Here is a 551793-nt window from a genome sequence, read left to right as displayed (position 1 = left end):
AACTAACAGTTTTCATCTGAGCAAATGGCTTCTGACAGAACTGACATGATATGAAATATTTTTTTTTTTTTTAGGATTGTCCTTTTGAACAACAACAAAGGGATAAAAAGCAGTGCCAATAATTTTAGTAGCAGAGCATACAAATTAATTTCCTGGTGATTCAATTAATTAAATTGATTCAATTAATGTCTTATAAATTTGGGTCATGATTCCTAAACTCTTATTTCCAACTGTATTTTTAAACCCTGGTGGTTTCACCCAGCATTGGCTAAAACCACCCACTGTGAGCAGTCGCCTATGTTTTTGTGGTGGCTTGCCAGCTGTGTTTGAAGGCATTCTTTGCCTTTGCTCCTGTCTGTCAGAACTGAGCATGGTGCAGCCGATGTATTTAGGACTCTGGCTCCACTGTAAAATTACAAGTGTTTTTTCTAGTGTAGCTAAGGCTGTGTTGCCCCAGAGATACAGGCCTGGGCTTAATCTGGCTCATCTCAAATGGCTCTGCTGTCCTAAATGGGGCTGTTCATGCATATGGGTAAGATTATATCTAAATACCTGCAAGAGACCGGCTTGAAGTTTGACCTGAACCTGAGGCATTATGTTTTCCTTTGCATTTGTTTATTTAAAATTGTTCTTCCTCTTAGAAATGTCATTGCCATAAAAAACAAATGAGAATAAACCAAGAAAACCCAACCAACCAACCAAAAAACCCCCACTCTACAAGGTGGTTTGATCATAAATTCTGGGAGACACTTCTGGTAAAACCTAGAAGTTGAAAGGATTACAGCATTTCAAAATTCCTTTGTCAGACATTGTGTTTATATTAATTTTATTTTTTTTTCTTCCTACATTATTACTGTTTCTACAGGAATGATGGATGACAAAGAATGGTGTTCCCACTAACTTGTTTTCCATAAACCCTCCCGAGATTTCTAATTAATATGGAAGTTTACTAGATTGAGCTCATTGCAAGAGCCTTCTCATGGTGCTCTGTATTTTTACCAATGCAGTCCCGAAGTCCATAAATCTGCATAGCTCTGGGATTCCTAATATGTCCCATTATGATGAAAAAGTGGCATCTGATGCAGGGACTGTAAATACTGTGTAGATGTTCAATAAAGTGTTTCATTCTTCACTGGTGAATTACAGCTTTATGGCACATAAATAAAGGAAAGCAAGGAGAACTAAAATATGAGGAATAGGTATATATCACCCCTGTTATCTGGAATGAAATTGTTTCTACTGTGGTGACAAATTTCTCGTCTTCAGTTTGCACTCACATCTTGTGTTACACCACTCCAAAGGCAGATGGCTGATGTTGTTATACACGAACTCAAACAGTTAAATGATTCTGCTGTCCTCCAACTTTTCTTGGGAGAAATAAGTCAGATTGGGTCAGACACCAAGGAGTATAGTTTATCAGCCTGGTAAAGTTTGAGAAGAAACAGTATTTTTTAAGAATCAACTTTTATATAGTTAAAAGAATTAAAGGGTTTGGACACACAAGCTCTTTGTTGGTTGATCAAGGTAGAATAAGAACCTTTCAATCCACCTATGTGGTTTTTTGGGGGGGAGTTATCACTTAAATAATTTTGACCACTTTGTGTTCTGGAGGATGCTCTTCCTCCTTACTGATTCACAATAAAAATACCCATCATCTTTACATTCAAAAGCGCATGAGACTTTATCCCAGGAAGGAATTCTGCATCCTGATAAGAAACTGGAGATTATGGATGGTTTTGTATTCAACCCTCTATTTAAAACAAAACAAAAAACCCCACAAAACCCCTACATGTCTGTGTTGGATGCAAGAAAGCTGAGGGACATAGCACCTCTGTCCAGTCATGTGGGCTTAGTCTTTGGTTCAGTTTAACTCTGAAATTGCTTTCTCAGGGACAAATACGTTAGCTAATCAATCACAGTGATTTATTTAGCTACTTGAAGGTATTGTAAAAATCCAAAAATTCTTGCTGGTCTGGTAAGGTAAGTGGATGCCTGAGGCTTTCTGTGATCTGAGGTGTTGTCTATAGGAAGCAGTGTCTGTAAGAAGCAAGTGATCTCAAACTTTTCTCTTGACAAAATGGCTATCTCTGTGATGGTGGTCACAGCAACAAGAGCATTTCAAACCTCAACATGAATGCTCCTCTGCAACTTAGTGAGTAAAGCCCAAGCAGCAGTGCTGTTGATGATGTGAGGATGAAACCAGCAAGAGTCATAGACATGGCCAGCGTATGTCTCCAGGCAGCAATGAGGAATGCTTTCTTCCTCATTCCATTTTGGTTCTGGGGCTGTGTGTAGTACAGCAGCTGCAAAGGACTCTGGTTTCTTTTGTCTTGTACACAATCTTCCTTTGAACCACATGGAAAGAAAGCACACTAGAAGCTATGGACTGGAGTTTGGGGATGTGGGTCTTAGGAGAAAAAAACCCCCTACAAACCAAAAACAAAAAACGCCCAAACAAAAAAACCGCAAACAACAAAAAACCAAACCCAAACCCACCCCCAAGCAACCACAGAAAAAGAACCTACCCCAAACCAAAATCCCAACTAACCAACCAAAAAACTAACCCCCAAATTCCTATGAAAAAAATCCACACAAACAAAAAAGCACTCCCCCCTCCTCCCAGTAAAAAAGTTTAAATTTACTAAGACTACCTGATTTGTTCAGCATCAGCCTATGATGGGTTTTGCTGTTGTAGTGAGATATGAATTTTCCTAATTCAATCACAAGGGTAATCACTTTGCAAAAAATGTGATGACAGAAGTGAAAAGGATTTCATAGACCATCAAATCCAAGCTGCTGTGCTAAGTGTATTGTCATATTTACAAATTTACAAATGTACCAGCTTCATTAAAATTGGTTAGGATGTTTGCTCCTTTTACCTGGATGAGCAGGGTAGTTTAGAAACACGCTTGTCTTATGGAGGGTCCAGTCTATGCTTACTTATGGCCTTTATATGCATTGTCTTTTCAGTTTGCGCTGCACTTCAACAGCTCTTCTCTCCCTCCAAGGCTGATACCCTGGTGTATTCATATGCAGTGGTCCAGAATTCTCTCTGCCACTTTTCTGGTTTTAGTGAATTTGGTGCCTTTTGTGTAAGATAACCTTAATTCCTCTGAACATCTTAGCCCTTCTCTGACCTGTAGTAGTCTTAATTCGTCATGAAAACAGGTAATTGGAATTTGTAAGCTTAATTCTAGATAAGGGCTTACAGATGTAATATACAGTACTCTGACTTCTTATACCATGCGTGATGTGTTATAGGATTGCATTTACCTTTTTTATGTCTGTACTTACAGTTCATGGTCATTGCAATCTGTGTGACCAGGTTTTTCCAGCTAGTGAACTCTGAGTCTTTGGTAGCAATTCTTGTTACATGCTAAGACTTTGTCTGTACAAGGACACCTAAGGTTGCCTTTTCTTTCCCAGCTGAAAGGGAAGCAAGCCCTAATGGACAGGCAGGAAGAGATGCAGTGCACCTTGGTTGTGTTCTTGACCACCAAGGCTCAGGACTGTAGGCTGCAAAGTCTGGAATAGACGTGCTTACTTCATGAATTATTTTATTAATTTTCTTGTATTTATCTCACTTAAGTTCTCAGCATTTTTGATATTGCCCTATTGCATCATGAGCACAACTTACTATATTCACAACAGTAAGTAGCTTGATATGATTTAGACAGATGTTCCCATTTTCATGGATGAGAAATATGGCTGAAATCTTGGGTGAAGGAGTTCTCTATGTTAATGCTGGCTATGTGTGATATAGTTTAAAATCTGCCTTGGTCGGTGTATTTTCTTTTTTTCGTTGTGTTTCTGGGGTCAGATGGAGGTACAGAATACAGTAGCATTCAGGTGGCCTTTTTGGTGATTTTTTGGGGGGGTGTCTGTTTACATCTGGAATGAAGATTTAGAATTACGATGATTTAATTTAAACAAGTCGACTTCCTCCTAGGAGATTATACTTATTCTTAGCATTTCACACAGAACTGTGGAAAGAGCTGCTCCAAATACCTGCTGTGTCACTGGTCTTGGTTAGCCGGGGTACCATAACTCTAGCAACCGTCTCTTCACTAAATGTACAGGTTAAATCAAGAGACACTGCATCTGGCTTATGTGCAAGATGGAGGTCAAGGCATGCATGCTCTGTTCTCATCCCTGCCACGGATCTGCTGGATAAGCGTGAGTCAGACTCTGCCCTTTAGTTTCTTGGTCTATAAAATTTAAACACACATCATCAATTTAACAGTCTGTGACACCTTACAATTTGAGTCCAGCCACAGCCTCTGCCTCAGGGGTTTCAAACCAAGTGGCATGTTAAGGTGTATTTGGCAACGTTGCAAAAATGTGGTAATGATTATACTAAGTTAGTGAAACAGAAAAATGAAAGAAATTAAATATTCTGTATATTCCATCAAGTTCAGCAGCTGAGAGTCAATGAAAGTGGTGGTTATAAGTTAAGTCATACCTTGTGGCTGTACCCAGACTGACACACTGGCTGTACCTGGACTGAAAGACTATAACCAGTTACCTGGGTTTTAGGATGCAGAAGGGTTAGAAGCATGTCCATATTTCACTTTTGCTGAGCGCCTCTTTCCTTTCTTCTTTCAAGAGTTTTGTCAGCTTCCCTCTAGGACCAGGAGGAGTTCTAATGTGCCTTCTTCCCCGCATCACTCACTGCCAGGAGGGTAACGAGGCCTGACTTGGAAATGCTGCGTGAGTGGCAAGCAGCTGAGCAGTCTGATTCCGTGTATTGCTGCATACAGCACTATAAATCTGGCAAACCTAATTATACTCAGAGGGATAATGACAACTCCATATGGAATGGAAAATTGTTTGCATGTAGATTTTGCTGCTTAACTCTTCTGGTCTTCCTGTAGTCAGTAGGCAGGTAGCAGCCTCCAAAGTTAACAGTGATACTCATTCTTGTCCAGCTGGCATGGGAGATTTAACTTCACATGAGCCAGCTGGCTACCTCCTTACCTCCTTTCACCTGGGAGACTGAAATATGTCATCCTTGAGATATGACCAGATTCTTGGAACTTACACCTCTTTCTGGGAAAGAAGCAGCAGTGTTAGTACTCTCTATATGCTTTGCTTCAGAGATGCAGAAAACGCATGAATATGCATACATATGTATGTATATGCTTTATCTATTTATTTTCATGCACGGATGTTAAAACTAAAATGTATAGCAACGAAACTTCAAGCTTACAAATAGAAATCCAGAAAAAAAAGCAGGAAATGAAAACCCAAGGTACTCTGTTTTCATTTTGATGCGACTGTCTTACTTCCCCTACCCAGCATATGTGGTAGCTTTAATTATCATTTGGATTGCTTAAATATAAATATACGGCTAAATTTATTCCATATACATACTCAGAGGCATTGATATTAGGAGGATCAGAGTATTTTCATTTCCTGTATTTGAGGTTTTAATTTATCACTCTTCAATACAACACTAGTGGGTTTTGTACTTATTTTCCTTTCTCTAATAAATACAAATATTATGGAGAAAGATCAAAATGGCTTTTTAATAACATTGTTTTATAAGCAGTCCTGCTAGGCTCTGAAAGTCACATCTGGAACAATGGATTGAATGGGACATTATAACATTTACTGCTGCTGCTGTTTGGCTGAGTCTTGATTTTGCAGAGGCAGCAACATATCAGCCTGAGCCATGAATCTTTCCTGGGAGAATGCAGAGTTTGGAGACAATTGACAGTGATAAAGACACAAAGAATTCCACCTATTTGTGTGTGGTGCTAGGGCAATATTGTTGATATTTCATTAAGTTACAGATGCTTCTTTTAGTGTCAATTGTTCCAGCCAATCCCAATGAGCTGCTTTTAATAGCACGGAAAGTGAATGGGGTTATTTTGCATCTCCCCTTTTGGCTGCTCAAAACTTAGCAATTCTAAAATGCTCAAACGAAGCAATTTTAAAATTATCCAAGCTTGCAGAAATGAAATTAAAAGCATGACATAGAAGCACTTTCAAAAGTGCTAACTGTAGATTCTTGTCTTGTATCTCATGAGCAGCAGATGTGGCACAAACCTCTAGCAGTAATCTGAGATGCCTACAACACAGAGGTTTATTAAAAGCAGCAAAGAAAACCCCTCGCCTCACGTAAGTAACTGATGCTTGTCCACTGAATGCCTACTGCTGGTGGCACCGAGTGCCTTGGTTTATATTACTAAAACAAGGAGGGTTTTATTCAAATAAACCTTTAAATAAGGCTAAATATTTGCTTTTTAAAAAAAATAAAAAAAGTTAGAAAGTATGACGTTCTTCCAGAGTAATGAATGTGGATTGTAGCAATAAAATCATTAGAATCCACTTATTAATTGAACGTTTACAGTAAATGAAGGTAGGATTTAGAGTAATCAAAAGGAGAAGCTACAGATTTTAGGTTATTACAGTCTAAACTAATGTAGCGCTACCCTTCTGGCTCCATCAGTTTCTGTAGAACAATGTGTACAGTGTTGCCCGATGACTATAACTAGGTGACTAGTCTTGGCCGTTGGTGAAAGCGGGGGGCTCACAAGAAGAATCTCAAAGGTTACCAGAGGCTGTTTGTGCTGAGGCTGCAGATCATTCGTTACTCAGTGCTCTCATCTGTTCTGAACATTTGCCACCTGCTCTGTCATTTGAGATCTGTGATCTCCATCTTCTAGGTGAAGAAAATAGTCTCTTGATGCTTATTGCAACCGGCATTGTGAATAATGTATGTTTAAGATGCTGAAGATCAAGCAAAACAGATCACATGTAATATCAAGAAAAGATCTCAAAGGCCATCATATAAGACTGTTTTATAAGGTGACTTTAGAAATTTTTGTCTACATTGTCAAACGTACAAAGATAAGTTGAAATAAATAAATATGACACAAAAATAGGTTGTTTGCTCCTAATGAAATGGCCTACTTAGGGTCTCCGCATCTTTTGCAAGTTTTAACTGCTTCCACTGGAGGCAGTTCTTTAAGTTGTCTGTCACCCAATTATTTGCAGTAGTTTTTCATCCACAGCACCCTTTAAAGGGATCTGCAAAGAGATATCCACTAATGTATCTAACTATACTGAGCACAGGAGATCTCTGATGCTAGGCAAGATGTCTCGTGCTTGGATTCCATCCATAAAAAAGGATGTAGTGCAGTTCCTAAGTCCTAAGGCTTCCAAACCATGGATTACATTGTGAAGATTCTTTTTAAATCTTTTAAGTGAAAACTGTTGTTGGGAAGACTTCCCTGAGGATTACTAGCAAACTCATCGTATTTATGGGAGTACCCCACAGTTTAGATGGCACAGACATGACTCATTCTAATTTACCTTTGTACATGGTTTATAATGCCCCCTTGCCCCCCCAAATTACTTATTGGTGTGCAATTTTTCATGCTTGTTCTTCTCTCAGAAGTGATTTTTTTTTTTTCAAAAGATTTCAAAGAAAATAATTTTAGAGCTGAGTGAGCTGGGCATGTAAAGTGGTGTTTTGACACACTTTTATGCTCTGGTTGCTCCAGAAGCATTTAAATCTGAAAATGACAATTGTGATGGGTAAGTCTCAGCCTCTCAGATAAGGTGCTATAAGCACACAAAAATAACATTAAAAGGACATTCATTAAGGTTGTGACGTTAAGTGCTTGCCAAAAAAAAGTCAGTGAATGACAGAGTGAACATTGGTATTGAATCCTTAGTTCAGCCCTGCTCTGTGTATATGTTATGCCAACTTTTAAGTGATATTATGCTATTTTTTTCATGTCCTGTCTTCTTTTTCACTTGGTATTTTCTTTCTTTACTGAGTCTCTTATCACATTTGCCTTTCCAGATCCAGTTTGCTTGCCCAGTAGTTCTTTGTCTTATCCATACAGATCTCTCATTTCTACCCCATCCCTGACATTTCCTTGCCTCACATTCTTGATTTCACCTTCACTCCTGCATGTCTCTGCATCTGTCTTTTTGTCAGTCTGCTGCCTTATGTTGTGTTCCTGCTGTTGGCCAAGAAATGAAAATGTAAGGAACAACAACAAAATCCACATCATATTTCTTATCTACCTATCTTAAGGTGTAGAGAACTGATTTATGTATGGGAATACGTTTGGGAACAAACTTCTGAGCAGCAATGGAAGGGAACCCTTCCAGACTGTGGCCATGCTCATGTCTTACAAACTTTTGTCTTGCAGGTCCTTCTGCTATGCTTGTGTGCTTTGGGATTTTTTTGGGGGGGGGGGCAGGGCTCAGCTTGTTTATTTTAATTACTGATGTGCTGAGTTTTCTAGGACTGTGTTAATAGATGAAGTAAAGATGTTGCATCAGTATTCTGGAGGAAGCTACCTAGAAAAACAAAAATCTGAGACAAAACCCACTGTTGGTATTGTTTATGTATTTCACCAAATATACGTGAGCATGCTAATTTTGTGTGCAACTCCTCTGTGAAACCAAGCACTCCTTTCACTCTTAGCTGCCTTATTTCCTATCCTCTCCCTCTACCTTTTTATTAAACTGACTTTTTCTACATTCTCTTAAGTTAAATTAGTTTAGGCTTATGGGGAAGGTTACTGTGTGTATGTGATATCAACTGGAACAACCCCCTGCAGATTTGCGAGGCATGCTGGTCCGTGCTCTGTATTCCCACTATCTGGGAGGTGTGACCACACTGAACAAACCAGTGAGCCCATCTCACTGAGTGAATTTTAATCTTAATTTAATTCAGGAACTTCCACAGCTTTCTCACTGATACTGCAAAAATTTAACTCACATTCTTAATTTCCTATACTGTAAGTAGATCTGGCTAATTTGTTCCCCAGCTGTTTAATTTGCAAAAGGGACTGTCATTCTGTGTTAAATAAAACTGGAAAAGAAAGAGCCCAAGGAAGATCTGTGTAATGCTGAAAGTTTGTTCAGTTCAAAGCTGCTGTTGATATTGGGTGTGATCCAAAATGATGCCAGAGGAAACGCTTCCATTGATGTCATCAGATTTCAGATCAGAGCCAGTGTTCTCAGCCCACTGCTCTGGTACCTGAATCTCTGGGAGGATGGGCTATGCCAGTGGCATTTAGAGAGACCCCACTCCTAATTCCTCCCTGTCTAGTACTACATGCAATAGATGCCCCCTCCCACTTGTATAATTCACTCTATCTGTTTCTTTCTACAAGTATTTCATGTGAGATATTTTTATCTTTATTTTTTTCAGCCTAGCATTGCTTTTCCTTTACTTTCACGAGGCCAGATGTGGATGGTTTTGTGTAACCCATTGGTGTCGTGGACCAGGACCAGATGGCCCTTGCTGCCTGGTGGGCAGCTGTCCCCTAAATCTGAGTTGCTGGCACACTTAGCCAGGAACCAATTCCGGGATGGTCACTTCAGAATCGTTGTCTGAGCCTGGACGTGCTAGGTGCCCCCACCACTGACACTCTCTATGCTTTTATGTGGTTTTTTTGTAAAAAAAAACCCAAACAGCATATTTTGAGCATCCTGGCAGTTTTATGAAAGATAATGGAGGAATTGGGGTTTTTTAGTGATCTGCTCTGATATTATTGTATGTTACAGGCTCCGGCACCAAACCATGGTCTTGGCAAAGCCCCACCAGAGTGTGGCCAGCCCTGGGGCTGAGAGGAACTCCCCAGCGAAGGGTTTGAGATTGGTGGTCTCCTTTTGACTCCACCTGTCAGGGAAATATGCCTTATTGGATGGTCTCATGGCTGAATCAATTTCTCAGTTATCTTATGATCCGTATCGCCCTTTGGTGTTGCAGATCATATTGTTTTTTCTTTTGCTTCTTCTGCCTGTTTTTTTTCCCAGACTTTATCTGTCTGCACTGCTAAAACTTCCCATTTTCTCTTCCAATTTACTTTTAGAGGGAGTGGGTTGGAGACCCCTGTTAGGTAGTCTGTCTGCTGGTTTAAAGATGCTATTGCCCATAGCTGGGCACTCTTTTACATTAGTTCAGCAGAGACACACAAATACTTTTCTTGCTGTCAGAGCAGAGCAAAAATTTAACTTTTTCCAATATCCGAGTGTCTTTGTGATTTTTAACAACTATTGATAACAGATTAGCTGCTACTGTAAAACTTTGCTTTATGGGCTATGTGCTATTTTGGGCTCTGTGCTGGTGGGTGAAGAGAGCTGGTATAAGTCACTTTCCTATTCTGAATCTGTTCTCCCACATATAAAAAGATAATAAAAATGCTGGCTGCCTTTGTGATATGCTTTGAAATCCACTGCTGAAAAATGTTACTTAGAAGCTGGACATTATCATCTATAATTATAATCAAACCCATATGAGCATTATGCGTAAGAAGGCAGCCTGATAGCATATATGGCTGTAAGTGTAAAGAAATCAGGAAATTCCAACCTCTGCTGCAGATGAGTGACACTGCAGGCACTTTTAAGCACTGATATTAGCTGTTCATTCTGTCAGGGAGGCAGAGGACATGGTGAGCTGCATTGTCGCATGTTAAAATTCCTCCCTGTATTTAATTTCTCTGCTGTGATTTTGCATTAGCATAATCCTTTGACCTAAATATGAAAGTATCAGCAAAGGACTGTAAACTGAAGTTCAGGTTTAGAGCGGAATGTCCTGCTATACTTTGTGAATGGCATTAGTTTGGGGGAGGAGGGGAGGCAGTAGGAACTCACCTCCCCCCCACCCCAAGATCTAGAATTCTACTGTAGAAATCAACTTATTTTTTGAAAATACAGCTTCTCTTTTGGTGTCTACAATTTTTACTCCTATTGTACAATTCTGTCTGGGACCATGACAGCCTTGAGTATGTTTTTGGGTATCAGGTTAATTCAGGAATGTCTATCTGAAAAATAAGCTTTTTACTGAATTATAAAAGCAAAAATGTTTTCTTATCTCAAATATATACACATCAGTTACTGTTGATTTAAAAAATATTTTTAACTTGTGAACATACCTGAAGCATGAAATGTCAAATGTGAGTTTGTTATTTTCTTATTTTAGAGACGTGAACTAGATAAATCAGCATGCAATTCTGTAGATGAACAAGGTTCCAGATCTACCTTCGAAACTCCAGCTGCTCCTTTTGCTAGTCTCACTTCCCTTACTGATCTTGCCTGGACACCTCAGGACAGTCCAAGGACATGTACAAGCTGCTAACTGATAGACCTATGTTATAAAGGTTGATTCATCAAATTGAATGCCTTCTCCCTTATTAGGTATTTATTTTATGATTTATTGGTTCCAGTTCCTGGCATCAGTGCACTAAACTTAAAAACTCCAAAATCTCATTTTTTTTTTTTTTTTTTTATTTAATGCATGTTTCATAGATTATACCTTATATGATTATTATTTAAGGAAAAAAGGAATGCCTTTATTGTAACTACACGGGCTCATGCTCCTTGGTAAAGGAGCAATAAGGTTGCAAATCGTGTGATTCATTAACTTGGAAATGCTTGTGCAACCCAGTTCTGTTCTCCTGTTTGTCCGCACCATGATACTAGCTTATTACATTTCACTGCCATTTTATAAAAGCTCAGAACAAATGCTTGTTTACAAGTGAAGCACATTACACTCAGCTGGTATAAAACAAGATAGCAAAGTGAAGTTGAGACATTCTTTTTTTTTTCCTGAACCACAGCCATTTCTTGCTACTGTCAGTAATAATACTACTACAATAGCTGTAGAAGTAGCATCTTGAGGTCTTAAAAAGATTGTGACTGTATTTTGTTGCATGCTTCAAATACACCTGATGAAGTGTGGTAAGCTTCCCTCAAAGGGGATTGCATCTGAAGGGGAGACACAGAGCACAACCATATTTGTGAAAACACCTTTTATAGTGTTGTTTTTATTAATAGACTTGAGTTATTAATAGCAGAAAACTATTGGCACTATTCATTCACTTGCTCCTTTGCACAGTTCACACATCTGCACACAGCTGGAGCAACAGTGAGAGGCCAACCCTGCTGCACACTTACTCAAAATGGATGGTTATCTTGATGCAGCCACGGTTTCTAGACAGGCGTTTGGAAACTCCTCTGAGGTCCTTTGTGTCAGCAGGTGTGTGTTGTACCTGTAGTTTCTGTATGCACGTAGCAGCCCATTTCTTCTCCTGGTGTGGTCGGAGTTATCCCACTGCTGGTTGATGGACACGTTCACCAGGTTCTTGGTGTCCTCAGTTTGCCAGTTCTTGGGAGATTTTCATGTGTTATCTCGTGGTACTTAGGTTTCCACTCCTGATTTTCTGGTGACAGTTCCTCCATCCACACATGTAGGTCCCTGGGGAGCCCATTCAGGCAGGCTTGTTCAGAGGGGGATTTGAGGCAATCCTTAATCAAAAGGAGTAAGATAAATTATTATCAAGGCTGTGATTCAATATAATGTGTTTTGCAGGTTTGTTTCACCAACCCTTGTCTTTCCACTGTTCCCAAGCCCAAGTGCTGAAAACAACAGTTGACAAACACTTGTTTTTATTTCACTCTAGATATTGTTAATATTTCTGACACTGACAAATGTACTTCAGGGTAGCAATTTTGACTATATTGATTTGGTGATGATGGTTTCAGCATTAGATTCTGCTGAGGGTACAAGTTATGACCAGCGATGACATTGTGACTTCATGTTAACCTTTTCTCTGGTATTTTTTTCCACTCTCTGAAAGCTCATTAGGTTTTATAGAGGAAAGACTATGTGGAAATTGCTTTTATCTTTAGGTAAATTCCATTTACCTAATATGGACTGTATGTATAGAATTTATAGCTTGACCATGAAACATTTGCTGGCTTTAAAAGTATCACTGTATGTTTTGAATGAAAAACATCAGGACCCGGCGGTTTCTTTTTTGCACTAGGGTCTGAAGCTGAGCCATTAACAGCTGCAGGATCAGACCCTTAGTCAAAACTGTACAACTGGGAAATTGTAGAATTTATACCAGTCCTCAAAAGGGATGAATTTTAAACCATACCTATAAGAGGACTTCATACAGAGCAAGAATGTATTAGATGATCAAACTGTAGGTCATTAGCTGAATTGGAACTCCTTGAGATACGAGGGTGGGATGACCTCTACGTTTGAGAGGTAAACAGCCTATTGCTGACACTGGTGGGAAGCAAATAATAAAATAGAGTTAGTATAGGTATCTTTGCCTGATACTAAACTTCACATTTCGGCACTGGTTAAATGTAATCTTACTGGTTTTGACTATGGCACTTGCAGCAGATTGTTTTCCTGTTTATACATGAGAAGCCGCTGGACTTTTGGGGTAGTTAAGGAAGGGAAAACAACACCAGAACTTAGCTGACCATAAAGTGTGCAGTAAAATTTTGCTGTCAGATGGAACACACTTGAAATATTATGCAGACATGTTTTGGGTCAGGAAAATTGGTTTTCTTTCCTAAAAAGAAAAAAAGAAATACTTGAGTCTTTGCTTTTGAAGCCCAAGAATGGGAACAAATGCCAGGCTGTACTGAAAGATTGAGAGCAAAAAATCCATGTCAAGTCAGAAAAACAGAAAATTATGATTACAAAAAAGTACTGTGATTTTTTTTCTCGTGTAATTCAGTTGGGAGTAATCGCTCAGGAAAGCCACACGATCAATAAAATCTTGTTCTGTTTAACTGTTATAGAGCAACTTGACCAACATCTGAGCCACTTTCCCCACACTGCCTCAGACTTGGAATAGACAGAAAAAGAGTCAAGTCTCCAGGCTGATTTAACACATACTTAAAGATGAGTAGCCAGAAATGGAAGGAGAAATATGGAACAGTTCCATTAAAACCATTGGTTGACCAAAACAGGTGAGTATTAGATTACTTTGAAACATACAGATTATTTGTAATGGTGGGACTAGGTTTGCTTAAAAGTGCATTGAAGTCAGTAAGAGATAAGTGCCTTAACTCCTTGAGCATTTTCCTGAGTTGCAATGGATTTCTGGCTAAAATGCAGGTGCTTTGCTGTCTTTGTAAAACTGTGGAAGGCTGGATTTGTGCCAGGGCCCTGAAGGCACTAATAGGTCTTAATGAGCAGCCTTACTTGGGACTTCCACCCATTAGATTCTTTAGCCTCTGCCCCGAGCTACACTGGAGGAGCACTGGTCTCTAGCACAGCCACAGTGATGCCCTCCTGGCCATGGATCTGCTTGATGCAGACCTCAACTTGTGGACTGGCTTCTTGGCCTGAACTTGGACCTGTCTTATCACTGTGGTATTGCCTTATGACTTGAACTCATGGTTGGACACGGCCATCATCTTGGGATCTGCCCTGCTCCCCAACTCAGGATGGTGGAAGGGCCTTGGCTGGTGACACTCTGCCTTGCTGGTCCCCATGGGGCCCCCCTGTCACACCTGGGTTAACTCCCCTCAGGGAGCAGACAGGCCCTTGTTGCTCCCTGACAGCCTTTGTGTGTTTTGTGGGGTATTTTTTTGTTTGTTTGGTTGGTTTCTTTGTTTGTTTGTTTTGGTGGGTTCTTTTTTTGGTTTGGTTCTGTTGCTTTTCTTACAATAAATCATATTCTGCAGTCTTCTTTTTTAGTCTAATGGCTTTGCAGAGATTTTTTTAATTAGATCAGATACTTAACCTTCAAACAACCAGTGCTAGATGAGCAGGAGCATGTCTGTAGTGAAACCAGAATTCCCCTTCATCTCTAGGATTTTATGTTATTTGAGTATTTTGACCTAATTCTCTTTCCTGAGCTTGGCTGTTTCAAAGATTTTCTTGTGGGTTTCCTCTATTATAGGTCTTAATTACCCATTCCCTAAAGACCAGATATAATCCTTTCATCTATCTTCTGTAGTTCCTACTGCCTGCTGCAACAAATCAGCACAGCTTTAGATGGGTATCATGTAATCTCTTCATGGGCTGGCCAGCAGAATCCCAGTACTCACCAGTACAGTGATCTTTCATATTCATCATGTGATTATTCAAGTGCTCAGATTTTACTAATGGGGGGTAATGTACCCTGGAGAGAAGATAAGAAGCGTCAAGGAAGGCAAATATTAATCTTTGGTTTCGAGATATTTGCTGAAAACATTTAAAATTGCAAATCTGTCTGATTTTAAAATTTACAAGTTGAACCGTGTTTGGTTATTTGTATTTATTGGAGCACACAGTCAATAAAGTAGGACTTGTGTGAGGGAAGTTTCGGTGGAAGTTAATTACAGGTAGTCAGGGAATAGACAAAGTATACAATGAATCTTAGTGCCAGAAAATTAATGATAATTTTGTCATTGATTTCACAGCGGACTAGACTTCATGAAAGGCCTATCTGATTTAGAGAGGAAATTTTCCTAATGTGTAATAATGTTAATAACTATTTGCTGAAATAATTTTGGTAATTAAGAATGTGTGAAAAGTTAGATTTCTTTGTAGATGATTCACAAATACAAAAGAAAAATAACAGAACTGATTATGTGCTTCCTTTAATCCTACTTCTTTGCTGTAACTGCTGGCAGTAACAGTTAGTATCACCAGCTCTCTGTGGCTGAAGAAGTTAACCTGACTGAAGCGATACAGTTCAGTCCAGAGCAAAATCTGCAGCCAAAAACCGATTGCAAAGGTATACAGTGAGTCAGGGGACTGAAGAATAAAAATACTAAGTTTGCTATTTGTGAGTGGGAGAAAGATATCCAAAAGAGCACCTTTTACTTAGGGAAGTAGCTGTAGATTTTGTAATAACGCTTCTCATGGTAAACGATGGTTCCAAATAAATATATTACAAATATCAAAAAGTCTATAAAATTTTAAGGTTTAATTGTTGCAAAATCAATAGGGTTGTAAAAAGAAGCACAGTCCATTAACATTCCCTGGTTTTATTGCACAAGAGAAGTTTTTCAGGTTTTTTGTGGGTTTTGATTTTTTTTTTTTGTTTGAGTGAATTTTAGACCTTCAGATTTGTCAGAGTGTGAATTTGAGAGAACTTCTGAAAGAGGAGAGGTGTTACGTGACCCAGACAGTAAATGGACTTCCCCTCTCTCCTTGAGGGGAGAAATCCTTGCCTGACCTATGTCTTTGCTGAAAGGAAGAAACTCGTTCAGTTTTCATGCCTAACTTTATTGCTGGATATTCTAATAAATTTAACAAAGCCTCTAGGTTTTTAAACTGTGATTCTTAACAGAGGTCGGGGTTCAGAGCATGGGGTTATTGGTGGCTGTATTTAATATGGAGGTGCCCAAGGGTAAATGAGGGGCTGGGCTTTGTGAGGGACATTCCTGCAGATCTGAGGAATGAGCTGCCGAAGGTGAAGAGAAAACACAACAAATGAGATGAAGGAGAAAAATTGTGGCTGCAAGTGGTGAGGGAGCTCCCTCATTCTTATCGCACCAGGTGGAGCTGTGAGAGGGATGGGCTCTGGAAAGGCTGAGCTAAACCAAAAGCCAGAGGAAAGCGAGAGAGTAAGGCAAGGAATAAGGAAAAGAAAGGAGACAGGCACGATGGGACAAACAGTCAGCTGCTCAGAAAAATCAAATCACTGGAGATATCTAAAGTTTAGTCTCGCGGAGCTTTATTCCCATGTTTCTAATGCACGAGAATAACCATTGCTCTGACTGAGGAAGTTGTTCATATCCCGTTGTGGAAGAATGAGCTCCAGGCACCAGCTCTAGCAGAACTTGTGCTGGATAAATAAACCCCACATTAGCTGCCAAATAAAAATCATTATCACTTGAGTTTCTATTATGCCTGTTCAGTCTCTGGTGTATGGAGTAGATATTACCAACTCGGCTCACATACACTGCCCAGCAGGTGGCTGATAATGGCTTCAGGCTGGTACCAGGCAGGATCATGATGCGGGGCAGTCACATCTCTAGTCAGTGTATCGAGGCACTCTTGAAACCACAGCTCAAAACCACTGCTGTCATTCAGCATCCTCCCTGCAAGATGTTCTCGGCACTCTGAATTCACTTACAGCCGTTATTTCACCCTTTGGGTCTTCCTTGGGCAATTCAACTGATAAAACAGACAAACAAAACATACTGTAGACACTGCAGGTTTTTATCATTTCTGGGTTGGTTTTTTTTTTGGTTAGTCATAGTTCTTTTATGTTGTGTATTAGTGTTCATACAATGCAGAGCAATATGATTGTCAAGATTGGAGGGCAGTCAAACAAAATTTTCCCCTTCTGTGCATTTTTTTTTACTTTTGCACTTTAGATCCCCAGAAGAAAATGTATGTAATGTACGTTTATCTCATCTTTAATGTTGAATGCAGTCTGCACTGCAGAAGTGGGTTCTGCTGTTTGAGGTACTCCCTTCCAATTTATGTCATAACTATTAAAAAATCATGTAACAATGACGATGTACTGACTACTGGGAAATGATATAAAAGAACCATATTCATTCCAGAATGTGAAAAGATGCTCCTAGTATCCCTCTCATTCATTTAAAATGGCTTTGTTATTTATGTTTGTTCCAATAAATCAGGAAATAAGGGTCAGTGCAAAGAAAGGTATATTCTAGGCACAGTCATCTGTATGTGTCCTGCTTCAGAGGCTGAGCAATGCTGGAGGAACTCATTTTTCTGCCTGCTGCAGCTCTCTTGATTATTCCGTTAGTCAGATGTCAAACGCAAAACCAACAAACTTTAGATGTTCCTAAAAATAGTCATAATAAGGGAAGATGATAGAACATAACAGGCTCATACTCTTGCAGCTGAATTGCTATTGATTTTAGAGAATGTAAAATCTCGTGAGACAGCCATCTCTCTGTCCCGCGGCTACGCTCTGCCACCTTGCCTGCGTGGGGTAGGGTAGTACCTTGAAAACAGCTTTGCTCTTTGCAAGGAGATGCCGTGTAGCACACAGTTCTGCTTTGTACAAGCCTGGTTGCTGTAAGTTGTCTCTCTGATTAGTCCTCCTCCTACTGCAACCATCAATAGACATTGTGTTGACTTCAGTTGTGTAGAGCTGTGTTGTATTAGAGCAAACTGATGATGATTTTGTATTAAATATTGCATTGTAGCACCTACTTGTATGGGTATAGAAGGATCTGTTGTAGAAGTAAAAGATACAGTCCCAACCCTGTGAAGCGGTAACTTATTTGAGCCCAAAGTGTATTTCAGAAGTAATATAATATATAATTCAAATGTTTATATTTTTAATATGTTTCTTTTTTTTTCTTGCTACCTGCAGATATTTTTTGCCCAAGGAAGTTATATTTTGTTTACCTTATTTTGTTTTGCACATAAGAACATAACAGAAAATATTTTTGCCTCTGTTTTGCTTGTTCTCCATTATATACGAAGAGTTTTACCAAAAATAAAAAAATAATTCTTTATTAGTAAGTCATAGCATGCAATCACTAATTATTGCACAGATATTACATCTTATATGTAGTGTTCAATTGCAGCAAATAATGGTGGAAAAGTTGGATTTTGTATGGCTTTATTACTATAAGGATATAGGACAAAAGGAAATGATATTATTTCTGGTTTAACTTTTATATGACCGTGTGAAAGAAATGTATGCTGTTGTAAATTGTTTCTTTATATGGGTCCCTCTTACCAGTAGATCCTTCTGTTAAAAGATATTATTTCGGTGGATAGCCTATAGATGTCTCACAAGAATATTCGTGTTCTTTATTCTTGAGAAAATATTTGTTTCCAAGGTGTATTAATGCAAATTGTTTCTCTGTGTAGTGTATATATCTGCATAATTATGGAAGTGTGTCATAAATAATTCTACAGGGTGTAGGTTTCATTTTCTTTTGTAGTGACATCAAACAGCAGTATAATTAAGGGGAGCAATATGTAGTGATATCTTTAACTTGCAAAGACAAGGTGTCACATCTAATACAGTATAAATCTAATAGGGTAATACAGCCTGACAGCAGTGAGTTCAGACTCTGCATGCTCAGGTATACGTTGGGATACATGTTGGAACAAAGCAGGAGACAGTGTTCAGGTAGCAGAAGGCTTGTGACATTTATAAAGTTAAAAGTATAAACATGATATTCTCCTGTCCTTTTGTTTTGTATGTTAGCAAAGTTCTGATAGCTCACAATTTGAATTCTTTTGCCAGACATCTTACTAATTTATTATAAAACCCATGATATTAAAAAGTATCTGGCATGCAGTTGATATTTGACTTAAACATAATATTTTTATGTTGTATTATTATTATTATTATTTTCACCTCTTATTTATGTAACCAAATACTAAATGATGTTGATTGAACAGAAGGTGCTTCACCTTACCTCTAGTTGCATTCATTTTTGTGATGCAAAGTGCAATAAACACTACATGCACTCCAGGTTTCTTTTTTCCTTATAACTGCAAGTATTATCAGAATAAAAGTATAAGAAGTATGGGTGCTCTGAGTTCGATCCAGCTTGGACCACTGCCAGTAAGGCAGTGCATGTGATGAGCTTGAACTTCTCTCTCTGGCAGACTCAGGAATTGTGTCATAGGTTCAAAAGTTTTCTGCTCCTGGGATAACTGTAATGACGCACAGCTGATGGAATTGTTTGTATTGTTATTGACAGATATGAATGAGGGAACTTATGAATCAGGTATTTAGGAGGATAAGAAAATCCTAAGCAACTGGATGCTTGAAGAGTTTGCTTTGTGTTGATAAAGTACAGTGGCGGCTGATGCAACTGCGTTCAAGGGCCAATTATACAGAATTAAATTTGATAGATAAATTTGGAATAAGCTGTTTTGACACAATATATACAGCTTGGTAAGGACGAAAAAGTTTCTGATTTTTTTCATATCTCAGAGAGATTCTTGTAATTCAACACATTTTTTTCCCTTGCAGATGATTTTATCATGTTTCTAGTCCAAGGATTCAGTACTAGCAAGGTGGGGAGGGTATCCCAAAAAAGGCTCATAACAATATCTTGGGAAACCTAGCAAATGAAAGGATGTGTGTATGGGGGCATGTCGGTAACAAGTGCTGGCACCAGAGGAGCAAGGAGGTAATGTTAGCGCATTGGAAGGTGTGTGTGCCAGTGCTTGATAAAGGAGTCCAACACCACAGTAACAAAATGGTTCTTTTTTACCAGAAAAGAAACATGATCTCCACTGAGAGGTTTATAGTCCTGCATCCTATCTAAGGCAGGAATTCCAAAGTTTTATCAGGCAAGAGCAAATCATAAAAGTTCATTTACAGAAGTAGTAACATTCCTCAATCCCCTTTCATGTCCACATATCAGGTAAGGACTGCTTTTCTTTTTCTGCCCTTGCAGTAGTGGAAACTCTCTCCTTTTCTGGATGACATAAATACTCCTGGAACAGGTCGATGCAACAGCTTCTCCCTGCCAAGCAGAGTATTAGGTGTAGCTGAGGGAGTACACAGGATCTGGTTCTATGGCTGGGGCACAGTCCGGACTCTTGTGGGACGACTCTTCCATGGGTCACTTTGGCTGCAGTCATTACCTTCTGGAACACATAGCTGTAAAACTTGGTTCTAGCATAGTGGACAGAGACCCTTTGCTATAGCTCTGTGTCTGCCAGAAGCAGCTACGTGAAAAAGTTCCAGCATGGACTATACAGCAGTGCTTTACAGTCTGCAGAGCCATGGGCTGCACTTCTGGAACCCCTGCTCTGAAAAGGTGGTTTCTGCCAGAAGATGTTGCATTCCAGAAAACTCATATGTAAGTAATCCCAGTACCCGAGGCCACTTATAAACAACAGACTGATTCTGGAAGTCCTTTTTGGTATATGCTTTCTCGTTCTGTTATCTTGGCTCTTTCCCCCCTCTTTGATTTGTCACTTGAGAATCCACATAAAATGAAGAATGCAGCACATTCAAAGGAAAGTTCCTGGAGCTGAAATGCTGCAGCTGTTCTGTCCCTGTGGTCTCTTAAATCAGAGTTGCAGTTTGTATTACTTGCACTGAGTAGAGTTAAAAGCCTTAAAAAAAAGTTGCTGTTTGGCAAAGGGTACCACCACTTTGCAGCACAAGAGGGGATATGAGCTCTTGAGAGCTGAAAGCGCTGTAGATTTTATCAGTATGAGCAAATACAGTATGTGCAGCCCTGTGAAAAGGTAACTTGAAGACTTCAGACTAATGACTGCTCTTAGGGCAATTTAGACATGAATTTTAACTTAATGAAGGCTTCTGGGCTCTGCAAGACATCAATATGCTGTCTCATTTCACTGCTGAAAGGTATCCTAACTGGTAAATTCGTATCACTGGTGTGTGGTTCACAATGTGTCTTCCCTGAAACGACATCTCACGTGCTACGAAATATAAATCATTATGTGTTGCTCTTGGAAATGGATGCTTTCTCCTAACTTTCACATACCGTACTTACCAGAATTCTCAGATTTTGTTTTCACCCATATCCACTAATTGGACACTGCAGGCAGATATAGTGTGGAGAAATGGAAAGTGAAACACACCTATGTTAGTAGAGTTGCTCTTTGTCATGAGCTTTTATGAAGATGGTTGTGGTTCTGAATGCATTTGAAAATGAAACCTTGATGCACCTTTTATTCATTTGTATGTTGCTATATGTAAGGAGAACTACGCTGCCCGCTCCCAAGGCTCCTTTCCCCTGCCATCAAATCTATATACAGACAGGCAGTAGTCCTAGATCCCACCTACATCTCAGAATGTCTTTTCTTCTCTCCCTTTCCCCCTCTCCCTCTCCCCCCCTCATCTTTGTACAGACAGAAGATAAGAACTGGCATATACTGGGAGCTGGGTAGCCAAATATCTTTAGATGCTTTTGGAAGAATGTGTGAGTTTGCGGGACTGTGCCTTGAAGATGATGCCCAGCTGGTGGTAGGTTGGGTTGGAGAGAGCTTGTTTGTTAGTTGGCATCAATTGAATGTCAAGGCCAAACCAGAAGCACAAACCAAGTGCAGTTTGTGGTTAAGGACCCGTTCAGTATGTTAATGTATTTTCTTTTTTTTTCTTGCACTTGTTTTTTAACCAATTACAGTTATCTTATTTGATTAATTGAACACAACTAGGTTATTTAGAACTGGAAATTTGATATCTCTGCTGCATCAGACTTGGCATCCACTTCAGAGACCTTCACTGTCAGGGAATGGCTTCTTAGAGCCAACTTCAGGATTACATTACAGCTCCTGTCTGCCCTAGAGCTGCTGTGTGTCAGGAGGTCAGCATAAATAGTGAAAATCTGTAGCCTGGAATAATCTAACCTGACACAGACAACCTAAGCCTGCACCATAATTAGCATGCTGGGACTTAATTCCTTGCTAAACCACACTGCTTCTCTCACTTGAGAATGTAAAAGTGCTTATAAATCTAATTAATATTCTTATTTGAAAAAAAAAAGGTGATCTAGGCTTGGACTCACTGGGGCATTCAACCTTTCGAATATAGAAGGAGCTGTTCTTATAGGTAGGAAGGTATTGATAATAGCAGATAGTGTGGTAACGTTATCAGAAAATCAATTTGTGAAATGATTTTACAAGACTATTTTTGTGTATCTTCGCTAGCCTTACTTTTCTGACTTGAGAAATAAGCACTTTTTCAGCACTCTTTGCTGAAAGACTGTTGCTGACCCCACCGGTTTCTATTGAAGTAGCTCCCTGGCACATGGTTAGCAAAGTTACATTTGCCTTTTACTCAGCAGAAATTTCAAAGTTTCAGCCTGTCTCTAATTCCCAAACACTTGCAAAAAAAGCCAACCATGTGACAACACACAGGAGAAAAAAAAAAACCAAAACCCATCCCAGCATGAAAAACGGTCTTGGATGCAAATACTAACACAGCAGAAAGTGATAGTCTCCTACAGCTCAGTTTTCTTCCTCCCTTTGCATTTTTTCCTTTCCTTTTTTAGGGTGTTTTCTTTTTTTTTTTCCTCGGTTCACTGGCATCTGACTTAAAAGGACACCTTAGAAAGGTCAGTTGTATAGACTGAAGGCAGCCTTAGTTGAAGAGGAGGATTTACAATTAGGAACAGATATAGAGATACAGAAAATGATGTGAAGCCATGTCTGAAACGGTTGTAATTTATACTTGAAAGGGTCATAATGACATTCCTTCTCTGCACTCACATTGTGTGTTTCATCTTAAGATCTCAAACAGTTTTATGGAGTGAATTTAGTAGTAGTATATTCTCCTCCTTTGCAATCCTTTATCAGGTTGCAACGACAGAGTAGGAGAATAATTAGGGGTGGGCATTAACAGAATCCACAGTGTTGTCTCCAATTTTGGCTGGCATGCTCTCTCCAGTAAATGATGTTCTGTCACCTGGACCTCGCCAGACTAGCTAGAGCACATAGATGACCATAGGTGCTGCCAAAACCTGATCTGGTAGAAAACATTATGCAGAAGATGCAAAAGCTTCTGTCACAACCAGAGTCAAGAGATGAGATGAAACTGAACTGGAGGGCCATTGTGCCTGAACTCAGATAGCTACAACAGGAACAGCTACCTGGGATCATAGCGCTGATTAGTTGTCTAGACCCCCGTGTCTGTTCAAGGAATGGAACAGGCACTTCTACCAGACAGTTTCCGACCTGTTTTAGATGTTCCTCTTGGCATCATTAACTAAAAAGGTCAGGGAGATGTTTAAAGTTAGGTGAAATTACCTCCCTGACCCCCACCAAAAGCGAGTACTTTGTGGTGTTAAGGTTGGGCTGAGAAGGGAGCTTTTGATTCAGATCTTTTGATTCCTGGGTGAAAACTCTAGTAAAAAGAGTGTACTAAAGTAATTATGAAAGTTTCCCAAATTGCTGTGCTTAGTGCTGGACTGCAGGTGGTCTTTATGCAGTGGGCATGCTGTGAGCTGTCTTAAACAATTAGATCCTACAGGGACCAAAGTGGAGAAATAATGTCTTTACGTCTAATGTTTGGACCACAGCAGATAAATACTCAGGTCCCTGAAGAGTCATGACACTGAATGTGTAAGCGCACTTTGTCAAAGCATCTCTAAGACTCTGCAGCTAGGTGGCCGCTGGAATGTAGCTTTTTTGGTTGCTTTGTGGACAAAATCACTGGCAGCACCATTCTGTGTGTCACACAAGGAGTTTGGGATTTTAGGTCATTTGTCCTATATGACACCAAAAGGTTTTCCTGGAAATGTGGCTAAGAGCCTTAGTGCATGGGTGATGGAAAGGGCTGTGCTGAGTATACTTTGTGTTTCTTGCCGTTAGAGCAAGCATGGTTGTCTCAATGCTTGGTGTGGGCCAAACATTAAGAGAAAATAGCAAAAAGAGCCTAATGCTGCTCCTGCTGGGATCCTTCAGCAGCTTTGAGGCAGCTGAAGAATTACCTTATATAGAGCAGATATTCCCCTAGGAATGCCTCCTGCTTTCTTTATAGACCACAGCTTTATGATCTTTATAGACAGCAAGGAGTCTGCAGGACAAAAATCTAACTCAAGTTTACGCTGTAGTATTCGAGTAGGCTTAAAGGTGTGTTGCTTGCAACCTACTATATTAAAAGCTGCTGTTCTTTCAATAACTCTTTCTGCATTTTATTATGTGAGTGGTTTTTTTGTTGGGTTTTTTTTTTAGTTTTTTTTTTTTGTTGTTGTTGAGACTTCAGCCTGCACAGCTTCCTAAACAAGCTCCTAAAACTTGAAATTTTGCATGCCTTTGCAGAAGCAGTGGGTGCCGAGGCAGCGGCAGTTACAGTGCTGCCACCAATTTCAGTGGCACAGCAGGAATGGTCTTTAAGAGTAAGGCTAGACTTACAAGCCCTCCACGTTCTTGGGGAATATTCCTTATTACGAAATAAAACTTCTTTCTTAGAAGACTTAAGGCAAAGACATAACTCCTCGCCAAGATAATGTCTGCTACTTGTGGTTACTGGCCTCACTAGACCTTTCAGGAAAAACCTAGTTTAGGCACAGGTGGAGTTGTGGTCTTTCAAGAGAGTATTTTATAGGGAATGACTAAGTTGTGCCATAGTCAGTTTTGATTTTGGCAACTGAAAGCCTTTTTTGCTCAAGTGAGGATTTCAACAGCCCTCTAGGTTTCCCCTCCCTTTCGCCTACTTGTCCAGGGTCCTTTGACACATTTTGTTATCTTAATGTCTGCAGAGAGAACTAACTTGACATCTACCCACCATCTTCTAGGTAAATAAAAATCTATTTCACAGCATGGCAAGACATTCCTTCCACCAATAAAGAAAGACCATAGAGATTTGCACAAAAATTCAGACACTGTTTAGAAGATTGAAATACTTCTGTTTAGTTTGTGTTCTGAGTTTTCAGTTTTCACATACTTTGCCACAGCTCAGCCTTTTTTTCTGCAAGAAGTGTTTAAAATATCCAAGCAGAGTCTTTTTTTGTGAACTAACTCGGATCAGGAGGCAGGCAGAAAGAGGCTTCTTGTGGAATTCAGGATACATTTACAGCCTGACTAATGCACAAATGCTTTACTGCTTCTCAGTCTTTATTTGTGTTACAGTAGCATCTAGAGATCATAACTCTGTCAGGCTGATATTACACAAACATGGCCCCTTTCCTACCGAGAAGATGCCTAGGCGCTCAAATTAGAGCGCGCTGAAAATTTACCTCTTTTTCCATCATATTCCCCCACTGCCGTATTCCGTGTCTGGACTTGCTGTGCCTGGTCTCATGGTATTTTCCCTTTCTTCTGTGGAGTGGAAGTGAGAGATTTTTCTTATCAATAGCATTATCACACTAATAGTTTGTGGGGTTTATTTTTCATAGCTTCAATAACTTCCTGTGTCAAAAAGAAAGCAACGAGGAGGGGTAAGTGTCAGCTCTGTCTGGTGTCTTGGGAGGTTGGCAAAAGCTGGTGGTTGGGGTAGAGCTGTGGGAAAGCTCACATGGCTCTGTCCTGGGGCATCTTAATAGTGAGCAGTTATATATAACTGATAACAGCTACAGAATAATAAAACCTCAATCATAAAAAGAAGTGAATATATATTAGAAAGTGCATTAACTGCGTAATCTTTTTCTGGGACATTCTGCATGACATACTTCATGAAATCCCCCTTTGATTTTTCAAAAGTATTTGCTACAACACTGGTTTCTTCCAGTGACTTACTGTTAGTGATTTCATCTTATGCTGTATGACTTTTTAGTAATATACTGGGAATTTTTTTCTTTCATTTTTTTTGTTTTTCAGTTCAGACTGAACAACTCAGACTCTGGGCTCCCCTAGAGCTTCAGCCGTATTAGTCTCTTGTTTTTCTTGTTCCATCTCAGCTGTAAATTGCGTTTTCTGTCTTTTTCTGGCAGTGTGATGAGATGTTCTTGTCCCTCTTCTTCCCACCAGAAGTCTGGTTTCTTTTGGTTAATTTAATACCTTTTCTACTGGCGATAGTTTATCAGTTTCTTAAGCATCCTGTTACATTTTATTGGCCTTACTGTCTCTCTCATTATCTAATAAGTCTGGCACAGTGCCTTCCCAATGGGTTTCCTATGCCTCCTTTGTGTACAGGTTTTCAGCAGTCAGAGAGTGTGTTTTCTGGCTGTTTTCAGTTTGTTTGGGCCGATGGGTTCTTCCCTGCTGTTTGACTGGCACATTGAGATGCCAGCTCCACCACTTCTCTCCAGCCTGATTAAGCTATTTGGTTGTCATATCCTTCCAGAACTCCAACTATTTTCTAAATGTTAATCCTGAAGGTTTTTTCCAGTCTCCCCGTTAGCTTTCTCACAGGGATGCAAAGTGGTTATTCCCAAGGGCATACTGAATTTTAAGCCCTCTAGCCACACACACGTATTTATTATAAAGTCCTGTGGTGTCAAAGATGATTCATTTGACTGACAGGGTGACTTTGGGAGTCTTACTGCTGTGCTGCTGTGGCTGACCAAGAAATGGGCACCGAGACAGACTGATAACTGTCTTGTGTGCCTGGGATAGGCTTAAATGCTGGTTTTTTTGAAGTGAGCCTCTGTGACACCCTTGTGACAGCTAACCCTAAACAATAACAATGGTGTACAGAAACAGTATTACAGAACCACCTGGAGGCTGGCTAGTTGTGTTCCCCCACCCCAAGACAGAGGAACCAGGTTCTATGTAGCAAAACCAGAAAGGATAAGGAAGAAAACAAAAACTTTCCCAGCACTGAAACATGAAGTCATGTTCCTAAAGCATTTGCATGCCTGCATTTCCCACCAGCATGCTGCAGGGAGCAAGGTTTGGGAAGCTGAAGGACAGGCATAGATGCTTGTATGTTCTTCTCTGAAATCCATGGCAGAATCATATCTCAAAATGCACGCTATATAGTGTGTGATTCATACGGACCTGTGGCTGAGATCTTCTGGACTGAACCTTTCATCATTGTCATCCAGGTTCTGCCACAGTCTCAAATCCTCACTTTGTGAACATCTCCACGGAAGACAACAGAATAAGTCACAGGGAGAAGTGATGCCTTGTGTCTGAACTGGATCCTGCATCAGCCTGGGCAAGTCACTAACTTCCTACCAAGCTGACACTAGTCCTCTTGTGAGCTGGATGTGCTGTTTGTGCAGTGAGTTCATCTCTTACGAGCCCAGGTTCGTACGTTAGTGTCAAAGTAAAGTGCTGCACGTGGAGAATCAGTTTGCAGGGCAGGGAGCATCTGTAAAGGCTTTCTTTTCTGGGCTTTTTTACTAACAAGTGAATGAATGTAGCCCCTTTAAACTGTTTATTTCCTGGACTGATATTTGTTCTTGTTCTTATAAGCTTTTGCATTTTTGGCCCCTCAATTCAGTGTTTAAACAGCTCACTTTAATTTGTCCACATAAAACTCCTAAAAGGTAAGTTTGCAGCTGAAACAGCTTTAATAAGCTTCCATAAGCAGTCTGTGAGAGGACAGAATTTGGGATTTTAGAGGCTTTCCGCTAACACCGTTTCTGCTAGTGCCCCAGTTGTTTAGGAGGGCTTTCCTTCTGGAGGTTTGTCTTATGTGTCTTTCAGGGGCGCACTGTTGAGCTTAGTGCAGTCCCACACTCCTCCTTTTCAAGATGTCTTTCAAATCAGTGGGGTTTTTTGAACCCTTGAGTCCAATTCTGTTCTATGATATAGAAATGTCACGATTGCAGAATCACAGAACGGGTGAGGTTGGAGGTGACCTATGGTGGTCATTTTGCCCAATTCCCCTGCTCATGCAGGGCCACCCAGAACTGATTCTGTCTGGTCCGTGTCCAGGTGGCTGTTTAATATCTGCGAGGATAGAGACTCCACCACCTCCCTGGGCAACTTGTGCCAGTGCCTGGTCAACCTCACAGTGAAAACGTGTTTCCTAATGTTCACAGAGCCTCCTGTGCCCACTGCTTTTGGTCCTGTCACTGAGAACCACTGAAAAGAGCCTGGCTCCGTTGCCTTTGCACTCTCACTTCAGGCATTAGTACAGATTGGTAAGGTTCTCCTGAGCCTTTTCTTCTCTAGGTTGAACAGCCAGAGCTTCTCAGCCTTTCCTCTTAGTAAAGAAGCTCCAGTCCTTCCATCACCTTTGTGGCCTTTCATTGGACTTTCTCTAGTAGCTCTCACTTGCACCAGGGAGCCCAGAGCTGGACCCAGCACCACAGTTGTCCCATCAGTGCGAAGCAGCAGGGAAGGATCACTTCCCTCGACCTGCTGGCAATGCTCCTAGTGCAGCCCAGGGTACTGTTAGTCTGTGCTGTGGCAAGGGCAATTACGTTCTCTTTTTAAGGAAGGTTTTAGGGGTTGTATCTTTCTTCTGGAAATGTAAATGTTTGTAGGTCTGTGATCTTAACTAGAAGAAAAGAGCAGATTTAGACAGAATTTTTTTTTTTTTTTTTTTTCAAAAATTCACTCAGTGCACTTAAAGGAGTATTAATAGAAATAATAAGACCTTTAGGGAAGTCTTACAAAAAATACTTCTGCTCTGTTTCTTAAATTTTTTTTTTTTTTACTTCTCTGGATTTAGTGATGCCTTAATTTCAGCAGTTCTGGAGACTCAAGAGTATCTCAATTTTCAGTAGAAAACAGGATTGGAAAAATGCTTTTCAGGCATCTGTTTAAAAATAAACTAAACCAAACACTTTTTTCTTTCTTTCTTTCTTTCTTTCTTTTTTTTTTTTCCCTGGACAATCAGAAATGTTACATAACTGCAGACTGCCAATACTGCTCCCTCTAGAGAGCCTATGTAATAGGTTTTGAATTCCTTGCCTTAACCTATTTGGACTTCACTTTTTCCATTGCATAGTGTTGTTTTTACAAGAGTAGCATGTAGCTTATTAGTGGAATTGTCTTTATCTTTTGTGTGGCTGCAAAGGAGACAGCAGAAGAAGGAGTTTCACTGCCAGGAACACCCTCAAAAAAACCTAGAGGCAATGTCATTCTCTAGGTTTTACAGAGTGGTATACAGAGGTCTTCAAGAAGAGATTTAGATTGTAGCGTTGTAGGGTGTGATAGATATATTAAAACATTCAGGAAATGGAAGAAGTGGATTCCTGCTAGATCATGTATCTCTTAAGAACGGACCCTGCCAGCCTGGGAAATGGCATGGCTGCTTTATTTCAGTGTTCAATCTTTATGTTTGTATCGGCAGGGGGAAATACAACTATGTATCTATAGCAATGCAGTTAAACCTCAGTGATGTCATGCTGAAGGTTCCTTACTAACCAAAGTTCAAGGTGAACAGCAGGGCATGAATCTTCTGTGTCTAAACTGTAAATTGAGCACATCAATGAAAATGACCAAATTAAATATGAAAGGTATCTCTTTCCCATAGTGATGCAAACAAGAATCGGAGTTGAATGTGAGGGCAGGAAAAAAAAAAAAACATTTGGAGATGAAATTTGGAATGAAGCACAGTTCCTTAGACACAATGGAAAATCTCTGTTGAAGGAAGGAACTGACAATCAGAAAGGGACGACAAAGAAGTAGGATGTGACAGGAGGAGAAAGATGGTTTCTAGGTGCCATGGGGATGTGGCACAGACAGCACTGTCCAAAGTGTTCCTGGGCAAACCCCCAGTTTGGTTTGGAAATAATCCTTAAAGTCAACACTACTTCAGACCTCCTTCATCTGAATAGGAAGGAGGAAACCTCTCTCTCTGTATAAACACTTGAGCACTTGGCCTCCCAGGCCACCCTGACTCCAGAAAGTCTGATAAGAGACAGAAACCAGCAGGGAAATTCTGAACTCCTCACAGCTAAAAAGTTCTCACCTGTGTTTTGAGTGGAAATTTTGAGATGACTTTTAGGTAGAGGCTACTTGTCTGTGTATCTCTGGAGCAGCATAGGCTGCCGTGGGCTTGCCTCTACTGAGCACTGCAAGCCAAAAACATCAGAAGCAGAAGATCTGTATCCTGTTCTCACCTCTGCCTCTAATTTGTTTCTTAATTTTGGGTAACTTACACAGTTACAACTCCACCCCTTGGCTTGCTTGTCTGTGTGATATATGATAGCCCCTTTATAATGCTTAATTAACAAAAGGTTGTACTTGCAAAGGGATATTATTATATAGTAAGTGGTGGATAGAAATTAGGTGGCTTTAGGTAATTGACTATGTTACTAATGGTGAAAAGGAGCTTGACGTTATATGGAGGTCTAGACTGATATTTTCTGTAATTCTTTCCTTTGATTTTATTCTGTTGTCAAAATCTTGACAGGCTATCAGTACACTGCCCAGATTTCTATAACAAATATCTGTGATATACAAGCGCAGAAAGCCTACTGTAAAACAAAACCAAACCCAAACAACAACAAACCAAAAAAAATGCCAACAAACTAAATCTTTTATGATGCATTATTCACTACGTACATTTTAAACAAAAGCACTGTGTATACAGCCTTTTCCTATTGCATTGAGATTTTCAGCCTTGTTTTAAAATTTCATTTTGTGCTAATAATTGCACCTAGGTGTAATAAATTTTTAATAATAATAAAACAAATGTTATAAAGGTAGAAGAAATGAAACAGCAGAGGGTTGTAGGATGGTACTAACACAGAATGCTTTTCATATGGTTCGCAGGCATTGCCACTTTTAATCACAACCATACATCTCCAAAGCCCTACTTGGTTTGAAATAGTTTAGTGTTGCAAAATCAGTCATGAAAGTTCCTTGACCTGAAAGTTTGCCAGCTTAGAGAACAGAAAAACAGGCTTAGCAAACATAAGTTTATTGAAGTGTTTTAAAATATCATAAATAAATAAATTCTGTTAAACTCACTAGGGCAGATTCAAGAATATGTAAAGTATTTGTACAGCTTTGACTGGATGCTTTGCACAGGACAGGTTTGAAACATAGCCTTCTGAGAATGAATTTCAGTGATGTATTAAACTGGTTCTCATTCAGCGAGAGTGGTGACAAATTTTATGTGTCCAAATCTGGGCATTGTAAGGAGAACTTTCACGCTCTGACATTTGCAGCAGTCACAGTGAATGCCTGCAATGTTGAAAGAGCGAGCTTACCTTGTACGAGGACTTCACAGTCTCATTTGCACGGATTTTGAAGATTTATTTTTGATCAAATATTTAGTCTGCATTAAAAAAATAAGTCATGGATATCTTCACTCCAAGTTCTCCTTTCAAAAAAAGTAACCCCACGTGGTACATAACATGGAATGAAACTTGAGCTGTCTAAAAGCTAACTCAGCTCAAGGCTTATAATGTGCCTGCTGTTGAGCATGAGGATTTGTATTTCTTCAAAGGTGGAACACTTTCATTTCTCAAACTTAATTTCCCATTAAGCTTCAACTTTGAACAGGATCAGGGAGGGGAGACGCAGTTGTCTGGGCACTTTTCAGAGGAAAATGAATGAATTGCCCTCAGGACCTGAAGTGTCTCATCAGTTTCTAGAACTGCCTGTTGAAGAACTGTCATAGAAGCTAAATTTATAACTTAAAGGCACACAGGTCAATGTTAGGCTCCAGCAGGACAAAAGATAGAAGGGTGATAGCTATTGGAAGTACTAGTCCTATCTGATCACAACCTAAGGACTGACTTTGTTCTTCCCATAAATGCTCTTGGGTCTAATCTTCTCCACTGGCAGCCTAGTCTGAAGAATATTTCAGGTGTGGATCTGTTTGTCCACTGGCATCACAGGAAAAATTCCCTTATTGCCAAATAGGCTCAGGGAAAATTCAAAATAAGGATGTTCTAACACAATGAATACTTCTGGCTTCAGTTTCTAATCAAGACTTCAAGTGGGTTTGCAAGTTGCGTTCACATTTGCCTGTATGTTGCTAGGGATAACCTGAATCATAACACGGCTTCTAGCCCCCAGTTTCTCTCTCATGTTTCTGTCCCTTCATTGTTTTTGGGAAACTCATTAATTTCACTCTCCTTCCAGTTTTTAACTATGTAAGAGGCTTTAGGAAGGTTTGATATATCAACGTGGGAGCTCTGGAGCACTGAGATTTTAGAACTTGTGCCATCTCTATTTTTGACTAATCTTTTTTAATACCCTTGCCTTCATCTCAGCGTCTGCTCTCAAGGCTTGGAAGGAGACGGTGCTTGGCACTGTGTTTGAAATACACAGAGTGAAAAATGTATAAATGGTCTGTCAGGGATTAGATACTCTTGTTTAGTACTGAGGGGTAAAAAATGGCTGTTCTATTGCATTTACCCATAACAAAGTTTGACAACGTACACAGGAAAAGGACAGTTTAAAACCTGTATGCTTTAGTTACCTTTCTCCAGCCTCCTCATTTTTCACTCAACTCTAATTTTTAAATATTTTATTGCATCTTGATAATATGCTTAAAATTCAGCTTGGCATGAAATACATAAGCTGTATTATTAATATCCCATTATTTTATGGTTATACAAGAGTAGATTTGAATTGTCACCTTAAATCAGACCATAAGTCAAAGCAAAGATCTTAATAGGCTGCTTAGATCTGTATCTTCACTGAATTAAACAGTAATTTGGCAGACTTTTCTGCTAAGTGCGTTGAGATAGCTAGTTAGTGTGATGTGCCCAGGCAAATATATTGTGTTGCAATGATGGAGACAATTCCCTGTGGCAATTCCACTGGCAGTTGAATTGATTCTACTTGATACACTGATTCAGCATGTTCTTAATGTTGAGGAAGGAAAATGTGTTTTAGAAGCTCCTAGTGTGAATTTTAGGAATAGGGCTGAATATCACTTGTGTCACCCAAGATAGTCTTCCCATATTCTTATGATATTTGCTTGTTGTAGTCCGTTAAAATGCTTTTTCTGTGGAACACACCCAGTTGGAAATTTTATCTAAATTGTATGCTATTAGTGAAAACGTTTAGTATTCATAAAAAACTCCATATACCTGATAGGAAATAGTCCCTGTACTTTATAAGGACACCCAAGCTCCGTTATCTAGCACTGGTGTCTTTGACAACCAAATATTTTTTGAGATGCCTCGCCATCAGCACTTCGGTACATCCAGAAAAGAGCCACAATACATGTGCTGAGAAACTGAGTGCACTAACCGCCGTGCACGGTGTACCCTGAGCACTCATGTGATCCACAGCCAAGTGGGACTCGTGTGTCTCATAATACAGAATCACTCCTGATTCTGCATCTCCAGGACTTTGGAGACTAACGGACTGCAATATCTTGTAGATGCCTTTACTTTTTATTCCAAGTATTTGATTTAGATTTCTGTTTTGATAGTGTCTTCCAAAGAGAAAAAGTGATGTTTATAAAAATACATGTTGTAAATGAAGTGGTGGTGTTATTAATGCCTTAATGTATATATAAATGTTCAGCCTAACATCTTTGTAGTTTACCGAGGAGAAATATCATTTTAGGTGGTCAAATATTCTTGGACTGGAAATGAACTTTTTTGCCCTAAGTGAGCACTCATTAGAGAATGTAAAAGTTTTTTCCAGGAGATAGATTTGCTTACAACAATATTTCTTCAGACACTACTAAATAGAGCAAAATAGAAAATACTACTGCTGGTCTTTTATGTTCTGCGCAAAAGAAGCAATCTTTAGTGGGACATTAACCCTTTTCCACCTCCTTTAGTTGCTGTCCATGTATGTAAAAAAAACCCCGTCTAGGTAGTATAAGGTGAAGATGAAAAGTGAAAAAGAAAGCGTTCTGTGTAAATAGAAGCCACATTTTTCTGACTTATCATGTATTTTAGAGAATCATTTGTGTATTGTGTATGTTCCTATATTTAAAATGCTTTTTAAAATGTGTTCAATACACATTTTAAATTCTAGATCAGAACAGAAGTATAGTTCTTCCAACAATATTGGAAAAAGTAAGGTGATAATAAAAAGAACAAATCCCTTAAGAGTAGGCATTATAGAACACTTCTCTTTTGGGAATAAAGCGGCAGTTTTTACTCAAATTAGAACTTGGATTTTTACTGAAACCAAAGACTCTATTCCAAGAATTACTAATATTGGAGAGAGGATGATGAATCGATGCTTAAAGCAATCGTATCTGACATGAAGAAAGATCTTGCAGATAAATGCACAAAAAGAATGATTTAATGTTATATTTCTGTTATTTCTTTTATTACTTGTGCTTTCACCGAATGGTACCTCAGATCTCCCAAACATGATTAGCACTGCAGTCTTGCTGTCAAATTAGGAGAACAGCTAGGCAGGAAACAAATATTAAACTGCTGCCTGTTAAAAAGAGAAACAGAAGCAGCCAGATGCTTATACTTCAGTCTCGTCTTAAGCTGTCAGCTTTGGACTTTCAGACTTGACTTTCTTGTAGTATAAGTGTGTACTTTCAACCTTTTCAGACAACCTTGACTTTATGGTGAAATTATTCAGCTCTGCTGATAGTCTGTGAAACATGCTCAGCAATTGCATTTCTTAATTTTTCTTTGTTAAGGATATTTATGTCACCATTTTAACTGCCTTTGAAAGTGTACTTAGGAGTCTCTTCTTTTGAGCAAAAGTCACTTTTTGTCAGTCTTTCTGTAGGACACCATGATTTCATAATTTCCATATTCTACAAAAGGAACATCTCAGTGCCTTGCTTCATGGTAGCAGTCATCTGTAAGGCCACTGATTGCCTTTTTCAACAAAATATGCACTCTTTCACCCATGATGAAGTTGAGGTGCATACCCTCATTTCAGTCTTGAGGTCTTCCCTGTCCTTTGCTGGTGAGCTTCTCCAGAAAGCTACCTTAAAAAAGAAGGGGACAAAAGGAAAAAAGAACAATCCCCCCCACTCACACCTTCATTGCATTCATACCTTCAGTTTAAACATAGGATCTTGTCTATCTCCTTAGAGGTTATGTCTCTGTTTCCTTCCACAGACTAGGTGGGATGATAGAAGAATTTCTGTGTAGCTGCTCTGCTGCCTATAACCACTCCTAACATATTCTTTTCCTATGAAATTTTTCGTTTTCATTCCAGCTGGCAAAGCGAATGTTTTTAAATTTGGGGATTTCCTAAGTTTTTGCCCAGGCTATCCACCCACATACAGAATGTCCCTGGTGTTGCGGTTCTGTGGCCCCGAGGGACAGGAGGAGGTACAGCGACAGGGGTCAGCAGGAGCTTTGGCACATGGCCCCTCGAGTACAGGGAGGCTCTTTCAGGGAGCCAGCAGAGACCCCTGCCAAGGAAACCAGAGTGTGTGTTCGTTAGCTTGATCGGACTGTTTTGCACTGCTGAAAAGACACAAAGCGAATTTTAATCTGGCTAAAGCTTTCTGATGGATGATCTCCCCTGCTTCCTCTGGAATACTGGTTCACCTGATGCTAAATGTGATCCTGATTTTCTGAAGAGGAGAACTGTGAATGTACTACAGATGAGCCAAGGCTATATGAAGCCACATGATACCTGAGTTACATTTCTAATGGGTGGGCCATTCTACATATAGGTGGGCCTATATACTTTTCTACATATGAGTGGGCCAAATGACACTTCTCTGGAGAGATCTTTTTCACCATGCAGGCATTTAATTAACAGTGTTTCTGCAACTGTAAAAATTAATGAAATCTGATTGCCTATGGGTTTAATTTTTCTATTTGATATTGTTGTCTAAGAAAGCATAAATTGTCCCTGGAGCTTTCCCTTAGTGGGAGCAGGTATGAGGAGTTGTCTTCTCATGTGGGCTTTGCCAGGGTTTCTGTATTTGTTGTAAAGTTGCTAGAATCCAACCCATCTTTCTGATCTTGATCTTTCAAATTCATTTTGGATCAGTCAGTGGGCTCAACGTTTATTGAGGGTGACAAGTATGCGGGTAGGCACAAATCAGAAGTGCTATCATTGTGGGAAAGCACACAAAAATCTAACAAGAAAGCTTGTGCAAAGGGAATATTTTTTAAGTTTCATAATGCTGAAGATTTGGATGGGGAAAGGAGGAAAGCTGTTAGCCCACTGACAAGTTGAAAATGGCATGTAGTATAATATGCCAGAGTCAGCATACTTAGGCGGATTCGGTGTCTTGTAGAGAAAGTCTGACATATTCCTTTCCTGTGAAATGGCACTTAAAAAGCCCACAAAAACAACAGAACTCACTGTTTTGCTTCTGGTGTTACCCTGGCTATTAAGCAAGTTCATTTAATTTATTTATACCTTATTTATAGTGTGTCGGAAGATAAGTAAATGACCTATTGGTTGCTCTGCATGTTAGCCGAGCACATAAATCTTGCCTAATGTTGGAATATTTCAAACATTTGAACGTTTTTTTTTTATAGAACCTGCATGTAAACTCCAATTTTGTTTCTTCTGAGCTGTTTTTTGAACATTAGAGTATGTATTTTAAGTGTTTAGATCTTTTTCCTAATGCACTGGAAATCAAGCACTCATATATGTTTTTGGAATGTTGTTTTTGTTATCTTACAACTGAAATGTAAAAATAATTATTAATAATCCAACAACTCTGATGACTCTCAACCTTTTCTAAACTGCGGGTATAAGAAATATGAACAAATGTATGTTAACAGCAAAGGAAGTTTTCTTAAGCATGTCTGTATATAATTTGTCAATGTAGTAGAAAATCAAATTTAATCTATGTATAATAAATTGAGCTGACATTGCCCAAACAGAGCTTATTAGTCAAGACTGGTAAAGCTCTGGCTGTAGTAGCAACTTCAGTGCTGACTCATTACAAAAGTGTCTCAGTGCCAGTTGCGAATTTCCATTTGCAAAGAGCCCTGGGAACCTGTTCCCTTACTTGCTCTGACTCTGTCAAGCATGTTTCAGTCCTGATTCCTTCTCTTTTTTTGGCATAGTTAAAGTCTCTTCTGCCTTCATGTGCTAGGGGAATAGCTTGTATACAAAGTTGGTTCAGGTTTTTTTTTATAATTTTTTTCCGCCTCACAACCTCCTTTAAGATCCAGGAGGATCTTAAGTGGACGATGGTGAATGACTGGTAGCTCCAGGGCCATGCTCCGTTGCAGCCTTGCCTTCAGATCTACAGTGCCAGAGGCTTGCTGCTCTTTCAGCTAGTGTTGTATAGGGGCAAATGTGAAGTAAAGTACAAAGCTATCTCCATTATGTTCTGCATACAAACCGTAAACAGCTATTATGCAAATCTGCTTTTTGCCGTATGTATATGAGCTAAAAGGTTGCCTCAGGCCTCAGCTACAGGACCAGAAATAGCTTTTCCTCACTGTATTTTTATGACATGCTGTTTTTTCTGCAGAAAAGTTCTTTAAGGCCAGTGGTTTTTTTTTAAAAACGGTTTATTTACCTAGTATTCAGTTGTCCATTGTAGGCCAGCAGTGCTCACTAGTTCTGAAAAATCAGACTCAATTAAATGCAGAATTACAACCCAAAAAAATATTAGCTATAGTTGAAATACAGGCTCTTAACTTTCTGGGGCTCAAAGTTCAGACTCCTAACTCTTTAACATGAATAAGAATGCTTCTGTATGTCAAGTGGATATGAGGATTCACTGATTAATTTTGTAGTAGGTTTGGAAATGGCCATGACATTGCCAGTTTGTGGGGATGCATCAAAGTCTTTTGGGAAGTCACCTGAATTTTCACAAAGATTATGTTCTTCAGCCATTGTCATTTTTAGTCGTGAGAGTTCCAGCTAATCTTAACTGATTTTTTAGTAAAAAGCGTGTGAGAGGACAGAAATTTGAAAACAGCTTCCAAACCAGAAAGCAAACACAATTGTACAAAAGTAGCCCACTCATGCTACTTTATTTTGATCTAGTTGGGATTTGGGGGAGACCTTCTGTATTAAATTTCTTGTGGGCAGTACTAATCTGGCATGACAGGGCATTGCAAAATGGAATTTAAATAGCTATGGTGAATAACACGGTTGATTTTAACTCCTCTATATAATTCTAGAATTTCTTAGAATGGCATATAATTTTCTTAAATATACTTATTGTTCATAGGTACTATTTGCTTCTAAGTGCTATTATTTATTCTGCAGACTGAATAATAAATTAAAAGTGGTATTTGGAATTCTAGCCACGCTCCTCAGGCATCAGCAGAGTGTGTGTTATTTTCACTCTCTGAGTGAATGAGCATAGCTTTTTATTACTTTTTCTCTTCCACTTCCAGACTCCTCACAGACGAATTCCACACTCACATCCTCCCTCTGAAGTGCTACTTTGCTGGCCTTGAGCGCTCTGGTAAGGAATTTTGGGAATAAGGCCATCCTGTGATGAATTGTCCCCTACATGATGTAAAATAATACCAGGCAGGTGAGATTTATTGGTTATAAAGCTTTCATCAGGAAAGTAAACTTATTTTCTGCAAGGTGCTTCAGTGCCTTGTGTGGGAGGCTCATTGTTTTCTCCTGCCTAGGGTTTTGGAAATGTTACCCACTTGCAAACTGAAGTGCTGTCGTGTACCAAGCCCACTGTGCTATACAACCTACTGTTATGTAATTAACTGCAGTTTCTTGCAGGAATACTTACCTTTACCAGTTGTACTAACATGCATAAAAAGAAAAATATGCTCTTATATCTTTCTGTCGCTACAGGATTGAAACTCTTTTACTGACAAATACTCCTTGTCTTTGAAAACGTTTCTGAAATCTGTCGAACAAGGTTTTAAGTTTTACAGTGCTTATATGTATATTCTAAATGAAATCCAAGCAACTTTCACACAAAATACCAGAAAAAAAATAACCCTTCTCACTCTACTTTCTTTTTTCCTTTTTTTTTTCTCTCTCACTTTTCAGATACAATGAGTTTGTCTTTATGTGGCTGCATCTTCAGGAGCACTCCTGAAATGATTTTTTTGAAATATCATTCTCTGTAAATACGGCACTTGTCATCACAAGCCCTTGCCTCTGAGAAAGCTCATACAAAAAGCAGAGACTCATTGAAATCCTAAGGAGAGAAAATTCAAAAGGGGTTGGGTACAATCATTGTCTCCATTGTGCAATCACTGCTAATATGAATTCAAGTTAAAATTCAAATGAACACTTGCAGAAATGTTCACCCATCTCACACATTTTATATAAATATGAGATACATGTTATTTATATACATGATGTAAATAGCATCAGTTTCTTGGCTCTTTTAAAATGGCTTGAAGAAATGGAGTAATCGCTTCAGCTGATGAGGCTTTGCAACATGTAATTTACTATGGGTCCCATCACTTTTGAATACGTTAAGATTATGTTTGATGTATTATTGAAAATGCTGTTCCTTCATCTGAAATCCTTCTCAACTCTCAAACAATAGGAACAGTCACAACAATAGAGAGAGTGAAGGAAAAAGAGAGGGAATGAATGTCTGACAAAATAACCAGAATAGCCGTCTAATAAACAGCCTGGTATTTGGATGGGCTGAGGTTGTCCTTTCTTTACTGTTCTTTTGCCTCCCTGTATTTTGACTGTTTCGCCTTTTGTCTTCTGCTGTACATTCCTAGAGGTTTATAGGTATTTTTATATTATATCACTGTTGAACTACTGAAGGATTTAATCTTGTATGGGGAGTTATAACAGCCTTTTTTCTCCCCACCCAGCAGTGGAGTATCCACAGTGGAGATACCCTCTGGATATGCTGTACCACGTCAATGGATGCTGGGGGAAGGGGAAGGCTTGCACAGGGGCAGGTGAGCCTCTGCTGAATTTTTCCCCCAGGTGATTCAGGAGGGAAGATTAGCTTGGGTCCCTTCAGGTGAGCTCCACAGGGGCTGGTTTTGTTTCACTGAAAAGTGTGTGTTAACCTAACGATAATGAATACTTCCTTTTATCACTTTTTATTACCTTGTTGCACTGGGTCAGCAATATTAAGTTACTCCTTTGATAACAACATTAGGATGGTTGCCAGAGCTGAACTGGGATTTAGATCACTAAGCAAGACGGTTTGTCTCAGAATGTCTCTGTTAGGATTGACTGTAAGTTTGGGCTGGGGCGTTCCTTGCAGGATGTGAAGACAGGCACTTCTTAGCCTGCTGTATTTGGTGGCAAAACTGGCAAAAGCATCCCTGATGTCAGGAGCAACATGATTTCACCCAGCAGAGTGCAAGTTACTTTGGTTGTGGTTTCCCTTTTGTCTTGCTTCCTTATTATATCATGACTTCTGCGGTATTCCATTTTCTGTCCCTGTAAGAACCATGTAAATATAGTTATTTATTCCTGCAAGAATTATTACACTTACTTATTTCTGCTTACCTGGCTTGTCACTATTACCCCTAACAGGTATGAAGCTCCATCTTTTCCTCTGTGCTATAACATAATAAATAGTTGTGAAAAGCTAGAAGGTTTTATGCTACTGTGCTGATTTATTGCATACTGCTGTTGTGAGCAACAACAATGGCAAAACCTTTAAAGTAATATTTGAGAAAGACAAGAGTACAAATGTAGGTTCAGAAATAGCTTCTTATAAGAGTACTTGAGAAAGAGTGATTTCCCTAACAAGCAAAACATGTTAAGAAAACAGTGTAGCATGAAACTACTTATCAAATCTGTTTGTTGCTAGCCACAAAGAAGATAAATTCCATCCAAAGTCTCAAATGCTGCTTTTTGAAGTTGCGTTTCCCAGCAAATGTGATCTAGTCTAAAGGGCAGAGAGAAAACTCTTGTCTTTTGCATTCTGCACATGCTCAGACAAAACCTTTGCTCTGCAAAGTGTGTTACCATTAGTTGCCTTACTCTTTTTGCCTCCTCGGTCTGTGTTTTGTTTCACTCTTCTACAGCATCTTGTCTGGAAAAACACAGCGTATATTTGTATTGCATAGAATCTAGTAAAATTGAGCCATAGTAAAGTAAATGGCTATAATCATAAATTCCAACTCTCTACCATGCTGTTTCTTTTCCTTGTATGAAATGTTGCTCTTATTTTAAACTGCACAACTTACTAGTATCCATCCCAAGTTATAATTAGCTTTAAACAAAGAGACTATGACTTGGGGAGAAAAAAAAAGAAGAAACCAAGAATCAGTGCATTGACTCACAACCAGATATTCCAGTTGCTCTTACCTATTTTTTACCTTTTCTTCTCTAGCATAAATTTAGCGTACAACCATATGTACTTCATATGTTCAAGAAGAACTTTGAGATCTTCATGTTCAGGCAATCTTGTCCAAGCTCTTGCATTCAGTTGTCTTGCTTTATATTGAGTATGGTCGTGTGGGTATGACTGAAGTGTAACTATCTACCATCCCAACAGCCAGATTCATTTACATGTGTGTTTACAGAAAGTAGCACATCAGAAGTTTCATTTTTTTTCATCATTCAATTGATCTGGAAATGCTGATAGCTAGACACAGGGAGTCCACAGCTATAGTAAATTAATATACCAATGGTCTTTGGCATTTGTGAATAGCCTACATTAAACACTAAACTTATTCTATCTGTAATTCAGTGCTTGTGCATTTCTTTTCCACCTCCTTTCTTCCTCTGGAATATGATAATAAATGAAAAGGGCACATGGTTCTGCAAAATCCTCAGAACTCCCTTAAGGGGTCACAAAAGATGCTTATACAATTCCAATTTTCCTTTGTTCCTGAGAACAAACCCTTTAGCTTCAAGTTCATGTCAATCACAATCACTAACAAAATAAGCCTCTCTATGGAATACTTAATTTGATCTAAGTATGTCCTTTACTTCTTAATATAACTATATTTACATGGTTCTTACAGGGACAGAAAATGGAATACCTGTATAAGTCATGATATAATAAGGAAGCAAGACAAAAGGGAAACCACAACCAAACCGGATTTTCTGTGCCATCACTCTGAATTCAATGTCTACTAGGCAGGTGGATGCCCATTTTCAGAAAATCTTCTCTTGAGGCTCAATTAAACACTCTTTCACATTGACGTTGGCAATCAATACAAAATCCATCAAAATGTGAGTTTTCATCAGCATCTAGAAGCTCTTTCTTTAGGCTAAGCCCATTTTGAGAAATTCACAAGAACAGGCAAGTTAGTTCAGAAGGTCTTTCCCAGTTTTTCTGCTCGTTAATAATTAAAATAAATATTCCTGTGGGATCAAGCAGCACTGATAACTGGTAAAAAGGTAAATGGTTGGACTACATATGGCATCCCTTCCATATCCTGTATCATTCTGCTAATCCTGCAGATGCAATAGAATGGATTTCTACAGGGAGAAAAGACAGTTAGGGGGAATGAGCTTTTTCAAGAGGATTTGGCACCACTTTGGTACTTAGATGAAGGTCAAATGTTCAGAAGAGACCAGCATCTAGCAGCTCCCACCACAACACTTGTGCACAGATTTTTCAAAGAAGTCAGCATCTTGTATGCAGAGCTTGTTCTGATAATCTTATTTGTTTTGGTGGCAAAGCTGAAGCTAAACCCTTCTGAAAATCTGACTGCTGTAGCCAATTATGTTGACAGAAGCCCAGTTGATGCATATTGAATTGTGATTTGGAATGGTCAGAGAAATGGAAATTTTGTGCATGTTTCACAGAGTTTGAAATGCTTGGTTTAAGAGAAAACTGAGCAGAACTAAGAGCTCATTGCAAGCCTCTCTTTTCTACCCTTCTGGAAATCACCCCTATAATGTTTAGTCAGAGTATTCTTTTCTTCAAATGGCAGAGAGACAAACTGAACAGCATTTCGCTGTCGGGTAAAAATTTATTCTTTTGAAGAATTCTATGAAATTTAATATATACATGTGAACGTTTTAAGTGATGAGTGAAATCCAACCCTACTATTGTGTTGGATATTTTACCATTACTTTCAATAAAACCAGTTTTGACACTAATTTTACAGGCACTGGCAAAATCATTGATTTAAAACAAGGAATAAAAGTTGGTCGCTTCACCCAAACGTACAGAAGGTCTCTCCCGTGCCGTTCCAAATAAATGAAGATAAGGATGTTACTATTTTAAAAGATAATTCTCCAGCCACATGCTTTCATCTATATATTATTGTGAAGGTGGCAGATAGGTACTGTGACCATGGCTACTTTTTCAACTGTGTTGTTTAAACCAAAATGTTACAGTATGTTATGGTCTATGTACTTGGCTGCAGTAATTTGAAAAGCTTGAGAAAAAAATAATTATTTCTCTAAATTCATTGAAGAATATGTGACAGACATTCGATAATGACTCTCAGTCCTAGGCATCTAACAAGTTTTTAAACATGATTGCCAGCCCTTACTGAGAATTTATTTTTTTTCCACAATTATAAGGCAGTTAATACATTTTCTAACATCAGTGTTTACAAGACCAAAGTTTCACCAAAAAAGGAAAAATGTTTTCAGCAACTTGAAAGAAATGTTGAAATAAAAAACTATATGTGGAAATATAAACACCCGTCCACACACCCACATTCCAGAAATGTTCTTAAAAGACCTGCTGCTCATGTTACTCTTTCCATCTATTTTATTTTCTTTGCAGCCAAGCAGAATGTTCACTGGAATGTTTAAGACTGGAATAAAGACAATGGTAGGAAACTGAACAGCTCCATATAGGTAATATTACTGTCGTCCACAACAATGACATTAAGGAGAGAAATGAATATATCTCTTGTTTCATCCCCTACCCCCTTATTTTTAACTCTGTGTTCTTTCTGCACAAACCACAAGTGCCAGGGTATATGTCTCAATCTCATCTGGATATGCCTATGTCCATTTGCTGGAGGCAGGTTGGAGGGGATGTAACGGTATAAAAAGGTCCAACCTTTTTCTGGTGTGCAGAAATATAGTCCATACTGTCTAGACTTTATCTGATGTTTGTTGGGGCTTTTGCTGTTTTTTTTCTTTCTTTTTTCTTCCTATATTACTGTTTTATTTCACAGTGTGAGACAAGTTTCTAATTATCAATTCAATTCAAGCCCCGCATATAACATGAGTGGTTTCTCAGTTTCTAGATAGTATATGCTTCCACTACGACATATTTTCATGCAGCGAAGTCACTGGTTTGATAGTCATTTCTAGGTGCAACGTGAAAACAGCAGCAATTTTAAACCCTGAGAAGTGCCTGTTCAGGTGAAAGGATAAACAGTAGTGTGCTCCTATTTTGGCTAGTTTATCATCTGGAATGTAGCAGCAACTGAGGATGCTAAATGCACTGGTATCGCTTGAAGATTGCTATTAAACAGAGACCGGAGTGTAAGTGGCTCGTTGTTCTAAAAACCAGTGTGGGACATCTTGCAGGCTACAGATCTTTTCTAACTGGCACCAAGCAGAGAGGCAGGAGGGATTTGGTTCTTTGTGTCTTTCTCAGTAGTTTCTTTTTCTCCTTGCAATGTTGGCTTATAGCTAGCCTGCAAATATGAATTTCAACACATAGATGCTGGACATGGCTTCTATGTCCTTATGTGTACTGCCTGCAGCATACAGGAAAAGCTAGAAGGTGTGCTGGTAAGAGAAATCTTCAGTAAACAAAACTCTTTTTTCCTTTCCACTACATTCAGAGATTATCCCTCCTAATTTTCTTCTTTTACTGTGCAAAGTAACCAGAAATGCTGATATTGGATGATTTGCCTGAACCTCAGCCAGTTATCTTAAGCTAATTATTATGGATTTTAGGCCTGTTTGCATCTTCACGGGCAATTAAACAATGTTAGAGGGTAGTCATTACAGAAAGGGATCAGACTGAATCTGAATTGAGGCTCTTATGGTGGTTTTTTTTTTTTCAGAACTAGAACTATAGTAAAAAAACCCCAAAAAACCTACACACACAACGCAAATATTTTGAGAACTGAGATTTTTTTTCACAATGCTTTCTCAATAACAACAAAACAAGAGAAGCTATAAAAAAATAAATACGTTTGGATTATAACTGTCCGATCAATCATATTCAGTGGGTAAAAAAAATAAATAAAATATGAATCCCCCCTCCATCCACCCCCTGCAAAAAACCCCAACAAGCAGGGGGTAGTCTGAAAGAACATTTGTTGACTGTGAATTGCATTTACATTTTCAGCAAGGACCAGAATAAATATTAAGTAAAATTGTGTTTATAATATGATGATAATCCTTTCTTCCCATTTACAGAAATTTATTTTTAATTGTTTATTTTATAAAGGAACCCTTCTGGAATTGTAATATATGCATTTTTTTAATTTTCTTTTTTTTTACACTGAAATAATATTTTTCAGGCCATCTTTATTTCCAATCTTTTTAAAAATAATCAGATCCTGAAACTCGAACAATATTCTGTAAACCTTAATTCTATCATTTTCCAATAATACATAAATTCTGACTGTACATACCTTATTGTAATGCAGAAACCACTTAGCAAAGAACAAAGAGAATTTTTAGTATGAGTTTAGTATGAGAAGGAAAGAAGGCAGATTAAAAAGATCTTTTAGCATTTTTGTGTAAAAGATTTTAAAACAGAGGTCTCCTTCAAACTCATGAATATTCTATAAAAGATTTAGAACATTTTACAAAGCTGGAGAATGAAGAAGCATTAGATGCTTTTTAGATCCAGTAAGCATATTGTAAACATCCCTTGACCATTATATATGCTGGTGGAAGGAAGAATAAACTGCAAATGCTGTTTAAAATGTGAAAAGCATATATATTTAAAAACCTTTTAGAAGAACTAGCAGATGTACTATGAAGAATGATGTCTGGATCAAAGTCCTTGCTTCTAAACATAACCCAGTCAAATACAGCTGGCTCTAACAAATTCTGATAAATGTTTTAATCTCAATAAGAAAACGAATGCAGTGATGTGCAAAATGAGCATTTGAGTATCAATAAGATTTTTATATGCTAATATGTGGGTTTTTTTCTGGAGAGGAGTGTGGCAGACAACAGGGAAGAGCCTGCCAGAGGTGTGTGCATGTGAGGCACAAAAGGGCTGGTGGCAAAATCAGATAGAAGCATAGGCTGTGGGGAGGAAGAAGCATAGGTTGTGGGGAGGAAGAACACGGAATACATGTTGACATAAAACACCAAAGCATCTTTATTTGTATTTGCTTTCAGAAATGGTAGTTTGATCAGAACCAGGTGCTGAGAAGCAGTGCTGTTAACAGGCTTGTGGAAGGACTTGTGTGGGGAGAATTGCAGCCAGACTGAAGCACTGACTTGAAATTCAGGCCTGGAGACCTTGCTGGTGTGGCCTGGGCTATTTTGGAAGACATTGCAAGATTTAAGTCTGACATGGATGGATGAGTCCAGAGATTATTCATAGATCCTGTTTAAGGTAGGATTGAGATGTGCACACTATTCTTTTTTCTGTAACATATCACAAAGTGTGAAGGCAATCTGCATTTTCAGAGCAACCAAACCGAAATCCCACTTGATTTCCCTCTTGGTTATGCAGATTATGTTGAATATTGCAGTGTTTTTGCATTTAATATTATTTCACTTTGTTTACAGTGGTCAAATAAACATTTTTCTTTTATAAATCTTTATTTTCAGTTCTGTTTAATGCTTTTAGTTTACTTACATATAAAGAACTAAATCTACCTGCAGGTACTCCTTTTTATATGGATTCAAATTTTTATTTTTTAAAATGGTGTGTTCAACATATCTTGACATATGTGTGAACAATTCTTTGTAATGTGTCATATGAGCATACATATTCTAAGTTACCTGAAGCCTCTCACCTTAAAAATAAAATGGAAAGAAGGGATTAAGTTAGAAGGCAGTCATGTAGCTAAAGCAAGCTTGAACATGAATACAACAGAAAATCACCAAACCCCTTCTGAAAGCTCGAGCTGTAACTGAATAAACTTGAAGTATTTTTAGACAGTCTTCCTATTCATTTTCACAGTACTTATTCAATTAATCACACACATATATATGACTGTTTAATAAATGAAATAGTGTGTAAAGTATGTAAATGAGACACATTCTTTTTCACCATGATCTTTACTTAAATCTTCCTCTCCAAAGATAACTACTAAAATAGGTCACAGTATAAAAATAGTATAGTAAGCAACCTAAAGGACTAGATTCTGTTTGCAAACTGAATGGTACAAAGCCACCCTTAACTCCATTGATTTCAATGGTTTAACTTAGATTATACTGGGTTGTTATTAACAAACGTGCATCTGCTGCAGATGAGATACTAATACCTCCAAAGTCCTAACACCAAGGAGTAGGATTTAGCTGGCAAAAAATAAGAAAGTGGAAGATAATGCCTACCTGCTTTCACTCCATCTGCGAATTTCTACTTGAATCCTGTACTGCAGGAGTGTCTGACCTTCCAAGCAGACAGATGCCAGGTCTCATAGGGAGGTACACAGGAGACATGTAGGAGAAGACACATCTTCAGCCTTCCTCTGTCAGATAACAAAAAGTGTGCCCACCATGGAGCTGCAGTCATCTCCTATCCCATGACTCTCATACAGCCTCCATATTCTGTTTCAATGTATGTACTTTTTTAGTTATGTGGGTGGATGAGCAATTATGTTGGGATGCACAGATTTCTGCAGCTGTATTACATAGAAGTCTGGGCATGCTGCAGGGAGAGGGGTTGATGAGCTCTTGGGAAAGTCAGTGAGTGCTACAGCAATTTAAATTACTCATGCCTTACTTCTTGATTATGTCTCAGGTGTCCCTGAGGACTAAGTCATGCAGTATATGAAATGATTGTATAGAAGGGATCAAATAAAAGGGCAATTGTAGAAGGTGATGTCCTTGGTCTGTGCTAGTCCAAAGGATGATGTGCCACAGGTACTACTTGTCCATGCTAGGCAGCTGTGCCCTGGGGCATAGCCATTCTGGACTCTTATTTGTTAATCAAACTCTACTTCTTCACTAGTAGACCAATAATGTGATTTTTTTTAAAAAAAAAAAGAAAAAAAAAAGAAAAAGCCCTTTACCATTGGTGTTGTTTTTTTTTTATTTGCAACTAATGCCTTCTTCCAGATTCAGTGCAAGTTTGATTACTTCTTAAGCCATTTATTAAATACAAGGAGCAAAAACTCAGCCAAAAGTTTCAGGTTTAGTGATATTTGACAGCTGGAGAAATGCCAGTGCTAGCAACTGCCAAGCAGAGGCAGTTCCAAATAGAAGTTTAAAACAAAAAATTGATTTTTGTCAAAAAAATCTTTCATAAATTGTTTAGTTCAGGGCAGATGAAGCAAAATACTTTTCTCCCATCAATTTTGCCAAAATATAATCTATTATTATAAATCCTTTCTCCTTTGAAAATTCAAATTCTTAAGACTTTTTACATTTACTTGGCCTTGAAATTAGGAGAAGAGACCCGCTCTCTTATTAATCTAATTTCTTCAAAAACCTGCCTGGCTACAGAGACTTATAAGCGACTTCAGAGATAGCATAGCTTTTTCTCCCACTAAGGATGCATAATGCTTGCAGGGTTCACTTATTAAACTTCATCCTCGTTGCACAGGTATTTATAAGGTAACAATTATCAATCATAGTTTTATGCAGAATCACAGAATTTGATGCAGCTGTATTAATATGCATCAGCTAAGAATCAAGCCCATCGCATCCTCTTACATCTTTTAAGTATTGCTGAAGAATCCTCTATATAGTTTGTCATCAGCAGTAGCGTTATTGTAAGTGGGTAAGTTTGAATGAATAATCAAACCTTCCTGATACTAATTCCAAAGTTCATGAGGAGGTGGTCAAAGCTGTAACAGGATGCATGTGTGAGAATAAGCAAAGCATTTAGGATATGTTGAAGCAGAAAAGTGAAATGATCATTGCACAGAAAATGCCCAAATGTCTGAAAGATTTTTATGACAAGAAGGAGTACTGAAGAACGTGATTAATTCAGATAAGCTGCTTTTTTTTTTTTTTTTTTTTTGTCCTCTGATAAAAAGAATCTCACTGGTGTCTGCCATCACCTACCCTTGTACTCTCCAAGTTTGTGGTTTTTACAATCTCTTTGTTGCTATAACGCTGTGAAATTCTCAATTTGTAGGTCTCCTTGAACATGTTTATTTAGGGCACGGATTTACACAAAACAATACACTTGTATGAGGCAATCCCATCGCATCAGCCTTCGTTATAATTTTTAGATTGTCTAGCTGGGTACTTGTTGGTGATTGTTGTGCTCCCACAAAATGTCCTCAATTGTTGTGTGCTGATCTTTGATACTACATCGGCTTTAGCTTTACCATGTCTGGATTAGATGAGCATCTGGTGTGCCACAACTGCAACTTTTCTTCACTGATACAATGGGATGTTTTGAGCACCGGAGCTGGGGTCTTTCTTCACATGAATATGTGATACAGCTGTTGGTTTTTGTGGGGTGTTTTTTTTTTCTTAATGTATTTTTTTTATATAATTAAAATAACATCATTGCTATCTATTTCAAGCTCATAAGTTTATGCACACGACACAGCTTGCTGTATTGGTCTTCTTCAAAAGAGGATGCAGTCTGAGTTAGTTTCATAATTTCCACAGCTGGATGATATGTCTATCCATTCCCCTCTCTGCCATATCACATGTCTTTATATCTACCATGAGTCATTTTTCTTATGTGGGAACTAATTAACATCCTGGGAACAGATTGCTTGCATTGTCTTGATATTTTTTGAAGTAACCAGATGCTGTAATTACTGTGTATACAGTTCTTTTTGCCTGTAGGTTGCCAGATAGCACCCCCCCCCCCCATCACTTTAATTAACAGCATGAATTTAATTTAAAGAGTAAAAGATGAGATAAATTTGTTTAGGAGTGTTTGAATGTAATAGGAAGAAAGATCTGTCCTGAAGGTAAAAACAAAGCAAACCTAATTCAAATCATTCATGCTAGAATACTTAATTAGTTTCCCGTTTTGGTGTTACTATTCTTTATTTGAAATTATCCTACCTTTAATTAGATTCCTTTTGTTTAATTTTTATCACATACATGCTAGTACTCTATGTTGGTTTACTGCAAAATAGATCTTCAATAATTCAGTTCTTGGTGAAAAACGTATTTACTGGTCCTTGTTCTCTATACCCCCTGTCTACTTTGAGTAGATTGTTACTTGTGCCTCATTTGTTTTGATTTTTCCCAAGAAGGTGAACAAACCGTATTGATATTAAGAAAAAAAGAGCTCATTTTTAAATGCTTTTTAGGCCACAAGAGGCAATAAGCATTCTCAGAGATCTGGTTTAAAAAGTTCCATATACAGAAGCAAAGGGAAGGAAGGACAAGCCATCAAAACATGAAGACATTTATAAAGAATCAGTTAAATCAACTGGCTTTCCTCCTAGCCATTATTTGTCATTTTTTCATAGGCAGATGTACTTATGAACAGTGTCAGCTTGACTTAATTTTCATTGGTCTTGTGTACAATGTCCACCGTAGTGCAATGCAGCACGTTTTGTATCAGACTTTCATCAGAAGCTCCAAACATGTTATGTCATGGCTTAATCGTCAGTCTTGGCTGTAGCGTGTTCTGAACATCTAAGACGGATTTTCTCAGGGATGTATTAAAGAAAGATAAGTAGGAAAGAATTGGATGGAATGCATCATCAGTTAAAATGCCAGACACATGCACAATGAAAGGGTTTGGTCTGAGGATGGTATTTGCATCCAATCCAAAACTAAGGTTGCAGTCTTGCTTCACATAAATAAGATGTTTAGTTCATGACATTTGGTTAAACCTTTTTTCCTTGTCATCGTTGATGACCATTCAAAATATTTTTCCTATAACCTATAAGTTCTTTTCAATTACCTGATGATGAGTATCATAATCTTTCAGCTCAGCATGTTGTATGTTGTACAGCTGCAACTGAAATTATAAAGTGATAGAAAAATATTATGTATGAAAAATTTATCTTGTTTGTTGGAGGTTTTTCCCTGCCTTTTTAACTAGTCATGGAAGACTACTAATAAATAAGAATAGCAATAGCAGTGACATTTGAAGTCTATATGCACTACCTATTAGTGTCAGGGGAACATAATAAAATGGTTATTTCGAATAGAATATCTTGGGGCTTACCCTTCTCTCTGAAATCATGAGAAAGTGTAACATTAATGCCACACAGGAAATAAAGGGGGAAAAAAAAAAAAAAGGATTTAGCAAGTGGAACCAACCCTGAGAGCCATTAGAAGCGCAGGTGTCATTAACAAGACTAGGTATGTGCCAGCCAAAGAAGAGACACCCGTGTCTTGTTTTGCGTATTTGGTTGGTTGTTTTTCTGTATTTCAGGAACCTTTTAAATGAAGAAGCTAAACGATTTTTTGCTCCCCTTATATATCATCCCTTTATGGACAGACCTGTTTTTTTGATAAGTAATGTCAGTCCCTGCAATGTACTGGCACTGTTAATGGAACAGTAAGTTGTTGGAAAGTGTGCGATTCCAAAAGTAGTCTCCACCTTGGGGATCAGTCCACTAGAGATGGTTAAAGGAAGATTTTCCAATTTTCTGAGATTGCTGATGAACTTGGTTAAGTGTCAACATGAAATATTCCCAGACTGTAGTTGCCAGACCATGTCAGTAGTCTATGACTTTAACCACTAGACCACACAATGTTTATGATATCAGTTGCTAAGTTAGTTAAGATTATAGCGTGAGGTTTGAGATACATTAATTGCTGCCAGTGGACAAAGCAACCTTCTTATTGTTGTCTGTGGGGGAAAGAAGAGGGGCAGGGCAATCATGCAGCAGAAAAATCATAGCCAAGGACAGAGCAGCCTGAGGAAGCAGCTGGAACTAAGAATTAACAGGGATATGTGAGAGAAGAGCAGATACCAGGACTCAAGGCTAGGGAGATAGGAACAAGTCCAGGATAGGTGCAGGTTTTTCAGGCACAGGAAGAAATCCACTTCAGACAGGAATGGTGAAAGGAGACTGAAGCCAAGTTTGTAACCGGTTTGAGTGGGCTGTGTTGCCAAGATGCTTGTTGTCAGGTCTCAGTACCGTTGTACAAAGTGGGAGTTGCAGAGAAAAGGACCTTCATCCCGGCTTCAGTTTCATCTGTTGCTTACTCATGGTGAATTATCACCTAGCTTGTTTTACCTCTTGAACTAACATAGACATAACAGTAATTGAAAAGCTGAATATCTTTAATTTTACAATATTTTATGGTATCAGTAAGCAGAAATGCAAGTTTTCACAGAGCATTTTCATGAGGTTCCGTTTCATTAAAATTTTGATTTTTTTCCATGAAAGAGGCAGGAGATTTAGCTGCAGGATATGCCATCTGGAAAGCAGCCAGCTGAAGGCACTGAGTTTTGCCAAATGCAAATCCAAGGCACTCTGACGTGCTGCAAAGGAGCTGAGCAGGGATGATGAGGGGCAAACAGGAGGTGTTTGAAATCTCAGCTCTAAACAAGCTTCACAGGAATCTTTCTGTCTTTGTAAAGTAATTTTGACAAACCAGCAACCTCCAAACAAGAATAAGCAGCCCCTCACCTCCGCAAACCACATATCAGAGTTAAAAGCAATTTTACCTCCATGCAGTTTCTACTAGGCTGAAGTTGGTATCAGTCAAAATGCTGCTGGACTTAAAATTCATCAGTGCTACTGGTGGCAGCCAGTACTACCTGAAGTGAAAACCAAGCTACCGTAATGCATTGCTGGAGTGTGTTCTAAAGATGATATTATTTATCTTCTGCTAAACTCTAACAATTTAGCTGAGTGCAATTGGATCAGTTTGGATGGTACCTTCCTCACAACCAAAACTCAATGCTTTTTATAAAACACAGTCTTCTGAGTGATGACTGCCCTGTGTCTTATTCGCAACATTACGTGTACTCCAGAGATTGGCGTGACTGTTTTGGACAAACAGAATAAAGACTTTATCTAATATTTGTATTCTGGAGGGCAGACTGGTGGATGAAGGTCGCTGTAGGAGCACACCTTATTTCTGTGATGGGAAAGCAGACTAATGTGGTAGATCTTGTCTTGCATTGCTTTTTGCTGTATTTCTTGAGTTGTAGCCTTCTCTTCTACTGTTAGATTATTTTCTTCAATACTGACTTCCATTCAGTGATTCTATATATGTGTACGTAAGTGTGAGTTGGAGAGAAATGTTTTATAAAGTAGTTAGTATTTTTTACGGTTTAGAAATTGAAAAATAAGAAGTGATTGGGAAAAGTAGACAGAACATAGTTCTTTGCTAGTCCGTTATTCTTCTAAGAAAGCAGTAGCTAGAAATACTATTTTGCTGGGGTTTACACATTTTAAACAGAGGCAAAATAAAGGTCTTTTCTTTGAATTGATTTCATGAATGAGTGAAGAAAACTGCTGTGAATGGCAGTCAGTCATAAGAACTAATTTATCTGAATAGCAACAGGAGAGACAAGGTTAGCTGTGGTGCTTTTTCTCAAAACTATCCTGCTCTGTCCTATGAATTGCCACAGTTAATACTCGTGTTCACATGGATTTTGAATACGTATTCAACTGGTTTTAGAAAACAAAATGTAGGAATGGGCACATTCACTTTGAGTTTCCTGACCCCTCATCCATTTGGTATTTCATCTGTGACACCCGCCTGTGAATTGCCCCACGACATCTCAATTGAATGTAAGATACATTCCTCCTTCTCTCAGTCTGAAGCTGTCCGTGTTGCTGCACAGTCATAAACAGCTCTTTTGGTCCAGCTGAGGAGCAGCTGCTTTGAATGGTGGGTAAAGGGTTTGCTATACCAGGTCTGATTGCTCAGTGTCTAGTGGGTTTGGGACAGACATCTCAAAAATGATGAGAAATGCTATGTGCTGTATTGAAACAGTGCAGACCTCCCTGCGATCAACTGTACGCTGCCGCTGACCCAGTGGGCTCCGATGGACTGTAGGACTGGAGTAAGGGTTGTCAGGTGTCACGTACATTAAGATGGTGACCTTTTAGCCTATGGACCTCTGCCGCCTGCCTCTATGCTGTGCTGAGCCTTTCTGGGTTTTAAAACTGTCTGCAGATAAGTTAATGTACCTGTCGTCTTGCCCCCGGTGAGATTTGTGCTTCGTCTTTCAGCATTCTCTCCAGTAATGCTGCTCACATTTTACGGTTTTGATTCCCTCATATTGTAGATTTAGTTTTATTTTCTGTAGATGTTCCCTGGAGCCAAAACAGAAGGAAGGGGAAATCTTTGCTATAAAAGTCTTATATTTATAAGGCTTATGATGACAGGGAAGGGGAAGATCTTTAAAAAAAAACCTCCAGTTGTTTTTAAACCTTTGTTCACATTATAACATGATCTGTGGAATACAGCTTTGTGTCTATAAAACAAACCAAAAAAATCTTGAGATGTTGTTATTAATAAAGCAGTTGGCTCATCTTTCAAAATCCCATTTTAGCCAGGCAGTGATTTTCAATGAAACCTGACATGTTCATTTTTGCCAGACTTAGCAGCCCCCAAGGCCTGTTGAAAGTCATCTGAAAAAAAGCCTTCTTAATAGATCCGTTTTCTTTGCTGAAGCTGTAGCATCTCCTGTATTTATAGAGATTTGGTTCTTTTACATCTGTATTAGTTGAGCAGCAAGTTAACTCTGGTGACATAGAATAGTAGGCTAGTTATACAATATTGGAGAACAATATATCCTGAAAACCATTTAGTGAGTACCTTTGTGTTTTGGCAACTATCTTTTAATTTTTCCATTTATTGTAGAGAATTAATCCCTGGGAATCTATTGACATAATTGATGTCAGCTGGGGAATTGGAGCCAGCCTTGCAAATATGTTAATTATCACTGCAAATGATAGAGAGCACAGGGACAAATCCAGATCTAGTTTGAATCCCTTGACTTCTCTGAGCTCATAGAGGATTTTGCATGTTAAGTGCATGAATTTTGTTCAAAAATGCTTCCCAGTCTCCTGGTTCACATTTTATTAAAACCAGACAGTCTGCTAGCTGCTCATTAAGATACTCTGCCTAACAGAGTGGATAAGCAGTCATACTTTTTGAACAAGTGTGGCTATTTACTTAAAACTATGTGAGCAGAATAATAATGAGTTAAGAAATTTTGATGAAAGGCATTTTGTGGTCTTGCTTCCAGCTCAGAATTAGAAAAGGATGTTTTTAGTTGAGCTCAGCTATGTTTTTTTATCTCAAAGAAAATAAGCATGCGTCTTTCTTTGCTCTTACCTCTCCCCAGTCTCATTTTAGTGAGCTTAACTTTTCAAGAGGTACACCAGCTCATGGCATACCCATCTCCCTCTGGACTTCAAAAGTTGCAGTGGCATCAAGCTTTACCTATCAAACAAGTTTCAATCCTTTATCAGCAGTCCTGGCTCACTGGGGAGGTCCTGGTTGACTGGAGGTTAGCAAATGTGCTGCACGTCTACAAGAAGGGCCAGAAAGAGGATCGGGGGAGCTACAGGCCTGTCAGTCTGACCATAGTGCCAGGGAAGGTTGTGGAGCAGATCTTCTTGAGTGCCATCACACAGCATGTACAGGACAATCTGGTGATCAGGCCCAGCCAGCATGTGTTTATGAAACGCAGGTCCTGTTTGACCAACCTGATCTGTTTCTATGACAAGGTGTCCTGCTTAGTGGATGAGGGAAAGGCTGTGGATGTTGTCTACTTAGACTTTAGTAAAACCTTTGACACCATTTCCCACAGAATTCTCCTGAAGAAACTCACTGCTCATGGTTTGGATGGGTGTACTCTACACTGGGTTAAAAGCTGGCTGGCTGGACGAGCCCAAAGAGTGGTGGTGAATGGAGTCACAAGTGGTGTTCTCCAGGGCCCAGTATTGGACCCAGTCCTGTTTAATATGTCTATTAATGATCTGGACAAGGGGACCAAGTGCACCCTCAGTAAGTTTGCAGATGAGACCAAGCTGGGTGGGAGTGTTGATCTGCTGGAGCACAGGAAGGCTCTGCAGAGGGACCTGTACAGGCTAGACTGATGGGCCAGGGCCATCACACCAACCCCATGCAATGCTACAGGCCTGGGAAAGGGTGGCTGGGAAGTGCCTGGTGGAAAAGGACCTGGGGGTGCTGGTTGACAGCCAGGTGGACATGAGCCAGCAGTGTGGCCAGGTTGGGCCGACAGCACCCTGGCTTGTATCAGAAACAGTGTGGCCAGCAGGACGAGGGCAGTGATTGTCCCCTTGTACTCGGCGCTGGTGACGTTGCATCTTGAATCTTGTGTTCAGTTTTGGGCCTGTCACAACAATAAAGACATTGAGGTGCTGGAGTGTGTCCAGAGAAGGACAGGGAATCTGGTGAAGGGTCTGGAGAACAAGTCTTATGAAGAGTGGATGAGGGAAGTAAAGTTGTTTAGCCTGGAGGAAAGGTGGCTCAGGGGAGTCCTTATCGCTCTCTACAACTACCTGAAAGGAGGGTGTAGCAAGGTGGGTGTCAGTCTCTTCTCCCAAGTAACAAGCAATAGGACAAGTGGAAATGGTCTCAAGTTGCACCAGGGAAGGTTTAGGTTGGATATTAGGAAAAAATTCTTCACTGGAAGGGTTGTCACGCAATGGAACAGGCTGCCCAGGAAGGTGGTAGAGTTACCATCTCTGCAGGTATTTAAAAGACGTGTAGATGTGTCACTTAGGGACATAGTTCAGTGGTGGACTTGGCAGTGCTAGATTAACAGTTGGACTTGATGATCTTAGTCTTTTCCAACCTAAATGATTCTACGATTCTAAGTTGGAACTTGCATCTTTCCCCTGTGTGCTGCTCCAGCAGAAGCTACGTGGCATGATTACAGTGCTGGTGGCAGCGGCAGGACCTGAACTCTTCCCCTGCAGTGTTTCAGGTTTGGGGGTTATGGACATGCTTTGAAGGACTAAGAAGAGAGGCATTATACAACTCCTTAGCTCTGTAGAGTACAACAGCTCTGGCTTTCATGTTAGATGTGGCATCTGGCTTTGTCCCCAAACCCTTGGTACTGCCAAAGTGAGCCTTTTTATGTATCCTAGATGGTGAGCAGGAGCCAGCAATTTGCTGAAGCTCTTCCAGTCAACCTGTTACTTTAAGAGATGCTTACTAAGCCATAGGATGAATATTGATTGCACTTGTGAAAGGCTTCCTCAGTAGGAATCAATCTCAATAAAAGCTGGTCAGGTGTTTGAAATGTCATATATTTTTCACAGAAGGCAAATAATGTTCTTTTTTCAGCTCTGTCTCTGAGCTTTTCATAGTAGGAGAGGATTGAGATAAAATCCTGAGGGATCACATCTAGGACTTTCCACTTAACATGACTCATATGCTGCTTCATCAAGAATAGATTCAGAAAATTACAAAGGCAACTATTATTGAATTAAACATCCTAAATTGATCAAATAGCACGGAAGAAGATGGCATCTTCAGGTACATGAGATAAGGAGAGAATGCAACATGAAGAACTGGAAAACAGAAAAAATCTGGAAAGCTATGTTCTGAAGGAGAAATGAGACTTGGTTTCTCGTACCGCCTGCTTGAATTCACAAGTCACTTCTGTATCCAATATATAGAAAAGCATCTTCAAAATGGGACTGTTTCTGCATCTGGCTTCTGAAATTCCTCATTTTGTGTCTAAACTTGGGTACTCAGTACAGCATGCTTTGAGAATTTTCTTGTATATTTGTTAGAATAATCATGAGTTCAGTAGCTCTCTCTTAATGTGGCTATCCTTCTCCCCTGGCTTCAGTAGGAAAATATAAATGAATTTGAGCTTAATTTTTTTTTTTTTAATATGTTAACATCATATGAGAGAGTTTATCTAAGGCATACTACTTCATGCTTTGGGGACTTATGCTCAGATCTGATAATAAATGAAGGAGCTAGCATGCCCATGTTGAGGAAGGAACTATTTCATTATGACAATATAGTGACAAAATAATTGGCTGCTGCATGAATTAAGATGAACTGGCTTTTATAACTTTATTTAGCTTGTGCTATGTCTGTTGGTTTCTCTGCAGGTAAGTGTTGACGTTCTTCTCCAATGTACAGAGATTTTTTTTGTTTGATGCTTCAGCTCTGTATAGGAAAATGCCTATGCATTTGACCTAGCAGAAATCAACACTAGGCAACTTTCTTCTTTCATATTGTTTTGTTTGTCTGTCTTTTTTTGAGTGTTTTTTGTTGTGGTTTTTTTTTTGTTTTTGTTTTTGTTTGTTTGGGTTTTTTTTTTTTTTGTGAGGGGGTGTGTGTTGGTTTTGGGGTTTTTTTGGTTTTGTTCTTTTTTTTTAATTACATGCCAGCAATTGTATAACATGACAGAATCTTCTCTTTCCTGTTAGTTTACATATAGTACTGGAAAATTTCCCACCTACAGAGCTTTAAATTGTGGGGGGAAAAAAGCCTCTATGTACTAGGTGTATATTTTAGGGTATCTTTAAGTATAGCAGAGGTACCCTCTTCTTAGCACTAGAGAAGCTGCATCTGCAATTCTGGGTCTAGTTCTGGGCTCCCCAGTGCAAGAGAGAGATGGAGCTGCTGGAGAAATTCCAGCAAAGCATCGCTAAGATGATGAAGGGACTGGAGCTTCTCTACTATGAAGAAAGGCTGAGACAGCTGTGACAGTTCAGTCTGGAGAAAAGAAGGATTAGGGGGATCATCTTAATGTACAAAATACCTGATGTACAGTGCAAGGAAGACAGAGCCAGGCTCTTTTCAGTAGTGCCCACTGACTGGACCAGAGGCAGTGGGCACAAAATGCAACACAGGAGGTTCTTTTGAACATCAGGAAACACTTTTTCACTGTGAGGGTGGTGGAGCACTAGCACAGGTTGTCCAGGGAGGTTGTGGAGTCTCCATCCTTGGAGAAACAAAAAAGCCATTTGGATGGGGTCCTGGGGTACCTGCTTTAGGTGGCCCTGCTTGAGCAGGGGTTTTGAGCAAGACGAACTCCAGAGGTCCCTTCCAGCCTCAACCATTCTGTGGTTCTGTGAAATGCCAAACTTCATGGGTTTGGGTTGAAATCCATATGGAATTAAAGTGCTTTGCATTTCCATGCAAAGTCCTGAATGGATGCTGGCTTGCACTGGCTGAAGTGTAGTGGAAGCTACTACACCCAACACAACAGCTTTTATGTGTCTTTTGAAAAAGAATTAACATCCACAACCTGTATACCAAGCCATCAGCATGTTTGCCTTGGGCGTCTTCTGTAGCCAGTACCTATCTGTTTATATCTAAACAAGGCTGTGAATGGATAGCCTCATGCTTGATCTTTCCAATTCACAGGGCTTGATCAGTGATTCTTGTCTTTGATAGGGGCATTTAGTATGTCTGGCAGCTGCTATGGAATAACTTCAAGTTATAAATGTCTTGATTCAGTCTCCTAAATGTAGACATCTGGTACCATTTGATATGCTTTGTGGTGTTCCCTATCCTCCAGCTGCTTGTCCTGGGAGCGTGGACTCCCATTGGTCTTGACTCATCTTTGCCATCACTGTGCAGATCTTTGGTAACAGAGGTGTCATATGGCCCCAGACACTTATGTAGGCAACGGAGTTGATGCCCACATCTCCTCTATCTCAGAAATGCAGCCATGCCGGCCATCTAATAAATTTAATATCACCGGAACTTTACAGTCTTTTGTTATTTCTGGTACCCTCCTGTTTCTTAGGGCATATTTGTCTATATGGTAGTAAATTCTGGATTTTTAAATAGCCGCCTTTATATTCTTGATGACCCGTCCAGGAGGGTATTTTCTGCTGCTGCTGCTACTTTCCACTCAAATCAGTTTTGAGCACAATGAAGACACAGGACTCTTGGAGGCAGATGTGAATTTACTGAAAGGCAAAGAAGCAACAGCCTTCCCTCTCTTGGGGTGCCACTTGATAGAGCACGCCTTAGCCTTTATGCCGGGGCTTCTATGCAGCTCGCAAATCCAAACAGCAGTTGAATCCACCATCTTACTTACGTTTAACTGCCTGAGACCTTCTGATCCCCAAAGTGCTGTCAGACACTTGTGGCTTGCTCTTTATTTATTTATTTATTTTGGTTTACAGTAATTGCACAAGCAAATGTAGTTCTTGTGTAAGGTCCTTTGCTGATTCCAATCACAGAAAGGTAATTTACTGCCTACAGGGCACGACTGAGGTGTACCTGGGCTTCCCGGGTAGCTAAATGGATCGTTCCGTTCCAGTGCTCGTTCACTTGCTGGCCTCTCTCAGACTGCTTTCAAAAGCACTTACCCTGCAAATGCTTACTCATGTAAGTAGTAATACTCTAATTAGAGAGTAAGTGGGGTTTGGAGACAGTTGTTGTTGTTTTCTTAAGTGACTAAGCACTTGCAGGGCAAAACCCAAGGGCACCAGAAATGATGATAATTTTCTGCGTAGTACATTGTTTTTGTCTCAAAGTCTGGATCTTTGCATAACTTGCTATTAAACCGTTTGATATCTTCCCTTCCTAGACCAGTCAGGAAGCCCAATGGGCAGACATTCTTATGCTTCAAAGCATTTTCTAATGACTCTCTTCTAAAATGAAATGAAACATTAGTCTGAATTATAGCTGTGATCTGCTTCTGAATTCCTTTTTAAGCACTAAATTATATCCTTCCAGTGACTGTGTCCTTTCTTCTGTCCCTCTGAATCTCACTTCAAGCTTATCAAATAACTGCTTTAACAGAAGTTGGCATTCAGGTTCATTACTTGTCCTTTTAAAACAAGATTGTTTACAAACGCCTTCCCAACACCAAACAAGTTACATGAAAGTGAACTTTTTCATCTGCAAGGATGAAGAAGACAATGAAGATGTCTCCTTGCAAGGGCAGCTTTGCCAAAAAGACTGAAAGACAGTCATCAAAGGAAAAACTTCACTAATTCAGTGATGGGAGGACTGTGAGCTACCCAGGCAGACAGTAACTGGTATGTATATGCCTGACCTGCTGCCTCTATGACCGCTCTCTTTAATACTAATCTGGCTGCCTTTAGAAACAAGTCCCTTGTAAGAATGCTTTCATATCTCAAACTGTTATTGTGATTTTACTCTTCAGCTATTTTCTTCCTTCAACAGTTTATAAAAAGAGTTTAACTCAAACTCCAGAAACATTAAAGCAAAGGGTGATGTTTTCCCTAGCCATATGTTCTTAAATGATTTGTTTCATGCAGTTGATAATAAATACTGTAAGGCATAGTAGCTAAAAAAAAAATAATCCAACCTAATGTAAGCAGGCATGCTTCCAGTGATTTCAGCATTTACATTAAGGATGAATTTAACTGTCAGTTTTCACTCAGGACTGGGCATAAGTGTCCAAATTGTGTAGGTTTCATTGACCTGTTCTGGGATCTGGAATAAAACTGCTTTTTTCACATCTACTCAACTTAAGAACTACTTCATTCTATTTCCAGCTTTATTGCTTTGCAGAAGTATTAAAACACTGATATAAAATGTTCACTAGGTATAAATATATTACCCAGTACTTGATCATTTTCCTGCCTCAACAGCTCTTTAAAGACATCCTTCACCTGCAAACATTTTAATCCACTTTTACATGAATAAAAAACTTAAACCTTTAATACGTGCACTATTCTACATAAAAATATAAACTGTAGGACATAAAATGTCTGTTCAATTGAATCATAAATTTGCGATGCAAGAGTTAATCTCCAAGTAAACAAAGCTTTTAGTTCTGCCTACTTGATATGCCAAGGAAACATAAATTACCTCAGATAGTTAAAGTAGCAATGTTTCCTTTATGCTTGTAGAAATAGACTGCACAGGAGTTACTTATATAAGGTTTGGTGAGAAGAGAACAGAGAGCTTGGAGCGCCAGGCTGACGGCTGGGCTTAGTGTGCTGACATTCACTTTTTCTCCATCTAGAAAGGCTTTTCTGGGGACTCCTCCTACTTTCTCTTTTCTTAGATGTGAAGCAAGAAGGTTTTTAATACTGGTGGATCCTAAGTTCTTCAAAATTTTCTTTTGTTCTTGCTCCTTCATTGCACAAGTTCCTCTGTCCTACCCAGATTGCATTCTGTCCTGTGCTCTGCTGGTTTAAAAAGTAACCCAAGGTGTGAAGTGATGACATGATGGTAAAGCGCACCCTTACAGCTTAAATATTGTTTTCACACTACTTTAAAATGGTTAAATTGAAATTACAATAAAAAGCTGCTTATGCCAGGAAACTATAATCTCATCATAGTAGTCAGAATTGAGAGGGTGTCACATTATCCTTCTGACTTTGTTTTTGGTCTTCAGAAAACCAGAAATCTCTATATGAATTGTAACCTTTAATAAAAGGTTTTAAAATCCTTATAAAACTTAAGACTTTTGATTTCTATTCTTCCTAAAGAATGTCAACATGAAACTAGGAAGATGCAAGGAAATGGCTATTACTGGCATTTTGCCCTTTAAAGAATGCTGTATTAAATGGAGTAATGTGCTAAAATGCCATAAGCTGGCAAACCTAACTCATTGGTCAAAGGACACATATTAATGGGTGGAGAAGAATTCACAGCATACCTGTCACTTTAACAGAATAAAACAGGTTTCAGGAACATGAAATCCTCAAGTGATTTCTCTTTTTTTTAAAAATGAAAATAATAAAAATCTATTTTTTTCACCCAGATTCTTAAAAAATAGAAAGATTATAAACATGCCACACAGTTACTAATGATTCATCCAATGTTAAGCTTTGATCATCCTCCCATGACTATATTTTTGGTTTCTTGTCTCATTACTGAATGTACCTCCATGTGTCAGTCTATGCCAAGTCATTTCATGATACAACACATTTTAATAGTGGAATTACGATAGGTTTTTGGGAAGCAGAGAGTGACCTCAATATTACAACTGTACCTTTATTCTTCTCTAACATCTATTGAGGGCTGCTTAGAAAATACTTTTGGTCTATTTTAATGTAGTGTATAATATGGTGTAGAAATGAACAAGATATTAAGGAAGCAGACTACTGATATCTATGGATAGAAAGTACCTACAGAGGAGATAAGAATTATAAATATTGCTTGTAACAGTAGCTAAAGACTACTTCCTTAACTAATCAAAAGCATTAGTGAATTCTCACATCACTTTGACATATTTAAATAAAGTCCTAATTTGGTTTTATCCTCTGAACAATGAAATACAGAGTTTTTCTCAAAGTAATCCAGTTTCTTAAATCCCCTGAACTACAAACCTATCTGTGCTCCCTGTGTGACTCCAAAATCACACTGCTTGGAATGAGAGGGGTTAAGAAAAGAAGTCATTTTATAAAAGAGACCAGAAAATTTTTAGAGAGAAAAAAAAATAGATGCAGAAAAAGTAAGTTGTAGTAACACTCACAGGTAGCAAAATTTTTAAGAGTAAGAAAAGAATTCTGAAAAATGTCAGTGGCAATCAGTGGCAGCAATATCTACCCAAGGAGAGAGACAATAATTACTTGGCGCTAGTTTTGTTGATATAAGACAAGCAATCTTGGCGCTCACTTGGCAAGTGGCAAAAATCCTATTGATGCTGAGAGGATCGACATTTCACTCAACATCTTTTTGATGCAAGCCTGATATGAAAGCCAACCAACTCACATTGCACTCAGTAGTTTTGCCACTGACTTCACTGGCAACAGTGCTGGACCTTTTGCCTTTGGGCCATGAGGCTGAAATCAATGGGATTTCTGCTTTAAATTAGGTCATGTATTCCAAACATAGTCCTGCAGTGGATGTTCTGTTTCATATCTCTTTCATAGCCTTTTTGTTGTTGTTGTTGTGTTTTGGTTGTTTCTTTTCTTTTCTTTTTTTTTTTTTTTTTTTTTTTTTTTTTGTTATGAATACATCATGGTCAGATCCATAATCTGGCATGGAAGTGGAAGAATCAGTTTTTGTTGTACACATTAAGGTGTGCATAGGTGTTACGTTGTGTTACAAATTTGATCAATCTGAGCTCAATTGGGCTGTGATGTAATTTCCATTGGTCTTAGTGAAACAAAAGTAGAAATAAATCTGGCCCATTTTTCCTATATCAGAGCAAAAATAGGATTTTGTAATTAAAAAGTAAAAAAAGAACATCTGCTTAATGCTGCTTTCAAATTTGCCTTGAAATATTTTAACTAATGCAGATTAGTAATCTGTAGCCAAAATTGGTGTTAACAACGGTGAACATCTTGTTTGCTGTCTTAAATATTGAAACAAAACTGTTAGGAGCTAGTTATCTTGTAATAATGTGTAATTTATATAACCATCTCAGGTTTGATTAGAAGTCAAAATTTTGATGTAACGGAACTTCTTTTCAAAGGGAAATATAGCCTAAAGGGTATGCATCACACTTCATTTCAAAAGCCGTAGGAGAACTTCTCACTGAGATTCTTAGAAATTATGCTTTTCTTTTTTTTGGAATGCATCAATGGAGAAGTATTAAAATGTTGGAATGTAAGAAAAATGTCAGCATTTCTAATCGTTATTCTTCTGTGCGTGTGTATGTGTGCACACAGACTCTGTGATGTCCAACAGTATATTTTTGTATAATGGCAATTCTATATATATTCATTTATGTAGTTGCAAGCTGAGCATTCTTTATAGAAATAGGTAGCATTTCAGCATTTATGCTTTACTTTCAGTGCAATAATTGTCATTGCCATGCTATTTGAAGATACATAGTATGCATTATCAAGTACTTAAGTGGTATACTTCAGCATTGTAAGAATATAATATTTAGTCCAATATGATAATTATGGGGGGAAAAATACCCCAGGGAACAGTAAACATCTGACTTGCAAGCAAAGATCTGCTGGGTAAAGATAGACTAGATTTGGATTTTCACATAAAAAAAATAAAATTGCTTATTACATTTCTTTAGTTTGATTAGTTTGCTTATTTTGAATAAACAGTCAGTACCCGTAGATTGTTCTCCGTTAGCAGGTATAATTTTAATGTTTCTCTCTCTACTCAACCCATTTTGCTCTGATCCTATGTTTTGTACTGCATGTATATGACTGCTTTCACTTTTATTTTACAAGCAGTGGGAGAACAAATTAAATTATCTCTGTGTTCTGTAAGGATATGTCAACTCTGAGTATGGGACCCTCATGCAGATCTCCTTGAGTTGATGTGGATTTGAATAGATATGTAGAAGATATACAGATAATATATGTTTTTAAGATGTACACTGCAGCATTTTACCAGCATACTTGCTGGCATAAGAGCTGTTTGCACAGCACTTGCTGTACCACTTCCAGCCTTGATCCAGCTTTGTGTGCTGCTAGGCTGGGTCTCACATTCCTTACTGCTGCTGGCTAGTGTATCTGAAGCCAGCTCAGCTCAGCTGCAGCTCACCTACCTACACAGCATATATGTCAAAAGTGGGAAGCTACCAAAACCATAAAAATCTGATTTTCTGTTGAGCAAAGCCATCTCCTATATAGATCTTCAATATTCTACTGCAAAATTATCTTTGCAGAAGAACACCTGTACCAACTTCACTGTGCAGTAGAATATATTTAAAAACACATTCATGACATATATGCCTTATATTAACCTATAAACATTTTAAATCAGAGAGATTCCTCTAAATCTATTCATTATTCGTTTCTACCAGTGTATCATACAGGAAATTTCTCTTTGCTGAAAAACACACTTAGGCTTGAAGAGAATGAAAAAGAGTGAAGTTAGCTGAGTTGAGGCTCACTGGGACTGCCTTGTCAACAGAAAGATTAACATATAGCCTCATTTAAGCCAAGGTTGGTTACCCATTTTAGGAATATTCCAAAAGAGCTGAGTTGTTATTTGGATGGATGTTGCTGTACTTGCTGCTCAGCTACACAAAAGTTTTTGACATGGTACCCACTGAGGATTTTGATGGAAATCTCACTACAGGTGAGGGTTTTCTCGAATGCCTGGTAAGGCAAAGACCTTTCTTGGGTCTAGGTGACTCAGTATTACGCTACTGCAAAAATGACTGGTATTTGTGAAGCAAGGGAAGTGACCCGGGCCATGCTTAGACTGTGGAAAGTGAACAGTACTTTGATGCAAAAGGGAATGCCAGTTACTAGGCAAAAGGCATGCAGAGCTCCAGTTTGGGTCACAGAACAGTGCATTAAGCTACATATGCTGTGAAAAACCATAAAAAGTAAGATAAAGGCTAGCACAAGGGAAAAAAATAGAGGTATTGCAATGGATAACATCACTGTGTAGGAATTTTAAAGATTGGCTTGACACACATTATGAACCAGAGGATAGCAAAATCCCTAGTTCTGGGGCATAATCGCCGGGAATAATGGCTAATACTGAAATTTATGTTTGAACCAATCATCTGAAGGCAAAAGGTGCACAAGTCAACTTTGCAACCAAAAAGTTTCGCAAGAAGCACATGTGAAAGTAGCCTCAGTTCCACTTTGCAGCAAATGTGCGCACTTCAGTGGGATAAAAGGGTACATGATTTCTGAAAATGTAGAACAGCAGAAGGGAAGTTATAAATTACAAATTTAATCTGGATTCTTTCACCAGCATTCCAAGGATGCTACTGTAGGAATCCCAGGTGACACGGCATGCAAAGTAGAGAAAGACTATGGGAATTGAAAAGGCTAGTAAATGTTTGCAGTTGTAAGGTACTGTGCCAACACAGAAAATGTGCACTCCTGGATGTCTTTTGCATATTCTACACCAATGTATAAATTGCAAGGACACTACTTTTATATACGTTTTGACTGTGCATGGACATGGCAGAATGCAGAAGCACAGTACACTTGTACCACACACCTGAAAAGAAGCATTCATTTATTCAGTGAAGAAGGGAGTTTGCTCCTTCCATAGGCATGTCCAAGGATAACAGTTTTTGTAACATTAGGGCATCCTACCAATGATCATGAGAGGATGAGGGAAAACTTTCTTAGAGGAAGCTGTAGAAATTGCCATTTCCCCAGCTGGAAAGTGTATGGGTAATGACAGGTTGGGTCTAAGACAACAAATGCATTAAAAAAAGCCTTATGTGCTCAAGGGAAATTTGTAGGGAAATGTGTTAATGTTGTAATGAGATTCATCTGTAGTTGACATATCAAAGATAAATGCCAACTAATCTATTTGTTAATGGATCTATTAAAAGCTTTGTTTATACTTTCTGTCTATTTTTTTCTCAAGCACTTACACACAGATGGATTGTGCAAACAAATACTTCATTAAACATAGGACTCAGAGCCAAGTGAACACTTTGAGTCCAGAATCATGTCAATTAACCAAATTTAATTGCTTTCTTGATCCACCCCCACTTTTTTAACATTTCTTTTTATGTTTTTGGATGAGATAGAGGGGCACTGAGTAATTCTATATGACTGAATGACTCTATACATTCTATTTTGTTAATAAAAATACAATCTGTGTTATCAAAATGGCACGGTACCATGGAACATAAAAACAACACCAATATCCAAAAAGCTTAGTTAGAATGAGTCACTGAGGCAAAGTTGGCATGAACACCCTAAGATTCTCAAGCTCAAATGAGCTGGTGAGGGGAAAAGAATCCTATTTAAACATGACAACCATTTTGTTTAAAATTATTTCTAAGATGCTTTTTTCCTTTTGTTAAACAGCTAGTTTGTTGGTATCAATAGTTCAAAGAAATTAGACATTAAGTAAAAATAATGAATCGTTATATGTTCAGTTGCAACATACACACCTAGGTTTGCATCTTGGACAGAGAAAATGTTTTGATCAGAGAGAGTTCTAGAGTATATAATAACAAATGGAGTTTTATCTACAGGTAGCTGTATAACACAGAAAGGATTATTTTTTAATTAAATAGAACATGCACAGTGCAAATGATCAGCTTGATTTTTCTGGAAAACAAAAATTAACTTCCTTAGACCAGAAACTCAATCTGAAAACTGACAGCAATTGAATCATTTATTATTCTTATTCAGTAAGAAATAATAATGTGGATTTTCAATTTGCTTTTGTATGGTCTTTTCAATAAATGAAAGACCAAAAGGTCTTAAAAGATGCATTTAATCCTAGGTTTTTGAGAACTGTATCACTGGCATGTAGTCAAACATAGGACTTCCAAATGAAATTCTGTACAATAATTTCACAAGTGACAAGCTAGTAAAATGTTATACAGCAAAACTAAAAATTGTAGTCTTTTCTCTTCCATTATCTCACTGGTACAGATCTCATTACCTTTGGCAGGTATATGTGATATTTCTAAGTAATTAGATGAAGGACTTTTGCTATGCATGTGTTTCTGGGATGGGGGAGAGGATTGACCATGTGATGTCACATGCTTTTGAAGATGCTTTATTTTTTTCCTTTAGGGTGAAAAAAGAAGCCACATTTTAAGCAATAGTTACTGAATGTCAGTTACTGAATCTATGAAAATTCTAAGACTACAAGAATTTTTATCCATCCTCTGTTGTTCTAATGCTCCCAAATAACAAAGAGGATTTTTTCATAGTAAAAACTTAAATGTGAAGTCTTTTATATGTCAACATATACTGGGGTTTTTTAACTTCAACTTTGTCAGACCTTCCACAGCTTCCTATAAATCTGTGTCATTTGAGCAATTCCAATATCTGTAAAAATACAGAATTTCCCATTAAGCAAACAGAATTCTATGCTGAAAAATATGTGATTGAGCACAATGTCTTCAATGTATCTCTCTGAAAAAAACACTTAATTGTTCAGTCCTTCTGAACAATGTTGAAATAATAAACCTAAGCTCTCATTTGGTTTTCTCATTACGCTCGCTGAAGTTAATGGAACGATATGCATGCTTAATCACATACTCTGGAGCTTTCTTTAGAGGTTGTAGGTCAGAATGGCAGAGGGATAATATTTAATCAAAGAAGCAAGTTTTAGTTCAAACTTCCACTGCACTGTTATGTCTAATAGAGAAGGAAATTATTTTAAAACTGTTGGCACTAAGTCCATATTCAGCATGATTTCAAAACCACAGAATGGTCTATTAAATTTTTCTGGCACAAGAAACTTGGAGCATGAAAAGTTAAGGGACTGTTCCCACAAATCCCTTGCCTGTGAGAGTGAGTACATACAGGGCTGAGCTGAAAATCCTGAAGTTCTTTCTGAGTTTTCACTGGAAGCCAGGCAAAACCAGGGACATAGGGTACAGGCACCCAGCTTGGCACCTGGCTGGTATCTTAAACTCAGTCAGGATCCAGATCTGGTCACCACCTCTGCTTGAAACCCTCGGAGAAAAACAATTTAGCAGGGACTCTTAGGAGTAACAAAGTAACAAAGAGGTGTCTGCCTCACAAATGTAGCTTGGGCCAGTATTTCAAAGGGAATCTCGTTTTGGTTGATAGCCGAGTGGTTTAAATACTTACTTAGAAAGTGACAAATTCAGGTTCAAATCCTTTTCCTGCCATTTCAGAAATAAATCTGTATCTCTTTAAGAAGTGGCCATTAGCCATTGACCCTGGAGACTCCTCTGAAGGAGTGTGCTTTCAGTGTTTCAGCTGACTGTGGGTCATAATTATTACATGAATTCTTACATAAATATCTTAATTATTTATTATATCAATTTATAGAAGAATAAAGAATAATTGTAGAAGAAAAAAAGAGTCAGCATCACTTTGTTAGGAAGGCCTGTGGGAATTTTTTCTTCTGCTCCCTGGAGTATTTCTGTATTTTACTTTTAGCAGTCTCTAAATATCTTTGTGAACTTCCATTTTTCTAATTCTCTATATAGAGTTCCATTTGAATCCACCTCTGAGGCAGATCTTCCCATAGACACGTAGCACAATGTTACTGATTCTCTTTTGGGAGTGAAATATTTATAATGCAGACATTGTATTTCCTAATTTTAGGTGGTAGTGCTATGCATTAGATTGCATACTTTGTCTTTACTGGGGCAAGTTTCCGATTGAAAGGGAGTAGAAATTAAATCAGGTAAGCTGAGCTTTGATCAAAACTGAGTCGCTTCCTTTGAAATTTGGATACAGAAAATATTAACCTGCTCCAAAGCATGGGAACATTACCTAATATTTCATGTGCCTTGGGCTTATCATATTCTTACTAGGCTCTTTACATTTATTGTAGTTAAAATTTCAACTACATGTGATTTAGCAAATATAATTCCAGTATACGTTGTAGGACAGTTCTACTCTCTGAAACATTATTAAATTATTAAATTGGATTCCGGTGTTTGCAGTTCAATTTGGTGAACTTTCATTTTATCAGAATAAATAATAATTCCAACTATGCATTATTCAACATCTACATACGCTCAATCCTGCAGTTCACACAGAAAGATTTCCTAAAATCAGTATCATCATTTAAGATTAAAATTGTACAGTCAGACCAGTATTTCTGAATTTTCACCTAATCTTGACCTAAACTCAACATTATATTGTCCAAAATATTTTCAAAAATTCTGGATAAAGTCCCAAGCTCTTTGAAGTCAATCAATTTTATCAGGTGCAGAAGTTTGCATGTCTTCTTTTTTCTATTGCAAATTAGGTAATTGCAGAGCAAAATGAAATGCCTTTTAGAGAATGTTTCCTTCTCTGTGAATGAATTCTTAATATTACTGCTTAAGTATGAGTGGAAGGACTGTCTGCAGTGCCAGATGCACCTAAGTCTAAGAGGGTGTCGCACTGTTCTACTGAACTTCTGTGGCTTTTAATATCCAGGCCTTTTGCCTCTGGTCTCTCAGAGCTGTGCTGTGCAGAGTGCTTCTAGAAGCGAAGAGGGACTCCAGGTATATAGACTTGATTTATCAATATTTATTTCCTTTTCTGTGTGCAGCTGTGCTGAAATCTGTGTTGAGACTGAGTTCTGAAAACAAATGTATACCTTTGTATTCAGAATTAAAGCCTAGTGTACATGCTTTACATCTTTGGTTTTGGCAAGCCTCCCTCTCTATTCCTGTGCTGTGCTTTGAAGACTGAAGTGATCTGGAATGATCTTTTCCGTCTTTGAACCAAGCTCATGCCACAGGTGCCTCACGGGATAAAACACCACGTCAAGAACAACTGTCTTACAAGTTTTAACTCTGATTACTGACAGAAATCATTGTCTGTTTTATATTAGCATGAGTCAACGAGTGACTGAGATGGAGATGAGCTACTAGCTATTTAAGAAACAAATAAATTACATATGATGTATATAATTCTGTGTCTATATAGAGAGTGCCTCTGAGAGATATAGGTTATGAAATCCTCGAAGAGCCAATGTATTCCTGCTGAAAAATATGAGATGGAAATGGAAATAGCAGAGGCAGATTATAAGCAGTTATATGTATGTAGTGCTTTTTAGTTTTACTGTAGCTAGACAGAAAAAATAGAAAGACATGTATTATTATTATTAACAACTCTATTTGTGGTTTGCCAGTTTTTGAAAGCCAGGTGGTTCTATGGTGTGTCTGATGCACGTAATGTAGTCCCATATCCCTTAGTCCTGCGGCTGTTAAAGCTCAACTTGAAAAAAGGTAGTGGGAAGTCCAGAGGTGTCAGACATTAAACTGTATTTTTATCTCTAGTCTATAGGAAAGGCAGAGTCTGGTTGTGACAGGCTGAAGCAACCCTGGAGAGGAATGCTGCTTTCCTGTGGTCAGCAACACGGCCCTGGCTCCCGGGAGCTGTGTGTTCCACAGCTCAGCCGTGCACTGGGTAAAATAGAAACTGCTTCTTCTCTCCTGTCCCCATTACCTACATAGGACACAAATGCTGTTTTCTTTTTCTCTATTCACGCGGCACTATGGAAATGTTTATTTTGACCAAGACTGAAAGATTGCAGAGGTAAGGCCAAAACGCAGCTGTCAGAACTGTGCCTGCTGGTAAAGCCCCTGCTGCTGCAGATGCAGCGGTGAAGTGCTTACAACAGCCCCCATCTCGTGTTTCACATGGTTCTGTTCTTTGCCAGTTGTGAGATGTGCCAAACAACCAGACAGCACATGACCTGACATGCATCGTAATTGTGAACATTGCCAGCATCAGCTTCTCACTCCAGGGTGAGATTATATTTCTAGTATGTGTATGAAGAGAAAAGTTTTCACAGGGAAAAGGGACATACCGGTCAGCCTTCTGCTGATGGTTTAGATGTCACCCTTTCCCCGCTGAACCCTTTCCTCTGCAGGCCAAAAGAATAAAACTGTAAAATTCTATTATTCAGGGAAAATAGATTTCAAAGAGGTTAAGTCGTACGTGCCATTGTATTGTGATAGTTCTCTTCGTAGCACACCAAAGAAGGAGGAAGCAGACAGAGGTGCTGTGCAGTAATATTGCAATAACCTAGGAACCCGTCAGCATGCTCTGCTAGATGGTCAGGACATCAGTGTCAGTGTCCTGGAATTCAGCTACTGAATGTGACGGAGCTGTGGCCATCCCCTTGAGACTGAATGAACCCTGAACACTGCATGGGTCCAGAATTAAAAGGGGTAAAGAATAAACCCTGAACAGAAACAGTTCCATTAGGAGCCGGTGAAAGCATTAAAGAAACCTGAGGGAGGATGAAGGTAACTGGAAATTTAAAGAAATATTGTTAGATGGTGACTAGTAAGGAACCAGCCAAAGGAAAAAGAAGTAATGCTAGTGATCAGGGATTGCCTGTACACCTAATTCCAAAGGAATTTCCTTATTTTGGTTCTATAGTCTTCACTGATGTTACACAGAAGAACACAGAATGTTTTTTTAAAGGTATATTGGAGTGGTTGTTAGATACGTATTTATACTTACTTTAAATATTAATTTAGCGGTTCTTTCAATAATTAGGTAATTATTGAAGTAGGGAGAAACACAGACCAAACTGTAATTTTGAGATGTGTGTTTAAAATCGCAATAAAATTGCAAATCTGTCTCACTCCATGTGACTTCACGCTAGCGGTTTCTCTTTAGCAAAAACACCTAAAGCAATGGGTTTTGACTACAAGTCAGAGTAAAGCTGTATAATGTAGTTGTAGTGGATTTAATGAGTGATTAGACCTCCATAACTGTATGAGTTTAGTCACATTAACATGCCGCTCAGTAAGGATGTGGCATAGCCTGTGTTTGATGTGCCAGTGCAGTTAGGGCCCAATCCCAGACACCACATTCAAGTATAACTCCGGTGGAATAGAGAGTGAAACCCTGAATTATGATCACAGAAACAAAGAACAGACCATTTGCAGTATCTAGTACCGTAAAACCTGCAGGAGGTTTTCTGCAGGCTCCTGCAACCTCCCGTGTGCTGGAGGGATGCTACAGATGATGTGGCTGTTGGCAGGGAGATGCGCAGCCAGCAGAGGTAATGTTTCATTCAGTGTGTTCTGCTTGCACCCCCTGGAAATAGGTCTTCAGCAGTTTCCTACAGAGCTGCAAATAGAAACTAAGGCAGTGTCTGACTCACTGAACCTTTAAGAAGGTGACAGGTGAAAAAAAGCTACATTTTTTTTTTTTTTTTTTTTTGGCAGGGTGAGTTCCCACTGCAGGGCAATGGCTTTGATTCTAGTTAGGATATGAAATGTAAATTTCTGCTCACATCTGTGAGGACTAAATTCTTAGTGCACATTCTATTGTCAGCTATACTACATTAAACCAACTTCAATTTATATCGCTACTACTTTTTTTAAAGTAAAGCACAGCTAGTATGTTTCTGACACAGTGACAGGGAAACTTGTAACAGGGACCAAACTGAACACTGAGAAAGGCTGATAACCAACATAGGAAATAACGTAGGAGCTGCAGATCACACAAAATGTGGGTCAAAAAGGAAGACACAGGTTTTTTCTCTCAAACTGCTAAATATATCTTCTAAGGAATTCAGAAAATTCAGGGGAAATGTATTTCATTTGGAAAGAAGTAAAAAGGAAGATCTCTTTAAACTTTCTCACCATAGCTATTTCTTTGTTTAATTCTGCGGCTGGGATAATTTTAATCTCAATTTAGCCGTATATGACTGACCTTCTAATTCTTCTCTCAAAAATCCCTGGGCATACTTTTGCTCTATATTTATCTAAAATCTCACTCCTCAGGGTATCCAGAGCAGAAGCGCTAGTAAATACCTGAGAAAAGTGTGCCCTCTGGGGATCCTGTCTCTTGCACATCCTAAAAATTACCTGTCTTCTGATCCAGCTCTTGAGTAACGTTTCTGTTTCATTAGCTCATAAGAGGGACCAAAAGGCATGCCTGCAACAATTTCATAGCTTTGAAAACAGAAATTTCTTTTACATAAGTTTTGTTTTTCAGTCCCCAAAACTTGACTGACCTGAAAGAGTAACACATATTCAGTTTTTCTTTATACTTGCTTTTTCAACTACTATTTCATTCAGAAACCTCCCAGTTTATTTGTGAGCTACTAAATGGGGGTGCCTGGAAATACATACTTGTATCGCTCTCAGTGTTTGCTCATTGGGTTAGTGATGTACTTGTACATGCAGTTTCCTCAGCCTGCTCTAAGTTACGTAGTAAAATATTGGAATATCTTAAACATCAATACTAGGATAGATCAACCTGATATTATAAGTCTTGACATTCTTCAGTATATTGAATGAAAAGTCAAATATGTGGAGACAACTCTGTCCCACACCAGTATCTCAGAGACGACTGTGATTCAAGTAACTTCCTCTGATCAGATTTGAGTAAAAGTTTGAGTAAAATAGACTTTTGGCAGGTCATTCAACAAGTGATAGGATCATTTAAAATTTCAGCTTCCAGAATAGTAACTGAGATGCTCTCAGATAAAAGCTGTATCCTGTGGGATTTCTAAATTTCTGTATTTATCACCCCTGCTGCATCTACCCAGCACCACCAACTCTTTGGGCAGACCCTCAATTGCTTTTTACAGTCAACTGTGACAAACTCTGCATGGCATGAAAAGGGTTGGCGCAGTTTATGAATTGTGTCTTTTGTCCCACCTATTGGAAATGCATCCCTTTGCTTCCACTTGCTGGAAAACAAGCTTTCTGCTGTTAGGCATAATAACTGAAGGTTGTGTTATGGAGGTGCACTGAAAGAAACACCAGCAAGGGCACAGAGAACAGAAATGCTGCTTTCCAGCATGACGTTTCACAGTTATCTACTCTTTTTCCCTAGTTTCTAGGAGCAGGAGAAACAGTATTACACTTAAAAGAAAGATTATGGGATTGAATTCCTCTTGGATTTGGGGAATATGTAACCTGAAAATTAAACTTGGTAGATACAAAGATAAGTCACTATTTCTGCTTTGCTCAACATAAAATTATAGCGGCAGTCTTTTCTGTCAGACTCAGTACTAAAGTCTGACTCTATTGCACATTCCTTTTTATGATGAGTTTCTAGTCCCCTAAACCTACCCCCAGCTCTGTGGGACAGTTACGAGCACAGGAAGTAAAGAATAGGACTTGTTTAAGGTTGGTCTTGAAGTTTTCCTCGACAGCCTTGGCCAGCAGTGCTCTCACGGTTTCGAGCTGGCGGGGATCGCTGCTGCCCACCGTGCGGGTGCAGTATCTTCCCTGGACTTGGTGCTAGTGCATGCAGAGCTGCTCCTAACACGTGAAAGAAAGAAGACTCAGAAAGATTATACGGAGGATTACAAAGTTGTGGCAGGGGTAGACGCTGCTATTGCCAAGGCAAGAACCATCGCAGCCTAGTTACTGCTCTGTGCCTTGTCTTGTAGCTGATGCCAAAGCCACCCCGTTGTCTTTCCAATTCTTCCAGCACCGGGAAGCATGAGAGGAGTGTATAAAGGCTGATGCAAAGCAATGCATGAGTGTAGCTGAGGTTGCTGTGAAAGAGCAAGCTGGGGTGTACAGGTGCCGGTTTAGCTGCTTTATCACAGCTCTGCACCTGCACAAAGCAGAGGAGGGCAGCTGCAGGCAGGTAAATCAGCCCAGAATAAAGATGCTTGTGGTTATTCTGCTTTTGCCTAGTCTGTAGAAAATCACTTGCACATTTACATAATGCATTAGAACCTGCAGGCATCTTCTGGAGGGGCACAGATTCCCATGTGGAATGTGAAGTTGTGCTCTGCAAGGAGTCAGCATCATTCTGTAAACTGCTTTTCTACCCCATCTAGCTTTTCTCTGTTTGGCCAGATTAGGAGAAGGTAGATAACTTCAGCACCAGAAGATACGAAAATTCTTGCTAATGGTAGATTACAAGGATGTTTCCAGTAAGTTTTGGACTGGAAGGTAAGGGGAAGAACTGCCTTCAGCCTTCTGGATTAGAGGTGGGTTGCTGCCACGGACTAAGTTAAACCCTTTCGAATTTGAAGCTATGTCCTCAGATGGACTGACAAGGCAGAAGTTACTGTGTATTCCCCTTTCCAAAGGAAGCAAGTATAAGAATTTCAGTGCTAACAAATGGCACCATTGGAAATTCTTCCATATTATTTTTAGGTAAAACAACACATGCCCAAGGAAAAAAGCAAGCATGGCAATGCTCCTGTTTGTGAAGGTCTGAATAAGTCAGTTCAGGATAAGCAGAATTTAGAACACGTATTCAAATCATCAGTCTTTCTAATGCATCTGTGCAAAGAACATGTTAAACAGAGAGATATAACATCCAAGTATTCCTTCACCAGTGAAAAAAAATCCCCAAGTTAATGCATAAAAACAGTTGCACACCTTCAACATTAAATGAGCAGGAAACACGAAAAAGAATAAACAAACATTAGACTGCAGATTATGATACTACGGTAAGGGAATGACAGTATGATACAGAGAGGTATCACTTAACATTTCAGTATTATCATTTTATATCTGTACCTTTTCTTTTCAACAGAGCCTGCTCATGTTCTCCACTACACTTTTTGTCAGCATATGATGAGTAAGTGTGATGGTCCTTTAAATCACAGGTACTACACTGTACAACAGTATTTAAGATTACTCTTGTGCCTGTCCTTTAAAAAAAAAAAAAAAAGAAAGAAAGAAAGAAAAAGCAAAGTTATTAAATGCTGATCATGGAAAAATCAATCTTTCAAGAAGGGGTTGTGAATATATTTTTTCAGCTGTGGAGGCTTCTGCAAAAATACCTCTTTGCACAAAGGCAAATTCAAGTGTGTAAGGCTGTTGAAAGTCTTTTTTGCCTTCTTCCTATTTATGAAACCTGTTTTGGAATATTAATTCTACATACAAGTATTGAGACTTTTCCTTTTTCTCACTAATTCCTTGTTTTATATGCTATATGTTTTTACATCATTTAACAACATTTTTCTCTACAAAATGTTTATACCTTGTTCTTAATTTGCATTCCAACCAGTTGCTGTTGGAGTTTCATGTTCTTTGCAAAAGGAGATATATCACCGCATGTACTTTCTTTTGTTTTTCTTTCTTCTTCCTCCCCTGTGTAAATAATGTTATAAAAGTAGGCTTAAGAAAAGACTATTCACTATAAAATACTATAAAAAACTTGTGTAGAACAGCAGTGACATGATACCCCACACACCCACTTGCGTAGTCTTTATCAATAACAACAGAAACAGGATCAAGTGATAGAAATATATGTGATTTAAATCAGTCGTTTGGGGAGTGTATTTATTCAGGATCCTTCAAGTGGAGATGAATAGCAGGTTTCTAAATGTGATATTATGAGGGTAAGCAAATGAGTCATTATTTGTATTATAGTGTGATAGAGTTGGGCAAGAGTGATGCTACAAGAGGGAATAAGCAGTCATATCTAACTGTTTATTCTGTTACATTCATCACCACGGGGTGTATCTGTGCATGTCAGGTCAAGGTCAGTGATCCTTGTTCACATGAATCATTCTCAGCGCTAATGAAAACCACCCCTCTTGCAGCACGTTCAAACCCCAGCAGCTTCAGCAGACAGCAATACCTGACTGCCTCGCTCCTGCCAGCCAGAATCCACAGGTGAGGCAGAACGGCTGGGGGAATTCAGGGCTTAGGATGGATAACGGATGAGCAGAGGCTGTCGGAGGAGAGCAGCACGGAAAGAAGTGGATAATTTTCAACTGGAGGACAAAACAGTGCTGTTGCATCATAGGCTGTGGCTCTTTTACACCTCGGCTGCTTGAGTTTCACAGCTAAAGAGGGTCTCTCAGCCCCCAAAATGAATTAAAAAAAGCACAACTTCATTCTGAGTCAGTTTCCACAGGGTAAGTTTTAAAGTTATGGTAAGAACTTTACCTAATTACCTTTCTCCACAAGGTGCTTGAAGGCAAGGAAACAGAGTTGGGCTGTAGTGGCACAGGAAGGGGGGTTTATTTTCCCTTTTTTTTGTTTTCTTTCAATCGGTGCAAATTCTGCATACATTTTCTCTATTTCAAAGTGTCTGGACAGAAAGGATATGCCTGATGGAAGTGCTGATGACATATAGATATCTATGTGTATGAAAAAATAAAAAGCAGCTGTGGAATACCTTTTCAGGGCTGTTGCAGTCACTGCTGTCGTTTGACATACAGGTGGATTTGTCGTCGAGATCACAAACAGAAGTCACGTGCGTTATTTGTACTTGGGAAACCTGCTATCCTGCCGAGTCCCAGCGACCACAATCGCATTTCAGACTGGTTTTCCCTTGCCTGAAACCCGCTAATATTCCATTTATCTACGCCTGTTAAGTTTTCAGTCACAAAACCAGCTTTAAAGAGAACACATTTCAGGAACGTTGTGTTTCTTACATCGCAGGGAGGCTCGGACAGACGCCCTGGAGGCCCGGCGCCAGGGCAAGGGGGGGACGCGGTGGCGGGGGGATCCCCGGGACTCTGGCGAGGAAGAGCGGGGTGCGGGAGGGAGGGAGGCAGGCTGCCGCCTCACCACACACGGGCTTGTGGGAAGTGGGAATCTCAGGTTGAGTTACTCATCGTTATGGAGTCAGGAGTGTGCCGAACCAATGGATTTGACGGCAGGAGGTAACGTACACATGTTTTTCAGCGAGGGTGCCGTAGGAGGACTTGCCGGCGGGCCCGGGGAGGCTCGTGCCGAGAGGACGGTCATTTCCCAAGTGTGGAAGCCGCCCGGTCCCGGCAGCCCACCGCCGCCTCCTCCGCTGCCCTCCCTCCCCACGGTACGAACGGGGGCCGCCGCCGCCGCTCTGCCCCACCGCGGACCGCGCCGGCGGGCGGACCCTGCCGGGCTGGGGGGGGGTGTGTGTGCCCCAGCGCCGGCCCGGCGGAGCGGGGCGGGGGGCGCGGGGCGGCGCTGCCCGGGGCTCGGCGCTGCCGCCCGCGCTGATTGACACCGGGCCGGGCGGAGGCGGGCCCACCGGGACCGCGCTGCCCCCGCCCGCCGCCGCCGCCGGGCAGCGGGTCCCGCGCTGCACCGCCGCCCCCGCGCTGTCCCCGCCAGGCTCGGCGCGGCGCTGCGCGGGGCCGCCCCCGCCCGCGGCATGGCCGGCTCGCTGGGCAGGGGCGCGCCGTGCTGGCGGATGCGGAGCGCGGCGGGCGGCAGGAAGGAGAAGCCGCCGGGCGGCAAGCCCCAGCCGCGGCACGGTAAGGGGGCGGCCGCGACGGGGCTCGGCGGCGGCGGGGCGCCCGCCGAGGTGGGACGGGGAGCCCCCAGGTCCGTGCGGGGCACCGCCGAGGGCAACTTGCCCGTGACTTGTCCGGCCCGGCCGGCTGCTTGGGGCAGGGGGCTCCTGTCCGTCCCCCGCCAGCGGTGCGAGGGGGGGAGCGCCCTGCCTCCGGGTGCCGCCGAGCACCTCGCGCCTCTCCGCGGCCGCGCAGCGAGGCGGGGGCAGGGGGATGGTGTTCGCGTGCATTTCGGCATCTCGCTTTGGCAGCGGCGGCTTCGGTCGTGGCAGAGAGCGTTTGCGACCTGGCGAGCGCCAATGAAGCTGGGAAGAGCCCTCGAAATCTCTGTTGGCTTACGTCCCCCTATGCCCAGCGCCCGGGAAGCGCCGCTAAAAATCCTGCCCGGTGCGTTCTTGTCCCCCCCTTACTTCTTCGGGGAGATAGATGCCCTCCGCCAAGGCTAGGCAGCGCACGAAACGCATCTTCCCAAATCAGGTCCTGACTTGGAAAAGATAACAGGGAATGGTGTTGCGTAAACTGTTGAAAACAAGTGCTCGGGTTCGTGACCCGCCGTGTGCTGAGCGGGGAATGCGGGTACCCAGAGCCAGACCTGCCAGGTACGGTCCCTCCCGGTGTCACTTGGCTGCCACCGCTGTCAGCTCTGAGGAACAAACCCAACAGCTTGTGGATCCGGCCGTGGTGCCCGAGATCTCACCAGAACGTGCTCTGGCTGTGCGTTCCTCGTGGGTTTTAAACCCACTGCTTGGCTGAGTGGGTTTGCAGGAGTGTCTGACCTGAGCCCTCAAGGGTAAAGTTAACAGCTTCAGGTATGTTTGAGTTCTGCTGTTAATTTGTGCTTGTTAGTTGTTGGACACGTTAGTCCTTGAAGTTACTTTGTGCCTTTGTCAGAGCAAATTGGCCAAAGGAGTAATTTGTACCCTTCACTAGTACAGCGCAGCGGTGCGCGCGGCAATCCTGACAGCAGAGATGCTGGGATGGCGGTGAGCCCAGCATCTTGGGCGATGGCATTCTGAAGAAGGTGCTTGCTGTGAAAGTCATACCCCCGAGTGCAGGTCTGAAATGAGAGGAAGCTAGGGAGCTGCTTCTCCCACCGACTGTCACCTGGCAGTTTCTGAGCTAGAGTGCTTTTGCAGCCACGCCTCCTTCCCGATTTTCCTTGTTTGTGCCGTTCTCACAAGGCAAAGAGGCAACAGACTGAGTCTGAGCGAAGGTTTTGTCAGTGGCTGTCAAAACCACTCTAAAATAAGTGACTCTGTAGAAAAGGAAGTGTTACCCCGTTAGAGAACAAAAGTGACTGTTTAAAAATAGTTTAAAATATTTATCCCGTTAATTCTGAGTGTAACGCTGGTAGTGGGGCATAACTCACATAAAAAAGTGTTGGTTATATACCTGATATGCATGGTGTTGCACAGTAGCTAGGCACACAGACCAAAATCCTGGATGCAGCGAAGTCGGTGGGAATGGTGTCACTGACCTGAGAAGAGCCAGAATTGAACTCGCCAACGGTGTGCTGTAAGGTGTCAAGCCAAACTGAAAACCTTTGACTGATACAACTATGCAACTGTGGCAACGTTTATAATACTGCAGTATGCTGCTGTGATTAAAATATTGTCAAAGTAGCTCTATCGTGTGTTAGTTAATTTAGGGAGATATTTTATAACTTGGTTCTAGTTTAGCTTAACGAAAATGTGTGGTATGCTTCAGTCTATCAGAGTTACTTTTTACAAATGTTTTGTAAAGTAAAAGTATTGTGTGAAACTAAATTCTCATTTAAGTAATTGCTGTAACAACACGGAACACTAAATTACACTGCAGCACATACAGTTTGCATGCCAATCGGTTTTCAACTGTACTTCAAGGATAATTGCTCTTCCTGCTCTACTGTCTTTGCAAGGTGCACTGGACTTATTTACCAGGTCATTTGTTATCCTTTAACAGCTCCGATGCAAGGCAAATCCAAAATGAGACCTGACTTGTATGTCCCTGACTTGTGATACAGGGAGATTTTTTATTTTTTTTCAGGGGGGGGGGGGGGGGGGGAAGGTGTGGTATTACTTTAGTATGTTTCTTAAATTTTCGAAGTTATAGAAACACACTGTTTTCCAAGAATGAACTCTTACGTAAATTTCTTTTATAGATGGTGTTGACTACTTCATGCAGGAACGGAGAATTTACTTAAAATGTTCAAGCTAAGCATTAGAGGGATTATAAGTAAGATTACCTAGAAGTAAAATTGTGGTATGTGAGCTGCCAGCAATTCTTAACTAGCAAACAGACTTACAGATTTGACTCATTCATATGTGCATGCATGCAGTTGTCACAGTGAAGTGAGATCTATCCCAAAGAGAGCTAGGAGGTACTGAACGTATGAAATACTTTCAATATTGGGAAGTAATGTTGTTCTTTTCTATTTTCTTTCTGCTGCAAAACCGTTTTAATGGGCCACCGGCATGTGTTGGCAGAAAGTGACATAGCTCTATGGATCTTGGTGGCACTGTTATGATTGACACCAGCTGAAGACCAAGCACAGTATTTCTGTGTATGTTTGGATTAAGATACATTCATTCGGACATCAGTTAAGGGTCTAAACTGGCAAGGCACATACTGTGTTGTAAACACCTGAGCAAACCTGCCATTTAACCAAGTCAAGTTACAAGTATTTGCCAGCTTTGACATTCTTTTCACCTTCTGTATGAGCAATTATGGAGAGTTCTCTATACTTTTAAAATATTTTAAAACACAAATACAAAATTTGTCCTGTGATCTCTTGGTTTACCCTTTTTGTATCTTGATACCATCTAAATCAATGTAAAGTAGAACTAGCATTTCCACTCATTGTGGTCTAGACAGTACATGAAGTCTTTGTCAAGATTCCAGCAAAAAGTTCAAGATCCTGTTAAGGTGATGAATATTAATGGTCTTGTAAAAAGCCTATTTAATACTGGGTTAGCATTGGCACCATACCTGTAAAATCTCCCAAGAGCTTAAAAGCTTAGATGGATGGCTACAACCAGAAGTCTATTACAGATACTCTCTAAGCAGAAGATGTTGAGTAGCATAATGGAAACCACAGTCTAAAACAAGTAGTATTTTACTGTACTGCTTAAGAAAACTTTTAAATATTTGTATGAAAAAAACCTCCTTCCTTGAGGAGTAGATACAGAAAACTTGTGAGTAGAAGTTGTGAAACAGAAAGATGATTTAAGTTACTTGCCACCACCAAAAATAACTTACAGAGAGAAAGCAGTATTTTACATCCTTTTCCATAGCTATGTGAAAGTTAGTATTAAAACAATTGCCAGGGAAAAATAGCACAAGTAAATAGTGCTGGATATATGCGTAGGAGTGTGGTGTGTGTACACGTAAGTGATATTTTAGACAGAAAACAATTACTTCTTGATTTATTTGATTTTTATTTTTTTTAACTGCTTACAAAATGTGCCAAATTTAGGCTGGGGAGCAGAAGTCCTCTGTGCTTCAGCCAGCCCAAGGAAATCAGTTGATATTGTGCCAATATGTTGGATCATGCCCGGGTAGGCTGGATAAATAGCTGTGAGCTGTAGCAACACAGACCTCTTCTTCACCTGGACCTGCGAACTAATTTGAGTCTTCACCTGTCTAGAACTGTCACAGAACAAGGCAAAAACTGTTGTCTTCATTTCTGTTAGGTGTTTATTCCCTTTGGGTGTAATGGAGAGGTTATAGCGTGATAAGGACAGAAGTCAGCGTATTGCTCCAGAGAAGTGGACTGCTCTGTGTTGAAGTGATGGAAGAACAGCGAGAGGATAAAAACCTACAAACCTGTCCGTTACTTTCCTCTTGTGATGTATGCACATATGCTAACGACTTCTGGTTGCTACTAGACTGGACTAATTCCACAGTTGACGGTAGAGAAATAAAGTTGTGCTTGAAAGCTTTCCACTTTCAGCTGTTCTCATCTATGCACATTTCTTCTTGAAATATTCAAGAATGTGCTTCAGTATTTTCTGTCAGCTTGTTCCTTTTTTGCTTCTCTGTCTGCTGGAAAGTAATGTTCTTGGTCACATTGAGGCAGTCATAACCAAATCTTCTGTTTTGCTGCAGGCGTAGTTCTCTATACCTCACTTTTTGTATGAGGCTTATTGTAGTATTTATAAAAGGAATGGTGTGAAATTCATATAGGTGTTTATATATATGTGTGTGCTTAAAAGAAAAGAATATAAAATCTCATCTTGAAGCAGGTAAACCTCTCTCCTGTGATCAGCTGGAATAATCTGCGGGTAAATTTTAAATCTGAAAACATTTTTTCTAGCCTGTATGCTCAGAAAGTGTGAACATTGATGTTATTTTTACTTGAATCTACTAACACTTTGATGCCTCAGCCACTTTTGGGGTCTCACTAGTCAGTCAATGTGTGTTTGCCATGTGTGACGCAGACCTCACTGAAGGCGTGACTTTCAAAACAAATGGATGGGGAAAAGGGTTTGATCTGGAGAGCAAGAAGTATCGGTTCACCAAACTTACTTTAACTTGCTTAGCCTTTTCCTTGATGCAAGCACCAGCTCATACCTCTTTATTTCTCTTAATCAGACTACATACGAAATAGGTACAACTTGTTAAAGGACTTGTGTAATTTAGGGGTTAAGTTCCATTCTGTGTGTGGTGGTTTGTTGTTTTTTATTGTTTGTTTGATTTTGTTTTACAAATTACTTCACAGTAGTGTTACTGTGCAAAAGCTAATACCCTTCCTGGCTGGACATGTGCACAGTAAAACCAGTAGATACCTGTCGCATGTGCCTTCCCCCCCTAGTTCACGGAAGAGGTTGTTTATGGTACCGATAAAATGTAGCATTACAACTTGCATAATTAGAAGTGATCGGAGCTGCAAATCCATGGATTAGTCTAAATTGGAGTTTATAAAGAATGACAAACCCACCATCTAGATCTTAGAAGCAGACTCCAACTACGGGTTTATGATATTCATTTAAACCTAATTTTGGCACAGAAATGCAGTTAAGAAACTAAAGACTTCCCCTCCATTCCATAACTGGATTTATTTTTCTGACCTTTTTCTACAGAAGATTTGGAGGGTTTTAATCAGACAGAGGTCACAAATCAGTTTGCTGGGAAATGTAAGGTGTGCTTAAAAAGGGGAAGAAAGAAAAAAATCACTTTCCTGGTCATTTGGCTCTTGCTGTTTAAAATTGTGAAGCTAGGTGAAATGATTACTCTGACAGAACTATAGAAACGATCTCATTTTAGTACATTCTGAGTATTTTATATTTTGAGTAACCCTGGCTCAGGGGCATTTTATACTCAGATCTGGAAGTTTCCAGTCTTAGTAGTCAGTTTAGTGTCTCTGTCTTTGTCTTTCCATTTAGCCTTGCCATGTTATAACAATGAATCATCTTGTCCATTAACTGAAGTTGGAATGTCTGTTTATGCACTGAATTTGTTTCATCACGTCGCCATAATAACTGATTGGAACCGTGGCAACTCTGACTGCTTTCCCATATGTATTTGGGCTGGACTTCACCCAGTGCTGTTCTGAGCAGCAGAAGGATAAGCCATCCCCAAACCTGGAATATCGTTATTCTCTTAGGATTCAACCTCTCTTTCCCATGAGATTGTAAGGGAGCATTTTCATATTCTGTCTCCGTGTAAATGAAATGGGGTAGAGGTTGTAGTATTTCCAATCATAGGAATTCGCAGCGGAGCTGCAGTACATATACATGGGTAACAGTTAAACCAGGAATGCCATTATTGTAGGTTTGCTTTGATGTGTTCTGTTGTGCTGCTGGATTTTAAATCAGTGCTGATTAAAATATTGAAGCACTAAGTAAAAAGTGAAACAAAACAATAGTGCCATTCTTTGGTTAATTCAATAATGCTAATAGTGATGACAAGTGATGCGGTGCAAATGAAGGGGCCGCGTGGCAGGGACGCTGTGCCAGCCAGTGCAAATTCACACGCCTTGCCACCTGAGTGGGCTTGCAGATAGCACTCCAGTTGCTGTTTAAGCAGAGTGTTTTGCAAATAAATGTCCTTTTGTTAAAAAGGTATTAGACTGGCTGTACCTTGACTCTTTTAATAGCGCTTAGCCTTAACTTACTTTGTGGTAGTATCATTGAAGTAATTTTATTTCCATGGAAAAAACAACTTTGTTGCCTTTGGAAGGTAAACATTGAAGGATCTGCTTAAAAAAATAACACTAAAATGTTGTGTAAAACATGTTTTCTTTTCAAGATGGCTTTGTGATCTTGCCTTGTGCGCTGTCAAGTCTAAGAATATTTGTGTCTGCTGTGACCAATTTTTATTAAGAGTGGTTGATGCCACAATCCTGTTGCAAGTATTGAACAGTAGAAATGAGGAGTAGGAATTCGCGGGTAGAACCTTCTCCTGAAGGCAGATTAAAGTAGAACTGTTAGTTTGTGATAACAAACCCAAGAGCCTGTGGAAAGAAGTGAGAAAAAAGACTTGTTATTGTCAATGACTGCATTGAGCTTTGCTGCACAAACTATTCCAGTATTTTGCTCAATACTTACCACTCTGAATCTCTGAAACTACAGAGCTGTCTAAACTGCTGGCATTCGTAGTGAGGGGGAGGAATGGGAGGTTGAGAAGAGTTACTCTTTCTCCAGAAGTTGGATTGAGTAAATTTGTGTAGTATAACTGGGAGTCCTCACCCGTTTGATCTTTTTGGCTGATAGTCACTGTGGTTTCACATGGGAGGTCACGGCTGCTGCTAGACAAGAAGTGGGTGTGAGTAACATTTTTTAGGTGAGTGAGAGGAGGTGCTGTAATGAGAAGCTGTATGCGGAAAGATCAAGGGACCCTTGCGATGCATTCACATCAGCCAGGATGACAAAACAGATGAGGTGCTGTGTTCTGTGCTGGGCAGAATGTCTCCGGGCTTCTGCATAATTTTTAAATATAAGACATCCTGATAATCAGGTCTTGACATCATCAATATATGGCTTATAAAGGTCAAGCCTGAACTAGAAGGAATGGGAACACAGTCTCCAACTCCTGTTTAAACCAGAGGTGTGAATTTTTTGGCTGTCTAGCTATTTGGAATTCCAAGAGATGGTCAGGTCTGCAAGTCCATTTAAAAGCTGGAGGAAACTGGTCTTTAGAACACAATATATGTTTTAGGGAGACACAGTCCTTTGCAGTCTGGATGACGTTGGACTTCTGTAGATGCTCTGTGGCAGGCTGCTCCCAGTCCAGGTATTGATTTCAGTTAACATTGAAGTAGCCTGAGGGGTGGTCAGTTGTTTTTGTTAATGGTGCAGCTGAGTGCAGCCTAAATTGCTTCAAACCTTCAGCCTACCAAGGCAAGTTCTAGCGAAGCAACAGACGACTTATCACTGCTTTTATTCACTGTGCAACAGGAGACTGTCTTGTTACTTTGCGCTGAGAGGTGGTCTGATCAGAATAGGAGTGTATTTTGGTTTATTTGCATGGTAAGTCTTTGTTTTCTTAATGTCCAGGCTGAGAAGCTAGCCCCAGCTCAATTACTTTACTTTGTGGGAGAAGACTATATTACAGACGTAAAGGTGAGGAAAGGATCACCTTGCAGAAACTGTAGTGACTGGAGTGAGAGTCTGATCTTGGAATGACTTGATCTTGTGGGATGTAGCTGCTTGCTGTATGCACCCTATCAGTCGGTGAGCTTATTTTCTACGCTTTTTTGAATCCTTCTGTTTTGCTGCTTGTTCCCAGGGACTGAAGCAGACAAATCATCACACAGAAGTGATGATTAAGTGACACCTGAGAGTTTTTCAGAGTTCTCAGTAGCTCTGAGCAGTTGTTTCATTGCAGGGAGGGTAAATCTGAAGATGCGTCCTGGATCATGGCTAGCTTTTTTTCCCTATCTTATTCCCATAGCATCAAGGATGACAATTTGAGGGTAGATGGAAATTTTTAGCCAATGGCTTGCATTCTGCAAACTGAAACTCTTATTTATTTTACTACTTTCTCACTGTAAGACCAGGAAAGTTGCAAATGTATTTATTGGTATGGTACGACAATAGTATATGACCTCTTCTTTTTTTTTTTTTTTTTTTAAAACAAATTAAAATATTTGATCTATTAAGTTCTGATTATATTCACTATGTTTAGTGGAAACCTGAGTAGTGCATAGGGTAATTCAGGTTGGAAGGGTCCTAAGGGGCATCTCTAGTCCAATCTCTTGCTTTGTGTCAGCTGTGAGACCAGATCAAGTTGCTGTCATCAGTCCGATCTTGAAAATAGCGAAGGAAGGAGAATGCACAAAATCTGGCAAGTGGTTACTTCTTCACAACTCGATATTCAAAATCAAGCTTGAAAACTTTGAAAAAGTGGCAGTTCTGGATAATGCCCCTCTCTGCCTAGAAATCAGGCCAAGAGTAAGTGGTGCTACAATGATTCTACTGATGATCCAAAGTATCATTTGCAAAACATAAACTACCTCATTTTAGAATGGTCCAGAAAAGATACCACGGAAAGCTAATAATTTGCTTGTATGCATGGCACTGCATAAAAACAGTGGTAACTATTCCAAGGCTTGCAAGCCCTTACAGCAACTTTTTGAGTCATACAGAAGAGTGTGTCAGGTGTTTGGCCTTGCAAATACCCGTTGCATAAATCAGAAGTGCAGGTAAGATTTTGTGACAAGAAGGGTCTTGGCAACTTCGGTAATTGAAATATTGCAGCGTAGTTATAGCACAGAGGTCTCAAGGCATTATAGAAAGAGTCTGAATGATAATGCTTTGCTGTTTGTTTTGGTCAGTGGGTTTGGGTTTCTTTGGTTGGTTGGTTGGTTGGGGTTTTTTTGGTTGTTTGGTTGTTTTTTTTTACAGGGCTGAGGGCTTCAGTCTTCAGACCACTGTTTGTTTTGTCTCTTCCTTAACTATGTAACTATTTTTAACTTCCTCAACCGTGCTGAGCTTCTATCTATGTATTGGACTCGACTTAGAGGTCCAAAGTCAAAATGCATTTCTATTTTTTACTCTCTTCTAGAGTAAGACCACCAATATCTGCGCACCTCTCTGCAGTAGTATTGAAGGGACAGAACTACTGTTGGATCTATTTAAGTGTTGTCTGCCTGGATTCCTGCACCATGCTCTGTAGAAGAGACCATTTCGCTGGGTTCTGTTAGTAGAAAGCTTGTGTGCCTCTTGGCCTTGGACTTGCTGGGTAGTTGCCCACAAATCTGTAGAAGTAAATACAAGGTCAGTGTATTACTATGAATCATCCACTCCTCTAGTCCAAATTAGATTTTTTTTTTGTTTTTTTCAAAAAAGAGAGAGGTATTAAAGTTTTCCATGAACCAAACATTCTGTGTTTCAGTGAACTCTAACTGCACGTCTTGAACTCTGCAGCCGAGAGCCAGGAAGCTGTAACCAAATTGCAGCCCTGTAGCTACAGTTCTGATGTTTGCTAAACACATTTGTGAACATCAGGAGCCTTTCACAAACTTTCTGGGGTCTATCTCTGGCTTCTTTGGCAAGAAGTCTGCAACCCTGATGGTCCGGTTGGATTTGGACTCCCAGTGCTGTCTGTGTCCCAGCTCTGGGGTGGCGGCATGGCTGTCTGCTCTGAGGTTCCACATGCCACCTTGTAGCAGGGTGGGTGGGTTCTCTGCGTGCCCCCTCTGTCTGGCTTGAGGAATCTTCTGAAGAAGCTGTAGCTCCTTTTCATCTTTATGTCCAGGTATCTTGTGTACAAGCCTACCTGTGAATTTCACTGTTTTTCAACAGTATTCTTGTGAAAGAAATTGTCAGGCAACACAGCCTGCACACAGCAGTACAGCCTTGCTTGTAGTATGATTTTGTGGAAGAGCACTGTTTGTCTTTCTGAGGAAGCACTTTGTAATTTTTGATATTAACAGCCATTGTCTTACGTATCCTAATAAATTCAGCTATTTGGTATAATTAATTTGTTAATGCTTCTGCAGCCATGTAATAGGATACATTGGCCACTCTCAAGGCAGTCATGTTAAAACATTGGAGAATCACTTTTCTTGCTTAATAATATTTTATTATGATCTTTCATTGAGTTCTGTGGGTATTAAAGTCTCAGTTTTGAAATTTTTCTCTTGCTTGTGTTGTCCCCAACTGTTGTTGTTAATTTTTATTTTATAAATCTGTTATCTGATTTTATCTTTGTCCCACTGTTCTTTGCAGGTTTTGCTTTTAACAAGTAGATGGGTAAGCACTGGTATCAGTACAAGTCTGATTCAGAAGTCTTTGTTCAGTCGTTTTCCTTGGCCCTTACACTCAATACAGCTTCAGGTGTCGAAGTTAGGGGCAAGACATGGTGTAGAAACTAATTCAGTTAATTTAAGTAATTTATTATTTTCCTAACAGGGAAAAATTAAGGACCATATCTGCTAGCAAAGCTGTGAAAATTTGTCGGTGGCTGACTTTGTGAAGCAAATGGACAGATTTCTCCTGTTCATAATCTTTAACGTTTTTCTTGAGAATTAGCACCTGTATTTCAACAGTTGTATTTTAAAATGTGCCTGTGCACAAGAAGGTGTGTATGAAACCAATCCGTGTAGCAGAAGGCATTGCAATGAGCTAATAGCTTTTTCAGGAATCTGTGTTCTCTGCTCATAACTTGAATAACTTGAGCCTTGAATCTGGTGTAACGTGCTGTATGAATTGTGACGTGGAGTACTTTAATTGTCAGAGCAGCACCGTGCAGTGCGTGGCTTGTGTTACCACGTTTTGTTGTTTGTATGTTTTTGCTACAGAAGAAATGGCAATCACAGCAGGCACTACGGGGAGCGTGGCTAGGAACTCTGCTGCCATCTGCATTAACGCGGACTGTTCATGTTGTGTGCTTGTTTCCATATGTATAGTTTAGCACTTAGATATGTTACTCCAATGGTTGTAGAGACTAAAACCAGTTATGATCATGAAATTCGATGGCAAACAGTAATTTAAGAAATTAATTTACTTCTTTTAAATGTACATGCTCTGTTGGTGCGGGTTGTTTTTGGTTTTGTTTCTTAAAAAAAAAAGCCGTATTACTTTAGACAGATTTAATGAGATACTGCTGCTCATTCCAAATCTGAACTCGTCAGTTTTGGCTTTGTACATTGTAATCACCTCCACAGCAACCACTGTGATGCCATAAACAGAGGGTTTTACTTCAGGTGAAGAATGTAGGCAGTAAAAACAGAAAAACCCAAAAAGGAAAATGTGGGAGGATGGGGAAGACAGTAAAAGTGATTATTCTGGATTTCTGTGTAGTGATTTTTATTCCCCCCCCCGCCCTTTTTTTTTTTTTTTTATCTTTATTGATAGCTGAAAGAATATAAATTCTTTTGAAATGTCAGAGTGGAACTTCTATTTTTTATAATAATTGAAAAAATGTATAAGCAGTGGAGTTTTATTCTGCATAGGATTTCTTTTTCTCTCTTTCCATTCAGTTTTTAAAAATCACTTTAGTAAATCCACTGTGGGGAGGATAGTTTTGCTGCTGTACTTTTCCCAGGATGCTGCAAGAGAAATTGCATTTGCAGTTCACAGAGAATGAAATTAAACTTGCTCTGTCCTGATGATCCACCACTCCTACACCCAGCACGTTTCTGGGAGAGATTCTTGCATGCTGTAGGAGACAGTGCCCTGAATGTGCTTGCACCTGGTCTAGTGGGTGAAGGAATGGGCATTGATTTGGGCCCCCATAGCTCTCAAACTAGAATTAGGCACTGTGCAGAGCGCCTGTGTGTGTCTGCCTGCTCTCTGATGTGTAACTCTCGGAGAGGGAGACTTCAGACATGTCACTTTGCTTACAGAGGTTGAGACTACTTGCTGTTTTGTAATGTTTTTATACATGCTCAGATCAAAGATTTAGAGAGCATCAGGCAACAGAAAAGATACGTGTTTTCAACTTACATTTTCTCGTGTTTGAGACATAGTTGGGTGCTAAAATGTAAAATCAGTGAAAGTCATTGGCAAATGCAAATCACACTGTGGCAACAGAAAAAGAGTGGACTGTCATTTATTTGTTTGGATGGCAGTGGGAAAAGCAATAAAACCCCTCACACTCCTTTTTCTTCTTGAGTATTAAAATCTCACTCTTTAACCCTTCAACTGTCCGTGCAATAGAGATTATGTACATAAACCTCTAAAATTTCTAAGCTTCTGTATCACTTTTACAGTTGGCTGGTTCTTTCTTTCGGGCTGTGGCCTCTCTAAAACAGCTTCAATTAGATAAATGCTCAGATGACCTTAGAGCTGATGTAACACCTTATGTCTAACAGACCACACAGCAGTAAGTATTTCCTTTTCTTACAGAATAGAAATTGAACGCTTATAGTGCCCACAGAGGAAAAATTCTCCAATAAGAACAGAGAAAGCCCAAGGATCAGCCAGGATCTCCATTTAATATAATGCTGATCCTGTGCTCCACAGCGCCTTAACGTGAGGAGACTCCCACAATACATACCTCAAAAAAGCTAGCACTTTCTGTTTGACAATTCCAGCAGTTTTCATTTACATTTCAAAGCCAGAGGGAGACTGAGGGCACTCATAGCTGTAATTCCAATAGTCCCTCAGTCTGGATGACTGTTTCTGTAAAACTGACACAGTATGGGCAGTTTTCATTACTTTCATTTGTTCCATCTTCCCAGATGAGCCTTTTAATCTTCTGCTTGCTGATCCCTGGTTTATAATCAGATCTGATAGCAATAGGATGGTGGTAAATATCTTGATGTGAAAGTCTATAACAAGATAGAACTGTTTTTTCTGTCCTTACTCCTCTAGTGAGGTAAAATTTTATTTGTGAAGTGTGAATAACTTGAAGCTGAAAGCTGCCGAGTTTTAGGCCATTTTCAGGTGCACCTGAAAGTCCCGTCCGCCGTCACCCCCCCCTGCCAAAAAAAAAAAGCAAGAAAAAGCTTTCTTTGTGGACTTATTTTTTAATCTTTTGGACTGTAATTTTGTGTCAACTTGATTGATTATTCTGTTTTCCCAGAGGCTGATAACATGCTGATTTCAAGTAAGATCTGAAATAATAGATCTTTGACGTGTGCGTAATCATTGTGATTCCTGAATAAACAGATTCCTGAATGGCTTTAATGCTGCCAATAAAAAAATTACAGTTACGTGGATGAAAATATGTTTAATAACTGTATTTAGCAAAAGCCTGTTGATGTTGGTTTGTTTTTTTTCCCCCGCTGTTTTGTATATATAGGTTAGCTCCATAACTTCTGCATCTCTTTTTGCTTGCTATCGGAATGGAAAAATCCTTCTGCTTTGCTTTTTAAGGCATCCTCTGCATAATCTTAATGCTCAAGTTTTGTCACAAATTAATATAGTAAGAGTATTCAAAGTATAGAAGGTTAGGGGCATATACAAAGTGAAGTGTCCTCCCAGGTTACGTTAAGCATAACCTGTTTTGTCCAGTAGAAGACTTTTGTCTAAACTGTAAGATTCTACCAGTCATTTTCCATTTTAATAAAGTTTTTTTTATCAAATATTTTTACCGAGTTGTGTCTCCCCTTTACTTTTTATATTCTTATTTATAATTCTGACATTATCCAATTGTAGCCTGTCTGCCACAAATCTTTTTGTCACAAATCTTTCTTTTCCCAATCTTGGGAGGAAAAAGGCTCTAAATACACTACGGTATTTTCTCCCTTTCTCTCATTCTTCTTCCATGATACACTAATTTCCATGTCTCTGCTGTTGAAAAATTCTTCCCACTTCATTTAGTCTCCATAACCTCACTTAAATCTGAGCTTCACTGTCTGAAGTAAGAATTTGGATATAGTTTCCTCTACTGCTTACCCTCTTGCCTTTCCTTTTTAGGATTTGGTGTTCCTGCCACCTGCCTGTTTGAATGTCCATCTGGTACACTGCAGACTCTTCTATTAGATAAAGATAAATTAACTGCTGCTAAGATACAGTACTGAATTTGATTTTCTTAAATAAATTTATGGGGTTTTCATGTGTGTGAAACTCTTCAGTTCTTTTTCTTCACTATTGTAACAAGAAGCCAATTGTGAGCCCACTGAGCCCCAAATTCCGGAGCTCCACACACTTACCTATATCATAGCACTGTAAGTTTCGTTTGTTTTCTCTGCTTTCTGTTTGGTTTATCTCAATTACTCCAGGAAGATGAAACATAATAAACTTTCTAGCTATAGCTTTACAGGGGGAACAGAAGAATTCTGAGTAAACCATGCTCCTAACTATGCACATCAAACCCAAACTCAAACCACGAGATGTACAGACAGTGCTAGTGATGATTGTCTCTTTTGGAAATTGCTGTTTTCAGCAATGTGGCTGTGGGAGAATCTTTGTTGTTTTGAGTACGTGGCTTACAGAACTCTGCGCAAATTGCTGATAGAAAGGGAGAATCTGAACGGGGAGGTGCCTGCAGACTGCGCAGTGGGTAGTGGAGGGATGTACTAGTGCTGGTCACTAGCAAATGCTAAAAATCTTTTTTTGTTGAGTCAGTGTTTCTGTTTCATCCACCTGCCTTTTGGGTTCTCATTGGATATGCTATTATAGAACTTTGAGAGAGATATAGAAAAGTTGCATGCAGTAAATGAGCATTCAAATTTCCTTATTAATGCTACTTTTCCCTTTGGCAAGCTTTTCAGCTTCAGAGAGTATATTTCTTCTCCTGCACTTAGAATTAATTTTGTATGGCTTGACAGCCAAGTTATTTGAAGTAGAAGTAAAACACAGCATATGGCACTCACTGAAGGGGAATACTTGGACTCAGCTGGTCCTACCAGCACACAATAGTGTCCAACTGACCATAAGCCAGACGAGAACCTTCTGGTAGGAGGGAATTGCAATGTGTATGGCCAGAGAGAAAGCTGGTGTGGAGTTCAACAAATAGGAATGAGTTGCAAATAATTCAATATTCAGGCAAAAGTGATAACCATCGTTGTTTGTGCCAGCATGAGAATTGACCTTTAATTAGCTTAGAATTATAAATTTTGCAACGTTAGGTGAAAGATGGTAAAGATGGTGTCAACTGAAAGTGAATTGCTTGAGATTTTTGGAGGGATTTTTACTGACAACAATACAATTCCTATAAAAAAATTAATTCTATATAATGTATAATGTATTTATATTTAATATATATATATTATAGCAATGTGTAAATGACATATTAATATATAAAAATATGTTGTGGAAAAGAATACTCAGAACTCCATATGACAGTGGACAGAGCATTGCCTGACACTTTCAACTAGTTATAGGTGGTTTTCTGGCAGCGAGTGAGGAGGTGGATTTAATGACTTAAACATAGGGGCGTATAGGCAATCTCTGCACAGTGGCCATTTGCATTTGAGAAATGGGAACAGGTATCCAAGGAATTTGCTAAAGCAAGTTAGTAGGTTTTTGAGTGTGGAGAAAGATGCATATTCTGGGGAAAGTTAGTATCTGGCCAAATCTGCATGCATAGGGCTTGAATGTTGTTGGCACTTTGCAAAATTGCTCATCAATAGCTTCTTGAATAAACAGTTTAATTTTACAAGTGTGGAATGTTTTTCAATGATGAAATACAAAATATTATAGCAGTGATAAGGAGGGCAATAGCAAAGAGTATGATTAAGAAGGAGACAAAAGGGTAGATGTAGGACCGCAAAGCCTAACACAGGTTTCATTTCTAGATAAAGGGCATTCTACAACTGAGCTTGCATGAAGTTGAGTATAGTATATTTAAAAAGAGATGCAGAGAAGATTAAATATTTAACTGGTGAAAGAAAGCAAAGAGGAGTATAATATACGGTGGTCAGCAGTAATGATCATTCCAGTTCAACAGTTGAAAAGGGTATTTAACAAATGTCCTAATCACAGACAGAATAAAACAGCAGAGAGAGGCTGTTTTAATTTTCTCTTAATTGAAGCCAGGAAGCAAACGAGAATCCTGAACTGAAAGTCTTCTGGTATCTATGCTCCCCCCTATGGAAACTTACCGTTCTCCAAATAGAAATGCGGCGGTTTGTGAGATACGTAATGCATGCAATGGAACTGTTGCATGTTTGTATGTCTGTGCAATTTATGTGATTTGTATTTACCTGAAGGAAAAAAATGAGGGCAGCTTTCTCACATAAAGATCAAATCACTAGACTAGCTATTAGAATAACTACATGAGCTACTTGTTTTAGTAACATCTGTAAGAGGACAGAAAATCTTATAAAGACCTGCATTTTTCAATAAATCAGTTAACACAGAGCAAATAATTAATTAATGGTGACTCTCAGTCCTCATCAAAGGTATAGCAACTGATCAGTCCTGGCTGAAAGAGGGGGCTGTGTGTTCATTTTTTTTTTTTCCCTCTTTTTTTTCTTTTTCCCCTGCAAATCCAGAAATATAGTGCCAACACACAGATAGATAGTAAGTTCTAGACGCAGCCTGTCAGAAGATATCACTAATAAGAACATCTTTGGAGTTAGCCTGGTGTTTGGGATGTTTCAGAGGAAACAGAACCAGGCACTAGGGGAACTCAGATGTTGAAATTGTTGCTAGTAACGCTCTTGTTGCAAGGAAAGAAAAAGTCAGGGAAGAGGCAGTATAATACTATGATGTTGGACAGCAGCAACACTTTGGGGCATGCCAGGCAGCGCTTGTGTCTAAATCAAAGGATTAAAGGGAAGGTAGCACTTGTGGGAAACCAAAGGAAGATCAAAGGAAATCCTAAGGCTGTCAGTGTTCTAAAGTTTTGTGGAAACAGAGCAGTGTTAGCTACACTGGGATACTTCTGGGAACTCCCCAAAACAGGCACTGATGTAAAGACGGCACACAGCGGTGTTTGCAAGCAGGGTCTTTAGAGACACAGGAATCTACAGCACCGTTGTAGGAATTGGTAGCAGAGCTACCCAAGAGCCTGATGGTCAAGGTTAAAATGGCAGATCCCTAGCTGGTAATAGTGTGTGACTACTCACATTACTTGGAAGCTAGACAGTAGTACAGCACAGGGACTGGCCGTGGGTTAGAGGAATGATGCTTTATGGCTTGCAGTAGCCTTTTGCAGCCCGTACCCCTACCATACAACTGGCACCATACAAGGTAATTCATTCTCTATGAATTTATTCATCTATGTCTCAGGCTCTTAGTTCTGCTTTTCCTGGTTCCCTCTCCAAATTTCATTTTCCAGAAAGTCCCAGGCTTCTTAACGCTCTCAGTTGCCATCTGTATGTTCTTAGTCCTCTCTGTCTTCTAAGCCATTCATATCCAATAATCTTTCCCATACTTATGGGCAAACAATGTTTCCCTAGCCCAATTTTCCCAAAAAGCCTTTGGCCATGTTCCCTGAAAAATTCCATCTGGGATAGACATTGAACAATAAAAAATGTCATTGCAATTAAAGTTTGGCAAAGTTCTAAGCAACTGAAAATGGGGTCTTCCTGATAGCAAATGATGACAATGTTAATGTGCAGTGCTCTTGGTTCTCCCTGTAATCACAACTTTTTATGTATATATTGACTAAAAAAAATTTCAGAAGTTTGAAGGAACAAATTATGCCTGGCACTCACACCTCAGAGTAATAGGAGGCATTCAAAAGAAAGGGACTTACGAAGACAGATGAAAATTAAAAATACACTTCTGTCTGACACTATTACCTAATGTTCTTAGATGTGGCAGTCAAGGATACTATGACTAAAGGAACAAACACATTATTTTTTGTCTTTATTGTATTGTGTGTTTGATAGTGCTTTGTGGGATTTGCGTAGATCTTGTGCAGTGCTAATTTTTTAAAAAATTAAATTCCCACATTATGTAATTAGAAAAAAGAATGCAGATAAAACACATGAACATGTGTTGAATTTGCTTTTTGACCCTGAGTAAACTTAGCTGCAGAGAAATTCAGCATTGAATTGAAGAAGTAATATTTTATGGTCTTATTTGGACCTCTGTCTTTAACTGAATGAACTAAATTTTCTTAAGACCTTCGCTAAAAAGCAGGGGGATTTCTGAATAGCTTTTTATTTAAGTGGATAAGGTATTTCAATTCCATGCACAGTTGGACTTGATATATGTATATATGTGTGTGTGTGTATGTATATATATTACATTTGCCTTTTTATTTCAAACTAATCCAGCCTGCGAGTAGAATAACGTTTCTTCTAGAAATAGTTCCTATGTTTAGTGGAAAGTTTGTATCCAGAATAACTCTTCTACTTCAGGCAGTCTTGTTCTCCCAGACTGAGATAACTTTACACCTGAATTAGTTTGTCTGCTGAATTAGTTTTTCTCCTGGTGTCATTCACCATTTCAGTGCTGGTACACAGCCAGTTTGCCCTGCTGCTATTATAATTGATGTAGAAGTTAATGTAACTGGAATCACACAATTTTTAAATAATTGTGCTTTGTTACTTCTGTGTTCACATCTACAGTAGTCCAGGGGTCCTAGACCCTCTTTAAAGTGAGGAAACGTGTCTCGGCAATATGGACACTGAAATGCAAAATTCTTGGCATGTCTGGGAACATGAATGGGAGAAATGCAGAAAAGGTCCAGGGCTGCTTCAAAACAAACAAACAAGCAAGGAGGCAAGCAAAGAGAGTGTCTTGAGAGGACTGTAGGAATACAGGCTGCCTCAGCACCTGTATTTGATGAAGTGCAGGGTTAAAAGCAGGCCAATGTGAGGAATGTACCATGCTCTCGCATTGCCCTGAAACGTCTGTGTTTCAGATGCAGCCAGTCCATAGTGTCCTGAAGGCAGATTGAGGTCAAGTGCCTTCTCCTCCCGTTGCCTGGTGCTAGATGTGCCACTGGAAGGAGCTCAAACATGCCAGTCTCTGGCACTGTTGTAAGGCGTTCCTGTAAAGATGGTGGGGTGGGCAGGCATCCCTAGTCTCCTGGCACAGAGGAGAGTAAGCTTAGAATTTGTTCCTTGTTATTTTTGCCCTGCACTTGCATTAAAAAGTGAAGTTTTCCAGTGATGACTGAAACAGTAGCTTGGGCTGGGATAATTTACATGTTTGGAGCAGGTATGAACAAAACCGAAAATGGGCATCAATGTGAGCTTGGCCAGAACTGTGACCACCCTGGCACTGGAGATCTCTGCCAAAGGCTGAGTGGAGAATAGCTGAAACTGCAGGTGAAGATGCTCTCTTAGGAAGTAAGGTGTCCTGTCTTTCTGCTGGTCTAGCAGGATGAAGTGTTTCATGCCATGGTCAGATATGTGCCAGAGAGAGAACGGGAGTGCATGGTTGGGAAGGAAATGCAGGACTGGCAGCATTCTGCAGACTCGCTGGGGCAGCTTCAGGTGTACAACAACATTAGGCAACAAGTAACTGTCCTGTAGCTGTAAACGGGCAACAGTACTAGGCAGTGTTTATGCCATGTTTTCCTTCCCCTGCCATGGTATCACCTTTTTTCACTCCTTTGCAAGTTAAGCCTCTTGAAGGCATGCCTGAGGGCAATGTGCTGATAGTCTGTGGAGTTACACATTGTATTACTGCTCTACCACCCACTCTTCCAATCCAGAACATGTCAGTTATTGTACAGGGGCTCTGTACAAAAAGGCTTTATGATCACCCAAGTGCTAGTAAGATATCATAGGAATGCCGTCTGATACCAAAAGGGAGGAAGAATGCATGCACCATTTATTGATGCTGGTGTGGAGACTTGTACTGAAACAACAGTTTTGTGTAGAGTACCTTAAAAGAGTTAAGGGTAGCATGACCATTATGGAGAAAGGTCGTAAATAGCTGCTGAGGATCTGAGACATCTCTGTAAGGAGTAAAAGAGGGCAGAGAAGATGTGGTTTTGATCTCTGGAGTAAATGCTTTCTTGGCCTTCTGGTGGTAGGTTAGCTGAGGGAAGTAGCTGGAAAAGGCAGGGTTGTGCAAGAAGGGTGTCTGGCAGACAGAGAAATAAATAACTCTTCAGGAGATTGCACTGTTGATGATGAACTTCCCTAGAAAACCAAGCACCGTGCGCTGCGAGGAGGACAGGATGCCAGGTAGAGACCACTGACCTATCACATCTGTCCTGCAGCACTTTAACACCTAGGAAAGGGAGACTTTACCTTCATGATTTATAACCTATTGACAGTAACATATGGGCAGCGAGAACTTCAGGCATGTTTTGCTACAGATCTATTGCAGTTTTATGGTTGTTGTTTATATTCAGTTAATAAACAACTTTATTGCGGAAAACATGGTAAAACTATCTCTCTGAAATGCAGCTTCCTCCTAGTGACATCAATACCTAATAACTTGTTTATGTAAAGACAGAGCATTCATTTTCTTACTTACAGTAAGAAATTGTTTTTCCTGCCTCCTACCCTCTAGACTCCAGCTGGGAGCATATGATGCAGCTCTGACCCAGATTCACCTACCATCTGGACTACCTTTTAGAAACAACCTTTTTCATTGTTTGTAGCATCCGTAAAAGCTCTGTAGCTTTGCCCCCCCCCCCCCCCAATCCATTAAAGGGGATCTCAGATATAACTGCACATATTACAGCAACACATGGCAGACGTATGACAGAAACAGTTGTTGCTTACAAGCATCCAGGCTTGTCACCTCCAGTTTACTTTCAGTCTTAAAAGTAACTTGTTCTCTTTCATTGGAGTAAGCAGAGCTGGTTTTCCAAACAGCCTGACCTAAATGACCTCACTGCTTTTTTCCTCGATGCTAATACCTGCTATCTAGCCAGGCTGTGAAGTGCTCTGGGGAAGACCAAGACCTCATTTCTCATGTTGGCCTCTGAAGTTGATGCCACAGGCTAATGAATTCTGCTAGTGTTCAAACAAAACTGGAAATCTCAAGCAGGCGGCTGTTGCCTCTGAGATTGGCCATGTGAACTGATGTATTGGAGCAGAACTGCGTATCAATAGGAACTGAAGTGGTGAATTTCCAGATGGCAATGACCACGCTTAGTACAAAGTTAAGAAACAGCTCTCATGTTGACAGAGTAGCACTGAAAATAATTTCAAATGAAGGTGTTTTCCCCAGGAGGTTTTGTTTTAAGATGTGTTACCATAGACGGTCACAGATTTAGAATGTTCATTTGACCAACAAACCTCTTCTAGCTGATCAAGCCTCAAAGTATTGATGACTGTTGAAGTTGGTCTAGGAAAAGTTTTGAAAAATACAATTTTCATTCTTACCTCCCATAGAGTTCCTTGTTGTTCTCATATCCTAGCTCATGAAACACAATGCAACTGCAGAACAGTGAAGAACAGAAACAAATTGCGTTATTGATGGTCAAGACTGGGATGTACATTGGAAAGCTGTGTATAGTAGTCTGCTGATTTTGAAGAAATGTGTTGTTAGAAAAAGCAAAATCTTTTAGAGATATCTGGTATATAACCTGTGTCACTAAATATCTTAACACAAATTACTTCTCTTACACTCCTGTGTTTTTTGCAACGCATCTCTAAGACATATGTATTGATGTAACTTTTTAAGTAAAATCAACCTTCTAAATTTTAAATGAGTATGTGGTAACTGTCTGTCTGCTTTTTAGAAAAAAAAAAGTGCATAGATTTACTGTCACAACTTGTCACAAAATTAGCACATTTGAGTAAAAATTAGATTAATTTTAGAGAAAAATAATATGAAATTGTAACTTGGCATATTTGTGCATTACAGCTGACTTTGTTGGTTATAATCCTTCAGTTAACGACCAAAAGTGATCTGTGGGTCTGATTAAGACCAGTGTGGCTGGATTTTTGAATTCAAGAGCAAATCTTTTCCTTACAGAGTCCATAATGCAAGAATTGTTTGTTATTTAATGCTTTTCTTTTTTCCCAATCCTTCAAGATCCTAAATTAAAAGATAGAGTAATTTCCTTGTGAGAAAACCTGAAAACATAAGAAACCTAATGACACTACACTATTTTAGATTGTTTGACCTATTCGGGAAACTAAGAACTTCAACATTTTGGACTTAATTCTGCCAGTATTTGGCATCTGCAGGGGGTGTGCCAGTTGCTACCAGTAAACGTGAAACACCTATGACCTAGAATGAGGTCATTGAAGAGAAACTAAAGAATTACAGGTTTAGTTCAGTGTAAATTAAAATGTGGTTTGAACCTCCAAGTCAATCCCTGAACATTGGCAATTGCTAGAAATTGCTATTGTTTCCTTTGCTGTTGTAAATGACTGGATTCACACGTTCATGAAATGGTCTAACTGAGAGGAAAACAAAGTTAGTATCTGAGACCATCTGAAACAAAATAATGTTGTGATTTGTGCCAGATGGGTGCCTGAAGTAATTACAATGTCAGTGCTTCCTAAGTAGGGTAACGGTACAGACCTAATTGTGGTCAGTCTGGAGAAACCTATTTTGATGAACTTTCTTTCAACTCTATTTAGCTCAAACATATGTTGAAATATAACCTAACGGGATGTTACTGCAATCTGTTTGTATTTCCCCAAGCTATTGAATGCACTCCTGCCATGATTAGACCGATGATGGTCTGTACAAGTACTGAGACATAAAGGCTAAAGCTGATTATTTTTCTACTTAGTATGAAGCCTAAAGGAATTATCTCTTGTCACCTTGATATTGCAGTTTGTTTTGAGCAGAACAGTCTTAACTTGGGGGATCTTTCTTGAATTTAAGTTGTTACTGATCAATAGAAACTTCTGTTCGTGGATTTGGGTATTGAGGGGAGAGGGGGGAAAAAAGAAGAATATAAACAGTTAGACAAGTCAACTCCTTTTCCTTCCCCAGGCTCAGCTTAACCCAAACACCTATCCTAACCCCTTCCTAGTCTCGGCTTCGCTTTATTTTCCCTGCAGGTTAGGCTCAGTGTTCCCCAGCTCCTTCGGTGAGGTGAGGTGCGGGAGGTGGGGTCAAGTGCCATCAGGGTATATTTCTTTGTTTTACTGTTTTTCCTGCTATTCTCTTTCTTAATGTCCCTGCTCTAGAGGGGCACCCCCAGATCAAGGTTCCCCTGGGGGTGTCCCTGCCCTGGCGTGGGTTCCCCACAGCCGCAGCCCCTGGGGTCGCGGGTCGCCTGTGGCTGCAGTCTCTCAGGGTGTCCCCGCTCTGGCCTTGCTCTCCCATGGCCTCAGGCCCTCAGCGTGCCTCCGTTTGGCATGGAGCACCTCCTGCGTGTGCCCAGCACCGTGTCTCCCACCTCGCAGCAGCCACTGGCTCCATTAAAGCTGCCTGAGGTTTTTGGGGTGATGGGCTGTTGTTGCTGTTTTCGTAGCCAGCTGGAACCAGCTGCGACTGGCTCGGGGCTGCCTTCAGCACAGGGCACTGCTGCAGACCCCTGCGAACGAAACCCTGCCAATACTCAGCTGTAATGCAGATTTTTCCAGTCTTGTTTTAAAGTTTTACTCTGCAAAACAACAGGGCACAGACAGAGAGACTTGAGCCTGTGGTACTGAGTTTTGTGAGGGTTTGGAGGAAATGCTTAACTTCAAGGAAGGGCAGTTTGATGAATAGCAGATAAAGAAACAAGACTTTGTAAAGAATCATTTCTTAAACCTTAATTGTGTGTCTTAGTCCTTTTGTTTCATTGACATCAGACTCATCTTTCCCCTTAAATAACAAGAGACACCTGTATTTCCTCATGGACTCCTTCGAGATTACTTCTGAGAGGTAAGCAGCATGCTTATTTACCTTAAGCTGCAGCACGCTTCACGCCCTTATTCTTCCTTTGCTGCAATTTAATAATTTTCTGCCATATTGCTGAAACAGTCATTTAGCTCATTGGGATGAAATAATCTTTCAGTGAGCAGAGGCAACAGAAAGCCTGAGCACCCGGGAGCGGGCACGCTCTTGCCTGTGCACTCGCAGCCCTGGCAGCTGTCTGATGGCCATCTCCTGGTCTCTGGAATTGGGGATTTCAGCAAGGGTATGTGTCCAGTTTGCTGACTCCGGATACACAGCTCTCCCTTTGTTTCCCACCTAAGTCTCAATAGATGTATCACAGCTATGTCATCTAAAGAGCTCAGGACTCAACTAGCTGGTGCTGGGCTTTTTAGTCTATCTGTGCGAGCTCAGTAGTGTAGGTGCAAGTTGCTGTCTGAAGGCTCAGAAGCAGAATGCCCTCTTGGTTAACACTTCACACCAGTTTAAAAAGCTTGTTGAGTTTGCTTTCTAAGTGCTCGTATTCTAAAACTTATCTTTACTTTTAAGGAGCAAAACTGGGATTTGCTGGGGTTGGAATGTCTGTTTGCATCCCACATACTGAGCTGAATGCTTCTAGACTGCAGGTCTTCTGACCGACTATCCTATTCATCTGAACAGAGCCATCTATTTTATAAATTGTCCAAGGCCTGTTTTATTCAAAATGAGCTATCATTCTGGCTTTACATAAGCTGAAGAAAATATCTTTTTGCAAAGCTGACTGAAAGTCAGTAGACCAAATTGTGTAAAAAGAGTTGGGTATTTCAATTTAAAATTATATTGAGGATGGAGGAGAAAAGGAGAGACCTTTTTGTGCTGAAAGTTATGATTAGGACAAAAATAATTCTAGCACAATGGTCTCCTTTTGGAAAATGGGGTTTCATTAAAATCAGCCTGCAGCTGAGTCTATCAGAGCTGTCAGTCACAAGAAGAGGCCATTAGCCATGAAACGCTACAGAAAGATTGTAGGTGCACAGCCTGTCTGTTTATATCTTCCATGCAATAAATACCACCGCACTTTTTGATTGGAGAAATATGAGAATAGTTTATTTAGTAGGAAATGCTGAAGCAATGAATTTCTGATTTAAGATCCTTTGGGTATGTGATGTGCTACTTTATTCTGAATTCTATGAAGAGCTTAGATATTATATTTTTTCTGCCTTGTAACTCATCTGTAGTGTTGTTGAGTTTGGTTTCGGATGTGATGTATACGTGTGATGTTGGACATTGAATAGTATTCATGTATTTTGGAGTATCTGTGACTTGGCAAGACTCTGATGAGGTTAGCTGCATGTTTTACCCCAAGGGTTTCTCAGCAATGAAACAGTAGGGTCATCTTCATGAAAATAATTCTAAATAACTGTCAAAACACTCATATCTATTATTGAAGTAGCATACATCCCGAAGTCATGATTTAAAAAGAGACATATCTTTCATATTTGTAGTATTTTCTACATTAATTGAATCAAAGGTCTTTATAGCATTAACTGAAAATGGCAGAAATCTAAATGATAGTATTAATGTATAATAATTCTTTTTGCTGGTTTACTACTATTTCTAAATTGCTGGCTGTTGTAATCATGTATTTCTGAACGCAGTGTTACTGAAAATGCAAGTCCTACACAGAGGGAGAAAAAAATACAAGCTCAGAGTATTTTTGTTGACTGTGAAGTGTGCTTGACATCAAACATTTTTGATATATATGAATAGATGGCAATTGCCACTTAACCATCCAATTTTCCGTGACGTGCTATCAAACTTGTTCTGGCTGCATGTAGCATAATTTGCACAGAATGTGATGATACCTTTTGGATTTAGCTTTGAGGGCTTTTGTATTAGTTGCATTTTCTGATTTATTGTAGTACACATATTCAAGACATTAGAAAAATAAGGCTTTCAAATGTATCTGTATGTGACCGGAGGAGATACAACCTTTACCTCACCAGTCTAAGGATGGCCCTCAGCAAACAAAGGCTCTTTCTTCAAGAGAGTAACATGGCCAGTGTATGTGTTCTGGTTACAAGAAAGAAGCAACTCGGTACGAGTAGTTGGCTTTTGTTGTTGGCTTTTTTTAAAATTATTATTTCCCCAGAGATTCTTACATGCTCTTTTGCATACACAGTATATCATAGGCTACTTGGTCTTCTACTGAGACAGATTGTTTCTTCAAAGAAGTTTGCCAGCTTCCTTTGCTCACTTCCCCTCACTTTTATTTCCATCAGTCTTCAGTCAGCCTCCTATTCCCTAACATCCACAAACTCACCCTAAGATGAAGACTTTCTTTGGACTAACAGCTGTGTCTCTGCATCTGCAGTCTTGCTTGGACTCCTTTGTTTTTGAACAATTATATCTTTGCAAATTTCAGCATACGGTATGCTTTATCCAGTGCCTGGAGTGCTATTGGAGTGGGCAAAATCAAATCGAGTTAGAACTATATATACCCAAATAGACTCACACAGGCAATGAGTAATGGACAAAATAACTGAGAAAATAAATGTTTTCTCTAAAAAACACAAACCAAACCACACACACAAAAAAACAAAAAACCCCAAGCCTTCCTGATTTCATAGTCTTGACCTTCAAGAGAAACTGCAGAAAAGCCCTTTAAAAATGAACATCAGTGCTGCAAGTAAAATCTCATTAGATACTATGTGCAATGGAGACGTTGGCGTTATGGCAGATTATCTTTTTTCCTGAGTAACGCCTTCTGAATCCCAGCTTTTCTCTACGTGCTAAGTATTTATTCCACATGCTTGAGAGACATCTAATGAGTTATTGCTTCTAGCCCTGCCAAAAGTTTTTTCTGCTCTATAGATGTCTGGCTCCCCTTTTCTCTATACTGTCTAATTGCTCTGGAACAAAGCTGATTATATAAAACCAGTGTTTTCAAACTCTTACTTAGCTTGATGTTTACTCTGTTTTTTTCAAGTCTGATAAAGGTTTTGAGTGTCAAAAAGCTTTTGTTTCCTTCACTACCTCTTTTATCGGCTGAGGTAAGAAAAAGATACTGCCTCAGCAAATGCTACTTCAGCTCTTCTTAAACACACTCTTGTTGTTTGTCCTTGCCTCACCTGGCCAGTAGTTGGAGGTTGTAAAGATTTTTGAAGGGTGTAAAGACAGATGAGCTAGAAAGAGATTCATTTCATCCACCCTTGATGCAGACGAAATTTCAGCATGTGGGTCAAACTAGCCAGCTACGCTTCCTCTGCAGTAGAGGGAGATAGGCATGAGCAAAAGTTCTTTTATTACTTATCCTATTGTAGGAAAACAGGAAAAAAATGGGGGAAGAAAACCAAAGCTTTAATCCTATCAAAATCCATCTAGTTCCTGTTCTAAAATAGCTTTTACCTTCAGTCAGGGCTTGATGGGTTACCAAAATGGGGCGAAGGCCTCCCACTGATTTCTGTGGTACTGTTCAGGTGAGTAAATTTAAGCACAGAAAAGAGGTGCCTAGAGAACTAATTACTTTCAGGGATTGAGGATTAGGATGCTGGTATTTGATAATCTGTATGTAGAATGAAATGTCACTAAAATAGCAATTTTACTGTCTGCATTAGTTGAACTTTGTATCTGAGACTAATACTCTATTACAGTGGACTTCACGTACCAATATTGTTTGCTTATGTGGCTGATGTATAATTTTGAGTGAAAAATAGTGCACTTAACCTCCCATTATTAATCTTTTGAGACTTTTGTATGCTTTCCAAGATTGAACGACATTTGAATTTCTGTAGTGGAATGTTTTAACTAACCTCTTCTTGGTTTGACATTTAAATGTGGCAGTTTTCCTTTAAAAAAAAGCAAAACCACACTCAGAAATTTTTGATACTAACATTAAAATGAAGTTCAAAGAACTTTTACACAACTTGGAATATATTTTGTACTTATTGTGGTAGTCATTTTTTTTGAATGCAGTACTCCAGGGTATTTCCAGTTTCTATAGTTGATTAAATGAACTAAAGCTCTGTTTTAATAGGTTTCAAAGAGACATCTGTTCACTCCTCCCTGCATGTGATGTTTTTACCTGAAGCCTCAAGAAGACACTTTTGGAGATTTAAATTTGGATAAATTAGTTTTCAAAGGAAAGAAAGAAGATACTGAAATAAATGTTTAAAGTTTTATTGATAGTCCCTGAATTTTCTATACTATGTATTAACATCTGTTTGCAAATGCTGTGCATTTAAGCTGTGCATTGTTCTGGAAAAAAAGTGCATGTTTTCCTGGTTATTGTTGGAATGTACTTTCTTGTAATAACAAAACAAAAACTAAAGATGTGGTAGGTAAGTACCATCAAAGAAGGAGAGGAAGGCAGAGGGAAAGGCACTAAATCAAACTAAATATGATGTACTTTGGGAAATGCTGCAGAGATTCAAGATACTTTAGTTATAAATAATTCAATTTCTAGGCTTTCTCTCCTAATAATACAAGTTCATCCGTAGAGTAGTAGTAAGAGGCAGTAGCAATTATAAGTATTTTTAGTGAATAATTGTTAAAAATTCTAAGAGTGCCATAAAATATTATAAGTTTTCTAAACATTATATCTGAGCTACATATAATTATGAAATTCTTTTGAATACCTTTAATTTTGTACATTTTCCAAGTATAAAAATTAAATGTTTTGGCCTCCAGGCATACATCCTATCTGTGTATGCACTGTGCAACTTGTATGTAGTATGGACCTGGTTAATAGCATAAGCTGATTTGCAAGTTTACTCCCAAACAGAAATCTGTGTAATTTAGAATGCTGCATATCTTCTTGTAACCTTGGTAAGAGGTAGAAAAAAATTAAGTGATAAATTTGTGTATATGCTTTTAGCTGATAGCCTTGTGGGAACTTCAGAGATTTTAATCTGCCAGAGCTGTTCTATTTGGAAATGCAAGATCAAAAATTCTATTTCCTGTGACTCCACAATTTAATATAGGTTTATTAATACTGTCTGTGTTACTGTATTTTTTTCCCCCTCTGATTTACACTGATGTATTATGTACTTGCATATCTGTCTTGGAAAACTGTTGGTTTTTGTTTTATATCTGATCTGAGAGATAAGAAAATCTTGTCACAAAAATGCTTGTTTATTCACATTTCTTATATGCCATTGTAGTAGATGTTACAGTTTGAATTACTGTTATTTTATAGAAGTTTCTGGGAGGGAAGGGTTTAAATCTTAGGGTCTCATATTCACTCTTTAACTGAAATAAAAAGTGAATGGTTTAGATGGTCTATTACTAGTCATAACATTTAGATTAAATGAACTAGAAAATAATCATGCTTGAGATACAATGTCCATAGACAGCATAACATGTGATTCTTTAGAACTGTCCTTCCATTTGTGTTTGTTATTTATTCACCTCCCCCAGGAAGGTCAAGCAAGATGAACTGTCTCTGAGTCAGTAAACGCACTGGGAAGCGGTAAGTTCAGTGACAGTCCTTCTCTGTTCAACATAGCTGGGTTTAAATTTATTGAAATATGAAAGTATTTCATGGTAACTGGGCAGTTGGTCATGGATTTGTTTTGAAATTCAGGTAGTTCTGCAGTGACTAAGGATGCACTCAAAGATCCACAGCTAAGATTTTGAATTTGTATTCCTTGGCAATTGGTTAGCAAAGTGAAGATAACCTAGCTCATCGGGACAACTTCAAAGTCCATGAAACTTACAGTTAAGGACAAGCAATTTTGCAGGCTGCACAAGTTGTTGCTTTCATTACCACTTTGTGAGCAAGAGTTTTGTTCATTACATTTGTAAATTAGTATTGTCTCCATCCTTTAAAAATAATAATTGAAAATAGCTATATAATGATAGGATGTGAAATTATTAGAGAAATTATTTTCTGATTGATTGATTGCAGAAAATTAATCAAAGATGACTTGTTGTCATTCAAGTCAAAAAGGTCAAATGATCTCCGTAGTCTTTTGACTGTGGGTGACTGAGTAGTGAAAAGTAACCAGATCTAAAGATCACTAAAGTGGAAAGAAAAATTTCCTTTGTATAATGGGCTTTGGATGAGCACTAAAGAGAGAAACCTGGAAGTAATGCAGTACTTGCTCACCTCTTGAAATGTTTTCCAAGTCAATTAGCAGGGAGGCTTGTGCTGCCCCCAATTCCCGTGTTGTGTGATGTTCTCTTGTACTCTGTTTTCTATCTGCATTTTGTTAGCGTTTGTGGAAAGCGCAAAAATGGAAACATTTAGATAAGCGCTCAAATCCATTGTCACAGTTTAGATTAATTACACTCACTTACATAATGTGGCCTTGAATTAATAGCCAGGCATTATTTGGGTTATTAAATCAGAGGCTTTCTTATAAAACACTTGCAAGTTTTAAAATTTTTGTTTTCAAATGATGTGCAAGCTGGATGACTAATTAAGGTTGCTAGTGTCCCTGTGGCAATGCTATGGACCAGAGAAGAGAAGAGAGATTTTCCTTTCATGTCCGTGCACAGAGAAAATTGCATGTGCCAGGTTTCTGCTCTAGGTAATTGTGAACCAAATGTTTACATACCCCCTGCCCACCCGCCCACCCCCTCAAGTGTTGCCTCTCTGTGGCCCATGGCCCGCTGCGAGTGTGCGATGTGAATATCTGGCAGTAATTATTTCCTCTTGGCATAGAGACTACTCTGATGTCACCACATCCCATGATATTTCAGAGGGACAAGAGGTTTGCCTGGTGCTGTTTCATTTATCATAACCGATCATTTCATCTCTTTATTTTCTCTTGGAACAGTTTTATTTCTATATACAGAGTTCAGAGTGCGTTCTCCTCCATCTTCCGTGTTGTTCTCGTTCTGCCTCTCTCATCTCAGGCCAGTTTTGCTGGCAGCCTGTTGCAGTATAGTAAGGCTGCACTGTAGATTTCCAGCCCGATGCTAGCTGTAATCGAAGTTGCAGCTCTCCAAGGTTCTCACGTAGCTAGTTGTGCTGCTGTGACCTGTAGGCTTTTGCTTCTAGATGAGATCCCTGTGTGCGCTGCTGCCAGTGGGCGCACGGACTCCCGCTGCTACTGGGTATCTGTTGGCATGGGAGAGCTCACTGTACCAGAAGGGTTTGGCAGTACTATCACTAGTCACCTCGCATGAGTGTACTGATCTCTTTGGGGCATGACAGTTACCTAGGGAAGAAGAAAATAGTATCTTTCCTTCCCAAATGCTTTTTAAAATTAGAAACATCTTGATAAACTCTATTTCATTCATTAACTTAAAAACAACCAACTAATTTCAGTAGTGCATAGTGAGGCAGATAAAAAATAAAACCTAACCATTTTCCTGGGTAATAACAAGATGAGAGTTTCACTCTTCAATTCAAACTTCAAGCTCTGTGAACAAGGCTACCCTTGCAATCTTGCTCAGTTGACCTGGGAATCTTTAATTTACCCAGAAGCTGTGGATTACAGTGATATTAAGAAAACATGATGAAAAATATATTTTAAGTGAATGTTAAATATTGCAGAAATTGTGATGGAGTCAGAATTTTCGTAAATCGTAGCAGTTCCATTTCCCCTGAATGGACAGACTGATGTCTACCGTATCTTTATTTTAGAGTGTGGTGGGTAATTTTGGTTTTGTGTGGGTTTTTTTTTTGTGTGTGTGTGTTTTGTTTTGTTTTATTGTTTGAGTTAATGGAATACAATTGAAAGATTATTAATGATCTATTTTTAGGCAGATACAGTTAATTTTATATTGTGCCCAATCTGATGTTCTCCTTTTCTCTTAGCATTGTTGAAACTCATTGGTAAATGGTCTGATTCAAACCTGAAATAAAGCTGGTAGTTGCACAAGGGGCAGCTACAGTTCATTCTCCCACAGAAGTCACTTTCCTCTTCCTTATTGTCTTTTCTCTCAGCCCACTTGACTTCAGGATCAATTATTGCTTCACTGCGTGACAGTCAGGAGCTAATCACGTGAAGAGACTACTTGAGCTTTCTTTATCATGACCATTCAAGCTGAGTGACACTTAAGACACAATTTGAAGTTTTTTCAGTGCTAGAAAATGGTAGGTGCGTGTATGTATAACTATGCTAGTGAGAAACAGGGATATATGGGCATAGCGAAAAGTACTACTGTAACTTCTGTTGGGAGGCTTAGGAGATGCATCCTTAGACTTTGTAGTATGAGAAAATACTAATAAAACCTTAATTAGGTGTGGAATCTGCTACTGCTCCTGTAAATACACAAATAAAGCTGTACTTCTGTTCCATAGTGTAGTTCTGATGATAACATATGGCCTCCAAGCTTTTAAGATTTTTTTTCTGGAAACATTTATGCATCATTAATACTTAGCCCTTCTGGTAGGGAATAAAACAGCATTTAGGAGCATTCCCTTACCCATTGCCTTTTCTCTCTCTCTCAGCACATAGGCATGTTATTGGTTGAGGTGGGATGAAAAGCGAGCCAGAGCTATTTAGAACAGCCGTTCCAAGTACCAGGCATCCACCCTATTATGTATTTTTCCTAATATAAAATGTTACTTGCAATCAGAGGGTTTTATGATATTCTGATACACAGTAAATGTATGAGTTTGTAAATTACCTAGGTGTTTCTTAGTGCAGTGATCTTGATGTAACAGTATGATTCTTTAGTATTAAATAGGGTCTGCATTTTGGAATCCTGATGCATGTAAACACCTGTGTATCTGTACTGAGAGGACAAAGTACATCATAGGTGTGTGTAAGCAAAGTGCTAGTATTTGAACACGTGTAATTATATATCTTGCACTTGCAAGTAGTATGTTTTAGAAGAAATATTTTTTCCTTGGAAATGCTTTGTTTGCACAGATAATTAAGGAGAAAAAAGACATTACTATTTGCTATATTTTTTTTTTAAATGGGACCTTCTTTAATCTTTGATTTCATGGCTGCAGAAACTGTAGAAGAATTTACATTTGATCTCAGACATTCTTTTGTGTTTGAGATCTTCATTTGCTAGGCTTATCTTCATCCTGGGAAAGGAAAGTGTGTGTGTGTATGGGGGGAGGGGGGGCAGGTAGGTGAGGATCCCAGATGGGCTTCCCAGGTGAGGCTGTTTAGGGCAATTACAGTCAGTCCAGGTGCCCTTGGGGTCGTGGCACTGACACCAGTAAGAGCAGACAATAGTTGACATCACTCTGCAACCTTTCGTTCAGTGGAGAAACGCCAATTAGATCTTTCTCTTCTATACAGGTATTAATATTCTTGTTAAATTACATGAAAAATAAAACAAACATTTGTTTTGATAATTTGGTACTCTAGTTCTTTTAGTGTAGCTGAAGTTTTATGAAGGTGAGCAATCTGCATCTAAGGTATGTAGCAGAATTAGGTTGTATAGCATATTGTTTAGCAAAGTGGAAATTCTGTTGCAGCAGCTTTATTTTTGATTTACATTGCATGCTTTTAATTAAATAAGAAAAATGAGAACAAAGCCAGGCATTAATGCAGTATGCTGTTTTGATATTGAATCTTATTTTCTGTTCCTCGTTAATTTTCAGGCTTTGAGGTTTTGAAGGTTTTTCTGTTGACAGTACCTGAGTGCATCCTAGATACTAGCAGGAGTAAACTTGGAGGAACTTCTGGAAACAGTTTGGGAGTATTGGTATAAGCCTATTAACTGAGTAGTTGTGCAGAAGTGATTGGCAGTTAGACAATGCTGACGTTTGCATTATCTTTAGGTGTTAGGCTTTATAAGAGATACTGAAATGACTGAAGCAATTTATACCACGTTGTGGGCTGTCCCAGTGCTCTGAAGGCTGTGTTGCCCTGTGTTGCAGTGGTTTTGCTTTCAAGCATGGGGGTTAGAAACCTAGCTCTATTTTTCTAGCAAATAAATAAATAAATGAATGAAAAGGCAGCAGAGCAGTGAGGACCGAAGTAAAATCCAGGTCTCAAGGAGTGGCAAGAGAATGACACCAGCTTCTGTTTCTCTGAATGAAGTGAATTTCAGAGGGCAGGTTGTTCAAAGAGTTAGCAATGTTTGGATCCGTTTGGTTGTGGTTTGTTTGTTTGGTTTTTTTTTTTTTTTTTCCTTTGTGCTGCCAGCACCTCATCGTTAAATATTTAGGAAGATGATTTGAGGTTGTGTGACCCATCAGAAGTGTACCCTGGGGCTTGTAGAGATGTATCCTATGAACTCCAGCAGGTATCTAGACTGGCTGTTTGACCTGCTGTAAGAGTAACAGCTTGTTTATTAGTGGAGACAAATGAATCAGTAGGAGGAGGCTGCATCTACTCCCCACAGGTGTGTTTTGCTTTCCATTGGGGGGGGGCAAACTGTACCTTCCTTAAAGCATGTAGTGGTCTAGATTACCAGGCAGAAGCTCTACAAAGTTCAATTGGGAGGCATGCTAATTGTCTTTTCCTATCGAAATGTTCTTACAGCAGCTTAAAATAACATAAACCAGGGCTCTTGAAAGACTTTTAAATGTGTAGTAGTAATTTTTTGAACTCCAAAAGAACAGGGGGAGAGTATAGCAAAAGCCTGCTTTTTATAGCACAGTTGGATACCAGAGCTTCACTCTTCCAAGTCTGCTCTGGTCTTTCAATTTGTTCATAGAGGCACTTGCACAGCTGTGAAATAATTTTGAGGTGTATTTATTTAAAATCTTCTCTAAGGAGTAGCCTCCTGAGGTAGGAAACTTGTTTTCTTGAGAGCCCCAATGGGATAGCCATCATCCAGTGTTCCTTGAGCATCCTTCATCTCAATACGGCGCAGGCAATATAACGCACCAAAGTCTGTTCAACAGGGAACCACATTTGGGCTGTTTTACACAGCAGGGGCATCTGGTTTAAGGATGGTGAAGGTTCACAGTTTTTAACAGGACATCTGGGAGGCACTGCATCAAAGCCAGGCCAAGTACATTAATTGTTTGGGGAAGTATCAGTAAGTGTATAACCTGCTGTGGACCCTCTTAGAGAGAGCGACATGTTTTCTGCTCTGCGGCATTAAGTGGCGATGTCCTTGTGTTTTATGAGTGCAGATACTGAAATTCTATTTGACTGTTGTGTAATAGCCCAAGAGAGTGGAGAAATCTTGCATTTGCTGAGCTTTTTTAATGCCTGCAGTCAATTGGAGTTGCAGTACCTCACCAACTGTTCCAGTTTGCTTCAGAATTGTTATGTGTAGCACTCCCACAGCATTTTGCTTTAGGAGTGAAACTAATCCAGGCAAATTTTGGAAGGCAAAATGCAAAATCTGCCTCAGCCTGGTTATATATCATAGCAATATTTCTGATAATAACTATATTTGAAAAGATCTTGATTTGTATCCTTATGTAACAATGTGTTTTCTATGACAAATACATTAATGACTGTATGCTTTCTTGTTCTTCACTAGTGGATGATGAGCTATTTATTCTGTCCTAGTAGTAAAGACTGCTGTATTTTGGTACTGAAAACTGTGGTTTCTTTCCCTTGAGTCACTGCTTAGACTGTGTATAGCTAGCTGTAGATTTGGATATCACATATGTAATGCTTAAAAACTGACAGACACCATTTGGATGGTCCTTTCCTGTCCCCGTCGTGTCTGTGTGTCCTGTTCCCCCTGTCCCAGCTTCCAAACTTCTGCTTCTCTTTCAAAGGCAAAATGTAGTAATTTGGTGTTTAGAAAAAACACCCGAAGACCATGCAGAAGTTTGCTGTTTTGATAATTTGACAGTGTTCTTGACTGAAATCTTTCATCTTTCTCATGTATAAAATAGTGTATGAAAAACAATGCCCAACCTTGTATATTATATCCTTTGCAAGTCAACAGATCTGTGTTCAATTATTGATGTTATTGTCACAGTTGAATACAAATATGGTGATTTTTATTACAGCATTAGGTGAACACTTCCTAGTGAATCTTGTTATTCAAGATGGAAAGGATTGTACCACCCAATTTAATAGACTTTAGTCAAGATATATTTTAAAAAGGTTCTCACAGTAATGCCTTGAGCCATATGGAAACAAATGCACTTACGACAGTATGGGAAAATTGAGTGATCACATTTTAATGGGTGTGGGTTTTCCTACTGTAAAGAGGAGAGAAAGAATAGAGAGAAACTGGAAAAGAAACTGGTGTAATGGCACAGATCTTAATATTGATGGTGACTGAAGGACAAGTTTCAGGACTAACATTTATTTTCTTGGATCGCTCAGCCCATTATGTGAGGCCTAAATGGGTTCTTTTGGATCACATTGGCAAAAGAGATACAGCAGTCGGGTAATGGCTAATGTGTTTTATCCAATAGCTGATGCAGGGGATGATAAAGCTGGTTGAAATAAATTTGCTGGCTGTAGGCAGAGAAGAATTAATTAAGATTTTTAATTCTCATCTGAGTGAGAATTTATACCTTGGAATTTATAGCATGGTTAAAGTTAACCATAATTTTCTTTGAAAAATCATATGACAAGCAGGAAACCATTAGAATATGCTTACTTGGAAGCATTTAGGAAACAAAAAGCCAAATTCTTTGTGTATAGCTTTCAGAACATTGATAGACTAAAAATACTGCAGAAATACAAAGGTTAAGGCAGACAGATACGGATTTCTCAAGTTTAAATAAAAAAAAACCCCAACAACCAAAGAAACAAACCAAAACAATGAGGCATACATAATCTAGCCCTGCATTGGGATTACTCTGGGTAGAATGTATTTTAAGTTTGTTATTGATAAATGTTAACTTGTAAATCATCTTGAAGTAATTTCCAGTGACTGTGATGATTCTTCCATTATGAGGGCACAGCTAATCAGCTAAAACCTGTCGTCTTGCTGAGTTCTGCCAAGAAATTGTCTTGACACCAGCAGATGCTTTTTTTCCTTTCTTTTCCATTTTTTAAAAAATATATAATTTAAGCCAATAAAAAACTTATGAACTATCTTCTGTCATCCATGGAACAAACTCAGTGTTGGTATGTACAACTGCACAAGTGACTTGGTTTTGCCAATACAAGTAAAACAGTCGGCAGCTGTTGGAATGGAATTTTGGAGTAGTAGGTCATCTTACAGAAGAGGGTATTAGCTAGCTGGAGGAGCAAGCAGTGAGGGAACAGTCTTTATTGAGCACAAATGTATCTGGCCTGCTTTGTTAAATACAGCATATATTTTCAAAGATTTATTGTATAATTACCTTGATTAGATGAGAAAAAAGTGCCTGGAACTAATCAAAGAGCGAACTAATCAAAGAGCTACAATTCATTGGTTTTAATAATCATTATTTTTCCCCTCATGAAATGCAGGTGCTTGGTTTGAGTGTGAGGGTGGTGGTGCTTATCTTCTACAAGCTTTGATTAATATCTAATTCTTTGCATCATGGAAGGAGCTAATCAGATATTCAATTTGCTAATCAGCTTCTCAATTTGATTAGTAATATACTAATCACTTAAGAAAATCAAATGTGACATGTTTAAGGTTTTTGGCTTGGTTACAACCATCTTTGAGGGTGGGGAGGTAGGAGGATCTGCTTACTAGTATCAGTTTGATGCAACGTTAAGTTTGAGAGCTGCAGCCTCTCCAAGAGTACCAGAGAGGAGAGAACTCAGTAGCAGATGCTGCGGGACTTGCTCTTGAAGGCTGCACTTGAACTTGTGTCCCTGGTGCCTGCTGCTTTTCCTAGTCAAGAGTGAAAGTGAGAAAGCAATGTCCCCACTGCTCAGCTGATTACTTCTGTTCTCACTCTTGGGATTTCCCTCTTGAAGTTTGTTGGTTGGGGGGTTTAACATTTTTTTAACATATCCTGACTATGGAAAATCTTATTGTTAGTTTTTCATTTTGCTTCCTAACAGGCGTCACTGGGAAGGTGGTAGTACCTGAAATATTTTTACCAGTAGTGTAGGGATTTTTGCACTGTTGACAGGCACTGCTGCTTGGAGCAATGGGACTGTTGTCTTCACAGGAGCAGCCTTTTCTGACCATCTTGTGTTTCCTCTTTCTGTTGCTTGTAAAATGCTTTCTCCTAATGAAGTTGTCGAAGCTTGCTTCCTTTGTTGTTCTTTCTCTTCATGTTTGTCTTTTTCCTGATGAGAAGTGGACAGTGTTTTGCTACTGCTTTTGCTGTATCCAAGTGGTTTTGTTTATGTTTGCTCATTTGCTGATGCTCAAGGTGCATCACTGAGCCAGGACTCTATTAGAATGGATGGCAAGAGGAGATGTACTTGAGCCCTTATAAACGTATTAAAAGTTAGTTAGCTGTTTATATGCAGCTTTATTCATTAATAATGCTTTCTGCATGTTACAAATCTGTAGGGATCTCTCTGCTATGCTGTGATGGCTGTGCTTAAATCCAGATAGGGAAATAAACTAGGAGTAAGCTATGCTGCCTATATGCTTCCCATTTATAATGTTGTATACATTAATGAAACCAAAGTCAGATGAGCCACCTGCTGAGGACGTAAGAAACCAAACTGCCTGGTTTTGTCAGACAACTTGTTAAAATAGAGAATTTAATGGTCTTTATTACATTAATTGCTCTTTGCTTCAACTTTAAAAACATAAATTAGCATTTTAATTATTATTTAATCAATATTTAATTTCCACTTAAACAGTTTTGTGCCTTCAGCTCTTAGATGGCTCCATCTCTTCACTTTGTTATTGCCTGGCAATATTTGCAGTGGTAACTGGCTGAATATTGTTCCAAATAAGAATAAGGCATTTGTAGTTGGAGGCTGAAGGCATAATAGAGATGTCAATAATATCTAGCCCCATGAATGTGTTCGCTTTGCTTATCTATATGTAATGAGCAGAAGAATGGATGTGTCCCCTTCTGCTTCAAGGAGACATAATATCAGCCATAGCAAAAAATGTGCTTTTAATCTGTATTTGGCTAAGAACCAACAGATGCTGACCATGTATTTATCAAAATAGTAAAAAGCTTGGGAGCTGCATGATAAATATTATGATTATTGGTTTTTGTATGCTGCTTTCTAAAGATCAGTATGAGTTTGGCTTGTGGATGATGGGGAAAAAAAAAAAGAAAAACATAATTTTAAAATGTAGGAACATCAATTCTGAAGTAGTGGTAATCTCCTTCTGCCTGAAGTAAAGTGTTACACTGTTTGTAGGCCTTCTCTAGGGAATGGGCCTGCAGAATACATTTTAATATTTGATGATCATTGAACAGCCCTCATTTTTTCTCCCAATCTTTTGATAGTATGTGTCTAGATAGAAGTTTGAGTCTAAATTATACCTTGAACTGAGATTCAAGAAGTCTCTGGGTATTTGTATTTAATTCTCTGTTTTAGAGTTGGATGACCCTCCTGAGTTGAATAGGATCAAGAGCTTTAATTATTATTATTTTTTCCTCAGTGGCCATAGAAGATTACATTCTTACGTTAGAGTGACGATTGGATGCTTCAGTTTTATAGCAGTTAGGCCAGAAGGTTTTCAGGTTCAGTCTGTGTCAAGACAAATGTAGGGAAAGGAGAGGAGAGAGACTGTGGCTAAACCAAGGCTGCATCAAGGGCTGGCTGAGCAGTGTTTTGCTTGCAGAAAAAGTATATTGCCAAGCACTGAAAGCAAACCCTCCTTTGCTATGATTCCATAAGAGGATATTCCTATGGGAGTATTTGTTTGACTTCATGAATATTTAGATTGCAGTGTGTTTTGAATGCATTGTTACAATATTTCCATCTTAAATACCGCTGTTAACAAAGACAGAAAAATGAGGATGGCATCAGTTGAGACAGGGGAGTGTGTGTCCTTATATGTGCTCAATTAGCCTTAGAAAGTACTAATTTATGGGCAGATTGTGGCACTAATACAGATGGAGTAGGATATTGTGGAGAGATTCTGCCCAAATGGCTGAGGCTGCAGATACTTTCTCCTTGGAAGGAAGGGTGCAGAGAGGATATTTCCAGTGTGATTCACTCGTGCTTGCAGTGTGGCAAGTCCTGTATCTTTTAATTGCAGTGTCACTAACCATGGGAAACAATCTTGTGGTTCAGTTGCTGTTGTTTTCAGCCTGTTCTGCCTGTCAGTAGGAGTATAGGGTGCTGATGCTTCTGGTATCTTTCCAAAGATCTGGGATTCAGACTTGTGCAGTCTCTTGTTACTCTTTCATTGGTATTTCTGGGGGAGGCCCCACAAAAATAAAAATAAAAAAACCCCCAAAAAATTGGAAAACCCACAGCCCTTAACACCAGCTCTGGGCAGTGTCACATGGCTCTTTGGCAAGCCCTCAAAAGAGTATTCTGCTTTCTGGCATTTCCCTCACAGTAAATACACACAGTTGCCTACTGGTGCTTAAATGGTATTTGATAATGAATTTTCCCATAGAAATGGGAATGTCATAGCAGCCTTCTTAATAAAGGGATAACTTTTAGTAATATTGATATACTCCTGGTTATCTAGAAGAAGAAAGATATTGCCTATGGTGTCATGCTCAAAGAAATGTGAGACTTTCAATAGGTTGTAAATAAATTTGACTGCTCTTAAAGAGCCAGAGACTGTGATAACGGCATTCAAAATTATGCTGACGTCAGCCCAGTGGTTCTTGCCACCACTGAAAGAGCAAATAGTTGCCATTTGATTCTAATGCAGCAACGGAGCTTGAAGCTAAATAATACATTTTTGTTAGTAATTATTCAGCACAATTCCAAACTGCAAAATAAATTTACATATGACTTTTCCCTTGCTGAGTATCTTAGAGGGTATGTGGGAACACAGGAAATAAAATGACACCAAGAGGATGGTCTGTTTGCATTATTTCAACTGTTAACATTATCAGAAGCTGTTAAATACAAATGAAATCCAAATAAGTTACTGATTTTAAACATTGAGGACTCCGGCATGCAATATTAAACAATATTCCATCAAAGATCCTGCCTTTTTATGTGGAAAAGAATGTACAAGTACAAAACCACTTTTCTGGCCCCTTATGTATGGAACTCCTGTGGTTTTTCTTATTAATGGTCTAATAATTGATCATACACTGTGAAGGCTGTGTGATTTCCCTCCTCTTCTCATTCATTAAATTGAAAAAATCAATTACTTACAAATCTTTGTGGATTGATTTTTACATAGCTTTAAAATGCAGTGTGGTTGTATTGAACTGAAGGTAAAATATGGCAAATCTTCATATGTAGGGTGTTGAGTGAGCCCTCCTCTTTGGGCTCAGCTGTGATCTTTGCACTTGTGTGCTACTGAATGAGCTGGACGTGGCCAGGGGAGTTCCTAGGGACTATGAGAAACCTGGTCCCATTGGGACACCCTGGCTCCTCACCTGTCCCTTGCTGGGCTGTTGAGAGCACTCCAGCCACCTTATTGTCCAATGGAAATATCCTGGAGAGCTGTATACAACGTCGCACCAGCAAATCCTGAAATGGCTGAACTGATGAGCGAAGAATAACTTTTATCTTTAACAAACTCCCTCGTTGGAAAGTGCTGTTCCTAATTTACACTGTATTGGTCTTTTTAAATTTTATTTTTACTTGTCTGTGGTTTTGTTCCTCCAAGCTGCTACTAGTTGCACCAGAATTGCAGAACTTCTCCTGTTGGCCCAGTATCACAGTCCTGCATTGCCAAACATTGATGCCACACAGTATGTATTAAACAGAACCATGCAAAGTCACTTTTTTTGGGGCACTCTTCTCAGTCACTGGATATTTTACTGGCTGACAGGCATCTCTCCTGTGAGAGAAGGCTGTGAGAGCTATGACTGTTCAGCCTTTCAGCCTTGAAAAGAGGAGGCTCAAGGTGGGATCTTAATGTATGTAAATACCTGATGGTAGGGTGCAAAGAAGACATGAGCCAGGCTCTTTTCAGTGGTGCCCAGTGACCGGACCAGAGGCAGTGGGTACAAAGTGCAACACAGGGGATTCCCTTTGAACATCAGGAAACACATTTTTGCTGTGAGAATGATGGAGCACTAGCACAGGTTGCCCAGGGAGGTTGTGGAGTTTCCATTTTTGGAGGTATTCAGAAGCTATCTGGACAGTGTCCTGGGTAGATGGCTGTAGGTGGCCCTGCTTGAGCAGGGAGTTTGGACCAGATGACCTCCAGAGGTCCATTCCAACCTCAACCATTCTGTGATTCTGTGAAGTCCTTGATCTGTCCTGCTATGGGTTTTGCTTTACAGTTATTTTTCATTTGTTTGACTTTTAGAAAAAGTCTTGGTGGTTTTTTTTTCCTTTCTTTTTGAAAAAGCAGCATTAAAACAAACCTAGCAAGCCTTGTTTAAGCAGATGGATTGATAACGAAGGGAAATCCTTTGAGTCCTTTGCATTAGCTGGAGCTGTAGGTCTTGCTCCTCTGAGGGTGGGGAAGAATTTAAATCTGGGGCTTCCCAATCAGCTCCTGACCTAGTTTGTGTGATCTAGACATACCCAGTAGTCACTGAGTGATACTGGGGAGGCTGCACAGGGACCTCAGAGTGGAAATATACACTGCCTGATCAGGACTGGGAGCTGCTGTGGTCGCCTGCAGCCCTTGCTTGGCATGTACACTCACTGTAGATAAATGGGAAGACTAATTATGTTTTTATAGAGAAGAAGGAACAGAACAGAAAAAAGGCTGAGAAAGTTAATGAGTGAAGAAAGATACATGTGGAAAAACCTGCCAGAAACACCTTTCTCTTTCTGATACTTCAGGTTTCAGTGATTACTGGTGTTCACAGGCTGGGATAGAAGCAGCAGGATGCTGCGTGCTCAGATAGGTCCTCTCAGACTAGATAGATAGGTAGTGGGGGCTCTTACTGATTTGTAAAGTGCATCTTGACAGAGCTGCTTGAAAGTCTGGGAGTTTATTACCCAGCCTGGTCTAAAGCTGCAGGAGTTTATGCCTGAAGCAGCAGCCTGTGATAATTTCTCTCCAAAGCAAGCCCCTTCTGTTTAAACAGGAATCAGACTGATAGCAGCTTTTCTGAGGTGAATTAATGAATTTTTTATGGTAGCATTATGTAGGTTACACTGTGTCCACTTGGGGTGTGGGCTGTAGGTCCTACCATCTCGTCCTCACCTGTAGCCTGGCTGTCTGTCGTGGCCCAGTGGATAGCTCTTGAATTTGAAGCAAGGCCTACATGAATATTTTGTATGCTGCTTAGTTCGAGTGCAAATGAGCTTTTTTTTAGAGAGACCTTTTTTGTTCTTGGGTGCCTTAATATGCAGCATTGCTTGCTGCGTTTTCCTTTGGGAGAGGCGATAAGGATGCTTTTATCTTTCTGAGGCAATCTAATGTAGAACAGATGAGAAGAAGAATGGCAGTGATTATAAATGCTTCCTTTGATAAACATTATTTTTATTTGGGATGCTTAAAATTTGCACGTGGAATAATGTTTATGTGGTTTTGTGTTAAAGCTTTTAAAGGTGAGTTTCATTCATAGGAAATTCTATATTGGGGAGAAGAGCTTTTAATGTGCATTTGCTTATTTTTAACAAAGTGAACTGTAGCATTAAAATATTCTGTTTACAGTGACGAGTGAGTGTAAATCAGGTTGTACAGGTTGCCAAGCTGAATGTTTTGTTTTTAAATATTAATTTGGAGTGGTTCATTCTGAGGCAAGCACATGTAAGGGAGATGGTAGATTCAACCACAATTTGAATCTAGCCCTGAACTGTGATTCACAGTAATTAGATTATTAACATTTGCTATTAAATTATGTACAATTGTATTCAGCTGCATTCATCCTTAAGATGGTCCATCAGTAAGCAGGCAGACCTTGGAAATCTCTGAGTGGTTTCTGAAAAGAGATAGCATTTTCTGGTAATGCAAAAGAAAGGGGAAACACCACACGGTTCAGGCGCCTGTATCTTTGTGGCAATTGAAGCTTTCTTATAATGGGTAGCCTAGGATTGACTTGCTTTTCAAGAGAGTAATATTTGGGGAGTAAGAGACCTAGGTCATCCACAGATTGTGACCCTCAGCATAGCGTGAAGACCTGGAGCTGTCCTCCCCTTTGCGGGGACCAGGTAGCCATGTAGTAAGAAACTGGGGGAGCCTGAGGTCTGTCTCACCATTGCTTCACTAGTCAGCCACAGTACTGGCTAGGTGTGGGGCAAGGGAATTATGTTTTTTCCACTAAAACCCCTAGACAACTTAATCTTCCCACAGAATAAAGACAAGAAACAGTTCATTCTGGTTTGTTCCTCTGTAGTGAAGCTGCATGCTATTGCTGACTTGGAAGTGTGGACTTGCTGATGGTATGCAATCACAGGACTGAAATAATTTGGCTGCCTCAGTCTGATCTTTAGCAAAAACTTAGAAGCTCTGAAAACGGTTATTCTTTATCATGGCTAAATTATATATTGATATATTTTGTTGCACAGAATACCTGGAATTTATTGCTTTAGCTATTGTGACTTCTTGAGTTGTAACCATTTAACACCCTGAATCCATGTTTTTTCTGAGATAGGCTTTAATTCACAGACTAATAAACTTTTCATTTTTTTTAAATGGCATGTTACTGTGTTACCATCTAAGGTACCATTCTCAAGTACATAATTGATGGAGAAGTATGTTGTTTCTAATCAATTACTTGCATTTCTGCATGCTAGTAATGAGCCCATAATTAGAGCAAATAAAGTGCATTAGATTTCAACATGTAGTGAGTAGTGCTATGGTGTTAATGTTGACTTATGCCAAAGACGTTAAACCCCTCCAAGGAAGTGGAACAAGGAGCTATATTACCGAGATATTGAGTGACATACAGTAACCTGAGAAACTGAACTGTGAAAATAGACCTAAGTGACAAATATAATTATGAATTTTATCCATGATATTCTGCTAAAAGCCAGGGAACTATCAAAAAAATTCGGTACCTTCGGTGAGCTTTCTGCGCCTAGGCTGAAGCGGAGACTTAACAGTATGGAAGCCCTCCACAGCCATCGTCTGCATCTAGAGGTGCAGGAAGATGCATCATTTATCACAGGCTGTACCGTGGGAAATGGCTGTATTGCACACAGCGGCGGCCAGCTGCCTTCTCTGGCTGGAGAGTATCATCTCTTAAATGTCTCTGCATGGCATTCTGCTCAGAGCTAGCATCATCAAGCTGTATGCAGGTGGATTGATTTTTCAGTTGCTTGACTACTAGGAAAAAATTGAAGCACTGGAATTGGGATAAATGGAAAAAAGGAGATGTTATTACAAATATAAATAACCTTGCTTTTTTACAGATACTGCCAAATAGTAGAAGCGGGTAGAAATAGAAATGTGTTTAATGTCTCTTGTAAGCTTCTGCTATTCTGCATTTCTGTGCATTTGTCATTTGAAGGCTGGTGCTAAAAAGACGAGGGGAATAAAATTATTTCTCAGGCTAACTTTTTCTTGAACTTTTTTCCCCCTCCCACATCTATTGGTGTAGCTATTGGTGTTTTGATGCAGGGCAACTGGTGCCCGGTCAAGGCAACTTTCTTAATGTGCATGTCAAATCTCTAATTCTACCACAAGAAGATGAATCCTTCACACTTCTAGGTCCAGAGCGTGGTTTCAGGTCGTGTCAGTGTGCTTAGGGCTATCTGTATTAATCAGTATCACTGATAAATTCAGTGGATGTATTTGCAACATATTTTCAAGTAATTGCATTGGAAAATTCTGGCACTTCCAGATGTTTGTCTGCTCTCTTTTCTTGCTCTGCCTGTGTTGAAAATATGACTGTGGTTATGTGGCAGACGTACTGTATAGTACATATGGTATTATAGTATAATGCATAGGCCTGCTACAGGACTTGCTCCCTGTGGAATGGTGTTTTCTGGCCACGCAACTTGCTTGTGCCAAGGGATTAAGAGGTGTTCAGGGCAGTGCACAAGATGATCTTGCCAACACAGCATGACTCCTGTTTTAGCTGGGCTCCCTTGGGCTGTGTCAGACTGGGTGGTTCCCTCTTCCAGTTGAGGTAAGTGCTTGGACATACAGCAACAGCTATGTCCAGTTATGTCTGCGTCGGGGGACTGAACGGCTCTTCTCTCTTGCTGGGCGCTGCAGTGTCCCCTCTAGAGACCCATCTCAACCTGGGGAGAGGCTGAGGGAGCTGGATGTTGCTGGAGCTTTGCATTGAGCTGCCACCCGCTTTCACGGTCATTCAGCTAGCACGTAGCCTCTCGTTTCTGCTTTCAGCCTGTTGTGCTCCACTGCAGTATGTTGTTGCAAGAGGTAAATTTAAGAAGTCTGATGAAAACAGGAGATGGAAGATGAGAAGTGACAGAAAACATCTTCCAGCATACCCTCTCTAGTTGTTGCTTGGGAATGGGTGACCGTTACTCAAATAATGTGTTTCCTGCTGTCTGTTCAAGGGCACCCTAAAGAGGGAAGGCTGTGAGTGTTCATGAACTATGGCTGGAAGCAGAATTATTGTGGAAAAGATTTGCTCTCAGTATTTCAGCTGTTTCCTGCTCCAACACCAGCTCTGGGCAGCTGAGATTTCAGTCATTTTTTAAATACATTTCATCAAGATGCCTTTGGGATGCTTCCTGAGATTTCCTGGTAATTTCATTGAATAACTCATGGTTAGTTATCCCCAAATTTCATTTCAGTTTACTTTATTAAATGGACTTTGACTTTCTTGATATTTGAGTATAAAAAGATTCTCCTGGCATTTGTAAATATTCAGGTTTATCTTTTTTTCTTTTTTTTTTTTTTTTAAGTTTGTAATCAAGTTTTATCACAAGGATTGCAGTTGTTTCTTCGGTATTTGAGTATGTGTGTCTAAACTGCTATCAGTGTTTTTCTTCTGAGATCCATTATGTTCATTTCTGTACTTTATTTCTCTGAAAGTTTTCTCAGACTTGTTGAATGTAGCTATTTTAAAAGATTCTTTGGTTCATTTGGTGAAACTGAATTATTTTTAAAGTGCATGTATGGATTTGCATAATCAGGTCTGTGGAAGGTGTCTAATATTTAGTGTAGTTCGTCAACATCACCTCAATACAATTTTGCCTTTTATTTGTCTAGCCCCAAATTAGAATCATTTAAATGTCAGATTTAAAATTATTAATTGCAAAAGTTAATAAAATGTAAATTTTATATACCTGACAACAAATCTGGTATTTTTGAACTCTGTGTTCTCAACAAATCCCAAATTTAGTGAGCAGCCATGGTGAAAGTGACAACCCGTTACTAATTAAATTAAGAAAAAGTTAGCATGCTTCAGGCAAGCTGATTACTTGGGTTATTTCAATGGCTATTTGATGGTAGGTATGTATTTTATTTCCTCATCAAAATGTTGCATGTAATAATGGAGCCTGAAGTGCCCTTGAATTTTACCTCCAAAAAAATTAACTTGCATAGAAAAAATGAAATGAAGGTCGGTAAATATAAATTAATACAAAAAATCTGCAAAGAAAAAAAAAAGATGAGCTGATGAGTAAATTGTTGTAAATAGTGGAAAAGTATACTGTAGAAGGAAAGTGATGAAAGGTAGATAAGAGTATTAGAGAAAAACAGTGATTTCTTTTTCTCCCCAGTGCTAGATGGAATATACTTTTGTATCATATTGGGATGAGAAATGTAGGTGTGTGGGGGGGGAAAGACATCTGGCTACAGTAGGATCTGATTCTGGGAAAATTAAGAAAAATGAAGGACGTTGTTGAGGTTAGTGTGAAGAAAAGAATTGTAGGCTACATCTGTTTTAACAAAACAAGGGAAATAAAATGACGTTTTTGGTTCCTTTTGTAATGTATCTGGGGACATATTCATTAACTCATGTTGAATGTTATGTAATGGAACTGAGGGATGAACAATTGCAAGTTTGCTGAAGCTTCAATTTGTAGTGAGAAATACAGCTAATAAATATTTATGTGAAGCAATAGATATGTCTTTTTTTTTTTTCCTAAAACTAGCTAAACTTTGAGGAAAAGTGCCATCAAACCAACCTACCAGCTAGGGATAAATGTGGTGGCGGGGGAAATAACTCTTAACTTTAAACTTCCTTTGACCCTTGATTGATTCTGGAGGGTAGCTCCCACTGTATTACAGGAGACCAAGATTTAAGTTTACATGCCAGGAAAGCGTGCTTAACCATATAGATGCTCTTGTGATTGCTTGTCTTGAAAATTGTCTGTCTCTTTTTTATTATTCTTGTCTTATTGGAAAATTCCAAACCTTCCTGTGTTTTATAAAACCAGTCTTGCACATGTCCATACAGGGACTTGTGAAGTTTTCCAAAGGGGCAATAGCTTTTATTTACTTATGGCTTTACATTTATATTTCTCAGTTGTTCTGGTCCATATTCCTGTGGAATAGGAGTTCCCAAAGAGAGATCCTCTTCAAAGCCTTGGCCTACATACATGAGCACTGGTACCTTCAGAGAACAATTCCAGAATTTTCTTGTCTTTCTACACATATATCTTGCATGTAAAATACATACATAAACATGTATCACAACAACTTCTGAAATTATAGATGTTACTATTTAAATATTTATTATAGAAATAAATTTGAGAAGTCTATGCCTAGACAATAAGGTAGACTTACTTTTGGCAGCATATCCAGTAGCAGAGAAATGTTTTTGCGATGAATCAGATGGTTACTATTTAGGCCTTTTCTCTTCAGACATGCATTTTGATTTGGTAGCAAGCAAAACGATGCATATATTTGTCTTCTCCCCTCTTCTCATAGGTATTACAATACAACCTGCTTTCCTCATGACTGCTCCTATTCAATAAAATTTTTGTAATCTTTTTCAGTGCTGCCTTCAAGAAAAATGCTAGATATTAAATCAGATAAAAGGTGAGACTATTTTTGTCTTTGTATTTATTTATTAAATACAAGCATTTCAATTCCATGAATAAAAGGTAGAATTGAGAATGATGTTGGAAATTTGGAGAAGGATAGCAATGATGAGAACAGCAGTCTAGAAATAAAATTTAAGGAATAGGTTTGACTGTCCATAGCATAGAGCTGAGCCTATATTGGTTATAAGAACTTGGCACTTTCAGGTTGCTACATGGCAAGGTACCATCTTGGAGTCCCTTGGTTGTCTGCGCATTAATTTGAAGTGCTGGTGTTGTGTGACAGCTTTGCTCTGCTGTCATCCTTACCTATTTTTTAGTTCTTCACCCTTCTGCTGAAAACATCCCGCTGTATAGTACTAATTTAACTGTTGAGAATACAGTTACAGTAAGTTACAGAGCAATATTTTTAGTATTTCAGTAATGTGTTATTTATACATCACTGACACAAGTAGTGCATGGAGCTTCTTTATTGACAGCTATGCAGCAGCATCCTCTTTACATTCATGCTGCTGGGATATTGTGTGTTTAGGTAGTGTTATTGGGATGTGAATCAGAGATCTTATGTTGCAATGCACTGTCCCTATACATCTAATCTGCATATGCCCCCCTCCCCCCCCCCCCCCCCCCCGTTCTTACAGAAAAAAAAAATCTTCATTACATTTTTCAATAAAGCATCTTTGGGCTGTTCTCATATTGTGTTTTACAAAACATCTCCTGTAACCTGTTCTGTAGTGATATTCACTGCATTATTTCATGAAACTCTGCCAATAAAAATTCTGCTTGTCTTCACCACAAATATAATCATAAAATTAATCAGGATTATTTGTATGAATGAGAAAAGGGAATATTTGACCTATGTTACCTCATAAGAAAGTGACAAACAATTAGCCGTCAAATTTTAGTATCTTCCTACAAAACCATGAAGGTACGTTCCTGTGCTGTTCTCTAGAGCTGTGAAGTATCTCATCCTTTTGGAGCTTGTCCTGGTTTCAGCTGGGACAGAGTTAATTTTTTTTCTTAGTAGCTGGTGCAGTGATGGGGTTTGGATTTGGTGTGAGAACAGTGCTGATAGCACACTGATGGTTTGGTTGTTGCTGGGTGATGTTTATACTCAGTCAAGGACTTTTCAGTTTCTCCAGCCCTGCCAGTGAGAGGGCTGGGGGGGCACAGGAAATGGGGAGGGGACACAGCCAGGACAGCTGACCTGAACCAGCCAAAGGGCTATTCCGTACCATACGGCATCATGCTGGGTACATAAACTGGGGGAAGAAGAAGGAAGGGGGGGGGGAACATTTGGCATTACGGCATTTGTCTTCCCGAGTGACTGTTATGCGCAGTGGAGCCTGGCTGTCCTGGAGATTGCCAATCACCTGCCTGCCCATGGGAAGCAGTGGATGAATTCCTTGTTTGCTTTGCTTGTGTGTGTGGCTTTTGCTTTACCCATTGAATTGTTCTTATCTCAATTCTTAAGTTTTACATTCCTTTCTGATTCTCTTACTCATCCCTCTGGGGAGGGGGGAGTGAACAAGCAGCTGCGTGGTAGTTGGTTACCAGCTGGGGTTAAACCATGACAGAGCTGAAAGCCCAATGTTGATGTTTTTTAAAAAAGCCAATGCAAAGTTAGGAATTATTAGAAAGAAGTAGAAAACAGATCATCATGATTCTGAATGATTCCATGTTATGCCTGCGTGTTCAGTATTTGGGCCAGTTCTGGTCTCTCTCTCTCTCAAAAAACATGTAGTAGAAGTGGGGTAGATTCTAGCAGCAAACATCATCAGTGGTATACAATGACTTCTGTGCAAGGATGGACTAAATTGGCTGGCACTCTTTACCCATCCCCCCCCCCCCCCCCCCCCCCCAAAAGGGAGCTTATTTTAGAATGCTGTAAAATTGTAAGTGGCATGGAGAAAATGAATAGGGAAGACATGTTTGCTGTCTCATCTAAGAAAAGAACAAGGGGAAATAAATGAAACTAGGAAGAGATGGCTTAAAGCGAACAAAAAGAACTACAGTGCATAAACTCCTTGCTGCAAGAAGCTGTAGATAATAAAAGCTGACATGGGTTTAAGGTATGATTGCAGAGTTTCAAATAAAAGAAATCTATGAAGTGTTCTTTTAACAACAAAGCCCCCACAACCCCCCCTGACAATGAAGCAAACAAACGAACAACCTCCAAAGAAACCCCCAGCACTTCAGTATTAGAAATCCACAAAGTGTTGGGGAAAGAAAGGCTTTTCGAGGGGTAAATGCTAGATACTTGATCTGTTCTGAAACTCTTCCCTACCTCCAACCAACTTCTGTTGTTGTAGACATGCTAGATGGACTTGTGTTGTTACCTCTTATGCTCTTGTGGTCTACCAGCAGATTAGCAGATAAAGTTATTTTTCCATATGTTTTATTTTTAAATAATACGTTGTTTGTGTTTATATATATCTAAAGATATCTAAAAAAATGTTCATCACAACCAAGTGTAATTCAATGCAGTTTAAAGTAGTATGCCAGGATAGGAAGCTGCTTTCCCAAATTCTGCACTTGTTTCAGTGATAAATTCCTTGCTGCTCATATGAAAACGTGCAGAAATCTGTTTCAAGGCTTTATGGCATTTGTTTCAAGGCTTAATGGTTTCATTTTGTGTATATGTATTTTGGAGTAAAAACTGTAAATGTGATGATAAATAACAAATGCATTTGAAAGCGTGTATGTTTTTTGAGAACATGGGTAATTCCTCCTATTCCATTTGTATAATCTCTGCTCTTAAGTAACACTGGGTGGAAGAGCTTAACAGTATAAATCTTATTTATTTATTTATTTTTCTTATATTGTTACTGGGAAATAGAAAGCCTTGCCATCTACCAACAAAACCATACAGGCATGCAGCAAGGAAACCCCTAAACATTTCACAGAGGTTTTCTTAAGGGAGATGCTTAGAAAACCATTCTGGCAGTGCTGCAGATGTGCAGGTATGAGCAACGCCATTCATGGCATTGTTGAAACTGGGCTCTTTGCAGGACTCCAGTACAAGGACTATTTATCAGGTAGGCAGCTCGTCAGGTTGTGCAAAAGACACAATCTCCCAGTTACCTTCTAGTGATAATAAAAGGAACTGAAGGCATTGTGTACTTTGTTTGTGAAAAGCATTAGGATCCTGTATGATTTATTGAAACAGATTATCTAAATCATCATTGCGCATGTTAAAAAACTAACAGTATTTTGTTATCTTTTGAGATGAAATTTGTCAGTGGGTCCTGCTTTTGTGTTTTAGTTATTTATAGATTCCCACAGAGTGTTTTGAGCTATGCACGTAGAAATCATCTTTGCTATAAAAAGGACCAACCGACTCCTTCCCAAGAGGCTTTTGCATGGTACAGAGAAAAATAATAAAAAAAAAGTTTTTGCTCATAGTGCACATCTGTGATGTTGTGTAACTTAAATTTCTCCTACTGCTTGACATTTACTCACCCAGAGTGTATCTCAGAGAATGGTTTGTCATTTTGGTGATATTTTTTTTTGTAATAAACATGAGTGTGTTAAATGCAAATAGCTACATTAATGTGACATTATTGCTGAAATTTACACACATGAAGTCAGGAAATTCAGAATAATGATTCCCACGACTGTCATAACTTGTCCCCTTTCTTAAGTGAGGTGTACTTTTTTCTGTTATCCTCTGTAAGCACTTGTCTTGTTAAACACTGAATGTTGTTTCTCTGGTCAGACCACTGCCTTTCTCATATACAGCTTTGGATTTTGCTGACATGATTGTGTTATAATTTCCTCAGCAGTTGTTTAGTATCAGGGAAATACATACAGTGAGAAACCAATGCCTGTCAGTCTGAAATGTGTCTCTTTCCTCAAAGATTATTTTAACCTGAATGCAGACAGTGTCAGGGCCTGAAGGTGTGCAGAAGTCCTGGCTAAGGGGGGGCCAGTCATCAGATCTTCAGTGCAAACCAAGAAGAATGAAGCAGTTTTGGGGTTTTTTTTACCACCAGAGTGTGTTTTGACTTGACATAGTTCACCTTTATATAATTATAAAATATTTCTGCTCTTGGTATTCTTCAGCTCCACAGTGTTAGGCTGTTGCAGCATGTTCCAGTAACGGGTTTTCATTTGGCACAGTGATATTATTTTCTTCGGTGAGATCAATTAACACAACATGCAAATGATTTAGAGTTAATTTAGCTGAATCTAAATGAACAGTTACACCAGATTACTATGTTGGTAGGAGGGTATGATATTTTTTTTCCTGAGAAATGCTGTATCGGAAATCTTTTCAGCCATCGTTACTACAAAATCTTGGAAATAACATTTTCCCCTTCTCTCTCCCTGTTTCAGAGGGAAAAGTGCGTGTTTGAGAGGACAGGTATTGGCATATCCAAAACATTTTCCTCAGAAAGATGTGAACCCTTCGGAAGTAGGATAGAATCAGCACAAAGTGGGAGTCTGCAGGAACAGCAGACGACTTTGGTTGTCTTTGACTATGATATGTGTTTTTACTTAATTGGCTAAAGTAAAAAAATGCATTAAATGCAAGAAACATGGTGTATTTCCACTTTTGGAAGCTTTGCTTTATTTCCTAAATATCTTTATAATGGGCAAAGGACACAGTATGGCTGTGTAATAAGAATGCTGTTTTGAAGGCAGGGCCTTGAATTTACACACGTGAAGACACAAAAAATCCTTCAGTGCTGTTCTTAGCAAGCCATTTAGGCAGCAGCAGAGGGCAGGGCTGTCAGGCAGCCAGCAAGGGTCTGCAGGTGAATTGGTGCAGTGGAGACCCGCAAACCTGGCATCAATTGTATAGTTTACTCCTACACCCTGCAGTATTTAGGCTGGTCTTCCCCTTCAAGGTGGCATCTCCATAGGCTTCTCTGCAGGTCAGTCGGTAAAGAAATGGTGAAGAAATATTTTTGTTTTCTATTTGAAACTAGGCATTCCTCATTGTTCTGTGTTTTGCTTGTTTTAGTATCTGTAGATACTGTAGGTTTATGTGTATGTGCTTGAAGTCAAAGGCTGCTCAATTAATCAGATGTTTTGCTAATTGGCCTGATATTCAGCCTTGCTGAGCGCTAACCAAAATGGGTATAAAGGTTCCTGTTTCACAGTGTGTATTTGGAGTTATCTGTGTGTATAGATTTGTAGAAAATATTCTAGCACATGGTGAATAACATTCTGTAATGCATTTCACATATGTTGAAAACAAACAAAAGGAGCTTTATCAAGCATCCACCAAGTAAATTCATTCTCAAGCTAAGACATTTTGTCCTAAGGGTGATTTTCTTTTAATAATTTACCATAGTGACTCATTTGAAAGTTCTTTCACCTTAATGACTTCTGTTGGTGGCACAAAGCTCCAGTGCCATCAGCATTCTGTGCCTAAACCTGCCATCTGCTGAGATGCTGCCAGGTACATTAACTCTTGTCAACTTAACAGAGATTTGTTGGAAGAGAAGCTGCTGCCTTCATAAGAATTTCAGACTGAGCCTTGACAGTTAATCTAAATACTGAAGCTACAGGGATTTTCCTGGAGGTAATTTTGAGTGATTATTAGTTGATTAAAGTAGTCCTCTGTGTCAGTTTCAATCGTGAATTGGCTTTATATGTGTTGGAGTCAGAGTTTATCATGCTGATGGATATTGGTGTGCAACTGAGTGTTTTTCACATAAATTGGAAAGAACAGTTTGGTAATCCCCTTTTACAAGCTGTAACAAAATCCCTCAGAGTAGCTCTGCAAACATGTCCTTCTAGTGCAATAGCACTAAGCAGCTAAAAGTTAAATACCCTTTTCACCTTCTGTTTTTATAAGGTAGACTCTCATGTGTGTCAAATCTGTTGTGTGACACAAGCTCATTTAAATATAAATAGGCATTCTCTGATAATGAAATTTTAAATGTGTCAGAACTGTAATATGACTGAGTTGGATATTCATCCTATTGACTATAAACAGAAGAGCTGATTGTAGCAAATATGAAGTTATTTTGAATTTGCTGTACTGAAATCAGAAGTATGTTTCATTTTTAAACCTATAATCACAGCAATAATGAGCTCCTGTGCCATGCTTCAAGTACATCGTGCTTTGATTTGTAGCAAAAGACAGGTCTCACCGTCGCTTTCTGCCAGCTTTGCTTCCTCTTGCTGTAAGCTCTTCCGCTAGGTGATATATGTGGTTTGTCCTGAAAGATCCGGCTCAGCCCTTCACCAAATTTGAGTGTTCTTTCTGAAAAGACAATCTATTTCATTGAGATCAAAGTAGATATTTTACTATTTTAATACAAAACTAGACAGAGCATTTATGAGTTTGGTATGGGTGCAGGAAGGTGAATTCAGTTCAGAAGTAAATACAAATTAAATTTTGTCCTCACTGTACTTTTGTAAAATTAGCAACATTAAGAATAAATATTTTAAATAAAAGAAGAGTCTCATTTGGATATCATGCATGAAAACTAGTTTTAAATCTCAAGACTTTGCATAAACTAGGAATTCTAATTCCCAGGTGTTTCTCTTCATATTTCTTTTGTGAACAGTTGCCATTAATTTAGAATCTGGAAAAGTGACCATGTAGCAATCACATTTCCATCTGCACTAAGTTTATCAACACACTTACCTGCTAGTTCTCGTTTAGTTAAATTTATCGAGAGTTTCATACATTTTGGTATGATTTAGCTAACACGTAATTCGGATAATTTATGAGTTGGCCTCCTTTTAATCTTGGAAAACTCGTAATTGGAAGAGCATGTTGGAAAAGATTTCTCTAGTAGATAACATCCATAACTGCATGGATCTACAACTCGCAAAAACATTCAGTGAGGAGGCTGCTGGGGCTGTGTCACGTCAATAGGAAGAGATCTGGTGTAGGAGGGAGTCTTGTGCCTCAATTCCTGCGTGAAGGAGGAGAGCCAGCAGGGCTTCCTGTGGCCAGCCATACATCATGTTGACTTGGGGTTGTGCACATATCCCATCCCATGGTGTAGAGAGGAAGACATCTGGAAAACCATTGCTGGCTATTGCCTCCTGGAATTTCCCATTTTCTGGCTTTTGGGGGATTGCAGTGGATGTTTTGTGTTTTCATAGTTGTGCACAAGTTCTAATGTACAGCATGTAGAATCAGGAAAGGTAGCCATCCATTCTATGCATACTGACCACCTTCAGGGAAGCCATTCCCCCCCAATTTTTTTTATAAATCAACATTAATGCAGCATTTCTATGCCCCTATTTGTCAGATTTCTTGGTTTCACTTTCTTCAGATTTCCTGTTTGGCATTGTTTCTTCGGGCTTCTGCAAATTCCAAGTAACTGCACCGATAACTCCAGAGATACAGAATTAAGATTCTGCTTATCATATAAGGATGGAAACTTGTTCTTGTTGAGTAATGCTGAATCCTTGTTTACATTGTGTTAACGGTCACATTAATTCTGTCGTCTTCTTTTTTCTGTGTCTCTTCTCTCTACATTTTGTCACTTATACTGTTAGTAGGTGTTAATGGTTTTATTTATTTATTTATTTCTACCCTGAAGCTTCTGTGGGAGTGAGTAGCAGGCAGGTGATTCAGGTTTTTATGCTAGTGTCAGCTGAATATTGGATATTCAGTGAATTTGATTTTCCAATTTCATATTTTCCATTTGACATGTTTACACATGAATATCTTTGCCAGTTTTGATGGAGGGAAAGGCAAGGCTATAACTCCTTTGCTGAAAGTTTCAGAAGTTTCTAGATTTAAAGCTATTTGTTTCCAAGCTATTAGCAAGAAGTAGTAGATAGAAGGTTGATGGCGGAGGGAGAGTTTTAGGGTATAAAGTCTTCTGTCAGGCCTTTATCATTTTTTATAATTGCAGTACGTTGCTTAGTAAAAACTGACAAACCAGATTCATGGCGTTCATGAAGGTTCTTTCTATTTCTGTGCTGAATTGTCCTCCAGCTCTTATTGTAGACCTGAATCTTCTACTGACTGAAACTTTTAGCAGCTATATCTTGTTCAGTGAACATTAGAGAAAATTGAGATTTCTGGATGCATTGATTTATAGATATCCACACAGTGGATTTCCAAAGATTAATTTCCTTTAAAGGAGAGTTAAATATTCCATGCTTTCTGAAACTAAGGTATCGCAATACTAGCTGCCTTAGAAAATCGCACTCTTTTGTACATAATGGACATTATATGGTTTAGACAAAGGAAGGAAATGTGGGGCACAGACACATGTTTACTGGGTAAAGTGCACTCTGGTTAAAACTTACATTTTCATACATATACACTCATATTCCTGTTTTCCTCACCTTCCCCTCCTGTTCCCTGCACAGTCCGTGCACTATGAGTTTGAATACAGTGCTGTGGAGCAATGCTGGTCTGTGGTTTTGGTTTCTCTTGGTTTTTCTTAAAGGAATGGTATTTATATATGCAGAAAGCAAGTATTGGCCTTCTTTATTGGCAAATGGTGATAGAGACATGGATAGAGACATATTTTAGAGGAGACTGATTCAAGAAAGTGCCTTTGAAGCAGCTGTACTTTAGTGCCAGTTCTGCTTCATGCCTGCTTCGGGGTCGCTGACCACTAAAGGATGCCGTAGTAATTCCGAATCTTTGAAATCATGTTTATTTGAAATAGGATTAGGAAGAGGAAGAGAAGGGTCAAATTGAAATCCACATCAATTTCTGTAGCTGGGTTCTTAAAATAACATAAACAAAGCATGAGATCATGTTGCGTGCAGGAGTGATATTTATCTCTTCTGCTCTGGTGGTGTTGCTTTCCCCTCAGAGCAGTAATTTGCGGCCGTTGCATGACCACACTTGGCAGTTTCACATGGAGAAGAGAACTGGATACAGCCTTCTGCTGAGGCAAAAGGGGATTTCAAAATTGCCTTGAAAATTTACACAAATTGAATAAGTGATTGTGGTGGTTAGACGGATAATAAGTGAAGCTGCTTTAATAAACTGACTCTTTTTTTTTTTTTTTATCTTCTCCCCCTCCCTGCCTCCCTGATACCTGTTAGGGAAAAAGGAGTAAGTGCCATTCAGTCGATCTGGAATGGTTACAGTTGTGAGATAATACAGTTGGCTCTTCAGTTTGTTCACGAAGTAAGGCAGTATTGTACTTGGAGATGTGCTTTACCTACCCACATGACTCAAGTGGTGTGCGAGTGAAGAGGGATGTAATTAATTTAGCAAGAATGCACTTTCAAATACAGCTATATATTTTTCATTGACAGTAAATAAATGGAAAAGGAAATTACTTCTGCTTTGTATTGTAGCATTCTGTTTAGCATTATAAGCTTACTTTCAGTTATTTAATTCTGAGGCTGCAGATTTTTGCAGCAAAACAATCTATTGGAAAGTTACTCCATTCAGATGTACCTTGAGGAAACACAGGTATTCCAAGGCTTTATTTTAAAATGAAACTTTAATGATTTTTCACAAACATGTTAAAAGGTGTGATGTGATTCAATTTTACTTACTAGACTTGTCTTTAGATGTTCCCATTGTTTGCATTCTTAAACTATATTAGTTTATCACAAAAATCTTTCTTGGTGTTCTCAACACAAGATAATCTTCCTAATTGCTCTCCTGACTTGACAATATGTGTGCAGTTTGAAAATGTTTCCATACAGATTATCTACTGTTACTGATATTTTGCAAGGCAGAAAGTTTGATTTGTGGGTCAGAGAAAGAGTAGATGCCTAATACATCCTATTTTTGCAAGCTGTTGTGATCGCCTTGCTGTACTACTCACACACACACACACACCCCATCCCCCCTCAAGCCCTGAAGAAATGTGTAGAAATAATTACAAAGATTAATCCTTCAAAGAAGGTCCCAATTCTTGGCTATATGAATTGTACCTTTTTAGAATTCAATTGCTTTTTTTTCACCTGAACATATTGGAGCAGTGTACCATGAACATGGTATTGGACAAATCGCTTTTGATTCAGTGACAATTGTCTACCAAACTGATGGGATTTGCTTATTTGTTTTTCTTGAAAAGAAAATAAAAATACTTAGAAACCCCCAACCCAACCAAGCTCCAAATACACTGATTTTTTCTTATCTCTATGTATACTACTTAGACTTGTAGATCTCAGGGAATTCATAAATAATTTGGCTTTTTTTTCTTTACTCATTGTTTCAACTGAAGATGTGTAAAACAGAATGGTACCATAGATGCTGATTTATTCTTTATCATAAATAGCTGAAGACAGAATAACTGTTTCTTCCCAGCTCTTCTGCTATTCTAATTATGGAGATGTTTTCCACAACTGACAGTTGGCTTCTTTTGCTCATCCTAGAGGGCTGTTACCCATGTTGGCTCTTTTAATGCTGTGTTCAGTACTTTATATAAAGTGAAGATATGTGGAACAGATTTTGATGCTTATCTCCTGCAACAGACAGCGTAAGTCAACTGTTTGGACTGAGGTCACTTGGCTTGTTCAGCATTGAGAGAAGGTGACTTCATCATAGTCTACAACTACCTCACGGGGAGCAGTGAAAGGGGAGGTGCTGGTCTCCTCTCCCTGGTGACCAGCTACAAGACACGAGGAAATGCTATCAAGCTGCTTCAGAGGAAGTTCAGATTTGACGTTAGGAAAAGGCTCTTCCCTAAGAGGGTGGTTCATCACTGGAACAGGCTCCCCAGGGAAGTGGTCACGCCACCAAGCCTGTCAGAGTTCACATGGTTTACTTTTAGGTAGTCCTTTGGGAAACAAGGAGTTTGACTCAATGATCTTTATAGGTCCCTTCCAACTTGAGATATCCAGTGGTTCTAGATTGCGTAGAAGTGGAGGGTGACAGTGGTGATTAATATTCTTCAAATGAGAACGTGGTAACACTAAGTATATTCTAGTATAATGTTTGCAAACTGACTTTAAATACATGTAAAATTATATATTTTTGAGGAAGAAGGACAGGTATACGCCAGGTTCATAACAAAAAGGAGTTATAGACTTAATGTAATAGTTTTATTTAGCTGCAAACCAATGTTTTAGTCAATACAAACTTATCAATATTTTATTCAAGAAAACAGGTATAAAGTGCAAATGTAAAATAAGCTAAATTAAACATTTTCAGTGAATGCTTCTTACTTTGTTCCTTTAATCTGAAGATAATTAATATTTTAGGCATTTTAATTTAAGCTGCTCTAGCTGCTCAGAGAAACATTTTGACAGAAATTCTACTCCGTGGCTGTTTATCATTCTTATTGTAGAACATCTGTCTGCCTTAAATCTACTGAACTTGCATGTGAAAATGTCACTGCAAATATGTTCTTGTTAATGGCTAGGATACCTGTAATTACTGTGTCTAGCTTTAATATAAATGCTTTATGTATTCCGTGTGTCTTCTGCAAAGTAATGTCGTTTATTACAATGTGCCAGTGTCTAAAAGCAGGTTTGAACGTACATTTTACTCTATTTGCAAAATACCTTATTTCCTAGTTGTCTTTAATTGAAATAATTTCTCTGTGCTAAGTCCTTCACAAAACAGAGGAGCAGGATCGAATATTTTTGAAACATTGTATGAGTTTCACTTATATTGATTTAAATCCTGATAATCAGGCATACTACTATGTTGTATACCTGCAAAGTGTTCTGCATTCACAGGATGCCTGTGGTGGGAAGGCTTCCCCAACCCCACCCCAAGAGGATATTTTTACAGATTGATGAGATCTCCCCAAGCCTTCTAAGTTTACTTTGTGTTCCCTTATTTGTTCAACTGTGGCCACTTTTCTTACATTTTAGTACCTTATAGTGGTATGTGGAGATCTCAAGGGATATTTTTGGAAACTTTCTTATGGAATATATCAAGTAAATCTAAATCCTGAATTGACAGTAATAATACATTCAGGTTCTTTTTAAGCATAGATTGATGAATAGTGACAACGTGGGTAAAAATACTGAAATTGTGCTAACTGAAAAAAATTGAAGGAGCTGTCTACCTGTCAGAGGTTGAGCTTTAATCCTGTAAGTCACTTCAAGAACAGTAACTGCATTGCTGTAGTATTTATATGGATGATGCTGAATGAGCCATGTGATGGGCTCCCTTTAAATTACCAGATCAATGGTAGCCCTGTCCATTTCCCATTGACGTCCATTAGATCACTCTCTAAGTGAGTTCAGAAGGGTTGAAGTGAAAAAATATCATCAATGCCCAAGAGAGAGATTTCTTACCGGTTATTTTTGAGATTATCAAATGAAATTCAGGTTTGTACAACCTCCTCATCAGAAGCTCATTCTCCCAACCTTAGAACTCGGCTATACAAAAAGCAAAAGGAATAGTAAAGTGAGCATTTTTCTTGCATGCAAAGGATGTGTATCTGCCTGCATTAGCAAGAGCACTGGGAGTAGTTTCAGGGTCCTGTCTTGAAAACCACTGGCAAATACTGGAGAGTGAGAGGGGGAAAAAGAAAGGGCATGGTACAATGTTGTTAAAAAAGGAACAGCAGAAGCGAATGAGTGTGAACTCTGTAGTGCCTGAGTTGTTATTCTTGCTTCTGCTTTGGATTCATTGGAGCTTCATTGGAAGAGACTTCAACTGTCAACCAGTGCGCTCAAGCATGGTGACTCCTCAGCCTTATTGCAGGCATAGCAATTAGTCCTGCAGAAACATAGGAATACAGTCGTTGCCTTAAAGAGAATCTGTCAGCAACCAAATAGTAATTATAATGGCATACTATAGCAAGTACATGATGAATCTTTAGCTAAAGTAAATTACCTGATAGCTTGTATTTTAACTTCATGTACTGCTGTAGTGCTGCTTCCTTACATAAGCTGATAAGGTATACAAACCTGCTGACTATAATTTTTTCAGTAGTCTGTATTTATTTTTTTAAATACATTTTCACTTCATCTGTTGACTCTTTGTCCAGGGATGCTTGTATGTCAGCTAATCAGAGTTGGTGCTGTCTAGAGAAACTGAAGATCAAATACCTGTAAGAGCTGGCTTTGTCTAAGTTGAGTCCCACTCATTGGATTCACTACCCTGATGAGGACTAGCTGATTTGTAATGTGCTATGATATGTTCCTCTGCCAGATTTCCTCTGCTGTCACTGTTCTGCTGTGCAGCATGTGCAAGTCCAATGCAACTTCAGCTCACAGAATTTGCAGCATAGGTGCTGCATGGCTGATGGGCTGAAGCATTAAGTCATCTATATAATCCAGCATGTGTGTGTATTGTACACCAGACTTACTCATTAGTTCCTGTGAAAATGTGTTTCATTTATTTTTGCATAGCTTTTTTCCTCAGGTTCAAACATGAAATATTTTGAAATCTCAGGTCTTTTTCATGGTTTGGAAATTTCATTGGAAGTCTGGTCTCAGGTAAAAACCAAAATCAAAGCCACATTTGGTTTCCAGAGTTTTTCTCTTTCATGTAAACTATATTTACAACATTAAAACTTCTGGGCAAGTATACAGATAGTCTGCAAATGAGGCTATGACCCAGAAAATTTACCAAGTATATACGTGTGTGTTGGGGGGGAAAGTATTAACTTTTAAAACATTAAACCAATAACTCAGCTGTCAGTTTAAATTTAACCATAATCCTTGGTTTTCACTTTCACGTCCTTTTGTATATTTCAAACATGGTGCTTCTCACAGAGTGCTGTAACACACAGTGGAGAAAAGGAAATTCTCCCAGGCTGATGTGCAACAGCCCACAGTACCTGTCACTCTCAAGTTTTGCATAGATTTTTTGTTTTCATTCATTCTTTTCTCCTCTGTTTTTCATCCCATCCTACTGTGGAGTTATCATGCTGAGACTTTATGCTTACCAGTACGTTTATCACTGCTGAATACCTGTGTGTAATTTTTGTATCCAGCTGTGGTGAAAGCATGTGCTATTAAGATACAGAAGAAAGTTGAGGCTTCCTTGCTGGCGCAAACCCTTGAAAAAACAAACATTATACAAAAAGAAATACCTTTTTGCAGTCATTAACAACATTTTAGGTGGGTAGTTGTTTTTGTGGTTTTTTTTGTTTTGTTTTGTTTTATGTTTGGGGTTTTTTTATTTTATTTTACTTGACCTTCACTGTCAAACTTATCTTCCTTCAGGAATTTGTGTCACAGTTTTAAGGTGAATCTAAGTGTTGGGAGAGATTTTACTTCCATACACTCTGTGAATGAGTTCTTGTTTTCCAAATTCTGTCTGTTTTTAGTGCAATGCTAAGCTCATTTTTCACAAAAACATAACAAGGAAATATGAAGGATTTTTTGATAGATGATGTATATTTGTTGATTGCTGAACACCAAGATAAGAGAGGTAAATCTGTTATACAAATTTAAAAAATGAATGCACTGTTCTAATAGTATGGCAGGAAGTATTTATAACACCATATATATTCAAGATATGGCCCATAATACATCCTAGTTCTAGTGATCTCTGACAGAAGTATGAAGAAAGGAGACTTAAGTGACCCTGAGCTGGAACAGAAATAGAAGGAAAAGCTTTTACACTGTGAATGAGATATTCCTATAAATATATTCTCTGTCCCCAGAGAAAGGCAAAATACTATTTTATTTAGCAAATTAAAAAAAAAAAGTTTCTTACTTGACTATGGTTTAGCCTTTTATCTTAGAAGATAGTCTTTCAGACTACCATTCATTTAGTGTGCTAATTACATGTTCAGTTTGTGATCTAGTCTAACATTCATATTCTTTACTCTAAAAGTTCAGCCTAACCAGTTTTTCCCCATCCTGTAGTTGTGTGGGTGATGATTTCCATTCCTGTCTTAAGAGATCTTCTCGACAGGGGTTTTCTTCACCTTGTCAATTTATTTTTGAATTAAACTTTGCCTCTGATGTGCTTTCCATCCCTTCATGCTTGGACAAGGGGACTGAGTGCACCCTCAGTCACCTTGCGGATGGCACCAAGTTGGGTGGGAGTGTTGATCTGCTGGAGCACAGGAGGGCTCTGCAGGGGGATCTGGGCAGCCTGGACCGATGGGCCAGGGCCAGCTGTATGAGGTTCAACACGGCTCAGTGCCGGGTCCTGCACTCGGGTCACACCAACCCCACGCGGCGCTACAGGCTGGGGAAGGGGGAAGAGTGTGTCCAGAGAAGGGCAGTGAAGCTGGTGAAGGGTCTGGAGCACAGTTCTTATGAGGAGCAGCTGAGGGAACTGGGGTTGTTCAGCCTGGAGGAGGCTCAGGGTAGGCCTTATCACTCTCTACAACTACCTGAAAGGAGGGTGTAGGCAGGGGGGGGTCGGTCTCTTCTCCCAAGTGACAAGCTATAGGAAGAGAGGAAACAGCCTGAAGTTGCACTAGGGGAGGTTTAAATTGACTATTAGGAAAAAAATTCTCCACGGAAAGAGCATGGTTACCAAGCATTGGAACAGGCTGCCCAGGGCGGTGATGGGATCACCATCCCTGGAAGTGTTTAAAAAAAAAAGGTAAATGGGTAAATGTGGTGCTTAGGGACATGGTTTAGTGATGGACTTGGCAATCCTGGGTTAACAGTTGGACTCTATGATCCTAAAGATCTTTTCCAACCTGAATGATTGTATGATTCTATTTATTCTGCCAGTTTGATAAATACATGCTGCATTTTATCATCCACTTGTTGATAATAATACTGGACAGCGAACACATCCCAGCAGAGCCAGTTCATACATTTCTCATCTGGAGATATCATTGACAGTTAAGACTTGGTGTCTCTTTTCTTATAATTTCAGCATTAATGTCATAGAAGTTTCATTTAGAGTATTTTTTTTCAAAGCATCAGATGACTCTGAGTCAAGAGTTAGCGCCTGCATTTCCTCTCTCTTTAAGGCCCTTTACACTGCCAGGAGAGGAGTTGAAGTGTTTTTACATGGCAGTTTTTGACACTTTCAGGTTGGCTATTACTCAGCTTCTTGATACTTTTCAGGTACCAAGTTTGATTTTTTTGCTATTTTTCTGCAAATTGAAATTAAACTAGATTGCTTGTGTCTCAGTTTTTCATCTTTTTCCTTCCTCCTAGCTTTTATAGGCAGAGTCAGTATGTGCCTTTTTTTAGGCTTTTGACGCTTTATCTGTCCTCTTTGAATTCTTAAAGAAAGCTAACAACTGAGACTGGCTTTTTTTGTTGTTTGTTGGTTTTGTGGGTTCTTAGCCATTCCAGGGGTTCCTTGTCAACAGACAATAGCTGTGGCATTTCTACCCTAATAGTTTTGCATATCAGTTGAATTTATCATGATTCCCAATATTTTTTCCTGTGCTGTTATCAATGGAGATAATAGTGAAGAATTGAAATGAAACTGCAGACATTTATTTCCTTGTGATTATTAAAGGAGCTAGCAGTGCTGATAAAGTTAATTGAATATAGGCAAGTTTGTTTATTGGAAGAGCTCTGACAATTCTTTCATAGTTATTCAGTGAGAGAAGGAGCATCTTTTGTGTTGTGCTAACAAGGAGTTCTCAAACCAAGGGACAGACACTCAATTGTTGTAATGTTATGAACATTAACAATTATATTTTCACATTGTAATATTCTTTCCATACAGGTTGAGACTGATTAAAGCTCATTTGTGCCTCCTATGTGATGGCAGTGCAAATCACTATGGAGAACTCCCCACTGATCTATTTATTTCCTTTCAAGCCTGCCTTGGTTGTTGGTGCAGGGATGTGCTGAAGATCCTCCAGGGCAAAGTGGTGGCTTGGCTTAGCTCCACAATCCGTTCTGAGCATTGAGGGCTTGGAGAAAGTGACGGAAGTGTAATAAACAGACTAATAACAGTATGTGAACCGATCTGAGCACCTCTGCCCTGCATACCTTTAAGTTTTTGCTGTGCCTGGACTAGCTTTATTAGCTGGAAGTGGTTCCTTGCTTCAGACAAGAACCTGTTTCACAAAGCCCTTTTCCCATCATAGGCTTCGTGGTCTGCTGACTACATGCACTGGGGATAAGCTCTGCTGTTTCCAAAGTCCTCATTTGAATGTCCCACTGTAGAAAGGACACTTGAAATTCAGGTTGCAAAGCGTGTTAGGTTATTCCTTTTTTCTAGTTGTTAATTTTTCCATGTAAATTAGGGCAATCATAAATGCAAATGAGCAGAGTGTTTGTTTAACTGGGGAGATTCATTCAGTGTCTAGTACCGTAATTCTTTTCTTTCTGGCTATTTCTCTTTTTCAATACTGCTTTTATTAGTTTCCACAAAAGACAGTGTATTTTTATGCCTAGTACTTAAATTTTTCTTTGCCAAGCAAGTTCACAAGGAGCAGTTCAGTTTCTTGTAAGGTAAAGGTGAGATACTAAGCTGAGTCAGAACTCCATGATGGATGCAATTTGTTGAGTAAATTGCACAAATTGCACGAATACAGGAACATACCATTGGGTAAGGTCGTGGAGAAGACTGAGCCTTGGCAGCAAGCATTTGAGTGTTCTCTGTTCCAAATATTAGCCAAATTTATGAATACTGTGATGAAACAGGTGCACTATACTGCTTCCCATACATACTGACAGGTTAAATGTTGTCTGTGCCATTGAAAGGCTCCCTTGAACACTTTGCTTTTGTCCAAAAACTACCTCTGTGAATGCAGTTGAATTGTAGATTACTAAAAACTGCTTTCTAACGATCAAAAAGAAAAAAAGAAACAGAGTACATTAAAATCTGCCTTGTTAGTTTTGTCCAAAATTATGCATTTATGTGTAGTTCCTTCAAATAAAATTACAGATATTGAAATCGCCATTATGTATCCTAATTATCCACTTTCTTCTATTAGATGTAATCTTTGTGATCCATTTCTTAGCAGAAAATAACAAACCCCAGTAATAACAAAACCTTTATTATATAAAGATGCCTTTTATTTCCGTGTTGACAAGTGACATTGTGTATATGCACAATAACTGTTTTGTGTAAAGATGTGGACATAAATTTTCGTCTTTTCATGTCTTAAACCATTTACTCTGCAAAGGTTAAAAAAGGATGGAGGTACTGCATGGTCTGATGTATACATTGATTTATAATATACTATAAAGTATAGAAAGCTATTCCCAGACATCTACATGTGTTTTAATATAGGCAGCTGCATTTTGCCTGCGTAACTTCCTCTTGCAGTTTTGTTTAGAGACTGTCCACTTATTTGCATGAGTATGTTCTTGGCCTTCCTTTCTACATCTTAATGGATGTGAAAATTTCTTGGTGAGTTGCTCTCATTAGAACTAGTGACAGTACTGCACACTGCCTGTTAAGAAATCCTTCTCCACAAACTGAAATGAAGGTAACTAGAAAATCGTGATAAATTATAATCACCTTACAATTAAGAATAGGGCTGAAAATGAAGCTTCTCTTTCTGGTGTAGGATCAATTAACTACCCCTTAGAGATACTAAGTTATTAACATGCTAATAATTTTTTTTTTTCTGACCAAGTTGTAGCCAGGACACAAATGGCCAGCAGTTGACATTCAAAAGAGGATTTGAATTACTAAGTGGAAAATTGAAAAGAAATTGCTGTTTTACAGTAGAGCGATCTTTCATTAAATGTTACATGCAATCACCAGCTTTCCCAAAAAGGTATGGAGCATAACACACTTCAGAAGGTATTGTGCTAGTACAAACATTGTACTCCTTATGTGAATGTGTTTTATGGGAACGTGGCTAATGTACTTGCTGGGTCACTATTCCCACTTTAACATCACTTCAGATTCTTTCAAAAAAAAGACGACCAATAAATAATTGCCAGAAGGAGGAACAAAGTAACCCAGACCTACATCTCAAACACCTGTATTATTTTCAGTAGAATAGTAGGGAACTTGAATGAAACAACCAAACAAACTCTTGGTTGCAAGAGAAATATCACATCTATAGCTGCAGGATTATACTGGAACGTACAGTTAAATATTCCCCAAGCTTCGTAATTTTCTCTTATTTTTATACCTTGCTTTTGTCACAGATTTATTAAGATATCATCTGATTTTATCCTTTGGGGAAGAACCATTCTTGGGTTTCTGCTTGGTTGGTAAATAATTAGTGGAAATGTTTTCTTAAAAGGCAGAAAAGAGCCTGTTGCTCTTCAGGGTCTTAAAGGCTATAATGCCAAGGCAGAGGATGAAATGCTTGTCCTTGAAACTTCTTGCTAGAATACACTTTGTGTTCAGTAAGATGCATAAAACAAGTGTTGTGATTGCTGTTAAGTGCTGACATTGAAGAACTGATGTTTACTGGGATATACTGGATGTCTTTAAAATTTGAACAATATGACTTACATTTCTTTTGATCCCCTTTGCCAGCCTTTAGTGTGGATTTAATGTTCTGGATTAAGAGCAAGCTCATTAAAGACTTGTATAATGAAATGTTAGAGCAAGTGAGTTGTGTTTCAACATGAAATAAATCAAGCCCAAGTTAACCAGGTTTGTGAACCTGGACTGAATTTAATATATTCTCCTGGTCTTTTTTAGCTTTTTGATTTGGAAAGAATTTGTAAATCAAAAACTCTAAAGGTGTGGACCCATAGAAATTAAAGATAAATGTATGCTGGACCCCAGACTCCCGCATTTGAATTTCTGAAAAGGGTTGATATTCACCGGTCCTGGGCTTTCCCCAAGTGAGTTGAAGGCTTTCACATATCCAGTAAAACTTGATTACTGAATTCTAGGTGAAGAACCAAATAAACTTTTGAAGAGAGCGAGCCAATAGAAAAGAGCTCTTGCACCTCAGTCTTTGTCTCCGACCTGTATTTCTGTTACAAAAAAGCAGGCGTTAGGAAGCTGGTGTGTCAGATTATTCACTGCTAATGTAAATCCATGTATCTCTCTTCTCACCCTTCCCCAGGAGATTTGGACTGTGTTGGGAAACCTACATGTCATCTGCTTCTATCAAGTAACTGTATTTGAAACAGTCTTTCTAGAAGCATTTCTGTAGTAGAAGGTGATGGCAAGCTCAATGGTGGTATTGATTTATGCAGTGTTCAGACAACACACACTAGAAGTACTGTGTACGAATACAATTAAGATAAGCCTAATTCAAATTCTTCACCAGAGTAGAAACAATAAGCAATCATTTTTATAAAAGGACTTTATTTCTATTTAAGGCCTAAAGTAACTCAGATTGGGGAGACTCCTGACTATAGTGTTATTACTAGGAGGAGAGTTGTTAGCTCCGTGTGTTTGAGGGGGTGTGTGTGTTGGTCTGTGGTAGATGGTATCGACAACAGTGTGAGTGGAGTTTAGTGTACAATGGAAATGACTGAGAGGAGGTTAGGGAATGATTCATCTGAGGTCAGGGAATGATTCATCTGCCAACCCATCCGCTCTTAGCTGCCTGCCCTGGGGCAGTGTGGTGCATGATGGGTAAGGAGTGAAATGCATGGGCACTGTACATCACGAGTCCTCTCGTGTGGCTAGTCACCCCTTTCTTCCAGCAGCAGCTTTGATTAGTCCCTATGTATGTTGGGTTTAGTTTTCAAATGTTGAGAATGCTTTCCTGTTTGTAAAGCTGCCTGAACCTACAAAATCGTGATCTTAACTGTGGCCCCCATGAAGGCCACTCTACATTTTCTATGCTTGTACAAGAAGGGTACAGTTGTTCCTCGGTTGGGTTGAAGCACGTTGTAAGAATTCAGAATAGGGCTGAGTCCATTCAAAACACATGATACAATATTTTCCTGAATTTAACCAGTGAAACGAAACCCAGGGAAGCAGTATAGAATTAAATAGATGAGTTTTCTAATAGTTTTCTAATTTTGGTCCATAATCCTAATGGAAAAATACTTCCTGTCAAGTACCTAAATGCGCTCTATTAGTTGCCCACAACTAACTTCTGAGTTGTTGGATAATCCTTAAATGTCTGCAAAGATGCATTTACCAGCAGTGTACAAAAGTCTGTCCCACACTGTTCTGGTAACAGTGCTGAGCTGTTCCAGAAAATGTTACATGTTCAAAGCACTCAATAAATATTAGCTAATTAATTGCTTAAAGAACAAAGTATTTTTCCAGCAATGCAGAAGGATTTGCTTAACATGCATTATAGTACCAATAAATGGATTCCAAATCTCTTCAATAGATTTAGAAGATACACTGTACTGTTGTCTGGTGAATACATTTGGATAAGTGTCTTAATCCAATAATTTCACATTTATAATGGTTCAAAATTTTATGCCAGAAAACGGCCAAATACAGTGTAATTTTTTTTTTAGAAGTCCATGTGACTACTAAAGTCACATGGAGAAGTATTTGCATGTTTCCCGTATGTAATGAAGTTTTGATGAATGGATGGGGGTTTAATTTCTATATAGTGATTGCATTTTAAGAAACCGGAAAAATACCCATGTAAATTAGACTAAAGCAATCAACAGAGCATACTAATTGCAGGGGTTTTGGTTTGTTTTGTTTTTAGGCTCAGTTTGGGCATAATTTTGAAAATATTATCCCTTAAGAAGAGATGGTACAAAAAATACAACCATTCTGTCAAAGCTTTATTAACGGGCTCAAAAGTTTCACTTGAGATATAGATACTGTACTAAATAAAAATGCTACTAGTTGTAGCAATTATTCAGCAGTTTCTTGGAGAAGACCACTGAAACTGAGGAGTAAATAATCTTTTCAGAAGACTTTTCTCCTGTGGTGTCCTTTCAGTTTGTAAAGTACGATATCCAAAATTAAGACATTAACCTTTATGTAAACATACACCTTTTGTGTTTAGGATGTTCCTAGGATTTGTTGTTCTTCCTAGATAGAAAGTACCATATTACAATGATCATGAACTTACCTGCCATTTGTCTGGGATATTTGTGGTATTTTTTCCTACTGAATTCCCAAGTGGCAGAAAAATGAATAGTCTTCTCATGTATTTTACCTTTAAACAGCAAACAGAAGGGAACAAGAGGCTATGAAATATCCTGCTGAACTTCCCTTCATGCTGGGAAGAGTATCATGCTAACAAAAAGCACTCTGACATTCAAACAAGAAAAGTTATTTGTACAGTTTTGCTTAAAAGCACAATAATGTGTGAAAAATAAAGTTGGGTAGAAAAGGAGGAGATGCAGAGCAGAGAGGGGCTGGAAGGAAAGGAGAGAAATTGTCCTTTAGCATTAGAATCTGCGCTAAGTTAGGAGCCTGGAAATCACCTCCTACTGCACATGGCAACTGCATGATTGACTGAAGTGTTTTCACTGGGATACAGACAGGAATTGTAAAAGATTAACAGATTTACAAAATGGGTTTCAACAAGGTCACTTGTAGCAACCCTGAGTGTTATTCTTTAAGGTATTTTCCTCAAGCTCCTACAGGTAATGATGAAAATACAATAGTGCGCATACCTAATCTTCCCAACTTCACTGCTATTTCCAGTGCTAAAATATTACAGTACTTCATAATGTTATCTACACCTTGGTCTTACATTCTAATAAATAAAAAAAAATATAATTTAAACCCACTTCTGCTATATTTGTGAGTTCAGAAATTGTGTGTTGTCTCTGTTGTGTCTTTGTAGGCACTCTATCCAACCCATTTTTTTCAGATGATGCGCGTTTCCTTCAGTATACTTTGAGAAAGTAATTCCATTTGCAGTGGCAATGAAAGATCTTCGGGCTTCACGATAATGCAGCTGTGGACTGCATGTTATTTTTCTGCTTCTAAACCGTGCCTTTCATATTGATACAAAATTCAAAAAGTTATTAATATGTCTTAAGACTTCTGCTTTAAAGAAAGTGTTTGTTCTGTGCAATGAAAAGCTCTGTGTCATGAATCTGCTTGGAGAAGGGGGATTGTATTTGCCAGTATGGAAGCGGTTGGGGGTGTTGGAGTGATTGGGAGCATGGTGGCACAGGACTGTTCTGCAGCCTAATGTAAATGGTCAGCTCCAGATGCAGCCATTTGATACGAGGAACTGGGAGGAAGCGTGAAATCTAAGTGCTCCAGGAAAAAAGCTCTTTGTAGTATTTTTTGGGGAAGCTTATGCGAGTGATTAGCAACATCGAGCTGGGCCAAAAAATTAGCTTAGTGGACATGATATAAAAATAAAATGAGGAAAAAATGTGAAAGTGAGTGTGGTTATAAACATGAGAAGCTAATGAGCTTTGGTATGTTGCGTAGCCAAGGTTTGTTACAAGCGTGGACTGCATGTTCTGGCCAAGTTTAATGCAGAGTTGCTCATAATTGAGTATCTGCAGGGTGACAGCCCATGGGACTGTCAAGAGTTTTGACTTCACGAGTCTCCTAAAGGTCAGCCTTATGGTGCTCTCCTTTCTGTTTATTCCTTGGGATAATCCTGAAGTGCAGTTCTAAGATCTGAACGTCCCACAATTTACAGAGTTACTGTTATTAAAATAGACAACAAACCTTACCGAGCTAACAGCGACAATAGCAAAGTGGATTTCCTCTAGCTGCATTTCTTTATACATATGCATACACACACACTTCCCCCCCAGCCCCCACACCCTTTGCGCTCACTGATTAACCCTAGTTAATTAGTGGGGTGGGTTCCTGTTCTGTTTGGTGAAAACAGAAAGCCCTTGCATGCGGGCTCAGAAATGTGAGGTTATGGAGGCAGGTAACATTATCAAGTGGCTGCATCTTTCATTACTCTTGCAAATTGGTGGAGGCCAGAAGGTTCTCTGAAGGATGAACTCTGCAAAGTCAGTGTGAGAGGAAAGCTCAGGCATGGAATATAGCTTGGCTTCATTGTGTAGTTTTGTCCATTATGTTTGATCATGTGTTTTGCCAGGGTTGCTGAATTTTATGGTGAGTAAAAGACTCCTGCAGGCAGAAATAAAAAGATCTTGGGTTATCATTTGTCAGTGCTAATCTCTTTATTGACAGAATGCTCTCTCAGGAGAATAAAATCCTGTGGTGTGTTCACAGGTGTGACAAAATACTGTGCTACTGTGAAACTGCTGGTATCTAGGGCATTGGCTGCTTTCTTTCATTTCATAGTTTGCCACTGGGGTTCTTGTGCTTCTGGTAGGCTTGCACCTGTGGAAAACCCACCCACTCTCTGATACCTCTTTTGATGTTTGAAATGGTGGCAGCAGGAAGAGTAGTATTGCCTTTGTCTCCTGCCTTAAACCCCTAACAGTGCTGAACAGCTGTTAGTGGGTGATTGTGATACTGGCTGTACTAATTGGCTGTAATATGAGCACATTCTTGTACAGGAAAAAATTTGAAACTAGTGACTTAGTGTTGCTTGGGCCAGAAGCCCCAGAGGCTTTTGCTCTTCTTTCTCATTGAAATTTAAGTTTGTGCAAGGAAAGCTGAAAAACCATTGTCGCCTTGTTTGCATGAAAAACGTTGATTTTAGCCAAGTTCTTTGAGAGAAAATTTCTGGTGGTTTTGACCTGAAATGATTTGCTCAAATGACCCCATTGATACTACTTTCAAAAGCCTTGGATATATCTATCTGTATATGTAAGCACATATATATTATTTATGTATAAATAAGTACATACAATAAACTTTCCTGTCCTTGAAGTTACTTATCACATGCAAGGGTTGAAGTTAGTTGGCAGGACAGAAAAATGTATGCTTTGTTGCAGACAGTGTTTCAAAAAAAGTCCTTGTAGATTCCCAAGTAGTTGTGGCCATTCAGAGCAATTACCTTCCTAAAGCCATGTGGTTAGTTAATTGTATGTTACAGATCTTTGAATTCTTCAATAATGAAAAAATGTGTCTGTTACAGTAAAAATAAAAGATACAAGTCATAGTGCGCTACAAAAGGAAAAAGAATTCCTCTTTTTGCTTATATTTGGGTAAAGACTGCAACTGTAATGGACAAATGGGGGGTTTGTTTGGTTTTGGGGTTTTTTTTGCCTTTTTTTTTGTTTTTTACTTAAACGCAGATCACTGCAAAAAGTCTTGGTATAGTAAGAAGGTATCTAGTGTGAAGGTTCAGGTTCACTGCTTTGCTTTGCATGTGAATTCTTGCAATAAAAATTTCAGGATTTGCTGAGGCAGCAGGAGAGCAGTAATGTGGAATGAGGCTCAGTCAATGAAGAGCAATAAGTGTAGTGATCAATAATCAAGTGATTTGTGAAAAGCAGTTGATGACAGTGAGTTTATGTTGGTTCCAGATGTGTATGTGCTGTAGGAGCAAGGCATGCTGAAGTGGATAGCACTGTTACACAGCAAGGTAAGCCGTTCCCATTTGCTTCTTGACGGTGAATGTTGATTGCAAATGACATTATTGGGCCGGATTTAAATAATGCTAAGTAAAAGAATGATGATTTTGTCTAAACTAGGGAAATGAGAGGTAGGATGGAGTAGTCTCTTGTGTGCAGTGGCTTAGGGGAAGGTCATTTGTTCAGTTGTTTGGTTTTAGGCTGTGTTTTTGATGGCTTTGCTTATGTGCAGTGTTTACTCTTCATATGACGCTGTGACAGACAAAATGAAAATGTAACAAAGATTTCAAATTGATTGCCATCAAAGTGAAACAAAAATAAATGAATGTGTATTGAGAGGTATATTTTTTTATCTCTGTTGCCCATAGTTCAGTGATCTTTCTTCTATTAATGAAGAAATCTTTCAGGGAAGAAACAAACCTGACAGCATCAAGGTTTACAATGGAAGTAACTGACATCGTTTGGATTTTTATTACCTTACTGATCGTCTCAGGAAACTAAAACCAGTTGATTGGTTAGATATTCATTAAATACATGGTGAATGTATTGCAGCCTTGTGAGTCATACAGTCAACAATGAAGTTTTAGCTGTTGTAATCTTTATACTTTTTCATCATTAAGTTTTTCCCTTCTCTGATTAGAAAAGCTTTGCAGTCCTGCAAAGCTTTTGTCATATAAAAGTTCTTACTCATGCAGGTAATCCCATTAAAATTCCCTGAGACTGCTAGTGTGAATAGTCTGGTAGTCTGGGTCTAAATTAATAAAGGACTCTCATTTCTATTCTTCTATGGTAGCGGTATATCAAACACTGAAAGTGCTTTAAGTGTTCTTTAACCCAAGCTGTAAAAGATACCATAAATTTAAAAAGTGACAGTTTCTATAATGCATAGCAAGAACAGCAGAAATTATGGTGACTACTGAGATGCTAAAATCACCAGTGACTGCTGAGATGCTGAAATCACTGTATGAGTGTCTAGGTAGAAGGAAAATGTGGATCTGATTCTGCTGTTCTTGCACTGGTTTTATGCCAGTGTGATGCCACTGACTTCAGTGGCTGCTGTCCTGACTTGCACCTCTACAGGAGTGTTTGTTTGTCTTGCCATTTTGGGAAAATGGATTGTTAGAGATCTGGCTGTAGTGGAAGGAGCACCATACTGTAAGCTCTGTCAGTATCTAAGGGCACTGCTAATCCTTTGTGTTTAACACTTCTCTAACTTCTCTGAAAAAGTTCATTTAGATTGAAGTCTTGTGCATGTCCAGTGAGGTGCAATGTTTTAGGTGATGAGGTTAATCAGACAAACTAATTCTGAGGTTAAAAGCCTTGAAATATTAGACCATTTAATATTTTGTCAAGTCTTCTAACCTTTTGTCAAAAAATCACATTTCAAAATGAGTTAGTACTGAAATTGTCATGTATATTTTATTCAGTAGTCTTAAATGACCTTCAGTGCTAACAAATATTTTAATGCAAAGCAGAGCTGTTATTCTGAAAAATTAAGTAGTCAGGCAAGTCCCAGGGATTTTATCAACTTCTGTTTAGTAAAGTTTGTAAGCTGCTTCATCTGAATCTGCATGGCTGAAGGAAGAAACTTCATAGGTCTTGCAGAGCTTTAAATTCTACCATGCATGACTTCTCAGAAGTTTTTAACAGCTTCAGCCCACCCTGACAGGTTGAGGGAGATTGCAGATGGTCAGCGGAACTGGAAATATTTTACAGACTCAGCAGCAGTAGTTTTTGCAGAGCACAGTGGCTGAGCAAAGTGCTTAGGCTTCCCAAGAGCAGCCGTTCTGGGTCTGCACTCTGAGCATTTGCTGCAAAGTGCAGTAAGGGAAGTACTGCTGTGAAGGTCTCCCAGAGAAGGCTGGAAAGCATCAGTTATTCTAATTTCTCTGTGTGTGTGGTATTATTCCCATGCTTTCCATGATTCTTTTTTAGAAATATATTGGTTTAGGACAAAAAATTACTTCCAGTCATGTGAGGGTGTTTCAGAAGTACTGATGCCTTTTAATTGTTAGCAACCTATGCTGTATAAAGCCTAATAAAAAAATACTGTGGTGGAATCCTGAAGACAGTGGCCCAGAACAACTTTGCACAGAAAGGATATGTATATTTATGCAAAACTGGAAGCCTATGTTGTATTTTAGCAATATTAAGACACCGTCATTGATTAATGTGTCCAGCAAGCTCCTGGGCCTCTCTGGTAATTTCCTAGATTTTGGAAGGTATTGCTGGAATATCTTGTAAAATAAACAGGGGCTGACTTTTACTAGTGAAGTGAAGCAGCTGTCCCTGCACCAGGGGAGGAGGTTATGGGCTTGAAATGTCATTTTTGTCCATGTTTTCCTCTATTTCCATATTTTTATTATTGAATTATATATGATCAATAAAAACGTACAGAAATAATTTCAAGCCCTCCCCTTATACATACCCTAAAAGCTCTTTTCATGTATGTAACTTATAAAAAATAAAAGGAAATTCTCCCCGATGTCCCCTACCTTCATTTTCCACACACAATTTAACAGAGGAGTATATTAAACTCATGGGAAAGCAATGCAAGGAAAAAGTTACTGCAGTAAGTATCTCATTGCCCAGTAGGTCCTCTTAGGTTCTGATATTCTATGATACATTTTCCTGGATGTATACTGGGACATATACTCAACCTATGGTATTATAGCAATCATATCTTGAAAATGCATTTGCATTTGCTAATAGTGAATCACCCGAATTTGTCACAAATAAAAAATAAATCATCCCAGTTTCTCTTTTTAGTAATTGGATTCCATTTGCACATTTTTATTTTTGATGCATAAGCATTTCTATAAATGCATTACATCTGGGTACTGTGATGAAAAGGTTATTAGAAATGTGACACAGACAGATAGGCTTTGTGTTAAAATAATTCCCCAGCTGCGTAAGTGAAGCCCTATGTTGGCCTTGCATGTCTGTAACAAAAGATTTTAGCTGCTGCTGTAGGACACTGTGTCATCTTGGGGAAACATGGAAAGGTCCAGATCTCCCAATTTGGTTTTCAGATTTTTTACCAATACATAGTCTAGTTGGCTAGACATTTATCTCTAAAACCATAATATTGATGAAGAGATTGAAGTAAATGTATGTTTGACATGGAAGAACATTGTATCAGCCTTGGATATAATGAGGAAGACTTTGGCTGTCAAGACATGGCAGAGAATATGCTTTTTAAGTTATATACAGTATGTTTATATTTCTCAACTAAAGCTGCAAATTATACCCTCAAAACCATGTGCTGTAAACTAGCAGAAATTATGTTCGTGTTGCCATGAATGCAGCACTAAATGCATCCTCTTTGTTTGCAGTCCAAAGGTGCAAGAATAAGATAAATGACAATAACTTGCACATACACTTGCAAAAACATCTGCTAACCTTTCCAAATGCAGCAGACTTTCACCTTGATGTGTTTACATTGTTTGGAAAATGATCTGCTCTCCATTAAATTCAACATTACAGTGGGTGTAATGAAGCAATAAAATAATATTAATAAAAAAACCCCTTTGCTTGTAAATGCTGCCAGAGCTACCTGAATATTTTATAATGAACAGATAATCTGAAAAAACGATTACTTCTGTGAAAGTATAAATGATAATACTCAAATATAAGCCCTAATTCCTCAAGCTTTTTTTAACAGGTGTTTGTAAATGTGCATTTACAGGGAAGCAAAATGTACAATATTTTGTTTGATCTGGAAATTTATTCCAAAGTGTAACTGATTGAAGCACTGAAATTGCTTTTTTGCTCTTCTATTGTTCTTTGTTTTATAGGCCTATTTGTTTAAAAAATATCCACATAGCAACTTCCCAAAACAAAGGTATAACAAAAAGACTGGGGAGATTGACTTCTAACTTTTGGCTGGTTTTATGTAAGAAACATTGCTGTTTCCTGAGGCCAGAGAGGATTTAAGAATTCAAATGATAGAACTCTGGCAATCTTGAGAAATCATCTTGCAAAGAACAAGACAATAATAATTTCTGAAATTGTGTCTGTGGGGAAAAAAAGCCGCAAACCCTACAAACCACAGATTTCTGACATTCCTCCCGAATTGAGAAGAAAAAAAGTAATTCTGGGTTTTATTAAACCCATGCTTATGACCTTTAATTTCCTCTTCACCACCATGACTACTTTTATTGCAAGTTTATTTTATTTTGTTCAGTGTCAGATGGCTGTGTTTTATATGCGTAATAATGATTGTAGGGATGAACTCTGTCTCAAAATTATCATTCTCTATTCTGTGATAGTTTTTTTTTTTTGGGGGGGGGGGTTGTTTGTTTTTTTAAGCAGAATTCCCACAGAGCTCATTCATGTGACTTGCCTTTTAATTCTTTTTCTGTTTCATGTTGTATATGTTTATTCATCGGCATATTGCAGAAATACTTAACCACAAAAGAAAAGAAAAAGTGACTTGTGTTTCTGAAGATATAACCTATCAACAAATGAGGAAAAAAACCACTAACTGAACTTAAAAATTACCTCTTTGGATACTGTGGTAGCTAGTGGTTGTATTAGAGTATTAAGAACGGAACTTACTCGTCTGCAAAAATGAGTTGCTCATTACGCCCAAACAAATGTTCATGCTTTTATTGTCTGCTGAAATACAAAGATTTGACTGGGTATTTAGGTACTAGGAAAACTGAAGAACTTTAAGGTGAATACGGCACTTTGAGGCTATCTGGATGACAGGTTGTAGTCTGATGCCACATCAGGGAGTTGATCCAGAGAGGCTGAAAGAGGTGATTTTTATCTGTGAAATCAAAAGTAATATTCTTGGATCAGAATACAGCCAGCGTGATGAGGGCAGTGACCGTCCCCTGTCCCCCTGTCCTCAGCACTGGCGAGGCCGCACCTTGAACACTGTGCTCGGTTTTGGGCCTGTCACTATAAGAAAGACATTGATGTACTGGAGCGTGTCCAGAGAAAGGCAATGAAACTGTGAAGGGTCTAGAGCACAAGTCTTATGAGGAGCAGCTGAGGGAGCTGGGGTTGTTTAGCCTGGAGAGAAGGAGGTTGAGGGGAGACTTCTACAACTACCTGAAAGGAGGTTGTGGTGAGGCGGGTGTTCTCTCATTCTCTTCTCCCAAGTGACAAGCCATAGGAAGAAACAGCCTGAAGTTGCACCAGGGAAGGTTTAGATTAGGTATTAGGAAAAAATTCTTCACTGAAAGGGTGGTGAAGCATTGGAACAGGCTGCCCAGGGAGGTGATGGGATTACCATCCCTGGAAGTGTTTAAAAACCAGGTAAATGTGATGCTTAGGACATAGTTTAGTGGTGGACTTGGCAGTCCTGGATTGATGTTTAAACTTGATGATCTTGAAAGTCTTTTCCAACCTAAACAATTCTATGATTCTAATTCCAATACCTACAAAATTATGGTAGTTCTGTAGGAAAAGGTCAGTTGTCCTTTCCTTCTGGATGTCTTTTTTCTTTACACCTGTCTCTGGACCCTGCTAGATGGTTTAATTTATGTGTAGCTCAGAGTTAATAACTTGAAGAATCTGCAGTGTTTCACCTGACCTTTAAAATCTGTCCTGACTGCCTACTTTTTCAGAAATAATGCTAAACCCATGGCTTTGTCTAGTACTGGCAGCCTAAATTGTGATCAGATGCTTCTGTCCCTTCTTTTTGAGCCTAGCCAACTCAGAGTGCTGTTGACAGGAGTTTCAAGGCTGAGGGGGGAATTCTCAAATATGGAAGTCAAGAATATAGAAAAAAAAATACACTTCAGGGTGCATGGCAACAACAAGTTTTCTTCATAGGCTGAGCTTTCATAGCTTTGCTAGTTGGGCCTTTTGCCATTTTAACTACTGCCTTCTGTAGGTGGTCTATACCACAAGGTGGTGGAGATGGAGGTGAGGCAAGGCAAACATCTTGCTTCACCTTCATAGGAAGAGCATCCCTTGGGGCCTGGGTACCAGACATACGGCTGAACCTGTCTCTTTCTTTGACCCTATTTTAGGCAGAAATCTGTCTTCACAAGGGCCCTTTCTGAAAACGGATTAAATAAAGAGCAAATGAGGGAGTTTTCATGGCTTGGCATTGGCTCTAAGTCACCACAGTAGTGCTTCTCAGATTTTAGAAGCTGATGTTTGCAAATTAATTACTTGGTCTTTAAATAGTTGCAAACCACCCAAAGTGCTCCATTATGTTAGCATAGGCTTGAGAAATAGATATGTATTACTAGCTAATTGAATAACATATGGTGTTGATTAGTGCTTAGCGCTTTTTATAGAACTCAATTAAAAAAATGACTGCAGTATATTTTGAGAGCATGAGATGTCTGTTGGTTGCTTCTGGCATGAGGGAACTGCTGAACCAAGAAATGATGAACTTTTTCTGTTTAGTTCATCTATAAGTTCTTTTAGGAACTCGTGGTGTGTGTGGCTGTGACAGGAGATAGGCTGGAGTCTGTTCCTTTTCTGCAGTATTGAAATGCAGCCCTCCTTGAGAATTTAAGTGCTCTCCTGGCAAAACAAAACAAAAGCCCAGGCTTTTATTTTCTGTGCTGTTGCTCAAGGTATATGAATATAGAATGATCCTATTTCAAATGGATAAAAATCTGCTCTTACAGGGTTCAGTTTGCAGAGATGCATTTCTCGCGATGAGTCCCAGGACATAGACATTTAAGTTACAAAGCCCTCCAAGCCCAAATAACCTCCATCTCCTTCCACTTCATCCCCGTCTGCCCACCCCACCCCCTCCCCCAGCAATAAACACATGAGGAAAACCTGCCTTTATTTCTTTCACTTGATGCAATTTTTGCTCGAGAGGTTATTTTCCTCTTAAATTTCACAAAAATCACCTGGGATGATGATGATTATGATTTTCTTATTATTCACATGGATGATTGAAGTGGTATAACAGCTCGCAGCAGTGAGATTGGGAGGAGCTGGAAGGGTACAGAGGAACAATAAACAGGATAATAAGGTGTTTCTCTCCTTGACTTACCTTTTTTTTTTTTTTTTTTTTCTCCTAAGCTACCTCTTCTACTGTATTTTGTGTGGATTTTTTTGAAGAGAAAATTTGGTAAATAGTGGCTTTAAATGAGATTTGATGTGTGCTGTACGAGTCAGACAGCAACAAGAAATACTGACTTCTGTCTGTAGTTTTATCACTGACTAGTAATTTAGCTCTTGGATGTATGACCTGAGAAACTCCTCCTTGCTTTTTAGAAGCAAGTGATTATTCTTGCAGTCCTGAAACTCTTAGTAGAAAAGCCTACCAACAGTGTAAAATTACTTAATGCGTGTATTTTCTACATTTTCACATCAGCTTTTATTGTATTATATACTATTTTGTATTTAATTTTCATCTGAGAGACAGTAAAATCTGAAAGACTCAGAACAAAGAAGGTCCTGAAAAATCAATTATTTTTAAAAAAAGCCTTTACAATCCCAGTAGGTTCCCATTCCCCAGTAGCTCTTCCACTGAAATGACGTTCATTCATCCATCCAGAGAAAACAGATTAGTCCTGCAGCATATCCTGAAGGTTACTCAGGTCATTTGGGAGGGAGCTGCATTTCAGAGATGCAGTGCTTTTATCATGAGTGCCTTTTCACCGGTTTTCCATTGTTTGTCCTTCTCATTGCATGTTTGTAACTGCCACAGCAGCAATGTGTAAAATAGACTATTCGTGACCTAAATTGGTCTGGGCTGAAAACCAGGAGCAGGTGCAACCTGATCAAAACTGGAAGGCTGAAGTGTTGGGACCACATCATCCAGTGATAATGGGGGTGGAGGAGGCAAAAGCTGTTTTATTTCTGTATTCCTGATCCTTCCCCCAGGCTATCCTGCTCCCTCCATCCATGTATAAAATAGATGGCAATATGTTCATTTTAAGTTTCTCCCAGCAACAAATTTTATAGAGTCAACGTTTTATTCAGTGAGGTCTATCTAGACTTTGCAAAGGCAAGTTAGCTGTCACTGGTTTCTTGGTAAAGGCATTACAAGTACCCAATGCAAAAGGGGGTTTTGAGTAACCTAACAGGTAAATGGGATAGACCTTAGCATACAGATACCAGCTTTGGGAAGGGTCCTGTCACATATATTGGCTCAGTGTGGTAGAGATTCTTAAAAGGCTGACGCAAAGGTCACTGTGCTACCATGACTGTCATCAAACAGTAACGTCCTATTACCTGAAAGATACAGCACCAAATTTATGTTTGAAAAGATTTGAAGATTCAAGTTATTACCCAGAGGGGTTTTTGTGGTGTGCTGGTAACATTCCCCCAAGACATGAAAGCTGACAAAGTGATAATTAAGGAGAGGATTTTGGTAAGTGGTTGATCTTTTTTTTTTTTTTTTTTTTTTTTTTTACTACTCTTCTTTTTTTTTTTAAACATTGCATTAGCAGCAGTTTCTTTGCAAACAGCAGCTATCTGTTCATATCTGTTGTTATCTGAAAACTGGGATTTATTATTACCTGCAAAAGTTCAGTCCTTTTAGCATTTGAAGAGGCTGTTATGGCAGGCAGAGTGAGATTCATCCCGTCTAACTTGAGATCTACAACATAGACATCAGCAATGGAAGAGGAATAAAAGTTTCTGAGAACAAAGCACCCAAGTTTATAATTTTAGTCTATGTCACAGTGAGATCTGACATAGGCCCTGTTTGTGAGATTTACAGTGGCTTCAGAGTCTAGGGGTGAATAATTGAGATGCAAGCATCTGCATCTTTGATGATTGCCATTTAAATGTCTTTCACAGTCTTGGAATGAAATATTAGAAATCCCTGAATGTTTTAATTAGTGGACTTTGGTCTGTAATGTCCTGTCTGTATATTCTATCCTTCAGCAATTACAGGAATGTATTTGTTGTAGTGACCTGTTGAGAAGGAGATGTGGAGGCATTCTTGAAGATGTACTGTGTCATTCATCAATGGCAAGTGGTCAGCACTGAATACAGCTGACTTAACCTGTGTAGTGGTCTCTTAATCTGGGGTTCATATACTCCGTTGGTCTCTTAAATGTATGCAACATACTTGACTATTATGTGCACAGGGTCAAAGTCACAGTGACTGGGATGGTTCTATGCTGACAAGACAGTTTGGAAATGAAACAATTACTTGTAATACAAATGAGCGGAGCTTCCTTTGAACATCCTTGAATAGAAAGTGTGCTATTGTCTTTCAGTTAAGAAGATAAGGATTGTTTATGGGAAGGATGTAATTTCTAATCCCTTACATCCAAGCACATTTCAGAAGAGAAATCCCCAGGCAGTAGCTATGTTAGCTAAGGCAGCAAACTCTACAAATTGTAGTTGTGCTCGTTTTCCACATGGGACAGTTTTCTACTAAACAAAGCTATAATGTCATGCAAAGTTCATTTTACTGGTAAGCATCATTGAGCCAAAATTGAGTTCAGCGCTCTAGGGAAAACAAATGTAAGCATCTATCTGCAATGCTATTTAAATTGGCTTGAAATTTTGAGTTCTTGGTTGCCTTACTCATTCCTTTCCAGTTCACTGCAGTCTTCATTAGGGTTCCTAAAGATTGAGAAGTTAGCTTTCTTTTTTTTTCCTTTTTTTTTTTTCTTTTGGGGGGGGGGGGAGAGGAAAGTTATCTGCAAAACTGATGACTTCATTTGCAAGGTGAACTCTATAATATGATGGTAGGCAAGGAGGGTTTTCATTTAGTGCTTATCTATTTCCACATAGGATCAGCAGCTCAAACCAATAAGATATTCGTAACAATTTAAAATTGCTTTTGAAATTAAGATTATAATGTTTTCCTCTAATCATATTCCATGTAATCTCCTAATAGAATAAAAGAAGGATTCTTTTCCTTAACCCCACCAATCAAAATTGCTTCCAAAACCTTTCACTCCAGAAAACAGAATTATGCAATGATGTAGGCATGAACTGAAATTCTGCTGCTTTGCAATAATTAATCTGCATCTGCATTAGTTTAAATATTTGGTGGATCTTTACAAGATTCCACAAACTTGATTTACTTTTTCCTTTCAAATACTAGTTAGAACGGTAAATTTTATTTTAAAAGTAGCTCAGGAAGTTATACTCAGTTGGATATCTTCCCCTTCCTTATCCTTTGCTCTGTTTCCTTGTCCTTTAAGGAATACTAAGAAGGACTCAGAATGTTTTTAATCCTAAAGTACTTCTGTTTTTCCAGAAGTTTTTGTCTTCAAGTTTGGGATTTTTTTTTTTTTACTCAAACCATTTGTGTCCAATCAACATACTGTGTACTGCTACGTAAGGCTGTCTCACAGCATCGGCTCAAGTGGTTTGTGCAGGTGTGTAATGTTTCACTTTAGTTGTGCCATTACATATTCAGAAGTCACTGTATATCTGTAAAGAAAATGGTGGTAGGCAGTAGTGTAATATGTATCCTGGAACTTCTGTTTTCCTAATTGTCACCTAGTCTGCAGTTATAAATTGTCCCCTTCTTCGTCCAGATTTGAGAGACATGGCAATAGGCAAAAATGTATTGAAGCTCTAGTGCAATCATAACTTTCTAATGAAAGCACAAATCAAATGCTAGAAGCTTGAATCATTTATTTCCAGGGTGGAATTTCCCTTATTATTTTACTGTGCCTTTATAGAGTATGCATTTTATACTTTCTTTTTCTGGAATGAGATTAGAATGCAAGACAGAAATATTCTATATGCCAAAAATAAACTCTCATAGATTAGGCTGTGTTGACTGGAATATTAGAGGGATGTAATAACATGCTAATACACTTTATTAGGTTGCCAGTTTATCTGTGTAAATGTTTCAAAAGGAATTAGACGTGTATACACAATACACAATGTTTGTTTAATTTACTAGATTGTATTTGCTTACAAAGTTTTACATCTTGGTTAGAAGATCTGTTTTATTATAGTAATCTCATGCCTATATGACTAACACTATAGATCTAGAGATATATTGTACTTGTAATTTTAAATTTGTACTGCTCTCTAGTGGGGAATGCTTTCAATGCAAAAGATTGATGTATATTAATTTACAGCATGTATATTAACGGGGATTCCTGAAAAGTTACTGTCATCTAGACCAATTCAGTTAAACTAGTGCTTTTGTGTTTGTATTTTAATCCTTGTAATTTTGATTAAAGATTGAATTTCTTAATTTAAAAATATTTTAGACAGCTGAATATAGCTCTCTTTAGAGTGAACAATATCTCCAGCAAATTACAGAAGGCTGAGAGGTTGATGGATTGCTGCTGCTTGCTCAGGAGAAACCTCCTCCTTCTATTAGAAGAGATATGGTACAGACCTTCCGTAGTCAAACCTCAGGTTTTCTCCTAAGCTTCCACCGTCTCATAAGGGGTTGTTGTGATTTGTCAATAGAAGTTCCTATGAGCACAATTGGTATAATAGGTTTGACTTACTTTTATGCTGCTTTTTTTATCCTCTTTAATTTTGCTTTGGAATTAGGTGTTTAGCCTGCTTTCTCACCTCTTGCTTTAGACAACTAAAATCCTAGATAAGGGTTGACTGTACACAAAAGCAGAAATAATAATGCTGACTGAACTGGTTGAGTGAGGTTTTAAGCTATAGCAAGTGCAGAGCTCCTCTCAGAACTGGGCCTGTACTTTCTTAAATGAAATAGGGTTTAGATAGCAGAGAAGAACACAATACTAATTAGAAAGCATACAAATCTGAAAACTAAGGTTGAAACTGTTTGGAATACTGATAGGTATAGATTTGCAGCTTTAGGAAAAACTTGTCTTTATGGTTTGATTGGAAGGCAGTAAATGACAGCAGGGCTGTCAAAACGTTTAGCTGGTGAAATTTACAATACTTGAAGCTCTCGAGAACAATTTGCAGTATTTTGGTGTAATCAGACACAAATCTGAGGACTTGTTTAGACTTATTTTTAGGTACTGAACCTTGTCTGGATCTGGGATTAAAGGCATCTGTAGCACATTTTCTTGTGTTGCTGCAATCATCTTTCTTGTCTCTAGGTTGACTGATTTGTCAGTTAAAGACCAAATAGTATCATATTGAAGGCTGCAGTAATTTTGTCACTCAAAGTACAGATTAGATTCTTTGGCTAGACCTTCATTTATTCACAAAGTCTGGGAGAACAAGCAGTTCAAAGATTTATATGTTTTATAAAGGTCTCATCAAGATGCTAAGTTGGTGTAACATTTTTGCACTCCTTGAATAGTAAATTAGGTTTGCTGTGCTCAGAGCACTTGTTCACCTGTGCCATTTCTGTCCACCTTTAATCACATAAACTCCTATTTACATTGGTTTCAGCTGAAGTTCTACAGGTGGGATTGCCTTCTCATTTCTGTAATTGTTACAGTTTCGTATTAGCCAAATTGAAGTTAACTATCCTTGAATTACAGTCCTGGGAGGTTGAGATAAGAACTAATGGAATATGTTTATTATTTGTCTTTGAACTATTTTGAACCAGAGATGTTGTGAAATTATTAGACTTGGGCTTGAAAGCATTCACAGGAGTGGAAAAAGTATGACTAGGGGTTGCTAAATATGTAATTAATAAACTTGAGTGAAGTCTATGCATTTAAGCTTAGCTGACTAAAATGTAGGGGCTTTATATTTTTCTTCTGCTGATTGCAACACCAATATATATAAATATGGGAAACAGAGACTAACTTCCCCTTCCCCCCCCCCCCCTTGATTTTGATTTTTTCAGCTTCAAAAATGCATCTTGCATTTCTAAGTGCTAAAACAGCTACAAATTTGTAGCGATTAGTCAAGTGGAGTATTTGAATGTAGGAGTGTGTGTAATGGAATGGTAACAATAGGTTGCTCTCCACACAGAGTTTATTGACCTATTTATTGTATAGCTTATATTAAAAAAAAATCAAAATGTGATACATATGGATTTAATCCTAGAAAGGATTATAAAATAGTTCTGCTGTAGTAACTACTTGTATTTCTGTAGTGGATTGACCTCGACTGGCTGCTGGACACCCAACCCAGCCGCTCTCTCACTCCATTTCCACACGAGGGCAGGGAGGGGGAGATAAGGTGGAACAGCTTGTGGGTTGAGGTGAAGACAGGGATAGCACTTACGGGTTACCGTCACGCGCAAGAGAGAATCAGCTTGGGAAAAATTAATTTAATTTAGTGCCAATTAAAATAGAGTAGGATGGTAAGAAGCAAAGACAAAACTCTAAACCACTTTGTCCCTCTGTCCCCCCACTTCTTCCTTGGCTTAATTTCTCTCCTGACTCTTTTACACTATTCCCCCACCTCTGAGCAGTGCAGGACAATACGGGTTGTGGTCAATCCATATTACTTCATCTCTGCTGTACCTTACTCCTCACAGTTCCTCTGTACCAGCAAAGGGCCCTTCCCATGGGATGCAGTCCTTCACAAACTGCTCCAGTGAGGGTCCTTCCCGTGGGCTGCAATTATTGAAAAGCTGCTCCAGCATGGGTCCTTTCCATGGGGTCACAGGTCTTGCCAGAAAACCTGCTCCAGTGTAGGCTCCTCTCCACCTGCATGGGCTCCTCCATGATCTGCAGGTGGGTGCCTGCTCCACCATGGACCTCCATGGGCTGCAGGGGGACAGCCTGCCTCACCGTGGTCTTCACCAGGTGCTGCAGGGGAGTCTGCCCTCCAGTGCCTGCAGCACCTCCTCCTCCTCCTTTTCCACTGTCCACAGGACTGTTTCTCTGAGTTGTTTCAGCTGCTGGACAGTGGCTGAATATAGGTTATCTGTCTCAAACAGGTTATCACAGGGGTGCCACATCTATGGCTGATGGGCTCAGCTTTGGGCACTGGTGGGTCAGTTTTGGAGCTGCCAGCAACCAGCTGTCCCCAGCATGGGACAGCCCCTGGCTTTGTCCCGGAGGGGCCGCCCTCCAGCACTTAGGCACCTGCGCCAATACAGTGTCCCAGTGAAGGTAACACTTAAGATGTCATAACCTTCATCTAGACTTTGCAGAGATTTCTAACTTGACATTTGTAAGGTTCATTTTCATAAGATAATTCTTAAAAAGTTAAACTAATCAAGGGTTAAAATAGAAATAATTTAAAAAAATATTTTTTTAAAAAAATCCCTGTGACAGGTTGGCTCCAGTGATAGATTTGGTAGTGCCCCTGAACATCTGAACATTCATTGAGTGGCTGTGAAGTTACTCATATTAAATAGCAGAGCTAAAAAACATGAACAAAAAGCAAAATACATGAGCAGAAATGTAGTGTTAAGATAGGAGAATGCAAAGAATGATTTTCTGCCTTTTACTTTTTTGCAATTTTAGAAATCTTGTGTGTATTGTTTTGTATTACTCATCAATTTTCCCTCTTACAGTTTTTCACCCTGCAGAAAATATGAAGAAGCCCTGGAGCCCTGATTTACCAGTTGACAACCACTCATACAGTTCAGATTTCACATCCGTCCTGGACAGGGAAGGTGAGAAAGAATTAGGACCTGATGGCACTGAAGAAAAGAAGGAGAGAGAAAAGAAACACACCAATTTCACTTTGTGTAATGTTTGTAACATTCAACTGAACTCTGCTGCTCAGGCACAAATCCACTACAATGGCAAATCCCATCAGAAGCGGTTAAAACAGCTCAGCAATGGAAATCTCAAAACTGATAATGGTAAGCATTAAAATACACACTTTTTGTCATGATTTGATCTGAGAATTGCAGCAATGGTTAGGAATGTCAATATATGTGAGTCTAAGCATTTTTTTTTTTAATGCAGCCAACAATTTCTTTGAAGTTAAGGCAAAGACTCTTGGTGACTTCAGAGTGCTTGGGGTCATCCCTAGCATGAGCATCTGGTAAATAGTTAAAGGTATACCATCTGTGGTGTTACAAGTGGTTTTCATTTTATATTTTGTTTACATGATGATGTTGATTCAGATTCTTTCTCATTCTGTTTGCATTTTGATGTTTTTTAGCATAATCGGTGATATTCCATATTTCACAGTCTACTAGAAAGGCTATACTTGCTAGGGGTACGTTTCCTTTTAATGAATGTAAAGCAGTTGCAGAATAAATTGAAACAAATACATTACACAGAACAAATACGTTCCCAAACTCATTTCACTTTAGTTTGCTTATTCAGGTTTCAAACCAATATCTAGCATAATTCTGTTTAAAGATCATGACTGAAGTCAGACAGAGGTGGAACAAAGGTTATTTTGATTTTAATTTATTTCATTGACAGCTTTGAGAAAAGCATTTTGCAGTAGGTGGCATGTTTCCCTATCATCAGAGTGAATTGTATGCCTCAAAATAAAACATGTTTGTGGCTGTCTGAACAAAAGTAGATCACGTGAGAGAGGCACACAATGGTCCCTAACAAGAGAAAAAAGTTACTGTGTTACAGTCTTCTCAATTTCATAACAGGTAGTACTCAACTTTGCTGTACTGTGGGTAGTTGTACTTTATTATTCTATCTGCTTCTATGTACCATGTCACAGAAATTATGGTCTTAATATGATGTACTCCAGACTTTCAGACTTTCTTTCTTCAGGCCATGCACGTTGCTTAATATTTTGTGCCGTGAGTTGCTTCCTGTCCCATCTGCAGAAGGATATGCAGAAGACTAATCCTTAGATAGCATTTAAGAGGTATTTTAATAATCTGCTTTGTCCTGGCTTTAAGAGTGGGAAATAATATGGGTATGTTGCTGAAGTGTGGTGCACATGAGTGCTTTGCTATGTACAAAGTGTAGCTCATTTCCTCAAAGCAAAACAATAAAACAAAGCCCATAACACTGAACAGCACGAATCATTCTGTCTTTAAGTGGCAGGATTATAACATTTGGCACTGTTCATAGTTCAGGCCTAGGAAGGACGCTACTACCACTAGTAGGAGCTGTGAACATGCATGAAGAAAGATTGACTTCCTAATTGATTAAAGATGCAATATGGTTATCCACCAATGCATTCTTTCTAAAACCAAATAAATGCAGTCTAATATTATTTATATCTTCAGTTAAGTTAAAATGGTGTTATCATTGTTATTAGCACACAAAAAAAATTGCTAATGATACAAAGTGTGTTTCTTCAGTTCATTTTCTTGTTTTAGTCCATGGTAGTGAAAGTATTAGTAATTAAGCAATGCTGAAATTAGTGTCAAAGGACTTCAGTCATGCTTCAACATTTGTATTCTAGAGAGGGTCAGAGTACTAGCATAGTGGTATGTTTCTTATTTCTTCCTTAAAAGTATCCCTGCGTCATGTGTAGCTGCATCCATTTGTAGTCAGAAAATAGCTGACTGACTATCTAGCTCTTTGTTTCAAAGTGCAGTTATTTGTGGGGGTTCCCTGTTTGAGATGCCTTTTCTAAGTCAAGTAGAAATTGGAACCTGACAGACCTTCCACAATAATAGGTTTTGTCACAACTGGCGTATCTGAAGTATGGGCAGTTTTTTTGACAAATGATTGTTTTGTCGATGAGACCCCAGCAAGCTCAAGTGACATATTAGCATGACTAAAAAAAAAAAATAAAAATTATAACTTGACCATTTTGGCTTATCATGTGCACACAGATGATGCTTTCTGAAGGTCACTGATGCAGCTACAGTGCTGTTAAAAATGCACAGCACTGTTTATTCAGTGTATGTCAGTAGGTTGCTTTATTTATGAGAATGATATTTCTTGTGTAGAAGTCTGATTGTCACACAAAACAGCTGTTGTGCTCAGTGTCCAGGTTAACGGTCTAGTCATTCTTGAGACTAAATTATGCTGTAAATCAAAATCAAGTAAAGGCTCTGCTTTCTGAAATTGTCTTCTAAGGCTTCGTCATCAGTAGTTATTCAATATATGTCATGTTGAATCAGTGAAGTGCTTGCACTATGCACAAGAAAACCTCGTTTCCAAATACAGCGATTCATGGAGAGTACTGGAGGTTGTATATGCCTTTGCAAAGTCACGTGCTCACTTAGAACTAACGTGGGTGGAAAGGTTGGAAAAAATACTGGAATTGTGATTCTCCTTGTTTTGTTTTCTCTCTGAATTATTCCTGCAGAGCAGGACAGGTTTGTGTCTTGTATGTCACGAGGGGTAATAGAAATGGATGATTAATTCATATGAAGCAACAGCCCATATCTTCTTATTCCTAAATAATTTGCAATGGAATGCTGAGGTAGGGTTCAGCTGTATTAGCATTTGACTGTGTAATTAAAGTTGTCATGCTATAGTGTCATCTTCAAACTGTGTGAGGTAGCTTTTACCTTCTGGACGTAAATAACAAAGCATGTTATTATACTTTAATATCTCTGCATAATTTCATAAGGTAAGTTGCTTAAGCACAAACCCTATTAACCCTGCAAATGTACAATTAATAAATGCTGTGCATTGTGGGGATAAAAGCAGCATTGCTTTGCTGCTGTATTGGTATCTGTACTGAATTTGAACAACTCACCTGATTTATGCTAAAAAGTTTTGCTAGTTGCCTATCTGTCAGCTTGATAGCTTTACTGTATGATACCCACTTGGTTCCTTCCTGGGGCAGAGCAGCCTCAGAGGAGCACACTGTGCAGGGTCACAGAAATGATGTGAACCCGTTGTTTCTTGTGTCATTACTTGGTACAGCGATTTGTGATGACTTAACAGGACATAGTGAGACATCAGCATTTCTGTTACTGAAGTCTATATGCTTGGAAGTAACACAATTTTTTGTGTTCCTTCCTCCTAATAATTGCCTTTTATGTCACTTAAAAAGACTTCTCACACTGTTCTCATTACACCCTACAATATATTGCTCTTGGGGGTGATTTTTTTGCCTCTCTGCTCTTGTTCATGCAGTAGCAAGGTGACGAGTGAGTCAGTGGAGATTTTGAGTTAAGTTTTGGGATTAAAAAGGGGGCGAAATGCATTTCCTATCTGGTCTGCCAACATGGCACCACTGCTCACAAAACCAGTCTGGATGCTGTAGGAAGAGGTGACCTCTTGTGGGAAATTGTGTATTCTAACCAGCAAGAGTAAGACTCATGTTTCTACTTACAGAACGGAAAAATAACTGTGGATGCAAACGTGTAACACTACCAGTGAGAAAGCTGATATTTCTAAGATTTTATGTAAACCAGCATTTCCCCTGTGCTTCCTTTCATGTAAATTCCTGAATCATCATGAGTGAATGAGGCATGGTTAGGACAAATCCTAAAACTGCTTTGCTCTGCAATACTTTCTACAACGCATTAGATAACAAGTGGAGAAATAATAAGGCAGATGAGAAATGGCACAAAATTCATAGAACTCCTTTCACTTTAAAAATTGATTTCTGAAACATTATTCATTCGAAACATAGCAGCCAGTAAGGCACTTGGCAGTACTTTTTTTATCTAGCCCTCTGAATTCATAACCCAGACAAAAGACTATCCAGTTTAGCAAGTTTAATTTACTTTCTTTTAAATTAAACCTGCCTCCTTTTTTTTTTTTTAATGAAATTTCACCTTAGTAAAATTTTATTGTGGTGTAATGAGGACAGTGAGTGCATGGAGGAAAGAAAGGGAAAAAATCAGAATTAAATATCCCCCCCTTTTTTTTCTTACCCCTTGCAGATAGCAAATCTCTTAATTCAGCACCAGAAACTACCTAAGAATGAATAACAATTTGATTATTTGCTTGTTATAGTTATGCTGAAATATACACTAAAATATGAGCAAAATTTGTTTCGCACATTTTATCAGCCACTTTTGGTGGTTGAATGTAGTGCCCCATAACAACTCTTGAGATGACATTTCTGTATCAACACAGTAAATTTTTGGGTTCTGGTCAGAGCAAATATTTAATCTTTTACAACTTTTTCTTTTTTGCACCAAAATCCTGACCTTACAGTCCTGCAGGCAGGAAATCTAGAAGATTCATGTAAGCCACTTGCAGAATCTCCTTCCTTGTACTTCCCTGTTGCCAGTTCTGTGCTGCTGCAATGCTTTATGCTTCTGCTGTCATGTTTTTTGATCCTAAAAACTGGCAGTTTTGGGGAAGACAGAGTCTTACTTTGAGGTGGTAAGCTGCAGCTTTCAGGGAAATGGTGTCACCTGTTATTCCCATTGCATTAGTCCTCCTTTCAGAGAAAGAGAATTGCAAAGGGCATTGAGGAATAGAGGAAATCTTCAGACAAAGTATATTCTCCTTCAGAGGAGGCATTTTCTGTTAGTTTCCTGGGAAACAAATATTGTCACATCAGCTTGAGATGTGTCTGGAAGTCGTCTCTCTTGCAAACTTTTTTTTTTTTTTTAAATGTCATGTTCTGATGCGGAGCCTCACGGCCAGTTAATGGTAAATCCAGTATGAGTTATCTTCTGGTTTTAAGCCTCTAGTTTGTGGGTCATAGATACCAGTATTTCGTAAAGAAGGACAGCAGATTCCTTCTGGGTATTCTGTAATACCTCCCAAATGTAAAATGTCTCTGGACAAGTAGCACTGGCTGAGGGCAGTGTGTTGTCACTTCCACTGCTCCCAGATGTACATCTTTCTTATTCCAAAGCACTTGTCTGTTTTCATCATGTTTCTATTCTAGTCAGTGAATTATTAACACAGTTTCTGTGTTTAAGAACATTTTTGCAAGCAAGATATGCTTTTAAGGCACTACTTGTGTTTGCAGAATTTATTTTTTTTAATTATATTTAGAAGTGTAATATCCACTATATATGACAACATAGTTCAGTACCAAGTTTTATCACAAGGTAACTTCTGTATCATTGAATGAGTTAAGTTTAAGAAAGCGCCAGCTCACACCAGCAACGTGCACGATGTTCATATTCCCCCTAATAAGTGCAGTAGGATCCATTTGGCTTTGTGAGTATGCAAAAAATGACGGGTGGGTTGTTATTGTGGAGAAACTCTACATGTGTGCAAATATCCACTGTAGACTTTCTATAGTTAGCTGACTGCTACCTATTAAAAATAAATACAAAGAGATGTTACTAAATTTTAATACCGATCAATCACAGGTAAAAACTAGCATCAAGAAGTTGGGGGAAGGCTGGGGAGAAAGTTTAATGAGTGCACCCAGAATAACTTCAATAATGCCATGCAGTCACAAAGCTAACATATGTTTTAGTAATTCCCAAAACGTTCTTTTAGATTTGGGGAAGAGAAATTCATAATAGTTAAACAATTTTTCATGTAGTTTATCTGGTAATTGGTCCACTGAATATGATGACAGAATAAAAAAAAAAGTCTAGAAAACAGTTTTTATTAATTATGATTAATTCCTCAGAAACTGGAGGATGAGTAGAAATTTATGGCTAAATACACTTAAAGTATTTTTGCAGTTCCTTATGGTTCATTGAGTGCACTTAAGAATGTGTTTATATCCTTTGTTGAAGCATGCTTTCGGTCTCAGCTGGCAAATTCCTTTCTTTTCTACCATCTTAGGTGACAACTGAATAAAACCTGCTGTGGCAGTTTATTAAGAATCAAACTGTTTGAGGTATGTGAAGAGTCTGAACCATACCTCTGGGTCTAAACAAGCCTTGAAAAGGTTGAAAAGTTTACAAAGAATTGGGTTTGTTCTCGTTTTCTGCATTGATTAATATAAGACGGTAAAGATTCTCTTTTAATATCCCCAGCTGGATAGAGTGCCCTCCTTTTGGATACCATCTCCAAAGCAAGATGCTTAGCAAGTTGTGTCCACCCAAAAGGCATGGATGTTTGTCCATGAGAAATTCTGCAACAGTGTTAGACAGCTGAAACAAATCCAGAAGTGGGTCTTTGCTGCCTTATAGCAAACCTGGGTAGGGTTTCTCATTGCTGTGTTAGGACAGTGGGAGCTGAGGTACTTAAATGTTGTCTTCAACAGCACACAAAGGCTGCTGTTATACGCAGGTTCGAGGGTGAAAATCTTCACCCATTGTGTGCCTGCTTGCTACATTTAATTCTTTTCCATACTCGCAGATCTTACTCTGCACAGTCCAAATGTCATTCTCTCACAGTTCGCTTGTCTTTGTTAGACATTTATGGCCTCATGTCTTCAAGTCTTTATGTTGCTCTGAGATGTACATCGCTTTTTCTTCTGTGTTGAAAAAGAGCTGCCCTTTTAGTCCTCAAAGCTGTGCTTAAAAAACGCTTGCGAAAAGCGGGAAAGCTAACTGTCAGCTTGCTCTCCGCACCTCTGCTTAATATCAACGTTGCCTCTTTTTAATCACTTTTCTTTTGTGTGTCTTCTGTTGGTTGTTTGGTTTATTTCCCTTCCTGTATGGTTCCAAGCTAGCACCTGCCATACACCCTGAACTGGTTTGTCTCTCTATTTTAAAGTTAATACTGGTTTAGGTAAGTATTGTCTTAATGGTTTATGCTGTAACAGGAATATCGATAATAAATACCAAATTAGCTGTATAAGGTTTTTACTCTGGGAGCAATCTGTGTCCGTCTGTGGTGTTCTGAACTGTGCAAAGATGTTGGTCTGCCATTCTTTGCTTCTCCCTGAGTGTGGCACCAGTCGCATTTGTGAGGATGCTGGCATTTGATCTCTGCTTGCCTGTAAGAGCTAACAAACTGTTGAAACCTGTTTTGCAGGGTCTCCATTTAGTTCTGGTTATATCACTAGGTCCAATATAGATTATGATGACTGTGGCTTCCTTCCAGACCTTCTCGGTATCTTGTCTTCTTTTAATATGATGTGGTCTGTTTTTTTTCTGCACTGGCATCTGGTAGGCAACAAATCTATGAGTCATGACAACACACTAAGTTTATCAACATTTCCCAGTGTTAATTCCCTGAGAGCTAGCTTTTGCCATATTCAGTTATTTTTCTTTCGTCAAATATAGAACTCTTTTCCTCAATGAGGCTGTAAAAGGATAAATTTGTACCTCTCATGTGGCAGTATTTTTTTAATTTTTAGGATATCACAAAATTTAAGAAGAATTTTTGAGCTATATTCAAGTAGAAGAAAAATAAAGCAGATATCATCAAATGTGACACTTGTTCCAGTAATCCTGACTTTTTCCTATTTATGGCTTTTTATTTCTCTGATTCAAAATATACTGTCTTCCCGATAGTCATGTCACTGAAATAGTTAGTTAATTTTTTATCCTCTGACATGTTTCGCCAGTAGGGGGATATATATCTCAAGATCAGAATTTTAAGATCAGCTCCAATAAAATTAATTACAAAGTGCTATTGATTTCAAGAGAAGGATGCAAGTGCCTCACTCTGTTGTGGAACTTAATGTTAGCAGACACTTATGCCAGTTCAGTTTACATCATTGAGGAATCACCAATTCTAATCTACAGTTCACACTGCTACTGTGAATCGCCAATTCTAATCTACAGTTCACACTGCTACTGTGGGAGCAAGTTAACCTGTATGATGTCTTTCCTTTGTTGCTCACACTAGCGTTTATAGGTTAGCCTGGCTGGAGTCCCCATGCAGACAGCATTGTAGGTGTAGACATAATCAAGATTCCCCCCAAGGTTTTCCGTATGTATGAAATTAGAGAGCTGGAAAAATACGGTAATTATAAGCGAAGCAGCTCACTCACTAAACTAGTTCTTTGTTCTGTACTCAAAATTAAAATTCATCTCTTAGATGCTTTATGTGAGGCTTATATGTCTTTGAATGCAAGACTCACCAGGGGATGTTATATAAATTGTTATAAGGAATATAACATGAGTGTATGACTTTGTGATTATAAAAGTAATATTGAATGTATCTTTTTACAGGCTTTAGTGGCATAATGACTATTAGATTAAAACCAAAAACAAGACAGTCTCCCGCTGTGCTGGAACCCACAATGTTGTAAAAGAAAAGTTTAGTGAGGAATAATTTTGTGATCAAACATGTTACGCACTTAAGCAATTTCATTCTTATCCAAGTATAGTGAAAGTAAAACTGGAAATGTCAAAATTACTCACTTTGGTATTTCTGAATCCGGTTGGTTAGCAATTGTGTCAAAGATTATTCAGAAACAGAGTATTACTAATTTTCTTCTGTTGATCCTGTTCCATTTGCAATAGTTCTTGGGAGCACTTAACAACTCACCTGTGCCTTTTTTTCCCCAGGAGAACTTAATCCCTACTTTTTGAGTAATTTCATTACATCCCAATAGAATAGCAATATTGTTGACAAGTGGATGAAAAAATTCCTCCTTCCACTTCCATTCCTGTCCTCAAATTCAATAGAGGTTTAAACCTTGGCAACTTACACTGTGCACAGATATATTTTTTTCACTGGGGAAGGACAGAATTTGGTCTTTTTCTTGGTCCTCAGTTTTAACCATTCTGATAGTATGTCCAGGTTTTTCCTAGGGTATTGTTTGGGTTTGTGGTTTGGGGTTTTTTTGTTTGTTTGTTTGTTTTTTAATTGGATAATCAAACTGGAAAAAAACCCCAGTGATTACATGGTTATAATTCTGACTGCATTTAGATCAATTTTCCTTACTTTTGAGTCATATTACTAGTCATAAAACTTTTTTGTAGTAAAACACAGATGGAAGCATATGCATAGCTGGTCATTCTCAGCAAACCTGCAATTTCAGTGCTGCCTTTTTCTACTTTTGCTGTTTAAAAAATAGTATCTTTAATGTATGTTTTTTCCTAGAAGAGGTAGCGGAACTGTACTGATAAACTGACAGCATTCTTCTTACCGAAGGTAGTTGAGACAAGGACCGTAGGCAAATGTAGTCAAGTTCAAATTTAAATACTGCCAGGGATGTCCCTCCACTCAGTAGTGATACCTGGTACTCTGAAGTGTCTTTGCTATGTGATACATTAAAAATCAGAAGTCTTTAAAGGAAGCAGCTCACCTTTTTGGAGTAGTCTCTGATCTCACACCCATAGGGCATTATGGTCAAGCCTGTAGGAATTTTTTTCTTGTGGAATTGTGTACGGGGAAAGTTGTCACTGGCAAGCAGAATAGTACATTTTAAAGGGACCTGTGTGTGAGGAATAGAAAACAGTGATGCCTGGAAAGGGGTAAATGTTACTCCCATCTTCAGAAAAGGCAAGAATCAGAAGCCAGCCAGTCAGTTATCAGTGGCCAGGGAGTTTATGGAACAAGTCTCTATGAAAGCCATTTGCAGGCATATGAAGTAGAGGAAGGTGATTGGGAACAGCCAACACACATTTACATGCAGACTTTGCAAGACCAACCTGATTATGTTCTACGGTGAAACGACTGGCTCTGTGAACGTGAGGATTTAGTTTTCTGACTGAAGAAAGGCTTTCATCATGGTCTTCCGTAGGATTGTTGTAGCCAAATTGGTGAGATAGGGGCTGGGTGAAGTGGAGTACGAAGCAGAAGCTGTCCAAACTATCTGGTTCAAAGCGCAATGATCAACTTCGCACAGTCTAAGAGCCAGGTGGTTGGTTACGCACCCCTCGGGGACTGAGTGAGGCCAGTGCTGTTTAACACTTTCGTTAGTGACCCTGGTCATGGGATGGAGTGCACTCTTACCAAATCTGCAGATGACACTAAACGTGGCGAAATCATTAGTATGATGGAGTGCGGAGCTGCCATTCACAGGATCCTCAACAAGCTGCAGGATTGCCCCAGCAGTAACCTCATGAACTTCAGCAGATGCAAAAATGTGAAGTTCTACACCTGGAACATACACAGGTACAGGCTGGACGCTGACTGGCTAGAGAGAAGCTTTTTGAAAAAGGACTTGGGCGTCCTTGTCTGCAGCAAATTGAATGTGATTCATGAGCTTTTGTAGAGGTGAAGGCTTAACTGCACACTTGGCTGCATTTACACGAGGGTAAGTGGTAGATTGAGGGACATGATTTCTATCCGCTCTGAGCTTTTGAGATCATATGTGGAGTACTGTGCCCAGTTTTGGGCCCCCAATACAACACTGACATCAACAAAAGAGAGTGAGTCTGGAGGAGCATCACTAAGATGGTCTCATTGCTGGAGCGCATGACTCGTGGTAAGTTGACAAAGCTGTTTTTGTTTATTTTGAATAAGAGAAGGGCTAATGGAGAATGCTTTTGCAGTCTTCAACTTCCTGGAGGAGTTTTAGAGAGAAGATGAATGTGTACAGTGAAAGGGCAAGAGGTGATAGTCACAAGTTGCCGCAAGTGAAATTCTGATTACATATGTAGAAAAACAGCATTCAGACTTCACTGTAAAATGGGTAAGCACTGGAATAAGTTGTCTAGAGAGGCTATGAAAATTATTATCTGGAGGTTTTTAAGAACCCTGCCTGATCTAACCTTGAAGTTAATTCTGCTTTGAGTAGGAAGTTGGGTAAAGTGAATTCCAGAGATCTGTTTCAAACTGAATTATTCTAAGGTGAATTTCTGTAGAAAATACACTGGGAAGATTTCAATTTTAAAGATTCAGGGTCCTACGTGCTTAATTTACATGAGGCAGGGGTGGGAAATATTCAGCCAAAGGCTTGGGTTTTTTTCTTTAAAAAGAAAAAAACCACCAAGAAAATGCCTCTCAGTGTCAAGTTGCTGATGTTATTTGAAGAAGCAAAACATATACAGTAAAATCTGTATTCTTTGAAAGCTTTGAGATGTAAAACAAACTGTCAAAGCCTTTTTTAGTATTTTCTTTTTTTCATCAGGTTGCCTGTAGCATATTATCGGAACTGCTATTGGTGCATATTACAGTCTATGTAGCTAAAAGATTATTAAAATAAAATTCTTGTCCTCTAAAAGTGAAAATCTAGGAACAAAGCTACTAGTATACATGGATCTTGTTTTCAGACCTTCTGTTGTTAGTGGTGACACAGGGAAGAACAGGTGCTACAAGATGCAGTAAGTAACAACAGATGTTGTGTTGTTTAGTGATGTATTAAGACATCCTTGGTCTTCATGGTAGGTCAATACTAATAACCATTCAAACTTATTTTTCTTAAAATACATTAACTTGTAATGTAACCGTTGAAGATGTCAACAGTAGAGCCTGCCATGTAAGCACTGGAGTGATCAAACAGCTCATTTAAAAAAATATCTAAAAATTGATGTTGAATTTATGGGGCTTTTGGTTTTGTGTGTGGTGTGTTTTTCTCACACATGACATCTCATCGTGAAATGGAATTATGATTAATTAAAAAGTAATTTTTGTATGTTGAGGGAAATACATAGATGTCTTTTTAGAATTGTCATCATAATCTTGTATCAAAAGTGCCACACATCAGTGACTGAGTATTGCCAATGTTTTTAAAACTTGAAATGTTCAAGAAAAAAATATTGCCATAATAACTCACTGTATTTTATTTGATTTTATCAATGACTCTTTTGATGTCAGTGACCCTCATCACAAACAGATGAAATATGCTTGAAAAAGCCAAAAACAAGACCCTGGAACTGCCAGGCTTTGAAAAATATGTATTATTCAGAATTGCAGTGTTGGCATTTAAAGACTTACTGTGAAATAAATTGTTTCAAGGACAGTGGCAAGCCTCTCTGGTCTTATAAACACTCCGAATTAAAAGATGGTGGAAACAAACAATGCTATAGCTAAAGAAAGAACAGTTAAATAAGTTTATAGCTGGCATAGAAGACTCAGTACTATTCAACAAGGAAACATTTTAATTTTACCAATGCTGCTTTTTTTGCAAGCTGGAAGAGTTTATTTCAACAGATTGATGCTCTTAATTTTTCTTTGTGAGATTGGATGTACGTGTAAATAGTTATAAATTACTTCATGTCTTCTGGTACAGGCTGAAAATCTGGACTGTAGGTTAGTTTAATCTGTTACATATCTGTAAATCTCCTGTGGGAGAAATAATTTGCTGCTTTTGTGATTCCTTTGATACCTCACACAACCCATCCTACAAAATCCATTGACCACGTTAATAGAGTTCAAGAGTGTCAGGTTAAATTTGAATATGTGTGCTTCTGAGTACAGTGCTTATTTATTCATACACACATACATGAGCACACACACAAAAATCACGGCACAGTTTATCGTTAATCTGCATAGAAATACTGTAGCTCTTGGGCTACTTTGGAAGAAAATTCCAGTGCTGTGCTTTACAGGGAGCACACTTGTGCACAATCTCCCAGTTGGCTCAGGGTATGGTAGTCAGCAGCTACTTAGTTTTTAATCTTTGAAAATTGTAATGGAAAGTTTTTTTGCTGAAGAGCTGCAGTAATTTCTTTTTGAAAGGAGTTTTCCTAACAGAATGTCTTCATTTTGTCAAATCAGAAGTCATACTGATGATGTTTTCAAGTGAACATCAGTAGAAATGAAGCTTCCCAATCCTTAATGGCTCTGGGAAGCTGAGTTGCATTTCTTCTAATTCAGTTTTATTCACTGATGCTGCGCATTTTATAGTCCAGAGAACCTGCTGTTACACAGTATGATGTAAGGGTGGTTTTTTCCTTTCTTAAATCTTTATATCTGTCTATTCAGTAAACTCAAGAAAGCCTTTCACACTTTAATATTCTTACTACATTACGTAACCTGATGCTTACCAAGAAAAGGTGTTACTGCTTCTGACAGATCTCTTGGGGTGTGTTAGTTGTTTACTGAAACATCATATCTTTATGCAAGGGTTTTTATTTTTTCAATGGGAATATGAAATGGTATAATTGTTGAGGGCTATTAAGATATCCCTGGTATATTTTGATAAAAACATATATCCCTTCCCCTATCCCTTCTTTTGAAATTTCTTTGGAGAATGGTCTTCATAATTCATATTACTTTCTTGTTTTGCCAACTAACTGTGGATATTTTATTAGATGTCATCATAGAAAGCTCGAGTAATCAAGCTTAGCCGATCCCCAAAGTTACCTAGAAGGAGAGTTGTCACCTTGACTTACTGTTTGTGGATACCCAAAGGATTTCGGGTTAATGTGTTCTGACAGAGCTTTCCATGCTCTGCAGTTCACCTGCTGTGGATGTGATGCCATTAAAATGCGGTGGCAGAGGCAGCACGTGTGAACTCAGAATGGCAGGACTGGCGAGTTTATACTGCAGTTCCTGAAGACAAGTAGGGAGGAAAAATCAACTAATTTCTGCTTCATTCTTTTGATAGTAAAGCATTTCGTAACATTCTTGAGACTAAAGCGGACAAAAATATGTACACAAAGCAGAGCATGGATTTTGAAATGTGCTCACTTTGTACACAAAATAAACAAAGTGAGGCACCCAAGGCTCCTTTTCTCTTGACATTGTGTAAGGTTGAAAACCACCTGCTGTGACTCGGAGAAGCCCTACGGGAAAGGCAGGATATTAACTGAGGGCAGTAATCAGGCCAACAGCAGCTTTCCCACTAGACCATTTTACTGAAAAAATATGTGAGGTTAGACTCATACTGTTTAATCTCATGGAAACCAGAAGGCCTTGGTTTCCATAGGGAAGTGCTCTCTTTGGTAGTAAAATGCCCTTCACAACCCCTTGTGAACGGTGGTGGGAACCCCTGAACAAACTTTTTTTGCAAGGTAAGAGGGGATCAATGCTGCGGGGTGAGGAGACTGACTAAAGAGGGGATTCAGATGGGGCTGGGTGAGTGCTTTTTCATGATTTGGTGGCAAAATCAGGCATGAAAATTAATTTTTATAGGATGGGATTAACTTGCAGTGGTAAATTCAAATGTAGAAAACAGAATGAGTAAATGAACAACTGAGGGGAAGACTACGCGATAGGGGAGGGAACTGTTTGTCTTGTATGTCAAAGTAATTGAAAACCTGACAGAATATAAAATATTCTTTGCTTCCTGACCATCTTGAAGTCATTAAGGAAATTACCATAAATTTTCATAGAATTTATGTTTCACATTCACTTGAAGGCCTGGTGCATATATTTCCTACTCAGATGGTGGGCTCCTTCTGCCAGGTGCCAGCAGGTCAGTGTAAATTATCCAGCCGAAGTTAGAATGTTCTTTCATCGCAAGCTGGCAAAGTGAAAGACACATGCAAAAACTCAGTACTTTCCCCAGCCCTACCACCCCTTCATTTCTTCCTCCTCCTCCAAGGAATACTAAGAAGAGAATTCGTAGTCCTTATCTGAAGAAAATGTAATGAAATGCTTGTCTGAGAACTGCTTGATATTGAGCAGTGAAAAGACTTCAAAGTTAAACCATGGCATCTCAGCTTTTTTGGTCTACATGATTCTTTGATTTTCTGCTATGTATTTAATCCACAACTTACAAATAATGATTCTGTACTACACAAAACCAACAAATAAAGTTCTTAACTGGAACTGTGTTTCAAGAAAATCCAGTTCTGCATTGTTTTTACTACATATAAGTACTAACAGAGAGATACAATGTAAAAAACCCTTTCTGCCTCACTCAGCTCAAGGATTTTTCCAAATTTAGGTAACATGTTATTTAAACACCAAAGTACTGAGTAATGAATCACATGTTTCCTCTGAAGAATCCAGGCTTCCTTGCGTATAAAATTGGGTGAGCCTTGGAGCCTTTCTCACAGACATATAAAACATACCTTACTCCTTTTACTCTTCTAGAAGAAAACTCATGGAGTAAAAAAAAAAACAAAAAACATAGCATATTTGTCATGGTATAGTTTCATCTGTTTTTCTTCTACAGCTAATTCAATTAGATCATGATACCTGTGGAATTATTTCATACCATATGGTAGTATTATATCTGCTATGTTGGTCAACTTCAGGATGGGGATTTTGTTACTCTTATCACTATGTAAGGCAGAAGGAATGTGAACACTCTAGAGTAATAATACGGATATCACAAAATAATGGTTGCGTCAAAAGCGAAAACAATTAACATGAAGGTTTGTTGGGAGAGTTTTGGCCTAAATTCAGTTTGGGAGTGTGGAAGGTGTTACCTGGAGAAAAGGCAGGGGAAAAAAAAAAAAGAAAACAACTGAGGAAAAAAAGTTATTAATTTCATTTTGTGGAAGTTAATTTAATGCTTCATGGGTTTGGCCTTGGCTTTGTCTCTTCTGGAGCAGTGTTATGTGGAGTGCATTTATGCTCGCCCTGTCTCTACCACAGAAATGTCTGTATTTTAGCAATAGTGCTGAGTACACAGTATGGTAATATTAAGGCTTTATTCAGGAGAATCTTTTTGTGGCATTAGTAAAAACCAAGCAGGTTCTTGGTGGTTTTCTTACCTTTCAAAAACCCCTAATGGAACTGCTCTTGTATCTTTTGGGGGTTTTAACCCACCTCTCTAAAGCATCTTACTGTTTAAAACCCAAATATTAAACAGTTTTCCTGGATGAAGAAGTGTATCAAACTTTCCTTTTTGCCTGTACGCAGTGTATGCGGCAAGTGCAAGTACATAACCTCCTTACGTTTTGACTCTGTTCTTCCATAAACAAATAGCAATATTGTTAACTTCAGTGTGTACAAAAGCACTATTATGAAGGAATAAAAAATAGTTATTACGTGTAGTATGCAGTCATATTTCCTCTTTGCTTTTCTTTATTGGTGATACTTGCCATTCAGACATTATTTTCTAACAAATTAAATTGCAAAGAAATAATTCCCTCAGAAACTCCTTTTCTGCTTCATTCCTGACTCCCCCTATTAATACTGAAAATGTTGTTTTCATGTTTACAGATTGCTCAGAAGTTTACAAGTTTTTTTGGTTGTTTTTTTTCCTTTTTTGTGAAAATCAAAATTACAAGTTTTTATTTTTCAACACTTGTTAATGTATCAGACCTAATATTCCCACAGGTGTATTAGATCCTAACACCCTTGGTTTTTTACCATTAGAAAAAAAGCCCTGGTGGATATTTCATGCATTTGGCAATTCATTGGTGTCTGAAGCTGCCGCTGCCAAGCTCTGGAAGGATTTATCTTGAGTAAATGCTTGGGGGCTTGTGATTTCTTAAGTGCCTTTGGGAGGTGAGATCAAATATGCAAGCATGTGATTGTGTTTATTTTTTACATGAATCCCACTGGTAGAATCCTTAGGGATTTGCTGTATCAAAGATGTTTATGAGAATACTGCCCTCGCCTGCAGTTTGAAAGGGAGGAATGTAGGACAGGGACAGATGGAGGATAGACAAACTGGTTACTCTGGTCATAGGGAATGGTGAGAGTCTCCTACATCTGGTTACCCTTTATGATACGCAGCACTCAAGCAAATTAAGTGAATGTACAAAAATCTGCAGTCGCGTTTCCACTTCAAAGGTTTGCTTGTGTATTACATTTCCTGAATGTTCATAATTTCAGAAACAGCAAAGCATGAGCAGGATCTGTCACACGACGGACGGACTCAGTATATGCTGTTGTCTGTACATGGCGTGGGCTTATCTGGAGAGCAAGATCTTCAGGCATGTGGCTATTTTATTTGGCTTTTGCTATGAAGCAGATGTTTTCTGTTTGTACACATGAATACATCTGTGTTCTTGCAATCTTCCTGCTTTAAATGGAAGAATTGGGCAAGACGACGGTAGGTAAAATCTGGCAGGTTTGTCATAGCAGTTCCTCAGCATGTCTGGGTTTACATTTCCCATGAGTAATAGGTAGCAAAAATGATGGAGGTGGAAAAAGAGGAGAGGTACAAAATCCAGTTGTATATGAAGTTTCTTTCAATGAGGATGGATTGTTCTAGTAAGAAGAAGCAGCTATTTGCCGTCAGTTTGGTAAGAGATCTCAAGCCATACAGAGAACTGTTAGGCTCATTTAGTTAGAACTTAAATGATTCAATGATTCTGTAAACTAGCTGAAGTGTCATTGTAAAAAATTAAGACACCTAACATTTATATTGATTTTGCTGACCAGAATAGCTGCATAATCTATTAGTAATATACATCTGCTGATTTATCAAAGTAAGTATATGTATGCACACGTGCATACACCTACAGAGGGATTTTTAATTAGTAGTTGAGATAATGTAGGAATCTCTGTCCCTTTAAATATGCTGATTGAAAAATGAAGAATTCCTGCCCTCTAAATGTTCAGCTTTCACAGAGGTTACAGTAAATCTCTTAATCTCCCAATCAGTTACTCTCCTCTGGGTTTTTCACAGGCAGTTATCCACAGGACATTCATTTCCAACCTGTATTTAAACCCAGGAATAACTGTGCGGGCTTTGAGCTATCTGCTTTCATGCACTCCTAATGGGCTCTACGACAGGAACTCTGGATGAGCTGGAAAATAGATTCAAGCCCAGTCATATTTGGCTTCCATTTCAGCTTAAGCTGAGTCTCTATTTATTCTTGGTGAAGAGAGCATTAAAGCAATTATTTGGAGGTGAGGGAAGGGCAGGAAGGATCCACAATAAAGGATTTATTCTGGCTTTATGGAGAACACTAGAGTATCAGATTTTCAGGCTTATGATAGGACGTAGTTGAACATATCTGCAGAATGGGGTGTGAGGATTTGAAACATATCCTGGATTTTTGTCAAATGCCCTCAGCACTTTTTTCTTGTTCTTGCAGCAACTGTACACCAGATTCATAGGTGTAAATGGCGGCAACTTCACTTTGTCCTGTAAATACACGTTAACTCACAGTAGCATGTTTTCTTACTACTTAGTAGATGCTTTGTAGTTAATATCCTAAATGGTCCATATTTGTGAGTGAAACTTAGTATTAAATTAATACTATGGTGTGGAAAAAAAAACCAACACAGAAACACAGTGTTCTTTTAAGTAGTTACTATGAAGCTGCATCTTGACCTTCTGGCATTTTCTGTTCTGTGCATCAAAGGATTTGTTTCAGTTTCATTAAAAGCAAATTTAGGGAAGGTAAGTGAGAGAGACTGAAAGAAACTGTGCTGAGGAGACTTTTAGTTCGGTATTTTCAGCCTATGTAAAACAACCTGAATTTGAAAAGTATCTTCAATTGCATCCAGAAAAATGTATGGTGTTACTAATGAACATAAATCCTTTAAACAATAATTTTTTCATCTTCTTCTGTTGTTTTCTTCCCATCCTATTTTCCTCTCTGGCATTATTCTCTTCATTATTCCTCTGTTTCTGTTCTGTGAGCCTTTCTCCAGAGTACAAATCCTTCTGTTTCTGTACGCTGTTTTCTGACTGTTCTTTCCTAATTCAGCTTTGCTTTGCTGGTTTGGTCTTATAAACATACTACTTTATCAAAGACAACTGAATAACCTTCTGTCAATAACAGCAAAATGTATTTCTTCTTTTCTGCTTATATTAAATATACTTTAAATAGTAGCAGTAGAAAGATTTAGAACAGTGGTCAGTATGTTCCACTAAATGTTCCTAACTTCAGATTTTACCTTTGAAAATACTCTTACAGGGGAGTGTACAGAGTGATAACGAATTCCTCAGTAGAAGATAGGTTCTTATATTTCTTTCCCCAATTGCATGTCTTCGTCTCCTGCGGAGCTATTAGTAAAAATAAATGGGCTAATTAAACTGTGATGCTTTGTTAAATTCTTGGCAAATTCAGTTAGATCCTATTTCCTGGTTCTGGAAAAGTCTTAACTTGTATCGTTGTTCATAGCATGGGTAAACTTCCCATGGGATAGATGGAAATTGGGAAGGAAATTCAGGCCAAATCTTGTGAGATGCTGCTTACCTCTTTCAGTTTAGACTAAAATGCTTGGGCCAAGGAACAGATTGAAGGGAAACCGTGTACTCACACTGTTACCGAAATCTCGGAATGAAGAACTTATCGACACCAATGTGATGTAGATAAGCAGACACTTCTTTATTGACGGCCGGGTGCGTGAGCGAGTCCTCTCACGATCAACGCACACCAGGTCCCAAAATCAGATTCCATATATAGAACTTATTCATACATATTCTTTAATTATTCATGCATAATCATAACATTTCCCGTAAATCATTTACATACTCTCCTCCTATATCCGATTATGCGCAGTAAAGCTTAGAAAGGTCTAGAAATGGGTCTAGGGTACGATTTGGGTAGGTGGTGTATGAGTCGGTGGTCACGATCTCCCCCTGCCGGAATTACCTTTTACTAAAGTTCACGGTTTCTTGGCAGGCACCTACAAGCTGTTCCAGTCGACTCTTCCCCAGTTCCCATTAATCTCATATTCTGACATTTCAATACACCTCTGCGTACAGAAGACTGGTTAAATACAATGGAACCTTCCAACCCTAGAGTTATTACAATAGTTCCAGGCCCTTCTTCTAGCCTTGGTACAAGACGTACAGAAGATCTCATAGCAGCTTTTACTGTGCAACTATAAGTTTCATTAAAAATATTTCTTATCCTTCTATTTTTCAATTTTATAAAATGATTTTATAAAATCAATTAATCAATCAAATAAAGTCAATCAATCTTAACTTATTAACAAATTGATAACACCAGTGTCTTGGCTTCTCATGGTAGCACAAAAAGAGAATCTGTAAGGAGTTGCTGACTTGGACCGGTTTGAGGTTTGACTTCTCAATTTACTGATCATAACCTAAAGAACAGATCATAATATGATCTAATTAATTGTTATCCAGCTGTTTAGTTAGTGATTACCTGAGCAAATTTACCTAAAACCCTCAGATGCTAGGAAGAGGTTAGTGATAACCCTAAAACTTGCTTTTTATTTATGTATTTATTTTTCCTCCATAAAGGATCAAAGCTCTGGCCAACAGTTCTAAATGTGTCTCTGACTCAGTAAATTTATACATTGTGGGTTGTCTAAATCTGTTTTCTTAACAATTTAAGCAAACACTTATAAGAGAATGCAGTGTTTCTGTATCCAGGAAAACATTACTTAAGATCACCACACTTATTAGATGATTTAAAAAATAAGCTTTTATATTGGCCCATGTGCAACAACATATCCTTGCACTGCAGATTCTTAGCTACAATTAAAAAAAAAATCAAGACAAAATAAAGAGGAAATCTGAAGAAATTATTTTAAAATTGGAGAAAAAGTTTGAAGTGGGAGTTTTCTAAATCTGGAAATCTGTTCTTTAATAGATTAGTCTTCAATGACCTGTTTTCAGAAATAATGAGTTGTTTGATCATGCCATATTCTTGTTTGCTGTAGATCGCAGCACATTGCTGATGAATAATATGCCTGCTTCTTAGCAGTAAAATTTCTTAGCAGTTGACCACAGCAATAAAGAGAAATTGTCTGTGAAAGAAACTGGTTTGAAATACCATTTAACTTGCAACTCATATAGGTTTATGCTGACTGATGGCACATTTAATGATCACAATCATGTGGACCAGACCCCAAAGAATCCTTCTCCTCAACGTACTGAATTTATTCTTAAGTTCTTAGGACTGTGGGTGTTACAGCCTTTCCTTTATTATTTTCTTTTTGTGAAATGAATTCAAGGAAGCGAGATATAACCACACTTTTCAGGATTTGAAACTGTCTGAAAAATGGAATTCTGGCTCTCTAATTGAAAAGCTTATAGATTGAAATACAAGTTTATGTTTGTCACTTAGAAATTTAAGTTTTAATATTTGGCATTTGAGCTTAATTAATTTTCCCAACATCTAATAACTGCATTTAAATGAGGCCTGTCTTGATGGTTAATTACTGGGAATTTATGGCTGCCTTGACATTTCTAAAACACTGATGATTACAGTAAAATCACTTACAAACTTATGTAGATTTTAGGCTGTTGCCTATGAACTGTTTATTCATCTCCTTTCATGGGAAAGCACTGTAGCAGTAGGGATTCCAGGTACTCAGTGTGCTGCTGCATTGAACTAGTTTACATCGGCTTTTCATCTGGCAAATTATGTGACAGTCCAGCAGGAATTTTCACCTACTTGTAATAGCAATGGGGAAATTCAGTAGCTAAATAACACTTCTCAGCTAGCCCAAATGCAAGCGTGGAATATGAGACATGGATGTTTCCTGACTTGCCCAAAATCTTGCAATGAGTTTCTGGCAAGCAGAGCTAGAACGAAGGTTTCCTGATTCACGTTCCAGTTTTCATAGCTTGCCTTTCTTCTGACATTTATAGTCCAAATCTGACAGGTAATTCAATTACTAGTCTTCATATTTCCATCAAAAACTGTGGCACATCTCTTTCTTTATCCAGAGCTCCCTGACCAGAATCAAATATATATATAATTTTATTTTTTTTAAAAAGCAATATGGCAAAACTTATTTTGGTTCATGGATTTTTATCCTTTAGTAAGTTCCTTCTGATAATAGCTTCTGATTCTTTGGCCTGTGGTATATTGTATGCTTTGCCTTCTTAGCAGACGCTGCTGTCATCAGACTCTGAAAAGGACTATGCTTATATTGATCAATTTCTAGGATTGCAAACGGAATATTCAGCTGTGTTTCTTTCCCCAAACCTTGACACAGGAATGGTTTGTGAGAATACCTGCATGTCTGCTAAAACTTATTTTTCTGTGAATTTCAATTTGAGGATTTTCTCACCAATTTGTAAAAAACAACAAAACCGACCAATCAAACAAAAAGATAAACCCCAAGAAACAACAAACTACAACCAACCAACAAAACAAAAAAACCCCACAAATCAAACAAACATCAGCATATTTTTTTAGCTGGGTAAAATGAATCATTTTAATCCTCTTAGGACATCAGAATAACTTACAGCATAAATGTTCTATTATGCTATGTACGTTGTATTAAGCATAATAACATAAAATAACAAGCAGCTCCACAATGAACAAGAATGGAAATTTACAGCTACACCATTTCTCATAATGGTTAATTTATAAGACGTAAAGATAGGGTTATGAACTGGAAGTTACACAAGTTTTTAATATCAGCCAAATTCATAAATTATTTTACTGCTCTGAAACATAGTTGAACTCATCAAGCATACAAGCCAAGATATTATGGTCAGATGCTCAGGCTTGTGCCAGCAGGCTGTGGTTCCAGTTGCTTCCATCAGCTGCACAGAGCTTTGCTCTCAGGATCTTCAGATGTTTCACGTAGGCTTCTGTGACTGTCAGTGTCATCTTGTTTGTTCATATCCCTTTTGCATAGCCCATTTAGCTGTAATGGATTGGTGGATTTAAAAACCACTTGCAGCTACTATTAATATCATTCTTCAGTGTGTATATTTCCGTGAGCATTTGGTAACAGCTGTTTGAGCAAAATACTTTTTTATTTACTTCCTTGGTATCTAATTTTACAGTACCGTTTCCTTTTTTGTTTGTTTTAGGTAATATTTGTCTATCGGAAGATTGTCAATCATAAAATTTTAAGGAAGTCCTTTCCAAATGTCCAGTGAGGTATATGAACGTAAAAAGAAAGTACTCTAGTATACACTGCATGTCAGTAATTTAAAATCAACACAGTTTATTGTAGAGGTATTTCTGGTAATAGCTTATCAGAAGTTTGAGTGTTACTATATAGCTCCCTTGTTTAATTATATAGAAGTGTGTTCTTCTGGCAAATCAAAGAAATTATTTACTGTAAAAGTTGTTCTCAGCCTGTATTTTTTGCAAGATTTAAAAATACTGTTGTATTTTAATGACTTCCTTCAACAATCATACAATGTGCTTATTCCTTGATTACTGCTTGATGTGTGATATTTATAGGTAGGTAATAGAAAAGCTTTCTAACTAAAGAAAAGATTATACAAACTTAAAACATATATAGCTTTTAATGATTAGAGATTATTGATGCAGATTATATGTCTGTGGAGAGGAAAAGGAAATATTTTGCCTGATGTGACATCCTCTTCTGTTCTGCAGGAAATGCTGTCAGTTAATGTTGTTAAAGATTGAGATATGCAGGAAAAATCAGTGACCTCTTTCAAAATAGTTGACTGAAAATAATGATGCTACTTATGTTTGGAGCAATAGAATATATTTGCCCTTTTTATGTTCTAGAATGACTTTGGGTTTTTTGTTTTTTTTTTTAATTATTGATTTTCCAGATGTTTGTGGTGTGGTGGTGTCAATGAGTTTTTAACCAGAGGTAGGAGTCCACAAGAGAACAAATAGGTTTCATCGTAGTCTTCAGAACCACAGGACACAAGGAAGAGAAAAGATTCTGGAAGTTAAAATCTTTTTAGCAGCTGCTTTGGTTCCACAAGCATCATTCCTGTTGATTGACTGAAACAAGATTCCCATGCTCTAGTAGGTATAGAAGTGCTTGGTTACCATTATTAGCAAGTGACAAAGATATTTTGAATTCTGTTATACCAGATTATATTTTTAGATAGTTTAATCAATGTATTTTCTTTTTGTACTGTAGTAAGGAATAATACACAAGTTTCAGTTAAAAACCTTCATCATTTGGTGATGATTATGCAAGCTAAATTTGCTCTTGGTGTTACAAACCAAACTGATGGTGAGCGAAGCATTTAGTAATAGGAAATAAAGAAAATCCCATCCTTTCTTGGCTCTGTAAGAAGGTCTGGCAGGTCTGCCAATAGGGTTGTTGATCCTTCTTCCTTTGTGTCTCGCCACTTGGTCCAGCTTTTATTTACAGATTATCTGATGCTCATAGTATTTTTATTTTGGCAATCACGAATTTGTAACTAGGTGACTGCTTTGAAATATCTTCCTTTGGAAAGGTAAGAAATGTGGTAAGATCACTTTCTGAATAGGCTTTACAAGTATGTCTTTGGTGCTGGACTGTGCCTCTTCTAGCCTGCAGTCTAAGGTAAACGTATTTGGAGATAAACTCTCTTTTAAGTATATGGTACCTTTAATGGAGATTCTGTTTTGAAAGCAGAATATAACACTGAGTGCGTGTCCTTTGAAAATGTATGTGATGATGGCATTGCTGGAATCATTTCCCATTACAGGACTTTAGTATTTTCTTGACAGCTGGATTTTTCTTCTGCTAACTATGCTAAATCACTCTTAATGATGGGTGTACAAAAGCAGAAAACCTCCAAACAAATAGAACGTTTCTGTGATAGGCCAGTGATTTCCAAAGTTTATCCTCTGGGCTGTACGTTCTGGTAACTCGTTTAAGTGGCAGCACTACAGACAGAGCTTGGTGTGGAAGGGAACGCTGTATCTTGCAGCCAATTTTTGTGGGACACAGCTATGACTCTGATAGACATTGTACCGCTTCAGCTGAGGAAACTGCCACTGCTGCTTTTCCATTGCCACTAGTAATAACATTTCTGGATTTAGTACTTAATTATTTTTTTAATGCTTAGTTAAAAGACTAGAGAGTGTAAGTCTCTCCGCTGAAGCCCCGTCGTCTGTTTTCACCATAGGAGAGCTTGATCGCTCTGAAAACTGAACAGCTGTTGTTGCAGGATACCTTGTTGAATGTACTCTCAGATATTGCCACTTTTCTTACCGTAATGAGCATAGCTACAGCTAATGAACACCACCACTGAAGCAAGGGCTGATTGGTTTTCTAAATGTGACTTTATAACAGTTCTTGTATGAGATGCTAACTTGTAGTGCTTCTTCTAGCCTGACCTGAATTTCTTGGGGATTTACAGATGTATTATGTTAAGGTACCAGCCAGACTACATTAAAGTGAAATACAAGTCTAGCTTTTTTTTGACAGGTGAAGTGCTTAATGATTCTATTTTCCAGTCCTATCATTTGAAAGGATCAAAAGAAGCCTGATAGTCTGAAATTTAGCACTATGTCACTTGGAGGATAAAGTTATCTGTCTTCATGTCACCTAAAACCAACTAATCTATGACAAAACAAAGAAGAGTAAGTCCATTTTTTTGTATAGAACATACAGAAGGGAAGAAGGACTGTTGAAATGTTATTTGATTTTAGATGTGCTTAAGTAGTTGATACCCATTTATCAATATAAATAAAACAAAAAAGTAATTAATTTGCTCCAATACTTGCAGCAGCGGTCTAATTGTAGAGGAGATGCATTTCTGGAGTAGAAGGTAACAGCTTGAAAATGCTGTCTTGGCTAGCTTCAGCTTTGTGTAGCTAAAATGCTAAGCCCCTCCAAAGACAGCCTTTGATGGCCCATGTGCTAATTCTTTCTTGGCCAGCATTATGCCTCATTACAAAGGAATCTAATAACCTTCCTTGGCAGAGACTGCTGTCTTCTCATGTTACCAGTGATCTCTACCAGCCATTCTGAGTGGGTGAGTTCATGGGAGTCCCATGCACTTTTGCACCCTTCCGCAAAGATCTGTCCTGCATGGTTTCATTTGGAGTACGTTTTTGTGAATATGACGTTACTGCTTGCCTCACCAAATTTCAAGGATGACGTAAGACTAAATATCGCAGTTGGTCAAGTGTTTTATTTTTGTTCACTAAGCAGTGACTTTCGTGTGACAGCCGCTGCAAGGGTTGTGGAAACAAAAGGAATAGACACATATGACATTTTTTCTGTAATCATACTTTAATCTTCTGGCAGGATTCATTCATGGTTTATAGTTGTTTGCTCCTGCTGTATGCCTATAACCTTGTTAGTATTCTTGTATCACTTTTGTTTTAAGAAAAGGCTTTTCTGAAATGTAGGCTACATCTGTTTTTGTTATGCTGTGATATCCCCATTAATACATTTGGGATCTAGTTTCTCAAAAGTATGCATTCAAGAACTACTTTTTGTGTGTAGCTAACAGAATTGAGAATGTCAGAATTCCCAGAGGTAGCACTTGGTTTTAAAAACAAAAACACACCCTCCAAAACCAACAAAAGCTCCTTACTTGGGGAATTTAAACTAGTTATCTACAAACATTTCCAGAATATTTCTTCATCTAACACAGCAATCCATGTAAGGTACATTACAGGAAAGGGAGCAGGTTAAAGAATTGAACATGAAATCTGATTTTGAAAGGTAGGGGGAACTCCCTGCTGAACTGGCTTGCCTGGTCTGTTTTTCAGAATGTGCTCAACATGAAGAACATGCGAATACTAGGTCATGGCTTACAAGAAGTCACTTGATACTTTCTTTCCATGGAACACTCAAAAGGTTTTGCCAGAGTATCGCTTGCTCTGTGCACTTGAAGGTTGTTTTCAAAGTTATTCTTTATGCTACAGCATAATGTTTACTTTGAGTGCTTCCAGTAGGTGACAGAGATGTTAATTTTGGGGAAATACGTTTTTCTCTGAAATTCAGTTTTGAAGTAACATCGAGGTGACATTAAGAGAATACGTATTAAATCTGGATAGTTGTACAAAATGTTTGCAGTCTCCTGATGAGTCTACTGGGTATAACTTTTTGTGACCTAGAATCGAAGTCTGTTTCTGTTTATCAACTGTTTCACACTTAGTAAGTGCAGATTGACCAGCATTTGACATAAATGCTACCATTCTCTTTAGCTCCATCTCCAAATTTAATTAGATGCAAGTGCAAGACTAGTAACTTTAGCACTGTGTTCCATCACAACAAACCTGCATGTCGCTGATGAGACATCTGATACCTGATGCGATTCCCTGTGTGGTTGTGGGAAATGCTTTCCGTAGGAATTGGTGTCTTATGGAGAGCCAGCTGACCTCCAACATCTGCCGCAGGTTGCAATCTGTTGTCCGGTGCTAGAAATCTGATCTCTCCGCTTCTGAGTAAATACTTGAAGTGGCAGATTCGTAAAGAGTAGAAATCATACGTCCTTGGGCTATGATACATTCTTTACTCTTTCCCTTTCATGATTTTCTAGATTTTCCTGCATAATCTGCAGTCTTTCAAATTTGGTGGGGTTCCTCTTGCAATTCATTGTGACTTCCTTGAATAATTTTTGAAGAGCAAATTAAAGATCCTGAGATCAAATGAATGAAGGCCCAGATGGGTACTGAGTTTTTATGTGTGTGGAAAATAATTTAACCTACTGTGCTTTACATAATTTTATATGAACATTTGATATTTTTGGTATATGAATGGGAAATCTTCACCTAGTGTATTTTGTCTTGGAAGCATGTGTACAGCAGAGTTATCTTAATATTTTTTGAATGAATTAGAAATATTTCTGCTAAACCTGACTACCCTTAGTGTACTTTTAACTAGACTAAAAAGTTTTATTTGTCCTGTGTGAACTTTTGCCACATTTTCTAAGCCTGTTTCCAGGAATAGTTCATTTTCATGCAAGGTAGACAAGAGATCTCGTCATTGCAGTTAATGACTCTGGTTTTGGCTCCTGAATGTAGAATTAAATGAAAGTCTTCATTCTAACTTCTTCACTGCCTTCTACTTATTTTATATTTAACTGCCTGCTGTAGGCTTTTTGCATTTGAATGTAGAAAACAGAACCAGTGCAAGGAAATATTTCAGAAAACAGTCATGTCTGAGTACTAGTTGTATTTTTCCTTACCTTAAGTTTGAGACAAAAAATTGTTTACTAGCATTAAAATACTTTTCCTTGCTGTAGTAATACTTCAAGTTGTTACACAGCACACATTTTGGTATGAACTCTTTACTAGAAGGTCATAGTTCTGTTTTCCTGTCTCTGATGGACTTGCGGAATATATCTTGAAAGGAAACATAACATCAAGAGCTTCTTGTCTGTGAGAAAGCAGGTTTAGAGGTGAGATTGACACCCCCACCCCCTGTTTTTAACTGATTCTAGGAATGAAGACGATTTAATTTTTTGTCAAAACTGAATATTATATTCCTGGTTTTGACAAATTTTGCTAAATGTTGCAATATTTTACACTTTATATGTGTGTACACACACACATACACTTATATATGTATAAGCAGAACATGTCTATATATATGTGCTACTCTGTGTAACATGTCAAAACAGAACATGGAAATTAGCACATTAACTGTACCTGAATTTGCATGTGCTACACACTGACAGTAGTCTAAATTGTGCTCAAAATACCCTGTACCTTTGCAGCTGTTTGTCATTTCACAGCCTGCTCGTGGTTTAAATATAGTCAGTTCAATTCCAGATGTTCTGTCTTTAGCCAGTGGAGTAATTGGATCTATTTCTGTTATCATGTCAGAAACTTTTAATTTAAAAAAAGCACCAGTGTGTTAAAAAGATTTCCAATTCTGCATATGAGAGTTGCTTTAAATATTCTACATTGAAAATGTGATCCAAATAATTGACTTGCATTTGAACAGCATATCACTTTTTTTCTATCAGCAGTGCCACCCAGTTGTTCATGTTTTTATGATGATACAAATTACAGGAATAATTCTGAATTACAGATAAGTGCTTTATCATTTGTTCTTCTGTTGGGGGTTTATTACTTTTCTCAAGATCTGTAATAGTTCATGAGACATTTTGTTTGATCTTCAGTGTATGATTGTTAGTGCTTTCCCTTTGTTTTGTTAAATGCTTCAGTCCTTTTAAAGTCGTTGTAACTAAATTTTTTTTACAGAAACAGAGTACTTCCAAACTCCTATGCCCCTATTCCAAAGTCTTAACAAACCTGTTACTGCATTATAGCCAAAACTGCAATTAAGCACTTCCATATGATGTTTATAAAAGGTGACCCCATTCTGTTGATATCCTGGGAGTTTGTGACAGGTACAACATATGCGGTCTAGGGAAAGGGCCAAACCAGTGTTTGTCTTCTATCTCAACTTTACAAGCTTTTATACAAGTACAGCTTTGTTATGTTCTAGATTTATTATTAAACCTTAAATTTTATTTAAAGGCATTAGACCTTTACATGAATGTTTTGGCTATGTTTGTTCATTTGTAGATTATTAGTTATTTTTATCATACACAGATCTGAAAAGTTCTACTGAATAGATTTTATCTGGATAAAATAGTATTTATGCAACTGAACATGTTGCTTGTCTATCATAACTGCATAGTTTTGATAAATATAAACTGGTTTTGTATTGGTTTGTTAGTCCTTGTAATACTTGGAGAAGCTGAGCTTTAAAAAGACTAATTTGTTTATTTTTCCGAAGTAATTGTAGCTATATAACGTGTTGCTGGAAGAGCTACTGTGGTGTCCCCCAGCAATGAACACAGCCTGGATGTGCTGTTTGTATTTCACGACTCATGAGTAAGAAGTGAAGGAGACTCGAATAGCTGGGGCTTGGTTTGAAGACAGTCCTGGAAGAGAGTAGAATAGCCTGAGAAAGCTGTGGTGATGAATTTGATACTGAAATAGCTCAGTGGAAGATTAAGCTGTGGATCACTACCCCGGAAGAGTTTTCAGATACTGCCTTTACCTAGAATTCTATGGGTTCAGTAATGACTATGGATGCAAAGTTGATGAATGATGTCAGTTGGCAGTCAGCTGCTTTTGTAAAATCTTTCCTTGTCGTGGCTTTTTAACTAACCTGTTAAATCTTGGATGAAATTCTGTGATTGCACAGGTTTGGTAGTGTCACTCTTCCTCCTGTTAGGTGTTCAGTATCCATGAGAGGGCACTGCGGCATGTGTTACAGATGTGGGGAAGAGCTGCGTGGGGAGCCTGACAAACCGTTTCTTTAAACGCACAGCTGAAGATAAATTTGCTAAGTACCTTATGCTATTAAATTCCAAAACCAAGGCAGGCTACTTTTATTTCTTTAGAAACATGAACTGATGTAGTGTATGCAGAGGCTTCACGATAACTTCCTATTCATATACACTATGCAGCAATTCATAGAAGAAGATAATACAGGTTTGAAATAGTGCTTGTTTTGTATTGCTGGACACTGAAATGATTTAGGCACATATATTTAACTAGTTTATCTTCACATGTCAAGATTAAGACTTTACATTTATTGGAATGAAAGTGAAACAAATGCATCAAATGCTGCGCCCCCCCTCCCCCCCCCCCCCCCCCCCCCCCTTTTTTTTCCCTACCTCACTGACGGGTGGAATAAAATAGTGATTTTTGCTTTTCCTGTTTTTTTCTGAATCCAGGCAAACAGTATTAAAACGCAAAAGCTAGAAGACTGACGCTGTAAGTTTAAATTATAGTAGCAGCTGCAGAACTAGTTTTTCTACATGGGCAAATTAAACCTAATAACATGCCCCCAACCCCCAAGGGGCTGCCATAGCAGCACCAGGCACAAGCAATTTTCCATACTGTGGAGCTTGAAAGAGTGCTGCTGAGGTGCAATTGAAGCCAGTACCGGGATTTTTTCCTGGTGATTTCCTATATCAGCTCTCCAGAGAGTATGTTAAAGTGCTGAAGCTTAAAGGCTTCCATGCTTTCGAGGGTTGGGAGGCTATCTAACATCAGAGTGTTATTTGTGCACCAACTCAACTGTTTCAATTACCAATTTATCGCTGGGGAGCATTAATGGATTTTTTTAAGTTTAAAGATAGATCTGAGCTCTTACTGTATAAAAGAAAATTCATGATTCTGTTAGGAAGGTAGTGTAGATGCTGAATGGTTTCAGGATTTAACCTACAGTTTTGGGTAGCATTTATTAATATGCTTTTATAAATCCTATTAGAGCTGCAATATTACCGATTCTGCTCCACACTGTTGTATGAAACTGAATTCTGTGTAAAAATACTGGAAATTGTGTTATTACTTCTACTAGTTTAAGGTAATAAAAATACCTTATCTATACCATCAGACTCACAGTCCTTTGGCAGACTTAGAAAACTCACAAAAGCCCAAGAATCACAATCATCTCTCGAGAGGTGAAAAACCATATCTGCATTTGTAGTGCATAGTTGCCACTCTTGCTGTGTTCCACAATGTCATGTGCTTACATTAATTTGGGCAGAGCAGGAAGTATTTAAGGTAATTGTCTGAAAAATCTGAAATATTATGTTACTGCCTATCAGTATAATGGGATATTATTTTGGTATTTCTTTCTGTAAAATAGCTGATTTGTCTTAACTGCAATTAGGAAATGTATTCCAGAGCTGTTTTTATGACCCCGAGTACTGCAGATTCACAGCCTGTTTCGAAGGCATCTTAAACATGTCAATCAGAGAAGTTTCATGCATTGTTTAAAACCTGGTATTTTATAATGTTTAAAATGGAATTTATAATTCCGTATGGAGTATCAGGGCAAGATAGTTGTGTTTACACCCAGCACAGTGTGCATCTCACAGCTGGGACCCCCACCCTGCCCCACCCCAGACTGGGGTGTGGGAGTGGGGGGTGCAGAAGGGTATGAGGCTGCTTCCAGGTTTCCCCTGCGTGGGTGATGGGGACGACAGTAGCAGCTGTTGGAGGACCCCAGCATAGGTAACACCTGCCTTGCAGCATAGGCATGCTCAGGGGTTTGTTCCGTTACCACCTTGTAGGTTTGGACGTACTCTTTTTGTTTCTTTTGTCCTAATTCTAGGTATAGTTTAGTGAGGGTTGGAGAGGTGGGTTTTCATTTATTTTGTGGGTTTTGGGGGGGAGGGGGGGTGTTTCCTCCAAATGGTGTCCTCGTGTCAGTTTTCTGATTGATTACTTTGGACTGTTACTACGTTGGGAACGTGGAGGACCCGTGACTGTGACTGGTTTGCTGTAAGACCTGGATTTCTTTACAGCCTGTCATATAGCTCTGTTGAGGAGGGATACCCAAGAGGTGTTTTGTTGGTGCTGCTGCAGGGCTTTTTAAATTGTAAGACAGTGTTCTGTCTTACAGAATGCTGATGAATTTCAGCGACAACTTCAGTAAATCAGACAAGACATTTTCGGCTGTTATTTTAAATTTGATGCCTTATTCTTTGTGCGGTTTGGGGATAAAAAGAACTCTTTAAATGGAAAGATATTACTGCAGTTCCACAATTCACAACATTAAAAATAAGAATTTGAAGGCTTTCTATCACTGCTTAATACATTTTAAGAAAGTAGAATAGAGTGGTTTACAAAGCTATCAACTCCAGCATGTCAGTAATTAAGGGAAGGGAAGTAGGATGAATTCTTCAGTATGTCTCCAATACTCATCGTGGAACACTTTGTCTAGCAGGTTGTCCGGAACTTCAGCTTCAGAGCAGCCTGTTGACAACAGTTCATGTGTAGAGCCATGTGGCTTGGAAGTACTTGCCAGAGAGGAAAGGAAAAAAAAAAAAAAAGGTGAAGGCTGTTTTGTATTTGTTTATTTTCATTTTAAGCGTGGAGGGATTTAATGTCATAACTGCTTTATTATGGTTAAAAGAAAATGGAGTGAGTGCCCTTAATGGTATGGTGTTGAAACCAAGGTCGTGACAAGCAGCACTTCACACCATGTCAGTGGAAGCAGTTACGTTTTCAAAAGGGATGTTATGCGGAAGGTCACATCTTTGCCTCCCATCAAGATTCTTGTACAACGCAGAATGTCATTTATATCTTTAAAATTAATATAAACTGTTGACTGTCCTGAGAGTGTGATGACTGCTTTAAAATTTATTACTTCAATTTCTGTTTTAGAAACAGTTTTGTCCATAGCTGCAGACTGAACGATCTGAATCATCCTACCCAGATATCAAATAGTTTGTGTATACTTCCAGCTGGTTGAGCTAGAAATATTTCAGAGTATTATTATACAACAGGTTTATTTCGCACAGATAATCTTGTTTATCTGTCATGGTCTGCTGTGTACATCCTTGTTGCAGCTGATGGTTAGGAGATACTGGTAAAATAATTTCCTGGATTCAATGCCATATCCAGTCAGATATGCTACATAATGAAATCACTAGTTTCCCCCAGTTAAATAATGGCTTCAGAAAAGTTTTGATGAAAATGAAAACAAAACACAAAAAAACCCCAGGGATGAAATTATGTCTCCATTAACCAACATTTTGCTTCAGTTATTCAAGTTTGAGTTCCTACACCTATGTCTAGACTAGGTAAGTATGTTATTTTTACCGATGTCAGCTAACCCCCTTTTTTCTCATTAGTTTTGGGGGAGACACATAAATCTTTTGCATCTTTAAAGATTAGTCCAGTTTGATTTCTGGATCTTAAATGTAAACACCAAATTCTGGGCAATTAAGAGTGTCTGGCAGAGAGGCTTTGATTCAGTGGGTAAATTTGCTGTCAGAAGGCTGTGGTGACCTTTCAGTTAGCGAGGCAGAATTTAGGAGATACTTTCCAACTGTGACATACTTTAGACCTACTCACTTATACCACTGATACTGGATATATAAGGGACACCGTATTACTGGAAAATTAAATGTAGCATGGGATAGTTCTAGCCACCTTATTCACCATTTTCTGTCCTATGCGGTCCTTATTATTTCTACCTTAAAATACTGTGATATATTTATGTGTGGTAACAGTTCTATTTCTGTGTTAGATATGTAGATTCCATATTTAGAGAAGCTTTCAGGGTGCTTACTGCACATCTACAGCTTACATACAGTAAAACAGCTTTTCTGAGATAACCATTTAATTAAAGTTAGGAATTTCTTAGTACAACCGAACAAATATATGGACCTTTCTCTTCCTTTGTATTCTAACAAAATGGTTAAGAAAATATTTCCCCACAAAAATACTATAGAATAATTTGGTGCAGGTTTTCCCATCTTTCCCTTCTCAAATTGCTTGATTTCTTCAATGTGAGGAATAATTACATGCTTATACTAAGTATCCAAAGCCCTTTTTATTCAAGTGAAATAAATTTCCTTTTCAGTTCTGCTAGATAGTGGAAGGAAGTTAACAGTGGTTACCTTGCGCTCTGACTTTACCTGTAGTTCTGTGTCATGATTTATGAGATGAACATGTCGATTCAGCACAGTTACAGAGTACTGTAGGTCTTTCTGGAATTTGGCTGTTCCTGTGCCAAGACAGTTTCATTTTTTGTTTGATCCAGTTATAGGCTATTGGATATTGTAAAATCTCTAGTTCAGTATTCTAATTTCTAACTATGGTCTGCTTTTTGCTCTGTCGACTGATTTTATTCTGCATCCGTTGCAATGGTACTGTTGCACTGCTGTTCTTCTGAAATATATGATGTGTTGGGGTGCTTATCTGAGATCACTGTTACACATTAGCTTTAGCACAGCACCATTCTTTAAAAAAAAAAAAAGAAACGAAGAGAGAAAGAAGGAAAGAAAACAACTTTAACAACTGAAAACGAGGTGAAATGGATTTTCAATGGAAATATTCTACCTCTGTCAACATACTTGAGGGAGTTTTTCCTAGGTGTTCCTAGGATCTCCGTTAGTGCAGACGGTCCTGCAGAGCTCTGGTATTTAGCAGCAATAGCTAGCTGAAACTGCTGTATGGGCTGGCAGCAGTGAAACCCTGAGACTGCTGGTGAAGTGCAGCGTGCTGTGAGTTCAGAGGTTCTGCCATCTCCCAGTGGTGAGGCCAGCAGCTGCAGTGATACAAAGGACAAAAGTATGGCATCCCCTTGCCGTGAGAGGGTAGCTGAATTGACTTGGGCATGTTCCCAGCAGTTCACGCTTTAAAGAAAACTCCAGAGTGAGCGTAACGCCCCCAAAATCTCAAGCAAACCCAGGAGAAGGCTTATTTGTTTGGACATTTTTTTGAGAGAGAGAATGAAATGATGTCCTTGACATCATACTCCTTTTCTGACTTTCAAGGATATAATTGCTGGTATATTTATAATTTTATATAATTGGTTCTTCCTGATTTATTTGAATCTGTTTCATGGTCTTTGCATGAACGTTTGCCAAGTAGAATACAGTTAGGAAGGACTGTTGTAACCAAATATCTTATAAATAAGAACCATTTAGAGTGGAACAAAACCCTAAATCCTGATCTGTAGCCAGAAAATATTCATCCCCTTTAATTTGCTGATAAGAGAAACTACTCTTGAATGGGAAGGCTGATGCCCTAAAAGAGGGTATCTGAGTGTGTGCTTCTTTACTGGCTGGGATGATTATGAAGGATCTGTATTTTTTTTCCAGTTTGATTGCTATGTGTAAGGTTCTTAGTTTGAAGCCTGCTTTTATTGCTTATAATGACATGTCAGAGTGTAACTAGCTCTTCATTTAACTGTTATACCAAAAATAATGATCAGCTTAAGTCAAACAAATTCTGTAAAGTCGAATTTTACATTTGGTTCTAGTGTTTCTTTTTAACTCAGTGTATTTTTGTCCATAAACACTGATCTCAGCTAACTTACGATGTAAAAACCTGTGGAGTCAATCAAGAAACGCAGGGAGTTAATTGATATAAAATTGATCAGTTCTAAAAATGCCTCCAAAGTAATCACTTATTTATACCTGAATTTCTGTAATTTTTTTTTTTTTTTTTTTCAGGCCGGTGGTAAAACAGAGAAAAGGGTAACTTACATCCAGTGCTGCAACAATAGTAATAGCTCACTTTCCTGACTCTCAGTGTAAAAAAGGTACATAGATTTGGTCAAAAGAACCGAACGTGAGTGTATGCAGGATGGGTAGGAAGCAAGCTAATACAGGCATTCTCCAGAGTGGTTCATGCTGCTGTTGTAGCATGTAGGACTTGGCACTGTTTAAAGTTCTGACTCTTTCTAGGGCTTTGACATGCCTAGTAGATTTGTAATATGTATGAACTCCCTAGGTCTGACTTAGAAGTTCATAAAAGCCAGCTGCTGACAACTTGTACCTTGTGCTTGTGCCTTATTGGCATGCATTGTGCGACACAAACTCTTAATTTTATGAGCTTGCATTTTGTTTTGTTCTTTTTTTCCACAGGGTCTTTGCCTCGTTCAGTGCGTTAGAATAAACAGTGCTCGTCTTTAAAAAGGAACTAAAAGCTTACTATTTATTGCCCTTTTTACATGTCAGTGTTTTAAAAGTGACATGCTTAGCAGTATAGATTGGACATTTTTTAAGTCCAAACTTAATAATATCAGGATAAAAACACATCTACTTTTTACCTTTAACTGATTTCAACATGTATCATAATGTATTTTGTTGCATCTGGGAGCTTACAGTACAAATGAAGAAATTACGAATTGTGGGCTGAGTTCATTGCATTGTTCTTCTGAAAGACAAACTACACTGTGGTCAGTTTGCAGTGTGCAAGTGTTAAGTGGATCTTTGATGCAGTGATTTTTCAGCTGTTACAACGACAAAACTATTTTAGTGTTAAGTCAGACCCAGGTCCAGCTTAGAAATTACAGATTTCATAAGGAAGGCATATAATGGGCTTGACTGGGCACCACATACTCTTCTGTTGATTTCTGTAAGCTTTGTTGCAATTTTTGCTTGCATCTGATAAGGCAGGAAGTGAATTATGGCTGATTTTTCTTGAGGAGCAGATGGAACACACCAGCAGTAATCAGAACAGGTTGAGCAGAGAACATTTCCATGTTTACAGCACCTTGTACTGCATTTCTGCATGGCTGTAGAGGTGGTCATAGGATGTGGAGGCTTCTACAGCTTATTCCTTCCCACATGTTTACAGAGAAGAAACTGCTGAGACCTGCTACTCTTCCATGGAGAGCTGGGGAAAGCTGAGAAGGCTCCAGGCACATTTGTGTTCATTACTGGTCTTACTGACCTCCTCGTTTGGGTGCTGCTTTTGGTCTACCCTCCTGCACTGACTGGTCAATCTCCCATGCTGTTAGTAGAACACAGCCCTCTATTAGTCAATTGCAATAACCTTAAAGAAGAGGTGGCATCTAGGGGGGCATAAAGTATATTGTATTTCCTAGTTGTTAACCTGTCCTTTGTTTCTGTTCCCCACCATACTCCTATGTCTTTTATCCCTGCATTTTCTTTAAAGCATGACACTTCTGCTTTGTGATGCAGAAATAAGAGGAAAAGGCAGAAAGGAGATCAAAAATATTAAAATCTGGTGCAAAATAATTAAGGGTTTTTCAAAAATCTGAATAATTTTGCAAATAAATTAATTTTTATGTTCTTTCCCATGGGCTACATTTTCTACTTGGTGAGGAACAGTGGAAATAAATGTACTTTGTAGAATTAGACTGGCAGTAGTACAGTATAGTAAACTGCACTTCATGCTTGATTATTGATGTGTTCGTAAGGTTGTTCTCATTTGGAGCTTAAGGGTTAAAAGTGTAGTTTCATAACCAGCTATCTGATAACAGCTTAGCATGTGAACAACAGGAGCCAAAAATCTGGATGATTGATTCAGTACCTGATTATATTACGTTTGTTGCAACTTTCCTGAAAAATAAATTCCATGCTGGCAAGAGGTGCCAGATTGACAGCTCTGGAATCTTATTTATCTACCAAAAGAGAACATTTCTGACAGCAGGCATTTGAAATCCCTCGTACTGCCCCAAAACTCAGCCTAGTGGGGTTCAGCACAGAGAATAAGGATACAGATTTGTCCCAAAACTATTTAAGACTTGGTTTCTCTGCAGAGGGTAACAAGCTCTTGCACTGCATAGGGAAGGCACAGCTCTGGGAAAGCTGTTGAAGTCACGCGGTGGAAGAGCCCCAGATGATTATTGTGCACATGGTTGCGGACTGTGAAGCAGAGTAAGACACTGTCCAGGAGCTGTGGCTGCATCTCGACCCGTGCTGCCTTCCCCAGTCCATGCAGAAAGGGACCATTCAGCGTCTTGTTTGCAGAGGGATTCCCCACGCAGTATTGCCAGGCTTTGAGGAGGGTGCTGGAGAACAGGTGAGGAACAGAATAAAGGAGAAGCGTCACCTGTTGTTTCCCTGCACACAGTGATGCTAGCTTTTTTAGTGGTGTAGAGAGGAGGGCAAAATCCTCTTGTAGATGATTCACTGCAACCTGTGCTGGACTTGCCTGTGTTTTAAAAATATGCATTTTTATTCTTGTGTGTATGTGTGAGAGTGTGTGTTAACATCTATCCTAAGCCAATGTATTTTTAACATAATAGTTTCTTTAATGATGGAAAAGCATTAGTGGTTTTGGCCTAGAATCTTGGGCTTTTTTCTTTTTTATGTCTTCTAGTGGTTTACTTCAGGATTATGGTTTTTACTCAGACTGCTGAACTTCAGTTTTGTGTACGCCTTGCTCAATATACTTTCATCCTGGATAGCACAACAGCTTCTGAGTGTGGTACGCTGTAAGTATGAATCGTGGCGGCGCAGTTTTTGATATAGGTGGTTCCTGGTTCATCAGCATTATCGTGGATGTAAATTATTTTCAAAGAGTGCAGAGAGATTGTCTTGGCTTGATGGGCGTCTGTGGAGCACCTGGGAGTTGTGCTTTGAGCAGCGTGCTGCTGTACTTCTGGAACTGAGCAATGGCTTTGAGTTTTATATCCTGTCCGAGCAGGATAATACAGAAAAGGGAAGGAAGGAAATAAAGTTTCCATTGGTGATTTTATCTGAGCAGCTAAAGTTTGAAAGAAGTTCAGAAAAGCATTTAAGATTATATTTTTACCTATGAATGACTGAGATGTGCAGATAATGTCAACTTCAGATAAAGCTGAGATGGACTGAAATGTATTTAGTTCTGTGATAGTATTAGAGGAAAGTGCTGGAAAATACTGTTTAGAACAGGATTAGATAAAGCTCTGGAACATATATGAAACCACTCAGATTGGCAGAATGGAATAGATGGTTACTGCTGATGAGTTATTTGGTGGATCTACATATCTAATATTTGAAGGAAGTTGTATTTTGAAGGAAATTTAATTTTGTGTTTTCTCAGGTGGATTTTAAATGAATGCTAGTTTCTACTGGAATAGGGTCTCATCGAACATATACCAGCATCCTTGGCATTTTAACTTGAGCTTAGCTAGCACTGCAGTAGTGCCCAAGGTTATCTGTGTTAAAACCTTGGTGTTTGGGGGAATGGAGAATAACCAGCAAATTTAAATCAGAAACTAGTTTTGTAATTTGGCTCCCATCAAGAAAAAATAATCCTTTTTTGTTTTTTTCCCTCTGAAATGCTGGCTTTTCTATAAAGGCCGTCTGTTTCTCCCAGAGCTATAGAAACTTCAAAAGGTTTGTCAGCATTAGCACAGCTTGGGTAGAAACAGCCAACAGGATGTGGAATATTTGTACAGCCTTTCTAATTCCACAAGGGACGAAACACATTTGCTGTTTTATATGCAAATACAAGAAACGATAACATAAAAAATGCAAAAAAAGAATAACACTAAATACATTCTTCATGTGTTTTATACTATGAATATGTCGGAGCATCGCTAGTCATAATTAAATGTAAGTGCAAGACTGAACAGAAGATTATTATTTAAATTTAAAGCTGAATGGAGGCCAATCAGACTATCTGTTTTTTCAACTTTTCTTTTAGTTGTTTTTAGTTTTAGATTATAATGCAGCGTGCTGTATTGTCACAATGTAATACAGAAATTTGTTAAAGGTGAGTTTGGAATATAATATATTAGGATTCTCGAGATACATAAATTTCAGGTTGAAGTTTGTCTTGTTCACTGTCTTCCTGAGGAAGAGTCTGTGAGCAATTCTGGAGACAAAACAGTAGAGAAAAATATTTGTTGAGACATTAATGGCTCCATGGTAGGAGCATCTGGGAATAGAAAAGTAAATTTTTCCGAGTATCCTTGCTGAGGAAAAACAATCAGAAGTGGTTCAATGAATAGTTTTTCCGTTATATGCAACTGTTAAATTGGACCAGTTCTCCCTCACTGTTAAAATGGTTCAAGTCTCACAGCGCCCTAGCTCTTGCAGTTTCACTTTGCTGTACGCAACTTTGCTTTTTTTGTTGAATTCTGAAAATTCTTGGGAAGTTCTACAGGGAGAAAAATCTGTGCAAGCATAATGGCAGTGGAGAGTAACTCAAACTATCAGCATAACCTTTAGGAAGCAAAGAAATGGCAGTTACTTTCGGGTGGTACTGGTTTGGCTGCTCACTTTTCTACCCTTGTGCCATGGGTTTATCTGCTAGTTTCAACATAGTTGAAGAGGAACTCATTACTCCATGTAAAGGGAATTAAAACCATGAGCATCTCTAGACACTCAGGCTGTTTACATTGGAGAAGCTCAGATGTTACCATTTTGCTTAGAGAAGGAAAATGAGCTCCACATGAAAACGGAACAGTAATAAGCAAACTGGAGTTCAGAAAACTGGACTTTTTCTCTTTCAGAAATAGTGGAGGAAAATTTAGTTCATATAGCATGAGGTCAAGAGTAAATTCATTCACTGTCTGAACAAAAAACACCCAATATAGTCTTAACAGTTCCTTAAATAGGTTTTTAAGAGGGAGAGAGTTTGTATATATTTTTTCAACTGAATTCTGCTAAAACTCATTATAACTGGCATCTTTCTCAAATCTATGAAGAGGGAAAAAAATGTATCACTTTTCCAAAGCAAAAAAAGGAAAGTGATTACATTTTTACTTTGTTTTCCCAGCCATTTCCAATGGGATACCTTGACTGTGCAAAACCCTGTGATTTGCACCAAGTAAACATTTCAGTACTAAGTTGTTTCATTTCTGGACACTGTTGTTAAATATTCTTCAGTTATACATAGGAGTGTTTTGTGTGATTTCTTCCTAAATACCGATTTCTGTATTTGTTGAGTATGTTTTTTATTTTTTGTGTGAAAGGAGGGAGATCTTGTTCAGCACTACTTTGTTCGGATTATCTGATGTAGTGCATCAGAGCTCCTTGCAGTCTATAAATATTGAAACATGCAACATGTGAGCGAGGTAGGAAAGTGGTATCTCCTCCTTTTTACAGGTAGGGGAGTGAGTCACAAAGACATGGATAACTAGCTCCTCAAAGGGATCCCGCTGACCAGATCCCATTGATTTCACAGGGAGACTGGCATTTACATCTTTCTGAAACTGGCCATCTGGCTTACTGAGGAACTCACAAGAGGTCCATGGTAGACTACTGTTACAAATCTCAGGTTTCTAAATCTTGACCTGTTTCCCTGACTGCCGTGTTGCCTTTTTTCTGTGGAAGTTCTAATGTTTTTCTTTTGTCTCATCTTTCTCGGGGACAAAGACAAAAGGAAGGCTTGAGTGGTACCTCTAGAAAAAGTAGTGGTGTGGGGGATATGGGGGAAAGAAGCTCTTTCCTATTCCCCTTTTAAGTTTATTTTAATTGTCACACAGTAATCAAACTAATAGTTTTCTGCTAAAGTGTATGCCTGAATACTGCAGACCCATCTTTGATAGGGTTTATTTGACTTAAGCGTCAGGGCAATGCTTTGCCAGTGGTTGATATACTTAGTATTTCTGTGACCATGAAGCAACCTTCTATAAATATGTTACAGCATTTGTACATGGCTGTCTGAAGAAGTTTGTCTATACAGATTTATTTGCAAGTGTCCTTTTACCCCTTTTTAACAAGCAGCTTTCAAAGGCTGTTTATATTTTGGCAGGGCTGTGAGCTTGCTCTCAGGGCTACTCACATTTCAGAGAACAGGTGACTTGCATACTTTTTGGTTATAAATTACAAGTAAACTACATTTTCAGGCCAATATATATTTAAAGCAATCATAGCTGACCATATTACTAATAATTTTCCGTTCTTTTTAACATGCTTTTAATTTCTGTTTGGTGTTTACAATTTTGTCTGTTTGTTCTGGCCTTCTTTGTTTGTTTGGTTTGAGTGGGGTTTTTATTCCCTGCTTGGAGACCTCAGGAGTAATCTTGGTAAGTTTAAAATGTTATTTTCAAACAAAGCTTCTCTCTTTGCGCTCTTTTGTTGTATTTTGTCTGTATTTTCTGAAGGGGATAATTCTCCTATATTCACTTAGAATAATGATCACTAATTATTCCCTGTTAGTAAAGGGGAGCACTCAAAGACTGCTAACAAATGATAGCTGCAAGAACACAGAGGAAATCATAAAGCATCTTATCAGTCCAAGAAAATGGACCCCTCATCTCTCGGCTGACTGAATGCTGCAGAACTGATTATTTTAGGATTTTTTTTTTTATTATTTTTATTTTAAATTCTGAATTGGTTGGATATAAACTTCTGGAAAGCGGCTTAACAATCTGCAGCATTTTGTGGCTCAGTGACAGAAAGAACGTGCCTTGTGGTGCCTGTGGCTTAATTCCCTGTTGGACTCATCTGCTTGACTTGGTTGAAATTATGCCAGTGGTTAATTTGGCCCCTGGTATTCCAAGAAACAGAAAATGGATGCTGAAATGTGCTAATATCACTGGACTGTAACCAAATATCCCTTACTGTGAGGGTGGGGGACAACATTGTTTTAAAGTGTGATGTGTCTAGCCTTCAAGGTCAGGCAAACTGTGTCTTTTGATATTAGTGTACCAGTCAAAACTTATTTCATAAAAGAATCAAGATTATTTGAGCACTGTGTCATTTCTATAGCAGTAAGTATTAGAAATCAGAAAGCTGAACAACGCAATTAAATAGAAGTGAAAGAGAAGGTGCTAACACTAGAGCAAACTCGCAAAATGGCGTTTCATACAGTCACCTGAGAATTCAGATGCTTGCTGCGGGCTCCTCCAGTTCCAGAACTCTTGCTTTCCCCTTTCATTGTCCAGACATGCATTGGCTTTCTTCCTTGCTGAGCCACTGAGCTCTTTCAGATGATAGCAGCTCCTTTCCACGCTGTGATTAACTGCACTGCATTTGACCTGATAACACACAAGTCACATTTTACCCAGGAAATGTGGCAAGGTCTGCGGGGCAGATGCCATCTCCGTGCATGGCATGGGTGTCCAAAAGAAAGCCCTCTACAGTCCTTTCCTCTTTCCAGTTACTGGGAATGCCAGGCCTGGTGTAGTGGGATTCCTTATCTCCCTTACCCTTTACAGTGACATTAGCAGCAGAAGCCAAAATAGGCAGGAGCAGTCCAGCGGCCCTGGCAGTTTCATCTCTGGACAGCAGCGATCCCTCTCAGCAGATGCCTCTGCCAGAGGGGTTTCAGTCAACTCTCAAACCTGTTTTATAGCTCTTCTCCCTTTCTGTGGTTTCAGAGGATGAGAGGCAGTGAGAACGCAGACTGCGCCTGAGAGTGTTACAAGGGCGCAGCGTGCTCAGGCCACGTAGCAGCATTCAGGAGTATAACCTTAAAGCAGACACACACGTTGGTTCTGGGTACGCTAATGCTAGCTGTGGTTCTGTCGTGAGACAGCGGTATCACAGAGATCTCCAGGCTCTCTGTTTGTTCGGAGTTGCTTTTGTTTCTTGTTCAGAGCTAGACTGCCTTATGCCATGAAGATAATTGTTGTCCTGCTATTTGTATCATGGCTGAGATATCAGTACCTAATAGAAAACAGCGTGCTGGCAGCACTAGATTTTAAGATGACTGTAAGGGAGGTTGTCAATGCCTTCAGAAATTTGGTAGGGAAAACCCAGAATTCTTTCTCTCAAGAGAATTTTTCATTTGTAGACTATCAAAAAACCCCAAATAGCATCAGTGTTTTCCGTATTCAAGTTTTGACTATGTGTAGCACCATATTGATGAGTGTGTTAGTAGTACATAAGAAGTTGCTAAGTAGCTACTAACAATGTACTTGGTAACGGTTTGGGCATTTTATAAGTGCATTTCTCAGTAGCACAGAAATGCATATGGTAGAAGGGAGTGGCTCTCAAGGGCTTTATACAGAGAAGCATGAATAAGTTGTGTATTTTTAGAAGTGTGCTAATAGTTTATGGCCTGAGAAGGTAACCCACTGTGATGAGAAAAATAATTTTCAAATATCTCTGGGCAAAGTCTGTTCACAATAAATAAATAAATGCATCCAACTGGTTAACAGGTAACAAATCCCAGTGCTGGTAGACAAATCCAGGTGTCACCAAACTCTGTTTAGAAGTTTGTTTTTAATGACTGGGTTGGAGAGGTACTCATATATACCTGCATGAACAAGTTTAGAGCAAATCATTCAGGCTGATGTTTTGTTCTATCCCCTAAGCCCATCCGCACCTGGTTCCTTCTGTGCATTAACCTTGGAATATGCTGTCAAAGTCCATTTGCAAGTGCTTTGCCTTTGTCTCATTGAGATTGCATCCAATGCTTGATCGGTGAGCAAGTGCAAAACAAGGTGTGACATCGCTTCATGAGGTCATAAGCAAATCTTGCATTTCTTGCATCTGTGTACCTTCATAGGATTATGGGGCTTCTCACGTTATCTTGAGTCTATAATCTATCTTGGGATTGTTTTTTTTTGCTGTCACATCTTTACCTATCTGTTAGGTCAGTCAGTTAGACTGAGTTCCTTGATGCATGCATCACCATATTTTGGTGTGTGTGTGTATATATTTTTAGCACAAAGGCACCTTGACCCAGCTGTGATCTGTAGTCTAGGCAGCTATTATGCAAATTTTAGCCTTTAATATCCTTGAAGAGTTGCTTTTCAGTAATATTGATTGGCAGCAGTTATCTGTGTTGTAGTAGGTTTGCATCCTGAGAAAAGGAAGAGAGTAGCACTTGAGACAAATCCTTGAAAGCGACCTTTTGGTTACAGAATACATACTAACAGAAAATCCAGCACATTGCTGAAATGCAGCAACAAACGTTTGAACTTCTTTGGATCCTTTGGTGTCCCTGCCTTGCTGTTTGCTTGGCTGGGATTGTAGTTCTGAAGTGCCCTGAAATCTGTGTATTTGTGTTATTGTTATACGCCTTATTTTAGCCTGCAGTGAATTTATATCTTAAATGGAAGAAAAATTTTCTTAAAGTTTTGGCGAAGAGAACTCAAAATCTAGAGGGAAGGGTCTAAATTTAACCGGAGCCTAAATATCTCTTGATCTACTCAGTGTACTTCAAATCCTATAAAAGCGTGTTTTCCTCTTGTACCGACTAGGATCATCTTGCCCTGGCTTGTGCTTGAGCTCTGTTACACCACTGTGCAGCAACTGAAATTACAGTTCAATTTTTTATTGTTTTTTTTGAATGCTTACGTGCTGAATGACTGAGCTGTTGAAAAGAACAAAAGTGTTCTGAAACTGTTCAGGAGTTGAATTCAGACTGTGCCACTTCCCAGTGACTGCTTAGTTCAGCACAGTGTTTAGCTTAGCCTCCGAGAGTTCCCCTGAGCCTCAAATCAGCATCAAACTGAAAAGCAGCATGGTCAGGATAGCATACTATGTTCCCCACAGCTTCCGAACACTTCTTTTCTTTTCAACTTATCCTCCAAGCAATTGAGTCTCTAAATTGGCATCACGCTAGGTGACATGCTTAGGAGGGTACATCACTAATAGCATTAAATTGCTGATTGCTCTTAAAAGAAATACAAAATAAAAAGGAACCAGACAAAAATACAAAAGTTTTCTGACGTTAATGGAGCCTACAGATGAGAGGAGTGGAAATAACTGCTTGTACAATCATTATCAGCTTTGGCTTGCTTTCAACTACCACACTTACTTGGAAGCAGTTAGAGCTTGTGGCTTCTTGAGAAATTGTTTATGTTTTGTGGAGGCAAAAGGGTGGAAATGGTCCAGCTGAAAGCCATTTAATGCAGTACTCCTGAACAGTGCCACAGGGGTCAGTTTCAGCCCCTCTCATGGCTGTAGTTTCTCATAGAGACCTTACTTCATCCAGCAGCAGAGGGTGGACACAAGATCTTCTTTCAGAAATGCTACATGCAGAGACTGTCCTGGTCCAGACCCCAGGGACGCTATTTCATTTTCTTTTATAGAAGTGACCAATAGTTTAAGGTTGGGATGTGATGATTTCTTTTGGCTTAACCTCAAAGGTGTATGTTTACCTCTGTTTCACCCAAAGGGTCTTCTTTCCCTGTCCTGTTTGCCGTTCTTGTCTTCCTGTAGGAAACAGGTTGAGGTTTGGTCTCAGCTGCACTTCAGGTATGACAGGGATAATCTAGCACTGAAATGAGGAAATTTCTTCTCCTAAGAGTTTTTTGCAGTCAAAGCGTTGGAAGAGGAATTGTAGCCCACTGGAGATGGATGGAGATTGCTTGAGATAGTGTTCTTTTGAAAAGAAAATTTGTCAAAAGATGGAATACAATAAAATTTGTTTAAATAGTTAAAAAACAATGGTGACTTAATAGTGATTTAAAAAATATTTCTGAAACAATTTTTTTTTTTCCCATTAGTTTTAGTGGGCTTTGGAAAAGCATCCATATGAATCACAACCTCAGAAATTCTGGGTTCTTCTACACATTTGATCCTGATACATCTGAATCTCAACTCTTAAGAAAACTCCTACTAGAACAGATAAAAAAAAATGTGGTCATTGTGTAAGTCTGTATTATTTTTGTCATTTTTTTTGATACTTGCCAGTATCTTTTTGAGAATTACAGAACTACATGCCTATCTGTTCAGCCTCCCATTGTGTTCCTCTATTAGATGTACACATTTTTCAGTACAGTAAAACCTTTCTGACTTTTATTTTGCTGCTGTACAAATGTGGTAATTTCCACTAGTCACAACACTCATGCAACAGTTTTCGTTGAAGTCCCTTGAGTTTCAAAATACAAGAAACATTTGTGGGGAAGTAGCAAAATACAAGTAGCAGTTTCATGGGGAAGCCCCCGCAAAAAGACTAAGGTAATCCCATCTGACCTTTGCAACCTGGAAATCTATTACTTTTATGCTAATGTATGTGTATCTGAATCACCATTAAAATCAAACTAAAGCTATCAAAATGAATCATCCAAATTATGTTTTAGGATCCTTTCCTTAATTTCAGGGCTTTGTTTTTTTCAGTGATCTCTTTTGTGGTTTTGAAAAATGTTTGTATTGGTATCAGTTGGTAGGGTTCTGCAGCATTTTCCTAATATTCCTCTCTTTTTCTAATACTCTTTTTGTCACTTTGCTTATTTGCATGCTGTCAGAGTAAAGGTACTCTGCTGCTTGTATTTTGAGACACAACAGAAGCTGCCCTGTGTGCAGACAGCTGCTTGTACTTTTGTAAATTCAATTGCAAGCATTTCACACTGTTTTGTCCTGCTGTGTCCATTGCTGGCAATGAATTCAGTGCTGAGATAATCCAGCTTCAATTGCCAAAGTGCTTAATTTTATCTTTTATCAAAGTGCTTATGGCATCCTAATTTTTAGTGTGTTTACCACAGCCATGCCAAGGAATGGATGTGACGGCATTTGGATTTGTTCAAATACTAAAAGGAATTCATGAACCATTTTTATTTGCCATATAGAAATAGAACTTTAAAAGAGAAGATGAATTGTGATGAGCAAAAAAGATTCTTAATGTATGCTAGTTATTTTGTTAATGACTTTGTAGAGGAATGTGGGCGTTAGTTTTGTACGTAGGACTGAAGTATTCTTTGTCTGAATGAAACCAAGTGCATAGGGAAATGTAGCAAGCATTTATATTCTTCCATCCTCTAACACTTTGCAGCTCAGGGGCTGTCAGAGCCAGAGGTGGTTCTGTGTGTTTAGCACCTTTCAACAGATTATTTTTTTTCCTGTTGGTCTGTTCAGTCTCCCTTTGAACCCAGGTAATCCTTAAGCATCCACAACATTTCTAGCCCAGGAATTTCAACAGTTTAGCTGCAGTTGTCTGAGGAACCATTTTCTTTCATTCAATCTTCCTGGTTGCTTCCTTTGAACTATCCTAATGCTTGTGTTGGAAGAAGCAGTGCACAGTCAGACTTACAGCGCACTATTTTAGGAAGAACAAGATTTCCTCATACTGTATCATAAGTTGCACCTTGGATAATTGGGATGGCAAGAAAGCTAAGTATCCTAATCCTTTATAATTATAGATAACCTTGCAATATCTCTATGAATTAGGATGCTATTAAGCCAAAGGACAGAGAGGCTATGTCTCAGCTTTTAAAATGCCTAGAGATATGGATAATAATGCAATAGGACTTCAAAAAGCACACAATCGTCTGATTCTATCATCTTGTTTTGTTTTTTTAAAATGCTGTCTGTCTTAATTGGCCATAAACTATCTTGCTGAAAGTTGAACAGGTATTCCATACTGCAGCAGAAAGTGAATACCCACCTCCAGGATGTCAGAGTAGCATCTGCAATAGTGGATCATCCTCAGTCTTGGATATAGAAACAGATTTTTGTTAACTTCTGTAGGAACAACACAGATCCAATTCCAGCTAGAAAGACTCCTGCGTTTGCAGCCCTCAGGACTGCTTTCTCAGGGTACCTTCAGCACAGGTGAAGCAACATCTGTACCCTGCAATAGATAGGAGCACTCAGACACAATACTTTATTGCACTTCTCTGTGCTCATCCTCATTTGAACTGTGACTCGCTATGCAGTCCCACGTAAGATGTCCTACCGACCACTGTGAGCCTGAAATAGCAAGAGGAGGAGTTGGAGGTGCCCGTTTGCTTTTGGCAGGGGAGGGAGGAACATGCAGCGTGTGTGCTGGGGAAAGTGCGCTAGCATTACTGCAGGACCAGGGCATCACCTCATGTCTGGGGCAACAGACTGCCTATTCCTTGCTGGTGGTCCAGTGCAGTGCCGTTAGGTGGGAGCACGACAGCTGAGGAACAGCAGCTGGGCCATAGTGCCTCTGGTCATCCTGCTCAAACTTCAAATCCATCAAATGCACAGTAGAGGGTGGTGGTGCATATGTCATATTCCTTCTCTCCCTGATAGGTGAGGAAACTGATGTTGCTCTAGTTTAACACATCCAAATATTCTAAGACTCTGTTATAAAAGGGCTATTTCATGGTATAAGCCTGTGGCATCATATAAAACACCAGGGTGAGTTAGATCAAAGCTGTTGTAATCAAAAACCTTCAGTACTTAATTATAAATAGGATTCAATCTGGTATATGTTTTGCAGTCCCTATGAGTTTGTTTTACATTGACAATTCTGTCAGTCCTTTGAAGACTTTCCTTAAGAATCTGTCCAATTCTTACAGTGGTGATAACATTTTATGGATTAAAAGTGAAAACTAGAAAAATTGAACCCTGTATATTACAGTGAAGCTAAAGAGACCCTCTTTCTAATAGAAACCTGACACATATTTGCTATTCTTGTAATCTGAACCATATTCTATGTATAGCTCACCTCTTCCACTAGTTCTTTAGGGATGTCTCATTTATAAGTATTGACATTTTATAAGTATTGTAAAAAAACTGTCCAGGTATCTGTCCTATTTCTTAGGTAATATGATCATTAAATGTAATTATATACTTGTCCTTTTTTCCTAAGTTCACAAAGACTTAGACCCCGAAGTTACTTATGTGGCATGGAAGATATAATCATTATACATTCAGATCTCTGTATTCAAAATAATGTTTAAGTAGAAGCAACAGTAATGGCTGTAGTTAACATCAAATGATGGTTTCAGCTGTTTTACAGCTGCTTGTAGCTGTCTATTCCTGTTCCAGTCTGAATAGTTCTGAGTTTTGTTTCTGAAGAAAGTATTTTAAATATAAGTGGCTCATCTCCTCTCTATTTTGAGCAGCAAAGCGATAGCTTGTTTTAAAAAATCTTGGACTTTTATACAAGTCCTAGCAGAAGCCATTATATTTTTGACATACAAGTTGTTATGAGGTCAAAATAGCACTTATTGAAGACATTGTCTTTGAATGGTCTTGCCTGAATTTTGGCTGTTGTAAAAATGTTTTGAAAACCATGTTACACTAAAAAAAAAAATTCACATGTGAGACATCAAAAAACTTGTTTGTGATTGCATAAGCAAATGGCTACTCAAGGTAGAATGACTCCAGGCTTAACTTGCTCCTGCCTGCAAGGACACTCTTGACACAGAAAGGAAGAGGTACACTAAGAACTCATAAGGAAGGAATAATTAGGAAATGATCTAACAGGGATAGTGGTCCATATATGGAGCCTAATTTCCCTATGTTCTTGGGTTTTGTACCTTAGTAAAATGCTAAGTGTTTTGATTGGTGCTAGCTTGGGTGTTTTGATTAGGTGCTAGCTACAAATGGATTTATTCAGACCACGCTATCCAATACAGCAGAAACTAAAAGAAAGATTTCACAAGCTAGTTTGGAGAAAAGTGCTTATGAAGCACGGAGAATTCGTATTACAGGCTGGGGAAGGACATTGAAATTGTACCAAATATGCAGAAAAGAGCTTCCTTCTGCTTCTTTATTCTTTCTCAAGAAACTTTCAAATGGAAATAGGAGGGTTATGCTGGGTTAGAAGAACACTTCCAAAAGGGGTGGCTGGAAGACAGTGCCATGAGAGACTTAAAGAAGGAATAGTATTTGGGAAATGTAACAAATTACAATTGTTAGATGGAGTAGAGCTCATCTGGAAGTTTCAGTAAGATGAACATGTAATTTTCTTTTTAAAGCTGTCTACTATTACATTATCAGTATAATTTTTAAGTGGCACTGAATTTTCAGAAGTCTGTTAGGTGTTTCAGTGTTACTGTTGGTCACTGATTCTTTAAAAGAAAAACTGCAAATCCATTTCAGTCTGTTGCGAAAGGACACGCTTTATACACAGTGCAGTATACTAGAAGCCAGGGTCTGAAAGTAAAGGAATTTCAGTATTTATCTCCCAAAAGCTGACATTACAGTTTTGAGGATTGGTGAAGAGTATGCATTTTCTAAGATTAGAAACGACATCTCTAAGTGAGAGATTAGAGGAAGAATATAGTAACCAGCCCTGCAGCTACAATCCGCAGCGATTTAAATTTGTAGAACAAGCACTTCCTCATGCATGCAAGGATACTCTTGACATAGAAATGAAAAGGTTTGCAAAGAATTCCAGAGAGGGGAATAATTAGTTGCAGTTCATTCCTCTTGGTATATATTTTTGTGAAGAGAACAGTCAAAGTTTCTAATAAATGCTAAACCATTGAGAGAGATACTATTTAACTGGATTTGAAGTATTTTAATTCTCTGTGTGTGTGGGTAGCGTTAGATATTTGATCTTGTCCTTACTTTTGGGCAGTCTAAAGCCGTAATATTTTGCTCTGACAGCTATACCATGAAGACTTTTCTTCTATCCCTCCGAGGCATTTCAGCCTCAGTGACTGTTCTTTCAAACTCAGTTTCTGTAATTTGTCAGAATATGCTGCTGAAAGAAAATGTCAACCACATTGTCTGTTGAGGTTCATGACTGTGATATATTAATTTTTCAACAGTATATAAAGACACTGTGGTTGAATTTTAGGGATGATCATTTCAATATGAAATCCTTCTGCCATTGCAAACAAAGCATAACTTGTAGAAGGTCTTTTTTTTTCTTTCATGGGAACAAGAAATGACTAGGACTTTCTCTGATGAGCGACCACATTAAATGCAGCAGAGGTGTGGGGCCGTATATTGTGTTCTAAAAGCAACTTTTTCTTATCATAGAATCGTTTAGGTTGGGAAAGACCTTTAACATCATCAGATTTGTAAAGTCAAGCTTCAAACTGTGCTCAGCTGTGTAAAAAGTTTTCCATCAGGAATAACCATCAAGCCATATTGGAATATTTTAACTAATTTCAATTTATTTGCTTTATGTGAAATATTGTAGAAAAAACTTGTCTTTGGTTCAAAACAGCATTTAAAAAATCTTTTTAAACTTTGGGGTTTTTTAGTCTCACTTCAATATTAAACTTGTACAGAGATCACTTCTGAGAAAAATTCTGTAACCTGGCAGCGAGGTCACTGCCATCTCCCAGTTGCTATACATTTAAACCATTTTAACAAGGTTGGTTTAATGGTCTGTGCTGAGAGGAGTGCATGTCTCACAACGGACTGTATGTAGTTCAGTGGTATGGAACTTTTGTGGCGCACTCTGTTGACCACTCAACATCAGAATTTATTTGAAGTAATGTTTCTGACATCCCCAGACACTGCCCTAAATGTTCAGTGGTATGTCTGAGCACTAGATACCAAGTACGGGCATTCTCTTCCACTAATGTATTGTGCTTGGCAGCTAAGTCTATGAAGCTTATGCCAGTACATCGGAGTGTGGTGTTTTGGATGAAGTGAAATGAGTCCTTTACACTTCGGGTACTCATTTTTACGTTTGTATCCATCTGAACTGTTTAAGAGATGTTACTCTGATGTAAATTGTTCATCAAAGGAAAATTGTCCAGCTGTGAAGGTATGTGCCACAATGTTTCTAAGAACCAGTTTCTTTCCAGCCAACATACGCTAGGCATCTAGAAAATGAAGTACTACAAATCACTAAATTATTGAAAATTGTTTCTTTCATGCTTGATATATCGTGGAATTCTTCACAGTGTTGAAATATGTATTAACAGGTCTGCAACTGTGCAGAAATATGTGACACATTACTTTGAGGTTAGATGGTTCAGCCCAAACCTTTGTTCATTCCTTGAACAAAACATGAGTGAGAGTTTGCAGCAGGTTAGCTAAAGTTCTGTTCATTTGAAGTTTTTTTCTTTTTTTAATATTCAGCAGATTTCCAGACATGGCTACAGGATGTAACACAATGTTGGCTCTTCAGGGCGATTCTTTCAGCTGAAGCCTGTAACAATGCTTCTGTTTTCAGATCCTCTAGTAAACACCTGATTAGACCTAAATCATGACTGTTCTTCTCTATGGAAGGCACCAGAAAGGTTCAGGCAACCCGTGACATCCACTGAGCAGTTCTTCAGCCAACCAAAACCAGTTTTGAAGGATATCTTACCTTGCCCATGTAATACACCCCACCACGTGCTTGTGTACTTTATCAGATCAGAGTGATTCTCAGTTGTACAGAGATGATTTTGCTGATGAACATGTTAACTACCCAGCATTTCACTGTCTCACCATCCATGAAATGTTAGCATGCTGTCCCCAGGCTTATCTATAGTGAGACTGGTTTTATCTCTTTCCTCCTTTGAATCCAGTTTAAATTAGCCCTGCTAATTCCTGTGCAAAGATCCTTCTTCCCCTGTGAGACAGATGCACCTTGTCTGCTGCCAGAAGGCCTGCTGTTGTGTAAACTGACCCACGATCAAAAAAATGCCAAATTCTGCTAGTGACACCAGGTTTGGAGCCAGGTGTTGATGTGGTGGCTCTTCCCATTTCTCCCCTCGTCATTCTTTGCAATTGGAAGGACGAAGGAGAACACTGTGCTCCTGACCCCTTAACCAGTTGTCCCGAGGCCCTGAAGCCTCTCTTGATTATCCTTGGACTTCTTCTTGCAACTTCAGCACTGCCTACCTGAAAAACCAATAATGGATAATAATCCAAGTGCCGTACCAAGGAAGCTTTCTCTTTACATCTTTATCGCAGGCCCCAGGGAGTCAGCAGACTTCCCAAAGAAATGGGTCTGGTCTGAATGGTAGGCCTCATGTTCCCATCAGAAGGGAGTCTCCTATGACAGTGACCCATCTTTTTTTGCTTTACAGAACCAGTTTTGATATGGGGCATAGACCGACTTAACCGTGGCAACATCTCTGTGCTAGATGAACCGTCGTCCTCACTACTGTTTGGTTCCATTTGCAGAGCCTCATACCTGTTATGCACGGGTGCCTGGGACAGTAGGGCAGTCACAGAGGAGACAACCTGCTGCGCCAGGCAGGAACTTGTTGCAATTGCTCCCCATCCCTTAAGTCACTGTTTTCAGCCAGGCAGAGAGAAGATAGAGAATCCTCCATATCACGTGTCCTGTCTGCCTGTTGGGCCTCTCTCGGGGAAGGTAGGGTGTGATTCCAAGTAGTCTTATCCCTCTCTCGTGCTTCCTGATACTCCTCAACCTACTCACCTCCTCCTGGAGCTCTGTCACCAAGTGGAGGAGTTGCTCTACCTGGGCAGCACAGGTGCGCACACTGCTGCCCTCCGCTACTGGCATAAGAAAGAGCAGGGCATGCCTGTAGCCTGGGTGGCAGCGTGTTTCCACCATAGCTCTGTCTGGGCAGCAGCCTCAGTCGTGGTAGGTGCAGAGCTTGGAGAGGCCATGGCCCTCTGCCAGGTGGCTACCATTGCTCCCTGGTTAAGATGGCAGGGCTTCTGCACCCTGCACAAGCTGCCCTGCCATGCCCTGTTGCCCACCCTAGTCGTGGCTCTTCTGTGACGCCCTAAGGGCTGCTTCGTTCGCTGGTGGGAGCTTGGCTGCTGTTGCTCCTGGTCTCCTCTGTGCCACCTCCTGGTGGCTCTCCTGGCCCCTCTGAGGTTCTGTGGGCTTGGGACCCGCCCTGTCCCTGTGCGCTCGCTCCGTGGTCGATCCTGCCAGCACTGGAGCTGCTCGCCTCAGCGACTAGCAGTCTTTAAAGTCCTTTGAAAAGCTGAAATATGTATTTGTAGTGAAGCCTAATTTTTAATTTAAAACAAATTCGCTAAACCTATAAGGCTTGTTTGAGCTTCATATATGCATATAAGGAGATGGAAAAGACAGTTAGGTCTTGTAAAGTCTTAGAAGATATGAAAACCAACTTCGATAGTTTTACAGATTCTAAAACTAAAGAGTCATAGAATGGTATTAGCTGTCCTATACCAGTGCTCATATGAGCTAAAATAAAATGTTGTATTATGTAACCTATAAGTGGTATTAGGCATTTTATTACCTTCTTGCAATCCACTTGAGCTCTAGACCTTTATTAAAGATTGTTTACAGAAATTATTGAATGCCACTAGTTTTATTTTTAAAGCACTGACAGGATGGCATTAATGTCCCTAAACATAAAAGGAAGGAATGAGATAAATTTTAAAATCATGATCTAAGTGCAAGAGGAAGTAAGATAAATATAAAACAAACTTGTACATTCTTCCTTGCCAAGAGTCTCTTTATACGCCAACACATCTGCCATTATTTTAACAGCTTCTGTCAGAGTAAATTGGAAAGGAAAAACATTAAAAGAGTAATTCACCGTGTAAAAATGCTTCTTTAGAGTCACATTAGGCACAGCCTCTGAATACGGTCTTTGCTTTCATAATGTACTTACTGCTTTGATGGATGTTAAGTTTATAAGGACACTAAATGGGGAACATTTTTCACTATGGGCGTCATTGATCTTGATGCAACACTGTAGGTATGACTTGGGTTTATTGATGTAGCCTATGTTTTTGATTCCTTGTATTGATAGCTCCTTTGTATTCAGAGCTTCTGCTGTGTTACCCACTCTCCTGTTAATATGAATGTGGTGACTGCCCAATGAGCTACTTCACTCCCCTAAAACTTTTAATTACAGATTTTGAAAGGTATGCATAAATAAGAAACAGCCTTAGAAAGGAGGAAAGGTCAGAAGCACAGGAACTAGTTTCTTTTTTTAAATTGTCATTGAGATTTCATGCAGCTTGAAAGACATACTTGTATCTATCTGTTTGTAATTTTGGAACCAACACAGAATCACAGAATGATCAGGGTTGGACCTCTGGAGATCATCTAGTCCAAGCCCCCGGCCAAAGCAGGTTCACCTGGGGCAGGTTGCACAGCATCGTGTCCGGGTGGGTTTGAATGTCTCCAGAGAAGGAGACTCCACAGCCCCCCTGGGCAGCCTGTGCCAGGGCTCCGCCACCCTCCAAGTAAAGAGCTTTTTCCTCATATTCAGCTGGAACTTCCCGTGTTGCAGTTTGTGCCCGTTGCCCCTGGTCCTGTCGCTGGGCACCACTGGAAGGAGCCCGGCCCCGTCCTCCTGCCACCCACCCTTAAGGTGTTGGTACGCACGGGTGAGACCCCCCTCGGCCTTCTCCAGCTACACAGCCCCAGCTCTGCCAGCCTCTCCTCACCAGGGAGGTGCTCCAGGCCCCTCACCAGCTCCGCAGCCCCCGCTGGGCCCTCCCCAGCAGCTCCCCGTCTCCCGTGACTGGGGAGCCCAGCGCTGGGCCCAGCACTCCCGATGGGCCTCACCAGCCCGAGCAGAGGGGCAGGATCAGCTCCCTGCACCCGCTGGCCACGCTGCCCCTAACGCGCCCCAGGCTCCCACCCGCCTTCTCGGCCACAGGGCCACCGCTGGCCCGCGGGCAACCGGCTGTCCCCCAGCACCGCCCGGCCCTTCCCCGCAGAGCTGCCCCCCAGCAGCCCACCCCCAGCCTGTGCCGGTGCAGGGGCTGTCCCTCCCCAGGGCAGGACCCCGCGCTGGCCCCTGTGGGACCCCATGAGGTCCCCTCCCCCCGGCTCTCCAGCCTGCCCAGGCCTCGCTGAGGGCAGCACGGCCTGCTGGTGTCCCGGCGGTTCCTCCCAGTTTGTGCCATCGGGAGACCTGCCGAGGCTGTGCTCCGTCCCCTCAGGTCACCGATGACCCAGCTGAACAGGACGGGACCCAGCACCGGCCCCGGGGAACGCCACTGGCTACAGGCCCCCAGCTGGGCTCTGCACCGCTGGTCACAGCCCCCTGAGTGAATCCACGTTGACTACTCCCGATAACCTCCTTTTCCTCCACAAGTTTAGAGATGGCCTCCAGGATGAGCTGCTCCATCCCCTTTCCAGGGATGGAGATAAGGCTGACTGGCCGGTAGTTTCCCAGGTCCTCCTTATTGTCCTTTGTGAAGGCTGGAGTGACACTGGCTTTCCTCCAGCCCTCAGGCATCTCTCCTGTCCTCCATGACTTTTTAAAGAGGATGTAGAGTGGCTTGGCAATAACATCTGCCAGCTCCCTCGACACTCAGGGATCTCTATTTTGATCAGATGAAATTAAGGTTTATGTTCTGGCTACGTGGCTTGAATGAATTTGAAATTATCCGTTTAACAGTATCTAGTGTTAGGTCAGTCATTTTGTGACACCGTTCTTCATTGGTGAATAATAGTAAATACTGATTTTGGTGCAATTTTTGATTGGAGAGCTGGGTTTGAAAGTCCTTCTTACCCATTTCAAAATGCTCCAGCTAAATGGTTGGTCCATACTGTCTCACCTGAAAGAAATTAATGACTGTAACTAGAGTAATACAAGAATAGTTTTTTAGAAATAAATTCTCCTAAGATTATTGTTAACAACAGATTTCAGTCTGTTGCTAAACTAACGGGGGTGTGTGTGGGGGTGGTGGTATTTCATAACAGCATCTGATAATGTGCTTCCTTTAAATTTATGTTATATACTAGGTCATTGATTTCCTCCAAGCCGTGACAAATTAGGATAGGTTTTTGTGACATGGTGAAGACTCTTTTAGTCCACCTGTTATACAGATTCTATGAAAATACTTGCTTAATCAAAAGATTTCTGTACCCTTGGGCACAATATGTCATGAATTGTGTTTCATTACTAATGTACGCAGTTTCTGCTGCTGGAACATCTGCTGCTTATTTGGAAAGGTGTAGAAAAATTCACTATACAGTAATTGGATAATAAAGCTATTGAGCTTGAGATAATGGCTTGTGCTAAACTCTAAATTTCTTTTGCTGCAGGCCAAATCCTCATTCAGATTCTTGACCTACCTTTCTGATGAATTAATTTGATTTTTACCAGTACTATACTGAATATTGGTAACGATTGTTATTTGTCAATAATTTGCTGATATCTGTTGGTTTGTGTTGGCCCTATTTATTATTATTTTGATATTAAAATGTAAATTTAACTATACTCACATTTGTTACAAATCACCAGTACTTTTACATACTCTCAGTGTGTAAATTAAATCTGTTTGGTCTTCAGCACTTTTCCTTTATGAATTTTACAGAGACAGGTGCCATTTCTCTAAAATTATATTTATTGTTTGTTAAAAATTCAGTAAATTTTCAGGACAAAGAGTATAAGATTAGGTTTTATTAGCAAGCTGTTTGTTTTCCCTCTACACGAGTCAAATATTATTTTATTGGTCTTATGGCAACTGAAACACTTTTGGAATAACAAATAAAATTGTTTAAAATCAGTGATAAAATTTGTAGTCATTAATGTTTTGGACTTCCTGGGTATTTTTAGGAATACCAAGTGACATTGTGACTGTGACTGAAGAATATCTTAAACCTCTGTAGAGGAAATTCAATTCAGTGGATTGATTTTGGAGGAGCATTTGTTAATTTTTCACTAAATGGTCTGCACTGACAATGAATATTGCAGTAATAGAATGTTTGCAAGATCAGAGTTTGTTTTAAATAGACTCAGTGTTGATTCCTGCAGGGCTTCTGAGAAAAGGAGGAAGCGAGAGCAGAACAATCCTGTGGGGAAGAATAAATGTTCATTAGAAAAAAAGTAAGCTTTGTTAGAAAAAGACTCCTTGTAGCCCACAGCAATATTACTCATGCCTTCGTTCACTGGAATATTGAATTGTTATGGGTATTTTCATCTCTGTTTCTTCCCAGGGGTATCTAACTGACTTTTCTGCTTTTATCAGGATTGTCCATCCCCGTATGCTGTAACTCTTTCACTGATGGTGACTCACTGACCCTGTCACCCATTTCCCTGCTTTATCTGCCAAGGCTGATAATTATTTGAGTAACAAGTGCTAGCTCAATAATGTTTAGTCACTCAGGCCTCCTTCCTCATTAATTTTCTTCCCTGGGGGCAACTGATCTGAAAACTATCTCTGTTCCCACCTGGGGTTTAAAGATATGAAAATGCATTCTGATCACAGTTATCATTCCTGCTACCTTCCTTGAAGAACAGCATGGTGAGCTGAACTGAAGCTGGTGAGAGCAGTTGGTATAATTGGCGTGCCCATTCACAGTCTACTTTGAATCCAGCTTGTTATCCTAGTTGCATGAGGCAAACTGCAAAAAGTGAGCAAGAATTTTAATTACATGTACACTTCGGTATCATGTTCTAAATATTGGTAGCAGCTTCATCACTTACCTTATTCTAAGGAATGTGCTGCCAGAACTGCTTACTTCTGTCTTTCCTTAGGTCTCAGTACGAGGCTTTCAAGCTGAGCCCAGGAGCTGCGGCTGTGTAGAGGATATTCCCAGGTGGTGATTATTACCGTCATAGCCAATAGGGACCATAGCTATGGACTAAGTCTTGGCTCCAAGAAACTTACAGATAAGTGGTAAAGTTACCTTAGAGAAATTCATTATTTAAATAAAAGCTCAGAAGATATGGTAAAGACCAGACATCTGAAGTTCCACACTGTCACTCCTTGGGTAAACTAAATGCGTTGTTGTTCAGCCATTGTTCAGGGTCAAGCAGTCTGATCAATTAAACACTGCAGAGACCCATGGTATATAATATAGCTGATTTCAGTGGCTTATAAGAGGGAAAATATCCAGTATAATTTTATTAATTATTATTGTTACATTTGAATGGAAAAACATAATTTGAAAATGCAGCACTTAATTCCCTGTTCTCTGGTGCATAGCAGATCTTTCCTGGAGTATTAGTGTCAGCAGCAGCAGTATGGATACTGGATTTAGGTAACCATTGTAATGAAGTGTAGTAGATACCACAGGTGATGCATTGGACAGGAGGGAAGAAGCTGTTCCGTTTGCCTCTGAAATGACAAATCCCCAGGGACAGTTTTGATAGTACTAGCTCTTTGCAGGGGGGTTGGACTAGATGATGTTTAAAAGTCCCTTCTGATCCAAAGTGTTCTGTGATTCTAAGAAGAAAGTGTCAGATGATGAATGGAGTACTATCAGTGTTAAATCTGTAGCTTAACAAAGTATGCAGGTGTAAGACTGCCTATTTTTTCTGTAGTCATTTTAATATTGTCGTAATATTTCCTAGGAGTCCCTTAGGGTGAGAAAAATGGATGCTTTTTAAAAAATAGCTAAAAGTCTACCTCATTGCTAACCATTTAAACCTATGACTGCTAAAGACCAGTTCACTGCTGGGAACTTCTGTCAGGTACACATCATGAGATTTTCATGGCTAGTGAAGAAACGTGTCCTTGAGCAACATTCTCCTTTTGAAAGTCGAGCCCTGATCAGTACAGTTAACAGAGTCAAAGGTCTAATTCATCTCTTTCAAAAGACATCTAAAATAAATGAGATTAATGAGCTATGTAGAGCACCCATTGGCTATGGAAGGGACCCATGGTGACAGCAGTGTATATATGTATTTTTAGATGCCTAAAGTTATTGAAACCTGGGCAAAATTAATAGTGAAAGGGAATTGTGTTCTATATTACCATTTAGTAAGACAACCTTAAATCAGGGAGGAAGTAGGAGGGTACAGAGATCAAAATTGCCTATTTTGCTCCGAGACATCCTTTTTTTGTGTGTGGTCTCGTCGGCATAAACTTTTTTACTTGACTTAGCATTTGGGAAAAAAAACCCCATGTTGTCAGAGGAAATGAGTGGCAGAAATATTGCTTGTCAGACCCCAGTTGGCTATGGCAGTTGAGTCATACTTAGTTTTAGCTGACCTGGACTTCCTATAAGTAAAGACATGAAACTTCATTCAGTGGGTTTGAAAAGAACAAAACTGCTTCCTTTATGTAAGCATACTGACATGAATTTTTTTTGTGGGTGCCTGTTCTGAATGAAACACTGCTCCCTAGGTTTGGCAAAGATTTTATAGGAGGTGCCATTTTTTTTTAAAAAAAATAACATATTTTTTTTTAATATTTACTGTTATAGTACTGAGGGTCATGAACTTGAGGCTGCTTGGATATCTCTTCATAACGTTCTACTGAAAATGCTCTCTTTGTGAGCAAAATGAAGTTTGTGTCCGTGTGCTTGTGCCATTGCAGAGAATCTTCATATTCCTGATTTTCTTTTGCTGCTGTTCTCAGTCTTGCTGTAGTCTACCTCTACTCTATTGTTATAATGTCTTTCTCAGGTCGAACTCTCTTTTGCAGAATTAACCTTTTTATATGTAGCCTTATCAGCATCTCTGATACTTTTCAGATGTCCCTAAATATATGACTGCACTGTTCTAATGTCTTTTCCCAGACAAGATATCTGTAGACCTTATATCTCTTTAGGCCTTAAACTTGTGCAACGTAAGGAAAGTCTCTTGGGTTATATTTGGCCCCAAAGTGACCACAAAAAAAATTTTTCTTCCTCTTAGAGTGAAATAAATAATAATGCATAGTTTATTTTTCTAGCAGTGCAAGCCAGAAACCACAGATTGCAATTAAAAAAAAAAATGCATTAACTTTCTCCCCAAAGGTGTCTCTCTTGGTAGGTGGTGAAAAATATTCATTTTTATTGTTTGTTTGGTGTTTCTACACCTCCACAGAAGTGAAAGGTTCTATGTTTTCCTACTGTCACTGTTTGTTGCTGTTGTTTTAGGAAATCTAGATAAATGACCATAACCTCCTATTCTTCTTCTCTAGGTTCATAAGTAGTAGGATTGGGGCTGTCAGCTCTGTTCTGAATTTGGGGTTTATTTTTGGACAAAGTTGAGGCAGAGCTTGTTGCAGTTCGAAAACTGTAAGAGGAGACAGGACCCTGATACTTTAATTAAGACAGAAAACACAGGTGCTGTAATATTATCTCTGGATTCTTCCTTGGAGCTTTTGCTCCTTCTTTCAGGTATGTGGAACCAATGATTTAATATACTTTTGCCTAAAAAAGGGCGACTTGCTCTCTCTGACAAGTTATGTCTTCATATATGGTTATTTATCCATATACTTGGTTCATCTATGCCTGTATTGGGGAATAATTTCTTTTTGCCCTCTACTACCTATAGCTTTCCTTTTTTTAATATGTCTGTTTATAACATTACATCATTACATTGATTTGAATATCTATTAAATAAACATGAATGCACATTTGCTTCTAGATTGATGGGTATATGTATCTGTCATCACAGTATTTTCTGCTGTTCCTATGATGAATTTGCTTGAGCACGTGGTGGTGTCTTTTGTCCGTAGTTTCTTAGCAGTAGATACAATTACTTCGAGTTTTTATCTCTTTTTCAAAATGTTAGGAATTATTTTGGCTGGTGTAATTTTCCACAACAGGAGCAGCTTCGCCAAGTACCTGTCTGTGAATCACAGGAGGTGAATCTTCTTGGCCGTCTTCCCTTTTTGAAGTATTTTGGCCTTTATATCTGTCCTTCTCACTTCTGTATCACAGCACTGTCTACTTTCTGGCACCAGATATTTAGTGTGGGCTATTTGACCTTCTTTTTCTGATCACCTCTAATGACTAATTCTGGGTCTTTTGGTGATCTTTTTCTAATGTTCTATCCCTAGTATCAGTCACCATTTAGTCTATAACTAGGAACTTGGGTGTGAAAAACTGCAAAGATTGGATTTTCTATCATAGGTCAGGCAAAGACTATTCTGTTTCACCATCTTTTTTTATTTATTTCCACTTCAAAACATATAACTGTCACTTTTTTTCATTTTTATGTCATTTTAGTACTTCTGCATTCAAATTATTTTCTTATGTTTTAGTTCAGTTAGGTTCCTATGCCCGAGTTAATGAAAAACTATTAAAAACACCATTTCAAAACTCGCCATTTGAAAACAAGACTATCTGGTTGGTTCACAGTGTTTACCAGTGTAGAGTAAATTTTGTTTCAAGTTTCTCTTCTTGTCTTCCACTTTTTTTGAGCTGAGGAGATGATGGAAATTATAACAGTTATACATTTTTATATATATATATATATATATATATATATATATATGCCTGGTCTCAACTGTGTGTCTATCTATAATTAAAAAAAACATTCAAAGTTCATTTTAGACCTTGTGTAGTATATCAGAGCATTCTGATCAAAAAGAATTGACAAAAATCAGCTCTTTTCAGCCGTTAAGTTCTGACAACCTTCACAGCCAGAGTAAGAAGCGGTGCCTGTAACACAAGCTGGGCTCAGGGATCCCCTCCCAGTCCGTCTTAACAGCATGCTGTTCTGCAGGCTGAGGAACAAGGGGAACATCACTAGAAAGTAAGGCAGAATGCTCCTTATAAGAGAAATTTAAGGATCAGTAGATGAGCATTCTGCCTGTGATCAAGTCATTTCCTATTCTGGGTATTAAAGCAGAGTTGAAGTAAGAATCTGATAAGTGGACATAGTAGGTCTGGCAAAGGTGTGTGTTTTGAGTTGAAAGCAGTAGAAGAAGGAAATAGGCATCACTTAGTGATGTGGAACAGGTATGTGTCCTCTGGCATTAAATGGGAAATGATAACGTATGAAAAGCCATAAAGGTAAAAAAAGGAAAAGAAGTTAACATTTAATGTGGTAGAAGAAGGGGACAATAGAAAGTAGAAAGTGAGTCTCTGATGATCAAAAACCAGACTAAGAACTTATCTTTTTAATCTTAAGAGGAAGCAACGCTGCTGGAGGAAACAGAGAAAACATTGCTGCACTAATCAAGACTAGGGCTGAATACTTAATTTTTTAGTCAAATGGTTTACTTATCAAAAGATATTGTTTCAAGTTCACTAAGTATATTTATGAATTTGCATGGAATTTGGTGTATACCTCTGGCTGAAAAATAGCCAAGAGTACTGTTTTGTGATTTTAAATAGTATTGTTGAAGCTGTAAGGGGGGAATATTTAATCATGATAAGAAGGCTTTCCCCACCCTCTAAATTTATTTACCTGACCAGAAGGAAAATAAACATTAGAACCTTTTGGTTTTGAATTGGATGAGGTATTTTATATAACCTGAAAAAAAATTATGTCAACTTTTAATTTCACCCAAAAAATTGCCTGTTATACACTGACTCAAAGCAAACTGTTTTCTCCTGATTTTTCATTTCAGCCTTTCACCAACAGTGATAGATAGGTGACCTTGAAGAGCAGATTTTGCTGTAAGACTGGAAAGGATGTCTTACAGAGAAACCTTCAATGTTTAGGTGTTGCGTATTTGGGAAGGGTGTGATGGAACTTAATGTTCCAGCTGGTGGCTAATTTTCAGTACTAAATTATAGAAGAAATCCTAGCATTGGCTAGAAACCCACAAGAGAAAAAAAATTGGTCCCGTCTCTCTAAAAATGTGTTTATTACCTTCCTGAATCTGGACCTTGAATTCTTGTTCTTTCCCTGCAACAATGCTGCAATGCATTTATTGGAGTTTGATCTATTCCCATATCCCAGCGAAGCAGTGCTAAAATTGGAGGGGGGGTGGTGGTGGTGGAGGTTGTGTAAATGCATACATATGCTTTTTCTTCTGTCTACCACATAATGAGCATGTTACTTTGTAAGTCTTTTATCATGAGTTATCAAATATTATTTTTGCTGCTAGCAGATTGCTGCTAAGTTGAAACAGGATCCCTGGTAAATTAAACTATTCATTTTATTTAACTTCTGTCTGAGTCTCAAGCATAAAATTCAGAGGTGTTTATGTTTATTAAATTATTGGATATTGGCTAGTTAAAATGCACGAAACCATAAATCGGGTATCTCCACCTAACTCCAGAGGCTGCACAGCCTTGTTCTGCACTGATCTCTGTCTTTAGGGAGTAGAGTAGTTTTATGGCATGAAGTGCTGAGTCCTTGTGCATTGGGTATGGGTAGACAAGCCAGATTTTGTATGGCCTGAACAGTTTTCAATTGAGCTGTTACCAGGATCATCTGTATTTTACTCAGACTTTATGCTGAACTTGACAGACATTACAAAGAATGAAAACAAATGCTCTTAACTTCTGTATAGAGGTAGAAGGGTCTTTACATGTGAAAATGACTGGCCAGGATATAAGCATTAGCATCTAAATGTAATTGATATCTTCATTATTTTCATATATTGAAAAATGAGTCTATGAATCATGCTGATCCCTTCTCCCTGGGATCCAGTGATAGGACACATGGGAATGGTTCAAAGCTGTGCCAGGGGAGGTTTAGTCTGGACATTCAGAGGCATTTCATTACCAAGAGGATGGCCAAACCCTGGAACAGGCTTTCTAGAGAGGTGATCAATGCCCCAGGCCTGTCAGTATTGTATTCTATTGCATTCTGTTCTATCCTATCCTAACTGTATATATTGGGGTTTGTGTCTTTATATTTCATTTTTAAATGCAGTAATAAATCCAGAAGCACAGTGTTATATAGCAGGTATCTCTACAAGTAAAGACCTTCAGGACTGAAATAAGTGATTGTCAGGATTTTGGTTTCTTGGCTGAATAATGTGTTAGATGTCAAGTCATAAGTTGTTTTATTGACTTTCCCAGCACAGAAATAAATCAGCAAGGTTTTTATAGCATTTGCAATGATTGAACTTGAGTGGCTTTCAGCAGAAGAAAATAGCAAGCAGGTTGTGGAAGGATTAAGATAACCTGAAATGTTTTGATTAGACTGTTTGTAATACTGTACCATTGGGATCTCAGCAATCTACTGTACAGTACAGAAAACACGTTGGATTTACTTTGTACGTAGTTGGATCAGAGACAAGCAACTAAGTTAAGTTATCTTAGTATACAAATAACTCATAACTATATGATGTATATTGTGTAATTACACATACAAAAATGTCTGTTTCACTGTGGGTTTTATATAAGGCTGTATAAAAGGTAAATATAAAACAATGAGAACATGCTAGTCCAGGTCAAGAGCCCTGAGGAAGATGACTGCTCCAAACTACTCTGCTTCATGACAGTATTCAAAGTTTTTTGGGATTACGACAATGCATTAGTTTATTTTATAAAACACTTGAGGCTTCATTTATTTGAAATGATGAATCATGCCAGCAGTGTGATTGAATAAATTTTCATTTTTTCAGCTCTTTGAAAATACGGTTGTTATACTGCATTGATTTTATTTCAGTCCTTCTTGAATATTGAATGTAATGTCTTTGGAAGTGTAAGCTATGTACTGCTTTTGCATTATGGCTTGTGCCGTCTTTGGCATGCAATTTATCAGTGACTTTATAGAAAAATGATTGAGAGTTGAGTCATAGACATGCACATACATAATTATTTGCAATTCTGTTTCTTAACAAGTTTTTGTTAATCTTTTTACTTTAAAAGGAACTGGAATAAAACTCACCTATTGTCATTCTCTTCCAAGCTAGCAGCCAATGAAAAATACTGGCAAAAGGCTATTCAATGCAGTTTTCAAAGTATCTGACACAAATCCTCTTACCCACTTAAAAATATGTTGGTTTTTGTTGTGGCATGAGAAGAAGCCACCTAAAATAGAGGTGTATGATCCTCTCATAGCTGCACTGAGGAATGGTAAAACATGATATACAATGGTGTTCTGGTTTTCTTCTATTGCTCCAGAGACCATACTTAGAATCAAGGCAGAACAGCTCTAACTGCAGAAATTGAGAGCAACTTGCATTATATCTTTTCACAGAGGGAGAGGAGCTGGTCTGTCTGTCTTCTAGCAGTAATGTGAATTTATTCCTCTATTTCTTTCGCTCTTAATACAGGTGTCTAGTATGAAATGTTACATTCCAGGTCAAATAAGTAATCTGATCTGAAACACTTTTTTCTTTCCAAATTGGAAGTTGAAAGGATGTGTTTTCTAGGTTGACATGAACTGAAGCTTTCTTGTTGCCAGATAACTTAAAAAAACCACCATGTATTCTGGTCAACTCTTCATATAGCAACAAAAACATTTAAGACTTGGGGTTTTTTTTCCTTATTTAAGTTAATTGTTAGACTGTAATAGCATAGTGTTATCATCTTGCTGAATAAATCTATAACAGTACACTTGATTCTAGCGGGCCCATGCTTCCTCTGTTGTTCTGGCATGTTCTTCTTCCAGGATCACCATACCCATTTTGAGAGTTAGTGAACGAATCTTCTTTCTGGCCCTCCACTTCTTGATTTTTTTTTATCTTGTTATTGATTTTTATCTTGTTATTGATTGTGCTTGATTTACTCATTTTGTTAAGCCACAGCTTTCTGTCATGAAATAGAAAAAAATCTAAAAGTCTTTGATAGGAGAAATCAGTCTAGGCCTGTCTAGTCATGATATTACTCAGTCTTAGTTCAGGTATGTGGTTGTAAGATTATCATGAATGCTTTTGAAATGTTTACTCTAAATCAGTTATTTCATATAAAAGGGATACAATGAATCTCAATTTTTTTCCTTTTTTTTTTTCTTTTTTCCCCCAAAACAAAGACTAATTTGTTTCCAAAGTAGAAATACTGATGTATGCTAGATAACTTTTCTGTGTAGGACTTTTGAAGTTACTACTTGTAAAATTCCTACGATAAGTCACTTACTCTAAGTCCCTGGGAAAGAACAGGAGAAAGCTGACAGTACTGGATATTTTGTGAGTCCTTTTGCATAATTTCGTGTTGAAAAGTTGCTGTATGATAATGCTTCAGAGGGACTGTTTTATTTTTGGTGTAACAAAGTTTAGCTGAACTGAAATTGTGACTAAAATCCTAAAACCAAAGTTTAAAAAAGAAAATCACAAAGGGAAAAAATTCTTGCTTATAATAAAACAGATTTTGATAAGTTAAATAGATGTCAATGAGTTTGAAAGACACAAGTGGGTGTGTAAGTCTGTCTTTCCCCTGACAATAGTCAATGATCAACTGGTGCAGTACCAAAAGAAAAAAAAATTCTATCAAGTACAATGAAAATACATTACAGGTGAAAATATAAAGTGCAATTTGTCATCTAAATGCACTTTTGAAAAATACTTCTTTATATTTTAATGTTTTATTTATAATCAGAATCAACGTCTCTGTTGACAAGGTTTCTAACGACAGAAAAAAAAAAGACATCAGGAAAGAATGGCATATTCCATACAGCCTGTTTGCTTGCAGTGGGGTCTCTAATACCAGGCTTCAACATCACTAACTGTGCAGTGCTTGTTATAGTCTGTCAGCTGCTCTGGCAATTTCTGTGTCAAGATGAATGGTTGAATGTTAAAAACCTTTCCCTCCTGTTCTTTTAGATACAAAACTTTTTAAATTATTATTTATTTTTCAGTATGAGATACTCTGTGCATATAAAAAGCACATACCTATATTTAATGTGCATGTGTATACATACTTATATATTTATATACATATGTACAAACGAGACCCATCCCTTATTTAGAGGACTTAAGAAAAACTTACCAATTTCTTACTTGTTTTTCCAAATATGAACCAAGTGCAATGAATTTGCTGTTCTTCTTTTGGAGATGGAGTTACTTTTTATGGCTCTTTTCGGCAGACTGTCAGAAAAGCTGATTTTAAAAACCAGTCTCTCTTTCCTAAATGCCTGTTTTCCACACCAGTTACTAAAGTGAATGTTATTGTCAGAATACTTTTGTAACGTCTTCCAGTGAAGTTGAGGAAAGCAGCAAAAGCGTTGCAGTCTCCATATCTGAGTTGGAGCTGGTCTATACCTGCATACCAGGTGAAGGTTCTGATCTAGCCTTTATCCTCTTGAAAATCAAAGACTGTTTCTTTGCTTTAAAGATTAAAAAGAGTGAATTTATAGGACTGCTTTCCTTGTGGGACTTCATCTGTTGGCCATCACTGATCCATAGGATGCAATGAAAAGACCACTGAAGACAGAGTAGTTTGTCTCCCTCTGGCTTAGTGAAATCTGAATAATTTTACAAGACAAAGGCAGAAAGAGGCTAAATCAATTCCAAAATGTTTTGAAGATGAAATCATGGACTTCTGTCCCAGATTATTTCCCTTTTCTGACCGTCCTTTTTCTTCCTTGTCTGCCTGTCTTCTGAAATTCCGTGATGATGCAGGACACAAAGAAATGCCAAAACTTGAACATAAATTTTCTTGATGTCTTGCTTTCTGGATGCCTGGAAAGTGTAACTGATACTCAGGAAAGGAAGCGTGGAAAAATGTCTTTTATCCGTTAATGTTCCTTTTCCTACACTGGGGGAGGTTTCTGTGCAGGGGACTGTCCCCTTGTCCCCACACACCTTTGGCACAGGATAAATAGCCAACTGCTTTGAGCAGCTTAGGGTTGGATGTTGTGCTAACTGCAGTTTTGGATGAGGATCTTTTTCCTTCATTGACAGATCAACTTGTGCACTTGGATTTGTTCCTCACCTTTTCTCTGCAGTCCAGGGATTTGGTGGAGAGATTACATTCCCCTGTCAATTTTCTTCCATCTTTTCGTGCTTCTTTCAAGGTCTTGTCCAGTTGGTTGTTCAGTACCCTAGTAAGTCAGAACTGGAAGTGAGCTGGCAGGTGGCATTTCCTGGAGGATATCAGAAGGAGCCTCGCATAGTAAGCAGCCAACTCTCCTATCCTTTGGCCGTTAGCCAGGGAAAGCACTGTGCTCACAGGTGTGGAACAGGCATTTGCCTAAACTCTTTCTTGATTGTTCTTAGTATCGTGTTACCAGGTGAAATAGAGAGATGGACATTGATGGCAACCTGTGCCATAGTGTTCATGGCACAGTCAAGTAGTATGGATTACAAAAGAAGGGTAAGCTGTGCAGGACGAACTGCTGTCAGCCAGCTTCTATTTCAGTCACATATGAAGGTGTGCTTTCAAGTGTGCAAGTGATGTGAAGATATGACACATGGCGTTGAGGCAGAGACAATGCATTCATGCATGAGCAGAATGCAGACAGTTAATCCATATGGAGCATGATAATGGTTATACTCCTTTCATCTGAAGTTTTGTCTTGCTTTCTGTATTTCCAATCTGCCAATCCATCTCCCGGATTTAAAGAAAATACTTTGAATGAAGACATCCAAGGTTATTCTAGTTTTGCTTTGGTAACTACAGCATTAAGGAACTTTTGTCCCACCTCGTGTTGATTGACAAACTCAGTGTATATGTGTCTTCTACTGTAAATTGGTATTTCTTCCCTTATTTGCAGCTGGTGGTCTGAATGTATTTCACAATATATTTTAATGTATTTCAAGATAATTTCTAAACCAGACTATGAAATTCCTCTTTCCTAAGCCTTCCTTAAGTTATTTTATACATACATGTATTATAATTTGTAGGAAAAGAACATTAGGGAAATACAATTGCATGTAAATTATTGAATGGATCATAGTGAAATTTTCAGTTCAGACTGTAACAGGGTTATATTGAGACTCTATAGGATACCAACCTATAGAAGACCTGACGAACTGTAACTAAAATATGTAATTTCCACAGACATCATTCAGGAATGTGGCTGAGAAGTATAATGTCTGAGTTTGCCATCTGTTTGGATATTTAAAATATTTTCGTAGTAATTTAGAGGGTTAAACTAATAAAATGTAGATTTAAGAAGCAGCAGATTGTCTTCCATTATTTTAGAAAATAAAATCTGTGCAACATTCTTTTGTTGAGAAGCATTGACTCAAATTGTTTCCTTATTAGATCACTCTTTGTCAAAGCTGAGCATCAGTACTGTCAAGTACGTTTTCTCTGAGCTTTCTCAATATTACCAAACAGTCAGCATCAATGCAGTCTCATTAATAGGCAAATGAAAATCTATGCAAAAAAGTTTTAATTAGGTCAGCTGAAGGGGCAGAGCTATAGGAGCCTAGACAAAGACGAACAGTAGACATCTTTCAGAACTGAAGGATCACAGCTGAAATAAACCCTGACTTTTCTTATTTAAGTTGCATCAGAAATGAAAAAATGAATTATCTGGGTAGTGCAGAAGTACAGTAGCTTAACAAGGAACCTCTTCTTTTAAAGCTGGAGAGAACCTCAACCCTGTAACTTGCAATTCTTCAGGCTCACTTCAGGCGTCATCTTTGTTTTGAAAGATTCAATGTCTCATCTATGTGTAAGCAGGCAAATCTTAAAAGTGATGGGTTCTAAAAGGTTGATAATTCTGTTGTAGTCTTTCTTGCACTGCCATTGCTGTTTTCTTGCTTATCTTTTATCATTGTAAACCAATCGTCAGAATTTCATTGTTTCCGTGTCTACTACATGCCAATCCCTGTATTTGTAGGTACGTCTCACCAAGAGTATTTTTCAATTAGTGTAATTATCCAGCTTATCTGTTATTATGGTAACATTTTTAATGCCACTTATTAATGTCATTGATCACAGCACAGTGGAATTAAAGTAGGGAGCACCTTGTTATGATAAAATCCATCTCTCTCATTCACAGGATATAATAGTCTGCTTTGATAATTGGTTTGAGAGTGAGATATTTGGCATCTCCAAGCTCTTAGAGGATGGCCAGAACAGGCCACAGCTCTTTTTACTGATGCTTGTTTGCAGCGATTTGGGCTTTCAAATTGAAGAGCATTTCCACTAGCTGGTGTCGCTAGTGCATGTGACAGTAATATAAAAATGAGGAGTTGAATAGTAATGCAACACATATATCTCTTTTTTTTCTTCTTGTAATATTGTCCATCCATTCCTTCACAAAGTTTAGCCATTACAAAATAACTGCCTTTTCCAAACTGTTTTCCCACTGCAATGCTCAGTCTTGTTAGATGATTTCTGCTTACATGTGCTTGTTTTATAAGCATGGGTAGACAAAATGGAATCTATCATAAATTATAGCAGTTACCAGCAAGAATAAATCAAATCTTGAAAAATAATTCACTGTGCTCCTGGGAACAGCTTGGATGTGGTTCACTGCTGAAACCTGTGGAAAACAAAGTATCATAACTGCACTGGTGATTGTTCCCAGCTCATACTAAGAAAGATTCAGAAATACTCTTAAGATCTTTCTGTGTCTTTTTACCTTTTATAGAGGGTACCCCACACCTCTGGACAAGTATTTTGCGCTTAAAAAACCCCATATATATATATATATATGTGTGTGTGTATATATATATATATATAAAATTCATTGGAAATAGATGTTATTTGTGGGAAATAGATGCCATTTGTTTAAAAACCAATGACAAAACCAGTTATTCATCTGTTGATGTCTACCTCTTGTTTGTATTGTGTCCAGGGAACATGTTTTTAACTTGTCGTCTTCCTTCCTGTGCTGGGCTCTTGCTCCTATCAGAATTAGGAAGTCTTAGAAAGTCTTAATACAGTTTGTAACCCCCAAGACAGAAGGTCAGATCTAGGCTGGTACATATCAACCTACCTCTCTTGTAGTCAGTAGAATTAAGACAGTTTGCAGCAACTGTGGGATTTGGCATAAAGGATACAACACACACATACACGTAATGGAAGAGCGGTACTGGGTTGTGAAATAAAGCACTCAAAAGACTAGGAAATGACTGAATTAAATGGCTTTGATGCTACTGGAATGGTGTTTAAATTCTTGCTTTAAGTTAAGGAACGTGCTGAAGTATGGTCCTGAATAGGAAACCTTTTATCGAATCGTGAGCTTTGCATTCCTCTTTTTGAGCTAGACACAAGAAAAACATCGTTAGCTGCAATAGCGAATGGTATGTATGCATGTTCTTAGTGCTAAGCAGGTAGTACTAATGGAGCAGGTGTTCTCAGGAAACAAAAGAAACAAGCTAGAATATAGTGGTATGCTACTGAGGGTACTTCTCAAGGGTAAAAGACAAGATAAGAAAGAGACATAAGAAAATTTTCCTCTACACTATTAATAAACATTCATACTGGTACGTTGGGATTAATATTTTCACCATTATGCCTACCTCAATCAGGGCTTGTACTGAATTATCCATAGATATTAATTTACCAGCTTTGTTTTTCATCAGGTTCCTGTGATTTTCCTATAAAAGTCTAAAGCAAAAACTGATCAAATATTTCCAGGTTAAAAATAATAATGCTTTAGAACAATTACTGTATTCTAGGAGTTTGGTTTCCTGTTTTGCTGATGCTACCTCTGAGAGGCTTTCACAGCTTGGGGTGCAGAAATAATTGTAGATGCTCAATTTAGACACAAAAATGTTGAAAGATTAGCTCTTTCTACAAGGTACTCTGTGTTTCTCTGGATCATATTGCACATCATTTTAGATGTTGTCATAGTAACTACTATATGTAAATTTGTATGTTTGCTATAATCTTTTAATGTGCTGGTGGCCCATAATATGTGTGGTATAAATGTGGATGTCAGTACTTCGTTTAGAATCTGTGTAATATGATGTATGTAACATACCATATTTTTTGGCATATGCATGTGTCTTTATGCTTCAATGCAGGTACACATCCCATGTTTTATGTACATATTTTGTAATGAAAAACTTGAAACTTTGTTCCTGTAACATGTAATAAGGACTATTGTGATTAAATTTCCAACTTTTTTAAAAAAACCAAAACACAACCACCTATGTGCACTAGTTGCTATGACAACATCTTAAAAATACCTATACTGTTTTTTAGAAAGGACAAAGCAGTCTCCAAAAAGATGGAATTGTGGTATATGGTTGAAGTTTTAATAAAAATATGGTTGGTTTTTTTTTTTAAAAATAAGGCATTGTTTGCATTATCACAGTATTTCAAAATTATATGTATTTGACATGTGGGAAGCATGAGGGCTCTTTATAAACATAACATGAGATTTTATTTGTGAGAAGCCAGGCAGGCTCGTGAGAGAAAGCTCAGTGAGATCTTTGGTGAAGCTGAGTGTGGACTGCAGCAGCCCAGTGCTGTGGGATACAGCGCGGTCTGTGTGAAAAGGGAGGCAAAAAAATACAACTGTTCCTGTGCCAAACATCTTCCTACTCTTTAATCAAGCTTAATTTCTGTCCAGATCTTGGAAAGACAGAGGATTGTCAGTAAATAAATATGAAAACTATCAATGAGCCATGAAAGTAGCAAGGTATTTGGTCTGAAAGCCATGACTGATCCATGTTTAAGAAAAGCCTGAGCCTTGCTCTGGAAGTCAGTCTATTTTTGCACTGAGCGGACGGTCAGACACCTCTGGAAGCTTTTTCATAACTTTTCAGAGATGTGAAACAATAAGGGCTGTTTCCAGAAGACTTGGAGCAGTGGGAATGAATGACTCAAAGATTCAGGATAACTCACATTAATCAAACTGATTTGCTGTTTGTCAAAAATGATGTTGCATAGTAATATGATCACATATTTGTTTGCTGTTGTGGCTGCTGAGGTCACAGTTATGGTTTTTTATAAGTCATATTCCACCTATAAACATGATTCAAAAAACATTAAGAAGACTTTTTCAGGAGAAATCGATAAATTGGCATTTGAAGGTGTACCCACTGGAACATCAAGAAGTGATGAAAAATAACTTCTCACAGAAGGTAAAGACTATAGTTTTATTTGTGATGAGAAGAGATCTGAGCAGCCATGTTATAGCATGTTGCAAAAGTTTTGGCCATAGCTTTACCTCTTTTTTTCAGGTGTGTGCAATAGCATACCTTCTGGTAGCTGAGCTGGGTGAACCATAAAAGCTGTACCCAGAAGCTGGAGTTCTGCTTATGGCTAGCGAATGACTTTTAAGATGGAGTGATTTTGTAGAAAAAACTGGGTGCTTTGTTTGCCAAAATTATTTTCTGAACTGGCTGACATTCAGGAGTAATACTTTTTCACCATAATTTAGAGATCTTTGATTTTCTTCCTTTTACAGTTTAAAATGCATAAAACAAGATTACAGTCATTACAATTCACACCAACTAAAGGATCTTTTCTTATCATCAAATTGCCACACAATTACTGTAACTCTGTACTGATTAAGAAGTGGAATACCTGCCGTTTGCTTTTTAAGGTATGTAACTAAAAAAAAAACCAAAACCAACCAAAACCCAACCCTCAGCTATATGATGGAAGGGGAGAAGTGAGTTGAGAGGGTGAAGTAAATGCACTATTTATTTTTAGAAGCAGTCTGAAAGAGATCCTAATTTGTCACCATGGTGTGATAATGAAAAATGTTTAACATTTCTTTAAGCTGGTGTGGTTTTCAACTGCTTTTATTTTTTTGCTCTGCCTCTTCATTGAAGAGGTGGTGGTCTAATCTCATTAAAGTTTATGGCCCAGGATTAGAAAATAAAGTGAAAATGTAGAAGGAAAATAGAACAAGAAGAAAACTAGAGATGATAAATCCTTGGCGGTTTCTTGTTCAGAGAAGGCTTTAGGCATGAGAGAATGATTGTCTGGCAAGGCTGAGACAGTTTTGTTTAGCTCTGAAAAGTTACAACCCACCTAACATACAAAAGTTAAAGTAAGGCTTTCTTGTAATAATTTCAGCTTTAATAGATGCAGAATTGCAAACTAGTTTGCATGCAATTCTTTTGAGAGGAAAATTAGTAATACAAATACATTTTTAGTAAACAAGGCAGATCAGGAGTCACAATCAGCATGGTTAGGAGAATATTCCAAGAGAAAAAAAACCTCACAGAGATGTAGGAGATCTACAGATTAGATTGCATCAAACGAAAGATGTTTAAAACCACTTAGTGACACGGGCTAATGTTACACTCATGAATGCTGACAGTTTCAGAACTTAGGGCGGTATAGTATTACGATGGTTGTGTTGACATTATAAAGGAAAAACTAAGTATTGCCACTAAAATTATTGCAGTTATTTTTACTGTCATTTTGTGGTGGGTGAAAAATAGTATTTATTGTAACTAGGACAGATTTAATCATCTACAAAAATCAATACTTAATATATGCAGCAGTTTATGTCTTTCAAAGGGTAGGAGAAGATTTCTTACAAAAATAGGGTTGATATACAATGTTCTTTGAATATTTTAAAAAATTATATTGATGTTGAAGCCTTGCACAGCCTGAAATTATACAGTCCATTTGAGTAATGGAAGGCAAAGGAGGTCTGCTTATGCGATCGTAAAAAGAAATGCATGGTGTCATTCCTTAAAAAAAGAAAAAAGTTAGGTACAAAGCAGCTGATAATTTAAAACCTTAAGGAGCCCATACTCAAAAATGAAATAGAATATCTGTCACTTGAGGAAAAAAAGGGAGATTTTTTTTTTTGTCAGATGAACTGCATGTTAATGCAAAAAGAAAGTAAAATTATATGATGCCATATTTTCTCAGAACTTCACTATTTTTTCCTGTTTAAACTGCCTGCCTTTACTGCCTCTGATGTAATTTACTTGAATTTTCCCCTTTCTGCTTCATATTACATTCAACATACTTTACTGATCTCTTTTATTGTTACACTTTCTGTGGCATAACAAAAAACATTTTGGTATTATCAAAACTGGAAGATGCTTTGTTTTGTCACTGTAAAGAAATGAGTTAGTCTTCTCAAATGTGCCATATAAGTGGATCTAAATAGGGTTTTTTGCATTTTTGTTCCAATGACAATTTATTGTAATTTAAGTGTTACCTAAACAAAAATATTTCAGCTTCAGAACTAACTGTTCCATGAACTTCTCTGTGCTGCTGCTCACCAACTACCTTGAATGAATGAGGAGGCAGTCAGTGCAAAATAACCTATTAGCATGAGACTATTTATAGCACAGTAATTGGGAATCTATGTATACAGACTCTTTTGCAAATAATTGAGTCATCCTTACAGCTGCCGGTAGGTCCAAGTTTGCCAAAAACCCCCACTCAAATCCGAGAATGGCTTTTTGGAAAATTTAGCCCCAGCTTTTTAAATAGTTTGTGTAAAGGCTGATAACTCAAACTGTAAAGGAGGCAGCTGACATTTATATACTAATATATGTTTTTTAAATAGTCGTGGGTTAGAGACATTAGTATCTTCATTCAACATAAATGACACAAGGATTTAACTGTAACCACAGTGGTTAAAATTAGGGATGGTTAAGTCTGGCTTGTGCAATGAACTGCATGGAACAATTTATAGTTATATTTACTGTGCTTTTGATAGCATGAGATTTATTTGCCATATTTTGCCAAAACTCCATGCTGCCACTTACAGAGAGCTGCAATCCTACATCCTACAATGTTTAATGATTTTTTACAACTATATGAGCTCTAATAAACAGTGCCCTCTCTATAAACTTTGATATGCTTAATAAGCGTATATGAAGAAGTCCTATCTACTACCCTCAACGTGTCATAAAGCATCAAAGGAGAAGTAAGTGGATATTAGTATAATAACTTCTAACACAGGATGTACTTACATTTTCGTAATTACTCAGGCCTGGTTTACACTGAATGCTTTACATTTTAAAGTGAAAATTGTAATAATACAGCACTATTGGCATTTTAAAAATTTTCGTCTGTATCATAATTCTCAACCATCAAATCTTTCACAGTTTACCTGCTGGCCTAGATTGAGTAACTAATATACTAAATTCTGTCCACCAAATGAAACTATTTGTTAGATGGTTTCATGTTCTTGAGTGTGACATACTGCTTTGAAAGGGAGGCTCAGGGGCTTTTCTTGCATTTCTTTAAGTGGATTGTTTTTCTATGGTGAAAGTTGATAGATCTCAGCTTGCTTCCTAAGGTTAGGTCACACGTATTTGTTAAATATAAACATGCACCACACACAGAGACAGATCTAAATTAATATTGAAACCAAATTGTGTTGCAGTGAGATAGATACTAATTAGCCTGGCTATTGAAATGTTCCTGTGGAAAGCAAAACTTAGAATAATAGCAGATGCGTGGAATTTTATTAGTTGCGTATGGTAGCATCCACAGTGATCTAGCACTACACGGTGTGAAAAAATACTTTCTTTATTGCGAAGACATTGGACACAAAAAAGAGGGTACAGCAGATTAAGACACTAAATCTGGTGCCCTATAGGCCCTCTGGTCCAGGGCTTTTATTGTCTCCTGAGACATCTCAGTAATGATCTGTCAAGTGGGATCAGGAGAAAGGGAGTTCAGAGAGAGCTGGCAGACAAGCTCCTTTGCCGTAAGTATTCTGGGAGAAATTAGAATCATGTGCCAAACACATTGCATCCTAGCGTTTTTAAAGTAAATACTGGTGTGTTTCAGGCACAAGTTAAATATGAAATTATGACATCATTCATAAATTCACTATAGATACACTTAACTTTTGTCTTTTTTACGCTCCTTTACAGTAACTTGAGCCTGAATGATCTCCTCAATAGCACTGCACAATGAGAACATCCGTGCTGCTTGGAAACTCCTTTTTTCTTCCAAAGCATTCACAGTACCTGCTTGCCTGTTTACTATGTATTCTTTGAGACTGTTCATCTATATGGTTTCTTACTCTTAACTCTTGGCCTTTATTTCTGTCCCTACATGTGTTCCTTATTATCTTCTGATTTAGTGTTGTAACCCTTTCATCTCCAGTTACAAATATTAATGTCCCTTCCTTCAACTGAAGCCTGTCTTCCTCTATTTTAATCATGAAACTGCTTTTCTGTTCTCATTTAATGTTCTTGTTTAAGCTCTTTATCTTCATTATGGAGTTTTTTTATCATTAGATGAGCTTATTCCGCATCTGCTCTTGTCTGTTATTGCCTATTCATTTGCGTAAATTCTGCTCACCTTGGGTGCTTCTGTTTTAGACTTATATCTGCATGTTATTACATGAAGTGTTTTACCTTGAAGTGTCATCTCAGAGTTACAACATTTACTTTGTCCTCCTCCATCTCTCTCATCAAAACCTTCTGGAGTTCTGGAAGAAGCTGACTACCGAGGGAATGTCTAAATTGAATAGCCTATTGGAGATAGGCAGGCTTGTTTATAAGAACTTCTTTTGAAAAAGAGCAGTTTAAAACTGAACAATAGTAAGCCATCAAAATGAATGTGTACATTTACAGATTTACTCCCGAGAGACCTACAGCCTTGATTAAAGACATTGGATGGTACAGCAATGTCGATCGTTGTGGTTAAAGTGAAGGTGCTAAACCAGCACAGCCAAGTCTTTCATACTTTTCCTTTCTGCCCCTGTACAGATTCAGTCCTGTAAGGGTATGAGCTTTCTGCAGGCTACCGGACCCCTGATGGCACCGTGCAGAACTCTTTACCACAACAGAGGGAGAGGAGTGTTGTTTTTATTTTCCTTTTCAGATAAAATTGCAAGATCTGAAAATCATATTCTAATATACTTGCCATGTTGAAATAGGAGTCATTTTTTGCATGAGGTGGTAGAATCTTTATAGCACTGATGGTGGAGGAGAACAATGCTTACCTTTTTGTAAAAAACATATACTACGAGAGAGTAATTTTTAATGGTTTATGTACACAGAATTACAACATAGTGTAGAGTGGTAGATTACAGCGCATCTTGTTAATGCTTCAGTACTTAACCTCTAGGAATCATTTTGCATTAGAACTGAAAACGAAAAGATAAAAATCTGAAGATATTTTCATCAGATACCTGAAAGGTCATTTGTGATGTTTTACCTAAACCAGCAAATGCTTTTCCTGCTATCAGTGGCAGCAAAAGGAAAAACATGTTCCTGCTTAATAGTTTGACAGATTTCATCACAAGAAGTGACAAGAGGCAAGCCAGAAAAGGGAGAGGCAGTCACTGTTATTTAAGCAATAACAGTGAAGGCAATGTAGCATAGCTAAAAGAAGGAAAGCGCTTTAATTTACAATAAATTTGCAACACTGACTTCACGTCATGTTTTTGCCAATTTGGCAGAGAATGTTAGACATTTTTGAAGGAAAAAAATCCTCGATACTGTTGTTTCTTAAATGTTCTTTAGGATAGAATAGTTTTAAAATCTAGCAAGGCCATTTTGACACTCAGTTGCAGGATTTCTGTTCTGTCTAAATAAGATTTGCATAATCATAGGAACATAAAACCATAAAAAAATACAAAATTGTATCTTTTATAAATAAGCATACCTAGTGGAAGAGATGAAAATACAAGATGGCTTTAATGTTTCCATTAGCTTATCAAGTGCTAGAATGCTGCTAGTGTTACTGACAAAATTCATAGTTTGTTTAATGTTCAAGTCCTAGAGAGTACCTGTTCTCCAGAATGCATACACTTTTCCATTTACATTAAAAACATAGCAGTGATTTTACATTCTGTGAAATCAAGTTCAGATTGAATCTGGCTGAAAGATGCAATGACATGAACTAGACAGACTGCTGTTATCCTGTGCACCTGATGAGGTGATGGAGCAGTGCAGATGACCACAGATAATACAATGGAAACGACCTCTGATGTGATTCTATGTATTGTCGTTGCCAGAACATTCATCTCCTCTGCCTTGTTCCTCCTGCTTTAAAAAGAAGACAATTTACTAGGGAAGAGAAGAGTTTTCCATATCCTATTTAGTTTTATTTGCGTTTGGCCTAAAAGCTGTTTGGATTCTTGTATTATGTCCTATGCTATAAATAAATATGCCTTGTAAATCAGGAACTTGCCCACCTGCAGTGTTTGAAAGACGTGCGCTTTCATGCACTTAGTTACAGAAATAAATGTATCATTCACCACTGGCTAAGTTGTCACGTACTGTGTAGCTAGGGCATGCATTACAAAGAGTTTTACTTTTGTTAGTGCTAAAAAATGTAATTTTTCATGAGTATCAGAAAAGGACACGTAAAAGAAACTGAGCAGTCCAGATATTTTTTGCTACGTGTGCAGTGTATGCACTGCAGTGTGATTCATACACTAATGCTGCTTATTTTCTTTCCTTTTGTGTAGTTACAACAGCAAATAGTAAGATTTTGCCCAGAAAGATTTCAAAACTGTGAAATTTTCTCACCCTTTCTTCTTTAAACTAACAAGTATCATCCTTCCAAACAGATTTTTGTCTTGTCTAACTCGGCCTCTGACTCTGTATGCCAAAGGGAGTCTAATCAAACATACAAATCCTTTTTCTAAGTACTAAAGCTCAAAATTGTTACTGGGATATTATTCCTTATGTGATATGACATGTGTAGGGCATCTAGTGGAAACCGGTTTGAGAGATTGGAAACGAATGTTCTTTTTTTTTTCTGCTGAATGTCCGCCAGCCTTCGCTAAATCATATTTTCACCAGAAGACTGGATGAAGCTTAAGACATAAAGTCACCAACAGCACATCTCGTTATACTTGGAAGTTACTGTGGGTTGTTGCATTGCTGAACTTTGCTACTACTAGAAGCCTGGAGCAATTATGCTACTAACATAGGTATCTTCTGCCATTTCAGAGGTGCCCTTGTTTAGTGAGGTATCATCGCGGAGCTACCAGATATGGCTCAGGACCTACAGGAGGCTGTGTCCCTGTCATGCAGCAACTCGATAGTACCCTGGGACAAAAAAATTACTCTAGAGGCCTTTGTTTTCATTTAAAATCATTCCTTGTGCTCACAGGGAGAAACTTGAGTGTGTGACATGCGTGTATTTCACAACTCCTAAAATAAAAAATTATGAAGGTTGCTCCTAAAGAGTTGACAGTTCATATTTCCAATTCGAAAACTTTTCCAGAAAGTTTATAATAGAAATATCTGGGCAGAATGTTATAGTTAACTGTAGTAGATAACTAAGGCTTGGACAACATTTCTTTTACTTGAATCCCATCTCACATTTTTTTCTTCATATATTTGTAAAAAGGTTTCTACTGCTTTTTGGTTGTTTATTTTTTGGGGGTTTAGTTTGCAGGTTTTTTTACCATTTGCAGTCTGTGTAGCTTCTATCTGCATAAGCAGAAGATCTTTTTGTCTGAAATTATTTAGTTTCCAAGTAGAAGATGTTTGTATCAGGACATTGGTGGTGCAAGCAAAATTACACTTATTGTGCCCAAGTGTGTAAAGGCTGTGTTGTATCTTGCAGAAGCTCTGCGAAAGTGGTGTGTTAAGCATAAATAACCCACATGGTAAATATTTCCTTTTTTGAGGACCAATTTGTTAGAGAAACTTAAGACATAAGAAATCATAGCTGCAGCTGGTGTATAGTGACGCTGCTAGACAGATTTCCTGTAAAAAACAAAATTATAAAAATAACTTTTTTTGAGCTTAAAAATCTTCAATAAGTACTTGATTATTTCAGCAAGTTAAAAATGTAAGTACTTAAATGACATGGCTGCCAGTTTAACTTGACTTTGAGACTCACCACTCTTCTATAATGAACAGCATTATTCTGGACAATCCCCAAGACAAGCAGAACCATGTGAGAGCTGGATGAAGAACAGAAGTTCTGTTCCATAGGAAAAATCAGAATTTAAAGTTTTTGTTTCAAATTAAAATGAAATTATATTCCAAAATGTATTTCGTAGAAAAATCAATGAGCATTCCAACTCCCCTATAGTCGTGGGCTTTAGTAACATTTCAGTTGGAGAAGAGACTCACCTGTGAAGTCAACACAAATAACTTTTGAATGTTCTAGCATTTCTTTTGATGGTTGTTAACTGCACATAGGTCAGAACCTTTTACCTTCAGTTTCAATGGATGGTAGAGTATGGGATGGTTATTAAATGCTATTAATGACCTCCTTTCAAACCTGGTAAAGCTTCTATCAAATGAAGACATCTGTAAAGTGTTGGTTTGGAATAATCAATCTGTCTACATACTGACCTATTGTAATATGCTGCTTGGCCCAGCTCTCTCTTCTCCCAAAATAACATGTAGTTAGGTTCAGCTGTAGTTTCTAACTCTACATTCATAATCAGAAAACTCTGATTTAAGCTCAGCCCTTTTCTCCTCAATTTAGACAAGGCTGAGGGTTCTTGTTGGTATTTCACCTGGCCTTAGTGCTCACCATGGCTGTAAGCAGACATATTTTTTGCCGCTAGGCTGGAAGTGTCTCTGTGTTGTGACATTGAGCTCAAAAGCTCTTGCACACTCATCAGTGTTCATGGCTCTGGGGAGTGATAGATTGTGCTTGTTCTTTCTTAATTCTGAAAGCAGAATATCTCTTAAAACCAGTAATATACTTTTCGTTAGTTTTATCTTATCTTCAAAGAAGAATTATTTATATCACTTTTCCAGTTTGGAAGTTCTCCCTGTGAAATAACATGTTTACCGTGTGTTTGGAAACATGGCTAAAGCAGTATTCTAGGTTGCCATGGTGTTTCCCTATATACAGTGCTCCACATGCTTATGGCTTAATATGAAAATGCTCACTTTCACACTGTTTCAACTGTTAATGTTGTGTTTGTCACTGTATATGCTAGGAACTAGTTCTGAGACTCCCAGGAGCTGTGGAGTTGTTAATCCAGGTGTCTTATCAGCTTGCTCTCTGGGGGCATCAGCACAGGTATTTAATACTCGGGGTTTCCCATCTATTTCTTCCATCATTATCTCAAACAACCTAACAGTTTAAATGTGTGTTTAGGATAATGCCAAACTAAACTTGCTATATAAATATGTGATGTTATTTATGCTTCAATAAATTATTTGCTCTCAAGATAAATCGAGATTTTTGTTGAATTCATATAGCCACACAATACCAAAATAACATTGCTTTTAACTTCCACTTGGTGTCCACATTCATGATGCTAACCGGCAGTGACTGAACAGCATTAGAAATACTCTTTCTACTAGACAGAAATAACAAGGAATTTGGTACTGCACAGTCTTACATATTCTGCTAAACAAATACAGTAAGTCAACATAATTTGACCGTTGCTTTGGGCCAGTTAGGTAGCTGATTTGCAAAGAGTAAAGGAAATGAAAGAAAAGATATAATCGTGTTTCTGTTAAAGTCATCAGCAAAGCCTACATACATTTTGGACCCAAGAGATACCTCAGGTGTTTTAAAAGTATGTTTCTCTATGAAGAGGTGTTTTAGAATAACATTTTCTTATTCATTACACATGCTCCATTTAAATGTTAAGGACTCTTTTGGTAACAGACAGCGATTTAATTAATGGGCCCTTTTTTTTTTTTTTTTTTTTTTTTTTGCTGTTAAGAGTCAGCATTAGGACTGGTTAAATTGTATTCTGTTCTTTCATGTGCACTAGCTGCTATTGTGCAGGCATCGTGGCTGTTACCCTTTGTAATTGAAAGCCTGATCTGGCCCATAGATTCTTCTAATATTTTAGCATAGAAGACCTCTATACTGTTGTGGGTGGGATGGAATGAGTGTTCCTGTTTATTTTTCCATTTTCCATGTTCTAGAGCTTTTACATTTTTGAGAAATAGGGAAGTTTGGATGGCACCATGGATAACAACTTTAAAATTCTGAGCAACAGGTCCAATCAGAGCCTTACAAATATGCTTGTGAAATTTGCATAGTGGAGGAAAATTATATGTTCACCGAGTAGTTACCAAAAAATACCCTGGAATGATTATGCAGATCCTTACTCTTTGATTGGCTAATGATAGGTTTTAGGCAATCACAGTAAAGGGAATAGCGCATTATGCAGTCATTTCAAAATTAACTTGTGCAAATCAGACATCTATAGTCAATCAGAATGCAAGGAAGTAGATAAATTTTTAGGGAAAAAATAGAATTATTTCAGGAAAGTAACAATCCTTGTGATCAGAAATGATTGATGCGTCTTTTCTGAAACTCTAAAAAAAAAAAAAAAAAAAAATCACCTTCCAATGATGGGAAAGCATGAAGAACATTAGTATAGATGTTAGGCCAAACTATACATAAGAGTTTTGGGGATTTAGAAAAAGATACGCCACCTATGCCAGCACTACCTGCATGGCCACTTTAACAGATGAACAAGTTTTAGTTTTGCTGTTAATTCAGAGTATAAGAGGTATACTTAAAGGCTTTGGGATTACATTTTGTGGTAGGATGTTCTCACAGTAAAGAAACCATTTCCCTTTGTCTCTGTTTGTTTGCCTGGACACCCTTTGAATTTACTTTTCTGAAATTGTAACTGGGAAGAAAAGTCCAAGTAGCAATTTGAGCAGCTAGGCAATATACAGATATTTTAAAGATTAATTTGATATTGCTGCTTTCGTTCATTAGCCTTGTGTGGGTAAGATCAAGGAAATTGTGTGGCCTAAAAGCTCCTCTAGAATAGTTCCAGATTGCTAAAAACCTGTGAGGACTTAATTATTGAAGTCTATTGCTAAAGACAGGCTGTTCTTCTCAAGGATCTTGTAGGTGAAAAAGTTTGATTACTAAGTGCATTCCAAGAAATGTATGGCAAACTTAGGTAACTTGAAGGTTAACGCCCACACAGAAATTGACTAGAAACTGGTTTTATTCATGTTGGGTTTGTCACATGGAAGTGATTTAAAGTTACAAAAGGATGTTATTTCTTTGAAATCTTTGCTGGAGAACCAAGGTTGGTTTATCGCCAGACCTTTGTATCTCGTTTTCTTGTTCAGAATCTTCCTTAACTTTCTTAAATAAATACTGACTGTTCTGTGCATACAAAAGCATTTATTCAATTCATCCCCGATAAGGTTCATCTTGGAAAACAGTATTCCAGCTCTAACTGCGAGTAAATTATTTGCATTTTTAAAGCAGGAGAGGCATGCTTTTTAAGTCCTATCACCTTACTCTTTAGTGGTGCTGGCTGAGAAGTGATTTTTCTGTTACTTTGGATAGATGGGTTCAAAGAGAGTAGTAGCTTTGCTGATTTGATGCTCTTCACCTATTTGAATCAATTGAACATCTGGCCCTCTTTGGCTTTCCATCTGATGATTTTGTTTAAATTTTTGGCTTTGAGATAGAGGTCTGCCAGAAAATTCAGCTCAAATCTGAATACGTAAGTAATGGGTGAATAATGGAGACTTACTGGTATGTAGAGCAGAGACAGTGTTACTCACCATGTAATTAAACACATTATTCCAAGTATGGTTTTCACTGTGCCAAATTGTGCTGCTGGACCTAATGTCCTTCCAGAGTCTGGAACACTGCTTCAGTATTTAGACTTCAGAAATCTGATTCCAATTTTAAATGTAATGCTAAAGTGAGTTGTGTTTCTCCTTAGTGTTACAGAGAGTCTATGCACTAATATAACCAGTCTGGAAGTTCAAATACCTAAAATGTAAAGTTAAGCCTGTGGTAACATCTGTTGACTAGAATAGTTAATTGAATTTCCCATATGTGGATTTACGTGAAATCAATTCTGCATGTTTATATTAAAATAATGTTCATAAGATATACACAGAAAAATTACATGTAATCACTAATTACCTGTAAGCTATTATCTTCACTATACTACAGACGTCTTGTGAAATGTCGTGGTTTAACCCCAGCCAGCAGCTAAGCACCACACTGCCACTCACTCACTCCCCCTCAGCAGGATCGGGGAGAGAACTGGAAGAGGAAAAGTGAGAAAACTCACGGGTTGGGATAAAGACAGTTTAATAGGTAAAGCAAAAGCCACGCATAAGCAAAGCAAAACAATTCATTCATTCACCACTTCCCATCGGCAGGCAGGTGTTCAGTCATCCCCTGGAAAGCTGGGTTCCATCACACATAACCGTTACTTGGGAAGACAAACGCTGTAACTCCAGATGTTCCCCCTTCCTTCTTCTTCTCCCAGCTTTATTTTGCTGAGCATGACATCATATGCTATGGAATATCCCTTGGGTCAGCTGTCCTGGCTGTGTCCCCTCCCAACTTCTTCTGCACCCCCAGGCTACTCACTGGTGGGGTGGAGTGAGGAGCAGAAAACACCTTGACTCTGTGTAAGCACTGCTCAGCAATAACTAAAATGTCTTTGTATAATCATCACTGTTTGCAGCAGAAATCCAAAACATAGCCCCATAGTAGCGATCATATAAAAAATTAACTCTATCCCAGGCAAAACCAGCACACAAAGTAAGGATTCTAGGTATGTTGAGAATTCAGCACCAAATCTGTTGGTGTGATATTTGGCTCTCCAACAGAATCGGCACACATCAAGTGCAGAAGACTAAAGCATCCTTTCAGTACTGCTTTTCACTATCGTGTAATTTTGCTATGAGTCTCACGATCTTTGCTAAGCTCTAGGTGCTGAACTCTGGCAATGTAACCTTTGAATGACAGCTTAAATAGTACTAAAAAAGTGAATTTTAGGTCTCCATTGTGCAAAGAAAAGGTTTAAAAGATGAATACGATTTTCCAAGAAGGCAAATGGAATGCACTTTAAGTATTTTCTACTGTTTCTTGTTCCTGTCTTTTTCTTTTTTTTTTTTCTTCCCTCAAGGGCCCTTATGGATCCTTTACCAGATGCCAGAACAGTTGTGGTTTAGCGCTACCATTCACAGAAAGTTCTAAATTTTCCTGTTACAAAGAGTTGGAAGTAGCATGGCTCATGGCTGTTGGCAGATGGAACTCTAGGTATGGAAGGGCAAGTCTTTATTGGAGTGTCGCTGTGATACTTCTGGGAAGCTAGCAGCCAGAATGAATTAGCTACAGGGAGACTGCACAGGAAAACTGTATGAATTAGTTTATCCTTTCATCGGGCTGTCCTAAGGACTGTGTTAGGAAATCTGTAATTCACAGCTTTTTTTTTTTTTTTCTCCCCAGTCTTAGTAAAAACATCCTCTTGTTTTTCTTTCAAGCCCAGTGCCATCAGATGGAATGTTCTCAGAAGGACTCCACACTCCTAGAGTTATGTCCCATACTACTGTTGGTTACACTAAAAGGGAAGAATAAAGTCTAAAACTTCCTTCATTTCCAAACGCAAACTGCATCAGCATTAAGTCCAGTTTAGTGGCATAAATTAGTGGCAGTATTTGTATTTTTAAATATTCTTTCTCTGTATTTTAGATTGATGGTTTACTCAAAAACATTTAGAGTACATTATGTTGTAGTTTTAATACATTTAGCATTCAGGGCTAGCATGATTTGACTTCTTTTCTATATTCTCTTGAACATTTTCATTAGCAGATGTTTGCAGTGAATATGCGCTCTATAGATAGATTGTGCACCGCAACGAGAAATGTAGAAGGTAACACAGAGGGCAAATTGTGTTATTGCGGTGTTATGGAACTATGGTTGCAAATTACTTGCTTTGAAAGGGCCTAAGTGACTGGGATAGCTTAGAGTAAATTGCTATTTTAACAGTGCAAAGGTGCTAGAATCTGCTCTCTAGCACGTTACCCTGTAGTACAGCATAGCTCAACTTCCTCTGCAATGAGCTCTGCCACTCATGCTCTGCTATAAAGATATTAAACAATGACTGAAACTTAATTACTATTTGACTGGCACTCAGATAGCTGTGATTCCTGAAGGAAAGTTTTCCTATATGTAGTCCTTCAGTTGTCATCCTAAAATATTCTTGCACTAATTCGTATTTTGAACAACATTTAGGTAAGTATTACTGCTATTACTTGCCACAGAATTCCTGTGGGCCAGACCAGTGGTCCGTTTTTTCACCTTGGCTATAACTAGGTAGTGCTGTTACCTTTGCATATTGGAGAAACTCATTCCTCTCTATTTCTCAGTTTTGTCATATATAACATAATTGACTATAAATGAAAAAGTCAGGAATGACATCAAAATTTGCAAGACAACACTTACTGTAAAGAACCCTATGGAGAGATCAGTGCTAAATTAGAAAAATAACCTTACGTGACCCAATTTCTGCTCCTGCTCCTTCTCTAAATATCCATAGCAATATGGTAAGACAGTGTGGCAGGTAAAGGCACAGGCCTGTTCTGTAGAAATGGCAAAGAACGAACAGAAATGGAAATCGTGAATAGTGCCATTGAACATTTGCACACAGAAATTCAATTAGTAGCAACAGAAAGGAATGTTCAGCATTCTAGGAACAGCTGAGGGTCTTGCACAGCAGGAGAAGGGAGCAGGAGTAGGAAGGGTGAGTTTGTAGAGTTACACTAGCAGACTTTATTGGTGTATTTTATGGTAAATTGAGGGAAAAAATGGACTATTCTTGTCAGTATCACCTTTTTTCAGATCACATCATGTTATTCAAATTTCTGTATGCTCAGCATAAACAATGTTTATGACAAATCCTGCCAGTACTCAGATGGGTTCGGAAATTGGAGTACAATCAAAATATAAGTACTTTTGAAAAGAAAGTAATTTTTTATGCTGAGCCTACAGAAATCAGCAGTACAGAACTGAACAGTTACAGATCTTCAGTGGTAATGGGTGAGTTCAGAAGTTGGAGTACAATCCAAATATAAGTACCTTTGAAAAGAAAAAAATGATAGTAACTAGAAGAGGATTTATTATTAACAAGTTGAGACTTGTTAGTAATACATAGGCTGTACATGAATTCATTTTCATAGTTATTCATACTTTTTTTTTTTTTTGAGTACACAGAGCCTTTATTTTAATGAACAGTAAGTGGAGTCCTGTTATTCATAAAGGATGCATTTATGAAGTCCTCATGCATTACAGCTAATGTTTAAGCTTTTAAAAAGTTGTCGTTGCATAGTTCAAGAGAACTTAAGATGCTTAATATTTCTCTGCAGTAAAATGCCAAAGGCAAATGCCAATTCCACATGTCAGTGTTTTTTCATCATCTATCTACAGTGAATACAAGGTCACGGAAAAAGAATAATAAAAGAAATACAGATTTACCACCATTCTTCTTGCTTATCTCCTAAAGTAGCCATTAAAATCAAATGTTGCCTAGTTATTGTCAGGTTCTCCCCCTACTGTTTGTGATAGCGTTAGAAGACAATCCTCTATATGTTATCATTTAAAGCTCCTTTATGTGTTAAGTTTGTGTACAACAAAGGCGGGAGAGTAATTTTAATCAGACATGCAATATTAGATGCCAGTTGCAGCTCATAATAAAGCTTGAGACCCCCCCACACACACACCATTTACCACATGGTTTTCTAGATGCTAAATGCGCATTTTAATCTGAAAGGGAAGAGGAGAGAGCTCTCCTGTTTTTCAGCGACGCTAAACCCAGGGGCTCCAGCACGCTGCAGCCGAACGCCTCCTAGAACACAACGTGAAAAGCTGCAGATTAACTGTATTTAGATGCGCTGGCTTGATGTAACATCAGCTTGCTTGAATTAATGTCCTGTGACAAGCCCTCCCTTGCAAACCTTTAGAAGCAAACTGTTCCTTTGTCTACAGTTTTAAGCTTGGCTACAGCCTCTGGTAGATTCTGCATTGTTTCTCACATACTGTTTTTTCGACAAAGTTGAATCATCATCTATGAAGGACTAACTACCCAAAGGGTATAAACCCAGTTGGTAGTGGTTTATTCAGCTTTGACACTTCTCAGTGTGATCCTTACTGCCTTCTGTAAAACAAGCGGGCAAGGGGAAGGCTCCAGAGACTTTCTTCTATTCATTTCTGTAATAGTTTTCTTTGCCACGGGAGGCTTAAGAAGATTTGTACTGCTTGCTTTCTTTTCATTAGCAGTGAGTGCAATGCTGTTGGGTAAGTTAATGTGTGAGACTATAAAAAGAAAAGCACAGGAATTTCGAAAACAAACAAAAAAAAAACCAATCAAAAAAAAGGTGTATTTTCTCATTAATCTTTTTTTAATGTTGTTTTTCTTGATTTATTCTGTATGAGGTGCAGAGGAAAAGTATTGTGTAACAGTTGAGATATTTTCACTTGTTCTCAGCCAGAGAGAGAATTGGAATCTAGCTGTAGTCTATTTCCTGAATGCAATACTATGCTTGACTGGGTTTTGGCAGCAGCATGTTAAAATTCTTGTTATTAGACTGACAAAGAAACCTTATTGAAATTTCAACATAATCATATTTCCTGTCATGAAGTATAATAGTATTTAATGATTTCTTTGTATTTCTGTATGCAACAAAATGCATCAGTCTTTGAGCCTTACTTTAACCACTATATTGCACTAACATGCTATACTTAAATTAACCATTAAATGATTTACATTGTATTTCATTCTGAATGTTTACTTTAAAGAGAAGTGAGCATGTTTCTTGAGGAAACCCCAAAGTTTGGCAAAAGGATTTACTGCTTTCCTTAGTATAATAGCTATTTTCATCACATTAAAATTTGACTCTGTATGGAAGCACTTCAATAGTCAGTTTTGTGTGTTATGACAGTTAATGTGTAAATCTATGCTACGTATACACAGGATAGTATTAAAAAAAAAAATAATACCATGCCATCATTATATTTATAATTTTCCCAAATCTCTGGGCTCATAAAATTTGCTACAAACAATGCAGAATAGGTAATGAATATAAATTAGCCTTAGAGAATAATCCACATAGAGTGCAAGTAATACCGTTTAAAATTTGTATCTGATGGATTGATGGATGATAACTCATGCAGGACATCTATGTGTTAAGAAGAATGCACCTGATGATAAACGTTAATTATCATTAAAGGATTACTAGACGGTAGATCTTGGAACTTTTAAATCATGCTGCTCATCAATAGCAAATGTAATCTTTAATATTTTTGTTGTCTGGTGTACTATGCATGTTTGTTGTCTTTCCTTTGTCCCCCAACACACACTTAAACTTCTCTTCTGTGATATAAGGAATACAATAATGACTTAAGAAAAATGCTGGTAACTCAGCTGAAACAATTCTGTAGAATTATTTTTTTTTTTTTAAGAGAGTAAGCACAACTATTCTCTGCCTGGTAGACCAGCAGTTCAAGATTTATAAAGCAATTCATAGTGAAATGTATCCAGATAGTGTGATTTTTTTAAAATGCCAAGTTTTATTGTTTTTTCCCAGCCAGTTACAGTATACTCTGTGACATTTTGAAATATTCCAGCAGAGATAACTGTTGATAGATGTAACTCAGCACTGTTTCATATTTATAGAAATCGCATTACCTCCAGCCACACTTGTCAGCAACTCTGCTCTTTTGATTCCCAGTTGCCCAAGAAGTGTAGCTTGAAGCATTGTCAGTATGTGATATCATTAATCAAGAAACCAGTTGTACTCTGTTGTATTTTTATTTGCATGCACATGACTACAAATTACCACTCACAGTTATTCAGCCCTCAGAAATCTATAGTCACTGCTTGATGGTTTACTTGTGTTCTATTTGTGGTGTTTTAATAAGACAGAGACACGATTCAGTGGAAGCTAGCATAGATCATAGCCTAAAAATGGCCCTTACTCATAAGAAATGGCATAGGGGGGAGTAAAGCTCATTTCTTAGAGAAGCATTTGGCTCTCAGATGGAATTTATTATAATTTTGTGAGATGCAGTTATTTTTTTTTTTTTTTTTGTCCAGCAAGTATGCCTTTTCACATAGTTGACCTTACTGGTATTTTATTTTTGTTAGCTACAGTAGGTCAGCAAGGATTTGGAAAAGAGAGTTTCTTGCCAAATCTGTAAGTCTGCTTGGTCGTGGTGCAGGGGCGGTTAAGTTTGCTAACCAAATTCTAGCAGGTAACTCCAAGATCTTGTTCCCTGACATAATAATCAGAATAGCATGTATGAAGAAATGTACATACAAACAACACATGAACACATTTGCAAAGTCAGTATGATTAATCTGTTGCCTTTCTTAGGAAACACGCATTAGGGCTGTCACAGCTATTGGCTTTCTTTTTTATTTTCCAGTTCCTTTTATTGTGTGCATTGATCTATCTTCATTAAAAGTTTCATCCCATGGTAAGCATGGGATAAAATTCTTGCATCAGTGAAGTCAATATCAATATTTAGCACCTGAATAAACTCAATTTATCACCATGTGCAATAGTCCAACTGCAGTGTAGAAGGCAGAGGAAGGAGAATTGCTGCAGTGATCAAGGCTTGAAGTTTTGGAGCCGTACCCTGTAGAAGTGGGCAGTGACATAGAGGTGCTTATACTTGAAAAGAATTCAGCATAATTCTGATTCACTCCACCTTCCCTTACCTTTCAAATATTTTGAAAAGCACTGAACTTAATAAATGCAATGTAGTACCTTGAGAATGCCATTTGTAAACTAATAAATAAGACAGGTATTTCTGCTGCTGCAAGCAATTATGTGGGCTTTTCTTTTTTCCTTTTAAAGGTCCTTGCTACATACCAATTTTTATAAGACATTTTTTAATTACAGAAAAAGAAACTTTTGCATAGCCTTTCAGCAGAATATAACCTGTAATAATCTTTTTGTAGAGACTATTTTTACAGTCTCCAAGGACTCTGATCAGCATTCTTGATTCACTTCAGCTCCCATTGAGTTCAATAGGCATTTTCATGATTAAAAGAACCAGTAAGAAATGTTGAATAGAGTTGGTTTACTCAAATGCAAGCAAATCTCTTAGGCTATATTTTCATAGGGGAATTAACAATCTAGTTATTACACACAGAAGAAATCTAAGCTCTCATGCTAAGCTCTCATGCAGTGTTTGGGTGCCAAAAAGATGGCATCTACTATTTAAGAGCTATTTGTTATTTTGACAGTGTGGCTCCAGGCTACATTTTACTGGGTAAACCCTTAATTTTACATAACAAATAATGAAATATTGCTGCTTCACTGCTTCTCTCCATGTGATTAAGAGAGATCAACTTCGCTTAACATCACTTTAAATTAATCTGTGATGCTATACCTGCTATTGAATCCCACTGTCTGTTTTTGAAATACGTGTATGGGATTTTTCTTCTCCTTGTAACATGGTCCTCATATAGCACAATGAACTACAAGCTAGTCATCTTGTCGTGTGGTATGACATGTTTTAAGGGAAAGAATGATCAAGAAATTGGCAAGTAGTTGGGGAAAGAGTTCCTCATGTTTCTTGTTTTAATCAGGTGACTCCCAAGGGGACAGGGGGTCAGGAGAGGACAGTTAGAGGACCACAAAATCTCCCAGAAAGGGAATAAGGAAACGTACATGTATCACAGTGTGTCTCAAGAGAGAAGGCTGAAGAGTTTTGAACAAGGACAGAGAAGTGTAAGAGATTGAAGGAGGCTTTGTGGGCTGGGAAGCTTTCCTGAATGCTGTCAGACATTGAAGGTAGGTTGTGGAGTCCATTAATAAAAAGGAAAAGCATGTAAGATTATAGCCCAAAGGAGGAGATGACATATGAGAAAAGCTTCCTGGAGATATGAAATGGGTCTCCCAGAGGTAAGAGTTGGCTCAGACGGAGTTGGAGTGGAGCTGGGAATACATTGGAGGAGAAGGAGTTTGAGTCCACTTTATAAAATCCCCAGGAAGACGTTTTGTACTGTGATTTGAAAATTCCTTGGTAAGCCATAGCATCAGCTGAAGGCACAGAAAGCCTCTGCAGGACCATCTATACCATTAGGGACTGTTACAGGGGTAGAGTGTGCAGATGGGTTCCAGTTCTTTCTGCTCTCTGGGCTAACCAGAAGTGAGCCATTTTCAGTCTGTAGGTGATATGCCTGTGTTAGCGTGTGCTGTCGCCAACTTTGTTGTGTCATGCCGTTGACTACATGTCTGCAGAGGTTCTGGACTGGAGCTCTTTGGCTACCAGCCAGGTTGGAGAAAAAGCAGTGCAGTAGACCTTCCCTGTATTATTCAGGACATCCCCAGAGCACACCCTTGTTCAGTGTGATGTTTCTTTGAAACAACTACAGACAAAACTGTCTAGATTGCTGAGGTACGCAAGAGAAGCATAGTCTATTAGTGCTTTCAAAGGAAGTTGGGTAAGCTTTTTCATAGAAGTGTTTAGATAAATTCTGTTTATGTAGAGAAGATATTAGATAAAAGTGGGAGTTTTGATTTCATATCAACACTCATCTATTGTAGGATGAAATCTTATTTGTCTCCTGTTAAAGTGGTTCACAATTAAAGCAGGAACTTTACATTTTCAACTGCAACATGAGCGTGCTCAGATTTCAAACTTACTTCTGTCAAGAGCTGCCTACCCATCTATTGGGTACCCTTGCAAGAGCTGCCTTTCTTGACTTGCATGATTCAGTTAGGGAATTATCTTGTAAAGAAAAGAGTATAAATGCTGATCAGACTTGATATGTTAAATAGGGAGACAATGTGGGTTGCTGAAAGGTAGATAGGCAGGATGCTGCTGAGAAAGAATGCTAGTTAAGGGTACAATTTATTTGCATTTTTCACAACCAAAATAAATCTGCTAGATCTGTTAAGAAAATTTTTAAACCAGAATTTTTAATTAATGTGATAAGATTTGTTTTTCATTGCCTTTGGAGGTGTCAAATATTTGAATGGAATTGACTGTATAAAATAAGTTTCATTGAGGAATAAATTCTCCACACCATATGATAGATGTAGTGGAAACCTCCATATTTGAAGCAATTACATCTCTGATACTTGTTGAGTTGTACAGTATTTCATTGAAGAGAAAAGAGTTCTTTGCGATGTATTAATTTACTTTGGGACATTTTGCCCAGTTCTGATGAGAATAAAATTCTGCAAGAAGTGAAATTACTCCAGCATATTATTAGAATGCTAGCTTCATCTTTGAGAATGATAAAGTTCTCTGTATAACTTCCTTTTATGTAACTTCAGCTCTTCCCAATAATGGCATAATCAGCTCTTGGTCTGCACTGAGGCTTCTGTTTGGAGCTCCTCCTGGCCTGCTCCTGGCAGCAGTTTAAGACAAAGAATGTGTATAGCTTTTATGAACAGACCTATTCTTTCCAGGATTTATTTTGAAGTCAAGCTGGAGACTACTTTTTCTACATATATTCTGCTTATCTCTTTCTGTTCCTCTATCCTTCTTTCTTGATGCTTCTTCAAACATTTATTCTCCTGCCAGTTGCTCCTGTCTTCCTCTAGAGCTGTATGTAAGAGCAGTTGCTGTTGCACATTCTCCTCCTGGACTGCCATGTGCTGTGGATACCATAAATAACTTACAGACATAGTTTATAGTCTTAACATTTGAGATCAGGCTCTTCTCATGTTTGCTTTACCACATGACAGAAACAGTGCAAATAAAAATGGGAATGAAAAGGATTAATATGTGGGTTAAAAAAAGGAAATGCTAACCAGCACCAAAACTGAAGCTGAAAGCATCTCTCTCATGGACCTGAGTCCTTTACATGAGATGAAAAGTTTATATGCATGTATATGTGTACATATATATATATATATCTTGTAAAGAACATATATATATATATATATAAAATATTTTTTAGATACATACTAAACAAGAACAATTACTGGCTAAGAGTAACTGTTCCTACATGGATAAAGTTCCATAGAGAAATTTTATTTGTAGAAACCCAATAGTTAGGTCTGACAGGTCTTGATGTTGGTTTCATGGGAGCTGTTGAGAACTTTAATACAAAGCAATACTATACCGAGCTGCATTACAGCTCTAGCTGCATTCCCAGATCAACAGACCCTTCTCTCTTGGGCTTACTTGAAAGATTTTAGCAAGGTGTTTATCTGTGATAAGTCTTCATTGCTCCTGATACAGGAGGTCCTTGGTGACCAGCCAGAGAATCTTTATCTAAGTCATTTGTCCTGTTCAAGCACCTTTCACAACTGCTCTGTTGAACTCAACAGATTTATATTGTTCAGGCTGGATAAGTGGTTCATTGATCGGTTTTCTCTCTATGAAAAGACAATGCAGTGGAAAAGTATAATCTATGCCACTTCTACTTATGCTGACTGAGAGCAATGCAACATAATGCGCCTATTTCTTTGTGTAGTTTCCACAGGCTAGCCTTGAAGGGGTACGTTTTATGGTCCATTTGGCATGCTCTGTCTATCTGTTCGTACCAGAGCTGATATCCTTTTATCAAAGTCTATCTTTCGTGTCATTATGTAGAGTTTTATTTTATGGTTTTTATAAAGCAGAGAACTGGAATGGTACCCGTTAGCACAAAAGTCACTTTAATCTCCTTGTCATGAGACTGATTTGGTTCAGCACCTCTTGGATGAAACAGCTGTCTAAATCTTTAACCTCTGTAGAAGTATCCTTTAAATCAATAAGAATAAATGAAAAAGGTTTAATGTGCTGCAATCAGTTGGGAATGTTTCTGTTCGTGAGGTTGGCAAGTGGCTGTGACCAGTCAAGCAGTTAACAAACATCTGTGGCAATTCACATCTTTAATATAAGTTTACTTGGTTTTAACTAGTCTCTCTTCATTGACTTTTCAACAAAAAGAGAATAAATGTTTCACCTGCTCCATGAGGTACAACAAATTTATGGTATTATTGTTGGTTAGTCTTTTAAAAGCCAGGTAGCTCTACTTGATCTGAAAAAGTCTGTAAGGTATGGGAGACAATAAAAATTACTAGTATTTCCATGGCTTGCTTAGTTACTGCTGAACTTTACCATGTGGTGATATGCATGTTCTTACCGAAACTGTATGCTAAAATTTAGCATCGTAAATAATGTTTGAAAATTTGGACAGGGGCAAAAGGGGATTTTTTTGTATCTGCCATCTTAAGCACCTATCTTCTTGTACAGCAAATTAGGTATGTAATAGTTGGATCTGGATTCCAGTTCAGCATCAAGGAACTGAGTCCTTTTACAGTTTATTTCTTGGCTTTAAGCAGTGACCTGTGCTAGGAAAAAATCACTTGCGTTCTATCGAACTGTTTCACTGCCCAGGATCCATGGGGCTACAGAGGATAATGCTGATATACTGGAGGGAAGGCTTTTTCCTTCTCACAGTTCTGAGATAGATAAAGCTCAAAAATATCTTGCGGCTGTAACAAAGGAGACTAGAAGAATTTCTCTGCATATTTTGATATTTCTTCTAAGTTTTACTTTCAAGAATAAACCAGTCCCCTGAAAAAAATGATATGAGAACTTTCTTGGCTGGGAGAAGGATGACCTTTTATATGAGCAAGTGGTAGGCTCACTGGGGGTGGGAATGGCAGCTGGAGAATTTGCTCCAAAGAAAACTAAGACAGTAGCTAGCTTGCCATCGGGACAGGTTTCTGGCACTGTTAACACTGTTGAATGAATTTGTTCTTATTAGCTGTTAGGTGTATTAATTACCATTCATTTATTCTTTAACCAAGCCATTTTCTTCTTGATATATCAGAAGTACTTTTACTATATAGACGTCTTGTTTTTATAGTCTCCTAGCAACAGAAATGTTTCTTAAGCTGATGTTTGCTGTCTCAAGAGTTCTGTGTCCAAATTATTTTGAATAGCCTTAATTTTCCACAGTTTCTAAAATTTAATCAATCACATCTTTTGTTTGTTTGATTTTCTAACAAAGGCATCTGATTAAGTAATTTCCTGAGCCTTGGTTACAGTATCATCTCAAATGTGAGTACTTCGGATCATGGCACACACAAAAAATAAATCTAAACTCATTCTGCCTCCATCTTGAATGGGATATATTACTAAGATACGTTGTTTCTCAAGCATCCTCAGAATCGGTGATCTTGAAGAGAACTTCTGCAGTTATTCTTTTAACTGACACAGAGCTTGTGCAATTACTGTTAGTCAAAGCCATTGATCATTGTTAACAAAATTTGTACCAGGTGGTTTCACTGCCTGACTTTGGAAGTGGCAATGTAAGGAAAGTTGAAATGTCTGTTTGCAAACTTCTGAATACTTTCTGTGGTCATAAGGGTGCTCTGCCTTCACATCTGAATAGATAAATTCAGAGGGGAAATTTGGGAGCGGAAACAGAAAGTCTCAAAGTCTTTGTTTATGCAAAACCAATGCATATCAGTGGAGAATAGTGAGTTACTCATCCAGAACATAGATGAGGAGACCTCTGGATACATTGCATTAAGCGGTCCACTGAGTACTCTGCAGGCTTACTGCCAGTTGTATTGCTCTGAGACTGGCTTCCACACATCTGCCTGGGATTACAATCAGACCTGAAAGCATTGGCATCGTCATTATTGTGTATGCAGCAAGTACACGTACTGTATATACAACAGAGTTGGTCTACACCCTAAGGTCCTAGTGATGTGTGCTGTGGTCACGTCAAAGACTGACTGTCATGTGGTAACCAGATTGCAGCATCAGTTTTTCAACACTACCTGATGTTTGGAAATTGTGTACAAATGTGTATTTTCAAAACATTCTAGGATTGGTATGTCAGGGAGAAAAGAGCTTGCCGATAGGCAAATTTAGATGCAGGTAGCCTTCGGGCAGTACATCCTCATGTTGATCTCTAAGTTCCTTTCAATCCATTGTGATCTATACAGCCACTGAGTGGCTGAACGGGTACTTGCGTTGTTTGTTTCTGTATGGCCTCTATTAATGGTCTTTATGCGGTGGTAAATCTTTGATTATTTCTACAAAATTTCTGTTGTGCTTACCTCTGGAACTGCCTGTGTGTTACTGAGGAGTATGTACTCCCAAAGTGCAGATCCATTAGTTCCTGTCTATCACTTTATACACACATATAAATAAGAATTTAATGTAGTACTGGATATGGAGGGGTTGTACATCTGCAAATAGGTCCATAGGTTTTCGTACCTTTTGATTACCATGGTGTAGACAGGAGTGATTTTTTTCCCCATTCTTTATTAAATTTCTAGCTCCTAAATAAACAACAAATGATTCAAGTCCTGGCTCTTGACAGTTTTATCAGGAAGCAGTAGCTGGCAGTAAACTGTGTTTCCTCCTCATGGATTTGTACAAACCATACAGGTATTTTCACGGAAGTGTGTGAATGTAATGCGTGGAGTGATATGACAGTATTGTGTGTTTTTTTCTAGACATTCTACGTACTTGATCTCTGGTTTCTCCTTATTTTTTTATCCAAGTGCCATACAGTCTACTGCTTCCCTGGGATCCTGACACCACTTTGGGACTACCTAGTACTGGTTATAATCCATGTAGCTCAGTTTATTGTATGTTAAGGCATACTGCAATCACAGTAACAGTCTGTTTCTTAGTTATATATGTTGCATAAATACTACTTTTCTATATATGAAAATGCATAATGTTCTGTATGTAATAGGGTTGTGGTAATACTTTGTGGCTCTCTGAATTAAAATGTTTTGAGGTAAAATGGGACCCAGCTGTCTGTGCAGATGGGAAGCTGAGAGCAAGCTGGTTCTGGGAGACCAGAACCCTTGCAGAAGCCTTGCACTGGACTGTGGAAGCATGAAAAGGAATGAAGAGTAATTCTAAAACAATCCACATGGATTTCCAGTACTAATGTTGTAGATTATTTTGATGCTTTCTTTATAGAACAATTTCATTTTAACAAATTGGAATTTACTGATCATAAATTTCTATTCTGGCATCCCATGACTTTGCCACCTGTTGTCCTGAAACTACCTGAAAGCCTGCAGGACTTTCTAAAAAGAAAAAGAATGTGGAAAACGGAACAGGTGTTTAGCACACGTGAAGTTTTCCTTTTTATTTGTGGCTTTATGTGCTTTACATCATGTAACACTTCTCTTATTTCTGCCTTTGTAAGGGCTGATACTTTTTGCTAGTAACTGTTTAGGAGATAGGGTCAGAATCACACAGGGTTTAAGTGCATTTATAGACACGTGGGAAAGCCTGCAGTTTACGTGTGCTTCTTAAGTCCTGCATTTTATAACCTTCTTTGAAGAAAAGGAGTAGAAATGGCCTGTTTCAAACCTTATTTCTCCATAGTAGAAAGTATCAAGAAGGAAAGGAAATGAGTGAAGTTCATACTCCTGTAGAGATCAGAAGCTCCAAGTTCTTGGCACATTCTTCTGTAGTTTAGAAATTCTCTGATGCTGAAACCAGAAAGCTCTGCTTAATAAATAAGTGTTTAATAAGGAGATTGCCTCTACAGATGAAGTATTACAGCAGCCTCAGTGCAGACCAAGAGCTGATTATGCCATTATTGGGAAGAGCTGAAGTTACATAAAAGGAAGTTATACAGTATATATATATATACAGTATATGTATACACTCCCTCCGGCTTGCCTCATCTCTCAAAAGCTTCTTTCTGTCTGGCCACATGACTACTTTGCTTCTAATTCCCTTTGAGATAATATCCTTAGGTTTCATCCGCATACTTACTTAGGTCCTCTCAGGATAAACTGGATCCCTGATAACGGTTTCAGATATGGACAGGAGACTTACAGATCATGCCTAAGTATTTAAGAGTACTCCATGCTTCTGTGGCCAGATTCCCTGCCTGTCTTGACTGTGGTGCCTTTGTATTGTTAAACCATGTGGCCGTGACTGCAACATCCTGAAGACATGCCCAGTCGTTGTCAGGCCTCCATTGAGGTATGCCTCTTCACAAATTCCTTGGCACAAGCAGAATGCTCAGTACTCGTAGACATGGTTGCCCTGCAAAAATGCTGGACTCTTGCCTTGGGAAGGGCAGCGTTTGCTGCCACAGCAAGTTCCAGAGTCTCCCCTGTTCTGAGTTATGAACAGACCCACACCACTGGATGAACTAACACGTTACAGCACTCACAGTCTTGTTGTGGATGTTCAGGTCTCAGAGGCCTCATAATACAGCCTTTCTTGGCAGGTGGCATAAAGAAAAGATATTATTAAGCTTACATCTTCCTCTAGCATGTAGAATCAAACTTAGTGACCTGTCTTTTTTGAGAATGCATGAGTTTAGCCCAGTGCCAGTTGTCATGAACGTCCAGGCTCCCCAGCAGAAGAAAACCAAAGTGTTCTTATGATGGCTTGAAGCCTTCCCGTTTTTTTGGGGTACAGACACAGCTGTGAATGCTTATTGGGTCAGGTCTCAGGAATGATCTGACAGTCTGGTGTGGACTGTGTACATTGAGAATCTCTTCAGACCCAGTCCTCTCTGCCTCACAGACAGAGGGCTTCAGCTTAGGAGAAGAATTTTTTCCCCCTAAAATTCCTGGTGTTTTATTTCTGAATACACTTAATGCTATGTATGCTCTCCAACATTGTGAAAAAATATTTAAATCTCTGTTTAAGTGGGAACAAAGAAGCAAACGCATCCTTAGCATGTACAGTTTTTGTAGCTTTCATCCTATTCTTCCTTTAGGTAAAATAGACTTCCATCATTTTCAAAATGGAAGGTTTTTCTAAATCCTCAGGCACCGTTTGTGTGACTGTTTTGTCACAGCATAAGTCTTGATTAAAAATATCAGAAGAAGATGAAAAATAATATAAACATCACTTTATACTGAGAGATCTGCCATAATTTATGGTGCTTTATGCTGTCAATGACTTCAGTGATCTTTGGCCTAATATATTAGATCTGAGAATGACAGTGTCTACTCAAGTTGAAAAAAAAATCAGAAAAAAACCCCACAAGCTTGTATCACAAACAAGTCTTAAATGTTATGTCAAATAGATCCATAGGCGAACTCAATTGCAGTGGAACAACGGAACAAGTAAACATCTGTCATATCTTTTGAATATCGAACTGCACCAAAAGGGAGAATATTAAGAACAGATGACAGAACGTGAGATTGTAATTGAAGATCTTCTGCATCATAGATAGTTGTTGTATCTGCATTTTACTGAAGTCTTAAAGTCCAATCTGTCATCGTTAATATACATATTACATTGTATTTTGAGGACCAGTTCTTCAATGTATATTTGTATGAAACATACCAATACCGATAGACTAGTGTATCGGGGCAGGTGAAAATTGTTTGAGGTCCCAAAAAGCATTTTTAGTTACATTACTTGCAAGATACATGGATCTCCTTGGCTTCTGCTATGCACAGGGGTTAATATGTGGCTTTGCTCAGTAATTCTCCAGATGCTCCTAATTTTTTAGAATTTATTAAATCTTCATCTCTGGGGTTGATAGGTTTCTTTTTTTGTATTAATTATAGACAATCCAGCAGTACTAATTTGACCGTTCTTCATATGGAAAAATGGTCTTTATATTATAAAGCTTTAAGGTCTGTGACTGTAAAGTATGAGAAAAGACACAAATGGTGCTCATCTAAATTCAGGAAAAATCAGTTACCTAAATATTAAGACCTGTGTTTAAATACTTACTGTTCTATTGTGCTGTAGAACACAAATTAGATACTGGTTTCTGATCCACATGTGTGTTTTCTTTTTGCCTTTCTTTTTGAAGGTACACCGTATATCTTGAATTATCCTAAGACTAGGAATTCACAAAGGGCTTTCAAATCATCTACATGAGGAATAATAATAAAGTCTGAGAAGAACTCTTGTTATGCCCTTGCAAAGATTAGTAATTAATTTATTGAAAGATAATCTTTCTCTTGGAAATGAACCCATGACAAACTTATCTGATTACATCACCCATCGTTTCCTGGAATATATGGTTATCTCTTTACCTGACTTCTGTTTCTGCCATGATACCTGATTTCCTTTTAAACCCACAGAAAGAAAGAAAAAGCCCAGATTGGTTTAACTTTTTTTTGAGAAACCTAATCTTTTTAATTTAAAATAAATAGCTTTCAAATATGTTTTTATGTCTCTTTTTTTCTAATGCATAGTGATAATAGCTGTGTAAGTGTTGTTTTGGCCGCAAGTATCTTCCTGTTGTTCAGTTCCAAAGAGCGTGTTGCTTTATATACCTGATCTGTTACTTACATCAGAAACTGGCTGTGAGATGGTGCTGTCAATCTGAACCTGCCTCTAGAAGTCATGGGATTCAGTCAGATATCCATGATTAGCAACTGACTTTCTTTTTAAGTACTTGCCCTAATTACTATTTGCGGTTGATATAGATTACAGATAACAGTGAACTCTTAGATTGTTAATTATTGTTGATCTTTGTAATGATGGTGGACCATACAATAAAGTGATTTAAGGCAGGGCAGTTTAATACTACCAATAATAACTAGAGTCATCATTTCAGATAATTTAAAACAGGCTTGATAGTTGAAAACAGTATTTGTGATCTTGTTTCTATATTAAAGTTGATTATAATTGATTTTATGTGATGCATTTAGAAGCACTGCTTTAAAGATAAAAATCAGAACTCTCCCTCCTCCAGTATTTAAAAATTAAGGTTCTAATCCAGTAAAGGTATAAAGTGAGCAGTAACTTTTGTTAGCAATTCTACTCATTTCAACAGGATATTTCTTATAAATAAGCATATGCATTTATAATAAGCCCGCATATAAGGCGTGTATCCATATATGGCATATGGGGTAAAGTAACACTTGAATCACTCTCAGTAATGAGTCTCCTGATGTTAATCATAAGACTTTATTTGGAATTCTTGAAAGCATCAACAGAATTGTGCCTGTACACAAAGCTTTTTAAAAAAATAGTATCACTGTTTGGTTTCTGAGTGATATAGGAGCTCACATGCCATAAATCTTAATTTTCAGAAATTGTTTTGCTTAGGTTGTTAGAAGATTTTTACTTTGGGTGGAGGGGTATTAATCAGTTGAGTTAGGCAGAATGTGGTATTGGTTTATACTCTTTATACTGTGCTTGAAAGGCATATTTTTAATTCCTGAAGAAGTAAATTCTCACCCAGACACCAAGGACTGTGACCGGCTTTGATTGATCCAGGCTTGGCACAGTCAGGAAGGCAGTAGAATGGCTTATGGAATATACCTTCTTCATCAGAGTTGTTGACTGCGTTCTGTGGTGCAAACTATAAAACTGTGGAAAGCAGCGACTATTCATTTAGGACATGACATTATCAGATGCTGTTGATGAAAAGTAGCAGCCCAGATATTCTTCTTTTCACAATACTGTAATTGATTACCAACTTGCCAAAATATGAGTAAGGCTGCTATGAATAATAAAAAAAAATCACTGTCTTCTGAATGAAATATTTAAAAATTGAAATCCCATTTTTGTAGCTGCATTAAGGACACCCAGACCTGGAACAGCTGTGATTATTTTTTATATTTTTTTTTTAATGTGAATTACTGATTCTTGTGTCACTTTTTGAGTTGATCTGCTTATGTGGCCTTTCATATTAAAATCACGTCTTTCAGCTTGTAAAGATTATCCTATTACTCTATTCAAGAAAAAAGGTAATAAACTGAAAAAGCTTAAAAATACCAAGGAGCAGTCATAATTAAAGTTATGGAAGCTTAGGAAAATCCTCCCAAGAAACAGAAGGGTGGTTTTGGGTTTTTTTTCTTTCAAATCTGTATGTCTTAAATTTATGTATATCTTCAAATCTGTGTCTTGACTAGAAGAACTCTGTTCAAATTTACTGTGAAGAGTGCCATGCCATGAAATCTTCAGTGTCTCTGGAACCTGAAGTGTAGACATTTCCCTGTATCTTTTTATGAATGCATGTTGAGTCAATCACTTTGTCACTTTCTCTACTATAAAAGTGTCATTGTAATTCATGATGAAGAACATATTGGTAGAACTTTGATATTATGTGTTTGTACAGTTCTTATACCTTTGAATTTCACAACTTTAAAAAAAAGTTCATTCACATAAAAGTTCATGTCAACTTCATGAAACTGATCAATGTTTGTGGAAGAAAAAAGAGTTTCTAATTTAGAGGAGGTTTAGATAAAAAAAAAAAGTTTCTCAAAATCAAAATTCCTTACTCTGTTTTGTAAAATAGGATTTTATTGGTGTCCTAGCACTCTTAGTACTTATATCTGTAGAGACATTGTTAATAAGTGTATCACCAAAGAAGGGCACTTTATGCACTAGAAAAATGTCTGTCTTTTCATGGAAAAAAATGCCTTGTGCTTCCATATTTTTATTTCATATCTGAAATGTGTGGTTAATATTTCTATTGTTATTAATTGTAGGTGTATACTTTGCCAATGAAATAAGTGTTCCTTTTACTATTCTGATACCATAAAAAACTGAAATAGCTTCTCAAATTTGAAAGCATATGATTTGTTTTAATTTGGTGCCCTGAATTTTGTATTCTGCTGGTTAAGCAACAGACCTACAATTATCTGACAGAAGCTGCCTTCTTGACATTTTCCAGCTTATTTTTCATCCTCAAGTAGAGCTCTGTATTTTGCATAAGATTTAGATAATCATGTAAACTAGTTGCATCACTGAAGTATTTTTATTTCAGATTCAAATACATTGAGGGCTGCATACATGAGCTAAAATAGTTTTTGCAAATTTTCTCATCTAACGTTTACCTTCATCTGATTTACATTGTTCTTGAATCTTTTCCCTCACCTTCCCTATCAAAGCTAAATCTATTTAAATTTAAATGTACAAAAACGTGAGTCACTTAGAATATATCTGCAGAAATTTAAGTACTGACATAGTGTAAGATATTTAATCCATACTTTCTTTTCTTCGCTTTACCATATGTACTGCATCCTGACTCCCCTGTTGTGTTCAGTGTGAGGTGGAAATGTGAACAGTTCTGCTAGGGCAAAGCACTGGGGCTCTTCCTAACAGTTAATTATTTGTACAAGTGTTGAAAGGTTTGGTGTCCTTGGGGGTTAGAGTTTCTGTTACAGTATTCTCTGAAAATGCCAAGTGCACTCTAAAATGACTTAAAGTTCTTCCCAAGGGTTAATCTTTGCCACTAGTGTATAACCCATTTTCTTAAGATCCTGGTGAACAGGAAGACCGCTCTCAGTTCTCTCATAGGGCCAAAACACAGATTTACTGATCTGTCAGGTACAATGAATGCTAGCTGTAGATCATACTTAATTCAGCTCAGGCCAAAGCATTTGACGTATAATATAGTGCCATAGGTTGTGCATGCGTGAACATTTTACAGATGAGTATTTGTCTCTCTCCTTCAGCTGTCGGCACAGATACATCATCATATATCATTATCACTTCTAGCAATGACACTGGAACATCTTGAACAGTTGTATACTTATTGTGCACATATAAATATAATATATGGTAGTTACCTCCCTATGGTGTGTTCAAGAGGCATAGCCACCTCATTTAAGGATTAAAATAGCTTACTTCCTTCTTATATCATAAATAAGCCAAGTTTGTATTGGTGCTTAACTTGTTCAACCCATGTACTCTCCTTGTTGCGAGAGGAGAATACAAAGGTGTCCTCATACATACGTAAAGGTATCTTTTGCACATAAATATCCTTTTGAAAAGGTTGTGCTAAATTAGCAATGGGGAAATGTACCCAGGGAATTTAAATTCCCAGATTAGCTCAATTTCATACCTCACAAGCTGAGGAAAAGAGAAAAGTTTTTTAAATTACACGCTATTCAATTTTCTGAAAGAGTACCAGGCGCTGAAAGTCAGGTTTTGGCAGGTATTTGGATGCCCAGACATCCGGATAGCTACCTTTGGGTTACTAAGGACACCTAGTTGCTTTGACAGGTGCAGAAGAAGGAGTTGCCTTTGAGTTTGTTAGGCATCTAACTTAGCTCTTTTGGTTAACTATCAAAAGTGTTTATATGCATTTTGGAGCACCTATTAAAACTGAAACACATTTTTAAAATTTTGCTTTCAGTCTCCCAATATGAAATACCTTTCTGACCTGCTAATGTGTCTGAAAATCTGGTCCTTCTTACAGTCATTGAACTGTCAGGAAAATTGTATCCCATTTGCTGCAGACTCTGTGTACTTCAGCGTACTCTAAATGTCATGTTCTCTGTACTTGAACTGTCTTTGTGCATGTGGAGCTTTGAATGAATTTTATGATTTTGAAATGATCTGCACTAATTGTTGGTACTACGGGAGAAAGTCTTTTTTGTAGAGCAGGTAAAGCTACTCATATAAAGGTACTCATCTCAATTCTTCCCAGTTACTGCTAGCTACAGGGGGTTGTTTGATTTGGTTTAAAGATAATGTGGTTGCTTGTCCAATGGATACCCAAATAAAACCATCAAATTAATTTCCTATGAAATACTGAGCAGTAGTTAAATAGCAAAGACTTTGTCATGGTAATAGTCTGTCCAAGACTACTGTAATAGTAATTGTCATTGGTAACAAAATCATATGTAAAAATTTAATCATACAAAATACACCAATGTTAATTGTAGCTATTCAAATATTGATAAACAGCTGTAATCTTAATTCCTAGCTTTTTCCATGACTAAATAAAGCTTATTTAGAGAAACTGTAAACATTATAGAAACCAGAAATGTTATCATTTCTAGAAAAAAATATGCTTATTTTCCATAATATCTGTTATTATCCATATAAAAGTTCCAAAGAACTACAAGATCAGCTGAACAGGAGGGAATGAAGGAAAAAGTGTAGCTTATTGTGTGAAAATATGCTCCTTAGGTCTTTTCTTTGTCTGTGTTTGTTCAAAGGATAAAGATTAGCACCAGTAAATTAGCTTTGCAAGCATAGTTGGAAATAAAAGAAGAAAGAAGGTAAAGAAGAAATATTTGACTTTTAAGATAGCCTAGAAATTAGATATATCTTATATCCATATACGTAAGTATAGTAACTCAAAATATAATTTATTAAAAATCTAATTTCCTACGGATTTTGTAAAACCTTTCATTGACTGTCTGAAAACTCAGAAGGATGAAATCTTTTCCCTGCTGTGATGGTGGCTTTTCACACCTGTATTAAATCATACAAAGAAATTGTGTGGGCTTAGGAAACGAGTAATTTCTTTGAATTGTTCTTCCTAAAATTATTTTTCTGACGTTGTAGTGCTCAGATTAACAAGCTGGTATAAATCCTGTTTTTCATCTCTTCCTGTTCCTGGGGAACGGCATGCCAAACTTTTGTTTTACAAACAAAAAGGGGAAAAAAACCCTTTACATAACTAAATGAAGTGAAAAGCACCAAAGCACATCTTATGCATAACAAACTGAAGATTTAGATATTTTGTTTGTTTTGACCATTGGAAATTCATCAAATTGCCTTAGTGACTGAGTAAAGCTTGAGAATTTTAGGGAAAACAGTTTATTTGGTAGATTCTTGGAGCAGATTTGGTAAAAATGAAGAGTAAAAGTAAAGAAAATGCTGAGGCAATGTTTTAACAATTTATTTTTTAGTTTCTCTTCCCATAGATCTATTTCAGATCCAAGGAAGACAGGAAAGGGAAATAAATACAAGTTTTGGAAAAGGAGGCTGTACAACTCCATCTTTTCATTGAACTAATTTGAAATCCCAGCTCTGCAAAGACAAAGATAAGACCGTTAACCAGGTGTCAGCCCAAGCAGGGGTCAGGAACTGTTGCACTTGCAAAGCAAAAGCAGTTAATCAGCTCTTATGTGGAGATCTCTGCCTGTAGTTAGCTATTGAGTTACAAATTTGATTGACTGAAATAATATTATTATAAACTAATATTTTTACTTATAAATCCCAATTGAATCAGCTAACCTTTTTGGGGAAGATACTATCCTTGGGTGAAGTATTTATTTTATGTACTGTTTAACAGATATAAAGGTCAGAGATTAAAGCTCAGCTGAATGACATCCATGTGTCCAGTTTTGAAAATAAATTCAGCTTTTTGCATTGATAAGCTTGGCCGTCTCCTAATTTAAGTTTTTAAGCAGTATAAAAGGAGGAGTAAAACTAAGATTAAATGTTTTATGTGGCTGAAATACTACTCATGGTAGCCTACTCTGAAAGTCATTTTGGTGGCTTTGCTTCTTGTGGTCCTTGCCTGAAGAAATGCAGCACAGTAAACGTAAATAACAATCTAGTACAAATATTTTCCAGCTGATCTCAGGATGCTAAGTAATGCTGCAAAGCAGCTGTACTGCACGTTGCAAGGAGCTGAATCAAGAATCGGGTGGAAAGCTTTATTTACTTTTCTGGGTGACTTCCAGCTTATGGGGTGTATACCTCATCTTAACTGTTATTTTACCACAGCCACCTTGTATTTCAGTGACTCCTAATGTTTAGAGATGAAAAGCGTAGTCATTTTAGGCTGTGAGAATTTCAGGACAGATGGATGAACAGAGAACATCACTGACTTGCATTCTTTGAATACCATCTGGTTAGCAAATACTAGCAAGACAGAAGGAGCATATGTTGCTTAGCTGTCCTTGCCTCTTGCCAAGGAAACACATTCGACTGTCATGGCCTGGGGATACGTACATCCAGTGTTGCAGGAACAGTGAAGATCTTCACAGGTGTGGGAAATTCTCCCCAACAGTGGAGGCAGTACAGGAAGATTTAACAGTCCTGCTGAAATCCCAGGCGGCTGAAGCTGATACATGTAGGACGTGCAGACTATGACTTCTGAATTCATCTTGCCAGCACTGAGTGCCTCCAGACTCTTGTTTAACCAACTTAAGGTCAATTATTTTTCTGACCCAGACTTGAAGTAGGAAGAAGGCTTTGTCTGGATTGAAAGAAGAAAAAACTTGGGTTAAGCTGTCTAAGGCAAAATTTACTCCAGGCTACTGCTGCCGTCTGCGTCAAGGAGTCTGGTTCCCTGACAAACTGGAGCTGAAGATAAACAGAAAAACATGTCCCTGCCGGGAATTGAAGGATGATGCTGGTGCTTCTGCTGCCTAGGGCTCATTTTCTGCTTTTCACCCATCCCCTTAAACCTTTTTCCAAGGGCCGGATCAGCACAGGTGCGTTGCAGCCCCCGTGCAGCTGGGTGCCGCGGCCACACCGGTGTGGCTCACTGACCCACGCTAATGGCACGAAAGTGGTGACTTTGCCCTCCCTCTGCCCACTCACCGGTGAACTCATGCCCAAAGGTGAACAAGTCTTGGAAAGGGTGTATAGACAGGGTTAGCAAAAGTCTGATATCAACCCTTACTAGGCACATTAGATTACAGAGAAAAGACGCATGAGGTCAGCTCAAGCCAGCAATTTCATAAGAGTGTGATTTGATTAAGGCCAGGCTGTGGCCTGGCTGGATGGGGCAAGAGATGGTCTGGACAGCTTTGCCATTAATTTAAGTGGGAGCACAATCTTCTGTCGGCTCGTAATCTTTATCATTTATAGTCTGTGATTTCATTATTAAAGCGAGCTATTTGCTGAAGCTCAGAGGCAGAATTTTTATCGATTATTATATAGCTAGTACTTTATCTTGGCTTTTTGTTTAAATATAAGCTTGTTTATTAGCTGTCAAGCAGTCCTGCACTCAAGTATATAAATAGCATCAGGAAAAGAGGCATTTAAGTTTGAAAAATCTAAATTCAGTTCCTATGTGAAAATAAATTTGCTTTGAAGATCGTTAGTATTCAGGAGATTAAGCTGTTTCATTTTTGTCAGGCTTTCACTTTAGTACCTTTTTAACAGCAAGATAAAATATCCATTGAAAGTACAATCATAATGAAATGGCACAATATAAATAAATTACTTTCATCATAATGCACTGTTTTTAGAATTGTTCATAATTTAAACAATTATGTTCCTTGACTTCTCGCCAATTAAGTTTAGTCATCTAGGGACTGTGAATTTTAATGAGAAAGCTGAATGGTCTTTTGCAGATATGATCTGTTGGCAGGAACACAATCAAACAAGGAAAGGTTTAATCTCTTCTTTTCCCTTATTTCTTTAAGTATCATAAAAAAGATAAGAGAAAAAAATTAAGTGGCAGAAGAAACAAAATCGCTGAACAGAAAATGCTTTATAGCTTTATGTAAATTGAATCTATTAAAAAAAATCTTTGCTTACTACCCCTTGAAATCGGCATGATAGGCTTGAAAGATACAAGAGATGTTAAACATACCCATGAGAAAATTAAAATTAGAAGCAAACTGTAGCCAATAGCTGTTACGCTCTGATTATGCAGACAGTTCTAATGAACCTTTTCACCAAAATTTTGGATCCAGAATCATAAAGAAAAAAGTAAATTAAATAGAAGTAACGTAAGATACTTCAGATGGTAAACTGTGGTCCATGCATATACCTTTCTATGGACAAACCAGAACCCCCATGGGGATTAGAATTAGATTAACTAAATGCCTAACAGCTGTCTCACAGGCATAAAACTAGATAAAGCAACGAAGCTGTAAATCTGTGCAAACTGCATGAAAGGCTACATAATGCAAATTGATTAGTTTAGGACTTGCATTAATGTGATTGTGAATAAAAATAACCCAGCAACAAATCCTCTCCTAATTTTAACAGCTACTAAAGAGAAAAACTTAACAGATGGATCATTATGAGGTATGAGTCTACAGTGAATTTACATTGTGATCAAAGAAAAAACCTGAATTACTAATCCCCATGAAGTAAGAGTTCTAATCTCTGTGCAGAAAGGCAAATATTTGAGGCTTTAACTTGGATTGATGGGCGGGTTTCATGGAATACCAATGCCTTTTGCATTTTTAAAAAATGAACAATATGAACACCTATTGCTTTCCACATTCAAAGGTGGAATATGTGATGTGCTACACACCTCAGTAGATAGATCATAAACTGTTGAAATATAACCTACAGTAAGTATTAGGACTGATTAGTTTTCTGCAGTTTCAAGATTATAACACTTGAAATTAAGAATGGTAGGAGCATTGACTTAATTATTTGAATTTCTTAAACCTGCAGAACCTGATGTTAAATCTGTTTCATAATATTTCTTGTGTAATCAAAATTAGTACGTTTTTTATTCAGTTGAATTTTATCACAGAAAAATAAATGCCATTTAATGACTGCTTAATTTGTGAGACATTTGTGAGCTGTAAAATTTTATGTCATAACTAGTCCAGAGGTAATAAGCATGAGATGATAAAACCACAGTAAGATCAGTGACCTATATTCTTTCTTTAAATGCTATCTCTTCATATCATCTTACTTTTTATTTATGGACTGCTAGCTTAATATTAATGTAGATTTGTCCTGTGCCACATACTGAAAGAAAGTGAAGTTTCATCAGATTGTCAGGCTCTTGGCTGCAGTGAGACTAAAAGCAACCTCCCTGTATGAAGCACTGAGTTCTGAAAGCTTTGGGTGTCGGTACAGAAGTACGCTTCTGTGATGATTTTGAATGCAGATAGAAAATTGTTCTGCCTATTTTTAGTCAGCCAGAAGCCCCACATCCATAATTTGCATAAAAGTGAAGCCCAAGGTAATAGGTGAGATGTACTGAATCAGGTACTAATGCAGCCACAGAGCTTCTTGCTAGGTAGAGCACAAGCAGAATAAATTAATGTACGCAGTTTCCTTACAGTGTTTCCGAAGTGCCACAGCCACAGAGCATGCAGATACCTATCTCACCTACATGCACGGAGAATTCACCATCTAAGATTTTCTCTGCTTTTCCCCTGCAAAATCTGATGTAATATGTTTTATCTCTTTTTCGTACAGGGCACTATTAGACTAGAGCACCTGTCATCCCAGTTCTAAAGCCAATCTACTATGTGTATGCTACTTAGACGCTCGTTTGGCTCAAATCAGATTTCCCTCAGTGGTAACAGTAATCACTGGTCTATAGAGAGTCCTGGTCTCTGATCCAACAGGCACTGTATTAATACAATATTTCAGTTGTTTCAGTGTGATGAAAGAAGTACAACATTGTATTCCAACTTTCAAATTTTACTTGCACATATTCCAACTTTCACATTTTACTTGCACAACCAAAAATCAACAGTTCACAATACTTTGCATTTCTTTCAGTGCTTCTGTGACATAGGAATAAGTTGTTAATTTTGGATTGTAACTCATGACTGAAAAGAAGTTACAACCTCAGTAATTGTTATTGGGGATGACAGTTAACATTACTGTACAGAAAAAAAAAACCAAAAAACCTAACATGTTGGTTTGAGTGTTTGTGTACTGTGCTCCTGTTGAGGAGAAAACGTAGTCTTCTGCTTCTTAGAGGAGTGCTTCAAGCCATCAGTACGCTAGGTAGCAGCTGGGTACCTGAGTTCTTGTTCACTGTATTTTGGGAAGTAACTGAATCAATTCAAGAATTCAATACAAATTAATGAAGATGCTTCATACGGCTAAAACTGAATTTTGGCCCATAGTTCATCCAGTTTGGCATTCATTGCAAAAAAGACCAACCAACCAACCAACCTCAAAGAAGTAAAAAACAGAATACAGGATTTGTGTAAATAAAAATGTATTTTGTTCTGAAGCATAGATTGTGTATTTATTACATTATTTTAGCACATACAACAAATAATATTAGAGGCCATAAAGTGCTGTAGCCTTTTAAATTTTTACATTACTCGACTCACTGATTTTCTGTAGCAGCATAGGTGGATGTATCTCATAGACTAATTTCCCCCCCATCTTTCCTAAGAATCAGTGATTTTTTTCCTGGTCACAGGAAGCCGCTGCCTGCTGCAGCTGTACATCATCACTGCTTTCTTCCTGCTTAAGCTTTCTGATCAAGCTACAGGAAAATAATTGAAAATTACAAGAAACATAATCCCATTGCAGCACATGTCCTGAGCCCGTAAAGCACTAAGCATTCGTACCGTGCTACAAAGAAATTGAAAGTGATCTTACAGGAAGTTATTTCCTAAATGCAAGTCCCCTTTACACCAGTCTGTCTTTCAAGGGCATGTTAATGGAGTCATAGTATCTAACCCTAGTAAAGGAAGCTAAGGAAACAAGAAAAAGTCTAATGTTATCACCAAGTATTTCAAAAGTGAATAAATGCTTTCGTGCTCTTACTAAATACTCTATTGTGCCTAAGTTTAGTGTTACTTGGTATTGGGAAGTCCATCAAGGAATCATGTGGGAGGGCTGGAGCAAAATACAGACATGCGTATGCACTGCTTTTTAAAGTTCTTACTTAACCCGATACCATAACAAAAGGAATACTTTAATGATGACCATAGAGCTGCAGTGATAAAGTGTGGTAAACGGCAAGTGAAAGAGTAGAGTATGTCCTCAGCTGAAGGTGAGGGAAGACATGAAGTGATAAATCAAGCATGGTGGTTTTACTGGAGGAGATAAGGTTGGAGCCATTCCTCTGTTCTTCCTTTGTTCTTACTGTACAGCCTGTGACTGTCTTAGACCTTCTTGTTATTTTCACAGCATGTGGGATATTTTACATGTCATATACAAATTCTTTGTTCTCTTTGTACTGTCCTAAACCTAGTGCTAGCCAGCTGTCAAGGTCTCATTCTTCCAGCGACCCACAACACCATTTGTGATTTGTAGTCTAGGGGCTTCCGGTATCACCTCGTGCCTTTATTTTCTAAGCTTCTGCTGCTGCCTTGTGCTTGCTTTCTCGAGGGCCCTTGCTACCTTATAATCTCCTGTGATACGCACGAGGAACATCACTGTGTATCTTCCGTTAGCTCTGGTATCAGATTTTTTCTCCAGAGGCTTGCAGAAGCTTCCATCTTCTTGTTCTAAGGAAAGGTGGAAAACAACCTATGCTCCTGGTAGCTTATCTCAGTTAAACTCCCAAAGTTTCTGAGGACCTTGATCTTTCTACTTGACTGTGCATCTCACAGCTGGTAACTGGGAGCTATCTACTAAAAGCATTTTGATATCTGACTTCGTATGGGACGGGATTATTCAGCCTTTATATTTGCTGCTGGTGGTGTCTGGGGTCAGCTCTGCCTTTGTGACAAAGTTTGAAAAGATGGTCCCATAAACGCTCTCTCTCATGTCTGTCTCCGTTCTTATTAAAGGCAGTGATATTCGAGCATTGACCTCAAAGGGTGATGAGTTGGTTACTAGACATACCCTGCTGGGCAAAGGCCAAGAAGAATCCTAGTGAAAGAGGGGGACATACAAGGGGTTCCTGCTGGATGCTTGTTACGTTTGTTCAATACATGTGGATAGCTTAAAACAGCTGTTTCTGTGCCTCACATGCCTGTTAGTAAACTGCTAACACTCCCAAGTCACACATACCAATTTAAGGTCAATGGAACAGTGGTTATGGGGCCTCTGAGATCCCTCCCATCCATGTGTGGTTTTGTGTTCTCTGTTAGGATGACCACAAATCCATCTCTGTGAGTCATCGTCTATATCTGAAAATTGAAGTGGAAAAACTTTTTGGGAGTGGTGCTGAAGGTATGAAGATATGATCTTGTGAAAGTAACAGACAGGAAACAGGGGTTGTGAATAAATGAGAAGTTCTGTTCTGTGTCAAAACATGTGTCATACTGATCAGAGTAATTAATATACTAGGTTGTATTGAAATCCTGTAGCATTTACATTGTTTCCTTGTGCATACCTATTTATAAAACTGGGGCAATGCACAGATAAAATGCACATACTTTTTGATGAGCAACAAACACCAACTTATGTCCTCTTCCCCCTTAGAAAATAGTTTGTTTCAAACAATCCAATAAAACCAGTCACAACTGAGGTGACATTGTTCCCCAAGTAATTCTGCAATGCTTGAATTTATGATTCCTGAAATTCCAGCCAGAGTAGCTCTACTTGTGTCTTGCTTTACTTGCCTATGTTTAGTTTATGCTCTTCTCCATGATCTCTTCTGCAGCTATTGCATGCCAATATGCCCTTCCCCCGCCCCCGGCTGGTGGTTTGATGGGGAGAGGAGAAATTGCCTTTTTTTATTTTTTTTCAGAACAGATATTAAAAATACGTTTCTGATTGTTTTTACAGGAGATACAAAACGAAATAGAACTGTAATTAAATGTAATTGCTTCTTCCACTGGGTCATTTCAAATATTATCTGGAATGCTGATGCCTGAATCAGCATTTTGCTTTATAGTAGGCATAGTAGAGACTATAAACTTAAAGGAAGTTGTGTGTTCAAGCTTCCAATTTCTTTGTGTAAAAAGTAAAACCTCACATGACGTCCTCTTGAAGGAGAGAACTCCCTGGAGAGCCAACATAATTGTGACAGGCTAGCGTTACTTTTTATGACTTCATGATTTCACCTATATTGGAGTCCTACCATGAGTTTTAATGACTATCTGTTCCAGTCCTTTATTTTTATAATCCTAGACTAATTTGGGTTGGAAGGGACCTTTAAAGGTCATGTAGTCCAACCCCCATTAATGAGGATCAAAATCTAGTAGTACCTCTTCTAAGCAAAGGTTATGGTCAAGCAAACAGCAGTTCCACATAAGCAAACTAAACAACATGTTTAAAATTAAGCATACATAGAAGTGATTTGCTAGTTTATGGCTTAATTACTCTGTGGTTCCAAGCAGTCAGATGTTCACCGAGATGGCTTATCTTAGTCACTGTCTTTGCTAGGTATGCGACATTGCGTAGTATAAAGAGAAAAGTAAGCAGCATAGAATAAAATGGAAGGCAAAATGTCACCATGCTGCAGTGAAGCTTGTAAATACAAATATTTGGTAGTGAGCAAATCAGGAGGTAAAACTGGCCATAAAGCTGGAGGCTTTCTTGTAAGCTGCATTCTCTGCAATTAGATGAAACCAGGATTACTTATGTACGTGAATCACAGTATCTTGAACTGATACGGCTCTAACCGTGAAAGTGTATCTTGCATTCTGGGGCGGGCAGGAACAGAGCAAATCTGGGCCAAAATTGGAAGTTGTGTCTTCCTCTTTCTTAAAGAACTAATTTTACCATCTTGTGATGTACTCTTCTGAGGTGCCAATCATACTCTTCAGGCTTTGACACTATGTAGATTCTTTTTAAAAAAATGTAATCAGTGAAATATGCGGTGCATAAATTTTCCAGATCATGTTATTTTCTTCTTACAGAGGTCTATCTTGAATTAAAAAACTCAGGTCTTTGGAGGGAGTAGTTTGTTTTGAAACTTAAAATGTTGAAATTTTTCATTTGAAACCTGTAGATTTTGTGTGGCATGTAATAAAGTGATTAAACATGCTGTCTATATCTGATATAATCGGAAAGATAAAAAAAGTATTAATAGAAATCCCATCCCAACAGGGATTTGAACTTTCAGCCTTCAGTGTGTGTGGCTGTTATTTTGTTTATTAGGCTATACAATTAAGCACATAAACAAGTGTGAAGATTTTTGAATGCTAATTTTACCACTGGAGGGAGCCCATGTTCCATAAATGCTGTAGAAAAAAAAGGATTATAATTTTAAAGGGGAGGGGGGGAAAGTGCACTTTTAAGATATAATACGTTTTTCCTTGTGCTGACTTTCCATGAATGCAGAATTTCTGATACACTTACTATTCTGTTCATTTCTTTTCCTTCCACTTTATGTGGAAATTAAAGATCAGAAATCAGAAAACCAGAGTTGCCTGCTTGGGATTTAGTTTTTTCAATAAGAGATAACTTTATAAAAAAATAATTATTACCTTAATTTTAACGCTGGAGCAAATGGGTACACCACTAGACCACTAGATGAGGGTATTTCCAGAGTTTGCAGAGTCTTTGATTTACTTGGTTTTTAAAGTCTTTGACTATCATTAAGTTTCATTTTTCATAATAATAATAATCTTTTAATCTAGGTGGACTTGCTGGTATGATTTTTCATCTTTTGAGACCTCTGACTTTTTAAATATGATCTCAAGTTAATCTGTTCTAAAGCACGGTTCAAATGTCTAGAAAAGTTGCCAGTGTAATGCTGTTTGTCATCATCTTATAATAACCAGTCGACAGGCAAGAAGCTATTAAAGCTTTCTTCTCCCTTGTGGGTTATTTGATTTGTCATTCTCCATTTCTGCAGCCTGTGTACTCAAACCAATTTGTGATAACACGACCAGAAAGCTAAATTCGGTAAAGAGTTCATGCTGACATTGTTATTCCACGCAAGAGGCCCAGCAGGGAGAGATAATGCTATAATTCAGATAACATGATGGAATGAGATCTTGTATCACAAAGACTTTGGTGTATGAAGAAACATAAACATATCCTCTTTTTATATAAATTAGAAGAAGATGTGGGGTCATACTGAAGTTGCATCTGCTATTTTTATTTAACTTCTTTACAGACAATTCAGCTGAACTGAGGCTTAGGGATATGGTTGAATTACAAGACGTTCAGTCAATACATATTTTAAGAATTTAGATTTACTTTGGCAGGTAGTTTTTATTTCGAATATTTGAAGTAGGTCAGAAGAAAAACATGCAATGAGCTATATTTATTGCAGTGGATACTTTAAAAGGAAATTGCGTAAGCCCGAAAGAGTTTTAGGTTTCCATAATTAAATTGATACTGATTTGCTGAATATTTTAAAGAATCATTTTCTGAGAACATGGAATAGTCCAGAATATCCTTAAGTAGTGAAACCATAGACACTAACTGTAGTTTATAGCGGACAAGCTCTTTTCCTACCTATTTTTTCAGCATTTTAGTTCACATATTTTGCATTTTCAATTATTCATATACCATTTCTCATACGGGTATTTGAAATGGAATATTTCAACTCACTTTGTTCTTACTTTTATGTAAATGCAATGTATCCTTGCTAGAATTTGGGTTTGTGGGTTTGCATATGTGTATTGCACATTGGTAACTGAATTTAGCTTGCAGGTTATATTTTTCTGAATGTGCTTCAAGAAAACTTGTATTTACATAAAAGGTAATATAGCAAAGCAAATTCAATTAAAATTAAGGTAGAATTTAGTGTATTGATGAGATTAAAGAGGAAATATTATCTTGTAAAACCATATTGAACTGAGGTCAGAGATGTGTGTTTTAGAAATTTTCATTCTGTACTATCTAATCTAAGGATTTTTTTCTTGAAAAGTTTATTGGGATGAGTCAGGGGCAAATCATTTAATTCATTCTTGCTAGTCTATTCTGAAAAACATGTATTTAGATGAACACCTGCAAATTTTAATGAAGAAAATTGGCAAAATAGCACATAAAGGAAAATAAACTGTACCTTAATTAAAACCAAATGAAGTTAGTGTAAGTATTGGCATGGAGAGTTTCTAAATGCTTCATTGGTTTCGAAGTAAACAATGATTTCCAAGTGGTTCTTTCTTGTTTGCACAGTTTGAAGCTTTGCTGCCCAGAATGTGCTATTAAACATAAAGGAATTCCATTTTCAAACAGCTTTCTGACCTCTTCTTACTATCAGGTACCTATATCCTCAGAACAGCTCTTCAATGAAATCTAAAGTGAAGTAAATAGAGTATCTGGCTTCTGTAGAGTTCTTTTGATGTAGACATTTGAAATAGTTCAACCGAAGAGTTTATTTTCATTAGGACCAGGTACAGAAACTGAGTTGCAAAGCTGAAGAAAGCCCAAATCAAAAGCAGTATTTCCAGAATCCTGGTCAAGCTCAATTCATTAGCCTGCATATCTTGGTCACCATCTCTGCATCCTCATATACTGTGGAAAATCACAATTTAAACCTGCTTAATGCTGCTGATGCTTTACATCTTTAGGAACTAATTTCTTTTATTAAAGCAAATCTGTGTTACTCCTCCATCTCAATAGCATTTTTTGTCTTCCTTCCTTAGTGGATGTATAGATAATCCAATTTTTCAATACTGTTTATATCTTTGCTTCACAAGGATTTTATCAAAAACTCAGTTCTGGTTAAAAAAAAAAACGGACAAGATCTGAAAAAGCAGACAGTGTACCAGAAACTGTCATTTTTCAGGCAGGAGATACAGGAGAGGCCTCTGTGACCTTGACCCCAAACTAGGTGTTCTAGAGGGTTTTCCTGATTTGAGCTAAGGACTATCTGTCTCTCCAGATATTTGATATGAAAATCTTTCTCTGTTGGGATAAAGCAAGGAAGAGAATTACCCATGACATTTTAAAGGAAAGCTCATATCAAAAATCTATTTCTAATGCATAGGGTATTTAAATAAAAAATAATAAAAAAGTCCTTCCCTAACTCTTCACGTTGTGCAAAACTGAGCTTTCATTTTCTGAGCAGGAGGAGAAAAGCTGAAAAAAGGGGAAAAAAGGAGAAAAAAAAAAAGAACAACAAAAAAAAAGAAAATCAGATCGAGTTATTGAAGAAACTTTCTCTTGCAGGGGAACAGGAAGGATGTAGGGGGGGAACTGTATCTCCCAAATACGATGAAATCACAGTAGATACCTCGTAATTAATTAAGTCACTTGAACAGAAAGACTCTATCCGAATTTCTGTCCTGTACCAAATGTACAAATTCACTTCCATAGTTTTGTGATCTCTCACATATTGCAAAAGACCAAAGATTTTTTTTCACCAGGTTTTATCTACCAACTGTTAGTACTTTCTTCTAGGCCCAGGCATTTTTTGCTGGTCCCAGACAGTCTCTGAAGATAAAGAAAGATAGCCTTCTCCTGTGCTGAAGATAGTTCTGTGTTCCATTTTTGTTGCCTCTAGTTTGCAAGTGTACTTACAGCATTCAAAAGACCAAAGTGCTGGACACTTAACAATTAAAACCATGGGAAACTTACTCGTAGCCCCAAATGTTGTTAAATAGATTAGATTTTTTAAAAAAATTTACAAAACCACCCAGATTTTCATATTAAAACTGAGAAATTATGTATAACAGTCCATTCGTTTGCACTTGGGCACATATTAAGCAAGGTTGTGTTTGGCTGCACAAGGGAAGAGTGAAGAGTGCGTTTTTCAAAATGCACCCACTGTTTATGTTGCAGTGACTTTACAAACCCTAGTCATCTGCAAGGTCTAATGGTCTCCATTGCTGAGATACGTAAGATGCTGCTTTTTTTCTTCTAAGATGTTGTGCCTGACACAAGATGAAGAGTGCACATGAAAGCCTGTGGTTCATTGTGAACTGCAACACTTTGTATGTGACATAAAATTCAGACTTGGGCCCAGCATGTTTTAGAGACATTTTTTTAAACAATTAGTTACAGACAAAGTGTAAATTAAATATCCAAATTTGAACATAATGTATGTTTTTAGAAATCTGCTTCGGCCCTGTACTGAGTGATGCGCTGTGACAAGCAGATCTCAAACGGAAATTTTAAAAAGAGAAGAATGCGTGGTTTGTTTGGAAGGACATCTAAATGACCTAAGATTATTGAGTAGACTATGTAAGTGGCAGGACATTTTCTTGAAATCACGATGAAAAGATGCTTTAGTTTTGTTGCTGACTGTCAGCAAGTCATAAACAGGCAAGTCATAACCTCGTTGTGTTGGAGTTTTATAAAATTATTATAAATATCTAATTCACAGATTGAGCTAAGTTAGTATTTGGAAATGTAAAGTCTTTTAGCTGAACTATTTCTACAAATATAAAAGATTAAAATAAATTATGTGAAAATGTAGCTGCTTAAAATAGTATTGAGAATGTGTTGATTTGTCTTTTAAATGGCAAGAAGGGATAAAAGTAAACAAATTAAAGGTTATGTAAGAAAAGAACAAAATGGAAACCCAAATTACGCAGCCATCTGCAGGACATATTTTAATGACTATCTGCGAACTATTTTTATAGATTCTAAATCCTTTAGAAAGCCAACTGTTATTTACAAGCTGGCCTTATTAAGTGGCAAGGAATGGCTGTGGCTTTGGTCTCTAGACGATTAAACAAAACAAAACAAATTTGATGTTGATTAGAGATTTAGGAAGTTATATGCGCTGCTCTTTGTGACAATGTAGTATGGTATAAAGGAAATTAATACAGCTTTCTATTTTACAGAAAGCAAGCAAATTAAAGAGGGTAATTAAGGTGTTATATACCTAAGTTCATGGAAATAACCTATTTCAAAACTGCAATAAGACAATAGACACTGGTAAGCACATGGAGCTTTAAAAGGGCTGTGGTTTAGATGACAGCTATAAGGCTTGCTTATTAGCAGACTAACACAGGCTTTCCCTTCCTTTACAAATTATCCGTTTATTCATTTCATTGATCCTGTAACATAGATTCTTTTTAATAAAAAGTTTTGTTTCCTGAGGTCTTCATAAAAAGCACCAGAGACCACTAAAGAAACACCAAAGCAAAAGGGGGTTTAGTTATCGCTGTATAGCCGTGTGCCTTAGGGGCTGGGGTCATCATCTCATCCTTCCACCCACACAGGGGCGTTTTGCAGCTTGCTGTAATCTGTGCCCTCCAGAGTGATACAGAAGGACAGGGGCATAAATCAGTCCTGGCCTTTTGTCCACAGACTCGCTCAAAATATAATTTTCATCTTAACAGTGCTTAGCTAGGTTTAAGGAATACTTCATTAGAGAGCAGAAATACATTTTGTGGCTAGGAAGTGGTCATGTTGCTAATTTAGCGTGCATGACTCGATTATGTGACCACTATAAAGCATTTATCATATCATACAAGGATACCAAGGATTTGGGTTTATGACGTTTTTAGAATGCCCACTCTGTTTGGAAACTTCGTTTATATTACTGCACTTGCTGATCTGGGTCTCACTAGACCAAGTCTGAGTAGGAAATGGCATCAGATGGTCCCACCTTCCTTCTGCTTATTTATTCACACTAGCTATTGTATACCAACATTAGGTTTTGTGTTGTCCTGTGGTGAGCTGGATCAGGGAACCGATTTGGTAAATAATGAACAGATTTTTTGAAAGCTTCTAGTTTTATAAATACAATAATCTGTCTTGGCGATAGATGTGATGAATGCAAACACCAGAGCAAGGAAGGCAGTAGGGGTTAGTACTGAGTGAGGAGGTTTGAAAATGGGGAAATGAGATTGCCTTGTTTTACAGAAATGCAGGTTTTTGTTGGATTAAAGTGACTGCTTTGCCTAAAACCAGAGCACAGAGGGTAAGTACAGGAAGCTAAAGAAAACATACAGAGTTTCTAGGTGGAAAAACTGGGGGGCGTTACCCTTAGCATTTATTTAAAAGAACTAAAGCGGTTGATGGTAAAGTGGGGTTACTTTCACTGCAATAATGGTCCACTTGTAGCAAAAAAAAAAAAATCACCAAAAGTGAAGCAACATTAAAACACACACATTTGAGGTTTTTTCATTGCAAACACTTCAAACTGCCTTGCTTTTAAGAATCATATGATTTATTCTGCTAGAAGAAGTAACATCATTTTCTGTAGTTTCTCTGTATTTTTGGAGTGTCCACACGATTAAACTTTGGTGCCTTTTGGCAGAGTAAGTGTTCTTTCTTGAAATTTCCCATTACTTCTTTGGACCTTCTCTATTAAAAACAGGTGATAGAGACTTGAAGTGTTCACAGTCAGCTGTGTAGGAACTGTGAGGTCCTTTGGCACCCACTGTAGACAGGAGTTATAATTCCTGTGCTTCTATGCAGGTGGTGTTGGTACTGGGGTGGTTGAACCAACAGCAGCAACAGTTCCAGCTGTGTCATAGCCAGTGACTCTTGAGAATGTGTTTGCTGACACATTTGGTCCACCTAATAGCATCACAATGAAGAAATATTACAAATGTGAGAAGGAAGAATGAAATCACGAGATGTGTCATTTTTTAAAATGCAAAAAAATGTGTCTGCATTAAGGAGCATCTGAGGATTTAAAAGTAATTTAATATCTTTTCCCATAGGTCAGTCTTTGCAGTGTCATGTCGTTAAGCAATAAATAATGGAATTTTTGCAGGAAAGACATCTTATACTTTGAAATCAGTGACATAAATCTAACCATATGGATTAGGAAGTCATCCTTATCTACTTACAGTCTAATCTGCTGATGATACATAGTGTGTTCTGTTGTCATTTCTTTAATATGGTAGGAGATGAAGAACCCATCAGTCATTTCCAGATTACTTTCAATAAGGTTTTCAGAATGCTCTTTTAATGAGAATAATTTTTAATAGAAAATTGTGTACAACTGCCTGACATGAATGATAAAAGTCCAATGAAGAAATAAAAAACAAAGGCAACTGTTGTAACAAGAGCCTACTTGAAATCTATCATTCCCATCTTATTCCTCATGGATAGTTCTTAGTATTTGCATATCAGAAACATCCATGTCTGAAATTTCTGCAGATCAATGGAACCATGCACATCTGAATAAGAAAGAGCTATTGATAATGGATTAAAATATCAAATATAGGCAAATGTTCATAGTAGTGTATTTGAAAAATATGACCGCTTAAATGGCTTACAAGTGTGACTTCTTGTCAATAAAAGCTAATAATTTCTGCATAACCTTTGGTCTTGTACAATTTCCTTTTCTATATTTAAAAGTGGTTAATGCATCACATGTTGTGTGATGCCCCTTGACATTCCTGCTGCAGTTGGTTTTACACTGGTTTGTACATCTTAAACATCTTCATTGCACCACTGCCATACAGTGCTTTTCTAAGAGTGAGTCAATAGGAAACATATTTGGGGAATCACTTCTTTATTGCAGTTCTGAATAGTACAAAAACAAGGCTAGAGAGATGATCTGAGGAGGAAGAGTTTGTGTTCCTTTCAGTAATTCTCATTCATCTCCTTTGTAGGTGAAGTATATTGAGATTGTGAAATCTTGTTTTACCTGACAAGTCGCATGATACAACAGTCTCTTATCAGGATTAAATGCTGATGGTGTCAAGGAGTGTTTATTATGTTTGGTACTTTTTAGCACTTTGTACGGTTGTCACAATGTTACTTACATAAAACAAAATCTGAAAAAATAGGTAAGGTTTTCTTACATAAGGATGGCCTTTTAAGGTTAAAGCAGTGCTGCATTACAGCAATGGTTACTGAAGTATTTTTCAACTTAGAAGGTAAAATCTGGGAGCTTTTTATATAACCAATACCTCCTATATAATGACTATATAACATTAACTCATTTCTGTTAATGGTGTTGTGACTAACTAGTCAAGATTCTTGAGTATTAAATAAGAATAAAAAGCAGCCCCCTCCCTTTCAACTCGTACTCTGTTAATACACGGTTTTCAATGCAAAATAGCTATATTAACTGTGAAGACAGCAGCAGCTGCAAAGGTAGCAGAGAGCTAGCGATGTAATCACAAAGATAGCAATAAATTGATCCCTTGTGTTTTCTCATGAGTATACCTTCTGTCACTTAGATAACTCTACATTCAGACAGGAATAATTTATGAAAATAAACTATTCAGTGTCAAGAGGACTGTATTCATTGAAGTGATAGGGCTTGGCAGACAGCAAAATGTTTTTTTTTTTTTAAATATATCTGTGATGCCTTTTTTTTAATCTGGTAAGGAGCAAATTATCTCATCAGATGACTGTCTTGTTAGTGTCACTTTTGATGAGCCAAGTGTGAAGGTTTTGACATGTTTTAAAACTCTGACATATTTGTACGTAAAGGGGGGGTCAGGGGAGGCACTCAGGCAAGGGGGAAGAAAGGGAAGTATCTCCCAGACAGAATCAAAACCAGGCACCCCAATTTTCAGAGTATATTGGTGGCATATCTACATGCAATTGGGAATGATAGTAGAAGTGACTGCACAGAGGCTAACCAGTTTCTTCACTTTTTGTATTTAAAGGGAGGCAGACAACAGCTAGGGATTTTTTCACATTGTGAGATTGGGTTTTATGCTGTGCTTTGAACATTATAACATAGTTTACTACATGATATTGTATTTCCTTTTTCCCTTAAAAAAAATAAAAATGCAGTAGCTGATTGGAAATATCCAAATCTACACATCGTTGAAGAGTTCTCTTACCTTTTGTGGTGCTTTGGAAAGAAAGAAAGGGTAACATATCAATAAATTCTCTACCCTAGGCATATCATTTTTGTGTCTTTTCATGTACTGTGTGTTTACATTCATAAAAATAAATGTGTTGGCAGAATGTAAAACGTTTGCTAAGAATTAATTTCATTATTCATAATGAAGCACATCTATCTATAGTGTTAGCCAGCTAGAAAACCTTTACGGTCTTACTGGAAACTACTGTGTGTGTCTGATGCAATAAAGGAACTTCAGCTATTCAGCTAACCTCGGGCATGTTGTTTTCCAGGCTGGCCTGAAAGACTGAGAGTCCAGATTTGGAATGGACGTGGGCATCATCTGGCTTAACCCCTTGTAGTCAGGCTGAAGGAAGCATGAGACACTCTGTCTCAGAAGCTAACAGCACTGTTCTTAAGAACCTATAGTTGAGTAGATTCCTGTAGTTTGCCATGTTTCAGTGTTTAATTGCCAAAATCATTAGAAAGGCTCTCCTGGTATTAACCCTAGGTCTTTTTGGCACAGACTAAAATGATGATTCTTCTCCTGCTTCTGTAGACTGACATGAGGAAACTGCTCTGACATGGAAAGAGCTGATGGCATTTCCCTCAATATTTTATGACAAGGAGATAAACGGCCATATCTTTCCAGAATAATTTCTTCATAAACTCTAAAAATCTTAATTCCTTGAACTTTTTGCAGGAGATCTAATTGTAGATCCCAATTTTGGATGAAGAAGCCCATTGGTAGCAAGCAAAGCAAAGTTGACAGATTCCGTTCCAGTTGTCATGAATTGCATGCCCTTGCAGTAAATCCAGGAATAAGATTTGCCTTTTTTGGAGCAGCATTGCATTACTGATTTGCATTCAGATATTACTCACTGCAAAACTGTAATGACTACTGAGTTTTTCCCCACTTGGTACTTGTGCATTTGTGTTCTCCAGATTTATTGCTCTTCTCAGCCAAACTTTTGCTGAATGTTTTGTTGATTTCAGGACATGTGTTCAGTTTGCCAAAGTCCTTTGGAATTTTGACCTTATTCTCCAGATACCTACCCTACAGGAGAGGTTGCAGTTTCTCCTGATTTGAAGCTGTAGACATTAGGAATGTACCTATTTCCTTGTTCCCTTGGTGAAGCTTCCCAGTGGGAGCCGTTTCAAGGCACCTTTTGTATATGACTGTCAGGCGCTGGTAATTAGCCTTGTGGTGCATTTCATTTTTCAGTTTTTACCCTTCTCTCATGCCAAATGGCCTGTAAACTTAATTTCCTTAGCATGAGTATGCTTATGGTGCAGGATGCTGAAGCCTCGCTAAGTTTCTGATCAAATGCCCCAATATACATTCGGCTGTTAGCTATTAGAGGCAAAGAAGGTTGTTATCCCAAACTGATGCTGATAAAAGCCATTCAGTACCACTGTCTCTGTCTCCCTTGTACATATCATATGTAATCTTTAGTGTATCTTGCTGATGCAGTTGTCAGGCATTCTGCTGTCATGGCAGTGCTAAAAGCTATTTTCACTGAATTAACATCTCGCAGATCAAAGCTTTAATATTAGCAGAGGTTCTCCATAATGGGCTGCAATCACTTTATACCATTAGTAGGACATCTTGAGCTCTCTCAGGATTTGCCTCGCAGCTTTGGGTTATAAATCACATCTCACTTTCATATGGAGTTTTTCTTTGGTAGTCAGAGTGATGGCTAGCACGCTCATGTCCTTCAGTTTGCTTTTCGCATTGGTACGATGTTATTGCAGTAGAACTCTTTTAAGGTTTCATTATATACCTGGAGAAGTTATTTTAACAGAGGTCTACATGCAGCCTTTATTATTTTTTTTTGTCTGAGAAAGGAGCAATGACATTTAATTAACACTTTAGGGAAGGTTGTTGACTTGAACCATTGCAGTAGTTTCATCATGTTGGCACCCCGAAAATACTTACTACACTGTTGAAATGCAAATAATGTTCCTTTTGATGGCACAATAAAGGGACCAGACATAATACAGATGGTTGCATATGTTGGGGTTTAGAAGAGTGATGCTGATATTTGGCAATTTGCATTCATTAGGAAGTTATTTTTAATTAAAGTGGTAGAAAGACAAAAAGTTTGAACACCTTCTTGAAAGACATGACAGAAGGTTGTTGGTAGTATAGGTGAATGAGATTAGGGTTTACTTTATTTTCTGCAGGTTTCTCTGACCAAGGAAGTGCAATAAAAGATCTGTTCACTCAATATTGAAAGAAAGATACTTATTGTTTTTGCTCAGGTGTCATATATTAAGTTCCACAAGTTTTACAATATTGAGGTATCCACAAGATATACAGGGCAAATATTAGATCTGGATTTTTTTGTTTATTTCATTTTTTTCTTTGCTTCTTTTTTTGGCCTGTAAATATTTTTTCCCCAATATTTACTGGTTGAGCGAAAAGCTACACTGCAGTACTTTTTCATTGGGATTGTGAGAAAATGGTTTCAGCAGCCCTCTCCCAGATTCCCTGCCAGCTGGAGGCAGGCAGCTGCCAGTTCCCCACCCCTCCAGCTGCCTCTAGAGCTCTGCTGGATTTAGCGGAGGTGCAGCACCATGGCTGAGAGGCAGCCGATGAGGATGGCTTTGCAAACGCCTTCTGCAGTTTTGGAAAGCTGCATTAGAACAGTCCTTTCCAAGACGAGCTTTTCTACCTGGAAATATTCTTACTAAAAGAGAATGTTCAGCAATGATATGTTCTATGCTAAATTTATTCTTATATTCTGAATCTCATTACAAAGTTGTGTGCGATACTTGGGATGCAGGAGGAAGTGGGATATTAACAGTAGAGATGGCTCTGCTACAAACAAAATCGAAGCTTTCTAAATGAGCGTTTTCTGTAAATAAACAACCCTAAAAGGGAATCAGATCTGCAGTTGGAAAGTTTGTTGGCCTCAAGTGGTTATATGTTCTTTAGCAGAGAACACATATTTGGTTCTTGAGCATTTATCTTTTCCATGGAGGTAATGACAAGGTGTATTAAAAAGGATTGTATGTTTGTACCTTGATTGGGACTAGAAATGAACATATGGGATCAGCATAAAGATGCTTGAGTGAAGGTGGTTCAGAAAATAGGAAAGTAGAAACTAAGGGCAGTTACCAGATGTGACTTCGGTGGGAGTGTCTCTCATTTTGAAACGGCATTAGCTGTGGGGCCACAGAGTTTGCTAAATGTGTCAGTGGAAGTGTTACACAAATGAGACTAAGGAATGGATTTTGCTGTTTAAGTTTGGATAATGCCTTTTTTCCCCTCTGGGCTGTTCTTCGTAGTTTCATTATTGTTCATTCATACCACTTTCCCTCAGATACATCTTCCTGCTTCCCTTGCCTTCCTGGCTGTGACACATCAGCTGCACTCCATTCCTGTGTTGCTTAGATTGCCATACTACTATTGAATAGATCTGTTCTGCAATTTTTCCAAATCTGCTTTTACCACCAGAAAGAAAAATCCAGTCTACTGTAGCTACTGTGCTTCCCCCCATCTCTTCCTTCGTCACCATCTTCCATTCACAGTCCCTCATTTGCCTCATCTTTCCAACATTTCCTGATGCAAACATTAAAGGTAGAAATAAGCAAAGTCTGTAATGGATAGATAACTCTAATTAGGAAGAAAAAAATGGCAGCAGGAGATGGGTGAGTAGAAGAAGCAGTGATTGCAGGAAACCTGCTCACAGCTCTGCTCCTTAGCAGCTTTCACCCCAGCATCTTTTTAATATTCGTTTGCTGGTTCATCTGGAGAAACACTGCTGAGATCTGGGTAAGCAGAGGACAAAAAAGCATCTAAGGTCAAAAAACACTGGCATAAGAGGTTTGAGGCTAAGAATGCAGCATCAAATGATGGAAATAATTGGGCAGTTTCTTCAGCTCCTCTTTAGAAAATGAAGCCCTTCTCTGTGTTTAAAATTTGCAAGAGCCCTCTGCCTGAAAACATTTGTCTGGCTGTCTGCAATTTGTAGACTGTGGTTCATTAGCTATTGAGACTGAGATAAACACTAACATTTTAATGAAAATATTTTAAAAGATATATTTGATTTTAATGCATTTCCTAAGCATGAAAGGAAACACCTTAATAAGCAAATACGGAAGATTGATCTGTGTTCTGAATGTATCGTGTTAAATATTAAAAAAAAATTTAGTCTTAAAACTTTGAAAAAGAAATATATAAGCCTCGACATGACCTTAAATATGACACTGCCATCAGTGCCTTTATGATAAATTGCCAAAAGCAATAATCGGTATCTGTAATCAGATATAGCCACAGTATCTGTGGAGTTAGATTTCTGCTTATGCAGAGGGCTCCATTCAATTCATCAAAAAAGTGGATTTAAAAGCAGAACGCAATCTGTTAAAATGCAAGACCTGGCAAGCTTTGTGTTTCTTCAATAGTATAAAATCTGGACTGCTTTAGTTGTTGATGGAATTAAACTTTTCCCTAGATGTCTGTGATATTGCTGACTTTTTCAAGAGGCCCCAAAAGCTGGCAGGTGGATAAAAGAGGAAAATATTTTAAAATATTTTGCTTTGAAGTACAAAGGTGTATTTGTGTGTGTTTGTGTGTGTTAAATGGATGCCTACATATTGCTAGTTACTGGAACTGGCAAGCACTCCTGTCTGTGAGTTTCATGGTTTTAACCAGGTTTTTAAGCTTATGAATTAGTTATGGAAAAGTGGTAATCTGCAGAGGAAACTTCAGAGCTGTCTCTGTCTCAATCTGGAGAGAAACCTGGGAGATGTGGTTGAGCCCAGGAATGTTTTTGTTTGTCTAAGGAAGAAGCCAAGACAAGTAGCCTGCTAAATAAATAAATACATAGTCATTGGGATGGTAAGGAGAGCAGACTTGCTATATAAATCTGGCAGAGTGGGATGGTTGTAAAGGTGGGTCAGGCAGGGCTGGTGAGATTTCTGGAGGTCACCCTGGCAGATTGGCTATGTAGGAACAGACAAACAAGAAGAAGGGTCAGCTCAAAATCTAAAAATATACATGTTTTTAAATCACATGATTCAGTTTCTGTTGAAGTCGGTAAAGAGACTAATTTTCCCCTGATGTCCTTGACTGAGACACAACTTTGGATCAGCTCCCTTGCAATGCATTAGTTTGCTGCTACACCAGATCTCTGATCTGCCTTTGTTTTAATTACTTTTTAAGGAGAAGTCATACTTTCATTGCTGCTTTGATTTGTACCAAGAATCCAGTAACGATTTGATTTTGGAAGGTTTTGAACAAGTTTGTCTCAGATCACACAACACTTCAGAACTTGGATTTAGTTTTTCTTAATTGCGTGTTGTACAGAAAGAATCTTTGGAAATCTTTTCAAAAAAGGAGTGCTCTTTTGTGTTCAGCCTAGTACTTAGTATTATTAATTAATTTGTGAAGTACAGACTGGCACAAATCCTTGTTTTCCTTTAGTTTTAACACTACCCATGATGGATAATAAAATAAACAAACCTGTATGGCTGTTGAGCATTTTAAATGCTTCATTAAAAAATGCAGTTATCTTTCTGTCCTGAAATGGCACCATGTTTATTTTAATAATATTGATTAATTAGGTTTCTGTTTAATGATGCATGTGCAAAGTGAAGAGTATCTAGCCGTGTACAGTACAAAGTACTCATCGAAGTGAGGCTTGAGTTGAGTGCAGCAGGTCCCTGCTTATACAGCTTGAACGTGTGTTTAAATCCCTGCAAATTCAGAGCCTCGTAGGAAAAACCTGGTGGGAGATGGGATAATGTTTATGATTTGCATGTAGGGAAACAGGAGAGAGATGGCTTTTTTAGAGGAAGCAATCATTATTTTAAACACCACCACCACCAAAACCCAAAGCCAACAGAAAAAAGTTAGGGTAAGTATGTGAGGTTGCTTTGAGCTGCTTATAGCTAATTCTTTCTAATTCAAGAATAAATTACTTCACATTTTCTAAATAAATTTGGCAAACTGTCTAAATTGGCTATCATAAACTGTAAATGATCTGCTTCTTGGGAAGGTGTCCCTACCTCTTTTGTACATGTTAAAGCAATTTAGGATTTCACGGTGTGTGAAAGCATTTGTAGGAGGACCTTGCAGATAAGGAACCATGATATTCAAAAGCTGTTTTGTGGTTGCTATGTTTTAAATTGTTGGTGCTTATTTTAGAACAGGGCCGGTGGAGGCTGTCTGAAGCTGTGTGCATTACTGTTTTTTGCACTGACCCTAGTCCTTGTAGAAACAGACTTACCCACATCAGTGGTAAGTCTTTAAACTAAATGGAATGATTTCTTTCTGTTGCTTTAATTTTGTCTTTATGAGTTTGTATAAATCTGTTTCCTTCATTGTTGTGCATCATACAAAAGGTACTAAAAATAGCTGTGGTGGGTTTTTTTTTAGTGTGTGTTGAAACAGAGATAAAAAGGTAAAGTATATTTTCTTTTTATGTAACTCCTGCTGGGCTGATATTACTTCTTTTTAATGTCATTTTGTGTCAAGATATCCAGCAAAAGCTGTAGGACCTTAAATACCACCCACACAAACAGTGTCTGATTGCTGCAAGGAGTCATTTTCCTTAAGTATCTATCCAACAGATGGATCACATTTTCCTTCTACGGCAGAAACAGTTGAAGTAGGATGGAGCCACAGGAACATCGTATTACAACGTAGTTTCAATTCACTTTACTTGCCATCTCCCTGTAGGTCACATAGCATCTTGAGACATTAATGATCTTCCCTTTTTAGTAGCCATAAAAATTTTCATACTGTGTTATATTTTCCTTTGTTTTAAAACTCTTGTCTGGGTTGGAAATTTAGTACAAAGGACTTTGGTCTGACCAGCCAGTCTTAAGTTCAGATAAGAACGGGAAAGGGTTCTGTTGCTGGGCTGAATCATTCTTTTGGCAAAAAATGAATGGAAAAACAGTCATTTAAGCTTCAATTTTTAAATACATGCAAGACGCTATGATAACAGTGCATGGAAAAATGGAGAAGAGTTACTGCTCTGTTACTTTGCTAGGAACATACATGCCTGAATAGATATTATGCCATTTGTATGGAACTTTGTTGAGTAAAATTGTGTTGATTTTTTCGCTGTCAGGAAACCATTCATGCAGGCTGCCTGGACTAGCTGCATTCACTGCTCATTTTAGCCAGCACAACTGAAAAGGCGTGATGAGTGGCTAGTATGATCTTGAAGACTAGATTGTGAAATATGTTTCTCATGGGAGGTGGGAACACAGCTGAGCTGACAAGCATTGTGTAGTAAATGAAAATGAAGTCTTGCTTTTTAAACTGTCTCATGGTTCTGTAATTCCTCTGTTTTCTTGCCAAAATTCATTTTTTACTAATTTAACTCCGAAGATCTTGGCAAGCTTTGGATTATTTTTTTTTTCCTTCTTGACAAACAAATTCCAACTTTTTGATCGCGATCACTGATGTTGATGGATTGACAGTTTGCATTCCTGCACCTGCTTTGGGAATTTTTAATACATTTCATGATCAGCAGCATGGAGGCAGTAGATTTTATTTCCTAATCCTCCACTAACTCTGTACTGTTGAAACTGATACTAGTTAAACATAAATTAGTCTACAACCTGCCACTGTGGGTCTTGTAAGCTAACATTTAATATTCATGCTAGTTAAATAGACAGATTTCCCAAGACAGAAAGACTCTTTATGCCTCAATAATTGCCAAGGTCTGATACTTAACATTATACTGTTGCTTCTTGAGATATAGGCCCAACTTAAGATCTCATGCCAGTGAGATCCAGTGATGTTATTAGTAATGTCCTCTGGTGAAAATGAGAGGACATCCAAACTCTTGATCCTTTATAAGTGAAGGAGAACAGATGAAATATTGGAGCGTGCTCACCTTGGGTGGAAGGTACAAAGGGTGGGAATGAAGCACTTAATGCTGAGTTGCATGGGACGAGACCTGGAGCATGGCCAACTGGAGAAGAGAAAGAAAGTGCAGCAGAGAAGAAAGTGAGAAATCTCAGGAATGCAACCACTTGGCAATAAGGATGTAGGGAAAGACTTTAGTGAAGAATGGCCAAATGCTGGATTAAATATTGCCCCATGTGACTACGTATTAATCAAAACACATGAAGATCCAGAGCATGGATACCAGAGTTGTGGAGTCACTGCACACTAATGATGCTCCACAGTCATCTGAGGTGGGGCGGGGACAGCACTACTGAGAGGTTGTATTTCTATCATCTTAGTGTTTCAAGGCCAGGAGATTTGGGTTTTGCCTTTCTGTCTTTTCAAAGCTTTTCAGTCTGTGAAAACATCTGGACTTCAGTGCAATTGCTCCTTGTGTGGCTGAAGTGAACTGTATCCATTTCCTATAGAATATAGGAGTGACCATAATAACCCTGTTGCTGCACTTTCTTCGTTTTCAGTAATGGTAATGCTTTAAACAATATTTCCACCCCATGAGGCTTTTCTGGAAATGTCTTTTTAATGTATTTTACCTGGACCTAAGTTTGTGAAAGGAACAAATGTAAAGAGGAATTGCTTCAGGATGTGGCGAATTCATTGTTTGGAATATAATATCCTCACTCTGTTCCTGGAGATTAGAGAACTAGATTGCAAATCTCATTGGTTTGTAAGCATCTTCCAGTCATGGGCACTGGGACACCCTAGAACCCTTTTCTCAGAGACAAAACAGTCAAATGTCTACTTTTACTTCACTCCTTGAGAACCTACTTGGAGCCTACTAGATCTGCTGTTGTGATGTTGGCTACCACCGCTGATGTTTATAATGTGCATTTAACATTGTTTGCACTACGAACATCTCATTTTCTTTTATGATTAAGTCCTCAGTTTCACTTGGAGAAAGGCAAAAGAAGATGCAGATAAATTGAAGGCACAGCTGGATTAATTGTCATTTACAAATGCCTTGCGGAAGTGTGTTTGCTTTTCTGTTCTGCAACTCTATATGGAATTATTCTCCCATCTCCCTAGCACATGAAGTGTTACTATGCAGTGTCCCACTGTAGTAGCCATGCATAATGTATGAGTTTTGCCTTAAAAAGTTTGCTCGGATTAAAAACAATACACAATTACACACTGCTTCAAATGGTGTAACAGGGGAATGAGGGCAAAGGAAAGAATCTATTTGGAATAACTTAGTTTCCTAAAATATTTGTTTATAGTACAAATTTCAATAATTAATGTACGGATTAAAACATTTTCCTTATCTTCTTCTTTCAGCAGTAGGGTCAGCACCTATAGCTACACAGAAGGAAGCCAGAAAAGCTTCCAGACGCAAAGCTGACAAGTACAGTGCTTGAGCTGCAGCCTCAGCAGATGCTGCAAAACTCCTTGCCTTACTGCACTAATGGGAACGTGTCTGTTTTTTTCTGGCCAGATCACTGGTGTGCTGCTTAGGCTATCTTTTTCTCCTAAATGCCATTTTTTTTCCTTCTGGTTTTATAGAATGTGTATGCCAAAGCCTTTATGTAGCTTTTAATGTAATAGGAATTGTTCCCGTTTCCTTTCCTGTTATAAAGCTTGTTTACCTTCAGGAGTCAGCTAAGCCATTTGTGAACTAAAATCTCCTTGTTTCTCTGTAGCAGATTCCTTAGTAGCTCTGTCGTCTATGTTGGTGTTGCAGTATATTCACTCTAAAACTGTGAGCTTTCAAGTACAGAGACTTGATAGTGCTGTTGTGCTATTTATATTGTTTACACAAATCTAAGTAGAATTTGCAGGTAGACACTATTTTCTCTTTAAAATGTTTTCCTTGAGCCCTAGACTTTGAAAGCTTTGAAATGCATGACATTTTTTTCTTCTGCTAGAGCAGTAAAATAGGATAAGATTCTTAGATTAACCTCTTTTATAGGTTATTGACAGGAAGAATAAAATCCAGTGTCTGTTAAAGCAATGGAAAAGCTCTTCTCATAGAGGAATCTTCTAAAATTTTGAATACACACAAAGAAGCAAGCAAATGCTTTGAAAGTATGGCCGTTTAAAATGTATATTACTTTATTCTGCATTATTCATATTGATTTAAACATATGATCATGGCAAATTTGCCATAAGTAGACTTCATCAATTTTATTTGTATGACTAAACACTGAAGTGGCATGAAAGCTGCTTGGAGAAATGCAAGAGGAAGATGATTAGAATAATATATTTCCCAGGAGGAAAACATGAAAAATATATGTGCTAAAACAGAAGGGTCTAAAGGTAATTGTGGAGATGGGGGGGGGGGGGGGGAATGTAATTATCTCATAGAAACCTACTCCTAGGATGAGGCTGGTTGAGAAATACAAATACATTTAAAATTTATTAGGTTACAAAAAACATGAGCTCCAAACCTCTGTTTCTATAAATGTTTAGATAAAAATGAACCAACATGTAATATCCACATAGTAAATCAAAGAAATGGCACACTTTGCCTTGCTGTGTTGTAACTGAACTATGTATTTATACCTGGAATTACTCATGTTTACTTTAAGCATCCCAAATTTCATTACAGATAGGGATGAATAAATAGGAGAGAGAGAAAGAAGAGATTCAGAAATAGATGTGGGACTCATTCATTGTAAAGTATAGCTTAAAAAAAATAATAAAGATTTGGTAAAATTCTGAAAAAGTATTAAGATGAAAATGTGATAAATCCAAACCCACATAAATAATTGAGACCCAATGTACTTATTTTGTCTCAGTTAAAAGAAAATTACTTATGTTCGTGTACAGCAAAGTATGTTTTTGAAAAACTACATTTAAGTGAATAGTCATGTCATCATTTGGTAGAGTATTGATGTGTGTGTAGGCTCGTAAGATCAAGCGGTTAGTATTGCTACAGTATTTAAATAAAGACTCATCAAACATACAGGTAAGTACACCTGTAGTCTAGATATGGCCTCTGATGTTCTCTTTGTCCCAGTCAGTGAGAAATTTCCCGGTAAGGTTTGCATTTTGCCCCAATTTGCACCCCCACCACCGAAGCCCTGAAATGGCACAGGGAATGAGAAAACTGTGCTTGCAAGAAACAGAGTTTAATGCCTGCCAAATCTGTATTCTATCCTCTAGGTTTGTGCACTTCCTGGAGGCTTATATTTAAGTATCTCTTTAGTATGTATGAGTATTTTTATATATTTGTACATCTTAAGAGACAGGAAAGGGAAGGGTTTTGCAGTGCTAACAATAGAAGATCACCTTTACCCTGAGAGGCAGAACAGATCAAAAGATGTGTATTCCTTGCACCTGACAGACCAGCTCTTGCATCCAATTGCTTAAATATATGCCTGTGAACACAATGTACATACAACACTTCTTAACAAAACTTTGATGTATATAGACAGTATAGATTCTGGTAGTTCATGCAAAAAATATTCTAGGCAACTGGCTTGCTTTGATTCTCTTTAGAATTTCCAAGGGATTATCTTCACTTTTGTAATTGTTGTTTTCTCTTGAGGAATGCTTTGATATCTTTCAAGCAGACACAAACTGAAATGATAATGCTCATGTTTGATTTAGGAAACTGCTTGCTGTCAGGATCTGACATGGCTTTTACTTGTGCCATAATTTCATGAATTCATGACAAGATTGTGAAATCAACAGAATTTTTCAGATTCTTCGTGTTTTGGGGCAGAGAGATGCTTGGATATGCCCAGAATGAGAAATGTTTGACCAGTTTTATATTTAGAACATACTAAACCATATTGAAATGCGGCTGGGTGAAAAAACATCTATGCACATTGCACCTTCTAAAAGTCAGGTATGCTAAATTTCTCATTTCAATTTTGATCTCTGAAATAAAGCCTGGGTTTTCTTTGTTTACTAGAGGCTTTAAGGTAGGTGTGGTTATTGTTATCTTGGGGAGTTTTATCATCAGTGTCCTGAGCATCACATATATTATATAAAGATGACAATGAAATTTGTAAACTAGCTATGGTGTACTGTAATGTTAGAAGATTGCTTTTTTTCCTTTCTTTCATTACAGTTATAATACAATCTATCTACGGATTTTTACAGGTTTACTGGTGTATACTTTCAGGATGAGAAAAAACTGTCAGCCTACTGAAGCTGAGCAATTTTCAGGTGAACAGTTAAATCAGTGCATGTTTGCAGGGATAATTAATAGTTGCATTTGCCACTTGCACTCAGTAGAGATTTTAAGCATTGGAATAATTTAAAACAGTGACTAATTAATCCCTGCCACACTGCTGTGAGGCAGATAACAAATGCCATACTGTACAACCATGGTAGAGGTGGTAAACTGAGGCACAAGTCTGCAATGTTTGTAGCTAAGCCAGGATTATTACCCAGAAAACCTGAATCCTAGTCAGTTGTGTGCTTTAGCCACTAAAACTCATCTGAACTAGAATTAGCAAAGAGTTTGCATCTCAAACAAGAAGAAAAATCCTTCTTATTATCAGAGATTTTTATTTTTTTCCTGTTCAGTAATTTAATATGATGTTCTGTGGCTTGGGTCATTGACCTATCTTTTTAATGCATATACATGTATTAAAAGGCAGTTAGAGATAGTCATAAAACTCTGATGTGGCACACGTAGCTTTGTTAATTTCATTTTATTACAATGTGGTCCCAATAACAAACTTGCATTTGCTTTGTAAAGACACTATCCATTAGGCAGTGGGGGTTTGAGCTGAAAGAACCGTTTTTTAAATTTAAAAAAATGAATAAAATAATAGCCCTAGTGTTGGATACACCATATTTGGAGCTTTTATGCCTGAGTTCATGACACATCAGAACAATTATGCTTATTATCATCCATTACAAAAATAGTATCTTTGTGTAAAGAGTCTGTCAGGCACAGCTTAAATCTCTGCACACTTATTTTTCATCACAGACAGCTAAATTCTATTTCAGCTAGAAAATTTTCCAGTCAAAGAAACCCAATACCTAGAAATTCTCCAAAGTTAACAAAACAGTAAGTGTATTGTATAGCTGTGCTTTATTGTTCAGATCAGTGTATAGAATCATTTAGGTTGGAAAAGACTTTTGAGATCATGAAGTCCAACTGTTAACCCAGGGCTGCCAAGTCCATCACTAAACCATGTCCCTAAGTACCACATTTACCTGTTTTTTAAACACTCCCAGGGATGGTGATTCCACCAGCTCCCTGGGCAGCCTGTTCCAATGCTTCACCACCCTTTCAGTGGAGAATTTTTTCTTAATACCCAGTCTAAACCTCCCCTGGCACTTGAGGCAGTTTCCTCTTGTCCTGTCACTTCTTACTTGGGAGAAGAGACCGACTCCCATGTGCCTACAGCCTCCTTTTGGGTGGTTGTAGAGAGTGGTAAGGTCTCCTCTGACTCTCCGCCCCCTCCCAGTTCCCTCAGCTGCTCCTCCTAAGACTTGTTCTCCAGACCCTTCACCAGCCTCTGGACATGCTCCAGCACTTCTACATCCCTCTTGTAGTGAGGGGCCCAAACCTGCACACAGCATTCAAGGTGTGACCTCACCAATGCCAAGTACAGGGGGACGATCACTGCCCTAGTCCTGCTGGCCACACTGCTTCAGATCCAAGCCAGGGTGCTGCTGGCCTTCTTGGCCACCTGGGCACACTGCTGGCTCATGTCCACCTGGCTGTCAGCCAGCACCCCCAGGTCCTTTTCCACCAGGCACTTCCCAGCCCCCCTTCCCCAGCCTGTAGCGCTGCGTGGGGTTGGTGTGACCCGAGTGCAGGACCTGGCACTTAGGCTGCATTAAGTGATGACTATATGCTATAGGAAAATATTAAAAATATAAAACAAGCTCAGAAGATATTTGATACGCTTTAAGGTAAATTTTATTCAAGGATCATATCTTATTTAACAATTAGGGCCTTTAGGAAGGTATTAATTAACACTTTCCAGATTTTGAAGTCAGCTCCATGGTTATTTCAGGATAATTATGTTATCTTTCAAAGTAAAATTACAAAAAGGAATGCAACTTCTGTTGCAATAAGTGAATATCTAAATGGAAGGTTTCAGATTTCTGCCTCAATATCCTCATATAAAATGTATTAAAATGAAGTTACGGAAGTCACCACAAAATTCTTCCATAGCTTTGAAAAAAAGAAATCTTCTTTCCACCAGGGAAAATTACACTGAAGCAGGCAAACTATTAAAACTTGAAATAGAAGACTTAATGATGCTATTTTTTCTATATACTTAATATTGCCAAAATGTACTAGCAATCAATATGCTGAGCAGGTCGTTAACTTTAGTCATGACTAGGAGTTTGATTTTCATAGTTGAGGAAAAGGGTTTATCTTTCATAGCAATGTACTACTGTATTTTCTTCTGAAATTACTGACTGGGCTGGCAATCTTCCTGATAAACTTTTGAGGAATTGTGTGGCCACTAACACAATATATCTCCAAGTATAAGTGGACCTGAAAGTACACTGGTTTCACATGATCTCTGTCTTTGTTGTGAAAAATTACAAGGATTACGCTATCTTGGAGTAAACAAAAACATGGTTCTAACCTGTAGGACCTCAAATTAAATCATACTTTATAGGTATAGAATCTGTAGGTTGTGCAACTAAAACATAATTTTTTTGTTACTTGCTTTTCTGCTCATTCCTTTTGGTATATAGATTAGAGTCAATATTTTAACATATATATATATATATTAGTGTTACAAAAATAGTAGCAGTTGCTGACTTTCTTACATCTCATTGAATTATTTGGAAAATATTTTGAAATTTCTACCTCTGTACCAGTCTATAGTTGTACTGCTTTTGGGTTTTTTTTAAATGGCAAGCTTGGACTTATTTAACTGCAATGACCTGAAATTTTTACTTAGCATCTTTTTTTTTTTTCAACTTATGAAGAATTATTTACTATTTTGTATTATAATAGAGTGAAAAAACAAGCATAAGTCTTTGTGACCGATGTGAGCGGTCAACAGCTGGTTGGTCATAGAGTAAGAATCTTTTTTGTGTGCATACATGCAAAAATACTTCTATGCACAGCCGTAGATACATATATATAGATAATTCTGAACAGTGGCTAGGATATCAGAGGGGAATATACTGGTATGTCATAAAGCCTACAGGTGTTCTAGTATAAAAATGCTCTGAGGCATAAATCACTGAAACTGGGGGTACTGTCAAGTGACTCCGTAGCCCTGTAAACACTTAGTTGTAGACTTCTGTTAAGCTTGCAAGTGATACTTAATTTTAGATAGGGATCATAGTGATGTTAAGAAAAATGTGAGTGATAAACAGTGTTACTCCTTGGCTGGAAAAATAATCACATTACTCTCAGATTTACATTGGAGAAGGACCCTACTCCAACTTTACCCAAAGGCAAAGGGAAAGAATTCATGCCAGACTTGGAAAGGACTATGTTTATATAACCTGGCACCTTAAAACAGTCATTATGTGAAAGTCTCCATGGGAAGTACAAGGAACTTGAAAACTTTCCCCTTAAGCAGGGTCCTGTCAAGCCAGCTATTTCACACTCTTGTTAGCGAATTTAATCAGTCAGGTTTTGCTTACTCTTTGGATATTAGATTTCAGATATTTTTTTTTTTTTCTATTGATTTTATCTGTACACACACACACATGCAAAATACCTATATGTGTGCTTAAGGACATATATTTATAAAAAGATTATGGGCCACAAAATATGATACGCTGCAGTATGTTAAATAATGTAATGTTTGCACTTTTCAAAATTGTTTTTAGAAAAAGGTAAGACAATGCTGTACTGAAAAGTGGAAATGTGATTTAATATTCCTGTTTACCCGTGTCAGTAAGTTGATTTGTGTATGTTTGATATTTTAATTCCTGTTACTTTTAAGTCCGTACTCCATGCCCTGCCTAATAGGACTCTCCTGGTTGGACTGAACAGGTCTTCATTTTGAAAGTTCTGTGCTTTGATGATCTGTAATTTCCTTGGTAAGCTCTCTTTCGCTGCAGTGAGAAGAGGACTGGGAGCCTCTGCTTCTCTCCCTAGGGAGGAAGTATTTGGGGAATCAGAGGATACAAAATCCCAGCACTGGAATAAGACCTCACATGTAGTAATATCCAGAGCAACAACTCAGTCCTTCCTAATGCATGTGTTTTCCTGGGAAATCTTGATAGCAGGACAGTGGAAGAAAACTCCCAAAGCTCCGAAGGAAACCCAGCCTTTCTATAGTGTACATAAAAGGTTTCCTAATGAAGCTGGAAAGGAGCTGGAGAAATTAAATCTTGCTGTTGTCCAGATCACTGTTCAAAGAGGAGTCTCCAGATTAAAATAAGTTTCTTAGCCATTCAATTTCCTTTACTTTCCTTAGAGGTCCAATTAGGTTTTTTTTCCACACACATTGTATTTACTTTGTAATAAAGAAAGAAAACTAAAAACCAAAAAAAAATCAGGTTCTAGTTTTTTACTCAGACAAGGAACAAGTTTTCTTAAAATGTCATATTTCAAAAACAGTTTTTGTAAATGACCTTAATTTTGGGAAAGTGCTTTCCCTGTTTTCAGTATTGCATGTTGCAATTCAGTCAAAATAGAATTGTTTAAAAGATTCTACTTTCTACACTCTTCTTTTTTTTTTTTTCCTCCTGAATATGTTCTTTCAGAAAGACACGAAGACTTTGCTTTGAATATTTTTATATATTAACCTAATGGCTGATATGGACCAGTTTTCTGCATAATAAAAAAAAAATCCCCAAACCCTGACATTAATGTCACGAATATAAATATTGACATATTCAATTGTTTATGAAGAATGATATTCCTGCTCTTCATTACTATATTTTTGTAAACATGCTTTTAAAAAAAAAAGCTATCTGAATATTTCATGCCCACTTGAAGTTTTTTTCTTTGAAACTGTACAAATTTGTTTGTATCATCAGAGTTAATCTAAGGGGACTTTGCTTATTTATTATTTTATTAATCTGTAATACAATTCTACAGTTAGTTAAATAAGATTTATCAGGTATAGAGGAGGTTTTATACTAAAGATCTATTTGGTGCAGATCCTCCAAAAGTAAATATATGGATATTTTTAAACCTAGCTTAGATGGAACACTCTTTCTTTGAAGCCTGAAAGCAGAAATCCTGGAATGAGAGAAATGTCTTTGAAGGGGGGAGGAGGCTAGGGGAGGACAGGAAATACCTTCATAAGATCTGAAGAGCACCTTCCTGTTCTCTGATAATAGATGCCATAGCACAATGTTTGCCAGTTTTTAGCGAAGCTGATAAGAACAGTGGAATGGAAAAAAAAAGTTAGGAACTCAAGCAAAGACTGACTATTAATGATTTGACTAGCACATTTATAAATAAGGAATTTTACAGGCATGAGTGAAATTTAAACAAGAAGAGCCAGTGAATTTTGTCTAAGTGGTGCAATGGCAGATCAACATAGCTGACCTGAAGGTCATTTTAACATTTGAATAGCTAGTATTTTCTACTCAGGAGGGCCAGACATTTAATCCATAACAAGGGCAGTGCAGATTTTGTGTGAGAAAGTGATTGCAACACTGATTTCCAGCATTTTTCCAAGGAAATTTATTGAAAATAGATTTGGCTTTTTTATTTGATAATTTTACAGATTCCAGATGAAAGCTATATTATCATAGGCAGGAGAAGAATCCTCTAGATAGATATCACAGGCTTCTAGAGAACAAAAAAAGATATATAAATATATGCATATAAATGTAACATCAGTACATACGTACACACAATTAGATGTGATTGCCTGTGCCTGGTGCATAACTAGTAATTGGCTAATCAAAAAGATTTCTAAGCTTTCAGGTCAGTAAAGATTACCTAGATGATAGTCACCATTTATACTGCTCTTGCTTTAAACAATTCAATTTTAAATCCAAGAGAAAAGGGGTTATTTTTTTTCATGAAATTTCCAGCACTTCTTAATTTAGCTAGTGTGTATCTGTATCTGTCTAACAAGTCAGAATATAGGAGAAAGTAATTAAGAAAAGAAAAATTAGTACTTTAAAATATAAACCCTACAAGAACACTTAGGTACTGTGAAGATCATATTTAGGGCAGAATACCTAAAGAATTCCTAGTTTTATTTAAACCAGTTTTCTAATCCCCTGCTAGGGCCAATTCATACATAATAGTAAAAGGACATCGGTTCTATTTTTGGGTCTGCAATCATATTTTAAATGAATCATATTATTCCCTTGTCTCATTTTCCACATTTCTAAATAGGGATAATAAGATTTATCTGCCTTGGCAGTATATTAAAGACAGCATAAAGCTCCAAATTATAAATTCTTACTAGCACACGCACATGCACACCTAAGCACAGGAGATCACATTCTGCCCGTGAACTTAAAGTAGGAGACTGGCCAAGTGTCACAAAACTGGAATCTTAATCTTTGTGGAAAAAATTTGAAAAACATGGATTTACACATTTGCAATGTATTTGAGAGAGAAAAAATAATTTATTTCGAGGCAGTGTTCTGACACGCTGAGGAAACACAACACAAAGAGCATAGTAGCATGGTCAAGGAAACCCTTACTTAGAAAGCTGATGTTTTAAGCAGCCATGTTACAGGATGAATGGAATCGGGAAGATGCAGAAGTGTTTCCAGCTCTTGGGTCCTGCTGTGGGCAGCAGCTGTCTTCTGGCTCCTCATTTACTGGAACAAGGTCACACATTAGTGTCCCCTTTATATGCTGCAGTTCCCATGAGAAGAAAATCCAGGTACCTTACCCAGAGAGATGCTCCAGACGTTGGCCCAATCTCCATGGTCCACGAACACGAGCATTTACGCTTGCCTGCAGTTAACAGATAGTCCAGAAAAGTGCTGATTGGGTTACAGTAATTTCCCACGTTTATGGTGGCGATGAGTATAACAACTAACAGAAACAGTGCAGTCCTGTAAGCAGGTCCGTTACCTGGTGTGCAGCATTTATTCTAGTTTGCGCAAAGGTTGGTGCTAGGTGGTAAATCAAACCCTAGCTCTCTCCTTAACACACAGTAAAACATTTTATACACTTTCAACAGTTGTTTAGAATTACATTGTCACACTTAATTTTCATTGGTTCTTACAAGCCTCGTCTCTATTTAAAGATACAGCATTATTTTTATTTTTTTTTCACCTTGCATGTTCTGTGGGGAGGGGGCTTTGTTGTGGTTTTTTTTGTTGTTTGTGGGTAGGGGGCTTTCTTTGCTCCAGGGTGGATCTTTTAGTATGCTAATTAGGATAGTTCACATATAGTTCAAATTATTTTCTGTTTAGTGTCATTAACCATTTTCTTCTCCTTGGGCTTATCTTATTGCTTCTTAGCTTGATGCATTAATGGTGTCTATCCCTTGTCCCAAGGCCATGTTTTGTTAACGGTAACATTCTCTGTTTTTGAAATTCTTTCCTGCTTTTCAGTATAGATATTTACATATTTTGTCTAAATTTCAAGTTAAATAAAAGACTGGTCTATTCATCATGTATCTGTAAGCTGGTCTACTACAAGAGTATAATATTGTAATATGATTGACAAAGAAGTAAGTATTTGCAATATTAAACAGAAAAAAGTTTTAGACTCATTTCAGTTTTCCCTCTTTTTTTTTAAATCATAAAAGCTTGCAGAAATAAGATGGAGGGATTACTTTAAATTGCATGCATTTATATAGTGTTTTGTAACTCAACCATTTACACATTGTGCGAATACATGGGAACTGGAAAATGAAAGGGAGGAAAGCCATTCATCAGCTTGGTAATGTGTTTTCCTTATCAAGATGAAGGAAGTGCTAACAAGCAGGTAGCATACATTATGGAAAAGGGATGGAGTGTCAGATATGGCTTGGTGAGTTAAATCTGTGCAGTGGGAGAGATTTAACTTTTCCCTTAATATAAAGTTCCCAATTCCATAAATAGCATGATAAGAAAATACTCATGTGTATAATGATCTGATATACATTTCTGAATCTAATGCATGTTTCCCAGGTGACATTATGTAGTTAACTCAAATGTCCTGTATCATCAGTATGTGTATACCACAGCAGTCTTTAAACATTGCTGTAGCAGAAATAACAATAATCATATTGGTAAACTTGACCTTTTTATTGTAATTCCTAATGTGTTCTTTAGGTCAATTTATTGTTAACAGCTACTTAACTTTGTTTGATGGTTATATAGGTTGGGAAATGATTTTGTATCTAGTTATCTTAAGCCTTAATTTGGAGTGGAAATAAATCTGACACACCAGAAAGGGATTCTGTCCCAATGTAGTAACACAGCTGTAATTTAACTAGTCACCTTTTATCATTGACTTTCCACTTTACGATTTGCACAGGTGTACTGTGAGAGTAGAAAAAGCGTCATTTGATGATGACTGGGATGGAATACATACTATGAATGCTCAGCTAAAATTGCAGGGCTTTGTGCCATGCATCATTAGGTATTTAAGTAATTAATGATTGCACAATAGAATGACAAGTTCACTGCAGGTTTGATGTACAGCTCTCTTCAGTCTATTTGCATAAATTGAATTTCAATAAATGAAAGCAACAGTTTCCCATAGGGAACTAATGAGACTGATTTCTGTTGCAACTTTGGGCCACATAGTGAGATGATCTGCTTTAGATCATATATAGGTGTTACTTGCTACCTCTGCATTTTGCAGCATACTCTTTGGAAAACCATCTGTGGATCTGGAGCTTTCTGTTGCGATACTGTTAATTGAATTTGGTTTCACACGTAGAGTCTTATGGTTCACCTCTGGAATATTGTTATTGACCATGCAAACCGATCTCCTTGAGCCATAAAATTCATCTTTATACAGCAACACTCGCGTTGATCTCTAGAGAAGGCCTGTTGCTAAAGCAAGTGAATTAAAACAAAGTGCTTACTGAAAACTGAACATACAAAATACAGGAACAGAGCTGGAGAATTTATTATAATGTATATTTCTTTCTAGATTTTATTTATATTTTAGAAATTATTAAAAATTGTATTTATCGTTCCTGTATTTATGTTAGGTTTGATCGTCTTTACATAGAGGTGGTTGTATAACAGGGTTGTAGATTCTATGGACTGAGGGCTCTGTAATTATGATGGACAGACTGTCTTCCAGAACACCCATCTGACATGTGGGATATGTATGTCCTTGTATCTTGTTTACCTGTAAAACATATAAATTAAAGGGACATTCCATTAAGTAATAATAAAAAAAAGTTTATTAATGAGTGCCCAAGTAAGATTCAGTTCCATCAAAAATAATAAATTAAAAGAGAGCGTATAGCAAGTACCTCAAACTGACTTGAATAAATTTGATTCAACACTTATCTTGAATTCTTAAGAGTCCATTAATTTCTTTCAAAGAAAACGTATACATGAATACACTAAAGGTCTGCGCAGAAAACCCAAATCATTACCACTTTGTTGGAAATTATAATTGTTTTAATAATTGCTTTGAACCTGTATAATAATTTTAGTGCTGTAAAAGAATTTGCTAGCCACCTATGTTGATGCAAAAAGAGAGATCCTTATTTTACATTATGAGATAACTTTTACTGGTTTGTTAGAAATGGCAAACATAGCAATGATATGAAGCTCTTTGAAGATGTGAATGTCCTTCAGCCAAATGTTTGGACTGCCCAAAGCATCAGACATGCTTATATAAGTACCCAACTCTTTCATTAGAACCCTGAGGTGCAAATTTCACATTTATTTGCCATCTGTAGCTAATTTCAAGGTGATATCTTGCGAAAAGCTGGTGAAATAATAGAATTAATTACTGAATAATATAATGGAAATCAGAATATGTAATGAATCTTATTCTAACTTGTACCCTACATCTACCAGGAATGGTTGGCAAGGATGCAGGGGAGGAACAGGTTGAATGTACTTCTTCCTTCTACCGTGATGCCTTGTATAGTTCTGAACATACTCAGGAGTGCCTTAAACTGCATTGTCTGGGTGTGGTTCCTTGTTGCTTGACACCTCCCATGAAGAAGGAATATGTGAGTCATCATCTGCTGGGTGCCATTGTGGGATGGTGGTGGAAGAAGGACTTCTGCCAATCTTTCGTGCCTGAGAAATTTCCATTTTGCTGCTGCCAGAGCTATTGATGTTATGGTTGGTGTCTCCAGCTAGAGCAAAGTAACTGTAGGCGCTGGGGAAAACTGGGTCCCACGTCCAAACAAACAGTTAGCTATAATCTCCACTCTTGAGTGCAAGCCAGGAGAAGATGGTGAAGGCATGCAAGAAACGAGTCTCAGAGCTTATCCCAAGCAAGCACACGGCAGTAAGCTTCCAGGCTCCCACTGATATTAACAGCTGAGCTATAAAAATGACTTTCAGTTTAAATCCAGGCTCCCCTATTGATTTCCAGCTTGATTTTTATATGAATGCCATATCTCGCTCTTATCAGCTTCATGCAGCTCTAGTTGGTTTGGCACTTTGTGGTGTTCTTGACATTGTTCAGGGAGATGTTAAGTTAAAGCTGAACAGCTTTCTTGACCTGAAATTTTAAACAAGAATGTGACAGTCCTGGAATTTTACTTAAGACTCAGAAATATGTCTTCAAAAGTACCTGAAAACTGCCTCTTAAGAAGCATTTCAGACAAGCCTATTGCTAGCAGTAACTATTAATTTGGGAGCAAGTATTAACTGGTCAGAATTTTCTTAGACACTATTCAACTAGAGAACAAAAATTATTTAGGAAGGAGATTCCTATGCTAATCTGAAGTCTGTGGGAAGCTTTTCTTCCCCCGCCCCACCCCAGAAGGTGTTTTCATTTCACAGAAATACATAAGTTATTGTGAATGCCTTTTACATGTGATGGAATGAATAAACTTGCAGGTTTCACAGTCATTCTGTCTGGATTAGCATCATCTGTGTGTTTTTCAGTCGTTAAGAGAAACAGTGATGATAGGATTAGAAGAGATACTGGATGATGAAAGTCTGGTGGGTCCTGTTAAAGAAAAATAAAATATGTTAAGGCAAGATTATCCCTCAAAAAATTCTGAGCAGAGGTTTACATGGGGACTGGCAGTGGTTGGGTTATAGAGAGCAGAGAATGAATGATAACCCCATTATTTTTAGTCATAATTGAAGTAATTTAACAAGTCACTATCCAACAGCTGCATTCACTGTTACAAGTTTGTATCCCCTTTTTGTTGTCCAACTGACAGCTAAAATTGGCCAGGAGCTGAAAACTAAAAATAGGAAAATATATCAAGAAAAAGAACACATAAGCTTTTAAGACCTTTGAAATGGCAACATAGGGGAGTTTTCTGAGGAATGGGCTGGGGAAATGACTGCAAATTAGAAATAACTGGCTTGTGTGGCAACTTCTCCATTCTCTGCAATCACCATTTTGAGGTGGTATTTGAACCCCCTGTAGATTCCTTTCTGGTCCTTTGCATTATTTACAGTAACTTTGACAGTTAGGATTTTACTGTCAGGACAATATAAAAAGCCTTCATTGATCTACTTTCAGGTTTTGTAAATTATTGCCTTGTGATCATATTTCCTACTGAATGGGGCAGATTACTTTTATATTCATAGTTGGAAGGTACAAATCAGATGAAGATGTATATTGTATCATGGATTGTACACAATGCTTTACATATATGCAAAGACAAAAAGCTCTTTGGACCTTAATGGTGATAAAAAATAGGTATTTTTATTTTTTTCCAGTATTTCTCTTGGAATTTAAAAGTAGATTGCCAGGACATGTGAAGAGGGGACAGGAATTACACACCTGAATTAAATACGTGGAGGAACTGGAAAAAACCCTGATCTTGCTTTGATGAGCTAATTACTCTTAATTGGCTTGCAGAGAGCTTTTGGGGGAAGGGAGCAAGGTGTGCATAAAAGTGATGTAAGGATTTCATGACTGGTTACAGCAACTTCACACCTTGCTGTAATTGGATACAGACGGATACCAAGAAGTCACTAAGAAGTCTCATGCCCTGTGACAATATTGTATAATTTACAAGAAAGTCTATGAGATAGCTGTGTGTAAATGAAGTGAATTTATCACATGAAATAAATTCAAACAAATTATTGTCTGTGGAAAACAACACAGTACATCAGGGGATACAAAATAAAAGTGGTAAGTTTTTGTTTTTATTATTATTTGACTTGGATATAGACTTTTTGTTTGTAGTTAGTAATATGACCTCATCAACATATAGGTGTGTGTCAGTGCCTACACAGTGGTAAATACTTCATAATAAGATCGTTGTATTTTCTTTCTATAGTAGAAGCAGTTCATAGTTATGCTTTGGAGATTTTTGTTTATATCTGTTTGTTGATGTATAGATGGGTGTTTTCTGTGTATATAGATAAAGTACACAATGAAGGTTAATTCAAGTAACATTGGGTTTAGGTGGTAGTGAGTTCTTAAGTAGCTTTTATGTCTTGTGAAAAAGAATTGCATGGGTCCAGCTCTTGTGGCAGTTACAGTCTCCGGGGAGTCATTGTGCAAATAAGCAGACTGGATTCTTAATTCAGCAGAGAGCAAGTGCAACAAGAGAAGCACTCAGATGATGGGTTCATTGTATCCCCGTTGCTAAGCAGGCAGGCTTTTGTACCAGTTGGAACGTTTTCAGGCTCTGTGGCTGCATTCCTAGATGAGTTGCAATAATTAAATGTGAAAGCAGTGATTGCCAACATTGCTTGCCAATTCCAGTTTTATAAAAACGGGCAAAACCATCTGATCAGCCCTAGACAGAAACAGAGATTTGTTTGACCTATAATTATGTGCCAAACCAGTGGCAGTGTGAGTTTAAAGAAACAAAAACATAAAAATCCTTCTAAACTATGGATTGTCTTACTACTGAGGAGATATTCCTTTTTGGTAGGGAATACCCTGGAGGAGGAAATTCCCTTTAAGCGACACTCTCTTTTTATCTTTTTACTGGTAACAGCTTTGCCTTTTTTTTTGTTTTGTTTTGGGTTTTTGTTGTTGCTTTAAACAGATTTCAAGGCTCCTTGAACTTCTGATTTTGCTAGGCAATGAGTAAATTATTTTTATGTAATGGATAAGGGTAGGTATTATCTGTAATCTAGTGGCTTTCCAGTTTGTGTTGTCTCATCAGCTTTTTCAGTCACCTCTGCTAGGGACTGAATAACAGGGAGAGAGAACTGAACTTTTTGCTGCTTCTCACTTGACAGCTGCATGGGCGGAGAAGTGGCAATGATAAACTTCTGGGTTTCATGGGAGTGAAAAGGCCTATACAGTCATTTTTTTTAATCCATTTGGATGGACTCTGTGGAAGCAACACAAGGCTATTGGCAATTCTTGCTCTAAATGCTGTAGAAAGGTCTGATAATACGAGTGCTGGTTACCACCTGGAGAACAGAACAATCTCTGTTTAAAAAGGTTGTTTGTTTTTTTGTTTTCTATTGTAAATTTATCAAAAAGGGACAAATATGTTTCTCCAACAGAAAAATACTACTAAAAAAAAAAAATAGAGAAATAAAGCGGACTATTTTGTCTTATGAAGCTGGTACCAGAATTTTTATTTATTTCTGTATTTTTACGTTTTTGACATTTGACAGTTTCTGTATAATTTCTCCAATATTCTGACCCACACATAAGCTCGTTACACATGCAGGAGGAGACAAAGTAAGAAAAGAGGTGGGACAACCTGCCTCCTTACTGCCTCCTGCCTTAGCGCTCCTTGCTAACTAGTCTACAAGAATATTGATTATTTTTTTTTTGTAAGTTACATTGACATTAGCCTCCTATGGGGTTAGGAAGTAGTTGGAATTTAAGTTTCTTCCATCATGAAATGAGACTTGTCCTTCAGAAAATGGTGGCTTTGCAGAAATGGCTTTTTTCCCCACTGGAAAATAACTTTGCATTAAATCTTTCAGACAGATTTTTGTGAACATAGATACATTTTCTCCTATAGATGAGACAAAAAAAAGATCCAAGTTCAAGCCATAGCTCAATACTGAGGCTGGTGGCTTGCCTTGAAAGATTAAGAATTCTCAGTATAGAAACTATGCTTTCTTCTGTACTTTCAGAAGAAGCTATGCAAAGGTAATTTGAGAGGTCTTTAATATCCAGTAATTATTTTCCTTCATGCAGGTCAGACTATTGTAAGTTTTAGGGTGAATATAAAATTGTGAAGGAAGTCTAAAGTTGTCCTTTTTATTTTTTTAGTTTTACTGTTTGTATAGTTAAGATCATAAGCCTCTGCCAGTTTGTCAGATTGAGTCAAGTAAAAATTAAGAGACTTGCACTGGGCGTGGTGGAGAGGAGGCATCAAAACAACACCAAGTAGCTTTGATAAGTGGTATGGGAAAATTGCATGTTTGTTCTTCTTTTGGTCACAGAAAACCTTCAGCTGCTACTTTGAATTTAGCAACAGTGCTAAGTTATTTCTTCTTAATAGCTGCCTAATTTTTCAACTGATTGATTTTTTTTTTTGCTGAGCCATTACCCTTCACTGATAGTTGTCATTGCCACAAATTTTGCGCTTTTTAATTATGGCTTATATCAAGAATTACTTTTGTGTCTTAATTCAAGCTGAAAGTCGCATTTTATCAGTAAAAAAAACAATTAAAAATGCATAGAAAGGAATAGCTGTGAATAGTGTACCTGTATAAATGGCTTACATAGAACAGAATGATATATAATGCTTATGGCACAAATGTGTTGTCGCCCATCTTGCTGCTATTGGATTACTTCATTGTAGATTAAATGTATAATGTGATATTATTTATTTATTTTTTCTGTGTTGCTAGGCTAACATTTCACTGTGCAGTAGTTCCCCTTTCTTCGTAAAAGCTTGAATTTTTGCTCTCGGGTGAGCCAATGTGAAATCCCCTTAGCCTTTCATCTGCTATATAATTATCAAACTATTGAACTAAACAACATGAAGAATCAGAGTAGATTTAGTGGGTGTCAAAAGTGATCAGTGCTAACAAGGAGGGATGAAAGACCAGATAGTATTTCTGTGACCACATCCGAAATATTCTGTGGTTGATGGCTCCTGAAAGGAGGATGCTTGATCACTTATCCACTAAACCTCTCCCAAGGCTTTTGCTATTCATGGTTATTATTTTAAGTAGACTATCGCTAGTTTTTATGAAGAAAAATTTCAGGTAATGCACTTCTGTGTGAGGATGTGGACCGAGGTCTCACTCTGTTGAGCTTCCTGACTTGTTAGTTTGGGGGCTGAATTAGTAAATCAACAGCTGTCTGCAGGAGCTGGAAGGCGCTGTGCCTCAGCTGTTTGGCTGCTCAAGCATCGAGTCTGTTACCTGCAGTTTGGGCCTGGCTGTTTGAGTTTGCAGTGCAAACGCAGACACAAGTGGGCATACTTGGGTGGGCCGAGGGGCTCTTCACCTCGGTGCAGAAGGGCACTGGGTCTCACTCAGGAGGCTGCACCTCCCGTGGTGTTTTGCTCTGGGGTTCCACCAGAGGAGTTGAGATCAGTGGGAGAGAGGAGTGCCTGGGGAGCGCACAGGTTAGCACCAGTGCTTAGGTAAGAGGAAAGGCCTTGTGAAAATGCAGGAACAGACTCTGAGGATGTCCGCCCAGTACTGCTGCTTTAAATGTGGACGAAGATTAGGCTGCAGACAAGCATCCTGCATGTAGGACAATGTTGGCACGGAAGAGTTCCTATGTGCTGAAAGGAGCAATGGTGTTTTGCAGTAGCTCCTCTACAGAGGCAGGTCCTGCCACTGCCTGCCACAGCAGTGCGATACAGACAACTCTTGAATCACAGATATTTCACATGTTTAGTAGGTTGAGGGGGTTTTGAAACTCACCTTGGGAGACAAATATTTGTGAATAGTCGCTTCCTAAATACATTCATGATGAATATTCATCTGCTGTACAGAGGGGTTTCTGACTGGGATTTGACTTGCATGCACGTACTAGGACAAATTTTCTACCACCGGCAATTACAATAATTTAAAGCAAGACATGATGAGAATAAAGAGTAGAAAGAGTAGTGGTAGTTGCCTTAATGATTCTGTTTCATCTAAAAATGGTTCACTTTGTTTCCAGAAACATCTGCCATATTTTTAATTATTTTCTGGTTTTAAGATAAATAATATAGAGGGTGATGATATTTGATTGGGAAAAAAAAGAATCCATCATATCTATTCATTTTTAAAGATAATACAGGTTGAAAGGGACCTTGGGAGACCTCATGCCAATCTCTGGCTGAAAGCAGGCTCAACTGTCAGATCTGACTGGGTTGCTCAGAGCTTTATTTGATCCTTTAGATCCTTCAAGAGTGGACACTGCAAATATCTATTGTGCATATTTGTTTTTCGTAACTAAGGAACACGTTCAATCTTGTGCTGAAACAGAATGAGACATTGAAGTTATTGCAGGATGAATGTGAACGAGTTTTCGGGAGCGCGGCAGCAACTTCCAGCACATTGTTTGACCCTGGCGTAAGTGGGAAGCAGCCTGAGTCCCAGCAGAAGGGGAGTGCTCCCTTGCTGCTAATGCAGGTGAAAGTGTGAATTGAGGGCACTTGCCATCAAAAAGTAACTAATGTTGACTGTAGTCTGTTTTATTATGATTTGGTTGTGCTTTTGTACCATTTCTCACTGGAATCTGTCCTCTTACTCTCAGTAGGAGTTAAGCAGTTGAAACAAACTCCAAGTGTTGATCTCAGTTCTAATCTCAGGGAATTTTGATCCTTTTGGTACTTCCACGAAGTGAGACAGTAAAGGTAAAAGATTTTTTTATGCAGAATTGTGGCAGCTTCTGTTGAGGCTTCCCTTTATGGCTATGTGCCTTTTGACCTGATCTGTCTCGCCATTGTGGCGATAAGAGGTTACTGAGGATAGATAACTGCTTAGGCCAGAATCATGCCAAACCTTTGCAGGAAATAGATTTGATTAGATTAGACTTCATGTTATTTTTCCATCCCAGCTGTGCTTCCAAAAAGTAATTACCTTGTTCAGCTATGACATGAACATCAGCAAAGTGAAAAGGCAGTTTTTTCTGCCTTTAGCTAAGCTATGGCATAGAGTTTAACTCTCACTCTCATCACTTTATTATTAAACAGAACTATAATCACCTTCCTCAAAGTCATGCCCTGTGGTGTGACTCCAGACCTACAAAGTGGCTGTTCTGATCATCTGCTGTTACATCCACACCCTAGTCACAGTTATACACTGGGAAAGCTACAGTTGTGGGAAATGCACTTACTCTCCCTCTCCTTCCATTCCTACACAGGCATATTCTTCCCTAATTTAATTAAATGTCAAGGGAAACACTGCTCTGTGACATCCAGAGGGACTGTTTCAAGCCTCACAAGGGTTAGAAATGTCAGAAGATAACCTGGCTATAGGCAAATGAACTTTTGAATTATGGAGCAAGAAATCAAAATTTAAGTATGTTTTTCTCCATGCATAACGTTTGTTGACTCAACCAAATCTATGTATTGTCTAGAGAAAATTGGAAATTTTGCCTCCTGGACAATTAGTAAGGTGTTATGCCACCTTTTACTGCACATACATTTTTTTGAACTTGAATAATTCACATGCTACTTACAGTTCTAGTTTGTCACACCATTATTGCTCACTGATTACTAGTCAACGCTTACTTTTTATTTTTCCTTCCACATTTCAGGCACATAGGCTGGAAAAGAGAAAACTGTATTGGATCTAATAGGATACGCATTAATGTGACATGAACTTGTATTGATCCCAGGCAACAAACCTTTGCGGTTATATTTTTTACCCATCCATTTAAAATTATCAAAATGTGAGTAATGCTAAAATACTATCTGCAATGGCATGAATCTCCATCCTGGGTGATATTACTTTCTGTTATTTCTGTGTGTGCAGATGCGTTTGTCTTAGTTATGAACAAAAGCGTAAAAATTGAAGGCACAAGTGAGTTTTAATTTGCAGTCAAGAAGATGGTAAGTGTGGGGCTTCCACACTGATTGTACAACCAGCCTCTCTGTCAGGATGGCATATGAAGTACTAATCAAACAGGGTCTCGCTGTATTTTCTCAAAAGTGACGAAGCTTCTATGGGTAATCATTGCAATACCTGAAAGTTACAACAATGGTTTTATAATAAAAGTGGTGTTTGCACCATGTTTTGGTTCACTTTGGAGATGTTGTGATTTGGCTAAGAGAGCATCTTGAGAGCGGTAGTGATACCAGCTTAACTATTTCAGTGCTTTATGCCCTCATTGTTTAATGAGGTATAGGATGTAACTACCAAAGCAATAAACGTTGCAAAATATTATGTTTATTTTCGTAAGAATAACTTTCATGAGGTATGACTGTCATTCCTTGTGCTTTATTTTTCTGTACTGCATATGAAGTCTAATATGTTCACCGAGTCAAGCCAGACAGGATATATAAACGGTACGTTCTCTCTGCCAACTACACTGGTAGCTTCGAGTGCTTTGCATTATTTATTTGAAAGCGTCTGTTGCTTAAACATTGCCTTTGACTGCATACTTTTTAAGTGACAGGAAGTCTACCAGTTTGGATCCACTTAGTGAAAAGTGAAAGCTCCTTCCCATAAATTTTGAGCTGCAATAAAAGGAAACAGTTTCAGAAATGGTAGTGAATCAAGTTCTGTATAGAACTGGTAATTGAATCTTCTAAACAAATGGTTGCATCACTGTCTATGCTTCAACTTTCATTTCTCACCACTGCTATTTATACAGGGAGCGTGTAACATGATTATGCCATCCTCTGTTGTTCAGGCAATCTAAAAAAACCCATAAGAAAAGGATTGACAGCTAATATTCATAATTTAAAACACATGATTCTCTATTGTGGATAAAATAGTCTTGAACACCTAATATAGATTATTCCACATGTGATTTAGTGAGAGTCTCCAGCAGACTAGTTGAAATCTGGATTTCAAAAGCCTTGAAGATTCTACAAGTTTATTTTAGTGGGATTTATACTTAGATTCCCTAAGGAGCCCTGCCAGAATGCTGAGAACTGCAGACACAGGAAGGCTTCAGGCAGTTCCTCTCCGGCTCCTGCACCGAGTTCCCCTGATAGCAAGGGGAACGTCTGCTGGTGGTTCCTCATTCTGCAAATCCTGCCTAGGGACTGTCATTCAGGCTCTACATTAGTTGCACAATAGTTGACAAATCCGTTACCCTCGAGTAGGAATTGTGAAATACTTCCAACAGAGGTTCCTTAAAATTCCCACAGTCTGGATTTTACTAAAATTTCATGGTGGGTCGATACTTTTACAAGCATAGAGTGTAAGCATATTTTTCCTCACAATGAGTAACATTTTTTAACGGTGGTCTCAATATTTCACTGAGGCCGTTTCAGAAGAAAAGTCACAATCCTTAGTACGTACAAGATACAGACTTAAGAACCTACAAGAAAAGTGGAGCACATTGCCTCTTCTAAGGAATTTCTTAGTATTGGCTTGAACCACTAAACCAGAAAATAATGATAGGCTGAGAAAGTTAATTTAGAAGAATTGTTTTTAAAAATGCTTGGAAAGTCTTTCTACTTGTTTCATAATGGAAAGGCCAAATATTTTGTTTTGAAAGTGTCAGAATGTTTTTTAACTCAAGACTAGTACTTTATTTTGATGTCTTTAAGTCTGTTTGCAGCAGCCATAAAAAATTGTGGGGGTTTTGTCATTTTGAAATGGTTTCTGTCATTCAGAAATCGTACTGTCTGGAAACTCTTAATCCTAGCAAAAGAAATAAATCATTATGCTCTAGAAATGAGATGACTTCTTCCAAAGCAGGGTATTAGAAAGGTACAAGCCTTTCAAATTTTAAAACATTGGAGTCTGTGATAAATATGGTTCTTCATAAAATACAACAGAATAATTCTTAATTTTTATTTTAAACAACTTTTATCAATAATCACATGTACAAGATAAAGATAGCATGTTCAGAGTATTTATCACTGAATTGCTAGTAAAATGAAATTTCTAGTAATGCCAAGTTGATAACAAATGTGGGGTTGGAAGGGAAGATGTAGGAGAAAACTATAGTAATTTAGGAGTAAACCTAACATTTTTGAGTGTTGGAAATGTTGGATTAAATGCTGTCATAGGAGTAGTAGAGCCTGAGAACTGTTGAGAATGCATGTCTAAGCAGGATTAAAAGTTTAGGCGCTATTTTCTGTTTAAGATTGACTTTTTTTTTTTTTAACTACTGTTATGTTAACTGAAGAAATCCTTATTACAGGCTTTGTACTGGAAGACACTAGTGTTATGAGAGTGCTGACCTTAGGTTACTGGCAGGGTTTTCTCGAGTATGCAATCTAAATAATTATTTATGCAATTATACTAGCTGTATTTCAAATATTATTTTATCTGGATCTGGGAAATAGGATAACGAAGACACTGTGTTCCAAATCCATGGTTTAGCATAATTTAAGACTTTGTAAAATCCAAGTTTTGTAGTGCAAACACAATATGGTTACAAAATACAGGTGGAAAAAGTCATCACTGGGCTGAGTCACTCTTGGGAGCAGAGATTTTATTTTAATAATGTTTTGAAATATAAGTCCATTCACTTTTGCCTTAAGTTTCTCATTTGGTTTCTTATCTTCAGTATATGTGCATATAATATGTAATACTATTTGAAAACATATTATGTATACTTTACTACAAAAATGGAAGAGTTCACATTGATTCAATATATAAACCACATAAAATTTAGAATCTTCCCTGGAGTCCTGTCCTATTCCCATTTAAATTATGGGTACCTTCCTGTTGTTCTCTGTTAAAATAGGCTCAGGGTCATGGTATAAATTTGAGAGTACTAAAGTATTTTTTTTCCTTCTTTTTAGAATTGCTTCCACAGCACCTTAAAATGTCCTTGATGTGGTTCTTTGTACAGATTATAGTTGCTGCTCCTAATAGCTGATAGTTTGATAGAGAAAAGCGAGTCACAGTTTTGTTATAACATACCAAATATAGGCAGACTTTTGTTTCTATTTTTAACATTAAGAAAAATTTCATAGATGTCCAAAGGCAGATGATACATTAAGGAATGAGGAGGGGTCAAATGGAAAGAAAGCTATAAACAACCTTTGGAATCTAATTAACTGTCAGTGTCCCAGACCACACACACTGGCTATTTTATGGCCTAAATAAAAAAACAATTTTCCTCCCAACTGGCTAGCATAGGGCGTAATTTATGTAAGACTTGTTATTAGGTTGGCTTGTTGACTTTTTCTTTCTTTCTTCATTCTACTCAGTGCTAGTTAAAGCCCTAGGGATGCTTTGAGCATCCTGTGGAAATACTGTCTCCACCTAACCTTAGAGAAATGCACATTTAAAACTCTGCATTCCTAAGATTAACCTAAATGAAGGTCAGACTATGTGGCTGTCATGTTAGTTGATTCAGTACATAAAACACAAATATGTCGTTATACAAACCAAATTAATCAGACCTGAAAGTAATGAGTAGTAGCAAGATGTAAATGTCCTTTGGCAAAGCTGGGAATTTAAAAATTAAAAATAATTTGACCTATTGAAAGTCAGCTTGCACCTGGGGTTCTCAGTGCTGCTCTTGTGGAGGTAGCAGCTCTCCTCGATGAGGTGGCTGTCTGCAAACCTGAAAATGAGACTGTGTATTGGGTTTCCATGGCAAGGTTCTGGTGGGGCGGGGTGGGGGACAGACTACAGGGGTGACTACTGCGAGAAGATGCTGGAAGCTGCCCCTATGTGCGATAAAGCCAATGCCACCTAGCTCGAAGATGGACCTGCCGCTGGCCAAGGCCAAGCCCATCAGTGATGGTGGTAGCACCTCTGGGATAACGGATTGAATCAGGGGAAGAAAACTGGGTGACTGTAGCTGGAGAGAGAAGAGAGGTTATATGAGACACACAGCTCTGCAGACGCCCAGGTCAGTGCAGGAGGACAGGAGGTGCTCCAGGCACTGGAGCAGAGATCCCCCTGCAGCCCCTGGTGAAGACCACAATGAGTCAGGCTGTCCCCCTGCAGCCCGTGGAGGAGCCCACGCTGGGGCAGGGGGATACACGCAAAGGAGGCCGGGACCCTGTGGGAAGCCCTCGCTGGAGCAGGCTCCTGGCAGGCCCCGTGTCCCCATGGGGAGAGGAGCCCAGGCTGGGGCAGGTTTGCTGGCAGGGACCGTGACCCTGCGGGGACCCACGCTGGAGCTGCCTGTGCCTGAGGGGCTGCACCCTGTGGAAGGGACCCACGCTGGAGCAGTTTGTGAAGAACTGCAGCCCGTGGGAACGACTTATGTTGGAGCAGTTCGTGGAGGACTGTCTCCATGGGAGGGACCCCAGGCTGGAGCAGGGCAGGGTGTGAGGAGCCTCCCCTGAGGGGGAAGGAGCGGCAGGGACGGCGTGTGATGGACTGACCCCAGCCCCATTCCCCATCCCCTGCACCGCTCGGGGGGAGGAGGGAGAGAAACTGGGGAGTGGGGTTGAGCCCAGGAAAATGAGGAGGCTGAAGGGAAGGGGGTTTATTTCTCATTATCCTTCTCTGATTTGATTTGGAATAATTAAACTGATTTCCCCAAGTCGAGTTTGTTCCACCCATGATGGTAACTGGTGAGTGATCTCTCCCTGCCCTTAATGCACAAGCCTTCAATAATATTTTCTCTCCCCTGTCCAGCTGAGGAGGGAGAGTGAAAGAGTGGCTTTGGTGGGCACCTTGTGTGCAGCCAGGGTCAAGCCACCACAGAGGGTAAGTCAAGTCCCTTTCATCATGTCTTGAATTGTCGGTTTTTTCTGCAGTCATCAAAGCTACAGTCAATGCACAGCATGTCCAGCACGGTATCCCTAATACACAGCTCAGGGAAAAGCAATGGAAGACGTAAGGAGAAGTTAACTGGGACAAGAAATAAATGTTTATATCTAGGAAGGAAGTGTAGTAAATCCTATGTCTCTTCCCTCCTGAGCAAAGAAGGTAAAGTAACTGTTACAGGTTCTGTCTTTGGAAGTTTTTAATGCAGCATGTCTGGTTCATCTTATTTTAAAGTGATCAAATGGATGGAGCTGCACCTGGTAGGGAGACTTTCCTCCAGGCTTGATAAATCCATCCCCAAACTAACTCTTGCGGCTTGATGGGAAGCATGCTGCAGTTCCTGAGAGACTTTCACACTTGGCTGCAGGCTCCCGTGGGTTTGCCTGCCCTCAGCACTCTGCTTCTTGGGAAACAGTGGACCCAGTTAATGTTTCTTGTGTTTGTCAGCTGAGCAGCATTCATTTTTCACACTAACCAAGGGGGTTTTTAGGTTAAAAAAAAGTATATACTGTGAATCAGGCAAAGCAGAAGTTTGGTCTTGATTGCCAAACTTGGAAAAAAGCTGTAATTTGAGGAAGTAAATAATCAGTGTAGCTTCAGGGTTGAGCAGAGGTGACATACTTCCCTTTGCATTGCTTGGGCTTGTTGAGGTAGATCTTGGCACTAGGCTAGGGTGGACAATTTGGCTGGTAGATGCCCCTTTGGGGGATGCTGGATTTCACAGTGGGAGCCTGAAGCCAGTTTTGTAAGGGAGATGTTCGCCTTGTCCCAGGCTGCTCAGAGCAGTATAGTGAGAATTTGCTATCGGTTTATCAGGAATAGGAGTCTCCCTGCCCTCATCTTTCTGGTACTTGTAACCTGTCTCGTGCTGCTTATCAGAGGATGTCTGGCTCTTCCCTTTTACTGACTTCTCTCAGATTATTACTGTGCCTCATTAGTACATTTCTCTGGCTTCAGTGGCTTCCCCCTTGTTAGATTTCCAGGACTACTATCAGTCTTCTACAGTAAAAGCATGATTGTACAACTGTTCTTTTAATTTTACAGTCTCTGTCATGTCCTTAGCTTTTCATAGAAATCATGCAGGATATGAATAATCCAGGTAGGAGACCTGACATTAACTGTAAGTTTTAACTCTGTAGGTTTTGTTCGCTGCATACCTGTATACATCCATATGAAACACTGATATTTCTAACCTAAGGGGCCAGTTTCTGATGCCATTACTCGCTTTGCCTTGTATCTTTTGATCGTGAGGGCTGACACACAGTAGGTCTGTTCACATAGTTCAAATCTGAGTAACATGGCAGGACTTAATTTTAAATAACGTCTATGTAGATGTGAGAAAAGCATCAACTTGCAGTTTTCTGAAGTGATAATATCTAAAAGCAACTCGTCCTGAATGTCTGGAATGCAGCAGTTTCAAGGGTATCCCAAGCAGTTACGGCAACAATTTCCTATACCTGGTGTCTGAGGATCAAAATATCTGAGTTAGTATTTTTCTTCAAGCTGACTCTTTCACATAGGTAGACTCCTTTAGCAATTAATTTGTTATGAATATACTCTCGGTTCATAGGTGAAGCACCCGCTCTAGTGAAGGACAGATTGTGATCTGTGTCTGCTTTATTTTTTTATTTCTTAGAGGTGTATTAAAACCATTCCTGATGTTCTTGAAGCATTGAGGTACTTTGTTTTGCTACATGCCAGGTAGCTTGGAAAGGTAGAATTCAAGAAAGAAGTTTGCCCACATGCTGGAGATCATATTTTTTAGTTGAATCTAATGAACATTTGGCTCATAACCCATGTCTATTTAAAAAAAAAGAACTCCCCCCCCCCCCTTTTAAAAAATAGTAAGTGCAAAACTCAGTTAAAAGTTTTGCTGGTTGTAGATTCGTGTGTAGTAGTACATGGAGTTTAATTTGTGTTTTAGAGTTGCTTTTAGCTTTAATTTTTAAAATATAACTGAGTGAACAAAACTTCATCTGGAAAAAAGACAAATGAGACTATTTTCTGATAACGAAAGTCAGCAAAGCATAGCCTGATTCCTTGTGATAGGGATAAATCTATTTGCACTAATGTGCTTAAAAAGCAACTACTAGTTTTTAATGAATGTAAAAGATTTACTTTTTTAGCAGAGCTGCTAAAATAATAATCATACATAAAGGGTACTTCACACAAGCTCAGGAAATTATATTCGGAGATTTAGCTAGGGAATTTGGTTCTGGTTTGAAAGATAACATTCATTTATATATACAAAAAAATTGTTTTGTTCATTAGCATACTTTTATTCTGCAGACACTGAAAGCTTTAATGCCCCCCAAATTACTTAGATGTAACTTAGTTTTATGAGTTACCAAGAACTAAAGTATAAATAGCCTTATTATTCTGTTGCAGCTAGTGCAGTACTGTTCTAAAACACCACTATGGCACAATAGGAGGCATTTTAAAAGGTGGGTGGGTTTGCTTTTTTCCCCTCCACTAGTGTAGCAGATTAGCTTGATTCTGAGATAATATATGGACTGAAAGTGGATGTATGATTTTAAGACATCTGGTGAAGTGCAGACTTTCAACATTAAAGCATTAAAATGTCTCTAATGGACAGGCACTATCTCTTTTGAAGTGAGACTTCTGATTCATAATCTAATGCAGTACCAATGGAAGATTAGTCAAGTCATTTTAATGAATAAGAAAACTGGTTGGATAAAAATGTGCTGGAGATGGTTTTCATTTGCTCACCATCTATAAATAGATATGCATATATACAGATATAAAAGTGTAGTGCCATTTGTGATAGAAGCCAGTAGAGTTGCAGTTATGAAAAACTGGAATAAGGAAGCAGACATTTGGGCTCTTAATTTTTAAAAACTCAGCTGGTTGTCACAAACAGGTATCAATAGTAAGAGTCATGTGGCTACAAGAGTCATTGCACTTTGGGAATTTCTCATAAATTGCAGTTAATGTCTCCATGTTCTCCAAACAAACTCATGACATGGTGTATAGAAACTAGTATCAGACAGCACAGACAAATATCAATACATCATCATTGATTATTAATGACTCCACAAGGCTGAATTATGCACTAAGAAATCTGCTTTGTTTTAGCTCTGCATTTCTGTTGCTTGAAATCTTACATTAATCACTGTGAGCCTATTAGGTATAAAGCAGAGACTGGAGAAACTGTTGAAAATAATTGCCATTCTCTGGAAAATTGATTGAAGTGAATTTAGTGGCAGCTTTAGAGTTGAGAAGTATGTGCTTTAAGTGATACTTTTTTTCTTTGCTTAAAATGTAATTAAAAACCAAACAAACAAAATAAACCAACAACAACCACAAAACCCCAACAGCCTGGTACCAGAAAAATATAGTTTAAATTGCTGCTAGCTGTTAATACCCAAACTGTACTAAGTGGTAATATTCTTACATCAGATTGATAAACACACATACAAAAAATACAGATTGCCAGCTAAATTAGTCTGGGAATCCTGGTAAATCCTTAGTATGGTCTATAATGTCTGCTAGGGGCAAGAATGTATTCTGTTAAGACTTGCCTACAATCTATATTTTCAGTCTATGCATGTCAGTCAAATTGTTTCAGGAAGGGCTTTAGCTTCTCGGATACAGAAAATGGCCATGAAAATGTCCTTCAAATCCATGTCCCCAAATGTAACTTTCAGCGGGGTAAAAGGTGAAGCTTCCTAGGTTAAGGCTTTAAAGCTGGCTGGGGCTTTCACAGTGACCCTAGACTGGAAGTGTGGTTAAAAGTGTGTTTGATCTAATTATTATTTTTCCTCAATTTTTATTTCTACTCTTTCCTTCTAAAGAAAGAGCATGTTTAATGGTGTTTGTATACAGCAGCAACAGACGAGTTGCCAGAAATTTTTGTGGGTCGTAATGCAGCAGCCCCTTTGGATTATATCCTTTAATCGTTATCACGTGATTAAGACACATTCCTAAGGCTGCTCGAAAATGGTTTGCATAGTCTGGCTTAGTGACATTGCACAGGAATACAAAGGTGACTTGTAAATTCAAGATGGGTTAAAGATGGCTTAGACTTACAAACTGTGTTTGTATTGAGTTGTTGCATGGTTTTATGAATAGGAGTAAGAGCATTACACATAAAGCTAATGAACTCTTAATGTGCAGTCATGTAGCCAGAATACAAGTGATTATATACTTACATGATAAATTCCAGCATAGGGGAAAATTATTTCTTTTCATAGCCACATATTTTACCCCAGTAACGTGTTCTGTCTGAAGAATATACGTTAAATCTTGTTTAAGAATGTACGAGGTTATGTGTAAGAGGCATCAGATGAATCTGTCAGAGCTCCCTGTTGATGGGGTATGGCAACCAATGGCTTGGCAGCTCTCTACTCGCACACTTCCCTGCAATCAATATTGTATTAATCATTTAGTTTCTGCCAATTTAAAATGGATATTCTTCCAGGGACTGCATCCAGCAGAGTGAAATGTGATGTAGCATCAGCATTATTGTTGCGTTGGGAATGCGAAGTAAACCCAGGAAGTTTTAAATTGGCCTCTTAAAGCAAGTGTGGCATTTGTCTATGTGTGTGAAATTTATGCGCGGTGAACTAAACATATAGGAATATTTTGCGAGACACTTTCCCTCAGTCAGCAGACTAAAAGCCTGAAAAAAACCTGTACGAATAGCAGCAAATGGCCAGTGCAATCCTGTCTGGATCCTACCAAAGAGCTTGCAATAGGAGGCAGGCATCACAGAAAAGAGGCTGTTTGGCGTTCCTTGCTTGTCCTCATGCATTTGGTTTGTGGGCGTTTGGAATTTTTTCACATGAATGCAAAACAAAAATTCACATAAATGAAATAGTTGAAGGAGCATTGATTACTGACCTGAAAGGGGAGGGGAAATGAGAGTGCACTTTTCCAGGATGATTCATGCTAACAGAGCATAATTTGGGAACTGAAGTTCATTGCTTTGCAATGTGTTATAAGAGAAATTATTTTATCATAGGAATAGAGGAGAGCCTTTTGGATGACAAATGTTTTCTTGTGCATGACCTCCTCCCACATCCTTTTCTTCAAAGTTTAAAAGGCAAGAAGGTGCCAGTAGAGGTAGTAATTACTATAAATCTGGTCTTTGGAGGCTCTCTCATATGTGATTGTATTTAATAATCATTGCCTTCTCTGCCTCTTGTAAAAGAATGTTAAAAGTGTTTCCTATGGGTTTTTGTTGTTTGGTTGGTTTTTTTCCCCCTTTGATTGTATTGCAAGGCAGAGCTGTGGATTGCTCTGCTGGCTCCCTCTTTTCTGGATAAGAGCAATAGACTTATGAACATTAATTCCACTCTATGGCCGTGTGTAAACAGATAGGCCTTTTAGTTGCTGATTTACTGTTTCCTTGCAAGTACACTATGTTTGGACCCATATTGCACAGCTTATCACTGTAAACTTTTCTATATCTTTTGCACAAGTGACTTGCTCGTGCTAGCAGCAATTTTGTAGCTACTTGATATGTGTACTGCTGCATCAAGCTCAAGTTAATCAACTCTGTGTTTGTAGAGAATTAGGGTAAAAGCTGTCTATGTGAGCCTTCCTGACTTCTCTGAGCAGTTACTTCTGAGAACTTTTTGACTATAGGATATGGTCCATTCTGTTCTTTGTTACATACTTTTCTTTTTCTTGCGTCTTTTTATACCGTGCTCTTGGAGAGCGCTTGTAAGGTAAAGGCAGAGATCACACAGTAGCATGGGTTTAGCTGTTCTGGAAATATAAAATGTCATCAGTTTCTGTCCTCACCATTGGGAGCACCACATAAATGTATAATGAACTGCTCGTTTTTAGAAAGCTTATGGTTCTAGTGGCAGAGAAGATGAATAATCTTTGCATTTTTAGTTCCCCTTTTGATAGAATGTGGCAAAAATGTTGGTCCACAGAGATAGCTAGAGGGGGTAGGAAAAAAATCCACCAGCAGTTGGGTTAATCTGTGCATGTGAGCAATCTTAAGTGAAGGGCTTGCTGGCGTAAGTTTGGCTTGAAGGCTGATTTTCATGCACTGGTCCAATATTCACAGGAGGGGCAAGTTGATTTGTAAGGAAATTTAGGCTTCTACATTTCAGAACCACGCCCAACCTAATTGCTTAATTTTTTTATTTAACAGAGGAGGCGGAACAAAATGAAACTAGACATTTCCAAGGAATGATTCGTCATACCTGGTTTAGACTTCACTGTAGGCTGAGCTGATGGAGGTGTAAGAGTGCCTGTCTCTATTGGTGATAAGGGAAATCTAGAGAGCTAGTTCAGATGCAGGCAGTGAGAACACCTCAGGCTGGACATTGGTATTCTAATGTACTCTCTGGAGTTTGTGAACCTGCAGATGTAGCCTTTCCTATGTTCACACGTAAGACAAAATAAAGTATTATATTGCTTTGAAAGCAAGCTAGATGCACTCTTGACTGTGTCTATCCATTTTGTGGGCTACTGTTTTATAGGTAACATTGAATAACAAAATGGATATTACTGTATGAGGTGTTTGCTCCAAGTCTTGCTTTTTTTTTTTTTTTTCCCTCTGGAGGACTTCCTTTCAGTTCAAAGAAATTTGTCAGAAGCTTATTTTTTCATACCCTCCTTGGAGCTAACGTAGTCCATGTGTCAGCCTGAGTCACCACTGTGATGGTGAGTTGTAGTAACTGATTTGGGATGATTCAACAGAGGCAGCAAATGTTCTTCACTGGGTTTTGCTTCTGATCCAGGTTTATAAAGAATATTTTGCTGAAGTTATACGAACCACACTTACAGGGAGTCTGCTCACAGCTGAAAATCTGTAACTCTGTGCCATGACTAGTTTCCAAATATTCAATAGAAACATATAACTTAGATGTTACATGTCATTTTATGTTTGCCATTAGATCCCTGTCTGTACAGGCTACAAGTAAGGAGCAAGGCCAATGCTGCCAAAGAATTTTATGGCTATTTAGATGGAAACTATCTAGGTGCAAAGAGAGTTGCTCAAGTGTTATAAGCCACCTGCACATTTTTTGTGCCTGTTAACAAAAATTAAGTCATCAAGTTCCTGAAAAAAGTAGGAGCTAGAGTCTTTCATGCCTTCACGTGCACTTAAGTGTTATGTTCTCTTAAAATTATATACCCCTGCTTATTGTTGGGAGCACTTTTAGGCAGACAATTGCCCAAAAAGCAAGGCTGTGGCATATTTCTTTATAGCATATTCTGTCAGCAAGCCATTAAATTCTTCTTTTTCAAATAACATCTATTCCACGTGATTACTCTATTGCATATCTTCTGTAAGATGACCTCATACAGTAAAAAAAAAAACATTGACATCATCTAGGTTTTAATATAACGTATAAAAACAAAACTTAAAAAAACCCTAACAAACAAAAATAATCCAAGCCAAAAATCCAATTTATTTTCATTTCTTGAAACTGTTTTGCATTTACTTTTTTTTTTGTTTTTTTACTGCTGTGGAAACCAAAGACTGTTAAGAGATCCAGTTTTCCTTTAAATTGGTTGAAACATGTGGAAGCGAGGATTTTCTTTTAAATTAGCAAACACTTCATGAAAGACCCTCAAATCCCAAAAGCATATAGAATACTTGAATGTCAGTATTTGCTATGAGATCTGTTTATAAACATACTGCTATGTTGGCTCATCTGTATACTCCACATCTGAGAGAGCTTCCAAAACAGTCTGGCCTATACTTTAACTGTTGGAAATGTAGTAGAAACAAAAATTGTGTAAAAAGTGCCCATTTTGGCCAACCCTATATCCCTTTTTGGACACATTTGTGCCAGAGCAGATGTGGTGTGCAGCTGAACACTATTTACTGCATGGAAACATCCAGCTGATCAAAATTTCCACACTGTGACTGCAATAATCCTTCATTTCTGTTGCTTATTCGAGATTCACCCTACCAGTGAATCAGAACGGTGATTTAGCATGGGTATTGAAAGGGAGACTTATTATCTGTGGAAAAATAGTTAAGGTATTAGCAGGATGCTATTACTTGCAATAATATACTTTTGAGCCAGACCTTAATAAGCCACGTGTTATTAAGCAAAAACATTGCCATGAAAAGTCTTCCTTAGACTTGCTGGATGTTTATAGAATGGTTGGCCACGGATACTGCATGCTGGAAATGCTGTCTTACTTGCTAACATCAACTGTGAAGTGAGATTTTTCACATACTGGTCTGTCTTCCTGAAGTTTAAGAATTAGAAAGGATGTGAAAATCTGCATGCCTGTTGTTAGCTATCTATGTATTACTACATAAATGATGAAAAACTAAGTCATATTTTCTTGCAATCCTCCTAATCAGAATTGGTCTTTTGTGCATTTCAAGAGCTTCATTCAGGTGCAGGTGAAAGGCAAACTTGGCTTGACTGACTACATGTAAAGTGCTTCCACATTTAGATGTGTTCTGTGAAATAAATATGAAAGAAAAAAAAAATCCTTTGTGTCTGAAAATGCAGTTTGCACTGCCATGAGTGTGAGAGAGAAGGGAGAATGACAGAAGAGGGGAGGATTTGGGAGAGTGAGAAATCATGAGTTGAGGGGAAAAGAGAGCTCCAGAAAATACTTAAGAAAAACCTATAAAACAAACAAAAAAACCCACAAGAACAAAACACTCTGAGTCAAATTAGGTAGTAAATGAGTCATGATATACACAGATAGCATCCCATGTAACTGTGTTTCTATTGTGAAAAATTGCAACTAAGGTAATATTGCTGGTGTATGCTAAAATGCTGTGTCCAGAGGAAAAAAAATGCATAGGGGTGCCTTTCCCCATTTTATAATTGCTATAAAACAAAATATTGATACTCTCTAAAACCTGTTTATTTTTTTCTTAAATGCCATGTAAGAATATGCTCTGGTCAAGGGTTTATGGAAAATAAATACAACAAGCTATATTGAAAATGGATTCCTGAGAAAGATCAATAAATATTGTATGTAGCAGAATGAAGTTATCAAAATGCAAATATTTTAAACATAACAGAATTTAACGATTGCCAAGATAAGCTATTCCCTCAAAGCATGCTGAAGACATTTTCTAGTTTACATTATGTAATTAAATTCAAGCCTGAAGAATTCAAAATCATCCTAAAGATGTTATTGGCAATGTGATTTAATGTTGGTGATAATGATGAAAATGTAGCATGAAGGCCACAAGAGTATTATAAAATTACGTTTGAAAGCTGACAACAATTGTTTGCAAGTATTTTTTTGAAAACTACTCAATAGTGACATAATGAACAAAAGACCTTTTCCATTATTAGCAGCACAACCTCCTCCTGACACAATTTGGGTCAAGTTCACCCCAATGTGACTTCCATAGTCTCACTGAAGCTATACCAGGAGAAAATGACCCTTTTTTATCTTGGGGGGGACCCCAAACAAACAAACGAATAAAAGCCAGCCCCAAACACAAACATGTAAGTAAACACAGTGTAAGGAAAATGTGTCATTGCTTTTGTGCAACATAGTAAAATGTTTTGTTTATGTTCTTTCAGCTATATGAGAGATGAGTACAGGTTTTATCTTCACTGCTTTCTCACAGCTGGTTTTATTGTTTATATGTAGGGGAACAGTGTGAGCTGAATGCTGCCCTAGAGTCAAGAGCTCCAGGGGTTCAGCTTTTTTTTTTTTCTGACTAACTAATCTCGTGAATTGTGTTGTTAAATCCACATTGCATCTGCAAAACAAGGATATACTGTTTCCCACCTCGTAAGATCAGCTAGCTGAAAATGCAGCAACTCTTGCAAAAATATTATGTCACAAATGTTGATGTCCTTTGATCTTTCTGTATTACCAGTGCCTCAAGCCTGGTAAATTAGGACTTCATCAGTCAGGGCACAGAAAGCTTAGTTCTGTGAAGCTTATCTTGGCACTGGTAGGGGGACATCTCAAAAGGTGCCAGTGTTTTGCTGTTGATGAGCGAGCATCATTTAGCTTGCTGAGTTGAAAGGGTCTTTAACTAGGATTAAAAAGGGAGAGAACTATTTGGATAGCACTGCTTCCTACTAGAGCAGCTTTACAGTCAAACTGCCCCTCTTGAAAGGATTTATTTGTGTGACCCCTGGTTGACAGTGATGTGGTATTTATAGTATTTAGCCAGTCATCAGAAATGACTAATTATGCCCCCCTTGGAATATACATGCTTTGATGACTCATGTAATATGCTCTCATTATCTCACCATTTGGTATCTCTGATACATTTAGAAATATACATATATGTATAGTGGTGGTACTTAACATCTGCCTTTCTTAAAGTTCTGTAAATTAAATAGTTTGTAATTTTTTGCTAAAAACTGTTTCACCCCCCGCAGTGTTCCCTTTCAAAGGAATAGGTGTTTCTTGTTCAGTCAGTCAGTCTTGCATTTGTCATTTTACAAAATCTTCCAGCAGGCTTGAATGCAAGTAAGTCAAGGAAAAAAGATCAAAGGCTAATCCATTAGCAGCCTCTCAGATCTGACCTTCCCTTAGAAAATATTCTATGAAAAGTTTAAAATTACTCTTTACAAAAGGGCAAAAGACTGTAGCAGAAAAATGATGATATACGTAGCATGTGCAACAGCAGAACCAAACCACTAGTTAATCTGCTTCTCAACTGGAAAATCATATTAAGTAGTCACATAATATGTAAAGAACAATCTCTTCTTGTAAGTTTGCTGTTTGTATGTAGCTAGGTAGTACTCTGTGTAACTTTCTTCTAAAGAAACCCTGGAAGTACTCTTCTCAAAACACTACTTGAAAGCCTCTAAACTGTGGTGTTCTGTGATTACTGTTGCTTTAAACTTGGCAGAAAATTAAAGAGATTCAGATCTTAAATATTTATTCATTGCATTTTCATTGAAGTTATATAATTTTAAATTTAATCTATATTTTTTTAAAGTAACAATGTATTTTGTCTCCCTCCACTGAGCCCAGACTGGCACCTAAGAGTAACTCATGGGCCCCACTTTATTATTTATCCAAAAAATGGCTATTAGTAGCAATGTATCCAACAGTTTTATGATTAAGTTTCTGAGTCAGGAACTGCATTTAAGTGTGCTTGCATTTTTATCCCAGTAAAAAAAAAAAAACCAAAAAAACAAAAAAAACCAAAAACAAAAACCAAAACAGCAACAACAACAAAAAAACCCAAACAGTAGCCTAATACATAGGTTACCTGGATGTTTGGGACAGTTTTAATTACTTGTTTGTCTTGATTCAGATGAAGGTGTTCACCAAGGATAGGTAAGACTGAAGGTAACCTACTGACACAAGTGAGCTATCCTTAAAGATCTTCTTCTATTGTTTGTCTTAGTGGAGTCTTTATTTGTAGATCTAAACATTCATAGCATCAGACAGAAGCTGATAATATCACAAGCTTATTAAAGCACTCACCAGCTGTCTAACAGACGGTAGTCCAAATTCCTGTAATGAATGGATGAGGACAGGTGATGGAATGGATGAGGACAGGTGATGGGAGGTAAAGCATGTGCTATGGAACCGTGGATATTAATCCTTGCATAAGGGGCACAAGCCTTGAGTAGCCTGCAATATTGCTGGTTAACCTCCAGCTAGGACTAACATGCCCAGCTTTCAGGGGGCTCCAATGGACTTCTACCCAGTGCAAGACCCTCTCCGAGGACCTTGATTAAAACCATGGTTCATTCTTATGCTTCCCCTATGCATTGGTTGGGATATTCAACAAAGATGGGGGGGAAAAAAAGAGGCTTCTAACCTGTCTAGAACAGTTATGAGGCCCAGAAGACAAAGTTAGTCATGACAAATTTTTATGTCCAGCAGCAATGAGCAGGAACCCGCTAGGACTTTATTAAGGATAATTCCTAACACTAATCATACTGTAACCTGCTAAAATGTTGACTATTATAATTTAACTTCTTCCTCATTCTAATCAAATGTCTCTGGGGTACTGAATAGAAAGTAAAAAATAATAAAATAGAGTGCAAATTTTATCAGTCCTAATTTTACAGTTTGGCCTCATATCCAATGATGATGAAAAAAAAGATCACCTTGATGAGCAGGAATGAGACAGAAAGAAGGGGAAAGGGGAATTACAATGTGGCTATTTACCATTTATACATAATTATACATCTGAGAAAGCATCTAGCACTGTTATGTTATGCTGCATGCATATGTGTGTATACGTGGCTGAATATAAATATGTGCATATATGAGTGTGCGTACCTGCTTTATGCAATATTGCACTCCTCGTGTATGGTACTTCCTGTATTTGTTTTTGAAGTCATTGATTTTAAGAGATGTAAATGAAGATGAAACATGGCTCGGTGGATTTTAATGTACAGACAGTTAGTCTTGGGAAAAATAATTACTTGATTAAATGCTCTGTGGACAGTGAGCAGGGGAGTGGTAGATAAATGATGAAAAGTGTATCAGTACAAAAAGTATCAACAGCTTATAAAACGTGATAAATTATCTTTAGTGGGATAAAACGGGCACTGCAGACTTTTGTATAAAATTAATTTACTAAGGCCTCATGTTTCTTGCACTATTTTCCTTGAAACCTTTTCTGTCAGTGATGCAGTTTTCTATTACACAAAACTAAACTGCCAAATCACTGCAACCCACAGGTGAGCTGGAAGTCTTTTACGTTGTAGTCACTTCCAAGCAGTCAGAGCATAAATGTTCATGAAATGACAATCACTTTTTTTATGTACTGAGAAAGTAGAGGATCTGCAGATGAAGTGAGTGTAATAATTCTGCATACCATCGAGCATCTTCATGAAAAAATCATCTGTTCTGCTGTCTGCAGACCACTCCTCAGTGCTGGGCAGATACACGGACCCCTACGACTCTACAGCCAGCTTCTCCTCCTCTAACACCCCCAAGCTGAGATGGTGTTGGCATGAACGATCCTTCTGTCCAAGATGAATTCGTAGACAGTCAGTACACCTGAAACAGTTGTCTCATATCTACAGAGTCCAGAGAGATGTGGCTTGGGGTTTTCAAACCCATTTGAAATTCTTTCAGTTGTTAATGCTTTGTAGAAATATGAAGTTAAGCTGTAATTGACACCTTTATCTGTGGTATAACATTCATCTCTATAGTGCAGAGGAGAAAAAATTCTGTGAAGCGAGGACTTGGTCCAATATTTTCTGTCTCTACATCCATATTTAGGCACCTAGAGTAACTAGGCTTATTTTTAGAGGTGCTGAGTGGCAAACTGACTAAAAACTAAAGTCACTGAATTATAGAAAAATAGCAGCAGTACTGTATTTAGGCTATCTTGTTTCAAAATTATTTATTTCCTAATTATTTTGGGATAAATACAATTGCAAAGTATTTGTATTTAGATGGATTCTGAAAAGTGCGTATTGAAGAGAAAGCTTGGCTTTGGGGTACAGTCTTTTCATTCAGCTGTGGGAAACAGAATTACTTATAGGCTGCTATTATGGTAGGGTGTTTTCAAACCTGATAATTAAATTCAGAAGTATGGCAGATCAAAAGGAAACTGTACAGGAATAAGATGTAACAAGAAAGTCAGGAACAGATACAGACAAGTTTTTTACTGTGGATGTTGCTCTGAATTAGAATGGCAGGAGGCTCTGTCAATAAGATCAAAAGGTGGAAACGGATGAAAACTCTCCTTTTACTGTTAATTATTGTAAAGCAGGTAGGAAGGTATTTGAACACTATTGGCAGAGTGGTAAAAAGCAGTGACTTCCAGCCCTCCCCCACCCCCCCTTCTGAGAGAAGAGTACTGGAGCACGTGAAATTTAAAAGAAATCGTTTCCAGGTGACTTTAACAGTCTTTTTTTATTTTCACTGTTAACACTGAATGGTTATATCATCTAACAGCCAGTTTGTCACATGTTCCTATATTTTTCTTAAAGGTAAACATGAATAACATGGATTAATCCACAGGGATTTTAGTTGAATGTGGCTATTGTACGATGCCAGCTTGGTCATTCAAGAGTGGTATTTTCCTCTGTACCAGAGATTTTTGAGACAGACATTTTTAATCTCTGGGGTTTTTGCATAGGATGAAATACTGAGGCACTGTGTGGCCATTTAAGAGCTCAGAAAATTTTCTCAAGCACTGGGGAAGCTAATGTTATCGTTAATTCCTTAGGAGATAATTCAATTGTTCTTGTATAAATTTCATGCTAGTTTCACTTGCAGGTGTTCTTCATGTTCTGTTCTAAATTGCTGCTTAGCGTTGCTGAGCACAGTGGGTAGTTGCTGTGATGATCCCAGATGGAGCTGAATTTCAATGGGTATAAGTGACCTGCAGAAGCGCCAGATCTTTGAAAAGGTTTGGAAGCCTCAGCTGGGATTCAGCTCTCTTTTCTCAGAGTATGTATAGTTTGGTGTGTATCTATAGGTATCAAGAGTGAATCAAGTGTCTAGGCTCCCCTTTTGATCCAAGAAATTCTTTATAGTTAATGGAGCTTGGACAGCTACTTGGCCAACCAAAGTTGGTGTCTGCTTCCAGATGTGATAACTTTTCTGACTTTGACTGTATCAGTTTGATCTCCGTTGACTGTGACGGGAAATGAGACATCCAGACACCCACATGTACACATAAAAACTTAAGTATCGGTCTCCAAATCAAATCCCACCTACAGTGAGATCTACTGTAGAAAGAGTAAATGTCGCTGATATTTTCACTTCCTGATGACTTGTTTCATTAACTGTGTTGTGAAGCTTGAATGTTTGGAACTGCAAAATGCTTACACATGGACACGTGAACCAAATTCAGCACTGGTGTGAACAAAAACAGTATAAATTTTTCAAAATCATCTTATAAAAAGTTGAACGCTATGCTGTAGCCTGCATCTTTTTATACCCTCAAGTTAGTGTCTTGTCTGCTGCCATTTTGTCCTCCTCCCCTTTGTGCACGGTAGTTCCTGATAGATTGCAGCTTACTCGCCTTTGACTAGTGTTTCCTTTGATAACATCATGTTGGCCAAAATAATTTTTCCTTGGATATTAAAAAGGAATCCAAACACATAATGTGCATTATCTATGACATCAGTTAAACTATTAGCCAGTTAGGCAGGAGAAATTTCATTTCCAGTGACTATAAAACAGTTTATCATCTAACCTGTTACACGTTGATACCCCTCTGTGAGTTGGTGGAATGAGAGAAGTACCTGCAGAGAGGCATCAATCCTCCCCTCAGATAACAGTTTCCCCTGGGGGATGAGTTGCCCCAGGAGGCACCTGCAGCACTGTCTAGTTCAGTTGAGATGTCTCCTTTCTAGGTAGTCAAAGCTGGATGTGCCTTGAGCTCCTGCTTCTTCTTAGTTCCAAACATGGTGATGGCACCTTGCAGAAGTTTCAGGTGCTGCTGCACAGTATCTCGGCTCTCCGAAGCAGGAGGGAAGTTGCAGGGCCGGGTGGCTGGTGGTGTTTGTGGCCCTTCCTGGCTGTAGGTCTGCACTGCAGCCTTGCTCACATCAATTGACCCAGTATGAAAAACAAGCTGCTCTGCACCCGCGCACGTCGCAACTGCATCTGCTGGCATTTTCCTCTTAGAGTTATATATTGAAATCACAGTTCAGTGCCTTCATAATCACTGGGAAATGTAAAATCGTACTGCATTGCAACTCTGGCTTTTTTTCTTTTCATCTTTGAACAGCTCTATATAGCGTCAAGAAAATGAAGAAGTATTGTTTCATGCCTAAATCTTGAAATTTTTCCATTTAGGGACTTAAGGGTGTGGAAATGGATTTGATTATATTCTATAGGAGCAAACAGAATACAAATGAAATCTTTCACATATTTTGTGCTTCAAGATGGTTTATTTCTGAAAGGAAAATTAGGAGCAGAACTGATTGGGAAGAAAAAAGATAGAAAGGCTTGGGAAGAAAACGGACACTTCTTTAATAATTGTAGGTCACCAGATGACTAAAAAAAAAAAGTCATTTCATGTTCAGAAAATGGAAAACTTTGGCTAAAAGTCTGTTCTGGTTTAGCCACAAAAATAAGGACAGCAAAAGGAAATTAAAAAGCAACTTGGAACGAAATTATGAAAGAGGAAGTAGATACTAATCAATACAAATTAGAAGTAAGAAGTATGGAGAACTTACAGGGAAAGCCAAAAACAGGAAATGAAAAATCAGTAGTTGGCAAGACAAAAAACAATTAAAAGGTTTTACTGTATTAAGAACAAAAATCCTAATACTATAAGCCACTAGATGGAGATAGTAAGATTCTTATGAGTGATTTGAAAGAGTCGTAAGTGTTAAATAAATATTTTTATTCTGTAGTTTGAAAACTGCGTGATGCTGTCCTCATATCATGAGTGTTCTACTTTCCAAAATGCCTAGAAGAAAGAAAGAAAGATGTCAAGCAGCAGCTACTTGGACTAAAGACTGTTTAAAATTAATAGGCCTGGATAACTTTTGCACACAAGTCCTAAAAGAAAACCCCAAACCATCCCTGTGAAACCGCAGGGGAGGGTTGTACAGGAGCGCCGATGTTTTGCTGGAGTTGAAGTGTAACTGATACCTATGCAGTAATTGCATTGCTGTAATTTCTGAGCAAAATGAAAAGGTCTTTAATTAATATGCAATCAATTTTAGTTATTTTGGTTTAACCGAATATACAGACAAGTAAAACAGGCAGTATAAACAGACCATCTCACTATGTAATGTCTGGTTTTGTTACTTGAGACTTGTCATTTGATAAAGATGATTTTAGAAGTAATAGATGTGCATAGTTTTGACCACTGTTTTCTTTTAAACAGATGCACTATACAGCATAAGGCGTGTATGCATCTGATTAAGGAGGAGTTAATTGACAGATTCTCTACATACCAAATTTAATGAATTTGTGATGGTACAATCAGAAATGTGAAACGCAAGTCAGACTGAACAGATTGCATCCTGTAAATCATAGTGCAAAAAAAAAAAAAAATCTAGCAGGCAAAAGCTGTATAGAATTTCTCAGTGCAACATCTGGATTTATAAATTTAAATTTGTATGTAATACATTTATAAATTGTGAGAATATAATTCCTGTATTGTGGTTGAGCGATGAATCTCAAAAGGTATATTGCAAAGTTGTAGAGAGTCAGAAAGATGGACTGAATAACTTGTTCACCTTGACAAGGGTAGTGATGGATTGTCTACATGTGATATACCCAAAAATCACGCATTAGACAAATTGTACTGAATGCAGTACAGACATAAAATTACAAGGCGAAAAAGGGAGAAGGGAAGGACTATGGATGTTGGAGCTGATGTTGCCGCCGGTGCTAGTTTTCAGTCATTGACTGGAAAAAAAAAAAAAATTAAATTGTGTGTGTATGAAAATATCTTTGGCATCAACTCAGACAAGCTTCTTGGTCTTGTAATTTGCTTTTAGGACCACCTTTCTCTTTAAAATTATTATCAATATACATAGTCATAGAAGCTTCTGCACCATTTGTGTATTCATTCACATTCATTATCTTAAATCTTGTCACATGCTTAGGAGCAAAAGGTGACAGGAATGTGTATTTAATAAAACAATAAGCAGCGATAGTGCCCAAAATGTCCGTTTGGTTTTGTTGGCAGCATTCTGTTTGTTTGTGCAGTAACTATCCATATCCATGGGAAGGAAATTGAGGAAAATACAACCTTTCAATTGCCATGTCATCTACGTTTAAACTGTAAAATACTAGAAGTACTAGCTTTAAGCGTACAGAAACACAGTATTGTTACTATGTATATTTCTGAAGCCTTTTATGTAGAAAATCCCAGCTGTTTAAAAAAGAACAGTGCTGCAAGTACTGTTAGTGAACTGATAAAAGTCTGCATGGCAAAGGTTTGTAGTGGCTCTCAGAATCAAAGGTGAGTCTTTGTTTACCTCTTGAAAATGCTTTTATAGGAGGTTCTGGTTAGCCATTTCCAATAGAGAATGGAGCAGTTGATCAGATAGCAGCTAAACTAATGAAAAGCATCATGGAAGTGACAGGAAGATTAATTAAGTTCCTCCAGTTGTATTCACGTGTGGCAGTACAGAGTTCCTTTGGGTACTGCTGCAGTTAAATGGTATTCATGGTGACAAATACTGCAGAGTTCCAGAAGTGACACTTCTGAGTCAAGGGTACAAAAACCATTTGGTAGTTTTAGCCAGTGGAGAACGTGCAAAACCAAAGATGAGCCTCTGTGGCTAGTTAAAATATACAACTGTAACTTCTTCCTTCCCTTCTTATCCTTTAGTGTAACCTCAAGAGGTTAGCAACAAATCACAAAATCTGCATTACTGTGTAGTATGTCTTAAACTACTCCAGATGGCTTCAAAATAAAAACAAACCAAATTTCTAGCCGATGTATTTAGTATATTTGGTTTGAGGCACAAAAAAATGTGCACTTGGAAACACTTTCAATTACTTTCGGAGCCTTACAAAACTGTGGCTTGTTTGCTGTTCTTTATTTCTGTGCTGTGGTTATTGTAGTATTAATAGGAATTAAATATCTGCAATTCATAAACTTCCAAATTATGTAGAAATTCTAGCCTTACTTTACCTTCAAGGATCTTCTAGTTTTGGGGTGCTTTTGAAAAATTAGTAGGTCAAGTGTGATTTGGATTGCTTCTCCCACTTTATTCTCAGACCTGAATGTTCACAATACATTTTTATTCTTAATAGCTGTCAGTGTACAGTAGATAACATTTATTTTAGGAAAACTGGAAACCTTTCAAGTGTATGAGATATTTTAACCTACTACACATGATGCATAAACTTAAAACGTTGTGTCACTAGTACATTTTGTTGCTTACCATTACATTTCGGCCAGCAGAAGGCCCCTCAATATGCTTCTGCATTTGCAAGAAAAGGTTTGTGGTCAGCCTCACTAATTGAAATTCATCAAAGCCAACTGGTGAGAGTCTGGGTATAAATCTAATATTAGGTGCCTCCTGGGAGAGTTCAAGAGTGGAAGAGAGTTTTCCAGGAATCCTAGGGAATTAACTGGGTGCATTAATATTAAATATTAATTGGTCTCTGCAACAGACATGCCTGCGAGTGGTTTTAATACTTACCATGGAGGCATTGTGTAAATCGGTGGATAGATAAAAATCAAAAGAAAGCACAGATAGTTCGGCTTGCTTGCGAAGTGGCCTTCTGGCTCTAGACCAAGTCAGGCGTGGAGTTAACCTGTAGCTTTCCAGCTCTGGCAAAATGCAGGGGGTGTGCTGTACCTCTGGGACATGAGTACTCTTCAGCTTGTTTTTTGTTTATTCTGAGGAGGTGACGTCTTGTGGGGTAGTCTGCGTTTTGAAAATCTGCCCTTCGTGGCAAACCCTTTACCAAAGTGGAGCTCTCAGGGTGAGGAAGGGCAGAAGAAATCAAGGTGGAGATGCTATTAGGAAAAAAAGAAGCAGGTTATTGGGAAAGAGGATTTCGGGGAGTAGAAGCTACTTCTATTATTAGAAATAAGGGTGTCGGGTAGCAGTTTCAGCAGAAGGTACTTTTTTTCATGTTATGTTTGTGCTGTTGCTGAATCACAAGGGTTTTGGGGTTTTATTTTTATGAGTGAGCCATGCATGAAAATATGATAGTTTTGCAGTTGACCTGCATCTGTAGCACAGCTAAATAATGCTGGTTAGCCTGCATTGGCTTGTTGATGCTTGGGCGTTTGCATGGCGGACTAACACCGTGGGCAAATTTGCTCATTCATTCTGCATGATGCTGCATGCCTACACTGAGTCTACTCAAATCTCCAGACGCATGCAAGTGTTTGCTGCTCCTGACTGCTTCCCCACTGTTGTGTTCAGCAGAGTCCTCAGTGCTTGAGTTAAAACACCAGCCATTTGGGATTGCAATTACTAAACTAATCCTTGCTTTCACTGACAGTGACAGTATCCCACTCTGGGAATAAAATTTGTTCTTTGTCCCTTGCTTGAAACTCTACTTCTTTTTTTGGAGTTTATTAATGTTGCATGTGTGTAAATGAAAGCAGAGTTTGGCATGTAGTACATGAATTTGGGCTGTGAAAGCTTTCCAGGAGAGACCACCAGTGGTTTTCCCTCCTCCCTTGCATTCGTTCCATAGTTGAAATGCAAAGAAATTAAAGAAAACTTGGTTTAGTTTCTCTTTGGCTACTTGGATTGTACGCTTATTGGAGGAACACAAATAAGGTGCAATAAGGGGGGAGACATTCCTGGTTGTTTTGCATTCTAAAGGGCAAAACAAAATTGGAGGGAACATTCAGAACCAAGTAGTGGAGAATATGTCTGTCTGCGTGGCACTGTGCTGTTTGTGCTTCCTTGGGGAGCTGACCTGCCATCAGACTCCACCAAAGTGGTAGCGGTTCTCTAGAAGAGCAGCTATCTCAAGGAGGGATGTTTAGAGGCAGCATGGTTGTTGCCAGACTGCTGACGGCCCATCTGTACAGCTGTCTGTAGCCGGGCTTTCAGCTGGCCAGCTGACGGCAGGAATCGGTAAAACCTATCAGTGCAGAGGAATGTCGGGACTGGAGGAAGCCTACATCTCACGGGGTCTGACTCCCAGCAGAGTGAGCCCAAGCTTTTCTGTGATAAGGTAAATGCAGCCCCACAGGCATATGCTGTGCCTGGGTGCAGGCTGTCCAGAAGGACATCAAGCAGTGCTTCTGCAAAAGCACTTCAGAGCCAGCGAAGGAGCCGAAGGATTTCACAGTGAATTAATTCTCTGAGCTTTTACCCTCGGTGAGGGGAGGGGAGGGAATGCTTGTGCTGCAGAAGGCTCCTAATAGTAGCACATACCTACTGCTCAGAGGATATTAGAGTGGCTCAGCTGAGATATTTTAAACCAGCCTTTGACGGTGGTATTTTCTCCTGTAGCAAGGTGTCCCTCCCTGTACAGTAGAAGCGAATGAGCGCTATAATGATGAAATAGAGGGAAGGAAGGTGCCATGAATGCCCTCTGTTACTTGCTGTCCAAACCCTCCAGTTAAAATACATGGTTTCTAGACAGCTTTCCACCACTACCCACCCCAGGGGTTTCTAGGTGGTATTTCTTCACCGTGATTTAGGATTTGCTCAATTTATGTTGCTGTCGGTCAGTCTGAACCACGCAAGAAATCTTGACCTTCCTCCCTTGTGCACCATGACCTCAAAGTGTGCTCCTGCACGGTGTGCTTTTTAGTTGTGAAGCAAAGTTGATTTTGGAGTGTGTGGGTACTGTGTGTGTCTCATTTCAGGCATGCCTCTTCCTAGGGCCAGTGAGAATAAGAAAGGGCACTGAGAAAGGCTAGGCATCAGAAATGTAGAGCTGTTGGACTGTCAGTGAGGGACAGACCATGCCCCAGATCTCCCCAGCAGTGTTTAATCTCGGTGACTTTCATACAGGTAGCACGAAGCCTTGTGAGAGCAATGCTGCGGGGGACTCTTGCTGAGAGATACATAGCAGTGATGTACACCAGGGCTCTTAACTCTTCTGCTGCAATTGGAGCATTCCTTGGCTGCTGTGCCAGTGGGGTAATTTTGCCCTAAGTGGTCAGACCTCGTGAAATAGTAGTTACTGTGTGGAGCTTTTACAAGTAAGAAGTGGAGCTTTAAATGAATTATACCTGTCATCCTCTTTCCTGCAGAATGAAAGCATTCATCCCGTTAGATCCTATTATAGTGAAATAAATGCTTCAGCATGCTGTCCGCTATTTTTTTACCTTTATTTAGTTTAAGTGTATTATCAATGATACATGCCAGACTGGCAGCAGGAAACCAATGTCCTCTATTGATTCACAGAAGAGACATAATACGTGCATAAATGCAGACCGCATCGTCTTCGCTGTGCTGCCACGCCGGCGTGTGTCACGTTGGTCCTGAGGCACTACTTATAGATGGTGGAGAGTAGTTCCGTAAATTTCTTTGGTCGTTCTTCCTCTGAAGCTGCTACTAGTTCATATAGCAGCAGGGACTGTATGGAGACCTATTTACAATGAACTTGGGACCACTCCATTTGTCACAGAATCATAAAATAGCTACCAGCTGCTAATGACTTATCAACCTGGTCCGGAAAGGAACCAGAGACCTGGAGGGTGAAAGGTTGTAAACTCCATTACAAATCTTCACTGTCATGTGTCTCCCATCCTCGCGCTTTGTTATTCGTGCAAAAAAAAAAAATAATCATAGTTTAAAAAACCAGTTCAGCTCTATTGAAATTGAACTACGAGTTTGTCAATTGCTTTTTAAAAATAGAAACAGACTGAGCTTTATCCAGCGTTCAGGCTAAAATCATTTATCGAAATGGAACTACTGATTTAAAAAAAAACAAAACAAAAAAAAAACCAAAACAAAAACGTCCTGGAGGGACATGATCTTGCAAAGTGCCAAGCACCTTTGTCTTCTGCTGAAGTTGAAGAATCGGGGCACTCAGGGCTTCTCCTGGAGCCTGCCCTTCAAAGAAAAATACGCTAACAATATATGCTTTGTCTTTCCTATCTATTATGTAATCGAGCACGTTATGTCACTAAACACGCTTGCTGCCAAAAAAAAAAAAAAAAAAGAAAGAAAAAAAGAATAAAATGCATACAATTTCAGAAGGGCTACCCGCCCCCCCCCCCCCCCCCCCCCCAACCCAGAGTTAGGTTAACCAGGCGATCAGAGCATGCTGTTGTGAGCCTGTTAAAGAAAAGCTGTTTGTAGTACTCTTAGTCCTGATGTCACAGGCACAGCAAGGACATCAGAAGGAGGAGTCAGATTACAGTAAGAATGGGCAGTGCAGCATGCAGCCAGAGTAAATGCTAAATCAGACAGGGATTGTATCAGGGATAAGACTGCCTGCAAAGCGCTCATCCTGAGGAGGCACACTGCTCGCTCACGCTTCTTGTGCTGGGAAATTTCCACATAATGTAGAATGAAAAAGCTCTGCTTTACATGTCAGCCCTGTGCGGGAGCTAATGCTGAATACACAGCGGTGGGATCCTGACTGCATGATTAATGAGAAACATAATGTATTTTGGTAAGTGTTAACTGTGATGTAATTCTGCTTCTGCTCACATTATCAATAGGAGCAATTATTATAAATTTCGGATTCAAGAACGTTTCGTGCTGGCATGCACCTAAAACTGACAACTGGGGAATCCTGTCGGCTGTGCAGTTTGAAGGGATTCCATTGTCTGGGAAATTTTCTGTTTGAGTGGGCTACCACGTAGTTTTAGCAGCTTGAAAAATAAGCTAGACGCGATGAACTCATCCTAGGTTTGTTTTAAATGAACTTGTGTTCCATCTGCTGAGAGGGGACGAGAAATGGTTGGGAGGCATGGGAAGTTTTAGCCGAACTTAATGTAATGGACGACCTGCTACTGCACTGTCTGTGGTGGGGAGGCACAGCAAGCCTTAGTATTTCATTCAGCTTTTCGTTTGAAGAATTCAAAGATACAAAGGCGAAACAATGCTTTATTTGCAGCGTGTGTGTGTTTGCCGAGTACTCCGCATTATGCGGGTTGCCAGTGTGGGGTTGGCTTCTAGCACACCACAAAATGCATATTATTTTAAGCCTTTAGAGGTCTCGGAGCTGTTAAATATTTGTGCAGAGTTTAGTTTTGTTGCTTGATGGAAATCTTCCTTAGGTTTACAGCTGAGCTGGCTGCATACCCTCAAAACATGCTGGAGCGTAGAGCCATGTCTAAGCAATGTAGTGCTGCAGTACTGGCTGGGATGTACAGTTGCAATATAATGCTGCAAGTTAGTGCTGCTAAATAGGGAAAAAATAAAATGGAAAATTTGGTGATATGATGGAAAAATACTATTCTTGACTACCTGAAATCTCATCTAGCCTCAGTGTTAATTTATAGCTGCATAATACTTACACAGAGCCGAGAGTTGGAGGATTTCTGGGACATTCAGCAGCTTTCTCAGTTTCATTAAATATTGAATCAGGAGTTCACTCCAAGCATTAAGAGAAGAACTTTTGTAATATTCTGAGTCCTCTCACAAAAGCACTATGCTTTATGACACGGTAAGCATTTTCTTATTTCCATAAAACTAAAAATATTTGCGTGGAGAGGGTTGTCTTTTAACAGTGAAACCCATCAATTATGAAAGCAGATTGATTTTGATGTAAGCTGTCGTAACAGAAAAAATATAAATTGGCTGAGTCGTCACAAATGTTCAGAGTCCCTTTCAAAGATAAATTTGCAGTGTTTTAGCTTTGCTACATTTTCCAGAGACTGAGGAAGAACAGACAAGCATTATGCTTTTAGGTTTGAGTAATTTGGATTAAGTCTCCTCACCATTAAAAATGTGGTGTTAGGTTAATTTTTTGCTCATTTCTTTTGGGATGTTTTTCTGCCTTTAATATCATCACAAGCACGAGAAAAGTTTTCTGGTTTTTTTCGGTCAGTTTTGTAACAATTGCCTGTGTGACTAGGATTAGAAGTTATGGTTTCCTGAAGTTATATGGGTTAGGGTATTATTATAGGTATATGTTAGCTGTGTGGTACCTAATTTTATGTTATTTTTTCTGTCTATAATTTTTCAGAAACGTGTAATGGTGGTCAAACTTACTTTGGTGTTAACTTGTTTAAAAAATACAAGCTGCTGTTTCACGTGCTGATTTGTTTTCTGGTGCAACGCAAGTTTTTACTTGGAACAAACTGGATTGTGCTTTCTCTGCAGGAAATGTCACTTCTGAGAGCAGAGCTAAAAGTTTCTGTTAAGCAGGTTCTCAGTCTGAAACTTCCTTTAATATTAAGTTTTAAATGGATGTTCTTGTTTCTGTCTTTTGTATAACAAAGCATGAGCTAATGGGGATAATGTTTACCTGTGGTGGTGGTTCAGTGTTTTCCTTCTCTGTCTGTGAGAAGCCAGAAGGTCTGTAATCTCACCTGTCCCTGTTGTAACACTTACTGCACAAAGCAGTATTGCACGGAGCTGGGTGAAGGCATGACTGTGTACATCCCGCACCGACTTCGACTTAAAATTGCTATAGCTATCACATAGGCAATATCAACATTTTACATTTTCTGAGGAAAAAAAGAAATTTCCTTTTAATATTAGTAAAGAATTCTGAGTTGTTTGGTTTGGTTTTTTTCTCTGTGCATGCCACTATTGGGCCACCTAAAGTATAGGAAGGGAAGAACAAGAAATCATTTCTGTATGTTTGTATGCATCGTGCTTGTTTTTCTGGGCCGCCTGGTCTAATAGCAGCTGATGCAAGGTGGCATAATGGAAACACGCGTGTACAGCATTAAGGCTGAAAAAAATACCTAAATAATTAGTATAGAAAGTAAGACCTAACCCTCTGAAAGTATTATTCTTATAGAGCAAGTATTAATGGATGAAGTGAGTTTCTTAATGATCAGAGAGAAAAGTTGCTAAATTCAGGAATCGTGGTGTTTCTTGCTGTCTTTAAAGCTGTAGCCTCCAAGAAGATTTTGGGCTGAGATATTCTACTAGTCTACTACATTCTACTATGCATAGTCTACTATTTGAGCTAAGCCTTCAAACAATTAAACTTACTGTGACCGTTATAATTGCATGAGCCTTTTTACTTTGCACAAGAATTTTGATGGTGGTTTCAATAACTGCTAATTTTCGCTCACCATGCTGTGCTTTAGAGTTTGTTGTTTGGTCACCGTGGATACTTTTGTTACTTATTGTATTCATTTTGCATTCATCACTTTGACTTGAGGGAAATACAGAGTTGTAGTAATAATAAAAATCCTGCAAAATGATGTAGTGTGTTTATCGAGGAAGCCGAAAGCCAATGAAAAGAATACGTGTCTAAGTGGTTTAATAGGTAGATGTTTTGCACTTAAAACCATACATACCTAACCCAGAGCAGCTTTTGCTTGTATTTATCATGGAGTTAATAATTTAGTGTAAGACAAAAGTATGTTGTGACCACTCTAAGCAGCTCCGAGAGGATGTGGCAGCTCCGTGCGCTGATGTGGCACGCTGATAGCAGGGGACCTCCTCTAGTCCTGCTCAACGCAAAAGCTCTGCTGTGGCTGATGGTCATAGCTGGGTGCTGCCACCTTTACTTTAAAAGGTCCCGCCGGCCCCTGCTGCCTGGGCTGGTCCACCTCGCCAGCACCGCGCCTGCCTGCGCTGGGCAGCCTGGGCAGCTCTCGGGGGCCGGCTTGTCCTGCACGCACCACGGCCACCCCTGGGCTGGGCGGCCAGCCCGCCTGGGTCACCTGGAGAGCTCTCCTCAGGAGGGGGAGAGCTCTGGCTGTGTGCTGTGCACCGGCCCCATGGGCAATGGCCATCCAAGGGGAGGAAACGCCACCGTGATACTGCGGTTATGGGACAGCGAGCGCTGGTCCCGAGGGCTCGTGTATCTCGAGTGGAACTGATGGGGAAACAGATCCTCTGCCCCCACTGCTAAAAATCACTCCCCTGCATGCACCCGTACCTTCCCCTTACTGAAGAAGCACACCCAAAAAAAGAAATAAAATTAAAATCTACAAAGATAAAGGGGAGGTGGGATGAAACACACCATGGAACCTTGTACCTTCCTTTTTTTTTTTTTTTTTTTTTCCCTCCCCCTCTTCCCACGTACCCCCCTGCCCACTGTGAACCTATAACTGTTTTAAGTAACTTCTCTTCTCAGTGTTTCCCTTCACATTATACAGGACATCTAATACATTGGAGTGGAAATGTATATCCTATGGGATAAAATAATAGAACTGTAAAGGGGAAAAAACAAACAATTTTTGCCTGCCAATGCCATCACGTCTCTATTTGCATGTTGGCTGTTTCAGTTTTTGGTGGGGTTTTTTTTCAGTCAGCATTGTAGAGTGTAGTAATTCATCTGCATACATACTACTATTCTGAGTATCACTTTTTATTTCTGGAACACTTTCTTGTAGAAGAGATTCATACTGGATGAGTCATGGAAGAAAAAATACCCCCACACACCCCCCAAATCTCACCACCTCTTTAAAGAAAACACACATTGTACAAACCCACCAACCAACCAAAAAAACCAAACCAATCCGTTTCAGCAGTTCCAATGAAAATATTTCATTGTCACCCATTTGTATTTAGGAGGTTGTATTTCCTTTTAGGTTAGGTACTGCGGAGGCCTCTCGTAGCATTTCTGTTTGCCTTAATTTAAGGTAGGATGAATCGGTGATGATAAGGCTGTGCTTTTAAAATGTTTTGAGAAACACAAATACTGGATTATTAACTGTGTTTTATCACCAGCCATCTGCAATAAGAACATATAGTTAATATATAATGGATGCTGTATGTGACAGAAGAATTCAGCTGAGGAAGCCAACGTATAGGATCTTGAAATCTGTGGGAGCCTGATGTTTATACTTGAAACATTGCAGCCTCCCGGGCAGTGAAGTTCATATCTTGAAGCACTGAATAATCATTAATGCATGTATAGATAGTAAGAAAAAAATCCTGTTTGAACTTAGAGAAAATGCTCTGTGCTAGACTGTACCCTTTTATAATCTTTTACAGAAACTGCTTGTTTAAAATACTTCTAAATGTACGCAGTATGTTGTCGTAAATAAAGGGTGATTTCACCATTTCACACACAAAACCCCAAAAATTCATTCCCAGTGTTACCCTTCTTGTGGTTGGCAGAATTACTCCAAAATCAAAAACAGAATTAATGGTTTCTTGCCTCATTAGAGATTAGATCACTGTTGCTTAAGCTGAAGGTCCTTTAACAGAAAGTATGTATGTGTGCACGTGCGCGCGTACACATGAATGTGTGTCTGTACATATTTTAACAGGAATGACTGTAGAATCTAATCCTGCATCCCTTCTTAACAAATTTCTTACTTCTGTTAGGAAATGGGATGTTAAGTAGGTACCAGATTTTTAAAATTTTCATTATGATGTCATGCCTCTGTCCTTTTTCATCTTTTTCTTCTAAAAGTCAATTTATATATATTTTTTATGAAATATTTTAAAATAATGAGAGCCTTTGAGTGCAGAACTGAGTCATATGTCTTCTGTCTGTACCTGTGTGCAAACATCATTCTATGCAATTTAGATGTTGTTTTATAACCTTGTGGCAGTTCTAGAAATTCTCACAATTACAAAAATGTTAATCCGGTAACAGGAATCCTTTCAAAGCTTTTCCTGTCATAGCACCAGAGAAGATGGTGGTCCTTGGAAAGCAAGATATATATTTGGACCTCATAAAGGAACTATTTCAATTTGGTATTAGATCATGAAAAGCTCTTGAAATATAACAGAGGTCACAAGGGCTTCAGTTTTAAAAAGGGATTATTACATGAAGTATACTGCAAAGATTAGTTTTGCAGCTGAAGTTGCATAGATGATTGGTAACATTCACAGAAAATGCAGTAAAAGACATTGGCTAGAAATACCAAAGCCTGAAGTGTTTGAGATTTTTACTTGAATCAAATTGGTGAGGTTTAAAGTGGGAAGAAGCCTTGCTCTGTTGTAAGGCTAAGGCATTGTACGGCAAAGCCACCTTCTGTAGGTCAGCCTCTATTCTCAGTGATTTTTAGCAACACATTTCTGCAAAGTCTACCCAGGGGTGAAAAATCGAATATATGAAGCTGGGTTATTGGTATGCTCATATATTTAGACCTACTTGTCCATTTCATTGACCCTTTCTTCCAGTTCATCAGTCTGATTCTCATGAGCACGTTCCACTCAAACAATTTTTTCATTTACTTCTTTTTTTTGGTACTTCAAGAGTTACTGCAATCATAGGCATGGTATGATGGCTTAAAGAAGTTGGCAAGGGACTAGATCAAATGTGAAATAAGAAAATGCAGCTGTAATTTGAAATTGGAATTGTAAAGGAAGCTTTTATGAAAGTTCCATTAATATACACCCTTGCCTCTTGTTAATGTCTATGATAATATGGTTCTGTCTTCGTGCTTAAAATTATATCCATTTCAAACTTCTTTATGTATGAAAAAAAGGTAAGACATCTTGAGTCCTTATCTAGAGTATTTAAACAAAAACACTTGTTCTCTCTATTTATTTTTTTTTTTCTCCCCTCACCACCCCCACCCCCCCCCTTCCTATTTCTGCTTTGGCAAAGGTCACAACTATTTTAAAAAGTTGGGGTTGGATCAATCTATTTCTTTTTTTAATACCTCAGCTAGCTGGCTGAACCGGTTCTTTGGAAATCATGTGAAATTCTTTCATCACTATGGGATCAGGTCCTGGGTCTATTACCCAGCCAACTAATTTACTCTGGTTTATAGTCCCTGCAGATTTCAGAATTTAAAACCATAATGTACCACTTGCTTTTCAAGTAAAGCTTGGAAAGCTCCTGGGGTTTGGTAATGTATAGTATCTTCGTCTCTGAAGCAGTTACGGGAGATACAAAAATGAGATTGACCGGGACTGGCTGTCTTCTAACTCTGGGTATGGGGGGTGGAAATTTTAGCATATACCTAGGATCTCAAAGGGCTGTGGTAATTTTTATACTGTTTGTTGTTTCTGCATTTTATTTATTACAATCCAAACTGGCAGCTTCTTCCCCAGTTCTCTTCTTCTGAAAACAAGATAGAGCCTAAAAAGTGGGTTTATGTTAACAGTCTCTGAATATTAAAACTGCTTTCTTAAGAACAAAGGAAAAAAGCTAGGCTTAATTTACTCTTTGATTACTACTTTACAGTGGTTCTCATATTTGTTTACTTTTATGCTGTAATTGAAAAAGCAGATGGACAGTATATTCATTCAAATGAAAGCTATGAAAATTTTCTCAGCTTCTTTTGTTCTCGTTGACCTTGTTTACTCTGTTTACTATGGAGTGTAGTAAGTTATGAAGACGGAGGGAGATAATGGCTGTGTTTTCCAATACTGTTACCCATCATTGTGCTAGGGATCAATATTGAATGCCAAAAAAAAAAAAAAAAGGTCAGAAAACACAGAACCTTGGCAAGATCTGCAATTGTGAATGCACAAGGAATCGGGAGGTGGGGGTGAAGCCAGTCTTGGCACTGCAAGCAATATCAGTGCTCGTCTTGCTAAGCCAAGTCATTTTTCAGTAGTGACCTGAGGGTCTACTGTCCCTATAGTGCAATGTTTAGCAAATCAGGTTTTGTTTCTGGTATTTACCTGTGATTGCAAATCCACTCACCTCGTGTCAAAACCAGCCACGTATCAGGAGCATGTAGTTTGCCAGATATGTGACTATTATATAGCAAACATGCAGCTCCTTTGTTTCTTTATTATTATGGGTAAATTGCGCTGCTTTGAGCAGCAAATTTTTCAACAGTGGAAGTTGCATGAGCTTGTCTGCTTTTAGGTAGCACAGAAAAAAGTAATATCTTTGCTTCAGCCCTTCACGCAGCATCTGTTATTTACGGTAGCTCTTTTTATTTCTTTAAGAAGGAAAACCAAACAGGCATACATAAAACTTCACCTAATCTCCTATTTAACTTTGTAATTCCTGTGTAAAGGGTAAATCCTAACAAGTCAAACAGGCTGTAAAATGTTGTGTATGCATATGTAAAGGTATATTTAAATCCTTTCCCTTTTTGTCTCCCTCTCAGGCAGAGGGCATGGCAGCCACAGGAATATGGGTGCTGTGAAGCCATTGTAGTGCATCATTTCTAGTATCCTTACATGCTTTTAGTGCTCAAGACATGATGTAATCATTTACAAACATTTGTCTTGCCAGTCCTGACCACAGTCTGTCTACCTTGTAAAACTGGTTATTTAGTCCTCCTCTCCACATGCAGTCCTAGAGCAGTTGCACTAACCTCCAAATAACACATTTAGTTTCTGTTGGCTTAAATCTTAGTAGCACTGAATACTCAGAAATTGCATTGGTCCACATGGTATGATTTTTCTGTCCCTTTTCTTTCTTTACTAAGAAAGGTTCTGAATTAACTCTTTTTCTTCTCCTTTGGGTAAAAATTTTCAATACATTTGTAGATCCCTGTTGTTGTAGTTGTTGGTTGGTTGGTTTTTTTTTTTTAAATCCTTTCCAGTATTTTTATACAACATAAAAAATATCTTCTTACATAGGTATAGCTGACAAACCTACTTAATGCTAATTAGCAGCCCACCGTTTGGATTCCTCTGAGTTCAGTAGCAGCTGGACATCTGACATCTCTTTGGATATGCCGTATAGGAAGTACAGTGCCTTGCAGAAATACCTATATCTATCTATGGTCAGAGCCACGTAGACGAGGCAAGTAACCTTCATATTAGATTTAGCTCTACACACTCTTAACAGTGCATGCAATAGATTACCTTCCCGATACATGCAGGTTTTGAAGGTAAAAGGAGTCAGTGGCCTTAAAGAGGGACATCACTACACAAACAGCCCATACAGATATGCTCCTTCGTGTGGGTGAACTTACTGAATGTAATAAACAAACACGGAAAGGCTGAAAACACATTAAAAAAAAAAAATCAAAGCAACATCTGAAGTCTTTTTAACAATGCAGATACAATCGAAATGTGATTGTGGAAAGCCTTAGAGTGTATGAAATGTGTGTAAACTCTGCTGGCAGAGAAAGGCAGGCAGGCAGCAGGGAAAGTGCTGTGCTGGTGCTGCAGCAAAATGGTACTGGCAGCACCACCCTGCACAAGCACCCCAAGATGACTGAACAAAATTCTTCTATTTTGCCCATAGCGACTAACTTGAAAAATTGTCATCACGTGCTATCATCAGGACACAGGGAAGAAAATGTATTTAAAGAGCCTGAAATTAACCTTGTGAAGGCAATGAACGATGATGCCACACATCACTGTGGACACCCAGGCAACTCTACAGGGTTTAGAAAGATAATACAGATGTGTAAAGTGTTAATTTATTTTTATTGCTTATTCTTCTATGCCCTAGTTTTTTTCCTAAGTTGAATATTTCCGAAAGAGTCAGTGTAGCGAGGAAAACCAGCACAGAACTCTCTCAGGTAGGCAGTCCTTGATGATACTTAGCATTGAAAGAACATAAACAATTAATACTCCTAAAATATCCCTCCATTTATTCTAACAATGTTCATGTGATTTCTATAAGCTTTTTGTGCATTTCTAGTAGGAAGATTTGTTCATGGGAATATTCACAAAGATAATTGTACAACACTTTATTGTAATTTATTAAAGGAGTTTTTATGTTAAAAGCTATGCCAGCACTTTTTCAGCAATACAAAGCTCACTTTAGATTCATCTAGAGACAGAAATGCTGCCATCTGACCTCAGCGTATAGTCAAATGAATTATGAATATTTTATATCAAATATCTGTTTGAGAGATGCCAGCTGAGCTAATATCTTCCAAATCACAAAGATAATTTAGAATTAACATTATTTCTTCTTATTAGCCCTTTCTAGGAAGCTCACAGTACTAGATGGCTGATGTTGTAAGAGAATGTTTAAAATAATAGATAAATTAATCTTTTAAGAAACCTTTCTGAGGTGCCTGTGATGGGCAGATCTCCAGTTCTGCAGGCTTTTCTATCTATGTACCCAACTTTTCTAGTAAATAATGTAGGGAGCCAATTTTGATAGTATAGTGGTTGAGGTGATATTGACGGCTTGTCTGAAAGAAGTTGGGCAGGTTTTGAAGTCTTGATGTAGCGTGTATGTATGGCAATTGCTGGCAGGTACAAAAAAAAGCTATTGCAAGTTCAAGAATCAGCAAAAGTTGAGCTTTCCTTACTGATACTGTTTTTACTGAGTCAGATCTGTTCTTCATAGTGAAGGAGGAAGTTTTCAGAAAGTAATTATTATTTGTAATGAACTGTGGAAAGTGTTGGACTGTATTAATAGATTTGCTTGAACTCAATTTCATGTACTGGACCTAATACAGTGAGAAACTTCCATGACCACCAGTAAAAGTAAGAGCTTCAGCTGTGCTGGAAATATTAAATCAGACCTAGCCTAATTAGGGTAACTGCCAAATAATTTGTAACAATTGTGTTTAATATTTCCAGTAATTTCAAATATTAATTAAATGCTCTTTAAAATCTTAAATTGGTCATCAGCAGTGTAGTCAAACTCTGGCAGCCACTTGAGCAGCAAGTCTGGGGATGGAGGACGCTGGCGTGCCCAGCAGCACAGCCATCAGGTGTTTCGTCCTCACCTGCCGCCAGCCTGGAAGTACAGGAAAAAGAACTTATTCATTGGGGTTGCAGTTCCTGTTCAGACAGTTGTTCCCTGTCTCTTTGGCCAAAGAGGCACCGAATGTGATGGATACATGAACTTTGGGCAGCTGGATAACTTGAATTGCATTTGCCTTGCATGGGGATCCCCGCTTATGGAAAGATGCATCTCCAAGGGTGAACACATGGCTGCAGTCTCCCCATGCTAGAGGAGCTCTGCACATCTGTGGGGGAAGACTTCATCAGTTCCCTTGTACACCTCAGCTTTGATGGTTTCCATAGAAAGGCTCAGGAATTAACAGACAATGAAAGCTCTGCTGATTTTTTTGTTTTTCAGGAATGGTTTAAAACTACCAACCATTTTTCCGGAAGGCTAGCAAGCAGCTCTCAGCTGCAACCAAAATACAGTCATTACTGCTCTTCTTACTTTCCATTACCAAGTCATCAATGCTGATAATGAAAATATGAAATTCTTCCGTCAACTGAGCTATTTAGTTCTGTACATCCCTAAGTCCGTATCAATTCCTATTCTTATTTTTAAAAAACCAAAACCAACCCTCAAAAAAAAAAACCAACCCAAGACCAAACCCCAAAAAACCCAAACCCAAAACAACAACAACAACAACAAAAAAAAAACCACCAAAAACCCTTTAAAGCTACCATGACTGTCCTTTTTAGGTTTATATTTGCAAGGAGTTAATCTGTGTGGATAGGACGGAGGCTTGCAAGCTTTCCTGATTATGTAAAAATTGTGTAGACTATCAATTCACAGTAGCCCTATTTAAATTCTGTGCAGTTTCAAGGGGGCAGCCTCTCAAGTGATTTGTTGAACTGGGATGCCTTTTTTGTCTCGTTGAGGCAAGTTATTGGCAATATCGTTAAAGAGATCAGGACAGTTCAATGAATAGTTTAGTAGTTTATGGTGATTATTCTCCAGTAACAGACTCTACACTAGTTAAGCAGAACAGCAGTGGTAAGGAAAAGCTAAAGTTTGTTCTTTCCTCACCCCAAGCAGAGGAGGCTTAACATTTTTCTTAGAGCATCATCTCATACAGCTCTGTTGAAGTTTATGACCACAAATCATACCAAGCTATCATTTCTGTGGGTTTGTAGCTCAGCCAGAAAAAGCTGCATGTGGGAGAAGCTCATTTCTAGTCTGCAGGATTTTAACGTTTCCAGTTGTGTGCCTGGAGCTGCTGAACGGACATGTATTAAAATTGTATATGGGTGAGAATTTCTAGTGACAGGGAAACTTTAATTTGTAATTAGAATGTCAGTTTGACTTTTGAATTTGTCATTTTGGAAAGGCCAAATAACATTATACTGTTCTAATAAATAGCAAATTTGAAATTTATAGTGAATTTTAGGAGGAAAGAGATAAAATCTTGTACTAAATCATGTCTAGTAAGAGGTTGTTGCCCATGCAGTTAAAGTAAGAGCAGTAACTCAAGCAAATATTCTCAAGAATAGATTTCCATGGGAAAAATTTTAAAAGGTTTCCAGACCCCTGAGGTGTGTATGTGCATCCGCTACCTTACGTATTTTTCTCAGTGTGCAGTAGCCCTCTAAGAAGTAGCTCATGCCACCTTTTCCTGGCTTTCAATGAGGAGAAAGAATCCTGAAATCATGTGTGGTGGCAAACAACACCAAGAGGCTTTTGAGTAGTAATCTTTTGAATTTTTTTTTTTAAAAACAAAAAAAAAACCACCAAAAAAACAGGGAAAAAAAAAAAAAAAACAACCAACCAATTAGACTAAAACCAACTTGTTTACATCTGCAGTGGAGGTTGTAGGGAAACAGTAAAGAGTCTTACTGATGCAAGAAAGGTGGGGACCAAGTTCTCAGCTTATGCTTGCAAGGGCAAGTGCCCCCCTCACTTTGAGCGATCGGACACTGAATTATACTGACTTTCTCAGTCACTTTTTGTTGTTCTTGGGTCCCCACCACTCTTGGTAGTCTGAGTCTACCAATATAGTAGCATGACTAGGCTTGGCCTTAGTAATATTCCACAAAAATGTGTCAAACAGTGCACAGCGAGGCAACCTAAACGTGAACTCGGTTTTGCTTTCTTTTGTTTCCCTGTTGCAATGTTATTCTACATGCAACTTTAAGCACTTCATAACAGTTCTGTTAATACAGTTGATGCTTGACCTTGGACACAGAGATCCATTTTACCACTTTTGGAACTGCAGATACTCATTTAGCTGAACACCTGAGTCATTTGATGCTTTCTGTGAACTTAAATAGTCAGATAAGTGAGAAATAAAATGTGGAATTTTTTTTCCACATGTAGCAACAGAATCTACATAGCAACACCAAACAGCTGTGTGTGCTCTAGGTCGTCTTAACCCATTTGAAGTATAATTTAGCTGTCTGAAGAGTGTAATAAAGGCATCCTAACACTCCTCTCTTTATCCAGACAAGATTACCACATATTCTCCCCAAGTCCAAGTGAAGCAGAATAGCCAGAAATACAGGCTTGCAGTCTTTTCTCACATGCTAAGTCAAATCTTTCTGCGGTGCCTAAATGAAGGCAACAGATCTGTGAAGCTGCAGATACCCATGTCAGAGTTAAAAGACCAGAAAGTGTAAGTTCCCAGCCTAATGCAGATACTCGGGCGCAAGAACTGTGCCAGCGCTGGTGGTTTAGGGCTGAAAAAGGGAGTGCAATTCTTAAGTTTTGTCATTGCTTGGCCCACATCCGCCGAAGTTTTCTCAGCGTTTCAGGTTAACACACCCAAAACGCTCTGCTGTGAATAAGGTGATTTATGCTTAGTTGCAGCTCCAGATCTGTAAAATTGGCTTGAGCTGTGGGCTGTGGAATGCAACCCTTATACAGGCAAGCTGTGTTTGGTTTCAGGTTTCTTAGAGGTTTGTATGCAAAATTGCCTCATGCAAAATTGCCTCGTTGCTTGAATTGATACCTCTAATCAAACAGACTCAGTGCACTGCAATAGTTGTCCTTTAGTGTTACAGCTCAAGCTAATACCCAGTGTAAATCTCCTGAACTCACTGGAATTATGAAGAGATAGGTCTCTGTTTCTCAACACACTAACTTTCCTGTAAGTTTGTGGGGTTTTTTTTAATGGCATTTCTAGATCCGAGTAGTATGTTCTTGCCTCTGGAATAATCCTATTCTTTTTTTAAAGATGTGACATCAGAAAGAAAAGATGGAAGTCTTAGTGCTTCTTTGGTAATATGTTTAGAATACCTTCATTTTCATCTTGTGTTTACAGTTTCATGATGCGTTTCTCCTATGTGGTGCATTTTGGTGTTTTGTGGGTTTGTTTTGTTTTTAAAGGAGTTAGTGCTAAATTCTGGATTATGCAAACAGATTCTCTCCTGTATATGATGTGGGTGAAGTATTCGGGGTTTCGATTCATCTTTCCAGTTGCTCACCCTTGTTAAAATTTCAGTTCCTTTTTAGTAGAATAGAAGTTCTTTCTGTTTAAAACCCATTGTTAAGGAAAATTTTGAATGTTTAGTCAGATGGAGTCATGCAAACAAGAGATAGACCCTACTTCTGCATGCATGAATTAAAAAATAATTAACTTTTCTGATGTCACTCCACTGATGGGAGGGATTGGAATAGTTAAATATATGCAGAAGTATTTGCAGGATTGAGGTTTGTCTGTGGCTTAGCAAATCCTTGCATTTCTATAGCAATCTGACAATTGGTTGGCTCACTTCACTGGTTTAATATAATTTCATTTTCTTGGAAATGTATTGTAAGATTACCTCTTATGGAAAGCAAAGACGATTGCAGTATGTGAGGCTCTCTCTACTCTTTAGCAGTAGAGTGGGAGGATGGGGGGAGGGATCCAATTTGTCAACACATGGTTCCGTTGAAGGATCTTTGCACTTGCTTTGCCCTCTTAGCTTCTCAGATACTGTAAAGTTCTTCTGATCAGATTAATATACCAAATTTATTAAAAATCAAAGGCGGTAAGGTTTGAAGGGGAGTGAGTTGCTCATCTCATGTAATAAAACCATATTGAGAAATCATTTGAAGTATTTGATATACAATTCAATTAAATAAATGTCTGTTGCTTAAATTGAGGGGATTACTTTTCTATTTTAATGTGAAAAAGTAATAAAATTAGAAACACATAAAATAATGTGATGCAAAGAAGTCATATGGTGATTATAACTTCACATCTCAAAAGCCAAGCAATGCAAAGACTTGCAAGGATCAGAGCAAATGCTTCCTTATATAACATACTCAACAACATCTGGAATTATAATAGCTAGACTTAATGTTATGAAGCTGCATGATTCTGATCCTTCTGATCTATATGAATTACCAGAAAAGTCTGCACAGGATTTTTTCTCCTCTTGGTGCTGTATTCTATTGTGTCATGGTTACAAGGCCTGGGAACAATGCCTTTCAAAAAAAACCAACACATTGGCTTTAGTATCTCTCAAATAACTGTATCACACAGCAGAAAAAAGTTAGTTCTTGTGTTTTGTTTTGTCTTTCTAGCAGAGAGAGGCTTAAAAATGAAACATGTCAACTGAGACTTTTTCTTTTTGCGGTGGAGTGACAGTTTTAGTGTGCTATGCCCAAGGCTTCATTTTTTCGAGCACCTTAGTAATGAGTTAGGCGAAAGATTATCCTCTGAATGGAATGAACTCAAGTAATTGAGGTGGGTCATGTTTAGTTCTAGATATATTTACAATTATTTCAAGAAATACTGAATTTTAGACCATGAATAACTGTGAAGTCAAAACCGGTAAATGTCTAACCAGAATTTGTGATGCACACAAAGTGAAATGTTAATAACTCTGTAAGTAAATATTCTGAGCACAGTGATTGCATGAACAAGAAGGGAGCTCCCTAAAACAGTATTTAGATGTTTTGTATCTCCTATGTTTTGTTCCTGGGGCAGGGACCCTTAACATTTTAAGAATCCTTGATAGAGGATCAGAACATAGCCAGGCTGCCTGAGCAGCAGGCCAGGAAAGGTGCTATTACTTCAGCTCTTATCATAGTCCTTTTTCTTTAGAGGATTTCAGACTGTTCCTGACTTATCTGAAAATGCAGATTAATAGTATTTGTCCTTTCCACCATGTCTTGCCATCCCTAGCCAGCAGTGGAAACTTCAAATCAGTATGCAGACCATTCTTTGCCACTTTTTATAGCACTACGGGGTGTGTGTGTGTGTGTGTGTGTGTGTGTTTTGGTTTGGTTTTTTTTGTTTTGTTTTTATTCTTCTAGAAATTCTGCTGTATAAAATGGTAACCAAAGATACACGAGAAACTGTCCTGCAGACTTCTGTTTTACAGCTACAAGCTGTGTGGTCAACTTGGGAAACTTTATGACAAAAATCTGTGTCAAAACCTACAAAGATTTTATTTGGGTTTTCGGGTGACGAAAAAAATCTGAATGGGGTGAACAATAACATGTATTTATCATAGAATAATTTTATGTCACAAGATAGTAAAATGCTCTTAAAGAACATCTAGATAGGATGCAGAAAAGCTAAAAAATCATAACCGATTTCATATAGCTTAAAGAAATATGAATATATTGTTGGGTTAGGTTTGTATTTTTTGGCCAGTAGTTTATGCTACCTTACGGAAAACTCTCATGTCTACATGTGTAAATATAACTGGATTATAATCAATAGAATTACCCACCAACAAGCACAATTTATATTAGCCAGTGGCAGGGATTCCCATTCATTAAATCCGTGGAGGACAAGCCTTTATCTGTTTCTGTGGATGCAGCCTGGAGCATCCAACATGTCATGATTTAGATAAATTGGGCCTGACATGTCTGTGTTTCTGGAAAATAGGACAAAAATTTCTTTTGTCCTTTGTGTCTTGTCTGCAAAAGTAGTGGTGCTTTCCCCCCACCTATATAAAATGACAGGAAATAATTTTCCTTACTTGAAAACCTTTTTTTAAATTATGGGCCTGTTTTGCATAGAGTACAAAAGACGGACCTGCCAGCGTTTTCGCAAGTATCAAGAGAAGGACAGTCAACCCACTAACTGCTGCATATTCCAGCTCTCAAAGCATTTGCCTAAATCAGCTCCATCAGGTGTAAGCTTGCCAAAACTGAAGTTTCCATAGCCCTTCTTTATAAATAGCCATTTTGTTAGAACTTCTCCACTGAAAAGGAATGTATTCACTTTCCCAGAAAGACACTAGCCCTGTGCTCAAGGGATTTTTGTGGGCTGCTGGAAACCCAGGCTAAATTCTTTCATGAAGTGAATAAACATTTACACAAATCTAAACTGCTCCAAAAAAGACATTATTGTGCAAGTGTCCCCAGTTAGTCAACAGCCCAACTCCTGGGACATTTCCCTGAGGCGTTGGGGGCTTACAGAGCAGGCTTCAATATGAGCCTTTAACTAAAATACAGAGCTTAACTTCTCTCAATTTTTGAAACATTTATGAGGATTTGCTTCCATAATAAGTAGGTGTGAGAGTGTAGCTTACGTATAGATCTGCAGAGAAGGCAAATTCTGATGGAACTTTGCAACACAGAATAAAGTTCTGTTTGACAGTGTTTTCTCTCCCTTTGCTATTCACAAGCAGTGGCAGCTTGAAGCAAAGCGTAAGCCAAAATGCCACAGAAGAATAGTTACGATTAGTTGTCTGTGACTGTCATTGCAGGGGCATGTGCAACACCAAAGCCTGATTCAAGGGAGATGGGGTTCTTATTTCTTACTGGCATAAAACATGGTTTCAAACTGGTCCTCTATGACGGAGAACAAAGAGGCAGCTTTATAAAAGCGAATCCAAGATAGTCTGTTTTGTCTTGTTATTCTCTGCTGCAGAAGGGTCATGGCTGGGATCTCTTAGTGAGAATGAAGGTAGCCTGCTTGTGCAGTGGAGCATTTAAATGTTCGGAGAGTTAGTCAAACTGTTATTTCAAGCCCTTGTGCCTTTGATATTTGTGCTTCTTTATTTTTTTCTTTTTCTTTTTTTTTTTTTTTTTTTTTTTTTTTGGCAACTCAAAGTGTTACTCAAATGTGAATTTTCATGGAGCCTCACCCAGGACCAGATTTTGATGTCTCTGCCACCAAAGACACTGGAAGGAGCTCATTATACCATAAGACATTTGCAGGATCACCTTTCGTTATCATCTTTGACAGTCTTCCCTGCTCTGATTTGTAGGGAGTTGGATTCAACTCTAGCTCCACAGCATTAGTATGTAGGGACCAGTACTCTTGCAGAACATTATATAAAATATGTTCATGTGACGTTTGTCATAGATGTGAAGAAAATGTTGATTTTCCTGAGTCCTAATAAAACTTCCTTATATATCTTTATCTGTTACATTGCATCATGGTGTGTTTTTTTGCTTACACTGTTTTGAATATACAGACTTACTAGTTTATGGAATATCTGTTTTCTTGACTGTAACTCTGTCTATGCAAGCACAATGCCACAGTTTTTGGAAGGAAATAAAAACATTTATTCGTCAGAATATGATGTGAATTATAACCTAGAAACTGTTTCCCAGCATATCAAATGGCACATATTTATCTCTGTTTAAAAATAAAATAAAAAAGAAAAGTCATTTGAATTGTACAAAAGCAGTGTGTGAGTGCAATAAATAGTTTTTGGCAATGATAGTATTTTCTAGATACAATACAGCTATTACTTTTTAAGTATGTTATAACATGTCCTATTTAAACTTTATTAAAACTAAATCTGTGCCTGGATATAGAATTTCCATAAAACATCTGTTTAATTGATTCTGGCCAAGGTTCAAATTTCTCCCATTGATTTCCAACATCCCATTCTTTTATTTCCATTCTTGTTCTGCCTGCTGCCATCTTACTTCCCCTTAGCTTCCCTTTCTTTCCTCTCCACTTTTCTCCCTCCCAAATTTGATGCAAACTCCTTGCCTTTAACATCATCTTGAGGGTTTTATGCCTTATCAGCACCTACTCTCCTTTCGTGGGTGACCCTTTGCTGAACTCAAAACTCCATACTGCAATCCAGAACTGCTAATCATTTGCATCCCTAGTTTTTGTCAGACAAATAAAGAACGGCTGATGTGTTGATTGGTACAGCAAAGCAAAGGTTGTAAGAAAATTGGTGATGATCTGCAAATTTCTGTTGAATTAAGTTACTCATCTCTTCACGCTATATTGGTACTGTACATGCTCTGTTCCGATGTGCTATATTGTAGTCACTGCAGTTAACCTTCACAGGGGCAACGGGGCAAAAAAGCAACATCTGATTTCACATTTCCATAAGACAATGTGATGTAAGCTGACCTCAACTGCTTAATACTGTAGGGGATGATTCTAATCTAATCTTCAAGTATTCAGGTGGTACTTAGAAAAATCTTTTATCTCTTTTTCTCCCCAGAGTGCAATTGGCTTTTTTTTGGTCTCTCTTTTTTTTGTTTGTTTGTTTTTTCTTTCTTTTTTAATTGCCTGCAGATGAAAATCCTGAGATTAGTCATTGATGGACACAGTGCCTGTGTGCTCTGAGGTGGCATAAAATTCTATTCCAGTAAGGTTCCAACTTAACAGTTAACTAAACATTATCCCTCTCTTCCCCTGTGTCTGTGGGGACAGCAGACTGCCAAGAACCATCTGGTTTTTCTTTGCTTTTCAATACAAAGCATGGGTTGCCTGCTAGGATAACTTCAATTTTTCATCAGCTGCTTTTTCCAGAAAGTCTTGGTCCCAGATAGAGCCTCAGGCTCTTGGGTTTTTTTGCACAAACAACTCCATCTCCTGAGGGCTGAACTAGTTTAGTTTCATTAAAGTATAGTAGAATTTTTATGACAAGTAATGGATTGAGGTTTAGAGACAATCAGGCCACATGATGTAATAGTTTTTTTCTGGCTTTACATCCTGAAAAAGAATAGTATGAAAGATATTCATGTTTGCTTGTTTGGTTTACTTTTCTGTAGGAATGTCAGATACCTTATTTCCCACTCTGAATGAAATGTTTCCCCCATTGGTGGGAAACGTTCCTTAGTCAAATAACTTGAAGTATTTTTGATTTAGGAATACATATAGGAAAAATGATGACATGGTGTATAATTTAACAAGTATCTTTCAAGCCAGCAGAAACTGAAGAGTGCTTTATGTCCAGGAGCTGGTTCTTTAAAACTCACTTCTGTCTGCTGTGGCTGTGCTCATTATCCATATTTAAATCCTGTGCTTTTGGTTCCACTCTACTTTTTCAATGTTCAACAAGAAACGATTCCACTTGCTCTTTTGCCTACCTGTGAAAGACTATAAACCTGACAGTTTTAAACATATCTGTGGGGTTTTTGTGAATCAAAAATTCTGGGACTGTAATAGTTTCTGATGGGTTATGTAAGCATTTCCATCTTTATGCATGGGAAAGGAAAATGAAAAATGTGGGTTTATTTCAGCAAGTATGCATTATTATTTTTTTTTAATGTATGTATATACAGGCAGTCCTACGTGCACAAAACATGCGAGGTTAATCCGGGGGGAATCTTGGCCCAGTCCATGCAAGACGGGCATAGATTCACAGAGGTATTACAGTGTCCATTGCAGTGTGCCGCCTGTCCAGCAGCCAAGTGGATCTACATAACCACAGGCATCCTGTCACACTTTTCTCTATGTACCTCTCTCCCTCCTTCCCTTCTCTCTCTGTGGAGCTGGTTTTGGTCCGGGCAGATATTACTCCTTTGGCTCCTATTCTGCCATCTTCTCATAACTCGGTCACTTCCCAAGTCGATCTGCCTGTTACTCAGTAAAACAGCAGAGGTATGACAGCTAGCAGGATAGTGAAGTGATGCTCTGAAAACATGCAATAACTGTTGGCATTATGTTCCACTTACTCTTGCTCTATGCAGTCAAAAATGCGTAAAAACTGTTTCCAGTGAATTATTAATAAAACCTGGTGAAGTTAATCTTTCCCAGTGCTAAACAGAAGAGGCACGACTGCATAGCACTGTCATCGTAGAGTTTACTAGCAAAGTGTGTCCATTTCATATTAGTTGTATATTTGTCTCAGTTGTATGCTTGTTTCATTTAAAGACATCAGAAGTTAATCATTATTTCTTTACCAAGCATGCTTTTGAAAAATGGTGCTTTTAAAATTGCTAATATATTCGTCATAAAAATGAAAAAATCTTTGAAAATCTGTTTGCAATACAGTGTTCTTCTGATTAATAACCCCTGGAAATCTGTGCTCATTATACCATAAACACGACCTTTATAAAAACATCAGAAAAATCCAACGGTAGAATGTGCCAGGTCAAAGACTTTTTAAATGTCAAAAAGTGTAAAGCTTTAAAATTACATTAATTTTTATAATACTTAGCTGATGCTTGTATTTTTGCTTTATTTATTTATTGGGGGGTGGGAGGCGTTGAATCTTTGTGGTTTTTTGAATCTATTGGGAGATGGTGACCCCAGGGGAGCACATTTTGTGATAAGTCCTAATGCCCTTCAGCCACTTCTTCCCTGATATTCAATGCTTAAATGAATTTAATTTGTAACATTTTTGCTGGGCCTGTAGCTGGTTAGATCTGTTAAGGTCTAGTAGCCCTCCAGTAGAGGCTAGCAACGACCTACTCTCACCCATGAGTTAGGAGACATCCATGATGCACCGGACAATAATGGTGCGGTCTGTCTGGCACTGTCACAGAGTTTCCTTGTCTGCTGAAAGCTGTAGAGAAACACTGTACGTGCCATTTTGGGAAAGTGCACATTTGTAACCCTGTGCCCTTCCTCTAACTTCATGGTTGTAGTGCTCCTCTGAAAATACCCATGCTTCCCACACACCTCAAATGCACCTTAGTCTGAGTCTGTACATCTTTTTAGTGCAGGCTGGAGATCATACTGTGGGTAGCTGCTGTATGTGGGAATAGCTACAGCCAAGATGAAGACCTTTACGGTCATGAGAAGAAAGGGGAAAGCTGTTTTTCCCTTGATACCCAGACAAACTTTTCTGGGCTGGCATTACTGCTCGGTGGTAGGAATGTCTATATGTATTTCTAGCTCACTTAGGCAAGGCAGGATCTTTGCTTCCTTGGATTCACTTTCTTAAGTTTTATAAAACATGAGCAGTAGGAGAAGGAGCTGCAGAGTAGAGCTGGGAATACATAGTTTGCCAAGTGTAGAGAGTTATTGGTGCAGACTTACCAGTTCACTCTTCTCCCCTCTGGCATTCATGGCTGGGAGGGAAGAACAAGTTTGGACATTGTCTTCGCTATCGTGAGATGACTGACGTCTGAGTGAAAGTGCGATCAGGTCACTACTAGACTAAAACCAGGGAAGGATATTGCAGTGCTCAGAGCACTAAATTTAGGGACCTAGGGCTCAGTGCTTTGCCCTGCCACAGATTACCGCGTGACTTGTGAGCAGGTGACTTACACTGTCTGTCCTAGGTTCCTAGCTGAAAAATGGGGATAAATGGAGATAATCTTGCTGGGTAGAAATGTCCAGAGAATTAATATCAGAATTGGTAACTGAGAAAAATAAGGCTGCTGAGTATTTAATATTTGGTTTTGTTTTTTAAAGCAAATGGAAGTGAAAAGCTCCTCCATTCTCAATGAGGAGAGCTGAGATTCATGGGCGTTTTATTTGCTTGTCTTCTCCAAAGACATGATGCTGCAGTCTTGGGCTTTCTGATTCCCTGATAGCTGGCATCGCTGGTGCTTGGTATAGGCAGCTGGCAATAAGCAACATGGCCAAATTGCACAATTTCTTATTGTTTCCTTCTACTAGAAACAGCCAGAACTTTACAGAAAGGGGAACAATCATTTTGGATCATTTAATTTTCAGTGATCCAACAGCTTCCAATAGGGAAAAAAATCATCCAAATTTGTCTGACCAACTGGAATAAAACTTCAAAGGATTCCGAAGAGCTCAATTAGGTGGGTCATGTTGCTGAAATGAAAAGCTTAGTGGCTGCTCTTGTCCAATTTATAATCCATAGAAGTAGCCTGTAGTGAGGTACTGGAATTCATTGCTAGACAGTGTTAAGTAATGAAGTTGAGATTGTGGTTTTTCAGTAGGTTTTATTTAACAAAAAAAAGAAAGAAAAAAAAATTAATGTCTCCTGTGAGCCATAGCATTTCCTAGATATTTGGGGGAAAGGATGATACTTTCTGTGGTTTATGGAGGCTGTAACATTAAAGTCCTCGTGGCCTGAGGTGGGTAAGGTCTGCAGAGTGCTGTGCACTTTGACCCTGTTCAGACAGATGGGACTTAATTGTCTGTTACCTGGACCCACGTGTCTGCTAATGCAGAAGGATAATGGCAGAGGAACAGAAGGGAAGAAGGTAGCAAGAAGGGAGGAGGAACCTGAGCTTGTTTACTAAAAGTAAGGATAATAGCGAAAGGAGATAATAGATACCAGAGTATTCGTGCAAAGTTGTCGCTCTATTTTTCTAGTCCAGCACTGTAATAGGAGTTTCTCCGGATTCTCACAATGAAAAGAGAAATCTACTCCTTTAGGTGTACAGAAAGGTACATTTTTCAAGCAAAACTTTTGTATCATTATATATGATTGTATGTTTTTCAAAATGCTAATAAGTGTGAAAGAAAAGACACTTAAAAACCCCAGTATGATGCATAACTGCAGGCTTCTACAACTAATAATAATACTAATAAAAAAATTATTTTTCTAAAACAGCTCACTTTGCAGGAATCACAGAATAAATATTGTCTCTAGACAAAATAATACTTTGAATAGCAGCAGATGACTAGAGCTGATTCAAACTTTCCAGGTGAATAGTGTATGTGCTGAAAAATCCACCCTCTAAATAAATAGTGGGTACTGATTCATGCCAAACTGGAAGAGTTTTACTTTTTTTGTTTTGTAAAAAAGGAGGGGAGGGGAGGGGGGAAGGGAGGAAAAAAGGGAAAGGGATTAGAAAATACTTGAAAATATTTTTGTAATTAGTAGTTTTAAGTTGTGTTTGCTAATATTTAAATAATAAAACCAGTAAAGTACCCAAGTACAAACTATAGGATTTCATTTTGGGTGAAAGAAGTGTTTCAGTTGACACAACGATACCCCCCCGACCAATTGTCTTTATTTTTTGGTTTGGCCAGTGAACTGAAAAATCAATTGCTCTCAGATCTCCACAGCTGAGACGGCGTTGCATTCATCCTCTTCAAAGTGACTGTCCACTGTTAACATTACTAACAGCAAAACCTATGAAAGGAATGCTTGTACTGCCACACAGTGTACTTGATCCTCCAGTTGTCTCAGGAGAGTCAGCGGGATTTGGGCTGGTGTGGTTGGAACTCCATTTTGAGGGTTGTTTTCTAGTGGATGTCAAATATTTAACACAGTTGGGGGTTTTATTTTTCATGCTGAAACTAAGAGGGATTATATGAAACAATATTGTATTTAAATGTGGGTATCTTCATTTTTAGAATATTTTTTAAATTATTATATAATGAAAGCGCTCTCCAAAAAAAAGTCTGTGATGCAGGAGTCAAAACCTGCATCCTCATTTTCCCTTCTTAAAAAAGGAGGAAAAAAACCAAGACACAAACTACACACACACAAAACAACAACAAAAACTTAAAAGGAACAGAGTTCTAACACAAATGGTCCAAAGATAGATTTTCTGAGCAATACAGTCTCAACAGGCATCATGTTATTTGTTCACACATATGTCCTTTCAGTCCATATGGAAGAATATGTAGCCTATTAAAATTAAATACTTAAAAGTGTATCTGTTTATGCACATAGAAGGTACAGGTTGAGTGTTAAATAATTTTCCATATGCTGAGTTCATATTTTAGTCACTTGAGGAGTGTAATAACTATTAGTAAGTAGTTTGTTGATTAGGGGAAGTTTATTTTGCCATGTCAGATTAGGTCACTGGTACTAACTATGGAACTGAACTTACTTTTTGTAAAAACTGCTGGTTTTAAACGTATCTGTTGCAAAAATAAAGACTATCATACAGTGATGAAAGGGAGTACCCTAGTGAGTAGAGGTCATGACAAATTACATTAAGCTAATTCCTAAAAGCGACATCTACAATTCACGTCACATTGTTATCTCCTAGAGAAGGTTATTCTTTTGTCTTTAGATTTCTTTAATTCCCATTTTATCTGATTGTCTGAAGACCTAAATGTGATAGCTAATATTTTAGGTAAAGCAAGTTCATTATTTGTCATGGCTAGACTATTGTTTTTAATTGCTTATGTCTTTATTGTCTTTTTGAAGAAGATCCTTTCAGATACACTTTTCTTTGGCCCACTGGCAAATTAAATTCATAATGAACTAAAGTTCTAGCTGACAATGAGTTATCCAAATGGAAGTTCTTAGCGTTTATAAGACAGAACATGAGCTCCCCACATACCCCTTCACTTTTCTACTTTAAAATAGCCAGTTAGTTTTCCTGAAAATTTTCTAGTAAAAAATAATCCTCTTTTGGCTCTAGGATATATTGTAATGCTTACTGGCTGTGAACTGTCAGGTGTTAGGATCCTATATAAAAAATATTAATGATACTTTTTGAAGTTACATTTCTAAGTTACCTAGAACTTAACTTTTAAGTTGGAAACCAGTGGTACATTCCCATCTACTCCACTGAGTCATACCAGCTGAAAGGTTCTCTCAGCTTCTGCCAAGGCAGAATATGTGTATTGTGTTAACCTCAAATAAGCTGTCATGGAAATACTGGGAGAGGCACGAGATGGGGTAGAAAATTTGGGAATATCCATATCTTGGAGAAACCAAGTTATAATACTGAAAACAAACTCAGATTGCAGGATGGAAGGGAAATTGAACATTAGTTTAGGCTGTCTGATGTATTGAAAATGGCTGTAAACGTGGCCAAGAAGGAAAGAATTGCAGAGTAATGAAGGAATGAAAATAGAATTCTGCAGAGATTTGCTTTTTCACTCAAGTGTTTATGGTGGTAATAGTTAGAGATGGAAGAACTGCAGAAGATTTAGATTAATGGGGTATTAGTTTAGAGTTCCTGCCCAGTTTACATACCTCCATGTTCCAAATGCCCTGCAAAAAAATATTTACACTGTTTGTGTCTGCAAAATTTGGGCTTGATATTTCCATAGGAGAGGCTATTAGATAATAGATCTGGTGATTCTTTTTCTGGAAACTAAACCTGCAGTTGAATTTAAAGGATTGGAAATGAGAGCGTGCATGAAGAAAGGCTATGCAGGAGAAGATGCAGCATCTCTTTCGCTATAGCCAAGTCACAAAATGCAGCATTATGTAGTTGCCAAATTGCTGAGCTGTTTGTTAGGGGACCTGAGGGACAGGGATCTTAAGGAAACTTGTTAGTTATTATCCTGTGTGTAAAAAAAAAAAAAAAAAAAACAACCACCCTCTTCTATGATGCCTGTTTACTCTAAGACTGTTTGCTTTTGTTTCCTTTGTGTATTTTCAGTCTTTGTGCCTCTCTTAAATCAAACTTTAGGGGTGGTACTTACAGCTATTTATACTCTTTATTAGCACTGACCTGAGGGATATTTCAGGTGAAAGGAGCACAAAAATTTGCATGCAAGACTTTCTTATCAGAAGATGCTGTTACGTTGAAAACACAAATTTTCCCCAGAAGGTGTTAATTTTTTGTAAAGAATTGATAAAAGTATCTGTAGTATAAGGTCACAACTTTAGCATTTTTAAAGAAAACTGGTTTCTTCTTTTCTGAATGGCTTCTCATTTTAAATTGTTTTCAATTCTGTAGTGAAACATGGTCTCTGAAGTCAAAACCAGGCGGGGGGGAGGAACAACACATAGTATTTATTCGCATTTCAACTCAAAATGAATAAAATGTGACAATTCCTTATGGAATGGACAGTTTAAGACTGAACCTGCAGGAACCATCTTTTCATCTGAATGTTTTTGTTGTCTTCCCTTGGTTCATGGTACAGGCAAGAAAAGTGTTGTAGTGAAAGTTCATATCACCCGTGGTTTCTGAAGGAGAACCGCTTGAGTAAGCTGTGCCACAAAGAGCATGAACCTTACATCGTGTGTGTGGCTTTGTACCACATAGGCTGGCTGTGCTCAGAGTGTGATGCTGTATTGCAAAACAGATTATCTAGTGATAGGGCAAGTTGTCTGCCCCCAGCTGGAGATGCAAAAGTGCATTCATGTGTAAAAGTCCATGGTTTGATTGACACTGGGGGAGTTCTCACAAACTGTCTCAGTGAGATATAGGAAGGGGCAAAGGTTTGTAGCAAGCTTTTCTTCAAACTCGTTTGCTCATGCTTACCTTGGATGTATTGCCAGTGCCTCTGGCCAAGAGATTATCTTGCTTGTATTTTAAATTGCCTGAAAATTGAAGAAACGAATGATTACTTCAATCTTGGTTAAAATGCTGAGCTAATTAAGCTTCTAAGTTGTATTATTCCTGTTCTTCCTACAAAGAAAATTAACGTTAAAACGTTGACATGAATTTCTCGAACATCTGGAACATTCATCTCCCATTTGTCATCTGAATGGGCTGCAAAGACTCTTCTTTTGAAAGACATTATACTATCACTAACTTGTAACACTGGAATTAGTAAATATGTTGTTATCCTCCTACGTTAAGAAATTTTAGCACACTACTCATAAAACGTAACTTTAGACCTCTACTTCCCTACATTTTGGGAGGACTGTTACATCTCCCAAACATCTGGAAGTCAGGCCGTGCATGCAGCTAATTTTTAGCAAGGATGTGTATGAGAACTTCAAGTGATAATGTAAAGCATCAAGCACAGACTGTGGACAAAGCCTGTCAGTGGTGTGGGATGTTATTCTCGTTGTATTGGTCAAAGTGGAACTCTAGACTTTGCTGGTAGAAAGTCTGTAAAAAGGCTGACATTGAGCCTTCTTTGGGTACTGATCAGCATTTGCACTTGCACAGGGAGAGCTATGGAGGTCTTTCTGTAGAAGCTCATCATGCAGAACACCAAAACAGACATAAGCAATCTTTATGGTTCCTCACCTTGATCCAGCATTTAGTAACACGGGATAACTAAAAGGGACCTGTGTCTTGCTATAGTAGTTTTCGAAGTGTGCTGTTGTCACACATAGCACCACTTACTTACAAAGTAAATTCTGCTTTATGAGTTTTAGTGCACCTCTCTTTACCTTCAGTTTGGCTTTCTCAGTTCTCGTGTTCTCCTTTTGTCACCATTTCTGCCTTCATATTGCTTCCTTTACAGTAAGACTATCTGTATGTGCTTCCGAAGAACTCTTCCCAGTGGGCTTCTACCCCTCTCCATCCCTTGGCTAATGGATTAGCTAACATTGACATTCCCAAATGTTGTCCAAAGGGTTTTCAGTTAAGCTGAGTCACAAAATGGTTGCCATTGCTTCAGGTTTTCCACTGCTGATTCTAGACGAAAAATTTACGTGTTAAATGGAAAGAGAAGCTGATTTTTGCCATAAATTTTCTATATGTTTATTTCAAGCAAAATCTCAAACTTCATGAATACCTATCACATGCTCCATCATAAAGGGGTATGCCTGATACTATTGCAAAAACGGAGAGCAGCTGCACTCCTGAACATACCAATTTTCTGTGTCACTGTAGCCAGGATTGTGGTAGATTTTAAACTCTGTTCCAGAGGCTCCGAGTCCCCGCCAAGGTCCTGCAGAGCTGGATGAATTTTTCCATTTAAAGCATGTTCTTGTCCCCAGATGACTGCACAGCACTGGCTGTCAGCGGCAGGTGCATGAGTGCCTAGTCATGCCACAGGGAAGGATCACAGAATAGAAAGATTTCATCCTTCGTGGCACGGTATCCTACAAGAGTATGGGATGGCAACGCTGTTGCTCTATGCGATCCGAACCTGCGAGGCTTTCCTCCGTAGCACTGGGATAATATGCTCGATGAGCTGGGTCCCCAGGCGTAGGTGGTATTTCTCAGTCCAGTTTCCTTTGGCATCTGTGAGCTTTAGGATGTTTTATCAGCTTCAGAGCCTTTGCTATTGCCAGGCAAATGCTCTCCTTGGCATTTCTGTGTGATTCTTTACAATCCTGGGTGCAACCTGGAGACTTCTTACTAAGGTTTTTATTAGTAGGAGTAACTTCTTCCCTTCATGATCTCTAAAATCCTTATGTGAGAAAAAATAAGTGTTTCCAGCATCTAAAAGAACTATCTTCATGGGGCTTTCCTGTTCAGGGGCGGTAAGACTGGCATGTTCAACGCTACCCTATTGTCGTTCTGACCTGCTAAATTTATTTTTACACTCTTTTAATAATAATTCCATGGGAATGTAGCGATTGTAGCAATTGCCAAACCAATGGCAGTCACTAAATACTTGATGATTCTATGCTGATGAGCTATGAAAAGCAGAGCTGCTTGTCCTCTGCTTTTCAGTCGCCCGTATCCTTAGCTGAGGCACTTGAAGAGTGATTTGGTACACCCATACACTCAAGTAAATGTAGAAATTACTCAAAAAATGGCAGTTACTCTAGGGCAAAAACTAGTGTGAAATTGGAGTGAATCCTAATCCAATACCTTTAGTTTACTAGTGGGTAATGTTTTCCTTTCAATGAAAGTTGGCAGAAAATACTGTCTTTGAAAATCTGGCTCCAGCTGATTTTATACCTAGAAGCAGAACCGTGGAAGATCTGCTACAACTGGTTAATTAAATCCTGTGCTGTTAGCCTTCAATTAGATGCAATCAATGGCAAACCTTGTTAGCAGACTTGCTGGCCAAATATGGAAAGATTCTGTATATCATTCTGACTACTGTATATTTGAGCTCTTAAAGAACGTATGCAGCTTGTCTTAATGTAGTGTCTGTATGTATGAGAAGGAAAAAAAGAAACCGATTTCGGATCTCTCCCTCTGTTTGTCTGCCTGTGTCTCTGTTCAATGAGTGGGGCAAAACTCCCCTTATGTTTTTTTTTAAATGTTTCTTGGACTCTTACCAGCAGGTTTTTACAGTCTGTTGCCTGCCTCTCAGATTAGAAGAACAGTGGCATATTTTAACAGTTTCCTAGGATCCAAATAGTCTTTAATTAACAGGGAATTGATGTTTTGGAGTGCAACCAAAACACAGGAGACATTGGAAGCAAAGAACAGGCTTGGATCCTTCCAGCTTTTAGCTGGCTGTGGCAAGGGACAAACAAATAAGTAAAATGGGGTCCGCTGCAAACAGGTAGCGACTTATTGGTATGCAAGAGGATTTCTTAATTTGCATTATGTTCCCACAGAGCTGGCGGTTGGGAGCGTTAGCTGGGAGGAGCTTTCTGCTGCACAGAGTCTGAGTCAGCTCCACCCCTTGCAAAAGCAAAAAGTCTTCATTGGTACCTTCCCGTAAACAGAATTTCAGTGGCTGCTGAAACTGTTCTTAATGTAGATTTGTGTTGATCAACTGTTGAGGCAGCAAGGTATGTTGTGTTTGCAAGGTTTAGGTTGGCTCTGAAGCTGTAAGCTCCATGGCCAAACGTTTAATTGAAAAATCAAATCTGCAAATGATACAACTTGTTCTTTTTCTTCTGGAGCAGTTTGCCTTTGGAGGGTTGAGCAACAGGGTTGGGATGAAACACTGAAATTATAGCAGAATGGGACTAGCTGAAGTCCTAAAGGGAAGTCAGACATGTGCTGAACTATTGTTCCAGATAATCCAGGGAGAGAAATGGTTTGTTAGCTAATTTTAAGTAATGATAGATTGATACCTGAAGCAAAAACTTGCAAAGAATTATAATCAACAGGCACTGAGTCAGCTGTGCTCTTTTTCAGTGATGCAGTAATTTGTGGACAAATTAAAAAGTATTTGTTTAATCCAATATTGGCTTTTTAGTATTGATTTTTTTGTGTTGGCTTTGTTTTCCTCCCCCCCCCATCCTGTAATCATAGCACTTGCTGAATGCCTTCTGTCTCTTTCCACATGTAGGTGGTACATGCCAGAGCCCTGCTCTTCCAGCCCTAGTGCGTCCTCCTGCTCCACCTTTGCAGCCATCGTTGGATATTAAACCATTTCTTCCGTTTCCTCTGGACACTGCCGCAGCCGTCAATCTCTTCCCCAACTTCAATGCAGTAAGTACACTCCTGACAGTTGCTGTCCACCTCAGCGAGCCACAGTTTCCACGGAACACTCAAGAGGGCACAAAGTAGAATTTTATGTACTCAATTAAACCTGGAATATCCTCTCCCTTACCAAAGGCCAAATAGCTCTTTCAGTCATACTGGTAGGCCATAAATTACAGCCTAGCTGAGTGTTAGTCAGAAGTAATGTAGAAGGGAAAAAATTATATGATCCCAAGTGACATGCAGTAAAGTTGCAGTCCATATTCTGTCCCAGGGTTTGTGTTTCCCACTCTATTTTAAGATGTGCAGAGTTTTGCTAACTTACAGTTCACTGCAACGCTCAGAGAGTGAAACTCTTGAGAGTGATGGTGTTCTACATCCCATCTCCAACAGTTCCTGAGAAATACTTAAAATATACAAATTGGAGGGGCTACAAAAGATAAAACTGTTAGGGTAATTAAAGTAGGAGCGACTAACATTAGTTGGCATATGAGCTATTCATCCAGTGTGGTTTTTTCAGGTTAAGGTATGTTATTTCTCATGCCTTAAGTTAAAACAAGGTTAGATTTCTCTTTAATATTTTTTTTTTTTACTTAGTCATACTATCTATCATCATAGAAATCTCATTCCTTCTTAAGTATTTTCATTATTTTACTGACATATGTCATGAATATTTCCTGTCTCTGGCTGAGATATTTAATGTTCTAAAAATTTAAAAAAAAAAAAAAAGTCTAAATTGGGTTTATGTTCATCTTTACTTTATGGAGTTATATAGCTTGGTTTTAATTTGGCTGTACTCTAGAAAGTTCTTTTCCTTATTTCCATATACCAGCTATGGGGGAAGGGGGAGTGTGTGTGCTTACAGATTTTGAGAGAGACGACATAGAGGGGTGGAATATGCCATGCCAAAACAATTCTAATTAACGTGCAGAAATCTTAATTACAGTAATTAAGAGTTGTAAAAGAACATGCCCATTCTAAAGCAATTTGTAATGATCAATAGCAAATTTCATTTTGCTTTAAAATAATTAAAATGAACGAATTCTCAGAAATATTTGTAGTCTTAAATTCAAGCAGTTCAGAGCTTTAATAGAGGATCAGAGAAACTGTAAGCTGCAAGTCTTAAAATACTCAGAAACAGTATGTTAAAGAATTATTATTACAAAGAAATTTTTTTATTACAAGGAAAATTTTATTAAAAAGAAACTTTTTCTGATTTTAAGGTGTATATAGGTATGCAGCAGAGTTTTAAAAAGTGCTGGTTTTAACCAGGCTACTGATAAATCATAGTGAAATAGATAAACCTTTAGACTTATTTAGTATGCTTTCCAGGGCGGTTACCAGTTTTACTTTGTGATCACTGTTTGTATTTAATGCAATAGGCCAGCTGAATTTTTAGGTACTGTCTATTAGAATGTCTGGGGTTTTTTTTCAGAATTTTCCATAGTTCAGAGTCTTCAGATTGTTTTGCTAATTGTTTAACTCTGCATAATCAAATGCAATTTGAATTATGAATTTTAATAAATGCTGATTTTGTGTTGTTCAATAAATTTGCAGTTTCTTTTGTCTGAAAAAAACCCTGCTTTTATGCTATAATTATTGAGGGGAAGAGGTGTTCATATTAATTTGGAAGTAAGAAAGTAAAAATAGACTCCTATCAAAACCCTGTTATTCCCGAACATCCTCTTCGTAGTACATCGTTTGGTATAAACACTGTGGTTGGACTTTACAGATGCCTCGCCTCTTCAGTTTTTCAGGAAACTGAGCCAAGGCTTCAAGCGTTAGACTTACAGCCCTTTCTAACAGCACCCTGAAGTTCATTCCCTGGCAAAGTGCTGCTTCCTGGGATGTGTGGCTGCCTGCCATGTCCACCTTTGCTGAGTATGGCAGTCCTAAGTGTGAGGATGCTGTCCTCAGTGCTGCTGTCACCTGCCTTGCTGTTCATCATCTTTGCCTTCTCATCATGTGTGCTGACGCGCAGCGTCATCCTCAGTGCTCCCATTTTCAGTCTGAACGGTACATTATTGAACACGGCTATGTTTAGCTCATATGCCAGCACTGCTTAATCCTCCAAACACGCAGGCTGGCTGAGAAGTTCTGTATGTTTCCAGAAACTCTTCCCAAGCTGATGAATCTTTTGAGGACGCATCAGCTGCTGCTGAGCGTGATCAGCCTCAGCAGAAGGTAACCCACAAGTCATAGTAGACTTTAAACAGGACATCTGATGAGGGCTTCAAGTATGTGAATGTGAGACAGAAACAAGTGTTTAACCAAAAAATGATCTTTGTAAATACGCATGCTTAGGAATGATTGTAGCTGTTGATAATACTTTATATTAATTGGTTTCATTGACAATCCTACATGGAGTCTGTGGAGAATCGTTTATGTTCTGTGGCTAAACTGGGGTCAAGCAGGTAGCCAGTTAAAAGGACACTGAACGGGGTGTTCTCTCTTGTGTTGGCAATAAATTAGCTTTACCCTTGATTGATACATCAAGGTCATAGATTGTGTCTTAGGAAATGGATTTCTAAAGACCTCTTGACCTTTGCACAATTCCACAGGAACTAATGAGTTTGGCAGCATGTCCAGGCTACTTCCCAAGAATTCTAGAGTTCTGGCCATTTACTGGCCACTTTTTCAACAGCCTTTACTTGAGAAGAGCATGATCAAAGAGAAACTTGAGTAAAAATTCAGTCATGTTTCAGAGAACAGAAGTGGTCTCTGGTTATGGCATCCTAACTCAGCTTGAAAGTTTGGTTGTGATAGGCATAGGCATCCGAGCTAACCAGCCTAAGGTTCTTTGCAAAAGGTAGAGGAGAAAAATGAGCAATGTCTCATTTTTTAAGTGGAGAAAAATACACAAAGGTAGGTTGCAATGTAAGCACTCTATACGTCTACTTTGGCATGAGGTGAAGCGAACCCTGAAGGTTCCTGTTCATCTCTGCAGACTTGTAACGAGGGACTGGCACAGCTGCATCTGCATTTAGTTAGATGAATCCCACATTATGGAACAGGTCATAAGCTATTCACAGCTGATACATTAAATTCCACGCAGAAACCAGATTATGGAAGTGCTGACATTGTATTGTAAGTTTACAGAGGAATGCTCCCGTTTATCAAGCAGTTATGCTTTTAATTTTATCTAAAGACAATCTCAAGGGAGTTTGAGGATTCAGGTTAACTGGATAGAAATGTTCAGAGAAGTGTAAGCAAAAGTAACTTACTGATGGAGAGAATCTCAGGCACATACACAAGAACTAACCAAACCAAATACTGATCTTAAGTATCACAAATAATAACAGTAAGGTTTTGTGTTTCATAACATTTTTCTGCTCTGTTTAAGATTATTACTGATGTAAGATTGCTTTCTTTGTTATGGAATATTTTGCTCTAATGCTAGCTCAGTTTTTGCTTCCCACCTCTGAAGAAAACCTTCAGCACTGATTTCTACAGAGGCAAAAGCTTTCCGCAGAGCAGAGAATAGAAAAGATAACACAGGGTGTGAAAATCTTTGTCAGTAAATGTCTGGACACTGAGGAGAGAAAAAAGAAAAAAGTTAGTAACCTGAGAAATGCTAGGAAGATAACGTGAACCTTTGAACCATTCAGTTTGAGGAGGAACATTTTCTATTTACACAGGAAAGCTAAAGCACACATACCAATTAACAATCTGTTTAGCTGAACATTTGTAGGTGCTGTGCTCTTAATTGTGAAGTAAATGGATACCCTCAAGTCTTAGTAAAAAGAAATTTTAACACAGCTGTTTAATCTGAGAACAGCCTGCTGGTGTAGACCCTGAAAAATCACAAGTTCGTTGCAAGTTTATCTGATACAGGAAGATGAATCAAGTGTATGGGATTTAAATAGCTAAATTTTATGAATGAAAGAAACTATGTCTATAATCAATGCCTATGTAGCTTTTTAACACATGATTTGAAGATGGGCAGAGGAATAGAAAAATAATTGAATTGTCTAGTCTGAAAAATGTTTGAGATCATGTAGCAAACGTTTGGTATACTTCTGCATATTCATCTGCAGAGTGAGAAGCTTGAAGTCTGTGTGCTTCTAAGAACTATTTCTTAGAGGCACAAAGCTGTAGCAGCTGTGTTGGATACATGCTGGTCCATGAGTGCATGTGCATGTGAGTATGTGGTGTTTCTGTTCATAAGCCAATGTTTGGCTGCAAAGAAATTTCACAAAGCATCAAACTCTAGGAGCTAATTACCTTGTAGGAAAATATTGATATGATTCCCTGGACTAAGAGGAAATGCTTCATTTTGCTTAGCGTCAGTGTCAGCCCTAAGTGACTGTCCCACAGGAAAAAACTCAGATCTTTTTAATAGTCTCCGAAGCACATCATCTTCAAAGCACATATGCATCAGAAACCAGGTTTTCTTATTTCTGAAGCTCCCAGAATTATATATTTCAGCCTCCTGAGAGACAGAATTTAAAGTTTACCAAATCCAGGAAATTTGACATTACTAGCATAATCTATAGTGAAAGTAGTCCACAATGTAGAAGATCTGAGTAAATGCTCATATGCAGAAATAGGGATGCTGCTTGAAAAACTTCATCCTAACTCCGCATTAAAGCCTGACCTTCCCCTTGTTGCCAGTGGAAAGTTTCCCGAAGAAGCATCCTTTGAAAGAAACACAATTACAGTTTTGACTAGAAACGTCTGACTTGGAGCAGCAGCGGCAATGTCAGAACAGTGCTAAACACGGATGGAAAATGAACTGTTACTCCGCGAACATCTCTTTCTCATGATCCATCTGTAGTAATCCTTGTTCAGTCCCCTGATTTTTCCTGTTTGCGTGTCCTGTGCCAATAGCCCCAGGTGCAGTGCTAAGGGCTTCGTGTTCCCCCTTCCCCTGGCAGAGGTTTGCCATGTGGGAAAGGAGGAGCAGGTAGGAGCGGCGTTGCCCCTGGGTGAGGGCTCTGGTGGCAGGGTGGGTTAGGATGGGTTAGGGTGCCCACGTAGTGCTCCTTGCCTCCTGGAGACCAGCCTGTGCAAGGTCCTCGCGGCTTCAAGGCCAGCACAAAGGCTGCGCTCTCTGCTTACGGAGGTGAAGCTCGCGTCTGTAGGTATGGGTAGCGGGCAGCTTTGGCTGCCTTGTTTCACCGGGAGCTGCATTTCTCCTCGCTCTGGTCTTGCTGTGGGGCTCTGCTAACCGCTGAGTCAGCTTGTTCATAGCGTAGCTTGGTGGTTGTTTGGGAAACACAGTCTTCTTCGTGGCCAGACAGCTGATAGACATGGACAATGTAGAAAACCTGGTTGCTGACAAGTATTTCTGGGAAGGGTTATGCCAGGAAATGTGGAGAAAACCTGTCAAAAAGCTGCCAGAAGACATTTTTTAAATCTTTTCCTTAGGCTATTGTCCCAGATAGTTTTTTATCTAGAAGAGAGGAATGTGCTGCAGAAATGATGTGCCAATTTTCTGGATGTTATGAGTAAGATGTAGCTTTTGATAGTGAGGACTGGAGGAGGAATCTGAAGTACATGTTAGGTTTTTCTAAACATTAACAGCCTGAAATTTACAAAATAAACCCAGGGGGTTTGGTATGTGTCTGCATAATGGTGTTTTTTTTATGTTTTCTGACCTCACTGAGCAAAGGAGCGTAACAAGACTATTTTTCCTCATCATATAAAATCCTTTAAAGTTCAGTAGTGACGACGTGCTGTCAGAATGCTTTGTTTCCAGAAGAGGATAGTCAGGGGACAATGCAATGGCCTCAGTTGCATGTGAATCAGAATGGAATACTGCCTATGTAGAAGAACTTGGCAGTAAAAATATAGACTGCGCTGATTTTTAATGTTATTTCCATGAGAAGGACCTTTATCAAGTGGAGAACTGTACTGCACAAAACTGTTAATTTGTCAAGACAGAGGGAATCATTGCTTCTGGGGACATTCCTTGCATGGCTGCTCATCTACAGGTGTCTAGATACAGAGAGGTTGGCTTGCTTTTTTCCTTTCCATAGCACAGCAATTGAACTGTAAGATAGCTATACTCTTCTTTATGGTCTGTATCTCTATTGCTGTTTAGTTGAATATTTTTCAAAATAGAGAAGATTACAAAAATAATGTTTGGCTTCAGGAATTCTTTATTACAATAACATTTTCATCACTGTCCGGGACATTTAATTAAGTCTGCAGGGGAAGAAGAGGGATTAAGGAATGAGCAAACACAAGAAAATCCTGGCAATGCAGATGTTTTTATTTGGTGCTTGCAAAACAGGAATTGAACCAACATCAGTATGAAATATTCAATTCTTTGAATTGGCCAGATTTATTTGCTATGCATTTAAATCCTTAATCTACACCCTGGGCTCTGTTTGCATTAACAGTAAAGCTCTGATTCTCTGATGCAGAGGAAATGTTCGCAGCTCAGGAGACATGGTGAAAATAAGCTCAGTCTTTTTCCAGTTTTAAATCAGTTTAGGGTGGATGCAGATCACCAGGGATACTCTGTCTGTCTACCTGTTCTCATGTATAGCCTATGCTCTATGTCACAAGAGCTCCTGTTCTGACTTTGTATAAATGGGTGTCCCTGCAAACCCCCCCCCCCGGAAACCTTCCCATGGCTGCCTGGGATTCCATGGCTGTTCATTTCCTTGGGGCTGCAGGGCAGCTGGGAAGCAGTGCCTCAGCACCTAGCAGTTGTCTCCAGAATGATTGCCATTATCTTCTTTGGACTTGATGCATTGTTAAGGAACATCCTACTAAATCTAGCCTTAATCCCTTTGTAACCTCCTCTAAAAATGTTTAGCCTCTGCTTGCCATCTCGGAGAGTTCCTTACCAGGTGTGCAAAAAGCCAGTCTCACGCACGGAGCTGAGATACCATTTATTGCAAATCTGCACAGAGATGGGTGCTAGGTAGTAAATCCACAAAGCTAGCAGCACTTCTTAACACGTAGTGAAACACTATACACTTTCAACAGTTTATAATTATGTTACACTTAATTCTCATTGGTTCTTACAAGCCTCATCTCTATTTAAAGATACAGCATTCTGGTTTTTTCACCATGCATGTTCTGTGGGGAGGGGGCTTTGTTAGTAGGGGGCTTTCTTTGCTCCAGGGTGGATCTTTTAATATGCTAATTAGGATAGTTCACATATAGTTCAAGTAATTTTCTGTGGTGTTATTAACCATTTGGTTCTTCTTAGCCTGATGTATTTAAGGTGCCTATCCCTTCTCCCAAGGCCATGTTTTGTTAACTGTTTGTAACATCCTCTGTTTTTGAAATTCTTTCCTGGTTTTCATTATAGATATTTACATATTCTGTCTAAACTTAAGTTAAATAACAGAGCGGGCTTCTGTTAATCTTATATCTGCAAGACGGTTGACTACATGTTTGCAGCTTATAGCTGGAAGTCCTGCAAGTTTCAGCCTAGGTATCAACAGAAGTTTTCTTGTTATCTTTCACTTACATTTTAGCAGCATTCCTGGCCCTGGCTTTGGAATTGCTTTCATTGGGCCTATGTGAACTCATGAAGTTCAACATGGCCAAATGCAGGGTCCTGCACCTAGGCTGGGGCAATCCCCAATATCAATATGGGCTGGGGGTGAATGGATTGAGAGTAGCCCTGTGGAGAAGGACTTGGGGGCACTGGCGGGTAAAAAACTGGAGACAAGCCAGCAATGTGTGCTTGCAGCCCCAAAACCCAAGCGTATCCTAGGCTGCATAAACAGCCGCATTGCCAGCAGGTTGAGGGAGGTGACACTCCCCCTCTGCTCTGCTTTCATGAGACCCCACCTGGAGTAGAGCATCCAGTTCTGAGGCCCTCAATAAAAGAAGGGCATAGATACTTGAGTGGGTCCAGATGAGGGCCATGAAATGGATCAGAGAGGTGGAACACCTCTCCTGTGAAGAAAGGCTGAGAGAGCTGGGATTGTTCAGCCTGGAGAAGAGAAGGCTCTGGGAGGACCTTATTGTGGCCATGCAATACTTTAAAGAGAGCTCATAAGAAAGACAGAGGTGTTTTTTTTTTTTTACCGGGGCCTGTAGTGACAGGACAAGGGGCTGTGTTTTGAAACTGAAAGAGGGTAGGTTTAAATTGAAAGATTTTTTTTTTGCTATGGGGTTGGTAAACCACTGGAATAGGTTGTCATGGGAAATTGTGGATGCCCCATCAATGGAAGTGTTCAAGGCCAATTGGATGGGGCTTTGAACAAGCTGATGTGGTGAAAGATGTCCTTGCCCATGACAGAGGCGTTGAACTTAATGATCTTTAAAGGTTCTTTCCAACCCAACCCAATCCCCCCATTCTCTGATTTCTCACAATTTATTTGAGCGGTTTGGGGATTATGTTCCAATTAGGGAATTAGCAGTCTCCTGTGCTTATGATGAGCAGCTGTCACCTCTTGCCACATATAATACAGCATTTCTGAGAGTTTGGAGGAGTTCACTTGTGGGTACAAATGGGTAGATGCCATAAAAAAAAAAATCCATTAAAAAGCTTTATTTTTATTTAAGTTAAATTTGTATCAAGGGTGCTCCAACCTTCTGTGATTGCTTTCAGTAGAAATTCAGGTTTCTAGGATGCATGTTCTCCTGGGGAAGCAAGTATTAATATTATCCTAAAATAGCCTAAGTTTGAGTCATTTCACCTTGCTGAACATTATACCTATCCTTGAATTCATCTCTGTAACTATAATGTGGATATAAATTACCTAACCATACCTCTTTGCTGGTAGCTCTCCAGTTTTTGGAGTGCAATGTGTGCCTTTGGTAAATCTGTTTTGATTTATCCGGAAGACTTATTTCCAGTATGTGTGTAACAGCATCACCTGTGTTTAGCCTTCTCCAGCTACCATCTCTGTTGGCATTCAGCTCTGTGGCCTCCTTTGAGGTCCTTATAGATGTCTCAGTGCTGGTCATTCAGCAACTGCCACCTGCAGCTTGTATTTACTTTGTGGGTGGGGGTAGGATGTTGTTCTTCACCCAGGCTGAACATACAGCACATGCGCTTCCGCCATCTGTTTGATAGCTCACAGTTTTTTCAGGATTTTTCTGGCAGTATGTCACTCTTCACTCACTCAGCATCTTGTGGCTGAAGAGCAGATGGCTATGCTGCTCCTTTTTGCTATGTGAGAATGGGTGGGCTTCTAGTCTCCACCAGTTCTTATGCCCATTATTAACCGAAAAGATCTAAGGCAGATGCACCCTGTTTGTGTAACCTCATGACTACAGTATGAGATAAATGTTCGTACAGAGGGTTGTGGAGTATAAACTTGAAGGCGTTTTCATGAGCAGTGTTGTAGGCTGGAACTGATCTCTGGACAAAGGGCTCCACATACCTAAAAATGACACAGGGCAAGCTTTGTTTTCTGTGTATTTTTCTGATTTACTTAAGTGGTTTCTTGCTATTGTTAAAACAATCAACAGGATCTAAATGTCTCACATTCTTGTTTGTTCAACTGATGATTAGTAATAGCATAGCGAAAGCACAGACTTTCTGAGTTATCTGGTCCTGCCTTACACATTTGCTGGAGGGCACTGCACAATTCTCTGACAGATAACTCCCTGTTTGAAAGTCAGAGTATCCAAGGCAAAGGCAATAGCACAGCCTTTATTTGGGACTGAGGGTCCCTCAGGCTTTTGCTTTGAAGGCAGAACATTCTGGTAAAGGAAATTAAATTAAGTACTCTTCAGCTTTGTCAAGTCTAGATGAGTGGAATTACTTAAAACTAAATTTTGTAAAGCATTTTGTAAAGCATTTTAAATAATGTTTTAATCAGTTGATGTTTACACCCTTTGTCTTAATAGCACTCAGATGAAAAAGATAAATGATTATTTTATTCTGCAAAGACTATAAAACTTTAATGGGTTGCATAATAAGTATAACTCATAAAATCTACAGTTTAAATATGGGCGGTTATTAACCTGTTTTTAAAAAGCTGCAATTAAAGTGTAAAGGAATTACTTAAAGCAATTATTTGATTACTGCAGTCTGAGGAGGAAAAAGTGATAAAATTCTAAAGTCAGTATTATTTCTGTTGATGAGACAGACATTTGGAAAGATTTAAAATAAGGCATGAATCTTTCCTAGCCTCAGGCCTGTTTGTGTTGCTAACCTAACTGAATAACTACTTACTGAATTCTTTTGTACAACCTGCAGTTTGTTGTTCTTAGGAATTTCAAAGATATCTGTTGAAAAAAGCATGAGTGTGCATGACAGGTAATTTCACACACAGTAAATACATTCCTAAGCACAATTACCTCGCTAATTGCTTATTCATAGCATGCAGTAGCAGTGATGATGTTATTCAAGGATTTGTCCAAAACCACACTCATTTTTATCCTTTATGATAATGAAAAGATTTGAGGCTCTTTCTTTCCCACTCTTTTACCAGCTCAAACTACTATGACTAAAATGTCACATGCTGAAGAACTCATTTATCTGGAGTCATTGTATGATGCATTCTCTGATGGAATATTTCTGTAATGTCCATTTCCTGTCTAATTTATTTTACCTGAACACTTTTTTCATAAAAGAAGAAAATCCCCAAAGGTTATATGTTCAACTTGTACAGTAGAATTGGATATAGAACTCCAGATTCTCATGCAACTACTGTTTTTCCTGGCATCTTTCCTTTGGCTCCACTGAATGCTTAAAGTAATACTGTGTAAATATCCGTACAGATTAAATCACTAATCAAAATAATTAATAAATAATAGTACAAAAGTTTGTATCTCATAGAAAATCAGTGTTTCTCTTCTAAATACATCAATTTATATGAAATAGATGAGTATCAAATCCTTGCTATTTAAAAGAATGCAAACTGTTTTCTGCCAAATGTATTTTGTCCAGAATTAAATATTTTGTGATGTCATGAGTAAAAAGTTTTAGATGACATACTACACACTACGCTTACGTATTATTTTTTTATCAGAAAGAATAAACAATTTTAAATCAATTTTGTAGTTGCCTTACACAACAAAAGCAGTGATGTTTAGAACTAAATGTAAAAGCTGTCTAAATGACTCACAACAGAAGGCTAAATCTATAATTGAATGAAAATGGCAGATAAAAAAAAAGTTATATAGGAAAGAGACATTCTTAATTACAGTTAGAGGTGGTATAAAGACTGCTGGAAAGTGGACTGGCAGAAGTTTCTTTCAGAAGTTTGCTACTGTGAAACTGCTAGGATATTAGCACAGCAGAGAGAGCGATCCTAACGAACGGTGGCCATGGCAAGAGTTCCTGCAGTTGAACAAAATAACCCCGTGAGTGGAATATTTGAAGAAAATTTCAGGAGACTGGTATTCAAGTTATGCCTGGAACATTTTTCAAGAAGGCAGAAAAGGTATAAACCTGCAGCCTTTACTTCCTTTATTCTTGTGCAGTTTTCACCAGGCTTATCTACAAACCATCACGTCCATGTTTTGTTAAAAATCCAGGGAACTATGTCCACCATACAAAGATATCAATTCGATATCCTGAAAATAGTATAGGCTGATTGTTAGGATTTTTTTGTTCTTGTACTAATCAGCTCTCCACTGTCAGAGAAGTCAAGTAGCTGATCTGACATACCTATGCATCTTTGGTTTCAACAGGTGGGGCAGCTATGGTGCTTGAGGGTGGTGCGGTAGGGTTGTAACAAGGTTAACAAGAGCCAGGACCCAGCCAAAGCATTATCTGTTCCTGTAGGCTTTCTCTGATGACTTATAGAGAGCAGAAGACTAGAGAACACGTACAGCAACACTTGCCAGACTCTGCCTCCAGTGACATATATTTTAAGAAGTTCTTGAGCCAAACGTGTTGTCTTGGCATGTGATAGCTCTTCATGAAGTAACATGCTGAACTGGATAGAATTGCCAGGAGAGCTTGTTTATTTTGACTACTAATGCGGTAATTTGAGTTTCCTTATTCCATTCTCCAGACAGTACCTAATATATCCAAGCAGCAAGATACATAGGAAAATTTCCTTGGGCAACCTAAGTAGTAGGAAGAAATGGGAGTATAGGAGTACGATTTTTTATAAACAATAGAAGTCTTAGGATGTTTTTTAAGGTGCTATGCTTGTGGGAGCTGGAAGTGGATGAAGAAACGTCTGTCACCTTACTTATATTTTATGTTTGAAATGTTGAAATGTTTGAAATGATTTGCTAATGCATCCAACCAATTACATTATTGGTGTTGCTAGGACTCAGATGACAAAGATAAATCATGGGGATGATGCCAGAGTTAATTATAGCAGTGCCCTCCCAGACAGCAATATCAGCTCTGGGAAGCACCAAAAGCTATTGTTGGCATTAGGAAGCAACATGAGAGAGCTGTGTCTGGGAGAGGAGCGGCACTGTGGAGACTACCAGTGAAAGGACTGGAAAATACTGGGTATACAGCGTTGGGCTTGGAAGAGAGCTGGGAGGAAGAGCAGAACCTTTTCAAGACGAGAGACTTAAAAATATCTTAGAACAGGTATTTGAAAGATTCATTTGCTTCACACACACACACCCCGAAACAAAAAAATAATGGTGGAAATATTGCAAAGCAAGTTAAAGTATCCAGTTTCCACTTAAAAAGTCCTTACGTCTTTGTTCCTGGCAGGAACAGTTAATTTCCTTTTTAGTTACATGCTTTTCCCTAGAAATTAATATCTCCTGAAACTTTTTGAGGCAAGTGTGTTCTCTCCAAATCTATCTTATTTATTTTCATTTTATGAGAGCTACGTCTGCTTGAAACCTAATTATGTCTTGTGCTTCTAAAATCAGAGAAAACCCTTCTTTAGGAACAAACCCTCGGATAATATAAAATGCCATAGCTCCACAGCTGTTCACTGTCTGTTCTTCAGTAAGGATTCCCTGATGAAGGGGAATTGTTCTTAAATTTCTGTGCACAAATAGGATAGCATGTATTTTTGGTCTTATGTGCCTTTGTTTGCATTAGGCAAAGCAATATGTAAAGGTAAAGTCTACCTCAGCTAGTACTGTGTATGCATGCCTCCTCTACTGTAAAAAAAAATAAATCTTCTGTCTCTTCAAACAGGCTGAGTTTCTAGAATATGAAGAAATGTCTGTATCATATGACACTGATTTGGACAAAAGTGATGGATCTGAAGTATATTTTTTATTTTCTTTTACTTGCTAGGACCCCAACATTCAATTGATTCAGAAAAGTTGTATTTCATTTAGAATTAGTTCCTTAAGCTGTTTCTTCACAAACGATTGCAACTTTTTCAAAGTCCTTCAATTTCTTTTTTAGAAGCTGCTGTGATATGGCAAGAGATTTGGCACATAAATTGATACTGACCCTAAGGGTAAATAGTTCTCTCTGTGAGATGCTAAGTTTAGTGTCCCTTGAGCAGCTCAGGTGAAAGTACAAACAAGCAATATTCTGTGGTTAACAGCATTCGTACTAATACCAGGAAAGTATTAACTTTGAATATAAAAAAGAAAGAGAAAGAAATGTTGATTTTGGCAAAATTAAACTTTCTTGTCTTCTAGTTTAATGAAAAAAAGGCAGAACATAACCAACTCAGAACTCAAGAATGCAGAACACCCAATGTATAATATGCATTAGGATTATCATCTTACTTATTCATTTCTGTGATTTGATTAATATCTCTTCTTCATACTAGTTCAAATCACAGTAGAACACTGTAATATTTTATCTGTTTCTTAAACCAGCACTTCTGCGGACCAGAACACACCAGGAGAAAGGTTGTGAAGAACAACTTCTAGTTCAGTAATTAAACATCTTAAACATTTAAGCTTTTCAGTAAGACACAAGATTAATCAGTAAAGCAAAAAGGCACTTAATACTGCAATAATATATTATTTACTGCATAAACTTCTCTTAAATAAGAGGAGGATTAACAATCATCTGTGCTTTGGTCTTTAGCTATCATTAACAATGTTTAAGTCTTCAACCTACGCAGGGATTTAAGATGATTATATAATCAGCAGATTTCTTTTAGATGGCTACAGCTGGTGTTAAGCATGCATTATTCCAGACTTCCGAGCTATGCTAAGAAATGATTGTCTTCCTAGGCTTTTGTCACACGGTAGTATAAAAAATTCATTGATTTCACTTAGTTGTTCCTGGCTGTTCGTAGTACAGAATGAGAGAGAAACCCCAGGTCTTAAACAAAATTTTGTTGAGGAAGCATGTTCTGGCTGATAGAGAGGACTGGTGATTTTATTGGATAAAAGTTGCCAATCTTACAGATAGCACCAGTCAGGTAGTGTTTGAACTTAGAGAAGGTCTGTATGGCAACAGGAGCTTGTGGGGACTCGTTGCATGCTTGGGAATTAATTTGGGTGCTGTTTGTGGCCAACCCAAAACTCTAAATGATAAGATAGCCATGCATTGGTTTTGGTTTTGTTCCTCGTGTTGTCTGAGCTCGAAGTAGCCTCTTCGATGTATTTCTTCCTCAACCCAGTAATACTGAAGCACGTAGAACAAAAGAAAATCTGTTCCAATTAGTCTAATGAGTTTGAACCTCAGAGGTTCATGCTGAAATTATAGTCTTTTAAAACACATCCTTAGGTCTTATTTTATTTCATCTCATTTATCCATCGTTAATTTTACGCAAGAGATGTCACTTTGAGTAACTTTAATTTGGCTTTACCATCCATCTGTTTTGTTACAATGTGATCACTACCAGCTCCTCTTTCAGTTCTGCTCATTCAGATTATTGCTAGCTGGACATTCCTTTTAAATCTTCACGATGAACTTTATAAAATAAATACTGCTAAAATATCATAGGTTACCTTCCGTTCAAATGGCAACATGAGACAGTGTGCTTAAACCACGGTTGTGATCCAGTAGCCTCTTAAATTGTAATTCCAAACAGATTACCAACTAGGTCTGTGGCTATTGGTCATTTGTTTAATTTTTGTTGAGTCTGTCATTTGGAGCAAGTCCAGCATTCTTCTGCACCCTTTGGCATGGACAGCCTAACCAGGTTGGTAGAGATCAGCAGCTTCAGCAAAATGGGTCCTGACTAGCTCTGCAGATAGCTCTTTACCATTAGCTAATGACAGTTCCCAGGGTCTAGTCAAGCTTCTTCTGACTTTGGGAAAGTAATTTCTCCCTTTCAGTGCTCTGATTTAATTCCCATTTCTGTAAAAGGGAGTGATAGTACATTGGAAAATGTAATGTGCCTGAAGTGACCAACAAGTGATAAAGGTTTACAGATATCTGCCCTCTGAAAGTGTTTATGCTTCTATCACATGTGCCTATGAGTTGAACTCCCAGACTCCTTCCCTCCAAACTTTACCAAATATTTATCAGTGTTGGGTATCAGGGTTTGTCAGTGATGACTGCTTGATACCATCACCTAATTTCTGTTTTCCTGTGAATGTCTATCACAGCTATGCTTAAGGCAAAATTATGTCTTAATGCCTAAAGGCATTTTTTTCATGGCTTCATCCAAATAAAAAAAAAATGATTAGACATATGTCCTACTGTTGTTTAATCTGTCCTCGGACTGCCTCATTAGTCCTCTAGATAACCACATAAAAATATTGCATAAAAGTAAACATTTTTAAATTCTTGAAAAGTTTTTCTGGAATTATTTACTGCAGCAATCTACAGGTCTTTCTAGTGATGTTGAATAGTTCTTCCTCTATCCTATACCTTTAACCTCTATTATACAGTGTCTTTCTCAGAAGCATGTGGCTCTAACTACTGAGCTTTTTGTAACTTAGCATTCATATTTGATTTTTATTGCCATCACTGTCTGCTAGCTCTTCATTAGGTAGATGGTTAATTAAAGGAACTATTTTGAATATATCAAGATTTGGCTCTCTAATCAATCTTAAAAAACTGATTTAAACAAAGAGTGCAAATAAGTATATTTAATCTATGAAGACAAATGGATTAATCCAATTGTGTAACAGACCTCAAATTCATATTCATGTAATGATTTAAAAGGGAAGATGGTGGACCTCCATAAACTTCATGGTAGAAAGAACAAGCAATTAGCCTGCATAGACTTGTTTGGCATTTACTTGGAAAAAATAGAGATAGAGTTTTGGTACGGTGCGGGGAAAATAAATGTTGAAAGAAATTGACAATGTTTTCTTTCAGTCAGAAATTTACAATCATTAAATAATATTTTTCACTATAATGGTAATGCCTCTTAAAAGATCTGTGCTGAAAATTAGTATATTTAAATATCTTACTAAAATCTGAGATATTTAGCCCATTCCAATATAAAGAAAAAAAAAGTCTGCCTTTTGGTTCTCTCATCTCTACATGCTTGGCAATTCAAGCATATGTCAAAATATGTCCCTAAACCCCTAGTGTGGGAGGATATAACCAAATAATCTTGCAGAAATTTGTTAGAGTGGATGAGATTTTTCTGACCTCAATTGATATCGAAAAGCAAAGTGTCCAATCTGAACCAACCATTCAGCTCCTCCCAGAGTAAGTGTGGAAAGATGGGGAGCCATAGAAAGCAACTTAGCCCATTTAAGATGCTTACCCGGGCTGGCATTAAACATCTGCAGGAGGTACTTACCTCCAATAAATCCTATACCAACTGTGCTGTCTTGAAACGCTATACCTGAAGTAGCCAGCTGGCATGGGAAATTCCAGTTATAACTTAGGAACTTTTTTTTTTCACAGTGAGTGTGGTCAAACACCATACTGATTTTCCAAGGTAAGCTGTGGGCTTTCCATCCCAGGAGATACTCAAAACTTCACTGGACAAAACCCTGTATGAGGGCCTAGAAAAGGCTGCCGGTTAGTGCTGCGTTGAGAACTAGGAAGCTGAGGCAGATGACATCCAGAAGCATTTTCTCAAACTGAATCATTCTGTGAATTCTAAAGGCCTACAGCAAAGCAGAGAGACTAAGACTATTGTGTTTAGAGGAGATAAGAAACCATGAAAGGGAGGTGATTAAGTAACAAAGCCAGAAGGATTCTGTCCAGCCTGAAATGCTACAGAATATTGCAGCTCAAGCAATGCAAGTTTGACAGGGGGAAGTAATACATTGTGTTAGATCAACAAGCTAGCTTCAAATGCACAGCTGCTTTTTTTCCCCCTTCAGCTCCCCTTCCTGGCCTAAAGGAATCAAACAGAAAGAGTGAAGGATGAGATTAGAAGGAGAGAACATATGTGAAAGATATTATGTGATGTTATAAGATAGATCTCTGGTTAAGACATGCTTTTCCTAAGTTCGTGATATTGTATTATTGCTATTTTACTTCAGAGAGATAAAATAAGATTTCCAGTGCTCGTAATCTTGGTTCATCTCTGGCTAATTGCTTATAAATGAATGTGGGAGCATAGGGAGTAGGGGTAAAGAAAGATACCAGGCATAGGAGTTGAACTGTGACAGAGTATACTGCCTCCTGTCCAAAGGATGGTTCTCAAATAAAGTTATGAATTTTAGACCTGAGGTCTAGCAACAGTGACTAGATTCTGTCCAGACTTCGGATGTATGTGCGGCTTAGTGACAGAGACTATTCAAAGCCTGTTAGTGTCTCTGTATGGTGATAGAACAAGAGACACAGTGAATTACAGATGGAAACTTGCGGGTTTTATTAAACTGTGACATCATTCCATACTGGATATTTACAGATTGTCTTTTCATCAAGAGGAGGCCACTTCTTAGTAACTGAAGTTACATTTCAGCATTAAATTAAGGAATAGTGATTTCCAACTGTTTGGTGTCTTGAAAGCAAAAGAAGTTAATACTGCTTATATACAGTATTTCAAACTTCACAGAGTTGCTTGAGCAGAACATATGCTGGTTGAGTGCTTCAATTAGAAAGTGAGATGTTCAGTTTGGAAAATTCACAATGTGAGGAAGAAGCTTACAATTAGAGCTTAGAGTTTGGTCTGCATTCTGCTTGCCAAAACATCTGCTGCAAAACGCTGTCTTCTTTTGACATTGAGTGAAATTAAGTTCCTTTGATTAACTTTCTCCTGCAGTTTAATAGCATTACTATTGAAATTCAGGAGGTTTGGCTTGTATGTGTGTGTATGGCTGTGCATTCTTGTTATTTTCCTTCAGTGGTAAAATCAAGACGTGGGGTTCTGACTCTTCCTGTATGACAATGTTACCTACTCATAAGGAGCTGCGCTGTTTGTAATGTGCTAACCCTATCAGTACCCAGCGTTGGGTTGCTTACAAAGTAATGCACAGGGGTAAGGAGTAGAAATCACTTCAGTGGACACTGCATAGATCCTCCTTTTTTAGCTATCCATACACATAGAAAATTTAAACTTAGCACGGTATGAGTTTGGCAAGGTCATGTAAAGTCAAGCAACACATTGTTCAGTCTTTTGATAGATTTTCAGTTGAGAAATATACTCTTCTTTTTATTCCTAAATACAATGACAACTAGAAATAGTCAAGGACTCCAAAACAATCCCATTCTTGTAATATTATGTTCTCCAAAGAGATGGGGATAAACTTCTCCATGGTGGTCTGCAAAATCAGCTTGACGCAAGTAAAAGCAGATCCTAGTTTCTGAACATCTGTTTTCAATGATTTTATCCTTCGGCATCCTGTGTACCTCATTTTCTCTTTGGTGGGTCAATTGAAGTGCAAAGACACTGGTATTTACTTCAGGCCCTACAGGAGATAAGTGGATGAGCAAGAGATCGACATGAATTCTTCTGAACTGTGTAGTATCTGCATACTGTAGACTGCTCTCTGCAGCAGGATAAGGTGGCTGCTGTTCCCTTTCACGCACAAGGCTGTGATGTGGAGGTCTGAAAACGGGCCATTGTCAGACCCTCAAATGTTAACACACATTATTGTAAGCTGATTTAAGGTGGTTATCTCCATAACCAAATTTTCTTACGTAGTTTGAAAATGGCTTAATGGTTTAGATACATGAACTATGCCTTTCCAAGTAACTTCCAAATAGTAATGTTGGCTGTAACTAATCAGATTCTGCTTGATGTATTTTTAGTTTTAAAATATTAGCAGAATCTTAGTATATTTTTGAGTACTCTTGTGGGCAGGGGACTAAAGGAGGTTATATATCGTATTTCACTGCACATATTTGCTTTAATCTGTATTGGTTATAACATTATAGGATTTTACATGTGTCCATTATAGCTTCTTAGTATTGCTGCAGTCTCAAATAGAAGTCATATATCTTTTCTAGAACAAAGCTTTGTTAAATGCTGTTAATGGCTATGTCAAGCAAGGATATATTTAAATGAAAACAGTCAAATGGCTTATTGATCTATTTTTGTCCCAGAGATAGTGAATAAATTCTGTAAGAACTAGTTCACTTTTCCCACTCCAAAATATTGCTGGAGTTTAAGTCTAAGGTATTGTCAGTTAGGTAGACATTCTAGCTGACTCTCAAACTAATTTATTTTGATAAAACACGCCTATTACAGAAAAATTCTTTCATTACTAGTATAAAAAAGTAATAGGTATTTTAACTTCGTATTGTTCTGAAGTGGGACCTTTGGCAAACTGTATTTTGCATTTGAACTGCCATTATGCATCTGATGTAGCATGCTAGTCCTCGAGGCAAGTATCACATCATCTTCTTCGTAATGTGAAATGGCTGAATGCATCTACTGTTCTTAGAGAACATGAGCTGGAACGTAAACCTATCAGACAAAAAAAGTTTGATGGCTTCCTGTCTTTAACTCAGACATACAGTCCAGCAGCTCAGATGGAATGAATTCTGATCCAAGATTTATGTAGCTTGATTTATTTTATAGTCATTTTAGTTTTTCTTTTTAAAAAAATCCCTCAACTCCCTCTGTATTGAAATAAATGCAGTCATTGCTGGATGACACAACAACATGTGAATATTGTTGTCATTGAGGTTTCCCCTTCCAACTCGGGTCACCAAAGTGAGAAAGGATGGAGTAATGTGTATCTCTTAAATTTTTCATTAGGAGTAAACTAGACAAGGTGATTGTGATTAAAGCCTCTTTGGAAAAGGAGTGCATTGCAAGTAACTGCAGAGAGAACAGCAGACAGAAAAATGAAGGAACAGGCAATTCTGACCCTCAGGCAATTTTTCCACTTCCTCTGAGAACATTAAAAATAAAACCTCAAGCGTCTTCTCTCAACCTGTGCATTTGTTACGGTGCATATGAGGTACTGTACCTCTGAGCTACTGGTTTCCCCTGTTTGCGCATAGTAGTTTATAAGCTCCAGTATTATGCCTTCCTGCTTACGAGTCTCACAATAGAATGCCCATTTTCCTTCTTACTAACTTCATGAGTATGTATTTGTATGTCATCATTCAGTTCCTCGTCTTCAAGATGAGTTCCTCACCTTCAAGGTCTTCTTCAAGACTCTTTCTCACCAGTGTCAATGGTGTGACAGTGCCACTGTCCCGCTCCCTGTAATTAAAATCCTCTATCTAGTAGGAACAAGTTGAGGATGTGTAAAGCCCCCTGTAATTCTGGCTGATTTTGGTATCCTCGTTGACAAACAGGAGAAAGAGAGATGAATCCTAAGAAGGAAGCTCAGCTTGTTACAGGTGGGGAGACAGAAAGGACAGGGAAAACTCCACATCTCTGAAAATTGTTTTGTGTGTTTGCACTAACATATCCTGGACCTTTCCAGTCGTATTTTTCCTGTAAATCTATGGCCTAAAGTGCTACCTGGTGCTGAACAATAGAAGCTTTTGCTCCAATTTTTGTAGGAATGACCAGTCTCCCACAGTAGCAAAACAAGACTTCTGTCATTCAGCCGTGTAAACACTGGATGGCAAAAAAGAGCAACTGTCAGCAGGAAATGTGACTAAAACAGATTTTAAACACAGTGGACAGTATATTGTTCCCACTTTTTTCGGAGTAACCCTTCACTGATGTAGTAGCATTGGTAAATTAATTTTGATCTGTTGTCACTTGAAGATGGTTATGAACTATTCCCTGTTTATGAACAAATGCTTAAAAAAAAAAAAAGAAAAAGAAGACGACGACAAAGAGGAAAAGGCACCACCAGAAATCAATCGCAGACACTTTGGAACAGGTATTTTTACATACAGCTGAGGAGAAGCTATGTTATTTTGTATGAATATTATATTTGCACAAGATTACTTGCTTGGTATTATCCTGGCTCAATAATGAAATCAAACAAGGCTTCAAGGGAGGAACAAGTATTGAAGAAAACAATGAAGGGTATACACTTTACCTCTAGCAGGTATATTGAGACCCCTTGCAGAAAAAATGATGAGCTGGTCACCTTGTCACCAGAAAATACTGATGTTCCTGTTGCCATCTCAGTTAACAAGCTTATGTTTCACAAGCCAGAGTCTAAGAGCAAAATAATATTTAAGCCATTAAAAGTTCCTGCCTAGAGAGAGAAAGTGAGTGAACAGAGAGCAAACACTTAGACACATTGAGAAAATGCAGGATGAAAAGTGTAGGAGGAAGGCTCTTCTCTCCTGGATCAGTGTCCTGGTTTTGGCTGAGGTAGAGTTAATTTTCTTCCTCCTAGCTGGTATAGTGCTGTGTTTTGGATTTGGGATGAGAATAATGTTGATAACACACTGTTTTAGTTACTGTAACCACTGCTCAGCAACAAGTTAAGGACTTTTCAGCTTGTCATGGTGCCCTGCCAACAAGGAGGCAGGGGGGGCACAAGAAGCTGGGAGGGGACAGAGCCAGGACAACTGACCCCAGCTGTCCAAAGGGATATTCCACACTGTATGACATTATGCTGAACAGGAAATCCAGGGTGGGTTGCTGCTCAGGGAGTGTCTGAGCATCAGTTTGTGGGTGGTAAGCAACGCCGTTGTGCATCGCTTATTTTGTATAGACTTTTATCAGTAGTATTATTAGTTGCACTTCCTTTTCTGTCCTATTAGTCTTTATCTCAGCCCATGAGTTTTACCCTTTTTCTGATCCTCTCTCCCATGCCACGGAGGGGGAGTGAGCAAACAGCGGTGTGGTGTGTAGCTGCCTGCCAGGTTAAACCACAACACCCGGGTTTAGACGTTGCTTCCAAACAGGTAACAGTTCTCCAAGAAGCACCAAAGTAAATCTATGAGCCAAATCTGCAGACCTTGAGTAGGCTTCACCTTTCTCTTTGTGTGCACCTTTTGACAAAAGGTGTCCCTCTGCCTGTGAGGAGCTACTGGAGGCCCCTTATCAGCTTCTGTCATGAGCACCTGAAAGCACTTTCTGGAGATGGTCAGCTCCCATAGGTGTGGTGTGACATCAATGGCAGCAATGAGATTCGGTTTGGTTGCTTGGGCCATTGGCATCCACCCACAGAACAAGGCACTTGTCACCTCAGAGGGGTGTAATTGTAACTGTCACCAGGGAATGAGTGAGAATGGTGGCTGAACTGCAGGAAGGGGGTGTGTGGGGGGGTGTATGTGTGCGTGAATGCATGCATGCAGTGGCTGTTAACACGTATATGGTGGAAATACCTTTTTAGACTGCATTTCGAAGGGCCACACTTGTAAGAGAGGGTTCATAACATAAACAGTTCACTGGTTTGGTAGCAGGAGCAACAGAGGCAAAGATGGGTAAGTGGGTAAGTAGCAGGTCTGAGACTAAACCTTTGTTATATCCCCTGAGCAACTGCTGCCTGTACAGAACTTTGGGCTTGTTGACCATAGGGACTCCTTTCACCAATCCATTCCAGTGCTTAGCTTCCACACCCTTGAGTTACTGGCCTAACATAATTACGTTGTTTATTCAGCAGATTCATTATAGAGTTATGAAATAACAGTGGAATCTTAAAGCTTCTACAATTACATCTGTATTTTTGTACTGTCATACAATGAACTTTGTTCTTTTATTTTGACAAACACAGGTTAGCTGTAGGATGGCAGTCTATCACAGTATATTATGCAAATTGGTAATGCCTTACTTAAGATTCATATGTTTAAAAATTAGATGTTTATGACAACATTTGCAAGACCATGAAACCTTTGAAAGCACTGTACTCTGACCGTTTTGTGTTGGTTGAAAAGTGGCTTACAAGCTAGATAAAAGGAATAGTGGGTATTTTTAAGCAAAGCAATGTGACAACAAACGCGTAATATAAGTAAGAATGATGAAGACTGCTTTTAGCTTATTGGCTACCTAAAAACTTGCTTTTCACACTGAACATATCACAGAATCAACACTACCTTGTCCAGCTCTTGGTGGAGTTCTCTGTAAGAGATAGTATTCAGATAAAGCACCAAAGGATGGGATGTTAATATTTCTGTGAATCAAGTATGGACTTGAGGCCCCAATTGTTCAAAGCATTTAAGCATGAATTTGCACATCAAAGGTATGCACAATAACCTGCTACCCAGCAGCTTCTGGTGAATGAGCACATTGCATTATAGATGACTAAAAGGCAGAACTCCACTGTGCAGAATGGTCTGTCCAGCTCTCTCGCTAACATAATGTTCATTTTTAAAAGCAAATAACAAAAGTGATTGAACCATATTACCATGTAATTGTTTTACTTATCTTGCTTTCACATTACAAAAATATTTGTCTTCAACATGATGTTTGAAAATATCTTTACATGTTGTTTCAATTTACTTTTGATTTTAGATCAGGAAATACCCTCCCTAGAAAACAACTGTTCCTTTCTATAAAGTTCAGAGCAAAATCATATAATTCAAGACATTTATAAATTCCTAACCAGAAGAGGTTACAGTGGGGAAGCCTGCCAAAACCTTCAGTATGGAAGCATTACTAGCCCTGCAATAATTTGTCTGATGCACTAGCATAGATAGCACCAAAGAAAAGCTCTGAACTGCGTTATGTTTTTTTTAACTGAATATGCTTTGTAACCAGAAGCATTAGAAATAATTTTTAAAAGCATTGATTTGAATAGAAATTATATATAATATTTTTAGTTATGTTGCAAATGCGCCAAACTGTAAATGGAAATATTGGAACCTTATTTTAGCATTTACTGTATTGCAGTCAGTTCTGTCCTGACAGTGTTTATCTGTTATCTCATTCAATTCCTTCAGAAAAATGAAATTATGTATTTCTCTTTGTGCTCGCGAAGCAGCAGATTCACTAGATCTGTTGTATTTTTTGATACTGGGTTTGCAGACTTTTCCTTCTTCCTCTGCAAGTTTATCAACATTTGTAATGCAGTATTTATTTCTAACAAACTTCTCTTGCCTTACTGCTTAAAATTCTACAGTCCAGACGGGTAATACTTAATGTGACTGTCTTTTCTTTTGGGACGACATCGTGGACTGACAAAGGGAGGAGACGATATTCACAATACAGCACGTTAGAATACTTGGTGCTTACTCCTATAGCACTGGAATGGAATTCTTACCAATGTACAACATATTTTTATAGCAGTATAATTAATTTTCAAAAGGGGTCAGAGGCTTTTTTCCCCTATGTGGTAAATTATGCTAAGTCTTTGTGAGTTAATTAAAAATCTTATCTGTTAATTATCTACAGTGTGTGCAAAATAGCTGTTCATGTAAGTTTTAAAGTTAGGTTGTTTTTTTATTTTATCATTGGCATCTTACTAGCTAAGTTAGAAAAATGTGCAAATATCCTAAATGTTGATTTACAAATTTAATTGGAAGGCATTAAATTGGATTAGTGTAAATTGTCATGTCTATATTATAAACTTAAAATTAATTCTGACTGACATATGGAATAAGTATAAAATGCAGGGAATGCCATTATTATTTAATTAATCTCACTTATATAAATACCAGTAATAATAGTACCATGTTTGGTAGCAATATAGCATGTTGTAGTTATATACCATTTTTGGTCAAGGTCTGGAAAGATTAAAACCATCCTAATTCTGTGATGTTTACTTAGAATAATACTGTTATCAGTGATTCTAAGAATTAACTCTGAGCTGGATTTTTGTAAGTATATGTTCAGAATTGTTAACATTTTTGTTCTTATGCTGTAAGTAAACTTAAATATCTTGATACTGGTTTAAAACCGCTAACTAATACTGCCTTTAGTGAGGGGAGTATTTTTCAGATGCAGCAGTCACTGTTTCATTTTGATTGATGCCACAACTCATGTGTGTGTCTGTTCCTAGGGGTGTTCTTGTGGGTGGGGAGAGAGTGTTTAGAGGGGGTTGGGGTGTTTTTTTGCTGGTTTGTTGCTTTATTTTTGTGTTTCTTTTCTGTTTTCCAAAAAGAAGTGAGGTGTATAAAAGCCTCTGAAACTCTGGTGTTCACTTTAAGATTTATTCTCTAGTACATATGTGGTACGTGAAGTGATGATGCTTAGGATCACAGGCAGGAAGATAAGGAGGCTTTCAAAAAGGACCCTAAAGAATTATGCAGCGCTTTTATGTCATAAAGTCAAAAACAAAAGAGCGCCAAATTGTGGTATAGGTTTGGCAGGAACACTTTTAAAACTAATGGGAGTACTGAATGCATAAAATCAGTAATCAAGTTGAGAGTCATATGTTGGAAGCAGCAAATGTGCTACTTTATCTACAAAGATAACACACAGTGTTCATTTTTCTTAGTAGCTAATTTAACTACCAGGTTTTTATTGCTGCTTCTGCTCAGTCCTTCCATTATTAGCTGAAGTCGACATTTCCCACAAAAGTTCATCCTCGGTAGTAATAATTTGATGCCATATAAAATATATGACTTAACATAAAAGATTTTACTGATTGCAGTACCAGTTGGCACTTTCTTGTTCTCGGTTGAAATGAGCAGAACACATTGTCTATTACAGCTGTACCAATACCCTGTGACCGCAGTGTGTTGTAAGTTTTAACATTATTGCTTCTGTATGTATTTTTTTCTCCATAAATTATTCTTTACAGAAGAATGTTAATTAGTAACTGATAGATATAAAGATTGCCAGGGACAGCCCATTAATTCCATTTACCTTAATGCCACTTAGATCTTAGCTTGCAGTACAGCTGTATTCAGACTGGATTATAAATGTAATTTTTTGCATCATTAACTACCCTGATTAATCTTAGACAGCAAAAGCATAATTATAGAAACATAGGACTTGCAATGTGCCAGTTTAGAGTTGTAGCTTTGCTCTTTTATATTTACATCATTGTAAACAACATAGCTTTGAAAATTTAGACTGGGAAGCAGTTTTTCTCCCTTTCTTAATTAATTTGAGCCTCGTACTAGTCATTTCTGATTTCTGCTTTTACTTGGGTTTTTTTGAGGTTTTATTTTGTTTGTGGTTTGTTGTTTTTTTAAGTGCCTTTTGTAACACGTTTTGCTTTTGACTGGTGCAATTACCGGATATTTGCATAGTAATCGACCACCATTAGCAAAGTGTTCATTCTGCTCGGAGAGTATTAAGGAAAGCACACGTAGCCTCTGTCTGATTTCCGTGGAGGCTCCACGGAGGAGAAAATTACAGCCAGAAGATGTCATTGTGATTTTCACATTATAGTTGTCACCAATACCCTGGTTAGAAGTCTGACAAAAAATTCACTGCGTTGGGCGAAAGAAGAGTGAAAATTCAGATACCAGCCTCAGACAGGAGCAGATGCGATGAGGTGCTGGTCTGCCAGGGAGCAGCCAGCAAATAACACCTTCTCCTTCGGTTCATGTTTAATGTTAACAGTTGGGAAACCTGACCTGCCTGGTATCATACAAGCTTTTGCCACGTGGGGCTTCTTGGCTTATTTTTCTTTGGGTTTAATGAACAAAAGGTGATGTAATCCTACATCGATTGTGTGCCTTTGGTGTAGTATTGTCTTATCAACGTAAAAGTGATGTGACACATCTCCACCCTGGTAGGTGCATAATATGTTAAACTTCAGTTGCAGTTAATAATGAGAAAGACAAGAACTGACAGAAAGAAAGAGAGGATTTGCACTGGTGATGCCATTTCACTAACCATAAAAATAAATGATAGATATTTTTATATATAGATGTTTTTATATAAATAGAAAAATAAATATAAAGGAAAACTTTATAGTTTTCTTCAATTATGTTGTTTCAGAACTATATAGTTACTTCAATTATGTTGTTTCAGAAATGCCATTTGTAAACAGTTAATGGATGGTTCTCAACAGACTGAATTTTGCAGGACCCATCGACACTGCTGCATGCTGTGCATGTGCTGTGTGGCTCCTCACGTAGTGTGACCTGAACATTTTTTGAAGAGGGAAAGGAGAAGGAAAACTTTACTATGATGAGATCAAATTGGTGATGGCACAGATGCCTTTTTTAGTAACACGGATTGCTCATGTGTGGAAGGGTCTGAGCAGATACAAGTCTATGCTGTTGTTTCTAATTTTGTGATTTAGTCTCCTGGCTTCCTTTTCTTCTAAGCTGTAGGCACAACCATTGTAGAGGCAATCTACTAAGCAAACTACAAGGAGTTTACACTAAGTACAGTTTTCTCAGTAGTGCCTGAAAAGAAAGATAGCAGCACTATTAAGACACAGGGCAAGAAGAAGGGTAGAGGTTTAGAGTACTGTAGTTTGCAGCTGCTCCTGAAGAAAAAGTATTTTTTAGTTATCCTATCCCATAGCAGAACTGTTTGTGCCTGCAGCTGCTCTTGAGAGCTGCCAGGGTAAAAAGCTTCCCTCCCGCTAGGTCAGGCTGTCTTTTGAAACAGGAATCAAGAGCCACATGAAGGGTGGTGAGAGGTTGGCCAAGGGCACTGCTCTGAGATGGGAAGAAGGGGTTGGTGGAGGAAGAGGTGTGTTCAACTCTGCATTGAGGCACAGACCTCCATGGTGACCTTGAACCATTCCTTACTCTCAGTTTCTATCTGTAAGACAAGGCTAATATTTCCTGGCCTTTTAAGTCTGTCACAAAGATCCTAGTCGTTAATGATTAATCCTGGCACATGAATGTGTGCAGTTATGTAAATACTGAGATGCGGACATAACTGTCAAAGCTGAGATCCAAGGTCAAGTCTTGGTTTGTACTTGTTCCATCAGAGTGTCAAGACAGGCAAGAATAAGTCCTGGTGGATAGGGTATATCTGTAATATAACTTCAGTATGAAGCTAGAAAACCTTTATAGTAGCAGGAGGAATTATGTTTTCATTGGTGACGTTGTTTTCATAACCACAGATAATTAAATGGGTAGAAAATAAAACCAGTCTGAGCACCCTGCAGGCATCAAAGGAGGTAGACTCAAACCCTCTGGGGTTTGCACTGCACTTTTGGTGTCATCTTTGTTTTTTCAGAATTCTTTCATTAGTTGCTGCCGTCTTATCGTGTTCCTCTTACCTATTGTGCATTGTAGATATCTCTAGGGCAAGGTTTGTACTACAAAAGCAGAGGCAATGCACCCATATGGTATCCACAGGCATCAAATTATACATAAAAAGTGAATCCTTCAAAACAACCAGAGCCAGACTCTTTGTGCATAGTGGAGTTTCTTTTCTGAAAAGGTACGCAGTGCTGTGTCCAGCACTGGGCTCCCCAGGTCAAGGGAGACAAGGAACTACCGGAGAGCAGAGCATCCCGTGGAGGGCTATGAAGGTGATGAGGGGCCTGGAGCACCTCCCTGGTGAGGAGAGGCTGGCAGAGCTGGGGCTGTGTAGCTGGAGAAGGCCGAGGGGGGTCTCACCCGTGCGTACCAACACCTTAAGGGTGGGTGGCAGGAGGACGGGGCCGGGCTCCTTCCAGTGGTGCCCAGCGACAGGACCGGGGGCAACGGGCACAAACTGCAACACGGGAAGTTCCAGCTGAATATGAGGAAAAAGCTCTTTACTTGGAGGGTGGCGGAGCCCTGGCACAGGCTGCCCAGGGAGGCTGTGGAGTCTCCTTCTCTGGAGACATTCAAACCCACCCGGGCGCGATGCTGTGCAGCCTGCTCTGGGTGAGCCTGCTTCAGCAGGGGCTTGGGCTAGGTGGTCTCCAGAGGTGCCTTCCAGCCCCAACCAACCTATGAATCTGTTATATGCTAGCAGTGCAGATGTCTTTAAGTACTTGGCTTGGAGGCAACAACTAGAGAGTTCACAGGCAATAAAATTGCCTGTCTTCACATCCATAGGTACTTGTGTGAGTTACTCCAGACACAGCTGATTTTAAATCAATTATGCCTGTGCTGTCTCGTGCTAAAGTATAAGGCTGTGAATGAGAACAAGTGGATTTGCCAAAAGTTCTAGTACAGCTCGGTTTTCATATGCTAATTACCTGTTTTAAGTGGTCTTTGTAAAGCACTGTGAAATACTCACATGGGACTTCCTGTTGTGTCTAAGTTCATAATATACATGAAATCCTTTTCAACCTGATCAATTCAAAACACTCAATGGCACCCTAGCTTCACTGAATCTTACGTGATACTGCCTTTCTGACTGGGGGTCAGCTCGAAGATGGAAGAACTCTTAAAGCAACTTGCCTCAGTAGCTCAGTGTCTAGCTGCTTCATCCCTTCCTTTTTGCCTAAATTCTGGTTCCCATCCATGTGTATTAGTTCATTGAGGGTTCCACCCTGGGAGGGATGCAAAGCATCCATCCCTTTGTACGTACTGGACTGTAGTCTGCACCACAGTCCTTACCTGGTCAATGAACTTCTGACTACCTTGTGTGTGTCAGAAAATACATCACCAATATAGTTGGACATGATTTAAGATAAGGGCATCCAATATGAGTTTGCTTGACCTAAAATCATGGAGAAACCAAAGTCAACACGAAGTAACTTTCAACAATCGGAGAGTTCGAGAAAAGAAGTGAACTAAGCCCAAGCAAAATCACTGGTACAGAAAGAAACCATGTTGCAGTCTGCCCTGATGGTGAAAGAAGTGAATGAATTCCCCTTCTTATATTGTCCTTTCACAACAGAAAAAAACTAAAGTAACTGTGAAGTAGTCCCAGAAACTGAGGGCCCCTACTACATTCACCTTTTTGACTTTGTAGATATATTAATATTTATTTATGGTAGTGGACTCTTGGAAGGAATGGAGACTGCTGTTTTAAGCCTGTTTTGAGGTATCTTGAACTTTTGGGCTAGTGTTTCTGTATGCGCGTAAGTAACAACAGGTTTTCTCTCATTGCTTTGTTTCGTTTAGTTCTGGCTTGATCTACAAAAAACTCAGAAGTCAGGGTCAGAATGGTACTTCCCTGGGAATACTTTTTTCTAAATTTTAATGTTGACGTATCATTGTGATAAAACTTCAAAGATGAAATTGCACAGAAATGTACGCTGCTAACTTTTCATCTTTTTCCAAATGATATAAAAACACACTGAGAATTATTTAATGCATCACAATTCAGAGATGGGTAGGAAGGGATTAAAGCACTTCAAGTAGTGAATGAGCTATGACTATATTCTCCACAGCTGTTCCGTGCACTCAGGATTGCACTAATGATTCAGTCACTAAGACTGACAGGAGACTTGGAATGAACCTCAGTGGCAGTCTGTAGAGAATTACTCAGAAAGTACAGTCACAATGTGGGTACCCAGTGCAGTGTGTTCTTTTCATCGAAAGGGAATATAATTTTGGTTTTGTACCATGAAGAAAATATGAGACATTTCAACTGGTAGGGAGTTGAGTTAATAAGGTAATAATCTTCATTTGTTCTAAATTATTTCTTTTCTGTCTTTTTCTACTTTCTACATTCTAAAGAGTCTGAAGCAGAAATCAGGTTGATCTTAATACTGCAGTTACAAAAACCTTATTAAAATGCAAGGCACCTTCTGACCACCTATTTCTCTCATGTTCCTGGGATCTTGCTCAGCTGGGTACCAAATTCTAGTATTGTTTATGCATATGTAGTTACTAAGCACAGCAAGATTTATTTTCATTAAGTAAGCTCTCAAACTATATCAAGAGGATTTGTTACGTGTTTTTTTTCCACTTTCCAATTTCATATTTCTCTCTCTCTTAGTGGAAGTGAGTTTCCTGAACAGAGTCTCATCCTGGTTCAAGAAAGGTTTTAGGGCTAATAATGTTATGGAGGAAGTAAGCAGGTTAATGACTTCTCCTGTGGACCATAATCTATAAGCCTAGTGAAGTTAAAATATTTTTCCCATGCAAGGAGATATAGTGCTCTTAGTGATCCGTATGAGGGCTATGAACATAGCTGAGCACATTATTTACCCTCACTTAACCATTACTTGTTATAAACGTATATTCAGCTGCATGTGCAAACCATATCACTTCAGTTCCCATATGTGAAGAGTCTGGGGAACATTATTTTTCCATGTTGACTGCTGGTGGTGAAATTAATTTAAATAAAATTGTCTTGAATCTCAATATGTGAAACAATATGTTGACAGTTGGTCACGTAGTTTTATAACCTTGAATTTTCTTTAGAAAGGCAGTAGAACATTTCTTCTGAGAGAAGGGAGTGGAGGTGTTTTATGTGCTTTTGCACAGTGCTGACCTAAAAAAAGAGAGAGAGAGAGAGGAGGAAAAAACCCACCTGTGGACAAATAATTGTATCAGGAAATGTCTATGCCTGCACCTGAAGTGAAATGCTTCTACCACATTTTGAAGAGAGATAGACATTAATTTAAGAAACAGGAGAGAAATTAAATAATTTTCTAATTACTCTGTTCTAAAGGGTTGTCAGAGACCTAGTGGCTATACAAGCAGAGCAGCTTTGGTAAATGTTTCAACTGAAATGTTAAGGTGTTTTACTCTGAAACAGTTACAAAATGAGAATCTGAAAAAAATCTGTCTCTCCGAGATTCAACTCCTGTATTTTAGCCTTTACTTCGTGAAAATATTTGTTCACTCTCTGCCAAAACCTGGGATAAACATATTCAGTCCCCATCACATCTTTTCCCTTTCATAGCGTGAGATGCAGATTAAATAATGTCTTGGGGTTCCTTTTAGTCTCTTATTCTCTGGGTCTACAAGTACAGCTAAAGAGTTGTAACTTCTTCCAGTGTTAAATCTTAACTCACTGAGACTAATTTTGAAATGTGTTGAAATGTTATAGAAGTATAGATTTGATAGAATATTTTAATAATGTCTGAAACATCCCTTGGACTTTTTCAGGTAAAAAAATATATTTTTTAACATTCTAATTATACTCTACACCTTAGTTCTTAATGATTTCTTTGGACTCACCAGAATGAAAATGGTAAATAAGAAGAATTTTTAAAATAGGTTAAAAAAGCATAGCAGCATGATCGGGAATGTTGCATTGCAGATTTATTTTCCCACTCCTTAAGCACATATATACCTAGTCACTTCTCTGAAAAACAGGTACTAGTTTGCGGACACCACTTTTGGACTCTCGTACTTGTGAGCAATTCACTTGTAAGAGTGAATCAAATGCCTCTCTGCCAGTTCTCTGTTTGGCACACACCCTACTTTTATTGTTGTGATTAGAAAGACCCACTATTATTAAATACCAATTATAACATTTGGTCCCATTTCTGGAAATTCATTCACATGTGAATGGTGCTATTGGGAATTTGTTGTGTAACCATCGTTATGCCTGCCAACCTTTTGTTCCAAGCTCTTTTCTTAAGCACAAAACATGAAAATGCCCAATGTGTTCTTTTTCTCATGAGCTTATATTTACTTTGTGCTTGGTTGAAGTTGAGAAGACAGATGACATTTGTGAACCTTAGATTTTTATCTTTATTGATGTTCTTTAGAGAGAGAATAACATTTATCTGGTTTTGGTTTAAGCAATTGTTTGGGGTTTAATAATGATTTTACCACCTGCCACTGCTCATTTAAGTAAGCAGCTGAAAAGAAACAATCCACCCATCCTTTCCACACCTCTTTGGTAATGCCTACTAGAAGTAATACTCTCACTTTCAAGGTGGTCTGCTTCATGTTAGTCTGTTCTTATGCTGCAATTGTATTGAGTGTTGTCCACTGGATAATTGAATAATATGACAAGCATGCCTTTCATCTCTCTCCTTTGGGAGAATCTTTTAGGTTTGGTAGAATTTTTTGTGTCCTTTGGATCAGCACTGGGGATCAGTCATGGTTTTATAATTCAGAAGATTATCTGTGCTATTCTTGCTCTGTTTGTTGAAGAAACTGGAATGTTTTGAATGAGATGGGACTGAAGAAAAAGGGGCCATCCCATTCCAGAAAACCATTCCAGTTGAATACCACCCTCAGAACCTCTGAGAGATGCGAGACAAGTCACTTAACCTGAACTCTTTTGTGAGGGCTCTATGGATTGTGAGTCCAACTTGCATTTGTAAGGCTTGATTTAGTATGTGTAGCACCTTCACAGCTGAATCTCAAGTCAGGAGCTGTGTGGTGAACAAGTGAAAGGTGATATAATAATATGTACTATTAGGTGTATTAAATCGGGTAACTGGAAGTAGTGTACACTTTTATTCTTAATTTCTGAGAAAATACTATCTTTTATCTAAAAAAAGAATTTTTGAAACTAAGTTAATTATAGTTGTGAAGTACTGGCATCTTTGTCAGCGAGGACTGTAGGAGGCCCAGTGAACAGGCTGATAATTCCCACTGGTAGCGAGGTTTCAGCTTTAATAAACTAAATGAGGTCTAGGGCTATTCATTGAACCCCTTGGACACACAACATTGAACAGCTGCTCATTAAGTGAACATTGTCCATCTTCTGAACAGAAAAAGCCAAAAACTTTCAGGAAAAATATGTAAACAGATTTAAAAAATGTAGACTCATAAAGGTGTTAAATTAAGACTTCTAGGCATTTCATTTTCTTAAGGGCCTGATCTGCAGCCTTAATGTTCTTCTAGCTCTGTGTGTTTCTGTGTTTAGTGTACATACACATACATACACAGATTTGTTCCAATTCGACAGTCCTTCACATGTTGTTTAGTGTGTTTCATTAGCATAATCACTGTGTGATTATTTCTAGCTAGCCTTAGCATATGCAAATTCTTGTCTTTTGACTGACAACCATTATTAGACAATCAAAGTATAAGGATTTGCATAATCTCTGTGGTTACAGTATTTGTGTGCAATACCACTGTGAATGCAAATCCTTTTGCTCTGACTGGTTTCTGTATATTCAAGCAGCTTGCCAGAAATACTGCTGCTGCCTCAGCATCTCATAGCCAAGTACAAAAATCTACAAGAAAAAAATAAAAATAAAAAAAGAGAGAGTCACATCAGAAAGGTAACAATTAAATAGCTCCATTAAAAAAAAAAAACAACAACAACACATAAATCCTTACACAATTATAAGTCTTCAAGAAGAGAATAAAACGTTTACTTTGGGAATTTGTTCTGAAGTACTAATCAAGATACATAAACCAGTTACATTGTTTGGGAAGTGACTACAGTTTTCTTTTAGATACCACTTTTTTAAGAAAAGTAATTATTCTGTAAATATTGTACATTGTTGTAGTTGTTGCAGGTATTTTTTATGAATTATTTTATATTTAACTAGGTTGAGTAATATTTCTGTTTTATGTACATGAAAAGCATCATGTTAGTTCTACCCTGTTTCATTGATAAGAGCAGAAGTGGTAGACACTAAGAAAAGATGTGTAATGCTGAGTTCAATTCACTGCTTAATTATTCACCATAATTACTAAGGCAATACTGAATAAATAAGCTGTAAAAGGATAAATCATGCATGGTAGCACATCTAGAACGTGTTTTAACTATTTGACATCATAGTGTTCTACTTGCATATGAAACCAAAATATTGTTGGACTTTCTTTTGTTTTGTCTTTAATTATGCTTACTAAGCTCTTCCCATCATTCCTTTCGAATTGTGTTCTTTGGTTACTTTATAAGATTCTTATTCACTGATTAATGTGAATTAATGTTGGGAAAAAACCCCTGGACTGCTAGCCCTAACAATGGGACATATTTCTTATGGAAATACAGAATGTCAAATATACTTAGTATCAACTCACTGAGCTATTGTTCAGCTGTTCTGTTTCTGAACTGGACACCGGTATATTAAGAATGCATCAGGTAGATGGTAAGTTACAGGTCTAACACTTCTGGAAAGCATCAGACCTACTACACATGCTACACAGATTTTTTTATTTTAACCTGCACAGTTAATAAATGATTTCAAAAGGGTTGAGATGGATGTGCACAAGTAGAAATGCACTGCAGTGTGTGACACTCAGGAGTTCCAATACTTCCTGGAACTTTTAGAGCAGTTGCACATGCTTTGTTCAGCTTGAATGTGGAACTGCAATAGATGCCAAGTACCTCCTAGAGAAGAAGGAGCTACCACTCAGCTGAACAGTGCCCATAATACAGGCATCCTATATGGGCAATATGAGGCTGAATGGCCAGCAGCTTTCCAAAATACCACTTTCTAAGTAATAATAAAATATAATATAATATGATGTAATACAATATTGCTGCATCTGTACAGTTGACCAGCATGATTGCAAGGGAAATGATTGTGAATTCTTGACACTAATGAAATCGGAGAGAAACTGGTCAATTGGAAATATTCAAATTAAGCCCTCAGAGAGTTTCAAAAAGTCCCCCAGCTGTAAATGACAGTGGCTTTCTAGGATTGAGGAGCTTTCCTATGGTTTTAGTAACTGCTCTTCTGTGTTTCTAATAGTATGTCACAATTATAATACAGTAGACAGTTTTATGTTTGAACTGTTTGGTGTCAAAACTGCATCCATCATGCAGTTTTAAAAATGGATTAAGTTCAGCAGTAAATATAAACTGTGAAGGATATGATTAAATTTTGTTCTTATTTGCTTTGTAAGGTATTGTGTATGTGGTTTGTACAGGATTTTCGGTTTCCAACGCTCTTATTAGTTTCACCATTTGTAGGAACATAAAGGAATGAATGAAAGGAGCCCCTGCTGAGTTATCTTTATTTCTTGTCAATTTTATAATTAAGATGTTCACATAAGTCTCAACTCATATGTGGAAATATTAATACCTTGCCTGCAAGTATAATATTACAGTGTGCTTGTAAGACTTAATTTTCGTATTTACAATTTAATGTTTGTAGAAATGCAGACCTACCATAAGAAACTGTACTCAGATTATCATTCCTTTTAATGTTATTTTCATTGAAACATTGACTTGTGTTAACATATGGGTTTTAAGATATTCTGAGAGCTGTTGGTAGCTGTGTCACTAAATTCACTTACCTATTTGAGTAATAGAGGTCAGTTTTTTGGTGGGTAATTTTTTTGTAAATTACCACTAAAATGGTCTACAGCAATTTTTTTTTCCTAAGAGCTTCAATGACCTGATATGTTTTTCTGTTCACTTAGTATAGGACCATGGTGATCTGAGTCAATTCTTTGCAGCTAAATTCTTTGGCCTTGAGGTAAAAATACTTTTTTACTTATTTGATTTTTAGACCTGCCGTATGTTCTGAACAGACTCTGGGCGTCCACATTACCTTCATGCTTGATCTGGATGCTTTTATTTATAGGCCTTAGTGCAATTCCATTAGTTTACTGCCAACTTCAGGCATTTGAAATGCTCAAGTCTTGCCCCTTGGTTTTAATACACAATTAAAAAATAAAATAAAAATTGCTCCCTTTGGTTTATGGCCTTTTGTGAGTTGAGTCTTTATGGATCAAACTTGCTTGCTTTCCTTTGCTATCAGTTTGTCATTTTTAAGTTAGGCATACTCTTATGCCTCTGGGATAAGAAATCACATAAAAAGGACTAATAAAATTTATGTATATTAAAAAATTGTTGAAATTCAGGAAGAGGTATGTGTTTAAATTTCAGTTTCAGCATAAAAAATACTGACAAAAAAATAATGAACACCACTTAGTAATTATTTGTGGAAATTATGTAAAAATTACATTTCCAAAGGATCAAATTTCTCTGTAGGTAGAATTTACCAGCATAGGTTCTGCCTTCTGCAGGTATTAAATGAAATTTAATGAGATGGATATTTGGCTACAGAAGGCCTTCAAGGATGACAGCTGTGGTGATTCTGGAAAATTTGCCCATGAAGTTAGGATAACATGGGATCTCCTGGGTCAACTTCTTGGTGATTTTGTGGTAGATGTTTCATCCAGAAAAGTTCATAGAACAGCCACGCCTTTCACCTGCAGTGCGCAAAATAAAGAGCTCTTTCATGCTTTATATAGGTAAGCACAAGAACAAAGGAAAACGTGGGTAAGGTCATTGATCTGACAAGGATGAATTTGAAACAAGCAAGCAAAACCAAATGGGAGGGGTAAGGTCAAAACTGAGAAAATGCACTAAGGGGCCAACTTCTGCTATGCCCTTGGTTTAAGCCTGGGTTTTGCTGAAGTATGGTAAGCTCCTAAAGATCTTGGGATGGGAAAACAGTGTTTGATCAAAGAAAGTAATTAATATCATGTTGCCACAAATTTCAGCGTGAATAATTAAAACTTAGATGATATTATTGCCGTGCATTTTAGGTATTGAAAACAAAAATTAACTGAATGAAATATAAAACCTTTCATATTTATCTTCATTGCCCAAACCAACGACTACCTCGTGGTTTGCAGTGAACTTTGAGCAATGTGCTATCCCTGGGCTGACCACAAGGGAAGATGTGACCACAGCCTGCATGACATATTAAGATGTACCTAGTTCTGGATAGTAGAAAAGCAAAAGGTAGTGAGCAAGTCAAACAGAGGGCAGCTCACCCTCTTTGTGTTGTAACTTACAGTGAATACATTGGCGAGAGGAAGTAAAGGGACATCTTGCGAACCTTGCTCTCCTGCACAGCTTTGACAGCTGAATCATAATCTTTCATGTGAATTGCAAAACTCTCTGTCCTTCACTGTAAATGGGATTAAATTAACTCAGTTGCATCAAAGAAAAAAAATAAAACCTCAGTGATTGTAGTATAGCACTACTAATGTGTAAAAAGTAGATCTTACAAAAGTTTATCGTGGTAACTTTTATTTTGAAAGCAAATACCACTTACATAAGTGGAAATAAAATTTCTATGTGTAATTAGTAACGTTCAGTGTGCCTAGGAGTGCTTGGAGATTCTGTTAAGTATCTCACCACTTGCTGATTTTCTCAGCTACATGATATTGTTTCCCTCTTTATACCTCCCTGCAATCCTTGCTTTCTATTTTCTAGCAATCAGCTGCCTCTCTTTGTTCCTCTGACTCTCAGCAGGGCTCCTCTCTCTTTTCCAGTATCTGTGAGATCTGAGTGCTTATCAGAATGCACCTAGGTATCCTGTTACCTCTCAAATTTCCGGCATAAAACTTCTGGAGGTTTATCTGGTGCTTTTGGATATTTATTTGAAATCTATGGATTGGTGGTGTTTCCCAAATGAGATCTCAAGAAAAAAAATTATAATGTCAAAATAGAACTCCAGCATTCTGCCCCAACTTTATTAGAATCTGGGGCTAAGTTATGAAATCTAGTTCTGCTTTGCAGTATCAAAGAGAAGTTGGCAGACAAGGGATTCTTACTTTGAAGCAGCTTTTCTTAATCAACTTGGAGGCTATCCAGAATGCTTCTTTATTTAGAGCCACAAACACAAATCATCCAGTTCACAATAAGGCCATGTAGCTGTGTATCTAGAAGTCTGCGTCTTTGGAAAGGGAAAGGAAGTGTGCAGATGGATTTCTGTATCAACAGATAAACAAGAGAAAATCTGTGGAGCGATTAGGAATGAAACTCCACATTTTTCCATGAGACCAGAATAAAATTGAATACAAAATAGACCAACTACTCTACACATTCATGTCTTTCTCAATTCTGAAAAATTGTGTCATTCTAAATATATGAGCATTATTTCCCTCAGAAATCCAACGCCATTTGGAGCTAGAATTCTTACTGTGAAAATGGATAAATCCAGCCAAAAAATTAGTTGTTCCATCTTATGAACCATGGTGGTACCTTTCACATAACCCTTAGAGAGCTTCTTTGTTGGCTTTCTTATCTTATGGCCCCTGTGAGAGAATGCAAAAGTGTTTTAACATGTTAACACTGAAGACTACACTAACGGTACCTCACAACTCCAGTTAATGTGAAGGCAAACAGATTGGATCAAAGAATGCACAATTTCTTGTTACTATGTGCTGATTTACACCTGTGCCTGAGCTTGAAGTTGCCCCAAGTATTTTAGACCTGCAGTGGCAAAAGGAACAGGGCTAGGCTAGGCTAAACTTCTCCAAACTTCAACAGCAGTGAAATAGTGTTAATTAAGACCAAGTCATGCTTTAGTGTTGAAAATCGCAGGATACAGGTCTGTTGGTTCTGCTGGCATAAGAAGTCACCTCTTGGGTGGTGGAGCAGTTGAGAAAAGAAGAGCTGTTAATGTCTATTTACTTTCCTGTGTGGTGGTATTCTTTGTGGTCTATACAATGTTATTTTTGGACTGTGGGCTTTTTCAAGATCATATTACTGAGTAAAATGAGTGCCGCTAGCGCATGGTTTGATCACTGCAGAAAGTCTTACACAGCATGCTGTAGTGTTTCAGAGCTTAATATACTCTGACCTTAGCCATCAGTGTTATTTTGTGGTTATGTTACGGTGGCATCCCTAGTTTCTAGGTGGGATTGGTGTTCTTTTATGCTGGTGGTTGCACAAATGTATGATGTATTTCACTTTCACATCAAATTGAAGAGGATGCTCAAACTGAGCATTCCTTCCAAATCTTTCTATAAAGCTCTGCCATTTTCCTTGTTCCTTGTTTTTTACCAATCTGAATTTCTTTTCAATAGGGATTAGCTTAATGACCTGTTTCATATCTGACAATGAACAGCTGTCAGTTGATGCAAAATTTCTGCAGTGACCTGTTCTGGATTTGCTGCAATAGAGACCATGACTGTCTACCATTTCAGTTTCCCTGAATAATTGATTACTCTAAGGGAAAGCTCTGATTCTTTATTTATCAAATAACCCTTTGCTAACAGACTAGAAGAAAGTGAATCATGGGGACATGAGCATAGAATTTTATTTTTTTTTTCTCAAGACACGTGCAAATTATGCTGTGTGAACACTGGTTATAAACACAGGACAATTAGTTGTACCTGCATCATCAAAATCCATGAAGTTTTAAGAATACAATTTAAAGATAAAAACTGTCAGTGGCTTTACCAAGTTGCTGTAAAGCTGTTACTAGATTTTAAAAATAGCTGACAAATGTTTCCTGTGAAAAAGAAATGAAAATAATTTTGACTGATGAATTCGGGGAAGGTGATTTCAATCCTTCACCTAAAAAAGCTACCTCTTAGGTAGCTTCTGTGAAATGCTCTGCCAAAATGGTATATTTTTTTTTATGGGACCCTGACTTGCAGACACTGAAAGATCAGTGTTCTAGTAGAGGTTACTTCAGAATAATGCTTTTAATGGAAGTCAAAATTTATCCTTAAAGTAGGGTTTATTCAAAATTATTTTCACAGCCATTTAGAAGAAACAATCTTTGGAGGATTTGGGGTTTTCATATGTTGTGTAGAGGTTGTTTTAGGGAAAAGATTCATTTACTGATTCCTGGGAAATTATGTTTTTCATAATACGGAGCTATTGTGTGTTATTCTGGAATTAATTGTATTTCACGTTTCCATTGATCCTTTTCATAGTAGTTTTATTTAAAATATTCTTGTTTCATTTTGTGACCTAGATTTTCTATGATATAAAAAAAAAAAATAATTGGTGTTTTGATGGGTAAACTTGTTCAGCATTTACGGGTTTTAACTTTTTTTCAGTGAGGGGAGATCGGTGTATATAGAGTTGAACTAAGGATATGTATTTCAAGATAACTAATGACACTTTTCTTTGTTCCTTTCTGTATTACCTCTTTAGAAACCTGCATGAAGAAGAAATACTAATTTTCAAAGAAAAATAATAGTTTTCTGTTATATGGGGTATGGTATGGCATGATGCAGAATCTGTTTTGAGACTATCGATGACATAGCATACAATGGAACAGCAAAAGCTTTTATTTTTTGTTTCTGTCTTTACAGATGGATCCAATTCAAAAAGCTGTAATAAATCATACATTTGGGGTTCCTCTTCCTCATCGAAGAAAGCAAATCATATCATGCAACATTTGCCAGCTGAGATTTAATTCTGATGTAAGTTGATTATTTTGTATCAGATTAGAAATATGTACTTATCTTCTAGGATGTGCCATAATTTGCATACATTTAACCTAAATGAAACATTGTGATTTTAGTTTGTGGCTTAGCAGATGAAAAGGCTGTAGGATGCTTCAAATAAACACAATTATTTAGTAGTGTTTATACACCCGGCCAGATATTCCCTGTGGATATATCCCTGCAAGCTCATCAGCTTCAGTTGTGCTGCACAGAGTGTAAATAGGAAAATGGACTGATCCATTACTGCTAATAAGGCTGAAATATTTGCTGGGTCCTAATTTTTCTACCAGTCCTGGTTATGTTTGCCTTCCTTTTCAGCCTGTAAATGTTAGAAGTTATTCAGATATACTCAGAGTCCTTGTGGGTCTAGCTTCCTTTTTCTACCTTTACAACAATATCTCTGTCTAGCCAGAATTGTATTTCAGTGCTCCTGTCCTGCCAGTACAAGGTTTTTAAAAAAAAAAAAAAAAGCCCTCGTGATTTTTTTGTCAATTGGATCCTACCTTACATCCTCTCACCCTTCCAGCAATGAAGTAGAGCAAGCTGAACTGGATATAGTCTGTAATATACAGAGGAAACCCTTCCCCCATAATTACCCAAGGAAGCTGTTCTGTGGTGCTCCTTGCCAAAGAATACCTGTTCTGTTGCAGAAAAACCTCTTAGAATTTAACTCCTTTATTTCCTTCTGCTATTTCCTTCTGTATATTTTCTTCTGCTATTCTAGTCTTTCCAGGAAGTTTCTTGACATGGGCATCACTGGTGGAAATTTACATTCCCCTGCCAAATGTCTTTCATTTGCTACCTGTTTTACTAATTTAAATATGAAAGTTACTTCTGTCAGAAAAAAAAAAAAATAAAAATCAGAGTGAGGTCTAACAAAAAAACATCCATGAAATTCCTGTCTCATGCTAGTTATATGAAGAATAAAATAATTCTTGTGTGCTGCTGCTTCTTTGTAGGTAGCTATTTATGTACAATTTGTACATAAAAATTTAAATTGAAACTTGAAGCTTTCTTTTTAGGATTGGCTGCCTAATGGTGAAAATAATGCAATTCTCTTCATTTCCATCAGCTTTTTATCCCTTAGAAATAATTTTTAACAAGATCTCAGTCACAATTTCCAAACCAGTCATCATCATGTACTTACTTTCACTGATAACTTGAGGTTTTCTAGTTCATGGACAGAATGGACAGCTTCCTTTTATAACATCGACATCATTCTCAAACAGTGGTGCAAGGAAGGGTAATATATTCTCTGGAGCAATCTTTTCCCTCACAGATAAAAATAGGAGAGTCAAATAAGGCTCTTCCAAATTAGACTCTAGCCAGATACTAGAATTAGGACTGTGGATACTGAACCATTCATAGGGAGGAGATGATGGAGACTTCTGAGCCATAGCAATTGCACTAAGTGTGCAGCCCAACTCATCACTCATAATTTTAAGCTTTGTCTTAGGAAAAAGCATGTCATACTGACTGAATCATACACAGTATGTAGCTGCAAAAGATATCAAACACTTTGGTGTTACATACCAAAGTGAAACACCTCCTTTCAAAGAGGGTATACCATTTGTTAATCTGCTGAAAGATCCAGATGAAAGAGAGGATGAACACATCGTTAAAATGACTTAGTCATTAGCAGATACACAACTCTGATAGATACATGGAATGGAACATTTTCCAGCTAACAGGAGCTAGGCATTTTCTGGAATAAAATATTTGAATTAAAAATTCTTCTACACAGAAGCAAACAAGGTATCAGTGGACAGTTCTTACTCAAAGGACTGATAAGCTCCCATAGTGTTCCTTTTCTGCTGCTCCTAGAAAGGATTCCAAAGAAGAGAGGGGGAAGAAGCAGTGGCCATTTTCAGTCATCTACAGTGTCAAAAAAAACTGGTTTCAGAAGAAATCTATTTAGACTGCTCACAGCAAACTCTTGGAAGAAAAGCTGTTAAGCAGATGTTTAGTTGTCCCTTCACACCTTCAAGTGATAGAATCTTGAACTCCATTTTGCCAACACTGTTCTGCAGAAGGCTGCTTTAATGCTCCCCTCTCTCAAAGTAGATCAGTATCATTGACGTTATGCTATAGGGAGACCTTCTTGCTGAGTATATTTCACTTTCCACTTTCAATATTTACCTAATTTTTAAAGGAATCCCAATGTTGCTGATTGATGGAGAGATTGCAATCCAAAAGCTGCCCATTGATTAACCTGTGACAATATCTCTTCCCCTTTTCCCTGCCACACAGAAGAGATTTGCAGACATCTTTATGATCATCTCTTCTCAGTCCAGTGCTTATGTTTATTAATGCTTGTGCTGGTTTTGGCTGGGGTAGAGGTAATTTTCTTCATAGCAGCTAGTATGAGGCTATGTTTTGGATTTGTGCTGGAAACAGTATTGTGTGTCCAAAGAAGGGCAAGAAAGCTAGTGAAGGGTCTAGAGCACAAGTCCTATGAGGAGCAGCTGAGGGAACTGGTGTTGTTTAACCTGGACAAAGGAAGGTTCAGGCGAGACCTTATCACTGTCTACAACTACCTGCAAGGAGGTTGTAGAGAGCTGCGTTAGTCTCTTCTCCCATGTAATAACCGATAGGACAAGAGGAAAAGGTCTCAAGTTGTTCCAAGGAGGGTTTAGATTGGATATTAGGAAAAAATTCATAACCAAAGGGGTGGTCAAGCATTGGAACAGGCTGCCCGGGGAAGTGGTTGAGTCACCATCTCAGAGCTGACCCTAACTGACCCAAGGGGTGTTCCATACCATGTGGCATCAAGCTCAGCATATAAAGCTGGAGGAAGAAGCAGAAAGGGGGGGGGGTGTTCAGAGTTATGGTGTTCTGTCTTCCCAAGTAACCATTACATGACAGAGCCCTGCTTTCCTGAAGATGGCTGAACACCTGTCTGCTGATGGGAAGAAGTGAATAAATTCATTGTTTTGTTTTACTTGCATGAGGCGGCTTTTGCTTTGCCTATCAAATTGTCTTTATCTCAACCCATGAGTTTTCTCGCATCTACTCTTCTGTTTCTCCCACCCCACCGAGGGGGAGTGAGTGAATGGCTGTGTGGGGCTTAGCTGCCTGCTGGGTTAAACCACGACACTGCTGAAAAACAGAGTGCTCTGCTGAGGCTTTTCAAGAAATAATAAGTAGTCAGAGCTCCACCGCAGTTTAGAAATGCTTTTCTGCAATGTGATGGGAATAGGCAGAGCTAAGTTCCTCCATTGCTTGGGTAATTCTGAATGTTCACCAGTTTTTGAAGCAAAACTGTGCTAAATGAAAGATTTAATGTGGAGACTTAAAGGAAAGATTTCTTTGAAGAAATTCTAAGAGCTATTAGCTATCATTTTTTGATAACTCTACTATATGAATGGCAAGCACACACGTAATTTTTTTCTCTTGTTATTATGAAAAAGTTTTAATTTACTGAATATTCCTACCTTTCATTTTCATCATATTTTGTTGAACATGATTTAAAACCATAGCAACAATAAATAGCTTTTCTGTTCATAAACTTAGGGCTTTGTGGCTGTTCTACCAATACATCTTTATTTTTAGATGCTGGAGATAGGATTTATCAGAGAGTAATGAATAGAAATTCCATTTACCTACTGCACGACAGTATTATGAAAATGTTTACAATAAAACTGGTCTGTGAGATTTTTCATTTGTGCAGAGAATACAGAATTTTGTCCCCTTTGATACAGATTTCTTTCAGAGCTGAAGAGCTGCTTTTCTGGTTACATGGTATCAAAATTACATTTCAAAGAAAAATGAGAAAAGGCAGTACAATAGTCTAAAATCGTTTAGCTTCTTTCTAAAGGAGTTATCTATAAATCTTCATGACAGCTGTGTGTTCAGTATTTCTTTTTAAAATAAATCTTCTCATACAAGGGAAAGGAGGAATGAGCAAGTAACCAAGGCCTCTCCATGCTGAGAAAAAACATTAAAACAGCAGAGGTAGGTTCTGGGGAGTCTGTTTCAAGCAGTGATTTTTTAAATATATTTTTTTTCTGCATTGAGAGACTTCTCTATATAACATTTACATTCACATTGTGCATCCAATCCAGGGCAAAACTTTTTAAGTATGTGCTTAGCTGCAAGTGTATGTGTTGCCATTTAGATTTTGACAGCTGCTGAGAACTGTTGCACCAGTTCAGAAGAACTGTTAAATCCATGCTTTGTAGTAAATAGTAAACATCTGCTAAAAGCATCCTGTAAAGTGAAGTCCAGCTGACTTCAGTAGGACAACTCATGTGCCTACAGGTAGTTGTAGGAGTAAATTTTCTGCAAACATGAGGTTCACTTGAAAAAAAACCAACTAAACCCAAACCCACCCAACAAAAACTGCAAATAACCCCCACGACTTAGAAGAAAAGAGCTTACTATTTTTTTCCTCATTTTTTGATCATCTGTCTTTACTCTTTGATCTTTGTTTGCCCACATTTCTAATTTGATCCAGGTAGTAACTGTCTGTTAACAAGGTCAGTTCTTGCAAAGGGATTCTTTCTTTCTTTTCCCTCTCATTTAATGCAGATGGCGGAGTGATAATCTACCTTGCCTTTAGAGAAAAGGTTGGGCAGCATTTTTATGTACTCACAGGACCTGAATTCCATTATGATACACTGTAAAAATATTTCCAAATGTTAGCCAGAAATTACTGTTTGACTTAAATCACAACAGTAATAATATTCTCCTGAAAATCATGAGCAGTGTGCTTATCATGGGGTCCTTATTTGTTGATTTTATTTTTTTTACCTTGTTTTTCTCCATCTCTTATAAAGCAAAGGTACCGCTGAATCAATATATAGTTGAACTATATGGAATTGTTAGGATTCAAAAATTGCTGTTCTGGTAGAAGAATACTAAAGGAATTTTTTGAGGGTAAGGTTGCAATATGGCTTCATAGTATTTTACTATGGCTCTAACTTTCATGGGGAAAAAAGCAGAACCAGAGGACGTTTATCCTATTTTAGGTTATACTTGGGATCTAGAACAAATGATTAAAGTATCAATTTGCGAGCACCTAAGGGATAATAAGGTGATAACAAATAGCCAACATGAATTTGTCAAGAATAAATCATGTCAAACCAATCTAATTTTCTCCTTTGACAGAGTAATTGGTCTAATGGATAATAGGGAATAAATAGATGTGATATATTTTGGCTTTAATAAGGGTTGGTACAGTCCTGACAGTCTTGTAAAACAAACAGGGGAATACGGTCCAGGTGAAATTGTTAAAACTTGGTTCCATGACAGATTGAAAACTGTACTGAGGGTAGTTGCTGATGGTTTCCTGTCAAAACAAAAGAGCACTACTAGTCAGGATCTGCAGGAACCTGTTCTGTGCTTGCTGCTACTCTAAATTTTCATTAGCAATGTGTCTGACAGAGCAGAAGAGTGCATATATCAGGTTTGTGGATGACACCTAGATGGAGGGTGGCAGGCGCTTAATGCAAGATGGCAAGTTCAGGATTGCAGTCCAAAATTATCTTCACCAGTTGGAGAAAATACTCTGGAATTTCGACAACTGCAATAAATAAAAGCACAAACTGTTGTGCTTAGACTGGAAAAATTAAATGCACAAGTAGTAAAATGAGAAACATCTGGCTTAATGGGCAAAAAGGAATTGTAGTGAATCATAGTCCAAATGTACATTAACAATTGCTAATGGGGGGAAAAAAAAAAAAATCACCCAACTAATCCTATGATTTTTTTTCGCCCCAAGAGCATAACATTTATCAGTAGACAGGTAAGTATTTCCACAGTACTTGAAACTGGCAGTGCCTCAGGTGAAGAACTTTTTAGACCAGTGGTCATCACACTTTAACAATTAGTTAAACTAACAAATTAGTTGCAGAATTTAGGAGACATTCGCTAGTATGACTAGGTAAGAAGAAATTTCACTCAGCTAGGGAAAATAGAAAGATGGTTGTGCCAGCCATCAAGCACATTTATCTGTTATCTCAAGGCAATTTTAATTTTGGTCTTTCCAGACCAATGTGTCTGTGTTCTGTGAAGTCATCAGCCTGATTCTTTAAGGAGATTTTCTTGTGCAAACGTTTACAGATGCTCAACATCCCCTTAAAGCCAGTGTTACTCTATGAAGATATAGTGTTAATTGCAGCACTTGTACCTCATCAAGAATAAAACTTCCAGAATTAATTTTAAATATAGATACACACAAATTGGGTTTAGGTATATAATTTATATAGTTACATAACTCCACATATATATGTGTGTGTATGTATATATACACATATGCTACTTCTTTCTAATAATGCACCATCTTTCCTGTACTATGGAGTTCAGCATAGGGAGAAACAAATGTTGATTGCAGTTGTGGAATTGTACATGCCGTTCGAGATCAGAATGTGAGTCAGAATGAAAGTACATTCACAGGTTGACAGTTTTCCAGAGATACAGTTTTATAGTATTCACTGGGAAAAGCAGCAAGTAATCACAGAAAGTGATTAGTACAGAAATTTCCATGGGATATCTGGCATCTATATGAGCACATTATGGAAACCCTAAAGAATTGTTAACAGAATTATTCAAGATATGTGATTTTTTGCATTCCAAAAGTTTTATAGTACAGAATATTTTGCACTTACATTGCATACATGAAAAATTGGAAAACAGCCTAGTATTTTTCTTAGATATTCAGTGGAGTCTTTTTTTACAGGCCTAGCCTGCACATTTTAGAAGTGTTACCTCCGCTTTCCTAAACCACGGTTTTAAAGGCTGCAGTACAAATTGCAGTCATGTTCTGTGCAGGTCTGGTCTTTCTCATACTAGAAAATTCAAACTTTTTTTTTTTTTTTTACTGTATTGTGGTTTTTCACCTTCTATGCAGTACTTTTATGTATTGTACAACCTAGAAGCAGAAATCATTCCTATCTGACACAGCATCATTTTTTGCTTCAGAGTACTTTTGGAGGTGTTGAACTGAGTCCCCAGACTGATAGCTGAAGGAGGTGGATATTTCCTTGTCACTTAAGCATTGCTTACAAACTAAATATTTGGGATGATTCTCAGTAACTGCTGTAGGTGGTCTCTTAGTGATCTACGAAAACTCTTCGCTAATCCTTGTACTTATCTACTCTCTTGTAATGAAAGGAACCTATTCTGTCTAGAAAGCCTGTACTGTTGCAGAACATGGACCAGCCCAGAGGTATAAGGCTCACAGAGGCACTGCCTGAGGACAAGGCGGCAGTAGGAAAGGACAGCTTTAAGTTATTGAACTTTTAGAAAGCATGCTCTTTAATGTTAGCTGGTTACTCAGCCTGATGAGGATGGGGAGAGATGGAGTGCCTTGCTGTTGTACTGCAAGCCTTACACTTTCCTCTCAAAATTCACTGCCCAGCCACATTCAGCAGTGACAGCTGAAGAGAGAGTGTCTAAATTAAGCACTGGAACAGGCTGCCCAGGGAAGCAGTTGGGTCACAATCTCTGGAGGTATTTAAAAGATGTGCAGACATGGCTTTTAGGTGCAGGATTTAGTGGTGGATTTAGCATTAGGTTAACAGTTGGACTCGATGATCTTAAGGGTCTTTTCCAACCTAAATGATTTTATTCTATAAATCCAGGAGAAAGCAAAGCCTAGTGCTTCCAGCTACTTGGTCCCTGCACAAGCAAAGGTTATGGAGAAATGTCTAATATCTATATCGGCTGAACATCAGACTCAGTATAGGAACATAATCCTAGACAGATTAAAACATTCAGCTGATCAGCAGCTCTTGCTGTATTAGAACTTAAAGATTATGTAAAATTTAGACTTTTAAAATTCACTTTTGTCAACTCTTGCTTCCTGCCTCTGCTCATCCTACCAGCTTATTTCATTTTCAAAGCACTCACTTTTATTGATAAAACAAGTCAATTGTGCAGAAGGTTTGATATCTCTTGAAAATTACTTGAGTTTGCTAGAAATGATCTGTGAATAGGCAATGGCTCTCTCTGATAGTCCTGTTTATAACTTGCAAAAGATTAATGACCAGTATTCTGACTTTGCAATATGGAGACAAATTGGTTTAAAAGGTTTCTGCTTCTGGCACCGAAGTGAATGGTTGCAGTATGTTTGCCCTTTTGGGGCCAGCTTTAACTTCTGCTTGGGTGTAGATGATCTCAGAACTGCAAAGAGCAGAAGGAGAGGAAGGCAGAGGTGAGATCAGTTAATAAGAGGGAAAGTCTGAAATAAAAGCAACATCCTTCCTGCATTTGAACACATCCATGCTTGTTACTGTCAAAAATTCTCCCTCTATCAGACATTATTAAAGTAGAATATAACAAAGTACCAGAAAACATGATACTGGGGGTAGGAAGCAGACCTAAATGGTCTCATAGGCCCTAGATTTTCTAAAATCTGATTTCAGTGCTTAATGTGGATTATCTGTCACTCACTCACATGACTTCCAGGCAAATTACATATTTATTTCCAGTGGTTTGAATGAGTTGGGTCCTGAAGTTGCATTCTTTGGTTTACAATGGTGTCAGAAAGATTTTGTGCCTGGAGGAGAGTGGAAGAACATAAGAATGAAATTCAAATGCTAAAGTTGGGCAGGTAGTGGCTAACTGGAGTTTGTTTGAAGTCTTTGGCTGGAATTGTGGAAATGAAGAAACTGCTTAGTATTTTTGAACTGTATGTTGAAAAATACCATTTTATACACAAGGGAATTGGTATAGACAGGGGGAGATATAGACAGTATAAAAGGTTTAGACAGTGTAAAAGGGGGGGAAAGAAATCTTTCTTCCAATTCTTTCATGATCCATTCATGGAAAAGACAGCCCATTTCAATGGCAAGGAGAGAAGCTTCTGCTTTATCGCTTCTTATCACAGGCTTATTTGTAATTGAGGCATTTTTTCCTGTCAGCTTCCTCAGTCAACATGAGAAGTGTATCAGTCAAGTCTAATAAACAATTGAAACTTATTAATTGAAAATCAATAACTTTGATGGGTATTCTTTACAGAAACTACTTTCCATAAGCGAGTCATAACCTGAAAGGAAAGATAAAATGTAAACTCTGCTGCACAGTCTTCATCTAGCTCTGGTTTGTTATAACCTCTTCCTTAGAAATTTATTTTTAAAATTAAAAATTTATACAGTAGAGAATCTGAGATTCTGAATTATTAATAATAGGTGAAGATAACAAACTTCACCATAAAAAAGGCAAACTATTGTCTGCTTTCAGTCACAAATCAGTGACTGGCTCACTTTCTTAGGCATTGTTAAGGCTGTAAAGAAGAACGAGGAGAAGAGGAATAGGCAAGGCTACATGTCAAAGTCTGGTCCACAGAAAGAGCACATAGTGAAGAAAATGTATGGTTTTGTGTAATGTAGAAAGATCTCCATCAAAATGAGTTAAATTATGTAAATTGTATTTTTGCTCAAAAAAAGTATCCTAATTTATTCTAAGAATGCATGAAAAGTAATGTTGCTCTTGTACTTGGCTTTGGTTGATTATACTTTGTTCCAACAGCCATAAAACTTTTCAAATAATCTTACAATAACTCTGGACGGACACACACACACAGAGCCCCTTTCTCTTTTTGGTCAGTAAAATTGCACCCCCTGGGGTACCTGTGATGTATTCTTCTTCACTGTATCTGTGCAGCTACCTCTTGTAGCAAATACAATATTTCCTTTTATGAGAATTACTATTAAACATAACTGCCCATGATGTAAACAAATTGCACTTCAGAACCTCCAGGCCTGACTTTTGCAGTCCCTTGGTTCTTTTATCACTCCTCTCATATCTTTTACAGTCTCTGGAGATATTGCTATGCTGTGTACTTACATCACAGCTAACAGCTGGTAGTCTGATGCTCTGAAGGAGTGGAACTGCAACCTAATATCTGCTTTTAAAAGCTTTATATTGGAATAAAAAAGCACACATTTGATCTATACCTTTGAGGGTGTATTGCCCCACTCATGCATTTTTTTTTTTTTTTTTTTAATCTCATCTGAAAATGAAGTCTTTAAAGGTTTAAAATGGCCAAAGGGGACTGACTTCATTTCAGGAAATAATACAATATGGCACTTACACTGAACTCCCCCATGGACTTTAAAATCTTGATTATGAATTCAAAACAGGTATTCAAACCGAGGCAATGCTTTACTGGCATACCATACAGGTACTTTCATATATTTGTTTCATGAATTGATCTCAAACTGTGATTTTAAAAATGCAAGGGCTCGTGCTGTTTAGAGTTTATATAGGTCTCATTGTGTCATGGTAGAATAACTGTAGATACAGATATGTACTAAATGCACTGAATTCATTTACGTTAGCTCTTTTTGGATGGTCATAAATGTTTCTTTTTATTCTTTAGAAAGGAGATTTTAGAAGGTAGTCTCTGAACAGGTTTTATCCTTTCCCCAGTGTAGCCTATTTTTTCTGTATCAGTGGACTTGTCATGATAATCAACTTTTTTGTCCCGACCATCAATCACTCCTGATTACAGCTGGGGAGTAGTTCTGTTCTGTTGATCAGCCCATCAGTGCACATAATGTTACACCTGGAGACAAGTGAAAATCATCCCTTGATGGGAGAATCACTTGCCTTCAAGTCTTTTGTCTGAAGTATTTTAATTTACATTTAGAGTCCTGTTGCAGTTGTCAGTGCTTGCTTTGATTTTATTATTTCTTCGACAAAAATAATAAGTTCAGTTGATCTTTCCCTACATGATTAGAAGAATGCTTTTTTTATTTCAAGTAGCGTCTTATGTTGTAACTTTTCCACTTCATTGTACAAATATTGTGATAATTATCACTATATAAATTAAAATTTAAATGATTATGTGATACTTCACTAGAAGAAACTTAGTATATGCTAGACCAGAATTTTTGCAAAAGCTGTTTTGTTGGCTTTTAATCAAGTACTTGGCATGGTTAATATTTATCTTTAGTGTTCAATTTGTATGAAGTGGCTGTGTAGCAAACTTCATAGCAATGAAATAATTAAAAATTAAAGGCATCTTTCCTTTCTTTAAGGGAAATATGGCTTATTTGGTGAACACTACTGAATTACACACTTCTGAAAATAGGTGCATTCTATGTATCTAAAGCCAAGCATTTTTCCTTCCTTGTAATAAAGACGTTTTTCAGTTGTCACAAGAATGATGAAACTTCAGCTTGAGTAAATACTTTATATTTTTTTAGTAACTTAGATATGACTTTTAATTAGCTATAGAATAACCAGATGTAGTTTAATTGTACCATTTTTTCCCTCCCACAGTCACTTTTTTCTTTTAAGTATTTTTTTAAATTATTTTGTTACAAGCTTATCCTTTCACAATTTAAAAACGCCCACAACATCTAAGAAGACTGTAAACTTGATACTTCAAGGGCTACAGGATGAATTGTAAATGAAGAAGAAAGTAAAATATGAGAGTATGGGATAATAAAGATTTGATTAGCAACCGTGTTTTTACATGAAAGGTTTAATTAGCAGTAGCTCATTTTCCTATTCCTACTGGCCATTTTCAGGACAGCGATATATTGCTTTTTTGCAGTGAGTCATGCCACCAAATAGAAGGTATTATGTTTTCATTAGATGCAGACACTTCAGCATTATTATCTCTCACCTCAGTCTACACAGCAATACAAAACATGTCCAAATGTCATAATTTAATAGGCCAGTGATATATACAGTAATTTCAAAACTATGGGCTGTTTTAGATGCTTTGTTTTGTTTCTTTTAAAACTGATGGTAAAGGCACTAAATTGCAAATCAAATAATCACTCAAACAGGCTCACTTGTTATGTTCTGTCTGCTTGAATACCTTGTTTGCCAAGTACAGAATTTCATCACTTGTATAGAAGTTGGTCTTCCAAAGTGACAACCTGTTTATTTTTATGTTTTAGTAGTTAATGTGAGTATATTGCATAATTTTTATTTTACAGGGCACATCAATCTGCATTACCTTTCCAAAGACTATTACTTATTGTAATGACATACCAGAAAATTTTCTTTTGTTATTAAATAGAGATATTTGATAGTTTTTCACTAATACAATTGTAGTCAAATAGCCTACCACAAGGTGCCTGTCATTGCTTCTCAATTATTCTCTAACATGATTTTCATACCAGAAACTTATATGGTACTAAACAGTTAAGATAAAGTCAATTTCTAAGGTAAACGTATTCTAAGAAGCAGCTTAGTGTCTGAAGATGTCAGAAAACAGAGGGTATACGGGAATAATTAATACCTTGGACACTGGAGGAATGAAGAACTTTGCCGCATTTAACAGTATTTTATTCTATATAATTCCCAGTGGGTAAGAATTTTTTTTCTAAAATTATTTTGCATGACTAATTTGTGTCTCTTTAGTGCTTGAAAAGACTGTAAGAATGAAACTTCCTTCACGGAAGAGCTAAGAAAATGTACATCATGTAGTTACAGAATGGAAGAATTTTTAATAAAATGCACTAAAAATGGTGCAGCAGCATTTTGACTGTTCTTCTAGAGTCTAAGCCCCATGTCCCAATGGATGAGACAGGCGTTACTGATGAGGCAAGCCAACGGAACATGAGATGCAGTAAAAGCCTGCAATCTTTCTGGGCTTATTAGCTTGTCCTGTGCTAATTTAGTGCTGTTGGAGGTGGTGCTGCCACTGAAACAATTGGCAAGAAATAAGGAAGGAATAGATATTCAGGAGAAGAAAGGAGCAGATGCAATGATATTCAGCAGCAGGGATCACAAGGAGTTAGGACTGCAGTGAGAAAAAAAAAAGCTTCTAGTACAGACTTTTGGCTAAAATAGATTGGGTTGTATAAAGTGTCAACACTTAGTCTTTCCTCTCTTGTAGGCTTGATTGCGTATGCCCAAGCAGGGGTTCAGTAGTTAAAGCATGTTTCAACCCAAGGCACAAGTTCTATCATCCTTCCAAGAAGGTTCTCATTTTTTATTATATATAGAAGGAATTGTAAAAGAAGATTAATTCCTATGTAGTGGAAGATGTACGTTTCACACTTCAGAGAAGTTTCTTAAAACATTGTCTAGACTAATAAGATGAGAAAGATTAGTCACATCATGAGAGAAAACCAGTGCAAAGTTTTCACAGGTGTGTGTGACCATGTCTTGCTGTTTAGAGGTGGAAAAGAAGTATAATTTCTGGTGGTGGGAAGCTGAATTTTGAGTGAATTTTACAGGTGCTGCCCGGCTTTTGAATTGCCAACACTGGCAGCCTAATGATCAGAAACAAAATTCCTTGTTGAAGAGAATGTTGCCTAAACTATGAAAGGAAGTTCTGAATTGGTTTATTCTCTCTCCAAGTCCCATAGAAAATGAGTGAAATTAATGGATGGCAAATTGATCTTTTCAAAAAGTTAGCACTAAGAAAACGTATTTGCTCTGATGACTCTTATTAATTGGGTTTTTGTATCACTTGCAACTATTTTGAGCATAAATTCAGCTGTGGCTGTGATGCGTCTTTAGTTGCAGACATCAGTCCATGCTACTTCAGTCAGAATCAAAGGCAAGGTCCCAAAACAAAATGGGCTTAGCATTTTTGCTGTGTTTCTTGCTGTGTGTCCATTGATACAGATCAAAAGATACACTGGAAATAATTTCTAAGGAAACATGTTATTGGTATGGTCTGAATTATTTTACAGTAATGATCTTTAAAGTAGTCGAGCTTAATACAATTGAATTGGTAATTTACTAGGAACCTGGAGAATACTATGGCTCATTTTTACAAAGAGCCTACAGTTAAATATCTGTGCGGTGTACAGTGTTTTACTGATGTGTAAGATGAGATTTTTTCTCTAGAGAGCTTATTTTCTAATAAATCAGAAATGAAACAAGAATATAAGGTAGGGAAAGCAGCAGGGGACTGACAAATTAATTTATGGAAAAATACTTTCTGAAACCCATATTTAAGGTTTTTTTGAAAGAGAGAGGGTTTGACAACCAACAGGAATATGATTCAACTTATTAGATGACATGTTAGGATAGTTGAAGTCAAGCCTCTAAAAAATGTTTGAAGGTGAATAAGCATAAATGTTTTTTTCAGAATTTGTAGTTTATGGAAGTAGGTATGTTGTTCTAAAGCATGCAAGAGGGAGAAGGAACTGTGTAAGAGACAAATGAACCACACTGAATAACAGGTGTGATGATGCAAAGTAGGAGATCAGTAAGTGGAAAGAAAAGAGACTCTTGAGTCTATCATAGTTCGTGATTAATATTTGTGACAGAAAAGAGGTGATCTGAGAAATGGAAATTTTCAGGTGGCAGAGTAAACAGTAGGAGAAAAATCAGAGCCATGCAAGAACTATTTATGCTGAATGATCATAAAGATATTGGTTGAAAGGAGAGGAGAAGTCATCCCAAGGAGATTATGTCCAAGTCCAGAGAGTAGAAAGGCTTGAGGACAGAATCCTGAAATACACTAGCCTGGCCAGCGCATCTTCTTTTTCAACTGGGAGGAGGTTTTTTATCCAGATGTTCTTCAGCTGGGGTTACTTTAGAATTCAGATCTTTAAAGTCAGCCTCAAGGAACATTTCCTTTTCCTCCTCACTAGTTAAGCCTATGTAAAAGTTAAGATGGCTGAAGCCTTATCAGTTGGCTCTTTTCTGGTATGTGAGGAAAGGCATAATGACAGAAGCACTTATAGATTAGTTATAAGTAAGTAGCTGCTTTAAATCTGGGGTTTTAAATTTAACAGAGATAAGATCTTACTCTTTCAGAAAATCTACTTGTATCCAAAATATGCTAATTTCCATATTCCCTGAACAGGAAAACGAAGGCCCAAAATATTTAGCTGCTTTTCCCCTCTGTGTGCTGCCCTCCACCCCCACCAATGTCCTCATGAACTCAGCTTGGTGATTTGTTGTGGCTGCTCCTGGCATGAAACAGGTGACAGAGTAGCAAGAGATTGCTTCACAGTGAGGAAGGCATAACCACTTACAGTAATTGGACTAGGAATTTTAATTCAAATCTTGAAATTATTTGTTGTTGCAGTCAGAAGAATCTGTCTTGTGCAGGCATGACTTCTTTTCCATGAAGAGAGGTCCCACCGATACTAAATATGCCTTTTTAATTGAGCACTTACATTTGTAACAAACCGTTTGAACGGTAGCTACAAAGCCAGGATTTTACTTGGTTGAGCGGGCTAAGAGGCTTTTTGCATCTCAGTATGCTATTTATAGAAACATGAATTGTATCTAGGACAAGGTAAGGGCCTGTGGTATTTCACTGCAGGCTGCTCTGGTGTGTGCAAAGGTGCATTTTCAAACTGGTAAGTGGTGGGTTGGCCCTTGAAGCTCTTTGGCTGGGGAGAAGCATAATTCTCATAATTCTCTTTTATCAGCACCGCAAAAGATAAATCAGCGGGATGATGATCTTATGAACAGCAAATCTCAAGTCATTTTCTGAGATTATTGGACGGTAGTCAGGCCTGCTTATTAAAGCTGCCGATTTTGTGTGACAAGGTCATCCTTAATTTCTGTTTGTATAATGAACAGTAGTCGATTCCACCCCTTTTTAAGAGATGTGAGTGGTGTAAATGGGGAGAAGGCGAGGGGACTGTACAGCCCCCTCTATACCCCTCCTGTGGCAATATGCCGTGCAGTCAGAATACCCCCAGGGCCTGTGGTGTGGTCTCTGATCAGGTGAAGAAGGTAGGGGCTCTCTCCTGTTAAAAATATCAGGGGGCTTCAGGCCCATATTCCTGAACCTGCAGAAGTCATACTCTTACATTTGACTGACTGAAAGGCAGGTTTGCATGCGACTGAATGAACAGTTCAGCTATAGATTTAATCCATCGTTAGCAGACAACTGCCAGTCCTCCTACCAGATTTGGACTAGCAGACCCTTTGACTTAGCCTGAAAGCTCCCAGTTATATTCCTGGCCAGTTGTCTGCCTGAAGAAAGCTGTTAGATTTACCGTGTGTAAGCCTGAAGGTGTTAATACATCTTAAAACTCTTGGCTGGAAGTAATATGTGGTTTGTATTTGGAATACAATAAAATATATTTTTTAACAGATGGAAGGGCAAAAACACTGAGAGTGAAACTGTATTGGTAAGGTGAAACTGAAGAAGCACAGAGTCAAAAATTATAGCCCCAACCACCTTTAAAGAGGAAGTGTTGGCAAGGATCAAAAGTTAAGTCACGGTTGGACTTGGTAGGACTCTGGGTGCTAAAGCCAGTTGTCCTGAGCTTGGCCTAGTGGAAATATTCCTCTGTAAATAGCTTTGCAACAGCCCTGCAAGATGTGAGATGTAACATGCTGCACGTGATGTTCTTGCACTTGTCCTGATGGCCTTCAGGGTCTTGTTGGATAGTCACTCCTCAGAATTCACTGTCATCAGTAGGGCTCTGGATAGTACCTGAGATCCTGCTCTCACCCCTTCTCTGGGGGTACAGTCACAGTGCTGTACAGTCCAAAATCCCTATTACTCAGTAAATCATTAAGCGGTGATCATTTCTGCACTTTGTGATTTGACTGGTAAAGTAGGTGGCACATGGGGGCACTTCAGCCAGAGCTGGGAGCAGAGGCCTCGCTTTCTGAGGAGAATGGCGTGTCGGGCACAGGCGTGACACGGCTGTAGGCATTGGGGCCCTGCTGAATCTGAAAGCCAGGAAGATGCCCTGGGAAAGTTAATTTATCTCAGGCAAGTTAGTTTGTCCCAAGCAGACTTACGTGATTCACTGGCAATAATTATCATCATCTGATAGATCATAGCAACCTACACCTGCAAGTACTTGCTTTTACAATCACATTTGTTGCCTGCTATTACCCTTCCATATCCATTTTTTGAACTTGCACCCTTAACGTTCTTTTAAGGTAGGGTCCTTGTTCTTTTGGTCTCTCTAAGAATCATTCATGGTGGAGTAACTGTCATTTTTGAAATTATTTATAATGTAAAACACTGTATTTGGGAGATAAATTGAGTTATTCTATTTTTATTACATTTTGGTTTTATTTTTATTATGGGATAGACGTGGATGTAATTTGGCTCCAGGATCAAAAAGAGGAAATTACTCTAAAATGGAAAGATAGTCACACGGATTCAGTCAAGACTGAGAGTTCTCAGGGTTATCAGCTGCCTTCTTATGTTTTATTCCCTAGATATCATTATGTACTGTTTCTGATATATGCTGTGGCTTTATACCTGTCCATAAACTGCTGCACAGATTATTTGCAACCCAGTAAAAAAAGCAGGACAATGGCTTATATGTCTCTGACAAAAATGTGAGAGTCTTTGTTAGCTTTATAGCTGGATGTCTGCTGTATATATATATATCAAGCGTACTCAACAGTGGAAACATTTCCATCTAATACAGTATTTCTGCTGAAATGTCAGGTTGCCTGTGCTGTGTCTGTAGCCACAGATATAGATAGATAGATTGATTGATTGTTAGATATTTCTGTGCAGATCCTTCAAATGGCATGGTTGTCTCCAGCAGTGTTAAGTAGAAACTAGTAAAGGAAGAGCAGAGAAACAAACCAAGTCATTTCCATTTGAGCTGAATTGTTCTGGGTGTTCTCAATTTTCATTTTGTTAATATTTATAGAGTGTATGTCTGTATGACATACCAGTAGCAGCTGAGTACATAGCACACACCAAGACAGTGCAGACTTACCCAAACAAATGTTATAGTGACGGTAGATAAATAGCATATTCTAAGTGGCATATAACACATTTCTGTAGTGGAAGCATGGTGGTTTTTACTCAGCTGGTGTGTTTCTGTGATGCTGTACGTTTTGGCTCAGCCAAAGGCTGTCCATCCATCTTTAAATCCTTTCCATTGGGTCCAGGTGGAGCATCGCATTTGCTTTCAATCTCCAGTCCAGGGTGAAATAAATGTCAACATTTCTGTTGACTTAAATGGCACCAGGATTTCACCCACACAATCTAAACATAACATGTTTGCTAATTTTTCTTTCTTTTTTGTTTTTTTTTCATCTCAGTAAGGAGGTCATTGCAATTTCCAAAAGGCAATGAAAACAGCATGGTTCATTGTTTCTAGATTTTGGTGTATAATGAATTCATAGAAGTGAATATTGAAACAGTTGTAAAGCTCCTGACAAAATGTCGTTTCTTTATAAGAAAAGTAATGAAGTATATTAGCTATGCTTAGAAAAAAAAAAAACCCGAAACACTTCCAAATCAATATGCAAGAAGTTGGTCAGTAATATGCATGTTAGGAAGGTAGCAGAACATATTCAGGATTTGAATAAATGAACTAAAGAAAGTTCTTTTGCAACAGGGCTTCTAAAGTAATTTGCTAACTTCCTATCTTGGATGATTTCAACATAGATTTCAATGGAGCTTGGACTATTGAAGCAAATAGCTCATTCTTGAAGATCTTTTGTTGTTTTTAACACATTGAATTAGCTCATTACTGCTGAATATATAGTGGAAAATAGCATCTGTTTACACTGCAATAATATAAAAATTACTTACCAGTAACAGAATAAGGAGCAATTTGCAAAAGCTAATCATATTTGTGCACTTGTCTGCAAAAAGTAAATTGTTAATACATACCCAAGCGAAAAAGCACTTACTGGTTTATGTGATCTAATATTAGTGTTAAACATAATATAGTACAGTAAATGCTTTTAGGATTCAGTTTTAAAAGTCATAAGGATATGAACATAAAAAGCATAGCTGTCCTATATTGCTGCTTCACCTGTACTTCGTGATGGTTGAGCTCTGGAAAGCATCCTGAAACACATTGTGCCCAAAAAATTGTCCATAAACCCCAAATGTACAACACCAGCTTAGAAAACTACTTGGAGATTTCCTTAGTAAGAGTTCTCTCTTCATTTAGCTAGAAGTTTTCTGTAGGATGTCCTCTGTCCTACTGGGGTGCTGCAAAGCATACTGAGACATACTAAGAACTAGCACAGCAGTGAGACGACATAGATATAAACTGAGAGATAATCATAATTTCAGTTCATAATTGGACATGAAGTTAAAGATTCTTATTTTCATTTTGTTCAAAGAGGATTAAGAAATCTCTACAACTTTTTACAGAAACCAGTTTTCCAGAGGTCATTCTGTAGGGACCAGGATAGACATGTTAGCTTTTTGTTAGCCGTACTTGGTCTCGTGCCATATTTGCATGTCCCATGTGCAGGTTTTTTCAGGAGATCTGTTTTACTACAAATGTTATGTGAAAACTTGCAGTGTTTCTCCCCTGACATTTTCTTTTTCTTCAGAAAGCTACAGAAGAATGCTTTGTTTTGAACTTACATCTCAATACAAAACTTTGAAAGGGACTTCAGTCTGTTTAAGAACAGTATACTTTTATACGTCTGCTTGTGGAAATGACAGCTGTTAAATGAATTATTTTTAAAGGATGGAAGGAAGAGGAATATTGACTGTTCTTCATTGTTCATTGAAGTATTTTACTAACCAAGAAGAGATTATACTATCAGAACTAACGAGGTATTAATCTCATCAAGTGTCTATGGCTAAAATTTTAGAAAAAAGAAACAAAAAGTCTTTCCTTTCACACAACTGTTGTGTGAATTAAGTCAGCATTTCTTTGGGTGCTAAGATTGTGCCTGCAAGGTTAAATCAACATTCTCTTACTAAACTACAGTGCATCTTAATCACTTCAGTAGCATTCCAACATTTGATGAACATGAATGGAAAACTGTTAAATGTTACTGACTTAATTTTACTACTATACATATATCATATCTCTTTAATTCTTAATTCTGGGGTGTGAGAAGTTTGAGGGGTTTTTCCTTTCCCTTGAGCCATAGTTACTATAGATTGATGGGAATCAGCACTAAGCAATAACAAAAGAACAGCATAAAAACAATAAAAAGCAATAAATAAGTATAAATGTGTTCATAAATATTGTGAATAGGTATAAAGGGATTTTCCTGGTCCAAGGATTTTGGAGTCTCAGCATTAAATTTGCAGTTTTCACTTGTTCAATAATCCCTGTCCAAACAAATCTGAAACATGAAAAGATGTCTTAGCTTATGAAGACAGGCTGAAAGAGTTGGGGTTGTTCAGCCTGGAGAAGAGAAGGCTTCAGGGAGACCTTATAGCAGAGCCTTCCAGTAGCTAAAAGGGGCATACAAGAAAGCTGGAGAGGGACTTATTAAAAGCGATAATGTAGCGATAGGAGAAGGGGTAATGGTTTTAAACAAAAAGAGAGTAGATTTAGATTAGCTATTAGGAAGAAATTGTTTACTGTGAGGGTGGTGAGGCATGGGAACAAGCTCCCCAGAGAGGCTATGGATGCCCTATCTTTGGAAGTCTCCAAGGCCAGGTTGGATGGGGCTTTGAGCAACCTGGTCTAGTGGAAGGTGTCCCTGCCTATGGAAGGGAGGTTGGAACTAGACGACCTTTAAGGTCCTTTGCAACCCAAACCATTCTATGGTTCTATGATTTTAAAATCAGAAAGGGCTCTTATACCTGTCTAGTTTTACTTTTTTTTTATATTGTACACCTTACAGTTTCATATAGCTATTTCAGATTTTTGACCTGATAACCTGTACTTGACTAAAGGAGATGAGAAACGTGAAAGCCCATGTGACTGAACCTGAAATATAGAGCATCTCCTAGGTGCTTGTCCTATAGCACTTCAGCATATAAAATGACCTGTTGATTTTGGAGGGGCTACTCTTATCCAGTAAGATTCGTAGAATTGCGACCAATTTCTTATAGCTTCAGTAAGTATTTGGTTTGGGTCAGTGGAAAAAAATTTCAGATTTCAGTGTAATGCAAGGTAAAGGGAATGAAGGTTGTAGGAAACAGACAAAATATAATGATAGTATAAAGAATACGTAATGTCAGAACATTCTCATTAAGTGTTTTTGTACTACTTTGTATCCCTAACCATGGCTTCTTGCATAGAATTTAACAGATAGCTTAAAGGAGTGAAAGATGCTGACCTGTCAGCTTTGTATTGGATGATATTGTTGCCTTCTGTATTGATGATAGTATGACAACCTACAAGTGTTAGTAAATAAACCCCATTTGTCAGTCTGCACAACTTTTGGAACAAATTAATCTATCCACATATACGTATTACTTTAAGAACAAACAATTGATTTTATAACTAACTTGCATCACAAGTTGGTCTGTGTGTACTATGCATATCTAAAGGAGGCTGTTCTAAGTACTAAGGCTCTGACCCTGCAATAGTTGGTAGAACTTGTGTGCTGACACAAACCTTGTAGGTATACACAACATCTTGTGAACGTCAGCGAGGCTCAGAATGTATTCACAGAGTCACCCAGCAATGATTGAAAGTGAGGCAAAAGGAGCAAAATTATGTAAAGGGGTAAATACTACTGTAATGTAGACTGTCTGATCTTCAGGTTTTCCTGTGCCTCACAAACCTTTGTTCCTTCTGGATATTTTGATTGGTGTTCTCAAAATATTTTCTTACTGGCTAATTATTTACATAAAACCAGTTTTTAAGGCAAATTTACTTCCATGGTATGACACTAATTTTTATCATGACTTAGGCACTTATTTTCTATTAATGTTATTTCCTTAAATAAAACATAGTTTACTTTCATTTTTGAAGCAGGAAGAAGCATTTCTTCATTTTACTTTGTTTCTTCCTCTCTCTTTTTCACGTAACATGTCTTTCCTCCCAAAGAGAGAAGTCCTGTGGATGAACCTACAGCAGGACTTTTTAAACAAACCACTGACATAGGACTCTTGTAGAGATATCAAATTTCTCTAAATGATCCAGGAACTAGTGGGCTGAGAGTTCTTTTATTTCAAGAAAACACATTGCCTCTCCATGGATGTTTCTGCATCTGGAAGGCTTGGATTCCTCTTGGAATATGAGGAGAATGAAAGAATCTGTAAACTCTCCCATCTTAGTCCCAGCCCTAAATTATCAGTGTTTGTGCAGCTGTGAAAACTCTTCACAGTAGAAAAGTTCACATAATATTTTACGCATACTTACAGCTTTCTACAAGAAGGCTGGAGATATAACCTGGGAAGTACCTAACTGTAGCCGAGTCCACATAAAACAGAGGTGGAATCAGAAAATTTGAGTATTTATGTTTCTTATTTGTTGGTTTTGAATTTCTACTTGTGGGTAGGAGCTGATATAAAGGACAAAGGAAACATGTATATTAAAATAACTATTGAAATATAAAATGAAAATCCAAAATGAAAAATTGTGTAACTATATATGAGTAAAAGAATCAGAAAGTCTAATCAACATTTTTCTGAAGACAAACTTGAAATTTGGAAAAGTTCTAGTAACTATAGTATTAAAAACAGTAATTCCTACAAAACTATTAAGACTGTGCTTAGTGAAAATATCTCCATGTACTCTCTTGTGATTTTGTACATACAAGTTGTATTAACTTGTTTGTAATTTCAAATAGTTCAAATAGTACTGAATTATTAGGAATTGAATTATGCACTTTTTAAGCTTTTCCTGTTTTCTGTAGAATTTCTTGTAGTATCTTTGTGTCTCACCACTATTCTTCCCTGATGCTTTGATTCAGTCAAAAAAATCTGAAACTCAGAATTCAATGAGATTGCTATTATGAATGTAAACAGACAAAAATGGTTTCCTTGGAAACAGAAAGCAGGTGGAAACACTCATGAGGAGCTACGCTAAGCCTACACACTCAACTTTCATTAGTTATCAGTTCACTGGCTGGATGCAGAGGGTATCAAGTGTTTTATGCTCAGTCAGTATAACGTTTCTAGATGAACTGATGCTCTGGGCAGGTAAGTGTATGTGTACACCCTTGGGTCCCATTGGCTGTTGAGAGGGGTGACAAACAGATTCAAAAAAATGATGGCTATGACACCAGAAAAGACTGAACTTTTCAACATTATTCAGGAAATTACTGTCTTTAAAACAGTAATTTTAAATTCAACACCATCCATTGTTTTTAAGTAAACATCATTTGTGTATAACCAGAACATTTTATTACATTTATATTATTAAACTGATTATTAATTAAATCACAACCATATTGAGCTTATTTTCTTTGTTGCTTCATAGAGAGATTATAGGTCAGCTTCCACTTTTAGGATTGCCATTATTGACATATTATTCAAAATGTGTTAGTTAACACAATACGTGTGTATGTTTCTACAGCTAGTGGGGTACATTTCTACAAAATTATATTGGCATATATAATTGTTAAAGGTCTCAGTTCCAAATATATAAGTTCCAGATTCAAAACTGGAAGCATGTATGTTATATTTACTAAGCTGAATTAATACGTGGTTTAATTTATCATGTGTAGCACATAGCACTGTGTATAGATCAACCTTCTTCTATCTCATTCTAAAATTAATCTGAGATTAATCACTTGGTTAATCTGAATGAAAAAAAAATCCCACAATTGAGTTTAAAATTATCTTGAAACTCTGACTACAATAATATTTACCATGGGTAAAATAAATTATGCTGCCATTTAATAGAGTAAAAATGAGATTAAATGTTAAATTTCATTGATTATACCAGTTCTCAGAAAAGCATGTTTCATCTCCTCATCAAAAAAACTTCCCCAAAAGCATCCATTATTACTCTGGAAGTCAGAATGTAAAAACTTCCAGAGACCGGAACTTGATAACCTTGTCTTAAACTGATCTGCCTTAATAATAAAAAGGATAAAACAGATGGTAAAGCAAATAGTCTGTTTATAGAATTTCAGCATACAGCGAACTGTAGCTGTGCTGCATGAAGGCCTGATGGCCTTAAAAGAAAAATGGCAGGTATGGGAAAAGATTGATTACTTGAGCTATGTTCCCTTCAGTATATATATTTTGATGCTGTGTATGTCTACTTGGAATGCAGTGTGAAGTGCAGTTTTCTGTATCTTGCTTAGATCATTTCATCTAATACCACGCTCAGTGGCAGCCTACAGCCAAGTGGCAGCCAAGCAGATGGATGGGCATAAAAATACTCTGTTATGGGACAAGCAATATTAAGTAGGGTATTTTTACCTTCTGCACCTGACCAAGATAAAATAGCTTTTCCTTTCCATAATGAAAATATTTGATTTTACTGTAGGATGGATGGTTTTACCATACGAATGGGGTCAATGGCAGTCTCTCACAATGGGATTCAGACTCTCGTCAGGTGCGGTCCCTCACCATTATATAAATGGCTCTGGAAGGAGCCCAAGCACAGGGAGTGGGATGGAGCAGCTTTGTTAATGCAAAGGAACTAGTGCGCTCAGAAAGCACCCATTCGCTTTGATCCTTGAGTCTCAGGGCACATTTATGAGTGTATTGAATAAATGCTTTATGAAGAAGGAACAGAAAGTTTTTCTTTCTATGGAAAGAGAGAATTAAATACCTGGGAATTAACATGCTGGGACATTTATTTTATTCTGCCATAACAATGGAGAAATGTTTTCTTTTCTACAGAAAGGTCATTTTTGGTACTTACACTGTTATTGTATGTTTGACTCTAGGGAAAGGGACAAATTGATCAGTCATAGTTTAGGGGGCAAAAGCCTTCTCAGAGCATATCTGGAAGAAGTTATATTACATGCGTCCTTGGTGTTTTATACCACAGTTACATCTGAGTATATAATGTAATTAGATCTCTGGCTCTGTATTATAGAGTGGTAGTGATGATAGAGTGCACAAAAAATTGAAATGACACAATTCAGAAGATAAAGATAAGCCTAGCAGAAGGAAGAAATGACAACAGGCAACATTTATCTGCACTGTAATTGACTTCGGATTGAGTTTGTATGTATCAGGCAGAAATCAGGATACTCTTCTTGTTCAATATGAAACATGTCATCATGTTGACATCACCTTTAAAAATTACATTCTGTGTCTTCACTTAATCTCCTCCAAAGGCTTGCACAGGTGCTTTAGCTTCTTTGTCTCTTGCACTGTGAAGCTCTGCTGAAGTCCATGGGGTTCCTCTGTTTTCTAGAAAAGTAAGCATAGGACTTGTACATAGTCCTGAATTTCCTGGGCAAACAAAACAGTAGGCCTTATAAGAATTTATTTTTTAAAATTTAAAATAGCCTCAAATAAAACCTTACCTTCTGAGTAGAGTAGATACATCTCGGAGCAAAATACTGCACAACCCTTTCGTTGTTTTATCAGGTGTGGCTCACAGTAAAAGACCTGCCCTATGCAGAACCAACTGTTGGGCATCTCAAGGCTATTAAACTTTCTCTCTGTAAACTCCTCCAGTTTACTTACTGGAGAAGTTCCATAGAGATCAGCTCAGGTTATGTAAATAGCACATACCTATTAGTATACAGATATCTTAGCTGCATACTGCAGCCTTCCCTGAGCAGTGCTGTCATCACTGAGCGGCCAGGCTTTGGAGTTATTAGAAAAAAATATGGTGCTTATTGCAAATATAAAAATGTCTTATGATATTTGTCACTTTCTTGTGTGCTGAGAACATCTGTAAAATTATATTTGAAGTATTTATTGACAGCTCAACTTTAGGAAAATATTCTGTTCTAGGAGATTAAGACAATGTGTAGCATAGACATTGCAGGATTTCCCTCACTTCACCAAGGACAGAAGCCCTCTGGCTTATGCAGTTGTTTATGACTGCTTTCCATGTGTGCCCAGCTCACTGGCAGTATTTGTTCAAACTGGGAAACACTTCTTGTTCTAGAGCTCCTTACTCTGGAGGATTGTGACATCAGTTGCTCATGTATTAGCCAAAATTGCTACTATTATATTGGGAATAATGTACCATCCAATAGCTGGTAAAAACAAAGACATGACAAGTTCTACTGAAATCTCAGATAGACAAAAAGGGCTTTTCAGCACTCTCAGCCCTTGTTTGGGGCTTCCTAAAGGTGCAGACAGACTGCAGCCTTGCTGCTAATTGCCCATGTGGCAGCTTGGAGCACAGTACTCTCCACAATGAACGTCTTTCAAAATGCGTTGTGAAATGAGAAAGACATAATGCAGGATAGCTGAACTGAACTTTTGTGAGGAAGGATCAGTAGGACATGTTTGCTACAGTTTTTTTTAAAAAGTTCTTTTCTTTGAGCTGGCTTTTATTATGAATGTATTGCCTAGAAGGAATGACTGGGACAGGAAAACAATCTGTAAGAAGATTCGTAATATGAGGTGGACCAGGAAGGTTATGAAAAGAATAGAAGATGCAATTCTGCTAAATTAAAAACTCTGAGAGTAGGAGGAGACTCCTTTTTGTTTCAGTGCACAAAATTAGGCACAATGTTTTTGTTGGACCAATGCCAAAAGAACATAAGTGGGAAGACATATGATTCACTGAAGTACATTAGTCAGGCAGACAAACTTATTTTGAGGACTTCCATGTATATATGATGACTGTAATTGTAAGAGAATACTGTCTGGATTGTTTAAAATATTTCATCTTTCTCATCATATTTTACACATTGCTATTTGCTTGGTAGTATGATGTCCTTATGGTAATTGTGGTACAACATTGCACTTAAGCAAAGAAAATACAGCTGAGTTATGACACAATGACTGTTATTTCTAACTGCTCACACCTGCATTTAGGTTTCTTTTATTCTTTTATGTTATGTGTGTGTCTGTGTGTTTATAACATATATATATATATATAAAATAAATGTTTAAATAGATAAATGCATTTTTTTATTCCAACAATTTGGGAAGGTTACAAAATCTAAGGATTAGAAAGGTCCCTAATTATTCAGGATTGATACATGGAACCAGAGGAAGTTACTTGCTTTGCAAAAGAGATGCTTAAACTGACTTGTACTGCTCAAATAGGCAGGACTTCATTACAAATTACATTGAAAAGTGATTTGTTATTTAGACGTCTTGCCATTTACTTGAAGTACTTCCCATAGACCAAAGTTTGTCTACATGTAATTTGCAGGATCAGAGCCCTCAAAATTTACTTAAGGATCCTTGAGTTTTCAACTTCAGGTATGAAGCGATAATCTACCTTTTACTTTGTTGTCAGACATCAAGAATGGATATAGTTTCTTAAAGTTCACTGTAATTTTGCACCAGCATTATTCATCATATTTCTTGTGCTTTATCACTGACTGGGTCACATGTTAGCTGACAGTGACTTGCCTTCACAGTGCTAGGGTTAAAATTTTGTGTATCAAATATGGAAACTATGATGTGAGAAGCAAACTTAGAAACTATGACGGAAGAAGAAAGTAGGCTCTTTCTTAATGTGTTCTTTTAATGTGTTCTTTCAGAATCACATAAAGAAACAGCATTTAATATTAGAGGGGCTTTAGGGTAGCTGTTTGATTACAAAGTCTTCTGTAGTAATAGGGAATTTTTCCTCTAGGATTGTCCTTAATTCTGATTTTAGATCAAACAGTTGTTTCTCAAAGGGGACTGGCTTCTGTCAAGACGAGCAATTACAAAAGTCAATACCCCTTTACAAAACATGGAAAGGGAAATCTTCCCTTGATTCCCATCAGCTTCTGTAGATGTAGGGTTTCACCTGTAACCTCTGCTCCTAACTTGTTTGAGCACAAATTGGTAAGGTAGTATAAAAACATTTATATATATCTTCTTCTTGGGTTTTGCAACTGTTGAATTCTGAAGTGTTCTAGGAGACCCTTTCTCACCTTTCTGAAGGGGTACAGGCTCTTCACTCAGCTAAGCATCATGGTTGGCACCAAAAAGCAGGACTGACTTGTCTTTCACTCTTCTGCTCTCTCTCAAGACTTCTTAATTCTTCATGGAAGTTGGGAATAATTGCATTTTATGTTCTATCTTATTTTTGTATTTAACCTACGAGTAAATACCATATAAGTAATGAGTTTTATAAGCTGCAAGCAAATGCCATTTAAGCAATGAGAATTATTTTAGTTCTCTTATGGCTCTAAGAAATGATTCAGTGAGGTACCATATTTTATGTTGCTGTGCTGAAAAAGATATTTATGGATATTTTTCCATTTCCTACATCTTACTCCTGCAAGGAGAGATAATGACAGACCTTTTTTCTTTTTTTGGGGGTTCCAGTTCAGTTGTAAAAGTTCAGCATAAGCTGATTTGGAGCTGTTTAAATGCTTAGGAGCAATCTGTCTTCTCTCACATAGAGCTACCATTAACATGCCAGCTACAGTTATATTGAAACAAGCTCAGATGGCTTCATGTCCCCATAGAGGATGGAGATTTAAACTTTGAAATAAAAAAGGCATAAATATCTTCTTCAAGTAGAGGCTGGGTTAACTGGCAGTGCTCTGTGGGCAGTGAGTAGTGGACAACTCTGTGTAGCAGCCGTTCTACTTTGGAGCAATTTTATTCATGCATTTCAGAACACTGAAAAGGTCACCAGTTACTATATAGGCCCTTGTATATGCCTTATGCATCCAACACTCTGCTTGAGTTGAGGTTTGTGGAGCTGTAGTTGTAGAGAATTTAGTGGGAAGAGAACCATGGATGCAGGAGACATAAAGCTGGGGTGCTGTGCCAACAATTCTGTGAAGAAAGTTGAGCTGTGTATCAAACTAATATCAACATTCATAATTCAGTATTAAGCACCATGTTCTGACTACCTTTCTGTTTTTTGAAAACTGACACTGTTAGTTAGGCAAAACAAGTGCAGTTAGAATCTGGAGCTGACTGGTAATTAAATTTGACTAGAAACTGTAAAGATAGTTGACGTGATAGTGACATGAGGTTGAACTGTATAATGTCATTTTTAATGCATCATTGTAATGACTCTGGTCTTTCAGTTTAACAGTAATTAACACCTCTTGACTGTTTGTATTTGGCTTACAGTATGTCTCAATGTTATGTGTTGGGAATTGTAAAAGGTGCATGATTGTGCTGTTTCTGTTCAAGTTGTTTCTAATTAATAACTTCACTGTCCAGTGTTCTTTCAATAAGGGTACCTAATACAATATTTACATTATTGTAGGTATAGAGAAACTGGCTTTTCAACCAAACTGAATGATGCATCCCAATATACAAGAGCGTATCATGTGTGTATATGTATGCATGTATACACGTACACTTACATGTGTTTATTGGTTTAGACAAGGTCTCTCACTTATTTCTTAACTTGAGAGGCTCACATTGAGATTCTCAGTCTCAGGCATCTGGAAGGAATCGTGACTTTTCATGAAAACTGAAAGTCCTAAATCTCAAGATTAATTAATACAATACTGTTATTGTGATATTCATTAGAACTTCCTCTCTCCCCAAAATTCAATACGTTAACTAATATTAAATAAAGGGCTAGTGACTAACAGTGCCAGATAATAGAGCGTTATTCTACCTGCAGGAGTGGCTTAGTGAGTTGAGTGACTGTGTCATTTTATCCCTTTGAACCTTTGAGTTTGTAGCCTCTGGATTAAATAAATGGTTTTTTCTTCTTCTGATTCCACAATAGAAAGCATTTAGCTTTCTTTATGTTCTGCTATTGTTTCATGCCAGAAACAAAATGCTGACCTTTGTGGGTCCTTGGGCTGACCCAGCATAGTTGCTTTTCATTTGTTCAGTTCTGCAGTAGCTAAGTTTTAACTATTTTTCTAGAGTCTTAATAATTACTCTTTCAAGTAACAAAGGATTTGCTTTTGATAAAGTTCGAAGTGCAGCAATACAAATATAAGGAATTTTCCAGATTGTTAACTTATTAGCTGGAAGACTTTCTTATAACAGTTTAAATACTTAGAGAATAAACTCTGACTATTCTTACTAGTTCAAATGGGTTTTGTATAAGGTTTAATCTTATACTTCAAAAACTATTCTTAAAATATATTTGCCACATAAATTAAGTGAACGAAAGTTGGTGTTAACTCCTAGAATAATGAAGATACCGTCAGTGTAATACATAAATCTTAATAACAATGCACATACAAATCTATTTTAGCTTAATGATATCAAGTAGCCAAAATATATTTTGGATTGTGACAGGATTTGTGTGAACTTTCTCCTTGGAAAAGATGCTCCTGGCTTTGAATTTCAAACTCTACCTTTTAAAGTAGGTGGACAAACGTAATCCTTTTTTTATTAAGAAAGCCAGCTGATTGCATGTCTGCCTCACATTCAGTTAAACATTTGATGATGGGCTTTGAAGAGAGTTTGTTGTGTTTTGCTTTCTTTTATTTGGGCTTTGGTTTTGGTTTGGGGTTTGTTTGTTTTTTAGTGTCAGTCTTTGCTGAGAAGTTCCTGATACCACTGTTAATAGTAAATAGTTCTTTGAAGGAATCTTTGACAAAATCTCTAGATTGAAGTAAAGACTAGAAAAGTGCAGAGCTACTGGGAGGAGAGTGCCTTCCTCCCCGTTGCCTGAGAATTAATTTTTTTTTAATGTGAAAGTAAAAAAAGTCTTGATACAAAAACTAATGGTAGCATGGTAGACTAAACCAATCTTATTTTGGTCTGAAAGTAATATACTTATATACAGTAATATACTGTATTTGTCAAACTGGGGTTGCTTGAGTATTTTTTCCATTGTTTTCCAAGCATCATTCTAAGTACAATCTGTTTGGTCACTACTTGGATAATGTGAATGGTACCCATTATTGAAAGGTAGTCTGTATTTGTACTAATACAGAGAATGCCAGTTTAGAAATGAGCCTGATTGCATGGTTCATTTTGTTCTCCTTTGTAGAGCCAGGCTGCGGCCCACTACAAAGGCACTAAACATGCCAAGAAGCTCAAAGCACTGGAAGCCATGAAAAATAAGCAGAAATCTGTTACTACCAAGGACAGCGCAAAGACTACCTTCACTTCCATCACTACCAATACCATCAATACCAGCTCTGACAAAACAGGTTAAGCGACAATCTTTGTTGGTTTTGTTTGGTTTTGGTTTTTCGGTTGTTTTTTTCTTGTTTAATTCCATGTCTGTTTAGTTATGTGCTTGCCCCATTGATTCATGCTCAATCCATCCTCCTGTGTGATATTGATTTCTTTTAGTCTTTTCAATAGGCTGGTGAGAGTATGATAGTCATGTAACTGATTTCCCTTAGTGAAAAGAGGCTTGTCATTCTTCTAGGACAGAATGCAATTCTCATGACTTGATTAATTTTTATAGTGGCTGAACTATTACATGTCAACTGATCTAAACCTCCTAGTCTATATGCAGTGTCTCTATATAAATTATTACATATGGCACATTTATTTTAACCACAAACAATGTAGCAAATTGTACTACTTGTGTCTAGAAGCCTCTTACAAAACCGTTGTTAGTAAAAACCTAATTTTCATAAATTTCAAACATTGCATTATTTTTTTCAAATGGCTATTGCATGGTTTTGAGCTGGGAAATAGCTGTATAATCTCTATTCCTCATGATCAGGTAAGTGCTATTGATGCCAGTTATTCTGCTTAAATGAGTCTTCAGACTGAAATAATATTCTTTAAATTATTGTGTGGGTAAAAGGTACTCCTTTGCAAATAAAATCTATGTAAATATTTGGCAAAGTCAACAGGAGCTGATTAAGCTTGCATTTTAAGTAAGTGGCTATTGTACTGGAAATTTTGAAGGAAGGTTGTAAGTTCACTGACGGGTGGTCTAGTATCTCGCAAGGTATGACTGCTCTTGTGTGTGAAGGGATGCAGTCTGCATATTTAGTCATAATCAATCCCCCTTCCCCAAACAAGCCAAAAACAGCCACGGCAAAAAAGCCAAAGCTGTGAGACGTCAGACGGCTTTCTACTGGTGCTGAAAACTGCTCTTTTGGAACCACTTCTGATGCAGTAAGTTTAGCATTGTAAATGGATGTACGCTAACCAATTATAGTATAACAGAAAAGTACCTTGCAGACATGTGTAGTACCTTCCCTAAGATACATCTGTCCTATATTTGTTGTAGACAGATACCTCTATGTCTATATCTCTCTTTATCTATATCTTTGTTATAGCCCTTTATTATAGACAGCAAATGTTTTTATGGAGGTTTATATCCTAATTATAATGGGATGGCTGTAAGAAACAATCGTTACATTATTTTTGTGTTTGTTACCGCCTCCCTCCGCCCCCCCCCCCCCCAAGAAAAAAACCCCAAGAAAGTACTCTGAATACTTTTGTTTCTATAATGAAAGAAATGAAGCTTGAGAGAATAGGCGCAATGCCAGAAGTTATTTATGAAAATATATGTGTTTCTAAACATACAGATAGGTTTAAAAGTTTCTCCTGCTGTTACCTGTTGGCATGTTCAGAACAGAAAGGGGGACGATGTATGGAAAAAATGATTTATTGTTTAGAAAATATGATCTAGTGGTTGGAGAAAATAACTGAAGTAAAAAGAGATATTTTAAAGCTTTAAAATGTATTATTCAAAAGCTTTATCTTATGCTGTGTAAGTTTGAAGGATTTTCCAAGGTGCTTTAAAACCAGTTGGAGTCTTTCCGTCAGGCTTTGAGTTAGATACCTGACAAGATATATGAACTGTCTTGTATCCAAGGTCAGTAGTACAAATCAGTTTTTATATCGGCATAAGTAAGAAAGCATCAGAAATCTAGTTGCACACAAAAGCAATGCCCTGTGCTGGAGTTTCCTCAGGTTTACACATTGTTTGTGACTTTCTGAATTAGTTTCACAGAATGTGTGTATACATATATGTATATACATGTATTGTATATTGGAAGTACTGACCTTAATGGCATTCTAAAAGACACATAATGATGTTAATTGATGAACAGCCCAAAATCTGACAATTTCACAAAATCCTGAGCACCATATTCAACCGCTGTCAAAAGCCCTATTCAAGCCCTATTCAACTAATGGCATTCAAAGAAAGGCCGCCAGTTCTATTCAAATACAGCTATTACAGGTCAGCATTGATGTAACTGGCAGTAGAATAGCATCCTTGTTGTAAACTACCCTTTGTAGAATCGAGAATGTATGCATAGTTGGGGGGGGGAGAAGAAGAAAAGAAAATTTTGGGTAGCCAAAAGGGTGAAATTCTCTGTTAAACTTGACAAATTAAAAATTTCATAAATTGCGTTTTCTTTCCTTTCCAGTTGTTCTGTGTCTTATATTTACTTGATGGAACTTTTGAGGGCAAAATGATTTCTGAAAGTCATGATAACATCAGAATATACTGCATTGTGTGAATTTGCACATTTGTAAAGGACTGCTGTAAAAGTCAAATATTCTGATAGTAACATGCAGTTCTGAGGAAATGGTTGTACTAACGAATATAATTCATTCATTAATCTTTCATAACTAGAAATAAGTTCTGTTACTAAGCCCCTGCACTTGTGATCATTTGGAACAAAAACTTTTTCTACAGTATTTTAAAGCTCTCTGCTGAAGATTAATGGTTGATCCCAAATACACTGAGGATAGGGTCATGTTCATATTACCTCCAATATATCATGTACAACAACGGGTAAATGGTGAATTACATGTCAGTCACAGCACATTGGTCAGGACTTCAGTTCGCTGGTCCTGTGTACTGTTAGCAGCTCCAGTAAACAAAATGTCATCAGGAAATCTGCAGTGCTATGCAGTGAAGATTATGAAAAAGACCACACAGTATACAAACTGATTCCAGATCTAAAGCAACAATTTGTTCTGTTGCTTATTCGGGAACTGTTTTATTAGACGTGGTGCCAGCATGTGTTATTGCAATAAATAATGGAGACTGTGCAACCCACAATGTACGCAAACTCCCTAAAACATTTCATAAAGGATTCCTGGTGGTTAAACTATGTGTTAAGGAGAAAACATAAAATACAGGGTCATTTTGCTCATTTTGTGAAAGTGTCTACTTTTTTTTACCCCTTTAAACAAACCATTATTATTAGGCTTGAACTTGAGAAATCTTTGAGGGAATGAAGAAATTTCATGAAGAGTTATGCTGGCAGCCACGTAATGGGCAATGCCATTATCAACAAGTGGGAACTTTGTTACCAGTTCTATTACTTGACAGCCTTGTTTGATCTGTATTTACCATTTATTATGTGAATCCTTTAGTCACTCCAGACAGAAAACCAGAAAGTGACCATTCCAAAGACAAGCCCACTTTATGGCAGTATATGAGCCAGATTTCAGTATTTGTTGATTCCTCCAGTTCATGGGTGACAATAAAAAAATCCTCTTTTCCCCATATGTTAACATATGCATACATATTGCCTGACATAAAATTGTTAAATGTCCTTGACAGCTTTACAAATTGCCCCTCCTTTCTGCCAAGGTATATTTTCTTCATAAAGGTGCTTCATACTTTCACCGTGGCTATAAGAACAGATACTTTGGGAACACCTTTTAGAATATATTTAGTTAGACTGTGTTCTATCATCCTAACTGTATGTCCTGTCCAGTAGAGTCATTTTCCTGCACTTGGGTTTTTTGAATCTAGAGTGAGTGTCCAAGATTATATCCATGTAAAATTATATCCCTATAGTTGTTGCATATGTCTAAATATTGATCTTTTCCAAAGCTATTTGAAGTTAAAAAGGACTCTCCATGACCACATTACCACAAATTAGGTCTTGAGGATTTGCTATTTTTACTTATTTATGAGTTCAGCATGAGTTAGATCATTTTCTATCGATAGAGAAGAAGCAATAGACGTTTCTGGGGTGGGGACATGCCATTGGGAGCCATCACTATGGCATAGTCTTTAATGTTGCTTCTGAATGTTATAAATGTCTTAAATCCTATGTACTTAGATGCAACAAACAGCTCTCAAAAACAGATAAAAATGTGAACAGAAAAAGTGTGTATCTGGGCCAAGGCACAGACAAGATCATCTATCATTAGTACAGTCTTAACAGCTAAGAGACCCCTGTGCTGTCAGAGAACAAAATACGTCACCTGTCCTAAGGAGCTTACAGTCTACACACATGATGAGAGATGACTTAGGGAGATAGACATTATTAATGTAATAGGCAGGTGTTTTAAAAGAGCAGTAGCATAAACATATTCAAGTGTTAAAGGTATCACAGGAAATTAAAACACTGAAGGATGGATTAGAAGAAAAGGTGGGTTTTTTTCAGGTACTGAGCATATGTGTGGGTGATAGCATGGAAGAAAGCGTAGGTTTTATTTTTCTTTCACTACACATACTAAAATTCTTCACTGTTGGAATATTTTAGTTATGCTATCCCTTTCCAGTCTTACAGCACCACCACCACCACCACCCCTTATCTTTTTATCTAAAAAGTGGTAGGATAATTCTGGTCAGCAGATGAAACTTGCTCTTGAAATAACAATTTCGGTCAAGCCGGGATAATTCTGAAATGGTGAGCAGGCGGAGTGGGAGTGAGTAGTCAGTCTGGCAATGTCTTGGAATGAAAAAGGAGGGCAGGATGGAGAAAGAAATTGGAAATGATGTGGTAAGTCAGGGTAAACTTTGAGGGAGGAAGAAAGGAAGATGGCATGAAATGGAAAGGTTCAGGAAGATGTGTTGGAGTTTGACAGCCACAAATACCACAGGATCACAGAATGTTTGAGGTTCTGTGAAGGGACCTCAAAAGGGACATCTGGAGATGACAGGGCCACCCCTACAGGTCAGGGCAGAGTCAGCTAGAGCAGGAGTTTCAGCATCTTTCAGTTGAGTTTTGAATATCTTCACAACTTTTACTGGGCAACCTATTCTAGTGCTTGGCCACCCTCAGAGTAAAGAAGAATGAAGAAGTTTTTCTTCTATTTAAGTCCAATCTCTTGTATTTCAGTTTATTCCTGTTGTGTCTTGTCCTATTGCTGTGCACAACTGAAAGAGTCTCGGGCTCTGTCTTTTTTATTCCCTGCCTCTGACCCCATCAGGTATTTATACACATTGCTGGCTTATGTTTCAACTGGTGTCCTCCAGGACAAAAGCAAAGCTGCTTTCCAGATTGTAAGCCCCCAGCCCAGACTGTCATATAAGTTTATTGCTTCCCAGCTGTGGGACTTTTGCATTTCCCTTCATTGAACTTCAAGAGATTCTCATTTCCCCATTTTCCTTGCTGCCGTTCAGAGGAACCTGGACAGGCTCACCCATCTGGTGTACCAGGCACTCCTCCTGGTTTTTTATCATCAGCAAACTTGCCAAAGCATGTGCTCTGTCCCATTATCTGGGTCTTTAACCAACCCTGATACGAGTATCAATTCCTGGAAGACTCCATTAGTTAGTGGCCTCCAACTTCATGCTGGTGACCACAAGCCCTTGAGCCTGGTAGTTCATCCAGCATTTTTTCTATTATCCTTTTTGTCTTCTTGTAAAAATGAGAACTAAGAAACTGTACGAAAAAAATAAGCACAAAGAAAAGAACTAAAATTGAAAGGAGTAAGACTTATCTAAATCTCCAAATTCTTCTAGCGCATTGCTTTAATATGTTTGCAGTGGTTTACCATCAGGCAAATCATATTGAATTTATGTAACATTTATTAGTGTTATAAAATGTATTTTCAGTGCAATTAAAATTAAAAAAAATCATTGATGGGACCTGATTGAAGTGCAAAGCTCTTTCTCTTGCATTTTAAATGGTTTCTTTATGTCTTTCTGTTGAAATACATAACAAATTTGGAGTTTTTATTTTGAGAGTTGGTTTATTCTTTTAAAGTGTACTTCATACCCTGTTACATACTGTGTTGTATTCATGTATTGGGCTTTTTCTAATAATTCTATAGTGCGTTTTGTCACCCTTGCAACCTTTAACTGTGCTTCTGTGGGATGACTCAATAGTCTGCAGATACTGGGAGTAAAAGCTAATGCAGATCTGTTGCCTTAATACCAGCTTACACTGGAGCTGGCTGGTGTGTAGATAGGTGGGGAGTGGTGCTGTGCTGCAGACTATGCAGGAGGTCTTATGCCGTTAGTGAGATAGAGGACTCAGCTTCAAATGCAGGGAGTGTTTTAACAGAATGAAATCTACTGAACTGCTTAGACTGTTCATCTGTACTTTTTTTTTGGTATTAAATATATGAAGGAGAGAAGGGCTGAGGTTATTAAAGATAATATTCATTGAGACCCTAGGTGGAATTTCTTTGACCAGCTAATAGGCATACAGATTGACACTAATTTCACTGGCTCTTCTTGGTGTGAGAGAAAATCACATTAATTAAGTCTAGGGCACAGTTCATCTTATTGTAAAGTAAACATGTATAATAAATCAGATGAATGGTGAAGACCTAAGAAAAAGTATAAAAAACACCTGTGGTGACTAGGTCAGATATGAACTGCTACACTGATACCTAAAGGTAGCTGAGACTAATTCCAGCCTCAGTGACCAAACAGTCCTTTCTGGCAATGTCTCCATTTTTTTTTCCATAGGTTTTGAATCTTTTTAACTGAAGCATGAATTGCCCTGTAAGAATTTGATGCTCAATGTTCAAAATCTGAGTTGTGTTAGTTAATTCTGAACGGTCATGTAACAAATGACACTATTTCTGTCTGTCAAGTGGAAATTTTACTGTGCTCTTGAATAGCTTTTAGATTTGCCGCTGACAAGAAGAGAGTTTCTTGATATTTTTGTTTGTTTTAAAAAAAGGGAGCCTCTTTCTCAGCTAATTTTTTATATATGGAAAGAAAAGTATTGCCTAGTAAAGGTAGACTACTGGAGTGTGGATGGTTTAGTATTAAAATATTAACTTCATCTTTGTCATATTACATTTAACCATAGGTGTCCTAGTGAACATATCCTATTTCAACATTGTGTCTCTTCAAGCTCTCTAGTAAGGAGTCAAGGGACGCTTTGCTGTTAGTCAGTATGCGCTGCTTTATTTAAGAATCAAAACTGCTTTAAATGGTAGGGAATTTTTTTCAAACTGTGGTGGCTTGACCCTGGCTGGAAACCAGGTGCCCACCAAAGCCACTCTATCACTCCCCTCCTCAACTGGACAGGGGAGGGAAAACATAACACAAAGCTCCTTGGTCAAAATAAGAACAGGGAAAGATCACTTCACCAAGTACCATCATGGGCAAAACAGACTTGGGGAAATTAGTGTAATTTATCACCACTCAAATCAGAGGAGAATAACGAGAAAATAAAACCAGAACTAAAAACCACCTTTCCCCCACCCCTCTCTTCTTCCCAGGCTCAACTTTACTCCCAAATTCTCTGCCTGCTCCCTCTGGGAAGCACAGGGGGAGAGGGAATGGGTTGTCTCTGCCACTCTTTCCTCCTCAGGGGGAGAGCTCTTCACACTCTTCCCCTGCTCTAGTGTGGGGTCCCTCCCATGGGAGACAGTCCACCACAAACTTCTCCAACATGAGTCCCTCCCACAGGCTGCAGTTCTTCAGGAACAGACTGCTGCAGTGTGGGTCTCTCATGGGGTCACAATTCCCAGCAGCAAAGCTGCTCCAGACTGGGCTTCTCTCCCCATGGGGCCACAGGTCCTAGCAGGAGCCTTCTCCAGCGTGGGCTTCCCACAGGTCACAGCCTCCTTTGGGCACATCATCCTGCTCTGCTGTGGGGTCCTCCACTGCTCAGGTGGGTATCTGCTCCACCATGGAGCTCCATGGGCTGCAGGGGGACAGCCTGCCTCACCGTGGTCTTCACCATGGGGTGCAGGGGGATCTCTGCTTTGGCACCTGGAGCACCTCCTGTCCTCCTTCTGCACTGACCTGGGTGTCTGCAGTTGTTTCTCTCACATAGTCTCACTCCTCTCTTCAGCTGCAATTTATTGCGTGGATTGATTGATTGATCTTTTTGCTGCTCTAAATGTGTTATCCCAGAGGTGCTACCACCGTCACTGATAGGCTCAACCTTGGCCAGCGGTGGGTCCCTCTTGGAGCTGGGTAGTGTTGGCTCTATTGAACACAGGGGAAGCTTCCAGCAGCTTCTCACAGAAGCCAGTCCTGTGGCACCTTCATTACCAAAACCTTGCCACGCAAACCAAATACGCAAATGTAGTGCTCAAGTGAAAACCTGATTGTATGAATCTTTATAGAAGGACAACATATAATTGGCTAGCACTACAGCAGTTTCATATAAAATATGAAGAAATACTCTTTGAATATATTGATATGAATATGTTTCTACAAGTTTGTTTGCAATATTTGCCCTTTGCTCAAGGAGGGTAACTAACTGTTGTTTCCTCCAGTATCACGCTTGCTTGCTTTTTCCACTTAGTCCAAGCTGTGTGTACGTTAGCTCTGTACACAGATGGATGTGTGCATTTCCTGCTTCAGCTCCAGAACCTGTAATGGAAAGGAACTCCCATTTGAAAATGAAAATAAGTTTCCTCTTATCTCTGCTTTCCTTTAATTTCCACTTTCATTTTATCTCCCTCACATTCAGCTTTTGAGCTTATTTTCTTTTTTTCTTATAAACATAGATTTTTGGTAATGGCTAGGCTTTAAGGTTTGTGACGGCTTCTATATATTAAGAATTATTGGATTATTTCTGATGTTGCTTGCTGTAGCTACTCTATTTTATCATTTACTCTTTGAGTTATTTGTTTAATCCTTTGTTCTTAATGAAAACCACCCTAAATTTTCCTTTCTTAAGGAAAGCTGAGGAAGACATACTGCTGTATTTATGACGTTAACATACACTTAATTAAAAGTGCCACTGCCTATTTATTAGCATTTTTATAAAGAGCAGATTTTCTTGTAATCTTTTGTAACTAAAATAAATTCTGTTTCTAATATTTATACAAATGTCAACTGTATTTAAAATTAAAATTAGTATTTAATGCTATTCAAAATCTGCTTGTGGATGTAGAAACAATTTACTGTATGACCCCAATGTGCGGTTTGCTGGTACAGCTTAGGCTGTGGATACCCTTGTATATGTAATTATTATGTTAAGGATGTTTATTCTAAGACAAATTCAGTTCAGTCTGTTTGTATAACTTCACTGTTGTTTTGTTTCCATATGCTTTATTGTATCATAAAGTGTGCATTTGTTTAGGCAAGTGATTTCTTCAGATCATTTCAGCATTGCTTAGGGCACAGCAGAATTAACAGGCTAATTCTGTATTTAGGCTTGTGAGATCCTGGATGTAAATTGATTTCCTTTACAAGTCAATGTTTTAGTACACATCAAAACAGAACAATGACCTTCAAGCTTGAATTTGTAAGGATTTTTACTTTGTATTAACTTGTTTGAGGTATTTTGGGTGGACCATTCCCAAGTTGCAAGTGTGAAATAATAAATGAGGAGTAATTGCTCAGTGATTAACACAACAAGAGATGGATTTCAGAGCTGGCTATAGGACTTCATGGCTGACCTCCCAATCACTCGGTTCTGAAGGTTCAACATTGCCTTTTTAAATTTTATTTAAATGAAAAATCTTTAAAGGAAATTATGGTCTGAAAGAGTTATTCTTATTTTCTGATTCTGCTGTAATTTGCTTGGAAGTTAGAGATTACTGATTCACAGTTATCAGTTTTCTTAAATATATGCTTGGAAAATTCAGCCCAAACCAGTAAAATTTAACTGGGCTACATCATCTTTGACTTTAAATCATCTATGCTTTGACTTTTCTGTACTTCAGACAATTTGTAGCTAACTGCAGCACAAAATGTTATCAGCATTCTACAGACTGTTGTACCAATTTTGCATTAGAGCTCAATGGTAATTTGGAAGACAATAGCTTCTCTTTTGATCTCTGTGTAAAACTAGGGCTTTTTCTTTCTTTCAGAGTGTAGCTAAATGGCGATATAAAAATTACAGTAATTTATGTGTGCCTCCATTGATCACGTATGTGCAATAAAATCCTTCTTTGCTTGCATCTACGTATGCTGAGAGCTTCATCATATGAACGCCATGTGTTTTCTGTGGACCCAGCTGCTTTTGATTGGGATTGCCTTGGCAATTTTATGCTTGAATAATCCTGCAGATAGAAACTGCTGTCAGTCACAACATCTGTATCAGCCAATTGGATCAGTATGAAAGTCCAATACTAACAATGGTATTGTTCGTAGGTCTGAAAAGCATTTTCTATTGAAATATTAAATAGGGTCTTTTATAGTATCTCAGGCAGATGTCAGCTTGGGTACTGTGTGCCTGTAGTTGTAACTGCTAGGAATCTTGGAAGTAATCTTCTGTTTATCAGTTACTTGTTTATCAGTTATTCATCAGTATCGCTCTGAAAGCTGGATCATGCACTGTATCGTGTATCTGCTTAATGAGTCATTCTTCATGGGGTGTTGTGGTGTTGTGTTGGGAATGGCATTGGCACTAGCTAGTAGGATGGGTCTGAAGGCTCAGCAGTTCTGGCTGTTGGGATTTAAAAAACAAAGAAGTATTGCAGTCCTAGACCCTCTTTCAAGTTTCTATTGTAAAGCATCACATTCAGAAGCCTGTTACTGTTGCATAATTGTTTATTTTGTCAGTTTATGGACAAATTTGGAACGGAGCAGAAACTTCTTGATCCAGTGCTCTCAAATAGATGGTCAGGTTTTGAGAGTCTGGAATTTTTAAAATGAGAAGGGTCTGCTTTGAGGGCAACAGCAGAGTAAGTATGTCTTCCTTTAAGTGATCCATGTTTTTTCAAGCTGACGTATTGGCTAGACAATGTAGAAATAGTAAGTAGTTTGTTACCTGATTGAGGACTGGTTTTGTTTTGTGTGGGACATTTCTAAGACAAAGGTGACCTCATCTCCAAAGATGCTTTAGAGCTTGCTTAGATTATTTTCTTGTGTTGTTCATGTCATGTTTGTGCCATGCCTAAACCAAGAAACGAGGAAAGTGTGGTAAAGAATATAAGTAAATGTACTGTGCTGTTTGAGGCCATCACTATCCGATGCCCTTATAACGCCATGCAGAGTGATCTAAAGACAACTGGAGCTGGAACAGTTGTATTAACAATTCAGCTGCTTTGCCCAGTCCATTTCATTGGCCATTCATGTCACAAGAACTCAGCACAGCAGAAATCATTATTTCTAGAAACAGACTATCCTATGTACATGTAGTAGGCATTTTCAGAAACAGGCCAAAACTGAGTACTGTTCAAAACTACTGTAAGAATGTTAAGAGCAATTTTATTTTGCAACAATTGTATTTATTCTGCCTTCCATTTGGTATTCCACCTCCTTCAATAATGTATTGAAATGTAATGTTAGCAGATCAGTGATTTCTTTCCTCAGCTGGAGAAGTCTCATAGGTGAAATTCTTCTGTACTATGTCATTCCTTTGCTAAAATATACCTTCCTCTAACTGTATTAATGGAGTTCAACTTTGCAAATATTAATTTTATATTTGGTCCCAGTCAAACAAAGATAAAATAAACTAAAATATCAGCAGGACCTAATACTTTCTCAGTTTCTGCCATTGTCTCCCTTACTTACCTCTAAACAAGAAAAAAATAAATAAGAAATGTATTGTGTTTCAAATTACTGAATGGCAGAATACAAAAATTAATCTAACATCTAGTTGTTTTAAGGTTTGCTGTCACTGCAATTGTAAATCATATTAATAAACCTAAGATAAGCTGAAGCTTATTTAAGGTATCTTCAGCACCAGCAAACATTTTTATCTTGAGACAAAGCATATCTGTGGCTGCAATATCTGTTTGAGGAGAAGAGTAAGCATGCAGTTGGTCTTTATTCACCTGAACTCTGTGCCGCTTAGATTTAATTCCGTTTTCCACGTACTAAATGGCTTGCTTTTAGGTCGTTCAGGCACGCCACACCTATAACTGCAAAATAGGTATGTTAAGAGTCTCTTAATCTCTAAATCCATATAGTGTTTCAAACATCTTGAAGAATTATTGTGTATTTCTTATTTCAACTTGTTGCATTCTGTAGTCTACCATGATACATCAAATAGCAAACTCCCAGTATTAAAACTCTTATTTTATGGCATGTCCATAGTGGAATTAGTATCAAAGGAGCTAGAACAATTCATGTAAGTTAGAAGTTGAGAACTACAGAATATTTTTATAGGAAACAAATGGATACATGAATAAATATAGGCTCATCAACGGAAATGAAAAGGTGCTTCTAAGAGTAACAGGACCCAAGGAACTGTGTCTGATAGATTTGATCTGAGAAGGAAAAAAACCCAGCTTAGTCGTGTACAAACAATATTGTGTATAAATTGTGTATAAACTTAATGATCGTGTTGATGTTTAAATGCTTTCCATGCTAACAGTAACATTAAGTGTATTTAAACAACTACTAAATTAGACAACAGATAGGAAAAGTTGCATATGAAGGTTTTTAAAAAAGCAGATAAAGAGCTTTCTTGAGAAACTGTTATATTTTTCTGTACATTGTAGACACTGGAATATCCCAAGGACTAGAAGAAAGTTAATGTTGTGTCAGTATTCACAACATATAAACAGTATGAATCAAGTATTTATAGGTCTATCAGTCTGACACCAGTCTTGTGAAAAATAAAGCAAGAGTTGATAGGGGACTTGAGTACTGAAGTAAATGACATCAATTATATAATGACAATGAATATGAATTGATAGAAAGTTAAACTTTCCTACCTAAAATTGTTTTAATGAGATTACGTATTTGATTTATAAAGGATAAGCATTCTGATGCTTTGTGATTGCATGGCTCTAGAATGTGCAGAGGTTAAAAATTGTCTAAGATACTGGAAGGATACAGAATGAATATGGAACATTTTAAGTAGATTTAAGCCTAATAATTAAGCAATCATGAGGTACAAGTTGGCTAGAAATATTCCACTGAAATTCTTTTAGAATAGAGTCTTAACCACATTCTAATGTTACATTATCACTTACCTGCAAGTCTTTACAAATTGCAAATGGCACAAAAACTAAGGTTCTGGACAAGCAATAGAGATCAGCTGGAGATTCAATAAATCAAATGCTTTTAATACAACAAAATGTATTGTTCTCAGGAAAGAGCAATACAGAATTTATTGAAAAGTTGAGGGACTTCATGTAGAGATGAAGATGACTTGGGAATACATGGTTAAATATCAGCTACACAGGAACCACTGCTGTAGTGATGCTTCCAGAAAGCCTTGTAAAAAAGCCTTTTTTTGAGAATATTGGAGGAATGTAAAGATTTTTGTTCCTACTATTACTGTAAATGAGCTATATTATCTATTTTTTTCCAAATAGTATCATCAAATTGAGTGGAAACTTAGGGAAGATCTGATACAATTATTTAATGGTTTAATAATGAAAGACCTAATAAAATAGATGCATTCAGTTTCAGTATTTACTTTATCAAAGAGAATGTAAGCAATATTTTGATTACAGTCTATACAAATTTGCATGAAAACAGCGATCTAATAGTAAAACATCTCCTAGTATTTGGAAGGTATGGCGATATCCAAAGACTGGAAGTGGAAAATAGTTAGCTTCATTCCACAGTCAAGACAAAACCTTTTTAAAACTGAGAAGGATTATAACATATTCAGAATCGCATGTGGGATTGTCATAATCATTTGACCAAAGCTATTAGGTTTGACTCAGGAATTAATAATGGAAGTCCTCTGGGCAACATTCTGTTAGAGAAGACTGTGAACATAAGTATTTTTTTCTGGCTTCAAATATATAATTTGTCTTCTTGACTCCTCCCAGGTAAAGAAGTCTTAGCTTCTTGGAGACTTCAGATCTTGTGTATTGTACTTTTGAGGTATTCTGTAATGAAGTCCTTTATGTGGCAGATTTAATAGTATTTAAATTTAAACATGAGACCAATTAATTTGACTTCAGTCAAACAACATGCATTTTCAAAGCTCAAGAATTGATTCTTGAAGTATGTACTATGTAGGTCATAATATTTTCTCTTTCTGTGTTTTGTAGAGGACTGGGCAAGTAAATAGTGCTTGATTAAATAAAACTCTAGAAAACTGTAACTGCTGGTATAGATTTGTCTGGATAGGCAGAGGTTTATGGTGCAAAGCTGTGCCTGTAACCTGTCTCGGTGTCCTTAATTATGTCACAAAATTGACTCCAGGTAATTAAAGATGTTTTATTTCTCTGAACAACTGATTTCTTTCTATTATTACACATGCTTTAGTATTTTACTTTTTTGCCATTGTTAGAAATATAATTAATTGAGAATTAAAATTCACACTTCTGTTCCCAAGTTGTATACTTTCAAGCATTCTTCCTACTTCTTTTCATCAGAATTCAGTACTGTTTCCACTTTCTTGTTCCACTTGTGGTTAGTTTTAAGCCCTATAATAAGCATTGTAGGAGATTCAGAAGGATCTGATTTAATCCAGTAGCTCTGCACTGATCAAAGCATAGGTAGTAGCATTACTTTCAGTAAACTGTGTTTACAGCTAAGTATTACAGAGAATGCAAATCTTAAAAATCAGACTTCTTTATCACGCTTTAAAATCATCTAATTTCTGCTTGCAAATAGCCATTTTCTTACATTAGAGCACTCGAATTCTTCAGTGCATTCACCTTATCAGAGGAGTCCTGAGACAGCTGCCATGCAGTTTTAATCCCTTCCTTTGCTGCGTTTTACTTTTTTACTATTTCTGGTTCATTTTCTGCTCTGCTGATTTAATAGCTGCAGGTTTCTAGCATCATCTTAGCAGATCCATCTGAAAGTTGCATCAACAGATTACCTACATCAGCCATCTAGTTAAATTTACTTGTGGTAGTTGCCCTTAATAAACCAACATTTCCCAATAGGGGAAGATGCCTACTTCATTTCCTCCGTTCAAGTATAAGGAAATATCAGCAGGTGTTGATGGCAATACATAGGGAACATGAAATACGTGGCAGATCTTGCCAAACAACCTCGTCACACTTCTCCCTTTCCCAAATGTGCTTCCTGATTGGTAGTTCTTGTTACACCACCAGATGCAGGGCAAGGGCAATGGTTTGGAGAAGGGTTAGTGCATTATCTCCCTGATCTGGAGAAGGGTTAGTGCCTTATCTCCCTCACAGAGTATGACTAGTATAGGTGAGCTTCAGCAGCACAGTTTAACAGATCTCAGTAGTGGGGACACCACTGTTGTGTGTGTGCACAGGAGTGAGAATGCTCACAGCCCCTGGGAGCAAGCTACTTGAGGAAAGCTTCCATACCGAATTGATAAGTATGGATGGCAGCATCTCATAGTGTGAATCAGCTCTTTTATTTCATGCTGCTGATTTGGGAACTTCTAACCCAATAACAATTGCCTTTGTGGCAATAAGCTTGTGACTGACACTTCCCTCATAAAAATCTACATACACTAACCCACTAACCCATCTACAATATTTTTGTTCTGGAAGCATAAGTCAGGTAGCTGTTTTTTGTTTAAACGTAGATAAGTTCATCCTCATTACCTGGGTACCTGGATGATTTGTCAGATACTGATTTGGCAAGATGAACATGGGAACTAAAAGAGCTTTCATTTCTCTTACTGTTTTCTCACTGTAGTTTGCCAGCCTGAAATACATGTTGTGTCATGGGCCCTGCAGCTCCTGCTCCAGGTATCAACAGTGAGCATGGTAACCACGCTACCGAGATGAATTATGCCAGTGATAAATGGAAGAATAACATGGAAACTAATGGAGTAGATATAAAATTCATACTGACAAAACTGCTGCCCTGCCAGATTTGGAGGACGAACCTCTGCTTGCACAGGGGCTGCATCTCTTTTTCATATTTTTAACAGATATCCAAATGCTTTCTTGAGTTAAAGTCAGGGCACCCATTTAAGGCTCACTGAATTGCTTAAAAGGCAAATAACAATCCATCTGACTATTCTCACTGTATAATGGTACTTAACTAGTGTGTTTGGGTAAATGTAAAGGAAAATTACCCAGCCTGGTACTGCAAATTTAAACTTTCATCATAGCACTTCTATTGCTGAGAATTTTTCACACGTGTTTCACTGGACAAAAACTCGAGATTCTCATTTATAGTTGTTTTCCTATGCCAGGGAATTCTTCAAACTGTCCACTGTGACGGCTGTTCACAAATGCTGAGTTGTTACCAGGCTGCCTTTTAATTAAACAGTGGTTTGTCTGGCTCCGAGTCAAGGTCCCTGGTTGTCTTGTATCACAACTGTGAAGCCTGCTTGATGACTGTCTCCTACTCTCATTTTGTTTTAAGCTTTTAACAATTGCTAGCTAACTTTAAACAAAGGGAGACAATTAGTGGAATTTTTAATTAGCCCACTCCTACTAATTAGCATTAACAGTGTGGTTGTCAACACCATAGCACTTTGTGCTACATTTTTGTCAATCAATAACAGTCTAGAAGAACCATCTGTGACTGGAAATCTGTCTCATTGTTTCCTTCAGGTAATAGTCTTTCTAGTACTTTGAAGAGATTTTAAAAAATAGAAAACTTCACTTTCCAGGACACTTCAAAGTAAACCCTCAAAATATGACCACTCAGGGGAAAAATAATGATGCAGAGGAAAAAAAATAATAATCCAAGTGTTGCAGATACTAATCTGGATGATCCAGAACAGGTTATTATATTTTGGTTTATCCTCAATCTCTGCCTGTGTTATTTTTATTCGGTTTGTTACTGACTGCTGTTTATGAAAAAAAAAAAAAAATTAAAAATCCTAACCCACCAACAAACAGACAATCCCAAAACTCAAAACCCAAAACAGAAAGTTGGAAAGAACAGTTTCTTTCTTGTCTGCTCCTGCACACAGCTGTGCTAGTTTAAACTTAGTGTTTTTCTCTTCTTCAGATACTGTGGACGCTGTGTCTCATCAAGGTGGCTGTCATTACGGAACTCATGAGCTATATTGCTGACAATTCCAGCCTTACATGTTTGGGAGTGAATATATCTTCCTTCAGTAGCGAGGCATGCCAGGGAGTGCTTTCCAGTAGCTGAGCCCACCCTTCTACCTACTGAGTTGTTCAGTACTGGTTTGAAGAATATGTGTATCATTTTCAAGGTCATTAATACATACTTGGGCAGTCTCTGAATCAAGAAACAAACTTTGCTATTTTACCAAATAGCATGTGGTACTTTTCATATGTTTTTTTTTAATTGTTTTGTTTCATTTTTAAAAATATATCTCTGATTATATGAACTGACCAAAGATATTTCTTTTCAGTGTTCATAGTTAACCTAATATTACTAATTGCTTCAACTCCTGGTTTGAAGAATTCATTACTTTTTATTTTATTTTAATAGAATTTTTTTTTTTGCTATCTGACCTGAATATCTGAAGTACAATATTTGAAGTGTTGGCAATAAAGTTCATAAATTGACCAGAAGAAGCCTTAGGAGATTTAAATATTTTATCATTTCACAGCCAGTTTAAGACATTTCTTAATTTAACTTCAGGTGTGATCATCACTCAAGAAGCCATACTTCCAGAAATTGAATTTGGTTTGAAGTTGTACAGAGTAAATGTGGAGTAAAGATGCATCTCTGTCGTACCAAATGGTTGACTGATGTCAGAATAATGAAACTAAATTTTTCTTTCATATATGAACAAACATGTTTTTGTAAGAGTTGTGCTTTGGCAATCTATTTGTGGTTTTGTTTTTTTTTTTTTTTCTTACTTGGAAATTTTCATATAAGAAATAGCATCCCATGGTTGGGGGTTGGAACTAGATGATCTTTAAGGTCCCTCCCAACCCAACCACTCTATGATTCTACGATACAAATAACATCTATTTTTTGGATTGTTTCTTTAACGTAACTTAGCTACACAATAGTGCAGCAACAGTGTGATCTATACAAGACTCCTTTTTTGGGTCTCTGAGGAAATGAACAATTCTAATAGAGCAGCAGAGGACTTTATTAGCAGTACAGTCATGTAAAGCTTCCTTTATTGTTTTCCCACATTAATTATGGCAATAGCTTGCTAGTTTTCCAAATCAGACATACTTATATATGTCGAACACATAGTTTCCAGCTTTGAAAGAAGTGCTGAAAGTCATCATAGTAGAATTATTTATAGACTATTTATGAAGTTTTGTAAATGTACAGAGCATGTACCCTGAAGAAGAATCCTTAAAGACTTACTACTGAAATTTATTTCATCTGGAATTGCTGAATGGTTAATATGTGTTTAAGCACATTTAAAGGTTTGCGTTATCATTGGTAGAATTTTGCAGAGAACCAGGGAGAGGTTTAAAGAGATTTTCCCCGGTGCCCATTTTGTAAATGTATATTTGCCATGTATTGCTGGTTGATACAGTGTTATAAATTGAATAAATAGAGTAGTTCCAGGCTCAAAGAAGAGGTTATCCATTTTCAGTTCATATTATTATATAACTATTATATTGATTGGCACTGGGATTATCAAAGGGTGAAAAAATCCCAGGAAGCTGGGACAGTTTTGCATATAGAAAAAAAGGAATAAAACCCAGTGGAATTGAGGGAGGAATTCCTGAAGCTCCAGCTATGTGTTAGGTCAGTGCTAGATGCAGCATTCCCTATTTGGTAGCTGTGTTGGCCAGAGCCCCAGGATCCACGAAACAAAAAATAGGAAGAGCTTCATGGTTTAGCCAGAGTCCTTTAATGGCCTGTCCGCCTAGTATTTCTGTTTCTCTGTTTTGCATATTCCTCAACAAATTCTAGTCCAAAATCGGTCTGGGACACTTGTTTTGTGCCATACCCTCTGCCAAGCCATGGGCATTTCTGTCTGCATAGAGGAAGGGACTGTTGCCTCCCTGGGGAGGAGAGCTTACCAGCCCTCACAGATCCTAACAGTAGCATCTTCAATACAAGGAAAACATAACTGATGTAGCACAATATAGCAAAGTGAATGATCTGTTTTAAAATTATGCTAACAAAATATGCTTGTTTCGCTCTATTCATTCTATACATACAAGTTTGCTTGAGGCTATGAATGTGCTGTGCTGTGTGCTGTGGACATATTACTCCTGCAATAGTTACACCTTCTGCATTTCAAACATTGGACTATAGGTAGTTAAATAGGTTTATTATTTGAATTAACTACCTGTTTGCCATTGATACCAGGAATGAGAAATGCTTTCTCTGAATATTTGTTGTGAAGATGACTTAGGACCTGGCTTTCTAGAAAGTAAGAGTCTAAGCTGTGTCTGTTTTTTAAGTATGAGCATGAGAAACATTTATCTGGAGAACTTTGACATCTCGCTTAGACTACTGAAATATATCATGTTAATGTCTTAGAAAACACAAGAGACTGAGCCAGCTGATTATAGTGTGCTTAGATTTTGGCCACTCATTACCTGAGAACAAGGTAGATGTATAACTTATAGCAAAACCACTGGTAGCACCTGTTTAACAGCAACTTGATTTCCAGTGTTTTGTTCCAAGTGAAATAATTAACATATTTATGAAGCTGAGCTGTGATTATGATATAATTGGTGATAAATGTTGAGTTGTAGATTCTACCTTGTGTACCAAGATTCTGTAATTATTTTTTTTTTATAGCTCCTTGCCCACAGGTCTCTCTGCTTTATGACTATATAGACTAATTTTATTGTCTATTTATGTTGCGAGATTTGAATGTAATTTCTGGTAGTACCTTACTTGTGTATCCTCTGAAACTTCAGACCCTGTTTCTCCAGGCAAGTCCTATTAAAAGTGTGTAGAGCTGTAGTAAACTTGGCAGCCAGGTTTATTCTGCCTTATGCTTGTAAACATTCTGACTGTGACCTCAGATTATGTATGGATAAGGAGATTTCATGAACAAGTCAACTCTTGAGGAAAAATTTGTTTACTGTAAAATAAAATAGAGATCACAGCTAAGGAAAGTGATTTACTTCTACTTAAAACATCCCTTCCCAAACCCACACATCATAACAATTTTTGTGTCTTAAAATTTCTGAAAGGACTGAATTGGTTCAGTTTTTCTTGCGGTCTAGGAAGCCAAGCTGAGCTTAGGAATGATTCTGACTGATGTATAGTTATCAAAAAGTTACGAAACTTCTATTAGTGAAGGGTTGGAAGAAGAGAGGAAAGGGTGAATTCAAATAAAAAAGAAAATCTTTGTATTTAAGTAACAGCAATTATCAGAGGTTCTGCTTGTATTAATATTGTCTGAGCACATTATAAAGCATTTGTCATAGCTAATGCATTCCTGTCAAATCAAGCAATATTAGAAGAGGACTTTTATAATGAATATTAATATAAGAGACAGCTGTAAGTGAAGTAAATTATAGAGGCATGTAAATGTACTACTAACTGCTACAGCAAAGTAGTCTTCCACTGTAAATCAATTTCTTCCCATAATGTTAATAAAAAAATTAGGCTACTTGGTAGTCATCTGCAAGTTTCTGAGCATTGATAAGAGTTTTCAAGTACTTTGTGCATGTGTCTAGCTCTAAATTAAAAGTCGTATTCATGAAAATGAGTTTACAGTTGGTGCACTCAACTTATTGACTGTGCTATAGTTTCTGCACAGTTCTCAAATTCTTGTTCACACATCAGAACACTTATGTTCTGTTCAGCCATCTATGATGCTTTATGCAAGTTAAGGAATAAGTACAAAATTATTCCTCTACATCAGAAATAAGATGCATGAATTTAAATTGTGGTTGTCAGTTTTTATCCAGTTTTTTAAAATGCCAGTACTTGTTTTTTTCTTTGTTGTTTGTTTGGGGTTTTTAATTCAAGGTTCTTTGTTTTTGAATTTCATTATAAAAATACACATCTGGATTTGTGTTAGGATTTTTGCATTGATCTCAATTTTGATGTTGCCGTTTTGGATTAGGGAGTGAAAGTAGGACTTTGGCACATTAAGGTTTATGTGCATGAAGTTAGGCTTTGTATTCTTACCAGTATATTGGCTTTGATTGTTTGGCAGGGTTGGTTGGTTGGTTGGGGTTGGGGTTGGTGTGGGTTTTTTTGGTTTGGGGTTTTGTTGGTTGGTTGGTTTGTTTTCTTAGCATAAATTACCTACTGACATCCAAGCCATACCCTTATAGGAAATTTTTTTTGCAGGGAAGTTTTGATTTTTATGTGTGGCTATTATTTGGAACTTCTTTCCCTGATGCCAAAACCTTATTCAGAGAATCTTAGTAAGTACATGATCACTACAAAGACTATTTCAAGTAAGGTATAGTGAAGCTAAAATCTCATTCCTTATTTGTAGTGATTTAAATTGAAAAACAAAGGTATTTTTCTTACTTTTGATAGGTGATCACATTCACACTCTCTGAGTTTTGAAAACAATTGCCATGTTATTTTTATTGTTGTCATTATTATTGTATTTTGATGGCTAATAATTAATCTTCTATAATAAAAAGAAAATTGGAAAATCTTTTTTTAAGATAAATCTTATTAATTATTTTGAAATGGTAATATTATTTTGATTATAGTGCTATGTCTGAGGAACACTCAATAGAAAAAAATCTGTAAACTGTTTTCCAGATGAGCAAGTATGGACCAAATGTACCATGGAATTTGATAATGTAATGAATTTCTGTCTAGTGACAGGTCTTAGACATTTGATGTGTGGAATTTAGGCGCCTAAGTATGAATTTAACCATTCTTAAAGCTTTTGCTCATCTTTTATCTACATTTCAGAGTTGTCTCACTTTTTAGCACTTAAGTTCCCCACATTGGCATACCCAGAACCACCCTTTCTCTTTCTCATGTTTCACAGAATTAAGCAATTAAGTTTTCATCAGACCTCTTATGAATAATGTTGATATATGCTTTTTATATTGCATCTGATATTTAGCTTGTGTAATGATCAGTGTGTAACAGTCAAATAGCCTGCTGGGAAATAACTGGAAAAAAAAAACCCAAAAACCAACTGCTCACGACTGTTCAAATCTTTCAGTTTATCTAGATGTTATAATAATAGCAATAAAGATTTTTAGGTCACTCACATTTCAAGATTACCTTAATCCATGTATCATTACTTTTCAAATGAGAAATACGTATTTGAAAGTGAACAAAGCTGAAAAATAATATATTTTTACAACAAACTGTTTGCATCTTTCATTCCTTCAACAACAGATAGATCTTCAACATAATCAGGGACACAAAGAGGATTTATTTTTTTAAGGAAATAGCTATGAGTGAGGTGAAGAAGCTATAAGCATGGTTTACATTTTACACACAGAAAGTTATGATCTGTATGCAAACAGCTATGTCTGAAGGTAATTATTTTTCAGAACAATGTGTTAATTTCATATTTATGTTGAGTAAGATGATAACATTCAGAAAAAAATCTTATTACCGTAGAAGTTCTTACAGATTTTAGTGAAGTCAGGATTTAATGTTTTTTACTGTTTTACTCAGATTTTTAGATTTTTCAGTTTTAAAGGGAAGTTAACAGAAGGGTGAGAATTCAGCCTTCCAGGTGTGTAGTTGTTGTTGTTGGAAATACTGTTTTTTTTAATAATTTTCAAAGGTTTTTCTAGACTAATAATATAAAAAAGGGAGAATAGATATGTCAAGATTTTAACGGCGTAGGTGTGCATCAGCTGTTTCTCTTATTGGAGAAATGCTAAGCATAATGTTTTGAAAAAGTAGTTCAGAATTTTCTAGGTTAAATTCCACTGTCTCTCAACTTTTAAGTATCTAACACTATCTAGGAACAAACCTCTTATGGACAACAAATCCCCGAGTTTCACTAGTAATGTAGGAAAGTATTGTCACATCGTTTGGCCGTTTTTGAACTACAGTGTATTGCATGGACTGTATTTGTTATGTGAAGCATATAAAGTTCTTTTAAACTGCGATTTGTCCAGCATGTCATCAAGTACTCGGTGAATTTTCACTGAAAGTGAGTTTACTACTCCTTTATATCAAAAAAGTTGATAATGCTGTTTGTGTCTGAGCAGAGTTTATATTTTGGAAAGAAAGATTAAGCTTCCTAAACAGTAACTATATGAATTGGATTTTATGGTTGGAGGTGGGAGGAGGAGTGGAAGGCAAACAATGGTGAGCTAAGGCCCATCTAATTTGAAAATTAAATATCTAATGCTCTCTTCAACCCATGTAGCAATTCAATTACCTACTTTTCCAAAACAAAGGAAGGAAAGGGAAAAAAAAACCCTCAAACACAAATAAATCAAGTACATCTCATACTTGGGCTTGAATCCATCTGACCTAGCATTAGGCAATTTTAGTTTTTTTATGGAAAGATATATTTTTTAAAAATATAGTCAGCTCTTCTAGAGAGCATTTGATCTCAATCAAATACAATTCTCCAAAAGCGATCACATCATTCTTCTATCTCTTTCCAGAGCCTAGGGTGGATTGCTCAGGTGTAGACATCTGGAGATGGACTAGATGTATGTCCCCTACATATACAGTTGTGGGTTTTGGTTTGGTTTGGTTTGATTTTAACTTCAAGGAACATTAATGATATTGAAACACTCTTCTCTCTGTTAGTTTAAATCAACCCTACGCTATTACTGTGGCTTTAGTAACCATGTCACTTTAGGCTGAGGTATGAACAAGAAACAAATTTAAGCTTCAGTCTTTATGATTCCTGCCTCTTTCTTATTCCTGAAATACATTATTTATTTCTGATGTCTACACCTTCTACCTGTCGCTAGCTTTTTTGCGATGAGAACACATTGCTTAGAATCAAAGTGCCAGCCAGGACACTAGGTGCTGGCTCTGCTCTGCCTCTCACACTTCACAGCTGGTGTAGGCTGTTTCCAGCTTGCTACATAGTACACGTTACTGTAAGATGCTTTCTAAGCATGGTTTATTAACATGGGGTGTGCTAATGTTTGCCCTAAGTGAATCTCCAGACAAGGTAGTCCTTAACTGGCCTGTTTCCTTCAGAGTGGAGATATTAAAAGTAATATAATGGCCATGTTTTAACAGCATATTCCCCATCTGCATCCTCAGTGCTTCACAGAGGCCATTTTAAAGCATCTGTTTCCCTCCCAAGCTACTTGTATACATATGCAACATTTTCATCTGTTATCTTTAGCTTGACATAAGAAGCACAGGTAGCTCTCAGCTAAGCCAAAAGCAACATTTTTTCTTGCAGACTTTGTAGAAGAATAATCTTTGAATAGCTGTAGGAACTTGCAGTCTCTTAATCTCATTGATATCTTCCTGTTTACCATTTGGTGGCTTAAAATATTAAAAGTAGAAAGCCATAATTGTTTTCGTATTTGGTAAGGACTTTGAGGAAAATGCTCAGGGCCAAGTTGTTTATGATTTTCACTATACATCTTATAGGGAAAAAAATCACAGAAGAATGAGAGAGAAACATTTAGGCAGAATCTACAGTTTTGCTTTAATTCTCTGTATCTTGTGTGTCTGTTTGAGTGTGGACATATACAAGTGGAGGTGGCAGTTTCGTGAGAACTCATTAATTGTTTTAATGAAAAATTATCTGTGCATTGCCTGGACTTACTCATATGCTATGGAAATGATTATGACTGCTGCCACTCTTCACTGCACAATTATGTTGATTACAGGAAAAAAAACTTTAATATGTTGTTCAACATTCAAAAGTAATTTTTTATTGTGAGCTATATAAATAATGACTCTTCAAATTTTAACACACACACACACACCCTTTTTTTTTTTTCCTTGGGGTGGTTCCATGGGAACTATGATTGTTTGAGCACTTCTACATTAAAGACATTCCCTTCAGTTCTTGGTCATTTCTGTATACACTTATTTCCTATTTATTGTTGATATTGATTTTATTTGTTATGATTATCCTTAACTTACTTTAATAATGAATTTTGTGTTCTTATGTTCCTTGACTGCTTTTTACTGCATATTTAAGAAAAAAAAAAAAAAGCCATGAAAATGATCCATCTGACAAAGGGAGTTTAAGTGATATTTTATTTTTTTTTTATACATTCAGGAAATTATAAATTTACTTGAGTTAAAGTGAAACAATTCTTAACAAAATGGTCTCAGGGGAACAGGAGTTAATTTTATTCACATAAGTGTTGCTTCCTTGCAAACTGCAATGAAATGAGAAACCCCTAAACATGTTGGTTTCTGTCTTCCTGTCTTTGTAAAATAAGTTAGTCCACCCAGGTCCAAGATTTAGGACTCTTGCTGTTACAAATGTATTCATCAGCGCTGTCTTAATTACTGCTTACATGGTTGATATATCATTAACTAAATCAGTTCACTGATGTTTCTGAGAACTATCAGTGTATTCTTAATAAGCATGTTTGTTTTCCCATGTGTAAGTTTTCAAGACCATAAGCTTTCCATGTTTCACTGAAGTAACTCCAGAAACCAGGGTGCTCCATTGAAGTGTTCTTACGTAATCCAATACAGCAAGCAGAGCTGTTTTAGAAAATAAGAGAAATCAAAGAATAAATAGAGAATTATGAAAGTTCCTTTAAAAATGGAAATTTTGATGCAGTGTTTAATTTTCACTATATTGACATAAAACTGTTTTCCATGGAGTGGTAACTGAGATGTCATATTTACATTTTATCCTAAGAACAGAGACCACAGTATCTCACACAGTCCTGCATGCCAGCTGCCATCGAACATTGCCTTTTCTGTAGGTCATTACCAAAAATGATCAAAGTTAATTATTTAAGATGTTCAACAGGCTTAAGTCCTGTGACCTAAGAACAACAAACCATTGTTTGTTAACACATATGTGAAATTAATGCTGCTTTCTACCACACATTCTGTCTGCAGAGGAGTGTTTTGGCTGTGATTTCCTCAGCTAAAAAAACCCACCTTCTGAATATCTCTTCTTCACTTAAATTCAGAAATAATCCTGTGTTTGTGTGTTCAAATCCATGGAGGCTTCCATTAACATTTATTCAGATGTATAATTTATATATGCAGTCAGTGTAAAGGAATGGAAAAAAATGAAACTATGATAGAAATATGAACTTATCAATTTCAGATCTCACCTGTCTAAAGACATACAGAAACAGAAATGTTGACATGTGGAAAGATACTCTTCTTACTCCAATATTCTTGTTCCAGAGTCCTCTAAATGAAAGGAGAGTTTCTATCATTGACCTGTAGCTCTTTTTGGTTTGTTTTTCGCCTCAACATTTATTATCACACTACCTTTTACTTTCCATTTGGAATTTATTTCATATAACTGTCTATATTGGCTTTAACATTCTAAGCTATTAGTGCTCATTCAGATAACAGTACAATTCAAAATGTCATCAGTAATATGTAGTTATGGCATTCATAATGTTTTTTTCCTAAAATGGACAAAAATGACTTGACAAATTGCATGCATTCTCACTGTGCATTTCCATTTGGTAAATAAAGCATTTAGAATATGGTCAAATAATGATTCAGCTTTGATCTCCTAGCCAAGGGGGAAAGAGCATTCCTAGCAAATACTAATTGATTATTCTTCTGTCTCTATAATTTTCATGCTGAAAGTTTCCTGACAGACCATGTAAATATTGCCAAGGATAAGTTATTTCACTAATTCTACCAGGACTAAGGAGTCTAAGGGGAAATTTAGCCATGTAAATTTTAGGCCACAGGAGGAAAATGCTTCTAATGTTAATTAAAGCTCTTGATGTTTAAACTTGCATGGTGAAAAAAAGAAGTAACAAAAACTAAGAGCAGTTCTTGGGAGGTCTCTAGTCATTTAGAAGATTATGCATTAAAGATCAATAGAGAGTATGAAAATATTTTCTTTTTGTATAGAGGTTATCCAGGAAATATCTAATGACCAACCACCTGGAGAGAGAAAAACCCCACAAATCACAAACCAAACAAACCTAAAACAGCTGTACTAGGGATATGATAGAGCATAGTCTTTTGTCAAAGGATTATTATTCGGGGTACACTAAAAGGTATTTAACTTCCAATTGCAGTTTGCTGGTCTTACATATTTTAAACATCTTACTTGTATGCTCTCTGCCTAAGGTAAGAACGAGATTCCTTAAAAAAAAAAAAAAATCTCTTTATTTATATATGCATAAAAGGGGGCGATAATTCCTGCATTTCTCCTAAGAACCACAGACAAATAAATCACTGCATTCTGAAGTTGAATCTGCACACAAAGAAGTCTTTGAAAGAGGTGCATCTAGTAAAACTAAATTCTAGACTTTGCCTCTTTTGTTGAACTAAATGTTTGACTCCAGAGATCAGAATTCTTAAGCATATTTTATACTGTATTTGTCAATATGATATTAACTGTTATCTTCTAAGGTAGCTGGTTAAAAAATTGAGCTGTATTTCACTGTGTCACCATGGACACCGGTCCTTGTTAGGTTTTTCTTTTTTAGTAAAAGCTGCAGATTTAGAAGTCATTGACATCATCACATCTCTTAAACTGGCAAGACACTGGAGAGCAAAGGTCCTAGAGAGTAAAATCTGATATCCTTTGCAATTCTCCATCAAGTAATTTGAATAGAAGGAATTAAGTCATCATAATGTGACTGCATACCACACATGGTGTACAGCCCAAAGGGCAAGTCAACCGGTCCTAGCAATTAGTTTTGAAAGAGAGTAAATGATTGCGAAGGGATAGTGTGGATTCCTATGATTTATCAGCAGCTGAAGGCAGGAATCCAGCAACAAAAGAGAAACATTCATTAAGGACTGTATTTCAGTCCCTTGTCTGACCAGCAGTGAGTCTGAGGTATGGAGAGAATGCAAAGGGTGCTCGGATCTTCCTGCTCTTCCACTTTCTTTCCTCCCTTTTATCTGGACATGTGGTATTGCTTATGGTCTCACTTGCATCATGGTAACTTCATTAGCTACCACTGGACTATTGAAAATCCTTTCTGGAGAAGGATATTAATGATGATAGCTGACTCCATTGGTTTCGGCTATCACACTTAACAAAAGGGCAGTGAACGCTGCTTCTCTCTCCCACTTTTAAAGGCGGTTTTGAGCAGAGGTGTCAAAGAAAGGCTACAGGAAACATTCCTATGAGAGCTTTTATTCGTTGTACTCAAATGCATCTGTGTTACATCTTATCACCCTCTTGCATTCTCTGCTGCACCTCTTACTGCTGGCTGCCATGCCCTGTTGTTGTTCTCAGTCTGTCAGTCAGAGACAGATCTCTTTGGACTGCAACGCAATATTAACTGTATAGTTACAAGTGAAATTTAAAAAATCTATGTATAGAAAATACGAAAAAATATTTTAAAGACAGAAATTAAAATCCACTACAGTGTTCCATAAGCCTCTAGAAACCTGTATCCAGATAGAAAATTACAGTTATATCTTTTAATAAACTGCCTTTTATTGTATGTATGTTGTGTGTTACAATTTTTCACTTCTTCATTTCATACTTAAGGAAAATCAAAATAAGAATTAAATTATTGACATTTATAGTTATGAAGAAGGAATTAATTTTACCCACGCAAGAGGAATGGATTACTTAATATAATATTCCTTTTCAATTTATAAGTTCTATGGTTCTGTGATTTATTTATGAAAAAACAGGTAAATTTTTCAGCCTGAATGAGGCAATATTGATCACTCATAATTTTTTCAGCTTTTGTGTTTAAATTAAACAGATAATTAAAACGAAGCTTTGTATCATAAAATACATTTATTCTAATGAGCATTGCTAGCATCTTGCCCAATAGCCTTTTATGTACCAGAATTTTCATTCCTCAGATGAAATAGGCCTATTTATGTTCCAAATGTCATTGTCACCAAAATTAAACCCCATATCAGCTTTGAAAATTAATCTTCAGTCGTTTCTGTATCCCTCCTCTGCCTCCTTAAGTGCAAAATTACATAATTAATTCTACTTTTGGAAAAAAGTAACACTTTTTCTCTGAGCCTTCACTATATTGATTGATTGAGCTCATGGCATCTATGTTTGCCCTAATCTTAGGTCACTGATGTAGCCTAAAATAATTTTTAGCAGCATGAGGGAGTGAATCAGTTACCTGCTCTAGGAAGATAGTTGTTAGATTAGTTATACGCTGAAAGAATAACTCTTAGATTCACACCATCATAACATGCACATAAAACAAACCAGGTAGTTATGGACATCCCTGTAACAACAATAAAGACCTCCTTTTATTTAAAAAGCATTTGTGTTACGTCTTTAATACAGAGGAATGAAATTTAATTTTGAAGAATAATTTTATTATTAAGCTTTAGTGGGCAAATTTAATGTGCATCTTCAAGCAGACCATTGTGAAAGACTGGAGCAGTAGATTTAGAATAGCCAGGATATACGCTGACAAGCACATCCTGTCAAACACAGATGAGGAGTAGTATCTGCGTGTGACAGTAGACAATCAAGCAATCAAACTCAGTATTACACATTAGTGAATATAAAAAAGCAAACAGAACACTGTTAGTGTTAAAGAGGAGGATACAGTGCAATGCAGGGAAATTATTTTAATGCTCCAAAGGGCTTTTAAGATTGTGTTTAGACAGCTGTATGCAATTTTGAACACATGTATAATCTGAGACCTCAAAAAGACAGGGAGATTTAAAAGGTTCACAAAAAGCCAAACTAGAATGAGTCATGTTCAGAAGGCTTGCATATGCAGAAAGCCTGGCGAAACTGAGACTAAACTAAGAAAGCTCTTTAGGCAAAGTTATTTTTCAGGTTTCCAAGGTGCTAGAGATAGTAAGGACTTATGGACATTAAATCTTCTAATAGGGTTGTGGTAAAAGGGCTAAAGACTACTTGATGAATATTAAAATGTAATGCCTGCTCAGCTTGTACCACTGGAATGTTATACAGAGTGGTAAATATGGCTTGACTTAGTTTCCAAGTTGGTTAATGCAGAGTATCTCAAATATAAAGCTGGTTTGGGTGAGAAAAATAGTCTGAAAATGTAAAAAACCTCAGAAACTGCAAATTTTTGTACACGTGTATGCATATGAATATCTTATTTTTTATGTTTTCCATAAAAAGCTAAAGACTGGTTGAGGTGGTCATCATTATTCATATTCAGTGGCTAGTCAAACAGTCAGTGAGTCACCATCGTGAAAATTTTAGAGAAAATACCCGTCTGCATTGCTAATTTATGGAGGTACGGCAGTACATTTAACAGATGTGTATGCACGTGAGACAATGTTGAGCTGATGTAGCTAATTTCCTTCAGGAAACATGTATCAGGACTAGGTCCTACGCTGATATCCCCAAAAGGACTTGGAGGCAGGAGCCTCTCATACTAGCTGGGGTGCTAGAAGGAGGGAGGTGAGCATATTCGGGTGAGCTTTTGGGGGGTGTGAGGCCTGCCCTGGGCCTGTGTCTCCAAGCAGACTCTCAGAGTTAGAATTTTGAGATGGAAATGCCAAGTTCAAGAATTCCAAAAGGCTGTAAGAGGGGAATGGACTCAGCACAATAGCAGACAAACCTGCTTGGCATGTGTAATATCTGAACTTCCTTCTCCTAATTAGTTTTAGCAATCAAATTTAAGCCTATTGGGAAAAGTTAAGATTTTTGTTGTTTACTAGCTCTGATGCCCAAACTGCAGCTGAATTGTAATTTCAGTGGTCAGTCCCCATTGGTGCGTACTTCTATAGTCAGTATTTTCACCATTTCAACCTGACCATCCTCAGTGTAAAATCAGGGCATGCACACAAAACCAGGAACTCAAGGAACTCATCCATTTGGGGATTAGAAGAAATGGACATCCAGTGACTGTTATAGTTCAATCTTTACAATACTACAGTTTTTACTGAGTTGATGGAAAATATCCTCACATTAGGATGTAATGGAACATAACAGCAATAGCTGAAATAAGATATAAGGGAATACACAGTAAATGCAGGGAAGAATTCTTTGATCATTGCTTATTAGTTGGCTAGTATTTTGACATACAGAGAGATTTTCCCATTCCAGACAAGGTCGTTCTTGTTTCTGTTTGTTTACAGTAGTCATCCCTCCTTGCTCCTTGCAAGTTCTCCATCCCTATCTACGCATCCTGAAATTATAGCATTTTGCCAGCTCCTCATTTCTCATTGCTATCAGACAGGTTTAAAAATGACACTTCTTCTGGAGGCTGCCCTGTTTAATGGCCTTCTGTTGTTTCACTAGTGATGTCAGATAGGATTACTTGTTCTATTTTCTGTCTGCGGTCCTAAATGGAAACCCTGTGTTAAAAGATTGTTTTACAATTTCTGTCCTGCTTTGACTAGTTTAAAGCCACAGTCTTCAGTTTGGGTTGTTGGGTTTTTTTCATCTGAACATTTTAAAGTATGCTGACAAATCTTTTCCTTTATAGAACTGGCTGTACCTCAGGGGAGCAGGGCATTACTAGGTGCAGGTCAATGCATCTAGACCTAACACTTAGTTTGAAAGAGCTTTTAAAAGTATGGGTTTGATGTTTTGAAAACTGTTTGTCTAATAATTTGGCTAGTTTCAAAGCAAAAGCTGTGCCTCCTTTTGTACAGCTTGGAAATAAGTCAGCTGCCAGTCACAATATCATGATCTTCCCTAGAGATACTGCCTGCTGAAATGGTGATGGCTTGGGATTGGGGTGTGTTGGTTTTGATTTGGCTTCTTTACCTGGTTTTCCTTTCAAGCTGATAGTGTCAGCTTCTGTTGAAGAACAGCATATTGTCATAGGTGGACCAGAGGTTCTTTTTGAGGGTATAAAATTCCTGATTATACCACAGCAGTGATGCAAGGATCTTAAATGCATTATTACTTGACTGTCACACATTTTAGACTGGAGTAGTTTTGTGGAGAAATTTCATTATTCCACATTTGACAGAATGGAAGTAGATCCCTCTGGCTGTCATTCTTTGGGGATATTTTTGGCAAACTGTTGCTCTTTGGAGATCTGAAGAGGTTTGAATGGTATACACAGATCTGGGCGACAGAGGAAAGCAGACAGAGAAAGGGATGAGATGATCAAAAGTGCATGATAAATGCCCAGATTAGAAATCTGTTGCATGGCCATAGTCATGTAATGGTCTTTATCTTGTTTGGAAAACCAGCATAATGTTTAAATTATGGGACTATCCTTCCTCTGCAAACCTTATTGCAATTAGCTTAAAAGTTTTCTTGTAACCCATTTACTGTTTATCTTAGAGTGAGTATATTTATTTCTTAATATGAAGTTCATATGAGTTGTGGGATTTTTAATTTCATATTGATTTAATTGAGAACATGTAGAGAAGCCCAGTTCTCAGTTCCTAATACCTGAATTCCAGGAGAGGTATTTGGGAAGTGCAATTCAAAGTATTAAAAAATCTACTTTTATTTCTCTTCTCTGTTGCATGACTTCTTTCATCTACTTCATACTCTTGAACATTTACATACCTGAATTTACATTTCCTCTTTTTTTATACAGACATTTCCTGAGTGTTTTCTGGACATTTGAAGTAAATGCCTATACTTTAAATATATCATGACCTATCTGTGATGCATGTGATGCTGCTCAGCACGTAATTTTATTCAAGTTTTAATCAGAAACTAAAAATCTGTGAAATAACCAGTCACAAGAGAAGACACAATTATCCAGCAAAAAGTGTCATCACTATAGTTGTTCAGTGCTTTCAAAACATTAAATTATACTAAGATTGAGGGGAGGGGTGGTAAATATATTTCAACTATACAGTAATTTTTAACCAAAGTGCACCAATAAGCGTATCACTAAGTTACCAGCAGTGAAGTAATTGTACCAGTGTCTGCAAAAATCCAAAGACTTAGCAGTTCAACATGCTTAAAACACCATTCTTACAGTACCAACATCATCCTTAGAAGATAAGGGGTGTCTTTGAAGAATTAATAATGGCAATCTGTGGGCATGAAGAACAATAAGAAAATGAAAATTTAGTCAGTATTTCAGAGATGTTTATTAAGCCTTTCTCCTGTCAAATTGGACCTGTTGGGGAGTGCTGTTTCTCTCATCTGAAAACATTTCTGGTGAAATACTCAGCTGTGCACTACAATGAAATAGTGAAGCTCGAGTGCATGACATTAGCAGAGGGCTGGTGCTGAGCAGCCCCAGCAGCTCTGCGGTGCAGCAGTTGCACTGCGCGTGGTCCCTTCCTTCCAGAGGGCTCCGCCGTCCGAATCCTTAATGTCTTCATAGGGGCTTTTCTGTCATGTAACAAAAAGACACTGTGAAATCACTGCTGCACGGCAGACCTGCTACCCGCTGTAAGTATTTGTATGTCGGTAATGGACAGTATTCCAAGAAAGGATTAACTTTTACATTCATTACCAAATTGTTTAAACTGCCAAAGGACTAGTTTGTCATAGTGAGCTGATTGCTGAATAGTTCAGCCAGTCAGACACCATACAAAAGGAAATTTTGGACAAGTTTGTGAAGAAAAGGTTTATGTGCTGACCAATTTGCCCCCTTCGCTCTTTGCTCTCTATCAATATTGACTTTCTCTTTCATTTGCACAGTTTGGGTGGAGAGCAAATTTCACATACAGCATTCAGTAAACCCTGAGCAATGTGTAAAGTAGAAGGAAGAGCATATATATCAGTTGTTTTCACTTTTTAGGCAATAGGGCTGTATGCTGGCATAACTGTAGGGTGTGTGTCCAGCAATTTAGAATGAATACAAATACGTCTGCCCCAGAGGTGTCTGAAGGCTATCTGAACTTAGAGCAGGTTTTTTGATTGCAGGAAAGAAAGACTATGATAGATGTGATTTTGACAAAATGATAGCTGACTCCACAGTGGAAAGTCCATGGGAATTAATGCCAAGTCTTCCATAAAATGATCTAGTTACAAAAATGAGGTAAAGCATTCCATTCACTGTGCTCCTTTTACTGTTTCAGACTCTGAAACTGCTGATACAGGATTTAATTATCAATATACACGTATACAGACAATAGTTTTTATTCTGTTTCAAAATACGTTTCATTTTAATTTAAATACGTACTTGTAATGTGCTCACTGTAATCCTTCTTGGCAGCAAAATAAAATAAATGTTTAAATAATTTTATTTTCATTTAAAATGTAAACTCTTTAACCCTCTTTTTAGTTATTTGTGTTAGCGCCTATATCTCACCTCAGACCCCAAACATTTAAGGACCTGATGAAAAAAAGCCATGGAACCTAAATTCAAGGCTAATCCTCCAGCCGTGATACTCGTCTTGCTGGAAACAGGAGATAATAAATACCAACTGTAAATCTTTCAGGCAACACAGGTTACCTCAGAAGGTTTAAAACATAGTTTTGGATTTTATATGCTTATTGAGACTGTCTCATTTTGGTCTAGGACAGGTATTATAGTCTCTTTATACTGAAGAGATGGTTCTTTGTTTTAAAATTATGGGAACAGTTCTGCAATAGTTCATGTATTATTATAGGAACAGGTATAGTATGGACAGGTAATAAAACCAAATACTTCACAGACTTCTGTAGGAAACTGCTAGATTTTTCAGAAATGTATTTTTAATAAGGAGTTCTCTTGTTTCATGGCCACCTCTATTTTTATATCAGTTTATGTTGGTTTCTATCACTTGTATTACCATATTAAAAGTATATATAAACTGTCTTAGGTTCTGAGTTTCAGCCTTTTTGGCCATGATTGTCCAGTTGCAATCCCTGGAAAAAAAAAATAATGCAGCCTTATGAAGGAAAACAAGTTCTGGACAGTTCTCTCCCAGTAATACATGATTGCTGAAAGGTGCAATGTCAAACACTTCCAGGCTAAGAATATGGCCATTTCATGTGTGCCAGATTAACATTTTGATTCCTACACCCACCATCAAAAGCTGTGCCCAGCAAGTTATATTTTAACACACATGCAGGATTTAAATCCATTTTTTATTTCAAATTGAGCCAATTTTATTTTAGACCCACTGGCAGTTCTTGCAGTTCAGTGTAATATCCAACCACACTCTCTCACAGAAGTGCACAGACTTAATTAATGTCTTTACCTCTCTGTGAGTGATTGAAATACCCATGTGCAGGTAATGTAGGCCAAATAACATCACACAGAATGTTGAGATTAGATGAGAGTGGGGGTTTAATGTTAGAGTTAGCTTGGCCACTTCAGGCAATCAGTAATTCAGATAGGTTGAAACTGTAATGAAGTGTTGTTAGTTGCTTCTGAAGTTAAAATCATTTTGCCAGGAGATGAAAGTAACTGGTAAATCCTTCTGGTATAAAAGAAGAGATGCTATCCTTGTCAAGCCCTATTTAGCCTGCAGTAAAAGCTGGTGCTCCATGTGTGTATTAGGCATGTTCTTTATTATTAGCATGCTCTAAATCTCCTTGCAAGCTGATTAGTTTATGTGCTCTTGTCCAGATGTTTGTAAGAATGTCATGAACCTCAAAGTATGATATATGTAAATGTATTGGATTGAAAAGGCTACTGTTCATAGGCCTTTTGAATATATTCAATAAATGTGTGAGTCATTATTTATAGTGTTCTTGAATGATCCATGAAACCCCTTCACTGGGTCTGGGGGAGAAGCACAGTCACTGTCTTAAGAGTTGCACTTGTAGAGAATAGCTTGACATCTGTTATCTATTAAGTTGGAAGTGTAGAGGGCATCTGGGGCTGCAGGCATGATAAGAGGTAAAGATTTTAGTTGGAAAACACATTTACCGAAAGAGCCTGGAATATCTGTCTCAAAGGGGATGGCATTTCAGGGATATGTTTAGTGCTTGGCCATCCTTCTGAAGGGAAAAAGAAATTAAATTTTTAAGCCATCCAGGTAACAAAGGAACCAAGTTATTAATTTCCCTGTTGTGAGAGGCAGTAATCTTTTGACAGATTAAAGCAGAGAAAATTGGAAAAAAAAAAAAAAAAAACAAAGCCAAACCCAGAAATCAAAACCAGCTTTGCATCAATAGGGATTTGTTTTAAACTTCTTGTGTATTTTTTCTTGCTCTCTACTTCCTTTTTAAAGGTTTAGTGACATCTACTTCATAAGTGTGACAAAAGATCATCCTATAAGGCAAGAAAAAAATCAAAAGATCATATGCAATATACAGATCTATATGTGTCAGTTTTAATTGGAATTTTATTTTCAGAGTTTCTAATCACCCTAGAATAACTCCTAATCTTTCCTTTCACAAATTAAACACAACTTATTTGCTAAAGTAAAAGACCTGCTGAATTATCAGAAAGATACTTTGAGTCTTACTCAAACATACGTCCTTTTCATTTACTGAAATACTATTGCAGTATTTTGATAATCCTTGCTTAGGTAAATTCCCTGTACTCCTTGTACTTAAGTAGATTTGATTTTTACCTGATTTCAAAATTGAATAGCTTAAATAAAAGGATAGCCCATTTCTGTGGATTGCCAAATTCTATTTGTGTAAATTAACAAAATTTGTCAGCATTTTTAACTTGTAAAAAAAAATCTTTGAATTGTAATTATGTGAATAATTTCAACTTTGCAGTTTACTACAATTAAGATACTATTTAAATATTTTGGATCTTTTTCCAAAATGTTTTAAATTTTCTTTTTGATGTATAAGGGAGTAAAATTTTCTGTTTCAGCGCATTAAATCTGTGTCAACAAGTCCACTAGGTTGCTTCTTGGGTAACAAAGGAGTAAGTTTTTCCCTATTCTATACAGAGGAAAAACAGTGCTTGAGATGAGAATTGGTAATTAAGGCAAATGTGCTGTCTAGATAGAATAATTAATGTATTCAGTGAGGAAGAAGTGTAATCTCAAGGAAAATTGTTTCAGGCGGTTGCTTCCATCAAAGAACTTCTGTTTTTTTTAATGATCCATTAATGATTGCTTTTTATTCTACTTTCAGACACCTGAGAAATGTATTTATAGACCAATAAACCACTTCTGGCTTTTTTTTGTTTGTTTGTTTGGTTGTTTTTTTTGTACTAATGCAGAACAGAAGTTTCTAAACTGTAAGACTATTTCCAAATTCACTTTACAAAATCTGTTATCTCACAGAAAATGTTTTGCTCAGTTATTGCATGAAACACCTGCTATTTTGTCTTTATAAGTCATTTAAATTATCATCTGAGGGCTTTATTTTTAAATAAAACTGGTGTTCCAAAATGGTAGGCATATTTCTGTGTGAATTTGCAAAGAAACATGTGTCTGAACTTTGGACTGTGAAAGCAAATAATCATGATGTACCTGATATTCAATATCAAACACTTGACAGCTTCTATGTATTATCCATGAAAATTATTTATAGAAAAATGTTTTTATATTCATAGATGAATGTTTTTAATCATATTGATATCTTCTTGGTCAGCCAAATATTCTGGCACTACATGTAATACATGTCAATATAGAATCATCCAAGAATATAGTCAGTACCGTGTCTGAGTACTGCTCAAAAAGGAAGTGAAAATGTGACCTAGGAGAACTGCTGTGTTTGAAACTCATAAGCACAGAGGAAAGGATTGGGGGAGGCTTTTGGTTTTTAAGTTAATGGCAATGTAAATGTTTTTTTTCCAAAATGGAGTTCTTGTATTTTACATTCATCGGTGGACACAATAGTAAGCAGCGGTTTTGGCTCTGCCACTGTGCAATATTCCTTCCCTAAAGAGTGAAGATAAACATGTGATGTAAACATCTCCTGTCATACAAATGCATGTATTTTTTTTGTGTGTGTGATCAAAAGCTCTCCATCAAAAATAGAAAATTGTTCTTTAGCCTTTTTTTCCCTTTCCTGTTGAATGCTCACAGCCCTGGGCTTCTGTGCAGATTGCTTTCTAGGAGATTCCTTTGTCTTATTCCAAACCTTTTTGGTGTCTGCTTTTTTATTTAACTTCTATTCTTGGAACAGCTGTCTCTTCACATGCGCTAGATAACCCCCATATCCTTTGCTTCTTAAAATCTCTCCATAAAGCCTGCTTCTCTTAAATAGCCTTCCAGATTCTTTCCTCTATACTCCTATAGCACACCTACTTCCACACTGTCTTAATATTCTCAGGTGACAGCGTAAGTCCTACAGACACTTGCACAGAAGCTTGGTAGTATAAACTAGATTGTGTGAATTAAGGTCTAAACATGTTAGAACAATGGTTTATTTTTTTTTCCTTGTGATGCTGCAAACATACGGGATGTGAAGTATTAATACTTTAGTCATTCTGATTGTATCAAGTATACATGCTAGGAAAGCTTATGATTAAAAAGCTGTCTCTGCTTAGGTTTAGAAGTGTGTATTCAGACTTCATACTTTTGGGTATAGGTACAGTAGCAGAACCCAGACTTTGTACTTCATCTATGAGAAACCCTCCTATTGCCCACCAACTCTCAACAACAAAACCATAAAAAGAAATCCTTATGGAAAGTAGTCTTGCCACATTTCTCTCAAGAATTTCAGAGTTTGGTGAGTATGTCCCTTAAAATGAGCAAAGACATCCCTCTGCCCCTGGGCACTGAAGTGGCTCACCACTTCTGGAACACTGGGAAAAAAGAATTGTCACACCACTGTTCAACACCTGGTACAGAAAGAGGCTGATGTTCCAAACTGCACCATACCTGGGTGCTATTTTTGTCGAGAGTGGTTGACAATAACATGGTCAATAATTCAGTCTGAAAAATCAGGAAATAAATATTGTAGGTATTACTATTACTACTATTACAGCAATTTAAAACTTTGTCGTAAACTTGGTTAAAAGGTACAAAAGTATTCAAATCTGGAAGGGTTAACTCCTGCTTTCATGTATGTGGACAGGAGTGCTCAAAGTAGAACTGTGATTCAGAGAAGAAAACAGGCAAGCTGATCCATTAATATAAAACCAGACAAAAACGTAGTTATTTAAAACCACAAATGGTGTTTTCTTCATGAAGGTGAACAATTTAGTATTTCACAGAGTAAGCAGTGAGATGTATCCTTGACAGACGGATTCACAAATGTAGCTGTTATATGCTACTATCACGTTTCATTACAGAGGTTTTAGCATGAACATGGTACATGTTAAAAATGCTAAAAGTGTACGTTAAGAGGAGGTGAAAATTGCTGTCGGTGGCTGAAAACTGTCTTCCTTGCACAACAAACTGCACTGGGGAGGCAGTAAAGATTCTTTTGTAACAGTAAAGCTTTGTGGTGTGTGTGTGCACGTACACATGTATGTGTTTAACTGTTTATAAAGTAATGAAGCATCCTAGACTGTGCAGCTGGAGTGGGCATTCTTAAAACAAAAGGCCGCATGCTAAGGACCTATAGAGGTCTCAGTGACAGGGATTTACTAAAGTGAAATTGTAGCTAATCAGTTTTTCTGTGAACTTCTCTGTAAGAACGATGTTTGGAACTCACAGTAGTAGTTGTAGACCAGTCCTGGGGCTTTTCACCTTGAAGTTCTCTGAATTGATTTGGTCTGGCAGGTCTGGATTTCAATCCAGTCATGTATAACAGGGAGGGCAAGAAAGAACTGAGGAAATGCTGAAGGGTTTTCAGTCCCCTATTACTGCCATGACACCCAAGAGGAACATTCTTGGTTATAGGATATAGGAATGATTATGCAATTCTCTTCTTATCATCTGGATGAAAAAAACTGACCCAAAGCATTCCTTATATTCCTCTATTATTGCAGAGGTCTGTTCCAAAGTTGTAAGAGACCTCATGTAACTGCCTGTCACGGTTTAACCCCAGCCGGCAACCAAGCCCCATGCAACCAGTTGCTCACTGCCCCCACAGTGGGATGAGGGAGAGGACTGTAAGAGTAAAAGAGAGAAAACTTGTGGATTGAGATAAAGGCAGTTTAATAGGTAAAGCAAAAGCTGCACACGCAAGCAAAGCAAAACAAGGAATTAATTCACTACTTCCCATGAGCAGGCAGGTGTTCAGCCATCTCCAGGTAAGCCGGGCTCCACCACGTGTAATGGTTACATAGGAAGACAAATGCCATAATGCCAGATGTCCCATCACACACACACACCGCCCCCATTCCTTCTTCTTCCTCCAGCTTATATACTCGGTGTGATGTCATACGGTACGGAATAGCCCTTTGGCTAGTTCAGGTCAGCTGTCCTGGCTGTGTCCCCTCCCAGTTTCCCATGTCCCCCCAGCCCTTTCGCTAGCAGGGCCCAAGACACTGGAAAGTCCTTGACTGAGTATAAACATCACTCAGCAACAGCTAAAACCAACAGTGTGCTATCAGCACCATTCTCAGGCCAAATCCAGAACACAGCTCTGCACCAGCTACCAGGAAGAAAATTAACTCTGTCCCAGCTGAAATCAGGACACTGCCATTAACTGATGAGAACAGCTTTCATAAGATCTCATTGACTGTCTAGACATTTTGGTCTGGAGTAGAAGATGTTGCATTAAAGACCATCATTTTGGGCTGAAATTCTGTAAGCATGATTTGCAAGTTTTCATTGCCGTATCTGGTCTATGCCAATGAATGAGTTTACAGAGAAATTGGCATAGTGCACATGCAAACCAATTTACGTTCCACATGTGCAAAGCAATAAAATTGTTTCCAAAGCAGATAAGTATATTGCAGAGTGATTAATTACTTTGTAAAGTATCTGCACAATAGGTTGGACTGTTGGCTTTCCAGTTAGATATTTCAGATGGAAAGATGTCTGCTTCATACATGAATCAATGGTTCATGTAACCTAGTACATAAAACATCAACCAACATTTGAATTTTGCATTGTTCCTCATTTCCTAGTGCAGAGGCAGTTGGTATTAAAGGATCATCTGTTCATGAAGCTCAAGCTAGTCGTCCATTGGTCCCAGCAGAACTCTTGTGTAAACAACATGAACAGAAACATGGACAAAAAAATGCAAGTCTGACATTCAGGGTAAATTGAGTGAGAATTTTGCAAATTTGACAGGTGATTTAACAGCAGCTGCTGATACTGATGATACAAGCCAGTGCAATGCAGGGGTTTGGTCATAAAGCAGCAGCTTGTGAGTTACTGAGCTGTTAGTCTGGGGAAAAAGAAGAGAATCTGAAAGGAAAAAGTATTAAAGGCCTTAAAGTTCAAAGGGAAAAAAAGCAGTATATATAGACAAGATTAAGTGACATTTTTAAAAGGCTGAGCAGATAAACTTTTGAGCTAAATATATGTTTCCAGTTTATAAAACATTGCTGAGGTATTTTTCATAATTTCCAAACTCATTTGATTTACTGTTGCTGATGCAAGCATTACCTTTTGGAAGCTTGAAACAGCAAAAGAATATTTACCATTGTTCCCCTCCATCATGCATGCAGATTGGTTTTTTATTGTATGGATGCTGGCATTATTTATTTTCTTTTTTTAGAAAAAACATCATTGAAGCATTTGTTTTGGAAAAAACACATATAAAGAACTGCATGGACTTTGCTAACAGGTATGAGAAATTATATTTAAGAAAAGGTAGGTCACAATTTAGGCCTAAAGGTACTGTCATCCTCCCTTAAACTGGTTAATTCCAGTAATTATAATCTGACATACAAGAATATGTGAAAAGATAAAACCACTATTTTTGTGGAAGGGATCTATTGCAAAATCTAATTTTTGAGACTTTTTCGTAGATTTGCTATTGCAAGAAGAATTTATCTTGTTCCATTTTTGGTACTACGTATAGAAAAATTCTGATTTGTAGTCTCAGCCTGCATTTGAACAAACAAGCAAAATAACCAGGACTTTGGTACTGCAAACTCAGCCCATAGTGACTGGGGAGTGCAATCACTCCTAGTGAATGCTTTGGGGAGGACTTGATAATGTCATGTCGTAGGACCGTATTACCGGTGGCAAACTCAGCAGAATCACTGCAGTAACCTGTCATACTTAAATCGGCAAAAGTGAGACCATACAAAGTACTTCTCTAGTTCTAGTGATTATTGTTGATAATAATTAAGGAATGGTTTAGGTCATGAAATGCATTCAGAGGATAACTTGGTAGTCAGAGATACAATGTAATCAGCTCGCAAGAGACTTTCACCTATGTGGGATGGAATGAGACACCTGTTCTTATGTTTATAAACTATATCTTCGAGGAAAATATGCTAGATGGGTGTGCTCTGTAAAACCTAGCAGGATTAGTTTCAAAGATATTTTCTAAAAACACTGGTTATCCTAATATTTTGCTAAATCTTGTTTTTCCTGAGGTGTCAATTGTGTGGCATTTTTTCAGTATCCCCATAGAGCAAAGAAGAGATCTTTATCAGACTCATCTCATTTGGCGCTATGGTAGCTGCACATTCAGACTGATTAAAAGTGTTAATAAATTTAGATAAAAGAATTGATGATCATCTATACATCTGCAGATTTCTTGGCACAGGCACAGACAGGTTAGGTCTGCAATTCCCCTGTCCACATGGTCTATCCTTTTTAATTCTGCCCTATCTGCTGACATTTGAAACAGCTGCTACAGCCTGAAGTCACAAAAAGAAAGTTGTTACCAAGCACGGATGCTTTCCAGGCCAATCGTATTTATTTTTGTAGAATTAGCAGAAATCTTACATCTGCAGAGAGATCCATTGATTAGTTGACTATGTTGTGATTAATGCGTTAGAAAAACCGTCATGGTAGCTCTCAAGTTCATGCAAGAAAAACCATCATGGTAGCTCTCAAGTTCATGCACTGAATGATTTAAAGGTATGACTCTTTCTTCAGAGGGAAAAGATCCATTCACAAGCCTTGCTTATGTGCTAGCAATGAACCTAGAAATTTAGACTGTGATGCAAACTATGCAATAGAAGAAATTGGGAGGTTGAAATCTGTATACACAGTTTTTCCAAAGCTGGGCAAGTTCTCTGAGATTCTGCCTAAGAAAATGTGTTAGAAGAAATCCCATGTGCAATCACAACCTTACCTAATATGGGACTGGAATGTCAGTTATTGTGGGCTATGTCTTTAGATCCCAGAAGAGCAAAGACTAGAAGGCATTTTAATCCAGATCATCTTTTCTGGCATCACTAAGTCCTGTTGTCAATGAAGTATAAAGGGGTTACAACCTGATGAAGACAATGACGATGATTATGTATATAAAGTAAACAGTAAGTGGATTTTAAATGGTTGCTTCCTTGATTATTATATGAGGCTTTTTATTGGCTTTTCCCATAAATAGAAAAGTAGACAGACAAGACATAAAAAGGCACACAAAAATATATAACAAATGTTATGGGAAAAAAACCCCAGCCGCTAGAATTTATTTCTCTTAAATTAAGAATTCCAGTTAGAAAGAAGGAAAAGTAAATAGGAAGCTGTGCTGGCTGCTTGCTTTCAAGAGTTCCATTTGACAAGCTGCCTTTGTAAGTGCCATGGATGGTTAGCAACTTAAAACAATAGTTACAATATATACCTGAAAGATGAAGGGCTTAAGAAGCAGTTATATCTTTGAGGTCTGCTTATAGTAAAGAGCCACCTAATACTTTGCTGTCGTAGCTAATGGTAGCTCCACTCTACTTCAATGAGTTTGTAGCTTCACTGTGTAAAACTGGGAAGTATATTCTTCTTTGTACTGTATTTCTAAGAGTTCTTCTATCATCTCAAACCTGCATCTTCTACTGCATGCTGTTGCATTTGAAGTGTTGGAATATCATCTCTACTATACTAACAAGTGTAGACTAAGTATAGAAGGAGTGAAAGGTTTTCTTTTGATGTGAATTGTGGTTAGATTATGCCACTGCTTATCTGCTGGAGCTACATCTTAATTTCTTATAAAACATGTCTGAAAGCTTTAAGAACAGGTTTATAAAAACATAGTTTTGGAGCATTGCTTCTCATCTCTGACTTGTGATGTTTTTGACTGAATTATGGACTCTCCATTCCTGCAGAACTTTACTGATGATACAAAGCACACTTCCCAGACTGAAAAAGTTTAGTCCTGTCTACCATGATCTTCAGCCTTTTTTTGTCACCACAATTCATTTTAGGAGAAGTATCCAAGTGCTTATCCAGTGCGATTTCCTGCCATGGAAATGAGAGATGGAAGTGTCTTCTGTTCCATGTGTGTGAACAATGCACAGCCATTACAAATTTTGCTTTCACTATTACCTGGACATGCAAGAAATCACACACCTGGGTGCTATGTAGGAAATGGACTTGGGAAGCACAGTACAGTGGCTTTCTGGGAAAACTGGTGGAAGGCTTATTTTGAAGCCAGATGCTTCAAAACCCTTCCATTTTCCAAATTACTGCTAAACCATACATTTTAATGTGGTACATTATAAATATGATATAGCTGTGTTCCACTAGTATAATTATTTGCATGCTAATTTCACATCTTTTCATGTATGAGGAAGGGGAGACAATATGTAACCCTTTGAAGAGGAGGGAGGCAGCAAACATTTTGCTAATGGTTTCATGGTAGCAGAAGCCTAGATTTGTTGCTTCAGGCATTTTTCCCAGCTTCTTGTTTTCCATTTCACAGAATATCTTACAGTTGTACAAGTGTATGTATTTTTCTCATGGTCATGGAGCAAGGCATGTGATAATCTATAGATTCACTTGATCTATGGTTCAGAGGCCTTGAGAGGGAGGAACCAGTATTCTCTTTTCTGGTCAATTTACAGTTTTTCTCTCCCACTCACCAAAAAAAATCTTAAAATCTATATAGATATATCTCCTAAGACTGTAGCTAAAATACCACTATAATCAATTGACTTACAAGGTCACAACTGATGCAGATTTTCTGGAGGAGAGCTAAGCAAGCTCTCTACCTGCCTGCCAAATGGCTAATGCAAAAGCATGATGTAAGGAAACTATTTGTGCAAGGGTTGTCCAAATTCTTTCCATTGTGAATTAACCATTTCTAGTTTTCATAAAGGAAGACACTGAAATTATCTAAAAGGCTGACACCTGCATTTCACAGTATGCATTGCCATTTCAGGGACTAGCATATTTGAAGTTTTATTTCAGAAGAGCAGTTCTGTCATCTTTCACAACCTGCATTCAGTTTTCTAAAGCGCTGTGTGATGCAAAGTGATCCTAAGTAAACCTATTTTTAATTTTGTCTGTATAGAATGGTAGCAACCTTAGGATCTTGAAAACGTATCTAATATAGTATATCAGTACTAAAGAGATGCTTAAATGTTTTTGTACTGGATGCTGCAGAAGATGAAGTGTGTTCAGATGTTTGTTGTTGCAGCTGCTGCTTCTCTACTAATGCTGTCATACTACAACTGCTTTCCAAGATTTTTGAAAGCTAATACAAAGACTTAGGCTCTTAGTTCCATATAACTTTTTTTTTTTAAGTGCAGGAAGATTCCCCTGAAAAAACATGAAAAACTTAATCATAATGTTTTTTATTATTTGCGACACATAAAGGAAGAGTAAGCAAGAAAAGGTAAAGTAAACTGTACATCATAAAAAAAAAAAAAATAGCCCTCCAGCAATCCCCCAGACCTTACACAGAATTTTTCTGGGTTATTGTTTTTAATTGTATGCTCCAGTTGCTACTGTTTTTCCCCATTCTCTGTGTATTCTACTCCTTAATAGGTCTTTGAGCTGAAATTGTTGCGATGATATCTGATGGCATTATAGAAGTGCTAAACCCACTACTTTTTATGAAGAAAAAGTGAATTTTAAAGAAAAGTCACTGATGCTAAGATGAGTGAAGGTGTGGCGATGGAATGATGATCTGATTGTTGCAGATGTTGATACTTTGAACTTGCATGTTCATTAACAAATAATTATATGGCTGAAAGGCTGTTGAGGCAGGCAAATTGCACCTATTCACCTAGACACTGTGTAAACACGACTACATTCAGGTATTCATAAAATAGCTGCAAATGAGGGCAACTTTCAAATTTCTTGAAAATGCTTGTACTGGTGCTTTCACGGGCTCTTCATATATTTTTCTCCGTTATAGTGTACATGGGAGAGAGGTATCACAGAATGCAGACTAAGGAACCAGCAGTACAGTATATTATGCTCCTAGAGAGAACTTTTATTTTCTCTCTTTCGCTTTTCTAAGAGCTAATTCTGGGTCTGAATGATGTCAGATGTAGTGATGTCTGAATAACTGTAATGTACAAGAAAGGAAAAATATTTTAACAGAGGGAGCTAGGGTATGATCTTGTAAGTGGTGTAGTATTTGCAGCCACATTTAGAAGGGAAGCTGAAACCACTTCTGTTGCTACCGTGTTATGTTGTTAAGGAGAGAACTGCATACAAAGGAAAATGTGGCACATGCAAAGAATGGCAATTTGAGTTTACCAAAGAAATTAATAAAAAAACTGTAATTATGCTCATTAATATCCTCCCCTACTGGAAAGCAAAATGTGAAAAGACCAACCGTTACAGAACTAGCACAAACAATTTGCAATTATTAGCAGCCCTGCTCCTGTTGCATAGGGCTGTTCCCTTCAAATGTCCCTCCATGACATTTCTTCTGAACAGATTGTAGCTCTCACTTTGCCTATGACTAATTGCCTAAGAATCACACCACCTAAAATGTAGCTACTTTCACTCAATGTGACAGAACTTTCGTCTTTGCAAGTACTGGATAAAACCATCCAACAAATTAACTATGTCACTATCAGTCTTAATGTATGTCACTTTTAGTTTTCCAGGTAATATAGGCCTTTAATATCAGCCTTACGAAAGAATACATAAGAAAAGGTCAAAGCACTGCCAGAATTAGATACCTCATCTGAGATTCTACAAATGTTTGCTAAAGCTAGTCTTGTGCTGCCGTTTTGATGCTAATTTTTGTTAATATGCAGCTGCTGTCTTCTTCTATCACTGCAAACTAAAAGCAGTCATTTCCTTATTAAGGTGTATTCTGCTAGCTTTGTGTAATTGGTTAACTTTGTGTAATTGGTTAGATCAAATAATATATTTGATTCTTTAAGCTTTGAATTAGGAATGGTATCTATGAATGGTGCCATTATGAAATACGTTTGTGATTTTCACTGTTCCCTTGCGTGCAGAAGACTTTATATAATTCACCAGAACAACTTTGGGCTAGGAAAGCATCACTTCTTCCATTTGGCTTTTGTGGAGAACTTGCCTGATAAAAATTATGGTACTGACTAAATAAATATTCCAAACAGCAAAGCACTGATAACCTCTCTGCTGGGTATGTGTGGATGGTGCCAGGGAGTGCCACCGGAAGAGATGAAAAGAGTTGTTTCATACTCTTCTGACAAAGAGAAAAATTGATGAAAGGGAACTCACTGAATTATTGAAATAGACAGGTTTCTCCTGCTCTTTGCCTGATTCCAGGACCATCCATTCAACCTCAATGAGGTTTACTTAATGTGTTCTGCCAACAAATGTAATTAGGCTAATAATAGTTTAGGTGGTAGCACCTAAAGGTAGAGGAAAGACTGACACGTGATAGCCAGCAGAGACTGCTGGTGTTGCACAAAATAATTGTTTTATTTCAAAACGTAAGAAAAAGCAAAACAAAACCTGTAAATCCTGCTAAGAACTATGATGACAGCAAGTTATTTAGAAACTCTTGGTCTGGACTGTCTGTGCACATCATTCAATGTCTTTAACTATAATGATGACACAAGGTGTTTTATAAGCCCTTTGTTTCAGTCTTAGCCCAGAAGCAACCTGTGGTGGGTTGGAGAGGGGAAGGACTAGAGGGAATGCGGGCAATAGTAGGAACATTTATTTTAGGTGGTGGAACATGCTGAAGATATAAGAGCAAGTTAAATAGATGGCCATAGTAACTGCAGCTGTGAGTAATAAAAGATCTTTTCACAGACTCTCTGGAAATTGCAAGAGGTTTCCTTTCCCTGGCAATCATTTGGGTGCTACTCTTGGGATGCACGTGTCAATTTATGAAACATGTTACCAAAAGTATGTGATCAGCCAAAGGAAAAATTCATTGTAAAAGCATTGGACTGAAGAGGACTACTAAAAATCACAATGGGATGGCAGAAAAGTCAAAACATATTTATTAAGGATAATAACACTACCATCTTCTGTTCTGTTCTCTCATCAATTCCTTGTGAAATTTTTTCCTCCAAAATTTGGATATGTAGTATCTCAACTACTTAGGGAAGAGCAGGTGGTTGTAAGAAAGCCATTGCTGATCAGTCCACAGAACACATCTGCTGCAGGCTCTACTTCAGTGTGCTCCAAGACAGATGTCTGAAAGAATGTATGTCTTCTCGCTGCTCTCTCTGCCTTCATTCCACTGAAAAAAGATAGACAGTTACAACAGATGCTGGTACAGCTTCAGACAATTCCTGTGTTAGAGACAATGTTAGTTTATTGCCAAAAACAGATTTACTAGCTCAATGCTCTCCAGTAAAGGAAGTAAGCTGCTGTAAAGGTAATAGCTTTAATTATTCTTCTATTCAAGACAGGAGAATGCCATGAGGTATTACACTTAGGAGGGTGGTCAGAAGTCAGAGTTCTCAGAAATTCTGAGTTGGATTCCAGTTATTTTAATTTACTTCTAGGTTCTAGGACTATAGATCTGTTTTGAAACTTAAAGTTTAGATGAAAGTTTTAAAAAGAACATTCAACTTGCTTAATTAAAACGCAAAAAAAATCAGCTCCCTGCTTAAAATGGAGAGCAATCCTATGCAATCTGCAGTGCAGTTCACTTATTCTTTCCTTGTTCCATTTGATTAATGAAAGCAATGTATTTTCTCTCCTTCTGCCAGTGATTAATACTTCTCCGTGCTTCTTTGTTTTTGGTGGCAGATTGCTGGGGGAGAGATTCCACAGCAAATTGGTTTTGATATCAAGTTTTAAATAAACTTTGCCAGCCTGCTTGTTTTGTGAAAAATACTTCTCAGTCTCCAGTAGTGTACAGCCTGGACTGTATCTGCTCTGTCTCTGTTACAGAGAAGGTGAGTTTAGGAGAGCACCTTTCAAAGCTCGCTCCCACCGCTATTGCTGATAGTGCAAGGTGAAAGAGAACAGCTTGGCTGCTGCTTCCTTCCCCATGTCTGTGGGGTAGGCTTGTGAGGGCAGCAGGACTAGCAGGCAGGGACTGAATCATAGTTACACGCTGGCTTCAGTAACCACAATTTGTTCTTCCAGGTGCATGGCTTGAGTTGTAGCCCTAATGGGTGTTTCAGTGGAGAGGTAATACTTTGAAGCCATTGCTGTTAGTGACACAGACAAAAGTTGCTCCCTGGATTCTCCTTGGAGAAGCACTGCTTCCAGTACTGACTAGGTATAATTCATATCACCTAGACCTTGGTGGTGAGGCAGGGCCTATTTTAAAATAGTATTTTGGACTACAGTCTACACCAGTGATTCACACCGTGCCAAGGATGTTCCTGAACATGGGAATGCAACATCCATTCATTTCCACTGCTGTGGCTGTCTCTGGATGACTTCTGGCCAAAGCTGAATCTCCCAGACATCCCTGGGCAGAGGCTGGAGTTCAATGTGAGCCAAGGAGCAGCAGGCGGCTCATGTGCAGCTGACCTGTGTCAGAAGATAAGAGACTTTAATAATATGGATGAGGACTGCTGTGCACATGTTGGCCTCCACACTGCAGGAAGGTACATTCAAGGCAAACTCATTTTACTGTAGTCTATCTCACAAAGCCTTTTTCTCTAGCGTGCTTTTAGCTTTTAAGGAATTGTTTTCAATTCCTTGGTTTTTTCTGGTGGTAAACTCAACTGATGCTCGATTTCTGCTCATGCATTAAGGTTAACTACATATATATTTTTGGTTGTTTGTTTTTACTTAAAAGTTGGGAAATGCATACTGAAGCATGTGCAGATGTAAAACTGGTGGCAGCTTGCCAGTGTAGCCTTTGATGTTGCCAAGCATGAGAGGCTTATGGATAGGATAATACAGCTTTTCTTCTATATGTGTGATCAAACCACCACATGCATGTTTTATTCCTTACCTTAAAAGCAATGTTTTACATTGCACCCTACAAAATAAAAATGTACCTATCAAAACAAAATCTAACACCCTGCCTCATGTATAACCTTCAAGTTAGAGTCAAAATAGATGTGTTATTTTAGTAGGGCTGCTGAGACCACAATCTGCAAAAATTCCTCTTTGCATTTGACTGTGAGCTCCACCCTTTAAAACAAACACTTTGTCCTGGTTTCAAATTGAATTTTTCACTACATGAGTCTCATTAATTAAATGGCAAGAATAGCTTCAGCCCGTGACCTGTTCTTCCCCCTGCAGCTCCTTGTGCGAGGACCCTTTCAGTCGTAGCTGGTGAAAGATGTTTTTCTTCTGCCTGGCTGAGGAGAAATCTATACAACGGAAAGGACACCTCAGCATCCATCCAAACTCAGTTGTCACAAGAGTTGCTTAAAATAACTTGAAAATTAAATAGTTTCTACTCATCATCTCCTTTCCTTCCAGACACATTTTTGTCAGCTGCGTTTGCCCAAGAATCCAAAATTCAGACACTGTGTGACATTTCCCTGCCTTCCGCCTTCCCTTTCCACAGGCCTTTTACCCCCAGCTGTTGCCGTTGCTGCCAGCTCCGTTCAATTAACCTCAACAGGAATGCAGTCATCCCTCGGCGGTTAATCCTGTTCAGGATTAATGAACTGTGCTTTAAACCAAGGGAACTGCTAGTAAAAACGAGGTATAATTTCATTAGAAAATTGTGTACTGCTAATTAATGAAGAAGGTCATTTTAGGACTTGGCAGAACTGAGTTAACTGAAGAAAAAAAAATCCATAGAGCAAATATGTGAAGTTTGCTACTTTCTCTTTGCTCTCGCTTTCTCTGTGGACACCTTTTGACTCCAAACATCCTATTTTCTGTCTCCCTTCCCTCAGGTCACCACCAAGGCATGTCACTGGGAAGTGTGGAGTAAGGCAGCAGTAAAATGAGGCCGCTTGTGGAGCCACTTGTTTCTTCATCCTTTGTTTTTGGGTGATGAACACTGTGTATAATGTGATTTATTTAAGTGTTAAAAAACAGGGACTGGTCAAAATACTGAGATCATTGCTTCTCCAGTTACAAACCAAGAAAATTCCTGGTATCTGGCTTTCATGCTGGTCCTGGGAAAGTTTTCAGTCCTTCGGTTTCTCAGAAGTGCTTGCTCCGTACATTTGAGCAAAGGCTTGGGTGATACTTAGGGTACATTCAGCCTTTCACTTTCTGGATATCAAAAGCAGTCATGATGGACACCTAGACAAAGCAAAGTAACAAGGAACTTTAACAAGAAAGTGACTGACAAGCCAGGGCAGTGGCAGGGGAAGGAAAACAGATCAAAAAAGGCAGCTTGTAAAAAATTTGCAAGTTCTGTTCCTGTTTGGTGATACACAGCTTTGTTTATTACCTCAGAGCTCTTGACTCTTCCATTGTGGCATATTAATTAGTATCTGTCCCGTAAAAGATCAGGTAAATGTCATGATTTCCAGTATTTTGTGTTGATTTTCACTTAAAGTGATGAATTACACAACTGTCATTCAGGTACTTCAATCTTTTATACCAAAAAAATTATGACATGCGGTACTTCACTCTCTAAACTATGCTGTTGCAATTGCTTTTTTTTCTTACCAGAAAACTACATGGGTTCTTCTAAGTTCTAAAAATATACTTTTGACTCTCCAAGTAAATGATATACATTCTGGGAAGTATATATCTATAAAAAATAGATTGAATCCAGGTTTGGAATGTAAAACTAAGTTTAATGACTGAAATTTTCATAATACGATACCAAAAGAATCTTCTGTACAATATATTGCAATGGGCCAAATACCTACCAACCACAAAACATGCAAGTTTGTATTCGGTACATATAAAGGAGGAGGAGTTGATACATTTGAGTCAAAGTTCCCCAAAGTGTTTTGTTTAAGTGCCAGAGCCAGCCAATGTGCTAGCACACATGCTTATGTTTTAGCATATGAATACAGAAAGTCAGCCAAGCATGAAAAGAAAGTCAGTTGCAGTTATTTTTGGGATGGTACTTTGTTTTTTATATACTCCACTGTTATATTTATAGATTCAGAAGAAATTACGTCTTATCTTCAAATGTAATTACCACAGAGGACATGGAAAATGGGATTTTCAAAGCAGCCCAAGGAAACCGAGGACTCACTTCTTAGTAGGCAGGAAAATAATATGCAGTCTCTTTTGAACGTGGCAGTATTAAACACCTGTACGGGAGCATTCTGTTACTTGATGCAGGTTTGCTATAAGCGATCCAGCTGACAATGTTTTTGCAACACTAAGAGGTCTTACAGCATAGAGAAATATTTCATATTAAGTTCTGTTTGTCATGAGAAAGAATTTGCTTTGTAGTTTCTGCAGGGTGAGGCAGGGAGAGGGCTGTTTGGATTTTTTGGGGTTTTCCTGGACAGCATTATGGGCCAAAAGCTCAATGCTTTTATGTGAAAGGCAAATTTTGGTTTAAATGAGACCAGAATGCATGCATATGTACTAAATCAGGTATTTTCAAATGCATGCCACTTGAGATTGCAGAAGAAAAAACACACTCACAAAGAGTGATTTGTTTGAAGTCAGAGCACTTTTCTCTCTGTGGATCCATTTATAGTTTCAGGATAAGGAATTCTTATGTTTAGTAGCAGGAACTGATGAGTAAGACTTTCACAAACTCGGAAGAAAAACATGAGTTGTAATTTTCTGTTTCTTCAGCCTAAAGAAAATTCAGGAGTCTTGTAGCTGGGATATAAAATCAGTCCTGCTTACTTAGGAGGACCTTAATCACAGACTTCCAGTTTTCCACTTGAACTGTGGTATCTGTAGTACCCAAAGGAGTCAGTTCTCACAGAACTTTTTTCATCACCTTTTTGTTCTGGTTAAAATATATCTTTGATTTTGCCAGTGACCAAGATTAGATTTTAATGTAATATTTTTGTATTTTTAATTTCTCTTCTGTTGCTATATTAAGACCAGCAACACAAATGGATTATTGTGAATCCTGAAGTGTTCCCTTTTTTTGCTGCTGGAGTCCAGTTCCATACAATATTAGCAATCAGCTTCTATGCCAAAGCCAAGCAGTGACAGTTGCAATAATGAATATTTGCTGAAGGCCACTGGTATGAAAATAGCACAGTGCTGCAAGCCTGCGTCACCAGAAACAAATCTGCCATGTGACTGTGACTGAATTTCAGCTCGATTTTAGATCATTTATTAGTGAGACAGTTCTTAAAGCGCTATCATAATATAGTGTTAAGAAATGCTGATTCAGTCTTCAAGGCATCAGTTCCAATGCCTTCCTACTCCTTTTTGATGTTCTGTTGGGTTGGTTTAATCCCTCGTACCTTTAAAGCTGTACCTCGTATTTAGGGCACTGAGCTGTGTACAGGCAGCAACACTGTAATATATTCAGAGAGACCTATGCTGGTTAGTTCAGAAGTTCCAGGGAGAAGAGGATTTGAATTCCCTCTTTGTAAGCTTATTTGACAGCTTTTAGAATGTTTCCTCCTTAATTCCTGCTGATAATTCTGAAGTTTATACGAGGAGGAGCAGCTTTGCATGTTTAAATGTGTCATGGCTCTTACATGGTGAACTTGTATATGTTTTGATGTCATTTGCATTAGTGGAATATACGATGTATTAATACAGGGCACCTTTTGAAAGTGCAGAATATATGCACTGAACTGATGGGTTTTTTTAGTTGAAGAATATGCTGATGGCATTTACCAACTTTAGTTCAATTTTTATATAGAGTGCTGCTTTCACACATGCATATCAAAATGCCCTCAAAAGGACTAGCAACATTTATTGTATTTTCTTTTCACTTTAGAATTATTACATAGTGAAATACTAGATCAGCATAGATGTAGGAGGCCAGATGTTTGAAGCAGAGTAAAATCTGAAGTTACTTCAGCTTTTTTTGTTGTTCATTGCCTCAGGTTTTCCTATGGAAAATAAAGAAATTATGATCTATATTTTCTTAAAGACAAGATACTGAAACTTGCACCACAAAGCTGGTAATGGTGATTGATGTAGATATCTAATTTCCTGTGAGATTAGAATGAGCACCAACCTTGCCATCAATCCTGAGAGAACTTTAGCGTCTTATTTTTCTTTTCCTTCCCTCTCCCTGATACCATCTACAATCTGCCTTCCTTTTCACCACAAAAGTACATTGGTTACACCTACTACTGTACAGTGGTACCAGGATGGAGAAACTGAAGTTTCAAAACCAGCGTTAGGTACTGATGGGATTGGGCTTTAGGGGAAAATAATTTCACGGTAGCAACTTTCAATTGAAGGAAAGTCAACATTGACACAGATTCTCTGGGATGGGAAAGGAGTGACCAGTTAAATATATAATCTTGTGGACAGTTCTACAAAGGCTTCATTTAGGCATCAGGTTCCCATCAAAAGGCCTAGTATATCAAAATAGGGTTTTTCTTTTGAAACCTTATTGTTGGTCTGTAGACAAAAATAAATAAGAACAGAAGTTTCATCAAGGTAACACCATTCCTTCTGTAGCAGTATTTGACATCCCCTATACCTTCAGGATAAAACCACCTTCAGACTCACTCTCAGGAAAAAAAAAAAACAACAACAAACTCTGATTAGACCTGGAGCGGGACCTCATTTTTTGCTATATGCTTTAACACCTGGCAATATGTAGAATATTCACACGACAAACCGTGCTTTCTTGATTTTATGAACAATAATTTTTAAAAACCTTCTGAGAGAATATGTATAAACATTACAAAATACACAATGTATAGAAATTAATAGGGCTTGACAGGTCCTATTCCCACTGACTGAAAGGGGATCATACCCAGGCTGCCTGTGCAGATACCTGTTCATCCGGTTTCCAGTCCTCCGGTAGGCAATATTTCTGCATCTCTGTAGGTAGGCTATTCTGAGGCTCTGCAAGCTTTAATATTAGAAAGAATTTCCTGATGTCTAATCTAAGTCTTTCTTGATGTAATTCAATAGTCCTTGTCCTATTTGGACAGATCAGGGAGAAGAGTTTATTCTCTTTTTTTAGCTACCTTCTACAGATATGAAAAATGTTGTCAGTGTTTACCCTTCATCTTCTGTATTCACAGTCCATGTTTTCTAAACCTCTGATTTTGTTTGGCTTCCTCCCTCGCAACCTCTCTCTTGCTGGTTTGCATTTGTATTGCTGCTGGATTAACAAAGAAGGAATTAATTGTTAATTTTTGATGTTGCAGTCCCCAGGCTGGACATAGGACCTCCAGTGCTGATTAGAGGGGGAAAAAAAAATCTTCATCAACCTCACTTTGCACTTGCAGTATGTTGGGGACCTGTTTCATAACATGATGATATGAGCTCTGTGTTCATCTTGTTATCTACTACTGAAATCCTTTTCTGAAAAGCAAGCAAACAAACAGACAAACAAACCAACACCAAATCAAACAAACAAAACAACCTCCCCAAAATGCAGTACTGAAAAGCATCTAATTTTCTAGACTGTTTCTCCAATGCATTGAAATTGTTTTGAATAATGTCTGTCAGTGTGTTTGCACTTGCTCCCAGTTTGCTATTGTCTGCTAATTTTATTAGGCATGTTCTTCATTAATGAAGTTGTTGAACAGTACTGGTCTGAAACATACCTTTGCAGCATCGGTTAATTGTGTCCCTCCTGCATCACTGCACATACTGAGATCTGCAAGTGAAATAATTGTTGTTTTGCCTATTCTGATAAATGGCAATGAATAAAGCATGGTACAAGTAGAGGACCGCTAACACCAAGGGATGTATGAAACCCAAATGAGCTGGCTAGGTTGGAAAGTACCCGGTTCCAGGAAAGTAAAGTAACTAAGTTCTCAGTAAAGTAACAAAGATTTCTTACAGAGGAATCTGCTACTCAGTAGGCTTAGTATGACAAAAATACAACACTGCAAAGGGCAGAACAGCTCCTGTCCTTTCTTTCCTTCTCCTGTCCCTTACTTGCCATCTTCTCCATTGGCTCAGTGCTGGATCTTACTGTCCTCTACCCTCCTAAGTACTTAATTATCAAATGATACTGCTATATCCAACTGTCGTGTATGTTATTCAAACCACAATATCATTGTGTATTTTCTTTCTCTTGGATTTGAGAACTACAGAAAAAGCACAAGTTCTTAGATGCAAGCACTGGGTTTCCAAATAATATTAGGTATACAACATCCTTACAGTTTTTCCAAACATTCCACTGATACACAGAACGGAAAACTTATTAGTGTTTGCGTAGGTTTCTGATATAGAATGTTGTATAGTCGATTACTGTTATTTGTATATATTGTTATTATGTAATAATGAATAATAATAATGTATGGATAAATACGTACTGTGTATTAATAATTAACTTTATTAATTTAATATTTGTTTTGGCTTAATATCAAGTGAAATATTAATTTCACATTTTAATTTATCAGATATCAAGAACAGACAATTGTTTTTTTGTCTGTAAAAGAAAATTTTAATTTTAATTTTATCAATACAGAATGTTAAAACTTTAGTTTGGCTACTCAATCATTGTAAGTATTATGCGGTACTATGGCAGTTTGTGCATCTGAAGTGCTGTTTATAAATTTTAACTGCCTATTGTACTGGTAATTTCCATGACCTCTTTTAGGGGATTATCTTTCAGTTGTACAGTACAGTCTTAATGACCTGTCTTTTCAGCTTATGAATTCTGTATTTACTGGGTGTTAGCAGAATACAGGAGGCAGAATGTGGCATTTTGATACATGGGAGTACTGTATTTTGTAACCACATGAAATACAAAGAATAAGGTCACATTTAGTTCATTACCATTAGTCAAACCATCACCAGCACAATCTGTCTTTCTGTGTGGTTACAGCATTAGGATGCAAACAAGCAAATGCCAAAGGTCATAACCTTATTTTTTTGGTTTTGTTTCCTTCCATCTTCTCTATTTGCCCACAGACGTTACCACAGGGACACCAGCAATATCAACGACGACAACCGTGGAGATCAGGAAGAGCAGCGTTATGACAACTGAGATCACCTCTAAAGTGGAGAAAATCCCCACGACAGCCACTAGCAGCACCACATGCCCTTCCGTTGAGACTGAGGAAGAAAAAGCAAAAAGACTGCTGTACTGTTCACTATGCAAAGTTGCTGTCAACTCTGCCTCGCAGCTGGAGGCGCACAACAGTGGTGAGATGGAGCAGTGCTTGCTTTCTTCCTTTTTTTCCTTCTGTCTCAAGAGCTCTGCAATTATCTTCCCCTGAATAGATTAGATCTCTTGCAGCAGGGGACAAAGAGGTGGCAGAAAACTGGCAATTACATGGAATTCATTAACTAGTGAAGAATAAAAATGACAGGCAAAGAGGCTTTCATAAAGGGAGGAAGAAAGGAATTTTATTGCATGCAAGTTACCCATTTTTGTACATTTTAGCTTTTGCAGCTTCCAAACGTTATAGAGCTAAATGACAGCTCATGCTTCATTACCTTTGGTGTTCAGAGTTTGCATAGTTTTGTTTGTGCCAGCTAGCAAACTGAATATGAATACCATTAGTTTTGTTTGAAATCTAACAAATTAAGGCTGAAAGAGGGACCATCAGTCAGTCAGAGTTCAATGACGAGAGTTAGAATTTTTAGCTCCATATTGCCTGTTAATAACTTGTTAAAATTATGTATATTTTCCTTTTGTTTTCATCAACTGAGAGCAACCGCTGCATGAGGGTTGAATGGGTAATTGCCTACCTCCCTCTTTCTTAATTTTTGAATGCTTTCTTGTTATTAGTGCTAGTAGCATCAGTATGTTCTAGTAGTAGAAAGCCATCATTCACAGTCACTATTTTAAGCACCTTATTGATTGGCTGTGTGGTGAGCGGGGTTAGAAGATCTTGGGATTCTAATATGGCGGCAATGACCACTTATAACCATCTCACAGAAAAAAAGCCTGATTTTGGATGTCAGGGGTTACCTCCCAGCACTGTAAACAGAGTTAAGAGACAGACCTTAGGTTTGAAACTTAGAGGCAGTGATGATATACCTGCAGCAAAATGATCAATGGTTTTATGATGTAATAAAAAAAAGAGGTAACTTTGGGACATCTAGAGAATCCACTTAAAAAGAAAATGTCAATTTGTTGGTATTTATGAGAAACAAAGCCTGATCAGTTTTGAATGCTGTGTTTGCATGCCATATCTTCAAATGGTGATAATTCAAATTCATAAAGCTGTACCCATTGAACCTATTTAGCTTCATACGAAGGTTAGACTCTAAACATTTTTCTGATAAAGATGAGAGCCAAAACGTTATTCTGAATATTTAAACACAACCATCCAAGGTTTTGCTGTCTATGCTGATAAACTGTGTGTGTACTCACACACATGCATGCTTGTAGAAGTGTTCCAGTGGATGGATATGGCAATTATCAGTGGAACACTAGTTCTGGGCATGGTGGTGGTCCAGCAGTATCACACACTACCTACATGGAGGTCAACACTGTAAGAAATTGTTTGGTCTGAATAAAATTAAAGCGACAGGACACTATTGTTTTCTATCTGATCTTCACTTTAATAAAAAATGCAAGTGCGTTTTTCTCACATATATATTTCTCACATATTTTGGTTTCTGTCCAGGCCATTAAGGATCCATAGGTTGCTGCCAGGAACCTCTGCCCCTTTTTGATTTGGAGACTAATTAGTTAATTACAGATTTAGGTGTAAGCTACCTAGGACATATTGTTTATCAATCCACGCAGGAGGACTACAGATCAAAGCCAACTACATCTTTAATAGCTAAATTACCCTTCTTTTGCAACTACTATTCAGGCCTTATTAGCAGCAGGAGTTAATGAGAAAAGTCACACCTATTTAACTTCACATCAGGATACCTGATTGTGCCAGTATTTACTGATGTGGCTGCTTTGTTCTAGTGCATTACCTACAGGTACATAATATAATAATTAAATATCAGATGTAAAATACTGTTACATTGCTATGAATCTGATACAGACAAACACAGGCATATCCCAAGGATAGCACATGGCAACAAGGTGAAGCTCATATGATTTTCTTTTAAAAAGAAAATAAAACAATGAATGCAACCAAATTGCCAAAGTTTTTTCTGTTTCCCATTTCTAATGTTTCCAGGGACTAAGCACAAAACTATGCTGGAAGCTCGGAATGGAAGTGGAACCATAAAAGCCTTTCCCCGGGCAGGCGTAAAAGGCAAAGGACCTGTGAATAAAGGAAACACAGGCCTTCAGAACAAAACATTTCACTGTGAAATATGTGATGTGCACGTAAACTCTGAGACACAACTGAAACAGGTACTTGGCTAGCTTGCAGAGTGTGAATCCTTGGCTGTTCTTTGCGTTCATGGTGGTAAAGTACCAACACAATCAGCATGTGTCAGTCTGACAGTTTGTATCCAAATGAAGCTTACAGGTTTTGCTCTTTGTATTTGATGATCATGCTGTATGTTTTGTTTTGCCTGTGATTTTTCCCAACAATATGTTTTCTCAAGAGCTCCTGATTATATATATTGCTTAAAGAATTAGAGAAGCTGTAAGCTGCAACCTGTTACAACTGTCTTTAGACGACTATAATTGTCATAAGGTAATAAACCCTGACATTTAGTGTATTGCATTATATTTGCCTTTACAGAGATGTGGAGGTAAGTGCAGCCAGTACTCTCAGAGAACACTGAATAACCTGCTTAGAAATGTGGGGTGGAGAGGATTCATAAGATGTTTTTATCAGTGTTACTCTGTAACTGAGAAGCATGACCTCTAAATTGCAGTTACACTAAGTTATGTTCAGTCCTTCTTCAGATGAAGAAAGCCTTTGTTCTGAAAAACAGTTTAATTCCATCTGCCTTTTGGAATTAAATACTCATTAAGGAACTTTACAAGAATGAAGATAAATTCAGTAATGGAGAATAGAAATACTTGTCTTGTGCTTTCAGGAAAAAAATGTCCAGTTTGTCTCTTTTTGAGAGAACTCTTAAGAATGAAAATCAAAGTAAAAATATAGTTCTGAAAAAGGCCCGTTACATCTAATACTGCAATAAAGTCTGTGTACAAGGATTCTTGTAAAGTCTTGTAGATTTTATGAAGAAGATAATGGATTTTGTGGTGTTTTTTTCACTGTCACTTAGCTTGAGATGTAACCATCTTTCAACTGAAATCTTGAAAGGATCTCCAAGCTTTTTAGGGATTTAAACAGGTTTTTTGACCTGTTTCCCCCCCCGTGAATAGGAGATGCTCTACTATCTAATATTCTTCCAAAACTTTCTATCACCAGTGGATTGAATTTGATGGTGCTTTATAGAGATAGGGAGGAATTTTTCAAAGGCTTTGACCTGATTCAGGTCCTGTTGAAGCTAACAAAGGTGAGAAAATCATTGACTACAGTGGAAGCAAGAGTTGAACTGAGCACTGCTGAAAATCACAGTCCCGATATATGATGCACAGAGGATTGTTGAAATTGGAACAGACCCTATTCCCATCCATTTTTTAATTAGTCAAAGTAATGCTGTTGTGTAGAGCAGTAGCTTTCAGTATTGGAGCACCCGTGTATAAAGCAGAACCTGAAATGAACTATGAAGAAACTATCACTCTTCTTTTTCTTTTTTTCCCCAAATATATTTTAACAGCACATAAGCAGTAGAAGGCACAAAGACAGAGCTGCTGGGAAGCCGCCTAAACCTAAATACAGCCCTTACAACAAACTCCAAAAGGGAACACATCCTCTAGGGGTAAGCCGATCACCTTTTTATTTTACTTTTATTTTAACCCTGCTGAGTACGGTTTTTAGAAAATGTAAGTGGAAAAATGTTTAAAATGAGAAGAATAGTGTAAGCAATGGGAGTATGCAAGTGTCTGAGTGAGCCCATGGAAGCCCACAAGGGACTTTTTAGATACTTTGGTGATCCTCATTTTTGTGACTACTCTGAATAACCTCAGAAAAATAAGCTTGTTTCAAAGGTCATTATAGAGCAAGAGACGAAAGAAACATCCTAATGGCAAACGGGATTTTTCCAGTTTTCACCAAGGACAATAGTGATGATATATATATATAGTTTGCTATGTAAAACTCTATAAAACCTTTATTCTATCCTTATTTAGAAAATTATTCAGATAACAGTCGAAACAATTTAAAAAATCAATCTCTCATTCCATTCTGCTCAGTTTCAGGATGCTTCTGGTCACATTTTCGACTGCCAGGATAAACTATCTGAAGCACAGTTCTTACTCACTTCAAAACCTGAGAAAAAGGTTTAGTTTTTAATAAAAAACCCTCTAAGATCCTGCCATTAGTTAAGAAACAGCTTATAGTATGGGTGGGATAGTGAAACATCTGACATTTATCTCCATCAAATAAACTGCGTGATTGTTTTATGTGCCGTGGTATTTTTTAAGGGCTTATAGATGGTTTTGGCCAAGGGAGGATGGTAGTTCATTGGCCTTATAGATATAAGCCCTTTATGCCTTGACCATCTTCTCTAATTCAGGCGGAATATGGAGCTTTTTTTCTGTGAAAACCCAGTTGTCTTTAAGTTGAGTTGAAGCTCATTTCTTGGCAACAGAAAATGTGTCCTTGTTGGGACAGCCCTCATGAGGGGTAGGTAAATTCATACGCAGTTTAGTTGGGTAGGAGCTTTCCTAGATGTAGCAGAATGAAGTGCATTGCTCTGGTAGATCCAGTAGTAGAAAAATAGCCCCACAGGGTTTTCCAGTAATCCACCAGGAAGACCAAGATCTCCAATGCTTATAAACTATACTGAAAGGAATAGAAAATATGTAATGAGGTAAGTAGAGTATGGAATCACTAAAGCCTCTCTGACAGGATTATTTTTCCTTTATGAAATTCATTGTTTCCCAGGGGATTAAAATAACTATTACATTACTGTTACTGTTGTGCACAGTTCTCTACTTACTAATTTATGTAATAGTGGTTTCTGAGAGCTCCAGCCAAGGACCAAGGCCATTTAGTTGCTGCATAGACAAATAAAGGCAATGTGTCCTTTCCCTGCTCCCTTGCTCCCAATTGCTCACAATATACAAGTCAGGCCAGAGGCGAGCAAAGAGACAGAGGGGATTTAAGGAGAGAAAGAGTTGGCAATAAATAAACAGATATGCATAGTAGAATGGAGGTTGCACTGAGAAAGGACAAGAGAAGTTCCCCATTTACTCTGGTTTTGAATAGAAAAAATGCCAAAATTGCTGTCATTTGAAATGCAGAATAGCACAGCAACAAGCCAAAGATGTTCTAATTTTACTTTGAATGTAAATGTTTTTAATGAACCCTAGACTTTTTCTTTATTCCCTGTTAATTTTTCAAGTCGTTTACTGTCCCTTAGTTTACTTCATTGGAAATGTAAGGAATAATGGGTATTTTACTCTTAATGTTGACCTGTGTGTTAATTAGTACTTGCAGAGAGGTTTGAAATGAAGGTGCAAGGTACCGTATATGCTAAATATTACTAGTTTTGCAGCTATCTTGAAATCAGAATCATGTTGATAAATTAACTGAAAAGCTATCTAATTTCATTAGAAGTTCCTGATTCCTCCAAGAATGGCAAGATAGTCCTAGGCATTTAATATAAACTGTCACATAAGATCTTTGTTCTTTGTGTCAAAAAATGTATAAGCATCACCAAATTTTTTTTCTACAGAAGTTGGAAAAAGGCCATACTACCTTTTCGTAGCTTTTCTAGACCAAAAACTTTCCAATGCCAAGTTTTCAATATCATTTGTACTGCTTTGTCTAGTCTTGTTTTGCATGCTTCAGAGAAAGAAGTTTTATGAATTCCCATGGTACTCTTTCAGAGTTTAAGTAAACTTGTAACGTTGGGACTTACTTGGTATTTCTTCAAGACACAAATGTCCAACGTATTGAATAATACACTGGAGAGAAAGAGGTTATCAGGCATTTGATAGTCCAAACTTTCTGCAATAATATAGCTCTAATGGAAAACATCCTTCACTGGGAATTCTAGACAACAATCAGAGCCCTGTTGTTTTGGACTGGAGGGATTTTTTCTATTTTGTACTCAGAATCTTTTTTTTTTTTGGGGGGGGGGGGGCGGTATTTTGGGGGGGGAGCGGTATGTGTTCTTGTCTGTTCTAAACAGCTGAAAAAAAGTATTTACTTAAAAATATAAGGAAGGAGGAGAAAGTCAAACACTCGGCAAGGGAAGAAGACAGCTTGGATCAGTGGGTGTAACACTGATCAAGGAAAAGATTAGGTCATTGCTTTTCATAGGCACCATGCGGAATTTTGTATCTAGCATCCATTACATCCTCTGTTAAGAGAATTACAGAATCTGGTCCCCTCTGAGTATCTCTCCCAGACCTTTAAAGGATCTTGAAGCTGGAAGAGTTGCCAATGGGTATATAGGAAAAGTAAAAATCCTGTTATCCATCTGGTTGGTAAAGAACCAACAGACTCTTGCAATTTGATGATACTTTAATGATGAAACTCACTGGTGGTTCGTGCAAGAGTACTCCTGTCCTTGCTTTCTGACTGTTCTCTCACCAAGATACTGTTGAGTTGAGAATATCAGATTGATATGGTGCAAGTTAATTATCTGAAAGTCCCTTTCAATTCAAGGATGAGAAATTGTGTTTCCCTGTGAGTGAGAAGTGTCCATACTTACACTGAGATGTACCGCGGCATGGTACATATATTCATTTTTCGTATATTCAATACTTTATTCAGGTTTCTGTTCTTTGCAAAGGACCTCAGGTCATGCCAGGACACAGACCCACTGTAAGTCCATCAGAGCCAATAGGAACTTTGCCTTATTAGTGGATGAGGTTTCTATTCTTATCTCAGAGCCATGAAACCCGAACAAAAAAAAGGTATTCAGGCCCCTGGCATCTCATTAGAAACTTGAAATCCCACTGAAATCTGCAGAAATCTACATAGACTACTCTGATGTTCATTTGTATGCATACCAAATGTAAATTCTGTTAAATAATAATGGACCTCTGAGTATTTTCAATCAGTCTGGGAAAATCTTTAGGTTGTTCTTTTTCTTTTTGGAAACTCTGAATGAGGAGTTTTCTAAACTGTATTTGGTAGTGCATAAGACTTATGATTTAAACGTTTTTAAAGCAGAAGCCTCAGTGTCAGTAGCAAAAATACCATGGTTTGGCACCATACTAAGTGATATAGGCATGATTTTTCTCATACAACATTTAAAAATACCTGCCACTTTTTCACAGTCCCTGTAAGAATTAACAGTATCTTAGTGAAAAAAAATCTGAAGACAGAGCAAGATTACATAGAGCAGCATCCATAGAATTCATTGCCTGTTTCAACACATGAAACATAAGAGGTTTTCACAACCAGTGCAAGATAAGCATTGTTTATTTGCTTGTTATTAGAGGCAGGAGTTAATAGAGAGGAGCTAGCTGGAGATCTTAATTTTAAGTAGAACTTGCATCCAAAACAAAAGTACTTTCTTAATCAGACCAGGTAATAGGATATGTTTTCACTTTGCTGTGGTGTCTAACCTAAAGCTGACCAGATGGAGGTCTTTTAATTGTTGGCTAATTCTTCCATATTTAATTCTTGCAGGGTACATGCAGCTTTACTTTGGTGCAGATTGCTCAGCCCCTCTTTAGGTTTGCTTTGATTTCTAATATATTAAATTACAAGTCTCAGTGATAAGGCATAAACGTTGAAACTGTTTGTCGCCAGCCAAATCCTACTCAGCCTTGTCCAATGTGCAAGATCATATCTACTTTCACAAGCCTGCAGCTCACAGAGTCAATAGCCACTATGAGACCTCTCTTGCTTGATGTTGCACTTACAATCTTAAGTCAAGCTCCCTGTCGTGTAGCTAATATGAACAAATTATGTCTCTCTGTTTGTTTGTTTTCTCTCTTCCCCACAGGTAAAATTAGTATTTTCAAAGGAACCTTCAAAGCCGATGGCTCCACGAATCTTACCAAATCCTCTAGCAGCTGCAGCAGCAGCTGCTGCTGTGGCTGTGAATTCCCCCTTCAGTCTTCGCACAGCCCCGGCAGCCACCCTTTTCCAGACGTCAGCACTTCCTCCAGCACTCCTACGGCCAGCTCCGGGGCCTATACGGACCACCCATACTCCTGTGCTGTTCGCTCCTTACTGAACTCCAAACAGGAATTAATTGTACTGCAATAATTTTTCAAATCAAAACAAACAAACAAACAAAAAAAGAAAATCAAGAACATTGAACTATGCAGTGTTTATTTATAGTTTAAAGTATATATATGAAGAGCCAGGACTTTTGATAGAGAACTGAACAAATTCTGAGGGGGAATGGGCAGTATTTTCTCCGATGAGAACATTCCTCTTGAGTATTGATCGTTTTAGAACTGATCTCCAGCATTGACTTGTAGTGACATATAAAACTTACGAAGCCTTTTGACTGTGCTTTTTGGCACACATTTCCCTGCAATGTCTTTCCTGCTTTATGAAACAACTTACAAATTTGTCTAAAGGGCATTAACTGGTTCCGATGTACATAAAATACTTTATTCTGTAGATTAAAGAAGAAGGAAAAAAAAGAAACACTGTGAATAGTAGTACCCTTACCAATCCTCCTGCCAAATCAGCAGTTACTGGGTATTTATCTGAACAAAAGTAGATACAATAGATGTCTTGTAAAACAGTAGTATTGTGTCTCTATCTATGCCACTAGGTTTCTAACAGAGTTGCAAAAGATAAAATAAACAAATTATGTCACTTTGGTAAGTAGTTTAAAATGGTGACAATAATGTGGAGCTGTTCCTGGTGGGCAGAAATTGGTTTCCTCACCTGTAGAAGAATGGGCGTGAAGATAAACTATGGTTAGGGCAAAGCAGATGATGAGGAAGATTTAGTGGGGAAAATAAATAATATCCAGATGCTGTACACAGATTAGGTCAAACTTTTATTTAACTGAGAACATGTGTACAGTGTGTGTATACTCAAAAGGTATAATACATACAGGATAGATCAATGTTTAAGGCATGTCAGTGGACAGCAACAAATACACTCTTGTCATGAAACAGGCCTGACACTTTAGTGTTGAACAGAGGGAAGACACAAATGGGTTACGCATAGTCATAACTAGCAAATGAAAAGTGGGAGAAAAATCCTGGCCTCATTTAAGTCAGTATAAAGTTCCTCCTGACTGCAATGTAGCCAGCATTTCATCCCAAGAATGGCACATATTCTTTTTATATCACACCAGTGGGAGTGTCTGTAGATAGAGATAACATTTTTTGCAATAGACTTAGTCTTAGGAACAGATTTATTCTCTTGTTTTATTTCCTACTGATGTGATATAAAATGTCTTAATATACCTATAAAACGTAAACAGAACACATGAGATACATATTACGAGATAACTGCACATCATGGGTTTGGAACAAATACAACCTTTAGGATCTGAAGGGACCCTTGAATTCTGTAGCTGACCTTTATGTAGGGACAGCTTAAAGCCTTATATATTTACTGTGAGGCTTAAAGGGGTTGACTGTGTCCCTTTAAAGTAAGATTTATCAGGGGTATATATAGATATATTGTATATATGTTAGAGTAAGAAAAATAACTTATAAACAGAAAATCTACTATATAAAATAATTATATAATCATTGAGTTTCACATGTGGGTCATTAAGTGGTAAGTAACAAACAGCAGAGAAAAAAATAGACTTCTTGAATCTGATTCTTGCTGCCTGCTTTTTCCCATAGGGAGCTGAAAAGTATCTATTAATATTGAGTGTGCTGCTGAGTCACATGCGACCACTCTGATGTGTAGTTAAGTGAAATGCCTACCATACATTTAGGAGGAATAAAATTTAAAAACCTAATTTAAGTTTAGATGAGGAAATTATTTGAAAGATTTTATTAAAAGGTAGTAATGCAAAATATTGACCATGTGGTTGCTATATAATACTGCCTGTGGTTAATATGGACAGTTGGGAGATACAGAGAATGGGAATATACAGCACTTTTGACTTGCAGTTCATCAGTGAGCCTTCCATATACATTGGTATTTGCCATTTTTTAAACCTCTCTGCATTTAGATTTTATATAAAATATATATATATATAAAAAGAGAGAAAGAAGAGGTTCCATGGATGTCTGTGTCCAAAGAATTCCAAAGAGATGCATTTATTTATCTAGAAGTATTAAAATAAGTTCTGTATTATGTATTTGTATTTCATCCAGTTTATTTGCAAATGTTTGTGCCTTGAAATTAAATGGGCTTTTCTTTATATTTAATTCACTCCTATGTAGCCATGAAAAAGATGCGGTGGTGATTTCAGGGCTGATTCCTAGCTGGATTGCTTTGGCCCAGTTTCCAAAACAAGAAGAGTATGAGTAAGTTCCTGAAGCCAAGTTTAGGCACCTAAGTAACTAGGGGCTGACATTTAAAAGGGCTCCGTACTCTACAGCTCCCAGTAAAGAGGCACTAAACAAGCCAGCCTTCAAAACCTGCAACTAACACTCAATTTAGAAACTATTTCCTTTTATTTGGGTACATAAATATAATGTAGTACAGTTCAACTCCTCTTTGCAAAATCTTTCTCTTGGTCTTTTAAGCCTGCTTGCAACCTTCCATCTTTTTGCAGAAGTTGTAGTGCCATTGCCAGCTGCATTCAGATTCTTCCTTGAATAGGGCACTGGTTTTCAAGCTGTGCTCCCTGAACCACCATTTATCTCCAGAGCCTTTTGTAATAGTCTGTGTAAGCAAGAGCCTGCTTAACAAGCAGAGGAGGATTGGTGTTTTGGGAAGGGAGAGGTTCGGGGCGGGCGATCTTTTCCTCATGAAAAAACATGCAGATGGGAAAAGGGGAGAGCCACAAATATCCTACAGGCTCTTATGCACGGTCTTCTTGTACTGGGACACCTGCTATACATCCTGCCATGTCATTGTGATGCCATCAAAATCAACAGGCTGATCCTTGCCAAAATGTGGCCTGTGGCATGTATGGAGGCACAGTACTAAGGGCAGAGTCAATAGAAGTTTTGCTAGAAATAAAGAGTGTCATTCCAACTACTTACATCAGCTAATTTGCAATGACACCTTCAGTTTTCTTGGACCTCTTTTGTCACAGTGCTCTATGGAACAAGTTTTTGTTCACACAAGTCTCTTTTAAATTTCAGCTGTAAACAACAAACTCAATTCTTTTTATGTCTCTTACTCACTACCTAATAAAGGATAAAGCCTAAATGTTAGAATGTATAGTGGATTTTCTGTGCCTTGCTGTTCCACCCTCCTCTTGGTCAGTAACAGGTCAATGTAAGTGGGATGTCAGCACGACAGTTTTATTTTACATATATATATATATATATATGTATGTATGTCAAGGAAAATATTGGCACAGCAATCTGATTGGGCAAGGGGAGCTTCCAGTCAAGGGTATGTCCACAGCAGCTGTCAAAGGAGCTAGCAAACAGAAGACACTTCACACCTACTTGTCAATACATCCGATATGGAGAGCACTATGAAAGAAAAATCTGTCATCATATTTCATATTACAGTCACACTCCAGGGCCAAGAGGAAGCCTAAATCACAAGGAAGCATCATTTCATTGAAGGCACAGTCACTCACTGGAATAACAGTGTGAAATCAGCCTGCAGGAAAATGGCTGGGTATGAACTCAGAAAAACAAATAGGTTCGGGAATGTTTTCTTAAATTCTATACCAAGCATTAAAGAATGACTATTCTGTTCTGACCCAAAGAAATGGTATTTTTGTGGGAAGGATATATATATTTATATTTTTACGCTATCTGCATTTTTCCAACTATCTCTGGCTTCAAACCTTTGTTCAGAAGGATCATCGTTGCTCTGAACCATGAAATCAGTTACCTTCTTGAAAGCTGCTGTAAAAGCTGATGCGAGAGGTCAGTAAGCAAATGGTATAAATATGATGATCCAAAATGAAGAAAAAAAATGAACTGGCCATGTCAAGGAATATTGTATTTGAAAAGTATACGACTTTATTTTAAGATAAATTAAAATTATATAAAATCAAGAATAGCTAAATAAAGTTAATATAACTAGAAGAATTACATCTGTCATTTTAGTACTGGAATATTACAATTGGCTCTGTATTTCAAAAGATGGAAAGACTTTTTAGATGCTGAAGCAATGCGAAGATGCTATGGGTAAATTTAACGTCTCACACTCATTATCTTCTAGTTAGACCGGGAATACCATAACTGAATGGACCTGCCCTCAGTCACTTCTATTCTAATCCCCAAAGATACAGTAGAGTTTTGGCCTGATATTCCCTGAAAGCTGAAGTCATGCTTCTTAGGAGACCCTGCTTCTGCCTTCTGCTCCCAGTAAATGCATAGTTCTTAGAGTCTCTTCAAAGCATCTTGGGGAATTTCTGTCTTAATATCTCTCATTATTTTTTTTTTGCAAAAACAAATATTATTTGATGAACATAAGACCAACACTAAGGAGCAAGACCTGAAAAGGTTTCTTCACAATTACAGCATTCTTGTGGCTAAATATGAATGAAGCACAGATACCCAGATGGTTTGGCTGCACAAATCTCTTTGGAAATACGTGAAGTTGGAAGCCTAACCCCCCCTTGTAAGGAATCTGTGCTTTTTATTAACATAGATGTCTGAATTTCCAGTTTTAAATTTGAGTTTAGCACAGTTCAGGCTTCAGGGCTCTAAGCACCTAAAGCTCACAAGAAAATAACTGTGGGCTTCCTGTTTGTCTAGATGCATGTGAAAATATGAGCCTATGCTATGTAAAATATTGCAGATTTTTTTCTATATCACATCTTCCCCTGTTTTCATTGTTTATCTGTAAGTGCCAGTGAGTCATACAGAAGCTTCTGTGCTGGGATTCGGTGTATGGCTGAAGGAAACAGTAATGTCGATAAACCCCATCTTTTAGACTAGTCAAAATCTCAAACACACAGTTAAGGGTTTAGCCAAGGACAAGAGCTTTATGTCCTCTGACACCTACAGGTTTATTAAAATTCAGGACCATTTAGGAGTAAATGTAACTATGTGGAGGATGGTTATTGCATAGCCGGATCTGAAATGATGGGGGCTGAAAGAGTCTGTGCTCCAGACCGTAATTAAAAGTACTATGAAAACCATAATGCTCTTAACCCTGGGACTCCTGAAAGCAGTTGCAAAGACCTGTAGAGGCTTCAGTAGAGGCAATTTTTTGCCCTGAGTCCTGAGGCCTTTTGCAGTCATGCTGTGTACTGCAATTAGGTGTCATTAAACTCTGATTCAGTATTGATATATTGATAAAGAAACTTGGCTGAGCCTGAAACATGATTAGTGGCTGCCTAGCTCCTGTCATTGACTTCATGCTGGGGTGATGCTTGGGTGATGAAGTAAGAAGAGTCAGTGTAAAGAAACTGATAAACTAATTTGATCCCTTTTCCTTGAGCAATGTTCTTATATGGGACTTGTGAGGCATTAACAAGCTGGGCGATTCAAGAGTTCCTGGATAAAAAATAGGACCTTGAAGGTCATGAGATCTCAACTTTAAAAATATTTTTTATGAGAAAGAACCCAGAAGACTTTCTTTAGCTTAGATACTTAAGTGACTTTGTACCAATGGTCTTCACAGCAGTCACACTGTCAGCACACTGACATTTGTGCTGTTCACAACAGAAATTGGATATTTGACACCCATAATTAGAAACAAGTATAGTTATTAATATTCACTGCATAGGTTTTGAACACTTAATTAAAGGACACAATAATTTTCCTTGGAAATCCATGTCTGTTCATACCAGCCGAGACGTCACTACATCTCATTGACACCTGGGTCTCCAGAAGGGATATCCATAGTTTTGTTTTCATTACTATTTGATTGTTCTTCTATGTTTCTTTATTCGTAGTTTCATCTCTCATATGAATGAGCAGAGTCTGTAACTTTAAATATGCACTTAAGAATCAAGCTCCCTGATGGATCATTTGATCAGAGTCGATAAATTGAATAAAAAATGTAAAGCAGCAGTGCCACAGTAATAGTAGTATGTTATGAATAGAGAACGTATGTATAGTACAGTGCTCTTTACCTAATCTACTCAGTTTTCTGACACAGACAGCTCTTTAGTCTTTCAGTTACCTGAGATGTTCATCTTTTGAGATTCTTCAAAGGTTTAATTAAATGTAAATGTTATTTCTTATTTTCAGTAACAATAGCTATGTATTTCTGACTGCAGAGGCAATAGAAAAAAGGATAAAATCCATAAACCATTTTCTCACTACGAATGCCTGCAGCATTTGTTAACAGCTTCAGCCCTTTCTCTGCTTGTGGCTGATGGCTGGCATTTGCCATGGGAACAGTTCTCATTGACACATGTATCAGGTGAAAATAGTCTGCTCAAAACACAGTCTGCCAAGCACAGAAATCCTTTTGGGTTACAAGAGGGTGGGAGATGATAGCATATGGCAAAACTCTGCCTTTATAACAGCCTGTTGTAATTCCCTCAAAACTGCCTGGTGGCTCGATGGGGAAAGGCAGCACCCCCATTATGTTCCTAATGTGTTCCTTCTGTCATATTTAGGACACAGGGGATGTCAATTTGAAAAAAAAAAAAAAATCTGGTCTGAGGACTCTTTACAAGTGCTTCAGTTTGGGGGGTGATGCCCTACCACCCAAGTGTAATTGTTCTTTCAGGCATGTTTTCAGTGTAGTCTTGTCCGTAACATTATTGCCAATCTACTGACTGGATTTGTTTTGTCCATCAGAATAAAACCAGGAAGGTAAGTTTTGGTACCCAGAAGGAGCACCCAAGAATTAAAAATAAAAATGTAATGAGCCTCAATTTGGGTCACTTTTTTTTTTTTTTACTTCCTGCAGTTGCCTAAGTCCTACCAGCTTGCTGAAATGTAGGTGTCACTCAAAGAGAAAAGGCCTGTTTCTTTCTTCTATTTATACAGTTTTGAAAAGGAGGTGGAAACAGCTGTAGCTCTTTATCCAATAATTCACACACTAAAACCACCATGTAGTCAATCAGACACATTTCTGCACAGGTGTTGCCTCTGTGTATATACACAGCTCTTATTTTCCTCCCATCCCTTTTCTGAATCACATTTTGTCACTCTCCCAGCAGGATGGGACACTGCAATGAGCATTTAAAACAAAAATAAACAACCCACCCACTTATGGGGTGTATAACATGGATATATAATGTAGTATCCCTTTATTACCTTCAGTGGCATAATCTAACCAAGCCTGTGGCTGGAGTCCTGCACTGAGCCCCTCGTTAGTTTGGTTGCTTTAAATACTGACCACTGAAACCAATCTTGTTGGCTATACTACAGTGAAGTCTTCTCCCTAACTGTGAGATTCTGTGTTCTCTTCTGGGGTATGTTGCATGGCAAGTGAATCCTTGGAAGAAAAGTTAGAGCTATTTTCATCTGCTTAACATAACTATGAAAAGCAGCAGAAGAAAAAAAAGAAACTAGCCTTCCATGTTTTATTGATATCTGCATTCCGGCTGTCAGGAGCTTCACAGCTGCAGTAAGTACTTTAGAAGCTCTTCAGTTCTGCTCCATGAGACAAGATGCAATGGATCGCTATTCCATGCAACACTTAATCTGGAGCAGTGCCCAAATTGTCAACTCTATGCCACCAACTCACTAAGCACCTTAAACTTCAGTAAAGAAATCCTCAAAACCTACTAGGACCCTCTGAAAGCGCTGGAGATGAAGAGCACGTGTTACATGATGTGGTGTCAAAGACCTGCCAGGAGGATATCCAGGTGAGTACAGCTGTATTACATTAGGGCAAGAGTGGGTAATGGTTCTGGGGGAAAAAAAAAAAAAAAAAGAAAAAAAGTAGGGAAGTTCCTTCTGAACCCAGATGTGAGAGAGTTTAGCCCTGACGAGCGCCCTGCGACAATTAGGTACTGTAGAGGTTTGTTGGTATCCTTGAACAATGTATTTCCAGCTATGGACAATCTCCAATATTGCAGTAAAGTAACTCAAACCTGAGACCAAGTTATTCATCAGGATAATGAAATATTATTCCTAGGCCTTACAGATAACCAGCATAAGCCCTTCCTTTAGTAATACAGTGCACCTTTAGTTTAGGGGGTACTAAAAGTATTGAAGGCTTCACAAAAACTGGCCCTGATCCATTCACACTTCAAAAACACTGTAAATTCAGATGACATTTATATAAGTCCAAGAGTAAAATTTCATGGTCTGGTAGTTTGTAATAGTAGTTTTGACTGATAAATAGTCAATATAATGTCTCTAATTAAAAAAGGGTGGAGGAAGGTGACGGGGGCAATTATACTTTGCTATTTTAAACCCTGATACCTACCTGAGGGTTTTTTAAAGGTCAGAGTTAGCCACAGGGAAAAGGCAGTGGGCTAGAAAACAGCTGTGTCCTCTCAAAGGTAAGTTAGATGATCCAAAATTGTCAATGTTTTGCTAATTTCTTTATTAGGTAAGGGTAGATTAATTGCTGAAGATCAGATTAAATATTTGAGATGGTGACTGATAAAAGTGATTAAATTGGTACTATGAGGATCTGGACAACAACTTTGAAAGAAACTAACTGAAGTGAAGGCTGCATGGATTCTAGTGTAAGAATTATTAGGGTGGGGAGAGAAGGCAGAAGGCTGTTCCTCAGGAGCAATTTTAGGTTGTATCTGGTTTCACTGGTGATTTTGCACACAGTAAAAAGCATGTGCTCTTGAAATTCTTTGATAACACACATTAGGAGCTATCATCAATATAGAAGGGAACACGATATTTTCCAGAAAGAATAGAATGACTTTGAGAACTCATATAAGAGAAAGGAGCTGTAATTCAATAGGAAAAAAAGGGACAATCATGTATTTAGAATCTAAAAAGTAGCTTTAAGAACATACCCACTGGAAGTAGCTGAAGAAGAGCATAACCCACAGGTATTATCATTGGTGACAATGAGTTAGAAATTCGACACAGCTGTTTAAAAAATAGTAAAAATGTTCATTGAGGTATATTGTGCATTATTCCACCACAGAATAAAAAAAATATATTTTGATAAATTTAGTGAGTCATGATCAAGAACAATTAAGTCCTTTCAGAAAAGAGTTGAGTAGATGAGGAAATAATACAATAACATTTATATGTTTAGAATAAGAGCAGAGGACAGAGGGAGAGACGGATTCAATTGTTTCCTGCACATCCTGGGAAGGAAACAGTGGTAACCATCAGGAAGAGAAACAAGCTATTCCAGTTAAGGAAGTGTTCAAGCATAAGCATGTGAATAAATGCCTATAAATTCACCAGTGAAAACTGGCTGGAAATCAGATGTTTGTGTTAAAACACAGAAAAGGTGTCAAAAAAGTTCTAAGCAGGCAAAAACTGAGGAGATCCTCAGGTGGGTTCTGTCCCTGTTACAAATGGGTTTTCTGTGCTCTGTTTGCTGTGGCAGCAGCTGACTGAGCACAACGAGCCAGTCCACAGGTCTGGGCTGTTTTCTGTGTGTCACTCCAAAAGAGGTCAGTGACTTGACTTCAAGTCAGGGAGAGAAATATAAGAAATACAGGGGTTGGCATTTCACAGAAAAAAGACTTCTAAATCTTGTCTTGGCAGTCTTTCACTTGTCTATTCACATAGCAACAGTCAGAAAGTTAAGTGCTCCAAATCTGAGTGTAGGTAGACACATTTGGTGGTAGCTTTTTGGACACTGTCTGTCAACTGGTACAGTCTGTCACATTCCTGCTGAAATAGGGTTCAATATAGTTTTCCTAGACAATCTTATGTCAAAATACATCTATCATGATCAGTTACTAAGCATAGTTCAAGCTTTTAAAAATTCAGACAGATGAGTGAAAATATTTTAAAGTACTGAAAGCAAAAATGATGTCTCTGGTTCACTGAATTCATGAAGACGTGCAGAGTTCAGCAAACACACTTTAATACAACTAAACCTCTTAAGTGTTGCTTGTCTTTTATCTTGGGCAAGGACTCACTTGCGACCTTGTGGCTGAGCATCCCAAAGGGAGACAGAGAGAGATCAGCAACAGAGTCCCTGCAACAAAATAAGAGGCTGAAGTCAAAGAGCAAGGCCTCTTAGCTCCTCTCTCATTTCAGGCTCCTCACTGAGGTTGCTGAATCCTGTGAATTGTTTTCCTTAGTGTATGTGTGCTTATACGTTGTATGACTGTGCTGGTTGGTTAAGGAGCCATTCAGTTAATCTGTGGAGTTCCTGAAGTTCAGCAATAAAATACAGGCCTTATTTCAGTTACTAGACTGGTTGTGTGATGCCTGAGTCTTAGCACTTAGCATTCGGTTCAGGCTTTAGGTAATAATTAGGTAAATAAATTGCCATTTGACATCTGTCTGTCTTTATTTTCAAAAAAACATAGATTTACTCCATTCAGGAGGGACTGGATATAAATTTCTTGCTTTGGCAAATTTCAGCTACATTTCTACTCTCCATTCAGTCCCATATTTCGCTATCAAACAAAAGGAAAAAACCAAACCAAACCAAAAAAACACAAACCCCCAATAACAACATGCAACCAAACAACCTCTCCCCCCCTCAAAAAACCCCACCCCAATAAACCAACCAAAACTACCAAACCAACCAAAACCTATGAGTCAAACCTCAGCAACGTGCTCAGTATGTTATTAGATCATTTGGAATACTCTTCCATACAAAGTGTGTTCCAAAACATTTTACAGAATTAAAAGCTTTGTGTGACTACAGCACAAAAACATAACCCAAAATGTTTTGGCCAAAAAAGAAAGCCTTCTGTTTTTCTTACAACTGAGGCCAAAACAATTTTAATTTCTGGCTTCTTAATTAATGCTAAATACAGTTTAGACTGAGTTTCTCATCAAACAAATACTGCAACATTTGTAGATGTGCAGTTATTTAGTCCATTGTTTTGTCTTTAATTTGAGCATCCTGAGTATGAGAGCAGTTAAATTTGAAGTCTTCATAGATTATGCCATCTGCTAATGGAAATCTGTATTTCAGAGCTATGCAGAGCATGGCCGATAATTTTGTCATTTTACTAAAGCTTGGCCGGGTTTTTTTTTGTTGTTATTATTATTGCTGTATTGGTGCCTAAAGGCTCTCTGATTGTGATCATAAAATAAGATTTTCATTTTATGACAAAATAGAGGTCTTGAAAGTTGCTTTCATTACACTCCAACATAGACTGAGAAGATTTTGCAATATTTCATGAAAAAAGAAAGAGACTGGCTCTCTGAGATATAAGATTCAAGTTCATCTGTTTGTTCTGATTCTGGCTGGAGATCTGAACTTGTGTTAGGACCTAGGTAAACTCCTAGGCACTAAAGCAGTCAGGTCCCCCACCCCTGGTTTATCAGTAGGTCATTCCTTCATTACTATCCGCACTAGTGCAGATGTATATACCTCAACTGTTACCTTTCACTAAATGCAGATTTAGGGACATGGTACAGCTGTCCACTGTAGGATGAGATTACTTGTGACCTGGAAGTGCTTCTTTTCTCTGCAGACTGCAAAGGAAACATTGGAGGATAGAGGTGAGGCAGACATCTGGACTATATGGGTCTGAAGTTGATGGAAATGTTAGGCAAATATTAGGTGTCACAAATTAATCCAATCTAAGAAAATTGCTCTTCAGTTCAGGATGTGGGACAGTCAAAGGGATGTCCTGCATTTGATAGAGCACAGCGATGAAACTGAGTCTCCTATGTGCAAGATGAGGGGTAGGGGGGGAGGTGGGAGGTGGTGGGTGGACGGGAATCATCCCTGTTAGTAATTTTGGTTTCAATCTTAGGACTGAAGAGGTTTTTTTCCACTGAGGTTTTCACTACATCAAGCACATTAATGTAACAATTTTGAATTAGGCTTTTTTTATTTTTTGCCCTTTTTTTTTTGGGGGGGGGGGGGCATGGGGGGGGGGGAGTTTAGAGTTGTTGGGGTTTTCTTTAAGCAAAAATTGATGCATTGGAGGCTCTCCAGGGAACTGCTGTTTTTCAGAGAGCAGCAAGAGCAGGCTTGGGGAGCTGGGAGCCAAGGGTGGCAGCAAAGTGGCTGGACATGGGCCTCACCAGCGAGGGGCTGGTTCCACAGCAAGGTGAGCAGAACGGGTCTGGTGACAGTGGCCAGGTAAGTTGAGAGTCCAGGGCTATCCAGGCCAGTCTGTAGCAGTGAGGCAGGTACCAGGGCCAGGATCAGCAAGGCAGTCAGGACAAGCAAGGTGTAGTGCCAGCCACAGGCAAACCCACAGCGTAGCCTGGGCATCTTCCAAGGGAAGAATCTGAGTCTAAATGCAGCTCCCAAGCCAAAGGGAAGAGGCCCCAGGCAAGGTGTGTTATCAGCTCCTTCCCTCACCTTAGCTGTTCTCCAGCAGTCTGATCCAACATTACATGATCAATGCTGTGTCAGAACTGGCCTTCATCCCAGGGAGCTGGACCCTGGGAGGGGGAGGAGGCTGCAGAGCCTGCGGGTATGCACGGAGCCCTGGCAATGTCACCACATACTTTGTAAAGAGTAGAAAAGATGAGTTTGACTCCAGAAATTACAGATTAAAAGGGCGTCAAAGGGCAAGAAAGGAAATAGAGGCATTCAGCTTAACATATGATCACAAAAAAGGATGGAGCAAAGGCAGTTGAGCCCTTCTCCCCCTAACCAGCATTTCAGTGAAACACCAGTATTTGCAGCGTGGGATCATAAAGCTAAATCAAAGAAGCTGAAGTCTGCAGCAAATGCAGAAGCTCATTGAGGACAGCAGGAACAGATCTTAAGTATAATTTATATTTGGCTTATAAATGTTTTCGGAGAATAGTGGTATGCTTTCCTTACTTCCAACAGCATTCGAGCCACCCTAGGAAACAGAGTTCACCCTACCTGTTAGCCTCTTAAAAGAAATTTCTGAGTTGAGAAAGCACAGCTGTTTAGCACTTTATCAGAAGTCAGGTGTTTCCTTTCACTGCATAGAGAGCTGTTTGTTGGATGGAATACTAAGTTTTCATTTAATGCGGAAGGGATCTTTTTATAAAGGCTGAGGCTGTTTGATTTGAATGTTCAGAGGTAGCTTCTTAGCTGGTCTAAATCAGCGTAGCCTTATTGTTTTTCTAAGTCTGTAGCAATCTTTGGTAGCTGAGATCTGGCACATAGTTTGGAACACAAGCGTTATTGTTGAATCATAATCAGGGAGATGACCCCTGTTAAAAATGGTTATATCCCACAGCAAATATCTGCTGTCTTCCCAGAGAGATCACAGCTGTGAGAATTTTCCATGAGAACCACTATTTCCACTTGTTCTCTTATAAGCTCTCAAGCTACTATAGATGAAATACTTTAGTCACGCAAAAAAAAGTCTGATTTCCTAAACAATGTAACTGTTGAGTTGCATGTCTTTCTGACAGAAACTATAAACAGCTTACTACTATTTTATAGAATCAGAATGTACTGATTGTCTCAGTTTTTTGCTTAGATGAGGTGTGGTGGATGGAAGCTTCCCCATCCAGAGCCACCTGGACACTAACAGCCTAAATATTTTCACATGGCCAAAGCACAAACTTGTGTGTCCCAGGACTGCTGAGCAAGAAACTATTCTGGTAGCATAAACATCTTCTTGTAGCTATCAAAGAGCTGAAGTGCTATATCTGTGTGCTCTTACCTTCACCTTGTTCCAACCTCTGTTGTGGGTTAACACAGATAATGGGGTTTGGTGGAGAAATCAGTGATGAAGAGACAGAGCAAGAATTGAAGAAATGGATCTCCCACAAAACGTGGTGGTGGTGAGTTCGGCCTAGTGAAGGTAGCATACAAATCCAGCTTTGTATGCTGACCATTCCTGGTGCTGGGCAGTTATTCAAGAAAGGCACTTGCTACTGCATGTGGATTCTGAAGAAGTGCTGTGTCTGGTTAAAGGACAGTAAGATCTGGTCTAAGATCCTATCTAGTGATTGAACTGTCATGAAACTGCTAAGGAACCACCAGTTACTGGGCTTAAATAGTACACTGACTAGCAGGCTTAGCCCAGTATGAATGGTAGTATCGCCCAAATACTATTTCCCATACAAATTGCATGGGAAGAAAATACTTACATTACTGATGACATATTTCCCTGTCCACTGAAGTATTTGTCTCAGTCTTCTGACTGTCCCTACAACTCCCCACCAGCTTCCTAAGATGGATTTTCATAGTCTTGTGTCCCTGGCTTCCTCTACCCTCTCCCATAATCACAGAGGTAAAGAACTGTGCTAGTGATGACATTACTTAGGATAAATTTCTTTGCTGGTATTGCCCTTGGTTTGGGGAAAGATTTCTTTGTAGGACAGACAATGTTTAATTAAGAATCTGCCTAGACAAAAGTGGCTAAAAATGCAGTATCTCTGCTCACAGCAAGAAGTTGTCATTGGGATACACAAGACAGACATTAGTCTTTAAAATTTAGGTGTTATAACACTCATGTTGTAGATATATGGCTTGGAGCAGAGATTAATTCCCTGTGCAAAACACCCGTCTTGTCCAGTAAACAGGCAGCTGACCAGGCTAATGGGCAAGAAGCTCCTAACATGAATGTGAAGTGTTAGGAGATGCTGTGGCTGTTAGTTAACAGATTGCACGGATACAGTTTCTTCCTGCTCTGATTTGGGTATTTTATACCATATTGAGCCTATATTCCTTTAAATTGGCATTCTGAAATCTGGAAAAGCATTAAGCGTAGATTAGCATTAGGCTTAGGCATCAGCATTGTCAATGCCTGTGTTTTGGGACATGATGCTTTACAGGAGGGATATGTAGGCACTTGTATCATTCAAGCATTTCCTGAGCTAAAGAGGAGTTTTGTGGATCAACATGTTCAATTAAGGGTTGCCAAAATTCTGCTCACATCTCATGTTAAATATTTAGCTGCTTTTTTGGATCCCACTGGTATGGCCTGGCTGTTAAAACCTTCAGAGTCTTCGACAGTGGTACACATTGTGCTCCTCATTTACTATTAGAGAGCAAAGGAGGTGACCACAGTGTAAGATCATGGATCTTCTTCCCAAGCGTGTTAAATGAGCCTAGAGGGGCTGGCATGTGTGGATGTGTAATTCATCTGTGCCATTGCAAGTGTGTGCGGATTAGAGACTGTTGCTTCTATCCCACTTGGCTCACAAATCACTTAACTTAGCAACATGCAGATTTAAAACAAAGATAAGCAAGACAGCAAATGATTTAATACAGATGAAACAAACTCAAGGAAGTACATGTATAGTAGCCGGGGAAAGTTAGCCTTGATATTTCCCCATTTATTTAAAAGACCGTGCTTCTGCCTGATATTGACCTGTCCTAACCACATCAGACATTGGTGGTAGTATCCCTGAAGTTACTATATTTCCTCAGTTTCCTTTCATTGTTATTTATTTTTCTCTGTTTATTCTGTTGCCTGGTTTAGCTGCATTACCAAAACCGATAGTTCCACTAGTTTGTGCAAAATAGATTTGGTCCATTTCTAAAAAACAGGTCAGCACTGCCTTACTTGGTGAAATCCCAAGGGAAGACAAATGTATTTGGTCTGTAGACCAGTCATGCTTTTCTGTTTTCAAATGGTAGTGTATGATTTCTAAGTTATAAGGGTACTTTTGAGATAAGCATGTAGTAACTACTCAGAGCCTAGTACGGTGCTCGTCATCTTAGTTACAGGTAGCTCAGCCTATTGCAGTTGTTTTCACACCAGACATACAAGGCAGCACAACTGCTGTTAGCCCTTGAGGATTCAGAAGATGAAACATGGCTCCAAACTGGGACTTCAGGGATAACAGAGTTTTCCCCCATACATGTAACCACTGCAATCTTAAATCCCCCTTCAGTTGCGACTTACCTCCAAAGATGCCAAAGGTTGGTCTATGCTGCAGTTGCCAATATTCAGCCATCAAATCATAGAATAATTTAAACTGGACCACTGGAGGTGATCAAGCCCAAACTCAAAGCAGGGCTACCCTCAAAGTTAGATCAGGTTGTTCAGGACTTTGTCCAGCTGAGTTTTCATAATCTCCAAAGTTGGAAAGTCCACAGTATCTCTAGACAGCCTAGTTCAGAGCGTAAACATTGAGAGATTATTTTTTTCGTTATATTTATTTAAAATATCCTACTGCCAGAATATATTGTCTTTTGACCTTTTACTATGGGAAGAGTCCAACCCTACCTTGCCTCTAAGTAGACAGCAGTTATTTCCCCCATTAACTTTTTCTCCAGGCTAAGCAGCCTCACTCTCTTGTATGTCATGTGCTCTATACAACGAACTAGATGGCTCTACACTGAAATCCTTGTGGTATGTCCATATGTCTCTTTAGTGGGGACCCGAACTAGATGCACTACTCTAGGCATGGTCACACAACTGGCAAATAAAGGAGAAAAATCACCTCCCTTGATCTACTGTCTTTTCTGTTGCCAGTGCTTGGCCCTTCTTGTTGCAATGGTGCACTGCTGACTAGCATTTAACTTGACGTCCACTGGGACCCCAAATACTTCCACAAAGGTATTTCTAGTCAATTTGGCCCCAACCCATTCTGGTGCAGAAGTTATTATATCTTCATATGTGCGTGATTTTGCATATGGTTTTGCTGAGCTTCATGAGGTACCTGTCAGCCCGTTTCTCCTATCTGTCAGAGTCCTTTGGTGGGACATCTCTGCCTTCCAGCTTGTCAGTCATTGTCCCTTCTTCCACCCTGCAAGGTTCAGAAGATTGTTTTAAGTGCAATTATCTATGTCACTGGTGAAGGTGATAAACTGTATTTGTCTCAGTATTGACCCTTAAGAGACGTCACTTCTAACAGGCTGTTGGTTAGGTCTTTGAAATGGTGACTTAGGCCATGGCTGTCCGGCCAATTTTTCACCTACCTTGTAGTCCAAACTCTACTACTTATAGAAACTTTTATGTTGTCCTTCATGTCTCTTTCCAGTTTCTGCTCCAGCTTTGGCCCTCCTGGTTTCACCCCCTAATGCTCAGACGATGATTTGTAATCTAGGGAAATCTAGAATCATAGAACGATTTAGGTTGGAAAAGACCTTTAAGATCATGAAGTCAAATCGATAACCTGGCACTGCCAAGTCCACCACTAAACTATGTCCCTAAGCACAACATTTATGTGTTTTTGAAATGCCTCCAGTGATTCCACCGCTTTGCTGCGCAGCCTGTTCTAATGCTTGATAATCCTTTCCATGGAGAAATTTTCCCTAACATCCAGTTTAAACCTCCCCTGGCACCACGTCAGGCCATTCCCACTTGCCCCATTGCTTGTTACTTGGGAGAAGAGAATGACACCCACCTCGCTACAATCTCCTTTCAGGTAGTTGTGGAGAGTGGCAAGGTCTCCCCTGAATCTTCCCCTCTCCAGGCTGAACAACCCCAGTTCCCTCAGCTGCTCCTCATAAGAACTGTGCTCCAGACCCTTCACCAGCTTCACTGCCCTTCTCTGGACACACTCCAGCACCTCAGTGTCTTTCGTATAGTGACAGGCCCAAACCTGCACACAGCATTCAAGGTGCGGCCTCACCCGTGCCGAGTGCAGGGGGACGATCACTGCCCTAGTCCTGCTGGCCACACTGCTTCAGATACAAGCCAGGGTGCTGCTGGCCTTCTTGGCCACCTGGGCACACTGCTGGCTCGTGTCCACCTGGCTGTCAGCCAGCACCCCCAGGTCCTTTTCCACCAGGCACTTCCCAGCCCCCCTTCCCCAGCCTGTAGCGCCGCGTGGGGTTGGTGTGACCCGAGTGCAGGACCCGGCACTGAGCCGTGTTGAACCTCATACAGCTGGCCCTGGCCCATCGGTCCAGGCTGCCCAGATCCCCCTGCAGAGCCCTCCTGTGCTCCAGCAGATCAACACTCCCACCCAACTTGGTGCCATCCGCAAGGTGACTGAGGGTGCACTCAGTCCCCTTGTCCAAATGGTTGATAAAGCTATTAAACAGGACTGGGCCTGATAATGGGCCCTGGGGAACACCACTTGTGACTGGCCACCAGCTGGATGTAACTTCATTCACCACCACCTCTTGGCCTTGGCTATCCCACCAGCTTTTTACCCATCGTAGCGTACATATCCAAGCCATGAGCAGCCAGTTTTTCCAGGACAATGCTGTGGACAATGGTGTCAAAGGCTTCACTAATGTCGAAGTAGACAAGAGCTACCCTCGCTTCCAGCTTCTTCGCAACTCATTTCCTTTTATCTTTTTTTTTTATATTTTTTTTTTTCTCCCTTCTTTTGTCTCTGTGAACATTAGTTACTGCAAGTCGTGCAGACAGCTGGTAGAAATCTGGTTTCAAGCTCTGGAAATCACTGATCGGTGTTTCCTCCCAAACTGAGACGACACTCCCTTTGTTCTCTTTATTCCCAGTTTAGTAACTCTGGTGGGTTTTTGTTTGGTTGCTTTTTTAATACTACTCACTCAAAAAGACACAATGTCAGAAGTGTGTAGAGACACTGATGAGCTTCTTGCCAGATTTTGGGGATACATGTCTGTCAGCATATAAAGATTTTATCTTTGTTGACATAATATATAAAACTAATATGAATCAAAATAAGATTTGTCTGATTAGTAGCATCACTTTAGGAAGAGCTGCCATCGTTTAATTGTGAGATTTTATTAGTATATAAAATCATAGCTTTTAAACGTTTTGTCTGGAGTTAATTTCAGAGTGGGTATTGGAAGGTGCTTCACATGCTACTGCATGACACAACCATGCTATGAAATAAAACTACGCAATGGTGAGCAGCATGAATCTGAGACTATAGTTAGTATGTCACTAATGTGGCCATTAAGTTTTCATGTTAAGATTTATCATGCTGTCATTACAGCACTTTTCTTTTTGATGTATCAAACCACTACTACAGTACATATTTGTTGACATCTCATCTGTTTTAGGAAGGCAAATGATTACAAGTTACCAAGGAAACTAATAAGCAGTATGCAAGGAATGGGCTGCACAATTTGTTTTGCTAGATAGCAAGTCACTACTGTTTTAATTTCAATTAAATTACACCTACTTCTCACGTTGATAACATAAAACCAAACCATGTAGCATTTCAAAAAGAATTCGCATAGCCATATTCATTTAGTAAATGGAAATGAGCATTGTTTTGTAGCTTATACAGATGGAAGATATAGAGGGATGTAATTTGTTTTGTGCACTTTTTATACAAAGTGCTATATTTTATGAGTTTGTAGAAAACCTGTTCTACTAAGTCCATGACACTACACGTCCATAGACTTCAGCATCTGAAGGAGTTTTTAAAACTGGGATATTCAAATTTATTTTCTTACTTCAAAGCACCTGTGCAGTTTGATACAAAACCTCCCATTCAGAGCTGCTGCTGTTGTGCTGTTCTGTGGAAAGAGAAGTTTGGGGTAAAGCAGATCAGTGGGGTTGAAACTGATTTAGGCTGGAAACTCAGATAAAACAGGTCACCCATCCCACCTCCTGAGCAGATTACACCAATGATCTGCACAATACATTAAGTGAAAATCAAATAGTTTAATTTTTCTTGAAAGCAAGACATCCTCAGGGAACTGTACCTTTTGAAGCCATAACAGCTGTTGTTTAGGAATTGTTGTAGGTATTTACTGTGGAGGGAAAAATTAGGGACTATCTGTAGCCCTAGAGAATGTTTGTTCAGGGGACTGAAGTTTGGCCAAAGAACCATTACTTTTTAAAGTAATGTTGAATATTCTTCGTTATTATTTTCTGTCCTGTTTTTCTGAGCTTGGCTTATTCTGGATTGTTTGGTTTATTGAGTTGTAACACATCCCACGACCTTTACTGTGTTTGTAAGCCTCTACTCTCCCGAAGTCCACCAAAATATCTGCAAGGCAGCTGGAGAATAAAGCAAATGCTGCTGCCGCCTACACACCACTTAAATTGGCTGTCAGTGGGCATGGAAGGCTGGGAGGGCATGCTTAGCTGAGTCCCAGGGGAGACAGGGCACAGAGCAGTACATGCCTGCAGCTGATGGAATGGAAGGTGGAAAAAAGGCTAGGGATTTGAACAGGTAATATTGTGGGGACATTGCTACCACGATGATTTGTTAGATGAAAATTTTTCTTCTCACTTGTTGGATTTGCTCTCAGTGATAGTAGATCTGCCTTCACTGTGACGTTTGCTCTTTACAGGTTAAGCAGAATATATGCATGTGTGCTATAACTAAGACCAGACCATCTCAAATTGTTTTCTATATGTATACCATAAAAGGCCTATTCTTAACTCTTCATATCAGTAAGGCTGAAATGAAAGTAAACATGAGTGTTACTTGATGCTGATAACCTTCAAAACCATCATTTTAGCTCGGTAGCATATCCCAACACTTGTGACAGGAAGGTCAGACAAGATGGTCTGACTATCCCTTTAGCTTTAAAATCCCTGAAACCATGGGATATGTGAGGGGCTCTGCTGAAAACCTTTTTAGCTTCTTTCTCTATTTGAATAGTATTTCTCCATAAGTGTTTTTTGGCAGTGGGGTTGTGGGAGGTTGACCAGTTCTATAATGAAATCCAAAACTTGCCTGTTGCAAAATTAGATCAACAAGTTGTATAAACTGCTGGAGGAACTGACGAGTTATCCACCTCATACCAGAACCTATTGAATTTTCAGCGTAATAATTGTTGATAGGAATACACCATGGCAATTCAGAGTACTGCTTTCAGTTAATGCTGCAGTCCCCCGCCACTCCCCTGCCCCATCTTTCTGGCGGTGTGCTGGTATGAGCTCCTGGGGATCATACTGCAAGCAGCACAATAAAAATTGCACGAGCAAGTGCATCCTGTAAGCCCCATCCAGGCAAAGGTCCCAAACTGTGGCCAGAACGTGAATGTAGGGAGCCATTGAGCCACTGTAAATGTAGTTTTGTAAGCCAAAGCTATAACTGAAAGACGGGGTAACATTGAAGTGTTACCTTTGGAACAAGAACATTGGAAAAATTGCTTTGATAGATTACAAAATTTATTTTTGTATATAAATATGTAAATGTACATATAAACAAGTTCAAAAAATATGTAAGTTTGTGGAAAATTTGCTATGATACTACAAATCTCTTGTGCTGGTATGTGAGGCAGTGTGCGTGAATAGCACGGGCTAGCTGGATAAACAGTGGATGAAGTGGATAAGAATGGATAGGTGGAAAGAAAAATACAGGAACGGTATGTAGAAAACCAGACTAATCCAACTCTTTCTTGGTTTTCTAAACTCCAGTTCTACCTTGCCAAGCCATATCATAAAAGTAGTGGATTTGTTATTTCCTCATTTCCCACAGGCTTGACCTGAATACCTGGGGCTGGTTTTGCTAAAGTCCTCAAAGCTTCATGGGAAATAGTGGGAAGAAAGTTTCATGGGTACGTTTTTGAACGTTCTTCCATCAAAAGGTGTAAACCTGCTAAACATTGGCTGCACAGAAAAATTAGAAAATCACTTTGTGAAGTGAATATCAGATACAACGATAAATATTTTACTGGTGTATACAACCACGAAACCTTCATTTTGTTTTGCTGTGTTTGCAAATACTGAAAATTTAAATACACGATGAGATAATTTATCAAATATTCTATAAATCTGGAAGGTAAATGACAGCCACACTTATCAGTTTGGTGTGCTATTTAAAAAAGTATGCAAATGGACTAGTGAAAGTACACATTGCATGATTTACAAAGATGGAATAAGTGTTAAATTCAGGAAGGTATTTTCTGCAGAGGAAAATACATCATCATAAATGAGAAATTGCTGCAACAAATACAACTGTTGAGTGTTTAAAGAATTAGAAATGAAGTTGAAGTGAATGAGACTGTGAACAAAAAAATCATTCTGTAGCATCCTGTAAAAAGTAATCAAAATTAATATTATCGCAGATGGTGTATTCAGAAAACAATTACGAAAAGAAAAAATGGAAATATATTCTCTAAAAGTATTGATCAAAGACAACAGTTACAGGATGATTTTATGTCAGTCAATCCAACTTCAGACAAAGGAAGAAAGAGGCATTAAGTTTAGATTCAAATTAAGGAATTAAATTATATAGTAACTCAGACAACTATTTCTGGATTTGTATAAGTAGAAGCCAGTCCTTAATTTTCCCCTGTGGAATAAAAATGAGAATTTCAAAGGATTTCTCCTGGCTAAATGCATTTTACATAAATGCATAATGCAAAAGTATAAGCTGCAGGGAGAAACATTCCAGTTATATACAAAGTTAAAATTATGTGACATTTAAAGTATAGCTCAGAACATGCGTATGTGAAACACTGTGTTTATTTCTTGGACTCAGATCAACATCAAATTGCTTTCATGGCAGTTGCTTTCACAGAAATGCCTTAAGGGTCAAGGGGGTTGGGACTGGGGAGGGGGTCTGCCCTGGTGGAGATGAACTGTTCTCTAGCTGTCAAAAACACTAGACAGTCAATTAAATAAAGAGGGGAAAAAATCCCAACCCAAAACATACAGGGGCAACTAAGTAAAAATGAAAATTGCAGTCAGAGGTGTGAAACTCTTCAGTATGCAAAGAGAAAAGGAATGATAATCATTAAGATCTTACGTTAACTGGCTGGATTGGACAGTACTTGGAGCAGAACTGGCATGAGCTTTCACATGAGTTTCTACTGTACTTTCAGAAAAGTGATAAGGGCATGCTGAGGAGAATAAATAAAATATTCATGTTTTCCTAATGAGCATCAAGGGTCCCTCTATTTTCTGTTTGATATTATTCTGTCCAAGCTGCTTGAAATTAAACCGCAGGTGGGAAAGCCACAGGGAATAACACAATGGTGATGATAAGTTGATATCAGAGACTGGCAGGAGCTTGTGGGAAGCAGCAGGGAAGCTATGGACTGGCAGACAAGCTGCTAGCACCGGACCATATTTACTCATGGGTGGATGTTTACTTTTCCCAGACTGGAGCGCAGGATCAAAAAGGATTCTAAAATTTGAAAATTTCTAGTCTAGGGGAAGGCCTGAGGGGATTTTATCAATTGCTGTGGTGGTGCTGGGAGATGACACAATCGGAGATGCTAAAAGGTTGAAGATGAAATGGCAGAAAATCAATCTGCTTCTCATTCATGGAAGAGTGGTAACTTCTCATAGAAAACATTAACATTCAGGAAAATAAGTATTACTTTAGACACTTTGGGCTAAACCCTTAAAATGTACAGCTACACTGAACTGGAAAATTCTGTGGCAGCCTTGCAGAGCCACCTTTGAGTCAACAGTCTCACATGAGGTACTCCAGGCTCCTGAAACAGCACCCACCCTGCACACCGCTTCGCACCCACCTGGGAGGCAGGAGGGCAAGTGCAAAGGCCCTCTAAAGCCAAGGAGGTAAAGCCCTCATCCCGCTGCTCTAGGCACAGTGTTGTTGCATGTACCTGCTATAATCTCTCTGAATGTGCCAGAGGAGAAACCTGTGGAAATGTCGGTTGTACCACGATGCAAGTGCTAAGGTTCTTTATTTAGGCCAGGTAAGGGAGGACACAATTCTGAATTAGACGAATGCACTGAGGCAGTTTCCACACTGCAACTCGGAGTAGGTGTGGGGAACTAGTGACAGAGCAGCTGTCCTGCCGCCCTGCTGAGCGCTCACCCACCTGCCTAGGCACACCGTCGGTCTCAAAGGCACAGAAAGGCTTTAGCCCTTTGGTTGATAGACCTTGCTGGCCACCTTCTGGTTTTGGAACATGTCCTGTGGAATCACAAAGGAGTCTTGATCAGCCGTTTTGCATTTACTTTCAAGGGAAGGAGCACACTATGAACCTCCAGGCCTGGTTAATGAAAAACGGTATGTGAAGGAGTTTTGCAGTCTAATCTGGGAACGGCGTGATCATGTTGTACACAGAGGTCAAGATGTTATCCCCTCACCTCCCCAGCCACTGTTAAGGCAAATTTAACAGGCTTAGTAATACAAATACATGTTGCATCATGAGTGAACTAAATAAGGAGAAGGTGTCAGAAAAAATAATTTGTTGGATGGCAGAGGAAGCAAAGAATAAACCCAAAAGCTACTGTCTAGAAATACTAGGCAATAGCTATGGTCTGATACTATGACTTGAAAGAAAAGAGTAGATTGAAATTTTAAAACCACATTGGTAGGCTCTTTAAGGGTAGTCCCAACCAGATTATTAAAAATCATACTTAATACCCTGCCATTTATATCAAGCAAGAAACACTAGCACAATTAAAAACATGTATTGAAAATGATCCCACAGAGCATCAACTGCTGCTCTGCGGTGCAAACAACTAGAACAAAATCCCTTAACAAATATTATCCTGTCATAAAGTTGCCCTTTATTTCCTTGAAGCAGTGCTAGTTGTACATGTTGTCTTACAGAGTCGAGTCTTGCAGTCAAATTAATTGACATATATTTGGGTGGCAAACTATTTTTGAATAATGAAAGACTAGAGATAAATCACTATCATTAGCACAGAAGGCAAGGTCCAGTGTTGGACTGTGCACTTGATCCATGCTCAGTACAAAGTTAATAATATCTCCTAAAGTTTTCTATATTCAACATCATTAATCTAGAGAAGGTCTAGATGCAGCGGTGGAAAAATTAATAGTTCAAATTCCTGAAACTGAAGGAAAATGATCAGTGAACTACCTGGCTCTCATTCACCCTTGCAGAAATACATTCTTTTAAAAATATAATTTGGCTTGAATTTCAATGCTTGGAAAAGGTTGAGATATACAGATTGAGACACTGACCTTTCCTTTTCCTCCTTAGGTGAAATAGAACGCAAGCGACATCCATGCAATCATCCAGAGACATGAAAAAAAAAGGTGAAGCATACAAGTGTTTCAGCGATGTAAGGATAGAAGTCAGTCTGGCAATTCACTGAGAGGAGAAGAGGTCATGTTTGGGACTTCGATCAAATCACCCTGGGAGTTTTCTAAAGGACCCTGAATTACTCTTTTTGACATAGCAATTAAAATATGAAAAGCAGAGGAAGTCCCCCAGTACATATGGAAATTTATAGAGAATGGAAGGCACTCTGACCCTGTCAATATGACTGAGAACCAGACAAAATCCTCGCAAAAGGACCTGCAGCAGAAAGGATGGCAGAGTTCAAAACAGCATTTAATGAGGTGCTAGCAACACAGAGCAGAAAAAGCCCAGTGTTTGCTGGCAACACGAGCAAAAACCCGGTTCATCCCTCTAAGCTCACCGCTTTGCCCACGGTACCAATGATGTCTTTCTCCTGGCCTGTTGGCTTAGGAGTTTAAGGGACAAGTTTGCACCTCATTAGCCTGTGGATCTGCCTTCCCTCTTCTGCCTCGTGCTCGAAGGGTAAGCGATTTTAAAATGAACTGAGTGGTAAGAAATCACAACCCAGGTGTGTTTTACCACATTATCTCTATCTCTGTCTTTACTGAGATTATGTTTGAATATGACAGCAGGTGCTAAGGAGAACAGCCAGGTTCTGGATCTTGGTTAAGCTTGTGAGAGGTGAGCAACTGCCAACTGCTCGGAGAGGCTGCACACAGGCAGACATGGAGCTCTGGCTCTGGAGAGCTTCTGGAGCAGATTGAGATGCCTCTGTGGGAAAAGGACTGCTGAATGCTGACTGTCTAGGGATCACAGCACACATGGTGGACTGCACATGTATGAATCGTGCCCAAGTCCAGTTTCAGCACAGCTGAAGAGCTGATATAGATGATCTAATAGCTTTTTAATAGACCTCGGTCTGTGTGCCGAATTACAACCTTCTCGGTCATAATTGGTTATGACCAGCCAAGTGCTTCCAGTGCTTATTCACATGATGCCTTTCAGACCCAAGAACATATGGGGTTACAATGACATTCATGAGAATTATGCACACATATTGATGGGTGATTTTATTACCAAAAGTATATGAGTATAAAACCTGTTCTCACTGGCCCCATAAATAACAGTATGCAGCATTTATTGGCAGACTAACAGAGAAAGGTTGTCTCACTCATTTTTGGCCAGCGACAAAGCATTCTACATATTAGATGCTGTTAATTACGTTTTAAAAAATCTATGTGCATACAAAGCTCCTGTGATTTTCCTTCTCTTTTCTCCTGCACTCTTTTTCATCTCTGTGCTGTGGACAGCTGTCCAGGAGCACCATGGCAGACTGCTGTGCTGGGGGAAGGGAGTGGGGAGCCAAGCGCAATCACAGAGTCATTTAGGCTGGAAAAGACCTTTAAGATCATCATGTAATCATGCAGCCAGCAGGGCAGGAGCCCAGTCCTGAGGGCTTGGGGGTTGCCACCAGGCTAAGCTGAGAGCCCACATTGCAGTGACAAGGCAGGTCTGAGGCTAGGCTGGGAAACTGGTCTGTGGGTCAAAGCCCATATCTTGGCTGCTGCGTTGCAGCCCAGCTGAGATGCTGCTGCACTGCAGCTCGGGCAGAGGCAGAGGATGAGAGCCTTGCCTGACAAGTGGCCCCCAAAAAGGGGGGCATCTTTTGCTGGGACTACCTCTAGCTTTCCTCATTATGGCTTCCTTTAAGGCCTCCAGCTATGCAGTTTGGAGGCTGGCCCCAAACCCAGACAGCTGAAGCCCTGGGTGTGGGGGATGCCTTGTGTCCTGCTCACCTCCCCAGTACAGCAAAAACAGATGGGAGGTTCCTGCCTACGTGCTCTATTTTTATTCACATGAGGGAAGACCTCTGCCTCACAGCTTTTTGAGAAACATAATTTGTTGGGTTTTATTTTTTTTTAATTATTTTTTTTAAGAGGGAAAGATATGCCTCCTCTGCTGCTGTTGAGTGCAATCAGTGCTTCAGGAGGAAATGCAATCTGAGCAGGGCTGATTGCACATGCAGGACAGATTAGGTGGCTGGAGAGTTACATAGCAAATGATAGGTTAGACTGGGAACAGCTGACTTCAGCACTCTCAAAGGGCCTGCCAAGTGCTAAACGGCCAGACTCACCCAGTAATGTATGAGCACCAGTCACTATTTGGACACCATGAGCTCTGCCAGTCCCCTCTGGTGCCCCAGGCTCAGGGTGCTCAAGGTGGGTGCAAACAAGGAGGGTGGCTGCATGGTGCAGCCCTGCAGGACCACCTTTTGGGTCTTGTTGGGCTTTGTGCAATAAGGTATGAAGCATCAATTATTCCTGTTCAGTTGAGGCTCTTCTGTACATTACTAATCTGGCTTATGGACTTTCCATGAGAAAGCTCTGCATACATTTAAGTAGTGACCACAATGAAATCCAGTATGATTAGATGAAGTCACTCAGTGTCGGTAAACCTAATAGGGTACCTGAAATGAACATTTTTATTCAAGGATTTGTCTAGCTTGTAATGGGATAGGCATGACTGGGACAGATTTTGATATGTGTGCTGAGCTGTCTCATAATTACACGGAGATGCTTTTGCAAATGCTTTTTTTCCCTGTTTGGTTTCATAAGTGGTAGAAATCCAGAGATGAATGAGGTACTGCCACTGGTCAACAGAATTGGATCTATCTTTGTACAATAGACTTCTAAAAGTTACAGTGATTTTGTGGTCCTCTTGATAGTCAGCAAGAGAGTGTGCAGGTTTAGCTTTGAGACCATCCTGACAAGGGTTTTCCTGACAAATGATTCTCTCATGAGACTTTTGACGTGTAATTCAAACCACCCCTACAGCATGTATACTGCACCCTGATGTACTGTATCCTGGTGAGCAGGTTTGGAAAAAGAGACAGCTGCTAGAAGAGCAGGTGTCGTTCCCACAGCAGGGATAAAAAATGAATAAAGGAGAAGAGAAATCTGTATGACTGATGAGGTATAACAGCTTAGGTACTTTCATTAAAGAGGGAGGACAGGAGAATTCTGCTTAAATCAGTCACATTGAAGTACTCAGCTCAAAAAGGGAAAAAGCTCTTTAAGCTACAGCTTAGGCTGAAAGTCTTCAACATATGAACAAGAAAGACTGTTTTTATGGAGTTTGAAAAGAATCCTCGTTACTGGACAAAGAATGTGACAATCACTTATTTAAGAGAGGGATGCTATGAGGCTCTAAATGTGGTCCTGTGTACTGTTGCTTATCATATCTGAGTGTTGCTATGCTATACACTGGGGGAATTAAACTTGACTGTCTGACTCTGAGTGTTACAGAAGTATATGTTTAAGAGGCTCTGGTCTGCATCAGTTAGGACCAGCCTATGTTTTATTCAGTGCTTTAAGGCAGACAAAACCCAGAGACTGAAGCAGATCTCTGTCAGATGCTCTGAATGACTCTAAATAACCCAGGAGCTGGCCAAGGACTGTATAAATGCCTCCCTTTCCTGCAAATTACTTCCTCAATAATGTGTATATCACAGTAATCCTTTCCTTTGGATTCTCCTCAAAACTAAAAAGCTTAACAGCTGATCTATCCTAGAAAGTTATGGAAATAAAACAACGAGGGGAGGAGAAAAGGATTTGCTTATATTCTGTTTTCCAAGTGGTTCCTAGTGTGGCTTAAATAAATTTTGTATAACAGGAAAGCCTTTTGCATGTTATGTATGCATTAAAATCCCTAGCATGACTAAAACTCATTAAAGACATGCAAGTGTGTTAAATCAGGGCATGTCATGGTACCTTAATTAAAAAAAAAATATATCTGAATACAAGGAGTAGTGGTAAACATATATCAGGATCCAAATGAGTCAAATCTCGAATACTTGCTTTAGGTGTGTTTCTAGATATGCATTCTGCTTGTTTGTAATCACTTGTTATGATGAGTCCTGCCCATGGACTTTGTTCTGGGCTTCACCTAACAATTACCGTATTCATACACATAGGCTACAAGCGTATGGCTTCAAGATCTGTGTAAAAAGTCCTAGCAAGGCTGCACATCCCCAGACTATGCTCTCTGAGCATTCTTTAGCATCTCAGTAGGATCTGCTGGCCTTTATATTTTTGTCTGAAATGTGGTTTGTCATCTATTTACTTGCTTACTGCTTAACTTGAGAAGCTAAGAATCAGGCAACTTTTTGTTCATTTAAAAAATAAAAATAGCAGCTTTGCCCAAGATATAACAGAATTGGCCCTATAGATGTTCCCTTAATATTTTGTTGCTCTTATGTTTCCTGCTGTTATGTCCTGCTGTTTCATAAGGAGAAATCAAGCATAGAAATATTAAAAATAATATTCCATGGTGTTTTTTTTGCAGAATACCAGATGTTGTGAATTTAACCTGCCCAGTTTGTTTGTGGTTTTATTTTGAGTAATTTGATTTTTTATTTTTTTTTTCTATTAGAACAGTTGTAGGAAAGGTGAGGAGTTGAGCAGTGAGCACAGACCGAGCCAGAAACTGAGGAGAACTGAGTGCAGGGACTTGCCAAGTTTCTGGCTTCCCCACTGGGAAGAAGTGCACTTCCCAAGTGTCAGGCATCCAGAGGAGAATTTTATGGCTCTTTACAGCAAGTATAATGATGAATGATACGGTGCCTTTTTTACCCATTTCTCTTTCATCTAAACTGCAGATGAAATTAGACTGTGCCCTTCTCCGAAACTGTAAGATTGTATTAAAAAGGCAGACAAGAAGCTTACAGAATTTAGAGGAAACATATGCCAAAAAAATGTCAATGATTGCAAAATGGCAACCCTAACAAGAAAACAAGACTTCTCTAACTGCATCCTACAACTCTTAACATCTTTCCAAGAAAAAGAAACGTTTAGCAACCCTAAACTGTATGACATGGTGCCATACATTGCCTGGTTTACATCTGTCTCCAGATATGCACCTGAATCATTGTGAAATACATTCCTTTCCAAAAAATCATGGGCTTTTGCAGGTATTTGGTACCTCCTGTGAGATAAATAGATTCCTGAAGTTGATAACATAGTGGAAGTTATCTGGCTCTTTTGTATTTCACAGAACTCCGTTAATAAGAAATGTCAAGCATTGCTTATATTGCTCCATTCAAGAGAAGAATTCAAGAACAGGTAGCGAAAAATTGTGCATCTGATCAGATATTTGAGAATCCCTGAAGACTGAATTATGAAGAGTTGTAGTGAAACATGTCAGCTGAATAAAAGATAATGGAAAATCATTCATCCCTTTGAGCGTGTCATGGGAAGGACCTTGGGGAGTGCTGTAGAGCAAAGTATAACTGATAGTCTAATCCATGGATTTGCCAATGGATTCCTATGGATTTTTTTAATAAATATTGACTTTGGTGTATGTATTGTGTACGTGCACTGAATAGCAAAAGCCATGTTCATAGCGATGAATATGAATTATGTATTTGAATTTATATAATAGGAAATGAGTCTGAATTCCTGCTCTGATCTTTGCATGTTGAGCTGAGCTATGAGAGCAGAGTTGTTGAAAACTTTCATTAGGAGACAGGCGTGTTAATTTTACCTGTATCATGTGGAACTTCAGTTCTGCGGAGTCTCAGCAGGGGCACTACAAGCATCAGTTATTGCTTCCCTAGCTGTAGCTAACGGGAGCAACAGTGCTGCAAGAAGGAGCTTCAGCAGCCTACAGAGCACTAACTTAAATGCAGCAAAGTGATGAGCTTTAGATATCAAGAGTTTCTTTTCTCTACATGTTGCCATAAGAGTGGGAGGAGAGGAAAGACATGGTGTGGCAGTCTGGAAAGCAAGAAAGGAGCCAGCTCTCCAGAATTAGGTCCGTACTGAAAAGGCAGAAAACAGCGATGCTGAAGAGAGCATGTGCTGAGGATGAAGTGCAGGGTAAATTCTCTTACATATATGTACAAAAACATGGAAAAAAATATTGCATTCTCTGGCTCAGTTTATGGAAGAAACAGAAAGTTGCACTGCACTCTGCAGAGACAGATTACAAGGGACGTGACAGCTTGTGGTATATGAGCTGTTTTTATGTGGGCTTTATTCTCACAGATGTGCACCAGTAGAAGGGTGAAAGAGGTAGTATCCCTGAAGCAACCATGGTTAATGTCTCATCTCACAAATCAGCACAAAACAAAGCTGGATGAATGAGAAAAGCCAGTAGATTATTTCAGTATAAACTGCCATTAAAAGCTTTCTCAGGAAGGAATCATATAATAAAGCAAACTGTTAGTGGTAACTAGAACTTGGAAACTAGAAGTAAATAAGGAGGGAAACTTGGATAAACTTGAAGGTTGTAAAGAATTGTTTGGAAAAATTACACTGGATGTTGGTGTGGTTTACTCATTGCATTGAGTGATGGTGTTGAAAACGGAAGTGAGGGAAGCACTAATAGTGACGTCTGTAAATATTTAGACTCACCCACAGAGCACAAAAAATAAAACCAGATTAAAAGCAGTGTTGGCATAACGGCTGGATGATGAAACAGGTGTTCTTACAAGTAAAAACAGCAGACTTTTTCAATGTTTGGAACATGAAACATAGGGAAGAAATCTGCAATGGGCCCTGATGTTGTTAGACAGGGATAGTAGAAATAACATCCTAAAATTTGCTGATGAGGTAGATTGATCATCTTTGTATTCAGTTAGAGGATTGACTAGAGGCACAACTAATGAATTCTTCTTATTTCTAATGTTGCTTTTTCATGCAGTTTGAAAAAACTTTTTTCATATAAGTTTGCCTAGTTTATACTGTCTTTTGATGATCTTTGTTCCTGTCAATAGTTTCTAGTAAGGGCTATGCAATGTGGGACAAGGCAAGAAATTTGTAGAATCTAAAAATTTAGAAATTGGGAAATATTACTGTTGCCGTTGTTCTTTTAAAAAGATAATCTATCTTATTGCTCAACAATACTGAAAGGCTGTTTGGAGCAGAATTAATGTAGTAAACTACAAAAGATATGGTGGTCTGCAGAGATCACTGGCTTTCTTCAGGGTTAAGACCTGTTCACAATAGATTTGAGGGACAGAGATTCCCTGTACACTTTAACCTATTAGGAATTAGAATTTTAGATGACATATTGGGATTTCTAGCATTTTCATGGAAAGATAGTAACACTATATGTTGTTATGTTGTGAACAGCCAAATTGTTACCAAAAGCAAACCCTGATTATTACAGATATCTATTAGGAGTAACTAATGGGGGGCGGGGGGAGGAATTCCTCTCCAGATAGCAAGAAGGCCTTGATAAATCTAAATTAAACATCAAGCCTAATTAAATAATAATAATTAAAAAAAAAAACAACAACCCTGTTTTCCTGCAGAAGTCAGGCAAACAAGTTTCCCCTTGAATGAGTGAGAAATACCATAGGTTTGAGTCTAAAATGACCCCCCCATTCATACCTTCACCTAATTTTAAACAGGAAAAGAGATCCTTCACATGGTCAGAACTCAGACTCTTCAAGGGCAAAAAAAAAACATTACCACCTCAAATAAGTTAGGTTTGGACACAGCTTCTGTCTAAATACTGGCCATACACTTCACGGTGGCCCTCTGTCCCAGACCAGATATTGTAGTACAGGTTTCACACCATTTAAAGATAGAATTTACTGTCATTCCTTAGTTCTAACCTTCATTAGTGATTCCAAAAATACACCTCTCTTTAGATGATATTCTGCCTCAAGGTACCATCTTTCAAGCTTTATATAAACAAATAGATATTTTTAAAAGCTTACAGACTTTAGTAAGTTTAGCCCCAAGCCACAGAAACAGAAATCTTCTGTATCAAACCCTTCATGAACATCAAATAAAACATAGACAGTGTTTTGTTCAGCAAACTTACGATCCAAAGATCAGCTAGAGGTAGCTGTAGTATACAGATAGTAAAAGGAACAAAAGAATCAGTATTTGCTTGTTGTGACAGGCAGTGGCTCAGGCTACTAATTGCTAGATTTAAGAGTCATCAATATTTGTGTAAATGTTGTAAGGGGAAGCATTTTTAACTTTTAAGCATTTAAAGAGACAGAAGTACATACAGACAGTTCCTCCTGCAGCTAAGGGGAAGTCTGGGAGTAACACAAAGCTGCTGCTGTGGAAATTTGATAAATGGAAAAGGGGGGTCTATGGAGGTGTAGGAACAGAGGGTGATATTTCATGGTGAGTGGGACACGACAGACACAAGTTTTGGTGGATGGTAGAGAGGCATGTGGAAAGATGCAAAGGAAGAATGACAGAATCAAACTACAGTTTGTATATATCCAATATTATCTCTTGCCATTCAGTCAAAACGTATGCAGGGCATGCATTTATACTTTGGATCTCCTGGATCCTACAGAATTGGTACAGTTAGTGAGATTCTGCCAATTAAAATATCCACTATGGTCAGAGTACTTAACCAGAACAGCAGAGGTCCAGTTTCAAGGCCTGTAAGAGCAGGAAATTGATGTTTCAGGCATCATTTTGAACAAGTATTGTCAGAGTAAGGTTGAACAGAAACAGATGTTTCAGTTATAAGAGCTTAAATATGGAAAAAGAGATAAAAAGACCCAGTCAGTATCTTGGAGATGTTTTGTAGAAAGACACCCTTCTGGGTGTGAGAACCTAGGAAAAAAACAATCTGGCAAAGTTATTGGCAGCAACCAGAAAGAAAAGGGGGAAATAATAATAATAAAAAAAAAAAAAATAGAGAAAAAAAAAAGAGCAGAGGAAAAGAAAACTTGAGGGTAGGGTTAGTGAGAAAAAAAATGTATAAAGAACACCTCATGAGAACTTGCCAATTCATTTCACAAGAAGAGTTCATCTTTGTAGATCTTGCTCTAGAATGCAGCCAAGGATCCAGTACTTCCCAGTAAGCTCCAGGCAAGAAATCTGTACAATTTCTGCCAGTTTGCCCTCCTCACTTCAGTGTGGTTGGCCAGTGAACAAAGTCAGCCTGTGAGGCTGTGTATAACGAGCATTATTTGGATTTGTACATATTTTATTTATCTGCTCCCTAGTATTTTTTCCCAGATATGTTTTAAGTGTATTTTGTAAAACAAGAATTAATTAATTATGAACAAAGGAACATACTATTCCAACTGTGTCGGATGAGGCTGTAATAAGGAGGGAATTAGATAAATATAAATGTTTACAAATCATTCTTCAGCAATATTAGTTGGCAGGATTTCTTTGAATTCTGTGACAAACCTGGGAATATAATAGGAAGACAAGAGATAAAGACCAACTTTAAATATTTCCTCTGATACTTTTTCAATCTACACACACACACACCCCCCTCCCATAATACCTGTTACTGCTTTTAATTGAGATGTCAAGGGAAGGAAGTATATTATGATTTATGGTAATGAATTCCAGTCCCTGGCCTTGTTTTCTCTCTTGTGGTGCCATAGTTGCAAGGCTCATTTTGCAAGGTTATGAAGAATGGGAAAATATCTACTAAAACTGCTGTGCCAGGAAGAAACAACAACAACAAAAAGGAATAAAAAAAACTTGCAGGTGAAATGCATTGGAACACAATGGGATAGTCAGTGGTTTCTCTGTGCCTAAGGCCTTTGCAACATTTCAAACAGTGCCTATTAGAGGAACCAGGACTCTTCAAAGAACTTGAAAGTGAAGGTTATGAGTGGACCACAGGGTGGGAATTCCCTGCAACATATCCCCTAGTCCTGCTTTGCCAAAGAGCTGGTTGATGGGTGTCCACCTGTGACCAGATCCCATTCCAGTGCACGTCGAGGACACAGTCGTGCACCCAGATAAGGGAATTTGTGTGCCATGGGAAGGTTCTTCCAGCTGGAAAGCCTCAGGGATCACAGTCCTGGTCTTAAATAATGGAGGCACAGGTTCAAGGCAAGTGCAGAGGTCAGGCTTGACCCCTTAACATAACAGAGTTGGGGGAGGTCCCAGTATCCCTTTTGGGTTTTTGACCAGCAATGTTATGAGGAATTAGAAAGTCTTCCCTGGCACAGGTATTGCTGAACTGGATTTAGTTCCTGAGGCAAAGGAACAGCTGGACTTGATAGAATGGCATCTGTGAGTAGGAACGGACATTTTATTAATTGAAAAGAATCCTTTATTTCCCTTGAGACTTGTGAGTTTGAAGATATATTTATGTAGATTTTTTTCTTCTTAATATGGCTACAGTGTTGACGTGAAATTATTTTAATTCCTAGTGCTCTATATTCAACAGTGGTTTTCAGCCTGCAGCTTCCATAGCCGTGAGTGTCCACAGGCTCATTCTGAGTGTGCTGTGAAAGGTAAACTAAGAACAGCAAAACAATTCTTGGAATTATAGTAATATCATATTCACTACGCAAATTCTGCACCCTCCTAGAATCTTTAGGTGTCCACTAAAAAAAAAAAAATATATGTTGAAAATGCTTCTTTGGAAAAAAGCAGGAGTAGATGTTATTTCAGGTTTGTTGGCTTTTAATTTTTCTTGCTTTACAACTTTAGCATCATACAGGAAGAGAACAATAATTTCTCGCTAGGCAGTGATGTATCATAATACTTCAAGGTTAAAGCTTTCCAGCATATCAAACAATAATATGCATGCTATTACAGGCATTAAAACCTGGTGCTGCAGTCTTAGGACAAAAGCTATAACAAGAATGAGAAAAAGGATTATGCTGTTAGTTTACTTCTGTAAAAATATTAGGAAAAAGTATGAATTTCTTATGGGTGTAGTTTCCATAAAATATTCTTTTACTTTTCCGCTGACACTTTCTTGACAATCATTTTGAGCTTTCTAGGCATCAAACAAATATGTCGATAACACACTGCCGTGATTTTCCTGGTTGACTTAAAGTTTGTGTTTACACTCATTATCCTGGTTAGGATTCAGTTCTGAAAATAAACTCATGGTATGTGCAACCAGTTACAGAGCTACAGACTTCATCTGCTAAAATATATTTAGCGCAGGGACTGACTTCTTTCGTGTTCTGTATAGGCCTGAGTTCATGGTCAGTGCTATACAAATACCATTTTAAAGGCCTTTGTTTCTTACTTTAAACATATTTAATTCAGTTTTTTAATACAGCCAAGTCAGGAGTTTATCCATTTTGATGATTAAGGGGAAATGCGGTTCTACCTTTTTATTTCTGAATTTTATTGAATTCATAATTTCCTTTGCCCAGTACCACTCACAAAGTTGTGGTCTTGATCTGATTTGTATGGTGCTTTTTGTTCTCACATTCCAGACCCATAAAATAAATTTTAATATTTAATTAAAAAACCTGCTAAGTCAACTGATTATTAAGTAGGTGTGCTTGTACTAGTAACAGTATTGAATATATTATGCCATTGATCTGCTATAATTATGTCTTCTCCTTTCATCAGACCTAAGCAGTGAAGTTGAGTTATTTACCTCAGATCCAGCTGTGGCTGATGCAAATTACATAGCTACAACAAGATATTTTTTTGTGAAGACGACACTATAAAAACAAATGGTTGATACCTGATTCGCTACCCTGTGTTTGCTGCTGTTGTCTGTAAAGGAGAGAAGAATTTGAATCATTGGTTGGTTTTAAATAAATACATATGAATGGTTATAATATACAAAGGTATTTGTCTAAATATTTAATATAAATCTCTCTCATAACTTCCTTTGCTTCCAGTTATTGACACCATGACCGTTGTGACTTGTACTTTTGTTATTTTCAGGCAGCCATAGTTCAGCTCACTGCAGGGAAGAAAGCATCAGAGCTAGGGTCCACAGAGCTGTTTCCCAGTCCCTTGCAGCACAACCCAGCTCTGCTGGTTGCACAGGCGTCTGTATTACTTCCCAAGGAAATCTGAGGTTTGTTGTTTGCTCGGTGAAGCCCTACACATCCTTAGCAGTTGTAATCAATCCTCTGGGAAGCCCAGAGTGCCTGGGGAAAACACAATTTGCATTTTTTTTTTGGCAGAACTTGGGTCTGGCAGATTTTGACAGAGCTATTTGGTTGACATCATGGTCCACGGCTAATGTAGGTCTCAAAATCTGCATGAAGTGTTGGGCAGGTGCTTCTTGAAAACATGCTTGAAACAGTGAAAATCCAGTTTCTATAAATATTTCCAGGGTATTATCAAAGCTGTAATGGCTGAAATAACTTGAGTTCCTATAGTTAGTTTAAGACTAGAAGGTACAATCCTTCTGGATGGGATGCTCAAGAGCAGAGGGATTTGCTAATTAGATTTAATTGTGTCAGCCTGTAGTGCCTGATAAAATTCAAATCAAATCCTTTCTTGGCATGATGAGCTGTGTAAAAGCAGTGTCAAAGTGTAAAAAAAAAAAAAACAACCAAAAAAAAACCCCCAAACAAAAAAAATCAAAACCAAACC

General features: G+C 38.2%; 1 protein-coding gene across 2 annotated transcripts; it reads left to right on the top strand.

Moving 5' to 3' along the window:
- Positions 1-78944: 78944 nt before the first annotated feature.
- On the top strand, positions 78945-515510 carry ZNF385D (zinc finger protein 385D). Of its 2 annotated transcripts, XM_055806625.1 has the most exons (9): positions 78945-79102; positions 166570-166863; positions 378784-378926; positions 419545-419655; positions 450171-450333; positions 506742-506975; positions 508922-509100; positions 510429-510530; positions 514680-515510. In XM_055806625.1, the coding sequence occupies exons 1-9, from the start codon at positions 79000-79002 to the stop codon at positions 514911-514913; spliced, it is 1563 nt and encodes a 520-aa protein (XP_055662600.1). In that variant the 5' UTR covers positions 78945-78999; the 3' UTR covers positions 514914-515510. The 2 variants fall into 2 exon arrangements, with proteins under 2 accessions (XP_055662600.1, XP_027638581.2); XM_027782780.2 differs by lacking the exons at positions 78945-79102; positions 166570-166863 and adding an exon at positions 348608-348944.
- The last annotated feature ends 36283 nt before the right edge of the window (positions 515511-551793 follow it).

This window comes from Falco peregrinus, chromosome 5, assembly GCF_023634155.1.
Source record: "Falco peregrinus isolate bFalPer1 chromosome 5, bFalPer1.pri, whole genome shotgun sequence".
Taxonomy (NCBI): domain Eukaryota; kingdom Metazoa; phylum Chordata; class Aves; order Falconiformes; family Falconidae; genus Falco; species Falco peregrinus.
Note: the sequence above shows the minus strand (reverse complement) of the source record. Positions and strands in the feature narration are given on the sequence as shown.

What these genes read in the sequence shown, in the direction of transcription:
- ZNF385D (XM_055806625.1), top strand. Translation starts at nt 79,000, where the DNA reads ATGGCCGGCTCGCTGGGCAGGGGCGCGCCGTGCTGGCGGATGCGGAGC. An exon ending in AGCTGAGATTTAATTCTGAT is followed by an intron (nt 419,656 to 450,170) that starts GTAAGTTGATTA and finishes TCTCCTTTGTAG; the next exon opens with AGCCAGGCTGCGGCCCACTA. An exon ending in GCTGGAGGCGCACAACAGTG is followed by an intron (nt 506,976 to 508,921) that starts GTGAGATGGAGC and finishes TAATGTTTCCAG; the next exon opens with GGACTAAGCACAAAACTATG.